This window comes from Patagioenas fasciata, chromosome 13, assembly GCF_037038585.1.
Source record: "Patagioenas fasciata isolate bPatFas1 chromosome 13, bPatFas1.hap1, whole genome shotgun sequence".
Classification (NCBI taxonomy): domain Eukaryota; kingdom Metazoa; phylum Chordata; class Aves; order Columbiformes; family Columbidae; genus Patagioenas; species Patagioenas fasciata.
In genome coordinates, this window is record NC_092532.1 from 32,264 (window position 1) to 608,979 (window position 576,716).

The 576,716-nt window shown below is 59.1% G+C and overlaps 1 protein-coding gene across 1 annotated transcript; it reads right to left on the reverse strand.

Moving 5' to 3' along the window:
• Positions 1 to 436,211: 436,211 nt before the first annotated feature.
• LOC136115630 (uncharacterized) lies at positions 436,212 to 442,113 on the reverse strand. The gene is made up of 6 exons (XM_065861840.2): positions 441,995 to 442,113; positions 440,058 to 440,133; positions 439,813 to 439,901; positions 439,490 to 439,621; positions 438,988 to 439,109; positions 436,212 to 438,834 (listed from the first exon to the last, which is right to left on the reverse strand). The coding sequence occupies exons 1-6, from the start codon at positions 441,995 to 441,997 to the stop codon at positions 436,734 to 436,736; spliced, it is 2,523 nt and encodes an 840-aa protein (XP_065717912.2). The 5' UTR covers positions 441,998 to 442,113; the 3' UTR covers positions 436,212 to 436,733.
• Positions 442,114 to 576,716: the final 134,603 nt, after the last annotated feature.

Genomic DNA, 576,716 nt, shown 5'->3' on the forward strand with positions numbered 1-576,716 from the left:
CATATGTGGTTGCTCACACTGGTGCACTTGTTAGTGTATCCATTCAGTCCTGGGCTGCGGGGCATTCAGAAGTGGCTCTGTGGAGACGTCTGCATAGAGGCAGCTGTCAGAACACGCACACTCGATTGTTCACCAAAACATATGCAGACGCGTCCTTAGCCTGTAGATTTGGATGCACAGAGTTCCCTGTGTTCGCAAGAGACAAGGGAATCGCGTCTGTGCGCACAGAAGCAATAGCGGACCGTTTCCCTCGGAGTGAACGCGAAAGAGCCGTCTATATACTCGCAGACACGCGAACGTGCCTCAATGCGGTCACAGAGGCAGCAGCTTTTGCACAGATGCTCCTGGTGATTCTGGCACTTTCCAGGCACACTCCTGAAAGTCGCGCACACTGCTGTTCACTCGCTAAACGACCTCTTGGGAAACACGTCTCCGGTCGACGGACCGCTCAGATTGCTTCTCGTGTAACTGTGAACTGTGTCAGCGCAGGGAATCCGTCTCTGTTGAGCAGATGTCAATCCTGCCTCGCTTTTGCTTTGTTGCCTCTACCAAGATGATTTCCCGTTTCTCTCTTCACTGGAGCAGGCAGACACAGCCAACGCACATCAAGTGTCAAGAGACACGCTCTGCTGAGCTCAACGCTTGTGCAGATGCACATGTGCGACGAAGTCAACACACGTGCTTGTGGAGAGAAAGAAAGGGACTCCCAGGCGTGTGGAGCGACGGGGAGAAAGAGCGGGCGCTGAGGAACACAGTTTCAAACAGACTGTCTCCACACAAACAGGCACCTGTCTGCAGGTATCCTAGATCTTGATTCTTGAACTTGAGGAAACACGCGTCTGAGCAAAACTCCCAAACGCTTCCAGGAAAGACACAGGCTCTCCCACAAGCACACAAGTGTTTGCCCTCAGCTATAGATCAGGGACAAGCCTGTGAAGAGCAACCAAAGAGCTCGTCCGTCTTTCCCTCAATAGATGGGAGTAGGCGCGCTTGCGGATGTGTGCGTGTGTGTGGCCACGCGTTTGCTTAGGCATCAGTGTGTGAAAAGGTAGGTGCTTTTCTCTAGCTGCGTGTGCGTGCACGTGGTGCTGGGTGCACATCCCTGGGTGCTCGTGGAAAGGTTTCTGCATGGTTTTCGCTGAGGAATCGTGTGTGTGCACATGGACAAAGAGAAGGCGCAGCAACCAGGTTCCAGCGCCGAAGAAGGCAAAAGGCGAGGTTTCCGGCGCTATCTCCTTCTCTCCCCAGAGCTAGTCGCGCAAAGCAAGCCGCTAAGCCGGCGACCGGCAAGAGAGCTACAACGAAGCATGCCGAACGGAGAAAATAGCAGCAGCTCATCTGTTCACACCTTGTTTCTGCCATGTGCTTGAACGCCAAGACGTTCGCGCTTCTGTGAGATGAAAGACGTCCTTCTGCATATGTGGTTGCTCACACCGGTGCACTTGTTAGTGTATCCATTCAGTCCTGGGCTGCGGGGCATTCAGAAGTGGCTCTGTGGAGACGTCTGCATAGAGGCAGCTGTCAGAACACGCACACTCGATTGTTCACCAAAACATATGCAGACGCGTCCTTAGCCTGTAGATTTGGATGCACAGAGTTCCCTGTGTTCGCAAGAGACAAGGGAATCGCGTCTGTGCGCACAGAAGCAATAGCGGACCGTTTCCCTCGGAGTGAACGCGAAAGAGCCGTCTATATACTCGCAGACACGCGAACGTGCCTCAATGCGGTCACAGAGGCAGCAGCTTTTGCACAGATGCTCCTGGTGATTCTGGCACTTTCCAGGCACACTCCTGAAAGTCGCGCACACTGCTGTTCACTCGCTAAACGACCTCTTGGGAAACACGTCTCCGGTCGACGGACCGCTCAGATTGCTTCTCGTGTAACTGTGAACTGTGTCAGCGCAGGGAATCCGTCTCTGTTGAGCAGATGTCAATCCTGCCTCGCTTTTGCTTTGTTGCCTCTACCAAGATGATTTCCCGTTTCTCTCTTCACTGGAGCAGGCAGACACAGCCAACGCACATCAAGTGTCAAGAGACACGCTCTGCTGAGCTCAACGCTTGTGCAGATGCACATGTGCGACGAAGTCAACACACGTGCTTGTGGAGAGAAAGAAAGGGACTCCCAGGCGTGTGGAGCGACGGGGAGAAAGAGCGGGCGCTGAGGAACACAGTTTCAAACAGACTGTCTCCACACAAACAGGCACCTGTCTGCAGGTATCCTAGATCTTGATTCTTGAACTTGAGGAAACACGCGTCTGAGCAAAACTCCCAAACGCTTCCAGGAAAGACACAGGCTCTCCCACAAGCACACAAGTGTTTGCCCTCAGCTATAGATCAGGGACAAGCCTGTGAAGAGCAACCAAAGAGCTCGTCCGTCTTTCCCTCAATAGATGGGAGTAGGCGCGCTTGCGGATGTGTGCGTGTGTGTGGCCACGCGTTTGCTTAGGCATCAGTGTGTGAAAAGGTAGGTGCTTTTCTCTAGCTGCGTGTGCGTGCACGTGGTGCTGGGTGCACATCCCTGGGTGCTCGTGGAAAGGTTTCTGCATGGTTTTCGCTGAGGAATCGTGTGTGTGCACATGGACAAAGAGAAGGCGCAGCAACCAGGTTCCAGCGCCGAAGAAGGCAAAAGGCGAGGTTTCCGGCGCTATCTCCTTCTCTCCCCAGAGCTAGTCGCGCAAAGCAAGCCGCTAAGCCGGCGACCGGCAAGAGAGCTACAACGAAGCATGCCGAACGGAGAAAATAGCAGCAGCTCATCTGTTCACACCTTGTTTCTGCCATGTGCTTGAACGCCAAGACGTTCGCGCTTCTGTGAGATGAAAGACGTCCTTCTGCATATGTGGTTGCTCACACCGGTGCACTTGTTAGTGTATCCATTCAGTCCTGGGCTGCGGGGCATTCAGAAGTGGCTCTGTGGAGACGTCTGCATAGAGGCAGCTGTCAGAACACGCACACTCGATTGTTCACCAAAACATATGCAGACGCGTCCTTAGCCTGTAGATTTGGATGCACAGAGTTCCCTGTGTTCGCAAGAGACAAGGGAATCGCGTCTGTGCGCACAGAAGCAATAGCGGACCGTTTCCCTCGGAGTGAACGCGAAAGAGCCGTCTATATACTCGCAGACACGCGAACGTGCCTCAATGCGGTCACAGAGGCAGCAGCTTTTGCACAGATGCTCCTGGTGATTCTGGCACTTTCCAGGCACACTCCTGAAAGTCGCGCACACTGCTGTTCACTCGCTAAACGACCTCTTGGGAAACACGTCTCCGGTCGACGGACCGCTCAGATTGCTTCTCGTGTAACTGTGAACTGTGTCAGCGCAGGGAATCCGTCTCTGTTGAGCAGATGTCAATCCTGCCTCGCTTTTGCTTTGTTGCCTCTACCAAGATGATTTCCCGTTTCTCTCTTCACTGGAGCAGGCAGACACAGCCAACGCACATCAAGTGTCAAGAGACACGCTCTGCTGAGCTCAACGCTTGTGCAGATGCACATGTGCGACGAAGTCAACACACGTGCTTGTGGAGAGAAAGAAAGGGACTCCCAGGCGTGTGGAGCGACGGGGAGAAAGAGCGGGCGCTGAGGAACACAGTTTCAAACAGACTGTCTCCACACAAACAGGCACCTGTCTGCAGGTATCCTAGATCTTGATTCTTGAACTTGAGGAAACACGCGTCTGAGCAAAACTCCCAAACGCTTCCAGGAAAGACACAGGCTCTCCCACAAGCACACAAGTGTTTGCCCTCAGCTATAGATCAGGGACAAGCCTGTGAAGAGCAACCAAAGAGCTCGTCCGTCTTTCCCTCAATAGATGGGAGTAGGCGCGCTTGCGGATGTGTGCGTGTGTGTGGCCACGCGTTTGCTTAGGCTTCAGTGTGTGAAAAGGTAGGTGCTTTTCTCTAGCTGCGTGTGCGTGCACGTGGTGCTGGGTGCACATCCCTGGGTGCTCGTGGAAAGGTTTCTGCATGGTTTTCGCTGAGGAATCGTGTGTGTGCACATGGACAAAGAGAAGGCGCAGCAACCAGGTTCCAGCGCCGAAGAAGGCAAAAGGCGAGGTTTCCGGCGCTATCTCCTTCTCTCCCCAGAGCTAGTCGCGCAAAGCAAGCCGCTAAGCCGGCGACCGGCAAGAGAGCTACAACGAAGCATGCCGAACGGAGAAAATAGCAGCAGCTCATCTGTTCACACCTTGTTTCTGCCATGTGTTTGAACGCCAAGACGTTCGCGCTTCTGTGAGATGAAAGACGTCCTTCTGCATATGTGGTTGCTCACACCGGTGCACTTGTTAGTGTATCCATTCAGTCCTGGGCTGCGGGGCATTCAGAAGTGGCTCTGTGGAGACGTCTGCATAGAGGCAGCTGTCAGAACACGCACACTCGATTGTTCACCAAAACATATGCAGACGCGTCCTTAGCCTGTAGATTTGGATGCACAGAGTTCCCTGTGTTCGCAAGAGACAAGGGAATCGCGTCTGTGCGCACAGAAGCAATAGCGGACCGTTTCCCTCGGAGTGAACGCGAAAGAGCCGTCTATATACTCGCAGACACGCGAACGTGCCTCAATGCGGTCACAGAGGCAGCAGCTTTTGCACAGATGCTCCTGGTGATTCTGGCACTTTCCAGGCACACTCCTGAAAGTCGCGCACACTGCTGTTCACTCGCTAAACGACCTCTTGGGAAACACGTCTCCGGTCGACGGACCGCTCAGATTGCTTCTCGTGTAACTGTGAACTGTGTCAGCGCAGGGAATCCGTCTCTGTTGAGCAGATGTCAATCCTGCCTCGCTTTTGCTTTGTTGCCTCTACCAAGATGATTTCCCGTTTCTCTCTTCACTGGAGCAGGCAGACACAGCCAACGCACATCAAGTGTCAAGAGACACGCTCTGCTGAGCTCAACGCTTGTGCAGATGCACATGTGCGACGAAGTCAACACACGTGCTTGTGGAGAGAAAGAAAGGGACTCCCAGGCGTGTGGAGCGACGGGGAGAAAGAGCGGGCGCTGAGGAACACAGTTTCAAACAGACTGTCTCCACACAAACAGGCACCTGTCTGCAGGTATCCTAGATCTTGATTCTTGAACTTGAGGAAACACGCGTCTGAGCAAAACTCCCAAACGCTTCCAGGAAAGACACAGGCTCTCCCACAAGCACACAAGTGTTTGCCCTCAGCTATAGATCAGGGACAAGCCTGTGAAGAGCAACCAAAGAGCTCGTCCGTCTTTCCCTCAATAGATGGGAGTAGGCGCGCTTGCGGATGTGTGCGTGTGTGTGGCCACGCGTTTGCTTAGGCATCAGTGTGTGAAAAGGTAGGTGCTTTTCTCTAGCTGCGTGTGCGTGCACGTGGTGCTGGGTGCACATCCCTGGGTGCTCGTGGAAAGGTTTCTGCATGGTTTTCGCTGAGGAATCGTGTGTGTGCACATGGACAAAGAGAAGGCGCAGCAACCAGGTTCCAGCGCCGAAGAAGGCAAAAGGCGAGGTTTCCGGCGCTATCTCCTTCTCTCCCCAGAGCTAGTCGCGCAAAGCAAGCCGCTAAGCCGGCGACCGGCAAGAGAGCTACAACGAAGCATGCCGAACGGAGAAAATAGCAGCAGCTCATCTGTTCACACCTTGTTTCTGCCATGTGCTTGAACGCCAAGACGTTCGCGCTTCTGTGAGATGAAAGACGTCCTTCTGCATATGTGGTTGCTCACACCGGTGCACTTGTTAGTGTATCCATTCAGTCCTGGGCTGCGGGGCATTCAGAAGTGGCTCTGTGGAGACGTCTGCATAGAGGCAGCTGTCAGAACACGCACACTCGATTGTTCACCAAAACATATGCAGACGCGTCCTTAGCCTGTAGATTTGGATGCACAGAGTTCCCTGTGTTCGCAAGAGACAAGGGAATCGCGTCTGTGCGCACAGAAGCAATAGCGGACCGTTTCCCTCGGAGTGAACGCGAAAGAGCCGTCTATATACTCGCAGACACGCGAACGTGCCTCAATGCGGTCACAGAGGCAGCAGCTTTTGCACAGATGCTCCTGGTGATTCTGGCACTTTCCAGGCACACTCCTGAAAGTCGCGCACACTGCTGTTCACTCGCTAAACGACCTCTTGGGAAACACGTCTCCGGTCGACGGACCGCTCAGATTGCTTCTCGTGTAACTGTGAACTGTGTCAGCGCAGGGAATCCGTCTCTGTTGAGCAGATGTCAATCCTGCCTCGCTTTTGCTTTGTTGCCTCTACCAAGATGATTTCCCGTTTCTCTCTTCACTGGAGCAGGCAGACACAGCCAACGCACATCAAGTGTCAAGAGACACGCTCTGCTGAGCTCAACGCTTGTGCAGATGCACATGTGCGACGAAGTCAACACACGTGCTTGTGGAGAGAAAGAAAGGGACTCCCAGGCGTGTGGAGCGACGGGGAGAAAGAGCGGGCGCTGAGGAACACAGTTTCAAACAGACTGTCTCCACACAAACAGGCACCTGTCTGCAGGTATCCTAGATCTTGATTCTTGAACTTGAGGAAACACGCGTCTGAGCAAAACTCCCAAACGCTTCCAGGAAAGACACAGGCTCTCCCACAAGCACACAAGTGTTTGCCCTCAGCTATAGATCAGGGACAAGCCTGTGAAGAGCAACCAAAGAGCTCGTCCGTCTTTCCCTCAATAGATGGGAGTAGGCGCGCTTGCGGATGTGTGCGTGTGTGTGGCCACGCGTTTGCTTAGGCATCAGAGTGTGAAAAGGTAGGTGCTTTTCTCTAGCTGCGTGTGCGTGCACGTGGTGCTGGGTGCACATCCCTGGGTGCTCGTGGAAAGGTTTCTGCATGGTTTTCGCTGAGGAATCGTGTGTGTGCACATGGACAAAGAGAAGGCGCAGCAACCAGGTTCCAGCGCCGAAGAAGGCAAAAGGCGAGGTTTCCGGCGCTATCTCCTTCTCTCCCCAGAGCTAGTCGCGCAAAGCAAGCCGCTAAGCCGGCGACCGGCAAGAGAGCTACAACGAAGCATGCCGAACGGAGAAAATAGCAGCAGCTCATCTGTTCACACCTTGTTTCTGCCATGTGCTTGAACGCCAAGACGTTCGCGCTTCTGTGAGATGAAAGACGTCCTTCTGCATATGTGGTTGCTCACACCGGTGCACTTGTTAGTGTATCCATTCAGTCCTGGGCTGCGGGGCATTCAGAAGTGGCTCTGTGGAGACGTCTGCATAGAGGCAGCTGTCAGAACACGCACACTCGATTGTTCACCAAAACATATGCAGACGCGTCCTTAGCCTGTAGATTTGGATGCACAGAGTTCCCTGTGTTCGCAAGAGACAAGGGAATCGCGTCTGTGCGCACAGAAGCAATAGCGGACCGTTTCCCTCGGAGTGAACGCGAAAGAGCCGTCTATATACTCGCAGACACGCGAACGTGCCTCAATGCGGTCACAGAGGCAGCAGCTTTTGCACAGATGCTCCTGGTGATTCTGGCACTTTCCAGGCACACTCCTGAAAGTCGCGCACACTGCTGTTCACTCGCTAAACGACCTCTTGGGAAACACGTCTCCGGTCGACGGACCGCTCAGATTGCTTCTCGTGTAACTGTGAACTGTGTCAGCGCAGGGAATCCGTCTCTGTTGAGCAGATGTCAATCCTGCCTCGCTTTTGCTTTGTTGCCTCTACCAAGATGATTTCCCGTTTCTCTCTTCACTGGAGCAGGCAGACACAGCCAACGCACATCAAGTGTCAAGAGACACGCTCTGCTGAGCTCAACGCTTGTGCAGATGCACATGTGCGACGAAGTCAACACACGTGCTTGTGGAGAGAAAGAAAGGGACTCCCAGGCGTGTGGAGCGACGGGGAGAAAGAGCGGGCGCTGAGGAACACAGTTTCAAACAGACTGTCTCCACACAAACAGGCACCTGTCTGCAGGTATCCTAGATCTTGATTCTTGAACTTGAGGAAACACGCGTCTGAGCAAAACTCCCAAACGCTTCCAGGAAAGACACAGGCTCTCCCACAAGCACACAAGTGTTTGCCCTCAGCTATAGATCAGGGACAAGCCTGTGAAGAGCAACCAAAGAGCTCGTCCGTCTTTCCCTCAATAGATGGGAGTAGGCGCGCTTGCGGATGTGTGCGTGTGTGTGGCCACGCGTTTGCTTAGGCATCAGTGTGTGAAAAGGTAGGTGCTTTTCTCTAGCTGCGTGTGCGTGCACGTGGTGCTGGGTGCACATCCCTGGGTGCTCGTGGAAAGGTTTCTGCATGGTTTTCGCTGAGGAATCGTGTGTGTGCACATGGACAAAGAGAAGGCGCAGCAACCAGGTTCCAGCGCCGAAGAAGGCAAAAGGCGAGGTTTCCGGCGCTATCTCCTTCTCTCCCCAGAGCTAGTCGCGCAAAGCAAGCCGCTAAGCCGGCGACCGGCAAGAGAGCTACAACGAAGCATGCCGAACGGAGAAAATAGCAGCAGCTCATCTGTTCACACCTTGTTTCTGCCATGTGCTTGAACGCCAAGACGTTCGCGCTTCTGTGAGATGAAAGACGTCCTTCTGCATATGTGGTTGCTCACACCGGTGCACTTGTTAGTGTATCCATTCAGTCCTGGGCTGCGGGGCATTCAGAAGTGGCTCTGTGGAGACGTCTGCATAGAGGCAGCTGTCAGAACACGCACACTCGATTGTTCACCAAAACATATGCAGACGCGTCCTTAGCCTGTAGATTTGGATGCACAGAGTTCCCTGTGTTCGCAAGAGACAAGGGAATCGCGTCTGTGCGCACAGAAGCAATAGCGGACCGTTTCCCTCGGAGTGAACGCGAAAGAGCCGTCTATATACTCGCAGACACGCGAACGTGCCTCAATGCGGTCACAGAGGCAGCAGCTTTTGCACAGATGCTCCTGGTGATTCTGGCACTTTCCAGGCACACTCCTGAAAGTCGCGCACACTGCTGTTCACTCGCTAAACGACCTCTTGGGAAACACGTCTCCGGTCGACGGACCGCTCAGATTGCTTCTCGTGTAACTGTGAACTGTGTCAGCGCAGGGAATCCGTCTCTGTTGAGCAGATGTCAATCCTGCCTCGCTTTTGCTTTGTTGCCTCTACCAAGATGATTTCCCGTTTCTCTCTTCACTGGAGCAGGCAGACACAGCCAACGCACATCAAGTGTCAAGAGACACGCTCTGCTGAGCTCAACGCTTGTGCAGATGCACATGTGCGACGAAGTCAACACACGTGCTTGTGGAGAGAAAGAAAGGGACTCCCAGGCGTGTGGAGCGACGGGGAGAAAGAGCGGGCGCTGAGGAACACAGTTTCAAACAGACTGTCTCCACACAAACAGGCACCTGTCTGCAGGTATCCTAGATCTTGATTCTTGAACTTGAGGAAACACGCGTCTGAGCAAAACTCCCAAACGCTTCCAGGAAAGACACAGGCTCTCCCACAAGCACACAAGTGTTTGCCCTCAGCTATAGATCAGGGACAAGCCTGTGAAGAGCAACCAAAGAGCTCGTCCGTCTTTCCCTCAATAGATGGGAGTAGGCGCGCTTGCGGATGTGTGCGTGTGTGTGGCCACGCGTTTGCTTAGGCATCAGTGTGTGAAAAGGTAGGTGCTTTTCTCTAGCTGCGTGTGCGTGCACGTGGTGCTGGGTGCACATCCCTGGGTGCTCGTGGAAAGGTTTCTGCATGGTTTTCGCTGAGGAATCGTGTGTGTGCACATGGACAAAGAGAAGGCGCAGCAACCAGGTTCCAGCGCCGAAGAAGGCAAAAGGCGAGGTTTCCGGCGCTATCTCCTTCTCTCCCCAGAGCTAGTCGCGCAAAGCAAGCCGCTAAGCCGGCGACCGGCAAGAGAGCTACAACGAAGCATGCCGAACGGAGAAAATAGCAGCAGCTCATCTGTTCACACCTTGTTTCTGCCATGTGCTTGAACGCCAAGACGTTCGCGCTTCTGTGAGATGAAAGACGTCCTTCTGCATATGTGGTTGCTCACACCGGTGCACTTGTTAGTGTATCCATTCAGTCCTGGGCTGCGGGGCATTCAGAAGTGGCTCTGTGGAGACGTCTGCATAGAGGCAGCTGTCAGAACACGCACACTCGATTGTTCACCAAAACATATGCAGACGCGTCCTTAGCCTGTAGATTTGGATGCACAGAGTTCCCTGTGTTCGCAAGAGACAAGGGAATCGCGTCTGTGCGCACAGAAGCAATAGCGGACCGTTTCCCTCGGAGTGAACGCGAAAGAGCCGTCTATATACTCGCAGACACGCGAACGTGCCTCAATGCGGTCACAGAGGCAGCAGCTTTTGCACAGATGCTCCTGGTGATTCTGGCACTTTCCAGGCACACTCCTGAAAGTCGCGCACACTGCTGTTCACTCGCTAAACGACCTCTTGGGAAACACGTCTCCGGTCGACGGACCGCTCAGATTGCTTCTCGTGTAACTGTGAACTGTGTCAGCGCAGGGAATCCGTCTCTGTTGAGCAGATGTCAATCCTGCCTCGCTTTTGCTTTGTTGCCTCTACCAAGATGATTTCCCGTTTCTCTCTTCACTGGAGCAGGCAGACACAGCCAACGCACATCAAGTGTCAAGAGACACGCTCTGCTGAGCTCAACGCTTGTGCAGATGCACATGTGCGACGAAGTCAACACACGTGCTTGTGGAGAGAAAGAAAGGGACTCCCAGGCGTGTGGAGCGACGGGGAGAAAGAGCGGGCGCTGAGGAACACAGTTTCAAACAGACTGTCTCCACACAAACAGGCACCTGTCTGCAGGTATCCTAGATCTTGATTCTTGAACTTGAGGAAACACGCGTCTGAGCAAAACTCCCAAACGCTTCCAGGAAAGACACAGGCTCTCCCACAAGCACACAAGTGTTTGCCCTCAGCTATAGATCAGGGACAAGCCTGTGAAGAGCAACCAAAGAGCTCGTCCGTCTTTCCCTCAATAGATGGGAGTAGGCGCGCTTGCGGATGTGTGCGTGTGTGTGGCCACGCGTTTGCTTAGGCATCAGAGTGTGAAAAGGTAGGTGCTTTTCTCTAGCTGCGTGTGCGTGCACGTGGTGCTGGGTGCACATCCCTGGGTGCTCGTGGAAAGGTTTCTGCATGGTTTTCGCTGAGGAATCGTGTGTGTGCACATGGACAAAGAGAAGGCGCAGCAACCAGGTTCCAGCGCCGAAGAAGGCAAAAGGCGAGGTTTCCGGCGCTATCTCCTTCTCTCCCCAGAGCTAGTCGCGCAAAGCAAGCCGCTAAGCCGGCGACCGGCAAGAGAGCTACAACGAAGCATGCCGAACGGAGAAAATAGCAGCAGCTCATCTGTTCACACCTTGTTTCTGCCATGTGCTTGAACGCCAAGACGTTCGCGCTTCTGTGAGATGAAAGACGTCCTTCTGCATATGTGGTTGCTCACACCGGTGCACTTGTTAGTGTATCCATTCAGTCCTGGGCTGCGGGGCATTCAGAAGTGGCTCTGTGGAGACGTCTGCATAGAGGCAGCTGTCAGAACACGCACACTCGATTGTTCACCAAAACATATGCAGACGCGTCCTTAGCCTGTAGATTTGGATGCACAGAGTTCCCTGTGTTCGCAAGAGACAAGGGAATCGCGTCTGTGCGCACAGAAGCAATAGCGGACCGTTTCCCTCGGAGTGAACGCGAAAGAGCCGTCTATATACTCGCAGACACGCGAACGTGCCTCAATGCGGTCACAGAGGCAGCAGCTTTTGCACAGATGCTCCTGGTGATTCTGGCACTTTCCAGGCACACTCCTGAAAGTCGCGCACACTGCTGTTCACTCGCTAAACGACCTCTTGGGAAACACGTCTCCGGTCGACGGACCGCTCAGATTGCTTCTCGTGTAACTGTGAACTGTGTCAGCGCAGGGAATCCGTCTCTGTTGAGCAGATGTCAATCCTGCCTCGCTTTTGCTTTGTTGCCTCTACCAAGATGATTTCCCGTTTCTCTCTTCACTGGAGCAGGCAGACACAGCCAACGCACATCAAGTGTCAAGAGACACGCTCTGCTGAGCTCAACGCTTGTGCAGATGCACATGTGCGACGAAGTCAACACACGTGCTTGTGGAGAGAAAGAAAGGGACTCCCAGGCGTGTGGAGCGACGGGGAGAAAGAGCGGGCGCTGAGGAACACAGTTTCAAACAGACTGTCTCCACACAAACAGGCACCTGTCTGCAGGTATCCTAGATCTTGATTCTTGAACTTGAGGAAACACGCGTCTGAGCAAAACTCCCAAACGCTTCCAGGAAAGACACAGGCTCTCCCACAAGCACACAAGTGTTTGCCCTCAGCTATAGATCAGGGACAAGCCTGTGAAGAGCAACCAAAGAGCTCGTCCGTCTTTCCCTCAATAGATGGGAGTAGGCGCGCTTGCGGATGTGTGCGTGTGTGTGGCCACGCGTTTGCTTAGGCATCAGTGTGTGAAAAGGTAGGTGCTTTTCTCTAGCTGCGTGTGCGTGCACGTGGTGCTGGGTGCACATCCCTGGGTGCTCGTGGAAAGGTTTCTGCATGGTTTTCGCTGAGGAATCGTGTGTGTGCACATGGACAAAGAGAAGGCGCAGCAACCAGGTTCCAGCGCCGAAGAAGGCAAAAGGCGAGGTTTCCGGCGCTATCTCCTTCTCTCCCCAGAGCTAGTCGCGCAAAGCAAGCCGCTAAGCCGGCGACCGGCAAGAGAGCTACAACGAAGCATGCCGAACGGAGAAAATAGCAGCAGCTCATCTGTTCACACCTTGTTTCTGCCATGTGCTTGAACGCCAAGACGTTCGCGCTTCTGTGAGATGAAAGACGTCCTTCTGCATATGTGGTTGCTCACACCGGTGCACTTGTTAGTGTATCCATTCAGTCCTGGGCTGCGGGGCATTCAGAAGTGGCTCTGTGGAGACGTCTGCATAGAGGCAGCTGTCAGAACACGCACACTCGATTGTTCACCAAAACATATGCAGACGCGTCCTTAGCCTGTAGATTTGGATGCACAGAGTTCCCTGTGTTCGCAAGAGACAAGGGAATCGCGTCTGTGCGCACAGAAGCAATAGCGGACCGTTTCCCTCGGAGTGAACGCGAAAGAGCCGTCTATATACTCGCAGACACGCGAACGTGCCTCAATGCGGTCACAGAGGCAGCAGCTTTTGCACAGATGCTCCTGGTGATTCTGGCACTTTCCAGGCACACTCCTGAAAGTCGCGCACACTGCTGTTCACTCGCTAAACGACCTCTTGGGAAACACGTCTCCGGTCGACGGACCGCTCAGATTGCTTCTCGTGTAACTGTGAACTGTGTCAGCGCAGGGAATCCGTCTCTGTTGAGCAGATGTCAATCCTGCCTCGCTTTTGCTTTGTTGCCTCTACCAAGATGATTTCCCGTTTCTCTCTTCACTGGAGCAGGCAGACACAGCCAACGCACATCAAGTGTCAAGAGACACGCTCTGCTGAGCTCAACGCTTGTGCAGATGCACATGTGCGACGAAGTCAACACACGTGCTTGTGGAGAGAAAGAAAGGGACTCCCAGGCGTGTGGAGCGACGGGGAGAAAGAGCGGGCGCTGAGGAACACAGTTTCAAACAGACTGTCTCCACACAAACAGGCACCTGTCTGCAGGTATCCTAGATCTTGATTCTTGAACTTGAGGAAACACGCGTCTGAGCAAAACTCCCAAACGCTTCCAGGAAAGACACAGGCTCTCCCACAAGCACACAAGTGTTTGCCCTCAGCTATAGATCAGGGACAAGCCTGTGAAGAGCAACCAAAGAGCTCGTCCGTCTTTCCCTCAATAGATGGGAGTAGGCGCGCTTGCGGATGTGTGCGTGTGTGTGGCCACGCGTTTGCTTAGGCATCAGTGTGTGAAAAGGTAGGTGCTTTTCTCTAGCTGCGTGTGCGTGCACGTGGTGCTGGGTGCACATCCCTGGGTGCTCGTGGAAAGGTTTCTGCATGGTTTTCGCTGAGGAATCGTGTGTGTGCACATGGACAAAGAGAAGGCGCAGCAACCAGGTTCCAGCGCCGAAGAAGGCAAAAGGCGAGGTTTCCGGCGCTATCTCCTTCTCTCCCCAGAGCTAGTCGCGCAAAGCAAGCCGCTAAGCCGGCGACCGGCAAGAGAGCTACAACGAAGCATGCCGAACGGAGAAAATAGCAGCAGCTCATCTGTTCACACCTTGTTTCTGCCATGTGCTTGAACGCCAAGACGTTCGCGCTTCTGTGAGATGAAAGACGTCCTTCTGCATATGTGGTTGCTCACACCGGTGCACTTGTTAGTGTATCCATTCAGTCCTGGGCTGCGGGGCATTCAGAAGTGGCTCTGTGGAGACGTCTGCATAGAGGCAGCTGTCAGAACACGCACACTCGATTGTTCACCAAAACATATGCAGACGCGTCCTTAGCCTGTAGATTTGGATGCACAGAGTTCCCTGTGTTCGCAAGAGACAAGGGAATCGCGTCTGTGCGCACAGAAGCAATAGCGGACCGTTTCCCTCGGAGTGAACGCGAAAGAGCCGTCTATATACTCGCAGACACGCGAACGTGCCTCAATGCGGTCACAGAGGCAGCAGCTTTTGCACAGATGCTCCTGGTGATTCTGGCACTTTCCAGGCACACTCCTGAAAGTCGCGCACACTGCTGTTCACTCGCTAAACGACCTCTTGGGAAACACGTCTCCGGTCGACGGACCGCTCAGATTGCTTCTCGTGTAACTGTGAACTGTGTCAGCGCAGGGAATCCGTCTCTGTTGAGCAGATGTCAATCCTGCCTCGCTTTTGCTTTGTTGCCTCTACCAAGATGATTTCCCGTTTCTCTCTTCACTGGAGCAGGCAGACACAGCCAACGCACATCAAGTGTCAAGAGACACGCTCTGCTGAGCTCAACGCTTGTGCAGATGCACATGTGCGACGAAGTCAACACACGTGCTTGTGGAGAGAAAGAAAGGGACTCCCAGGCGTGTGGAGCGACGGGGAGAAAGAGCGGGCGCTGAGGAACACAGTTTCAAACAGACTGTCTCCACACAAACAGGCACCTGTCTGCAGGTATCCTAGATCTTGATTCTTGAACTTGAGGAAACACGCGTCTGAGCAAAACTCCCAAACGCTTCCAGGAAAGACACAGGCTCTCCCACAAGCACACAAGTGTTTGCCCTCAGCTATAGATCAGGGACAAGCCTGTGAAGAGCAACCAAAGAGCTCGTCCGTCTTTCCCTCAATAGATGGGAGTAGGCGCGCTTGCGGATGTGTGCGTGTGTGTGGCCACGCGTTTGCTTAGGCATCAGTGTGTGAAAAGGTAGGTGCTTTTCTCTAGCTGCGTGTGCGTGCACGTGGTGCTGGGTGCACATCCCTGGGTGCTCGTGGAAAGGTTTCTGCATGGTTTTCGCTGAGGAATCGTGTGTGTGCACATGGACAAAGAGAAGGCGCAGCAACCAGGTTCCAGCGCCGAAGAAGGCAAAAGGCGAGGTTTCCGGCGCTATCTCCTTCTCTCCCCAGAGCTAGTCGCGCAAAGCAAGCCGCTAAGCCGGCGACCGGCAAGAGAGCTACAACGAAGCATGCCGAACGGAGAAAATAGCAGCAGCTCATCTGTTCACACCTTGTTTCTGCCATGTGCTTGAACGCCAAGACGTTCGCGCTTCTGTGAGATGAAAGACGTCCTTCTGCATATGTGGTTGCTCACACCGGTGCACTTGTTAGTGTATCCATTCAGTCCTGGGCTGCGGGGCATTCAGAAGTGGCTCTGTGGAGACGTCTGCATAGAGGCAGCTGTCAGAACACGCACACTCGATTGTTCACCAAAACATATGCAGACGCGTCCTTAGCCTGTAGATTTGGATGCACAGAGTTCCCTGTGTTCGCAAGAGACAAGGGAATCGCGTCTGTGCGCACAGAAGCAATAGCGGACCGTTTCCCTCGGAGTGAACGCGAAAGAGCCGTCTATATACTCGCAGACACGCGAACGTGCCTCAATGCGGTCACAGAGGCAGCAGCTTTTGCACAGATGCTCCTGGTGATTCTGGCACTTTCCAGGCACACTCCTGAAAGTCGCGCACACTGCTGTTCACTCGCTAAACGACCTCTTGGGAAACACGTCTCCGGTCGACGGACCGCTCAGATTGCTTCTCGTGTAACTGTGAACTGTGTCAGCGCAGGGAATCCGTCTCTGTTGAGCAGATGTCAATCCTGCCTCGCTTTTGCTTTGTTGCCTCTACCAAGATGATTTCCCGTTTCTCTCTTCACTGGAGCAGGCAGACACAGCCAACGCACATCAAGTGTCAAGAGACACGCTCTGCTGAGCTCAACGCTTGTGCAGATGCACATGTGCGACGAAGTCAACACACGTGCTTGTGGAGAGAAAGAAAGGGACTCCCAGGCGTGTGGAGCGACGGGGAGAAAGAGCGGGCGCTGAGGAACACAGTTTCAAACAGACTGTCTCCACACAAACAGGCACCTGTCTGCAGGTATCCTAGATCTTGATTCTTGAACTTGAGGAAACACGCGTCTGAGCAAAACTCCCAAACGCTTCCAGGAAAGACACAGGCTCTCCCACAAGCACACAAGTGTTTGCCCTCAGCTATAGATCAGGGACAAGCCTGTGAAGAGCAACCAAAGAGCTCGTCCGTCTTTCCCTCAATAGATGGGAGTAGGCGCGCTTGCGGATGTGTGCGTGTGTGTGGCCACGCGTTTGCTTAGGCATCAGTGTGTGAAAAGGTAGGTGCTTTTCTCTAGCTGCGTGTGCGTGCACGTGGTGCTGGGTGCACATCCCTGGGTGCTCGTGGAAAGGTTTCTGCATGGTTTTCGCTGAGGAATCGTGTGTGTGCACATGGACAAAGAGAAGGCGCAGCAACCAGGTTCCAGCGCCGAAGAAGGCAAAAGGCGAGGTTTCCGGCGCTATCTCCTTCTCTCCCCAGAGCTAGTCGCGCAAAGCAAGCCGCTAAGCCGGCGACCGGCAAGAGAGCTACAACGAAGCATGCCGAACGGAGAAAATAGCAGCAGCTCATCTGTTCACACCTTGTTTCTGCCATGTGCTTGAACGCCAAGACGTTCGCGCTTCTGTGAGATGAAAGACGTCCTTCTGCATATGTGGTTGCTCACACCGGTGCACTTGTTAGTGTATCCATTCAGTCCTGGGCTGCGGGGCATTCAGAAGTGGCTCTGTGGAGACGTCTGCATAGAGGCAGCTGTCAGAACACGCACACTCGATTGTTCACCAAAACATATGCAGACGCGTCCTTAGCCTGTAGATTTGGATGCACAGAGTTCCCTGTGTTCGCAAGAGACAAGGGAATCGCGTCTGTGCGCACAGAAGCAATAGCGGACCGTTTCCCTCGGAGTGAACGCGAAAGAGCCGTCTATATACTCGCAGACACGCGAACGTGCCTCAATGCGGTCACAGAGGCAGCAGCTTTTGCACAGATGCTCCTGGTGATTCTGGCACTTTCCAGGCACACTCCTGAAAGTCGCGCACACTGCTGTTCACTCGCTAAACGACCTCTTGGGAAACACGTCTCCGGTCGACGGACCGCTCAGATTGCTTCTCGTGTAACTGTGAACTGTGTCAGCGCAGGGAATCCGTCTCTGTTGAGCAGATGTCAATCCTGCCTCGCTTTTGCTTTGTTGCCTCTACCAAGATGATTTCCCGTTTCTCTCTTCACTGGAGCAGGCAGACACAGCCAACGCACATCAAGTGTCAAGAGACACGCTCTGCTGAGCTCAACGCTTGTGCAGATGCACATGTGCGACGAAGTCAACACACGTGCTTGTGGAGAGAAAGAAAGGGACTCCCAGGCGTGTGGAGCGACGGGGAGAAAGAGCGGGCGCTGAGGAACACAGTTTCAAACAGACTGTCTCCACACAAACAGGCACCTGTCTGCAGGTATCCTAGATCTTGATTCTTGAACTTGAGGAAACACGCGTCTGAGCAAAACTCCCAAACGCTTCCAGGAAAGACACAGGCTCTCCCACAAGCACACAAGTGTTTGCCCTCAGCTATAGATCAGGGACAAGCCTGTGAAGAGCAACCAAAGAGCTCGTCCGTCTTTCCCTCAATAGATGGGAGTAGGCGCGCTTGCGGATGTGTGCGTGTGTGTGGCCACGCGTTTGCTTAGGCATCAGTGTGTGAAAAGGTAGGTGCTTTTCTCTAGCTGCGTGTGCGTTCACGTGGTGCTGGGTGCACATCCCTGGGTGCTCGTGGAAAGGTTTCTGCATGGTTTTCGCTGAGGAATCGTGTGTGTGCACATGGACAAAGAGAAGGCGCAGCAACCAGGTTCCAGCACCGAAGAAGGCAAAAGGCGAGGTTTCCGGCGCTATCTCCTTCTCTCCCCAGAGCTAGTCGCGCAAAGCAAGCCGCTAAGCCGGCGACCGGCAAGAGAGCTACAACGAAGCATGCCGAACGGAGAAAATAGCAGCAGCTCATCTGTTCACACCTTGTTTCTGCCATGTGCTTGAACGCCAAGACGTTCGCGCTTCTGTGAGATGAAAGACGTCCTTCTGCATATGTGGTTGCTCACACCGGTGCACTTGTTAGTGTATCCATTCAGTCCTGGGCTGCGGGGCATTCAGAAGTGGCTCTGTGGAGACGTCTGCATAGAGGCAGCTGTCAGAACACGCACACTCGATTGTTCACCAAAACATATGCAGACGCGTCCTTAGCCTGTAGATTTGGATGCACAGAGTTCCCTGTGTTCGCAAGAGACAAGGGAATCGCGTCTGTGCGCACAGAAGCAATAGCGGACCGTTTCCCTCGGAGTGAACGCGAAAGAGCCGTCTATATACTCGCAGACACGCGAACGTGCCTCAATGCGGTCACAGAGGCAGCAGCTTTTGCACAGATGCTCCTGGTGATTCTGGCACTTTCCAGGCACACTCCTGAAAGTCGCGCACACTGCTGTTCACTCGCTAAACGACCTCTTGGGAAACACGTCTCCGGTCGACGGACCGCTCAGATTGCTTCTCGTGTAACTGTGAACTGTGTCAGCGCAGGGAATCCGTCTCTGTTGAGCAGATGTCAATCCTGCCTCGCTTTTGCTTTGTTGCCTCTACCAAGATGATTTCCCGTTTCTCTCTTCACTGGAGCAGGCAGACACAGCCAACGCACATCAAGTGTCAAGAGACACGCTCTGCTGAGCTCAACGCTTGTGCAGATGCACATGTGCGACGAAGTCAACACACGTGCTTGTGGAGAGAAAGAAAGGGACTCCCAGGCGTGTGGAGCGACGGGGAGAAAGAGCGGGCGCTGAGGAACACAGTTTCAAACAGACTGTCTCCACACAAACAGGCACCTGTCTGCAGGTATCCTAGATCTTGATTCTTGAACTTGAGGAAACACGCGTCTGAGCAAAACTCCCAAACGCTTCCAGGAAAGACACAGGCTCTCCCACAAGCACACAAGTGTTTGCCCTCAGCTATAGATCAGGGACAAGCCTGTGAAGAGCAACCAAAGAGCTCGTCCGTCTTTCCCTCAATAGATGGGAGTAGGCGCGCTTGCGGATGTGTGCGTGTGTGTGGCCACGCGTTTGCTTAGGCATCAGAGTGTGAAAAGGTAGGTGCTTTTCTCTAGCTGCGTGTGCGTGCACGTGGTGCTGGGTGCACATCCCTGGGTGCTCGTGGAAAGGTTTCTGCATGGTTTTCGCTGAGGAATCGTGTGTGTGCACATGGACAAAGAGAAGGCGCAGCAACCAGGTTCCAGCGCCGAAGAAGGCAAAAGGCGAGGTTTCCGGCGCTATCTCCTTCTCTCCCCAGAGCTAGTCGCGCAAAGCAAGCCGCTAAGCCGGCGACCGGCAAGAGAGCTACAACGAAGCATGCCGAACGGAGAAAATAGCAGCAGCTCATCTGTTCACACCTTGTTTCTGCCATGTGCTTGAACGCCAAGACGTTCGCGCTTCTGTGAGATGAAAGACGTCCTTCTGCATATGTGGTTGCTCACACCGGTGCACTTGTTAGTGTATCCATTCAGTCCTGGGCTGCGGGGCATTCAGAAGTGGCTCTGTGGAGACGTCTGCATAGAGGCAGCTGTCAGAACACGCACACTCGATTGTTCACCAAAACATATGCAGACGCGTCCTTAGCCTGTAGATTTGGATGCACAGAGTTCCCTGTGTTCGCAAGAGACAAGGGAATCGCGTCTGTGCGCACAGAAGCAATAGCGGACCGTTTCCCTCGGAGTGAACGCGAAAGAGCCGTCTATATACTCGCAGACACGCGAACGTGCCTCAATGCGGTCACAGAGGCAGCAGCTTTTGCACAGATGCTCCTGGTGATTCTGGCACTTTCCAGGCACACTCCTGAAAGTCGCGCACACTGCTGTTCACTCGCTAAACGACCTCTTGGGAAACACGTCTCCGGTCGACGGACCGCTCAGATTGCTTCTCGTGTAACTGTGAACTGTGTCAGCGCAGGGAATCCGTCTCTGTTGAGCAGATGTCAATCCTGCCTCGCTTTTGCTTTGTTGCCTCTACCAAGATGATTTCCCGTTTCTCTCTTCACTGGAGTAGGCAGACACAGCCAACGCACATCAAGTGTCAAGAGACACGCTCTGCTGAGCTCAACGCTTGTGCAGATGCACATGTGCGACGAAGTCAACACACGTGCTTGTGGAGAGAAAGAAAGGGACTCCCAGGCGTGTGGAGCGACGGGGAGAAAGAGCGGGCGCTGAGGAACACAGTTTCAAACAGACTGTCTCCACACAAACAGGCACCTGTCTGCAGGTATCCTAGATCTTGATTCTTGAACTTGAGGAAACACGCGTCTGAGCAAAACTCCCAAACGCTTCCAGGAAAGACACAGGCTCTCCCACAAGCACACAAGTGTTTGCCCTCAGCTATAGATCAGGGACAAGCCTGTGAAGAGATGCCCTGCTATTCTTTCGCCTTATGGCATCATGTGTTTCGTTCCTCTTGGAGATCGATTGTTAAACGTCTTTCCTAGGGCGACTGTGAAGCATTTGCCAGCGGAGGAGAAGTAGCACGGAGCAGCATTCAGTACTGCCTACGAGTGTCTTTGCTACCCTACTAGCGGAGCTCCAAGAACAGGCACACATCTTCAGGTACCTTCCAAATGTGGATTCCCCTGCAGCCCCGTAGGCGGGCGTGCAGTACGCCAACCGTCAACGGACGTTTTTCCCCTCAAGCCTGTCAGGACGTTGCTCGTCCGTCTTTCCCTCAATAGATGGGAGTAGGCGCGCTTGCGGATGTGTGCGTGTGTGTGGCCACGCGTTTGCTTAGGCATCAGTGTGTGAAAAGGTAGGTGCTTTTCTCTAGCTGCGTGTGCGTGCACGTGGTGCTGGGTGCACATCCCTGGGTGCTCGTGGAAAGGTTTCTGCATGGTTTTCGCTGAGGAATCGTGTGTGTGCACATGGACAAAGAGAAGGCGCAGCAACCAGGTTCCAGCGCCGAAGAAGGCAAAAGGCGAGGTTTCCGGCGCTATCTCCTTCTCTCCCCAGAGCTAGTCGCGCAAAGCAAGCCGCTAAGCCGGCGACCGGCAAGAGAGCTACAACGAAGCATGCCGAACGGAGAAAATAGCAGCAGCTCATCTGTTCACACCTTGTTTCTGCCATGTGCTTGAACGCCAAGACGTTCGCGCTTCTGTGAGATGAAAGACGTCCTTCTGCATATGTGGTTGCTCACACCGGTGCACTTGTTAGTGTATCCATTCAGTCCTGGGCTGCGGGGCATTCAGAAGTGGCTCTGTGGAGACGTCTGCATAGAGGCAGCTGTCAGAACACGCACACTCGATTGTTCACCAAAACATATGCAGACGCGTCCTTAGCCTGTAGATTTGGATGCACAGAGTTCCCTGTGTTCGCAAGAGACAAGGGAATCGCGTCTGTGCGCACAGAAGCAATAGCGGACTGTTTCCCTCGGAGTGAACGCGAAAGAGCCGTCTATATACTCGCAGACACGGGAACGTGCCTCAATGCGGTCACAGAGGCAGCAGCTTTTGCACAGATGCTCCTGGTGATTCTGGCACTTTCCAGGCACACTCCTGAAAGTCGCGCACACTGCTGTTCACTCGCTAAACGACCTCTTGGGAAACACGTCTCCGGTCGACGGACCGCTCAGATTGCTTCTCGTGTAACTGTGAACTGTGTCAGCGCAGGGAATCCGTCTCTGTTGAGCAGATGTCAATCCTGCCTCGCTTTTGCTTTGTTGCCTCTACCAAGATGATTTCCCGTTTCTCTCTTCACTGGAGCACGCAGACACAGCCAACGCACATCAAGTGTCAAGAGACACGCTCTGCTGAGCTCAACGCTTGTGCAGATGCACATGTGCGACGAAGTCAACACACGTGCTTGTGGAGAGAAAGAAAGGGACTCCCAGGCGTGTGGAGCGACGGGGAGAAAGAGCGGGCGCTGAGGAACACAGTTTCAAACAGACTGTCTCCACACAAACAGGCACCTGTCTGCAGGTATCCTAGATCTTGATTCTTGAACTTGAGGAAACACGCGTCTGAGCAAAACTCCCAAACGCTTCCAGGAAAGACACAGGCTCTCCCACAAGCACACAAGTGTTTGCCCTCAGCTATAGATCAGGGACAAGCCTGTGAAGAGATGCCCTGCTATTCTTTCGCCTTATGGCATCATGTGTTTCGTTCCTCTTGGAGATCGATTGTTAAACGTCTTTCCTAGGGCGACTGTGAAGCATTTGCCAGCGGAGGAGAAGTAGCACGGAGCAGCATTCAGTACTGCCTACGAGTGTCTTTGCTACCCTACTAGCGGAGCTCCAAGAACAGGCACACATCTTCAGGTACCTTCCAAATGTGGATTCCCCTGCAGCCCCGTAGGCGGGCGTGCAGTACGCCAACCGTCAACGGACGTTTTTCCCCTCAAGCCTGTCAGGACGTTGCTCGTCCGTCTTTCCCTCAATAGATGGGAGTAGGCGCGCTTGCGGATGTGTGCGTGTGTGTGGCCACGCGTTTGCTTAGGCATCAGTGTGTGAAAAGGTAGGTGCTTTTCTCTAGCTGCGTGTGCGTGCACGTGGTGCTGGGTGCACATCCCTGGGTGCTCGTGGAAAGGTTTCTGCATGGTTTTCGCTGAGGAATCGTGTGTGTGCACATGGACAAAGAGAAGGCGCAGCAACCAGGTTCCAGCGCCGAAGAAGGCAAAAGGCGAGGTTTCCGGCGCTATCTCCTTCTCTCCCCAGAGCTAGTCGCGCAAAGCAAGCCGCTAAGCCGGCGACCGGCAAGAGAGCTACAACGAAGCATGCCGAACGGAGAAAATAGCAGCAGCTCATCTGTTCACACCTTGTTTCTGCCATGTGCTTGAACGCCAAGACGTTCGCGCTTCTGTGAGATGAAAGACGTCCTTCTGCATATGTGGTTGCTCACACCGGTGCACTTGTTAGTGTATCCATTCAGTCCTGGGCTGCGGGGCATTCAGAAGTGGCTCTGTGGAGACGTCTGCATAGAGGCAGCTGTCAGAACACGCACACTCGATTGTTCACCAAAACATATGCAGACGCGTCCTTAGCCTGTAGATTTGGATGCACAGAGTTCCCTGTGTTCGCAAGAGACAAGGGAATCGCGTCTGTGCGCACAGAAGCAATAGCGGACCGTTTCCCTCGGAGTGAACGCGAAAGAGCCGTCTATATACTCGCAGACACGGGAACGTGCCTCAATGCGGTCACAGAGGCAGCAGCTTTTGCACAGATGCTCCTGGTGATTCTGGCACTTTCCAGGCACACTCCTGAAAGTCGCGCACACTGCTGTTCACTCGCTAAACGACCTCTTGGGAAACACGTCTCCGGTCGACGGACCGCTCAGATTGCTTCTCGTGTAACTGTGAACTGTGTCAGCGCAGGGAATCCGTCTCTGTTGAGCAGATGTCAATCCTGCCTCGCTTTTGCTTTGTTGCCTCTACCAAGATGATTTCCCGTTTCTCTCTTCACTGGAGCAGGCAGACACAGCCAACGCACATCAAGTGTCAAGAGACACGCTCTGCTGAGCTCAACGCTTGTGCAGATGCACATGTGCGACGAAGTCAACACACGTGCTTGTGGAGAGAAAGAAAGGGACTCCCAGGCGTGTGGAGCGACGGGGAGAAAGAGCGGGCGCTGAGGAACACAGTTTCAAACAGACTGTCTCCACACAAACAGGCACCTGTCTGCAGGTATCCTAGATCTTGATTCTTGAACTTGAGGAAACACGCGTCTGAGCAAAACTCCCAAACGCTTCCAGGAAAGACACAGGCTCTCCCACAAGCACACAAGTGTTTGCCCTCAGCTATAGATCAGGGACAAGCCTGTGAAGAGATGCCCTGCTATTCTTTCGCCTTATGGCATCATGTCTTTCGTTCCTCTTGGAGATCGATTGTTAAACGTCTTTCCTAGGGCGACTGTGAAGCATTTGCCAGCGGAGGAGAAGTAGCACGGAGCAGCATTCAGTACTGCCTACGAGTGTCTTTGCTACCCTACTAGCGGAGCTCCAAGAACAGGCACACATCTTCAGGTACCTTCCAAATGTGGATTCCCCTGCAGCCCCGTAGGCGGGCGTGCAGTACGCCAACCGTCAACGGACGTTTTTCCCCTCAAGCCTGTCAGGACGTTGCTCGTCCGTCTTTCCCTCAATAGATGGGAGTAGGCGCGCTTGCGGATGTGTGCGTGTGTGTGGCCACGCGTTTGCTTACGCATCAGTGTGTGAAAAGGTAGGTGCTTTTCTCTAGCTGCGTGTGCGTGCACGTGGTGCTGGGTGCACATCCCTGGGTGCTCGTGGAAAGGTTTCTGCATGGTTTTCGCTGAGGAATCGTGTGTGTGCACATGGACAAAGAGAAGGCGCAGCAACCAGGTTCCAGCGCCGAAGAAGGCAAAAGGCGAGGTTTCCGGCGCTATCTCCTTCTCTCCCCAGAGCTAGTCGCGCAAAGCAAGCCGCTAAGCCGGCGACCGGCAAGAGAGCTACAACGAAGCATGCCGAACGGAGAAAATAGCAGCAGCTCATCTGTTCACACCTTGTTTCTGCCATGTGCTTGAACGCCAAGACGTTCGCGCTTCTGTGAGATGAAAGACGTCCTTCTGCATATGTGGTTGCTCACACCGGTGCACTTGTTAGTGTATCCATTCAGTCCTGGGCTGCGGGGCATTCAGAAGTGGCTCTGTGGAGACGTCTGCATAGAGGCAGCTGTCAGAACACGCACACTCGATTGTTCACCAAAACATATGCAGACGCGTCCTTAGCCTGTAGATTTGGATGCACAGAGTTCCCTGTGTTCGCAAGAGACAAGGGAATCGCGTCTGTGCGCACAGAAGCAATAGCGGACCGTTTCCCTCGGAGTGAACGCGAAAGAGCCGTCTATATACTCGCAGACACGCGAACGTGCCTCAATGCGGTCACAGAGGCAGCAGCTTTTGCACAGATGCTCCTGGTGATTCTGGCACTTTCCAGGCACACTCCTGAAAGTCGCGCACACTGCTGTTCACTCGCTAAACGACCTCTTGGGAAACACGTCTCCGGTCGACGGACCGCTCAGATTGCTTCTCGTGTAACTGTGAACTGTGTCAGCGCAGGGAATCCGTCTCTGTTGAGCAGATGTCAATCCTGCCTCGCTTTTGCTTTGTTGCCTCTACCAAGATGATTTCCCGTTTCTCTCTTCACTGGAGCACGCAGACACAGCCAACGCACATCAAGTGTCAAGAGACACGCTCTGCTGAGCTCAACGCTTGTGCAGATGCACATGTGCGACGAAGTCAACACACGTGCTTGTGGAGAGAAAGAAAGGGACTCCCAGGCGTGTGGAGCGACGGGGAGAAAGAGCGGGCGCTGAGGAACACAGTTTCAAACAGACTGTCTCCACACAAACAGGCACCTGTCTGCAGGTATCCTAGATCTTGATTCTTGAACTTGAGGAAACACGCGTCTGAGCAAAACTCCCAAACGCTTCCAGGAAAGACACAGGCTCTCCCACAAGCACACAAGTGTTTGCCCTCAGCTATAGATCAGGGACAAGCCTGTGAAGAGATGCCCTGCTATTCTTTCGCCTTATGGCATCATGTGTTTCGTTCCTCTTGGAGATCGATTGTTAAACGTCTTTCCTAGGGCGACTGTGAAGCATTTGCCAGCGGAGGAGAAGTAGCACGGAGCAGCATTCAGTACTGCCTACGAGTGTCTTTGCTACCCTACTAGCGGAGCTCCAAGAACAGGCACACATCTTCAGGTACCTTCCAAATGTGGATTCCCCTGCAGCCCCGTAGGCGGGCGTGCAGTACGCCAACCGTCAACGGACGTTTTTCCCCTCAAGCCTGTCAGGACGTTGCTCGTCCGTCTTTCCCTCAATAGATGGGAGTAGGCGCGCTTGCGGATGTGTGCGTGTGTGTGGCCACGCGTTTGCTTAGGCATCAGTGTGTGAAAAGGTAGGTGCTTTTCTCTAGCTGCGTGTGCGTGCACGTGGTGCTGGGTGCACATCCCTGGGTGCTCGTGGAAAGGTTTCTGCATGGTTTTCGCTGAGGAATCGTGTGTGTGCACATGGACAAAGAGAAGGCGCAGCAACCAGGTTCCAGCGCCGAAGAAGGCAAAAGGCGAGGTTTCCGGCGCTATCTCCTTCTCTCCCCAGAGCTAGTCGCGCAAAGCAAGCCGCTAAGCCGGCGACCGGCAAGAGAGCTACAACGAAGCATGCCGAACGGAGAAAATAGCAGCAGCTCATCTGTTCACACCTTGTTTCTGCCATGTGCTTGAACGCCAAGACGTTCGCGCTTCTGTGAGATGAAAGACGTCCTTCTGCATATGTGGTTGCTCACACCGGTGCACTTGTTAGTGTATCCATTCAGTCCTGGGCTGCGGGGCATTCAGAAGTGGCTCTGTGGAGACGTCTGCATAGAGGCAGCTGTCAGAACACGCACACTCGATTGTTCACCAAAACATATGCAGACGCGTCCTTAGCCTGTAGATTTGGATGCACAGAGTTCCCTGTGTTCGCAAGAGACAAGGGAATCGCGTCTGTACGCACAGAAGCAATAGCGGACCGTTTCCCTCGGAGTGAACGCGAAAGAGCCGTCTATATACTCGCAGACACGCGAACGTGCCTCAATGCGGTCACAGAGGCAGCAGCTTTTGCACAGATGCTCCTGGTGATTCTGGCACTTTCCAGGCACACTCCTGAAAGTCGCGCACACTGCTGTTCACTCGCTAAACGACCTCTTGGGAAACACGTCTCCGGTCGACGGACCGCTCAGATTGCTTCTCGTGTAACTGTGAACTGTGTCAGCGCAGGGAATCCGTCTCTGTTGAGCAGATGTCAATCCTGCCTCGCTTTTGCTTTGTTGCCTCTACCAAGATGATTTCCCGTTTCTCTCTTCACTGGAGCACGCAGACACAGCCAACGCACATCAAGTGTCAAGAGACACGCTCTGCTGAGCTCAACGCTTGTGCAGATGCACATGTGCGACGAAGTCAACACACGTGCTTGTGGAGAGAAAGAAAGGGACTCCCAGGCGTGTGGAGCGACGGGGAGAAAGAGCGGGCGCTGAGGAACACAGTTTCAAACAGACTGTCTCCACACAAACAGGCACCTGTCTGCAGGTATCCTAGATCTTGATTCTTGAACTTGAGGAAACACGCGTCTGAGCAAAACTCCCAAACGCTTCCAGGAAAGACACAGGCTCTCCCACAAGCACACAAGTGTTTGCCCTCAGCTATAGATCAGGGACAAGCCTGTGAAGAGATGCCCTGCTATTCTTTCGCCTTATGGCATCATGTGTTTCGTTCCTCTTGGAGATCGATTGTTAAACGTCTTTCCTAGGGCGACTGTGAAGCATTTGCCAGCGGAGGAGAAGTAGCACGGAGCAGCATTCAGTACTGCCTACGAGTGTCTTTGCTACCCTACTAGCGGAGCTCCAAGAACAGGCACACATCTTCAGGTACCTTCCAAATGTGGATTCCCCTGCAGCCCCGTAGGCGGGCGTGCAGTACGCCAACCGTCAACGGACGTTTTTCCCCTCAAGCCTGTCAGGACGTTGCTCGTCCGTCTTTCCCTCAATAGATGGGAGTAGGCGCGCTTGCGGATGTGTGCGTGTGTGTGGCCACGCGTTTGCTTAGGCTTCAGTGTGTGAAAAGGTATGTGCTTTTCTCTAGCTGCGTGTGCGTGCACGTGGTGCTGGGTGCACATCCCTGGGTGCTCGTGGAAAGGTTTCTGCATGGTTTTCGCTGAGGAATCGTGTGTGTGCACATGGACAAAGAGAAGGCGCAGCAACCAGGTTCCAGCGCCGAAGAAGGCAAAAGGCGAGGTTTCCGGCGCTATCTCCTTCTCTCCCCAGAGCTAGTCGCGCAAAGCAAGCCGCTAAGCCGGCGACCGGCAAGAGAGCTACAACGAAGCATGCCGAACGGAGAAAATAGCAGCAGCTCATCTGTTCACACCTTGTTTCTGCCATGTGCTTGAACGCCAAGACGTTCGCGCTTCTGTGAGATGAAAGACGTCCTTCTGCATATGTGGTTGCTCACACCGGTGCACTTGTTAGTGTATCCATTCAGTCCTGGGCTGCGGGGCATTCAGAAGTGGCTCTGTGGAGACGTCTGCATAGAGGCAGCTGTCAGAACACGCACACTCGATTGTTCACCAAAACATATGCAGACGCGTCCTTAGCCTGTAGATTTGGATGCACAGAGTTCCCTGTGTTCGCAAGAGACAAGGGAATCGCGTCTGTACGCACAGAAGCAATAGCGGACCGTTTCCCTCGGAGTGAACGCGAAAGAGCCGTCTATATACTCGCAGACACGCGAACGTGCCTCAATGCGGTCACAGAGGCAGCAGCTTTTGCACAGATGCTCCTGGTGATTCTGGCACTTTCCAGGCACACTCCTGAAAGTCGCGCACACTGCTGTTCACTCGCTAAACGACCTCTTGGGAAACACGTCTCCGGTCGACGGACCGCTCAGATTGCTTCTCGTGTAACTGTGAACTGTGTCAGCGCAGGGAATCCGTCTCTGTTGAGCAGATGTCAATCCTGCCTCGCTTTTGCTTTGTTGCCTCTACCAAGATGATTTCCCGTTTCTCTCTTCACTGGAGCAGGCAGACACAGCCAACGCACATCAAGTGTCAAGAGACACGCTCTGCTGAGCTCAACGCTTGTGCAGATGCACATGTGCGACGAAGTCAACACACGTGCTTGTGGAGAGAAAGAAAGGGACTCCCAGGCGTGTGGAGCGACGGGGAGAAAGAGCGGGCGCTGAGGAACACAGTTTCAAACAGACTGTCTCCACACAAACAGGCACCTGTCTGCAGGTATCCTAGATCTTGATTCTTGAACTTGAGGAAACACGCGTCTGAGCAAAACTCCCAAACGCTTCCAGGAAAGACACAGGCTCTCCCACAAGCACACAAGTGTTTGCCCTCAGCTATAGATCAGGGACAAGCCTGTGAAGAGATGCCCTGCTATTCTTTCGCCTTATGGCATCATGTGTTTCGTTCCTCTTGGAGATCGATTGTTAAACGTCTTTCCTAGGGCGACTGTGAAGCATTTGCCAGCGGAGGAGAAGTAGCACGGAGCAGCATTCAGTACTGCCTACGAGTGTCTTTGCTACCCTACTAGCGGAGCTCCAAGAACAGGCACACATCTTCAGGTACCTTCCAAATGTGGATTCCCCTGCAGCCCCGTAGGCGGGCGTGCAGTACGCCAACCGTCAACGGACGTTTTTCCCCTCAAGCCTGTCAGGACGTTGCTCGTCCGTCTTTCCCTCAATAGATGGGAGTAGGCGCGCTTGCGGATGTGTGCGTGTGTGTGGCCACGCGTTTGCTTAGGCTTCAGTGTGTGAAAAGGTATGTGCTTTTCTCTAGCTGCGTGTGCGTGCACGTGGTGCTGGGTGCACATCCCTGGGTGCTCGTGGAAAGGTTTCTGCATGGTTTTCGCTGAGGAATCGTGTGTGTGCACATGGACAAAGAGAAGGCGCAGCAACCAGGTTCCAGCGCCGAAGAAGGCAAAAGGCGAGGTTTCCGGCGCTATCTCCTTCTCTCCCCAGAGCTAGTCGCGCAAAGCAAGCCGCTAAGCCGGCGACCGGCAAGAGAGCTACAACGAAGCATGCCGAACGGAGAAAATAGCAGCAGCTCATCTGTTCACACCTTGTTTCTGCCATGTGCTTGAACGCCAAGACGTTCGCGCTTCTGTGAGATGAAAGACGTCCTTCTGCATATGTGGTTGCTCACACCGGTGCACTTGTTAGTGTATCCATTCAGTCCTGGGCTGCGGGGCATTCAGAAGTGGCTCTGTGGAGACGTCTGCATAGAGGCAGCTGTCAGAACACGCACACTCGATTGTTCACCAAAACATATGCAGACGCGTCCTTAGCCTGTAGATTTGGATGCACAGAGTTCCCTGTGTTCGCAAGAGACAAGGGAATCGCGTCTGTACGCACAGAAGCAATAGCGGACCGTTTCCCTCGGAGTGAACGCGAAAGAGCCGTCTATATACTCGCAGACACGCGAACGTGCCTCAATGCGGTCACAGAGGCAGCAGCTTTTGCACAGATGCTCCTGGTGATTCTGGCACTTTCCAGGCACACTCCTGAAAGTCGCGCACACTGCTGTTCACTCGCTAAACGACCTCTTGGGAAACACGTCTCCGGTCGACGGACCGCTCAGATTGCTTCTCGTGTAACTGTGAACTGTGTCAGCGCAGGGAATCCGTCTCTGTTGAGCAGATGTCAATCCTGCCTCGCTTTTGCTTTGTTGCCTCTACCAAGATGATTTCCCGTTTCTCTCTTCACTGGAGCAGGCAGACACAGCCAACGCACATCAAGTGTCAAGAGACACGCTCTGCTGAGCTCAACGCTTGTGCAGATGCACATGTGCGACGAAGTCAACACACGTGCTTGTGGAGAGAAAGAAAGGGACTCCCAGGCGTGTGGAGCGACGGGGAGAAAGAGCGGGCGCTGAGGAACACAGTTTCAAACAGACTGTCTCCACACAAACAGGCACCTGTCTGCAGGTATCCTAGATCTTGATTCTTGAACTTGAGGAAACACGCGTCTGAGCAAAACTCCCAAACGCTTCCAGGAAAGACACAGGCTCTCCCACAAGCACACAAGTGTTTGCCCTCAGCTATAGATCAGGGACAAGCCTGTGAAGAGATGCCCTGCTATTCTTTCGCCTTATGGCATCATGTCTTTCGTTCCTCTTGGAGATCGATTGTTAAACGTCTTTCCTAGGGCGACTGTGAAGCATTTGCCAGCGGAGGAGAAGTAGCACGGAGCAGCATTCAGTACTGCCTACGAGTGTCTTTGCTACCCTACTAGCGGAGCTCCAAGAACAGGCACACATCTTCAGGTACCTTCCAAATGTGGATTCCCCTGCAGCCCCGTAGGCGGGCGTGCAGTACGCCAACCGTCAACGGACGTTTTTCCCCTCAAGCCTGTCAGGACGTTGCTCGTCCGTCTTTCCCTCAATAGATGGGAGTAGGCGCGCTTGCGGATGTGTGCGTGTGTGTGGCCACGCGTTTGCTTAGGCTTCAGTGTGTGAAAAGGTATGTGCTTTTCTCTAGCTGCGTGTGCGTGCACGTGGTGCTGGGTGCACATCCCTGGGTGCTCGTGGAAAGGTTTCTGCATGGTTTTCGCTGAGGAATCGTGTGTGTGCACATGGACAAATAGAAGGCGCAGCAACCAGGTTCCAGCGCCGAAGAAGGCAAAAGGCGAGGTTTCCGGCGCTATCTCCTTCTCTCCCCAGAGCTAGTCGCGCAAAGCAAGCCGCTAAGCCGGCGACCGGCAAGAGAGCTACAACGAAGCATGCCGAACGGAGAAAATAGCAGCAGCTCATCTGTTCACACCTTGTTTCTGCCATGTGCTTGAACGCCAAGACGTTCGCGCTTCTGTGAGATGAAAGACGTCCTTCTGCATATGTGGTTGCTCACACCGGTGCACTTGTTAGTGTATCCATTCAGTCCTGGGCTGCGGGGCATTCAGAAGTGGCTCTGTGGAGACGTCTGCATAGAGGCAGCTGTCAGAACACGCACACTCGATTGTTCACCAAAACATATGCAGACGCGTCCTTAGCCTGTAGATTTGGATGCACAGAGTTCCCTGTGTTCGCAAGAGACAAGGGAATCGCGTCTGTACGCACAGAAGCAATAGCGGACCGTTTCCCTCGGAGTGAACGCGAAAGAGCCGTCTATATACTCGCAGACACGCGAACGTGCCTCAATGCGGTCACAGAGGCAGCAGCTTTTGCACAGATGCTCCTGGTGATTCTGGCACTTTCCAGGCACACTCCTGAAAGTCGCGCACACTGCTGTTCACTCGCTAAACGACCTCTTGGGAAACACGTCTCCGGTCGACGGACCGCTCAGATTGCTTCTCGTGTAACTGTGAACTGTGTCAGCGCAGGGAATCCGTCTCTGTTGAGCAGATGTCAATCCTGCCTCGCTTTTGCTTTGTTGCCTCTACCAAGATGATTTCCCGTTTCTCTCTTCACTGGAGCAGGCAGACACAGCCAACGCACATCAAGTGTCAAGAGACACGCTCTGCTGAGCTCAACGCTTGTGCAGATGCACATGTGCGACGAAGTCAACACACGTGCTTGTGGAGAGAAAGAAAGGGACTCCCAGGCGTGTGGAGCGACGGGGAGAAAGAGCGGGCGCTGAGGAACACAGTTTCAAACAGACTGTCTCCACACAAACAGGCACCTGTCTGCAGGTATCCTAGATCTTGATTCTTGAACTTGAGGAAACACGCGTCTGAGCAAAACTCCCAAACGCTTCCAGGAAAGACACAGGCTCTCCCACAAGCACACAAGTGTTTGCCCTCAGCTATAGATCAGGGACAAGCCTGTGAAGAGATGCCCTGCTATTCTTTCGCCTTATGGCATCATGTCTTTCGTTCCTCTTGGAGATCGATTGTTAAACGTCTTTCCTAGGGCGACTGTGAAGCATTTGCCAGCGGAGGAGAAGTAGCACGGAGCAGCATTCAGTACTGCCTACGAGTGTCTTTGCTACCCTACTAGCGGAGCTCCAAGAACAGGCACACATCTTCAGGTACCTTCCAAATGTGGATTCCCCTGCAGCCCCGTAGGCGGGCGTGCAGTACGCCAACCGTCAACGGACGTTTTTCCCCTCAAGCCTGTCAGGACGTTGCTCGTCCGTCTTTCCCTCAATAGATGGGAGTAGGCGCGCTTGCGGATGTGTGCGTGTGTGTGGCCACGCGTTTGCTTAGGCATCAGTGTGTGAAAAGGTAGGTGCTTTTCTCTAGCTGCGTGTGCGTGCACGTGGTGCTGGGTGCACATCCCTGGGTGCTCGTGGAAAGGTTTCTGCATGGTTTTCGCTGAGGAATCGTGTGTGTGCACATGGACAAAGAGAAGGCGCAGCAACCAGGTTCCAGCGCCGAAGAAGGCAAAAGGCGAGGTTTCCGGCGCTATCTCCTTCTCTCCCCAGAGCTAGTCGCGCAAAGCAAGCCGCTAAGCCGGCGACCGGCAAGAGAGCTACAACGAAGCATGCCGAACGGAGAAAATAGCAGCAGCTCATCTGTTCACACCTTGTTTCTGCCATGTGCTTGAACGCCAAGACGTTCGCGCTTCTGTGAGATGAAAGACGTCCTTCTGCATATGTGGTTGCTCACACCGGTGCACTTGTTAGTGTATCCATTCAGTCCTGGGCTGCGGGGCATTCAGAAGTGGCTCTGTGGAGACGTCTGCATAGAGGCAGCTGTCAGAACACGCACACTCGATTGTTCACCAAAACATATGCAGACGCGTCCTTAGCCTGTAGATTTGGATGCACAGAGTTCCCTGTGTTCGCAAGAGACAAGGGAATCGCGTCTGTACGCACAGAAGCAATAGCGGACCGTTTCCCTCGGAGTGAACGCGAAAGAGCCGTCTATATACTCGCAGACACGCGAACGTGCCTCAATGCGGTCACAGAGGCAGCAGCTTTTGCACAGATGCTCCTGGTGATTCTGGCACTTTCCAGGCACACTCCTGAAAGTCGCGCACACTGCTGTTCACTCGCTAAACGACCTCTTGGGAAACACGTCTCCGGTCGACGGACCGCTCAGATTGCTTCTCGTGTAACTGTGAACTGTGTCAGCGCAGGGAATCCGTCTCTGTTGAGCAGATGTCAATCCTGCCTCGCTTTTGCTTTGTTGCCTCTACCAAGATGATTTCCCGTTTCTCTCTTCACTGGAGCAGGCAGACACAGCCAACGCACATCAAGTGTCAAGAGACACGCTCTGCTGAGCTCAACGCTTGTGCAGATGCACATGTGCGACGAAGTCAACACACGTGCTTGTGGAGAGAAAGAAAGGGACTCCCAGGCGTGTGGAGCGACGGGGAGAAAGAGCGGGCGCTGAGGAACACAGTTTCAAACAGACTGTCTCCACACAAACAGGCACCTGTCTGCAGGTATCCTAGATCTTGATTCTTGAACTTGAGGAAACACGCGTCTGAGCAAAACTCCCAAACGCTTCCAGGAAAGACACAGGCTCTCCCACAAGCACACAAGTGTTTGCCCTCAGCTATAGATCAGGGACAAGCCTGTGAAGAGATGCCCTGCTATTCTTTCGCCTTATGGCATCATGTGTTTCGTTCCTCTTGGAGATCGATTGTTAAACGTCTTTCCTAGGGCGACTGTGAAGCATTTGCCAGCGGAGGAGAAGTAGCACGGAGCAGCATTCAGTACTGCCTACGAGTGTCTTTGCTACCCTACTAGCGGAGCTCCAAGAACAGGCACACATCTTCAGGTACCTTCCAAATGTGGATTCCCCTGCAGCCCCGTAGGCGGGCGTGCAGTACGCCAACCGTCAACGGACGTTTTTCCCCTCAAGCCTGTCAGGACGTTGCTCGTCCGTCTTTCCCTCAATAGATGGGAGTAGGCGCGCTTGCGGATGTGTGCGTGTGTGTGGCCACGCGTTTGCTTAGGCATCAGTGTGTGAAAAGGTATGTGCTTTTCTCTAGCTGCGTGTGCGTGCACGTGGTGCTGGGTGCACATCCCTGGGTGCTCGTGGAAAGGTTTCTGCATGGTTTTCGCTGAGGAATCGTGTGTGTGCACATGGACAAAGAGAAGGCGCAGCAACCAGGTTCCAGCGCCGAAGAAGGCAAAAGGCGAGGTTTCCGGCGCTATCTCCTTCTCTCCCCAGAGCTAGTCGCGCAAAGCAAGCCGCTAAGCCGGCGACCGGCAAGAGAGCTACAACGAAGCATGCCGAACGGAGAAAATAGCAGCAGCTCATCTGTTCACACCTTGTTTCTGCCATGTGCTTGAACGCCAAGACGTTCGCGCTTCTGTGAGATGAAAGACGTCCTTCTGCATATGTGGTTGCTCACACCGGTGCACTTGTTAGTGTATCCATTCAGTCCTGGGCTGCGGGGCATTCAGAAGTGGCTCTGTGGAGACGTCTGCATAGAGGCAGCTGTCAGAACACGCACACTCGATTGTTCACCAAAACATATGCAGACGCGTCCTTAGCCTGTAGATTTGGATGCACAGAGTTCCCTGTGTTCGCAAGAGACAAGGGAATCGCGTCTGTACGCACAGAAGCAATAGCGGACCGTTTCCCTCGGAGTGAACGCGAAAGAGCCGTCTATATACTCGCAGACACGCGAACGTGCCTCAATGCGGTCACAGAGGCAGCAGCTTTTGCACAGATGCTCCTGGTGATTCTGGCACTTTCCAGGCACACTCCTGAAAGTCGCGCACACTGCTGTTCACTCGCTAAACGACCTCTTGGGAAACACGTCTCCGGTCGACGGACCGCTCAGATTGCTTCTCGTGTAACTGTGAACTGTGTCAGCGCAGGGAATCCGTCTCTGTTGAGCAGATGTCAATCCTGCCTCGCTTTTGCTTTGTTGCCTCTACCAAGATGATTTCCCGTTTCTCTCTTCACTGGAGCAGGCAGACACAGCCAACGCACATCAAGTGTCAAGAGACACGCTCTGCTGAGCTCAACGCTTGTGCAGATGCACATGTGCGACGAAGTCAACACACGTGCTTGTGGAGAGAAAGAAAGGGACTCCCAGGCGTGTGGAGCGACGGGGAGAAAGAGCGGGCGCTGAGGAACACAGTTTCAAACAGACTGTCTCCACACAAACAGGCACCTGTCTGCAGGTATCCTAGATCTTGATTCTTGAACTTGAGGAAACACGCGTCTGAGCAAAACTCCCAAACGCTTCCAGGAAAGACACAGGCTCTCCCACAAGCACACAAGTGTTTGCCCTCAGCTATAGATCAGGGACAAGCCTGTGAAGAGATGCCCTGCTATTCTTTCGCCTTATGGCATCATGTGTTTCGTTCCTCTTGGAGATCGATTGTTAAACGTCTTTCCTAGGGCGACTGTGAAGCATTTGCCAGCGGAGGAGAAGTAGCACGGAGCAGCATTCAGTACTGCCTACGAGTGTCTTTGCTACCCTACTAGCGGAGCTCCAAGAACAGGCACACATCTTCAGGTACCTTCCAAATGTGGATTCCCCTGCAGCCCCGTAGGCGGGCGTGCAGTACGCCAACCGTCAACGGACGTTTTTCCCCTCAAGCCTGTCAGGACGTTGCTCGTCCGTCTTTCCCTCAATAGATGGGAGTAGGCGCGCTTGCGGATGTGTGCGTGTGTGTGGCCACGCGTTTGCTTAGGCTTCAGTGTGTGAAAAGGTATGTGCTTTTCTCTAGCTGCGTGTGCGTGCACGTGGTGCTGGGTGCACATCCCTGGGTGCTCGTGGAAAGGTTTCTGCATGGTTTTCGCTGAGGAATCGTGTGTGTGCACATGGACAAAGAGAAGGCGCAGCAACCAGGTTCCAGCGCCGAAGAAGGCAAAAGGCGAGGTTTCCGGCGCTATCTCCTTCTCTCCCCAGAGCTAGTCGCGCAAAGCAAGCCGCTAAGCCGGCGACCGGCAAGAGAGCTACAACGAAGCATGCCGAACGGAGAAAATAGCAGCAGCTCATCTGTTCACACCTTGTTTCTGCCATGTGCTTGAACGCCAAGACGTTCGCGCTTCTGTGAGATGAAAGACGTCCTTCTGCATATGTGGTTGCTCACACCGGTGCACTTGTTAGTGTATCCATTCAGTCCTGGGCTGCGGGGCATTCAGAAGTGGCTCTGTGGAGACGTCTGCATAGAGGCAGCTGTCAGAACACGCACACTCGATTGTTCACCAAAACATATGCAGACGCGTCCTTAGCCTGTAGATTTGGATGCACAGAGTTCCCTGTGTTCGCAAGAGACAAGGGAATCGCGTCTGTACGCACAGAAGCAATAGCGGACCGTTTCCCTCGGAGTGAACGCGAAAGAGCCGTCTATATACTCGCAGACACGCGAACGTGCCTCAATGCGGTCACAGAGGCAGCAGCTTTTGCACAGATGCTCCTGGTGATTCTGGCACTTTCCAGGCACACTCCTGAAAGTCGCGCACACTGCTGTTCACTCGCTAAACGACCTCTTGGGAAACACGTCTCCGGTCGACGGACCGCTCAGATTGCTTCTCGTGTAACTGTGAACTGTGTCAGCGCAGGGAATCCGTCTCTGTTGAGCAGATGTCAATCCTGCCTCGCTTTTGCTTTGTTGCCTCTACCAAGATGATTTCCCGTTTCTCTCTTCACTGGAGCACGCAGACACAGCCAACGCACATCAAGTGTCAAGAGACACGCTCTGCTGAGCTCAACGCTTGTGCAGATGCACATGTGCGACGAAGTCAACACACGTGCTTGTGGAGAGAAAGAAAGGGACTCCCAGGCGTGTGGAGCGACGGGGAGAAAGAGCGGGCGCTGAGGAACACAGTTTCAAACAGACTGTCTCCACACAAACAGGCACCTGTCTGCAGGTATCCTAGATCTTGATTCTTGAACTTGAGGAAACACGCGTCTGAGCAAAACTCCCAAACGCTTCCAGGAAAGACACAGGCTCTCCCACAAGCACACAAGTGTTTGCCCTCAGCTATAGATCAGGGACAAGCCTGTGAAGAGATGCCCTGCTATTCTTTCGCCTTATGGCATCATGTCTTTCGTTCCTCTTGGAGATCGATTGTTAAACGTCTTTCCTAGGGCGACTGTGAAGCATTTGCCAGCGGAGGAGAAGTAGCACGGAGCAGCATTCAGTACTGCCTACGAGTGTCTTTGCTACCCTACTAGCGGAGCTCCAAGAACAGGCACACATCTTCAGGTACCTTCCAAATGTGGATTCCCCTGCAGCCCCGTAGGCGGGCGTGCAGTACGCCAACCGTCAACGGACGTTTTTCCCCTCAAGCCTGTCAGGACGTTGCTCGTCCGTCTTTCCCTCAATAGATGGGAGTAGGCGCGCTTGCGGATGTGTGCGTGTGTGTGGCCACGCGTTTGCTTAGGCTTCAGTGTGTGAAAAGGTATGTGCTTTTCTCTAGCTGCGTGTGCGTGCACGTGGTGCTGGGTGCACATCCCTGGGTGCTCGTGGAAAGGTTTCTGCATGGTTTTCGCTGAGGAATCGTGTGTGTGCACATGGACAAAGAGAAGGCGCAGCAACCAGGTTCCAGCGCCGAAGAAGGCAAAAGGCGAGGTTTCCGGCGCTATCTCCTTCTCTCCCCAGAGCTAGTCGCGCAAAGCAAGCCGCTAAGCCGGCGACCGGCAAGAGAGCTACAACGAAGCATGCCGAACGGAGAAAATAGCAGCAGCTCATCTGTTCACACCTTGTTTCTGCCATGTGCTTGAACGCCAAGACGTTCGCGCTTCTGTGAGATGAAAGACGTCCTTCTGCATATGTGGTTGCTCACACCGGTGCACTTGTTAGTGTATCCATTCAGTCCTGGGCTGCGGGGCATTCAGAAGTGGCTCTGTGGAGACGTCTGCATAGAGGCAGCTGTCAGAACACGCACACTCGATTGTTCACCAAAACATATGCAGACGCGTCCTTAGCCTGTAGATTTGGATGCACAGAGTTCCCTGTGTTCGCAAGAGACAAGGGAATCGCGTCTGTACGCACAGAAGCAATAGCGGACCGTTTCCCTCGGAGTGAACGCGAAAGAGCCGTCTATATACTCGCAGACACGCGAACGTGCCTCAATGCGGTCACAGAGGCAGCAGCTTTTGCACAGATGCTCCTGGTGATTCTGGCACTTTCCAGGCACACTCCTGAAAGTCGCGCACACTGCTGTTCACTCGCTAAACGACCTCTTGGGAAACACGTCTCCGGTCGACGGACCGCTCAGATTGCTTCTCGTGTAACTGTGAACTGTGTCAGCGCAGGGAATCCGTCTCTGTTGAGCAGATGTCAATCCTGCCTCGCTTTTGCTTTGTTGCCTCTACCAAGATGATTTCCCGTTTCTCTCTTCACTGGAGCACGCAGACACAGCCAACGCACATCAAGTGTCAAGAGACACGCTCTGCTGAGCTCAACGCTTGTGCAGATGCACATGTGCGACGAAGTCAACACACGTGCTTGTGGAGAGAAAGAAAGGGACTCCCAGGCGTGTGGAGCGACGGGGAGAAAGAGCGGGCGCTGAGGAACACAGTTTCAAACAGACTGTCTCCACACAAACAGGCACCTGTCTGCAGGTATCCTAGATCTTGATTCTTGAACTTGAGGAAACACGCGTCTGAGCAAAACTCCCAAACGCTTCCAGGAAAGACACAGGCTCTCCCACAAGCACACAAGTGTTTGCCCTCAGCTATAGATCAGGGACAAGCCTGTGAAGAGATGCCCTGCTATTCTTTTGCCTTATGGCATCATGTGTTTCGTTCCTCTTGGAGATCGATTGTTAAACGTCTTTCCTAGGGCGACTGTGAAGCATTTGCCAGCGGAGGAGAAGTAGCACGGAGCAGCATTCAGTACTGCCTACGAGTGTCTTTGCTACCCTACTAGCGGAGCTCCAAGAACAGGCACACATCTTCAGGTACCTTCCAAATGTGGATTCCCCTGCAGCCCCGTAGGCGGGCGTGCAGTACGCCAACCGTCAACGGACGTTTTTCCCCTCAAGCCTGTCAGGACGTTGCTCGTCCGTCTTTCCCTCAATAGATGGGAGTAGGCGCGCTTGCGGATGTGTGCGTGTGTGTGGCCACGCGTTTGCTTAGGCATCAGTGTGTGAAAAGGTAGGTGCTTTTCTCTAGCTGCGTGTGCGTTCACGTGGTGCTGGGTGCACATCCCTGGGTGCTCGTGGAAAGGTTTCTGCATGGTTTTCGCTGAGGAATCGTGTGTGTGCACATGGACAAAGAGAAGGCGCAGCAACCAGGTTCCAGCACCGAAGAAGGCAAAAGGCGAGGTTTCCGGCGCTATCTCCTTCTCTCCCCAGAGCTAGTCACGCAAAGCAAGCCGCTAAGCCGGCGACCGGCAAGAGAGCTACAACGAAGCATGCCGAACGGAGAAAATAGCAGCAGCTCATCTGTTCACACCTTGTTTCTGCCATGTGCTTGAACGCCAAGACGTTCGCGCTTCTGTGAGATGAAAGACGTCCTTCTGCATATGTGGTTGCTCACACCGGTGCACTTGTTAGTGTATCCATTCAGTCCTGGGCTGCGGGGCATTCAGAAGTGGCTCTGTGGAGACGTCTGCATAGAGGCAGCTGTCAGAACACGCACACTCGATTGTTCACCAAAACATATGCAGACGCGTCCTTAGCCTGTAGATTTGGATGCACAGAGTTCCCTGTGTTCGCAAGAGACAAGGGAATCGCGTCTGTACGCACAGAAGCAATAGCGGACCGTTTCCCTCGGAGTGAACGCGAAAGAGCCGTCTATATACTCGCAGACACGCGAACGTGCCTCAATGCGGTCACAGAGGCAGCAGCTTTTGCACAGATGCTCCTGGTGATTCTGGCACTTTCCAGGCACACTCCTGAAAGTCGCGCACACTGCTGTTCACTCGCTAAACGACCTCTTGGGAAACACGTCTCCGGTCGACGGACCGCTCAGATTGCTTCTCGTGTAACTGTGAACTGTGTTAGCGCAGGGAATCCGTCTCTGTTGAGCAGATGTCAATCCTGCCTCGCTTTTGCTTTGTTGCCTCTACCAAGATGATTTCCCGTTTCTCTCTTCACTGGAGCAGGCAGACACAGCCAACGCACATCAAGTGTCAAGAGACACGCTCTGCTGAGCTCAACGCTTGTGCAGATGCACATGTGCGACGAAGTCAACACACGTGCTTGTGGAGAGAAAGAAAGGGACTCCCAGGCGTGTGGAGCGACGGGGAGAAAGAGCGGGCGCTGAGGAACACAGTTTCAAACAGACTGTCTCCACACAAACAGGCACCTGTCTGCAGGTATCCTAGATCTTGATTCTTGAACTTGAGGAAACACGCGTCTGAGCAAAACTCCCAAACGCTTCCAGGAAAGACACAGGCTCTCCCACAAGCACACAAGTGTTTGCCCTCAGCTATAGATCAGGGACAAGCCTGTGAAGAGATGCCCTGCTATTCTTTCGCCTTATGGCATCATGTGTTTCGTTCCTCTTGGAGATCGATTGTTAAACGTCTTTCCTAGGGCGACTGTGAAGCATTTGCCAGCGGAGGAGAAGTAGCACGGAGCAGCATTCAGTACTGCCTACGAGTGTCTTTGCTACCCTACTAGCGGAGCTCCAAGAACAGGCACACATCTTCAGGTACCTTCCAAATGTGGATTCCCCTGCAGCCCCGTAGGCGGGCGTGCAGTACGCCAACCGTCAACGGACGTTTTTCCCCTCAAGCCTGTCAGGACGTTGCTCGTCCGTCTTTCCCTCAATAGATGGGAGTAGGCGCGCTTGCGGATGTGTGCGTGTGTGTGGCCACGCGTTTGCTTAGGCATCAGTGTGTGAAAAGGTAGGTGCTTTTCTCTAGCTGCGTGTGCGTTCACGTGGTGCTGGGTGCACATCCCTGGGTGCTCGTGGAAAGGTTTCTGCATGGTTTTCGCTGAGGAATCGTGTGTGTGCACATGGACAAAGAGAAGGCGCAGCAACCAGGTTCCAGCGCCGAAGAAGGCAAAAGGCGAGGTTTCCGGCGCTATCTCCTTCTCTCCCCAGAGCTAGTCGCGCAAAGCAAGCCGCTAAGCCGGCGACCGGCAAGAGAGCTACAACGAAGCATGCCGAACGGAGAAAATAGCAGCAGCTCATCTGTTCACACCTTGTTTCTGCCATGTGCTTGAACGCCAAGACGTTCGCGCTTCTGTGAGATGAAAGACGTCCTTCTGCATATGTGGTTGCTCACACCGGTGCACTTGTTAGTGTATCCATTCAGTCCTGGGCTGCGGGGCATTCAGAAGTGGCTCTGTGGAGACGTCTGCATAGAGGCAGCTGTCAGAACACGCACACTCGATTGTTCACCAAAACATATGCAGACGCGTCCTTAGCCTGTAGATTTGGATGCACAGAGTTCCCTGTGTTCGCAAGAGACAAGGGAATCGCGTCTGTACGCACAGAAGCAATAGCGGACCGTTTCCCTCGGAGTGAACGCGAAAGAGCCGTCTATATACTCGCAGACACGCGAACGTGCCTCAATGCGGTCACAGAGGCAGCAGCTTTTGCACAGATGCTCCTGGTGATTCTGGCACTTTCCAGGCACACTCCTGAAAGTCGCGCACACTGCTGTTCACTCGCTAAACGACCTCTTGGGAAACACGTCTCCGGTCGACGGACCGCTCAGATTGCTTCTCGTGTAACTGTGAACTGTGTTAGCGCAGGGAATCCGTCTCTGTTGAGCAGATGTCAATCCTGCCTCGCTTTTGCTTTGTTGCCTCTACCAAGATGATTTCCCGTTTCTCTCTTCACTGGAGCAGGCAGACACAGCCAACGCACATCAAGTGTCAAGAGACACGCTCTGCTGAGCTCAACGCTTGTGCAGATGCACATGTGCGACGAAGTCAACACACGTGCTTGTGGAGAGAAAGAAAGGGACTCCCAGGCGTGTGGAGCGACGGGGAGAAAGAGCGGGCGCTGAGGAACACAGTTTCAAACAGACTGTCTCCACACAAACAGGCACCTGTCTGCAGGTATCCTAGATCTTGATTCTTGAACTTGAGGAAACACGCGTCTGAGCAAAACTCCCAAACGCTTCCAGGAAAGACACAGGCTCTCCCACAAGCACACAAGTGTTTGCCCTCAGCTATAGATCAGGGACAAGCCTGTGAAGAGATGCCCTGCTATTCTTTTGCCTTATGGCATCATGTGTTTCGTTCCTCTTGGAGATCGATTGTTAAACGTCTTTCCTAGGGCGACTGTGAAGCATTTGCCAGCGGAGGAGAAGTAGCACGGAGCAGCATTCAGTACTGCCTACGAGTGTCTTTGCTACCCTACTAGCGGAGCTCCAAGAACAGGCACACATCTTCAGGTACCTTCCAAATGTGGATTCCCCTGCAGCCCCGTAGGCGGGCGTGCAGTAGGCCAACCGTCAACGGACGTATTTCCCCTCAAGCCTGTCAGGACGTTGCTCGTCCGTCTTTCCCTCAATAGATGGGAGTAGGCGCGCTTGCGGATGTGTGCGTGTGTGTGGCCACGCGTTTGCTTACGCATCAGTGTGTGAAAAGGTAGGTGCTTTTCTCTAGCTGCGTGTGCGTGCACATGGTGCTGGGTGCACATCCCTGGGTGCTCGTGGAAAGGTTTCTGCATGGTTTTCGCTGAGGAATCGTGTGTGTGCACATGGACAAAGAGAAGGCGCAGCAACCAGGTTCCAGCGCCGAAGAAGGCAAAAGGCGAGGTTTCCGGCGCTATCTCCTTCTCTCCCCAGAGCTAGTCGCGCAAAGCAAGCCGCTAAGCCGGCGACCGGCAAGAGAGCTACAACGAAGCATGCCGAACGGAGAAAATAGCAGCAGCTCATCTGTTCACACCTTGTTTCTGCCATGTGCTTGAACGCCAAGACGTTCGCGCTTCTGTGAGATGAAAGACGTCCTTCTGCATATGTGGTTGCTCACACCGGTGCACTTGTTAGTGTATCCATTCAGTCCTGGGCTGCGGGGCATTCAGAAGTGGCTCTGTGGAGACGTCTGCATAGAGGCAGCTGTCAGAACACGCACACTCGATTGTTCACCAAAACATATGCAGACGCGTCCTTAGCCTGTAGATTTGGATGCACAGAGTTCCCTGTGTTCGCAAGAGACAAGGGAATCGCGTCTGTACGCACAGAAGCAATAGCGGACCGTTTCCCTCGGAGTGAACGCGAAAGAGCCGTCTATATACTCGCAGACACGCGAACGTGCCTCAATGCGGTCACAGAGGCAGCAGCTTTTGCACAGATGCTCCTGGTGATTCTGGCACTTTCCAGGCACACTCCTGAAAGTCGCGCACACTGCTGTTCACTCGCTAAACGACCTCTTGGGAAACACGTCTCCAGTCGACGGACCGCTCAGATTGCTTCTCGTGTAACTGTGAACTGTGTCAGCGCAGGGAATCCGTCTCTGTTGAGCAGATGTCAATCCTGCCTCGCTTTTGCTTTGTTGCCTCTACCAAGATGATTTCCCGTTTCTCTCTTCACTGGAGCACGCAGACACAGCCAACGCACATCAAGTGTCAAGAGACACGCTCTGCTGAGCTCAACGCTTGTGCAGATGCACATGTGCGACGAAGTCAACACACGTGCTTGTGGAGAGAAAGAAAGGGACTCCCAGGCGTGTGGAGCGACGGGGAGAAAGAGCGGGCGCTGAGGAACACAGTTTCAAACAGACTGTCTCCACACAAACAGGCACCTGTCTGCAGGTATCCTAGATCTTGATTCTTGAACTTGAGGAAACACGCGTCTGAGCAAAACTCCCAAACGCTTCCAGGAAAGACACAGGCTCTCCCACAAGCACACAAGTGTTTGCCCTCAGCTATAGATCAGGGACAAGCCTGTGAAGAGATGCCCTGCTATTCTTTCGCCTTATGGCATCATGTGTTTCGTTCCTCTTGGAGATCGATTGTTAAACGTCTTTCCTAGGGCGACTGTGAAGCATTTGCCAGCGGAGGAGAAGTAGCACGGAGCAGCATTCAGTACTGCCTACGAGTGTCTTTGCTACCCTACTAGCGGAGCTCCAAGAACAGGCACACATCTTCAGGTACCTTCCAAATGTGGATTCCCCTGCAGCCCCGTAGGCGGGCGTGCAGTACGCCAACCGTCAACGGACGTTTTTCCCCTCAAGCCTGTCAGGACGTTGCTCGTCCGTCTTTCCCTCAATAGATGGGAGTAGGCGCGCTTGCGGATGTGTGCGTGTGTGTGGCCACGCGTTTGCTTAGGCTTCAGTGTGTGAAAAGGTAGGTGCTTTTCTCTAGCTGCGTGTGCGTGCACGTGGTGCTGGGTGCACATCCCTGGGTGCTCGTGGAAAGGTTTCTGCATGGTTTTCGCTGAGGAATCGTGTGTGTGCACATGGACAAAGAGAAGGCGCAGCAACCAGGTTCCAGCGCCGAAGAAGGCAAAAGGCGAGGTTTCCGGCGCTATCTCCTTCTCTCCCCAGAGCTAGTCGCGCAAAGCAAGCCGCTAAGCCGGCGACCGGCAAGAGAGCTACAACGAAGCATGCCGAACGGAGAAAATAGCAGCAGCTCATCTGTTCACACCTTGTTTCTGCCATGTGCTTGAACGCCAAGACGTTCGCGCTTCTGTGAGATGAAAGACGTCCTTCTGCATATGTGGTTGCTCACACCGGTGCACTTGTTAGTGTATCCATTCAGTCCTGGGCTGCGGGGCATTCAGAAGTGGCTCTGTGGAGACGTCTGCATAGAGGCAGCTGTCAGAACACGCACACTCGATTGTTCACCAAAACATATGCAGACGCGTCCTTAGCCTGTAGATTTGGATGCACAGAGTTCCCTGTGTTCGCAAGAGACAAGGGAATCGCGTCTGTGCGCACAGAAGCAATAGCGGACCGTTTCCCTCGGAGTGAACGCGAAAGAGCCGTCTATATACTCGCAGACACGGGAACGTGCCTCAATGCGGTCACAGAGGCAGCAGCTTTTGCACAGATGCTCCTGGTGATCCTGGCACTTTCCAGGCACACTCCTGAAAGTCGCGCACACTGCTGTTCACTCGCTAAACGACCTCTTGGGAAACACGTCTCCGGTCGACGGACCGCTCAGATTGCTTCTCGTGTAACTGTGAACTGTGTCAGCGCAGGGAATCCGTCTCTGTTGAGCAGATGTCAATCCTGCCTCGCTTTTGCTTTGTTGCCTCTACCAAGATGATTTCCCGTTTCTCTCTTCACTGGAGCACGCAGACACAGCCAACGCACATCAAGTGTCAAGAGACACGCTCTGCTGAGCTCAACGCTTGTGCAGATGCACATGTGCGACGAAGTCAACACACGTGCTTGTGGAGAGAAAGAAAGGGACTCCCAGGCGTGTGGAGCGACGGGGAGAAAGAGCGGGCGCTGAGGAACACAGTTTCAAACAGACTGTCTCCACACAAACAGGCACCTGTCTGCAGGTATCCTAGATCTTGATTCTTGAACTTGAGGAAACACGCGTCTGAGCAAAACTCCCAAACGCTTCCAGGAAAGACACAGGCTCTCCCACAAGCACACAAGTGTTTGCCCTCAGCTATAGATCAGGGACAAGCCTGTGAAGAGATGCCCTGCTATTCTTTTGCCTTATGGCATCATGTGTTTCGTTCCTCTTGGAGATCGATTGTTAAACGTCTTTCCTAGGGCGACTGTGAAGCATTTGCCAGCGGAGGAGAAGTAGCACGGAGCAGCATTCAGTACTGCCTACGAGTGTCTTTGCTACCCTACTAGCGGAGCTCCAAGAACAGGCACACATCTTCAGGTACCTTCCAAATGTGGATTCCCCTGCAGCCCCGTAGGCGGGCGTGCAGTACGCCAACCGTCAACGGACGTTTTTCCCCTCAAGCCTGTCAGGACGTTGCTCGTCCGTCTTTCCCTCAATAGATGGGAGTAGGCGCGCTTGCGGATGTGTGCGTGTGTGTGGCCACGCGTTTGCTTAGGCATCAGTGTGTGAAAAGGTAGGTGCTTTTCTCTAGCTGCGTGTGCGTTCACGTGGTGCTGGGTGCACATCCCTGGGTGCTCGTGGAAAGGTTTCTGCATGGTTTTCGCTGAGGAATCGTGTGTGTGCACATGGACAAAGAGAAGGCGCAGCAACCAGGTTCCAGCGCCGAAGAAGGCAAAAGGCGAGGTTTCCGGCGCTATCTCCTTCTCTCCCCAGAGCTAGTCGCGCAAAGCAAGCCGCTAAGCCGGCGACCGGCAAGAGAGCTACAACGAAGCATGCCGAACGGAGAAAATAGCAGCAGCTCATCTGTTCACACCTTGTTTCTGCCATGTGCTTGAACGCCAAGACGTTCGCGCTTCTGTGAGATGAAAGACGTCCTTCTGCATATGTGGTTGCTCACACCGGTGCACTTGTTAGTGTATCCATTCAGTCCTGGGCTGCGGGGCATTCAGAAGTGGCTCTGTGGAGACGTCTGCATAGAGGCAGCTGTCAGAACACGCACACTCGATTGTTCACCAAAACATATGCAGACGCGTCCTTAGCCTGTAGATTTGGATGCACAGAGTTCCCTGTGTTCGCAAGAGACAAGGGAATCGCGTCTGTACGCACAGAAGCAATAGCGGACCGTTTCCCTCGGAGTGAACGCGAAAGAGCCGTCTATATACTCGCAGACACGCGAACGTGCCTCAATGCGGTCACAGAGGCAGCAGCTTTTGCACAGATGCTCCTGGTGATTCTGGCACTTTCCAGGCACACTCCTGAAAGTCGCGCACACTGCTGTTCACTCGCTAAACGACCTCTTGGGAAACACGTCTCCGGTCGACGGACCGCTCAGATTGCTTCTCGTGTAACTGTGAACTGTGTTAGCGCAGGGAATCCGTCTCTGTTGAGCAGATGTCAATCCTGCCTCGCTTTTGCTTTGTTGCCTCTACCAAGATGATTTCCCGTTTCTCTCTTCACTGGAGCAGGCAGACACAGCCAACGCACATCAAGTGTCAAGAGACACGCTCTGCTGAGCTCAACGCTTGTGCAGATGCACATGTGCGACGAAGTCAACACACGTGCTTGTGGAGAGAAAGAAAGGGACTCCCAGGCGTGTGGAGCGACGGGGAGAAAGAGCGGGCGCTGAGGAACACAGTTTCAAACAGACTGTCTCCACACAAACAGGCACCTGTCTGCAGGTATCCTAGATCTTGATTCTTGAACTTGAGGAAACACGCGTCTGAGCAAAACTCCCAAACGCTTCCAGGAAAGACACAGGCTCTCCCACAAGCACACAAGTGTTTGCCCTCAGCTATAGATCAGGGACAAGCCTGTGAAGAGATGCCCTGCTATTCTTTCGCCTTATGGCATCATGTGTTTCGTTCCTCTTGGAGATCGATTGTTAAACGTCTTTCCTAGGGCGACTGTGAAGCATTTGCCAGCGGAGGAGAAGTAGCACGGAGCAGCATTCAGTACTGCCTACGAGTGTCTTTGCTACCCTACTAGCGGAGCTCCAAGAACAGGCACACATCTTCAGGTACCTTCCAAATGTGGATTCCCCTGCAGCCCCGTAGGCGGGCGTGCAGTACGCCAACCGTCAACGGACGTTTTTCCCCTCAAGCCTGTCAGGACGTTGCTCGTCCGTCTTTCCCTCAATAGATGGGAGTAGGCGCGCTTGCGGATGTGTGCGTGTGTGTGGCCACGCGTTTGCTTAGGCATCAGTGTGTGAAAAGGTAGGTGCTTTTCTCTAGCTGCGTGTGCGTTCACGTGGTGCTGGGTGCACATCCCTGGGTGCTCGTGGAAAGGTTTCTGCATGGTTTTCGCTGAGGAATCGTGTGTGTGCACATGGACAAAGAGAAGGCGCAGCAACCAGGTTCCAGCGCCGAAGAAGGCAAAAGGCGAGGTTTCCGGCGCTATCTCCTTCTCTCCCCAGAGCTAGTCGCGCAAAGCAAGCCGCTAAGCCGGCGACCGGCAAGAGAGCTACAACGAAGCATGCCGAACGGAGAAAATAGCAGCAGCTCATCTGTTCACACCTTGTTTCTGCCATGTGCTTGAACGCCAAGACGTTCGCGCTTCTGTGAGATGAAAGACGTCCTTCTGCATATGTGGTTGCTCACACCGGTGCACTTGTTAGTGTATCCATTCAGTCCTGGGCTGCGGGGCATTCAGAAGTGGCTCTGTGGAGACGTCTGCATAGAGGCAGCTGTCAGAACACGCACACTCGATTGTTCACCAAAACATATGCAGACGCGTCCTTAGCCTGTAGATTTGGATGCACAGAGTTCCCTGTGTTCGCAAGAGACAAGGGAATCGCGTCTGTACGCACAGAAGCAATAGCGGACCGTTTCCCTCGGAGTGAACGCGAAAGAGCCGTCTATATACTCGCAGACACGCGAACGTGCCTCAATGCGGTCACAGAGGCAGCAGCTTTTGCACAGATGCTCCTGGTGATTCTGGCACTTTCCAGGCACACTCCTGAAAGTCGCGCACACTGCTGTTCACTCGCTAAACGACCTCTTGGGAAACACGTCTCCGGTCGACGGACCGCTCAGATTGCTTCTCGTGTAACTGTGAACTGTGTTAGCGCAGGGAATCCGTCTCTGTTGAGCAGATGTCAATCCTGCCTCGCTTTTGCTTTGTTGCCTCTACCAAGATGATTTCCCGTTTCTCTCTTCACTGGAGCAGGCAGACACAGCCAACGCACATCAAGTGTCAAGAGACACGCTCTGCTGAGCTCAACGCTTGTGCAGATGCACATGTGCGACGAAGTCAACACACGTGCTTGTGGAGAGAAAGAAAGGGACTCCCAGGCGTGTGGAGCGACGGGGAGAAAGAGCGGGCGCTGAGGAACACAGTTTCAAACAGACTGTCTCCACACAAACAGGCACCTGTCTGCAGGTATCCTAGATCTTGATTCTTGAACTTGAGGAAACACGCGTCTGAGCAAAACTCCCAAACGCTTCCAGGAAAGACACAGGCTCTCCCACAAGCACACAAGTGTTTGCCCTCAGCTATAGATCAGGGACAAGCCTGTGAAGAGATGCCCTGCTATTCTTTTGCCTTATGGCATCATGTGTTTCGTTCCTCTTGGAGATCGATTGTTAAACGTCTTTCCTAGGGCGACTGTGAAGCATTTGCCAGCGGAGGAGAAGTAGCACGGAGCAGCATTCAGTACTGCCTACGAGTGTCTTTGCTACCCTACTAGCGGAGCTCCAAGAACAGGCACACATCTTCAGGTACCTTCCAAATGTGGATTCCCCTGCAGCCCCGTAGGCGGGCGTGCAGTAGGCCAACCGTCAACGGACGTATTTCCCCTCAAGCCTGTCAGGACGTTGCTCGTCCGTCTTTCCCTCAATAGATGGGAGTAGGCGCGCTTGCGGATGTGTGCGTGTGTGTGGCCACGCGTTTGCTTACGCATCAGTGTGTGAAAAGGTAGGTGCTTTTCTCTAGCTGCGTGTGCGTGCACATGGTGCTGGGTGCACATCCCTGGGTGCTCGTGGAAAGGTTTCTGCATGGTTTTCGCTGAGGAATCGTGTGTGTGCACATGGACAAAGAGAAGGCGCAGCAACCAGGTTCCAGCGCCGAAGAAGGCAAAAGGCGAGGTTTCCGGCGCTATCTCCTTCTCTCCCCAGAGCTAGTCGCGCAAAGCAAGCCGCTAAGCCGGCGACCGGCAAGAGAGCTACAACGAAGCATGCCGAACGGAGAAAATAGCAGCAGCTCATCTGTTCACACCTTGTTTCTGCCATGTGCTTGAACGCCAAGACGTTCGCGCTTCTGTGAGATGAAAGACGTCCTTCTGCATATGTGGTTGCTCACACCGGTGCACTTGTTAGTGTATCCATTCAGTCCTGGGCTGCGGGGCATTCAGAAGTGGCTCTGTGGAGACGTCTGCATAGAGGCAGCTGTCAGAACACGCACACTCGATTGTTCACCAAAACATATGCAGACGCGTCCTTAGCCTGTAGATTTGGATGCACAGAGTTCCCTGTGTTCGCAAGAGACAAGGGAATCGCGTCTGTACGCACAGAAGCAATAGCGGACCGTTTCCCTCGGAGTGAACGCGAAAGAGCCGTCTATATACTCGCAGACACGCGAACGTGCCTCAATGCGGTCACAGAGGCAGCAGCTTTTGCACAGATGCTCCTGGTGATTCTGGCACTTTCCAGGCACACTCCTGAAAGTCGCGCACACTGCTGTTCACTCGCTAAACGACCTCTTGGGAAACACGTCTCCGGTCGACGGACCGCTCAGATTGCTTCTCGTGTAACTGTGAACTGTGTCAGCGCAGGGAATCCGTCTCTGTTGAGCAGATGTCAATCCTGCCTCGCTTTTGCTTTGTTGCCTCTACCAAGATGATTTCCCGTTTCTCTCTTCACTGGAGCACGCAGACACAGCCAACGCACATCAAGTGTCAAGAGACACGCTCTGCTGAGCTCAACGCTTGTGCAGATGCACATGTGCGACGAAGTCAACACACGTGCTTGTGGAGAGAAAGAAAGGGACTCCCAGGCGTGTGGAGCGACGGGGAGAAAGAGCGGGCGCTGAGGAACACAGTTTCAAACAGACTGTCTCCACACAAACAGGCACCTGTCTGCAGGTATCCTAGATCTTGATTCTTGAACTTGAGGAAACACGCGTCTGAGCAAAACTCCCAAACGCTTCCAGGAAAGACACAGGCTCTCCCACAAGCACACAAGTGTTTGCCCTCAGCTATAGATCAGGGACAAGCCTGTGAAGAGATGCCCTGCTATTCTTTCGCCTTATGGCATCATGTGTTTCGTTCCTCTTGGAGATCGATTGTTAAACGTCTTTCCTAGGGCGACTGTGAAGCATTTGCCAGCGGAGGAGAAGTAGCACGGAGCAGCATTCAGTACTGCCTACGAGTGTCTTTGCTACCCTACTAGCGGAGCTCCAAGAACAGGCACACATCTTCAGGTACCTTCCAAATGTGGATTCCCCTGCAGCCCCGTAGGCGGGCGTGCAGTACGCCAACCGTCAACGGACGTTTTTCCCCTCAAGCCTGTCAGGACGTTGCTCGTCCGTCTTTCCCTCAATAGATGGGAGTAGGCGCGCTTGCGGATGTGTGCGTGTGTGTGGCCACGCGTTTGCTTAGGCTTCAGTGTGTGAAAAGGTAGGTGCTTTTCTCTAGCTGCGTGTGCGTGCACGTGGTGCTGGGTGCACATCCCTGGGTGCTCGTGGAAAGGTTTCTGCATGGTTTTCGCTGAGGAATCGTGTGTGTGCACATGGACAAAGAGAAGGCGCAGCAACCAGGTTCCAGCGCCGAAGAAGGCAAAAGGCGAGGTTTCCGGCGCTATCTCCTTCTCTCCCCAGAGCTAGTCGCGCAAAGCAAGCCGCTAAGCCGGCGACCGGCAAGAGAGCTACAACGAAGCATGCCGAACGGAGAAAATAGCAGCAGCTCATCTGTTCACACCTTGTTTCTGCCATGTGCTTGAACGCCAAGACGTTCGCGCTTCTGTGAGATGAAAGACGTCCTTCTGCATATGTGGTTGCTCACACCGGTGCACTTGTTAGTGTATCCATTCAGTCCTGGGCTGCGGGGCATTCAGAAGTGGCTCTGTGGAGACGTCTGCATAGAGGCAGCTGTCAGAACACGCACACTCGATTGTTCACCAAAACATATGCAGACGCGTCCTTAGCCTGTAGATTTGGATGCACAGAGTTCCCTGTGTTCGCAAGAGACAAGGGAATCGCGTCTGTGCGCACAGAAGCAATAGCGGACCGTTTCCCTCGGAGTGAACGCGAAAGAGCCGTCTATATACTCGCAGACACGGGAACGTGCCTCAATGCGGTCACAGAGGCAGCAGCTTTTGCACAGATGCTCCTGGTGATCCTGGCACTTTCCAGGCACACTCCTGAAAGTCGCGCACACTGCTGTTCACTCGCTAAACGACCTCTTGGGAAACACGTCTCCGGTCGACGGACCGCTCAGATTGCTTCTCGTGTAACTGTGAACTGTGTCAGCGCAGGGAATCCGTCTCTGTTGAGCAGATGTCAATCCTGCCTCGCTTTTGCTTTGTTGCCTCTACCAAGATGATTTCCCGTTTCTCTCTTCACTGGAGCAGGCAGACACAGCCAACGCACATCAAGTGTCAAGAGACACGCTCTGCTGAGCTCAACGCTTGTGCAGATGCACATGTGCGACGAAGTCAACACACGTGCTTGTGGAGAGAAAGAAAGGGACTCCCAGGCGTGTGGAGCGACGGGGAGAAAGAGCGGGCGCTGAGGAACACAGTTTCAAACAGACTGTCTCCACACAAACAGGCACCTGTCTGCAGGTATCCTAGATCTTGATTCTTGAACTTGAGGAAACACGCGTCTGAGCAAAACTCCCAAACGCTTCCAGGAAAGACACAGGCTCTCCCACAAGCACACAAGTGTTTGCCCTCAGCTATAGATCAGGGACAAGCCTGTGAAGAGATGCCCTGCTATTCTTTCGCCTTATGGCATCATGTGTTTCGTTCCTCTTGGAGATCGATTGTTAAACGTCTTTCCTAGGGCGACTGTGAAGCATTTGCCAGCGGAGGAGAAGTAGCACGGAGCAGCATTCAGTACTGCCTACGAGTGTCTTTGCTACCCTACTAGCGGAGCTCCAAGAACAGGCACACATCTTCAGGTACCTTCCAAATGTGGATTCCCCTGCAGCCCCGTAGGCGGGCGTGCAGTACGCCAACCGTCAACGGACGTTTTTCCCCTCAAGCCTGTCAGGACGTTGCTCGTCCGTCTTTCCCTCAATAGATGGGAGTAGGCGCGCTTGCGGATGTGTGCGTGTGTGTGGCCACGCGTTTGCTTGGGCATCAGTGTGTGAAAAGGTAGGTGCTTTTCTCTAGCTGCGTGTGCGTGCACGTGGTGCTGGGTGCACATCCCTGGGTGCTCGTGGAAAGGTTTCTGCATGGTTTTCGCTGAGGAATCGTGTGTGTGCACATGGACAAAGAGAAGGCACAGCAACCAGGTTCCAGCGCCGAAGAAGGCAAAAGGCGAGGTTTCCGGCGCTATCTCCTTCTCTCCCCAGAGCTAGTCGCGCAAAGCAAGCCGCTAAGCCGGCGACCGGCAAGAGAGCTACAACGAAGCATGCCGAACGGAGAAAATAGCAGCAGCTCATCTGTTCACACCTTGTTTCTGCCATGTGCTTGAACGCCAAGACGTTCGCGCTTCTGTGAGATGAAAGACGTCCTTCTGCATATGTGGTTGCTCACACCGGTGCACTTGTTAGTGTATCCATTCAGTCCTGGGCTGCGGGGCATTCAGAAGTGGCTCTGTGGAGACGTCTGCATAGAGGCAGCTGTCAGAACACGCACACTCGATTGTTCACCAAAACATATGCAGACGCGTCCTTAGCCTGTAGATTTGGATGCACAGAGTTCCCTGTGTTCGCAAGAGACAAGGGAATCGCGTCTGTGCGCACAGAAGCAATAGCGGACCGTTTCCCTCGGAGTGAACGCGAAAGAGCCGTCTATATACTCGCAGACACGCGAACGTGCCTCAATGCGGTCACAGAGGCAGCAGCTTTTGCACAGATGCTCCTGGTGATCCTGGCACTTTCCAGGCACACTCCTGAAAGTCGCGCACACTGCTGTTCACTCGCTAAACGACCTCTTGGGAAACACGTCTCCGGTCGACGGACCGCTCAGATTGCTTCTCGTGTAACTGTGAACTGTGTCAGCGCAGGGAATCCGTCTCTGTTGAGCAGATGTCAATCCTGCCTCGCTTTTGCTTTGTTGCCTCTACCAAGATGATTTCCCGTTTCTCTCTTCACTGGAGCAGGCAGACACAGCCAACGCACATCAAGTGTCAAGAGACACGCTCTGCTGAGCTCAACGCTTGTGCAGATGCACATGTGCGACGAAGTCAACACACGTGCTTGTGGAGAGAAAGAAAGGGACTCCCAGGCGTGTGGAGCGACGGGGAGAAAGAGCGGGCGCTGAGGAACACAGTTTCAAACAGACTGTCTCCACACAAACAGGCACCTGTCTGCAGGTATCCTAGATCTTGATTCTTGAACTTGAGGAAACACGCGTCTGAGCAAAACTCCCAAACGCTTCCAGGAAAGACACAGGCTCTCCCACAAGCACACAAGTGTTTGCCCTCAGCTATAGATCAGGGACAAGCCTGTGAAGAGATGCCCTGCTATTCTTTCGCCTTATGGCATCATGTCTTTCGTTCCTCTTGGAGATCGATTGTTAAACGTCTTTCCTAGGGCGACTGTGAAGCATTTGCCAGCGGAGGAGAAGTAGCACGGAGCAGCATTCAGTACTGCCTACGAGTGTCTTTGCTACCCTACTAGCGGAGCTCCAAGAACAGGCACACATCTTCAGGTACCTTCCAAATGTGGATTCCCCTGCAGCCCCGTAGGCGGGCGTGCAGTAGGCCAACCGTCAACGGACGTTTTTCCCCTCAAGCCTGTCAGGACGTTGCTCGTCCGTCTTTCCCTCAATAGATGGGAGTAGGCGCGCTTGCGGATGTGTGCGTGTGTGTGGCCACGCGTTTGCTTAGGCATCAGTGTGTGAAAAGGTAGGTGCTTTTCTCTAGCTGCGTGTGCGTGCACGTGGTGCTGGGTGCACATCCCTGGGTGCTCGTGGAAAGGTTTCTGCATGGTTTTCGCTGAGGAATCGTGTGTGTGCACATGGACAAAGAGAAGGCGCAGCAACCAGGTTCCAGCGCCGAAGAAGGCAAAAGGCGAGGTTTCCGGCGCTATCTCCTTCTCTCCCCAGAGCTAGTCGCGCAAAGCAAGCCGCTAAGCCGGCGACCGGCAAGAGAGCTACAACGAAGCATGCCGAACGGAGAAAATAGCAGCAGCTCATCTGTTCACACCTTGTTTCTGCCATGTGCTTGAACGCCAAGACGTTCGCGCTTCTGTGAGATGAAAGACGTCCTTCTGCATATGTGGTTGCTCACACCGGTGCACTTGTTAGTGTATCCATTCAGTCCTGGGCTGCGGGGCATTCAGAAGTGGCTCTGTGGAGACGTCTGCATAGAGGCAGCTGTCAGAACACGCACACTCGATTGTTCACCAAAACATATGCAGACGCGTCCTTAGCCTGTAGATTTGGATGCACAGAGTTCCCTGTGTTCGCAAGAGACAAGGGAATCGCGTCTGTGCGCACAGAAGCAATAGCGGACCGTTTCCCTCGGAGTGAACGCGAAAGAGCCGTCTATATACTCGCAGACACGGGAACGTGCCTCAATGCGGTCACAGAGGCAGCAGCTTTTGCACAGATGCTCCTGGTGATCCTGGCACTTTCCAGGCACACTCCTGAAAGTCGCGCACACTGCTGTTCACTCGCTAAACGACCTCTTGGGAAACACGTCTCCGGTCGACGGACCGCTCAGATTGCTTCTCGTGTAACTGTGAACTGTGTCAGCGCAGGGAATCCGTCTCTGTTGAGCAGATGTCAATCCTGCCTCGCTTTTGCTTTGTTGCCTCTACCAAGATGATTTCCCGTTTCTCTCTTCACTGGAGCAGGCAGACACAGCCAACGCACATCAAGTGTCAAGAGACACGCTCTGCTGAGCTCAACGCTTGTGCAGATGCACATGTGCGACGAAGTCAACACACGTGCTTGTGGAGAGAAAGAAAGGGACTCCCAGGCGTGTGGAGCGACGGGGAGAAAGAGCGGGCGCTGAGGAACACAGTTTCAAACAGACTGTCTCCACACAAACAGGCACCTGTCTGCAGGTATCCTAGATCTTGATTCTTGAACTTGAGGAAACACGCGTCTGAGCAAAACTCCCAAACGCTTCCAGGAAAGACACAGGCTCTCCCACAAGCACACAAGTGTTTGCCCTCAGCTATAGATCAGGGACAAGCCTGTGAAGAGATGCCCTGCTATTCTTTCGCCTTATGGCATCATGTCTTTCGTTCCTCTTGGAGATCGATTGTTAAACGTCTTTCCTAGGGCGACTGTGAAGCATTTGCCAGCGGAGGAGAAGTAGCACGGAGCAGCATTCAGTACTGCCTACGAGTGTCTTTGCTACCCTACTAGCGGAGCTCCAAGAACAGGCACACATCTTCAGGTACCTTCCAAATGTGGATTCCCCTGCAGCCCCGTAGGCGGGCGTGCAGTACGCCAACCGTCAACGGACGTTTTTCCCCTCAAGCCTGTCAGGACGTTGCTCGTCCGTCTTTCCCTCAATAGATGGGAGTAGGCGCGCTTGCGGATGTGTGCGTGTGTGTGGCCACGCGTTTGCTTAGGCATCAGTGTGTGAAAAGGTAGGTGCTTTTCTCTAGCTGCGTGTGCGTGCACGTGGTGCTGGGTGCACATCCCTGGGTGCTCGTGGAAAGGTTTCTGCATGGTTTTCGCTGAGGAATCGTGTGTGTGCACATGGACAAAGAGAAGGCGCAGCAACCAGGTTCCAGCGCCGAAGAAGGCAAAAGGCGAGGTTTCCGGCGCTATCTCCTTCTCTCCCCAGAGCTAGTCGCGCAAAGCAAGCCGCTAAGCCGGCGACCGGCAAGAGAGCTACAACGAAGCATGCCGAACGGAGAAAATAGCAGCAGCGCATCTGTTCACACCTTGTTTCTGCCATGTGCTTGAACGCCAAGACGTTCGCGCTTCTGTGAGATGAAAGACGTCCTTCTGCATATGTGGTTGCTCACACCGGTGCACTTGTTAGTGTATCCATTCAGTCCTGGGCTGCGGGGCATTCAGAAGTGGCTCTGTGGAGACGTCTGCATAGAGGCAGCTGTCAGAACACGCACACTCGATTGTTCACCAAAACATATGCAGACGCGTCCTTAGCCTGTAGATTTGGATGCACAGAGTTCCCTGTGTTCGCAAGAGACAAGGGAATCGCGTCTGTACGCACAGAAACAATAGCGGACCGTTTCCCTCGGAGTGAACGCGAAAGAGCCGTCTATATACTCGCAGACACGGGAACGTGCCTCAATGCGGTCACAGAGGCAGCAGCTTTTGCACAGATGCTCCTGGTGATTCTGGCACTTTCCAGGCACACTCCTGAAAGTCGCGCACACTGCTGTTCACTCGCTAAACGACCTCTTGGGAAACACGTCTCCGGTCGACGGACCGCTCAGATTGCTTCTCGTGTAACTGTGAACTGTGTCAGCGCAGGGAATCCGTCTCTGTTGAGCAGATGTCAATCCTGCCTCGCTTTTGCTTTGTTGCCTCTACCAAGATGATTTCCCGTTTCTCTCTTCACTGGAGCAGGCAGACACAGCCAACGCACATCAAGTGTCAAGAGACACGCTCTGCTGAGCTCAACGCTTGTGCAGATGCACATGTGCGACGAAGTCAACACACGTGCTTGTGGAGAGAAAGAAAGGGACTCCCAGGCGTGTGGAGCGACGGGGAGAAAGAGCGGGCGCTGAGGAACACAGTTTCAAACAGACTGTCTCCACACAAACAGGCACCTGTCTGCAGGTATCCTAGATCTTGATTCTTGAACTTGAGGAAACACGCGTCTGAGCAAAACTCCCAAACGCTTCCAGGAAAGACACAGGCTCTCCCACAAGCACACAAGTGTTTGCCCTCAGCTATAGATCAGGGACAAGCCTGTGAAGAGATGCCCTGCTATTCTTTCGCCTTATGGCATCATGTGTTTCGTTCCTCTTGGAGATCGATTGTTAAACGTCTTTCCTAGGGCGACTGTGAAGCATTTGCCAGCGGAGGAGAAGTAGCACGGAGCAGCATTCAGTACTGCCTACGAGTGTCTTTGCTACCCTACTAGCGGAGCTCCAAGAACAGGCACACATCTTCAGGTACCTTCCAAATGTGGATTCCCCTGCAGCCCCGTAGGCGGGCGTGCAGTACGCCAACCGTCAACGGACGTTTTTCCCCTCAAGCCTGTCAGGACGTTGCTCGTCCGTCTTTCCCTCAATAGATGGGAGTAGGCGCGCTTGCGGATGTGTGCGTGTGTGTGGCCACGCGTTTGCTTGGGCATCAGTGTGTGAAAAGGTAGGTGCTTTTCTCTAGCTGCGTGTGCGTGCACGTGGTGCTGGGTGCACATCCCTGGGTGCTCGTGGAAAGGTTTCTGCATGGTTTTCGCTGAGGAATCGTGTGTGTGCACATGGACAAAGAGAAGGCGCAGCAACCAGGTTCCAGCGCCGAAGAAGGCAAAAGGCGAGGTTTCCGGCGCTATCTCCTTCTCTCCCCAGAGCTAGTCGCGCAAAGCAAGCCGCTAAGCCGGCGACCGGCAAGAGAGCTACAACGAAGCATGCCGAACGGAGAAAATAGCAGCAGCTCATCTGTTCACACCTTGTTTCTGCCATGTGCTTGAACGCCAAGACGTTCGCGCTTCTGTGAGATGAAAGACGTCCTTCTGCATATGTGGTTGCTCACACCGGTGCACTTGTTAGTGTATCCATTCAGTCCTGGGCTGCGGGGCATTCAGAAGTGGCTCTGTGGAGACGTCTGCATAGAGGCAGCTGTCAGAACACGCACACTCGATTGTTCACCAAAACATATGCAGACGCGTCCTTAGCCTGTAGATTTGGATGCACAGAGTTCCCTGTGTTCGCAAGAGACAAGGGAATCGCGTCTGTGCGCACAGAAGCAATAGCGGACCGTTTCCCTCGGAGTGAACGCGAAAGAGCCGTCTATATACTCGCAGACACGCGAACGTGCCTCAATGCGGTCACAGAGGCAGCAGCTTTTGCACAGATGCTCCTGGTGATCCTGGCACTTTCCAGGCACACTCCTGAAAGTCGCGCACACTGCTGTTCACTCGCTAAACGACCTCTTGGGAAACACGTCTCCGGTCGACGGACCGCTCAGATTGCTTCTCGTGTAACTGTGAACTGTGTCAGCGCAGGGAATCCGTCTCTGTTGAGCAGATGTCAATCCTGCCTCGCTTTTGCTTTGTTGCCTCTACCAAGATGATTTCCCGTTTCTCTCTTCACTGGAGCAGGCAGACACAGCCAACGCACATCAAGTGTCAAGAGACACGCTCTGCTGAGCTCAACGCTTGTGCAGATGCACATGTGCGACGAAGTCAACACACGTGCTTGTGGAGAGAAAGAAAGGGACTCCCAGGCGTGTGGAGCGACGGGGAGAAAGAGCGGGCGCTGAGGAACACAGTTTCAAACAGACTGTCTCCACACAAACAGGCACCTGTCTGCAGGTATCCTAGATCTTGATTCTTGAACTTGAGGAAACACGCGTCTGAGCAAAACTCCCAAACGCTTCCAGGAAAGACACAGGCTCTCCCACAAGCACACAAGTGTTTGCCCTCAGCTATAGATCAGGGACAAGCCTGTGAAGAGATGCCCTGCTATTCTTTCGCCTTATGGCATCATGTGTTTCGTTCCTCTTGGAGATCGATTGTTAAACGTCTTTCCTAGGGCGACTGTGAAGCATTTGCCAGCGGAGGAGAAGTAGCACGGAGCAGCATTCAGTACTGCCTACGAGTGTCTTTGCTACCCTACTAGCGGAGCTCCAAGAACAGGCACACATCTTCAGGTACCTTCCAAATGTGGATTCCCCTGCAGCCCCGTAGGCGGGCGTGCAGTACGCCAACCGTCAACGGACGTTTTTCCCCTCAAGCCTGTCAGGACGTTGCTCGTCCGTCTTTCCCTCAATAGATGGGAGTAGGCGCGCTTGCGGATGTGTGCGTGTGTGTGGCCACGCGTTTGCTTAGGCATCAGTGTGTGAAAAGGTAGGTGCTTTTCTCTAGCTGCGTGTGCGTGCACGTGGTGCTGGGTGCACATCCCTGGGTGCTCGTGGAAAGGTTTCTGCATGGTTTTCGCTGAGGAATCGTGTGTGTGCACATGGACAAAGAGAAGGCGCAGCAACCAGGTTCCAGCGCCGAAGAAGGCAAAAGGCGAGGTTTCCGGCGCTATCTCCTTCTCTCCCCAGAGCTAGTCGCGCAAAGCAAGCCGCTAAGCCGGCGACCGGCAAGAGAGCTACAACGAAGCATGCCGAACGGAGAAAATAGCAGCAGCTCATCTGTTCACACCTTGTTTCTGCCATGTGCTTGAACGCCAAGACGTTCGCGCTTCTGTGAGATGAAAGACGTCCTTCTGCATATGTGGTTGCTCACACCGGTGCACTTGTTAGTGTATCCATTCAGTCCTGGGCTGCGGGGCATTCAGAAGTGGCTCTGTGGAGACGTCTGCATAGAGGCAGCTGTCAGAACACGCACACTCGATTGTTCACCAAAACATATGCAGACGCGTCCTTAGCCTGTAGATTTGGATGCACAGAGTTCCCTGTGTTCGCAAGAGACAAGGGAATCGCGTCTGTGCGCACAGAAGCAATAGCGGACCGTTTCCCTCGGAGTGAACGCGAAAGAGCCGTCTATATACTCGCAGACACGGGAACGTGCCTCAATGCGGTCACAGAGGCAGCAGCTTTTGCACAGATGCTCCTGGTGATCCTGGCACTTTCCAGGCACACTCCTGAAAGTCGCGCACACTGCTGTTCACTCGCTAAACGACCTCTTGGGAAACACGTCTCCGGTCGACGGACCGCTCAGATTGCTTCTCGTGTAACTGTGAACTGTGTCAGCGCAGGGAATCCGTCTCTGTTGAGCAGATGTCAATCCTGCCTCGCTTTTGCTTTGTTGCCTCTACCAAGATGATTTCCCGTTTCTCTCTTCACTGGAGCAGGCAGACACAGCCAACGCACATCAAGTGTCAAGAGACACGCTCTGCTGAGCTCAACGCTTGTGCAGATGCACATGTGCGACGAAGTCAACACACGTGCTTGTGGAGAGAAAGAAAGGGACTCCCAGGCGTGTGGAGCGACGGGGAGAAAGAGCGGGCGCTGAGGAACACAGTTTCAAACAGACTGTCTCCACACAAACAGGCACCTGTCTGCAGGTATCCTAGATCTTGATTCTTGAACTTGAGGAAACACGCGTCTGAGCAAAACTCCCAAACGCTTCCAGGAAAGACACAGGCTCTCCCACAAGCACACAAGTGTTTGCCCTCAGCTATAGATCAGGGACAAGCCTGTGAAGAGATGCCCTGCTATTCTTTCGCCTTATGGCATCATGTGTTTCGTTCCTCTTGGAGATCGATTGTTAAACGTCTTTCCTAGGGCGACTGTGAAGCATTTGCCAGCGGAGGAGAAGTAGCACGGAGCAGCATTCAGTACTGCCTACGAGTGTCTTTGCTACCCTACTAGCGGAGCTCCAAGAACAGGCACACATCTTCAGGTACCTTCCAAATGTGGATTCCCCTGCAGCCCCGTAGGCGGGCGTGCAGTACGCCAACCGTCAACGGACGTTTTTCCCCTCAAGCCTGTCAGGACGTTGCTCGTCCGTCTTTCCCTCAATAGATGGGAGTAGGCGCGCTTGCGGATGTGTGCGTGTGTGTGGCCACGCGTTTGCTTAGGCATCAGTGTGTGAAAAGGTAGGTGCTTTTCTCTAGCTGCGTGTGCGTGCACGTGGTGCTGGGTGCACATCCCTGGGTGCTCGTGGAAAGGTTTCTGCATGGTTTTCGCTGAGGAATCGTGTGTGTGCACATGGACAAAGAGAAGGCGCAGCAACCAGGTTCCAGCGCCGAAGAAGGCAAAAGGCGAGGTTTCCGGCGCTATCTCCTTCTCTCCCCAGAGCTAGTCGCGCAAAGCAAGCCGCTAAGCCGGCGACCGGCAAGAGAGCTACAACGAAGCATGCCGAACGGAGAAAATAGCAGCAGCTCATCTGTTCACACCTTGTTTCTGCCATGTGCTTGAACGCCAAGACGTTCGCGCTTCTGTGAGATGAAAGACGTCCTTCTGCATATGTGGTTGCTCACACCGGTGCACTTGTTAGTGTATCCATTCAGTCCTGGGCTGCGGGGCATTCAGAAGTGGCTCTGTGGAGACGTCTGCATAGAGGCAGCTGTCAGAACACGCACACTCGATTGTTCACCAAAACATATGCAGACGCGTCCTTAGCCTGTAGATTTGGATGCACAGAGTTCCCTGTGTTCGCAAGAGACAAGGGAATCGCGTCTGTGCGCACAGAAGCAATAGCGGACCGTTTCCCTCGGAGTGAACGCGAAAGAGCCGTCTATATACTCGCAGACACGGGAACGTGCCTCAATGCGGTCACAGAGGCAGCAGCTTTTGCACAGATGCTCCTGGTGATCCTGGCACTTTCCAGGCACACTCCTGAAAGTCGCGCACACTGCTGTTCACTCGCTAAACGACCTCTTGGGAAACACGTCTCCGGTCGACGGACCGCTCAGATTGCTTCTCGTGTAACTGTGAACTGTGTCAGCGCAGGGAATCCGTCTCTGTTGAGCAGATGTCAATCCTGCCTCGCTTTTGCTTTGTTGCCTCTACCAAGATGATTTCCCGTTTCTCTCTTCACTGGAGCAGGCAGACACAGCCAACGCACATCAAGTGTCAAGAGACACGCTCTGCTGAGCTCAACGCTTGTGCAGATGCACATGTGCGACGAAGTCAACACACGTGCTTGTGGAGAGAAAGAAAGGGACTCCCAGGCGTGTGGAGCGACGGGGAGAAAGAGCGGGCGCTGAGGAACACAGTTTCAAACAGACTGTCTCCACACAAACAGGCACCTGTCTGCAGGTATCCTAGATCTTGATTCTTGAACTTGAGGAAACACGCGTCTGAGCAAAACTCCCAAACGCTTCCAGGAAAGACACAGGCTCTCCCACAAGCACACAAGTGTTTGCCCTCAGCTATAGATCAGGGACAAGCCTGTGAAGAGATGCCCTGCTATTCTTTCGCCTTATGGCATCATGTGTTTCGTTCCTCTTGGAGATCGATTGTTAAACGTCTTTCCTAGGGCGACTGTGAAGCATTTGCCAGCGGAGGAGAAGTAGCACGGAGCAGCATTCAGTACTGCCTACGAGTGTCTTTGCTACCCTACTAGCGGAGCTCCAAGAACAGGCACACATCTTCAGGTACCTTCCAAATGTGGATTCCCCTGCAGCCCCGTAGGCGGGCGTGCAGTACGCCAACCGTCAACGGACGTTTTTCCCCTCAAGCCTGTCAGGACGTTGCTCGTCCGTCTTTCCCTCAATAGATGGGAGTAGGCGCGCTTGCGGATGTGTGCGTGTGTGTGGCCACGCGTTTGCTTAGGCATCAGTGTGTGAAAAGGTAGGTGCTTTTCTCTAGCTGCGTGTGCGTGCACGTGGTGCTGGGTGCACATCCCTGGGTGCTCGTGGAAAGGTTTCTGCATGGTTTTCGCTGAGGAATCGTGTGTGTGCACATGGACAAAGAGAAGGCGCAGCAACCAGGTTCCAGCGCCGAAGAAGGCAAAAGGCGAGGTTTCCGGCGCTATCTCCTTCTCTCCCCAGAGCTAGTCGCGCAAAGCAAGCCGCTAAGCCGGCGACCGGCAAGAGAGCTACAACGAAGCATGCCGAACGGAGAAAATAGCAGCAGCTCATCTGTTCACACCTTGTTTCTGCCATGTGCTTGAACGCCAAGACGTTCGCGCTTCTGTGAGATGAAAGACGTCCTTCTGCATATGTGGTTGCTCACACCGGTGCACTTGTTAGTGTATCCATTCAGTCCTGGGCTGCGGGGCATTCAGAAGTGGCTCTGTGGAGACGTCTGCATAGAGGCAGCTGTCAGAACACGCACACTCGATTGTTCACCAAAACATATGCAGACGCGTCCTTAGCCTGTAGATTTGGATGCACAGAGTTCCCTGTGTTCGCAAGAGACAAGGGAATCGCGTCTGTGCGCACAGAAGCAATAGCGGACCGTTTCCCTCGGAGTGAACGCGAAAGAGCCGTCTATATACTCGCAGACACGCGAACGTGCCTCAATGCGGTCACAGAGGCAGCAGCTTTTGCACAGATGCTCCTGGTGATTCTGGCACTTTCCAGGCACACTCCTGAAAGTCGCGCACACTGCTGTTCACTCGCTAAACGACCTCTTGGGAAACACGTCTCCGGTCGACGGACCGCTCAGATTGCTTCTCGTGTAACTGTGAACTGTGTCAGCGCAGGGAATCCGTCTCTGTTGAGCAGATGTCAATCCTGCCTCGCTTTTGCTTTGTTGCCTCTACCAAGATGATTTCCCGTTTCTCTCTTCACTGGAGCAGGCAGACACAGCCAACGCACATCAAGTGTCAAGAGACACGCTCTGCTGAGCTCAACGCTTGTGCAGATGCACATGTGCGACGAAGTCAACACACGTGCTTGTGGAGAGAAAGAAAGGGACTCCCAGGCGTGTGGAGCGACGGGGAGAAAGAGCGGGCGCTGAGGAACACAGTTTCAAACAGACTGTCTCCACACAAACAGGCACCTGTCTGCAGGTATCCTAGATCTTGATTCTTGAACTTGAGGAAACACGCGTCTGAGCAAAACTCCCAAACGCTTCCAGGAAAGACACAGGCTCTCCCACAAGCACACAAGTGTTTGCCCTCAGCTATAGATCAGGGACAAGCCTGTGAAGAGATGCCCTGCTATTCTTTCGCCTTATGGCATCATGTGTTTCGTTCCTCTTGGAGATCGATTGTTAAACGTCTTTCCTAGGGCGACTGTGAAGCATTTGCCAGCGGAGGAGAAGTAGCACGGAGCAGCATTCAGTACTGCCTACGAGTGTCTTTGCTACCCTACTAGCGGAGCTCCAAGAACAGGCACACATCTTCAGGTACCTTCCAAATGTGGATTCCCCTGCAGCCCCGTAGGCGGGCGTGCAGTACGCCAACCGTCAACGGACGTTTTTCCCCTCAAGCCTGTCAGGACGTTGCTCGTCCGTCTTTCCCTCAATAGATGGGAGTAGGCGCGCTTGCGGATGTGTGCGTGTGTGTGGCCACGCGTTTGCTTGGGCATCAGTGTGTGAAAAGGTAGGTGCTTTTCTCTAGCTGCGTGTGCGTGCACGTGGTGCTGGGTGCACATCCCTGGGTGCTCGTGGAAAGGTTTCTGCATGGTTTTCGCTGAGGAATCGTGTGTGTGCACATGGACAAAGAGAAGGCGCAGCAACCAGGTTCCAGCGCCGAAGAAGGCAAAAGGCGAGGTTTCCGGCGCTATCTCCTTCTCTCCCCAGAGCTAGTCGCGCAAAGCAAGCCGCTAAGCCGGCGACCGGCAAGAGAGCTACAACGAAGCATGCCGAACGGAGAAAATAGCAGCAGCTCATCTGTTCACACCTTGTTTCTGCCATGTGCTTGAACGCCAAGACGTTCGCGCTTCTGTGAGATGAAAGACGTCCTTCTGCATATGTGGTTGCTCACACCGGTGCACTTGTTAGTGTATCCATTCAGTCCTGGGCTGCGGGGCATTCAGAAGTGGCTCTGTGGAGACGTCTGCATAGAGGCAGCTGTCAGAACACGCACACTCGATTGTTCACCAAAACATATGCAGACGCGTCCTTAGCCTGTAGATTTGGATGCACAGAGTTCCCTGTGTTCGCAAGAGACAAGGGAATCGCGTCTGTGCGCACAGAAGCAATAGCGGACCGTTTCCCTCGGAGTGAACGCGAAAGAGCCGTCTATATACTCGCAGACACGGGAACGTGCCTCAATGCGGTCACAGAGGCAGCAGCTTTTGCACAGATGCTCCTGGTGATCCTGGCACTTTCCAGGCACACTCCTGAAAGTCGCGCACACTGCTGTTCACTCGCTAAACGACCTCTTGGGAAACACGTCTCCGGTCGACGGACCGCTCAGATTGCTTCTCGTGTAACTGTGAACTGTGTCAGCGCAGGGAATCCGTCTCTGTTGAGCAGATGTCAATCCTGCCTCGCTTTTGCTTTGTTGCCTCTACCAAGATGATTTCCCGTTTCTCTCTTCACTGGAGCAGGCAGACACAGCCAACGCACATCAAGTGTCAAGAGACACGCTCTGCTGAGCTCAACGCTTGTGCAGATGCACATGTGCGACGAAGTCAACACACGTGCTTGTGGAGAGAAAGAAAGGGACTCCCAGGCGTGTGGAGCGACGGGGAGAAAGAGCGGGCGCTGAGGAACACAGTTTCAAACAGACTGTCTCCACACAAACAGGCACCTGTCTGCAGGTATCCTAGATCTTGATTCTTGAACTTGAGGAAACACGCGTCTGAGCAAAACTCCCAAACGCTTCCAGGAAAGACACAGGCTCTCCCACAAGCACACAAGTGTTTGCCCTCAGCTATAGATCAGGGACAAGCCTGTGAAGAGATGCCCTGCTATTCTTTCGCCTTATGGCATCATGTGTTTCGTTCCTCTTGGAGATCGATTGTTAAACGTCTTTCCTAGGGCGACTGTGAAGCATTTGCCAGCGGAGGAGAAGTAGCACGGAGCAGCATTCAGTACTGCCTACGAGTGTCTTTGCTACCCTACTAGCGGAGCTCCAAGAACAGGCACACATCTTCAGGTACCTTCCAAATGTGGATTCCCCTGCAGCCCCGTAGGCGGGCGTGCAGTACGCCAACCGTCAACGGACGTTTTTCCCCTCAAGCCTGTCAGGACGTTGCTCGTCCGTCTTTCCCTCAATAGATGGGAGTAGGCGCGCTTGCGGATGTGTGCGTGTGTGTGGCCACGCGTTTGCTTGGGCATCAGTGTGTGAAAAGGTAGGTGCTTTTCTCTAGCTGCGTGTGCGTGCACGTGGTGCTGGGTGCACATCCCTGGGTGCTCGTGGAAAGGTTTCTGCATGGTTTTCGCTGAGGAATCGTGTGTGTGCACATGGACAAAGAGAAGGCGCAGCAACCAGGTTCCAGCGCCGAAGAAGGCAAAAGGCGAGGTTTCCGGCGCTATCTCCTTCTCTCCCCAGAGCTAGTCGCGCAAAGCAAGCCGCTAAGCCGGCGACCGGCAAGAGAGCTACAACGAAGCATGCCGAACGGAGAAAATAGCAGCAGCTCATCTGTTCACACCTTGTTTCTGCCATGTGCTTGAACGCCAAGACGTTCGCGCTTCTGTGAGATGAAAGACGTCCTTCTGCATATGTGGTTGCTCACACCGGTGCACTTGTTAGTGTATCCATTCAGTCCTGGGCTGCGGGGCATTCAGAAGTGGCTCTGTGGAGACGTCTGCATAGAGGCAGCTGTCAGAACACGCACACTCGATTGTTCACCAAAACATATGCAGACGCGTCCTTAGCCTGTAGATTTGGATGCACAGAGTTCCCTGTGTTCGCAAGAGACAAGGGAATCGCGTCTGTGCGCACAGAAGCAATAGCGGACCGTTTCCCTCGGAGTGAACGCGAAAGAGCCGTCTATATACTCGCAGACACGCGAACGTGCCTCAATGCGGTCACAGAGGCAGCAGCTTTTGCACAGATGCTCCTGGTGATTCTGGCACTTTCCAGGCACACTCCTGAAAGTCGCGCACACTGCTGTTCACTCGCTAAACGACCTCTTGGGAAACACGTCTCCGGTCGACGGACCGCTCAGATTGCTTCTCGTGTAACTGTGAACTGTGTCAGCGCAGGGAATCCGTCTCTGTTGAGCAGATGTCAATCCTGCCTCGCTTTTGCTTTGTTGCCTCTACCAAGATGATTTCCCGTTTCTCTCTTCACTGGAGCAGGCAGACACAGCCAACGCACATCAAGTGTCAAGAGACACGCTCTGCTGAGCTCAACGCTTGTGCAGATGCACATGTGCGACGAAGTCAACACACGTGCTTGTGGAGAGAAAGAAAGGGACTCCCAGGCGTGTGGAGCGACGGGGAGAAAGAGCGGGCGCTGAGGAACACAGTTTCAAACAGACTGTCTCCACACAAACAGGCACCTGTCTGCAGGTATCCTAGATCTTGATTCTTGAACTTGAGGAAACACGCGTCTGAGCAAAACTCCCAAACGCTTCCAGGAAAGACACAGGCTCTCCCACAAGCACACAAGTGTTTGCCCTCAGCTATAGATCAGGGACAAGCCTGTGAAGAGATGCCCTGCTATTCTTTCGCCTTATGGCATCATGTGTTTCGTTCCTCTTGGAGATCGATTGTTAAACGTCTTTCCTAGGGCGACTGTGAAGCATTTGCCAGCGGAGGAGAAGTAGCACGGAGCAGCATTCAGTACTGCCTACGAGTGTCTTTGCTACCCTACTAGCGGAGCTCCAAGAACAGGCACACATCTTCAGGCACCTTCCAAATGTGGATTCCCCTGCAGCCCCGTAGGCGGGCGTGCAGTACGCCAACCGTCAACGGACGTTTTTCCCCTCAAGCCTGTCAGGACGTTGCTCGTCCGTCTTTCCCTCAATAGATGGGAGTAGGCGCGCTTGCGGATGTGTGCGTGTGTGTGGCCACGCGTTTGCTTAGGCATCAGTGTGTGAAAAGGTAGGTGCTTTTCTCTAGCTGCGTGTGCGTGCACGTGGTGCTGGGTGCACATCCCTGGGTGCTCGTGGAAAGGTTTCTGCATGGTTTTCGCTGAGGAATCGTGTGTGTGCACATGGACAAAGAGAAGGCGCAGCAACCAGGTTCCAGCGCCGAAGAAGGCAAAAGGCGAGGTTTCCGGCGCTATCTCCTTCTCTCCCCAGACCTAGTCGCGCAAAGCAAGCCGCTAAGCCGGCGACCGGCAAGAGAGCTACAACGAAGCATGCCGAACGGAGAAAATAGCAGCAGCGCATCTGTTCACACCTTGTTTCTGCCATGTGCTTGAACGCCAAGACGTTCGCGCTTCTGTGAGATGAAAGACGTCCTTCTGCATATGTGGTTGCTCACACCGGTGCACTTGTTAGTGTATCCATTCAGTCCTGGGCTGCGGGGCATTCAGAAGTGGCTCTGTGGAGACGTCTGCATAGAGGCAGCTGTCAGAACACGCACACTCGATTGTTCACCAAAACATATGCAGACGCGTCCTTAGCCTGTAGATTTGGATGCACAGAGTTCCCTGTGTTCGCAAGAGACAAGGGAATCGCGTCTGTACGCACAGAAGCAATAGCGGACCGTTTCCCTCGGAGTGAACGCGAAAGAGCCGTCTATATACTCGCAGACACGCGAACGTGCCTCAATGCGGTCACAGAGGCAGCAGCTTTTGCACAGATGCTCCTGGTGATTCTGGCACTTTCCAGGCACACTCCTGAAAGTCGCGCACACTGCTGTTCACTCGCTAAACGACCTCTTGGGAAACACGTCTCCGGTCGACGGACCGCTCAGATTGCTTCTCGTGTAACTGTGAACTGTGTCAGCGCAGGGAATCCGTCTCTGTTGAGCAGATGTCAATCCTGCCTCGCTTTTGCTTTGTTGCCTCTACCAAGATGATTTCCCGTTTCTCTCTTCACTGGAGCAGGCAGACACAGCCAACGCACATCAAGTGTCAAGAGACACGCTCTGCTGAGCTCAACGCTTGTGCAGATGCACATGTGCGACGAAGTCAACACACGTGCTTGTGGAGAGAAAGAAAGGGACTCCCAGGCGTGTGGAGCGACGGGGAGAAAGAGCGGGCGCTGAGGAACACAGTTTCAAACAGACTGTCTCCACACAAACAGGCACCTGTCTGCAGGTATCCTAGATCTTGATTCTTGAACTTGAGGAAACACGCGTCTGAGCAAAACTCCCAAACGCTTCCAGGAAAGACACAGGCTCTCCCACAAGCACACAAGTGTTTGCCCTCAGCTATAGATCAGGGACAAGCCTGTGAAGAGATGCCCTGCTATTCTTTCGCCTTATGGCATCATGTGTTTCGTTCCTCTTGGAGATCGATTGTTAAACGTCTTTCCTAGGGCGACTGTGAAGCATTTGCCAGCGGAGGAGAAGTAGCACGGAGCAGCATTCAGTACTGCCTACGAGTGTCTTTGCTACCCTACTAGCGGAGCTCCAAGAACAGGCACACATCTTCAGGTACCTTCCAAATGTGGATTCCCCTGCAGCCCCGTAGGCGGGCGTGCAGTACGCCAACCGTCAACGGACGTTTTTCCCCTCAAGCCTGTCAGGACGTTGCTCGTCCGTCTTTCCCTCAATAGATGGGAGTAGGCGCGCTTGCGGATGTGTGCGTGTGTGTGGCCACGCGTTTGCTTAGGCATCAGTGTGTGAAAAGGTAGGTGCTTTTCTCTAGCTGCGTGTGCGTGCACGTGGTGCTGGGTGCACATCCCTGGGTGCTCGTGGAAAGGTTTCTGCATGGTTTTCGCTGAGGAATCGTGTGTGTGCACATGGACAAAGAGAAGGCGCAGCAACCAGGTTCCAGCGCCGAAGAAGGCAAAAGGCGAGGTTTCCGGCGCTATCTCCTTCTCTCCCCAGAGCTAGTCGCGCAAAGCAAGCCGCTAAGCCGGCGACCGGCAAGAGAGCTACAACGAAGCATGCCGAACGGAGAAAATAGCAGCAGCTCATCTGTTCACACCTTGTTTCTGCCATGTGCTTGAACGCCAAGACGTTCGCGCTTCTGTGAGATGAAAGACGTCCTTCTGCATATGTGGTTGCTCACACCGGTGCACTTGTTAGTGTATCCATTCAGTCCTGGGCTGCGGGGCATTCAGAAGTGGCTCTGTGGAGACGTCTGCATAGAGGCAGCTGTCAGAACACGCACACTCGATTGTTCACCAAAACATATGCAGACGCGTCCTTAGCCTGTAGATTTGGATGCACAGAGTTCCCTGTGTTCGCAAGAGACAAGGGAATCGCGTCTGTGCGCACAGAAGCAATAGCGGACCGTTTCCCTCGGAGTGAACGCGAAAGAGCCGTCTATATACTCGCAGACACGCGAACGTGCCTCAATGCGGTCACAGAGGCAGCAGCTTTTGCACAGATGCTCCTGGTGATTCTGGCACTTTCCAGGCACACTCCTGAAAGTCGCGCACACTGCTGTTCACTCGCTAAACGACCTCTTGGGAAACACGTCTCCGGTCGACGGACCGCTCAGATTGCTTCTCGTGTAACTGTGAACTGTGTCAGCGCAGGGAATCCGTCTCTGTTGAGCAGATGTCAATCCTGCCTCGCTTTTGCTTTGTTGCCTCTACCAAGATGATTTCCCGTTTCTCTCTTCACTGGAGCACGCAGACACAGCCAACGCACATCAAGTGTCAAGAGACACGCTCTGCTGAGCTCAACGCTTGTGCAGATGCACATGTGCGACGAAGTCAACACACGTGCTTGTGGAGAGAAAGAAAGGGACTCCCAGGCGTGTGGAGCGACGGGGAGAAAGAGCGGGCGCTGAGGAACACAGTTTCAAACAGACTGTCTCCACACAAACAGGCACCTGTCTGCAGGTATCCTAGATCTTGATTCTTGAACTTGAGGAAACACGCGTCTGAGCAAAACTCCCAAACGCTTCCAGGAAAGACACAGGCTCTCCCACAAGCACACAAGTGTTTGCCCTCAGCTATAGATCAGGGACAAGCCTGTGAAGAGATGCCCTGCTATTCTTTCGCCTTATGGCATCATGTCTTTCGTTCCTCTTGGAGATCGATTGTTAAACGTCTTTCCTAGGGCGACTGTGAAGCATTTGCCAGCGGAGGAGAAGTAGCACGGAGCAGCATTCAGTACTGCCTACGAGTGTCTTTGCTACCCTACTAGCGGAGCTCCAAGAACAGGCACACATCTTCAGGTACCTTCCAAATGTGGATTCCCCTGCAGCCCCGTAGGCGGGCGTGCAGTACGCCAACCGTCAACGGACGTTTTTCCCCTCAAGCCTGTCAGGACGTTGCTCGTCCGTCTTTCCCTCAATAGATGGGAGTAGGCGCGCTTGCAGATGTGTGCGTGTGTGTGGCCACGCGTTTGCTTAGGCATCGGTGTGTGAAAAGGTAGGTGCTTTTCTCTAGCTGCGTGTGCGTGCACGTGGTGCTGGGTGCACATCCCTGGGTGCTCGTGGAAAGGTTTCTGCATGGTTTTCGCTGAGGAATCGTGTGTGTGCACATGGACAAAGAGAAGGCGCAGCAACCAGGTTCCAGCGCCGAAGAAGGCAAAAGGCGAGGTTTCCGGCGCTATCTCCTTCTCTCCCCAGAGCTAGTCGCGCAAAGCAAGCCGCTAAGCCGGCGACCGGCAAGAGAGCTACAACGAAGCATGCCGAACGGAGAAAATAGCAGCAGCGCATCTGTTCACACCTTGTTTCTGCCATGTGCTTGAACGCCAAGACGTTCGCGCTTCTGTGAGATGAAAGACGTCCTTCTGCATATGTGGTTGCTCACACCGGTGCACTTGTTAGTGTATCCATTCAGTCCTGGGCTGCGGGGCATTCAGAAGTGGCTCTGTGGAGGCGTCTGCATAGAGGCAGCTGTCAGAACACGCACACTCGATTGTTCACCAAAACATATGCAGACGCGTCCTTAGCCTGTAGATTTGGATGCACAGAGTTCCCTGTGTTCGCAAGAGACAAGGGAATCGCGTCTGTGCGCACAGAAGCAATAGCGGACCGTTTCCCTCGGAGTGAACGCGAAAGAGCCGTCTATATACTCGCAGACACGGGAACGTGCCTCAATGCGGTCACAGAGGCAGCAGCTTTTGCACAGATGCTCCTGGTGATCCTGGCACTTTCCAGGCACACTCCTGAAAGTCGCGCACACTGCTGTTCACTCGCTAAACGACCTCTTGGGAAACACGTCTCCGGTCGACGGACCGCTCAGATTGCTTCTCGTGTAACTGTGAACTGTGTCAGCGCAGGGAATCCGTCTCTGTTGAGCAGATGTCAATCCTGCCTCGCTTTTGCTTTGTTGCCTCTACCAAGATGATTTCCCGTTTCTCTCTTCACTGGAGCAGGCAGACACAGCCAACGCACATCAAGTGTCAAGAGACACGCTCTGCTGAGCTCAACGCTTGTGCAGATGCACATGTGCGACGAAGTCAACACACGTGCTTGTGGAGAGAAAGAAAGGGACTCCCAGGCGTGTGGAGCGACGGGGAGAAAGAGCGGGCGCTGAGGAACACAGTTTCAAACAGACTGTCTCCACACAAACAGGCACCTGTCTGCAGGTATCCTAGATCTTGATTCTTGAACTTGAGGAAACACGCGTCTGAGCAAAACTCCCAAACGCTTCCAGGAAAGACACAGGCTCTCCCACAAGCACACAAGTGTTTGCCCTCAGCTATAGATCAGGGACAAGCCTGTGAAGAGATGCCCTGCTATTCTTTCGCCTTATGGCATCATGTGTTTCGTTCCTCTTGGAGATCGATTGTTAAACGTCTTTCCTAGGGCGACTGTGAAGCATTTGCCAGCGGAGGAGAAGTAGCACGGAGCAGCATTCAGTACTGCCTACGAGTGTCTTTGCTACCCTACTAGCGGAGCTCCAAGAACAGGCACACATCTTCAGGTACCTTCCAAATGTGGATTCCCCTGCAGCCCCGTAGGCGGGCGTGCAGTACGCCAACCGTCAACGGACGTTTTTCCCCTCAAGCCTGTCAGGACGTTGCTCGTCCGTCTTTCCCTCAATAGATGGGAGTAGGCGCGCTTGCGGATGTGTGCGTGTGTGTGGCCACGCGTTTGCTTAGGCATCAGTGTGTGAAAAGGTAGGTGCTTTTCTCTAGCTGCGTGTGCGTGCACGTGGTGCTGGGTGCACATCCCTGGGTGCTCGTGGAAAGGTTTCTGCATGGTTTTCGCTGAGGAATCGTGTGTGTGCACATGGACAAAGAGAAGGCGCAGCAACCAGGTTCCAGCGCCGAAGAAGGCAAAAGGCGAGGTTTCCGGCGCTATCTCCTTCTCTCCCCAGAGCTAGTCGCGCAAAGCAAGCCGCTAAGCCGGCGACCGGCAAGAGAGCTACAACGAAGCATGCCGAACGGAGAAAATAGCAGCAGCTCATCTGTTCACACCTTGTTTCTGCCATGTGCTTGAACGCCAAGACGTTCGCGCTTCTGTGAGATGAAAGACGTCCTTCTGCATATGTGCTTGCTCACACCGGTGCACTTGTTAGTGTATCCATTCAGTCCTGGGCTGCGGGGCATTCAGAAGTGGCTCTGTGGAGACGTCTGCATAGAGGCAGCTGTCAGAACACGCACACTCGATTGTTCACCAAAACATATGCAGACGCGTCCTTAGCCTGTAGATTTGGATGCACAGAGTTCCCTGTGTTCGCAAGAGACAAGGGAATCGCGTCTGTGCGCACAGAAGCAATAGCGGACCGTTTCCCTCGGAGTGAACGCGAAAGAGCCGTCTATATACTCGCAGACACGCGAACGTGCCTCAATGCGGTCACAGAGGCAGCAGCTTTTGCACAGATGCTCCTGGTGATTCTGGCACTTTCCAGGCACACTCCTGAAAGTCGCGCACACTGCTGTTCACTCGCTAAACGACCTCTTGGGAAACACGTCTCCGGTCGACGGACCGCTCAGATTGCTTCTCGTGTAACTGTGAACTGTGTCAGCGCAGGGAATCCGTCTCTGTTGAGCAGATGTCAATCCTGCCTCGCTTTTGCTTTGTTGCCTCTACCAAGATGATTTCCCGTTTCTCTCTTCACTGGAGCACGCAGACACAGCCAACGCACATCAAGTGTCAAGAGACACGCTCTGCTGAGCTCAACGCTTGTGCAGATGCACATGTGCGACGAAGTCAACACACGTGCTTGTGGAGAGAAAGAAAGGGACTCCCAGGCGTGTGGAGCGACGGGGAGAAAGAGCGGGCGCTGAGGAACACAGTTTCAAACAGACTGTCTCCACACAAACAGGCACCTGTCTGCAGGTATCCTAGATCTTGATTCTTGAACTTGAGGAAACACGCGTCTGAGCAAAACTCCCAAACGCTTCCAGGAAAGACACAGGCTCTCCCACAAGCACACAAGTGTTTGCCCTCAGCTATAGATCAGGGACAAGCCTGTGAAGAGATGCCCTGCTATTCTTTCGCCTTATGGCATCATGTGTTTCGTTCCTCTTGGAGATCGATTGTTAAACGTCTTTCCTAGGGCGACTGTGAAGCATTTGCCAGCGGAGGAGAAGTAGCACGGAGCAGCATTCAGTACTGCCTACGAGTGTCTTTGCTACCCTACTAGCGGAGCTCCAAGAACAGGCACACATCTTCAGGCACCTTCCAAATGTGGATTCCCCTGCAGCCCCGTAGGCGGGCGTGCAGTACGCCAACCGTCAACGGACGTTTTTCCCCTCAAGCCTGTCAGGACGTTGCTCGTCCGTCTTTCCCTCAATAGATGGGAGTAGGCGCGCTTGCGGATGTGTGCGTGTGTGTGGCCACGCGTTTGCTTAGGCATCAGTGTGTGAAAAGGTAGGTGCTTTTCTCTAGCTGCGTGTGCGTGCACGTGGTGCTGGGTGCACATCCCTGGGTGCTCGTGGAAAGGTTTCTGCATGGTTTTCGCTGAGGAATCGTGTGTGTGCACATGGACAAAGAGAAGGCGCAGCAACCAGGTTCCAGCGCCGAAGAAGGCAAAAGGCGAGGTTTCCGGCGCTATCTCCTTCTCTCCCCAGAGCTAGTCGCGCAAAGCAAGCCGCTAAGCCGGCGACCGGCAAGAGAGCTACAACGAAGCATGCCGAACGGAGAAAATAGCAGCAGCTCATCTGTTCACACCTTGTTTCTGCCATGTGCTTGAACGCCAAGACGTTCGCGCTTCTGTGAGATGAAAGACGTCCTTCTGCATATGTGGTTGCTCACACCGGTGCACTTGTTAGTGTATCCATTCAGTCCTGGGCTGCGGGGCATTCAGAAGTGGCTCTGTGGAGACGTCTGCATAGAGGCAGCTGTCAGAACACGCACACTCGATTGTTCACCAAAACATATGCAGACGCGTCCTTAGCCTGTAGATTTGGATGCACAGAGTTCCCTGTGTTCGCAAGAGACAAGGGAATCGCGTCTGTGCGCACAGAAGCAATAGCGGACCGTTTCCCTCGGAGTGAACGCGAAAGAGCCGTCTATATACTCGCAGACACGCGAACGTGCCTCAATGCGGTCACAGAGGCAGCAGCTTTTGCACAGATGCTCCTGGTGATTCTGGCACTTTCCAGGCACACTCCTGAAAGTCGCGCACACTGCTGTTCACTCGCTAAACGACCTCTTGGGAAACACGTCTCCGGTCGACGGACCGCTCAGATTGCTTCTCGTGTAACTGTGAACTGTGTCAGCGCAGGGAATCCGTCTCTGTTGAGCAGATGTCAATCCTGCCTCGCTTTTGCTTTGTTGCCTCTACCAAGATGATTTCCCGTTTCTCTCTTCACTGGAGCACGCAGACACAGCCAACGCACATCAAGTGTCAAGAGACACGCTCTGCTGAGCTCAACGCTTGTGCAGATGCACATGTGCGACGAAGTCAACACACGTGCTTGTGGAGAGAAAGAAAGGGACTCCCAGGCGTGTGGAGCGACGGGGAGAAAGAGCGGGCGCTGAGGAACACAGTTTCAAACAGACTGTCTCCACACAAACAGGCACCTGTCTGCAGGTATCCTAGATCTTGATTCTTGAACTTGAGGAAACACGCGTCTGAGCAAAACTCCCAAACGCTTCCAGGAAAGACACAGGCTCTCCCACAAGCACACAAGTGTTTGCCCTCAGCTATAGATCAGGGACAAGCCTGTGAAGAGATGCCCTGCTATTCTTTCGCCTTATGGCATCATGTGTTTCGTTCCTCTTGGAGATCGATTGTTAAACGTCTTTCCTAGGGCGACTGTGAAGCATTTGCCAGCGGAGGAGAAGTAGCACGGAGCAGCATTCAGTACTGCCTACGAGTGTCTTTGCTACCCTACTAGCGGAGCTCCAAGAACAGGCACACATCTTCAGGTACCTTCCAAATGTGGATTCCCCTGCAGCCCCGTAGGCGGGCGTGCAGTACGCCAACCGTCAACGGACGTTTTTCCCCTCAAGCCTGTCAGGACGTTGCTCGTCCGTCTTTCCCTCAATAGATGGGAGTAGGCGCGCTTGCGGATGTGTGCGTGTGTGTGGCCACGCGTTTGCTTAGGCATCAGTGTGTGAAAAGGTAGGTGCTTTTCTCTAGCTGCGTGTGCGTGCACGTGGTGCTGGGTGCACATCCCTGGGTGCTCGTGGAAAGGTTTCTGCATGGTTTTCGCTGAGGAATCGTGTGTGTGCACATGGACAAAGAGAAGGCGCAGCAACCAGGTTCCAGCGCCGAAGAAGGCAAAAGGCGAGGTTTCCGGCGCTATCTCCTTCTCTCCCCAGAGCTAGTCGCGCAAAGCAAGCCGCTAAGCCGGCGACCGGCAAGAGAGCTACAACGAAGCATGCCGAACGGAGAAAATAGCAGCAGCTCATCTGTTCACACCTTGTTTCTGCCATGTGCTTGAACGCCAAGACGTTCGCGCTTCTGTGAGATGAAAGACGTCCTTCTGCATATGTGCTTGCTCACACCGGTGCACTTGTTAGTGTATCCATTCAGTCCTGGGCTGCGGGGCATTCAGAAGTGGCTCTGTGGAGACGTCTGCATAGAGGCAGCTGTCAGAACACGCACACTCGATTGTTCACCAAAACATATGCAGACGCGTCCTTAGCCTGTAGATTTGGATGCACAGAGTTCCCTGTGTTCGCAAGAGACAAGGGAATCGCGTCTGTGCGCACAGAAGCAATAGCGGACCGTTTCCCTCGGAGTGAACGCGAAAGAGCCGTCTATATACTCGCAGACACGCGAACGTGCCTCAATGCGGTCACAGAGGCAGCAGCTTTTGCACAGATGCTCCTGGTGATTCTGGCACTTTCCAGGCACACTCCTGAAAGTCGCGCACACTGCTGTTCACTCGCTAAACGACCTCTTGGGAAACACGTCTCCGGTCGACGGACCGCTCAGATTGCTTCTCGTGTAACTGTGAACTGTGTCAGCGCAGGGAATCCGTCTCTGTTGAGCAGATGTCAATCCTGCCTCGCTTTTGCTTTGTTGCCTCTACCAAGATGATTTCCCGTTTCTCTCTTCACTGGAGCAGGCAGACACAGCCAACGCACATCAAGTGTCAAGAGACACGCTCTGCTGAGCTCAACGCTTGTGCAGATGCACATGTGCGACGAAGTCAACACACGTGCTTGTGGAGAGAAAGAAAGGGACTCCCAGGCGTGTGGAGCGACGGGGAGAAAGAGCGGGCGCTGAGGAACACAGTTTCAAACAGACTGTCTCCACACAAACAGGCACCTGTCTGCAGGTATCCTAGATCTTGATTCTTGAACTTGAGGAAACACGCGTCTGAGCAAAACTCCCAAACGCTTCCAGGAAAGACACAGGCTCTCCCACAAGCACACAAGTGTTTGCCCTCAGCTATAGATCAGGGACAAGCCTGTGAAGAGATGCCCTGCTATTCTTTCGCCTTATGGCATCATGTGTTTCGTTCCTCTTGGAGATCGATTGTTAAACGTCTTTCCTAGGGCGACTGTGAAGCATTTGCCAGCGGAGGAGAAGTAGCACGGAGCAGCATTCAGTACTGCCTACGAGTGTCTTTGCTACCCTACTAGCGGAGCTCCAAGAACAGGCACACATCTTCAGGTACCTTCCAAATGTGGATTCCCCTGCAGCCCCGTAGGCGGGCGTGCAGTACGCCAACCGTCAACGGACGTTTTTCCCCTCAAGCCTGTCAGGACGTTGCTCGTCCGTCTTTCCCTCAATAGATGGGAGTAGGCGCGCTTGCGGATGTGTGCGTGTGTGTGGCCACGCGTTTGCTTAGGCATCAGTGTGTGAAAAGGTAGGTGCTTTTCTCTAGCTGCGTGTGCGTGCACGTGGTGCTGGGTGCACATCCCTGGGTGCTCGTGGAAAGGTTTCTGCATGGTTTTCGCTGAGGAATCGTGTGTGTGCACATGGACAAAGAGAAGGCGCAGCAACCAGGTTCCAGCGCCGAAGAAGGCAAAAGGCGAGGTTTCCGGCGCTATCTCCTTCTCTCCCCAGAGCTAGTCGCGCAAAGCAAGCCGCTAAGCCGGCGACCGGCAAGAGAGCTACAACGAAGCATGCCGAACGGAGAAAATAGCAGCAGCTCATCTGTTCACACCTTGTTTCTGCCATGTGCTTGAACGCCAAGACGTTCGCGCTTCTGTGAGATGAAAGACGTCCTTCTGCATATGTGGTTGCTCACACCGGTGCACTTGTTAGTGTATCCATTCAGTCCTGGGCTGCGGGGCATTCAGAAGTGGCTCTGTGGAGACGTCTGCATAGAGGCAGCTGTCAGAACACGCACACTCGATTGTTCACCAAAACATATGCAGACGCGTCCTTAGCCTGTAGATTTGGATGCACAGAGTTCCCTGTGTTCGCAAGAGACAAGGGAATCGCGTCTGTGCGCACAGAAGCAATAGCGGACCGTTTCCCTCGGAGTGAACGCGAAAGAGCCGTCTATATACTCGCAGACACGCGAACGTGCCTCAATGCGGTCACAGAGGCAGCAGCTTTTGCACAGATGCTCCTGGTGATTCTGGCACTTTCCAGGCACACTCCTGAAAGTCGCGCACACTGCTGTTCACTCGCTAAACGACCTCTTGGGAAACACGTCTCCGGTCGACGGACCGCTCAGATTGCTTCTCGTGTAACTGTGAACTGTGTCAGCGCAGGGAATCCGTCTCTGTTGAGCAGATGTCAATCCTGCCTCGCTTTTGCTTTGTTGCCTCTACCAAGATGATTTCCCGTTTCTCTCTTCACTGGAGCACGCAGACACAGCCAACGCACATCAAGTGTCAAGAGACACGCTCTGCTGAGCTCAACGCTTGTGCAGATGCACATGTGCGACGAAGTCAACACACGTGCTTGTGGAGAGAAAGAAAGGGACTCCCAGGCGTGTGGAGCGACGGGGAGAAAGAGCGGGCGCTGAGGAACACAGTTTCAAACAGACTGTCTCCACACAAACAGGCACCTGTCTGCAGGTATCCTAGATCTTGATTCTTGAACTTGAGGAAACACGCGTCTGAGCAAAACTCCCAAACGCTTCCAGGAAAGACACAGGCTCTCCCACAAGCACACAAGTGTTTGCCCTCAGCTATAGATCAGGGACAAGCCTGTGAAGAGATGCCCTGCTATTCTTTCGCCTTATGGCATCATGTGTTTCGTTCCTCTTGGAGATCGATTGTTAAACGTCTTTCCTAGGGCGACTGTGAAGCATTTGCCAGCGGAGGAGAAGTAGCACGGAGCAGCATTCAGTACTGCCTACGAGTGTCTTTGCTACCCTACTAGCGGAGCTCCAAGAACAGGCACACATCTTCAGGTACCTTCCAAATGTGGATTCCCCTGCAGCCCCGTAGGCGGGCGTGCAGTACGCCAACCGTCAGCGGACGTTTTTCCCCTCAAGCCTGTCAGGACGTTGCTCGTCCGTCTTTCCCTCAATAGATGGGAGTAGGCGCGCTTGCGGATGTGTGCGTGTGTGTGGCCACGCGTTTGCTTAGGCATCAGTGTGTGAAAAGGTAGGTGCTTTTCTCTAGCTGCGTGTGCGTGCACGTGGTGCTGGGTGCACATCCCTGGGTGCTCGTGGAAAGGTTTCTGCATGGTTTTCGCTGAGGAATCGTGTGTGTGCACATGGACAAAGAGAAGGCGCAGCAACCAGGTTCCAGCGCCGAAGAAGGCAAAAGGCGAGGTTTCCGGCGCTATCTCCTTCTCTCCCCAGAGCTAGTCGCGCAAAGCAAGCCGCTAAGCCGGCGACCGGCAAGAGAGCTACAACGAAGCATGCCGAACGGAGAAAATAGCAGCAGCTCATCTGTTCACACCTTGTTTCTGCCATGTGCTTGAACGCCAAGACGTTCGCGCTTCTGTGAGATGAAAGACGTCCTTCTGCATATGTGGTTGCTCACACCGGTGCACTTGTTAGTGTATCCATTCAGTCCTGGGCTGCGGGGCATTCAGAAGTGGCTCTGTGGAGACGTCTGCATAGAGGCAGCTGTCAGAACACGCACACTCGATTGTTCACCAAAACATATGCAGACGCGTCCTTAGCCTGTAGATTTGGATGCACAGAGTTCCCTGTGTTCGCAAGAGACAAGGGAATCGCGTCTGTGCGCACAGAAGCAATAGCGGACCGTTTCCCTCGGAGTGAACGCGAAAGAGCCGTCTATATACTCGCAGACACGCGAACGTGCCTCAATGCGGTCACAGAGGCAGCAGCTTTTGCACAGATGCTCCTGGTGATTCTGGCACTTTCCAGGCACACTCCTGAAAGTCGCGCACACTGCTGTTCACTCGCTAAACGACCTCTTGGGAAACACGTCTCCGGTCGACGGACCGCTCAGATTGCTTCTCGTGTAACTGTGAACTGTGTCAGCGCAGGGAATCCGTCTCTGTTGAGCAGATGTCAATCCTGCCTCGCTTTTGCTTTGTTGCCTCTACCAAGATGATTTCCCGTTTCTCTCTTCACTGGAGCACGCAGACACAGCCAACGCACATCAAGTGTCAAGAGACACGCTCTGCTGAGCTCAACGCTTGTGCAGATGCACATGTGCGACGAAGTCAACACACGTGCTTGTGGAGAGAAAGAAAGGGACTCCCAGGCGTGTGGAGCGACGGGGAGAAAGAGCGGGCGCTGAGGAACACAGTTTCAAACAGACTGTCTCCACACAAACAGGCACCTGTCTGCAGGTATCCTAGATCTTGATTCTTGAACTTGAGGAAACACGCGTCTGAGCAAAACTCCCAAACGCTTCCAGGAAAGACACAGGCTCTCCCACAAGCACACAAGTGTTTGCCCTCAGCTATAGATCAGGGACAAGCCTGTGAAGAGATGCCCTGCTATTCTTTCGCCTTATGGCATCATGTGTTTCGTTCCTCTTGGAGATCGATTGTTAAAGGTGTTTCCTCGGGCGACTGTGAAGCATTTGCCAGCGGAGGAGAAGTAGCACGGAGCAGCATTCAGTACTGCCTACGAGTGTCTTTGCTACCCTACTAGCGGAGCTCCAAGAACAGGCACACATCTTCAGGTACCTTCCAAATGTGGATTCCCCTGCAGCCCCGTAGGCGGGCGTGCAGTACGCCAACCGTCAACGGACGTTTTTCCCCTCAAGCCTGTCAGGACGTTGCTCGTCCGTCTTTCCCTCAATAGATGGGAGTAGGCGCGCTTGCGGATGTGTGCGTGTGTGTGGCCACGTGTTTGCTTAGGCATCAGTGTGTGAAAAGGTAGGTGCTTTTCTCTAGCTGCGTGTGCGTGCACGTGGTGCTGGGTGCACATCCCTGGGTGCTCGTGGAAAGGTTTCTGCATGGTTTTCGCTGAGGAATCGTGTGTGTGCACATGGACAAAGAGAAGGCGCAGCAACCAGGTTCCAGCGCCGAAGAAGGCAAAAGGCGAGGTTTCCGGCGCTATCTCCTTCTCTCCCCAGAGCTAGTCGCGCAAAGCAAGCCGCTAAGCCGGCGACCGGCAAGAGAGCTACAACGAAGCATGCCGAACGGAGAAAATAGCAGCAGCTCATCTGTTCACACCTTGTTTCTGCCATGTGCTTGAACGCCAAGACGTTCGCGCTTCTGTGAGATGAAAGACGTCCTTCTGCATATGTGGTTGCTCACACCGGTGCACTTGTTAGTGTATCCATTCAGTCCTGGGCTGCGGGGCATTCAGAAGTGGCTCTGTGGAGACGTCTGCATAGAGGCAGCTGTCAGAACACGCACACTCGATTGTTCACCAAAACATATGCAGACGCGTCCTTAGCCTGTAGATTTGGATGCACAGAGTTCCCTGTGTTCGCAAGAGACAAGGGAATCGCGTCTGTACGCACAGAAGCAATAGCGGACCGTTTCCCTCGGAGTGAACGCGAAAGAGCCGTCTATATACTCGCAGACACGGGAACGTGCCTCAATGCGGTCACAGAGGCAGCAGCTTTTGCACAGATGCTCCTGGTGATTCTGGCACTTTCCAGGCACACTCCTGAAAGTCGCGCACACTGCTGTTCACTCGCTAAACGACCTCTTGGGAAACACGTCTCCGGTCGACGGACCGCTCAGATTGCTTCTCGTGTAACTGTGAACTGTGTCAGCGCAGGGAATCCGTCTCTGTTGAGCAGATGTCAATCCTGCCTCGCTTTTGCTTTGTTGCCTCTACCAAGATGATTTCCCGTTTCTCTCTTCACTGGAGCAGGCAGACACAGCCAACGCACATCAAGTGTCAAGAGACACGCTCTGCTGAGCTCAACGCTTGTGCAGATGCACATGTGCGACGAAGTCAACACACGTGCTTGTGGAGAGAAAGAAAGGGACTCCCAGGCGTGTGGAGCGACGGGGAGAAAGAGCGGGCGCTGAGGAACACAGTTTCAAACAGACTGTCTCCACACAAACAGGCACCTGTCTGCAGGTATCCTAGATCTTGATTCTTGAACTTGAGGAAACACGCGTCTGAGCAAAACTCCCAAACGCTTCCAGGAAAGACACAGGCTCTCCCACAAGCACACAAGTGTTTGCCCTCAGCTATAGATCAGGGACAAGCCTGTGAAGAGATGCCCTGCTATTCTTTCGCCTTATGGCATCATGTGTTTCGTTCCTCTTGGAGATCGATTGTTAAACGTCTTTCCTAGGGCGACTGTGAAGCATTTGCCAGCGGAGGAGAAGTAGCACGGAGCAGCATTCAGTACTGCCTACGAGTGTCTTTGCTACCCTACTAGCGGAGCTCCAAGAACAGGCACACATCTTCAGGTACCTTCCAAATGTGGATTCCCCTGCAGCCCCGTAGGCGGGCGTGCAGTACGCCAACCGTCAACGGACGTTTTTCCCCTCAAGCCTGTCAGGACGTTGCTCGTCCGTCTTTCCCTCAATAGATGGGAGTAGGCGCGCTTGCGGATGTGTGCGTGTGTGTGGCCACGCGTTTGCTTAGGCATCAGTGTGTGAAAAGGTAGGTGCTTTTCTCTAGCTGCGTGTGCGTGCACGTGGTGCTGGGTGCACATCCCTGGGTGCTCGTGGAAAGGTTTCTGCATGGTTTTCGCTGAGGAATCGTGTGTGTGCACATGGACAAAGAGAAGGCGCAGCAACCAGGTTCCAGCGCCGAAGAAGGCAAAAGGCGAGGTTTCCGGCGCTATCTCCTTCTCTCCCCAGACCTAGTCGCGCAAAGCAAGCCGCTAAGCCGGCGACCGGCAAGAGAGCTACAACGAAGCATGCCGAACGGAGAAAATAGCAGCAGCTCATCTGTTCACACCTTGTTTCTGCCATGTGCTTGAACGCCAAGACGTTCGCGCTTCTGTGAGATGAAAGACGTCCTTCTGCATATGTGGTTGCTCACACCGGTGCACTTGTTAGTGTATCCATTCAGTCCTGGGCTGCGGGGCATTCAGAAGTGGCTCTGTGGAGACGTCTGCATAGAGGCAGCTGTCAGAACACGCACACTCGATTGTTCACCAAAACATATGCAGACGCGTCCTTAGCCTGTAGATTTGGATGCACAGAGTTCCCTGTGTTCGCAAGAGACAAGGGAATCGCGTCTGTGCGCACAGAAGCAATAGCGGACCGTTTCCCTCGGAGTGAACGCGAAAGAGCCGTCTATATACTCGCAGACACGCGAACGTGCCTCAATGCGGTCACAGAGGCAGCAGCTTTTGCACAGATGCTCCTGGTGATTCTGGCACTTTCCAGGCACACTCCTGAAAGTCGCGCACACTGCTGTTCACTCGCTAAACGACCTCTTGGGAAACACGTCTCCGGTCGACGGACCGCTCAGATTGCTTCTCGTGTAACTGTGAACTGTGTCAGCGCAGGGAATCCGTCTCTGTTGAGCAGATGTCAATCCTGCCTCGCTTTTGCTTTGTTGCCTCTACCAAGATGATTTCCCGTTTCTCTCTTCACTGGAGCAGGCAGACACAGCCAACGCACATCAAGTGTCAAGAGACACGCTCTGCTGAGCTCAACGCTTGTGCAGATGCACATGTGCGACGAAGTCAACACACGTGCTTGTGGAGAGAAAGAAAGGGACTCCCAGGCGTGTGGAGCGACGGGGAGAAAGAGCGGGCGCTGAGGAACACAGTTTCAAACAGACTGTCTCCACACAAACAGGCACCTGTCTGCAGGTATCCTAGATCTTGATTCTTGAACTTGAGGAAACACGCGTCTGAGCAAAACTCCCAAACGCTTCCAGGAAAGACACAGGCTCTCCCACAAGCACACAAGTGTTTGCCCTCAGCTATAGATCAGGGACAAGCCTGTGAAGAGATGCCCTGCTATTCTTTCGCCTTATGGCATCATGTGTTTCGTTCCTCTTGGAGATCGATTGTTAAACGTCTTTCCTAGGGCGACTGTGAAGCATTTGCCAGCGGAGGAGAAGTAGCACGGAGCAGCATTCAGTACTGCCTACGAGTGTCTTTGCTACCCTACTAGCGGAGCTCCAAGAACAGGCACACATCTTCAGGTACCTTCCAAATGTGGATTCCCCTGCAGCCCCGTAGGCGGGCGTGCAGTACGCCAACCGTCAACGGACGTTTTTCCCCTCAAGCCTGTCAGGACGTTGCTCGTCCGTCTTTCCCTCAATAGATGGGAGTAGGCGCGCTTGCGGATGTGTGCGTGTGTGTGGCCACGCGTTTGCTTAGGCATCAGTGTGTGAAAAGGTAGGTGCTTTTCTCTAGCTGCGTGTGCGTGCACGTGGTGCTGGGTGCACATCCCTGGGTGCTCGTGGAAAGGTTTCTGCATGGTTTTCGCTGAGGAATCGTGTGTGTGCACATGGACAAAGAGAAGGCGCAGCAACCAGGTTCCAGCGCCGAAGAAGGCAAAAGGCGAGGTTTCCGGCGCTATCTCCTTCTCTCCCCAGAGCTAGTCGCGCAAAGCAAGCCGCTAAGCCGGCGACCGGCAAGAGAGCTACAACGAAGCATGCCGAACGGAGAAAATAGCAGCAGCTCATCTGTTCACACCTTGTTTCTGCCATGTGCTTGAACGCCAAGACGTTCGCGCTTCTGTGAGATGAAAGACGTCCTTCTGCATATGTGGTTGCTCACACCGGTGCACTTGTTAGTGTATCCATTCAGTCCTGGGCTGCGGGGCATTCAGAAGTGGCTCTGTGGAGACGTCTGCATAGAGGCAGCTGTCAGAACACGCACACTCGATTGTTCACCAAAACATATGCAGACGCGTCCTTAGCCTGTAGATTTGGATGCACAGAGTTCCCTGTGTTCGCAAGAGACAAGGGAATCGCGTCTGTGCGCACAGAAGCAATAGCGGACCGTTTCCCTCGGAGTGAACGCGAAAGAGCCGTCTATATACTCGCAGACACGCGAACGTGCCTCAATGCGGTCACAGAGGCAGCAGCTTTTGCACAGATGCTCCTGGTGATTCTGGCACTTTCCAGGCACACTCCTGAAAGTCGCGCACACTGCTGTTCACTCGCTAAACGACCTCTTGGGAAACACGTCTCCGGTCGACGGACCGCTCAGATTGCTTCTCGTGTAACTGTGAACTGTGTCAGCGCAGGGAATCCGTCTCTGTTGAGCAGATGTCAATCCTGCCTCGCTTTTGCTTTGTTGCCTCTACCAAGATGATTTCCCGTTTCTCTCTTCACTGGAGCACGCAGACACAGCCAACGCACATCAAGTGTCAAGAGACACGCTCTGCTGAGCTCAACGCTTGTGCAGATGCACATGTGCGACGAAGTCAACACACGTGCTTGTGGAGAGAAAGAAAGGGACTCCCAGGCGTGTGGAGCGACGGGGAGAAAGAGCGGGCGCTGAGGAACACAGTTTCAAACAGACTGTCTCCACACAAACAGGCACCTGTCTGCAGGTATCCTAGATCTTGATTCTTGAACTTGAGGAAACACGCGTCTGAGCAAAACTCCCAAACGCTTCCAGGAAAGACACAGGCTCTCCCACAAGCACACAAGTGTTTGCCCTCAGCTATAGATCAGGGACAAGCCTGTGAAGAGATGCCCTGCTATTCTTTCGCCTTATGGCATCATGTGTTTCGTTCCTCTTGGAGATCGATTGTTAAACGTCTTTCCTAGGGCGACTGTGAAGCATTTGCCAGCGGAGGAGAAGTAGCACGGAGCAGCATTCAGTACTGCCTACGAGTGTCTTTGCTACCCTACTAGCGGAGCTCCAAGAACAGGCACACATCTTCAGGTACCTTCCAAATGTGGATTCCCCTGCAGCCCCGTAGGCGGGCGTGCAGTACGCCAACCGTCAGCGGACGTTTTTCCCCTCAAGCCTGTCAGGACGTTGCTCGTCCGTCTTTCCCTCAATAGATGGGAGTAGGCGCGCTTGCGGATGTGTGCGTGTGTGTGGCCACGCGTTTGCTTAGGCATCAGTGTGTGAAAAGGTAGGTGCTTTTCTCTAGCTGCGTGTGCGTGCACGTGGTGCTGGGTGCACATCCCTGGGTGCTCGTGGAAAGGTTTCTGCATGGTTTTCGCTGAGGAATCGTGTGTGTGCACATGGACAAAGAGAAGGCGCAGCAACCAGGTTCCAGCGCCGAAGAAGGCAAAAGGCGAGGTTTCCGGCGCTATCTCCTTCTCTCCCCAGAGCTAGTCGCGCAAAGCAAGCCGCTAAGCCGGCGACCGGCAAGAGAGCTACAACGAAGCATGCCGAACGGAGAAAATAGCAGCAGCTCATCTGTTCACACCTTGTTTCTGCCATGTGCTTGAACGCCAAGACGTTCGCGCTTCTGTGAGATGAAAGACGTCCTTCTGCATATGTGGTTGCTCACACCGGTGCACTTGTTAGTGTATCCATTCAGTCCTGGGCTGCGGGGCATTCAGAAGTGGCTCTGTGGAGACGTCTGCATAGAGGCAGCTGTCAGAACACGCACACTCGATTGTTCACCAAAACATATGCAGACGCGTCCTTAGCCTGTAGATTTGGATGCACAGAGTTCCCTGTGTTCGCAAGAGACAAGGGAATCGCGTCTGTGCGCACAGAAGCAATAGCGGACCGTTTCCCTCGGAGTGAACGCGAAAGAGCCGTCTATATACTCGCAGACACGCGAACGCGCCTCAATGCGGTCACAGAGGCAGCAGCTTTTGCACAGATGCTCCTGGTGATTCTGGCACTTTCCAGGCACACTCCTGAAAGTCGCGCACACTGCTGTTCACTCGCTAAACGACCTCTTGGGAAACACGTCTCCGGTCGACGGACCGCTCAGATTGCTTCTCGTGTAACTGTGAACTGTGTCAGCGCAGGGAATCCGTCTCTGTTGAGCAGATGTCAATCCTGCCTCGCTTTTGCTTTGTTGCCTCTACCAAGATGATTTCCCGTTTCTCTCTTCACTGGAGCACGCAGACACAGCCAACGCACATCAAGTGTCAAGAGACACGCTCTGCTGAGCTCAACGCTTGTGCAGATGCACATGTGCGACGAAGTCAACACACGTGCTTGTGGAGAGAAAGAAAGGGACTCCCAGGCGTGTGGAGCGACGGGGAGAAAGAGCGGGCGCTGAGGAACACAGTTTCAAACAGACTGTCTCCACACAAACAGGCACCTGTCTGCAGGTATCCTAGATCTTGATTCTTGAACTTGAGGAAACACGCGTCTGAGCAAAACTCCCAAACGCTTCCAGGAAAGACACAGGCTCTCCCACAAGCACACAAGTGTTTGCCCTCAGCTATAGATCAGGGACAAGCCTGTGAAGAGATGCCCTGCTATTCTTTCGCCTTATGGCATCATGTGTTTCGTTCCTCTTGGAGATCGATTGTTAAAGGTGTTTCCTCGGGCGACTGTGAAGCATTTGCCAGCGGAGGAGAAGTAGCACGGAGCAGCATTCAGTACTGCCTACGAGTGTCTTTGCTACCCTACTAGCGGAGCTCCAAGAACAGGCACACATCTTCAGGTACCTTCCAAATGTGGATTCCCCTGCAGCCCCGTAGGCGGGCGTGCAGTACGCCAACCGTCAACGGACGTTTTTCCCCTCAAGCCTGTCAGGACGTTGCTCGTCCGTCTTTCCCTCAATAGATGGGAGTAGGCGCGCTTGCGGATGTGTGCGTGTGTGTGGCCACGTGTTTGCTTAGGCATCAGTGTGTGAAAAGGTAGGTGCTTTTCTCTAGCTGCGTGTGCGTGCACGTGGTGCTGGGTGCACATCCCTGGGTGCTCGTGGAAAGGTTTCTGCATGGTTTTCGCTGAGGAATCGTGTGTGTGCACATGGACAAAGAGAAGGCGCAGCAACCAGGTTCCAGCGCCGAAGAAGGCAAAAGGCGAGGTTTCCGGCGCTATCTCCTTCTCTCCCCAGAGCTAGTCGCGCAAAGCAAGCCGCTAAGCCGGCGACCGGCAAGAGAGCTACAACGAAGCATGCCGAACGGAGAAAATAGCAGCAGCTCATCTGTTCACACCTTGTTTCTGCCATGTGCTTGAACGCCAAGACGTTCGCGCTTCTGTGAGATGAAAGACGTCCTTCTGCATATGTGGTTGCTCACACCGGTGCACTTGTTAGTGTATCCATTCAGTCCTGGGCTGCGGGGCATTCAGAAGTGGCTCTGTGGAGACGTCTGCATAGAGGCAGCTGTCAGAACACGCACACTCGATTGTTCACCAAAACATATGCAGACGCGTCCTTAGCCTGTAGATTTGGATGCACAGAGTTCCCTGTGTTCGCAAGAGACAAGGGAATCGCGTCTGTACGCACAGAAGCAATAGCGGACCGTTTCCCTCGGAGTGAACGCGAAAGAGCCGTCTATATACTCGCAGACACGGGAACGTGCCTCAATGCGGTCACAGAGGCAGCAGCTTTTGCACAGATGCTCCTGGTGATTCTGGCACTTTCCAGGCACACTCCTGAAAGTCGCGCACACTGCTGTTCACTCGCTAAACGACCTCTTGGGAAACACGTCTCCGGTCGACGGACCGCTCAGATTGCTTCTCGTGTAACTGTGAACTGTGTCAGCGCAGGGAATCCGTCTCTGTTGAGCAGATGTCAATCCTGCCTCGCTTTTGCTTTGTTGCCTCTACCAAGATGATTTCCCGTTTCTCTCTTCACTGGAGCAGGCAGACACAGCCAACGCACATCAAGTGTCAAGAGACACGCTCTGCTGAGCTCAACGCTTGTGCAGATGCACATGTGCGACGAAGTCAACACACGTGCTTGTGGAGAGAAAGAAAGGGACTCCCAGGCGTGTGGAGCGACGGGGAGAAAGAGCGGGCGCTGAGGAACACAGTTTCAAACAGACTGTCTCCACACAAACAGGCACCTGTCTGCAGGTATCCTAGATCTTGATTCTTGAACTTGAGGAAACACGCGTCTGAGCAAAACTCCCAAACGCTTCCAGGAAAGACACAGGCTCTCCCACAAGCACACAAGTGTTTGCCCTCAGCTATAGATCAGGGACAAGCCTGTGAAGAGATGCCCTGCTATTCTTTCGCCTTATGGCATCATGTGTTTCGTTCCTCTTGGAGATCGATTGTTAAACGTCTTTCCTAGGGCGACTGTGAAGCATTTGCCAGCGGAGGAGAAGTAGCACGGAGCAGCATTCAGTACTGCCTACGAGTGTCTTTGCTACCCTACTAGCGGAGCTCCAAGAACAGGCACACATCTTCAGGTACCTTCCAAATGTGGATTCCCCTGCAGCCCCGTAGGCGGGCGTGCAGTACGCCAACCGTCAACGGACGTTTTTCCCCTCAAGCCTGTCAGGACGTTGCTCGTCCGTCTTTCCCTCAATAGATGGGAGTAGGCGCGCTTGCGGATGTGTGCGTGTGTGTGGCCACGCGTTTGCTTAGGCATCAGTGTGTGAAAAGGTAGGTGCTTTTCTCTAGCTGCGTGTGCGTGCACGTGGTGCTGGGTGCACATCCCTGGGTGCTCGTGGAAAGGTTTCTGCATGGTTTTCGCTGAGGAATCGTGTGTGTGCACATGGACAAAGAGAAGGCGCAGCAACCAGGTTCCAGCGCCGAAGAAGGCAAAAGGCGAGGTTTCCGGCGCTATCTCCTTCTCTCCCCAGACCTAGTCGCGCAAAGCAAGCCGCTAAGCCGGCGACCGGCAAGAGAGCTACAACGAAGCATGCCGAACGGAGAAAATAGCAGCAGCTCATCTGTTCACACCTTGTTTCTGCCATGTGCTTGAACGCCAAGACGTTCGCGCTTCTGTGAGATGAAAGACGTCCTTCTGCATATGTGGTTGCTCACACCGGTGCACTTGTTAGTGTATCCATTCAGTCCTGGGCTGCGGGGCATTCAGAAGTGGCTCTGTGGAGACGTCTGCATAGAGGCAGCTGTCAGAACACGCACACTCGATTGTTCACCAAAACATATGCAGACGCGTCCTTAGCCTGTAGATTTGGATGCACAGAGTTCCCTGTGTTCGCAAGAGACAAGGGAATCGCGTCTGTGCGCACAGAAGCAATAGCGGACCGTTTCCCTCGGAGTGAACGCGAAAGAGCCGTCTATATACTCGCAGACACGCGAACGTGCCTCAATGCGGTCACAGAGGCAGCAGCTTTTGCACAGATGCTCCTGGTGATTCTGGCACTTTCCAGGCACACTCCTGAAAGTCGCGCACACTGCTGTTCACTCGCTAAACGACCTCTTGGGAAACACGTCTCCGGTCGACGGACCGCTCAGATTGCTTCTCGTGTAACTGTGAACTGTGTCAGCGCAGGGAATCCGTCTCTGTTGAGCAGATGTCAATCCTGCCTCGCTTTTGCTTTGTTGCCTCTACCAAGATGATTTCCCGTTTCTCTCTTCACTGGAGCAGGCAGACACAGCCAACGCACATCAAGTGTCAAGAGACACGCTCTGCTGAGCTCAACGCTTGTGCAGATGCACATGTGCGACGAAGTCAACACACGTGCTTGTGGAGAGAAAGAAAGGGACTCCCAGGCGTGTGGAGCGACGGGGAGAAAGAGCGGGCGCTGAGGAACACAGTTTCAAACAGACTGTCTCCACACAAACAGGCACCTGTCTGCAGGTATCCTAGATCTTGATTCTTGAACTTGAGGAAACACGCGTCTGAGCAAAACTCCCAAACGCTTCCAGGAAAGACACAGGCTCTCCCACAAGCACACAAGTAGTTTGCCCTCAGCTATAGATCAGGGACAAGCCTGTGAAGAGATGCCCTGCTATTCTTTCGCCTTATGGCATCATGTGTTTCGTTCCTCTTGGAGATCGATTGTTAAACGTCTTTCCTCGGGCGACTGTGAAGCATTTGCCAGCGGAGGAGAAGTAGCACGGAGCAGCATTCAGTACTGCCTACGAGTGTCTTTGCTACCCTACTAGCGGAGCTCCAAGAACAGGCACACATCTTCAGGTACCTTCCAAATGTGGATTCCCCTGCAGCCCCGTAGGCGGGCGTGCAGTACGCCAACCGTCAGCGGACGTTTTTCCCCTCAAGCCTGTCAGGACGTTGCTCGTCCGTCTTTCCCTCAATAGATGGGAGTAGGCGCGCTTGCGGATGTGTGCGTGTGTGTGGCCACGCGTTTGCTTAGGCATCAGTGTGTGAAAAGGTAGGTGCTTTTCTCTAGCTGCATGTGCGTGCACGTGGTGCTGGGTGCACATCCCTGGGTGCTCGTGGAAAGGTTTCTGCATGGTTTTCGCTGAGGAATCGTGTGTGTGCACATGGACAAAGAGAAGGCGCAGCAACCAGGTTCCAGCGCCGAAGAAGGCAAAAGGCGAGGTTTCCGGCGCTATCTCCTTCTCTCCCCAGAGCTAGTCGCGCAAAGCAAGCCGCTAAGCCGGCGACCGGCAAGAGAGCTACAACGAAGCATGCCGAACGGAGAAAATAGCAGCAGCTCATCTGTTCACACCTTGTTTCTGCCATGTGCTTGAACGCCAAGACGTTCGCGCTTCTGTGAGATGAAAGACGTCCTTCTGCATATGTGGTTGCTCACACCGGTGCACTTGTTAGTGTATCCATTCAGTCCTGGGCTGCGGGGCATTCAGAAGTGGCTCTGTGGAGACGTCTGCATAGAGGCAGCTGTCAGAACACGCACACTCGATTGTTCACCAAAACATATGCAGACGCGTCCTTAGCCTGTAGATTTGGATGCACAGAGTTCCCTGTGTTCGCAAGAGACAAGGGAATCGCGTCTGTGCGCACAGAAGCAATAGCGGACCGTTTCCCTCGGAGTGAACGCGAAAGAGCCGTCTATATACTCGCAGACACGCGAACGTGCCTCAATGCGGTCACAGAGGCAGCAGCTTTTGCACAGATGCTCCTGGTGATTCTGGCACTTTCCAGGCACACTCCTGAAAGTCGCGCACACTGCTGTTCACTCGCTAAATGACCTCTTGGGAAACACGTCTCCGGTCGACGGACCGCTCAGATTGCTTCTCGTGTAACTGTGAACTGTGTCAGCGCAGGGAATCCGTCTCTGTTGAGCAGATGTCAATCCTGCCTCGCTTTTGCTTTGTTGCCTCTACCAAGATGATTTCCCGTTTCTCTCTTCACTGGAGCAGGCAGACACAGCCAACGCACATCAAGTGTCAAGAGACACGCTCTGCTGAGCTCAACGCTTGTGCAGATGCACATGTGCGACGAAGTCAACACACGTGCTTGTGGAGAGAAAGAAAGGGACTCCCAGGCGTGTGGAGCGACGGGGAGAAAGAGCGGGCGCTGAGGAACACAGTTTCAAACAGACTGTCTCCACACAAACAGGCACCTGTCTGCAGGTATCCTAGATCTTGATTCTTGAACTTGAGGAAACACGCGTCTGAGCAAAACTCCCAAACGCTTCCAGGAAAGACACAGGCTCTCCCACAAGCACACAAGTGTTTGCCCTCAGCTATAGATCAGGGACAAGCCTGTGAAGAGATGCCCTGCTATTCTTTCGCCTTATGGCATCATGTGTTTCGTTCCTCTTGGAGATCGATTGTTAAACGTCTTTCCTCGGGCGACTGTGAAGCATTTGCCAGCGGAGGAGAAGTAGCACGGAGCAGCATTCAGTACTGCCTACGAGTGTCTTTGCTACCCTACTAACGGAGCTCCAAGAACAGGCACACATCTTCAGGTACCTTCCAAATGTGGATTCCCCTGCAGCCCCGTAGGCGGGCGTGCAGTACGCCAACCGTCAACGGACGTTTTTCCCCTCAAGCCTGTCAGGACGTTGCTCGTCCGTCTTTCCCTCAATAGATGGGAGTAGGCGCGCTTGCGGATGTGTGCGTGTGTGTGGCCACGCGTTTGCTTAGGCATCAGTGTGTGAAAAGGTAGGTGCTTTTCTCTAGCTGCGTGTGCGTGCACGTGGTGCTGGGTGCACATCCCTGGGTGCTCGTGGAAAGGTTTCTGCATGGTTTTCGCTGAGGAATCGTGTGTGTGCACATGGACAAAGAGAAGGCGCAGCAACCAGGTTCCAGCGCCGAAGAAGGCAAAAGGCGAGGTTTCCGGCGCTATCTCCTTCTCTCCCCAGAGCTAGTCGCGCAAAGCAAGCCGCTAAGCCGGCGACCGGCAAGAGAGCTACAACGAAGCATGCCGAACGGAGAAAATAGCAGCAGCTCATCTGTTCACACCTTGTTTCTGCCATGTGCTTGAACGCCAAGACGTTCGCGCTTCTGTGAGATGAAAGACGTCCTTCTGCATATGTGGTTGCTCACACCGGTGCACTTGTTAGTGTATCCATTCAGTCCTGGGCTGCGGGGCATTCAGAAGTGGCTCTGTGGAGACGTCTGCATAGAGGCAGCTGTCAGAACACGCACACTCGATTGTTCACCAAAACATATGCAGACGCGTCCTTAGCCTGTAGATTTGGATGCACAGAGTTCCCTGTGTTCGCAAGAGACAAGGGAATCGCGTCTGTGCGCACAGAAGCAAAAGCGGACCGTTTCCCTCGGAGTGAACGCGAAAGAGCCGTCTATATACTCGCAGACACGGGAACGTGCCTCAATGCGGTCACAGAGGCAGCAGCTTTTGCACAGATGCTCCTGGTGATTCTGGCACTTTCCAGGCACACTCCTGAAAGTCGCGCACACTGCTGTTCACTCGCTAAACGACCTCTTGGGAAACACGTCTCCGGTCGACGGACCGCTCAGATTGCTTCTCGTGTAACTGTGAACTGTGTCAGCGCAGGGAATCCGTCTCTGTTGAGCAGATGTCAATCCTGCCTCGCTTTTGCTTTGTTGCCTCTACCAAGATGATTTCCCGTTTCTCTCTTCACTGGAGCACGCAGACACAGCCAACGCACATCAAGTGTCAAGAGACACGCTCTGCTGAGCTCAACGCTTGTGCAGATGCACATGTGCGACGAAGTCAACACACGTGCTTGTGGAGAGAAAGAAAGGGACTCCCAGGCGTGTGGAGCGACGGGGAGAAAGAGCGGGCGCTGAGGAACACAGTTTCAAACAGACTGTCTCCACACAAACAGGCACCTGTCTGCAGGTATCCTAGATCTTGATTCTTGAACTTGAGGAAACACGCGTCTGAGCAAAACTCCCAAACGCTTCCAGGAAAGACACAGGCTCTCCCACAAGCACACAAGTGTTTGCCCTCAGCTATAGATCAGGGACAAGCCTGTGAAGAGATGCCCTGCTATTCTTTTGCCTTATGGCATCATGTGTTTCGTTCCTCTTGGAGATCGATTGTTAAACGTCTTTCCTAGGGCGACTGTGAAGCATTTGCCAGCGGAGGAGAAGTAGCACGGAGCAGCATTCAGTACTGCCTACGAGTGTCTTTGCTACCCTACTAGCGGAGCTCCAAGAACAGGCACACATCTTCAGGTACCTTCCAAATGTGGATTCCCCTGCAGCCCCGTAGGCGGGCGTGCAGTACGCCAACCGTCAACGGACGTTTTTCCCCTCAAGCCTGTCAGGACGTTGCTCGTCCGTCTTTCCCTCAATAGATGGGAGTAGGCGCGCTTGCGGATGTGTGCGTGTGTGTGGCCACGCGTTTGCTTAGGCATCAGTGTGTGAAAAGGTAGGTGCTTTTCTCTAGCTGCGTGTGCGTGCACGTGGTGCTGGGTGCACATCCCTGGGTGCTCGTGGAAAGGTTTCTGCATGGTTTTCGCTGAGGAATCGTGTGTGTGCACATGGACAAAGAGAAGGCGCAGCAACCAGGTTCCAGCGCCGAAGAAGGCAAAAGGCGAGGTTTCCGGCGCTATCTCCTTCTCTCCCCAGACCTAGTCGCGCAAAGCAAGCCGCTAAGCCGGCGACCGGCAAGAGAGCTACAACGAAGCATGCCGAACGGAGAAAATAGCAGCAGCTCATCTGTTCACACCTTGTTTCTGCCATGTGCTTGAACGCCAAGACGTTCGCGCTTCTGTGAGATGAAAGACGTCCTTCTGCATATGTGGTTGCTCACACCGGTGCACTTGTTAGTGTATCCATTCAGTCCTGGGCTGCGGGGCATTCAGAAGTGGCTCTGTGGAGACGTCTGCATAGAGGCAGCTGTCAGAACACGCACACTCGATTGTTCACCAAAACATATGCAGACGCGTCCTTAGCCGGTAGATTTGGATGCACAGAGTTCCCTGTGTTCGCAAGAGACAAGGGAATCGCGTCTGTACGCACAGAAGCAATAGCGGACCGTTTCCCTCGGAGTGAACGCGAAAGAGCCGTCTATATACTCGCAGACACGGGAACGCGCCTCAGTGCGGTCACAGAGGCAGCAGCTTTTGCACAGGTGCTCTGGTGATTCTGGCACTTTCCAGGCACACTCCTGAAAGTCGCGCACACTGCTGTTCACTCGCTAAACGACCTCTTGGGAAACACGTCTCCGGTCGATGGAGCGCTCAGATTGCTTCTCGTGTAACTGTGAACTGTGTCAGCGCAGGGAATCCGTCTCTGTTGAGCAGATGTCAATCCTGCCTCGCTTTTGCTTTGTTGCCTCTACCAAGATGATTTCCCGTTTCTCTCTTCACTGGAGCACGCAGACACAGCCAACGCACATCAAGTGTCAAGAGACACACTCTGCTGAGCTCAACGCTTGTGCAGATGCACATGTGCGACGAAGTCAACACACGTGCTTGTGGAGAGAAAGAAAGGGACTCCCAGGCGTGTGGAGTGACGGGGAGAAAGAGCGGGCGCTGAGGAACACAGTTTCAAGCAGACTATCTCCACACAAACAGGCACCTGTCTGCAGAAGCACGAACGTCTTGGCGTTCAAGCACATGGCAGAAACAAGGTGTGAACATATGTGCTGCTGCTATTTTCTCCGTTCGGCATGCTTCGTTGTAGCTCTCTTGCCGGTCGCCGGCTTAGCGGCTTGCTTTGCGCGACTAGGTCTGCGGAGAGAAGGAGATAGCGCCGGAAACCTTGCCTTTTGCCTTCTTTGGCGCTGGAACCTGGTTGCTGCGCCTTCTCTTTGTCCATGTGCACACACACGATTCCTCAGCGAAAACCATGCAGAAACCTTACCTCGAGCACCCAGGGATGTGCACCCAGCACCATGTGCACGCACACGCAGCTAGAGAAAAGCACCTACCTTTTCACACACTGATGCCTAAGCAAACGCGTGGCCACACACACGCACACATCCGCAAGCGCGCCTACTCCCATCTATTGAGGGAAAGACGGACGAGCAACGTCCTGACAGGCTTGAGGGGAAAAACGTCCGTTGATGGTTGGCGTACTGCACGCCCGCCTACGGGGCTGCAGGGGAATCCACATTTGGAAGGTACCTGAAGATGTGTGCCTGTTCTTGGAGCTCCGCTAGTAGGGTAGCAAAGACACTCGTAGGCAGTACTGAATGCTGCTCCGTGCTACTTCTCCTCCGCTGGCAAATGCTTCACAGTCGCCCGAGGAAAGACGTTTAACAATCGATCTCCAAGAGAAACGAAACACATGATGCCATAAGGCGAAAGAATAGCAGGGCATCTCTTCACAAGCTTGTCCCTGATCTATAGCTGAGGGCAAACACTTGTGTGCTTGTGGGAGAGCCTGTGTCTTTCCTGGAAGCGTTTGGGAGTTTTGCTCAGATGCGTGTTTCCTCAAGTTCAAGAATCAAGATCTAGGATACCTGCAGACAGGTGCCTGTTTGTGTGGAGACAGTCTGTTCGAAACTGTGTTCCAGGGTGTCACCATCGACCTTGGGGAGAAAGTGGGGTCCCCTGAATGTCACAATGGGCCTTGGGGACAATGGGGGGTCCTGGGATGTCACCATGGGCCCTGGGGGCAATGGGTGGTGCTGGGATGTCACAACTTTCCCTGGGGACAAAGGGGGTCCCCATGGTGCCACAAGGGGCCCTGGGACAAAGGGGGGTCCCCAGGATGTCACAATGGTCCCTGAGGACAAGGGGAGGTCCCCATGGTGTCACAATGGGTCCCCAGTGACAAGGGGGTCCCCCATGGTTCACAATGGGCCCTGGGGAGAAGGGGTTAGGGGGTTGGAGGATTAGGTGGTGCAGGATTTGGGGGTGCAAGGCCGGGGGAGCAGGATTTTGCAGGGCCTGATTTGGGGCTACAGGGTCTGGGGTTGCAGGTTCCAGGGGTGCAGGTTTTGGGGGTTCAGGGTGTAGGGCAGTAGGGTCTTTGGGTGCAGGAGTTTGGGGTGCCGGGTTTGGGGGCCAGGATTTGGGGTTGCAGGATTTAGGGGTGCAGTGGTTTGGAGTGCAGTGTTTTGGGGTGCAGGGTTTGGGGAAGGAGGATATGGGGGTGCAGGGTTTAGGGGAGCAGGATCTTGGGGTGCAGGGGTTTGGGGTGGGGGGCTTGGTAGGGCAGGATTTGGGGGTGGAAAGTTTTGGGGGTAGGGCTGGGGGTGCAGGATTTGGGGGTGAAGGGGTTGTGGGGTGCAGGGTTGTGGGGTGCAGGGTTTGGGAGATCGGTACGTGGGGCTGGAGGATTTGGGGGTGCAGGGTTTGGAGCAGCAGGATCTGGGGGTGCAGAGTTGGGGGGTGCAAGATTGGGGGTAGCAGGGTTTTGGGGAGCAGGGTTTCGGGGTCAGGCTTTAGGGGGACAGGGTTTGGGGGGCAGGGCTGGGAGGGATGATTTTGGGGTGCAGGGTTTAGGGCAGCAGGATCTTGGGGTGAAGGGGTTTGGGGTGAAGGGTTTGGTAGGACAGGATTTGGGGTGCAGGTTTTTAGGGTGCAACTTGTGGGGGTCAGGATTTGGGGTACAGGGTTTGGGGTGCAGGGTTTAGTGGTGCAGGGTTTGGGGGTGCAGGTCTTGTGGAGGCAGAATTGGGGGTGCAGGTTTTTGGAGTTAAGGGATTTGGGGGTGCAGATTTTGGGTGTTCAGGACCTGGGGGTGCAGGATTTGGGGATGTAGGTTTGGTGGGGGCAGGGCTTAGGGTTTCAGTATCTTGGGTTGAAGAGGTTTGGGGTGAAGGGTTGTGTACGGCAGGATTTGGGGGTGCAGGGCTTTGGGCTGCAGGTTTGGGGGTGCAGGGTTCGCATGTTCAGGAACTGGGGGTGCAGGATTTGGGTTTGCAGGTTTGGGGAATTTTGGGGTAAAGGATTTGGGGTGTAGGGTTGGGGGACGCAGGATCTGAGGGTGCAGCGTTTGGGGTGCAGAGTTAGCGGCTGCAGGAACTGGGGGTGCAGGGTTTGGGGGGCACTGTGTTGGGGGGAAGGATTTGGGGGATGCAGGGTTTAAGGGTTTAAGATTTGGAGGTGTCGAATTTTGGGGTGCAGGAGGTGCAGGATTTGCAGTTTGCAGGATTTGGGAGAGAACAGTTTGGGGTGCTGGGGTTTTGGGGATGCAAGATTTGAGGCTGCAGGGTTTCGGGGTTTGGGACATGGGGCTGGAGGATTCGGGGGTGCAGGATTTGGGGTGCAGTGTGTGGGGGTGCAAAATCTTGGGGTGTACGAGCTTTGGGTGTGGGATTTGAAGGACAATGATTTGGGGGTGCAGAGATTGGGGGTGCAGGGTTTGGGGTTGCTGCGTTTGGAGATTCGGGATGTGGAGGTCAAGGATTTAGGGGTACAGGGTTTGGTTGCAGGATTTGGGGTGCAGGGTTTGAAGTGCAGGGCTAAAGGGGGCAGGATTTGGAGGTGCAATATTTGGTGGTCTGGGGTATTGGGGTGCAGGGTTTTGGGGTGAGGGATTTGGGGGTCAGGATGTGGGGTGGAGGATTTGAGCGTGCGTGCTGTTGGGGCACAGAGTTTCGGGGGACAGATCTGGGGGTGCAGGGTTTGTGGGGCAGCATTTAGGGCTGTAGGCTTTGGGGGTGGAGTGTTTTGGGGAGGATTTGGGGTGCAGGGTTGAAGGGTTTAGATCTGGAGGTGCAGAGTTCTGGGGTGCAGGGTGTTGGGTGCAGGATCTGGGGCTCCAGGATTTATGGGTGCAGGCTCTTGGGGTTCAGGGTAGGAGGATCGTGGGGTGCGGGGCTGAAGGGTTTGGTAGGGCCGGATTTGGGGCTGCAGGGCTTTAGGGTGAGGCTTTGGGGGTGCAGGTTTCATGTCTTTAGGAACTGGGGGGGCAGGATTTTGTGGTGCGGACTTTTGAGTGCAAGTTTGAGGGGCCTTGATTTTGGGGTGCACGGTTTGGGGGGGCAGGATTCCGGGTGTAAGGTTTTGGGGTGCAGAACTTGGGGGTGTGGGTTTCACACATTAAGGAACTGGGGGCTGCAGAAGTTGGGGGTGCAGCGTTTTGGGGTGCAGGGTTGAAGGGTGCAGGATTCAGGGGTACAGGTTTTGGGAGATAAGGATCTGGGGGTGCAGGTTGTAGGGATCAGAATATGGGGGTGCATTGTTTGGGATTGCAGGATATTGGGTGCAGGATCTGAGGGTACAAGGTTTGGGGTAGCAGGGTTTTGGGGAGCAGGGTTTCGGGGTCAGGCTTTAGGGGGACAGGGTTTGGGGGGCAGGGCTGGGAGGGATGATTTGGGGGTGCAGGGTTTAGTTCAGCAGGATCTTGGGGTGAAGGGGTTTGGGGTGAAGGGTTGGGTAGGACAGGATTTGGGGTGCAGGATTTTAGGGTGCAACTTGTGGGGTTCAGGATTTGGGGTACAGGGGATTGGGGGTCCAGGGTTTGTGGGTGCAGGATTTAGTGGAGCAGGGATTGAGTTGCAGATCCTGGGGAGGCAGAATTGGGGGTGCAGGTTTTGGGAGTTAAGGGTTTGGGGGTGCAGATTTTGGGTGTTCAGGACCTGGGGGTGCATTATTTGGGGATGTAGGTTTTGGGGGGTAGATTTTGGGGTGCTGGGTTCGGGACATGGGTCTGGAGGATTTGAGGGTGCAGGGTTAAGGGGTTTAGGATTTTGGGGTGCACGGTTTAGGGTGCACACGTTTTGGGTGTGTATGATTTGAGAGTGCAGGGCTTTGGGGTACAGGATTTGGGGTGCAGGGTTTTGGGGTCAGGATCTGGGGGTGCAGGGTGTTGGGGAGAAGGATTCGGGGTGCAGCATTTTGAAGGGCAGGGTTTGGAGGAGGGAGGTTTTGGAGGTGCAAGGTTTGGTGCTTCAGGTTTTGAGGGTGCAAGATATGGTGGTGCAGGTTTTGGGGGTGCAGTGTTAAGGGGGTGGAGGATTAGAGGTGCAGGATTTGGGGGTGCAGGGTTGGGAGTGCAGGGTTTTTGGGGCCTGATTTGGGGGTACAGGGTCTGGGGGTGCAAGATCCTGGAGTTCAGGATTTGGGGGTTCAGGATGTGGGGGTGCAGGGTATGGGAGGGAAGGATCTGGGGCTTCAGGATTTGGGGGTGCACCGTTTGGGGGTGCAGGGTTTAGAAGTCAGGTCTAAGAGTGCAGGGTTTGGGGTGCAGGGGTTTGGGGGTGCAGGTTTCATGAGTTCAGGAACTGGGGGTGCAGGAATCAAGGGTGCAGGGTTTGGGAAAGAATTTGGGGGATCAGGGTTTTGGGGTGCAGAGTTTCAGAGTTCAGGGTTTGGGGGGAAGTTTAAGGTTGCAGAGTGTTAAGGGTGCAGAGCATTGGGGCAGAGGATTTGGGGGTGCGGGGTTTCAGGGTTCAGGATGTGGAGGGGTGGAGTTTTGGGGGGCAGGGTTTGGGGGTGAAGGATTTGGGGGTGCAGGGTGGTGGGGTACAGGCCTTCCTGTGTCACCTCAGCTGGGTGTTCCTGCTCCACGGGGGGATTGCACCGGATGAGCTTTCCAGGTCCCTTCCAACCCCTGACATTCTGGGACTCTGTGCGGAAGGATTTGGGGGTGAGAGATTTGGGGTGCAGCATTTGGGGGTGCAGAGTTTTGGGAGGCAAGGACCTGGGGCTGCAGGATTTGGGGGTTCATTGTTTAGGGCAGCACAATCTTGGGGTGCAGGAGTTTGCAGTGAAAGGTTTGGTAGGGCAGGATTTGGGGTGCAGGATTCTGGGGTGCTGGGTTTTGGGGCACAGGATTTGGTGTTGCAGGGATGGGGTTGAAGGGCTTGGGTTTCCAGGCCTTGGAGGTGCAGGATTTGGAGGTGCAAGGTTTGGGAGGGAATTCTTTCGGGGTGCTGTGTTTGGGGGTGCAGGGTTTGGGGGTGCAGGGTTTGGGTGTTCAGGACCTGGGGGTGCTGCATTGGGGGTGCAGTGGTTTGGGGAGCAGGGTTTAGGGAGGCAAATTATGGGGGTCCTGGGTTTTAGGAGGACAGGATTTAAAGGCGCGGGATTTGGGGGTGCAGGGTTTGGGGACTCAGGACCTGGGGATGCAGCTTTCAGGGTGCGAGGCTTAGGGGTGCATTATTAGAGGGTGGAATATTAGGGGTGCAGGACTGGGTGGGGAGGATCTGGGGTGCACATTTTGGGCGTTAAGGACGTGGGGGTGCAGGACTTGGGCATTCAGGGATTGGGAGTGCACGGTTTGGGGGTGCAGAGTGCAAGCTGGGGGGCAGGATTTGGGGTGCAGGGTTTGGGGGTGCATTGTTGGGGGACCGGATTTGGGGGTCCAGGGTTTGGGGATGTAGGATTTAGGGTGCAGGACTTGGGGTTGTACGGCTGGGGGGTGAAGGGTTTGAGGGAAAGAATAATGGGGTGCATGGTTTAGGGGTACAGGGGCTTGGGGGGGACAATTTGGGGCTGCAGGGTTTTGAAGTGCAGGGTTTGAGGGGGCAGGATTTGGGGGTGCAAGATTTGGTGGTTCGGGATTCTGGGGTGCCGGGTTTTGAGGTGAAGGATTTGGGGGTGCAGGGTTTGGGGATGGATGATCACGGGGTGCAGACTTTGGAATTCAGGATCTTGGGGTGCAGGGGTCTGCAGTGAAGGGTTTGGTAGAGCAGGGTCTGGGGGTGCAGGACTTTCGGGTGAGGTTTGGGGTGCAGGGTTCGTGTGTTCAGGGTTAGGGGTGCAGGATTTGAGGGTGCAGGGCTCTGGGTGCAGAGTTTGGGAGTTCAGGGTTTGGGGTGCAGGGTTTTTGGCAGGAGCATCTGAGGGTGCAGGATCTGGGGATGCTGGATCTGGGGCTGCAGCGTTTTCAGTGCAGGTTTTGGGGGGACTTGATTTTGAGGTGCTCGCTGTGGGGCTGCAGGATCTGGGGGCAGGATTTGGGGTTTCAGGGTTGAGGGTAACAGGAATTTGGGGTGCAGGGGCTTGGGGTGAAGAGCATGGTAGGGCAGGATTTGGGGGGGCAGGATTGGGGAAAAAAAGGAAGGAAGGAAGGAAGGAAGGAAGGAAGGAAGGAAGGAAGGAAGGAAGGAAGGAAGGAAGGAAGGAAGGAAGGAAGGAAGGAAGGAAGGAAGGAAGGAAGGAAGGAAGGAAGGAAGGAAGGAAGGAAGGAAGACCTGGGGTTGCAGGGTTTACGGTAGCAGGATCTTGGGGTGCAGGATCTGGGGGTGCAGGGATCAGAATTTGGGGGTACAGGGTTTGGGGTGCAGGATATCAGCGAACAGGGCTTGGGGTGCAGAACCTTGTTGTTCAGGGTTTAGAGGCAGGATTTGGGGGTGCAGGGCTTTGGGGTGAGGGGTTGGGGTGCAGGGTTCAGGGCTCCAGGACCTGGGGGTCGGAGGATTTAGGGGGTTGCAGGATTTGGGGGTGCAGGGCAGGGCAAGGAAGGCTTTGAATGTGCAGTGTTTGAAGTTTCAGCACTTGGGGGTGCAGGATTTGGGGGTACAGGATTAATGGGGGCAGGGTGTCTGGGGGTAGAACTTGGGGTGCACATTTTGTGAGGATGCAAGATTTGAGAGTGCAGGGATTTGGGGTGAGGGATTTCAGGGTGCCGGGTTGGGGGGGGAAGGATCTGCGGGTGCAGGGTTTGTCAGTGCATTGATTGGGGGTCAGAATTTGGGGGTGCAGGGTTCGTGGGGCACGATTTTGGGTGCAGGTTTTGGGGAGCAGGATCTGGGGGTGATGGATTTGGGTGACAAGGTTTGGAGGAGCAGAGTTCAGGGGTTTGGGGGATGGGTTTGGACCTACAAGATTCGGGGGAAATGGTTTGGGGGAAGGATCTGGGGGCGAGATATTTGGGGGGCAGGGTTTGGGATGCCAGGTTTGGGGGTGAAGGGCTTGGGGGCAAGGATCTGGGGTGCAGGATTAGGGGGATTCAGGATTGGGGGGGTTAAGGTTGTATGGGGGACAATTTTGGGGTGCAGGTTTGGGGGGCAGGATTTACAGTGCAGGCTTTTGGGATGCACGGCTTCAGGGTACAGGGCTTGATGAGGCAGGATTTGGGGGTGCAGGATTTGGGGGCTCAGTGTTAGGAGGTGAATGTTTTGGGGGTGAAGGGTTTGGGAGTGTAAAATCTGGGCGTGCAGGATTTTGGAGTGCAGTATTTTGGGGTGCATGGTTTGGGACTGTAGATTTTGGGGTGCAGGGTTTGGGGGGCAGGGTTTGGGGGTACAAAGTTTAGGGGGCAGGGGTTTGGGGTGCAGGATCTTGGGGTGTACGAGTTTTGGGTGTGGGATTTGAAGGAAAATGATTTGTGGTGCAAGGTTTTGGGGTGCAGGGTTTGGGGGGCAGGTTTTGCGTGTTCAGGAACTGGGGGTGCGGGATTTTGCGTTGAAGGGCTCTGGGGTGCCGGGGTTGGCCTGCAGGGGTTGGGGTGCAGTATTTTGGGGTGCAGGGGTTTGGGTTTCAGGACCTGGGGGTGCAGGGTCTCAGGGAACAGGATTTCAGGGGTGCAGCATTTGAGGGGTGACGGCCTTGGGGATGAAGGATTGGGGAGTGCAGGGTTTGGGGGTGCAGATTTGGGGTGCAGGGTTTAGGGGGTGTAGGGTTTTGGAGGGGCAGGATATTGGGGTGCAGGATTTAGAGGAGCCGACTTTTGGGCAGCAGGATTGGGGGGCAAGGATTTGGGGGTGCAGGGTTTAGGGTAGCAGGGACTTTGGGTGCAGGGTTTGGTAGGGCAGGATCTTGGGGTGCAGGGTTTGGGGTTCAGGGTTCGGGATGTACATTTTTGGGAGGCAGGATTTGAGGGCGCAGGGTTTTGGGGCGAAGGGTTTAGAGAGCAGGATTTAGAGTGCAGGGTTTGGGGGTTCAGGGTCTAGGGTGGCAGGAATTTTGGGGTGCAGGCCTTTGGGGCAAAGGGTTCTGTGGTGCTGGGTTTTGGGGTGCAGGATTTGGGTGTGCAGGGTTGGGGGTTGGGGAGAAGGATTTTAGTGTGCAGGATTTTAGGGTGAAGGTTTGGTAGGGCTGAGTTTGGAGGTTCAGGGTTCTGGGGGGCAGGGTGTTGGGTGCAAGATCTGGGGGTACAGGATTTATGGGTGCAGGGTGTTGTGGGGTGCAGGGATTTTGAGTGAGGGATTGGAGGTTCAGAGTTAGGGGGTGCAGGCTTTGGGGGTGCAGGGTGTTCGGGTGAGGGATTTGGGGTTCAGGGTTAGGGGGTGCAAGATTTGAGGGGTGCATGGGTTTTGGGTGAGGGATTTGGGGTTCAGGGTTAGGGGGTGCAGGGTTTGGTGGGCAGGAATTGGGGGTGCAGGGTGTTGGGGGAAGGATTTGCTGGTGCAGGCTTTAGGGTAAAGGGGTTTGCGGTGCAGGGTTGCGGGGTGGAGGATTTGGGGGTGAAGGTTTGGGGGTGCAGGATTTGGGGGAAGGATCTGTTGGTTCAAGATCTGGGGGTTCAGGATTTTCTGGTGCAGAATTGGGGGTGCGGGATTTAGGGTGTAGGGTTGGAGGGTGAAGGGTTTGGGGAATAGAATTTCGACGTGAAGGGTTTGGGGTGAAGGGTTGGTAGGGCAGGATTTTGGGGTGCAGTGCTATGGGGGTGGAGGATCAGGTAGTGCAGGATTTGGGGGTGCAAGGCGTGTGGGGCTGCAGGGTTTTGGGGGGCCTGATTTGGTGCTACAGGGTCTGGGGGTGCAGCTTTTGAGAGTTAAGGGATTTGGGGATGAGAGTTCAGTGGTGCAGGATCTGGGGTGCAGGGTTCAGGGCGGCAGGGTTTGGGGGGGCAGGGTTTGGGGTTGCAGCTTTTGGAGATTCGGGTTGTGGGTGTCAAGGATTTGGGGGTACAGGGTTTGGGTGCAGGATTTGGGGGTACAGGGGTTTGAAGGGGACAGGATTTGCAGGTGCAAGATTTGGTGCGCTGGAGTACTGGGGTGCAGGGTTTGCAGGGTGCAGGGTTTTTGGGTGCACGGTTGTGGAAGGTGGGATTTGGGGGTGCAGCGTTTGGGGTTGCAGGATTTGGGGTGCAGGTTTGTGGAGAGCAGGAACAGAGGAGCAGGGTTGGGGGTGCAGGGTCTGGTGGGGCAGGAATTGGGGGTGCAGGGAGTTGGGGGAAGGATCTGCTGGTGCAGCTTTTAGGGTAAAGGGTTTTGGGGTACAGGGTTTTGGGGTGGAGGATTTGGGGGTGTAGGGTTGGGGGTTGAAGGGTTTGGGGGACAGAGCTGCAGGTGAAGGGTTTGGGGTGAAAGGTTTGCAGTGAAGGTTTTGGGGTGAAGGTTTTGGGGTGCAGAATCTGAGGGTGCAGGGCTTGGTAGGGCAGGATTTTGGGGTGAAGGATTTGGGGGTGTAGAGTTTTCGGGTGCAGGGTTTGGGACTGCAGGTTTTGGGGTGTAGGGTTTGGGGGCAGGGTGTGGGGTACAAAGTTTAGGGGGCAGGGTTTTGGGGTGCAGCATCTTGGGGTGTATGAGTTTTGGGTGTGGGATTTGAAGGAAAGTGATTTGGGCTGCAGGGTTTGGGGTTTCCATTGACAGGAACTGGGGGTGCAGGGCGTCGGGGTGCCGGGGTTGGTCTGCAGGGTTTGGGGTGCAGAATTTAGGGGTGCAGTATTTTGGGGTTCAGGGTTTTGGGGTGCAGGATTGGGGATTCAGGGTTTTGGGGGCATTATCTGGGGGGTCAGGATTTGGGGGTGCAGGGTTTGGGGCTGCAGGTTTTGGGTGGGGAATTTGGGGGTACAGGGTGTTGAGGAAGGATCTGGGGGTGCAATATTTGGGCTTTAAGGGTTACGGGGGGCAGGATCTGGCAGTGCAGAGTTTGGGGACAGGACCTGGGGGTGCAGCGTCTGGGGTTACAGGTTTTGGGGGTGCAGGGTGGAGGGAATTATTTGAGGTGCAGGGTTATGAGAGTACAGGATTTCCAGGTGCAGAGTTTGGGGTGCTGGGTATGGGGCAGCAGCATCTGGGGGTTCAGGTTCTGGGGGTGCATTCACTTGGGGGGATGGATCTAGGGGTGCAGGTTTTGGGGGTCCAAGGTTAGACGGGATTTGGGGCTGCAGGGATTTAGGGTGCAGGGTTTAGGGCTGCAGTGTTCTGGAGGAAGGATTTGGGGTGCAGTGTTTGAGGGGTAGGATTTGGGGTTTCAGTGTTTCAGGGTGTATGATTTTGGAGTGCAGGATTTGGGGTGCAGGGTTTGGGGGTGCAGGGTTGGAGGTGCAGGGTTTGGGGCTGCAGGGTTTGGGGTACAAAGTTTTGGTAGGGCATGCTTTGGGGTGCAGGACTTTAGGGTGCAGAATTCGGGGGTGTGCAGTTTAAGGGGGCAGGATGTGGCGTTGCAGCGTTCTGGGGTGTCAGGTTTGGGGTGCAGTGGTTTGGGGTGCAGGGTTTGGGGTGCAGGGTTTAGGGAAGGATGATAAGGGGGTGCAGGGTTTAGGGCAGCAGGATCTTGGGGTGCAGGGGTTTGGGGTGGAGGGCTCGGTAGGGCAGAGTTTGGGGGTGGACAGTTTAGGGGGGTAGGGTTTGGGGAGCAGGTTTTGGGGGTTCAGAACCTGGGGGGGCAGGGTATTGGGGTGCAGGATCTAGAAGGGCAGGGTTTGGGGGTGCAGTGTTTGGGGCACAGGGTTTGGGGGTGCAGGATCTTGGGGTGTACAAGTTTTGCAGGTAGGATTTGAAGGAAAATGATTTGGGGTGCAGGGATGGGGGTACAGGGTTTTGGGGTTGCTGGTTCTGGGGATTTGGGCTGTGGGGTTGGAGGATAACGGGAAGCAGGGTTTGGGGGGCAGTGTTTGGGGAGCCAGGGTTAGGGTTCGGTGGGGGCAGAATTTTGGGTGCACAGTTTTGACAGCTAAGTTTGGGGTGCAGGGCCTGGGAATTCAGGGTTTGGGGGTGCAGAGTTTTGGGGAGCAGGGTTTGGGGGTTCATGACGTGGGGATGGAGGAATTGGGGGTGCAGGGTTTGGTGGGGAAGGGTTTGGGGGTGCCTGGCTTAGGGTTGCAGGATTTGGGGGTCAAGGGTTTGGAGGTGCAGGGGTTTGGGGGCAGGATATAGGGGTGCAGGATTTGAGGGTGCAGGGTTGTGGAGTGCAGAGATTTAGGGGTGCAAGATCTGGGCTTGTACGGTTTTGGGGTGCAGGTTTTGGGGAGGGAGGATTTGGGGTGCAGAGTTTGGGCGTGCCAGGTCTGTGGTTGCAGGTTTTAGTACAGGGTTTGGGGGTTCAGGTTGTGGGGGCGGAGTTTTTGGGGGTGCAGGGTTGGGGAGAAGGATTTTGGGGGTGCAGGGTTTTAGGGTGCAGGATCTTAGGGTACAGAATTTGGGCAGGAATGCTTTCGGGATGCAGGTTTGGGGAGTGCAATATTTGAGGGTGCAAGGTTACCAAACCTTGCAGGATTTTGGGGTGCAGGGTTTTGGTATTTGGGGTTCAGGGTTAGGGGGTGCAGGGTGTTGGGGAACGATTTGGGGGTGCAGGGTTTGGAGGTGGAGTGTTTCAGGGATCAGGGTCTGGGAGGCAGAATTATGGGTGCAGGGTTTGGGATGGCAGGGTTTGGGGTGCAGAGTTTGCGTGTTCAGGACCTGGGGGTGCTGCCTTTGGGGGTGCAGGGTTTTGGGGTGCAGGGTTTGGGTGTTCAGGACCTGGGGGTGCTGGGTTTGGGGGTGCAGGGTTTTGGGGAGCAGGGTTTGGGGAGGCAAATTATGGGGGTCCTGGGTTTTAGGAGGACAGGATTTAAAGGCGCGGGATTTGGGGGTGCAGGGTTTGGGGACTCAGGACCTGGGGATGCAGCTTTCAGGGTGCGAGGCTTAGGGGTGCATTATTAGAGGGTGGAATATTAGGGGTGCAGGACTGGGTGGGGAGGATCTGGGGTGCACATTTTGGGCGCTAAGGACGTGGGGGTGCAGGACTTGGGCGTTCAGGGATTGGGAGTGCACGGTTTGGGGGTGCAGAGTGCAAGCTGGGGGGGCAGGATTTGGGGTGCAGGGTTTGGGAAGACAGGATCGGGGGTGGAGGATTTGGGGGTGCAGGATTGAGGGGCAGGGTTTTGGTACAGGGCTTGGGGTCAGGATCTGGGGCTGCAGGATTTGGGGGTTCAGTGTTTACGGCAGCACAATCTTGGGGTGCAGGGGTTTGCAGTGAAAGGTTTGGTAGGCAGGATTTGGGGTGCAGGATTCTGGGGTGCTGGGTTTGGGGTACAGGATTTGCTGTTGCAGGGATGGGGTTGAAGGGCTTGGGTTTCCAGGCCTTTGAGGTGCAGGATTTGGAGGTGCAAGGTTTGGGAGGGAATTCTTTGGGGTGCAGGGTTTGGGGGCAGGTTTAGGGGTGTAGGGTATAGGACGGAAGGATTTGGGAATGCAGGGTTTGGGGTGCACGTTTCGGGGTTCAGGAAGGTAGGGAGGGCAGGATTAGGGGGTGCAAGGTTTCAGTTGTAGGGTTTAGGGGTGCAGAGTTTGGTAGGGCCGAATTTGGTGGTGCAGGATTTGGGAAGACAGGATCGGGGGTGGAGGATTTGGGGTGAAGGATTGAGGGGCAGGGTTTTGGTGCAGGGCTTGGGGTCAGGATCTGGGGTGCGGGTTTGAGAAGAGTATTTTGGGGTGCAGGATTTTGGGTGCCGTGTCTGCGGGGCACGTTTGGGGTGATATCCCCCATATCCTGCTCCCCAGATCCTGCACCCCAGAATCCTGCACCCCCATACTGTGATCCCTGCACCCTGCACCCCCAGACCCTTCCCTCCCAAAACCTGTAGCCCCATAACCCTGCACCCCAAAACGCTGCACCTCCAGATCGTGAACCTTTAAACCCTGCACCCCAAATCCTTCCTCCCCAAAACCTGCACCCCAAAACCCTACAATCCCAGATCTTGCACCTGCAAATCTCTGCACTCCACAACCCTGCACCCTCAAATCCTGCACCCCTATATCCTGCCCCCCAAAACCCCGGCACCTCCAAACCCTGCACCCCAGATCCTGCAACCCTAAACCAGGCACCCCAAACCCTTCCCCACCAAACCCTGCACCCCTCAGACCCTGAAGCCCAAATCCCTCTCCCAAAGCCCCTGCACCCCTTAAATCCTGCACCCCTGAAATCCGGTTCCCTAAGACCCTGCACCCCCAGGTCCTGAACCCCAAACCCCTGCACCCCAAAATACTGCACCCCAATCCCTGCAGGCCAACCCCGGCACCCCAGAGCCCTTCAACGCAAAATCCTGCATCCCCAGTTCCTGAACACGCAAAACCTGCCCCCAAACCCTGCACCCCAAAACCTGCCCCCCAACACTGCAGCCCAAAGCCCAGCACCCCAAGACCCTTCATCCCCAAACCCTGAGCCCCCAAATCATGCACCCCCAGATCCTGACCCCCAAAACACTGCACCCCCATATCCTGCACCCCAAGATCCTGCTACCCTAAACCCTGAACCCCCAAATCCTGCACCCCCGATTCCTCTCTCACAAGCCCTGCACCCCAAAACTCTGCACCCCCAAGTCCTCTCCCCCCAAACAATGCACCTGGAACCTTGAACCCGCAAAGCCTGCACGCCCCGGTCCTGAACACCTGAACCCTGCCCCCGCAAATCCTTTAACCCCCAAACCCAGCACCCCAAACCCTGTACCCCCAGATCGTTCCCAAAACACCCTGCACCCCCAAACCCTGCACCCCAAATTCCTGCCCTACCAAGCCCTTCACCCAAACCCCCGCACCCTTAAATCCTGCACCCCTAAACCCTGCACACCAAATCCTGCACCTCCAGATCCTTCTTTCCTTCCTTCCTTCCTAAAGCCTGCACCCCAAATCGTGCCCTACCAAACCCTTCACCCCAAACCCCTGCACCCCACAGTCTTGCTCCCCCTAATCCTGCCATCCCAAACCCTGCACCCCAAATTCTGCCCCCCAAACCCCGGTCCCTGAAACACTGCACCTCCAAACCCTGTACCCCCAAATCCTTCCCCAACACCCTGCACCCCCAAACCCTGCACCCCTAAGCCTGAACCCTAAATCCCTCACCCAAAAGCCCTGCACCCCCAAACCCTGCACCCCAAGATCCTGCTCCCCTAAATCTTGAACACCCTAACCTTAAGCCCCCAAACCCTGCACCCCGAAATCCTGCAGCACCAAACCCTGCCCCCCAAATCCTGCACCCCTATAATTCAGCCCTACCAAGCTTTGCACCCCTAAACCCTGAAATCTCACACCCCCTAATCCTGCCCTCCCAAATCCTGAGCCCTGCACCCCCAAAGCCTGCATTCCCAAACGCAGCACCCCCAGGTCCTGAACACCCAAACACTGCACCCCCAAATTAGGCAGTCCCAAACCCAGCACCCCAAAATCCTCCATTCACAAACTCTGCACCCCCCAAACCTGGACCCCCACATGTGCACCCCCAAAACCATGCCCCCCTGAAACGCTGCACTTCAAAACCCTGCACCCCTAAATCCTTCCCCCAAAACCCTGCCCCCCAAACCCTACACCCCAAGGTCCTTCCCCCACCTCCTGGAACCCCAAACCCTGCACCCCAAAGAATTCCCTCCCAAACCTTGCACCTCCAAATCCTGCACCTCAAAGGCCTGGAAACCCAAGCCCTTCAACCCCATCCCTGCAACACCAAATCCTGTGCCCCAAACCCAGCACCCCAGAATCCTGCACCCCAAATCCTGCCTACCAAACCTTTCACTGCAAACCCCTGCACCCCGAGGTTGTGCTGCCGTAAACACTGAACCCCCAAATCCTGCAGCCCCAGATCCCTGCCTCCCAAAACTCTGCACCCCCACATCCTGCACCCCAAATCTCTCACCCCCAAATCCTCCCCCCACCACCCTGCAGCCTCAAATCCTTCACCCCCATCCCCTGCACCCCAAAACTCCACACCTCCAAATCCTGAACCCTGAAACCTCGCACCCCCAAATCCTGTGCCCCAGTCCTGTGCACCCCACACTCTGCAACCTTAAATTTCCCCCCAAGCCCCTGCACCCCAAACGCTGCATTCTTAGACCTGACTTCTAAACCCTGCACCCCCAAACAGTGCACCCCCAAATCCTGAAGCCCCAGATCCTTCCCTCCCATACCCTGCACCCCCAAATCCTGAACCCCCAGATCCTGAATTCCAGGATCTTGCACCCCCAGACCCTGCACCCCCAAATCAGACACACGAAAACTCTGCACCCCCAAATCTTGCACCTCTAAGCCTCCACCCCTTAACACTGCACCCCCAAATCTTTCACCCCAAAACCTCCACCCAGAACCCTGTACCCCAAAACCCTACACCTCCAAATCCTGAACCCTTAAACCCTGCACCCCCAGATCCTCCCCCCAAATGAATGCACCCCCAAAACCTGCACCCCCAGATCCTGCTGCCCCATACCCAGCACCCCAAACTCTGCACCCAGAAATCCTGCACTCTCATAACCCTGCACCTCAAACAATTCCCTTAACCCTGCACCCCCAAAACCTGTAACCCCAATCGCTGCACCCCCAGATCCTGTCCCCAAACTCTGCACTGCCAGATCCTGCCCCCCTAAGCCCTTAAAGCCCAAATATTGCACCCCCAGATCCTTCCTCATCACCCTGCACCCCCAAATTCCCCACCGCAAACCTGCACCCCCAGATCCTGCACCACCAAGTTCTGTGCCCTGAAGCCCTGCACTGAAAATCCTGCCCCCTAACTCTGCACCCCCAAATCCTGCACCCCCAAATCCTGCATTCCTAAACCCTGCACCCCCAAATCCTTCAACCCCCAAAGCCAATGCACTGCCAAACCCTGGACCCCCAGATACTGCACCCCAGAACCCTGCACGTTGAAATCCTGCACCCCCAAACCCTGCAGCCCAGAACCCTATACCCGATATCCTGCCGCCCCACAACTTGCACCCCCAAACCTGCAACCCCAAATACTGCACCCCAAATCCTGCATCTTGAAACCCTGCACCCCTAAATCCTTCCTCCCAAGCCATGATTCCCCAAAACCTGTAATACCAAATCCTGCACCCCCAAATCCTGCACCCCCAAATCGTTCCCCCAAACCATTCGCCCCCGAATCTTTTATGTCCAAACCTGTCCCCCAAAACCTTGCACCCCTGAACTCTGCTCCCCCAAAGCCGGCACCACGAAACCTTTCAACCAATTCCATCACCCCCAGATCCTGCTCCCCAAACCCTGCACCCAAAATCCTACCCCACAAACCCTGCACCCCCAAATTCTGACCCCCAATCAATGCACTGACAAACCCTGCACCCGCAGATCCTTCCCCCCCAAACCTGGCACCCTGAAATCGCTCACCCCAAATCCCTGCACTCTCAAATCTTGCACACCCCAAAAATGTGCACCCCCAAATCGTTCACCCCATATCCTGCCCCTTTAAACCCTGCACTTCAAAACCCTGCACCCCCAAATCCTTTCCCCAAACACCCTACACCCATTAATCCTGTACCCCCAAATCCTGCACCCCAAGTCCTGAAACTTCAAACCCTGCGCCCTCAGATCCTTCCTTACCCAACCCTGCACCCCCAAATCCTGCAACCCCCAAGTCCTGAACCCTGCACCCGCAACTCCTCACCCCAAAGCCCTGCACCCCCAAATCCTGCCTCTAAACCCTGAACAACAAGGTTCTGCACCCCAAACCCTGCTCCCCGGATCCTACACCCCCAAACCCTACAATCCCAGATCTTGCACCTGCAAATCTCTGCACTTCACAACCCTGCACCCCCAAACCCTGCACCCCAAATTCCTGCCCTACCAAGCCCTTCACCCAAACCCCCACACCCTTAAATCCTGCACCCCTAAACCCTGCACACCAAATCCTGCACCTCCAGATCCTTCTTTCCTTCCTTCCTTCCTAAAGCCTGCACCCCAAATCGTGCCCTACCAAACCCTTCACCCCAAACCCCTGCACCCCACAGTCTTGCTCCCCCTAATCCTGCCATCCCAAACCCTGCACCCCAAATTCTGCCCCCCAAACCCTGATCCCTGAACGACTGCACCTCCAAACCCTGTACCCCCAAATCCTTCCCCAACACCCTGCACCCCCAAACCCTGCACCCCTAAGCCTGAACCCTAAATCCCTCACCCAAAAGCCCTGCACCCCCAAACCCTGCATCCCAAGATCCTGCTCCCCTAAATCTTGAACACCCAAACCTTGCACCCTCAAATCTTGCACCCCCAAACCCTGCACCCCCAAATCTCACAGCACCAAACCCTACACCCCAAATCCTGCACCCCTAAATTCAGCCCTACCAAACTTTGCACCCCTAAACCCTGAAATCTCACACCCCCTAATCCTGCCCTCCCAAATCCTGAGCCCTGCACCCCCAAAGCCTGCATTCCCAAACGCAGCACCCCCAGGTCCTGAACACCCAAACACTGCACCCCCAAATTAGGCAGTCCCAAACCCTGCACCCCAAAACCCTGAAATCTCACACCCCCTAATCCTGCCCTCCCAAATCCTGAGCCCTGCACCCCCAAAGCCTGCATTCCCAAACGCAGCACCCCCAGGTCCTGAACACCCAAACACTGCACCCCCAAATTAGGCAGTCCCAAACCCTGCACCCCAAAATCCTCCATTCACAAACTCTGCACCCCCCAAACCTGGACCCCACATGTGCACCCCCAAAACCATGCTCCCCTGAAACGCTGCACTTCAAAACCCTGCACCCCTAAATCCTTCCCCCAAAACCCTGCCCCCCAAACCCTACACCCCAAGGTCCTTCCCCCACCTCCTGGAACCCCAAACCCTGCACCCCAAAGAATTCCCTCCCAAACCTTGCACCTCCAAATCCTGCACCTCAAAGGCCTGGAAACCCAAGCCCTTCAACCCCATCCCTGCAACACCAAATCCTGTACCCCAAACCCAGCACCCCAGAATCCTGCAACCCAAATCCTGCCTACCAAACCTTTCACTGCAAACCCCTGCACCCCGAGCTTGTGCTGCCCTAAACACTGAACCCCCAAATCCTGCAGCCCCAGATCCTTGCCTCCCAAAACTCTGCACCCCCAAATCCTGCACCCCAAATTTCTCACCCCCAAATCCTTCCCCCACCACCCTGCAGACTCAAATCCTTCACCCCCAACCCCTGCACCCCAAAACTCCACACCTCCAAATCCTGTGCTCCAGTCCTATGCACCCCACACTCTGCACCCCAAACCCTGCACTCTGAGACCTGACTTCTAAACCCTGCACCCCCAAACGGTACACCCCCAAATCCTGAAGCCCCAGATCCTTCCCTCCGATACCCTGCACCCCCAAATCCTGAACCCCCAAACCCTGCACCCCTAAACTTCCACCCCCTTAACACTGCACCCCCAAAACCTGAACCACCAAATCTTTCACCCCCAAAACCTCCCTCCTCCAAACCCTGCACTTCAAAATGCTGCACCCCCAAATCCTTCTCCCCAACACCCTGCACCCCCAGATCCTGACCCCAAAACCCTGCACCCCAAATCCTGTACCCCAAAGCCCTGCACTCTCAAATCATACAGGCCCAGAACGTGCACCCTAAACTGTGCACCCCAAAATCCTAAACCCCTTAACCCTGCACCCCCAAATCCTCCAGACCCATGTCCTGAACCCAGCACCCCAAAATCTACCCCCCAAAACCTACATCCCCAAATCCTGCACCCCCAGGTCCTGAACACCCAAAATCTGCACCCCCAATTCTGCCTCCACAAGACCTTCACCCCCAGTCCCTGCTCCACTAAATCCTACACCCCAAACCCTGCACCCCCAACCTCCTGTACCCCAAATCCTGCCCCCACAAGTTGCATCCTAAAATCCTGCACCCCCAAATCCTGTCCTACCCACCCTTCAGCCCAAACCCCTTCACCCCAAAATCCTGCTGCCCTAAACCCTGCACCCCCAAATCATCCCTCCCAACCCTGCCCCCCAAACCCTGTCCCCCTAAAGCCTGACCCCGAAACCCTGCTCCCCAAAACCCTGCTACCCCCAATCTTGTACCCCCAGATCCTTCCCCCAACACCCTGCAATCCCAAACCCTGCACCCCCAATTCTGGCGCTAAACCCTGCACCCCCAGAACCCTGCACCACTGAACCTTGCACCCCAAAACCCTGCTCCCCCAATCCTCCCCCCCAAAACTCTGCACCCCAAAACCCTATACCCAAAACCTTGCACCCCACAAGTTGCACCCATATCCCTGCACCCCCAAATTCCTGCACCCCCAAATCCTCCAACCCTCAGGTCCTGCACCCCCAGGTGCTGAACACCTGAACCCCTCACCCCAAACCCTGCACCCCCAAATCCTGCCTCTAAACACTGAACTACAAGGTTCTGTACCCCAACAGCCTGCTCACCCAGATCCTGCACCCCAGAACCCTGCACCCCCAAATTCTGATCCCTACAGTCTGCACCCCCAGCTCCTGCATCCCCAAAACCTGTACCCCTAAATCCTGCACCCTTCAACCCTGCAGCCCACAACGCTGCACCCCCAACCTCTGCAGCCCCAGTTCCTTAACGTGTGAAACCTGCACCCCCAAGTCCTGCACCTCAAAACCTTACACCCGGAATCCTGCCCCCCAAACCATGCACCCCAAAATCAAGGCCCCTCAAACTTGCACTCAAAAGTCCGCACCAAGAAACCCTCCCCGCCCAGTTCCTAAAGACGTGAAACCTGCACCCCGAAATCCCGCACCCCAAAACCCTGCACCCCAGTACCCCAGACCACCAAATCTTGCACCTCCAAATCCTGCCCCCTTTAGCCCTGCACTTCAAACCCTGCACCCCAAATCCTTGACACCCAAGTCACAAATCTCCAAACACAGCAACCCCAAAACCCTACACCCCCAGTCCCTGCACCCCCAAATAATTTTCCTTCAAATCCCACACCCAAAGCTCGTACACCCCAAGATCTTGCACCCCCACACACTGCACCCCAAATCCTGCAACCCCAGACCCTGCACCTCCTGCACCCCAAAATTTTACATCTCCAAATCCTAAAGCCTTAAACCCTGTATCCGACAAATCCTTCCCCCCAAAACAGTGCCCCCCAAACCCTGCACCCCAGATCCTGCAGCCCCTAACTCTGCGTGCCCCAACCACGAACCTCCAAATTCTTCCACCTCCAAACCCTACACCCCAAATCCTGTACCTCAAATATTCCCCCAACCCTGCACCCCAAAACCCTGCAACCCTGGTTCCTGAACATGTGAACCCTGCAACCCCAAACCCTCAGCCCATAGTCCTGCACCCCCAAATCCTGCCCTACCCAACCCTTCACCCCAAACCCCCTCACCCCAAGACCCTGTACTGACAAACCCTTCACCTCAAAATTCTGTCCCCCAAACCCTTCACCCCCAACCCTACACCCCTAAATCCCACACCCCCAGATCCTGCCCCCCAAACCCTACACCTCAACACCCTGCACCCCCAAACCCTGCACCCCCAAATCCTGCATCCCCAGATCCTTCTCACCCAAACTGCACCTCCAAAAACTGCACCCCCAGATCCAGATACTGTAAGCACTGAACCCTCAAATCCTGCACCCCAAATGCAGCCCCCCCAATCCTGCCTCCCCACACGCCATACTCAAATCCTGCACCCCCAAATCCTGCACCCCCAAATCCTGCTCCTCCAAACCCTTTGCCCTCCCATTTTGTCCCCTAAGACCTTCACCCCCAAGCCCTTCACCCTAAAACCCTACACCCCCATATCCTGCTCACCCAATTCTTGCACCCCCAGATCCTTCCTGCAAGACTCTGCACCCCAAAATAGGGCACCCCAGATCCCGCACTTCAAACCAATGCATCCCTGAACCCTGAAACCCCAAATCCTCCCCCCCAGATCCTGCACCCTCAGATCCTCCTGCCAAAAATCCTGCACCCCAAACCCTGAACTCCCAAACTCGGCACCCAAAGCCCTCAAACCCTGCACCCCCAGTTCCTGAACACATGAACCCTGCACCCCCAAACCCCACCCTAAAGTCCTGCACCCCCATATCCTACTCTACCAAACCCTTCAGTGCAGACCCCTGCACCCCAAGATCCTGAATTCCAAAGTCTGCACCCCCTAATCATCCACCCCCAAACCCTGCACCCCAAACCTTGAACCCCCACATCCTGCAGCCTCAAGTCCTGAACCTTCAAACCCTGCACCTGCAAATTGTGCCCCCAAACCTGGCAGCCACACTCCCTGAACACGGGAACCCTGCACCCCGAAACCCTGCACCCTCAAACCCTGCACCCCGAACCCTCACCCCAAGGTGCTGCTCCCCAAGGTCCTGCTCCCCAGATCCTGCATCCTCAGATCCTGCACCTCTAAATCCTGCACCCCCAGATCCTTCACCTCAAATCCCAGCACCCCAGAATCCCGAACCACCGAACCTTGCACTTCAAACCCTGACCCTTAAACCCTGCACTTCAAACCCTGCAGCCCCAAATCGTTCCCCCCAAGCCCCTGTGCCCCTAAACCATGCACCCCAATATTCTTCCCCCCAAAGCCTGCAGCCCCAGCCCTACACCCCCATACCCTGCACCCCAAAACTCCACACCTCCAAATCCTGAACCCTGAACCCCCGCACCCCCAAATCCTGTGCCCCAGTCCTGTGCACCCCACACTCTGCAACCTTAAATTTCCCCCCAAGCCCCTGCACCCCAAACCCTGCACTCTGAGACCTGACTTCTAAACCCTGCACCCCAAACAGTGCAACCCCAAATCCTGAAGCCCCAGATCCTTCCCTCCCATACCCTGCAGCCCCAAATCCTGAACCCCCAAACCCTGCACCCCTAATCCTCCACCCCCTTAACACTGCACCCCCAAAACCTGAACCACCAAATCTTGCACCCCCAAAACCTCCCTCCTCCAAACCCTGCACTTCAAAATGCTGCACCCCCAAATCCTTCTCCCCAACACCCTGCACCCCCAGATCCTGCACCCCAAAGCCCTGCACTCTCAAATCACGCACTCCCAAAACTTGTGCACCCTAAACCATGCTCCCCCAAACAGTGCACCCCAAATCCTGACTCTCCAGATCTTGCACCCCCAAAACCTGCAACTTCAAAAGCTGCGCCCCAGATCCTGCCTCCTGCAACCCCAAGTCCTGCACCCCAATACCCTGCACCCCCAGAACACTGCACCCCAGAACCCTGCACCCCTTAACCCTGCACCCCAAGGTCTTGAACACCCAAAATCTACACCCCAATTCTGCCTTCCCAAGACCTGCACTCCCAAACCCCTGTACCCCAAATCCTGCCCCCACAAGTTGCACCCTAAAAACCTGCACCCCAAATCCTGTCCTACCCAACCCTTCGCCCCAAACCCCTTCACCCCAAGATCCTGCTGCCCTAAACCCTGCACCCCCAAATCATCCCTCCCGGCCCTGCCCCCCAAACCCTGTCCCCCTAAAGCCTGACCCCGAAACCCTGCTCCCCAAAACCCTGCTACCCCAAACCTTGTACCCCCAGATCCTTCCCCCAACACCCTGCAATCCCAAACCCTGCACCCCCAATTCTGTCTCCCCAAACCCTTCACCCCCAAACCCCTGCACCACTGAACCTTGCACCCTGAAACCCCGTACTCCACAAGTTGCACCCTAAAAGCCCGAAGCCCCAAAACCTGTACCCCCAGATCCTTCCCTCCCAAACCCGGCACCCTGAAATCCCTCACCCCAAAGCCCTGCACCCCCAAATCCTGCCCTACCGAACCTTGCACTACAAACCCCTACACCCCAAAATCCTGCACACTTAAACCCTGCAGCCCCACATCCCACCTAACCCTGCCCCCCAAATCCTTCCCCCTGACCCTGCACCCTGAAACCCTTCACCCCCAGATCATACACCCCCAAACCCTGCCCCTCGAAAGCATTCACCCCCTAACACTGCACCCCCAAATCCTGGAACCCCAAACCTTGATTTCCCAAACCCTGCGCCCCAAAACCCTGCACTTCCAAACCTTGCACCCCCTGATCCTGCACCCCAAAACCCAGCACCCCAGACCCCTGCACACCTAAATTCTTCACCCCCAAGTCCTAAACATGTGAACCCTGCACCCACAAACCCTGCACCCCGAATTCCTCCATCCCCACGTCATGAACCCCCAAACTCTGCTCCCCAAAATCCTGCACCCCCAAACCCTGCCCTTCTAGATCCTGCTCCCCAATACCCTGCACCCTCAGGTTCTGAACCCGCAAATCCTGCTCCCCCAACCCCTGCCCTACCAAACCCTTCAGCCCAAACCCTGCCCCCCCAGATCCTTCTCTCCCAAATCCTGCACCCCACATTGTGCTGTCCAAACTGTGCCCCCCGAGGTCCTGACCCTTCCAAACCTGCACCCCCAAATTCTGCCTCCCCAAGCCTGCACCCCCAAACCCTGTACTCCAAAATCCTGCACTCCCAAGCCCGGATGCCCCGAAATCCTGCCCACCCAGACCCTGCACCCCGAAATTCTGCCCCACACAAACTTATCCCCCCAGCCCTGATTGCCCTAATCCTGCACCCCAGATCCTTGCCCCCAAACCCTTCACCCCAAACCTGGCATCCCAAACCCTGCACCCCAAATATCTCACCCCCAGATCCTTCCCCACTGCCTTTCACCCCCAGATCCTGACCCCCAAACCCCGCACCCCCAAATCCTTCACCCCAAAACCAATGCAACCCACACTGCGCAACGTTAAATTTCCCCCCAAACCCCTGCACCCCAAACCCCTGATCTCCCAAACTCTGCACCCCAGAACCCCGCAGCCCCACATTCTGCCAACAAACCCCTGCCCCCCAGGCTCTGCAGCCCTAAATCGTGCACCTCCTCATCCAGCCCCCCAAACAATGCACCCCCAGATCCTTCCTCAACACCCTGCACCCCAAATTCCCCACCCAAACCCCTGCACCCCCAAGTCCTGTACCCCAAAGCCCTGCACCAAAAATTCTGCCCCCCAACTCTGCACTCCCAAATCCTGCACCCCCACATCCTGCACCCTGAAACCCTGTGTCCCCCAGTCCTCCACCCCCAAAACCAATGCACCACCAAACCCTGCACCCCAAATCCCTGCAACCCCAAATCCCAACTAACCCTGCACCCCAAAATCCTCCACTCCAAAGCCCTGCACCTCCAGATCCTTTCCTCAAACCCTGAACACCTGAACCCTGCACCTCAAAACCCTGCACCCCAAATCCTGACCCCCAGATAATGTCCCCAAAACCCCTACATCTCCGATTCTTCCCCCTAAGCTCTGCACCCTTAAAACGTGCACCCCTAAATTCTGCACCCCCAAATCCTTCCTCCCAAGCCATGAACCCCTCAAACCTGTGATACCAAACCCTGCAACCCTGAACCCTGCGCCCCCAAACCCTGCACATCCCATAATCCTGTACCCCCAGATACTGCTCCCCAAAACCCTGCACCCCCAAACTGTATACCCGAAATGCTGCCATCCCCAAACTCGCACCCCAAACCCTGCACCCTAAAATCAAGTCCTCCCCCAACTTGCACTCAAAACGCTGCCCCCTAAGCTTTGCACCCCCAAATGCTGACCCCCAAACCCCGTGCCCCCAAATCCCACCACCCTAAATCCTTCCCCCTAATCAATGCACTTCCAAACCTTGCACCCCCAAATCCTCAACCCCATGTCCTGAACTCCAAAACCCTGCACCCCCAATTCTGCCTCCCCAAACCCGGTACCCACGGGTTCTGCACCCCAAACTCTGCACCCACAGGTTCTGAACCCCAAACTCCTGCTCCCCCAAGCCCTGCCGCCCAAACTCTGCACCCTCAATTCCCGCACTACCAAACCCTGCACCCCCAGATCCCTCACCCAGACCTGCACCCCAAATCTGGCCTCACCCAGCCCTGTGCCCCAAAACCCAAGATCCTGCTCGCCTACATCTTGAACACCCAAACCTTGCACCATCAGATTTTGCATCCTCAAATCCTGCACCCCGAAAGTATTCATGCCCAAATCCTGCACCCCCAGATCCTGCACCCCAAAACCTTCACTACAAACCCTGCACCCTCCACCACCTTAGCACTGCACGCCCAAACCCTGCACCCCCAAATCCTGCACCCCAAATCCTGCTCCTTCAAACCCTTTGCCCCCAAATTTTACCCCCCTAGACCTGCACCCCCAAGCCTTTCTCCCTAAAACCCTACACCCCCAAATTCTGCACCCTAAACCCTGCACCCCCAGATCCTTCCTGCAAGACTCTGCACCCCAAAATCGAGCACCCCAGATCCCGCACTTCACTGCATCCCTGAACCCCGAACCCTAAATCCTGCACCCAGATCCTGCAGCCCAAAGCGAGCACCCTAAAATCAAGTCCCCCCAAAACCTGCACTGAAAATGCTGAACCCCAAATCCTGCCCCCCAGATCCTGCACCCTCAGATCCTCCTGCCAAAAACCCTGCACCCCAAACCCTGAACTCCCAAACTCTGCACCCAGAGCCCTGCACCCTCAAATCCTGCACCCCCAGTTCCTGAACACATGAACCCTGCACCCCCAAACCTCACCCGAAAGTCCTGCACCCCCAAATCCTGCTCTACCAAACCCTTCAGTGCAGACCCCTGCACCCCAAGATTGTGCTGCCCTAAACACTGAACCCCCAAATCCTGCAGCCCCAGATCCTTGCCTCCCAAAACTCTGCACCCCCAAATCCTGCACCCCAAATCTCTCACCCCCAAATCCTTCCCCCACCACCCTGCAGCCTCAAATCCTTCACCCCATCCCCTGCACCCCAAAACTCCACACCTCCAAATCCTGAACCCTGAAACCCCGCACCCCCAAATCCTGTGCCCCAGTCCTGTGCACCCCACACTCTGCAACCTTAAATTTCCCCCCAAATCCCTGCACCCCAAACTCTGCACTCTTAGACCTGACTTCTAAACCCTGCACCCCCAACAGTGCACCCCCAAATCCTGAAGCCCCAGATCCTTCCCTCCCATACCCTGCAGCCCCAAATCCTGAACCCCACAAATCCTGCACCACTAATCCTCCACGCCCTTAACACTGCACCCCCAAAACCAGCACCACCAAATCCTTCACCCCCAAAACCTCCCTCCTCCAAACCCTGCACTTCAAAATGCTGCACCCCCAAATCCTTCTCCCCAACACCCTGCACCCCCAGATCCTGACCCCAAAACCCTGCACCCCAAATCCTGTACCCCAAAGCCCTGCACTCTCAAATCATACATGCCCAGAACGTGCACCCTAAACTGTGCACCCCAAAATCCTAAACCCCTTAACCCTGCACCCCCAAAACCTGTACCCCAGATCCTTCCCCCCCATAACTGGCACCCTGAAATCCCTCACCCCAAATCCCTGCACCCTCAAATCCTCCAGCCCACAAGTCCTGCACCCCCAGGTCTTGAACACCTGAACCCTGCAGACCCAAATGCTGCACCCAGAACTCTTGGTGCCCAAATCCCTGCACCCAAAAGTCTGTCTCCCGAACCTTCACACCAAAGCCCTGCACCCCAATATCCAAAAGCATCCCCTTGGGACTGGCCCAGATGCTCCGTGCATCCTTGGCATAGAGCACCATCATCATCCAACCACCATCATCATCCAACCACCACCATCATCATCCAACCACCACCATCATCATCCAACCACCATCATCATCATCCAACCAACCAATCCTGAACCCAACCAGTGACCCCATCACCCAATCAGTGACTCCACAACCCAACCAATGACCCCATCATTCAACCAATGACCCCATCACCCAATCAGTGACCCCATGACCCAACCAATGACCCCATCATTCAACCAATGACCCCATTATTCAACTAATGACCCCATCACCCAACCAGTGACTCCATGACCCAACCAATGACCCCAGGGACCACAGTGCTACCATCTGCCATGGGCTGATCCAGACCACGCTGGAGCAAGGTGAAGCTCCAGAACACTTGCAGTATATTGATGACATCATCGTATGGGGCGACACAGCGAAAGAAGTCTTCAAAAAAGGTGAGAGAATAATTCAGATTATTTGGGATGCTGGTTTTGCCATAAAACGAAGCAAGGTCAAGGGACATGCACGGGAGATCCAGTTTTTAGGAATAAAATGGCAAGATGGCCGTCGTCAGATCCCAATGGAGGTGATCAACAAAACTGCAGCAATGTCTCCACCTACTAATAAAAAGGAGACACAGACTTTCTTGGGCGTTGTAGGTTTTTGGAGAATGCACATTCCTGACTACAGCCACATTGTGAGCCTCTCTATCGAGTGACTCGTAAAAAAGAACCAATTTGAGTGGGGCCCTGAACAACGCCAAGCCTTTGAACAAATGAAGCGTGAGATAACTCATGCGGTGGCCCTTGGACCAGTTCGAACTGGACTAGATGTTAAAAATGTGCTCTACACCGCAGCCGGAGATAATGGACTTACCTGGAGCCTCTGGCAGAAAGCACCAGGAGAAACCCGAGGTCGACCCTTAGGTTTTTGGAGTCGAGGATACAAAGGATCTGAGGCCAACTGTACTGCAACTGAAAAGGAGATACTGGCAGCATATGAAGGAGTTCGAGCTGCTTCAGAAGTGATGGGCACTGAAGCACAGCTCCTCCTGGTACCTCGACTGCCGGTGCTGAGCTGGGTGTTCAAAGGGACGGTTCCCTCTCCACATCATGCAGCCGAAGTTACATGGAGTAAATGGATTGCACTGATCACGCAATGAGCTCGGATTGGAAGTCCCAACCGTCCAGGGATATTAGAAGTGATTACAGACTGGCCAGAAAGCAAAGACTTTGGGATGTCTCCAGATGAGGAGGAAGTAAAACGTGCTGAAGAAGCACCACCATATAATCCGCTTTCAGAGACTGATAAGCAGTGTGCACTGTTCACAGGTGGATCCTGTCGTCTGTAGGAAAACATCGACGGTGAAAGCTGCTGTGTGGAGTCCCACACGACAAGTTACAGAAGCCACTGAAGGACAAGGTGAATCCAGTCAGTTTGCAGCAGTGAAAGCCATCCAGCTGGCTTTGGACATTGCTGAACGAGAGAAGTGGCCAATGCTTTGTCTCTATACTGACTCATGGATGGGAGCAAATGCCTTGTGGGGGTGGCTACGGCAATGGAAGAAAAGTAACTGGCAGCGCAGAGGTGAAACCATTGGGAACCACGCTGTGGCAAGACATTGCTGCTCGGCTGGAGAGCCTGCCTGGGGAAGTTGGTCATGTAGATGCTCATGTGCCTAAAAGTCAAGCCACCGAGGAACATCGAAACAACCAACAAGCGGATCAAGCTGCTAAGATTAAAGTAGCTGAGGTGGACTTGGGCTGGCAACATAAAGGTGAACTTTTCCTAGCTCGGTGGGCCCATGGTGCTTCAGGGCATCAAGGTAGAGATGCAACATGAAAATGGGCTCGTGATCGAGGGGTGGATTTAACTATGGACACTGTTTCACACGTTATTCATGAATGTGAAACTTGCACCGAAATCAAACAAGCGAAACGGTTAAAGCCTGTATGGTATGGGGGGCGATGGTTAAAGTATAAGTATGGAGAAGCTTGGCAGATTGATTATATTACACTTCCACAAACACGTCAAGGTAAGCGTTATGTACTTACAATGGTGGAAGCAACCACTGGATGGTTGGAAACATCTGCCGTACCTCATGCTACAGCCCGAAATACCATCTTGGGCCTTGAGAAGCAAGTCCTTTGGTGGCCGGGTACGCCAGAAAGAATTGAATCAGACAATGGTACTCATTTCAAAAACAGTATTATAGACAATTGGGCCAAAGAACATGGTATTGAGTGGGTGTATCATATTCCATATCATGCACCAGCCTCTGGGAAAACTGAAAGGTACAATGGTTTGTTAAAAACTACACTAAAGGCACTGGGTGGTGGAGCCTTTAAAAACTGGGATTCACATTTAGCAAAAGCCACTTGGTTGGTCAACACCAGGGGATCAACCAATCGAGCCGGGCCTGCCCAATCAGAAATTCTATGGACTGTAGAAGGAGATAAAGTCCCTGTAGTACACATGAAAAATATCTTAGGAAAGGCAGTCTGGGTTCCTCCTGCCTCAGGCACAGGCAAACCTATTCGTGGGATTGTTTTTGCCCAGGGACCTGGCAGCACCTGGTGGGTGATGCTTAAGGATGGAGAAGTTCGGTGTGCACCTCAAGGGGATTTGATTTTAGGTGAAAATGTGCAATGCTGAACTGTACGATGTGAATTGCCGCACTAACAATGTTTAATAAGTGTCTTTCAGATCAAGACAATGGTGATGAAACCAGCGCTGGCTTCTTCGAGTGGCGCCCGACACCTTCTTGGAAGTTGGTGTCCTTAACCCACCAACAGGGGTCATGAGATGCACTTGGACCATTTTCCCTGCCCTGGGAGACTGTGGTGACAAAATGAACTTAATGAACTTTTCAAAGGATGGTCCACTGATTAATTACTCCTGTGTATATATGTACATATGTATATATATATATATATATATAGTAGTAGTGATTAATTAGATTGTATTGATAGATTGTATTGATAAGGTTTAAGTATTCAGTGAATGTCATATTATAAGGGGTGGAATGTCCTGGTTTTGTTAAAAACAAGTTTCTCTTTTAGTGAATTTGCCTGTCAGCTCAAGCTTCATATTAGCTGCATTTTCCTGGAGAACCCAACACATGTTTTGGCAAACCCAGCAATGGAATGAAAACTTATTGATAAGCACGGATGGACATCTCGCGAGAGGGGCAACGAGAAACCGGTGACCAACTGTGTATAACATTCCATTCACGTGAATACTTCATATAAAAGCGGGAGATCACGAGGATCTCGGCCCTTTTTTCCTCATGGCTGACATTAGGAGAGGACCTTGCTGGTCGTCCCTGCGAACGGAGGCCAGTGAGAGACTGAATCCAGCTCCGGTTGGCTACAGAGTCCAATCCAGGACTTTGGGTGCTGGCTCCGCAGTTGCTCAGACTTACAAGATTGGTTTTGTATATTTGTATTATTTTCTCTGTTCTTATCAGTAGCATCAGTAAAACATCTTGAACTTTTCCAGCTCTCTCCCCTCTGTGCTTCTTCCCCTCCCAATCGCCTGTGCTGAGTGGGAAGGGGGGAGAGGGAGGGGAAAAAGGGGGAATTGGGGGGGGAGAGGACGTTGACAACACATCTGCCAGGGTTTGATTGTCACCCCGCAATCTTAACCCTCGACAGGGACAAAGGGGGTCCTGGGATGTCACAATGGGCCCTGGGGACAAAGAGTGTCCCCAGGATATCAGAATGGGCCCTGGGGACAAGTTGGGGTCCCCCGAATTTCACAATGGGTCCTGGGGACAATGGGGGGTCCTGAAACGTCACAATGGGCCCTGGGGACAAGGAGGGATCCACAGGATGTCACAATGGGCCCTGGGGACAATGGGGGGTCCTGGGACGTCACAATGGGCCCTGGGATCAATGGGGGGTCCCCAGGATGTCACAATGGGCCCTGGGGACAAAGAGGGGTCCCCTGAATGTCACAATGGGCCCTGGGGACAAGGGGGTGCAGTGGATGTCACAATGGGCCCTGGGGACAATGGGGGGTGTCCAGGATGTGAGAATGAGTCCTGAGGACAAGGGGGGGTCCCCATGGTGTCACAATGGGTCCCCAGTGACAAGGAGGGGTCCCCATGGTGTCACAATAGGCCCTGGGGACAAAGTGGGGTCCAAGAATGTCACAATGGGCCCTGGGGACAAAAGGGGTTGCCATGGTGCCACAATGGGCCCTGGGGTCAAAGGGGGTCCCCATGGTGCCACAATGGGCCCTGGGGACAAAGCGGGTGTCCCCATGGTGCCACAACGGGCCCTGGGAGCAAGGGGGTGGCCAGGATGTCACAATGGGTCCTGGAGAAAATGGGGGCATCCCCAGGATGTCACAATGGACCCTGAGGACAAGCGGGGGTCTCCATGGTGTCACAATGGGCCCCAGTGACAAAGGGGGTCCCCTGAATGTCACAATAGGTCCTGGGGACAATGGGGGGTCCTGGGACGTCACAATGGGCCCTGGGGACAAGGAGGGATCCCCAGGATGTCACAATGGGCCCTGGGGACAATGGTGGGTCCCCTGAATGTCAAAATGGGCCCTGGGGGCAAAGGGGGGTCCGCAGGATGTCCAAATGGGCACTGGGGACAAAGGGGGGGTCCCCAGGATGTCACAATGGGCCCTGGGGACAATGTGGGGTCCTGGGATGTCACAATGGGCCCCAGTGACAAACGGGGGCCCCTGAATGTCACAATGGGCCCTGGGGACAATGGGGGGTCCTGGGACGTCACAATGGGCCCTGGGGACAAGGAGGGATCCCCAGGATGTCACAATGGGCCCTGGGGACAATGGCGGGTCCTGGAACGTCACAATGGGCCCTGGGGACAAGGGGGGTCCCCAGGATGTCACAATGGGCCCTGGGGACAAAGAGGGGTCCCCTGAATGTCACAATGGGCCCTGGGGACAAGGGGGTGCCGAGGATGTTACAATGGGCCCTGCGGACAATGGGGGGTCCTGGGACGTCACAATGGGCCCTGAGGACAATTGTGGGTCCCCTGAATGTCACAATGCGCCCTGGGGACAAAGGGGGGTCCGCAGGATGTCACAATGGGCCCTGGGGACAAAGGGGGGGTCCCCATGGTGTCACAATGGGCCCAAGTGACAAGGAGGGTCCCCACGGTGCCACGATGGGTCCTGGGGACAAGGGCGTCCCCCAGATGTCAAAATGGGCCCTGGGGACAATGGGAGTCCCCAAGGTGTCAGAACGAGCCCCGGGGAAAAAGTGGAATCCTGGAATGTCACAATGGCCCCCAGTGACAAAGGGGTTCCCCATGGTGCCACAATGGGCCCTGGGGACAAAAGGGGTCCCCAGGATTTCACAATAGCACTGGGGACAAAGAGGGGTCATGGGATGTCACAATGGGCCCTGGGGACAAGGGAGATCCCCATGGTGTCACAATAAGCCCTGGGGACAAAGTGGGGTCCTGGGATGTCACAATGGGCCCCAGTGACAAACGGGGTCCCCATGGTGCCACAATGGGCCGTGGGGACAAATGGGGTCCCCAGGATGTCACAATGAACCCTGGGGACAAAGGGTGGTCCTGGGACATTTCAATGGGCCCTGGAGACAAAGGGGGGACCCCAGGATGTCACAATGGGCCCTGGGGACAAAGGGGGGTCCCCAGGATGTCACGATGGGCCCTGGGGAAAAGGGGGGTCCCCATGGTGTCACAATGGGCCCTGGGGACAAGGGGGTCCCCCAGATATCGCAATGGGCCCTGGGGACAAAGTAAGGTCCTGGGCTGTCACAATGGACCATGAGGACAAGCGGGGTCCCCGGGATGTCACAATGGGCCCTGGGGACCAGGGGGGGTCCTGGGATGTCACAATGGGCCCCAGTGACAAAGGGGGTCCTCATGGTGCCACAATGGGCCCTGGGGAGAAAGGGGGTCCCCTGGATGTCACAATGGGCTCTGGGGACAAAGGGGGGTGTCGACGGTGTCAGAATGGGCCCTGGGGACAAAGGGCGTCCCCAGGATGTCACCATGGCCCCTGGAGACAATAGGGGGTCCTGGGATGTCACAATGGGCCCTGCGGACAAGGGTGGTACTCACGGTGTCACAATGGTCACTGGGCACAAGGGGGGGTCCCTATAGTGTCACAATGGGTCCTGGGGACAAGTGGGGTCCCCTGAAAGTCACAATGGGCCCTGGGGACGATGTGGGGTCCTGGGATGTCACAATGGGCCCCAGTGACAAACGGGGGCCCCTGAATGTCACAATGGGCCCCGGGGACAATGGGGGGTCCTGGGACGTCACAATGGGCCCTGGGGACAAGGAGGGCACCCCAGGATGTCACACAGGGCCCTGGGGACAATGGCGGGTCCTGGGACGTCACAATGGGCCCTGGGGACAAGGGGGGGTCCCCAGGATGTCACAATGGGCCCTGGGGACAAAGAGGGGTCCCCTGAATGTCACAATGGGCCCTGGGCACAAGGCGGTGCCGAGGATGTCACAATGGGCCCTGCGGACAATGGGGGGTCCTGGGACCTCACAATGGGCCCTGAGGACAATGGTGGGTCCCCTGAATGTCACAATGGGCCCTGGGGGCAAAGGGGGGTCCGCAGGATGTCACAATGGGCACTGGGGATAAAGGGGGGCGTCCCCATGGTGTCACAATGGGCCCAAGTGACAAGGAGGGTCCCCACGGTGCCACGATGGGTCCTGGGGACAAGGGCGTCCCCCAGATGTCACAATGGGCCCTGGGGACAATGGGGTTGCCCAGGATGTCACAATGGGCCCTGGGGACAATGGGAGTCCCCAAGGTTTCAGAAAGAGCCCTGGGGACAAAGTGGAATCCTGGAATGTCACAATGGCCCCCAGTGAAAAAGGGGTTCCCCATGGTGTCATAATGGGCCCTGGGGACAAAAGGGGTCCCCAGGATTTCACAATAGCACTGGGGACAAAGGGGGGTCATGGGATGTCACAATGGGCTCCAGTGACAAAGAGGGTCCTCATGGTGCCACAATGGGCCCTGGGGACAAAGGGGGTCCCCTGGATGTCACAATGGGCTCTGCGGACAAGGAGGGTCCCCAGGATGTCACAATGGGCCCTGGGGACAAAGAGCGTCCCCAGCATGTCACAATGGGCCCTGGGGACAAAGGTGGTCCCCACGGTATCAGAATGGGCCCTGGGGACAAAGGGGGGTCCCCTGAATGTCACAATGGGCCCTGGGGACAATGGGGGTCCTGGGACGTCACAATGGGCCCTGGGGACAAGGGGGTGCAGAGGATGTCACAATGGGCCCTGGGGACAATGTCGGGTCCTGGGACGTCACAATGGGCCCTGGGGACAAGGGGGGGTCCCCAGGATGTCACAATGGGCCCTGGGGACAAAGAGGGGTCCCCTGAATGTCACAATGGGCCCTGGGGACAAGGGGCTGCCGAGGATGTCACAATGGGCCCTGGGGACAATGGGGAGTCCTGGGACGTCACAATGGGCCCTGGGGACAAGGGGGGGTCCCCAGGATGTCACAATGGGCCCTGGGGACAAGGAGGGATCCCCTGGATGTCAGAATGGGCCCTGGGGACAAGGAGGGATCCCCAGGATGTCACAATGGCCCCTGGGGACAATGGGGGGTCCTGGGATGTCACAATGGGCCCTGGGAACAAGGGTGGGTCCCCAGGATGTCACGATGGGCCTTGGGAACAAGGGGGTCCCCCAGATATCACAATGGGCCCTGGGGACAATGTAAGGTCCTGGGCTGTCACAATGGACCCTGAGGACAAGGGGGGTCCCCAGGATGTCACAATGAAGTCTTGGGACAAAGGGGGTCCCCAGGATGTCACAATGGGGCCTGGGGACCAGGGTGGGTCCTGGGATGTCACAATGGGCCCCAGTGACAAAGGGGGTCCCTATGGTGCCACAATGGGCCCTGGGGACAAAGGGGGTCCCCTGGATGTCACAATGGGCTCTGGGGACAAGGAGGCTCCCCAGGATGTCACAATGGGCCCTGGGGACAAAGAGCGTCCCCAGGATGTCACAATGGGCCCTGGGGACTAGGGGGGGTCCTGGGATGTCACAATGGGCCCTAGTGACAAAGGGGGTCCCTATGGTGCCACAATGGGCCCTGGGGACAAAGGGGGTCCCCTGGATGTCACAATGGGCTCTGGGGACAAGGAGCGTCCCCAGCATGTGACAATGGGCCCTGGGGACAAAGGGGGTCCCCACGGTATCAGAATGGGCCCTGGGGACAAAGGGGGGTCCCCTGAATGTCACAATGGGCCCTGGGGACAATGGGGGGTCCTGGGATGTCACAATGAGCCCTGCAGACAAGGGTGGTACCCACGGTGTCACAATGGGCCCTGGGCACAGGGGGGGGTCCCCATAGTGTCACAATGGATCCTGGGGACAAGTGGGGTCCCCAGGATGTCACAATGGGCCCTGGGGACAATGTGGGGTCCCCTGAATGTCACAATGGGCCCTGGGGACAAAGGGGGGTCCTGGGATGTCACAATGAGCCCTGCAGACAAGGGTGGTACCCACGGTGTCACAATGGGCCCTGGGCACAGGGGGGGGTCCCCATAGTGTCACAATGGATCCTGGGGACAAGTGGGGTCCCCAGGATGTCACAATGGGCCCTGGGGACAATGTGGGGTCCCCTGAATGTCACAATGGGCCCTGGGGACAAAGGGGGGTCCCGTGAATGTCACAATGGGCCCTAGGGACAAGGGGGTGCCGAGGAGGTCACAATGGGCCCTGGGGACAATGGGGGGTCCTGGGACGTCACAATGGGCCCTGGGGACAAGAGGGGATCCCTAGGATGTCACAATGGGCCCTGGGGACTAATGAGGTCCCCACGGTGTCACAATATGTCCTGGAGACAAAGGGGGGTCCCCAGGATGTCACAATGGGCCCTTGGGAAAATGGGGTTCGTTGGATGTCACAATGGGTCCCCAGTGACAAAGGGGGTCCCCAGGATGTCTCAATGGGCCCTGAGGACAATGGGAGGTCCCCATGGTGTCACAATGGGTCCCCAGTGACAAGGGAGGTCTCCACGGTGCCAGGATGGGTCCTGGGGACAAGGAGGTCCCCAGGATGTCACAATGGGCCCTGGGGACAAAGAGGCTCCCCAGGATGTCACAATGGGACCTGGGGACAAGGGGGTCTCCAGGAACTCACAATGGGCTCTGGGGACAATGGAGGTTCCCCAGGATGTTCAAAATAGGCCCTGAGGACAAGGGGTGGTCCCCATGCTGTCACAATGGGTCTCCAGTGACAAGGGGGTCCCCAAGGTGTCACAATGGGCCCTGGGGACAATGGGGGGTCCTGGGACGAAACAATAGGCCCTGGGGACAAGGGGGTTCCCCACAGTGTCACAATGGGTCCTGGGGATAAAGGGGGTCCCCACGGTGTTACAATGGTCCCGGGGGACAAAGGGGGATGCCCAGGATGTCACAATGGGCCCTGAGGACAAGGGGGGGTCCCCATGGTGTCAGAATGGGTCCCCAGTGCCAAGGAGGGTCCCCATGGTGTCATAATGGGTCCTGGGGACAAGGGGGTCCCCAGGATGTAACAATGGACCCTGGGGACAATGGGGGGTCCCCAGGATGTCACAATGGGCCCTGGGGACAACGGGGCGTCCTAAGACGTCACAATGGGCCCTGGGGTCAAGCAGGGATCCCCAGGATGTCACAATGGGCCCTGGACACAATGGGGGGTCCTGGGACGTCACAATGGGTCCCGGTGACAAGGGGGCATCCCCAGGATGTCAAAATGCACCCTGGGGCCAATGGGGGTCCTGCGATGTCACAATTGGCCCTGGGGACAAGGGGGGGTACCCATAGTGTCACAATGGGTCCTGGGGAAAATGGGGTCCCCAGGATGTCACAATGGGCTCTGGGGACAAGGAGGGTCCCCAGGATGTCACAATGGGCCCTGGGGACAAAGGGGGTCCCCATGGTATCAGAATGGGCCCTGGGGACAAAGCGGGGTCCCCAGGATGTCACAATGGGCCCTGGGGACAATGGGGGTTCCTGGGATGTCTCAATGAGCCCTGCGGACAAGGGTGGTACCCACGGTGTCACAATGGGCCCTGGGCACAACGGGGGGTCCCCATAGTGTCACAATGGGCCCTGGGGACAATGGGGGATCCTGGGACGTCACAATGGGCCCTGGGGACAAGGGGGGGTCCCCAGGACGTCACAATGGGCCCTGGGGACAAAGGGGGGTCCCCATAGTGTCACAATGGGCCCTGGGGACAATGGGGGATCCTGGGACGTCACAATGGGACCTGGGGACAAGGGGGTGCAGTGGATGTCACAATGGGCCCTGGGGACAATGGGGGGTGTCCAGGATGTCAGAATGAGTCCTGAGGACAAGGAGGGGTCCCCATGGTGTCACAATAGGCCCTGGGGACAAAGTGGGGTCCAAGAATGTCACAATGGGCCCTGGGGACAAAAGGGGTTGCCATGGTGCCACAATGGGCCCTGGGGTCAAAGGGGGTCCCCATGGTGCTACAATGGGCCCTGGGGACAAAGGGGGGTCCTAGGATGTCACAATGGGCCCTGGGGACAAAGGGGGTGTCCCCATGGTGCCACAACGGGCCCTGCGAGCAAGGGGGTGGCCAGGATGTCACAATGGGTCCTGGGGAAAATGGGGGGTGCCCAGGATGTCACAATGGACCCTGAGGACAAGCGGGGGTCTCCATGGTGTCACAATGGGCCCCAGTGACAAAGGGGGTCCACTGAATGTCACAATAGGTCCTGGGGACAATGGGGGGTCCTGGGACGTCACAATGGGCCCTGGGGACAATGGGGGTTCCTGGCACGTCACAATGGGCCCTGGGGACAAGGGGGGGTCCCCAGGATGTCACAATGGGCCCTGGGGACAAGGGGGTGCAGAGGATGTCACAATGGGCCCTGGGGACTAGGGGGGGTCCTGGGATGTCACAATGGGCCCCAGTGACAAAGGGCGTCCCTATGGTGCCACAATGGGCCCTGGGGACAAAGGGGTTCCCCTGGATGTCACAATGGGTTCTGGGGACAAGGAGGGTCCCCAGGATGTCACAATGGGCCCTGGGGACAAAGAGCATCCCCAGCATGTCACAATGGGCCCTGGGGACAAAGGGGGTCCCCATGGTATCAGAATGGGCCCTGGGGACAAAGGGGGGTCCCCTGAATGTCACAATGGGCCCTGGGGACAATGGGGGGTCCTGGGATGTCACAATGAGCCCTGCAGACAAGGGTGGTACCCACAGTGTCACAATGGGCCCTGGGCACAAGGGGGGGTCCCCATAGTGTCACAATGGGCCCTGGGGACAAGGGGGTGCCGAGGATGTCACAATGGGCCCTGGGGACAATGGGGGGTCCTGGGACCTCACAATGGGCCCTGAGGACAATGGTCGGTCCCCTGAATGTCAAAATGGGCCCTGGGGACAAAGGGGGGTCCGCAGGATGTCACAATGGGCACTGGGGACAAAGGGGGGGTCCCCAGGATGTCACAATGGGCCCTGGGGACAATGTGGGGTCCTGGGATTTCACAATGGGCCCCAGTGACAAAGGGGGTCCCCTGAATGTCACAATGGGTCCTGGGGACAATGGGGGGTCCTGGGACGTCACAATGGGCCCTGGGGACAAGGAGGGATTCCCAAAATGTCACAATGGGCCCTGGGGACAAGGGGATGTCCCCAGGATGGCACAATGGGCCCTGCGGACAAGGGTGGTACCCACGGTGTCACAATGGGCACTGGGCACAAGGGGGGGTCCCTATAGTGTCACAATGGGTCCTGGGGACAAGTGGAGTCCCCTGAAAGTCACAGTGGGCCCTTGGGACAATGTGGGGTCCTGGGATATCACAATGGGCCCCAATGACAAACGGGGGCCCCTGAATGTCACAATGGGCCCTGGGGACAATGGGGGGTCCTGGGACGTCACAATGGGCCCTGGGGACAAAGGGCGGTCCTCAGGATATCACAATGGGCCCTGGGGACAAAGGGTGGTCGCCAGGATATCACAATGGGCTCTGGTGACAATGGGGTCCCCAGGATGTCACAATGGGCCCTGAAGACAACAGGCGGTCCTGGGATGTCACAATGGGCCCTGGGGACAAAGAGTGTCCCCAGGATATCAGAATGGGCCCTGAGGACAAGTTGGGGTCCCCTGAATTTCACAATGGGCCCTGGGGACAAAGAGGGCTCCCCAGCATATCACAATGGGCCCTGGGGACAATGGGGGGTCCTGGGACGTCACAATGGGCCCTGGGGACAAGGAGGGATCCACAGGATGTCACAATGGGCCCTGGGGACAATGGGGGGTCCTGGGACATCACAATGGGCCCTGGGGACAATGGGGGGTCCCCAGGATGTCACAATGGGCCCTGGGGACAAGGAGGGGTCCCCTGAATGTCACAATGGGCCCTGGGGACAAGGGGGTGCAGTGGATGTCACAATGGGCCCTGGGGACAATGGGGGGCGTCCAGGATGTCAGAATGAGTCCTGAGGACAAGCGGAGGTCTCCATGGTGTCACAATGGGCCCCAGTGACAAAGGGGGTCCCCTGAATGTCACAATAGGTCCTGGGGACAATGGGGGGTCCTGGGACGTCACAATGGGCCCTGGGGACAAGGAGGGATCCCCAGGATGTCACAATGGGCCCTGGGGACAATGGGGGTTCCTGGGACATCACAACGGGCCCTGGGGACAAGGGGGGGTCCCCAGGATGTCACAATGGGCCCTGGGGACAAAGAGGGGTCCCCTGAATGTCACAATGGGCCCTGGGGACAAGGGGGTGCCGAGGATGTCACAATGGGCCCTGGGGACAATGGGGGGTCCTGGGATGTCACAATGGACCCTGGAAACAAGGAGGCATCCCCAGGATGTCACAATGGGCCCTGGGGACAATGGGGGGTCCTGGGACGTCACAATGGGCCCTGGGGACAAGGGGGGGTCCCCAGGATGTCACAATGGGCCCTGGGGACAAAGTAAGGTCCTGGGATGTCACAATGGGCCCTGGGGACAAGGGGGGGTCCCCAGGATGTCACAATGGGCCTTGGGAACAAGGGGGTCCCCCAGATATCACAATGGGCCCTGGGGACAATGTAAGGTCCTGGGCTGTCACAATGGACCCTGAGAACAAGGGGGGTCCCCAGGATGTCACAATGAAGTCTTGGGACAAAGGGGGTCCCCAGGATGTCACAATGGGCCCTGGGGACCAGGGGGGGTCGTGGGATGTCACAATGGGCCCCAGTGACAAGGGGGGTCCCTATGGTGCCACAATGGGCCCTGGGGACAAAGGGGGTCCCCTGGATGTCACAATGGGCTCTGGGGACAAGGAGGGTCCCCAGGATGTCACAATGGGCCCTGGGGACAATGGGAGTCCCCAAGGTGTCAGAACGAACCCTGGGGACAAAGTGGAATCCTGGAATGTCACAATGGCCCCCAGTGACAAAGGGGTTCCCCATGGTGCCACAATGGGCCCTGGGGACAAAAGGGGTCCCCAGGATTTCACAATAGCACTGGGGACAAAGGGGGGTCGTGGGATGTCACAATGGGCCCTGGGGACAAGGGAGATCCCCATGGTGTCACAATGGGCCCTGGGGACAAGGGGGTCCCCCGGATGTCACAATGGGCCCTGGGGACCAGGGGGGTCCTGGGATGTCACAATGGGCCCCAGTGACAAAGAGGGTCCTCATGGTGCCACAATGGGCCCTGGGGACAAAGGGGGTCCCCTGGATGTCACAATAGGCTCTGGGGACAAAGGCGGGTGTCGACGGTGTCAAAATGGGCCCTGGGCACAAGGGGGGGTCCCCATAGTGTCACAATGGGTCCTGGGGACAAGTGGGGTCCCCAGGATGTCACAATAGGTCCTGGGGACAATGTGGGGTCCTGGGATGTCACAAAGGGCCCCAGTGACAAAGGGGGTCCCCTGAATGTCACAATGGGCCCCGGGGACACTGGGGGGTCCTGGGACGTCACAATGGGCCCTGGGGACAAGGAGGGATTCCCAGGATGTCACAATGGGCCCTGGGGACAAGGGTGGTACTCACGGTGTCACAATGGTCACTGGGCACAAGGGGGGGTCCCTATAGTGTCACAATGGTTCCTGGGGACAACTGGGGTCCCCTGAAAGTCACAATGGGCCCTGGGGACAATGTGGGGTCCTGGGATGTCACAATGGGCCCCAGTGACAAACGGGGGCCCCTGAATGTCACAATGGGCCCCGGGGACAATGGGGGGTCCTGGGACGTCACAATGGGCCCTGGGGACAAGGAGGGCACCCCAGGATGTCACACAGGGCCCTGGGGACAATGGCGGGTCGTGGGACGTCACAGTGGGCCCTGGGAACAAGGGGGGGTCCCCAGGATGTCACAATGGGCCCTGGGGACAAAGAGGGGTCCCCTGAATGTCACAATGGGCCTTGGGGACAAGGGGGTGCCGAGGATGTCACAATGGGCCCTGGGGAAAACGGGGGACCTGGGACGTCACGATGGGCCCTGGGGACAAGGAGGGATTCCCAGGATGTCACAATGGGCCCTGGGGACAAGGGTGGTACCCACGGTGCCACAATGGTCACTGGGCACAAGGGGGGGTCCCTATAGTGTCACAATGGGTCCTGGGGACAAGTGGGGTCCTGGGATGTCACAATGGGCCGCAGTGACAAACGGGGGCCCCTGAATGTCACAACGGGTCCTGGGGAAAATGGGGGGTCCTGGGACGTCAGAATGGGCCCTGGGGACAAGGGGGGATCCCCAGGATGTCACAATGGGCCCTGGGGACAAGGGGGTGCAGAGGATGTCACAATGGGACCTGGGGAAAATGGGGGGTCCTGGGATGTCACAATGGGCCCTGGGGACAAGGAGGGATCCCCAGGATGTCACAATGGGCCCTGGGGACAATGGGGGGTCCTGGGACGTCACAATGGGCCCTGGGGACAAGGGGGGGTCCCCAGGATGTCACAATGGGCCCTGGGGACAAAGTAAGGTCCTGGGATGTCACAATGGGCCCTGGGGACAAGGGGGGGTCCCCAGGATGTCACAATGGGCCTTGGGAACAAGGGGGTCCCCCAGATATCACAATGGGCCCTGGGTACAATGTAAGGTCCTGGGCTGTCACAATGGACCCTGAGGACAAGGGGGGTCCCCAGGATGTCACAATGAAGTCTTGGGACAAAGGGGGTCCCCAGGATGTCACAATGGGCCCTGGGGACCAGGGGGGGTCCTGGGATGTCAGAATGGGCCCCAGTGACAAAGGGGGTCCCTATGGTGCCACAATGGGCCCTGGGGACAAAGGGGGTCCCCTGGATGTCACAATGGGCTCTGGGGACAAGGAGGGTCCCCAGGATGTCACAATGGGCCCTGGGGACAAAGAGCGTCCCCAGCATGTCACAGTGGGCTCTGGGGACAAAGGGGGTCCCCACGGTATCAGAGTGGGCCCTGGGGACAAGGGGGGTCTCCTGAATGTCACAATGGGCCCTGGGGACAATGGAGGGTCCTGGGATGTCACAATGAGCCCTGCAGACAAGGGTGGTACCCACGGTGTCACAATGGGCCCTGGGCACAAGGGGGGGTCCCCATAGTGTCACAATGGACCCTGGGGACAAGGGGGTGCCGAGGATGTTACAATGGGCCCTGGGGACAATGGGGGGTCCTGGGACCTCACAATGGGCCCTGAGGACAATGATGGGTCCCCTGAATGTCAAAATGGGCCCTGGGGACAAAGGGGGGTCCGCAGGATGTCACAATGGGCACTGGGGACAAAGGGGGGGTCCCCAGGATGTCACAATGGGCCCTGGGGACAATGTGGGGTCCTGGGATTTCACAATGGGCCCTGGGGACAAGGAGGGATCCCCAGGATGTCACAATGGGCCCTGGGGACAATGGGGGGTCCTGGGATTTCACAATGGGCCCTGGGGACAAGGAGGGATCCCCAGGATGTCACAATGGGCCCTGGGGACAAAGGGGGGGTCCCCTGAATGTCACAATGGGTCCTGGGGACAATGGGGGGTCCTGGGACGTCACAATGGGCCCTGGGGACAAGGAGGGATCCCCAGGATGTCACAATGGGCCCTGGGGACAAGGGGGTGTCCCCAGGATGTCACAATGGGCCCTGCGGACAAGGGTGGTACCCACGGTGTCACAATGGGCACTGGGTACAATGGGGGGTCCCTATAGTGTCACAATGGGTCCTGGGGACAAGTGGAGTCTCCTGAAAGTCACAATGGGCCCTTGGGACAATGTGGGGTCCTGGGATGTCACAATGGGCCCCAGTGACAAACGGGGGCCCCTGAATGTCATAATGGGCCCTGGGGACAATGGGGGGTCCTGGGACGTCACAATGGGCCCTGGGGACAAAGGGCGGTCCTCAGGATATCACAATGGGCCCTGGGGACAAAGGGTGGTCACCAGGATATCACAATGGGCTCTGGTGGCAATGGGGTCCCCAGGATGTCACAATGGGCCCTGGGGACAACAGGCGGTCCTGGGATGTCACAATGGGCCCTGGGGACAAAGAGTGTCCCCAGGATATCAGAATGGGCCCTGAGGACAAGTTGGGGTCCCCTGAATTTCAAAATGGGCCCTGGGGACAAAGAGGGCTCCCCAGCATATCACAATGGGCCCTGGGGACAATGGGGGGTCCTGGGACGTCACAATGGGCCCTGGGGACAAGGAGGGATCCACAGGATGTCACAATGGGCCCTGGGGACAATGGGGGGTCCTGGGACGTCACAATGGGCCCTGGGGACAAGGGGGAGTCCCCAGGATGTCACAATGGGCCCTGGGGACAAAGAGGGGTCCCCTGAATGTCAAAATGGGCCCTGGGGACAAGGGGGTGCAGTGGATGTCACAATGGGCCCTGGGGACAATGCGGGGTGTCCAGGATGTGAGAATGAGTCCTGAGGACAAGGGGGGTCCCCATGGTGTCATAATGGGTCCCCAGTGACAAGGAGGGATCCCCATGGTGTCACAATAGGCCCTGGGGACAAAGTGGGGTCCAAGAATGTCACAATGGGCCCTGGGGACAAAAGGGGTTGCCATAGTGCCACAATGGGCCCTGGGGTCAAAGGGGGTCCCCATGGTGCTACAATGGGCCCTGGGGACAAAGGGGGGTCCTGGGATGTCACAATGGGCCCTGGGGACAAAGGGGGTGTCCCCATGGTGCCACAATGGGCCCTGGGAGGAAGGGGATGGCCAGGATGTCACAATGGGTCCTGGGGAAAATGGGGGGTGCCCAGGATGTCACAATGGACCCTGAGGACAATCGGGGGTCTCCATGGTGTCACAATGGGCCCCAGTGACAAAGGGGGTCCCCTGAATGTCACAATAGGTCCTGGGGACAATGGGGGGTCCTGGGACGTCATAATGGGCCCTGGGGAAAAGGAGGGATCCCCAGGATGTCACAATGGGCCCTGGGGACAATGGGGGGTCCTGGGACGTCACAATGGGCCCTGGGGACAAGGGGGGGTCCCCTGGATGTCACAATGGACTCTGGGGACAAGGAGGGTCCCCAGGATGTCACAATGGGCCCTGGGGACAAAGGGGGTCCCCACGGTATCAGAATGGGCCCTGGGGACAAGGGGGTGTCCCCAGGATGTCACAATGGGCCCTGCGGACAAGGGTGGTACCCACGGTGTAACAATGGGCCCTGGGCACAAGGGGGGGTCCCCATAGTGTCACAATGGGTCCTGGGGACAAGTGGGGTCCCCAGGATGTCACAATGGGCCCTGGGGACAATGTGGGGTCCCCTGAATGTCACAATGGGCCCGGGGGACAAGGGGGTGCCGAGGATGTCACAGTGGGCCCTGGGGACAATGGGGGGTCCTGGGACCTCACAGTGGGCCCTGAGGACAATGGTGGGTCCCCTGAATGTCAAAATGGGCCCTGGGGACAAAGGGGGGTCCGCAGGATGTCACAATGGGCACTGGGGACAAAGGGGGTGTCCCCAGGATGTCACAGTGGGCCCTGGGGACAATGGCGGGTCCTGGGACGTCACAATGGGCCCTGGGGACAAGGGGGGGTCCCCTGGATGTCACAATGGGCCCTGGGGATAAGGAGGGATTCCCAGGATGTCACAATGGGCCCTGGGGACAAGGGGGGATTCCCAGGATGTCACAATGGGCCCTGGGGACAAGGGTGGTACCCACGGTGTCACAATGGGCACTGGGCACAAGGGGGGGTCCCTATAGTATCACAATGGGTCCTGGGGACAAGTGGGGTCCCCTGAAAGTCACAATGGGCCCTGGGGACAATGTGGGGTCCTGGGATGTCACAATGGGCCCCAGTGACAAACGGGGGCCCCTGAATGTCACAATGGGCCCTGGGGACAAGGGGGTGCAGAGGATGTCACAATGGGCCCTGGGGACAATGGGGGGTCCTGGGACATCACAATAGGCCCTGGGGACAAGGAGGGATCCCCAGGATGTCACAATGGGCCCTGGAGACAATGGGGGGTCATGGGACGTCACAATGGGCCCTGGGGACAAGGGTGGGTCCCCAGGATGTCACAATGGGCCTTGGGGACAAGGTGGTCCCGAGGATGTCACAATGGGCCCTGGGGACAATGGGGGGTCCTGGGATGTCACAATGGGCCCTGGGGACAATGTGGGGTCCCCAGGATGTCACAATGGGTACTGGAGACAAAGAGGGGGTCCCCATGGTGTCACAATGGGCCCAAGTGACAAGGAGGGTCCTCACAGTGCCACGATGGGTCCTGGGGACAAGGGCGTTCCCCAGATGTCACAGTGGGCCCTGGGGACAAAAGGGGTCCCCAGGATTTCACAATAGCACTGGGGATAAAGGGGGGTCATGGGATGTAACAATGGGCCCTGGGGACAAGGGAGATCCCCATGGTGTCACAATAAGCCCTGGGGACAAAGTGGGGTCCTGGGATGTCACAATGGGCCCCAGTGACAAACGGGGTCCCCATGGTGCCACAATGGGCCGTGGGGACAAATGGGGTCGCCAGGATGTCACAATGAACCCTGGGGACAAACGGTGGTCCTGGGACATTTCAATGGGCCCTGGGGACAAAGGGGGGACCCCAGGATGTCACAATGGGCCCTGGGGACAATGGGGTCCTGGGACGTCACAATGGGCCCTGGGGACACAGAGGGGCCCTAGGACGTCACAATCAGCCCTGGGGACAAGGTGGGGTCCCCTGAGAGTCACAATGAGCCCTGGGAAGAGAGGGGGCTCCCACGGACATCACAATGGCTCTGGGAACAATGGGGGGTCCTGGGACGTCACAAGTGGCCCTGGAGACAAGGGCGGGTCTCCAGGATGTCACAATGGGCCCTGGGAACAAGGGGGGGTACCCATAGTGTCACAATGGGTCCTGGGGAAAATGGGGTCCCCAGGATGTCACAATGGGCCCTGGGGACAATGTGGGGTCCTGGGATGTCACAATGGGCCCCAGTGACAAAGGTGGTCCCCTGAATGTTACAATGGGTCCTGAGGACAGTGGGGGGTCCTGGGATGTCACAATGGGCCCTGGGGACAAGGAGGGATCCCCAGGATGTCACAATGCGCCCTGGGGACAAGGGGGGGTCCCCAGGATGTCACAATGGGCCCTGGGGACAACGGGGGGTCCTAAGACATCACAATGGGCCCTGGGGCCAAGCAGGGATCCCCAGGATGTCACAATGGGCCCTGGGGACAAGGGGGGGTCCCCAGGATGTCACAATGGGCCCTGGGGACAACGGGGGGTCCTAAGACGTCACAATGGGCCCTGGGGCCAAGCAGGGATCCCCAGGATGTCACAATGGGCCCTGGACACAATGGGGGGTCCTGGGACGTCACAATGGGCCCCGTTGACAAGGGGGCATCCCCAGGATGTCAAAATGCGCCCTGGGGCCCAGGGGGGTCCTGCGATGTCACAATAGGCCCTGGGGACAAAGGGGGTCCCCTGGATGTCACAATGGACTCTGGGGACAAAGGGGATCCCCACGGTATCAGAATGGGCCCTGGGGAAAAAGGGGGGTCCTGGGATGTCACAATGAGCCCTGCAGACAAGGGTGGTACCCACGGTGTCACAATGGGCCCTGGGGACAAGTGGGGTCCCCAGGATGTGACAATGTGGCCTGGGGACAATGTGGGGTCCTGGGATGTCACAATGGGCCCCAGTGACAAAGGGGCCCCCTGAATGTCACAATGGGTCCTGGGAACAATCGGGGGTCCTGGGACGTCACAATGGGCCCTGGGGACAAGGAGGGATCCCCAGGATGTCACAATGGGCCCTGGGGACAATGGGGGGTCCTGGGACGTCACAATGGGCCCCAGTGACAAGGGGGGGTCCCCAGGATGTCACAGTGTGCCCTGGGTACAAAGAGGCGTCCCCGGAATGTCAAAATCGGCCCTGGGGACAAAGGGCGGTCCTCATGATATCACAATGGGCCCTGGGGACAAAGGGTGGTTGCCAGGATATCACAATGGGCTCTGGTGACAATGGGGTCCCCAGGATGTCACAATGGGCCCTGGGGCAAGTTGGGGTCCCCTGAATTTCACAATGGGCCCTGGGGACAAAGAGGGCTCCCCAGCATATCACAATGGGCCCTGGGGACAATGGGGGGTCCTGGGACGTCACAATGGGCCCTGGGGACAAGGGGGGGTCCCCAGGACGTCATAATGGGCTCTGGGGACAAGGAGGGTCCCCAGCATGTCACAATGGGCCCTGGGGACAAAGGGGGGGTCCCCAGGATGTCACAATGTGCGCTGGGGACAAAGAGAGTCCCCAGCATGTCACAATGGGCCCTGGGGACAAAGGGGGTCCCCACGGTATCAGAATGGGTCCTGGGGACAAGTGGAGTCCCCTGAAAGTCACAATGGACCCTGGGGACAAAGGGGGGTCCTGGGATCTCACAATGGGCCCTGGGGACAAAGGCGGTGTCCCCATGGTGCCACAATGGGCCCTGGGAGCAAGGGGGTGGCCAGGATGTCACAATGGACCCTGAGGACAAGCGGGGGTCTCCATGGTGTCACAATGGGCCCCAGTGACAAAGGGGGTCCCCTGAATGTCACAATAGGTCCTGGGGACAATGGGGGGTCCTGGGACGCAACAATGGGCCCTGGGGAAAAGGAGGGATCCCCAGGATGTCACAATGGGCCCTGGGGACAATGGGGGGTCCTGGGACGTCACAATGGGCCCTGGGGACAAGGGGGGGTCCCCAGGATCTCACAATGGGCCCTGGGGACAAAGAGGGGTCCCCTGAATGTCACAATGGGCCCTGGGGACAAGGGGGTGCAGAGGATGTCACAATGGGCCCTGGGGACAATGGGGGGTCCTGGGACATCACAATGGGCCCTGGGGACAAGGAGGGATCCCCAGGATGTCACAATGGGCCCTGGGGACAATGGGGGGTCCTGGGACGTCACAATGGGCCCTGGGGACAAGGGGGGGTCCCCAGGATGTCACAATGGGCCCTGGGGACAAGGGCGTGCCGAGGATGTCACAATGGGCCCTGGGGACAAGGGGGGGTCCCCAGGAAGTCACAATGGGCCTTGGGAACAAGGGGGTCCCCCAGATATCACAATGGGCCCTGGGGACAATGTAAGGTCCTGGCCTGTCACAATGGACCCTGAGGACAAGGGGGGACCCCAGGATGTCACAATGAAGTCTTGGGACAAAGGGGGTCCCCAGGATGTCACAATGGGCCCTGGGGACAAAGGGGGTCCCCACGGTGTCAGAATGGGCCCTGGGGACAAGGGGGGTCCCCTGAATATCACAATGGGCCATGGGGACAATGGGGGGTCCTGGGATGTCACAATGAGCCCTGGGGACAAGGGTGGTACCCACGGTGTCACAATGGGCCCTGGGCAAAAGGGGGGGTCCCCATAGTGTCACAATGGACCCTGGGGACAAGGGGGTGCCGAGTATGTCACAATGGGCCCTGGGGACAATGGGGGGTCCTGGGACCTCACAATGGGCCCTGACGACAATGGTGGGTCCCCTGAATGTCAAAATGGGCCCTGGGGACAAAGGGGGGTCCGCAGGATGTCACAATGGGCACTGGGGATAAAGGGGGGGTCCCCAAGGTGTCACAATGGGCCCAAGTGACAAGGAGGGTCCCCACGGTGCCACGATGGGTCCTGGGGACAAGGGCGTCCCCCAGATGTCACAATGGGCCCTGGGGACAATGGGGTTGCCCAGGATGTCACAATGGGCCCTGGGGACAATGGGAGTCCCCAAGGTGTCAGAACGAGCCCTGGGGTCAAAGTGGAATCCTGGAATGTCACAATGGCCCCCAGTGACAAAGGGGTTCCCCATGGTGCCACAATGGGCCCTGGGGACAAAAGGGGTCCCCAGGATTTCACAATAGCACTGGGGATAAAGGGGGGTCATGGGATGTCACAATGGGCCCTGGGGACAAGGGAGATCCCCATGGTGTCACAATAAGCCCTGGGGACAAAGTGGGGTCCTGGGATGTCACAATGGGCCCCAGTGACAAACGGGGTCTCCATGGTGCCACAATGGGCCGTGGGGACAAATGGGGTCCCCAGGATGTCACAATGAACCCTGGGGACAAAGGGTGGTCCTGGGACATTTCAACGGGCCCTGGGGACAAGGGGGGGACCCCAGGATGTCACAATGGGCCCTGGGGACAAAGGGGGGTCCCCATGGTTTCACAATGGGCCCTGGGGACAAGGGGGTCTCCCAGATATCGCAATGGGCCCTGGGGACAAAGTAAGTTCCTGGGCTGTCACAGTGGACCATGAGGACAAGGTGGGTCCCCCGGATGTCACAATGGGCCCTTGGGACCAGGGTGGGTCCTGGGATGTCACAATGGGCCCCAGTGACAAAGAGGGTCCTCATGGTGCCACAATGGGCCCTGGGGACAAAGGGGGTCCCCTGGATGTCACAATGGGCTCTGGGGACAAAGGGGGGTGTCGACGGTGTCACAATGGGCACTGGGGACAAAGGGCGTCCCCAGGATGTCACCATGGGCCCTGGGGACAACAGGGGGTCCTGGGATGTCACAATGAGCCCTGCGGACAAGGGGGGTACCCACGGTGTCACAATGGGCCCTGGACACAAGGGGGGGTCCGCATAGTGTCACAATGGGTCCTGGGGACAAGTGGGGTCCCCAGGATGTCACAATAGGTCCTGGGGACAATGTGGGGTCCCCTGAATGTCACAATGGGCCCTGGGGACAATGTGGGGTCCTGGGATGTCACAATGGGCCCCCGTGACAAACGGGGGCCCCTGAATGTCACAATGGGCCCTGGGGACAATGGGGGGTCCTGGGACGTCACAATGGGTCCTGGGGACAAGGAGGGATCCCCAGGATGTCACAATGGGCCCTGGGGACAAAGGGGTTCCCCAGCATGTCACAATGGGCCCTGGGGACAAGGTAGTGCAGTGGATGTCACAATGGGCCCTGGGGACAAAGGGTGGTCCTGGGACATTTCAACGGGCCCTGGGGACAAAGGGTGTCCCCTGGATGTCACAATGGGCTCTGGGGACAAGGAGGGTCCCCAGGATGTCACAATGGGCCCTGGGGACAAAGAGCGTCCCCAGCATGTCACAATGGGCCCTGGGGACAAGGTAGTGCAGTGGATGTCACAATGGGCCCTGGGGACAATGGGGGGTGTCCCGGATGTGAGAATGAGTCCTGAGGACAAGGGGGGGTCCCCATGGTGTCACAATGGGTCCCCAAGTGACAAGGAGGGGTCCCCATGGTGTCACAATAGGCCCTGGGGACAAAGTGGGGTCCAAGAATGTCACAATGGGCCCTGGGGACAAAAGGGGTTGCCATGGTGCCACAATGGGCCCTGGGGTCAAAGGGGGTCCCCATGGTGCTACAATGGGCCCTGGGGACAAAGGGGGGTCCTGGGATGTCACAATGGGCCCTGGGGACAAAGGGGGTGTCCCCATGGTGCCACAACAGGCCCTGGGAGCAAGGGGATGGCCAGGATGTCACAATGGGTCCTGGGGAAAATGGGGGGTGCCCAGGATGTCACAATGGACCCTGAGGACAAGCGGGGGTCTCCATGGTGTCACAATGGGCCCCAGTGACAAAGGGGATCCCCTGAATGTCACAATCGGTCCTGGGGACATTGGGGGGTCCTGGGACCTCACAATGGGCCCTGAGGACAATGGTGGGTCCCCTGAAGGTCACAATGGGCCCTGGGGACAAAGGGGGGTCCGCAGAATGTCACAATGGGCACTGGGGACAAAGGGGGGGTCCCCATAGTGTCACAATGGGCCCAAGTGACAAGGAGGGTCCCCACGGTGCCACGATGGGTCCTGGGGACAAGGGCGACCCCCAGATGTCACAATGGGCCCTGGGGACAATGGGGTTGCCCAGGATGTCACAATGGGCCCTGGGGACAATGGGAGTCCCCAAGGTGTCAGAACGAGCCCTGGGGTCAAAGTGGAATCCTGGAATGTCACAATGGCCCCCAGTGACAAAGAGGTTGCCAATGGTGCCACAATGGGCCCTGGGGACAAAAGGGGTCCCCAGGATTTCACAATAGCACTGGGGACAAAGGGGGGTCATGGGATGTCACAATGGGCCCTGGGGACAAGGGAGATCCCCATGGTGTCACAATAAGCCCTGGGGACAAAGTGGGGTCCTGGGATGTCACAATGGGCTCTGGGGACAAGGAGGGTCCCCAGGATGTCACAATGGGCCCTGGGGACAAAGGGGGGTCCTGGGATGTCACAATGGGCTCCAGTGACAAAGAGGGTCCTCATGGTGCCACAATGGGCCCTGGGGACAAAGGGGGTCCCCTGGATGTCACAATGGGCTCTGGGGACAAGGAGGGTCCCCAGGATGTCACAATGGGCCCTGGGGACAAAGAGCGTCCCCAGCATGTCACAATGGGCCCTGGGGACAAAGGGGGTCCCCACGGTATCAGAATGAGCCCTGGGGACAAAGGGGGGTCCCCTGAATGTCACAATGGGCCCTGGGGACAATGGGGGGTCCTGGGACGTCACAATGGGCCCTGGGGACAAGGGGGGGTCCCCAGGATGTCACAATGGGCCCTGGGGAAAAAGAGGGGTCCCCTGAATGTCACAATGGGCCCTGGGGACAAGGGGGTGCAGAGGATGTCACAATGGGCCCTGGGGACAATGGGGGGCCCTGGGACATCACAATGGGGCCTGAGGACAAGGAGGGATCCCCAGGATGTCACAATGGGCCCTGGGGACAATGGGGGGTCCTGGGACGTCACAATGGGCCCTGGGGACAAGGGGGGGTCCCCAGGATGTCACAATGGGCCCTGGGGACAAGGGGGTGCCGAGGATATCACAATGGGCCCTGGGGACAATGGGGGGTCCTGGGACGTCACAATGGGCCCTGGGGACAAGGGGGGTCCCCAGGATCTCACAATGGGCCCTGGGGACAAAGAGGGGTCCCCTGAATGTCACAATGGGCCCTGGGGACAAGGGGGTGTAGAGGATGTCACAATGGGCCCTGGGGACAATGGGTTGTCCTGGGACATCACAATAGGCCCTGGGGACAAGGAGGGATCCCCAGGATGTCACAATGGGCCCTGGAGACAATGGGGGGTCCTGGGACGTCACAATGGGCCCTGGGGACAAGGGTGGGTCCCCAGGATGTCACAATGGGCCTTGGGGACAAGGGGGTCCCGAGGATGTCACAATGGGCCCTGGGGACAATGGGGGGTCCTGGGATGTCACAATGGGCCCTAGGGACAATGTGGGGTCGCCAGGATGTCACAATGAAGTCTTGGGACAAAGGGGGTCCCCAGGATGTCACAATGGGGCCTGGAAACCAGGGGGGGTCCTGGGATGTCACAAGGGGTCCCAGTGACAAAAGGGGTCCCTATGGTGCCACAATGGGCCCTGGGGACAAAGAGGGTCCCCTGGATGTCACAATGGACTCTGGGGACAAGGAGGGTCCCCAGGATGTCACAATGGGCCCTGGGGACAAAGGGGGTCCCCACGGTATCAGAATGGGCCCTGGGGACAAGGGGGTGTCCCCAGGATGTCACAATGGGCCCTGCGGACAAGGGTGGTACCCACGGTGTCACAATGGGCCCTGGGCACAAGGGGGGGTCCCCATAGTGTCACAATGGGTCCTGGGGACAAGTGGGGTCCCCAGGATGTCACAATGGGCCCTGGGGACAATGTGGGGTCCCCTGAATGTCACAATGGGCCCTGGGGACAAGGGGGTGCCGAGGATGTCACAATGGGCCCTGGGGACAATGGGGGGTCCTTGGACCTCACAGTGGGCCCTGAGGACAATGGTGGGTCCCCTGAATATCAAAATGGGCCCTGGGGACAAAGGGGGGTCCGCAGGATGTCACAATGGGCACTGGGGACAAAGGGGGTGTCCCCAGGATGTCACAGTGGGCCCTGGGGACAATGGCGGGTCCTGGGACGTCACAATGGGCCCTGGGGACAAGGGGGGGTCCCCTGGATGTCACAATGGGCCCTGGGGATAAGGAGGGATTCCCAGGATGTCACAATGGGCCCTGGGGACAAGGGGGGATTCCCAGGATGTCACAATGGGCCCTGGGGACAAGGGGGTGTCCCCAGGATGTCACAATGGGCCCTGCGGACAAGGGTGGTACCCACGGTGTCACAATGGGCACTGGGCACAAGGGGGGGTCCCTATAGTATCACAATGGGTCCTGGGGACAAGTGGGGTCCCCTGAAAGTCACAATGGGCCCTGGGGACAATGTGGGGTCCTGGGATGTCACAATGGGCCCCAGTGACAAACGGGGGCCCCTGAATGTCACAATGGGCCCTGGGGACAAGGGGGTGCAGAGGATGTCACAATGGGCCCTCCGGACAATGGGGGGTCCTGGGACATCACAATAGGCCCTGGGGACAAGGAGGGATCCCCAGGATGTCACAATGGGCCCTGGAGACAATGGTGGGTCATGGGACGTCACAATGGGCCCTGGGGACAAGGGTGGGTCCCCAGGATGTCACAATGGGCCTTGGGGACAAGGTGGTCCCGAGGATGTCACAATGGGCCCTGGGGACAATGGGTGGTCCGGGGATGTCACAACGGGCCCTAGGGACAATGTGGGGTCCCCAGGATGTCACAATGAAGTCTTGGGACAAAGGGGGTCCCCAGGATGTCACAATGGGGCCTGGAAACCAGGGGGGGTCCTGGGATGTCACAATGGGCCCCAGTGACAAAAGGGGTCCCTATGGTGCCACAATGGGCCCTGGGGACAAAGGGGGTCCCCTGGATGTCACAATGGACTCTGGGGACAAGGAGGGTCCCCAGGATGTCACAATGGGCCCTGGGGACAAAGGGGGTCCCCACGGTATCAGAATGGGCCCTGGGGACAAGGGGGTGTCCCCAGGATGTCACAATGGGCCCTGCGGACAAGGGTGGTACCCACGGTGTCACAATGGGCCCTGGGCACAAGGGGGGGTCCCCATAGTGTCACAATGGGTCCTGGGGACAAGTGGGGTCCCCAGGATGTCACAATGGGCCCTGGGGACAATGGGGGGTCCTGGGATGTCACAATTGGTCCTGGGGACAATGTGGGGTCCCCAGGATGTCACAATGGGTACTGGAGACAAAGAGGGGGTCCCCATGGTGTCACAATGGGCCCAAGTGACAAGGAGGGTCCCCACAGTGCCACAATGGGTCCTGGGGACAAGGGCGTTCCCCAGATGTCACAGTGGGCCCTGGGGACAAAAGGGGTCCCCAGGATTTCACAATAGCACTGGGGATAAAGGGGGCTCATGGGATGTCACAATGGGCCCTGGGGACAAGGGAGATCCCCATGGTGTCACAATAAGCCCTGGGGACAAAGTGGGGTCCTGGGATGTCACAATGGGCCCCAGTGACAAAGGTGGTCCCCTGAATGTTACAATGGGTCCTGAGGACAGTGGGGGGTCCTGGGACGTCACAATGGGCCCTGGGGACAAGGAGGGATCCCCAGGATGTCACAATGGGCCCTGGGGACAAGGGGGGGTCCCCAGGATGTCACAATGGGCCCTGGGGACAACGGGGGGTCCTAAGACGTCACAATGGGCCCTGGGGCCAAGCAGGGATCCCCAGGATGTCGCAATGGGCCCTGGGGACAAGGGGGGGTCCCCAGGATGTCACAATGGGCCCTGGGGACAACGGGGAGTCCTAAGACGTCACAATGGGCCCTGGGGCCAAGCAGGGATCCCCAGGATGTCACAATGGGCCCTGGACACAATGGGGGGTCCTGGGACGTCACAATGGGCCCCGTTGACAAGGGGGCATCCCCAGGATGTCAAAATGCGCCTTGGGGCCCAGGGGGGTCCTGCGATGTCACAATGGGCCCTGGGGACAAAGGGGGTCCCCTGGATGTCACAATGGACTCTGGGGACAAAGGGGATCCCCACGGTATCAGAATGGGTCCTGGGGAAAAAGGGGGGTCCTGGGATGTCACAATGAGCCCTGCGGACAAGGGTGGTACCCACGGTGTCACAATGGGCCCTGGGCACAAGGGGGGGTCCCCATAATGTCACAATGGGTCCTGGGGACAAGTGGGGTCCCCAGGATGTGACAATGTGTCCTGGGGACAATGTGGGGTCCTGGGATGTCACAATGGGCCCCAGTGACAAAGGGGCCCCCTGAATGTCACAATGGGTCCTGGGAACAATCGGGGGTCCTGGGACGTCACAATGGGCCCTGGGGACAAGGAGGGATCCCCAGGATGTCACAATGGGCCCTGGGGACAATGGGGGGTCCTGGGACGTCACAATGGGCCCCAGTGACAAGGGGGGGTCCCCAGGATGTCACAGTGTGCCCTGGGTACAAAGAGGCGTCCCCGGAATGTCAAAATCGGCCCTGGGGACAAAGGGCGGTCCTCAGGATATCACAATGGGCCCTGGGGACAAAGGGTGGTCGCCAGGATATCACAATGGGCTCTGGTGACAATGGGGTCCCCAGGATGTCACAATGGGCCCTGGGGACAAGTTGGGGTCCCCTGAATTTCACAATGGGCCCTGGGGACAAAGAGGGCTCCCCAGCATATCACAATGGGCCCTGGGGACAATGGGGGGTCCTGGGACGTCACAATGGGCCCTGGGGACAAGGGGGGGTCCCCAGGATGTCACAATGGGCTCTGGGGACAAGGAGGGTCCCCAGCATGTCACAATGGGCCCTGGGGACAAAGGGGGGGTCCCCAGGATGTCACAATGTGCGCTGGGGACAAAGAGAGTCCCCAGCATGTCACAATGGGCCCTGGGGACAAAGGGGGTCCCCACGGTATCAGAATGGGTCCTGGGGACAGGTGGAGTCCCCTGAAAGTGACAATGGGCCCTGGGGACAAAGAGGGGTCCTGGGATCTCACAATGGGCCCTGGGGACAAAGGCGGTGTCCCCATGGTGCCACAATGGGCCCTGGGAGCAAGGGGGTGGCCAGGATGTCACAATGGACGATGAGGACAAGCGGGGGTCTCCATGGTGTCACAATGGGCCCCAGTGACAAAGGGGGTCCCCTGAATGTCACAATAGGTCCTGGGGACAATGGGGGGTCCTGGGACGCAACAATGGGCCCTGGGGAAAAGGAGGGATCCCCAGGATGTCACAATGGGCCCTGGGGACAATGGGGGGTCCTGGGACGTCACAATGGGCCCTGGGGACAAGGGGGGGTCCCCAGGATGTCACAATGGGCCCTGGGGACAAGGGGGGGTCCCCAGGATGTCACAATGGGCCCTGGGGACAAAGAGGGGTCCCCTGAATGTCACAATGGGCCCTGGGGACAAGGGGGTGCAGAGGATGTCACAATGGGCCCTGGGGACAATGGGGGGTCCTGGGACGTCACAATGAGCCCTGCGGACAAGGGTGGTACCCAGGACATCACAATGGGCCCTGGGGACAAGGGGGGGTCCTGGGATGTCACAATGGGCCCTGGGGACAAGGGGGGGTCCCCAGGAAGTCACAATGGGCCTTGGGAACAAGGGGGTCCCCCAGATATCACAATGGGCCCTGGGGACAATGTAAGGTCCTGGCCTGTCACAATGGACCCTGAGGACAAGGGGGGACCCCAGGATGTCACAATGAAGTCTTGGGACAAAGGGGGTCCCCAGGATGTCACAATGGGCCCTGGGGACAAAGGGGGTCCCCACGGTGTCAGAATGGGCCCTGGGGACAAGGGGGGTCCCCTGAATATCACAATGGGCCATGGGGACAATGGGGGGTCCTGGGATGTCACAATGAGCCCTGGGGACAAGGGTGGTACCCACGGTGTCACAATGGGCCCTGGGCAAAAGGGGGGGTCCCCATAGTGTCACAATGGACCCTGGGGACAAGGGGGTGCCGAGTATGTCACAATGGGCCCTGGGGACAATGGGGGGTCCTGGGACCTCACAATGGGCCCTGACGACAATGGTGGGTCCCCTGAATGTCAAAATGGGCCCTGGGGACAAAGGGGGGTCCGCAGGATGTCACAATGGGCACTGGGGATAAAGGGGGGGTCCCCAAGGTGTCACAATGGGTCCAAGTGACAAGGAGGGTCCCCACGGTGCCACGATGGGTCCTGGGGACAAGGGCGTCCCCCAGATGTCACAATGGGCCCTGGGGACAATGGGGTTGCCCAGGATGTCACAATGGGCCCTGGGGACAATGGGAGTCCCCAAGGTGTCAGAACGAGCCCTGGGGACAAAGTGGAATCCTGGGATGTCACAATGACCCCCAGTGACAAAGGGGTTCCCCATGGTGCCACAATGGGCCCTGGGGACAAAAGGGGTCCCCAGGATTTCACAATAGCACTGGGGATAAAGGGGGGTCATGGGATGTCACAATGGGCCCTGGGGACAAGGGAGATCCCCATGGTGTCACAATAAGCCCTGGGGACAAAGTGGGGTCCTGGGATGTCACAATGGGCCCCAGTGACAAACGGGGTCTCCATGGTGCCACAATGGGCCGTGGGGACAAATGGGGTCCCCAGGATGTCACAATGAACCCTGGGGACAAAGGGTGGTCCTGGGACATTTCAACGGGCCCTCGGGACCAGGGTGGGTCCTGGGATGTCACAATGGGCCCCGGTGACAAAGAGGGTCCTCGTGGTGCCACAATGGGCCCTGGGGACAAAGGGGGTCCCCTGGATGTCACAATGGGCTCTGGGGACAAAGGGGGGTGTCGACGGTGTCAAAATGGGCCCTGGGGACAAAGGGCGTCCCCAGGATGTCACCATGGGCCCTGGGGACAATAGGGGGTCCTGGGATGTCACAATGAGCCCTGCGGACAAGGGGGGTACCCACGGTGTCACAATGGGCCCTGGACACAAGGGGGGGTCCGCATAGTGTCACAATGGGTCCTGGGGACAAGTGGGGTCCCCAGGATGTCACAATAGGTCCTGGGGACAATGTGGGGTCCCCTGAAAGTCACAATGGGCCCTGGGGACAATGTGGGGTCCTGGGATGTCACAATGGGCCCCCGTGACAAACGGGGGCCCCTGAATGTCACAATGGGCCCTGGGGACAATGGGGGGTCCTGGGACGTCACAATGGGTCCTGGGGACAAGGAGGGATCCCCAGGATGTCACAATGGGCCCTGGGGACAATGGCGGGTCCTGGGACGTCACAATGGGCCCTGGGGACAAGGGGGGGTCCCCAGGATGTCACAATGGGCCCTGGGGACAAAGAGGGGTCCCCTGAATGTCACAATGGGCCCTGGGCACAAGGGGGTGCCGAGGATGTCACAATGGGCCCTGGGGACAATGGAGGGTCCTGGGACCTCACAATGGGCCCTGAGGACAATGGTGGGTCCCCTGAATGTCACAATGGGCCCTGGGGACAAAGAGGGGTCCGCAGGATGTCACAATGGGCACTGGGGACAAAGGGGGGCGTCCCCATGGTGTCACAATGGGCTCAAGTGACAAGGAGGGTCCCCACGGTGCCACGATGGGTCCTGGGGACAAGGGCGTCCCCCAGATGTCACAATGGGCCCTGGGGACAATGGGGTTGCCCAGGATGTCACAATAGGCCCTGGGGACAATGGGAGTCCCCAAGGTGTCAGAACGAGCCCTGGGGACAAAGTGGAATCCTGGGATGTCACAATGGCCCCCAGTGACAAAGGGGTTCCCCATGGTGTCATAATGGGCACTGGGGACAAAAGGGGTCCCCAGGATTTCACAATAGCACTGGGGACAAAGGGGGGTCCTGGGATGTCACAATGGGCTCCAGTGACAAAGAGGGTCCTCATGGTGCCACAATGGGCCCTGGGGACAAAGGGGGTTCCCTGGATGTCACAATGGGCTCTGGGGACAAGGAGGGTCCCCAGGATGTCACAATGGGCCCTGGGGACAAAGGGGGTCCCCACGGTATCAGAATGGGCCCTGGGGACAAAGGGGGGTCCCCTGAATGTCACAATGGGCCCTGGGGACAATGGGGGGTCCTGGGACGTCACAATGGGCCCTGGGGACAAGGGGGGGTCCCTAGGATGTCACAATGGGCCCTGGGGACAAAGAGGGGTCCCCTGAATGTCACAATGGGCCCTGGGGACAAGGTAGTGCAGTGGATGTCACAATGGGCCCTGGGGTCAATGGGGGGTGTCCAGGATGTGAGAATGAGTCCTGAGGACAAGGGGGGGTCCCCATGGTGTCACAATAGGCCCTGGGGACAAAGTGGGGTCCAAGAATGTCACAATGGGCCCTGGGGACAAAAGGGGTTGCCATGGTGCCACAATGGGCCCTGGGGTCAAAGGGGGTCCCCATGGTGCTACAATGGGCCCTGGGGACAAAGGGGGGTCCTGGGATGTCACAATGGGCCCTGGGGACAAAGGGGGTGTCCCCATGGTGCCACAACAGGCCCTGGGAGCAAGGGGATGGCCAGGATGTCACAATGGGTCCTGGGGAAAATGGGGGGTGCCCAGGATGTCACAATGGACCCTGAGGACAAGCGGGGGTCTCCATGGTGTCACAATGGGCCCCAGTGACAAAGGCGATCCCCTGAATGTCACAATCGGTCCTGGGGACAATGGGGGGTCCTGGGACCTCACAATGGGCCCTGAGGACAATGGTGGGTCCCCTGAAGGTCACAATGGGCCCTGGGGACAAAGGGGGGTCCGCAGAATGTCACAATGGGCACTGGGGACAAAGAGGGGGTCCCCATAGTGTCACAATGGGCCCAAGTGACAAGGAGGGTCCCCACGGTGCCACGATGGGTCCTGGGGACAAGGGCGTCCCCCAGATGTCACAATGGGCCCTGGGGACAATGGGGTTGCCCAGGATGTCACAATGGGCCCTGGGGACAATGGGAGTCCCCAAGGTGTCAGAACGAGCCCTGGGGTCAAAGTGGAATCCTGGAATGTCACAATGGCCCCCAGTGACAAAGAGGTTGCCAATGGTGCCACAATGGGCCCTGGGGACAAAAGGGGTCCCCAGGATTTCACAATAGCACTGGGGACAAAGGGGGGTCATGGGATGTCACAATGGGCCCTGGGGACAAGGGAGATCCCCATGGTGTCACAATAAGCCCTGGGGACAAAGTGGGGTCCTGGGATGTCACAATGGGCTCTGGGGACAAGGAGGGTCCCCGGGATGTCACAATGGGCCCTGGGGACCAAGGGGGGTCCTGGGATCTCACAATGGGCTCCAGTGACAAAGAGGGTCCTCATGGTGCCACAATGGGCCCTGGGGACAAAGGGGGTCCCCTGGATGTCACAATGGGCTCTGGAGACAAGGAGGGTCCCCAGGATGTCACAATGGGCCCTGGGGACAAAGAGCGTCCCCAGCATGTCACAATGGGCCCTGGGGACAAAGGGGGTCCCCACGGTATCAGAATGGGCCCTGGGGACAAAGGGGGGTCCCCTGAATGTCACAATGGGCCCTGGGGACAATGGGGGGTCCTGGGACGTCACAATGGGCCCTGGGGACAAGGGGGGGTCCCCAGGATGTCACAATGGGCCATGGGGAAAAAGAGGGGTCCCCTGAATGTCACAATGGGCCCTGGGGACAAGGGGGTGCAGAGGATGTCACAATGGGCCCTGGGGACAATGGGGGGTCCTGGGACATCACAATGGGCCCTGAGGACAAGGAGGGATCCCCAGGATGTCACAATGGGCCCTGGGGACAAGGGGGTGCAGAGGATGTCACAATGGGCCCTGGGGACAATGGGGGGTCCTGGGACATCACAATGGGCCCTGAGGACAAGGAGGGATCCCCAGGATGTCACAATGGGCCCTGGGGACAATGGGGGGTCCTGGGACGTCACAATGGGCCCTGGGGACAAGGGGGGGTCCCCAGGATGTCACAATGGGTCCTGGGGACAAGGGGGTGCCGAGGATGTCACAATGGGCCCTGGGGACAATGGGGGGTCCTGGGACGTCACAATGGGCCCTGGGGACAAGGGGGGGTCCCCAGGATCTCACAATGGGCCCTGGGGACAAAGAGGTGTCCCCTGAATGTCACAATGGGCCCTGGGGACAAGGGGGTGCAGAGGATGTCACAATGGGCCCTGGGGACAATGGGGGGTCCTGGGACATCACAATAGGCCCTGGGGACAAGGAGGGATCCCCAGGATGTCACAATGGGCCCTGGAGACAATGGGGGGTCCTGGGACGTCACAATGGGCCCTGGGGACAAGGGTGGGTCCCCAGGATGTCACAATGGGCCTTGGGGACAAGGGGGTCCCGAGGATGTCACAATGGGCCCTGGGGACAATGGGGGGTCCTGGGATGTCACAATGGGCCCTGGGCACAATGTGGGGTCCCCAGGATGTCACAATGAAGTCTTGGGACAAAGGGGGTCCCCAGGATGTCACAATGGGGCCTGGAAACCAGGGGGGGTCCTGGGATGTCACAATGGGCCCCAGTGACAAAAGGGGTCCCTATGGTGCCACAATGGGCCCTGGGGACAAAGTGGGTCCCCAGGATATCACAATGGGCCCTGGGGACAAAGGGGGTCCCCACGGTATCAGAATGGGCCCTGGGGAAAAAGGGGGTGTCCCCAGGATGTCACAATGGGCCCTGCGGACAAGGGTGGTACCCACGGTGTCACAATGGGCCCTGGGCACAAGGGGGGGTCCCCATAGTGTCACAATGGGTCCTGGGGACAAGTGGGGTCCCCAGGATGTCACAATGGGTCCCGGGGACAATTGGGGTCCCCTGAAAGTCACAATGGGCCCTGGGGACAATGTGGGGTCCTGGGATGTCACAATGGGCCCCAGTGACAAACGGAGGCCCCTGAATGTCACAATGGGCCCTGGGGACAAGGGGGTGCAGAGGATGTCACAATGGGACCTGGGGACAATGGGGGGTCCTGGGACATTCACAATAGGCCCTGGGGACAAGGAGGGATCCCCAGGATGTCACAATGGGCCCTGGAGACAATGGGGGGTCCTGGGACGTCACTATTGGCCCTGGGGACAAGGGTGGGTCCCCAGGATGTCACAATGGGCCTTGGGGACAAGGGGGTCCCGAGGATGTCACAATGGGCCCTGGGGACAATGGGGGGTCCTGGGATGTCACAATGGGCCCTGGGGACAATGTGGGGTCCCCAGGATGTCACAATGAAGTCTTGGGACAAATGGTGTCCCCAGGATGTCACAATGGGGCCTGGAACCAGGGGGGGTCCTGGGATGTCACAATGGGCCCCAGTGACAAAAGGGGTCCCTATGGTGCCACAATGGGCCCTGGGGACAAAGGGGGTCCCCTGGATGTCACAATGGACTCTGGGGACAAGGAGGGTCCCCAGGATGTCACAATGGGCCCTGGGGACAATGGGGGTCCCCACGGTATCAGAATGGGCCCTGGGGACAAGGGGGTCCCCAGGATGTCACAATGGGCCCTGGGGACAAGGGGGTGTCCCCAGGATGTCACAATGGGCCCTGCGGACAAGGGTGGTACCCACGGTGTCACAATGGGCCCTGGGCACAAGGGGGGGTCCCCATAGTGTCACAATGGGTCCTGGGGACAAGTGGGGTCCCCAGGATGTCACAATGGGCCCTGGGGACAATGTGGGGTCCCCTGAATGTCACAATGGGCCCTGGGGACAAGGGGGTGCCGAGGATGTCACAATGGGCCCTGGGGACAATGGGGGGTCCTGGGACCTCACAGTGGGCCCTGAGGACAATGGTGGGTCCCCTGAATGTCAAAATGGGCCCTGGGGACAAAGGGGGGTCTGCAGGATGTCACAATGGGCACTGGGGACAAAGGGGGTGTCCCCAGGATGTCACAGTGGGCCCTGGGGACAATGGCGGGTCCTGGGACGTCACAATGGGCCCTGGGGACAAGGGGGGGTCCCCTGGATGTCACAATGGGCCCTGGGGATAAGGAGGGATTCCCAGGATGTCACAATGGGCCCTGGGCACAAGGGGGTGCCGAGGATGTCACAATGGGCCCTGGGGACAAGGGGGTGTCCCCAGGATGTCACAATGGGCCCTGCGGACAAGGGTGGTACCCACGGTGTCACAATGGGCACTGGGCACAAGGGGGGGTCCCTATAGTATCACAATGGGTCCTGGGGACAAGTGGGGTCCCCTGAAAGTCACAATGGGCCCTGGGGACAATGGGGGGTCCTGGGACCTCACAGTGGGCCCTGAGGACAATGGTGGGTCCCCTGAATGTCAAAATGGGCCCTGGGGACAAAGGGGGGTCCGCAGGATGTCACAATGGGCACTGGGGACAAAGGGGGTGTCCCCAGGATGTCACAGTGGGCCCTGGGGACAATGGCGGGTCCTGGGACGTCACAATGGGCCCTGGGGACAAGGGGGGGTCCCCTGGATGTCACAATGGGCCCTGGGGATAAGGAGGGATTCCCAGGATGTCACAATGGGCCCTGGGGACAAGGGCGGATTCCCAGGATGTCACAATGGGCCCTGGGGACAAGGGGGTGTCCCCAGGATGTCACAATGGGCCCTGCGGACAAGGGTGGTACCCACGGTGTCACAATGGGCACTGGGCACAAGGGGGGGTCCCTATAGTATCACAATGGGTCCTGGGGACAAGTGGGGTCCCCTGAAAGTCACAATGGGCCCTGGGGACAAGGGGGCGTCCCCAGGATGTCACAATGGGCCCTGGGGACAAGGGGGTGCAGAGGATGTCACAATGGGCCCTGGGGACAATGGGGGGTCCTGGGACATCACAATGGGCCCTGGGGACAAGGAGGGATCCCCAGGATGTCACAATGGGCCCTGGGGACAATGGGGGGTCCTGGGACGTCACAATGGGCCCTGGGGACAAGGGGGGGTCCCCAGGATGTCACAATGGGCCCTGGGGACAAGGGCGTGCTGAGGGTGTCACAATGGGCCCTGGAGACAATGGGGGGTCCTGGGATGTCACAATGGGCCCTGGGGACAAGGGGGGGTCCCCAGGAAGTCACAATGGGCCTTGGGAACAAGGGGGTCCCCCAGATATCACAATGGGCCCTGGGGACAATGTAAGGTCCTGGCCTGTCACAATGGACCCTGAGGACAAGGGGGGACCCCAGGATGTCACAATGAAGTCTTGGGACAAAGGGGGTCCCCAGGATGTCACAATGGGCCCTGGGGACAAAGGGGGTCCCCACGGTGTCAGAATGGGCCCTGGGGACAAGGGGGGTCCCCTGAATATCACAATGGGCCATGGGGACAATGGGGGGTCCTGGGATGTCACAATGAGCCCTGGGGACAAGGGTGGTACCCACGGTGTCACAATGGGCCCTGGGCAAAAGGGGGGGTCCCCATAGTGTCACAATGGACCCTGGGGACAAGGGGGTGCCGAGTATGTCACAATGGGCCCTGGGGACAATGGGGGGTCCTGGGACCTCACAATGGGCCCTGACGACAATGGTGGGTCCCCTGAATGTCAAAATGGGCCCTGGGGACAAAGGGGGGTCCGCAGGATGTCACAATGGGCACTGGGGATAAAGGGGGGGTCCCCAAGGTGTCACAATGGGTCCAAGTGACAAGGAGGGTCCCCACGGTGCCACGATGGGTCCTGGGGACAAGGGCGTCCCCCAGATGTCACAATGGGCCCTGGGGACAATGGGGTTGCCCAGGATGTCACAATGGGCCCTGGGGACAATGGGAGTCCCCAAGGTGTCAGAACGAGCCCTGGGGACAAAGTGGAATCCTGGGATGTCACAATGACCCCCAGTGACAAAGGGGTTCCCCATGGTGCCACAATGGGCCCTGGGGACAAAAGGGGTCCCCAGGATTTCACAATAGCACTGGGGATAAAGGGGGGTCATGGGATGTCACAATGGGCCCTGGGGACAAGGGAGATCCCCATGGTGTCACAATAAGCCCTGGGGACAAAGTGGGGTCCTGGGATGTCACAATGGGCCCCAGTGACAAACGGGGTCTCCATGGTGCCACAATGGGCCGTGGGGACAAATGGGGTCCCCAGGATGTCACAATGAACCCTGGGGACAAAGGGTGGTCCTGGGACATTTCAACGGGCCCTCGGGACCAGGGTGGGTCCTGGGATGTCACAATGGGCCCCGGTGACAAAGAGGGTCCTCGTGGTGCCACAATGGGCCCTGGGGACAAAGGGGGTCCCCTGGATGTCACAATGGGCTCTGGGGACAAAGGGGGGTGTCGACGGTGTCAAAATGGGCCCTGGGGACAAAGGGCGTCCCCAGGATGTCACCATGGGCCCTGGGGACAATAGGGGGTCCTGGGATGTCACAATGAGCCCTGCGGACAAGGGGGGTACCCACGGTGTCACAATGGGCCCTGGACACAAGGGGGGGTCCGCATAGTGTCACAATGGGTCCTGGGGACAAGTGGGGTCCCCAGGATGTCACAATAGGTCCTGGGGACAATGTGGGGTCCCCTGAAAGTCACAATGGGCCCTGGGGACAATGTGGGGTCCTGGGATGTCACAATGGGCCCCCGTGACAAACGGGGGCCCCTGAATGTCACAATGGGCCCTGGGGACAATGGGGGGTCCTGGGACGTCACAATGGGTCCTGGGGACAAGGAGGGATCCCCAGGATGTCACAATGGGCCCTGGGGACAATGGCGGGTCCTGGGACGTCACAATGGGCCCTGGGGACAAGGGGGGGTCCCCAGGATGTCACAATGGGCCCTGGGGACAAAGAGGGGTCCCCTGAATGTCACAATGGGCCCTGGGCACAAGGGGGTGCCGAGGATGTCACAATGGGCCCTGGGGACAATGGAGGGTCCTGGGACCTCACAATGGGCCCTGAGGACAATGGTGGGTCCCCTGAATGTCACAATGGGCCCTGGGGACAAAGAGGGGTCCGCAGGATGTCACAATGGGCACTGGGGACAAAGGGGGGCGTCCCCATGGTGTCACAATGGGCTCAAGTGACAAGGAGGGTCCCCACGGTGCCACGATGGGTCCTGGGGACAAGGGCGTCCCCCAGATGTCACAATGGGCCCTGGGGACAATGGGGTTGCCCAGGATGTCACAATAGGCCCTGGGGACAATGGGAGTCCCCAAGGTGTCAGAACGAGCCCTGGGGACAAAGTGGAATCCTGGGATGTCACAATGGCCCCCAGTGACAAAGGGGTTCCCCATGGTGTCATAATGGGCACTGGGGACAAAAGGGGTCCCCAGGATTTCACAATAGCACTGGGGACAAAGGGGGGTCCTGGGATGTCACAATGGGCTCCAGTGACAAAGAGGGTCCTCATGGTGCCACAATGGGCCCTGGGGACAAAGGGGGTTCCCTGGATGTCACAATGGGCTCTGGGGACAAGGAGGGTCCCCAGGATGTCACAATGGGCCCTGGGGACAAAGGGGGTCCCCACGGTATCAGAATGGGCCCTGGGGACAAAGGGGGGTCCCCTGAATGTCACAATGGGCCCTGGGGACAATGGGGGGTCCTGGGACGTCACAATGGGCCCTGGGGACAAGGGGGGGTCCCTAGGATGTCACAATGGGCCCTGGGGACAAAGAGGGGTCCCCTGAATGTCACAATGGGCCCTGGGGACAAGGTAGTGCAGTGGATGTCACAATGGGCCCTGGGGTCAATGGGGGGTGTCCAGGATGTGAGAATGAGTCCTGAGGACAAGGGGGGGTCCCCATGGTGTCACAATAGGCCCTGGGGACAAAGTGGGGTCCAAGAATGTCACAATGGGCCCTGGGGACAAAAGGGGTTGCCATGGTGCCACAATGGGCCCTGGGGTCAAAGGGGGTCCCCATGGTGCTACAATGGGCCCTGGGGACAAAGGGGGGTCCTGGGATGTCACAATGGGCCCTGGGGACAAAGGGGGTGTCCCCATGGTGCCACAACAGGCCCTGGGAGCAAGGGGATGGCCAGGATGTCACAATGGGTCCTGGGGAAAATGGGGGGTGCCCAGGATGTCACAATGGACCCTGAGGACAAGCGGGGGTCTCCATGGTGTCACAATGGGCCCCAGTGACAAAGGCGATCCCCTGAATGTCACAATCGGTCCTGGGGACAATGGGGGGTCCTGGGACCTCACAATGGGCCCTGAGGACAATGGTGGGTCCCCTGAAGGTCACAATGGGCCCTGGGGACAAAGGGGGGTCCGCAGAATGTCACAATGGGCACTGGGGACAAAGAGGGGGTCCCCATAGTGTCACAATGGGCCCAAGTGACAAGGAGGGTCCCCACGGTGCCACGATGGGTCCTGGGGACAAGGGCGTCCCCCAGATGTCACAATGGGCCCTGGGGACAATGGGGTTGCCCAGGATGTCACAATGGGCCCTGGGGACAATGGGAGTCCCCAAGGTGTCAGAACGAGCCCTGGGGTCAAAGTGGAATCCTGGAATGTCACAATGGCCCCCAGTGACAAAGAGGTTGCCAATGGTGCCACAATGGGCCCTGGGGACAAAAGGGGTCCCCAGGATTTCACAATAGCACTGGGGACAAAGGGGGGTCATGGGATGTCACAATGGGCCCTGGGGACAAGGGAGATCCCCATGGTGTCACAATAAGCCCTGGGGACAAAGTGGGGTCCTGGGATGTCACAATGGGCTCTGGGGACAAGGAGGGTCCCCAGGATGTCACAATGGGCCCTGGGGACCAAGGGGGGTCCTGGGATCTCACAATGGGCTCCAGTGACAAAGAGGGTCCTCATGGTGCCACAATGGGCCCTGGGGACAAAGGGGGTCCCCTGGATGTCACAATGGGCTCTGGAGACAAGGAGGGTCCCCAGGATGTCACAATGGGCCCTGGGGACAAAGAGCGTCCCCAGCATGTCACAATGGGCCCTGGGGACAAAGGGGGTCCCCACGGTATCAGAATGGGCCCTGGGGACAAAGGGGGGTCCCCTGAATGTCACAATGGGCCCTGGGGACAATGGGGGGTCCTGGGACGTCACAATGGGCCCTGGGGACAAGGGGGGGTCCCCAGGATGTCACAATGGGCCATGGGGAAAAAGAGGGGTCCCCTGAATGTCACAATGGGCCCTGGGGACAAGGGGGTGCAGAGGATGTCACAATGGGCCCTGGGGACAATGGGGGGTCCTGGGACATCACAATGGGCCCTGAGGACAAGGAGGGATCCCCAGGATGTCACAATGGGCCCTGGGGACAAGGGGGTGCAGAGGATGTCACAATGGGCCCTGGGGACAATGGGGGGTCCTGGGACATCACAATGGGCCCTGAGGACAAGGAGGGATCCCCAGGATGTCACAATGGGCCCTGGGGACAATGGGGGGTCCTGGGACGTCACAATGGGCCCTGGGGACAAGGGGGGGTCCCCAGGATGTCACAATGGGTCCTGGGGACAAGGGGGTGCCGAGGATGTCACAATGGGCCCTGGGGACAATGGGGGGTCCTGGGACGTCACAATGGGCCCTGGGGACAAGGGGGGGTCCCCAGGATCTCACAATGGGCCCTGGGGACAAAGAGGTGTCCCCTGAATGTCACAATGGGCCCTGGGGACAAGGGGGTGCCGAGGATGTCACAATGGGCCCTGGGGACAATGGGGGGTCCTGGGACGTCACAATGGGCCCTGGGGACAAGGGGGGGTCCCCAGGATCTCACAATGGGCCCTGGGGACAAAGAGGTGTCCCCTGAATGTCACAATGGGCCCTGGGGACAAGGGGGTGCAGAGGATGTCACAATGGGCCCTGGGGACAATGGGGGGTCCTGGGACATCACAATAGGCCCTGGGGACAAGGAGGGATCCCCAGGATGTCACAATGGGCCCTGGAGACAATGGGGGGTCCTGGGACGTCACAATGGGCCCTGGGGACAAGGGTGGGTCCCCAGGATGTCACAATGGGCCTTGGGGACAAGGGGGTCCCGAGGATGTCACAATGGGCCCTGGGGACAATGGGGGGTCCTGGGATGTCACAATGGGCCCTGGGCACAATGTGGGGTCCCCAGGATGTCACAATGAAGTCTTGGGACAAAGGGGGTCCCCAGGATGTCACAATGGGGCCTGGAAACCAGGGGGGGTCCTGGGATGTCACAATGGGCCCCAGTGACAAAAGGGGTCCCTATGGTGCCACAATGGGCCCTGGGGACAAAGTGGGTCCCCAGGATATCACAATGGGCCCTGGGGACAAAGGGGGTCCCCACGGTATCAGAATGGGCCCTGGGGAAAAAGGGGGTGTCCCCAGGATGTCACAATGGGCCCTGCGGACAAGGGTGGTACCCACGGTGTCACAATGGGCCCTGGGCACAAGGGGGGGTCCCCATAGTGTCACAATGGGTCCTGGGGACAAGTGGGGTCCCCAGGATGTCACAATGGGTCCCGGGGACAAGTGGGGTCCCCTGAAAGTCACAATGGGCCCTGGGGACAATGTGGGGTCCTGGGATGTCACAATGGGCCCCAGTGACAAACGGAGGCCCCTGAATGTCACAATGGGCCCTGGGGACAAGGGGGTGCAGAGGATGTCACAATGGGCCCTGGGGACAATGGGGGGTCCTGGGACATTCACAATAGGCCCTGGGGACAAGGAGGGATCCCCAGGATGTCACAATGGGCCCTGGAGACAATGGGGGGTCCTGGGACGTCACTATGGGCCCTGGGGACAAGGGTGGGTCCCCAGGATGTCACAATGGGCCTTGGGGACAAGGGGGTCCCGAGGATGTCACAATGGGCCCTGGGGACAATGGGGGGTCCTGGGATGTCACAATGGGCCCTGGGGACAATGTGGGGTCCCCAGGATGTCACAATGAAGTCTTGGGACAAATGGTGTCCCCAGGATGTCACAATGGGGCCTGGAACCAGGGGGGGTCCTGGGATGTCACAATGGGCCCCAGTGACAAAAGGGGTCCCTATGGTGCCACAATGGGCCCTGGGGACAAAGGGGGTCCCCTGGATGTCACAATGGACTCTGGGGACAAGGAGGGTCCCCAGGATGTCACAATGGGCCCTGGGGACAATGGGGGTCCCCACGGTATCAGAATGGGCCCTGGGGACAAGGGGGGTCCCCAGGATGTCACAATGGGCCCTGGGGACAAGGGGGTGTCCCCAGGATGTCACAATGGGCCCTGCGGACAAGGGTGGTACCCACGGTGTCACAATGGGCCCTGGGCACAAGGGGGGGTCCCCATAGTGTCACAATGGGTCCTGGGGACAAGTGGGGTCCCCAGGATGTCACAATGGGCCCTGGGGACAATGTGGGGTCCCCTGAATGTCACAATGGGCCCTGGGGACAAGGGGGTGCCGAGGATGTCACAATGGGCCCTGGGGACAATGGGGGGTCCTGGGACCTCACAGTGGGCCCTGAGGACAATGGTGGGTCCCCTGAATGTCAAAATGGGCCCTGGGGACAAAGGGGGGTCTGCAGGATGTCACAATGGGCACTGGGGACAAAGGGGGTGTCCCCAGGATGTCACAGTGGGCCCTGGGGACAATGGCGGGTCCTGGGACGTCACAATGGGCCCTGGGGACAAGGGGGGGTCCCCTGGATGTCACAATGGGCCCTGGGGATAAGGAGGGATTCCCAGGATGTCACAATGGGCCCTGGGGACAAGGGGGGATTCCCAGGATGTCACAATGGGCCCTGGGGACAAGGGGGTGTCCCCAGGATGTCACAATGGGCCCTGCGGACAAGGGTGGTACCCACGGTGTCACAATGGGCCCTGGGGACAATGTGGGGTCCCTATAGTATCACAATGGGTCCTGGGGACAAGTGGGGTCCCCTGAAAGTCACAATGGGCCCTGGGGACAATGGGGGGTCCTGGGACCTCACAGTGGGCCCTGAGGACAATGGTGGGTCCCCTGAATGTCAAAATGGGCCCTGGGGACAAAGGGGGGTCCGCAGGATGTCACAATGGGCACTGGGGACAAAGGGGGTGTCCCCAGGATGTCACAGTGGGCCCTGGGGACAATGGCGGGTCCTGGGACGTCACAATGGGCCCTGGGGACAAGGGGGGGTCCCCTGGATGTCACAATGGGCCCTGGGGATAAGGAGGGATTCCCAGGATGTCACAATGGGCCCTGGGGACAAGGGGGGATTCCCAGGATGTCACAATGGGCCCTGGGGACAAGGGGGTGTCCCCAGGATGTCACAATGGGCCCTGCGGACAAGGGTGGTACCCACGGTGTCACAATGGGCACTGGGCACAAGGGGGGGTCCCTATAGTATCACAATGGGTCCTGGGGACAAGTGGGGTCCCCTGAAAGTCACAATGGGCCCTGGGGACAAGGGGGGGTCCTGGGATGTCACAATGGGCCCCCGTGAAAAACGGGGGCCCCTGAATGTCACAATGGGCCCTGGGGACAATGGGGGGTCCTGGGACGTCACAATGGGTAATGGGAACAAGGAGGGATCCCCAGGATGTCACAATGGGCCCTGGGGACAATGGCGGGTCCTGGGACGTCACAATGGGCCCTGGGGACAAGGGGGGGTCCCCAGGATGTCACAATGGGCCCTGGGGACAAAGAGGGGTCCCCTGAATGTCACAATGGGCCCTGGGCACAAGGGGGTGCCGAGGATGTCACAATGGGCCCTGGGGACAATGGAGGGTCCTGGGACCTCACAATGGGCCCTGAGGACAATGGTGGGTCCCCTGAATGTCACAATGGGCCCTGGGGACAAAGGGGGGTCCGCAGGATGTCACAATGGGCACTGGGGACAAAGGGGGGCGTCCCCATGGTGTCACAATGGGCTCAAGTGACAAGGAGGGTCCCCACGGTGCCACGATGGGTCCTGGGGACAAGGGCGTCCCCCAGATGTCACAATGGGCCCTGGGGACAATGGGGTTGCCCAGGATGTCACAATGGGCCCTGGGGACAATGGGAGTCCCCAAGGTGTCAGAACGAGCCCTGGGGACAAAGTGGAATCCTGGAATGTCACAATGGCCCCCAGTGACAAAGGGGTTCCCCATGGTGTCATAATAGGCCCTGGGGACAAAAGGGGTCCCCAGGATTTCACAATAGCACTGGGGATAAAGGGGGGTCATGGGATGTCACAATGGGCTCCAGTGACAAAGAGGGTCCTCATGGTGCCACAATGGGCCCTGGGGACAAAGGGGGTCCCCTGGATGTCACAATGGGCTCTGGGGACAAGGAGGGTCCCCAGGATGTCACAATGGGCCCTGGGGACAAACAGCGTCCCCAGCATGTCACAATGGGCCCTGGGGACAAAGGGGGTCCCCACGGTATCAGAATGGGCCCTGGGGACAAAGGGGGGTCCCCTGAATGTCACAATGGACCGTGGGGACAATGGGGGGTCCTGGGACGTCACAATGGGCCCTTGGGACAAGGGGGGGTCCCTAGGATGTCACAATGGGCCCTGGGGACAAGGTAGTGCAGTGGATGTCACAATGGGCCCTGGGGACAATGGGGGGTGTCCAGGATGTGAGAATGAGTCCTGAGGACAATGGGGGGTCCCCATGGTGTCACAATGGGTCCCCAGTGACAAGGAGGGGTCCCCATGGTGTCACAATAGGCCCTGGGGACAAAGTGGGGTCCAAGAATGTCACAATGGGCCCTGGGGACAAAAGGGGTTGCCATGGTGCCACAATGGGCCCTGGGGTCAAAGGGGGTCCCCATGGTGCTACAATGGGCCCTGGGGACAAAGGGGGGTCCTGGGATGTCACAATGGGCCCTGGGGACAAAGGGGGTGTCCCCATGGTGCCACAACAGGCCCTGGGAGCAAGGGGATGGCCAGGATGTCACAATGTGTCCTGGGGAAAATGGGGGGTGCCCAGGATGTCACAATGGACCCTGAGGACAAGCGGGGGTCTCCATGGTGTCACAATGGGCCCCAGTGACAAAGGGGATCCCCTGAATGTCACAATCGGTCCTGGGGACAATGGGGGGTCCTGGGACCTCACAATGGGCCCTGAGGACAATGGTGGGTCCCCTGAAGATCACAATGGGCCCTGGGGACAAAGGGGGGTCCGCAGAATGTCACAATGGGCACTGGGGACAAAGGGGGGGTCCCCATAGTGTCACAATGGGCCCAAGTGACAAGGAGGGTCCCCACGGTGCCACGATGGGTCCTGGGGACAAGGGCGTCCCCCAGATGTCACAATGGGCCCTGGGGACAATGGGGTTGCCCAGGATGTCACAATGGGCCCTGGGGACAATGGGAGTCCCCAAGGTGTCAGAACGAGCCCTGGGGTCAAAGTGGAATCCTGGAATGTCACAATGGCCCCCAGTGACAAAGAGGTTGCCAATGGTGCCACAATGGGCCCTGGGGACAAAAGGGGTCCCCAGGATTTCACAATAGCACTGGGGACAAAGGGGGGTCATGGGATGTCACAATGGGCCCTGGGGACAAGGGAGATCCCCATGGTGTCACAATAAGCCCTGGGGACAAAGTGGGGTCCTGGGATGTCACAATGGGCTCTAGGGACAAGGAGGGTCCCCAGGATGTCACAATGGGCCCTGGGGACAAAGGGGGGTCCTGGGATGTCACAATGGGCTCCAGTGACAAAGAGGGTCCTCATGGTGCCAAAATGGGCCCTGGGGACAAAGGGGGTCCCCTGGATGTCACAATGGGCTCTGGGGACAAGGAGGGTCCCCAGGATGTCACAATGGGCCCTGGGGACAAAGAGCGTCCCCAGCATGTCACAATGGGCCCTGGGGACAAAGGGGGTCCCCACGGTATCAGAATGGGCCCTGGGGACAAAGGGGGGTCCCCTGAATGTCACAATGGGCCCTGGGGACAATGGGGGGTCCTGGGACGTCACAATGGGCCCTGGGGACAAGGGGGGGTCCCCAGGATGTCACAATGGGCCCTGGGGAAAAAGAGGGGTCCCCTGAATGTCACAATGGGCCCTGGGGACAAGGGGGTGCAGAGGATGTCACAATGGGCCCTGGGGACAATGGGGGGTCCTGGGACATCACAATGGGGCCTGAGGACAAGGAGGGATCCCCAGGATGTCACAATGGGCCCTGGGGACAATGGGGGGTCCTGGGACGTCACAATTGGCCCTGGGGACAAGGGGGGGTCCCCAGGATGTCACAATGGGCCCTGGGGACAAGGGGGTGCCGAGGATATCACAATGGGCCCTGGGGACAATGGGGGGTCCTGGGACGTCACAATGGGCCCTGGGGACAAGGGGGGGTCCCCAGGATCTCACAATGGGCCCTGTGGACAAAGAGGGGTCCCCTGAATGTCACAATGGGCCCTGGGGACAAGGGGGTGCAGAGGATGTCACAATGGGCCCTGGGGACAATGGGGGGTCCTGGGACATCACAATAGGCCCTGGGGACAAGGAGGGATCCCCAGGATGTCACAATGGGCCCTGGAGACAATGGGGGGTCCTGGGACGTCACAATGGGCCCTGGGGACAAGGGTGGTTCCCCAGGATGTCACAATGGGCCTTGGGGACAAGGGGGTCCCGAGGATGTCACAATGGGCCCTGGGGACAATGGGGGGTCCTGGGATGTCACAATGGGCCCTAGCGACAATGTGGGGTCCCCAGGATGTCACAATGAAGTCTTGGGACAAAGGGGGTCCCCAGGATGTCACAATGGGGCCTGGAAACCAGGGGGGGTCCTGGGATGTCACAATGGGCCCCAGTGACAAAAGGGGTCCCTATGGTGCCACAATGGGCCCTGGGGACAAAGGGGGTCCCCTGGATGTCACAATGGACTCTGGGGACAAGGAGGGTCCCCAGGATGTCACAATGGGCCCTGGGGACAAAGGGGGTCCCCACGGTATCAGAATGGGCCCTGGGGACAAGGGGGTGTCCCCAGGATGTCACAATGGGCCCTGGGCACAAGGGTGGTACCCACGGTGTCACAATAGGCCCTGGGGACAAAGGGGGGGTCCCCATAGTGTCACAATGGGTCCTGGGGACAATGTGGGGTCCCCAGGATGTCACAATGGGCCCTGGGGACAATGTGGGGTCCCCTGAATGTCACAATGGGCCCTGGGGACAAGGGGGTGCCGAGGATGTCACAATGGGCCCTGGGGACAATGGGGGGTCCTGGGACATCACAGTGGGCCCTGAGGACAATGGTGGGTCCCCTGAATGTCAAAATGGGCCCTGGGGACAAAGGGGGGTCCGCAGGATGTCACAATGGGCACTGGGGACAAAGGGGGTGTCCCCAGGATGTTACAGTGGGCCCTGGGGACAATGGCGGGTCCTGGGACGTCACAATGGGCCCTGGGGACAAGGGGGGGTCCCCTGGATGTCACAATGGGCCCTGGGGATAAGGAGGGATTCCCAGGATGTCACAATGGGCCCTGGGGACAAGGGGGGATTCCCAGGATGTCACAATGGGCCCTGGGGACAAGGGGGTGTCCCCAGGATGTCACAATGGGCCCTGCGAACAAGGGTGGTACGCACGGTGTCACAATGGGCACTGGGCACAAGGGGGGGTCCCTATAGTATCACAATGGGCCCCAGTGACAAACGGGGGCCCCTGAATGTCACAATGGGCCCTGGGGACAATGGGGGGTCCTGGGATGTCACAATGGGCCCTGGGGACAAGGGGGTGCAGAGGATGTCACAATGGGCCCTGGGGACAATGGGGGGTCCTGGGACATCACAATAGGCCCTGGGGACAAGGAGGGATCCCCAGGATGTCACAATGGGCCCTGGAGACAATGGGGGGTCCTGGGACGTCACAATGGGCCCTGGGGACAAGGGTGGGTCCCCAGGATGTCAATATGGGCCTTGGGGACAAGGGGGTCCCGAGGATGTCACAATGGGCCCTGGGGACAATGGGGGGTCCTGGGATGTCACAATAGGCCCTGGGGATAAGGAGGGATCCCCAGGATGTCACAATGGGCCCTGGAGACAATGGGGGGTCCTGGGACGTCACAATGGGCCCTGGGGACAAGGGTGGGTCCCCAGGATGTCACAATGGGCCTTGGGGACAAGGGGGTCCCGAGGATGTCACAATGGGCCCTGGGGACAATGGGGGGTCCTGGGATGTCACAATGGGTCCTGGGGACAAGGTGGGGTCCCCAGGATGTCACAATGGGTACTGGAGACAAAGAGGGGGTCCCCATGGTGTCACAATGGGCCCAAGTGACAAGGAGGGTCCCCACAGTGCCACGATGGGTCCTGGGGACAAGGGCGTTCCCCAGATGTCACAGTGGGCCCTGGGGACAAAAGGGGTCCCCAGGATTTCACAATAGCACTGGGGATAAAGGGGGGTCATGGGATGTCACAATGGGCCCTGGGGACAAGGGAGATCCCCATGGTGTCACAATAAGCCCTGGGGACAAAGTGGGGTCCTGGGATGTCACAATGGGCCCCAGTGACAAAGGTGGTCCCCTGAATGTTACAATGGGTCCTGAGGACAGTGGGGGGTCCTGGGACGTCACAATGGGCCCTGGGGACAAGGAGGGATCCCCAGGATGTCACAATGGGCCCTGGGGAGAAGGGGGGGTCCCCAGGATGTCACAATGGGCCCTGGGGACAACGGGGCGTCCTAAGACGTCACAATGGGCACTGGGGCCAAGCAGGGATCCCCAGGATGTCACAATGGGCCCTGGACACAATGGGGGGTCCTGGGATGTCACAATGGGCCCCGTTGACAAGGGGGCATCCCCAGGATGTCAAAATGCGCCCTGGGGCCCAGGGGGGTCCTGCGATGTCACAATGGGCCCTGGGGACAAAGGGGGTCCCCTGGATGTCACAATGGACTCTGGGGACAAAGGGGATCCCCACGGTATCAGAATGGGCCCTGGGGAAAAAGGGGGGTCCTGGGATGTCACAATGAGCCCTGCGGACAAGGGTGGTACCCACGGTGTCACAATGGGCCCTGGGCACAAGGGGGGGTCCCCATAGTGTCACAATGGGTCCTGGGGACAAGTGGGGTCCCCAGGATGTGACAATGTGTCCTGGGGACAAAGTGGGGTCCTGGGATGTCACAATGGGCCCCAGTGACAAAGGGGCCCCCTGAATGTCACAATGGGTCCTGGGAACAATCGGGGGTCCTGGGACGTCACAATGGGCCCTGGGGACAAGGAGGGATCCCCAGGATGTCACAATGGGCCCTGGGGACAATGGGGGGTCCTGGGACGTCACAATGGGCCCCAGTGACAAGGGGGGGTCCCCAGGATGTCACAGTGTGCCCTGGGTACAAAGAGGCGTCCCCGGAATGTCAAAATCGGCCCTGGGGACAAAGGGCGGTCCTCAGGATATCACAATGGGCCCTGGGGACAAAGGGTGGTCGCCAGGATATCACAATGGGCTCTGGTGACAATGGGGTCCCCAGGATGTCACAATGGGCCATGGGGACAAGTTGGGGTCCCCTGAATTTCACAATGGGCCCTGGGGACAAAGAGGGCTCCCCAGCATATCACAATGGGCCCTGGGGACAATGGGGGGCCCTGGGACGTCACAATGGGCCCTGGGGACAAGGGGGGGTCCCCAGGATGTCACAATGGGCTCTGGGGACAAGGAGGGTCCCCAGCATGTCACAATGGGCCCTGGGGACAAAGGGGGGGTCCCCAGGATGTCACAATGTGCGCTGGGGACAAAGAGAGTCCCCAGCATGTCACAATGGGTCCTGGGGACAAAGGGGGTCCCCACGGTATCAGAATGGGTCCTGGGGACAAGGGGGGTCCCCTGAATATCACAATAGGTCCTGGGGACAATGGGGGGTCCTGGGACGCAACAATGGGCCCTGGGGAAAAGGAGGGATCCCCAGGATGTCACAATGGGCCCTGGGGACAATGGGGGGTCCTGGGACGTCACAATGGGCCCTGGGGACAAGGGGGGGTTCCCAGGATGTCACAATGGGCCCTGGGGACAAAGAGGGGTCCCCTGAATGTCACAATGGGCCCTGGGGACAAGGGGGTGCAGAGGATGTCACAATGGGCCCTGGGGACAATGGGGGGTCCTGGGACATCACAATGGGCCCTGGGGACAAGGAGGGAACCCCAGGATGTCACAATGGGCCCTGGGGACAATGGGGGGTCCTGGGACGTCACAATGGGCCCTGGGGACAAGGGAGGGTCCCCAGGATGTCACAATGGGCCCTGGGGACAAGGGCGTGCCGAGGATGTCACAATGGGCCCTGGAGACAATGGGGGGTCCTGGGATGTCACAATGGGCCCTGGGGACAAGGGGGGGTCCCCAGGAAGTCACAATGGGCCTTGGGAACAAGGGGGTCCCCCAGATATCACAATGGGCCCTGGGGACAATGTAAGGTCCTGGCCTGTCACAATGGACCCTGAGGACAAGGGGGGACCCCAGGATGTCACAATGAAGTCTTGGGACAAAGGGGGTCCCCAGGATGTCACAATGGGCCCTGGGGACAAAGGGGGTCCCCACGGTGTCAGAATGGGCCCTGGGGACAAGGGGGGTCCCCTGAATATCACAATGGGCCATGGGGACAATGGGGGGTCCTGGGATGTCACAATGAGCCCTGGGGACAAGGGTGGTACCCACGGTGTCACAATGGGCCCTGGGCAAAAGGGGGGGTCCCCATAGTGTCACAATGGACCCTGGGGAAAAGGGGGTGCCGAGTATGTCACAATGGGCCCTGGGGACAATGGGGGGTCCTGGGACCTCACAATGGGCCCTGAGGACAATGGTGGGTCCCCTGAATGTCAAAATGGGCCCTGGGGACAAAGGGGGGTCCGCAGGATGTCACAATGGGCACTGGGGATAAAGGGGGGGTCCCCAAGGTGTCACAATGGGCCCAAGTGACAAGGAGGGTCCCCACGGTGCCACGATGGGTCCTGGGGACAAGGGCGTCCCCCAGATGTCACAATGGGCCCTGGGGACAATGGGGTTGCCCAGGATGTCACAATGGGCCCTGGGGACAATGGGAGTCCCCAAGGTGTCAGAACGAGCCCTGGGGACAAAGTGGAATCCTGGGATGTCACAATGACCCCCAGTGACAAAGGGGTTCCCCATGGTGCCACAATGGGCCCTGGGGACAAAAGGGGTCCCCAGGATTTCACAATAGCACTGGGGATAAAGGGGGGTCATGGGATGTCACAATGGGCCCTGGGGACAAGGGAGATCCCCATGGTGTCACAATAAGCCCTGGGGACAAAGTGGGGTCCTGGGATGTCACAATGGGCTCTGGGGACAAGGAGGGTCCCCAGGATGTCACAATGGGCCCTGGGGACAAAGGGGGGTCCTGGGATGTCACAATGGGCTCCAGTGACAAAGAGGGTCCTCATGGTGCCACAATGGGCCCTGGGGACAAAGGGGGTCCCCTGGATGTCACAATGGGCTCTGTGGACAAGGAGGGTCCCCAGGATGTCACAATGGGCCCTGGGGACAAAGAGCGTCCCCAGCATGTCACAATGGGCCCTGGGGACAAAGGGGGTCCCCACGGTATCAGAATGGGCCCTGGGGACAAAGGGGGGTCCCCTGAATGTCACAATGGGCCCTGGGGACAATGGGGGGCCCTGGGACGTCACAATGGGCCCTGGGGACAAGGAGGGATCCCCAGGATGTCACAATGGGCCGTGGGGACAAAGAGGCGTCCCCTGAATGTCACAATGGGCCCTGGGGACAAGGGGGTGCCGAGGATGTCACAATGGGCCCTGGGGACAAGGGAGATCCCCATGGTGTCACAATAAGCCCTGGGGACAAAGTGGGGTCCTGGGATGTCACAATGGGCCCTGGGGACACAGGTGGTCCCCAGGATGTCACAATGGGCCCTGGGGACAAAGTGGGGTCCTAAGATGTCACAATGGGCACTGGGGACAAAGGGGGTCCCCATGGTGTCACAATGGGCCTTGAGGACAATGGGGTCTCCCCAGGATGTCACAATGGGCCTTGGGGACAAAGGGGTGTCCCCTGAATGTGCATAATGGGCCCTGGGGACAAAGGGTGGTCGCCAGGATGTCTCAGTGGGCCCTGGGGACAATGGGGTGTCCTGGGATGTCACAATGGGCCCCAGTGACAAATGGGGTCTCCACGGTGTCACAATGGGCCCTGGGGATAAAGGGGGTTCTCCAGGATGTCACAATGGGCCCAAGTGATGAGTCCCCACAGTGCCACTATGGGCCCTGGAGACAAGGGGGTTCCACGGATGTCACAATGGGCCCTGGGGACAAGGGGGGTCCCCAGGATGTCACGATGGGGCCTGGGGACAACGAGGGGTCCTGGGACGTCACAATGAGCCCTGGGGAAAAAGGGTGGTCCCCATGATGTCACAATGGGCACTGGAGACAGTGGGGGGTCCTGGGATGTCACAATGGGCCCTGGGGACAAAGTAAGGTCCTCGGCTGTCACAATGAGCCCTGAGGACAAGGGGGGTTCCCAGAATTTCACAATGAGCACTGGGGACAAAGTGGGGTCCTGGGATGTCAAAATGGGCCCTGGGGACAAAGGGGGTCCCTTAATTGTCACAATGGGCCCTGGGGACAAGGGGGGTCCCTTAATTGTCACAATGGGCCCTGGGGACAAAGTGGGGTCCTGGAATGTCACAATGGGCCCAGAGGACAAAGGGGGTCCCCATGGTGCCACAGTGGGCCCTGGGGACAAAGGGGGTCCTGAGACGTCACAATGGGCCCTGGGGAAAAGGCGGGGTCCCCACGGTGTCACAATGGGCCCTGGGGACAATGGGGGGTCCTGGGATGTCACAATGGGCCCCAGTGACAAAGGGGGTCCCCATGGTGCGACAACGAGCTCTGGGGATAAAGGGGGTCTCCAGGATGTCACAATGGGCCCTGGGGACAAAGGAAGTCCCCAGAATGCCACAATGGGTCCTGGAAAGAAGTGGGGTCCCCACCGTGTCACAATGGGCCTTGGGGACAAAGGGGGGTCCCCAGGATGTCACAATGGGCCCCGGGGACAAAGGGGTCCCCAGGATGTCACAATGGGTACTGGGGACAAAGGCGGGGTCCCCATGGTGTCACAATGGACCCAAGTGACAGGACGAGTCCCCACGGTACCACTATGGGCCCTGGAGACCAGGGGGTTCCCCGGATTTCACAATGGGCCCTGGGGACTAGGGGGTGGGGGTTCCCTCGGTGCCACGATGGGCCCTGGGGACAAGGGGGTCCCCAGGATGTCACAATGGGCCCTGAGGACAAATTGGGGTTCTGGGATGTCACAATGGGCCCTGGGGACAAAGGGGGTGTCCATGGTGCCACAATGGGCCCAGGGGACAAAGAGGGGTCCCCAGAATGTCACAATGGGCCCTGGGGACATTTGGGGTCCTCAGAATGTCACAATGGGCCGTGGGAACAATAGGGGGTCCTGGGACGTCACAATGGGCCCTGGAGTAAAGGGGGGTCCCCAGGATGTCACAATAGGCCCTGGGGACAAAGAGGAGTCCCCTGAATGTCATAATGGGCCCTGAGGACAAGGAGGGTCTCCACGGTGTCATAATGGGCCCTGGGGACAATGGGGGGTCCTGGGATGTCACAATAGGCCCTGGGGACAAAGAGGAGTCCCCTGAATGTCATAATGGGCCCTGAGGACAAGGAGGGTCTCCACGGTGTCACAATGGGCCCTGGGGACAATGGGGGGTCCTGGGATGTCACAATAGGCCCTGGGGACAAAGGGGGTCCCCATGATTTCACAATGGGCCCAGGGGACAATGGGGCATCCTGGGACGTCACAATGGGCCCTGGGGACAAAGGGGGTCTCCATGGTGTCACAACGGCCCTGGGGATAAAGGGGGACCCCAGGATGTGTATAATGGGGCCTGGGGACAATGGGGGGTCCTGGGATGTCACAATGGGCTCTGGGGACAATAGGGGGTCCTGGGACGTCACAATGGGCCCTGGAGAAAAGGGGGGGTCCTGGCATGTCACAATAGGCCCTGGGGACAAAGGGGGTCTTCAGGATGTCACAATGGGCCCGGGGGACAAAGGGGGTCCCCAGGATGTCACAATAGGCCCTGGGGAAAAAGAGGGCTCCCCAGGATATCACAATGGGCCCTGGGGACAAAGAGGGGTCCACAGGATGTGCACAATGGGCCCTGGGGACAAAGGGGGCTCCCCAGCATATCACAATGGGCTCTGGTGACATAGGGGTCCCCAAGATGTCACAACGGGTCCTGGGGACAAGGGGGGTCCCAAGGATGTCACAATGGGCACTGGAGACAAAGGGGGGGTCCCCACGGTGCCACGATGGGCCCTGGGGACAAGGGGGTCCCCAGGATGTAACAATGTGCCCTTGGGACAATGGGGGCTCCTGCGATGTCACAATGGGCCCTGGGGACAAAGGGAGGCCCCAGGATGTCACAATGGACCCTGGGGACAAAAGGGGTCCCCGGGATGTCACAATGGGCCCAGGGGACAACGAAGCATCCTGGGACGCCACAATGGGCCCGGGGAAAAAGGGGGGTCCCCAGGTTGTTCACAATGGGCCCTGGGGACAATGGGGGTCCTGGGATGTCACAATGAACCCTAGGGACAAAGGGGGTCCCCAGGATGTCACAATGGGCCCTGGGGATAAAGGGGACTCCCCAGGATGTCACAATAGGCCCTGGGGACAAAGGGGGTCCCCAGGATGTCACAACGGGCCCTGGGTACAAGGGGGGTCTCACCCTGTCACAATGAGCACTGGGGACAAAGGGGGTCCCCAGGATGTCACAATGGGCACTGGAGACAAAGGGGGGGTCTCCACGGTGCCACAATGGGCCCTGGGGACAAGAGGGTCCCCACGGTTTCACAATGGGCCCTGGGGACAAGGGGGATCCCCGCCCTGTCACAATGGGCCCTGGGGCCAAAGGGATCCCCAGGATGTCACAATGGGCCCTGGGGACTGCGGGGGGTACTAGGATGTCACAATGGGTCTTGGGGACAAAGGGGGTACCCAGGATGTCACAATGGGCCCTGGGGACAATGGGGGGTCCCTTGAAGGTCACAATGGGCCCATGGGACAAAGAGGGTGCCCACGGTGTCACAGTGGGCCCTGGCGACAAAGGGGGATCCCCAGGATGTCACAATGGGCCCCGGCGACAAAGTAAAATCCTGGAATGTCACAATGGTCCCCAGTGACAAAGGCGCTCCCCATGGTGCCACAATGGGCCCTGGGGACAAAGTGGGTCCCCAGGATTTCACAATGAGCACTGGGGACAAAGGGGGGTCCCAGGATGTCACAATGGCCCCTGGGGACAAGGGGGGGTTCCCATGGAGTCACATTGGGTCCTGGGGACAACGAGGCGTCCTGGGACGTCACAATGGGACTTGGGGACAAAGGGGGTCTTCCACAGTCTCACAATGGGCCCTAGAGACAAGGGGAGATCCCCAGGATGACACAATAGGCCCTGGAGACAAAGAGGAGTCCCCCTAAATGTCACAATGGGCCCTGGGGACAAGGGGGGTCCCCATGGTATCACAATAAGCCCTGGGGACAAAGTGGGGTCCTGGGATGTCACAACTGGCCCCAGTGACAAAGGGTGTCCCCATGGTGCCACAATGGGCCCTGGGGACAAAGAGGGTCCCCAGGATGTCACAATGGGCTTTGGGGACAAGGCGGGGTCCCCAGGATGTCACAATGGGGTCTTGGGACAAAGGGGGTCCCCAGGATGTCACAATGGTCCCTGGGGACAATGGGGGGTCCTGGGACATCACAGTGGGCCCTGGGGACAAAGGCGGTCCCAGGGTGTCACAATAAGCCATGGGGACAAGGGGGGTCCCCAGGATGTCAGAATGGGCCCTGGGGACAACGTGGGGTCCTGGGATGTCACAATGGGCCACGGGGACAAAGGCGATCCCCATGGTGTCACAATGGGCCCTGGGGACAAGGGGGTCCCCAGGATGTCACAATGGGCTCATGGGATAAAGGGGGTACCCACGGTGTCACTATAGGCCCTGGGGACAACGGGGGGTCCCCACGGTGCCACGATGGGCCCTGGGGACAAGGGGGTCCCCAGGATGTTCACAATGGGCCCTGGAGACAATGGGGTGTCCCCAGGATGTCACAATGGGCCCTGGGGACAAAGAGGGTCCCCAGGATGTCACAATCGGCCCTGGGCACAAAGGGGGGTGCACATGGTGTCAAAATGGGCCCTGGGGACAAAGGGCGTCCCCAGGATGTCACAGTGGGCCCTGGGGACAAAGTGGTCCCCATGGTATCAGAATGGGCCCTGGGGACAAAGAGGGGTGCCCTGAATGTCACAATGGGCCCTGAGGACAAAGGGGGGTCCCCAGGATGTCGCAATGGGCCTTGGGGACAATGGGGGGTCCTAGGATGTCACAATGCGCCCGAGTGACAAATGGGGTCTCCATGGTGTCACAATGGGACCTGAAGACAAAGGGGGTCCCCTGAATGTCACAATGGGCCCTGAGGACAATGGGGGTTCCTGGAACGTCACAATGGGCCCTGGGGAGAAAGGGAGGTCCCCAGGATGTCACAATGGGCCCTGGAGACAATTGGGGGTTTTGGGATGTCTCGATGGGCTCTGACGACAAGGGGAGGTGCCCATGGTGTCACAATGGGTCCTCAGTGACAAGGGGGGTCCCTATAGTGTCACAATGGGCTCTGCAGACAATGGGGGGTCCTGGGATGTCACAATGGGCACCAGTGACAAAGGGGGTCCTCATGGTGCCACAATGGGCCCTGGGGAGTAAGTGGGGTCCTGGGATGTCACAATGGGTCCTGGGGACAAAGGGTGATCCTTTGATGTCACAAGGGGCCCTGGAGGCAAGGGGGTCCCCAGGATGTTACAATGGGCCCTGGGCACAAAGGGGGGTCCCCATAGTGTCACAATGGGTCCCCAGTGACAAGGGGGTCCCCACGGTGCCACGATGGGCCCTGGGGACAAGAGGGGGTCCCCATGGTGTCACAATGGACCCTGGGGTCAAAGGGGGTTCCCAGGACATCACAATGGGCTCTGGGGACAATGGGGATCCTGGGACATCACAATGAGCCCTGGGGACAAGGGGGGGTCCTGGGACGTCACAATGGGTCCTGGGGACAAAGCGGTTCCCCAGGATGTCACAATGGGCCCCGGGGACAAAGCAGGGTCCTGGGACGTCACAATGGGCCCTGGAGACAAAGGGATTCCCCAGGATGTCACAATGGGCCCTGGGGACAAAGGGGGTCCCCACAGTGTCACAATGGTCCCTGGGGACAAAGGAGATCCCCACAGTGTCACAATGGGCCCAGGGGACAAAAGGGGGACCCCAGGATGTCACAATGGGCCCAGGGGACAATGGGGGGTCCTGGGACGTTATAATGGGCCCTCGGGAAAAAGGGGGTCCACATGGTGCCACAATGGGCCCTGGGGACAACGGGGGTCCCAGGATGCCACAATGGACACTGGGGACAAGGGGGTCCCCAGGATGTCACAATGGGCCCTGGGGACAACGGTGGCTCCTGGGATGTCACAATGGGCCCTGGGGACACAGGTGGTCCCCAGGATGTCACAATGGGCCCTGGGGACAAAGTGGGGTCCTAAGATGTCACAATGGGCACTGGGGACAAAGGGGGTCCCCATGGTGCCACAATGGGCCTTGGGGACAATGGGGTCTCCCCAGGATGTCACAATGGGCCTTGGGGACAAAGGGGTGTCCCCTGAATGTGCATAATGGGCCCTGAAGACAAAGGGTGGTCGCCGGGATGTCTCAGTGGGCCCTGGGGACAATGGGGTGTCCTGGGATGTCACAATGGGCCCCAGTGACAAATGGGGTCTCCACGGTGTCACAATGGGCCCTGGAGTAAAGGGGCGTCCCCAGGATGTCACAATAGTCCCTGGGGACAAAGAGGAGTCCCCTGAATGTCATAATGGGCCCTGAGGACAAGGAGGGTCTCCACGGTGTCACAATGGGCCCTGGGGACAATGGGGGGTCCTGGGATGTCACAATAGGCCCTGGGGACAAAGGGGGTCCCCATGATTTCACAATGGGCCCAGGGGACAATGGGGCATCCTGGGACGTCACAATGGGCCCTGGGGACAAAGGGGGTCTCCATGGTGTCACAATGGCCCTGGGGATAAAGGGGGACCCCAGGATGTGTATAATGGGGCCTGGGGACAATGGGGGGTCCTGGGATGTCACAATGGGCTCTGGGGACAATAGGGGGTCCTGGGACGTCACAATGGGCCCTGGAGAAAAGGGGGGGTCCTGGCATGTCACAATAGGCCCTGGGGACAAAGGGGGTCTTCAGGATGTCACAATGGGCCCGGGGGACAAAGGGGGTCCCCAGGATGTCACAATAGGCCCTGGGGAAAAAGAGGGCTCCCCAGGATATCACAATGGGCCCTGGGGACAAAGAGGGGTCCACAGGATGTGCACAATGGGCCCTGGGGACAAAGGGGGCTCCCCAGGATATCACAATGGGCTCTGGTGACATAGGGGTCCCCAAGATGTCACAACGGGTCCTGGGGACAAGGGGGGTCCCAAGAGTGTCACAATGGGAACTGGAGACAAAGGGGGAGTCCCCACGGTGCCACGATGGGCCCTGGGGACAAGGGGGTCCCCAGGATGTAACAATGTGCCCTTGAGACAATGGGGGCTCCTGCGATGTCACAATGGGCCCCGGGGACAAAGGGAGGCCCCAGGATGTCACAATGGACCCTAGGGACAAAAGGGGTCCCCGGGATGTCACAATGGGCCCAGGGGACAACGAAGCATCCTGGGACGCCACAATGGGCCCGGGGAAAAAGGGGGGTCCCCAGGTTGTTCACAATGGGCCCTGGGGACAATGGGGGTCCTGGGATGTCACAATGAACCCTAGGGACAAAGGGGGTCCCCAGGATGTCACAATGGGCCCTGGGGATAAAGGGGACTCCCCAGGATGTCACAATAGGCCCTGGGGACAAAGGGGGTCCCCAGGATGTCACAACGGGCCCTGGGTACAAGGGGGGTCCCACCCTGTCACAATGAGCACTGGGGACAAAGGGGGTCCCCAGGATGTCACAATGAGCACTGGAGACAAAGGGGGGGTCTCCACGGCGCCACAATGGGCCCTGGGGACAAGAGGGTCCCCACGGTTTCACAATGGGCCCTGGGGACAAGGGGGATCCCCGCCCTGTCACAATGGGCCCTGGGGCCAAAGGGATCCCCAGGATGTCACAATGGGCCCTGGGGACTGCGGGGGGTACTAGGATGTCACAATGGGTCTTGGGGACAAAGGGGGTACCCAGGATGTCACAATGGGCCCTGGGGACAATGGGGGGTCCCTTGAAGGTCACAATGGGCCCATGGGACAAAGAGGGTGCCCACGGTGTCACAGTGGGCCCTGGCGACAAAGGGGGATCCCCAGGATGTCACAATGGGCCCTGGGGACAAGGGGGGGTTCCCATGGAGTCACAATGGGTCCTGGGGACAACGAGGCGTCCTGGGACGTCACAATGGGACTTGGGGACAAAGGGGGTCTTCCACAGTCTCACAATGGGCCCTAGAGACAAGGGGAGATCCCCAGGATGACACAATAGGCCCTGGGGACAAAGAGGAGTCCCCCTGAATGTCACAATGGGCCCTGGGGACAAGGGGGGTCCCCATGGTATCACAATAAGCCCTGGGGACAAAGTGGGGTCCTGGGATGTCACAACTGGCCCCAGTGACAAAGGGTGTCCCCATGGTGCCACAATGGGCCCTGGGGACAAAGAGGGTCCCCAGGATGTCACAATGGGCTTTGGGGACAAGGCGGGGTCCCCAGGATGTCACAATGGGGTCTTGGGACAAAGGGGGTCCCCAGGATGTCACAATGGTCCCTGGGGACAATGGGGGTTCCTGGGACATCACAGTGGGCCCTGGGGACAAAGGCGGTCCCAGGGTGTCACAATAAGCCATGGGGACAAGGGGGGTCCCCAGGATGTCAGAATGGGCCCTGGGGACAACGCGGGGTCCTGGGATGTCACAATGGGCCACGGGGACAAAGGCGATCCCCATGGTGTCACAATGGGCCCTGGGGACAAGGGGGTCCCCAGGATGTCACAATGGGCTCATGGGATAAAGGGGGTACCCACGGTGTCACTATAGGCCCTGGGGACAATGGGGGGTCCCCACGGTGCCACGATGGGTCGTGTGGACAAGGGGGTCCCCAGGATGTTCACAACGGGCCCTGAGGACAAAGGGGGTCCCCACGGTGTCACAATGGGCCCTGGGGACAACTTGGGGTCCTGGGATGTCACAATGGGCCCTGGGGACAAAGGCGGTCCCCAGGATGTCACAATAAGCCCTGGGGACAAGGGGGGTCCCCAGGATGTCACAATGGGCACTGGGGACAAAGGGGGTACCCACGGTGTCACTATAGGCCCTGGGGACAACGGGGGGTCCCCACGGTGCCACGATGGGCCCTGGGGACAAGGGGGTCCCCAGGATGTTCACAATGGGCCCTGGAGACAATGGGGTGTCCCCAGGATGTCACAATGGGCCCTGGGGACAAAGAGGGTCCCCAGGATGTCACAATCGGCCCTGGGCACAAAGGGGGGTGCACATGGTGTCAAAATGGGCCCTGGGGACAAAGGGCGTCCCCAGGATGTCACAGTGGGCCCTGGGGACAAAGTGGTCCCCATGGTATCAGAATGGGCCCTGGGGACAAAGAGGGGTGCCCTGAATGTCACAATGGGCCCTGAGGACAAAGGGGGGTCCCCAGGATGTCGCAATGGGCCTTGGGGACAATGGGGGGTCCTAGGATGTCACAATGCGCCCGAGTGACAAATGGGGTCTCCATGGTGTCACAATGGGACCTGAAGACAAAGGGGGTCCCCTGAATGTCACAATGGGCCCTGAGGACAATGGGGGTTCCTGGAACGTCACAATGGGCCCTGGGGAGAAAGGGAGGTCCCCAGGATGTCACAATGGGCCCTGGAGACAATTGGGGGTTTTGGGATGTCTCGATGGGCTCTGACGACAAGGGGAGGTGCCCATGGTGTCACAATGGGTCCTCAGTGACAAGGGGGGTCCCTATAGTGTCACAATGGGCTCTGCAGACAATGGGGGTCCTGGGATGTCACAATGGGCACCAGTGACAAAGGGGGTCCTCATGGTGCCACAATGGGCCCTGGGGAGTAAGTGGGGTCCTGGGATGTCACAATGGGTCCTGGGGACAAAGGGTGATCCTTTGATGTCACAAGGGGCCCTGGAGGCAAGGGGGTCCCCAGGATGTTACAATGGGCCCTGGGCACAAAGGGGGGTCCCCATAGTGTCACAATGGGTCCCCAGTGACAAGGGGGTCCCCACGGTGCCACGATGGGCCCTGGGGACAAGAGGGGGTCCCCATGGTGTCACAATGGACCCTGGGGTCAAAGGGGGTTCCCAGGACATCACAATGGGCTCTGGGGACAATGGGGATCCTGGGACATCACAATGAGCCCTGGGGACAAGGGGGGGTCCTGGGACGTCACAATGGGTCCTGGGGACAAAGCGGTTCCCCAGGATGTCACAATGGGCCCCGGGGACAAAGCAGGGTCCTGGGACGTCACAATGGGCCCTGGAGACAAAGGGATTCCCCAGGATGTCACAATGGGCCCTGGGGACAAAGGGGGTCCCCACAGTGTCACAATGGTCCCTGGGGACAAAGGAGATCCCCACAGTGTCACAATGGGCCCAGGGGACAAAAGGGGGACCCCAGGATGTCACAATGGGCCCAGGGGACAATGGGGGGTCCTGGGACGTTATAATGGGCCCTCGGGAAAAAGGGGGTCCACATGGTGCCACAATGGGCCCTGGGGACAACGGGGGTCCCAGGATGCCACAATGGACACTGGGGACAAGGGGGTCCCCAGGATGTCACAATGGGCCCTGGGGACAACGGTGGCTCCTGGGATGTCACAATGGGCCCTGGGGACACAGGTGGTCCCCAGGATGTCACAATGGGCCCTGGGGACAAAGTGGGGTCCTAAGATGTCACAATGGGCACTGGGGACAAAGGGGGTCCCCATGGTGCCACAATGGGCCTTGGGGACAATGGGGTCTCCCCAGGATGTCACAATGGGCCTTGGGGACAAAGGGGTGTCCCCTGAATGTGCATAATGGGCCCTGAAGACAAAGGGTGGTCGCCGGGATGTCTCAGTGGGCCCTGGGGACAATGGGGTGTCCTGGGATGTCACAATGGGCCCCAGTGACAAATGGGGTCTCCACGGTGTCACAATGGGCCCTGGAGTAAAGGGGCGTCCCCAGGATGTCACAATAGTCCCTGGGGACAAAGAGGAGTCCCCTGAATGTCATAATGGGCCCTGAGGACAAGGAGGGTCTCCACGGTGTCACAATGGGCCCTGGGGACAATGGGGGGTCCTGGGATGTCACAATAGGCCCTGGGGACAAAGGGGGTCCCCATGATTTCACAATGGGCCCAGGGGACAATGGGGCATCCTGGGACGTCACAATGGGCCCTGGGGACAAAGGGGGTCTCCATGGTGTCACAATGGCCCTGGGGATAAAGGGGGACCCCAGGATGTGTATAATGGGGCCTGGGGACAATGGGGGGTCCTGGGATGTCACAATGGGCTCTGGGGACAATAGGGGGTCCTGGGACGTCACAATGGGCCCTGGAGAAAAGGGGGGGTCCTGGCATGTCACAATAGGCCCTGGGGACAAAGGGGGTCTTCAGGATGTCACAATGGGCCCGGGGGACAAAGGGGGTCCCCAGGATGTCACAATAGGCCCTGGGGAAAAAGAGGGCTCCCCAGGATATCACAATGGGCCCTGGGGACAAAGAGGGGTCCACAGGATGTGCACAATGGGCCCTGGGGACAAAGGGGGCTCCCCAGGATATCACAATGGGCTCTGGTGACATAGGGGTCCCCAAGATGTCACAACGGGTCCTGGGGACAAGGGGGGTCCCAAGAGTGTCACAATGGGAACTGGAGACAAAGGGGGAGTCCCCACGGTGCCACGATGGGCCCTGGGGACAAGGGGGTCCCCAGGATGTAACAATGTGCCCTTGGGACAATGGGGGCTCCTGCGATGTCACAATGGGCCCCGGGGACAAAGGGAGGCCCCAGGATGTCACAATGGACCCTAGGGACAAAAGGGGTCCCCGGGATGTCACAATGGGCCCAGGGGACAACGAAGCATCCTGGGACGCCACAATGGGCCCGGGGAAAAAGGGGGGTCCCCAGGTTGTTCACAATGGGCCCTGGGGACAATGGGGGTCCTGGGATGTCACAATGAACCCTAGGGACAAAGGGGGTCCCCAGGATGTCACAATGGGCCCTGGGGATAAAGGGGACTCCCCAGGATGTCACAATAGGCCCTGGGGACAAAGGGGGTCCCCAGGATGTCACAACGGGCCCTGGGTACAAGGGGGGTCCCACCCTGTCACAATGAGCACTGGGGACAAAGGGGGTCCCCAGGATGTCACAATGGGCACTGGAGACAAAGGGGGGGTCTCCACGGCGCCACAATGGGCCCTGGGGACAAGAGGGTCCCCACGGTTTCACAATGGGCCCTGGGGACAAGGGGGATCCCCGCCCTGTCACAATGGGCCCTGGGGCCAAAGGGATCCCCAGGATGTCCCAATGGGCCCTGGGGACTGCGGGGGGTACTAGGATGTCACAATGGGTCTTGGGGACAAAGGAGGTACCCAGGATGTCACAATGGGCCCTGGGGACAATGGGGGGTCCCTTGAAGGTCACAATGGGCCCATGGGACAAAGAGGGTGCCCACGGTGTCACAGTGGGCCCTGGCGACAAAGGGGGATCCCCAGGATGTCACAATGGGCCCCGGGGACAAAGTAAAATCCTGGAATGTCACAATGGTCCCCAGTGACAAAGGCGCTCCCCATGGTGCCACAATGGGCCCTGGGGACAAAGTGGGTCCTCAGGATTTCACAATGAGCACTGGGGACAAAGGGGGGTCCCAGGATGTCACAATGGGCCCTGGGGACAAGGGGGGGTTCCCATGGAGTCACAATGGGTCCTGGGGACAACGAGGCGTCCTGGGACGTCACAATGGGACTTGGGGACAAAGGGGGTCTTCCACAGTCTCACAATGGGCCCTAGAGACAAGGGGAGATCCCCAGGATGACACAATAGGCCCTGGGGACAAAGAGGAGTCCCCCTGAATGTCACAATGGGCCCTGGGGACAAGGGGGGTCCCCATGGTATCACAATAAGCCCTGGGGACAAAGTGGGGTCCTGGGATGTCACAACTGGCCCCAGTGACAAAGGGTGTCCCCATGGTGCCACAATGGGCCCTGGGGACAAAGAGGGTCCCCAGGATGTCACAATGGGCTTTGGGGACAAGGCGGGGTCCCCAGGATGTCACAATGGGGTCTTGGGACAAAGGGGGTCCCCAGGATGTCACAATGGTCCCTGGGGACAATGGGGGGTCCTGGGACGTCACAATGGGCCCTGGGGACAAAGGCGGTCCCAGGGTGTCACAATAAGCCATGGGGACAAGGGGGGTCCGCAGGATGTCACAATGGGCCCTGGGGACAAAGGGGGGTCCCCATGGTGCCATGATGGGCCCTGGCGACAAGGGGGTCCCCAGGATGTCACAATGGGCCCATGGGACAAAGGGGGTACCCATGGTGTCACAATGGGCCCTGGGGACGACTTGGGGTCCTGGGATGTCACAATGGGCCCCGGTGACAAAGGGGGTCCCCGTGGTGCCACAATGTACCCCTGGGACAAAGGGGGTCCCCAGAATGTCATAATGGGCACTGGGGACAAGGGGGGTCCCCAGGATGTCACAAGTGGCCCTGGGGAGAAGGGGGGTCCCCAGGATGTCAGAATGGGCCCTGGGGACAACGCGGGGTCCTGGGATGTCACAATGGGCCACGGGGACAAAGGCGATCCCCATGGTGTCACAATGGGCCCTGGGGACTGCGGGGGGTACTAGGATGTCACAATGGGTCTTGGGGACAAAGCGGGTACTCAGGATGTCACAATGGGCCCTGGGGACAATGGGGGGTCCCTTGAAGGTCACAATGGGCCCATGGGACAAAGAGGGTGCCCACGGTGTCACAGTGGGCCCTGGCGACAAAGGGGGATCCCCAGGATGTCACAATGGGCCCCGGGGACAAAGTAAAATCCTGGAATGTCACAATGGTCCCCAGTGACAAAGGCGCTCCCCATGGTGCCACAATGGGCCCTGGGGACAAAGTGGGTCCCCAGGATGTCACAATGGGGTCTTGGGACAAAGAGGGTCCCCAGGATGTCACAATGGGCTCTGGGGACAATAGGGGGTCCTGGGACGTCACAATGGGCCCTGGAGAAAAGGGGGGGTCCTGGCATGTCCCAATAGGCCCTGGGGACAAAGGGGGTCTTCAGGATGTCACAATGGGCCCGGGGGACAAAGGGGGTCCCCAGGATGTCACAATAGGCCCTGGGGAAAAAGAGGGCTCCCCAGGATATCACAATGGGCCCTGGGGACAAAGAGGGGTCCACAGGATGTGCACAATGGGCCCTGGGGACAAAGGGGGCTCCCCAGGATATCACAATGGGCTCTGGTGACATAGGGGTCCCCAAGATGTCACAACGGGTCCTGGGGACAAGGGGGGTCCCAAGGATGTCACAATGGGCACTGGAGACAAAGGGGGGGTCCCCACGGTATCAGAATGGGCCCTGGGGACAAAGGGGGGTCCCCTGAATGTCACAATGGGCCCTGGGGACAATGGGGGGTCCTGGGACGTCACAATGGGCCCTGGGGACAAGGGGGGGTCCCCTGGATGTCACAATGGGCCCTGGGGATAAGGAGGGATTCCCAGGATGTCACAATGGGCCCTGGGGACAAGGGGGGATTCCCAGGATGTCACAATGGGCCCTGGGGACAAGGGGGTGTCCCCAGGATGTCACAATGGGCCCTGCGGACAAGGGTGGTACCCACGGTGTCACAATGGGCACTGGGCACAAGGGGGGGTCCCTATAGTATCACAATGGGTCCTGGGGACAAGTGGGGTCCCCTGAAAGTCACAATGGGCCCTGGGGACAATGTGGGGTCCTGGGATGTCACAATGGGCCCCAGTGACAAACGGGGGCCCCTGAATGTCACAATGGGCCCTGGGGACAATGGGGGGTCCTGGGACGTCACAATGGGCCCTGGGGACAAGGAGGGATCCCCAGGATGTCACAATGGGCCCTGGGGACAAAGAGGCGTCCCCTAAATGTCACAATGGGCCCTGGGGACAAGGGGGTGCCGAGGATGTCACAATGGGCCCTGGGGACAAGGGAGATCCCCATGGTGTCACAATAAGCCCTGGGGACAAAGTGGGGTCCTGGGATGTCACAATGGGCCCTGGGGACACAGGTGGTCCCCAGGATGTCACAATGGGCCCTGGGGACAAAGTGGGGTCCTAAGATGTCACAATGGGCACTGGGGACAAAGGGGGTCCCCATGGTGTCACAATGGGCCTTGAGGACAATGGGGTCTCCCCAGGATGTCACAATGGGCCTTGGGGACAAAGGGGTGTCCCCTGAATGTGCATAATGGGCCCTGGGGACAAAGGGGGTCCCTTAATTGTCACAATGGGCCCTGGGGACAAGGGGGGTCCCTTAATTGTCACAATGGGCCCTGGGGACAAAGTGGGGTCCTGGAATGTCACAATGGGCCCAGAGGACAAAGGGGGTCCCCATGGTGCCACCGTGGGCCCTGGGGACAAAGGGGGTCCTGAGACGTCACAATGGGCCCTGGGGAAAAGGCGGGGTCCCCACGGTGTCACAATGGGCCCTGGGGACAATGGGGGGTCCTGGGATGTCACAATGGGCCCCAGTGACAAAGGGGGTCCCCATGGTGCGACAATGAGCTCTGGGGATAAAGGGGGTCTCCAGGATGTCACAATGGGCCCTGGGGACAAAGGAAGTCCCCAGAATGCCACAATGGGTCCTGGAAAGAAGTGGGGTCCCCACCGTGTCACAATGGGCCTTGGGGACAAAGGGGGGTCCCCAGGATGTCACAATGGGCCCCGGGGACAAAGGGGTCCCCAGGATGTCACAATGGGTACTGGGGACAAAGGCGGGGTCCCCATGGTGTCACAATGGACCCAAGTGACAGGACGAGTCCCCACGGTACCACTATGGGCCCTGGAGACCAGGGGGTTCCCCGGATTTCACAATGGGCCCTGGGGACTAGGGGGGGGGGGTTCCCTCGGTGCCACGATGGGCCCTGGGGACAAGGGGGTCCCCAGGATGTCACAATGGGCCCTGAGGACAAATTGGGGTTCTGGGATGTCACAATGGGCCCTGGGGACAAAGGGGGTGTCCATGGTGCCACAATGGGCCCTGGGGACAAAGAGGGGTCCCCAGAATGTCACAATGGGCCCTGGGGACATTTGGGATCCTCAGAATGTCACAATGGGCCGTGGGAACAATAGGGGGTCCTGGGACGTCACAATGGGCCCTGGAGTAAAGGGGCGTCCCCAGGATGTCACAATAGGCCCTGGGGACAAAGAGGAGTCCCCTGAATGTCATAATGGGCCCTGAGGACAAGGAGGGTCTCCACGGTGTCACAATGGGCCCTGGGGACAATGGGGGGTCCTGGGATGTCACAATAGGCCCTGGGGACAAAGGGGGTCCCCATGATTTCACAATGGGCCCAGGGGACAATGGGGCATCCTGGGACGTCACAATGGGCCCTGGGGACAAAGGGGGTCCCCATGGTGTCACAACGGCCCTGGGGATAAAGGGGGACCCCAGGATGTGTATAATGGGGCCTGGGGACAATGGGGGGTCCTGGGATGTCACAATGGGCTCTGGGGACAATAGGGGGTCCTGGGACGTCACAATGGGCCCTGGAGAAAAGGGGGGGTCCTGGCATGTCACAATAGGCCCTGGGGACAAAGGGGGTCTTCAGGATGTCACAATGGGCCCGGGGGACAAAGGGGGTCCCCAGGATGTCACAATAGGCCCTGGGGCAAAAGAGGGCTCCCCAGGATATCACAATGGGCCCTGGGGACAAAGAGGGGTCCACAGGATGTGCACAATGGGCCCTGGGGACAAAGGGGGCTCCCCAGGATATCACAATGGGCTCTGGTGACATAGGGGTCCCCAAGATGTCACAACGGGTCCTGGGGACAAGGGGGGTCCCAAGGATGTCACAATGGGCACTGGAGACAAAGGGGGGGTCCCCACGGTGCCACAATGGGCCCTGGGGACAAGGGGGTCCCCAGGATGTAACAATGTGCCCTTGGGACAATGGGGGCTCCTGCGATGTCACAATGGGCCCTGGGGACAAAGGGAGGCCCCAGGATGTCACAATGGACCCTGGGGACAAAAGGGGTCCCCGGGATGTCACAATGGGCCCAGGGTACAACGAAGCATCCTGGGATGCCACAATGGGCCCGGGGAAAAAGGGGGGTCCCCAGGTTGTTCACAATGGGCCCTGGGGACAATGGGGGTCCTGAGATGTCACAATGAACCCTAGGGACAAAGGGGGTCCCCAGGATGTCACAACGGGCCCTGGGTACAAGGGGGGTCCCACCCTGTCACAATGAGCACTGGGGACAAAGGGGGTCCCCAGGATGTCACAATGGGCACTGGAGACAAAGCGGGGGTCTCCACGGTGCCACAATGGGCCCTGGGGACAAGAGGGTCCCCACGGTTTCACAATGGGCCCTGGGGACAAGGGGGATCCCCGCCCTGTCACAATGGGCCCTGGGGCCAAAGGGATCCCCAGGATGTCCCAATGGGCCCTGGGGACTGCGGGGGGTACTAGGATGTCACAATGGGTCTTGGGGACAAAGGGGGTACCCAGGATGTCACAATGGGCCCTGGGGACAATGGGGGGTCCCTTGAAGGTCACAATGGGCCCATGGGACAAAGAGGGTGCCCACGGTGTCACAGTGGGCCCTGGCGACAAAGGGGGATCCCCAGGATGTCACAATGGGCCCCGGGGACAAAGTAAAATCCTGGAATGTCACAATGGTCCCCAGTGACAAAGGCGCTCCCCATGGTGCCACAATGGGCCCTGGGGACAAAGTGGGTCCCCAGGATTTCACAATGAGCACTGGGGACAAAGGGGGGTCCCAGGATGTCACAATGGGCCCTGGGGACAAGGGGGGGTTCCCATGGAGTCACAATGGGTCCTGGGGACAACGAGGCGTCCTGGGACGTCACAATGGGACTTGGGGACAAAGGGGGTCTTCCACAGTCTCACAATGGGCCCTAGAGACAAGGGGAGATCCCCAGGATGACACAATAGGCCCTGGGGACAAAGAGGAGTCCCCCTGAATGTCACAATGGGCCCTGGGGACAAGGGGGGTCCCCATGGTATCACAATAAGCCCTGGGGACAAAGTGGGGTCCTGGGATGTCACAACTGGCCCCAGTGACAAAGGGTGTCCCCATGGTGCCACAATGGGCCCTCGGGACAAAGAGGGTCCCCAGGATGTCACAATGGGCTTTGGGGACAAGGCGGGGTCCCCAGGATGTCACAATGGGGTCTTGGGACAAAGGGGGTCCCCAGGATGTCACAATGGTCCCTGGGGACAATGGGGGGTCCTGGGACATCACAATGGGCCCTGAGGACAAAGGCGGTCCCAGGGTGTCACAATAAGCCATGGGGACAAGGGGGGTCCCCAGGATGTCAGAATGGGCCCTGGGGACAACGCGGGGTCCTGGGATGTCACAATGGGCCACGGGGAGAAAGGCGATCCCCATGGTGTCACAATGGGCCCTGGGGACAATGGGGGGTCCTGGGACATCACAATGGGCCCTGGGGACAAAGGCGGTCCCAGGGTGTCACAATAAGCCATGGGGACAAGGGGGGTCCCCAGGATGTCACAATGGGCCCTGGGGACAAGGGGGTGTCCCCAGGATGTCACAATGGTCCCTGGGGACAATGGGGGGTCCTGGGACATCACAATGGGCCCTGGGGACAAAGGCGGTCCCAGGGTGTCACAATAAGCCATGGGGACAAGGGGGGTCCCCAGGATGTCACAATGGGCCCTGGGGACAAGGGGGTGTCCCCAGGATGTCACAATGGGCCCTGCGGACAAGGGTGGTACCCACGGTGTCACAATGGGCACTGGGCACAAGGGGGGGTCCCTATAGTATCACAATGGGTCCTGGGGACAAGTGGGGTCCCCTGAAAGTCACAATGGGCCCTGGGGACAATGTGGGGTCCTGGGATGTCACAATGGGCCCCAGTGACAAACGGGGGCCCCTGAATGTCACAATGGGCCCTGGGGACAATGGGGGGTCCTGGGACGTCACAATGGGCCCTGGGGACAAGGAGGGATCCCCAGGATGTCACAATGGGCCCTGGGGACAAAGAGGCGTCCCTTGAATGTCACAATGGGCCCTGGGGACAAGGGGGTGCCGAGGATGTCACAATGGGCCCTGGGGACAAGGGAGATCCCCATGGTGTCACAATAAGCCCTGGGGACAAAGTGGGGTCCTGGGATGTCACAATGGGCCCTGGGGACACAGGTGGTCCCCAGGATGTCACAATGGGCCCTGGGGACAAAGTGGGGTCCTAAGATGTCACAATGGGCACTGGGGACAAAGGGGGTCCCCATGGTGTCACAATGGGCCTTGAGGACAATGGGGTCTCCCCAGGATGTCACAATGGGCCTTGGGGACAAAGGGGTGTCCCCTGAATGTGCATAATGGGCCCTGGGGACAAAGGGTGGTCGCCAGGATGTCTCAGTGGGCCCTGGGGACAATGGGGTGTCCTGGGATGTCACAATGGGCCCCAGTGACAAATGGGGTCTCCACGGTGTCACAATGGGCCCTGGGGATAAAGGGGGTTCTCCAGGATGTCACAATGGGCCCAAGTGATGAGTCCACACAGTGCCACTATGGGCCCTGGAGACAAGGGGGTCCCACGGATGTCACAATGGGCCCTGGGGACAAGGGGGGTCCCCAGGATGTCACGATGGGGCCTGGGGACAACGAGGGGTCCTGGGACGTCACAATGAGCCCTGGGGAAAAAGGGTGGTCCCCATGATGTCACAATGGGCACTGGAGACAGTGGGGGGTCCTGGGATGTCACAATGGGCCCTGGGGACAAAGTAAGGTCCTCGGCTGTCACAATGAGCACTGAGGACAAGGGGGGTTCCCAGAATTTCGCAATGAGCACTGGGGACAAAGTGGGGTCCTGGGATGTCAAAATGGGCCCTGGGGACAAAGGGGGTCCCTTAATTGTCACAATGGGCCCTGGGGACAAGGGGGGTCCCTTAATTGTCACAATGGGCCCTGGGGACAAAGTGGGGTCCTGGAATGTCACAATGGGCCCAGAGGACAAAGGGGGTCCCCATGGTGCCACAGTGGGCCCTGGGGACAAGAGGGTCCCCAGGATGTCACAATGGGCCTTGGGGACAAGGGGGTCCCGAGGATGTCACAATGGGCCCTGGGGACAATGGGGGGTCCTGGGACGTCACAATGGGCCCTGGGGACAATGTGGGGTCCCCAGGATGTCACAATGAAGTCTTGGGACAAATGGGGTCCCCAGGATGTCACAATGGGGCCTGGAAACCAGGGGGGGTCCTGGGATGTCACAATGGGCCCCAGTGACAAAAGGGGTCCCTATGGTGCCACAATGGGCCCTGGGGACAAAGGGGGTCCCCTGGATGTCACAATGGACTCTGGGGACAAGGAGGGTCCCCAGGATGTCACAATGGGCCCTGGGGACAAAGGGGGTCCTCACGGTATCAGAATGGGCCCTGGGGACAAGGGGGGTCCCCAGGATGTCACAATGGGCCCTGGGGACAAGGGGGTGTCCCCAGGATGTCACAATGGGCCCTGCGGACAAGGGTGGTACCCACGGTGTCACAATGGGCCCTGGGCACAAGGGGGGGTCCCCATAGTGTCACAATGGGTCCTGGGGACAAGTGGGGTCCCCAGGATGTCACAATGGGCCCTGGAGACAATGTGGGGTCCCCTGAATGTCACAATGGGCCCTGGGGACAAGGGGGTGCCGAGGATGTCACAATGGGCCCTGGGGACAATGGGGGGTCCTGGGACCTCACAGTGGGCCCTGAGGACAATGGTGGGTCCCCTGAATGTCAAAATGGGCCCTGGGGACAAAGGGGGGTCCGCAGGATGTCACAATGGGCACTGGGGACAAAGGGGGTGTCCCCAGGATGTCACAGTGGGCCCTGGGGACAATGGCGGGTCCTGGGACGTCACAATGGGCCCTGGGGACAAGGGGGGGTCCCCTGGATGTCACAATGGGCCCTGGGGATAAGGAGGGATTCCCAGGATGTCACAATGGGCCCTGGGGACAAGGGGGGATTCCCAGGATGTCACAATGGGCCCTGGGGACAAGGGGGTGTCCCCAGGATGTCACAATGGGCCCTGCAAACAAGGGTGGTACCCACGGTGTCACAATGGGCACTGGGCACAAGGGGGGGTCCCTATAGTATCACAATGGGTCCTGGGGACAAGTGGGGTCCCCTGAAAGTCACAATGGGCCCTGGGGACAATGTGGGGTCCTGGGATGTCACAATGGGCCCCAGTGACAAACGGGGGCCCCTGAATGTCACAATGGGCCCTGGGGACAATGGGGGGTCCTGGGACGTCACAATGGGCCCTGGGGACAAGGAGGGATCCCCAGGATGTCACAATGGGCCCTGGGGACAAAGTGGGGTCCTAAGATGTCACAATGGGCACTGGGGACAAAGGGGGTCCCCATGGTGTCACAATGGGCCTTGAGGACAATGGGGTCTCCCCAGGATGTCACAATGGGCCTTGGGGACAAAGGGGTGTCCCCTGAATGTGCATAATGGGCCCTGGGGACAAAGGGTGGTCGCCAGGATGTCTCAGTGGGCCCTGGGGACAATGGGGTGTCCTGGGATGTCACAATGGGCCCCAGTGACAAATGGGGTCTCCACGGTGTCACAATGGGCCCTGGGGATAAAGGGGGTTCTCCAGGATGTCACAATGGGCCCAAGTGATGAGTCCCCACAGTGCCACTATGGGCCCTGGAGACAAGGGGGGTCCCCAGGATGTCACGATGGGGCCTGGGGACAAGGGGGGTCCCCAGGATGTCACGATGGGGCCTGGGGACAACGAGGGGTCCTGGGACGTCACAATGAGCCCTGGGGAAAAAGGGTGGTCCCCATGATGTCACAATGGGCACTGGAGACAGTGGGGGGTCCTGGGATGTCACAATGGGCCCTGGGGACAAAGTAAGGTCCTCGGCTGTCACAATGAGCCCTGAGGACAAGGGGGGTTCCCAGAATTTCACAATGAGCACTGGGGACAAAGTGGGGTCCTGGGATGTCAAAATGGGCCCTGGGGACAAAGGGGGTCCCTTAATTGTCACAATGGGCCCTGGGGACAAGGGGGGTCCCTTAATTGTCACAATGGGCCCTGGGGACAAAGTGGGGTCCTGGAATGTCACAATGGGCCCAGAGGACAAAGGGGGTCCCCATGGTGCCACAGTGGGCCCTGGGGACAAAGGGGGTCCTGAGACGTCACAATGGGCCCCAGTGACAAAGGGGGTCCCCATGGTGCGACAACGAGCTCTGGGGATAAAGGGGGTCTCCAGGATGTCACAATGGGCCCTGGGGACAAAGGAAGTCCCCAGAATGCCACAATGGGTCCTGGAAAGAAGTGGGGTCCCCACCGTGTCACAATGGGCCTTGGGGACAAAGGGGGGTCCCCAGGATGTCACAATGGGCCCCGGGGACAAAGGGGTCCCCAGGATGTCACAATGGGTACTGGGGACAAAGGCGGGGTCCCCATGGTGTCACAATGGACCCAAGTGACAGGACGAGTCCCCACGGTACCACTATGGGCCCTGGAGACCAGGGGGTTCCCCGGATTTCACAATGGGCCCTGGGGACTAGGGGGGGGGGTTCCCTCGGTGCCACGATGGGCCCTGGGGACAATGTGGGGTCCTGGGATGTCACAATGGGCCCCAGTGACAAACGGGGGCCCCTGAATGTCACAATGGGCCCTGGGGACAATGGGGGGTCCTGGGACGTCACAATGGGCCCTGGGGACAAGGAGGGATCCCCAGGATGTCACAATGGGCCCTGGGGACAAAGAGGAGTCCCCTGAATGTCATAATGGGCCCTGAGGACAAGGAGGGTCTCCACGGTGTCACAATGGGCCCTGGGGACAATGGGGGGTCCTGGGATGTCACAATAGGCCCTGGGGACAAAGGGGGTCCCCATGATTTCACAATGGGCCCAGGGGACAATGGGGCATCCTGGGACGTCACAATGGGCCCTGGGGACAAAGGGGGTCCCCATGGTGTCACAACGGCCCTGGGGATAAAGGGGGACCCCAGGATGTGTATAATGGGGCCTGGGGACAATGGGGGGTCCTGGGATGTCACAATGGGCTCTGGGGACAATAGGGGGTCCTGGGACGTCACAATGGGCCCTGGAGAAAAGGGGGGGTCCTGGCATGTCACAATAGGCCCTGGGGACAAAGGGGGTCTTCAGGATGTCACAATGGGCCCGGGGGACAAAGGGGGTCCCCAGGATGTCACAATAGGCCCTGGGGCAAAAGAGGGCTCCCCAGGATATCACAATGGGCCCTGGGGACAAAGAGGGGTCCACAGGATGTGCACAATGGGCCCTGGGGACAAAGGGGGCTCCCCAGGATATCACAATGGGCTCTGGTGACATAGGGGTCCCCAAGATGTCACAACGGGTCCTGGGGACAAGGGGGGTCCCAAGGATGTCACAATGGGCACTGGAGACAAAGGGGGGGTCCCCACGGTGCCACAATGGGCCCTGGGGACAAGGGGGTCCCCAGGATGTAACAATGTGCCCTTGGGACAATGGGGGCTCCTGCGATGTCACAATGGGCCCTGGGGACAAAGGGAGGCCCCAGGATGTCACAATGGACCCTGGGGACAAAAGGGGTCCCCGGGATGTCACAATGGGCCCAGGGTACAACGAAGCATCCTGGGATGCCACAATGGGCCCGGGGAAAAAGGGGGGTCCCCAGGTTGTTCACAATGGGCCCTGGGGACAATGGGGGTCCTGAGATGTCACAATGAACCCTAGGGACAAAGGGGGTCCCCAGGATGTCACAACGGGCCCTGGGTACAAGGGGGGTCCCACCCTGTCACAATGAGCACTGGGGACAAAGGGGGTCCCCAGGATGTCACAATGGGCACTGGAGACAAAGCGGGGGTCTCCACGGTGCCACAATGGGCCCTGGGGACAAGAGGGTCCCCACGGTTTCACAATGGGCCCTGGGGACAAGGGGGATCCCCGCCCTGTCACAATGGGCCCTGGGGCCAAAGGGATCCCCAGGATGTCCCAATGGGCCCTGGGGACTGCGGGGGGTACTAGGATGTCACAATGGGTCTTGGGGACAAAGGGGGTACCCAGGATGTCACAATGGGCCCTGGGGACAATGGGGGGTCCCTTGAAGGTCACAATGGGCCCATGGGACAAAGAGGGTGCCCACGGTGTCACAGTGGGCCCTGGCGACAAAGGGGGATCCCCAGGATGTCACAATGGGCCCCGGGGACAAAGTAAAATCCTGGAATGTCACAATGGTCCCCAGTGACAAAGGCGCTCCCCATGGTGCCACAATGGGCCCTGGGGACAAAGTGGGTCCCCAGGATTTCACAATGAGCACTGGGGACAAAGGGGGGTCCCAGGATGTCACAATGGGCCCTGGGGACAAGGGGGGGTTCCCATGGAGTCACAATGGGTCCTGGGGACAACGAGGCGTCCTGGGACGTCACAATGGGACTTGGGGACAAAGGGGGTCTTCCACAGTCTCACAATGGGCCCTAGAGACAAGGGGAGATCCCCAGGATGACACAATAGGCCCTGGGGACAAAGAGGAGTCCCCCTGAATGTCACAATGGGCCCTGGGGACAAGGGGGGTCCCCATGGTATCACAATAAGCCCTGGGGACAAAGTGGGGTCCTGGGATGTCACAACTGGCCCCAGTGACAAAGGGTGTCCCCATGGTGCCACAATGGGCCCTCGGGACAAAGAGGGTCCCCAGGATGTCACAATGGGCTTTGGGGACAAGGCGGGGTCCCCAGGATGTCACAATGGGGTCTTGGGACAAAGGGGGTCCCCAGGATGTCACAATGGTCCCTGGGGACAATGGGGGGTCCTGGGACATCACAATGGGCCCTGAGGACAAAGGCGGTCCCAGGGTGTCACAATAAGCCATGGGGACAAGGGGGGTCCCCAGGATGTCAGAATGGGCCCTGGGGACAACGCGGGGTCCTGGGATGTCACAATGGGCCACGGGGAGAAAGGCGATCCCCATGGTGTCACAATGGGCCCTGGGGACAATGGGGGGTCCTGGGACATCACAATGGGCCCTGGGGACAAAGGCGGTCCCAGGGTGTCACAATAAGCCATGGGGACAAGGGGGGTCCCCAGGATGTCACAATGGGCCCTGGGGACAAGGGGGTGTCCCCAGGATGTCACAATGGTCCCTGGGGACAATGGGGGGTCCTGGGACATCACAATGGGCCCTGGGGACAAAGGCGGTCCCAGGGTGTCACAATAAGCCATGGGGACAAGGGGGGTCCCCAGGATGTCACAATGGGCCCTGGGGACAAGGGGGTGTCCCCAGGATGTCACAATGGGCCCTGCGGACAAGGGTGGTACCCACGGTGTCACAATGGGCACTGGGCACAAGGGGGGGTCCCTATAGTATCACAATGGGTCCTGGGGACAAGTGGGGTCCCCTGAAAGTCACAATGGGCCCTGGGGACAATGTGGGGTCCTGGGATGTCACAATGGGCCCCAGTGACAAACGGGGGCCCCTGAATGTCACAATGGGCCCTGGGGACAATGGGGGGTCCTGGGACGTCACAATGGGCCCTGGGGACAAGGAGGGATCCCCAGGATGTCACAATGGGCCCTGGGGACAAAGAGGCGTCCCTTGAATGTCACAATGGGCCCTGGGGACAAGGGGGTGCCGAGGATGTCACAATGGGCCCTGGGGACAAGGGAGATCCCCATGGTGTCACAATAAGCCCTGGGGACAAAGTGGGGTCCTGGGATGTCACAATGGGCCCTGGGGACACAGGTGGTCCCCAGGATGTCACAATGGGCCCTGGGGACAAAGTGGGGTCCTAAGATGTCACAATGGGCACTGGGGACAAAGGGGGTCCCCATGGTGTCACAATGGGCCTTGAGGACAATGGGGTCTCCCCAGGATGTCACAATGGGCCTTGGGGACAAAGGGGTGTCCCCTGAATGTGCATAATGGGCCCTGGGGACAAAGGGTGGTCGCCAGGATGTCTCAGTGGGCCCTGGGGACAATGGGGTGTCCTGGGATGTCACAATGGGCCCCAGTGACAAATGGGGTCTCCACGGTGTCACAATGGGCCCTGGGGATAAAGGGGGTTCTCCAGGATGTCACAATGGGCCCAAGTGATGAGTCCACACAGTGCCACTATGGGCCCTGGAGACAAGGGGGTCCCACGGATGTCACAATGGGCCCTGGGGACAAGGGGGGTCCCCAGGATGTCACGATGGGGCCTGGGGACAACGAGGGGTCCTGGGACGTCACAATGAGCCCTGGGGAAAAAGGGTGGTCCCCATGATGTCACAATGGGCACTGGAGACAGTGGGGGGTCCTGGGATGTCACAATGGGCCCTGGGGACAAAGTAAGGTCCTCGGCTGTCACAATGAGCACTGAGGACAAGGGGGGTTCCCAGAATTTCGCAATGAGCACTGGGGACAAAGTGGGGTCCTGGGATGTCAAAATGGGCCCTGGGGACAAAGGGGGTCCCTTAATTGTCACAATGGGCCCTGGGGACAAGGGGGGTCCCTTAATTGTCACAATGGGCCCTGGGGACAAAGTGGGGTCCTGGAATGTCACAATGGGCCCAGAGGACAAAGGGGGTCCCCATGGTGCCACAGTGGGCCCTGGGGACAAGAGGGTCCCCAGGATGTCACAATGGGCCTTGGGGACAAGGGGGTCCCGAGGATGTCACAATGGGCCCTGGGGACAATGGGGGGTCCTGGGACGTCACAATGGGCCCTGGGGACAATGTGGGGTCCCCAGGATGTCACAATGGGGCCTGGAAACCAGGGGGGGTCCTGGGATGTCACAATGGGCCCCAGTGACAAAAGGGGTCCCTATGGTGCCACAATGGGCCCTGGGGACAAAGGGGGTCCCCTGGATGTCACAATGGACTCTGGGGACAAGGAGGGTCCCCAGGATGTCACAATGGGCCCTGGGGACAAAGGGGGTCCTCACGGTATCAGAATGGGCCCTGGGGACAAGGGGGGTCCCCAGGATGTCACAATGGGCCCTGGGGACAAGGGGGTGTCCCCAGGATGTCACAATGGGCCCTGCGGACAAGGGTGGTACCCACGGTGTCACAATGGGCCCTGGGAACAAGGGGGGGTCCCCATAGTGTCACAATGGGTCCTGGGGACAAGTGGGGTCCCCAGGATGTCACAATGGGCCCTGGAGACAATGTGGGGTCCCCTGAATGTCACAATGGGCCCTGGGGACAAGGGGGTGCCGAGGATGTCACAATGGGCCCTGGGGACAATGGGGGGTCCTGGGACCTCACAGTGGGCCCTGAGGACAATGGTGGGTCCCCTGAATGTCAAAATGGGCCCTGGGGACAAAGGGGGGTCCGCAGGATGTCACAATGGGCACTGGGGACAAAGGGGGTGTCCCCAGGATGTCACAGTGGGCCCTGGGGACAATGGCGGGTCCTGGGACGTCACAATGGGCCCTGGGGACAAGGGGGGGTCCCCTGGATGTCACAATGGGCCCTGGGGATAAGGAGGGATTCCCAGGATGTCACAATGGGCCCTGGGGACAAGGGGGGATTCCCAGGATGTCACAATGGGCCCTGGGGACAAGGGGGTGTCCCCAGGATGTCACAATGGGCCCTGCAAACAAGGGTGGTACCCACGGTGTCACAATGGGCACTGGGCACAAGGGGGGGTCCCTATAGTATCACAATGGGTCCTGGGGACAAGTGGGGTCCCCTGAAAGTCACAATGGGCCCTGGGGACAATGTGGGGTCCTGGGATGTCACAATGGGCCCCAGTGACAAACGGGGGCCCCTGAATGTCACAATGGGCCCTGGGGACAATGGGGGGTCCTGGGACGTCACAATGGGCCCTGGGGACAAGGAGGGATCCCCAGGATGTCACAATGGGCCCTGGGGACAAAGTGGGGTCCTAAGATGTCACAATGGGCACTGGGGACAAAGGGGGTCCCCATGGTGTCACAATGGGCCTTGAGGACAATGGGGTCTCCCCAGGATGTCACAATGGGCCTTGGGGACAAAGGGGTGTCCCCTGAATGTGCATAATGGGCCCTGGGGACAAAGGGTGGTCGCCAGGATGTCTCAGTGGGCCCTGGGGACAATGGGGTGTCCTGGGATGTCACAATGGGCCCCAGTGACAAATGGGGTCTCCACGGTGTCACAATGGGCCCTGGGGATAAAGGGGGTTCTCCAGGATGTCACAATGGGCCCAAGTGATGAGTCCCCACAGTGCCACTATGGGCCCTGGAGACAAGGGGGGTCCCCAGGATGTCACGATGGGGCCTGGGGACAAGGGGGGTCCCCAGGATGTCACGATGGGGCCTGGGGACAACGAGGGGTCCTGGGACGTCACAATGAGCCCTGGGGAAAAAGGGTGGTCCCCATGATGTCACAATGGGCAATGGAGACAGTGGGGGGTCCTGGGATGTCACAATGGGCCCTGGGGACAAAGTAAGGTCCTCGGCTGTCACAATGAGCCCTGAGGACAAGGGGGGTTCCCAGAATTTCACAATGAGCACTGGGGACAAAGTGGGGTCCTGGGATGTCAAAATGGGCCCTGGGGACAAAGGGGGTCCCTTAATTGTCACAATGGGCCCTGGGGACAAGGGGGGTCCCTTAATTGTCACAATGGGCCCTGGGGACAAAGTGGGGTCCTGGAATGTCACAATGGGCCCAGAGGACAAAGGGGGTCCCCATGGTGCCACAGTGGGCCCTGGGGACAAAGGGGGTCCTGAGACGTCACAATGGGCCCCAGTGACAAAGGGGGTCCCCATGGTGCGACAACGAGCTCTGGGGATAAAGGGGGTCTCCAGGATGTCACAATGGGCCCTGGGGACAAAGGAAGTCCCCAGAATGCCACAATGGGTCCTGGAAAGAAGTGGGGTCCCCACCGTGTCACAATGGGCCTTGGGGACAAAGGGGGGTCCCCAGGATGTCACAATGGGCCCCGGGGACAAAGGGGTCCCCAGGATGTCACAATGGGTACTGGGGACAAAGGCGGGGTCCCCATGGTGTCACAATGGACCCAAGTGACAGGACGAGTCCCCACGGTACCACTATGGGCCCTGGAGACCAGGGGGTTCCCCGGATTTCACAATGGGCCCTGGGGACTAGGGGGGGGGGTTCCCTCGGTGCCACGATGGGCCCTGGGGACAATGTGGGGTCCTGGGATGTCACAATGGGCCCCAGTGACAAACGGGGGCCCCTGAATGTCACAATGGGCCCTGGGGACAATGGGGGGTCCTGGGACGTCACAATGGGCCCTGGGGACAAGGAGGGATCCCCAGGATGTCACAATGGGCCCTGGGGACAAAGAGGCGTCCCTTGAATGTCACAATGGGCCCTGGGGACAAGGGGGTGCCGAGGATGTCACAATGGGCCCTGGGGACAAGGGAGATCCCCATGGTGTCACAATAAGCCCTGGGGACAAAGTGGGGTCCTGGGATGTCACAATGGGCCCTGGGGACACAGGTGGTCCCCAGGATGTCACAATGGGCCCTGGGGACAAAGTGGGGTCCTAAGATGTCACAATGGGCACTGGGGACAAAGGGGGTCCCCATGGTGTCACAATGGGCCTTGAGGACAATGGGGTCTCCCCAGGATGTCACAATGGGCCTTGGGGACAAAGGGGTGTCCCCTGAATGTGCATAATGGGCCCTGGGGACAAAGGGTGGTCGCCAGGATGTCTCAGTGGGCCCTGGGGACAATGGGGTGTCCTGGGATGTCACAATGGGCCCCAGTGACAAATGGGGTCTCCACGGTGTCACAATGGGCCCTGGGGATAAAGGGGGTTCTCCAGGATGTCACAATGGGCCCAAGTGATGAGTCCCCACAGTGCCACTATGGGCCCTGGAGACAAGGGGGTCCCACGGATGTCACAATGGGCCCTGGGGACAAGGGGGGTCCCCAGGATGTCACGATGGGGCCTGGGGACAACGAGGGGTCCTGGGACGTCACAATGAGCCCTGGGGAAAAAGGGTGGTCCCCATGATGTCACAATGGGCACTGGAGACAGTGGGGGTTCCTGGGATGTCACAATGGGCCCTGGGGACAAAGTAAGGTCCTCGGCTGTCACAATGAGCCCTGAGGACAAGGGGGGTTCCCAGAATTTCACAATGAGCACTGGGGACAAAGTGGGGTCCTGGGATGTCAAAATGGGCCCTGGGGACAAAGGGGGTCCCTTAATTGTCACAATGGGCCCTGGGGACAAGGGGGGTCCCTTAATTGTCACAATGGGCCCTGGGGACAAAGTGGGGTCCTGGAATGTCACAATGGGCCCAGAGGACAAAGGGGGTCCCCATGGTGCCACAGTGGGCCCTGGGGACAAAGGGGGTCCTGAGACGTCACAATGGGCCCCAGTGACAAAGGGGGTCCCCATGGTGCGACAACGAGCTCTGGGGATAAAGGGGGTCTCCAGGATGTCACAATGGGCCCTGGGGACAAAGGAAGTCCCCAGAATGCCACAATGGGTCCTGGAAAGAAGTGGGGTCCCCACCGTGTCACAATGGGCCTTGGGGACAAAGGGGGGTCCCCAGGATGTCACAATGGGCCCCGGGGACAAAGGGGTCCCCAGGATGTCACAATGGGTACTGGGGACAAAGGCGGGGTCCCCATGGTGTCACAATGGACCCAAGTGACAGGACGAGTCCCCACGGTACCACTATGGGCCCTGGAGACCAGGGGGTTCCCCGGATTTCACAATGGGCCCTGGGGACTAGGGGGGGGGGTTCCCTCGGTGCCACGATGGGCCCTGGGGACAATGTGGGGTCCTGGGATGTCACAATGGGCCCCAGTGACAAACGGGGGCCCCTGAATGTCACAATGGGCCCTGGGGACAATGGGGGGTCCTGGGACGTCACAATGGGCCCTGGGGACAAGGAGGGATCCCCAGGATGTCACAATGGGCCCTGGGGACAAAGAGGCGTCCCTTGAATGTCACAATGGGCCCTGGGGACAAGGGGGTGCCGAGGATGTCACAATGGGCCCTGGGGACAAGGGAGATCCCCATGGTGTCACAATAAGCCCTGGGGACAAAGTGGGGTCCTGGGATGTCACAATGGGCCCTGGGGACACAGGTGGTCCCCAGGATGTCACAATGGGCCCTGGGGACAAAGTGGGGTCCTAAGATGTCACAATGGGCACTGGGGACAAAGGGGGTCCCCATGGTGTCACAATGGGCCTTGAGGACAATGGGGTCTCCCCAGGATGTCACAATGGGCCTTGGGGACAAAGGGGTGTCCCCTGAATGTGCATAATGGGCCCTGGGGACAAAGGGTGGTCGCCAGGATGTCTCAGTGGGCCCTGGGGACAATGGGGTGTCCTGGGATGTCACAATGGGCCCCAGTGACAAATGGGGTCTCCACGGTGTCACAATGGGCCCTGGGGATAAAGGGGGTTCTCCAGGATGTCACAATGGGCCCAAGTGATGAGTCCCCACAGTGCCACTATGGGCCCTGGAGACAAGGGGGTCCCACGGATGTCACAATGGGCCCTGGGGACAAGGGGGGTCCCCAGGATGTCACGATGGGGCCTGGGGACAACGAGGGGTCCTGGGACGTCACAATGAGCCCTGGGGAAAAAGGGTGGTCCCCATGATGTCACAATGGGCACTGGAGACAGTGGGGGGTCCTGGGATGTCACAATGGGCCCTGGGGACAAAGTAAGGTCCTCGGCTGTCACAATGAGCCCTGAGGACAAGGGGGGTTCCCAGAATTTCACAATGAGCACTGGGGACAAAGTGGGGTCCTGGGATGTCAAAATGGGCCCTGGGGACAAAGGGGGTCCCTTAATTGTCACAATGGGCCCTGGGGACAAGGGGGGTCCCTTAATTGTCACAATGGGCCCTGGGGACAAAGTGGGGTCCTGGAATGTCACAATGGGCCCAGAGGACAAAGGGGGTCCCCATGGTGCCACAGTGGGCCCTGGGGACAAAGGGGGGCCCCAGTGACAAAGGGGGTCCCCATGGTGCGACAACGAGCTCTGGGGATAAAGGGGGTCTCCAGGATGTCACAATGGGCCCTGGGGACAAAGGAAGTCCCCAGAATGCCACAATGGGTCCTGGAAAGAAGTGGGGTCCCCACCGTGTCACAATGGGCCTTGGGGACAAAGGGGGGTCCCCAGGATGTCACAATGGGCCCCGGGGACAAAGGGGTCCCCAGGATGTCACAATGGGTACTGGGGACAAAGGCGGGGTCCCCATGGTGTCACAATGGACCCAAGTGACAGGACGACTCCCCACGGTACCACTATGGGCCCTGGAGACCAGGGGGTTCCCCGGATTTCACAATGGGCCCTGGGGACTAGGGGGGGGGGTTCCCTCGGTGCCACGATGGGCCCTGGGGACAAGGGGGTCCCCAGGATGTCACAATGGGCCCTGAGGACAAATTGGGGTTCTGGGATGTCACAATGGGCCCTGGGGACAAAGGGGGTGTCCATGGTGCCAAAATGGGCCCTGGGGACAAAGAGGGGTCCCCAGAATGTCACAATGGGCCCTGGGGACATTTGGGGTCCTCAGAATGTCACAATGGGCCGTGGGAACAATAGGGGGTCCTGGGACGTCACAATGGGCCCTGGAGTAAAGGGGGGTCCCCAGGATGTCACAATAGGCCCTGGGGACAAAGAGGAGTCCCCTGAATGTCATAATGGGCCCTGAGGACAAGGAGGGTCTCCACGGTGTCACAATGGGCCCTGGGGACAATGGGGGGTCCTGGGATGTCACAATAGGCCCTGGGGACAAAGGGGGTCCCCATGATTTCACAATGGGCCCAGGGGACAATGGGGCATCCTGGGACGTCACAATGGGCCCTGGGGACAAAGGGGGTCCCCATGGTGTCACAACGGCCCTGGGGATAAAGGGGGACCCCAGGATGTGTATAATGGGGCCTAGGGACAATGGGGGGTCCTGGGATGTCACAATGGGCTCTGGGGACAAAGGGGGTCCCCACGGTATCAGAATGGGCCCTGGGGACAAGGGGGTCCCCAGGATGTCACAATGGGCCTTGGGGACAAGGGGGTCCCGAGGATGTCACAATGGGCCCTGGGGACAATGGGGGGTCCTGGGATGTCACAATGGGCCCTGGGGACAATGTGGGGTCCCCAGGATGTCACAATGAAGTCTTGGGACAAATGGGGTCCCCAGGATGTCACAATGGGGCTTGGAAACCAGGGGGGGTCCTGGGATGTCACAATGGGCCCCAGTGACAAAAGGGGTCCCTATGGTGCCACAATGGGCCCTGGGGACAAAGGGGGTCCCCTGGATGTCACAATGGACTCTGGGGACAAGGAGGGTCCCCAGGATGTCACAATGGGCCCTGGGGACAAAGGGGGTCCCCACGGTATCAGAATGGGCCCTGGGGACAAGGGGGGTCCCCAGGATGTCACAATGGGCCCTGGGGACAAGGGGGTGTCCCCAGGATGTCACAATGGGCCCTGCGGACAAGGGTGGTACCCACGGTGTCACAATGGGCCCTGGGCACAAGGGGGGGTCCCCATAGTGTCACAATGGGTCCTGGGGACAAGTGGGGTCCCCAGGATGTCACAATGGGCCCTGGGGACAATGTGGGGTCCCCTGAATGTCACAATGGGCCCTGGGGACAAGGGGGTGCCGAGGATGTCACAATGGGCCCTGGGGACAATGGGGGGTCCTGGGACCTCACAGTGGGCCCTGAGGACAATGGTGGGTCCCCTGAATGTCAAAATGGGCCCCGGGGACAAAGGGGGGTCCGCAGGATGTCACAATGGGCACTGGGGACAAAGGGGGTGTCCCCAGGATGTCACAGTGGGCCCTGGGGACAATGGCGGGTCCTGGGACGTCACAATGGGCCCTGGGGACAAGGGGGGGTCCCCTGGATGTCACAATGGGCCCTGGGGATAAGGAGGGATTCCCAGGATGTCACAATGGGCCCTGGGGACAAGGGGGGATTCCCAGGATGTCACAATGGGCCCTGGGGACAAGGGGGTGTCCCCAGGATGTCACAATGGGCCCTGCGGACAAGGGTGGTACCCACGGTGTCACAATGGGCACTGGGCACAAGGGGGGGTCCCTATAGTATCACAATGGGTCCTGGGGACAAGTGGGGTCCCCTGAAAGTCACAATGGGCCCTGGGGACAATTTGGGGTCCTGGGATGTCACAATGGGCCCCAGTGACAAACGGGGGCCCCTGAATGTCACAATGGGCCCTGGGGACAATGGGGGGTCCTGGGACGTCACAATGGGCCCTGGGGACAAGGAGGGATCCCCAGGATGTCATAATGGGCCCTGGGGACAAAGAGGCGTCCCTTGAATGTCACAATGGGCCCTGGGGACAAGGGGGTGCCGAGGATGTCACAATGGGCCCTGGGGACAAGGGAGATCCCCATGGTGTCACAATAAGCCCTGGGGACAAAGTGGGGTCCTGGGATGTCACAATGGGCCCTGGGGACACAGGTGGTCCCCAGGATGTCACAATGGGCCCTGGGGACAAAGTGGGGTCCTAAGATGTCACAATGGGCACTGAGGACAAAGGGGGTCCCCATGGTGTCACAATGGGCCTTGAGGACAATGGGGTCTCCCCAGGATGTCACAATGGGCCTTGGGGACAAAGGGGTGTCCCCTGAATGTGCATAATGGGCCCTGGGGACAAAGGGTGGTCGCCAAGATGTCTCAGTGGGCCCTGGGGACAATGGGGTGTCCTGGGATGTCACAATGGGCCCCAGTGACAAATGGGGTCTCCACGGTGTCACAATGGGCCCTGGGGATAAAGGGGGTTCTCCAGGATGTCACAATGGGCCCAAGTGATGAGTCCACACAGTGCCACTATGGGCCCTGGAGACAAGGGGGTCCCACGGATGTCACAATGGGCCCTGGGGACAAGGGGGGTCCCCAGGATGTCACGATGGGGCCTGGGGACAACGAGGGGTCCTGGGACGTCACAATGAGCCCTGGGGAAAAAGGGTGGTCCCCATGATGTCACAATGGGCACTGGAGACAGTGGGGGGTCCTGGGATGTCACAATGGGCCCTGGGGACAAAGTAAGGTCCTCAGCTGTCACAATGAGCCCTGAGGACAAGGGGGGTTCCCAGAATTTCACAATGAGCACTGGGGACAAAGTGGGGTCCTGGGATGTCAAAATGGGCCCTGGGGACAAAGGGGGTCCCTTAATTGTCACAATGGGCCCTGGGGACAAGGGGGGTCCCTTAATTGTCACAATGGGCCCTGGGGACAAAGTGGGGTCCTGGAATGTCACAATGGGCCCAGAGGACAAAGGGGGTCCCCATGGTGCCACAGTGGGCCCTGGGGACAAAGGGGGTCCTGAGACGTCACAATGGGCCCCAGTGACAAAGGGGGTCCCCATGGTGCGACAACGAGCTCTGGGGATAAAGGGGGTCTCCAGGATGTCACAATGGGCCCTGGGGACTAGGGGGGGGGGTTCCCTCGGTGCCACGATGGGCCCTGGGGACAAGGGGGTCCCCAGGATGTCACAATGGGCCCTGAGGACAAATTGGGGTTCTGGGATGTCACAATGGGCCCTGGGGACAAAGGGGGTGTCCATGGTGCCACAATGGGCCCTGGGGACAAAGAGGGGTCCCCAGAATGTCACAATGGGCCCTGGGGACATTTGGGGTCCTCAGAATGTCACAATGGGCCGTGGGAACAATAGGGGGTCCTGGGACGTCACAATGGGCCCTGGAGTAAAGGGGGGTCCCCAGGATGTCACAATAGGCCCTGGGGACAAAGAGGAGTCCCCTGAATGTCATAATGGGCCCTGAGGACAAGGAGGGTCTCCACGGTGTCACAATGGGCCCTGGGGACAATGGGGGGTCCTGGGATGTCACAATAGGCCCTGGGGACAAAGGGGGTCCCCATGATTTCACAATGGGCCCAGGGGACAATGGGGCATCCTGGGACGTCACAATGGGCCCTGGGGACAAAGGGGGTCCCCATGGTGTCACAACGGCCCTGGGGATAAAGGGGGACCCCAGGATGTGTATAATGGGGCCTGGGGACAATGGGGGGTCCTGGGATGTCACAATGGGCTCTGGGGACAATAGGGGGTCCTGGGACGTCACAATGGGCCCTGGAGAAAAGGGGGGGTCCTGGCATGTCACAATAGGCCCTGGGGACAAAGGGGGTCTTCAGGATGTCACAATGGGCCCGGGGGACAAAGGGGGTCCCCAGGATGTCACAATAGGCCCTGGGGAAAAAGAGGGCTCCCCAGGATATCCCAATGGGCCCTGGGGACAAAGAGGGGTCCACAGGATGTGCACAATGGGCCCTGGGGACAAAGGGGGCTCCCCAGCATATCACAATGGGCTCTGGTGACATAGGGGTCCCCAAGATGTCACAACGGGTCCTGGGGACAAGGGGGGTCCCAAGGATGTCACAATGGGCACTGGAGACAAAGGGGGGGTCCCCACGGTGCCACGATGGGCCCTGGGGACAAGGGGGTCCCCAGGATGTAACAATGTGCCCTTGGGACAATGGGGGCTCCTGCGATGTCACAATGGGCCCTGGGGACAAAGGGAGGCCCCAGGATGTCACAATGGACCCTGGGGACAAAAGGGGTCCCCGGGATGTCACAATGGGCCCAGGGGACAACGAAGCATCCTGGGACGCCACAATGGGCCCGGGGAAAAAGGGGGGTCCCCAGGTTGTTCACAATGGGCCCTGGGGACAATGGGGGTCCTGGGATGTCACAATGAACCCTAGGGACAAAGGGGGTCCCCAGGATGTCACAATGGGCCCTGGGGATAAAGGGTACTCCCCAGGATGTCACAATAGGCCCTGGGGACAAAGGGGGTCCCCAGGATGTCACAACGGGCCCTGGGTACAAGGGGGGTCCCACCCTGTCACAATGAGCACTGGGGACAAAGGGGGTCCCCAGGATGTCACAATGGGCACTGGAGACAAAGGGGGGGTCTCCACGGTGCCACAATGGGCCCTGGGGACAAGAGGGTCCCCACGGTTTCACAATGGGCCCTGGGGACAAGGGGGATCCCCGCCCTGTCACAATGGGCCCTGGGGCCAAAGGGATCCCCAGGATGTCACAATGGGCCCTGGGGACTGCGGGGGGTACTAGGATGTCACAATGGGTCTTGGGGACAAAGGGGGTACCCAGGATGTCACAATGGGCCCTGGGGACAATGGGGGGTCCCTTGAAGGTCACAATGGGCCCATGGGACAAAGAGGGTGCCCACGGTGTCACAGTGGGCCCTGGCGACAAAGGGGGATCCCCAGGATGTCACAATGGGCCCCGGGGACAAAGTAAAATCCTGGAATGTCACAATGGTCCCCAGTGACAAAGGCGCTCCCCATGGTGCCACAATGGGCCCTGGGGACAAAGTGGGTCCTCAGGATTTCACAATGAGCACTGGGGACAAAGGGGGGTCCCAGGATGTCACAATGGGCCCTGGGGACAAGGGGGGGTTCCCATGGAGTCACAATGGGTCCTGGGGACAACGAGGCGTCCTGGGACGTCACAATGGGACTTGGGGACAAAGGGGGTCTTCCACAGTCTCACAATGGGCCCTAGAGACAAGGGGAGATCCCCAGGATGACACAATAGGCCCTGGGGACAAAGAGGAGTCCCCCTGAATGTCACAATGGGCCCTGGGGACAAGGGGGGTCCCCATGGTATCACAATAAGCCCTGGGGACAAAGTGGGGTCCTGGGATGTCACAACTGGCCCCAGTGACAAAGGGTGTCCCCATGGTGCCACAATGGGCCCTGGGGACAAAGAGGGTCCCCAGGATGTCACAATGGGCTTTGGGGACAAGGCGGGGTCCCCAGGATGTCACAATGGGGTCTTGGGACAAAGGGGGTCCCCAGGATGTCACAATGGTCCCTGGGGACAATGGGGGGTCCTGGGACGTCACAATGGGCCCTGGGGACAAAGGCGGTCCCAGGGTGTCACAATAAGCCATGGGGACAAGGGGGGTCCGCAGGATGTCACAATGGGCCCTGGGGACAAAGGGGGGTCCCCATGGTGCCATGATGGGCCCTGGCGACAAGGGGGTCCCCAGGATGTCACAATGGGCCCTGGGGACAAAGAGGCGTCCCTTGAATGTCACAATGGGCCCTGGGGACAAGGGGGTGCCGAGGATGTCACAATGGGCCCTGGGGACAAGGGAGATCCCCATGGTGTCACAATAAGCCCTGGGGACAAAGTGGGGTCCTGGGATGTCACAATGGGCCCTGGGGACACAGGTGGTCCCCAGGATATCACAATGGGCCCTGGGGACAAAGTGGGGTCCTAAGATGTCACAATGGGCACTGGGGACAAAGGGGGTCCCCATGGTGTCACAATGGGCCTTGAGGACAATGGGGTCTCCCCAGGATGTCACAATGGGCCTTGGGGACAAAGGGGTGTCCCCTGAATGTGCATAATGGGCCCTGGGGACAAAGGGTGGTCGCCAGGATGTCTCAGTGGGCCCTGGGGACAATGGGGTGTCCTGGGATGTCACAATGGGCCCCAGTGACAAATGGGGTCTCCACGGTGTCACAATGGGCCCTGGGGATAAAGGGGGTTCTCCAGGATGTCACAATGGGCCCAAGTGATGAGTCCACACAGTGCCACTATGGGCCCTGGAGACAAGGGGGTCCCACGGATGTCACAATGGGCCCTGGGGACAAGGGGGGTCCCCAGGATGTCACGATGGGGCCTGGGGACAACGAGGGGTCCTGGGACGTCACAATGAGCCCTGGGGAAAAAGGGTGGTCCCCATGATGTCACAATGGGCACTGGAGACAGTGGGGGGTCCTGGGATGTCACAATGGGCCCTGGGGACAAAGTAAGGTCCTCGGCTGTCACAATGAGCCCTGAGGACAAGGGGGGTTCCCAGAATTTCGCAATGAGCACTGGGGACAAAGTGGGGTCCTGGGATGTCAAAATGGGCCCTGGGGACAAAGGGGGTCCCTTAATTGTCACAATGGGCCCTGGGGACAAGGGGGGTCCCTTAATTGTCACAATGGGCCCTGGGGACAAAGTGGGGTCCTGGAATGTCACAATGGGCCCAGAGGACAAAGGGGGTCCCCATGGTGCCACAGTGGGCCCTGGGGACAAGGAGGTCCCCAGGATGTCACAATGGGCCTTGGGGACAAGGGGGTCCCGAGGATGTCACAATGGGCCCTGGGGACAATGGGGGGTCCTGGGATGTCACAATGGGCCCTGGGGACAATGTGGGGTCCCCAGGATGTCACAATGAAGTCTTGGGACAAATGGGGTCCCCAGGATGTCACAATGGGGCCTGGAAACCAGGGGGGGTCCTGGGATGTCACAATGGGCCCCAGTGACAAAAGGGGTCCCTATGGTGCCACAATGGGCCCTGGGGACAAAGGGGGTCCCCTGGATGTCACAATGGACTCTGGGGACAAGGAGGGTCCCCAGGATGTCACAATGGGCCCTGGGGACAAGGGGGTGTCCCCAGGATGTCACAATGGGCCCTGCGGACAAGGGTGGTACCCACGGTGTCACAATGGGCCCTGGGAACAAGGGGGGGTCCCCATAGTGTCACAATGGGTCCTGGGGACAAGTGGGGTCCCCAGGATGTCACAATGGGCCCTGGAGACAATGTGGGGTCCCCTGAATGTCACAATGGGCCCTGGGGACAAGGGGGTGCCGAGGATGTCACAATGGGCCCTGGGGACAATGGGGGGTCCTGGGACCTCACAGTGGGCCCTGAGGACAATGGTGGGTCCCCTGAATGTCAAAATGGGCCCTGGGGACAAAGGGGGGTCCGCAGGATGTCACAATGGGCACTGGGGACAAAGGGGGTGTCCCCAGGATGTCACAGTGGGCCCTGGGGACAATGGCGGGTCCTGGGACGTCACAATGGGCCCTGGGGACAAGGGGGGGTCCCCTGGATGTCACAATGGGCCCTGGGGATAAGGAGGGATTCCCAGGATGTCACAATGGGCCCTGGGGACAAGGGGGGATTCCCAGGATGTCACAATGGGCCCTGGGGACAAGGGGGTGTCCCCAGGATGTCACAATGGGCCCTGCAAACAAGGGTGGTACCCACGGTGTCACAATGGGCACTGGGCACAAGGGGGGGTCCCTATAGTATCACAATGGGTCCTGGGGACAAGTGGGGTCCCCTGAAAGTCACAATGGGCCCTGGGGACAATGTGGGGTCCTGGGATGTCACAATGGGCCCCAGTGACAAACGGGGGCCCCTGAATGTCACAATGGGCCCTGGGGACAATGGGGGGTCCTGGGACGTCACAATGGGCCCTGGGGACAAGGAGGGATCCCCAGGATGTCACAATGGGCCCTGGGGACAAAGAGGCGTCCCTTGAATGTCACAATGGGCCCTGGGGACAAGGGGGTGCCGAGGATGTCACAATGGGCCCTGGGGACAAGGGAGATCCCCATGGTGTCACAATAAGCCCTGGGGACAAAGTGGGGTCCTGGGATGTCACAATGGGCCCTGGGGACACAGGTGGTCCCCAGGATGTCACAATGGGCCCTGGGGACAAAGTGGGGTCCTAAGATGTCACAATGGGCACTGGGGACAAAGGGGGTCCCCATGGTGTCACAATGGGCCTTGAGGACAATGGGGTCTCCCCAGGATGTCACAATGGGCCTTGGGGACAAAGGGGTGTCCCCTGAATGTGCATAATGGGCCCTGGGGACAAAGGGTGGTCGCCAGGATGTCTCAGTGGGCCCTGGGGACAATGGGGTGTCCTGGGATGTCACAATGGGCCCCAGTGACAAATGGGGTCTCCACGGTGTCACAATGGGCCCTGGGGATAAAGGGGGTTCTCCAGGATGTCACAATGGGCCCAAGTGATGAGTCCCCACAGTGCCACTATGGGCCCTGGAGACAAGGGGGTCCCACGGATGTCACAATGGGCCCTGGGGACAAGGGGGGTCCCCAGGATGTCACGATGGGGCCTGGGGACAACGAGGGGTCCTGGGACGTCACAATGAGCCCTGGGGAAAAAGGGTGGTCCCCATGATGTCACAATGGGCACTGGAGACAGTGGGGGGTCCTGGGATGTCACAATGGGCCCTGGGGACAAAGTAAGGTCCTCGGCTGTCACAATGAGCCCTGAGGACAAGGGGGGTTCCCAGAATTTCACAATGAGCCCTGGGGACAAAGTGGGGTCCTGGGATGTCAAAATGGGCCCTGGGGACAAAGCGGGTCCCTTAATTGTCACAATGGGCCCTGGGGACAAGGGGGGTCCCTTAATTGTCACAATGGGCCCTGGGGACAAAGTGGGGTCCTGGAATGTCACAATGGGCCCAGAGGACAAAGGGGGTCCCCATGGTGCCACAGTGGGCCCTGGGGACAAAGGGGGTCCTGAGACGTCACAATGGGCCCCAGTGACAAAGGGGGTCCCCATGGTGCGACAACGAGCTCTGGGGATAAAGGGGGTCTCCAGGATGTCACAATGGGCCCTGGGGACAAAGGAAGTCCCCAGAATGCCACAATGGGTCCTGGAAAGAAGTGGGGTCCCCACCGTGTCACAATGGGCCTTGGGGACAAAGGGGGGTCCCCAGGATGTCACAATGGGCCCCGGGGACAAAGGGGTCCCCAGGATGTCACAATGGGTACTGGGGACAAAGGCGGGGTCCCCATGGTGTCACAATGGACCCAAGTGACAGGACGAGTCCCCACGGTACCACTATGGGCCCTGGAGACCAGGGGGTTCCCCGGATTTCACAATGGGCCCTGGGGACTGGGGGGGGGGTTCCCTCGGTGCCACGATGGGCCCTGGGGACAAGGGGGTCCCCAGGATGTCACAATGGGCCCTGAGGACAAATTGGGGTTCTGGGATGTCACAATGGGCCCTGGGGACAAAGGGGGTGTCCATGGTGCCACAATGGGCCCTGGGGACAAAGAGGGGTCCCCAGAATGTCACAATGGGCCCTGGGGACATTTGGGGTCCTCAGAATGTCACAATGGGCCGTGGGAACAATAGGGGGTCCTGGGACGTCACAATGGGCCCTGGAGTAAAGGGGGGTCCCCAGGATGTCACAATAGGCCCTGGGGACAAAGAGGAGTCCCCTGAATGTCATAATGGGCCCTGAGGACAAGGAGGGTCTCCACGGTGTCACAATGGGCCCTGGGGACAATGGGGGGTCCTGGGATGTCACAATAGGCCCTGGGGACAAAGGGGGTCCCCATGATTTCACAATGGGCCCAGGGGACAATGGGGCATCCTGGGACGTCACAATGGGCCCTGGGGACAAAGGGGGTCCCCATGGTGTCACAACGGCCCTGGGGCTAAAGGGGGACCCCAGGATGTGTATAATGGGGCCTAGGGACAATGGGGGGTCCTGGGATGTCACAATGGGCTCTGGGGACAAAGGGGGTCCCCACGGTATCAGAATGGGCCCTGGGGACAAGGGGGTCCCCAGGATGTCACAATGGGCCTTGGGGACAAGGGGGTCCCGAGGATGTCACAATGGGCCCTGGGGACAATGGGGGGTCCTGGGACGTCACAATGGGCCCTGGGGACAATGTGGGGTCCCCAGGATGTCACAATGAAGTCTTGGGACAAATGGGGTCCCCAGGATGTCACAATGGGGCCTGGAAACCAGGGGGGGTCCTGGGATGTCACAATGGGCCCCAGTGACAAAAGGGGTCCCTATGGTGCCACAATGGGCCCTGGGGACAAAGGGGGTCCCCTGGATGTCACAATGGACTCTGGGGACAAGGAGGGTCCCCAGGATGTCACAATGGGCCCTGGGGACAAAGGGGGTCCCCACGGTATCAGAATGGGCCCTGGGGACAAGGGGGGTCCCCAGGATGTCACAATGGGCCCTGGGGACAAGGGGGTGTCCCCAGGATGTCACAATGGGCCCTGCGGACAAGGGTGGTACCCACGGTGTCACAATGGGCCCTGGGCACAAGGGGGGGTCCCCATAGTGTCACAATGGGTCCTGGGGACAAGTGGGGTCCCCAGGATGTCACAATGGGCCCTGGGGACAATGTGGGGTCCCCTGAATGTCACAATGGGCCCTGGGGACAAGGGGGTGCCGAGGATGTCACAATGGGCCCTGGGGACAATGGGGGGTCCTGGGACCTCACAGTGGGCCCTGAGGACAATGGTGGGTCCCCTGAATGTCAAAATGGGCCCCGGGGACAAAGGGGGGTCCGCAGGATGTCACAATGGGCACTGGGGACAAAGGGGGTGTCCCCAGGATGTCACAGTGGGCCCTGGGGACAATGGCGGGTCCTGGGACGTCACAATGGGCCCTGGGGACAAGGGGTGTCCCCTGGATGTCACAATGGGCCCTGGGGATAAGGAGGGATTCCCAGGATGTCACAATGGGCCCTGGGGACAAGGGGGGATTCCCAGGATGTCACAATGGGCCCTGGGGACAAGGGGGTGTCCCCAGGATGTCACAATGGGCCCTGCGGACAAGGGTGGTACCCACGGTGTCACAATGGGCACTGGGCACAAGGGGGGGTCCCTATAGTATCACAATGGGTCCTGGGGACAAGTGGGGTCCCCTGAAAGTCACAATGGGCCCTGGGGACAATTTGGGGTCCTGGGATGTCACAATGGGCCCCAGTGACAAACGGGGGCCCCTGAATGTCACAATGGGCCCTGGGGACAATGGGGGGTCCTGGGACGTCACAATGGGCCCTGGGGACAAGGAGGGATCCCCAGGATGTCATAATGGGCCCTGGGGACAAAGAGGCGTCCCTTGAATGTCACAATGGGCCCTGGGGACAAGGGGGTGCCGAGGATGTCACAATGGGCCCTGGGGACAAGGGAGATCCCCATGGTGTCACAATAAGCCCTGGGGACAAAGTGGGGTCCTGGGATGTCACAATGGGCCCTGGGGACACAGGTGGTCCCCAGGATGTCACAATGGGCCCTGGGGACAAAGTGGGGTCCTAAGATGTCACAATGGGCACTGAGGACAAAGGGGGTCCCCATGGTGTCACAATGGGCCTTGAGGACAATGGGGTCTCCCCAGGATGTCACAATGGGCCTTGGGGACAAAGGGGTGTCCCCTGAATGTGCATAATGGGCCCTGGGGACAAAGGGTGGTCGCCAGGATGTCTCAGTGGGCCCTGGGGACAATGGGGTGTCCTGGGATGTCACAATGGGCCCCAGTGACAAATGGGGTCTCCACGGTGTCACAATGGGCCCTGGGGATAAAGGGGGGTCTCCAGGATGTCACAATGGGCCCAAGTGATGAGTCCCCACAGTGCCACTATGGGCCCTGGAGACAAGGGGGTCCCACGGATGTCACAATGGGCCCTGGGGACAAGGGGGGTCCCCAGGATGTCACGATGGGGCCTGGGGACAACGAGGGGTCCTGGGACGTCACAATGAGCCCTGGGGAAAAAGGGTGGTCCCCATGATGTCACAATGGGCACTGGAGACAGTGGGGGGTCCTGGGATGTCACAATGGGCCCTGGGGACAAAGTAAGGTCCTCGGCTGTCACAATGAGCCCTGAGGACAAGGGGGGTTCCCAGAATTTCACAATGAGCACTGGGGACAAAGTGGGGTCCTGGGATGTCAAAATGGGCCCTGGGGACAAAGGGGGTCCCTTAATTGTCACAATGGGCCCTGGGGACAAGGGGGGTCCCTTAATTGTCACAATGGGCCCTGGGGACAAAGTGGGGTCCTGGAATGTCACAATGGGCCCAGAGGACAAAGGGGGTCCCCATGGTGCCACAGTGGGCCCTGGGGACAAAGGGGGTCCTGAGACGTCACAATGGGCCCCAGTGACAAAGGGGGTCCCCATGGTGCGACAACGAGCTCTGGGGATAAAGGGGGTCTCCAGGATGTCACAATGGGCCCTGGGGACAAAGGAAGTCCCCAGAATGCCACAATGGGTCCTGGAAAGAAGTGGGGTCCCCACCGTGTCACAATGGGCCTTGGGGACAAAGGGGGGTCCCCAGGATGTCACAATGGGCCCCGGGGACAAAGGGGTCCCCAGGATGTCACAATGGGTACTGGGGACAAAGGCGGGGTCCCCATGGTGTCACAATGGACCCAAGTGACAGGACGAGTCCCCACGGTACCACTATGGGCCCTGGAGACCAGGGGGTTCCCCGGATTTCACAATGGGCCCTGGGGACTAGGGGGGGGGGTTCCCTCGGTGCCACGATGGGCCCTGGGGACAAGGGGGTCCCCAGGATGTCACAATGGGCCCTGAGGACAAATTGGGGTTCTGGGATGTCACAATGGGCCCTGGGGACAAAGGGGGTGTCCATGGTGCCACAATGGGCCCTGGGGACAAAGAGGGGTCCCCAGAATGTCACAATGGGCCCTGGGGACATTTGGGGTCCTCAGAATGTCACAATGGGCCGTGGGAACAATAGGGGGTCCTGGGACGTCACAATGGGCCCTGGAGTAAAGGGGGGTCCCCAGGATGTCACAATAGGCCCTGGGGACAAAGAGGAGTCCCCTGAATGTCATAATGGGCCCTGAGGACAAGGAGGGTCTCCACGGTGTCACAATGGGCCCTGGGGACAATGGGGGGTCCTGGGATGTCACAATAGGCCCTGGGGACAAAGGGGGTCCCCATGATTTCACAATGGGCCCAGGGGACAATGGGGCATCCTGGGACGTCACAATGGGCCCTGGGGACAAAGGGGGTCTCCATGGTGTCACAATGGCCCTGGGGATAAAGGGGGACCCCAGGATGTGTATAATGGGGCCTGGGGACAATGGGGGGTCCTGGGATGTCACAATGGGCTCTGGGGACAATAGGGGGTCCTGGGACGTCACAATGGGCCCTGGAGAAAAGGGGGGGTCCTGGCATGTCACAATAGGCCCTGGGGACAAAGGGGGTCTTCAGGATGTCACAATGGGCCCGGGGGACAAAGGGGGTCCCCAGGATGTCACAATAGGCCCTGGGGAAAAAGAGGGCTCCCCAGGATATCACAATGGGCCCTGGGGACAAAGAGGGGTCCACAGGATGTGCACAATGGGCCCTGGGGACAAAGGGGGCTCCCCAGGATATCACAATGGGCTCTGGTGACATAGGGGTCCCCAAGATGTCACAACGGGTCCTGGGGACAAGGGGGGTCCCAAGAGTGTCACAATGGGAACTGGAGACAAAGGGGGAGTCCCCACGGTGCCACGATGGGCCCTGGGGACAAGGGGGTCCCCAGGATGTAACAATGTGCCCTTGGGACAATGGGGGCTCCTGCGATGTCACAATGGGCCCTGGGGACAAAGGGAGGCCCCAGGATGTCACAATGGACCCTGGGGACAAAAGGGGTCCCCGGGATGTCACAATGGGCCCAGGGGACAACGAAGCATCCTGGGACGCCACAATGGGCCCGGGGAAAAAGGGGGGTCCCCAGGTTGTTCACAATGGGCCCTGGGGACAATGGGGGTCCTGGGATGTCACAATGAACCCTAGGGACAAAGGGGGTCCCCAGGATGTCACAATGGGCCCTGGGGATAAAGGGGACTCCCCAGGATGTCACAATAGGCCCTGGGGACAAAGGGGGTCCCCAGGATGTCACAACAGGCCCTGGGTACAAGGGGGGTCCCACCCTGTCACAATGAGCACTGGGGACAAAGGGGGTCCCCAGGATGTCACAATGGGCACTGGAGACAAAGGGGGGGTCTCCACGGCGCCACAATGGGCCCTGGGGACAAGAGGGTCCCCACGGTTTCACAATGGGCCCTGGGGACAAGGGGGATCCCCGCCCTGTCACAATGGGCCCTGGGGCCAAAGGGATCCCCAGGATGTCACAATGGGCCCTGGGGACTGCGGGGGGTACTAGGATGTCACAATGGGTCTTGGGGACAAAGGGGGTACCCAGGATGTCACAATGGGCCCTGGGGACAATGGGGGGTCCCTTGAAGGTCACAATGGGCCCATGGGACAAAGAGGGTGCCCACGGTGTCACAGTGGGCCGTGGCGACAAAGGGGGATCCCCAGGATGTCACAATGGGCCCCGGGGACAAAGTAAAATCCTGGAATGTCACAATGGTCCCCAGTGACAAAGGCGCTCCCCATGGTGCCACAATGGGCCCTGGGGACAAAGTGGGTCCCCAGGATTTCACAATGAGCACTGGGGACAAAGGGGGGTCCCAGGATGTCACAATGGGCCCTGGGGACAAGGGGGGGTTCCCATGGAGTCACAATGGGTCCTGGGGACAACGAGGCGTCCTGGGACGTCACAATGGGACTTGGGGACAAAGGGGGTCTTCCACAGTCTCACAATGGGCCCTAGAGACAAGGGGAGATCCCCAGGATGACACAATAGGCCCTGGGGACAAAGAGGAGTCCCCCTGAATGTCACAATGGGCCCTGGGGACAAGGGGGGTCCCCATGGTATCACAATAAGCCCTGGGGACAAAGTGGGGTCCTGGGATGTCACAACTGGCCCCAGTGACAAAGGGTGTCCCCATGGTGCCACAATGGGCCCTGGGGACAAAGAGGGTCCCCAGGATGTCACAATGGGCTTTGGGGACAAGGCGGGGTCCCCAGGATGTCACAATGGGGTCTTGGGACAAAGGGGGTCCCCAGGATGTCACAATGGTCCCTGGGGACAATGGGGGGTCCGGGGACGTCACAATGGGCCCTGGGGACAAAGGCGGTCCCAGGGTGTCACAATAAGCCATGGGGACAAGGGGGGTCCCCAGGATGTCACAATGGGCACTGGGGACAAAGGGGGGTCCCCACGGTGCCATGATGGGCCCTGGCGACAAGGGGGTCCCCAAGATGTCACAATGGGCCCATGGGACAAAGGGGGTACCCATGGTGTCACAATGGGCACTGGGGACAAGGGGGGTCCCCAGGATGTCACAAGTGGCCCTGGGGATAAAGGGGGTCCCCATGGTGCCACAATGTGCCCCTGGGACAAAGGGGTCCCCAGGATGTCACAATAAGCCCTGGGGAGAAAGGGGGTCCCCAGGATGTCACAATGGGCACTGGGGACAAAGGGGGTACCCACAGTGTCACTATAGGCCCTGGGGACAACGGGGGGTCCCCACGGTGCCACGATGGGCCCTGGGGACTAGGGGATCCCCAGGATGTTCACAATGGGCCCTGGAGACAATGGGGTGTCCCCAGGATGTCACAATGGGCCCTGGGGACAAAGAGGGTCCCCAGGATGTCACAATCGGCCCTGGGCACAAAGGGGGGTGCACATGGTGTCAAAATGGGCCCTGGGGACAAAGGGCGTCCCCAGGATGTCACAGTGGGCCCTGGGGACAAAGTGGTCCCCATGGTATCAGAATGGGCCCTGGGGACAAAGAGGGGTGCCCTGAATGTCACAATGGGCCCTGAGGACAAAGGGGGGTCCCCAGGATGTCGCAATGGGCCTTGGGGACAATGGGGGGTCCTAGGATGTCACAATGCGCCCGAGTGACAAATGGGGTCTCCATGGTGTCACAATGGGACCTGAAGACAAAGGGGGTCCCCTGAATGTCACAATGGGCCCTGAGGACAATGGGGGTTCCTGGAACGTCACAATGGGCCCTGGGGAGAAAGGGAGGTCCCCAGGATGTCACAATGGGCCCTGGAGACAATTGGGGGTTTTGGGATGTCACGATGGGCTCTGACGACAAGGGGAGGTGCCCATGGTGTCACAATGGGTCCTCAGTGACAAGGGGGGTCCCTATAGTGTCACAATGGGCTCTGCAGACAATGGGGGGTCCTGGGATGTCACAATGGGCACCAGTGACAAAGGGGGTCCTCATGGTGCCACAATGGGCCCTGGGGAGTAAGTGGGGTCCTGGGATGTCACAATGGGTCCTGGGGACAAAGGGTGATCCTTTGATGTCACAAGGGGCCCTGGAGGCAAGGGGGTCCCCAGGATGTTACAATGGGCCCTGGGCACAAAGGGGGGTCCCCATAGTGTCACAATGGGTCCCCAGTGACAAGGGGGTCCCCACGGTGCCACGATGGGCCCTGGGGACAAGAGGGGGTCTCCATGGTGTCACAATGGACCCTGGGGTCAAAGGGGGTTCCCAGGACATCACAATGGGCTCTGGGGACAATGGGGATCCTGGGACATCACAATGAGCCCTGGGGACAAGGGGGGGTCCTGGGACGTCACAATGGGTCCTGGGGACAAAGCGGTTCCCCAGGATGTCACAATGGGCCCCGGGGACAAAGCAGGGTCCTGGGACGTCACAATGGGCCCTGGAGACAAAGGGATTCCCCAGGATGTCACAATGGGCCCTGGGGACAAAGGGGGTCCCCACAGTGTCACAATGGTCCCTGGGGACAAAGGAGATCCCCACAGTGTCACAATGGGCCCAGGGGACAAAAGGGGGACCCCAGGATGTCACAATGGGCCCAGGGGACAATGGGGGGTCCTGGGACGTTATAATGGGCCCTCGGGAAAAAGGGGGTCCACATGGTGCCACAATGGGCCCTGGGGACAACGGGGGTCCCAGGATGCCACAATGGACACTGGGGACAAGGGGGTCCCCAGGATGTCACAATGGGCCCTGGGGACAACGGTGGCTCCTGGGATGTCACAATGGGCCCTGGGGACACAGGTGGTCCCCAGGATGTCACAATGGGCCCTGGGGACAAAGTGGGGTCCTAAGATGTCACAATGGGCACTGGGGACAAAGGGGGTCCCCATGGTGCCACAATGGGCCTTGGGGACAATGGGGTCTCCCCAGGATGTCACAATGGGCCTTGGGGACAAAGGGGTGTCCCCTGAATGTGCATAATGGGCCCTGAAGACAAAGGGTGGTCGCCGGGATGTCTCAGTGGGCCCTGGGGACAATGGGGTGTCCTGGGATGTCACAATGGGCCCCAGTGACAAATGGGGTCTCCACGGTGTCACAATGGGCCCTGGAGTAAAGGGGCGTCCCCAGGATGTCACAATAGTCCCTGGGGACAAAGAGGAGTCCCCTGAATGTCATAATGGGCCCTGAGGACAAGGAGGGTCTCCACGGTGTCACAATGGGCCCTGGGGACAATGGGGGGTCCTGGGATGTCACAATAGGCCCTGGGGACAAAGGGGGTCCCCATGATTTCACAATGGGCCCAGGGGACAATGGGGCATCCTGGGACGTCACAATGGGCCCTGGGGACAAAGGGGGTCTCCATGGTGTCACAATGGCCCTGGGGATAAAGGGGGACCCCAGGATGTGTATAATGGGGCCTGGGGACAATGGGGGGTCCTGGGATGTCACAATGGGCTCTGGGGACAATAGGGGGTCCTGGGACGTCACAATGGGCCCTGGAGAAAAGGGGGGGTCCTGGCATGTCACAATAGGCCCTGGGGACAAAGGGGGTCTTCAGGATGTCACAATGGGCCCGGGGGACAAAGGGGGTCCCCAGGATGTCACAATAGGCCCTGGGGAAAAAGAGGGCTCCCCAGGATATCACAATGGGCCCTGGGGACAAAGAGGGGTCCACAGGATGTGCACAATGGGCCCTGGGGACAAAGGGGGCTCCCCAGGATATCACAATGGGCTCTGGTGACATAGGGGTCCCCAAGATGTCACAACGGGTCCTGGGGACAAGGGGGGTCCCAAGAGTGTCACAATGGGAACTGGAGACAAAGGGGGAGTCCCCACGGTGCCACGATGGGCCCTGGGGACAAGGGGGTCCCCAGGATGTAACAATGTGCCCTTGGGACAATGGGGGCTCCTGCGATGTCACAATGGGCCCTGGGGACAAAGGGAGGCCCCAGGATGTCACAATGGACCCTGGGGACAAAAGGGGTCCCCGGGATGTCACAATGGGCCCAGGGGACAACGAAGCATCCTGGGACGCCACAATGGGCCCGGGGAAAAAGGGGGGTCCCCAGGTTGTTCACAATGGGCCCTGGGGACAATGGGGGTCCTGGGATGTCACAATGAACCCTAGGGACAAAGGGGGTCCCCAGGATGTCACAACGGGCCCTGGGTACAACGGGGGTCCCACCCTGTCACAATGAGCACTGGGGACAAAGGGGGTCCCCAGGATGTCACAATGGGCACTGGAGACAAAGGGGGGGTCTCCACGGCGCCACAATGGGCCCTGGGGACAAGAGGGTCCCCACGGTTTCACAATGGGCCCTGGGGACAAGGGGGATCCCCGCCCTGTCACAATGGGCCCTGGGGCCAAAGGGATCCCCAGGATGTCACAATGGGCCCTGGGGACTGCGGGGGGTACTAGGATGTCACAATGGGTCTTGGGGACAAAGGGGGTCCCCAGGATGTCACAATGGGCACTGGAGACAAAGGGGGGGTCTCCACGGTGCCACAATGGGCCCTGGGGACAAGAGGGTCCCCACGGTTTCACAATGGGCCCTGGGGACAAGGGGGATCCCCGCCCTGTCACAATGGGCCCTGGGGCCAAAGGGATCCCCAGGATGTCACAATGGGCCCTGGGGACTGCGGGGGGTACTAGGATGTCACAATGGGTCTTGGGGACAAAGGGGGTACCCAGGATGTCACAATGGGCCCTGGGGACAATGGGGGGTCCCTTGAAGGTCACAATGGGCCCATGGGACAAAGAGGGTGCCCACGGTGTCACAGTGGGCCGTGGCGACAAAGGGGGATCCCCAGGATGTCACAATGGGCCCCGGGGACAAAGTAAAATCCTGGAATGTCACAATGGTCCCCAGTGACAAAGGCGCTCCCCATGGTGCCACAATGGGCCCTGGGGACAAAGTGGGTCCCCAGGATTTCACAATGAGCACTGGGGACAAAGGGGGGTCCCAGGATGTCACAATGGGCCCTGGGGACAAGGGGGGGTTCCCATGGAGTCACAATGGGTCCTGGGGACAACGAGGCGTCCTGGGACGTCACAATGGGACTTGGGGACAAAGGGGGTCTTCCACAGTCTCACAATGGGCCCTAGAGACAAGGGGAGATCCCCAGGATGACACAATAGGCCCTGGGGACAAAGAGGAGTCCCCCTGAATGTCACAATGGGCCCTGGGGACAAGGGGGGTCCCCATGGTATCACAATAAGCCCTGGGGACAAAGTGGGGTCCTGGGATGTCACAACTGGCCCCAGTGACAAAGGGTGTCCCCATGGTGCCACAATGGGCCCTGGGGACAAAGAGGGTCCCCAGGATGTCACAATGGGCTTTGGGGACAAGGCGGGGTCCCCAGGATGTCACAATGGGGTCTTGGGACAAAGGGGGTCCCCAGGATGTCACAATGGTCCCTGGGGACAATGGGGGGTCCTGGGACGTCACAATGGGCCCTGGGGACAAAGGCGGTCCCAGGGTGTCACAATAAGCCATGGGGACAAGGGGGGTCCCCAGGATGTCACAATGGGCACTGGGGACAAAGGGGGGTCCCCACGGTGCCATGATGGGCCCTGGCGACAAGGGGGTCCCCAAGATGTCACAATGGGCCCATGGGACAAAGGGGGTACCCATGGTGTCACAATGGGCACTGGGGACAAGGGGGGTCCCCAGGATGTCACAAGTGGCCCTGGGGATAAAGGGGGTCCCCATGGTGCCACAATGTGCCCCTGGGACAAAGGGGTCCCCAGGATGTCACAATAAGCCCTGGGGAGAAGGGGGGTCCCCAGGATGTCAGAATGGGCCCTGGGGACAACGCGGGGTCCTGGGATGTCACAATGGGCCACGGGGACAAAGGCGATCCCCATGGTGTCATAATGGGCCCTGGGGACTGCGGGGGGTACTAGGATGTCACAATGGGTCTTGGGGACAAAGCGGGTACTCAGGATGTCACAATGGGCCCTGGGGACAATGGGGGGTCCCTTGAAGGTCACAATGGGCCCTTGGGACAAAGAGGGTGCCCACGGTGTCACAGTGGGCCCTGGCGACAAAGGGGACCCCCAGGATGTCACAATGGGCCCCGGGGACAAAGTAAAATCCTGGAATGTCACAATGGTCCCCAGTGACAAAGGCGCTCCCCATGGTGCCACAATGGGCCCTGGGGACAAAGTGGGTCCCCAGGATTTCACAATGGGCACTGGGGACAAAGGGGGGTCCCAGTATGTCACAATGGGCCCTGGGGACAAGGGGGGGTTCCCATGGAGTCACAATGGGTCCTGGGGACAACGAGGCGTCCTGGGACGTCACAATGGGACTTGGGGACAAAGGGGGTCTTCCACAGTCTCACAATGGGCCCTAGAGACAAGGGGAGATCCCCAGGATGACACAATAGGCCCTGGGGACAAAGAGGAGTCCCCCTGAATGTCACAATGGGCCCTGGGGACAAAGAGGGTCCCCAGGATGTCACAATCGGCCCTGGGCACAAAGGGGGGTGCACATGGTGTCAAAATGGGCCCTGGGGACAAAGGGCGTCCCCAGGATGTCACAGTGAGCCCTGGGGACAACGCGGGGTCCTGGGATGTCACAATGGGCCACGGGGACAAAGGCGATCCCCATGGTGTCACAATGGGCCCTGGGGACAAGGGGGTCCCCAGGATGTCACAATGGGCTCATGGGATAAAGGGGGTACCCACGGTGTCACTATAGGCCCTGGGGACAACGGGGGGTCCCCACGGTGCCACGATGGGTCGTGTGGACAAGGGGGTCCCCAGGATGTTCACAACGGGCCCTGAGGACAAAGGGGGTCCCCACGGTGTCACAATGGTCCCTGGGGACAACTTGGGGTCCTGGGATGTCACAATGGGCCCTGGGGACAAAGGCGGTCCCCAGGATGTCACAATAAGCCCTGGGGACAAGGGGGGTCCCCAGGATGTCACAATGGGCACTGGGGACAAAGGGGGTACCCACAGTGTCACTATAGGCCCTGGGGACAACGGGGGGCCCCCACGGTGCCACGATGGGCCCTGGGGACAAGGGGGTCCCCAGGATGTTCACAATGGGCCCTGGAGACAATGGGGTGTCCCCAGGATGTCACAATGGGCCCTGGGGACAAAGAGGGTCCCCAGGATGTCACAATTGGCCCTGGGCACAAAGGGGGGTGCACATGGTGTCAAAATGGGCCCTGGGGACAAAGGGCGTCCCCAGGATGTCACAGTGGGCCCTGGGGACAAAGTGGTCCCCATGGTATCAGAATGGGCCCTGGGGACAAAGAGGGGTGCCCTGAATGTCACAATGGGCCCTGAGGACAAAGGGGGGTCCCCAGGATGTCGCAATGGGCCTTGGGGACAATGGGGGGTCCTAGGATGTCACAATGGGCCTGAGTGACAAATGGGGTCTCCATGGTGTCACAATGGGACCTGAAGACAAAGGGGGTCCCCTGAATGTCACAATGGGCCCTGAGGACAATGGGGGTTCCTGGAACGTCACAATGGGCCCTGGGGAGAAAGGGAGGTCCCCAGGATGTCACAATGGGCCCTGGAGACAATTGGGGGTTTTGGGATGTCACGATGGGCTCTGACGACAAGGGGAGGTGCCCATGGTGTCACAATGGGTCCTCAGTGACAAGGGGGGTCCCTATAGTGTCACAATGGGCTCTGCAGACAATGGGGGGTCCTGGGATGTCACAATGGGCACCAGTGACAAAGGGGGTCCTCATGGTGCCACAATGGGCCCTGGGGAGTAAGTGGGGTCCTGGGATGTCACAATGGGTCCTGGGGACAAAGGGTGATCCTTTGATGTCACAAGGGGCCCTGGAGGCAAGGGGGTCCCCAGGATGTTACAATGGGCTCATGGGATAAAGGGGGTACCCACGGTGTCACTATAGGCCCTGGGGACAACGGGGGGTCCCCACGGTGCCACGATGGGTCGTGTGGACAAGGGGGTCCCCAGGATGTTCACAACGGGCCCTGAGGACAAAGGGGGTCCCCACGGTGTCACAATGGTCCCTGGGGACAACTTGGGGTCCTGGGATGTCACAATGGGCCCTGGGGACAAAGGCGGTCCCCAGGATGTCACAATAAGCCCTGGGGACAAGGGGGGTCCCCAGGATGTCACAATGGGCACTGGGGACAAAGGGGGTACCCACAGTGTCACTATAGGCCCTGGGGACAACGGGGGGCCCCCACGGTGCCACGATGGGCCCTGGGGACAAGGGGGTCCCCAGGATGTTCACAATGGGCCCTGGAGACAATGGGGTGTCCCCAGGATGTCACAATGGGCCCTGGGGACAAAGAGGGTCCCCAGGATGTCACAATTGGCCCTGGGCACAAAGGGGGGTGCACATGGTGTCAAAATGGGCCCTGGGGACAAAGGGCGTCCCCAGGATGTCACAGTGGGCCCTGGGGACAAAGTGGTCCCCATGGTATCAGAATGGGCCCTGGGGACAAAGAGGGGTGCCCTGAATGTCACAATGGGCCCTGAGGACAAAGGGGGGTCCCCAGGATGTCGCAATGGGCCTTGGGGACAATGGGGGGTCCTAGGATGTCACAATGGGCCTGAGTGACAAATGGGGTCTCCATGGTGTCACAATGGGACCTGAAGACAAAGGGGGTCCCCTGAATGTCACAATGGGCCCTGAGGACAATGGGGGTTCCTGGAACGTCACAATGGGCCCTGGGGAGAAAGGGAGGTCCCCAGGATGTCACAATGGGCCCTGGAGACAATTGGGGGTTTTGGGATGTCACGATGGGCTCTGACGACAAGGGGAGGTGCCCATGGTGTCACAATGGGTCCTCAGTGACAAGGGGGGTCCCTATAGTGTCACAATGGGCTCTGCAGACAATGGGGGGTCCTGGGATGTCACAATGGGCACCAGTGACAAAGGGGGTCCTCATGGTGCCACAATGGGCCCTGGGGAGTAAGTGGGGTCCTGGGATGTCACAATGGGTCCTGGGGACAAAGGGTGATCCTTTGATGTCACAAGGGGCCCTGGAGGCAAGGGGGTCCCCAGGATGTTACAATGGGCCCTGGGCACAAAGGGGGGTCCCCATAGTGTCACAATGGGTCCCCAGTGACAAGGGGGTCCCCACGGTGCCACGATGGGCCCTGGGGACAAGAGGGGGTCCCCATGGTGTCACAATGGACCCTGGGGTCAAAGGGGGTTCCCAGGACATCACAATGGGCTCTGGGGACAATGGGGATCCTGGGACATCACAATGAGCCCTGGGGACAAGGGGGGGTCCTGGGACGTCACAATGGGTCCTGGGGACAAAGCGGTTCCCCAGGATGTCACAATGGGCCCCGGGGACAAAGCAGGGTCCTGGGACGTCACAATGGGCCCTGGAGACAAAGGGATTCCCCAGGATGTCACAATGGGCCCTGGGGACAAAGGGGGTCCCCACAGTGTCACAATGGTCCCTGGGGACAAAGGAGATCCCCACAGTGTCACAATGGGCCCAGGGGACAAAAGGGGGACCCCAGGATGTCACAATGGGCCCAGGGGACAATGGGGGGTCCTGGGACGTTATAATGGGCCCTCGGGAAAAAAGGGTCCACATGGTGCCACAATGGGCCCTGGGGACAACGGGGGTCCCAGGATGCCACAATGGACACTGGGGACAAGGGGGTCCCCAGGATGTCACAATGGGCCCTGGGGACAACGGTGGCTCCTGGGATGTCACAATGGGCCCTGGGGACACAGGTGGTCCCCAGGATGTCACAATGGGCCCTGGGGACAAAGTGGGGTCCTAAGATGTCACAATGGGCACTGGGGACAAAGGGGGTCCCCATGGTGCCACAATGGGCCTTGGGGACAATGCGGTCTCCCCAGGATGTCACAATGGGCCTTGGGGACAAAGGGGTGTCCCCTGAATGTGCATAATGGGCCCTGAAGACAAAGGGTGGTCGCCGGGATGTCTCAGTGGGCCCTGGGGACAATGGGGTGTCCTGGGATGTCACAATGAGCCCCAGTGACAAATGGGGTCTCCACGGTGTCACAATGGGCCCTGGAGTAAAGGGGCGTCCCCAGGATGTCACAATAGTCCCTGGGGACAAAGAGGAGTCCCCTGAATGTCATAATGGGCCCTGAGGACAAGGAGGGTCTCCACGGTGTCACAATGGGCCCTGGGGACAATGGGGGGTCCTGGGATGTCACAATAGGCCCTGGGGACAAAGGGGGTCCCCATGATTTCACAATGGGCCCAGGGGACAATGGGGCATCCTGGGACGTCACAATGGGCCCTGGGGACAAAGGGGGTCTCCATGGTGTCACAATGGCCCTGGGGATAAAGGGGGACCCCAGGATGTGTATAATGGGGCCTGGGGACAATGGGGGGTCCTGGGATGTCACAATGGGCTCTGGGGACAATAGGGGGTCCTGGGACGTCACAATGGGCCCTGGAGAAAAGGGGGGGTCCTGGCATGTCACAATAGGCCCTGGGGACAAAGGGGGTCTTCAGGATGTCACAATGGGCCCGGGGGACAAAGGGGGTCCCCAGGATGTCACAATAGGCCCTGGGGAAAAAGAGGGCTCCCCAGGATATCACAATGGGCCCTGGGGACAAAGAGGGGTCCACAGGATGTGCACAATGGGCCCTGGGGACAAAGGGGGCTCCCCAGGATATCACAATGGGCTCTGGTGACATAGGGGTCCCCAAGATGTCACAACGGGTCCTGGGGACAAGGGGGGTCCCAAGAGTGTCACAATGGGAACTGGAGACAAAGGGGGAGTCCCCACGGTGCCACGATGGGCCCTGGGGACAAGGGGGTCCCCAGGATGTAACAATGTGCCCTTGGGACAATGGGGGCTCCTGCGATGTCACAATGGGCCCTGGGGACAAAGGGAGGCCCCAGGATGTCACAATGGACCCTGGGGACAAAAGGGGTCCCCGGGATGTCACAATGGGCCCAGGGGACAACGAAGCATCCTGGGACGCCACAATGGGCCCGGGGAAAAAGGGGGGTCCCCAGGTTGTTCACAATGGGCCCTGGGGACAATGGGGGTCCTGGGATGTCACAATGAACCCTAGGGACAAAGGGGGTCCCCAGGATGTCACAATGGGCCTTGGGGACAAAGGGGTGTCCCCTGAATGTGCATAATGGGCCCTGGGGACAAAGGGTGGTCGCCGGGATGTCTCAGTGGGCCCTGGGGACAATGGGGTGTCCTGGGATGTCACAATGGGCCCCAGTGACAAATGGGGTCTCCACGGTGTCACAATGGGCCCTGGGGATAAAGGGGGGTCTCCAGGATGTCACAATGGGCCCAAGTGATGAGTCCCCACAGTGCCACTATGGGCCCTGGAGACAAGGGGGGTCCCCAGGATGTCACGATGGGGCCTGGGGACAACGAGGGGTCCTGGGACGTCACAATGAGCCCTGGGGAAAAAGGGTGGTCCCCATGATGTCACAATGGGCACTGGAGACAGTGGGGGGTCATGGGATGTCACAATGGGCCCTGGGGACAAAGTAAGGTCCTCGGCTGTCACAATGAGCCGGGAGGACAAGGGGGGGTCCCCAGAATTTCACAATGAGCACTGGGGACAAAGTGGGGTCCTGGGATGTCAAAATGGGCCCTGGGGACAAAGGGGGTCCCTTAATTGTCACAATGGGCCCTGGGGACAAGGGGGGTCCCCACGATGTCACAATGGGCCCTGGGGACAAAGTGGGGTCCTGGAATGTCACAATGGGCCCAGAGGACAAAGGGGGTCCCCATGGTGCCACAGTGGGCCCTGGGGACAAAGGGGGTCCTGAGACGTCACAATGGGCCCTGGGGAAAAGGCGGGGTCCCCACGGTGTCACAATGGGCCCTGGGGACAATGGGGGGTCCTGGGATGTCACAATGGGCCCCAGTGACAAAGGGGGTCCCCATGGTGCGACAACGAGCTCTGGGGATAAAGGGGGTCTCCAGGATGTCACAATGGGCCCTGGGGACAAAGGAAGTCCCCAGAATGCCACAATGGGTCCTGGAAAGAAGTGGGGTCCCCACCGTGTCACAATGGGCCTTGGGGACAAAGGGGGGTCCCCAGGATGTCACAATGGGCCCCGGGGACAAAGGGGTCCCCAGGATGTCACAATGGGTAATGGGGACAAAGGCGGGGTCCCCATGGTGTCACAATGGACCCAAGTGACAGGACGAGTCCCCACGGTACCACTATGGGCCCTGGAGACAAGGGGGTTCCCCGGATTTCACAATGGCCCTGGGGACAAGGGGGGTCCCCAGGATGTCACAATGGGCACTGGGGACGAGGGGTCCTGGGACGTCACAATGAGCCCTGGGGAGAAAGGGGGGTCCCCACCCTGTCAGAAGGGACCCTGGGGACAAGGTGGGGTCCTGGGATGTCACAATGGGCCCTGGGGACAAAGGGGGTGTCCATGGTGCCACGATGGGCCCTGGGGACAAGGGGGTCCCCAGGATATCACAATGGGCCCTGGGGACAAGGGGGTCCCCAGGATGTCACAATGGGCCCTGAGGACAAATTGGGGTTCTGGGATGTCACAATGGGCCCTGGGGACAAAGGGGTTCCCCATGGTGCCACAATGGGCCCTGGGGACAAAGAGGGGTCCCCAGAATGTCACAATGGGCCCTGGGGACATTTGGGGTCCCCAGAATGTCACAATGGGCCCTGGGAACAATAGGGGGTCCTGGGACGTCACAATGGGCCCTGGAGTAAAGGGGGGTCCCCAGGATGTCACAATAGGCCCTGGGGACAAAGAGGAGTCCCCTGAATGTCATAATGGGCCTGAGGACAAGGAGGGTCTCCACGGTGTCACAATGGGCCCTGGGGACAATGGGGGGTCCTGGGATGTCACAATAGGCCCTGGGGACAAAGGGGGTCTTCAGGATGTCACAATGGGCCCGGGGGACAAAGGGGGTCCCCAGGATGTCACAATAGGCCCTGGGGAAAAAGAGGGCTCCCCAGGATATCACAATGGGCCCTGGGGACAAAGAGGGGTCCACAGGATGTGCACAATGGGCCCTGGGGACAAAGGGGGCTCCCCAGGATATCACAATGGGCTCTGGTGACATAGGGGTCCCCAAGATGTCACAACGGGTCCTGGGGACAAGAGGGGTCCCAAGGATGTCACAATGGGCACTGGAGACAAAGGGGGGGTCCCCACGGTGCCACGATGGGCCCTGGGGACAAGGGGGTCCCCAGGATGTAACAATGTGCCCTTGGGACAATGGGGGCTCCTGCGATGTCACAATGGGCCCTGGGGACAAAGGGAGGCCCCAGGATGTCACAATGGACCCTGGGGACAAAAGGGGTCCCCGGGATGTCACAATGGGCCCAGGGGACAACGAAGCATCTTGGGACGCCACAATGGGCCCGGGGAAAAAGGGGGGTCCCCAGGTTGTTCACAATGGGCCCTGGGGACAATGGGGGTCCTGGGATGTCACAATGAACCCTAGGGACAAAGGGGGTCCCCAGGATGTCACAATGGGCCCTGGGGATAAAGGGGACTCCCCAGGATGTCACAATAGGCCCTGAAGACAAAGGGGATCCCCAGGATGTCACAACGGGCCCTGGGTACAAGGGGGGTCCCACCCTGTCACAATGAGCACTGGGGACAAAGGGGGTCCCCAGGATGTCACAATGGGCACTGGAGACAAAGGGGGGGTCTCCACAGTGGCACAATGGGCCCTGGGGACAAGAGGGTCCCCACGGTTTCACAATGGGCCCTGGGGACAAGGAGGATCCCCGCCCTGTCACAATGGGCCCTGGGGCCAAAGGGATCCCCAGGATGTCACAATGGGCCCTGGGGACTGCGGGGGGTCCCTTGAAGGTCACAATGGGCCCATGGGACAAAGAGGGTGCCCACGGTGTCACAGTGGGCCCTGGCGACTAAGGGGGTTCCCCAGGATGTCACAATGGGCCCCGGGGACAAAGTAAAATCCTGGAATGTCACAATGGTCCCCAGTGACAAAGGCGCTCCCCATGGTGCCACAATGGGCCCTGGGGACAAAGTGGGTCCCCAGGATTTCACAATGAGCACTGGGGACAAAGGGGGGTCCCAGTATGTCACAATGGGCCCTGGGGACAAGGGGGGGTTCCCATGGAGTCACAATGGGTCCTGGGGACAACGAGGCGTCCTGGGACGTCACAATGGGACTTGGGGACAAAGGGGGTCTTCCACAGTCTCACAATGGGCCCTAGAGACAAGGGGAGATCCCCAGGATGACACAATAGGCCCTGGGGACAAAGAGGAGTCCCCCTGAATGTCACAATGGGCCCTGGGGACAAGGGGGGTCCCCATGGTATCACAATAAGCCCTGGGGACAAAGCGGGGTCCTGGGATGTCACAACTGGCCCCAGTGACAAAGGGTGTCCCCATGGTGCCACAATGGGCCCTGGGGACAAAGAGGGTCCCCAGGATGTCACAATGGGCTTTGGGGACAAGGCGGAGTCCCCAGGATGTCACAATGGGGTCTTGGGACAAAGGGGGTCCCCAGGATGTCACAATGGTCCCTGGGGACAATGGGGGTTCCTGGGACATCACAGTGGGCCCTGGGGACAAAGGCGGTCCCAGGGTGTCACAATAAGCCATGGGGACAAGGGGGGTCCCCAGGATGTCAGAATGGGCCCTGGGGACAACACGGGGTCCTGGGATGTCACAATGGGCCACGGGGACAAAGGCGATCCCCATGGTGTCACAATGGGCCCTGGGGACAAGGGGGTCCCCAGGATGTCACAATGGGCTCATGGGATTAAGGGGGTACCCACGGTGTCACTATGGGCCCTGGGGACAACGGGGGGTCCCCACGGTGCCACGATGGGCCCTGGGGACAAGGGGGTCCCCAGGATGTCACAATGGGCCCTGAGGACAAATTGGGATTCTGGGATGTCACAATGGGCCCTGGGGACAAAGGGGGTCCCCATGGTGCCACAATGGGCCCTGGGGACAAAGAGGGGTCCCCAGAATGTCACAATGGGCCCTGGGGACATTTGGGGTCCCCAGAATGTCACAATGGGCCCTGGGAACAATAGGGGGTCCTGGGACGTCACAATGGGCCCTGGAGTAAAGGGGGGTCCCCAGGATGTCACAATAGGCCCTGGGGACAAAGAGGAGTCCCCTGAATGTCATAATGGGCCCTGAGGACAAGGAGGGTCTCCACGGTGTCACAATGGGCCCTGGGGACAATGGGGGGTCCTGGGATGTCACAATAGGCCCTGGGGACAAAGGGGGTCTTCAGGATGTCACAATGGGCCCGGGGGACAAAGGGGGTCCCCAGGATGTCACAATAGGCCCTGGGGAAAAAGAGGGCTCCCCATGATATCACAATGGGCCCTGGGGACAAAGAGGGGTCCACAGGATGTGCACAATGGGCCCTGGGGACAAAGGGGGCTCCCCAGGATATCACAATGGGCTCTGGTGACATAGGGGTCCCCAAGATGTCACAACGGGTCCTGGGGACAAGGGGGGTCCCAAGGATGTCACAATGGGCACTGGAGACAAAGGGGGATCCCCACGGTGCCACGATGGGCCCTGGGGACAAGGGGGTCCCCAGGATGTAACAATGTGCCCTTGGGACAATGGGGGCTCCTGCGATGTCACAATGGGCCCTGGGGACAAAGGGAGGCCCCAGGATGTCACAATGGACCCTGGGGACAAAAGGGGTCCCCGGGATGTCACAATGGGCCCAGGGGACAACGAAGCATCCTGGGACGCCACAATGGGCCCGGGGAAAAAGGCGGGTCCCCAGGTTGTTCACAATGGGCCCTGTGGACAATGGGGGTCCTGGGATGTCACAATGAACCCTAGGGACAAAGGGGGTCCCCAGGATGTTACAATGGGCCCTGGGGATAAAGGGGACTCCCCAGGATGTCACAATAGGCCCTGGGGACAAAGGGGGTCCCCAGGATGTCACAACGGGCCCTGGGTACAAGGGGGGTCCCACCCTGTCACAATGAGCACTGGGGACAAAGGGGGTCCCCAGGATGTCACAATGGGCACTGGAGACAAAGGGGGGGTCTCCACGGTGCCACAATGGGCCCTGGGGACAAGAGGGTCCCCACGGTTTCACAATGGGCCCTGGGGACAAGGGGGATCCCCGCCCTGTCACAATGGGCCCTGGGGCCAAAGGGATCCCCAGGATGTCCCAATGGGCCCTGGGGACTGCGGGGGGTACTAGGATGTCACAATGGGTCTTGGGGACAAAGGGGGTACCCAGGATGTCACAATGGGCCCTGGGGACAATGGGGGGTCCCTTGAAGGTCACAATGGGCCCATGGGACAAAGAGGGTGCCCACGGTGTCACAGTGGGCCCTGGCGACAAAGGGGGATCCCCAGGATGTCACAATGGGCCCCGGGGACAAAGTAAAATCCTGGAATGTCACAATGGTCCCCAGTGACAAAGGCGCTCCCCATGGTGCCACAATGGGCCCTGGGGACAAAGTGGGTCCCCAGGATTTCACAATGAGCACTGGGGACAAAGGGGGGTCCCAGGATGTCACAATGGGCCCTGGGGACAAGGGGGGGTTCCCATGGAGTCACAATGGGTCCTGGGGACAACGAGGCGTCCTGGGACGTCACAATGGGACTTGGGGACAAAGGGGGTCTTCCACAGTCTCACAATGGGCCCTAGAGACAAGGGGAGATCCCCAGGATGACACAATAGGCCCTGGGGACAAAGAGGAGTCCCCCTGAATGTCACAATGGGCCCTGGGGACAAGGGGGGGTCCCCATGGTATCACAATAAGCCCTGGGGACAAAGTGGGGTCCTGGGATGTCACAACTGGCCCCAGTGACAAAGGGTGTCCCCATGGTGCCACAATGGGCCCTGGGGACAAAGAGGGTCCCCAGGATGTCACAATGGGCTTTGGGGACAAGGCGGGGTCCCCAGGATGTCACAATGGGGTCTTGGGACAAAGGGGGTCCCCAGGATGTCACAATGGTCCCTGGGGACAATGGGGGGTCCTGGGACATCACAATGGGCCCTGGGGACAAAGGCGGTCCCAGGGTGTCACAATAAGCCATGGGGACAAGGGGGGTCCCCAGGATGTCAGAATGGGCACTGGGGACAACGCAGGGTCCTGGGATGTCACAATGGGCCACGGGGACAAAGGCGATCTCCATGGTGTCACAATGGGCCCTGGGGACAACTTGGGGTCCTGGGATGTCACAATGGGCCCCGGTGACAAAGGGGGTCCCCGTGGTGCCACAATGTGCCCCTGGGACAAAGGGGGTCCCCAGAATGTCATAATGGGCACTGGGGACAAGGGGTGTCCCCAGGATGTCACAAGTGGCCCTGGGGATAAAGGGGGTCCCCATGGTGCCACAATGTGCCCCTAGGACAAAGGGGTCCCCAGGATGTCACAATAAGCCCTGGGGACAAGGGGGGTCCCCAGGATGTCAGAATGGGCCCTGGGGACAACGCGGGGTCCTGGGATGTCACAATGGGCCACGGGGACAAAGGCGATCCCCATGGTGTCACAATGGGCCCTGGGGACAAGGGGGTCCCCAGGATGTCACAATGGGCTCATGGGATAAAGGGGGTACTCACGGTGCCACTATAGGCCCTGGGGACAACGGGGGGTCCCCACGGTGCCACGATGGGTCGTGTGGACAAGGGGGTCCCCAGGATGTTCACAACGGGCCCTGAGGACAAAGGGGGTCCCCACGGTGTCACAATGGTCCCTGGGGACAACTTGGGGTCCTGGGATGTCACAATGGGCCCTGGGGACAAAGGCGGTCCCCAGGATGTCACAATAAGCCCTGGGGACAAGGGGGGTCCCCAGGATGTCACAATGGGCACTGGGGACAAAGGGGGTACCCACGGTGTCACTATAGGCCCTGGGGACAACGGGGGGTCCCCACGGTGCCACGATGGGCCCTGGGGACAAGGGGGTCCCCAGGATGTTCACAATGGGCCCTGGAGACAATGGGGTGTCCCCAGGATGTCACAATGGGCCCTGGGGACAAAGAGGGTCCCCAGGATGTCACAATCGGCCCTGGGCACAAAGGGGGGTGCACATGGTGTCAAAATGGGCCCTGGGGACAAAGGGCGTCCCCAGGATGTCACAGTGGGCCCTGGGGACAAAGTGGTCCCCATGGTATCAGAATGGGCTCTGGGGACAAAGAGGGGTGCCCTGAATGTCACAATGGGCCCTGAGGACAAAGGGGGGTCCCCAGGATGTCGCAATGGGCCTTGGGGACAATGGGGGGTCCTAGGATGTCACAATGGGCCCGAGTGACAAATGGGGTCTCCATGGTGTCACAATGGGCCCTGAAGACAAAGGGGGTCCCCTGAATGTCACAATGGGCCCTGAGGACAATCGGGGTTCCTGGAACGTCACAATGGGCCCTGGGGAGAAAGGGAGGTCCCCAGGATGTCACAATGGGCCCTGGAGACAATTGGGGGTTTTGGGATGTCACGATGGGCTCTGACGACAAGGGGAGGTGCCCATGGTGTCACAATGGCTCCTCAGTGACAAGGGGGGTCCCTATAGTGTCACAATGGGCTCTGCAGACAATGGGGGGTCCTGGGATGTCACAATGGGCACCAGTGACAAAGGGGGTCCTCATGGTGCCACAATGGGCCCTGGGGAGTAAGTGGGGTCCTGGGATGTCACAATGGGTCCTGGGGACAAAGGGTGATCCTTTGATGTCACAAGGGGCCCTGGAGGCAAGGGGGTCCCCAGGATGTTACAATGGGCCCTGGGCACAAAGGGGGGCTCCCCATAGTGTCACAATGGGTCCCCAGTGACAAGGGGGTCCCCACGGTGCCACGATGGGCCCTGGGGACAAGAGGGGGTCCCCATGGTGTCACAATGGACCCTGGGGTCAAAGGGGGTTCCCAGGACATCACAATGGGCTCTGGGGACAATGGGGATCCTGGGACATCACAATGAGCCCTGGGGACAAGGGGGGGTCCTGGGACGTCACAATGGGTCCTGGCGACAAAGCGGTTCCCCAGGATGTCACAATGGGCCCCGGGGACAAAGCAGGGTCCTGGGACGTCACAATGGGCCCTGGAGACAAAGGGATTCCCTAGGATGTCACAATGGGCCCTGGGGACAAAGGGGGTCCCCACAGTGTCACAATGGTCCCTGGGGACAAAGGAGATCCCCACAGTGTCACAATGGGCCCAGGGGACAAAAGGGGGACCCCAGGATGTCACAATGGGCCCAGGGGACAATGGGGGGTCCTGGGACGTTATAATGGGCCCTCGGGAAAAAGGGGGTCCACATGGTGCCACAATGGGCCCTGGGGACAACGGGGGTCCCAGGATGCCACAATGGACACTGGGGACACTGGGGGTCCCCAGGATGTCACAATGGGCCCTGGGGACACAGGTGGTCCCCAGGATGTCACAATGGGCCCTGGGGACAAAGTGGGGTCCTAAGATGTCACAATGGGCACTGGGGACAAAGGGGGTCCCCATGGTGCCACAATGGGCCTTGGGGACAATGGGGTCTCCCCAGGATGTCACAATGGGCCTTGGGGACAAAGGGGTGTCCCCTGAATGTGCATAATGGGCCCTGGGGACAAAGGGTGGTCGCCGGGATGTCTCAGTGGGCCCTGGGGACAATGGGGGGTCCTGGGATGTCACAATGGGCCCCAGTGACAAAGGGGGTCCCCATGGTGCGACAACGAGCTCTGGGGATAAAGAGGGTCTCCAGGATGTCACAATGGGCCCAAGTGATGAGTCCCCACAGTGCCACTATGGGCCCTGGAGACAAGGGGGGTCCCCAGGATGTCACGATGGGGCCTGGGGACAACGAGGGGTCCTGGGACGTCACAATGAGCCCTGGGGAAAAAGGGTGGTCCCCATGATGTCACAATGGGCACTGGAGACAGTGGGGTGTCCTGGGATGTCAAAATGGGCCCTGGGGACAAAGGGGGTCCCTTAATTGTCACAATGGGCCCTGGGGACAAGGGGGGTCCCCACGGTGTCACAATGGGCCCTGGGGACAAAGTGGGGTCCTGGAATGTCACAATGGGCCCAGAGGACAAAGGGGGTCCCCATGGTGCCACAGTGGGCCCTGGGGACAAAGGGGGTCCTGAGACGTCACAATGGGCCCTGGGTAAAAGGCGGGGTCCCCACGGTGTCACAATGGGCCCTGGGGACAATGGGGGGTCCTGGGATGTCACAATGGGCCCCAGTGACAAAGGGGGTCCCCATGGTGCGACAACGAGCTCTGGGGATGAAGGGGGTCTCCAGGATGTCACAATGGGCCCTGGGGACAAAGGAAGTCCCCAGAATGCCACAATGGGTCCTGGAAAGAAGTGGGGTCCCCAGGATGTCACAATGGGCACTGGGGACAACGAGGGGTCCTGGGACGTCACAATGAGCCCTGGGGGGAAAGGGGGGTCACCACCCTGTCAGAAGGGACCCTGGGGAGAAGGTGGGGTCCTGGGATGTCACAATGGGCCCTGGGCACAAAGGGGGTGTCCATGGTGCCACAATGGGCCCTGGGGACTAGGGGGGGGGGTCCCCTCGGTGCCACGATGGGCCCTGGGGACAAGGGGGTCCCGAGGATGTCACAATGGGCCCTGGGGACAAAGGGGGTCCCCATGGTGCCACAATGGGCCCTGGGGACAAAGAGGGGTCCCCAGAATGTCACAATGGGCCCTGGGGACATTTGGGGTCCCCAGAATGTCACAATGGGCCCTGGGAACAATAGGGGGTCCTGGGACGTCACAATGGGCCCTGGAGTAAAGGGGGGTCCCCAGGATGTCACAATAGGCCCTGGGGACAAAGAGGAGTCCCCTGAATGTCATAATGGGCCCTGAGGACAAGGAGGGTCTCCACGGTGTCACAATGGGCCCTGGGGACAATGGGGGGTCCTGGGATGTCACAATAGGCCGTGGGGACAAAGGGGGTCCCCATGATTTCACAATGGGCCCAGGGGACAATGGGGCATCCTGGGACATCACAATGGGTCCTGGGGACAAAGTGGGTCCCCATGGTGTCACAATGGCCCTGGGGATAAAGGGGGACCCCAGGATGTGTATAATGGGGCCTGGGGACAATGGGGGGTCCTGGGATGTCACAATGGGCTCTGGGGACAATAGGGGGTCCTGGGACGTCACAATGGGCCCTGGAGAAAAGGGGGGGTCCTGGGATGTCACAATAGGCCCTGGGGACAAAGGGGGTCTTCAGGATGTCACAATGGGCCCGGGGGACAAAGGGGGTCCCCAGGATGTCACAATAGGCCCTGGGGAAAAAGAGGGCTCCCCAGGATATCACAATGGGCCCTGGGGACAAAGAGGGGTCCACAGGATGTGCACAATGGGCCCTGGGGACAAAGGGGGCTCCCCAGGATATCACAATGGGCTCTGGTGACATAGGGGTCCCCAAGATGTCACAACGGGTCCTGGGGACAAGGGGGGTCCCAAGGATGTCACAATGGGCACTGGAGACAAAGGGGGGGTCCCCACGGTGCCACGATGGGCCCTGGGGACAAGGGGGTCCCCAGGATGTAACAATGTGCCCTTGGGACAATGGGGGCTCCTGCGATGTCACAATGGGCCCTGGGGACAAAGGGAGGCCCCAGGATGTCACAATGGACCCTGGGGACAAAAGGGGTCCCCGGGATGTCACAATGGGCCCAGGGGACAACGAAGCATCCTGGGACGCCACAATGGGCCCGGGGAAAAAGGGGGGTCCCCAGGTTGTTCACAATGGGCCCTGGGGACAATGGGGGTCCTGGGATGTCACAATGAACCCTAGGGACAAAGGGGGTCCCCAGGATGTCACAATGGGCCCTGGGAACAATAGGGGGTCCTGGGACGTCACAATGGGCCCTGGAGTGAAGGGGCGTCCCCAGGATGTCACAATAGGCCCTGGGGACAAAGAGGAGTCCCCTGAATGTCATAATGGGCCCTGAGGACAAGGAGGGTCTCCACGGTGTCACAATGGGCCCTGGGGACAATGGGGGGTCCTGGGATGTCACAATAGGCCCTGGGGACAAAGGGGGTCCCCATGATTTCACAATGGGCCCAGGGGACAATGGGGCATCCTGGGACGTCACAATGGGTCCTGGGGACAAAGTGGGTGTCCATGGTGTCACAATGGCCCTGGGGATAAAGGGGGACCCCAGGATGTGTATAATGGGGCCTGGGGACAATGGGGGGTCCTGGGATGTCACAATGGGCTCTGGGGACAATAGGGGGTCCTGGGACGTCACAATGGGCCCTGGAGAAAAGGGGGGGTCCTGGCATGTCACAATAGGCCCTGGGGACAAAGGGGGTCTTCAGGATGTCACAATGGGCCCGGGGGACAAAGGGGGTCCCCAGGATGTCACAATAGGCCCTGGGGAAAAAGAGGGCTCCCCAGGATATCACAATGGGCCCTGGGGACAAAGAGGGGTCCACAGGATGTGCACAATGGGCCCTGGGGACAAAGGGGGCTCCCCAGGATATCACAATGGGCTCTGGTGACATAGGGGTCCCCAAGATGTCACAACGGGTCCTGGGGACAAGAGGGGTCCCAAGGATGTCACAATGGGCACTGGAGACAAAGGGGGGGTCCCCACGGTGCCACGATGGGCCCTGGGGACAAGGGGGTCCCCAGGATGTAACAATGTGCCCTTGGGACAACGGGGGCTCCTGCGATGTCACAATGGGCCCTGGGGACAAAGGGAGGCCCCAGGATGTCACAATGGACCCTGGGGACAAAAGGGGTCCCCGGGATGTCACAATGGGCCCAGGGGACAACGAAGCATCCTGGGACGCCACAATGGGCCCGGGGAAAAAGGGGGGTCCCCAGGTTGTTCACAATGGCCCTGGGGACAATGGGGGTCCTGGGATGTCACAATGAACCCTAGGGACAAAGGGGGTCCCCAGGATGTCACAATGGGCCCTGGGGATAAATGGTACTCCCCAGGATGTCACAATAGGCCCTGGGGACAAAGGGGGTCCCCAGGATGTCACAACGGGCCCTGGGTACAAGGGGGGTCCCACCCTGTCACAATGAGCACTGGGGACAAAGGGGGTCCCCAGGATGTCACAATGGGCACTGGAGACAAAGGGGGGGTCTCCACGGTGCCACAATGGGCCCTGGGGACAATGGGGGGTCCCCACGGTTTCACAATGGGCCCTGGGGACAAGGGGGATCCCCGCCCTGTCACAATGGGCCCTGGGGCCAAAGGGATCCCCAGGATGTCCCAATGGGCCCTGGGGACTGCGGGGGGTACTAGGATGTCACAATGGGTCTTGGGGACAAAGGGGGTACCCAGGATGTCACAATGGGCCCTGGGGACAATGGGGGGTCCCTTGAAGGTCACAATGGGCCCATGGGACAAAGAGGGTGCCCACGGTGTCACAGTGGGCCCTGGCGACAAAGGGGGATCCCCAGGATGTCACAATGGGCCCTGGGGACAAGGGGGGGTTCCCATGGAGTCACAATGGGTCCTGGGGACAACGAGGCGTCCTGGGACGTCACAATGGGACTTGGGGACAAAGGGGGTCTTCCACAGTCTCACAATGGGCCCTAGAGACAAGGGGAGATCACCAGGATGACACAATAGGCCCTGGGGACAAAGAGGAGTCCCCCTGAATGTCACAATGGGCCCTGGGGACAAGGGGGGTCCCCATGGTATCACAATAAGCCCTGGGGACAAAGTGGGGTCCTGGGATGTCACAACTGGCCCCAGTGACAAAGGGTGTCCCCATGGTGCCACAATGGGCCCTGGGGACAAAGAGGGTCCCCAGGATGTCACAATGGGCTTTGGGGACAAGGCGGGGTCCCCAGGATGTCACAATGGGGTCTTGGGACAAAGGGGGTCCCCAGGATGTCACAATGGTCCCTGGGGACAATGGGGGGTCCTGGGACATCACAATGGGCCCTGGGGACAAAGGCGGTCCCAGGGTGTCACAATAAGCCATGGGGACAAGGGGGGTCCGCAGGATGTCACAATGGGCACTGGGGACAAAGGGGGGTCCCCATGGTGCCATGATGGGCCCTGGCGACAAGGGGGTCCCCAGGATGTCACAATGGGCCCATGGGACAAAGGGGGTACCCATGGTGTCACAATGGGCCCTGGGGACAACTTGGGGTCCTGGGATGTCACAATGGGCCCCGGTGACAAAGGGGGTCCCCGTGGTGCCACAATGTGCCCCTGGGACAAAGGGGGTCCCCAGAATGTCATAATGGGCACTGGGGACAAGGGGGGTCCCCAGGATGTCACAAGTGGCCCTGGGGATAAAGGGGGTCCCCATGGTGCCACAATGTGCCCCTGGGACAAAGGGGTCCCCAGGATGTCACAATAAGCCCTGGGGACAAGGGGGGTCCCCAGGATGTCAGAATGGGCCCTGGAGACAACGCGGGGTCCTGGGATGTCACAATGGGCCACGGGGACAAAGGCGATCCCCATGGTGTCACAATGGGCCCTGGGGACAAGGGGGTCCCCAGGATGTCACAATGGGCTCATGGGATAAAGGGGGTACCCACGGTGTCACTATAGGCCCTGGGGACAACGGGGGGTCCCCACGGTGCCACGATGGGTCGTGTGGACAAGGGGGTCCCCAGGATGTTCACAACGGGCCCTGAGGACAAAGGGGGTCCCCACGGTGTCACAATGGTCCCTGGGGACAACTTGGGGTCCTGGGATGTCACAATGGGCCCTGGGGACAAAGGCGGTCCCCAGGATGTCACAATAAGCCCTGGGGACAAGGGGGGTCCCCAGGATGTCACAATGGGCACTGGGGACAAAGGGGGTACCCACGGTGTCACTATAGGCCCTGGGGACAACGGGGGGTCCCCACGGTGCCACGATGGGCCCTGGGGACAAGGGGGTCCCCAGGATGTTCACAATGGGCCCTGGAGACAATGGGGTGTCCCCAGGATGTCACAATGGGCCCTGGGGTCAAAGAGGGTCCCCAGGATGTCACAATCGGCCCTGGGCACAAAGCGGGGTGCACATGGTGTCAAAATGGGCCCTGGGGACAAAGGGCGTCCCCAGGATGTCACAGTGGGCCCTGGGGACAAAGTGGTCCCCATGGTATCAGAATGGGCCCTGGGGACAAAGAGGAGTGCCCTGAATGTCACAATGGGCCCTGAGGACAAAGGGGGGTCCCCAGGATGTCGCAATGGGCCTTGGGGACAATGGGGGGTCCTAGGATGTCACAATGCGCCCGAGTGACAAATGGGGTCTCCATGGTGTCACAATGGGACCTGAAGACAAAGGGGGTCCCCTGAATGTCACAATGGGCCCTGAGGACAATGGGGGTTCCTGGAACGTCACAATGGGCCCTGGGGAGAAAGGGAGGTCCCCAGGATGTCACAATGGGCACCAGTGACAAAGGGGGTCCTCATGGTGCCACAATGGGCCCTGGGGAGTAAGTGGGGTCCTGGGATGTCACAATGGGTCCTGGGGACAAAGGGTGATCCTTTGATGTCACAAGGGGCCCTGGAGGCAAGGGGGTCCCCAGGATGTTACAATGGGCCCTGGGCACAAAGGGGGGTCCCCATAGTGTCACAATGGGTCCCCAGTGACAAGGGGGTCCCCACGGTGCCACGATGGGCCCTGGGGACAAGAGGGGGTCCCCATGGTGTCACAATGGACCCTGGGGTCAAAGGGGGTTCCCAGGACATCACAATGGGCTCTGGGGACAATGGGGATCCTGGGACATCACAATGAGCCCTGGGGACAAGGGGGGGGTCCTGGGACGTCACAATGGGTCCTGGGGACAAAGCGGTTCCCCAGGATGTCACAATGGGCCCCGGGGACAAAGCAGGGTCCTGGGACGTCACAATGGGCCCTGGAGACAAAGAGATTCCCCAGGATGTCACAATGGGCCCTGGGGACAAAGGGGGTCCCCACAGTGTCACAATGGTCCCTGGGGACAAAGGAGATCCCCACAGTGTCACAATGGGCCCAGGGGACAAAAGGGGGACCCCAGGATGTCACAATGGGCCCAGGGGACAATGGGGGGTCCTGGGACGTTATAATGGGCCCTCGGGAAAAAGGGGGTCCACATGGTGCCACAATGGGCCCTGGGGACAACGGGGGTCCCAGGATGCCACAATGGACACTGGGGACAAGGGGGTCCCCAGGATGTCACAATGGGCCCTGGGGACAACGGTGGCTCCTGGGATGTCACAATGGGCCCTGGGGACACAGGTGGTCCCCAGGATGTCACAATGGGCCCTGGGGACAAAGTGGGGTCCTAAGATGTCACAATGGGCACTGGGGACAAAGGGGGTCCCCATGGTGCCACAATGGGCCTTGGGGACAATGGGGTCTCCCCAGGATGTCACAATGGGCCTTGGGGACAAAGGGGTGTCCCCTGAATGTGCATAATGGGCCCTGGGGACAAAGGGTGGTCGCCGGGATGTCTCAGTGGGCCCTGGGGACAATGGGGTGTCCTGGGATGTCACAATGGGCCCCAGTGACAAATGGGGTCTCCACGGTGTCACAATGGGCCCTGGGGATAAAGGGGGGTCTCCAGGATGTCACAATGGGCCCAAGTGATGAGTCCCCACAGTGCCACTATGGGCCCTGGAGACAAGGGGGGTCCCCAGGATGTCACGATGGGGCCTGGGGACAACGAGGGGTCCTGGGACGTCACAATGAGCCCTGGGGAAAAAGGGTGGTCCCCATGATGTCACAATGGGCACTGGAGACAGTGGGGGGTCCTGGGATGTCACAATGGGCCCTGGGGACAAAGTAAGGTCCTCGGCTGTCACAATGAGCCCTGAGGACAAGGGGGGTCCCCAGAATTTCACAATGAGCACTGGGGACAAAGTGGGGTCCTGGGATGTCAAAATGGGCCCTGGGGACAAAGGGGGTCCCTTAATTGTCACAATGGGCCCTGGGGACAAGGGGGGTCCCCACGGTGTCACAATGGGCCCTGGGGACAAAGTGGGGTCCTGGAATGTCACAATGGGCCCAGAGGACAAAGGGGGTCCCCATGGTGCCACAGTGGGCCCTGGGGACAAAGGGGGTCCTGAGACGTCACAATGGGCCCTGGGGAAAAGGCGGGGTCCCCACGGTGTCACAATGGGCCCTGGGGACAATGGGGGGTCCTGGGATGTCACAATGGGCCCCAGTGACAAAGGGGGTCCCCATGGTGCGACAACGAGCTCTGGGGATAAAGGGGGTCTCCAGGATGTCACAATGGGCCCTGGGGACAAAGGAAGTCCCCAGAATGCCACAATGGGTCCTGGAAAGAAGTGGGGTCCCCACGGTGTCACAATGGGCCTTGGGGACAAAGGGGGGTCCCCAGGATGTCACAATGGGCCCCGGGGACAAAGGGGTCCCCAGGATGTCACAATGGGTACTGGGGACAAAGGCGGGGTCCCCATGGTGTCACAATGGACCCAAGTGACAGGACGAGTCCCCACGGTACCACTATGGGCCCTGGAGACCAGGGGGTTCCCCGGATTTCACAATGGGCCCTGGGGACAAGGGGGGTCCCCAGGATGTCACAATGGGCACTGGGGACAACGAGGGGTCCTGGGACGTCACAATGAGCCCTGGGGAGAAAGGGGGGTCCCCACCCTGTCAGAAGGGACCCTGGGGACAAGGTGGGGTCCTGGGATGTCACAATGGGCCCTGGGGACAAAGGGGGTGTCCATGGTGCCACAATGGGCCCTGGGGACTGGGGGGGGGGTCCCCTCGGTGCCACGATGGGCCCTGGGGACAAAGGGGGTCCCCAGAATGTCACAATGGGCCCTGGGGACATTTGGGGTCCCCAGAATGTCACAATGGGTCCTGGGGACAATGGGGGATCCTGAGACGTCACAATGGGCCCTGGGGACAAAGTGGGTCCCCATGGTGTCACAACACCCTGGGGACAATGCAGGGTCCCCAGGATGTCACAATGGCCCCTGGGGACATTAGGGGTCCCCACGGTTTCACGATCTTAACCCTTGACACCCCCCAACTACTGGGTCCTTAGGGTTACTCCCGGGTCCCTCCTGAACTGAATCCCCGCCCGAACTCCTGGGTCTGATAGAGGGCACGAACATTTTAAGGGTTAACAAAACATAATTGGGTGCCCACTAACGAGCCAACACTTTAGGGCTAAGCCACACGAGCCCTTAGTTCAGAGCTTTAGGTGAACTCATGGTAAGGAAACCAGAACCCAGCAGTGCCAGGATCAGGAGTTTTACGGCACCAGCTGTGAACGCGAGGGGACGAGAGAACCGAGATTTACAGCAAAAAGGGGGCGCCAGGCTGGGTTCAACCGACCTGGAGCTTGGGTCCCAGTCCATTCAACACAAGGAGCCAAACCTGAGGAAGCTGAAGGAGCCTTCATCCAAAGACCCCTCCTCCAGAGCACCAGGTGGCGCCGCGCAGGCGAACAGGGGGCGTCCAGGCGGAGACTACGGCAGTGATGAGCGGGAAAGGTTCTGGATGTGTGCGGGCGCTCTGGGGTCGTTGGGACACGAGCACCTCGCTGTATTTAAACGCAGCTCCTGCCGCTCGGAGCGGCGCACGAGGGGTGGAACCATCGCTCCCCTTGCGCCCGACGGCGAAACGAACGCAGCTGCTCTGGAACCCTGCGGGGTGTGAAGGTTCATGGCTCCGGAGGCTGTAAAGTTGTTTCTGCGCCTCCGTTCCCCTCATGCCCCCCCATTCCCTTCACACCGACCCTCAATCCACCCCCCACCCGACCCCCAGCTCTCCCCAAACCCCGACCCCCAGCTCCCCCCCACCGACCCCCAAATGCCCCCCCGACCCCCAATTCCTCCCCAGACTGACCCCCAATGCCCCCTCACACCGACCCCCAAGGCCGCCCCCGCACACCAACCCCCCAGTTCCCCCCTCAAACACCGACCCCCAATCCCCCCCCGGACCCTAATTCCCCCTCGCACTGACCCCCAACGCCCCCCACACCAACCCCTAATGCCCCTCACATCGACCCCCAAATCCTCCCCAGACTGACCCCTCAAATCCTCCCCAGACCAACCCCCAACTTCCCCCCCACACCGACCCCCAATTCCCCCTCACACCGACCCCCAATGTCCCCCCCCCCACACCAGACCCCAATTCCCCCCCACACCGACCCCCAATTCCCCCCCACACTGATCCCCAATGCCCCCCCACACACCGACCCCCAATTCCTCCCCAGACTGACCCCCAATGCCCCCTCACACCGACCCCCAAGGCCCCCCCTGCACTGACCCCCCCACACCGACCCCCCAATTCCCCCCTCAAACACCGACCCCCAGTGCCCCCCCACTGGACCCTAATTCCCCCTCGCACCGACCCCCAATGCCCCCCCACACACTGACCCCCAGTTCCTGCCCCCCACACCAACCCCTAATGCCCCTCACATCGACCCCCAAATCCTCCCCACACTGACCCCTCAAATCCTCCCCAGACCAACCCCCAACTTCCCCCACACCGACCCCCAATTCCCCCTCACACCGACCCCCCAAGCCCCCCCCACCGATCCTCAATTCCTCCCCACACCGACCCCCAATGTCCCGCTCACACCGACCCTCAGTTCCTCCCCCACACCGCCCCCCAATTCCCCCCTCACACCGACCCCAAATCCCCACCACCACACTGCCCCCCAAATCCCCCCCTCACACCGACCCCCAATGCCCCTCACGCCGACCCCAATTCCTCCCCCCACACCGACCCCCAATGCCCCTCACGCCGACCCCCAGTTCCCCTCACAACCTCCACCAAAACGGCAGCGCCTCCCTCTCCTCCCTCCCGCCTTTTCCCGCCACACACTCCCGGACGTGACGCCGGCGAGGGGGCGTGGCCGGCGGCGAGGGGGCGTGGCCGCGGCGCCGGCGGGCGGGAAGCGCCGGGGCGGGAAACACCGGGTGGGGAGATCGCGTCCCCTCGGGTCCCTCGTGTCCCTCGTGTCCCTTCATGTCCCCTCGTGTCCCCTCGTGTCCCTCGGGTCCCCTCATCGTCCCCTCGTGTCCCTCGGGGCCCCTCGTGTCCCCTCATCTCCTCAGCACCCCCACTGGAGCCCGCCCGTCCCTCCCCTCCAGGAGAGACCCCGGGGCTGGGGCGGATCCGCCATCAATCCCCCCACAGACTTTTTCTCTCTTTCATCCCCCTTTTCCCTCTTTTCCCTCTTTCCCCCTTTATCCCTCTTTCCCCCCTTTTTCCCTTCCCCCCCTTTTTCCCTCTTTTCCCTCTTTCCACCGTTTTTCCCTCTTTTCCCTCTTTCCCCCCTTTTCCCTCTTCCCCCTTTTCCCCCCCTTTTTCCCTCTTTTCCCTCTTTCCCCCTTTATCCCTGTTTCCCCCCTTTTTCTCCCTTTCCCCCCTTTTTCCCTCTTCCCCCTCTTTTCCCCCTTTTTCTCCCTTTTTCCTTCTTCCCCCCCTTTTCCGCCTTTTCCCTCTTTCCCCCTTTATCCCTCTTTTCCCTCTTTCCGCCCTTTTCCCTCTTCCCCCCTTTTTCCCTCTTTTCCCTCTTTCCCCTTTATCCCTCTTTGCCCCCTTTTTCCCTCTTTTTCCTCTTCACCCCCTCTTCCCCCTCTTCCCCCTTTTTCCCTTTTCCCCCCTTTTCCCCCTTTTTCCTCTTTCCCCCCTTTTCTCCCCTTTTCCCTCTTCCCTCTTTTCCCTTCTTTCCCCCCTTTCCCTCTTCCCCCCTCTTTCCATCTTATCCCTCTTTTCCCCCTTTATCCCTGTTTCTTCCCTTTTCCCCCCCTTTCCCTCTTTCCTCGCTTTTTCCCTATTTTTCCCTCTTTCCCCCCTTTTTCCCTCTTTTCCCTCTTTCCTCGCTTTTTCCCTCTTTTTCCCTCTTTCCCCCCTTTTTCCCTCTTTCCCCCCTTTTTCCCCCTTTTCCCTCTTTCCTTGCTTTTTCCCCCTTTTCCCTCTTTCCCCCCTTTTCCCCCCTTTTCCCTTTTTCCCCCTTTTCCCCCTTTTTCCCTCTTTCCCCCCTTTTTCCCCCTTTCCCCCCTTTTCCCTCTTCCCCGTTTCCCTCTCCCGTTTTCCCGTCCCTCCTCCCATTCCCGTGCAGCCCAACCCCTTCCCCCCTTTTCCCCAGAGCAGTTTTCATACAGATCCCCCCTTTCCCCCCAGCCCCGAACCCCCGGGGGTTTCTCAGCATCAGCAGCCACTTCACTCCCCCCAATTTAACTCTTTGTGTCCCTTTTCCAGGCTCTTTGGGAGCCCGGGTGTCCTGGGGCCGCTCTGGTTTTTGCTCCGGGGTGTTTGGAGCCCGGTGACCATGGACCTGTTTCCCTTGGGCGACGAGCTGCGTGGCTTTGCCCAGAGCCCCGGGCTGCTCTGCGGGGAAGCGCTGGACCTGAGCCTGGAGCCCAGTCTGAGCCTGGAGCCCGACCTGGAGCCCAACCTGAGCCTGGAGCCTGACCTGAGCCTGGAGCCCAACCTGGAGCCCAACCTGAACCTGGAGCCCAACCTGAGCCTTGAGCCTGACCTGGAGCCCAACCTGAGCCTGGAACCCAACCTAGAGCCCAACCTGAGCCTGGAGCCCAATCTGAGCCTTGAGCCCAACCTGGAGCCCAACCTGAGCCTGGTTACTAATGATCAGTATTTACCAATGATGGTCATAATTTATTAATAGTGATCAGTATTTATTAATAACAACCAGTATTTATTAATGATGGTTAGTATTTATTAATGACAATTAGTATTTATTAATAACCACCAGTATTTATTAATAACGGCCAGTATTTATTAATGGCGGTCAGTATTTCTTAATGACAATCAGTATTGATTAATGATGGTATTTATTAAGGATGATTATTATTTATTAATGATGATCAGTATTTGTTAATGGTGATCGGCATTTATTAATAATGGTTAGTATTTATTAATGACGATCAGTATTTATTAATGACCGTCACTATTAATGATGATCAGTATTGATTAATGATGGCGAGTATTTATTAATGATGATCAGTATTTATTAATAACAGTCAGTATTTATTAATGACAATCAGTATTGATTAATGATTGTGAGTATTTATTAATGATGATCAGTATTTATTAATGATGGTCAGTATTTATTAATAACGATCAGTATTTATTAGTGACGGTCACTATTTATTAATGACAATCAGTAATTATTAATGAGGGTCAGTATTTATTAATCCTTGCTATTTAACCCTTTTGGGTTGAAACCTTTGAGACCGAACGCCGATTGATTCCACCGGGCAAGCTCCACCTGCCTGGAGCTTCAGTGCCGACTACGCCATCTGTTCTAAAAGCGCCGCGGCTTTATCATGTTGATTTTTTTACCTATTTATCCTGATTTTTGTCACTTCAGCCACTTGGCGGCTGCTCCGGTTGAGGATGGCGGCGTCTCCATGTGCCGGAACCACGGGTGGTCGGTGGACGCCGAGAGGGGGCAGGTAACGGGCACCCATGGGTGCTGCTCATTGAGCGGGGATCTGAGCGAAGGCGGCGGGGGGGACGGCGGTGCCGTCGAAGCCCTTTGCGGGGGTCGTTACCAAATTGTGCGTAACTGGATGATTTGTGAACGTCGCTGCCGATTGAGTGGAGACGACGGGGTGAGAAAACGAGAAATAGGGAATCGCTGCGGTGTAAAGATTCACGTTGCGCGCTCCCGCCCGGTTTGGGTCGTGTTTAGCGTAGCGGGTTTTATTATCCTCGTTATATAACGGAGAAATAATTGGGAAGAGCAGTTTGCAAAGCGCTTTGATATCCTCCAGCGCCACCGACGCTCCCGGTTCCGTTTGTGCTCAGGTGCGCGACGCGGGCGATGCAAACACCGCGAAACCATCGTTGGGAGATGGAAACGGCGCCTCCGAACCCCCGACGCTGTCCGAAAACCCCCCTGGTGATCCCGGTGTTGGTTCCGGTGACAAGAAACAAGGTGGGTGAGGAGTACTTGGATGGTTGTGCGATGATTCGGCAACCGGCGGTGCCGGAGTCGCTTCCCGGAGCACCCGTGTGTGTGTCCCTGGCTGAACCAAGGGTGCTACGTGCCCCCAAACCCCCCATATTACACCCAAATAACGCTATGGGGACGCGCTCGGCGGCCGCTACCCCAGGGACGGGCTCTGGGAGGCTCCAGGCTCCCGCTGGGTTATTGATCCGAAATATGGAACCCGGCGATCGCCTCGAGTTGGGTGGAAGGGAGGAAGCATCAGCAGGACTGGAGGGTCCCCAGACCCCTCATTTTGGGGTTCGCCGCTTGCTTTTGAGCCAAAAAAGGAGGAAAAGCAGATAAACGCCCGTGTGATTTTGTGCGTTTTCCACCTTTAACCCTTTTCTCGTTCGATGTTGCCCAGATCACCGAAAATGCGTCTCCGGATGGGAAGATCTCGCAGCAAAAAGGCGACGGAGGCCGAAACCCCTCGTGATCCCGACACTGGGATTGAAGCGCTTTCGGCCGCCCCGCGGGGTTAATTCAGTGCGATGCGGATGTCCCCACGTAGCGCTTTGGGGGGAACACCCCGCTTTATGGTTGTGGTTTACGGGGGGTTTATCTCAACCCGGGCCGAGCGATCCCGGTGTAAAACCGCCCGGTGAACCCGGTTTGGGTTCGGCGTCCCCTCGCTGGTTTGTGGTGACAAACGCAGAGCTTGTGCTCCCCAAAAACCCCCAAAATGGGTGATTTTGTGGAATATGGGATGGAAACAACCCCCCCAGGGTTTCGCTGTGATATCGGGTGTAAAAACCACCCGAGTGCTGCGATCGACTGCAAAACCCCATTGGGATGATCCATCAGCGACCGATTTCACCAAAACGATGGGAATTGGGACAATTTGTGGTTGTGACGCCGAGGAACGGTCTCGGCACGATGATTTTGATCCCGAGCGTTGCTTTTCCCCTCTATTTCTCAATATCCCGCAGGCAGAATGGACGGCGACTTGGGATTGTGCCTGGTGAAGGACGCCCCCAAAATCAGCGTCCGGCCGTGAGTCCCCAAACCACCAAAAACGGGCGCAAAACGGGTGCGTCGCGCTTTTCCTGCCCCTCGTTTGGCCCACCAGGACCCATTGACGTCCATTCCGAACGGAACACGAGGCGCTGATGTCACCGGCGGCGCTGATGTCGCGGCGGAACCCCGGCAACGCTTTGTTGTTCCGAGCCCTCGCAGGGCGTCTCTCCCACTCTGCCGCGTCTCGGAGCGAATCCCTGTGGTTTTCGGCCGAACCGCGCGGTTTCGGTGCCGATCGGAGGGGACATGGACACCGACCCGCAGGCGCCCGACCCAGGTATCGCACGCATTGGGTGCCTGGCCCACCCCACCTGGGCCCCGGGGGGGTCGTCGCTGCTCTTGGGGCTCCCAACGCTGCCTTTTGGGTAGAAATAGTGACGTTTCTCCGTGTCTTTCTTGCTCTCCGCTCCACCTGGTTGGCTCGTTTTCCGCTGTCCCGTATCGCGCCTTTTGTCCCCAAAACCCAACTTTTCCTTCTCGTATCGTACCCATTATCATGTCGCACCTTTTCTTGACCAACCCCAACGTTTCCATTGTCCTATCGCACCTTTTCTTGACAAAACCCAACTTTTCCTTGTTGTAGCGCGTCTTTTCTTGACATAAACCCAACTTTTCCTTCTCGTATCGTACCCATTGTTGTATCGCACCTTTTCTTGACGAAACCTGACGTTTCCATTGTCCTATCGCATCTTTTCTCAACAAAACCCAACTTTTCCTTGTCTTATCACGTCTTTTCTTGACAGAACCCAACGTTTCTGTTGTCCTATCGCGTCTTTTCTTGACATACACCCAACTTTTCCTTGTCCTATTGGTTCTTATTTTGACCAACTCCAACTCTTCCTTGACCTATCGTGTCTTTTCTTGACAAAAGCCAACTTTTCCTTGTCCTATTGCACCTTTTCTTGACAAAAGCCAACTTTTCCTTGTCCTATTGTCTTTTCTTGACATAAACCCAACTTTTGCTTGTCCTATCGTGTCTTTTCTTGACAAAACCCAACGTTTCCATTGTCCTATCGCGTCTTTTCTCAACAAAACCCAACTTTTCCTTGTCCTATTGCACCTTTTCTTGACAAACCCCAACATTTCCTTTATCATATCGCATCTTTTCTTGACCAACTCCAACTTTTCCTTGAATCGTACCCATTGTCGTATCACGCTTTTCCTTGAAAAACCCCAGCTTTTCCTTGTTGGATCCCATATTTCCACCCCCAAACCCCAACACCCCCATGTCACATCCCCCTTTCCCCAAACCCCAACACCCCCATGTCACATCCCCCTTTCCCCAAACCCCAACACCCCCATGTCACATCCCCCTTTCCCCCAACACCCCCATGTCACATCCCCCTTTCCCCAAACCCCAACACCCCCATGTCACATCCCCCTTTCCCCAAACCCCAACACCCCCATGTCACATCCCCCTTTCCCCCAACACCCCCATGTCACATCCCCCTTTCCCCAAACCCCAACACCCCCATGTCACATCCCCCTTTCCCCCCAACACCCCCATGTCACATCCCCCTTTCCCCCCCAAACCCCAACATCCCCACCTCATATCACCCCATTTCCCCCCCGAACCCCAACATCCCCATGTCCCATCACCCCGTTTCCCCCACCCCGTGTCGGTTGCAGTGTTGACCCTGCTGTCCATGGCAAGCTCCAGCACCATCCCCGGGAGCTCCAGCACCGTCCCCGGGAGCTCCAGCACCGTCCCCGGGAGCTCCAGCGCCATCCCCAGGAGCTCCAACGCCATCCTCAGGAGCTCCAGTGCCGTCCCTGGGAGCTCCAGTGCCATCCTCGGGAGCTCCAGTGCCATCCCTGGAAACTCCAGCGCCATCCCCAGGAGCTCCAGTGCCATCCCCGGGAGCTCCAGTGCCATCCCTGGGAGCTCCAGTGCCATCCCTGGAAACACGAGCGCCATCCCTGGGAGCTCCAGTGCCATCCTCGGGAGCTCCAGTGCTGTTCCCGGGAGCTCCAGTGCCGTCCCCGGGAGCTCCAGTGCCATCCCTGGGAGCTCCAGTGCCATCCCCAGGAGCTCCAGTGCCATCCCCAGGAGCTCCACTGCCATCCCTGGGAGCTCCAGTGCCATCCTCGGGAGCTCCAGTGCCATCCCTGGAAACTCCAGCGCCATCCCCAGGAGCTCCAGTGCCATCCCCGGGAGCTCCAGTGCCATCCCTGGGAGCTCCAGTGCCATCCCTGGAAACTCGAGCGCCATCCCCGGGAGCTCCAGTGCCATCCCTGGGAGCTCCAGTGCTGTCCCCGGGAGCTCCAGTGCCGTCCCCGGGAGCTCCAGTGCCGTCCCCGGGAGCTCCAGTGCCATCCTCGGGAGCTCCAGTGCCGTCCCCGGGAGCTCCAGTGCCGTCCCCGGGAGCTCCAGTGCCGTCCCCGGAAGCTCCAGTGCCATGCTCGGGAGTGTGTGTGAAGATTGAGGAGAAAGCAGCTGAAATGGAGATGCCGGAGCCAGAGCCGCAGGCCGGGACTGAGCCACCACCAAAGTGCCTGAATATTGAGGAGAAACCAGCTAAAATGGAGATTGTGGTGCCAGCACCAGAGCCACCGGCCGGGACCGAGCCGCCCCCAAAATGCGTTAAAATTGAGGAGAAAGCAGCTGAAATGGTGATTGCAGCGCTGGTGCTGGAGCCGCAGGCCGGGACCAAGCAGCCCCCAAAACGCTGGAGAATTGAGGACAAACCATCCGAAATGGCGATGCCGGAGCCACAAGCCGGGACCGAGCCGCCCCCGAAGCGCCTTAAAATGGAGGAACCAGCCAAAATGGGGATCGCGGCGCCGGAGCAGCGCCCGGGGTAGGTTTGCGCCCTCAGGAAACCCCCGCGCCGAAACCACCGTCGGCTTTCCCACCGGACGGCGCATCCAGAGGGGGTTTTTGGGGAGAAAAGGGGTGAATCTGCGCGTGTGTTTGAAGAAGCGACCGCGGGGGGTTTGGTTTCTCGGCATCGGGTTTGATGGGAAGAGCTGGCGCCCGATCGTCATCTCCGGCACCAGGGGGCGCACGGAACGGGGCCGGAATTGGGCTGAAATCCTGCGAGATTGGGAAAAAACGCCGCTGTGAGATCAACGGGCAGCGGCTGCTCGCGGTGGGAAGAACCGGAAAGGGAAATGGTGGCAAAATGGTGCCGTAAAGCGCCCCGATCTGAGCCGAGAAACAGGGGTTTTGGTGTTTTTCTTTCTATTTAACGCGCTTTCTGCTTTGCTTAATAAACTGGGTTCTGGAATGAGTTGAAGTTCGTTAATGCAGCGATTTGTGACAACGGGGGGGTTGAGTTGTTTGATTAATGAAATGTTAATTAAGGGTCTTGTCACACCAGGAGGGATGGAAGGGGGATTTATTTTGGGAGGTCTTGAGATTTATTGCTGTCACGATACCGGGGCCGTCGGTGCCACCCATTGCGATACCGGGGCTGTCGGTGCCACCCATCGCGATACCGGGGCTGTCGGTGCCACCCATTGCGATACCAGGGCCGTCGGTGCCACCCATTGCGATACCGGGGCTGTCGGTGCCACCCATTGCGATACCAGGGCCGTCGGTGCCACCCATTGCGATACCAGGGCCGTCGGTGCCACCCATTGCGATACCGGGGCTGTCGGTGCCACCCATCGCGATACCAGGGCCGTCGGTGCCACCCATTGCGATACCAGGGCCGTCGGTGCCACCCATCGCGCTACCAGGACCATCGTCGCTGCCCATCACGATACTGGGGCCGTCGTCACTGCTGTTGTGACGATACCAGCGCTGTTGTTGCCACCTGTCGCGATACCAGGACCATCAGTGCTCCCTATTGCGATACTGGGGCCGTCGGTGCCACCCTTCGCGATACCGGGGCTGTCGGTGCCACCCATCACGATACCGGGGCTGTCGGTGCCACCCATCGCGATACCGGGGCCGTCGGTGCCACCCATCGCGATACCGGGGCTGTCGGTGCCACCCATCGCGATACCGGGGCCGTCGGTGCCACCCATCGCGATACCGGGGCTGTCGGTGCCACCCATCGCGATACCGGGGCCGTTGGTGCCACCCATCGCGATACCGGGGCCGTTGGTGCCACCCATCGCGATACCGGGGCCGTCGGTGCCACCCATCGCGATACCGGGGCCGTTGGTGCCACCCATCGCGATAGCGGGGCTGTTGGTGCCACCCATCGCGATAGCGGGGCGATACCGGCCCCTCCTGGGGCAGCAGGGGTCCAGTACCAGCACGGTTTGGGGGTGGACCCGCTGGAAAGCAGCTCTGCGAGAAGGACTTGGGAGTTCTGGGTGACATCAGGTTGGCCACAAGTCACCAATGTGTCCTTGTGGTCACGAGGCCGAGGGTACCTGGGGGATATTTATTAAGAAGAGTGTGAGCAGCAGGTGAGAGAGGTGAATCCTCCCCCTCTGCTCCACCCTGGGGAAGCTGCATCTGCAGTTCTGGGTCCAGTTCTGGGCTCCCCAGTTGAAGAAGGACAAGGAGTTACTGGAGGGAGTCCAGTGGAGGGACACAGAGATGCTGAGGGGTCTGGAGCATCATTCTGATCAGGAGAGACTGAGAGAGATGGGGCTGTTGAGCTGGAGAAGAGAAGCTGAGAGGGATGTGATCAATGGGATCAATATCTCAGGTGGGTGTCAGGATGGAGCAGACTCTGTTCAGTGGTGCCCAGCGCCGGGGTGAGGGGCATCGGGCACAGACTGAAACCCAGGAGGCTCCATCTGAACGTAAGGAGAAACTTGCTTGCTGGGAGGTGCCAGAGCGCGGCCCAGGCTGCCCAGAGCGGGTGTGGAGTCTCCTTCTGTGAGACATTCAGACCCCTGGGATCCTGTGTGATCTGCTCTGGGACCCCGCGGGAGCAGGGGGGTTGGACTGGATGATCTCCAGAGGTCCCTTCATCCCAAACCAGAATGGGGTTCTGAGGGAAGGGGAGGGAAGGAAGGGGAGGGAAGGAAGGGGAGGGAAGGAAGGGGAGGGAAGGAAGGGGAGGGAAGGAAGGGGAGGGAAGGAAGGGGAGAGAAGAGAAGCCTCCGGGGAGACCCCATTGTGTCCCATGTTGGGCACATCTCCAGGACCGCCACGGCAACGCATTTTCAGCCCACTTGGTCCTGTCCTGAGAATTCAGATTTGCGGTTGACAGGACAGAACTAACTCCATCAGCTCAGCCAAGAAATAGATTCATTTTATGAATATACAGAATTCTATATGAATATATAGAATATGTGAATATGGATATATATTAATTACATATGGAGGAGAGGAGGAGATGGAAAGGGAGAGGGAGATGGAGAGAGGATGATGAAGACAGGAGGGAAGATGGGATCAAAAAACAGAAAGGAGAGAGGAAGAAAGAAGAGATGACAGCAGGGAAAGAGACTTGAGAGGGGTATAAGGCAGAAAAAGGGGAAATGATGAAGGAAAGGAAGAGGGGAGGAAATGAGAAAAAAGATACCTGTATGGGAGGAGCAGCAGGGGAGGATGAGACGCTCGCCCAGCAGCATCACGAGGCTGTGACCAGCACGGCACCAGGACCCAGGGGCTCCTCAGGGCTCCGTGCCGGCCTGTCCAGGAGAGCAGCGAGCGCCTGCTGGCCGCGTCCTGCCCGCTGGCTCCGTCCTGCCCAGTGTTCCTGAACCACGTTCTCCAGCCGCCTGACACGAGCTGGGCGATCAGCGGGGCGGGAGGTGCTGGTGATGAAGGAGAAGGTGCGGAGCACAGCCGGGAGGGAGCTCGGGGGAAGCCGGATGTGGCATCTCGGGGCTGTCATCGTGTTTTCGGGATCTTTTCCTTCCCACGTGCCCTCGATCACCTCTTTGCCCCAGGAACCGTCGTCCACCTCGCGCTGGGGGACATCAGTGGCCGTTCTCTCCCTTCCCTCGGGCGCCTTCCTCCCAGCGAGTGACGAAGAGGATCAGCAGCAGCACGGTCCTTGACTCTTGGCCCCATTTCCCACGGGATCCAGCCCTCCCTTTCCGTTTTCCCTCGGCTCCCATCACGGCCGTGACCAACCCAGAGGTGTCGATCGTCTGGTGCCCTGCAGCAAAACGGCCGGGAAGGGACGAGGGACATCAGGCGCATGAAGGTGGTTTCCACAGCTTCCCCTTGCGCCAGAGCTGGGACGGTATCAGTGTCTGGAGTTACTTTTGCTTTCTCGGAGAGAACGCGGATAATGAGACGTCGACATCAACACCTCGTGAATGCATTACCACTATGGGGCCTGGAGACCAGGGGGTTCCCCGGATTTCACAATGGGCCCTGGGGACTAGGGGGGGGGGGTCCCCTCGGTGCCACGATGGGCCCTGGGGACAAGGGGGTCCCCAGGATGTCACAATGGGCCCTGAGGACAAATTGGGGTTCTGGGATGTCACAATGGGCCCTGGGGACAAAGGGGGTGTCCATGGTGCCACAATGGGCCCTGGGGACAAAGAGGGGTCCCCAGAATGTCACAATGGGCCCTGGGGACATTTGGGGTCCCCAGAATGTCACAATGGGCCCTGGGAACAATAGGGGGTCCTGGGACGTCACAATGGGCCCTGGAGTAAAGGGGGGTCCCCAGGATGTCACAATAGGCCCTGGGGACAAAGAGGAGTCCCCTGAATGTCATAATGGGCCCTGAGGACAAGGAGGGTCTCCACGGTGTCACAATGGGCCCTGGGGACAATGGGGGGTCCTGGGATGTCACAATAGGCCCTGGGGACAAAGGGGGTCCCCATGATTTCACAATGGGCCCAGGGGACAATGGGGCATCCTGGGACGTCACAATGGGCCCTGGGGACAAAGGGGGTCCCCATGGTGTCACAATGGCCCTGGGGATAAAGGGGGACCCCAGGATGTGTATAATGGGGCCTGGGGACAATGGGGGGTCCTGGGATGTCACAATGGGCTCTGGGGACAATAGGGGGTCCTGGGACGTCACAATGGGCCCTGGAGAAAAGGGGGGGTCCTGGCATGTCACAATAGGCCCTGGGGACAAAGGGGGTCTTCAGGATGTCACAATGGGCCCGGGGGACAAAGGGGGTCCCCAGGATGTCACAATAGGCCCTGGGGAAAAAGAGGGCTCCCCAGGATATCACAATGGGCCCAGGGGACAACGAAGCATCCTGGGACGCCACAATGGGCCCAGGGAAAAAGGGAGGTCCCCAGGTTGTTCACAATGGGCCCTGGGGACAATGGGGGTCCTGGGATGTCACTATGAACCCTAGGGACAAAGGGGGTCCCCAGGATGTCACAATGGGCCCTGGGGATAAAGGGGACTCCCCAGGATGTCACAATAGGCCCTGGGGACAAAGGGGGTCCCCAGGATGTCACAACGGGCCCTGGGTACAAGGGGGGTCCCACCCTGTCACAATGAGCACTGGGGACAAAGGGGGTCCCCAGGATGTCACAATGGGCACTGGAGACAAAGGGGGGGTCTCCACGGTGCCACAATGGGCCCTGGGGACAAGAGGGTCCCCACGGTTTCACAATGGGCCCTGGGGACAAGGGGGATCCCCGCCCTGTCACAATGGGCCCTGGGGCCAAAGGGATCCCCAGGATGTCACAATGGGCCCTGGGGACTGCGGGGGGTACTAGGATGTCACAATGGGTCTTGGGGACAAAGGGGGTACCCAGGATGTCACAATGGGCCCTGGGGACAATGGGGGGTCCCTTGAAGGTCACAATGGGCCCATGGGACAAAGAGGGTGCCCACGGTGTCACAGTGGGCCCTGGCGACAAAGGGGGATCCCCAGGATGTCACAATGGGCCCCGGGGACAAAGTAAAATCCTGGAATGTCACAATGGTCCCCAGTGACAAAGGCGCTCCCCATGGTGCCACAATGGGCCCTGGGGACAAAGTGGGTCCCCAGGATTTCACAATGAGCACTGGGGACAAAGGGGGGTCCCAGGATGTCACAATGGGCCCTGGGGACAAGGGGGGGTTCCCATGGAGTCACAATGGGTCCTGGGGACAACGAGGCGTCCTGGGACGTCACAATGGGACTTGGGGACAAAGGGGGTCTTCCACAGTCTCACAATGGGCCCTAGAGACAAGGGGAGATCCCCAGGATGACACAATAGGCCCTGGGGACAAAGAGGAGTCCCCCTGAATGTCACAATGGGCCCTGGGGACAAGAAGGGTCCCCATGGTATCACAATAAGCCCTGGGGACAAAGTGGGGTCCTGGGATGTCACAATTGGCCCTGGGCACAAAGGGGGGTGCACATGGTGTCAAAATGGGCCCTGGGGACAAAGGGCGTCCCCAGGATGTCACAGTGGGCCCTGGGGACAAAGTGGTCCCCATGGTATCAGAATGGGCCCTGAGGACAAAGGGGGGTCCCCAGGATGTCACAATGGGGTCTTGGGACAAAGGGGGTCCCCAGGATGTCACAATGGTCCCTGGGGACAATGGGGGTTCCTGGGACATCACAGTGGGCCCTGGGGACAAAGGCGGTCCCAGGGTGTCACAATAAGCCATGGGGACAAGGGGGGTCCCCAGGATGTCAGAATGGGCCCTGGGGACAACGCGGGGTCCTGGGATGTCACAATGGGCCACGGGGACAAAGGCGATCCCCATGGTGTCACAATGGGCCCTGGGGACAAGGGGGTCCCCAGGATGTCACAATGGGCTCATGGGATAAAGGGGGTACCCACGGTGTCACTATAGGCCCTGGGGACAACGGGGGGTCCCCACGGTGCCACGATGGGTCGTGTGGACAAGGGGGTCCCCAGGATGTTCACAACGGGCCCTGAGGACAAAGGGGGTCCCCACGGTGTCACAATGGTCCCTGGGGACAACTTGGGGTCCTGGGATGTCACAATGGGCCCTGGGGACAAAGGCGGTCCCCAGGATGTCACAATAAGCCCTGGGGACAAGGGGGGTCCCCAGGATGTCACAATGGGCACTGGGGACAAAGGGGGTACCCACGGTGTCACTATAGGCCCTGGGGACAACGGGGGGTCCCCACGGTGCCACGATGGGCCCTGGGGACAAGGGGGTCCCCAGGATGTTCACAATGGGCCCTGGAGACAATGGGGTGTCCCCAGGATGTCACAATGGGCCCTGGGGACAAAGAGGGTCCCCAGGATGTCACAATCGGCCCTGGGCACAAAGGGGGGTGCACATGGTGTCAAAATGGGCCCTGGGGACAAAGGGCGTCCCCAGGATGTCACAGTGGGCCCTGGGGACAAAGTGGTCCCCATGGTATCAGAATGGGCCCTGGGGACAAAGAGGGGTGCCCTGAATGTCACAATGGGCCCTGAGGACAAAGGGGGGTCCCCAGGATGTCGCAATGGGCCTTGGGGACAATGGGGGGTCCTAGGATGTCACAATGGGCCCGAGTGACAAATGGGGTCTCCATGGTGTCACAATGGGCCCTGAAGACAAAGGGGGTCCCCTGAATGTCACAATGGGCCCTGAGGACAATGGGGGTTCCTGGAACGTCACAATGGGCCCTGGGGAGAAAGGGAGGTCCCCAGGATGTCACAACGGGCCCTGGAGACAATTGGGGGTTTTGGGATGTCACGATGGGCTCTGACGACAAGGGGAGGTGCCCATGGTGTCACAATGGCTCCTCAGTGACAAGGGGGGTCCCTATAGTGTCACAATGGGCTCTGCAGACAATGGGGGGTCCTGGGATGTCACAATGGGCACCAGTGACAAAGGGGGTCCTCATGGTGCCACAATGGGCCCTGGGGAGTAAGTGGGGTCCTGGGATGTCACAATGGGTCCTGGGGACAAAGGGTGATCCTTTGATGTCACAAGGGGCCCTGGAGGCAAGGGGGTCCCCAGGATGTTACAATGGGCCCTGGGCACAAAGGGGGGTCCCCATAGTGTCACAATGGGTCCCCAGTGACAAGGGGGTCCCCACGGTGCCACGATGGGCCCTGGGGACAAGAGGGGGTCCCCATGGTGTCACAATGGACCCTGGGGTCAAAGGGGGTTCCCAGGACATCACAATGGGCTCTGGGGACAATGGGGATCCTGGGACATCACAATGAGCCCTGGGGACAAGGGGGGGTCCTGGGACGTCACAATGGGTCCTGGGGACAAAGCGGTTCCCCAGGATGTCACAATGGGCCCCGGGGACAAAGCAGGGTCCTGGGACGTCACAATGGGCCCTGGAGACAAAGGGATTCCCCAGGATGTCACAATTGGCCCTGGGGACAAAGGGGGTCCCCACAGTGTCACAATGGGCCCAGGGGACAAAAGGGGGACCCCAGGATGTCACAATGGGGTCAGGGGACAATGGGGGGTCCTGGGACGTTATAATGGGCCCTCGGGAAAAAAGGGGTCCACATGGTGCCACAATGGGCCCTGGGGACAACGGGGGTCCACATGGATGCCACAATGGACACTGGGGACAAGGGGGTCCCCAGGATGTCACAATGGGCCCTGGGGACAACGGTGGCTCCTGATGTCACAATGGGCCCTGGGGACACAGGTGGTCCCCAGGATGTCACAATGGGCCCTGGGGACAAAGTGGGGTCCTAAGATGTCACAATGGGCACTGGGGACAAAGGGGGTCCCCATGGTGCCACAATGGGCCTTGGGGACAATGGGGTCTCCCCAGGATGTCACAATGGGCCTTGGGGACAAAGGGGTGTCCCCTGAATGTGCATAATGGGCCCTGGGGACAAAGGGTGGTCGCCGGGATGTCTCAGTGGGCCCTGGGGACAATGGGGTGTCCTGGGATGTCACAATGGGCCCCAGTGACAAATGGGGTCTCCACGGTGTCACAATGGGCCTTGGGGACAAAGGGGGGTCCCCAGGATGTCACAATGGGCCCCGGGGTCAAAGGGGTCCCCAGGATGTCACAATGGGTACTGGGGACAAAGGCGGGGTCCCCATGGTGTCACAATGGACCCAAGTGACAGGACGAGTCCCCACGGTACCACTATGGGCCCTGGACACCAGGGGGTTCCCCAGATTTCACAATGGGCCCTGGGGACAAGGGGGGTCCCCAGGATGTCACAATGGGCACTAAGGACAACGAGGGGTCCTGGGATGTCACAATGAACCCTAGGGACAAAGGGGGTCCCCAGGATGTCACAATGGGCCCTGGGGATAAAGGGTACTCCCCAGGATGTCACAATAGGCCCTGGGGACAAAGGGGGTCCCCAGGATGTCACAACGGGCCCTGGGGACATTTGGGGTCCCCAGAATGTCACAATGGGCCCTGGGAACACTAGGGGGTCCTGGGACGTCACAATGGGCCCTGGAGTAAAGGGGGGTCCCCAGGATGTCACAATAGGCCCTGGGGACAAAGAGGAGTCCCCTGAATGTCATAATGGGCCCTGAGGACAAGGAGGGTCTCCACGGTGTCACAATGGGCCCTGGGGACAATGGGGGGTCCTGGGATGTCACAATAGGCCCTGGGGACAAAGGGGGTCCCCATGATTTCACAATGGGCCCAGGGGACAATGGGGCATCCTGGGACGTCACAATGGGCCCTGGGGACAAAGGGGGTCCCCATGGTGTCACAATGGCCCTGGGGATAAAGGGGGACCCCAGGATGTGTATAATGGGGCCTGGGGACAATGGGGGGTCCTGGGATGTCACAATGGGCTCTGGGGACAATAGGGGGTCCTGGGACGTCACAATGGGCCCTGGAGAAAAGGGGGGGTCCTGGCATGTCACAATAGGCCCTGGGGACAAAGGGGGTCTTCAGGATGTCACAATGTGCCCGGGGGACAAAGGGGGTCCCCAGGATGTCACAATAGGCCCTGGGGAAAAAGAGGGCTCCCCAGGATATCACAATGGGCTCTGGTGACATAGGGGTCCCCAAGATGTCACAACGGGTCCTGGGGACAAGGGGGGTCCCAAGGATGTCACAATGGGCACTGGAGACAAAGGGGGGGTCCCCACGGTGCCACGATGGGCCCTGGGGACAAGGGGGTCCCCAGGATGTAACAATGTGCCCTTGGGACAATGGGGGCTCCTGCGATGTCACAATGGGCCCTGGGGACAAAGGGAGGCCCCAGGATGTCACAATGGACCCTGGGGACAAAAGGGGTCCCCGGGATGTCACAATGGGCCCAGGGGACAACGAAGCATCCTGGGACGCCACAATGGGCCCGGGGAAAAAGGGGGGTCCCCAGGTTGTTCACAATGGGCCCTGGGGACAATGGGGGTCCTGGGATGTCACAATGAACCCTAGGGACAAAGGGGGTCCCCAGGATGTCACAATGGGCCCTGGGGATAAAGGGGACTCCCCAGGATGTCACAATAGGCCCTGGGGACAAAGGGGGTCCCCAGGATGTCACAACGGGCCCTGGGTACAAGGGGGGTCCCACCCTGTCACAATGAGCACTGGGGACAAAGGGGGTCCCCAGGATGTCACAATGGGCACTGGAGACAAAGGGGGGGTCTCCACGGTGCCACAATGGGCCCTGGGGACAAGAGGGTCCCCACGGTTTCACAATGGGCCCTGGGGACAAGGGGGATCCCCGCCCTGTCACAATGGGCCCTGGGGCCAAAGGGATCCCCAGGATGTCACAATGGGCCCTGGGGACTGCGGGGGGTACTAGGATGTCACAATGGGTCTTGGGGACAAAGGGGGTACCCAGGATGTCACAATGGGCCCTGGGGACAATGGGGGGTCCCTTGAAGGTCACAATGGGCCCATGGGACAAAGAGGGTGCCCACGGTGTCACAGTGGGCCCTGGCGACAAAGGGGGATCCCCAGGATGTCACAATGGGCCCCGGGGACAAAGTAAAATCCTGGAATGTCACAATGGTCCCCAGTGACAAAGGCGCTCCCCATGGTGCCACAATGGGCCCTGGGGACAAAGTGGGTCCCCAGGATTTCACAATGAGCACTGGGGACAAAGGGGGGTCCCAGGATGTCACAATGGGCCCTGGGGACAAGGGGGGGTTCCCATGGAGTCACAATGGGTCCTGGGGACAACGAGGCGTCCTGGGACGTCACAATGGGACTTGGGGACAAAGGGGGTCTTCCACAGTCTCACAATGGGCCCTAGAGACAAGGGGAGATCCCCAGGATGACACAATAGGCCCTGGGGACAAAGAGGAGTCCCCCTGAATGTCACAATGGGCCCTGGGGACAAGGGGGGTCCCCATGGTATCACAATAAGCCCTGGGGACAAAGTGGGGTCCTGGGATGTCACAATTGGCCCTGGGCACAAAGGGGGGTGCACATGGTGTCAAAATGGGCCCTGGGGACAAAGGGCGTCCCCAGGATGTCACAGTGGGCCCTGGGGACAAAGTGGTCCCCATGGTATCAGAATGGGCCCTGGGGACAAAGAGGGGTGCCCTGAATGTCACAATGGGCCCTGAGGACAAAGGGGGGTCCCCAGGATGTCACAATGGGGTCTTGGGACAAAGGGGGTCCCCAGGATGTCACAATGGTCCCTGGGGACAATGGGGGTTCCTGGGACATCACAGTGGGCCCTGGGGACAAAGGCGGTCCCAGGGTGTCACAATAAGCCATGGGGACAAGGGGGGTCCCCAGGATGTCAGAATGGGCCCTGGGGACAACGCGGGGTCCTGGGATGTCACAATGGGCCACGGGGACAAAGGCGATCCCCATGGTGTCACAATGGGCCCTGGGGACAAGGGGGTCCCCAGGATGTCACAATGGGCTCATGGGATAAAGGGGGTACCCACGGTGTCACTATAGGCCCTGGGGACAACGGGGGGTCCCCACGGTGCCACGATGGGTCGTGTGGACAAGGGGGTCCCCAGGATGTTCACAACGGGCCCTGAGGACAAAGGGGGTCCCCACGGTGTCACAATGGTCCCTGGGGACAACTTGGGGTCCTGGGATGTCACAATGGGCCCTGGGGACAAAGGCGGTCCCCAGGATGTCACAATAAGCCCTGGGGACAAGGGGGGTCCCCAGGATGTCACAATGGGCACTGGGGACAAAGGGGGTACCCACGGTGTCACTATAGGCCCTGGGGACAACGGGGGGTCCCCACGGTGCCACGATGGGCCCTGGGGACAAGGGGGTCCCCAGGATGTTCACAATGGGCCCTGGAGACAATGGGGTGTCCCCAGGATGTCACAATGGGCCCTGGGGACAAAGAGCGTCCCCAGGATGTCACAATCGGCCCTGGGCACAAAGGGGGGTGCACATGGTGTCAAAATGGGCCCTGGGGACAAAGGGCGTCCCCAGGATGTCACAGTGGGCCCTGGGGACAAAGTGGTCCCCATGGTATCAGAATGGGCCCTGGGGACAAAGAGGGGTGCCCTGAATGTCACAATGGGCCCTGAGGACAAAGGGGGGTCCCCAGGATGTCGCAATGGGCCTTGGGGACAATGGGGGGTCCTAGGATGTCACAATGGGCCCGAGTGACAAATGGGGTCTCCATGGTGTCACAATGGGCCCTGAAGACAAAGGGGGTCCCCTGAATGTCACAATGGGCCCTGAGGACAATGGGGGTTCCTGGAACGTCACAATGGGCCCTGGGGAGAAAGGGAGGTCCCCAGGATGTCACAATGGGCCCTGGAGACAATTGGGGGTTTTGGGATGTCACGATGGGCTCTGACGACAAGGGGAGGTGCCCATGGTGTCACAATGGCTCCTCAGTGACAAGGGGGGTCCCTATAGTGTCACAATGGGCTCTGCAGACAATGGGGGGTCCTGGGATGTCACAATGGGCACCAGTGACAAAGGGGGTCCTCATGGTGCCACAATGGGCCCTGGGGAGTAAGTGGGGTCCTGGGATGTCACAATGGGTCCTGGGGACAAAGGGTGATCCTTTGATGTCACAAGGGGCCCTGGAGGCAAGGGGGTCCCCAGGATGTTACAATGGGCCCTGGGCACAAAGGGGGGTCCCCATAGTGTCACAATGGGTCCCCAGTGACAAGGGGGTCCCCACGGTGCCACGATGGGCCCTGGGGACAAGAGGGGGTCCCCATGGTGTCACAATGGACCCTGGGGTCAAAGGGGGTTCCCAGGACATCACAATGGGCTCTGGGGACAATGGGGATCCTGGGACATCACAATGAGCCCTGGGGACAAGGGGGGGTCCTGGGACGTCACAATGGGTCCTGGGGACAAAGCGGTTCCCCAGGATGTCACAATGGGCCCCGGGGACAAAGCAGGGTCCTGGGACGTCACAATGGGCCCTGGAGACAAAGGGATTCCCCAGGATGTCACAATGGGCCCTGGGGACAAAGGGGGTCCCCACAGTGTCACAATGGTCCCTGGGGACAAAGGAGATCCCCACAGTGTCACAATGGGCCCAGGGGACAAAAGGGGGACCCCAGGATGTCACAATGGGGTCAGGGGACAATGGGGGGTCCTGGGACGTTATAATGGGCCCTCGGGAAAAAAGGGGTCCACATGGTGCCACAATGGGCCCTGGGGACAACGGGGGTCCACATGGATGCCACAATGGACACTGGGGACAAGGGGGTCCCCAGGATGTCACAATGGGCCCTGGGGACAACGGTGGCTCCTGATGTCACAATGGGCCCTGGGGACACAGGTGGTCCCCAGGATGTCACAATGGGCCCTGGGGACAAAGTGGGGTCCTAAGATGTCACAATGGGCACTGGGGACAAAGGGGGTCCCCATGGTGCCACAATGGGCCTTGGGGACAATGGGGTCTCCCCAGGATGTCACAATGGGCCTTGGGGACAAAGGGGTGTCCCCTGAATGTGCATAATGGGCCCTGGGGACAAAGGGTGGTCGCCGGGATGTCTCAGTGGGCCCTGGGGACAATGCGGTGTCCTGGGATGTCACAATGGGCCCCAGTGACAAATGGGGTCTCCACGGTGTCACAATGGGCCTTGGGGACAAAGGGGGGTCCCCAGGATGTCACAATGGGCCCCGGGGTCAAAGGGGTCCCCAGGATGTCACAATGGGTACTGGGGACAAAGGCGGGGTCCCCATGGTGTCACAATGGACCCAAGTGACAGGACGAGTCCCCACGGTACCACTATGGGCCCTGGAGACCAGGGGGTTCCCCGGATTTCACAATGGGCCCTGGGGACAAGGGGGGTCCCCAGGATGTCACAATGGGCACTAAGGACAACGAGGGGTCCTGGGATGTCACAATGAACCCTAGGGACAAAGGGGGTCCCCAGGATGTCACAATGGGCCCTGGGGATAAAGGGTACTCCCCAGGATGTCACAATAGGCCCTGGGGACAAAGGGGGTCCCCAGGATGTCACAACGGGCCCTGAGGACATTTGGGGTCCCCAGAATGTCACAATGGGCCCTGGGAACAATAGGGGGTCCTGGGACGTCACAATGGGCCCTGGAGTAAAGGGGGGTCCCCAGGATGTCACAATAGGCCCTGGGGACAAAGAGGAGTCCCCTGAATGTCATAATGGGCCCTGAGGACAAGGAGGGTCTCCACGGTGTCACAATGGGCCCTGGGGACAATGGGGGGTCCTGGGATGTCACAATAGGCCCTGGGGACAAAGGGGGTCCCCATGATTTCACAATGGGCCCAGGGGACAATGGGGCATCCTGGGACGTCACAATGGGCCCTGGGGACAAAGGGGGTCCCCATGGTGTCACAATGGCCCTGGGGATAAAGGGGGACCCCAGGATGTGTATAATGGGGCCTGGGGACAATGGGGGGTCCTGGGATGTCACAATGGGCTCTGGGGACAATAGGGGGTCCTGGGACGTCACAATGGGCCCTGGAGAAAAGGGAGGGTCCTGGCATGTCACAATAGGCCCTGGGGACAAAGGGGGTCTTCAGGATGTCACAATGGGCCCATGGGACAAAGGGGGTCCCCAGGATGTCACAATAGGCCCTGGGGAAAAAGAGGGCTCCCCAGGATATCACAATGGGCCCTGGGGACAAAGGGGGCTCCCCAGGATATTACAATGGGCTCTGGTGACATAGGGGTCCCCAAGATGTCACAACGGGTCCTGGGGACAAGGGGGGTCCCAAGGATGTCACAATGGGCACTGGAGACAAAGGGGGGGTCCCCACGGTGCCACGATGGGCCCTGGGGACAAGGGGGTCCCCAGGATGTAACAATGTGCCCTTGGGACAATGGGGGCTCCTGCGATGTCACAATGGGCCCTGGGGACAAAGGGAGGCCCCAGGATGTCACAATGGACCCTGGGGACAAAAGGGGTCCCCGGGATGTCACAATGGGCCCAGGGGACAACGAAGCATCCTGGGACGCCACAATGGGCCCGGAGAAAAAGGGGGGTCCCCAGGTTGTTCACAATGGGCCCTGGGGACAATGGGGGTCCTGGGATGTCACAATGAACCCTAGGGACAAAGGGGGTCCCCAGGATGTCACAATGGGCCCTGGGGATAAAGGGGACTCCCCAGGATGTCACAATAGGCCCTGGGGACAAAGGGGGTCCCCAGGATGTCACAACGGGCCCTGGGTACAAGGGGGGTCCCACCCTGTCACAATGAGCACTGGGGACAAAGGGGGTCCCCAGGATGTCACAATGGGCACTGGAGACAAAGGGGGGGTCTCCACGGTGCCACAATGGGCCCTGGGGACAAGAGGGTCCCCACGGTTTCACAATGGGCCCTGGGGACAAGGGGGATCCCCGCCCTGTCACAATGGGCCCTGGGGACAAGGGGGATCCCCGCCCTGTCACAATGGGCCCTGGGGCCAAAGGGATCCCCAGGATGTCACAATGGGCCCTGGGGACTGCGGGGGGTACTAGGATGTCACAATGGGTCTTGGGGACAAAGGGGGTACCCAGGATGTCACAATGGGCCCTGGGGACAATGGGGGGTCCCCAGGATGTCACAATGGGCCCCGGGGACAAAGTAAAATCCTGGAATGTCACAATGGTCCCCAGTGACAAAGGCGCTCCCCATGGTGCCACAATGGGCCCTGGGGACAAAGTGGGTCCCCAGGATTTCACAATGAGCACTGGGGACAAAGGGGGGTCCCAGGATGTCACAATGGGCCCTGGGGACAAGGGGGGGTTCCCATGGAGTCACAATGGGTCCTGGGGACAACGAGGCATCCTGGGACGTCACAATGGGACTTAGGGACAAAGGGGGTCTTCCACAGTCTCACAATGGGCCCTAGAGACAAGGGGAGATCCCCAGGATGACACAATAGGCCCTGGGGACAAAGAGGAGTCCCCCTGAATGTCACAATGGGCCCTGGGGACAAGGGGGGTCCCCATGGTATCACAATAAGCCCTGGGGGCAAAGTGGGGTCCTGGGATGTCACAACTGGCCCCAGTGACAAAGGGTGTCCCCATGGTGCCACAATGGGCCCTGGGGACAAAGACGGTCCCCAGGATGTCACAATGGGCTTTGGGGACAAGGCGGGGTCCCCAGGATGTCACAATGGGGTCTTGGGACAAAGGGGGTCCCCAGGATGTCACAATGGTCCCTGGGGACAATGGGGGGTCCTGGGACATCACAATGGGCCCTGGGGACAAAGGCGGTCCCAGGGTGTCACAATAAGCCATGGGGACAAGGGGGGTCCCCAGGATGTCACAATGGGCACTGGGGACAAAGGGGGGTCCCCACGGTGCCATGATGGGCCCTGGGGACAAGGGGGTCCCCAGGATGTCACAATGGGCCCATGGGACAAAGGGGGTACCCATGGTGTCACAATGGGCCCTGGGGACAACTTGGGGTCCTGGGATGTCACAATGGGTCCCGGTGACAAAGGGGGTCCCCGTGGTGCCACAATGTGCCCCTGGGACAAAGGGGGTCCCCAGAATGTCATAATGGGCACTGGGGACAAGGGGGGTCCCCAGGATGTCACAAGTGGCCCTGGGGATAAAGGGGGTCCCCATGGTGCCACAATGTGCCCCTGGGACAAAGGGGACCCCAGGATGTCACAATAAGCCCTGGGGACAAGGGGGGTCCCCAGGATGTCAGAATGGGCCCTGGGGACAACGCGGGGTCCTGGGATGTCACAATGGGCCACGGGGACAAAGGCGATCCCCATGGTGTCACAATGGGCCCTGGGGACTGCGGGGGGTACTAGGATGTCACAATGGGTCTTGGGGACAAAGGGGGTACCCAGGATGTCAGAATGGGCCCTGGGGACAATGGGGGGTCCCTTGAAGGTCACAATGGGCCCATGGGACAAAGAGGGTGCCCACGGTGTCACAGTGGGCCCTGGCGACAAAGGGGGATCCCCAGGATGTCACAATGGGCCCCGGGGACAAAGTAAAATCCTGGAATGTCACAATGGTCCCCAGTGACAAAGGCGCTCCCCATGGTGCCACAATGGGCCCTGGGGACAAAGTGGGTCCCCAGGATTTCACAATGAGCACTGGGGACAAAGGGGGGTCCCAGGTTGTCACAATGGGCCCTGGGGACAAGGGGGGGTTCCCATGGAGTCACAATGGGTCCTGGGGACAACGAGGCGTCCTGGGACGTCACAATGGGACTTGGGGACAAAGGGGGTCTTCCACAGTCTCACAATGGGCCCTAGAGACAGGGGAGATCCCCAGGATGACACAATAGGCCCTGGGGACAAAGAGGAGTCCCCCTGAATGTCACAATGGGCCCTGGGGACAAGGGGGGTCCCCATGGTATCACAATAAGCCCTGGGGACAAAGTGGGGTCCTGGGATGTCACAATTGGCCCCAGTGACAAAGGGTGTCCCCATGGTGCCACAATGGGCCCTGGGGACAAAGAGGGTCCCCAGGATGTCACAATGGGCTTTGGGGACAAGGCGGGGTCCCCAGGATGTCACAATGGGGTCTTGGGACAAAGGGGGTCCCCAGGATGTCACAATGGTCCCTGGGGACAATGGGGGTTCCTGGGACATCACAGTGGGTCCTGGGGACAAAGGCGGTCCCAGGGTGTCACAATAAGCCATGGGGACAAGGGGGGTCCCCAGGATGTCAGAATGGGCCCTGGGGACAACGCGGGGTCCTGGGATGTCACAATGGGCCACGGGGACAAAGGCGATCCCCATGGTGTCACAATGGGCCCTGGGGACAAGGGGGTCCCCAGGATGTCACAATGGGCTCATGGGATAAAGGGGGTACCCACGGTGTCACTATAGGCCCTGGGGACAACGGGGGGTCCCCACGGTGCCACGATGGGTCGTGTGGACAAGGGGGTCCCCAGGATGTTCACAACGGGCCCTGAGGACAAAGGGGGCCCCCACGGTGTCACAATGGTCCCTGGGGACAACTTGGGGTCCTGGGATGTCACAATGGGCCCTGGGGACAAAGGCGGTCCCCAGGATGTCACAATAAGCCCTGGGGACAAGGGGGGTCCCCAGGATGTCACAATGGGCACTGGGGACAAAGGGGGTACCCACGGTGTCACTATAGGCCCTGGGGACAACGGGGGGTCCCCACGGTGCCACGATGGGCCCTGGGGACAAGGGGGTCCCCAGGATGTTCACAATGGGCCCTGGAGACAATGGGGTGTCCCCAGGATGTCACAATGGGCCCTGGGGACAAAGAGCGTCCCCAGGATGTCACAATCGGCCCTGGGCACAAAGGGGGGTGCACATGGTGTCAAAATGGGCCCTGGGGACAAAGGGCGTCCCCAGGATGTCACAGTGGGCCCTGGGGACAAAGTGGTCCCCATGGTATCAGAATGGGCCCTGGGGACAAAGAGGGGTGCCCTGAATGTCACAATGGGCCCTGAGGACAAAGGGGGGTCCCCAGGATGTCGCAATGGGCCTTGGGGACAATGGGGGGTCCTAGGATGTCACAATGGGCCCGAGTGACAAATGGGGTCTCCATGGTGTCACAATGGGCCCTGAAGACAAAGGGGGTCCCCTGAATGTCACAATGGGCCCTGAGGACAATGGGGGTTCCTGGAACGTCACAATGGGCCCTGGGGAGAAAGGGAGGTCCCCAGGATGTCACAATGGGCCCTGGAGACAATTGGGGGTTTTGGGATGTCACGATGGGCTCTGACGACAAGGGGAGGTGCCCATGGTGTCACAATGGGTCCTCAGTGACAAGGGGGGTCCCTATAGTGTCACAATGGGCTCTGCAGACAATGGGGGGTCCTGGGATGTCACAATGGGCACCAGTGACAAAGGGGGTCCTCATGGTGCCACAATGGGCCCTGGGGAGTAAGTGGGGTCCTGGGATGTCACAATGGGTCCTGGGGACAAAGGGTGATCCTTTGATGTCACAAGGGGCCCTGGAGGCAAGGGGGTCCCCAGGATGTTACAATGGGCCCTGGGCACAAAGGGGGGTCCCCATAGTGTCACAATGGGTCCCCAGTGACAAGGGGGTCCCCACGGTGCCACGATGGGCCCTGGGGACAAGAGGGGGTCCCCATGGTGTCACAATGGACCCTGGGGTCAAAGGGGGTTCCCAGGACATCACAATGGGCTCTGGGGACAATGGGGATCCTGGGACATCACAATGAGCCCTGGGGACAAGGGGGGGTCCTGGGACGTCACAATGGGTCCTGGGGACAAAGCGGTTCCCCAGGATGTCACAATGGGCCCCGGGGACAAAGCAGGGTCCTGGGACGTCACAATGGGCCCTGGAGACAAAGGGATTCCCCAGGATGTCACAATGGGCCCTGGGGACAAAGGGGGTCGCCACAGTGTCACAATGGTCCCTGGGGACAAAGGAGATCCCCACAGTGTCACAATGGGCCCAGGGGACAAAAGGGGGACCCCAGGATGTCACAATGGGCCCAGGGGACAATGGGGGGTCCTGGGACGTTATAATGGGCCCTCGGGAAAAAGGGGGTCCACATGGTGCCACAATGGGCCCTGGGGACAACGGGGGTCCCAGGATGCCACAATGGACACTGGGGACAAGGGGGTCCCCAGGATGTCACAATGGGCCCTGGGGACAAGGGGGTCCCCAGGATGTCACAATGGGCCCTGGGGACACAGGTGGTCCCCAGGATGTCACAATGGGCCCTGGGGACGAAGTGGGGTCCTAAGATGTCACAATGGGCACTAGGGACAAAGGGGGTCCCCATGGTGCCACAATGGGCCTTGGGGACAATGGGGTCTCCCCAGGATGTCACAATGGGCCTTGGGGACAAAGGGGTGTCCCCTGAATGTGCATAATGGGCCCTGGGGACAAAGGGTGGTCGCCAGGATGTCTCAGTGGGCCCTGGGGACAATGGGGTGTCCTGGGATGTCACAATGGGCCCCAGTGACAAATGGGGTCTCCACGGTGTCACAATGGGCCCTGGGGATAAAGGGGGGTCTCCAGGATGTCACAATGGGCCCAAGTGATGAGTCCCCACAGTGCCACTATGGGCCCTGGAGACAAGGGGGGTCCCCAGGATGTCACGATGGGGCCTGGGGACAACGAGGGGTCCTGGGACGTCACAATGAGCCCTGGGGAAAAAGGGTGGTCCCCATGATGTCACAATGGGCAATGGAGACAGTGGGGGGTCCTGGGATGTCACAATGGGCCCTGGGGACAAAGTAAGGTCCTCGGCTGTCACAATGAGCCCTGAGGACAAGGGGGTCCCCAGAATTTCACAATGAGCACTGGGGACAAAGTGGGGTCCTGGGATGTCAAAATGGGCCCTGGGGACAAAGGGGGTCCCTTAATTGTCACAATGGGCCCTGGGGACAAGGGGGGTCCCTTAATTGTCACAATGGGCCCTGGGGACAAAGTGGGGTCCTGGAATGTCACAATGGGCCCAGAGGACAAAGGGGGTCCCCATGGTGCCACAGTGGGCCCTGGGGACAAAGGGGGTCCTGAGACGTCACAATGGGCCCTGGGGAAAAGGCGGGGTCCCCACGGTGTCACAATGGGCCCTGGGGACAATGGGGGGTCCTGGGATGTCACAATGGGCCCCAGTGACAAAGGGGGTCCCCATGGTGCGACAACGAGCTCTGGGGATAAAGGGGGTCTCCAGGATGTCACAATGGGCCCTGGGGACAAAGGAAGTCCCCAGAATGCCACAATGGGTCCTGGAAAGAAGTGGGGTCCCCACGGTGTCACAATGGGCCTTGGGGACAAAGGGGGGTCCCCAGGATGTCACAACGGGCCCTGGGGACATTTGGGGTCCCCAGAATGTCACAATGGGCCCTGGGAACAATAGGGGGTCCTGGGACGTCACAATGGGCCCTGGAGTAAAGGGGGGTCCCCAGGATGTCACAATAGTCCCTGGGGACAAAGAGGAGTCCCCTGAATGTCATAATGGGCCCTGAGGACAAGGAGGGTCTCCACGGTGTCACAATGGGCCCTGGGGACAATGGGGGGTCCTGGGATGTCACAATAGGCCCTGGGGACAAAGGAGGTCCCCATGATTTCACAATGGGCCCAGGGGACAATGGGGCATCCTGGGACGTCACAATGGGCCCTGGGGACAAAGGGGGTCCCCATGGTGTCACAATGGCCCTGGGGATAAAGGGGGACCCCAGGATGTGTATAATGGGGCCTGGGGACAATGGGGGGTCCTGGGATGTCACAATGGGCTCTGGGGACAATAGGGGGTCCTGGGACGTCACAATGGGCCCTGGAGAAAAGGGGGGGTCCTGGCATGTCACAATAGGCCCTGGGGACAAAGGGGGTCTTCAGGATGTCACAATGGGCCCGGGGGACAAAGGGGGTCCCCAGGATGTCACAATAGGCCCTGGGGAAAAAGAGGGCTCCCCAGGATATCACAATGGGCCCTGGGGACAAAGAGGGGTCCACAGGATGTGCACAATGGGCCCTGGGGACAAAGGGGGCTCCCCAGGATATCACAATGGGCTCTGGTGACATAGGGGTCCCCAAGATGTCACAACGGGTCCTGGGGACAAGGGGGGTCCCAAGGATGTCACAATGGGCACTGGAGACAAAGGGGGGGTCCCCACGGTGCCACGATGGGCCCTGGGGACAAGGGGGTCCCCAGGATGTAACAATGTGCCCTTGGGACAATGGGGGCTCCTGCGATGTCACAATGGGCCCTGGGGACAAAGGGAGGCCCCAGGATGTCACAATGGACCCTGGGGACAAAAGGGGTCCCCGGGATGTCACAATGGGCCCAGGGGACAACGAAGCATCCTGGGACGCCACAATGGGCCCGGGGAAAAAGGGGGGTCCCCAGGTTGTTCACAATGGGCCCTGGGGACAATGGGGGTCCTGGGATGTCACAATGAACCCTAGGGACAAAGGGGGTCCCCAGGATGTAACAATGGGCCCTGGGCACAAACGGGATCCCCATGATGTCACAATGGGCCTTGGAGACAAGGGGTGTCCCGCCCTGTCACAATGGTGCCTGGGGACAAAGGGCTCCCCAGGATGTCACAATGGGTCCTGGGGACAAAGGGGTCCCCACGATGTCACAATGGGCCCTGGGGACAAAGTGGAGTCCTGGTATGCCACAATGGGCCCCAGTGACAAAGGGGGTCCCACGGTGTCACAATGGGCCCTTGAGACAACAGGGTTCCCAGGATGTCACAATGGGCCTGGGGACAAAGGGGGCTGCCCAGGATGTCACAATGGACTCTGGGGACAAGGGTGGGTCCTGGTATGTCACAATGGCCCCTGGGGACAAAGGGGGTCCCCAGGATGTCACAATGCGCCCTGGGGAAAATGGGGGGTCCTGGGATGTCACAATGGGCCCTGGGGACAAAGGGGGCTCCCCAGGATGTCACAATGGGCTCTGAGGACAAGAGGGGTCCCAAGGATGTCACAATTGGCACTGGAGAAAAAGGGGAGGGTCCCCACGGTGCCACGATGGGCCCTGGGGACAATGGGGGGTCCTGGGATGTCACAATGGGCCCTGGGGAGAAAGTGAGTCCCCAGGATGTCACAATGGGCCCTGGGGACAAAGGGGGTTCACCTGAACGTCACAATGGGCCCTGGAGACAAAGGGGGGTCCCCAGGATGTCACAATGGGCACTGGAGAAAAAGGGGGGGTCCCCACGGTGTCACAATGAGCCCTGGGGACAATGGGGGATTCTGGGATGTCACAATAGGCCCTGGGGACAAAGGGGGTCCCCAGGATGTCACAATGGGTCCTGGGGACAACGGGGGTCCCCACAGTGTCAGAATGGGGCCGGGGGATAAAGAGGGACCGCAGGATGTGCATAATGGGGCCTGGGGACAATGGGGGGTCGTGGGATGTCACAATGGGCCTTGGGGAAAAAGAGGGTATCTCCAGGATTTCACAATGGGCCGGGGGAACAACAGGGGGTCCTGGGATGTCACAATGGGCCCTGGAGAAAAGGGGGGTCCCCAGGATGTCACAATAGGCCCTGGGGACAAAGAGGAGTCCCCTGAATGTCATAATGGGCCCTGAGGACAAGGAGGGTCTCCACGGTGTCACAATGGGCCCTGGGGACAAAGGGAGTCCCCAGGATATCACAATGGGCCCTGGGGACAAAGAAGGTCCCCATGGTGTCAGAATGGGCCCTGGGGACAAAGGGGGGTCCCCAGGATGTCACAATGGGCCCTGGGGACAATGGGGGGTCCTGGGATGTCACAATAGGCCCTGGGGACAAAGGGGGTCCCCATGATTTCACAATGGGCCCAGGGGACAATGGGGCATCCTGGGACGTCACAATGGGCCCTGGGGACAAAGGGGGTCCCCATGGTGTCACAATGGCCCTGGGGATAAAGGGGGACCCCAGGATGTGTATAATGGGGCCTGGGGACAATGGGGGGTCCTGGGATGTCACAATGGGCTCTGGGGACAATAGGGGGTCCTGGGACGTCACAATGGGCCCTGGAGAAAAGGGGGGGTCCTGGCATGTCACAATAGGCCCTGGGGACAAAGGGGGTCTTCAGGATGTCACAATGGGCCCGGGGGACAAAGGGGGTCCCCAGGATGTCACAATAGGCCCTGGGGAAAAAGAGGGCTCCCCAGGATATCACAATGGGCCCTGGGGACAAAGAGGGGTCCACAGGATGTGCACAATGGGCCCTGGGGACAAAGGGGGCTCCCCAGGATATCACAATGGGCTCTGGTGACATAGGGGTCCCCAAGATGTCACAACGGGTCCTGGGGACAAGGGGGGTCCCAAGGATGTCACAATGGGCACTGGAGACAAAGGGGGGGTCCCCACGGTGCCACGATGGGCCCTGGGGACAAGGGGGTCCCCAGGATGTAACAATGTGCCCTTGGGACAATGGGGGCTCCTGCGATGTCACAATGGGCCCTGGGGACAAAGGGAGGCCCCAGGATGTCACAATGGACCCTGGGGACAAAAGGGGTCCCCGGGATGTCACAATGGGCCCAGGGGACAACGAAGCATCCTGGGACGCCACAATGGGCCCGGGGAAAAAGGGGGGTCCCCAGGTTGTTCACAATGGGCCCTGGGGACAATGGGGGTCCTGGGATGTCACAATGAACCCTAGGGACAAAGGGGGTCCCCAGGATGTCACAATGGGCCCTGGGGATAAAGGGGACTCCCCAGGATGTCACAATAGGCCCTGGGGACAAAGGGGGTCCCCAGGATGTCACAACGGGCCCTGGGTACAAGGGGGGTCCCACCCTGTCACAATGAGCACTGGGGACAAAGGGGGTCCCCAGGATGTCACAATGGGCACTGGAGACAAAGGGGGGGTCTCCACGGTGCCACAATGGGCCCTGGGGACAAGAGGGTCCCCACGGTTTCACAATGGGCCCTGGGGACAAGGGGGATCCCTGCCCTGTCACAATGGGCCCTGGGGCCAAAGGGATCCCCAGGATGTCACAATGGGCCCTGGGGACTGCGGGGGGTACTAGGATGTCACAATGGGTCTTGGGGACAAAGGGGGTCCCCAGGATGTCACAAGTGGCCCTGGGGATAAAGGGGGTCCCCATGGTGCCACAACGTGCCCCTGGGACAAAGGGGTCCCCAGGATGTCACAATAAGCCCTGGGGACAAGGAGGGTCCCCAGGATGTCAGAATGGGCCCTGGGGACAACGCGGGGTCCTGGGATGTCACAATGGGCCACGGGGACAAAGGCGATCCCCATGGTGTCACAATGGGCCCTGGGGACAAGGGGGTCCCCAGGATGTCACAATGGGCTCATGGGATAAAGGGGGTACCCACGGTGTCACTATAGGCCCTGGGGACAACGGGGGGTCCCCACGGTGCCACGATGGGTCGTGTGGACAAGGGGGTCCCCAGGATGTTCACAACGGGCCCTGAGGACAAAGGGGGTCCCCACGGTGTCACAATGGTCCCTGGGGACAACACGGGGTCCTGGGATGTCACAATGGGCCCTGGGGACAAAGGCGGTCCCCAGGATGTCACAATAAGCCCTGGGGACAAGGGGGGTCCCCAGGATGTCACAATGGGCACTGGGGACAAAGGGGGTACCCACGGTGTCACTATAGGCCCTGGGGACAACGGGGGGTCCCCACGGTGCCACGATGGGCCCTGGGGACAAGGGGGTCCCCAGGATGTTCACAATGGGCCCTGGAGACAATGGGGTGTCCCCAGGATGTCACAATGGGCCCTGGGGACAAACAGGTCCCCAGGATGTCACAATCGGCCCTGGGCACAAAGGGGGGTGCACATGGTGTCAAAATGGGCCCTGGGGACAAAGGGCGTCCCCAGGATGTCACAGTGGGCCCTGGGGACAAAGTGGTCCCCATGGTATCAGAATGGGCACTGGGGACAAAGAGGGGTGCCCTGAATGTCACAATGGGCCCTGAGGACAAAGGGGGGTCCCCAGGATGTCGCAATGGGCCTTGGGGACAATGGGGGGTCCTAGGATGTCACAATGGGCTCGAGTGACAAATGGGGTCTCCATGGTGTCACAATGGGCCCTGAAGACAAAGGGGGTCCCCTGAATGTCACAATGGGCCCTGAGGACAATGGGGGTTCCTGGAACGTCACAATGGGCCCTGGGGAGAAAGGGAGGTCCCCAGGATGTCACAATGGGCCCTGGAGACAATTGGGGGTTTTGGGATGTCACGATGGGCTCTGACGACAAGGGGAGGTGCCCATGGTGTCACAATGGCTCCTCAGTGACAAGGGGGGTCCCTATAGTGTCACAATGGGCTCTGCAGACAATGGGGGGTCCTGGGATGTCACAATGGGCACCAGTGACAAAGGGGGTCCTCATGGTGCCACAATGGGCCCTGGGGAGTAAGTGGGGTCCTGGGATGTCACAATGGGTCCTGGGGACAAAGGGTGATCCTTTGATGTCACAAGGGGCCCTGGAGGCAAGGGGGTCCCCAGGATGTTACAATGGGCCCTGGGCACAAAGAGGGGTCCCCATAGTGTCACAATGGGTCCCCAGTGACAAGGGGGTCCCCACGGTGCCACGATGGGCCCTGGGGACAAGAGGGGGTCCCCATGGTGTCACAATGGACCCTGGGGTCAAAGGGGGTTCCCAGGACATCACAATGGGCTCTGGGGACAATGGGGATCCTGGGACATCACAATGAGCCCTGGGGACAAGGGGGGGTCCTGGGACGTCACAATGGGTCCTGGGGACAAAGCGGTTCCCCAGGATGTCACAATGGGCCCCGGGGACAAAGCAGGGTCCTGGGACGTCACAATGGGCCCTGGAGACAAAGGGATTCCCCAGGATGTCACAATGGGCCCTGGGGACAAAGGGGGTCCCCACAGTGTCACAATGGTCCCTGGGGACAAAGGAGATCCCCACAGTGTCACAATGGGCCCAGGGGACAAAAGGGGGACCCCAGGATGTCACAATGGGGTCAGGGGACAATGGGGGGTCCTGGGACGTTATAATGGGCCCTCGGGAAAAAGGGGGTCCACATGGTGCCACAATGGGCCCTGGGGACAACGGGGGTCCCAGGATGCCACAATGGACACTGGGGACAAGGGGGTCCCCAGGATGTCACAATGGGCCCTGGGGACAACGGTGGCTCCTGGGATGTCACAATGGGCCCTGGGGACACAGGTGGTCCCCAGGATGTCACAATGGGCCCTGGGGACAAAGTGGGGTCCTAAGATGTCACAATGGGCACTGGGGACAAAGGGGGTCCCCATGGTGCCACAATGGGTCCTGGAAAGAAGTGGGGTCCCCACGGTGTCACAATGGGCCTTCGGGACAAAGGGGGGTCCCCAGGATGTCACAACGGGCCCTGGGGACATTTGGGGTCCCCAGAATGTCACAATGGGCCCTGGGAACAATAGGGGGTCCTGGGACGTCACAATGGGCCCTGGAGTAAAGGGGGGTCCCCAGGATGTCACAATAGTCCCTGGGGACAAAGAGGAGTCCCCTGAATGTCATAATGGGCCCTGAGGACAAGGAGGGTCTCCACGGTGTCACAATGGGCCCTGGGGACAATGGGGGGTCCTGGGATGTCACAATAGGCCCTGGGGACAAAGGAGGTCCCCATGATTTCACAATGGGCCCAGGGGACAATGGGGCATCCTGGGACGTCACAATGGGCCCTGGGGACAAAGGGGGTCCCCATGGTGTCACAATGGCCCTGGGGATAAAGGGGGACCCCAGGATGTGTATAATGGGGCCTGGGGACAATGGGGGGTCCTGGGATGTCACAATGGGCTCTGGGGACAATAGGGGGTCCTGGGACGTCACAATGGGCCCTGGAGAAAAGGGGGGGTCCTGGCATGTCACAATAGGCCCTGGGGACAAAGGGGGTCTTCAGGATGTCACAATGGGCCCGGGGGACAAAGGGGGTCCCCAGGATGTCACAATAGGCCCTGGGGAAAAAGAGGGCTCCCCAGGATATCACAATGGGCCCTGGGGACAAAGAGGGGTCCACAGGATGTGCACAATGGGCCCTGGGGACAAAGGGGGCTCCCCAGGATATCACAATGGGCTCTGGTGACATAGGGGTCCCCAAGATGTCACAACGGGTCCTGGGGACAAGGGGGGTCCCAAGGATGTCACAATGGGCACTGGAGACAAAGGGGGGGTCCCCACGGTGCCACGATGGGCCCTGGGGACAAGGGGGTCCCCAGGATGTAACAATGTGCCCTTGGGACAATGGGGGCTCCTGCGATGTCACAATGGGCCCTGGGGACAAAGGGAGGCCCCAGGATGTCACAATGGACCCTGGGGACAAAAGGGGTCCCCGGGATGTCACAATGGGCCCAGGGGACAACGAAGCATCCTGGGACGCCACAATGGGCCCGGGGAAAAAGGGGGGTCCCCAGGTTGTTCACAATGGGCCCTGGGGACAATGGGGGTCCTGGGATGTCACAATGAACCCTAGGGACAAAGGGGGTCCCCAGGATGTCACAATGGGCCCTGGGGATAAAGGGGACTCCCCAGGATGTCACAATAGGCCCTGGGGACAAAGGGGGTCCCCAGGATGTCACAACGGGCCCTGGGTACAAGGGGGGTCCCACCCTGTCACAATGAGCACTGGGGACAAAGGGGGTCCCCAGGATGTCACAATGGGCACTGGAGACAAAGGGGGGGTCTCCACGGTGCCACAATGGGCCCTGGGGACAAGAGGGTCCCCACGGTTTCACAATGGGCCCTGGGGACAAGGGGGATCCCTGCCCTGTCACAATGGGCCCTGGGGCCAAAGGGATCCCCAGGATGTCACAATGGGCCCTGGGGACTGCGGGGGGTACTAGGATGTCACAATGGGTCTTGGGGACAAAGGGGGTCCCCAGGATGTCACAAGTGGCCCTGGGGATAAAGGGGGTCCCCATGGTGCCACAACGTGCCCCTGGGACAAAGGGGTCCCCAGGATGTCACAATAAGCCCTGGGGACAAGGAGGGTCCCCAGGATGTCAGAATGGGCCCTGGGGACAACGCGGGGTCCTGGGATGTCACAATGGGCCACGGGGACAAAGGCGATCCCCATGGTGTCACAATGGGCCCTGGGGACAAGGGGGTCCCCAGGATGTCACAATGGGCTCATGGGATAAAGGGGGTACCCACGGTGTCACTATAGGCCCTGGGGACAACGGGGGGTCCCCACGGTGCCACGATGGGTCGTGTGGACAAGGGGGTCCCCAGGATGTTCACAACGGGCCCTGAGGACAAAGGGGGTCCCCACGGTGTCACAATGGTCCCTGGGGACAACACGGGGTCCTGGGATGTCACAATGGGCCCTGGGGACAAAGGCGGTCCCCAGGATGTCACAATAAGCCCTGGGGACAAGGGGGGTCCCCAGGATGTCACAATGGGCACTGGGGACAAAGGGGGTACCCACGGTGTCACTATAGGCCCTGGGGACAACGGGGGGTCCCCACGGTGCCACGATGGGCCCTGGGGACAAGGGGGTCCCCAGGATGTTCACAATGGGCCCTGGAGACAATGGGGTGTCCCCAGGATGTCACAATGGGCCCTGGGGACAAAGAGGGTCCCCAGGATGTCACAATCGGCCCTGGGCACAAAGGGGGGTGCACATGGTGTCAAAATGGGCCCTGGGGACAAAGGGCGTCCCCAGGATGTCACAGTGGGCCCTGGGGACAAAGTGGTCCCCATGGTATCAGAATGGGCCCTGGGGACAAAGAGGGGTGCCCTGAATGTCACAATGGGCCCTGAGGACAAAGGGGGGTCCCCAGGATGTCGCAATGGGCCTTGGGGACAATGGGGGGTCCTAGGATGTCACAATGGGCTCGAGTGACAAATGGGGTCTCCATGGTGTCACAATGGGCCCTGAAGACAAAGGGGGTCCCCTGAATGTCACAATGGGCCCTGAGGACAATGGGGGTTCCTGGAACGTCACAATGGGCCCTGGGGAGAAAGGGAGGTCCCCAGGATGTCACAATGGGCCCTGGAGACAATTGGGGGTTTTGGGATGTCACGATGGGCTCTGACGACAAGGGGAGGTGCCCATGGTGTCACAATGGGTCCTCAGTGACAAGGGGGGTCCCTATAGTGTCACAATGGGCTCTGCAGACAATGGGGGGTCCTGGGATGTCACAATGGGCACCAGTGACAAAGGGGGTCCTCATGGTGCCACAATGGGCCCTGGGGAGTAAGTGGGGTCCTGGGATGTCACAATGGGTCCTGGGGACAAAGGGTGATCCTTTGATGTCACAAGGGGCCCTGGAGGCAAGGGGGTCCCCAGGATGTTACAATGGGCCCTGGGCACAAAGGGGGGTCCCCATAGTGTCACAATGGGTCCCCAGTGACAAGGGGGTCCCCACGGTGCCACGATGGGCCCTGGGGACAAGAGGGGGTCCCCATGGTGTCACAATGGACCCTGGGGTCAAAGGGGGTTCCCAGGACATCACAATGGGCTCTGGGGACAATGGGGATCCTGGGACATCACAATGAGCCCTGGGGACAAGGGGGGGTCCTGGGACGTCACAATGGGTCCTGGGGACAAAGCGGTTCCCCAGGATGTCACAATGGGCCCCGGGGACAAAGCAGGGTCCTGGGACGTCACAATGGGCCCTGGAGACAAAGGGATTCCCCAGGATGTCACAATGGGCCCTGGGGACAAAGGGGGTCCCCACAGTGTCACAATGGTCCCTGGGGACAAAGGAGATCCCCACAGTGTCACAATGGGCCCAGGGGACAAAAGGGGGACCCCAGGATGTCACAATGGGGTCAGGGGACAATGGGGGGTCCTGGGACGTTATAATGGGCCCTCGGGAAAAAGGGGGTCCACATGGTGCCACAATGGGCCCTGGGGACAACGGGGGTCCCAGGATGCCACAATGGACACTGGGGACAAGGGGGTCCCCAGGATGTCACAATGGGCCCTGGGGACAACGGTGGCTCCTGGGATGTCACAATGGGCCCTGGGGACACAGGTGGTCCCCAGGATGTCACAATGGGCCCTGGGGACAAAGTGGGGTCCTAAGATGTCACAATGGGCACTGGGGACAAAGGGGGTCCCCATGGTGCCACAATGGTCCTTGGGGACAATGGGGTCTCCCCAGGATGTCACAATGGGCCTTGGGGAGAAAGGGGTGTCCCCTGAATGTGCATAATGGGCCCTGGGGACAAAGGGTGGTCGCCGGGATGTCTCAGTGGGCCCTGGGGACAATGGGGTGTCCTGGGATGTCACAATGGGCCCCAGTGACAAATGGGGTCTCCACGGTGTCACAATGGGCCCTGGGGATAAAGGGGGGTCTCCAGGATGTCACAATGGGCCCAAGTGATGAGTCCCCACAGTGCCACTATGGGCCCTGGAGACAAGGGGGGTCCCCAGGATGTCACGATGGGGCCTGGGGACAACGAGGGGTCCTGGGACGTCACAATGAGCCCTGGGGAAAAAGGGTGGTCCCCATGATGTCACAATGGGCACTGGAGACAGTGGGGGGTCCTGGGATGTCACAATGGGCCCTGGGGACAAAGTAAGGTCCTCGGCTGTCACAATGAGCCCTGAGGACAAGGGGGGTCCCCAGAATTTCACAATGAGCACTGGGGACAAAGTGGGGTCCTGGGATGTCAAAATGGGCCCTGGGGACAAAGGGGGTCCCTTAATTGTCACAATGGGCCCTGGGGACAAGGGGGGTCCCTTAATTGTCACAATGGGCCCTGGGGACAAAGTGGGGTCCTGGAATGTCACAATGGGCCCAGAGGACAAAGGGGGTCCCCATGGTGCCACAGTGGGCCCTGGGGACAAAGGGGGTCCTGAGACGTCACAATGGGCCCTGGGGAAAAGGCAGGGTCCCCACGGTGTCACAATGGGCCCTGGGGACAATGGGGGGTCCTGGGATGTCACAATGGGCCCCAGTGACAAAGGGGGTCCCCATGGTGCGACAACGAGCTCTGGGGATAAAGGGGGTCTCCAGGATGTCACAATGGGCCCTGGGGACAAAGGAAGTCCCCAGAATGCCACAATGGGTCCTGGAAAGAAGTGGGGTCCCCACCGTGTCACAATGGGCCTTGGGGACAAAGGGGGGTCCCCAGGATGTCACAATGGGCCCCGGGGACAAAGGGGTCCCCAGGATGTCACAATGAGTACTGGGGACAAAGGCGGGGTCCCCATGGTGTCACAATGGACCCAAGTGACAGGACGAGTCCCCACGGTACCACTATGGGCCCTGGAGACCAGGGGGTTCCCCGGATTTCACAATGGGCCCTGGGGACAAGGGGGGTCCCAGGATGTCACAATGGGCACTGGGGACAACGAGGGGTCCTGGGACGTCACAATGAGCCCTGGGGAGAAAGGGGGGTCCCCACCCTGTCAGAAGGGACCCTGGGGACAAGGTGGGGTCCTGGGATGTCACAATGGGCCCTGGGGACAAAGGGGGTGTCCATGGTGCCACAATGGGCCCTGGGGAGTAGGGGGGGGGGGGTCCCCTCGGTGCCACGATGGGCCCTGGGGACAAGGGGGTCCCCAGGATGTCACAATGGGCCTTGAGGACAAATTGGGGTTCTGGGATGTCACAATGGGCCCTGGGGACAAAGGGGGTCCCCAGAATGTCACAATGGGCCCTGGGGACATTTGGGGTCCCCAGAATGTCACAATGGGTCCTGGGGACAATGGGGGATCCTGAGACGTCACAATGGGCCCTGGGGACAAAGTGGGTCCCCATGGTGTCACAATGGCCCTGGGGACAATGCAGGGTCCCCAGGATGTCACAATGGCCCCTGGGGACATTAGGGGTCCCCACAGTTTCACGATCTTAACCCTTGACACCCCCCAACTACTGGGTCCTTAGGGTTACTCCCGGGTCCCTCCTGAACTGAATCCCCGCCCGAACTCCTGGGTCTGATAGAGGGCACGAACATTTTAAGGGTTAACAAAACATAATTGGGTGCCCACTAACGAGCCAACACTTTAGGGCTGAGCCACACGAGCCCTTAGTTCAGAGCTTTAGGTGAACTCATGGTAAGGAAACCAGAACCCAGCAGTGCCAGGATCAGGAGTTTTACGGCACCAGCTGTGAACTCGAGGGGACGAGAGAACCGTGATTTACAGCAAAAAGGGGGTGCCAGGCTGGGTTCAACCGACCTGGAGCTTGGGTCCCAGTCCATTCAACACAAGGAGCCAAACCTGAGGAAGCTGAAGGAGCCTTCATCCAAAGACCCCTCCTCCAGAGCACCAGGTGGCGCCGCGCAGGCGAACAGGGGGCGTCCAGGCGGAGACTACGGCAGTGATGAGCGGGAAAGGTTATGGATGTGCGCGGGCGCTCTGGGGTCGTTGGGACACGAGCACCTCGCTGTATTTAAACGCAGCTCCTGCCGCTCGGAGCGGCGCACGAGGGGTGGAACCATCGCTCCCCTTGCGCCCGACGGCGAAACGAACGCAGCTGCTCTGGAGCCCTGCGGGGTGTGGAGGTTCATGGCTCCGGAGGCTGTAAAGTTGTTTTTGCGCCTCCGTTCCCCTCATGCCCCCCCCATTCCCTTCACACCGACCCCCAATCCACCCCCCACCCGACCCCCAGCTCCCCCCCCCACCCCGACCCCCAATCCACCCCCCACCCCGACCCCCAGCTCCCCCCCCCCACCCCGACCCCCAATCCACCCCCCACCCGACCCCCAGCTCCCCCCACCCCGACCCCCCAATGCCCCCCAGTTCCTCCCCAGACTGACCCCCAATGCCCCCTCACACCGACCCCCAAGGCCGCCCCCGCACACCAACCCCCCAGTTCCCCCCTCAAACACCGACCCCCAATCCCCCCCCGGACCCTAATTCCCCCTCGCACTGACCCCCAACGCCCCCCACACCAACCCCTAATGCCCCTCACATCGACCCCCAAATCCTCCCCAGACTGACCCCTCAAATCCTCCCCAGACCAACCCCCAACTTCCCCCCCACACCGACCCCCAATTCCCCCTCACACCGACCCCCAATGTCCCCCCCCCCACACCAGACCCCAATTCCCCCACACACCGACCCCCAATTCCCCCCCACACTGATCCCCAATGCCCCCCCACACACCGACCCCCAATTCCTCCCCAGACTGACCCCCAATGCCCCCTCACACCGACCCCCAAGGCCCCCCCTGCACTGACCCCCCCACACCGACGCCCCAATTCCCCCCTCAAACACCGACCCCCAGTGCCCCCCCACTGGACCCTAATTCCCCCTCGCACCGACCCCCAATGCCCCCCCACACACTGACCCCCAGTTCCTGCCCCCCACACCAACCCCTAATGCCCCTCACATCGACCCCCAAATCCTCCCCACACTGACCCCTCAAATCCTCCCCAGACCAACCCCCAACTTCCCCTACACCGACCCCCAATTCCCCCTCACACCGACCCCCCAAGCCCCCCCCACCGATCCCCAATTCCTCCCCACACCGACCCCCAATGTCCCGCTCACACCGACCCCCAGTTCCTCCCCCACACCGCCCCCCAATTCCCCCCTCACACCGACCCCAAATCCCCACCCCCACACTGCCCCCCAAATCCCCCCCTCACGCCGACCCCAATTCCTCCCCCCACACCGACCCCCAATGCCCCTCACGCCGACCCCCAGTTCCCCTCACAACCTCCACCAAAACGGCGGCGCCTCCCCCTACTCCCTCCCGCCTTTTCCCGCCACACACTCCCGGCACGTGACGCCGGCGAGGGGGCGTGGCCGGCGGCGAGGGGGCGTGGCCGCGGCGCCGGCGGGCGGGAAGCGCCGGGGCGGGAAGCACCGGGTGAGGAGATCGCGTCCCCTCGGGTCCCTCGTGTCTCTTCATGTCCCATCGCGTCCCCTCGGGTCCCTCGGGTCCCCTCGTGTCCCCTCATCTCCTCAGCACCCCCGCTGGAGCCCGCCCGTCCCTCCCCTCCAGGAGAGACCCCGGGGCTGGGGCGGATCCGCCATCAATCCCCCCACAGACTTTTTCTCTCTTTCATCCCCCTTTTCCCTCTTTTCCCTCTTTCCCCCTTTATCCCTCTTTCCCCCCTTTTTCCCTTCCCCCCCTTTTTCCCTCTTTTCCCTCTTTCCGCCGTTTTTCCCTCTTTTCCCTCTTTCCCCCCTTTTCCCTCTTCCCACTTTTCCCCCCCTTTTTCCCTCTTTTCCCTCTTTCCCCCTTTATCCCTGTTTCCCCCCTTTTTCTCCCTTTCCCCCCTTTTTCCCTCTTCCCCCTCTTTTCCCCCTTTTTCTCCCTTTTTCCTTCTTCCCCCCCTTTTCCGCCTTTTCCCTCTTTCCCCCTTTATCCCTCTTTTCCCTCTTTCCGCCCTTTTCCCTCTTCCCCCCTTTTTCCCTCTTTTCCCTCTTTCCCCTTTATCCCTCTTTGCCCCCTTTTTCCCTCTTTTTCCTCTTCCCCCCCTCTTCCCCCTCTTTTCCCTCTTCCCCCTTTTTCCCTTTTCCCCCCTTTTCCCCCTTTTTCCTCTTTCCCCCCTTTTCTCCCCTTTTCCCTCTTCCCTCTTTTCCCTTCTTTCCCCCCTTTCCCTCTTTCCCCCTCTTTCCATCTTATCCCTCTTTTCCCCCTTTATCCCTGTTTCTTCCCTTTTCCCCCCCTTTCCCTCTTTCCTCGCTTTTTCCCTATTTTTCCCTCTTTCCCCCCTTTTTCCCTCTTTTCCCTCTTTCCTCGCTTTTTCCCTCTTTTTCCCTCTTTCCCCCCTTTTTCCCTCTTTCCCCCCTTTTTCCCCCTTTTCCCTCTTTCCTTGCTTTTTCCCCCTTTTCCTTCTTTCCCCCCTTTTCCCCTCTTTTCCCTTTTTCCCCCTTTTCCCTCTTTCCCCCCTTTTTCCCCCTTTCCCCCCTTTTCCCTCTTCCCCGTTTCCCTCTCCCGTTTTCCCGTCCCTCCTCCCATTCCCGTGCAGCCCAACCCCTTCCCCCCTTTTCCCCAGAGCAGTTTTCATACAGATCCCCCCTTTCCCCCCAGCCCCGAACCCCCGGGGGTTTCTCAGCATCAGCAGCCACTTCACTCCCCCCAATTTAACTCTTTGTGTCCCTTTTCCAGGCTCTTTGGGAGCCCGGGTGTCCTGGGGCCGCTCTGGTTTTTGCTCCGGGGTGTTTGGAGCCCGGTGACCATGGACCTGTTTCCCTTGGGCGACGAGCTGCGTGGCTTTGCCCAGAGCCCCGGGCTGCTCTGCGGGGAAGCGCTGGAGCCCGACCTGGAGCCCAGTCTGAGCCTGGAGCCCGACCTGAGCCTGGAGCCCGACCTGGAGCCCAACCTGAGCCTGGAGCCCAACCTGAGCCTGGAGCCCGACCTGAGCCTGGAGCCCAACCTGAGCCTTGAGCTCAGTATTTACTACTGATCAGTATTTAGTAATGATGGTCAGTATTTATTAATGATGATCAGTATTTATTAATGGTGATCAGTAATTATTAATAACGGCTAGTATTTATTAATGACGCTCAGTATTTATTAATGATGGTCAGTATTTATTAATGACGATCAGTATTAGTGGTGATCAGTAATTATTAATAACGGTATTTATTAATGACGATCAGTATTTATTAATGATGGTCAGTATTTATTAGGGACAATCAGCATTTATTAATGATGGTCAGTATTTATTAATGACGATCAGCATTATTAATAAGGATCAATATTTATTAATGGTGATCAGTATTTATTAATAACGACCAGTGTTTATTAGTGATGGTCAGTATTTATTAATGGTGATCAGTATTTATTAATGATGGTCAGTATTTATTAAGGACGATCAGTATTTATTAATGGTGATCAGTAATTATTAATAACAGTCAGTATTTATTAATGACGATCACTATTTATTAATGATGGTCAGTATTTATTAATGACGATCAGTATTATTAATGATGATCATTATTTATTAATGATGATCAGTATTTATTAATAACAATCAGTATTTATTAGTGACAGTCAGCATTTATTAAGGACAGTCAGTATTTATGAATGGTGGTCAGTATTTATTAAGGACATCAGTATTTATTAATGATAGTCAGTATTTATTAAGGACAATCAGTATTTATTAATGATGGTCAGTTTTTATTAATGGTGATCAGTATTTATTAATAAGGATCAGTATTAATGATGATCAGTATTTATTAATGATGGTCAGTATTTATTAATGACAATCGGCATTATTAATAAGGATCAATATTTATTAATGGTGATCATTTATTAATAACGATCAGTATTTATTAGTGATGGTCAGTATTTATTAATGGCGATCAGTATTTATTAATGATGGTCAGTATTTATTAATAGCGATCAGTATTTATTAATGACAATCAGTATTTATTAATGACGGTCAGTATTTATTAATAACGATTGGTATTTATTAATGATGATCAGTATTTATTAATGATGGTCAGTATTTATTAATGATGATCAGCAATATGAATAAGGATCAATATTTATTAATGGTGATCAGCATTTATTAATAATGATCAGTATGTATTAATAACGATCAGTATTAATGATAACCAGTATTTATTAATGATGGTCAGTATTTATTAATGGCGATCAGTATTTATTAATAACGATCAGTATTAATGATGATCAGTATTCATTAATGATGATCAGTATTTATTAATGACAATCAGCATTATTAATAAAGACCAATATTTATTAATGGTGATCAGCATTTATTAATAATGATCAGTATTTATTAATGATGGTCGGTATTTATTAACGGCGATCAGTATTTATTAAGGATGATCAGTATTTACTAATGACGGTCAGTATTTATTAACGGTGGCTGGTATTTATCAACAATCGGTATTGATTAACGGTCGCTATCTATTAATGATGAGCATTTATTAACGGCAGAGCAACCCCTGCCCGCCACCGTTGCTTCTCTCGTGCAGGGTGGGAACATCTACCGCCTGCCGACCGCGGCTGGGAGGAAAACGCCTGCACCGGGCGGTGAGTGAACCCGTGGGAGCTTGAGGGCACGTTTGCCTTAAATCCTTGTTATTTAACCCTTTTGGCTTGAAACCTTTGAGACCGAACGCCGATTGATTCCACCGGGCAAGCTCCACCTGCCTGGAGCTTCAGTGCCGACTACGCCATCTGTTCTAAAAGCGCCGTGACTTTATCATGTTGATTTTTTTACCTATTTATCCTGATTTTTGTCACTTTAGCCGCTTGGCGGCTACTCCGGTTGAGGATGGCGGCGTCTCCATGTGCCGGAACCACGGGTGGTCGGTGGACGCCGAGAGGGGGCAGGTAACGGGCACCCATGGGTGCTGCTCATTGAGCGGGGATCTGAGCGAAGGCGGCGAGGGGGACGGCGGTGCCGTCGAAGCCCTTTGCGGGGGTCGTTACCAAATTGTGCGTAACTGGATGATTTGTGAAAGTCGCTGCCGATTGAGTGGAGACGACGGGGTGAGAAAACGAGAAATAGGGAATCGCTGCGGTGTAAAGATTCGCGTTGCGCGCTCCCGCCCGGTTTGGGTCGTGTTTAGCGTAGCGGGTTTTATTATCCTCGTTATATAATGGAGAAATAATTGGGAAGAGCAGTTTGCAAAGCGCTTTGATATCCTCCAGCGCCACCGACGCTCCCGGTTCCGTTTGTGCTCAGGTGCGCGACGCGGGCGATGCAAACACCGCGAAACCATCGTTGGGAGATGGAAACGGTGCCTCCGAACCCCCGACGCTGTCCGAAAACCCCCCTGGTGATCCCGGTGTTGGTTCCAGTGACAAGGAACGAGGTGGGTGAGGAGTACTTGGATGGTTGTGCGATGATTCGGCAACCGGCGGCGCCGGAGTCGCTTCCCAGAGCACCCGTGTGTGTGTCCCTGGCTGAACCAAGGGTGCTACGTGCCCCAGAACCCCCCAAATTACACCCAAATAACACCCAAATACACCCGGGAGTAACCCTAAGGACCCAGTAGTTGGGGGGTGTCAAGGGTTAAGATCGTGAAACTGTGGGGACCCCTAATGTCCCCAGGGGCCATTGTGACATCCTGGGGACCCTGCATTGTCCCCAGGGCCATTGTGACACCATGGGGACCCACTTTGTCCCCAGGGCCCATTGTGACGTCTCAGGATCCCCCATTGTCCCCAGGGCCCATTATGACATTCTGGGGACCCCAAATGTCCCCAGGGCCCATTGTGACATTCTGGGGACCCCCTTTGTCCCCAGGGCCCATTGTGACATCCCAGAACCCCAATTTGTCCTCAGGGCCCATTGTGACATCCTGGAGACCCCCTTTATCCCCAGAGCTCGTTGTAGCACCATGGGGACCCCCTTTGTCACTGGGGCCCATTGTGACATCCCAGGACCCCCCATTGTCCCCAGGGCCCATTGTGACACCGTGGGGACACCGCCTTTTCCCCAGGGCCCATTGTGACGTCTCAGGACCCCCTTTGTCCCCAGGGCCCACTGTGGCACCATGGGGACCCCCTTTGTCCTCTGGGCCCATTGTGACATTCCAGGACCCCACTTTGTCCCCAGGGCCCATTGTGACACCGTGGGGACCCCCCTTGTCCCCAGGGCCCATTGTGACAATTAAGGGACCCCCTTTGTCCCCAGGGCCCATTTTGACATCCCAGGACCCCACTTTGTCCCCAGTGCTCATTGTGAAATTCTGGGGACCCCCCTTGTCCTCAGGGCTCATTGTGACAGCCGAGGACCTTACTTTGTCCCCAGGGCCCATTGTGACATCCCAGGACCCCCCACTGTCTCCAGTGCCCATTGTGACATCATGGGGACCACCCTTTTTCCCCAGGGCTCATTGTGACGTCCCAGGACCCCTCGTTGTCCCCAGGCCCCATCGTGACATCCTGGGGACCCCCCTTGTCTCCAGGGCCCATAGTGGCACTGTGGGGACTCATCACTTGGGCCCATTGTGACATCCTGGAGACCCCCCTTTATCCCCAGGGCCCATTGTGACACCGTGGAGACCCCATTTGTCACTGGGGCCCATTGTGACATCCCAGGACACCCCATTGTCCCCAGGGCCCACTGAGACATCCCGGCGACCACCCTTTGTCCCCAGGCCCATTATGCACATTCAGGGGACACCCCTTTGTCCCCAAGGCCCATTGTGACATCCTGGGGAGACCCCATTGTCCCCAAGGCCCATTGTGGCACCATGGGGACCCCCTTTGTCCCCAGTGCCCATTGTGACATCTTAGGACCCCACTTTGTCCCCAGGGCCCATTGTGACATCCCAGGAGCCACCGTTGTCCCCAGTGTCCATTGTGGCATCCTGGGACCCCCGTTGTCCCCAGGGCCCATTGTGGCACCATGTGGACCCCCTTTTTCCCGAGGGCCCATTATAACGTCCCAGGACCCCCCATTGTCCCCAGGGACCATTGTGACACTGTGGGGACCCCCTTTGTCCCCAGGGCCCATTGTGACATCCTGGGGAATCCCTTTGTCTCCAGGGCCCATTGTGACGTCCCAGGACCCTGCTTTGTCCCTGGGGCCCATTGTGACATCCTGGGGAACCGCTTTGTCCCCAGGACCCATTGTGACGTCCCAGGACCCCCCCTTGTCCCCAGGGCTCATTGTGATGTCCCAGGATCCCCATTGTCCCCAGAGCCCATTGTGATGTCCTGGGAACCCCCTTTGACCCCAGGGTCCATTGTGACACCATGGGGACCCCCTCTTGTCCCCAGGGCCCATCGTGGCACCGTGGGGACCCCCTTGTCACTGGGGACCCATTGTGACACTATGGGGACCCCCCCTTGTCCCCAGGGCCCATTGTGACATCCTGGGACCCCCCTTTGTCCCCAGTGCTCATTGTGAAATCCTGGGGACCCACTTTGTCCCCAGGGCCCATTGTGGCACCATGGGGAGCGCCTTTGTCACTGGGGACCATTGTGACATTCCAGGATTTTACTTTGTCCCCGGGGCCCATTGTGACATCCTGGGGATCCCCCTTTGTCGCCAGGGCCCACTGTGACACCGTGGGCACCCTCTTTGTCCCATGGGCCCATTGTGACCTTCAAGGGACCCCCCATTGTCCCCAGGGCCCATTGTGACATCCTGGGTACCCCCTTTGTCCCCAAGAAGCATTGTGACATCCTAGTACCCCCCGCAGTCCCCAGGGCCCATTGTGACATCCTGGGGATCCCTTTGGCCCCAGGGCCCATTGTGACAGGGCGGGGATCCCCCTTGTCCCCAGGGCCCATTGTGAAACCGTGGGGACCCTCTTGTCCCCAGGGCCCATTGTGGCACCGTGGAGACCCCCCCTTTGTCTCCAGTGCCCATTGTGACATCCTGGGGACCCCCTTTGTCCCCAGTGCTCATTGTGACAGGGTGGGACCCCCCTTGTACCCAGGGCCCGTTGTGACATCCTGGGGACCCCCTTTGTCCCCAGGGCCTATTGTGACATCCTGGGGAGTCCCCTTTATCCCCAGGGCCCATTCTGGCACCATGTGGACCCCCTTTGTCCCTAGGGTTCATTGTGACATCCCAGGACCCCCATTGTCCCCAGGGCCCATTGTGAACAACCTGGGGACCCCCCTTTTTCCCCGGGCCCATTGTGGCGTCCCAGGATGCTTCGTTGTCCCCTGGGCCCATTGTGACATCCCGGGGACCCCTTTTGTCCCCAGGGTCCATTGTGACATCTTGGGGCCTCCCTTTGTCCCCAGGGCCCATTGTGACATCGCAGGAGCCCCCATTGTCCCAAGGGCACATTGTTACATCCTGGGGACCCCCTTGTCCCCAGGGCCCATCGTGGCACCGTGGGGACCCCCCCTTTGTCTCCAGTGCCCATTGTGACATCCTTGGGACCCCCCTTGTCCCCAGGACCCGTTGTGACATCTTGGGGACCCCTATGTCACCAGAGCCCATTGTGATATCCTGGGGAGCCCCCTTTGTCCCCAGGGCCCATTGTGCACATCCTGTGGACCCCTCTTTGTCCCCAGGGCCCATTGTGATATCCTGGGGAGCCCTCTTTTTCCCCAGGGCCTATTGTGACATCCCAGGACCCCCCATTGTCCCCAGGGCCCATTGTGACACCGTGGAGACCCTCCTTGTCCTCAGGGCCCATTATGACATTCAGGGGACTCCTCTTTGTCCCCAGGGCCTATTGTGACATCCTGGGGACCCCCCTTTTCTCCAGGGCCCATTGTGACGTCCCAGGACCCCCTGTTGTTCCCCCGGCCCATTGTGAAATCCTGGAGACACCCTCTTTTTCCCCAAGGCCCATTGTGACATCCCACGACCCCCCATTGTCCCCAGGCCCCATTATGCACATCCTGCGGTCCCCCTTTATCCCCCGTCCCCATTCTGACACTGTGGGGACCCCCGTTGTCCCCAGGACCCATTGTGACATCCTGGGGAGCCCCTTTGTCCCCAGGGCCTATTGTGACATCCCAAAATCCCCCATTGTCCCCAGGGCTCATTGTGACACCGTGGGGACCCCCCCTTTTTCTCCAGTGCCCATTGTGACATCCTGGGGACCCCCCTTTGTCTCCAGGGCCCATTGTGACGTTCAGGGGAACCCCCTTTGTCCCCAGGGCCCATTGTGACATCCTGGGGACTCACTTTGTCCCCAGGGCCCATTGTGACATCCCAGGACCCCCCATTGTACCCAGGGCCCATTGTGACATCCTGGGAACCCCCTTGTCCCCAGGGCCCATCGTGGCACCGTGGGGACCCTCCCCTTTTGCTCCAGTGCCAATTGTGACATCCTTGGGACCCCTCTTGTCCTCAGAGCCCATTGTGACATCCTGGGGAGACCCCTTTGTCCCCAGGGCCCATTGTGACATCCCAGGACCCCCCATTTTCCCCAGGGCGCATTGTGACATCCTGGGGACCCCCTTTGTCCCCAGGGGCCATTGTGACATACCAGGACCCACCCTTGTCCCCAGAGTCCATTGTGACATCCTGGGCAGCCCCCTTTGTCCCCAGGCCCATTGTGACATCCTGGGGACCCTGTTGTCTCAAGGGCCCATTGTGACACCGTGGGGACCCCCTTTGTCACTGGGGCCCATTGTGGCATACCAGGACTCCACTTTGTCCCCAGGGCCCATTGTGACATCCTGGGGACCCCTTTGTCCCCAGGCACCATTGTGACAGGGCGGGACACCCCTTGTCTCCAAGGCCCATTGTGACATCATGGGGATCCCATTTGTGCCCAGGGCCCATTGTTACATCCTGGGGACCCCCTTTGTCCCTAGGGTTCATTGTGACATCCCAGGACCCCCATTGTCCCCAGGGCCCATTGTGAACAACCTGGGGACCCCCCTTTTTCCCCGGGCCCATTGTGGCGTCCCTGATGCTTCGTTGTCCCCTGGGCCCATTGTGACATCCCGGGGACCCCTTTTGTCCCCAGGGTCCATTGTGACATCCTGGGGCCTCCCTTTGTCCCCAGGGCCCATTGTGACATCGCAGGAGCCCCCATTGTCCCAAGGGCACATTGTTACATCCTGGGGACCCCCTTGTCCCCAGGGCCCATCGTGGCACCGTGGGGACCCCCCCTTTGTCTCCAGTGCCCATTGTGACATCCTTGGGACCCCCCTTGTCCCCAGGACCCATTGTGCACATCCTGTGGACCCCTCTTTGTCCCCAGGGCCCATTGTGATATCCTGGGGAGCCCTCTTTTTCCCCAGGGCCTATTGTGACATCCTGGGGACCCCCTTTGTCCCCCGGGCCCATTGTGACATCCTGAAGACCCCCTTTGTCCCCAGGGCCTATTGTGACATCCCAGGACCCCCCTTTTCTCCAGGGCCCATTGTGACGTCCCAGGACCCCCTATTGTCCCCAGAGCCCATTGTGACATCCCAGGACCCCCATTGTCCCCAGGCCCCATTATACACATCCTGGGGTCCCCCTTTATCCCCAGGGCCATTGTGACACCATGGGGACCCCCTTTGTCACCAGGGCCCATTGTGACGTCCCAGGATGCCCCATTGTCCCCTGGGCCCATTGTGAAATCATGGGGACCCCCTTTGTCCCCAGGGCCTATTGTGACATCCCAGGACCCCCCATTGTCCCCAGGGCCCATTGTGACACCGTGGAGACCCTCCTTGTCCTCAGGGCCCATTATGACATTCAGGGGACTCCTCTTTGTCCCCAGGGACTATTGTGACATCCTGGGGACCCCCCTTTACTCCAGGGCCCATTGTGACACCGTGGAGACCCCATTTGTCACTGGGGCCCATTGTGACATCCCAGGACACCCCATTGTCCCCAGGGCCCACTGAGACATCCCGGCGACCACCCTTTGTCCCCAGGGCCCATTATGCACATTCAGGGGACACCCCTTTGTCCCCAAGGCCCATTGTGACATCCTGGGGAGACCCCATTGTCCCCAAGGCCCATTGTGGCACCATGGGGACCCCCTTTGTCCCCAGTGCCCATTGTGACATCTTAGGACCCCACTTTGTCCCCAGGGCCCATTGTGACATCCTGGGGACCACCTGTGTCCCCAGGGCCCATTGTGACATCCCAGGAGCCACTGTTGTCCCCAGGGCCCATTGTGACATCCTGGGGACCCCCTTGTCCCCAGTGTCCATTGTGGCATCCTGGGACCCCCGTTGTCCCCAGGGCCCATTCTGGCACCATGTGGACCCCCTTTTACCCGAGGGCCCATTATAACGTCCCAGGACCCCCCATTGTCCCCTGGGCCCATTGTGACATCCTGGGGTCCCCCTTTTGTCCCCTGGGCCCATTGTGACACCATGGGTACCCCCTTTGTCCCATGGGCCCATTGTGACATCCTGAAGACCCCCTTTGTCCCCAGGGCCTATTGTGACATCCCAGGACCCCCCCTTTTCTCCAGGGCCCATTGTGACGTCCCAGGACCCCCTATTGTCCCCAGAGCCCATTGTGACATCCCAGGACCCCCCATTGTCCCCAGGCCCCATTATACACATCCTGGGGTCCCCCTTTATCCCCAGGGCCATTGTGACACCATGGGGACCCCCTTTGTCCCCAGGGCCCATTGTGACGTCCCAGGATGCCCCATTGTCCCCTGGGCCCATTGTGAAATCATGGGGACCCCCTTTGTCCCCAGGGCCTATTGTGACATCCCAGGACCCCCCATTGTCCCCAGGGCCCATTGTGACACCGTGGAGACCCTCCTTGTCCTCAGGGCCCATTATGACATTCAGGGGACTCCTCTTTGTCCCCAGGGACTATTGTGACATCCTGGGGACCCCCCTTTACTCCAGGGCCCATTGTGACGTCCCAGGACCCCCTATTGTTCCCAGGGCCCATTGTGACATTCTGGGGACCCCAAATGTCCCCAGGGCCCGTTGTGACATCCTGGGGACCCCCTTTGTCCCCAGGGCCTATTGTGACATCCTGGGGAGTACCCTTTATCCCCAGGGACCATTATGACACTGTGGGGATCTCCTTTGTCCCCAGGGACCATTGTGACACTGTGGGGACCCCCTTTGTCCCCAGGGCCCATTGTGACATCCTGGGGACCCCCCTTGTCCCCAGGGCCCATTGTGAAATCCGGGGAACCCCCTGGTCTCCAGGGCCCATAGTGGTACCGTGGGGACTCGTCCTGTCACTTGGGTCCATTGTGACACCATGGGGACCCCGCCTTTGTCCCCAGTACCCATTGTGACATCCTGGGGACCCCTTTGTCCCCGGGGCCCATTGTGACATCCTGGGGACCCCCCTTTGTCCCCAGGGCCCATTGTGACATCCCAGAACCCCAATTTGTCCTCAGGGCCCATTGTGACATCCTGGGGACCCCCTTGTCCCCAAGGCCCATCGTGGCACCGAGGGGACCCCCCCCCCCGCCTAGTCCCCAGGGCCCATTGTGGCACCATGGACACCCCCTTTGTCCCCAGGGCCCATTGTGACATCCCAGGACCCCACCTTCTCCCCAGGGTCCCTTCTGACAGGGTGGGGACCCCCCTTTCTCCCCAGGGCTCATTGTGACGTCCCAGGACCCCTCGTTGTCCCCAGTGCCCATTGTGACATCCTGGGGACCCCCCTTGTCCCCAGGGCCCATTGTGAAATCCGGGGAACCCCCTGGTCTCCAGGGCCCATGGTGGTACCGTGGGGACTCGTCCTGTCACTTGGGTCCATTGTGACACCATGGGGACCCCGCCTTTGTCCCCAGTACCCATTGTGACATCCTGGGGACCCCTTTGTCCCCGGGGCCCATTGTGACATCCTGGGGACCCCCCTTTGTCCCCAAGGCCCATTGTGACACCGTGGGGACCCCACTTCTTTCCAGGACCCATTGTGGCATTCTGGGGACTTCCTTTGTCCCCAGGGCCCATTGTGACATCCTGGAGACCCCCTTTATCCCCAGAGCTCGTTGTCGCACCATGGGGACCCCCTTTGTCACTGGGGCCCATTGTGACATCCCAGGACCCCCCATTGTCCCCAGGGCCCATTGTGACACCGTGGGGACCCCGCCTTTTCCCCAGGGCCCATTGTGACGTCTCAGGACCCCCTTTGTCCCCAGGGCCCACTGTGGCACCATGGGGACCCCCTTTGTCCTCTGGGCCCATTGTGACATTCCAGGACCCCACTTTGTCCCCAGGGCCCATTGTGACAATTAAGGGACCCCCTTTGTCCCCAGGGCCCATTTTGACATCCCAGGACCCCACTTTGTCCCCAGTGCTCATTGTGAAATTTTGGGGACCCCCCTTGTCCTCAGGGCTCATTGTGACAGCCGAGGACCTTACTTTGTCCCCAGGGCCCATTGTGACATCCCAGGACCCCCCACTGTCTCCAGTGCCCATTGTGACATCATGGGGACCACCCTTTTTCCCCAGGGCTCATTGTGACGTCCCAGGACCCCTCGTTGTCCCCAGGCCCCATCGTGACATCCTGGGGACCCCCCTTGTCTCCAGGGCCCATAGTGGCACTGTGGGGACTCATCACTTGGGCCCATTGTGACATCCTGGAGACCCCCCTTTATCCCCAGGGCCCATTGTGACACCGTGGAGACCCCATTTGTCACTGGGGCCCATTGTGACATCCCAGGACACCCCATTGTCCCCAGGGCCCACTGAGACATCCCGGCGACCACCCTTTGTCCCCAGGGCCCATTATGCACATTCAGGGGACACCCCTTTGTCCCCAAGGCCCATTGTGACATCCTGGGGAGACCCCATTGTCCCCAAGGCCCATTGTGGCACCATGGGGACCCCCTTTGTCCCCAGTACCCATTGTGACATCTTAGGACCCCACTTTGTCCCCAGGGCCCATTGTGACATCCTGGGGACCACCTGTGTCCCCAGGGCCCATTGTGACATCAGGAGCCACCGTTGTCCCCAGGGCCCATTGTGACATCCCAGGACCCCCCATTTTCCCCAGGGCGCATTGTGACATCCTGGGGACCCCCTTTGTCCCCAGGGGCCATTGTGACATACCAGGACCCACCCTTGTCCCCAGAGTCCATTGTGACATCCTGGGCAGCCCCCTTTGTCCCCAGGCCCATTGTGACATCCTGGGGACCCTGTTGTCTCAAGGGCCCATTGTGACACCGTGGGGACCCCCTTTGTCACTGGGGCCCATTGTGGCATACCAGGACTCCACTTTGTCCCCAGGGCCCATTGTGACATCCTGGGGACCCCTTTGTCCCCAGGCACCATTGTGACAGGGCGGGACACTCCTTGTCTCCAAGGCCCATTGTGACATCATGGAGATCCCATTTGTGCCCAGGGCCCATTGTTACATCCTGGGGACCCCCTTTGTCCCTAGGGTTCATTGTGACATCCCAGGACCCCCATTGTCCCCAGGGCCCATTGTGAACAACCTGGGGACCCCCCTTTTTCCCCGGGCCCATTGTGGCGTCCCAGGATGCTTCGTTGTCCCCTGGGCCCATTGTGACATCCCGGGGACCCCTTTTGTCCCCAGGGTCCATTGTGACATCCTGGGGCCTCCCTTTGTCCCCAGGGCCCATTGTGACATCGCAGGAGCCCCCATTGTCCCAAGGGCACATTGTTACATCCTGGGGACCCCCTTGTCCCCAGGGCCCATCGTGGCACCGTGGGGACCCCCCCTTTGTCTCCAGTGCCCATTGTGACATCCTTGGGACCCCCCTTGTCCCCAGGACCCATTGTGCACATCCTGTGGACCCCTCTTTGTCCCCAGGGCCCATTGTGATATCCTGGGGAGCCCTCTTTTTCCCCAGGGCCTATTGTGACATCCCAGGACCCCCCCTTTTCTCCAGGGCCCATTGTGACGTCCCAGGACCCCCTATTGTCCCCAGAGCCCATTGTGACATCCCAGGACCCCCATTGTCCCCAGGCCCCATTATACACATCCTGGGGTCCCCCTTTATCCCCAGGGTCATTGTGACACCATGGGGACCCCCTTTGTCCCCAGGGCCCATTGTGACGTCCCAGGATGCCCCATTGTCCCCTGGGCCCATTGTGAAATCATGGGGACCCCCTTTGTCCCCAGGGCCTATTGTGACATCCCAGGACCCCCCATTGTCCCCAGGGCCCATTGTGACACCGTGGAGACCCTCCTTGTCCTCAGGGCCCATTATGACATTCAGGGGACTCCTCTTTGTCCCCAGGGACTATTGTGACATCCTGGGGACCCCCCTTTACTCCAGGGCCCATTGTGACACCGTGGAGACCCCATTTGTCACTGGGGCCCATTGTGACATCCCAGGACACCCCATTGTCCCCAGGGCCCACTGAGACATCCCGGCGACCACCCTTTGTCCCCAGGGCCCATTATGCACATTCAGGGGACACCCCTTTGTCCCCAAGGCCCATTGTGACATCCTGGGGAGACCCCATTGTCCCCAAGGCCCATTGTGGCACCATGGGGACCCCCTTTGTCCCCAGTGCCCATTGTGACATCTTAGGACCCCACTTTGTCCCCAGGGCCCATTGTGACATCCTGGGGACCACCTGTGTCCCCAGGGCCCATTGTGACATCCCAGGAGCCACCGTTGTCCCCAGGGCCCATTGTGACATCCTGGGGACCCCCTTGTCCCCAGTGTCCATTGTGGCATCCTGGGACCCCCGTTGTCCCCAGGGCCCATTCTGGCACCATGTGGACCCCCTTTTACCCGAGGGCCCATTATAACGTCCCAGGACCCCCCATTGTCCCCTGGGCCCATTGTGACATCCTGGGGTACCCCTTTTGTCCCCTGGGCGCATTGTGACACCATGGGTACCCCCTTTGTCCCATGGGCCCATTGTGACATCCTGAAGACCCCCTTTGTCCCCAGGGCCTATTGTGACATCCCAGGACCCCCCCTTTTCTCCAGGGCCCATTGTGACGTCCCAGGACCCCCTATTGTCCCCAGAGCCCATTGTGACATCCCAGGAGCCCCCATTGTCCCCAGGCCCCATTATACACATCCTGGGGTCCCCCTTTATCCCCAGGGCCATTGTGACACCATGGGGACCCCCTTTGTCTCCAGGGCCCATTGTGACGTCCCAGGATGCCCCATTGTCCCCTGGGCCCATTGTGAAATCATGGGGACCCCCTTTGTCCCCAGGGCCTATTGTGACATCCCAGGACCCCCCATTGTCCCCAGGGCCCATTGTGACACCGTGGAGACCCTCCTTGTCCTCAGGGCCCATTATGACATTCAGGGGACTCCTCTTTGTCCCCAGGGACTATTGTGACATCCTGGGGACCCCCCTTTACTCCAGGGCCCATTGTGACGTCCCAGGACCCCCTATTGTTCCCAGGGCCCATTGTGACATTCTGGGGACCCCAAATGTCCCCAGGGCCCGTTGTGACATCCTGGGGACCCCCTTTGTCCCCAGGGCCTATTGTGACATCCTGGGGAGTACCCTTTATCCCCAGGGACCATTATGACACTGTGGGGATCTCCTTTATCCCCAGGGACCATTGTGACACTGTGGGGATCTCCTTTGTCCCCAGGGCCCATTGTGACATCCTGGGGACCCCCCTTGTCCCCAGGGCCCATTGTGAAATCCGGGGAACCCCCTGGTCTCCAGGGCCCATAGTGGTACCGTGGGGACTCGTCCTGTCACTTGGGTCCATTGTGACACCATGGGGACCCCGCCTTTGTCCCCAGTACCCATTGTGACATCCTGGGGACCCCTTTGTCCCCGGGGCCCATTGTGACATCCTGGGGACCCCCCTTTGTCCCCAGGGCCCATTGTGACATCCCAGAACCCCAATTTGTCCTCAGGGCCCATTGTGACATCCTGGGGACCCCCTTGTCCCCAGGGCCCATCGTGGCACCGAGGGGACCCCCCCCCCCGCCTAGTCCCCAGGGCCCATTGTGGCACCATGGACACCCCCTTTGTCCCCAGGGCCCATTGTGACATCCCAGGACCCCACCTTCTCCCCAGGGTCCCTTCTGACAGGGTGGGGACCCCCCTTTCTCCCCAGGGCTCATTGTGACGTCCCAGGACCCCTCGTTGTCCCCAGTGCCCATTGTGACATCCTGGGGACCCACCTTGTCCCCAGGGCCCATTGTGAAATCCGGGGAACCCCCTGGTCTCCAGGGCCCATGGTGGTACCGTGGGGACTCGTCCTGTCACTTGGGTCCATTGTGACACCATGGGGACCCCGCCTTTGTCCCCAGTACCCATTGTGACATCCTGGGGACCCCTTTGTCCCCGGGGCCCATTGTGACATCCTGGGGACCCCCCTTTGTCCCCAAGGCCCATTGTGACACCGTGGGGACCCCACTTCTTTCCAGGACCCATTGTGGCATTCTGGGGACTTCCTTTGTCCCCAGGGCCCATTGTGACATCCTGGAGACCCCCTTTATCCCCAGAGCTCGTTGTCGCACCATGGGGACCCCCTTTGTCACTGGGGCCCATTGTGACATCCCAGGACCCCCCATTGTCCCCAGGGCCCATTGTGACACCGTGGGGACCCCGCCTTTTCCCCAGGGCCCATTGTGACGTCTCAGGACCCCCTTTGTCCCCAGGGCCCACTGTGGCACCATGGGGACCCCCTTTGTCCTCTGGGCCCATTGTGACATTCCAGGACCCCACTTTGTCCCCAGGGCCCATTGTGACAATTAAGGGACCCCCTTTGTCCCCAGGGCCCATTTTGACATCCCAGGACCCCACTTTGTCCCCAGTGCTCATTGTGAAATTTTGGGGACCCCCCTTGTCCTCAGGGCTCATTGTGACAGCCGAGGACCTTACTTTGTCCCCAGGGCCCATTGTGACATCCCAGGACCCCCCACTGTCTCCAGTGCCCATTGTGACATCATGGGGACCACCCTTTTTCCCCAGGGCTCATTGTGACGTCCCAGGACCCCTCGTTGTCCCCAGGCCCCATCGTGACATCCTGGGGACCCCCCTTGTCTCCAGGGCCCATAGTGGCACTGTGGGGACTCATCACTTGGGCCCATTGTGACATCCTGGAGACCCCCCTTTATCCCCAGGGCCCATTGTGACACCGTGGAGACCCCATTTGTCACTGGGGCCCATTGTGACATCCCAGGACACCCCATTGTCCCCAGGGCCCACTGAGACATCCCGGCGACCACCCTTTGTCCCCAGGGCCCATTATGCACATTCAGGGGACACCCCTTTGTCCCCAAGGCCCATTGTGACATCCTGGGGAGACCCCATTGTCCCCAAGGCCCATTGTGGCACCATGGGGACCCCCTTTGTCCCCAGTACCCATTGTGACATCTTAGGACCCCACTTTGTCCCCAGGGCCCATTGTGACATCCTGGGGACCACCTGTGTCCCCAGGGCCCATTGTGACATCAGGAGCCACCGTTGTCCCCAGGGCCCATTGTGACATCCCAGGACCCCCCATTTTCCCCAGGGCGCATTGTGACATCCTGGGGACCCCCTTTGTCCCCAGGGGCCATTGTGACATACCAGGACCCACCCTTGTCCCCAGAGTCCATTGTGACATCCTGGGCAGCCCCCTTTGTCCCCAGGCCCATTGTGACATCCTGGGGACCCTGTTGTCTCAAGGGCCCATTGTGACACCGTGGGGACCCCCTTTGTCACTGGGGCCCATTGTGGCATACCAGGACTCCACTTTGTCCCCAGGGCCCATTGTGACATCCTGGGGACCCCTTTGTCCCCAGGCACCATTGTGACAGGGCGGGACACTCCTTGTCTCCAAGGCCCATTGTGACATCATGGGGATCCCATTTGTGCCCAGGGCCCATTGTTACATCCTGGGGACCCCCTTTGTCCCTAGGGTTCATTGTGACATCCCAGGACCCCCATTGTCCCCAGGGCCCATTGTGAACAACCTGGGGACCCCCCTTTTTCCCCGGGCCCATTGTGGCGTCCCAGGATGCTTCGTTGTCCCCTGGGCCCATTGTGACATCCCGGGGACCCCTTTTGTCCCCAGGGTCCATTGTGACATCCTGGGGCCTCCCTTTGTCCCCAGGGCCCATTGTGACATCGCAGGAGCCCCCATTGTCCCAAGGGCACATTGTTACATCCTGGGGACCCCCTTGTCCCCAGGGCCCATCGTGGCACCGTGGGGACCCCCCCTTTGTCTCCAGTGCCCATTGTGACATCCTTGGGACCCCCCTTGTCCCCAGGACCCATTGTGCACATCCTGTGGACCCCTCTTTGTCCCCAGGGCCCATTGTGATATCCTGGGGAGCCCTCTTTTTCCCCAGGGCCTATTGTGACATCCCAGGACCCCCCCTTTTCTCCAGGGCCCATTGTGACGTCCCAGGACCCCCTATTGTCCCCAGAGCCCATTGTGACATCCCAGGACCCCCATTGTCCCCAGGCCCCATTATACACATCCTGGGGTCCCCCTTTATCCCCAGGGTCATTGTGACACCATGGGGACCCCCTTTGTCCCCAGGGCCCATTGTGACGTCCCAGGATGCCCCATTGTCCCCTGGGCCCATTGTGAAATCATGGGGACCCCCTTTGTCCCCAGGGCCTATTGTGACATCCCAGGACCCCCCATTGTCCCCAGGGCCCATTGTGACACCGTGGAGACCCTCCTTGTCCTCAGGGCCCATTATGACATTCAGGGGACTCCTCTTTGTCCCCAGGGACTATTGTGACATCCTGGGGACGCCCCCTTTACTCCAGGGCCCATTGTGACACCGTGGAGACCCCATTTGTCACTGGGGCCCATTGTGACATCCCAGGACACCCCATTGTCCCCAGGGCCCACTGAGACATCCCGGCGACCACCCTTTGTCCCCAGGGCCCATTATGCACATTCAGGGGACACCCCTTTGTCCCCAAGGCCCATTGTGACATCCTGGGGAGACCCCATTGTCCCCAAGGCCCATTGTGGCACCATGGGGACCCCCTTTGTCCCCAGTGCCCATTGTGACATCTTAGGACCCCACTTTGTCCCCAGGGCCCATTGTGACATCCTGGGGACCACCTGTGTCCCCAGGGCCCATTGTGACATCCCAGGAGCCACCGTTGTCCCCAGGGCCCATTGTGACATCCTGGGGACCCCCTTGTCCCCAGTGTCCATTGTGGCATCCTGGGACCCCCGTTGTCCCCAGGGCCCATTCTGGCACCATGTGGACCCCCTTTTACCCGAGGGCCCATTATAACGTCCCAGGACCCCCCATTGTCCCCTGGGCCCATTGTGACATCCTGGGGTACCCCTTTTGTCCCCTGGGCGCATTGTGACACCATGGGTACCCCCTTTGTCCCATGGGCCCATTGTGACATCCTGAAGACCCCCTTTGTCCCCAGGGCCTATTGTGACATCCCAGGACCCCCCCTTTTCTCCAGGGCCCATTGTGACGTCCCAGGACCCCCTATTGTCCCCAGAGCCCATTGTGACATCCCAGGAGCCCCCATTGTCCCCAGGCCCCATTATACACATCCTGGGGTCCCCCTTTATCCCCAGGGCCATTGTGACACCATGGGGACCCCCTTTGTCTCCAGGGCCCATTGTGACGTCCCAGGATGCCCCATTGTCCCCTGGGCCCATTGTGAAATCATGGGGACCCCCTTTGTCCCCAGGGCCTATTGTGACATCCCAGGACCCCCCATTGTCCCCAGGGCCCATTGTGACACCGTGGAGACCCTCCTTGTCCTCAGGGCCCATTATGACATTCAGGGGACTCCTCTTTGTCCCCAGGGACTATTGTGACATCCTGGGGACCCCCCTTTACTCCAGGGCCCATTGTGACGTCCCAGGACCCCCTATTGTTCCCAGGGCCCATTGTGACATTCTGGGGACCCCAAATGTCCCCAGGGCCCGTTGTGACATCCTGGGGACCCCCTTTGTCCCCAGGGCCTATTGTGACATCCTGGGGAGTACCCTTTATCCCCAGGGACCATTATGACACTGTGGGGATCTCCTTTATCCCCAGGGACCATTGTGACACTGTGGGGATCTCCTTTGTCCCCAGGGCCCATTGTGACATCCTGGGGACCCCCCTTGTCCCCAGGGCCCATTGTGAAATCCGGGGAACCCCCTGGTCTCCAGGGCCCATAGTGGTACCGTGGGGACTCGTCCTGTCACTTGGGTCCATTGTGACACCATGGGGACCCCGCCTTTGTCCCCAGTACCCATTGTGACATCCTGGGGACCCCTTTGTCCCCGGGGCCCATTGTGACATCCTGGGGACCCCCCTTTGTCCCCAGGGCCCATTGTGACATCCCAGAACCCCAATTTGTCCTCAGGGCCCATTGTGACATCCTGGGGACCCCCTTGTCCCCAGGGCCCATCGTGGCACCGAGGGACCCCCCCCCCCCGCCTAGTCCCCAGGGCCCATTGTGGCACCATGGACACCCCCTTTGTCCCCAGGGCCCATTGTGACATCCCAGGACCCCACCTTCTCCCCAGGGTCCCTTCTGACAGGGTGGGGACCCCCCTTTCTCCCCAGGGCTCATTGTGACGTCCCAGGACCCCTCGTTGTCCCCAGTGCCCATTGTGACATCCTGGGGACCCACCTTGTCCCCAGGGCCCATTGTGAAATCCGGGGAACCCCCTGGTCTCCAGGGCCCATGGTGGTACCGTGGGGACTCGTCCTGTCACTTGGGTCCATTGTGACACCATGGGGACCCCGCCTTTGTCCCCAGTACCCATTGTGACATCCTGGGGACCCCTTTGTCCCCGGGGCCCATTGTGACATCCTGGGGACCCCCCTTTGTCCCCAAGGCCCATTGTGACACCGTGGGGACCCCACTTCTTTCCAGGACCCATTGTGGCATTCTGGGGACTTCCTTTGTCCCCAGGGCCCATTGTGACATCCTGGAGACCCCCTTTATCCCCAGAGCTCGTTGTCGCACCATGGGGACCCCCTTTGTCACTGGGGCCCATTGTGACATCCCAGGACCCCCCATTGTCCCCAGGGCCCATTGTGACACCGTGGGGACCCCGCCTTTTCCCCAGGGCCCATTGTGACGTCTCAGGACCCCCTTTGTCCCCAGGGCCCACTGTGGCACCATGGGGACCCCCTTTGTCCTCTGGGCCCATTGTGACATTCCAGGACCCCACTTTGTCCCCAGGGCCCATTGTGACAATTAAGGTACCCCCTTTGTCCCCAGGGCCCATTTTGACATCCCAGGACCCCACTTTGTCCCCAGTGCTCATTGTGAAATTCTGGGGACCCCCCTTGTCCTCAGGGCTCATTGTGACAGCCGAGGACCTTACTTTGTCCCCAGGGCCCATTGTGACATCCCAGGACCCCCCACTGTCTCCAGTGCCCATTGTGACATCATGGGGACCACCCTTTTTCCCCAGGGCTCATTGTGACGTCCCAGGACCCCTCGTTGTCCCCAGGCCCCATCGTGACATCCTGGGGACCCCCCTTGTCTCCAGGGCCCATAGTGGCACTGTGGGGACTCATCACTTGGGCCCATTGTGACATCCTGGAGACCCCCCTTTATCCCCAGGGCCCATTGTGACACCGTGGAGACCCCATTTGTCACTGGGGCCCATTGTGACATCCCAGGACACCCCATTGTCCCCAGGGCCCACTGAGACATCCCGGCGACCACCCTTTGTCCCCAGGGCCCATTATGCACATTCAGGGGACACCCCTTTGTCCCCAAGGCCCATTGTGACATCCTGGGGAGACCCCATTGTCCCCAAGGCCCATTGTGGCACCATGGGGACCCCCTTTGTCCCCAGTGCCCATTGTGACATCTTAGGACCCCACTTTGTCCCCAGGGCCCATTGTGACATCCTGGGGACCACCTGTGTCCCCAGGGCCCATTGTGACATCCTGGGGACCCCCTTGTCCCCAGGGCCCATTGTGGCACCATGTGGACCCCATTTTTCCCGAGGGCCCATTATAACGTCCCAGGACCCCCCATTGTCCCCTGGGCCCATTGTGACATCCTGGGGTCCCCCTTTTGTCCCCTGGGCCCATTGTGACACTGTGGGGATCTCCTTTGTCCCCAGGGACCATTGTGACACTGTGGGGACCCCCTTTGTCCCCAGGGCCCATTGTGACATCCTGGGGAATCCCTTTGTCTCCAGGGCCCATTGTGACGTCCCAGGACCCTGCTTTGTCCCCGGGGCCCATTGTGACATCCTGGGGAACCGCTTTGTCCCCAGGACCCATTGAACATCCCAGGACCCCCCCTTGTCCCCAGGGCTCATTGTGATGTCCCAGGATCCCCATTGTCCCCAGAGCCCATTGTGATGTCCTGGGAACCCCCTTTGACCCCAGGGTCCATTGTGACACCATGGGGACCCCCTCTTGTCCCCAGGGACCATCGTGGCACCGTGGGGACCCCCTTGTCACTGGGGTCCCATTGTGACACTATGGGGACCCCCCTTTGTTCCCAGGGCCCATTGTAACATCCTGGGGACCCCCTTGCCTCCAGGGCCCCTTGTGACATCAAAGGATCACCCTTTGTCCCCAGGACCCATTGTGACATCCCAGGACCCCACTTACTCCCCAGGGCCCATTGTGGCACCATGAGGACCCCCTTTGTCACTGGTGCCCATTGTGACATCCCAGGACCCCCCATTGTCTGCAGAGCCCATTGTGACACTATAGGGACCCCCCTTGTCACTGAGGACCCATTGTGACACCATGGGCACCTCCCCTTGTCGTCAGAGCCCATCGTGACATCCCAAAACCCCCAATTGTCTCCAGGGCCCATTGTGACATCCTGGGGACCTCCCTTTCTCCCCAGGGCCCATTGTGACGTTCCAGGAACCCCCATTGTCCTCAGGGCCCATTGTGACATTCAGGGGACCCCCTTTGTCTTCAGGGCCCATTGTGACACCATGGAGACCCCATTTGTCACTCGGGCCCATTGTGACATCCTAGGACCCCCCATTGTCCCCAAGGCCCATTGCGACATCCTGGGGACCCCCCTTTGTCCTCAGGGCCCATTGTGACATTCAGGGCACCCCTCTTTGTCCCCAGGGCCCATTCTGATACCATGGGGACCACTTTGTCCCCAGGGCCCACTGTGACATCCTGGGGACGCCCTTTGTCCCCAGGGCCCATTTTGACACCATGTGCACCCCCCTTTGTGCCCAGGGCCGATTGTGTCATCCTGGGGACCCTCTTTGTCCCCAGGGCCCATTGTGACATCCTGGGGACACCCCATTGTCTCCAGGGCCCATTGTGAACATCCTGGGGACCCCCTTGTCCCCAGGGCCCATCGTGGCACCGTGGGGACCCCCCGTTGTCCCCAGGGCCTATAGTGACACCGTGGGTACCCCCTTTATCCCATGAGCCCATTGTGACATCCTGGGGACCCCCCTTGTCCCCAGGGCTTATTGTGACATCCTGGGGACCGCCTTTGTCCCCAGGGCCCATTGTGACATCCCAGGACCCCAAGTTGTCCCCAGGGCCCATTGTGACATCCCAGGACCCCAAGTTGTCCCCAGGGACCATTGTGACACCGTGGGGACCCCCTTTGTCCTCAGGGCCCGTTGTGAACATCCTGGGGACCCCCTTGTCCACACGACCCATCGTGGCACCGTGGGGACCCCCCGTTGTCCCCAGGGCCTATAGTGACACCGTGGGTACCCCCTTTATCCCATGAGCCCATTGTGACATCCTGGGGACCCCCTTGTCCCCAGGGCCCATTGTGACACCATGGGGATCGCCTTTGTCCCTGTGGCCCATTGTGACATCCCAGGACCCCGCGTTGTCCCCAGGGCCCATTCTGACATCCTGGGGACCCCCCTTGTCTCCAGGGCTTATTGTGACATCCTGGGGACCCCTTTGTCCCAGGGGCACATTGTGGCACCATGGGGACCCCCTTTATCCCCAGGGCCACTTGTGACATCCTGGGGACCCCCCTTGTCCCCAGTGCCCATTATGACATTCTGGGGACCCCCTTTGTCCCAGGGGCACATTGTGGCACCACGGGGACCCCCTTTGTCACCGGGGCCCATTGTGACATCCCAGGACCCCAAGTTGTCCCCAGGGCCCATTGTGACACCATGGGTACCCCCTTTGTCCCATAAGCCCATTGTGACATCCTGGGGACCCCCTTGTCGCCAGGGCCCATCATGGCACCGTGGGGACCCCCCTTTGTCCCCAGTGCCCATTGTGACATCCTGGGGACCCCCCTTGTCCCCATGGCTTATTGTGACACCCTGGGACCGCCTTTGTCCCCAGGGCCCATTGTGATGTCCCAGGACCCCCCATTGTCCCCAGGGACCATTGTGACATCCTGGGGACCCCCTTTGTCCCAAGACCCCATTGTGACATCCTGGGGACCCCGCCTTGTCCCCAAAGCCCATTGTGACATCCTGGGGACCCTCTTTGTCCCCAGGGCCCATTGTGGCACCATGGGGACACCCTTTGTCACTGGGGCCAGTTGTGACATCCCAGGACCCCACTTTGTCCCCAGGGCTTATTGTGATACCATGGGGAACCCCCTTGTCCCCAGGGCCCATTGTGACATTCAGGGGGACTCCTCTTTGTCCCCAGGGCCTATTGTGTCATCCTTGGGATCTCCCCTTGTCTCTAGGGCCCATTGTGAGACTGTGGAAGACCCCCTTTGTCCCCAAGTCCCATTGTGACGTCCCAGGACGCCTCGTTGTCCCCAGGACCCATTGTGACTCCATGGGAACCCCCCCTTGTCCCCAGGGCCCATTGTGATATCCTGGGACCCCCCTTTGTCCCCAGTGCTCATTGTGAAATCCTGGGGACCCACTTTGTCCCCAGGGCCCATTGTGGCACCATGGGGAGCGCCTTTGTCACTGGGGACCATTGTGACATTCCAGGATTTTACTTTGTCCCCGGGGCCCATTGTGACATCCTGGGGATCCCCCTTTGTCGCCAGGGCCCACTGTGACACCGTGGGCACCCTCTTTGTCCCATGGGCCCATTGTGACCTTCAAGGGACCCCCCATTCTCCCCAGGGCCCTTGTGACATCCTGGGTACCCCCTTTGTCCCCAAGACCCATTGTGACATCCTAGTACCCCCCGCAGTCCCCAGGGCCCATTGTGACATCCTGGGGATCCCTTTGGCCCCAGGGCCCATTGTGACAGGGCGGGGATCCCCCTTGTCCCCAGGGCCCATTGTGAAACCGTGGGGACCCTCTTGTCCCCAGGGCCCATTGTGGCACCGTGGAGACCCCCCCTTTGTCTCCAGTGCCCATTGTGACATCCTGGGGACCCCCTTTGTCCCCAGTGCTCATTGTGACAGGGTGGGACCCCCCTTGTACCCAGGGCCCGTTGTGACATCCTGGGGACCCCCTTTATCCCCAGGGCCCATTGTGACATCCTGGGGACCCCCTTTGTCCCTAGGGTTCATTGTGACATCCCAGGACCCCCATTGTCCCCAGGGCCCATTGTGAACAACCTGGGGACCCCCCTTTTTCCCCGGGCCCATTGTGGCGTCCCAGGATGCTTCGTTGTCCCCTGGGCCCATTGTGACATCCCGGGGACCCCTTTTGTCCCCAGGGTCCATTGTGACATCCTGGGGCCTCCCTTTGTCCCCAGGGCCCATTGTGACATCGCAGGAGCCCCCATTGTCCCAAGGGCACATTGTTACATCCTGGGGACCCCCTTGTCCCCAGGGCCCATCGTGGCACCGTGGGGACCCCCCCTTTGTCTCCAGTGCCCATTGTGACATCCTTGGGACCCCCCTTGTCCCCAGGACCCGTTGTGACATCTTGGGGACCCCTATGTCACCAGAGCCCATTGTGATATCCTGGGGAGCCCCCTTTGTCCCCAGGGCCCATTGTGACATCCTGTGGACCCCTCTTTGTCCCCAGGGCCCATTGTGATATCCTGGGGAGCCCTCTTTTTCCCCAGGGCCTACTGTGACATCCTGGGGACCCCCTTTGTCCCCCGGGCCCATTGTGACATCCTGAAGACCCCCTTTGTCCCCAGGGCCTATTGTGACATGCCAGGACCCCCCCTTTTCTCCAGGGCCCATTGTGACGTCCCAGGACCCCCTATTGTCCCCAGAGCCCATTGTGACATCCCAGGAGCCCCCATTGTCCCCAGGCCCCATTATACACATCCTGGGGTCCCCCTTTATCCCCAGGGCCATTGTGACACCATGGGGACCCCCTTTGTCCCCAGGGCCCATTGTGACACCATGGGGACCCCCTTTATCCCCAGGGCCATTGTGACACCATGGGGACCCCCTTTGTCCCCAGGGCCCATTGTGACACCATGGGGTCCCCCTTTATCCCCAGGGCCATTGTGACACCATGGGGACCCCCTTTATCCCCAGGGCCATTGTGATACCATGGGGACCCCCTTTGTCCCCAGGACCCATTGTGACGTCCCAGGATGCCCCATTGTCCCCTGGGCCCATTGTGAAATCATGGGGACCCCCTTTGTCCCCAGGGCCTATTGTGACATCCCAGGACCCCCCATTGTCCCCAGGGCCCATTGTGACACCGTGGAGACCCTCCTTGTCCTCAGGGCCCATTATGACATTCAGGGGACTCCTCTTTGTCCCCAGGGCCTATTGTGACATCCTGGGGACCCCCCTTTACTCCAGGGCCCATTGTGACGTCCCAGGACCCCCTATTGTTCCCAGGGCCCATTGTGACATTCTGGGGACCCCAAATGTCCCCAGGGCCCATTGTGACATTCTGGGGACCCCTCTTTGTCCCCAGGGCCCATTGTGGCACCATGGGGACCCCCTTTGTCCCCAGGGCCCATTGTGACATCCCAGAACCCCAATTTGTCCTCAGGGCCCATTGTGACATCCTGGGGACCCCCTTGTCCCCAGGGCCCATCGTGGCACCGAGGGGACCCCCCCCACCTAGTCCCCAGGGCCCATTGTGGCACCATGGACACCCCCTTTGTCCCCAGGGCCCATTGTGACATCCCAGGACCCCACCTTCTCCCCAGGGTCCCTTCTGACAGGGTGGGGACCCCCCTTTCTCCCCAGGGCTCATTGTGACGTCCCAGGACCCCTCGTTGTCCCCAGTGCCCATTGTGACATCCTGGGGACCCCACTTCTTTCCAGGACCCATTGTGGCATTCTGGGGACTTCCTTTGTCCCCTGGGCCCATTGTGACATCCTGGAGACCCCCTTTATCCCCAGAGCTCGTTGTCGCACCATGGGGACCCCCTTTGTCACTGGGGCCCATTGTGACATCCCAGGACCCCCCATTGTCCCCAGGGCCCACTGAGACATCCCGGCGACCACCCTTTGTCCCCAGGGCCCATTATGCACATTCAGGGGACACCCCTTTGTCCCCAAGGCCCATTGTGACATCCTGGGGAGACCCCATTGTCCCCAAGGCCCATTGTGGCACCATGGGGACCCCCTTTGTCCCCAGTGCCCATTGTGACATCTTAGGACCCCACTTTGTCCCCAGGGCCCATTGTGACATCCTGGGGACCACCTGTGTCCCCAGGGCCCATTGTGACATCCTGGGGACCCCCTTGTCCCCAGTGTCCATTGTGGCATCCTGGGACCCCTGTTGTCCCCAGGGCCCATTGTGGCACCATGTGGACCCCCTTTTTCCCGAGGGCCCATTATAACGTCCCAGGACCCCCCATTGTCCCCTGGGCCCATAGTGACATCCTGGGGTCCCCCTTTTGTCCCCTGGGCCCATTGTGACACTGTGGGGATCTCCTTTGTCCCCAGGGACCATTGTGACACTGTGGGGACCCCCTTTGTCCCCAGGGCCCATTGTGACATCCTGGGGAATCCCTTTGTCTCCAGGGCCCATTGTGACGTCCCAGGACCCTGCTTTGTCCCCGGGGCCCATTGTGACATCCTGGGGAACCGCTTTGTCCCCAGGGTCCATTGTGACACCATGGGGACCCCCTCTTGTCCCCAGGGCCCATCGTGGCACCGTGGGGACCCCCTTGTCACTGGGGACCCATTGTGACACTATGGGGACCCCCCTTTGTGCCCAGGGCCCATTGTAACATCCTGGGGACCCCCTTGCCTCCAGGGCCCCTTGTGACATCAAAGGATCACCCTTTGTCCCCAGGACCCATTGTGACATCCCAGGACCCCACTTACTCCCCAGGGCCCATTGTGGCACCATGAGGACCCCCTTTGTCACTGGTGCCCATTGTGACATCCCAGGACCCCCCATTGTCTGCAGAGCCCATTGTGACACTATAGGGACCCCCCTTGTCACTGAGGAGCCATTGTGACACCATGGGCACCTCCCCTTGTCGTCAGAGCCCATCGTGACATCCCAAAACCCCCAATTGTCTCCAGGGCCCATTGTGACATCCTGGGGACCTCCCTTTCTCCCCAGGGCCCATTGTGACGTTCCAGGAACCCCCATTGTCCTCAGGGCCCATTGTGACATTCAGGGGACCCCCTTTGTCTTCAGGGCCCATTGTGACACCATAGAGACCCCATTTGTCACTCGGGCCCATTGTGACATCCTAGGACCCCCCATTGTCCCCAAGGCCCATTGCGACATCCTGGGGACCCCCCTTTGTCCTCAGGGCCCATTGTGACATTCAGGGCACCCCTCTTTGTCCCCAGGGCCCATTCTGATACCATGGGGACCACTTTGTCCCCAGGGCCCACTGTGACATCCTGGGGACGCCCTTTGTCCCCAGGGCCCATTTTGACACCATGTGCACCCCCCTTTGTGCCCAGGGCCGATTGTGACATCCTGGGGACCCTCTTTGTCCCCAGGGCCCATTGTGACATCCTGGGGACACCCCATTGTCTCCAGGGCCCATTGTGAACATCCTGGGGACCCCCTTGTCCCCAGGGCCCATCGTGGCACCGTGGGGACCCCCCATTGTCCCCAGGGCCTATAGTGACACCGTGGGTACCCCCTTTGTCCCCAGTGCCCATTGTGACATCCTGGGGACCCCCCTTGTCCCCAGGGCTTATTGTGACATCCTGGGGACCGCCTTTGTCCCCAGGGCCCATTGTGACATCCCAGGACCCCAAGTTGTCCCCAGGGACCATTGTGACACCGTGGGGACCCCCTTTGTCCTCAGGGCCCGTTGTGAACATCCTGGGGACCCCCTTGTCCACACGACCCATCGTGGCACTGTGGGGACCCCCCGTTGTCCCCAGGGCCTATAGTGACACCGTGGGTCCCCCCTTTATCCCATGAGCCCATTGTGACATCCTGGGGACCCCCTTGTCCCCAGGGCCCATTGTGACACCATGGGGATCGCCTTTGTCCCCGTGGCCCATTGTGACATCCCAGGACCCCGCGTTGTCCCCAGTGCCCATTCTGACATCCTGGGGACCCCCCTTGTCCCCAGGGCTTATTGTGACATCCTGGGGACCCCTTTGTCCCAGGGGCACATTGTGGCACCATGGGGACCCCCTTTATCCCCAGGGCCACTTGTGACATCCGGGGGACCCCCCTTGTCCCCAGGGCCGATTGTGAAATCCGGGGAACCCCCTGGTCTCCAGGGCCCATAGTGGTACCGTGGGGACTCGTCCTGTCACTTGGGTCCATTGTGACACCATGGGGACCCCGCCTTTGTCCCCAGTACCCATTGTGACATCCTGGGGACCCCTTTGTCCCCGGGGCCCATTGTGACATCCTGGGGACCCCCCTTTGTCCCCAAGGCCCATTGTGACACCGTGGGGACCCCACTTCTTTCCAGGCCCCATTGTGGCATTCTGGGGACTTCCTTTGTCCCCAGGGCCCATTGTGACATCCTGGAGACCCCCTTTATCCCCAGAGCTCGTTGTTGCACCATGGGGACCCCCTTTGTCACTGGGGCCCATTGTGACATCCCAGGACCCCCCATTGTCCCCAGGGCCCATTGTGACACCGTGGGGACCCCGCCTTTTCCCCAGGGCCCATTGTGACGTCTCAGGACCCCCTTTATCCCCAGGGCCCACTGTGGCACCATGGGGACCCCCTTTGTCCTCTGGGCCCATTGTGACATTCCAGGACCCCACTTTGTCCCCAGGGCCCATTGTGACAATTAAGGGACCCCCTTTGTCCCCAGGGCCCATTTTGACATCCCAGGACCCCACTTTGTCCCCAGTGCTCATTGTGAAATTCTGGGGACCCCCCTTGTCCTCAGGGCTCATTGTGACAGCCGAGGACCTTACTTTGTCCCCAGGGCCCATTGTGACATCCCAGGACCCCCCACTGTCTCCAGTGCCCAGTGTTCAGTGTTCATTGGTTACTGGCCTTTTGCATTTGTTAGTATTTGGTTTATTATTTGTGAACGTTTTCTTGCAATAGTTGAGCCTTGCAGTAGCCAGCAGGCTCTGATTTAGGAGAAACATGGATGATCATTTTTTGCCCTGGTGCTCCATGCTCCCACGTTAGTGTGGGTTTCCTTTTGTGTGTGTGAGAGGTCTCCTGGTCAGAAGGCCCTGAGAGGCCCCGTGTTGGTCCATCTGGTCCTTGAGGGGTGTTGCATGTGGCCTGGACACAGTAGTTTGGAAGCTGCCAGGTCCCAGACAAGGGGTCTGCAGCCCCTCTGCAGCTTTGGCAATTTCAGCATGCGTCTGGGTCCCGTGTTGTTGCCTGACCCCCGTCCAGGCGCTGCAGGTCATTTCACAACGTGAAATGGAAACGCTTTTCCTTTCTGCTCGATTCCAGCCGTCCCTGTAGGCAGCGGCTCCTTGACTGCTTCACCTGAGTGTGTCCGTGAGCCTCGGGGCGATCCCACAGGTACGACCTGGGAACAAATGAGCGTTTCCATGTTAATTTTCCGTTCCTGTGAAATTTAGCTTGCTGCTTTCTTGGCTGACGCTCGGTCACGCAGAGGGGAAGTGGGTCCAGCTCAGTGCTGTGCCCCAGAGGGCTCTGCCTTGCAAAGCTCTTTGCCAACTGCTCCGTCTCTGCGCCGCTCGCAGTGCCGGCTGCCGAGGCAGCAGCAGGTTGGGGCTGAGTTTAGAGCTGGGTGAGCTCCAGGGAGTCCTTTCTCCTGACAGCTCCAGGCCTGCTTAGTGGCCACTGAGTTTGGGTTTGGGTTAGGGTTAGGCTTAGGTTTTGGAGTTTGGGTTAGGGTTAGGCTTAGGAGTTTGGGTTAGGCTTAGTCTTAAGCTTAGGAGTTTGGTTTAGGCTTAGACTTAGGGTTAGGAGTTTGAGTTAGGATTTAGGGTTAGTCTTAAGGCTAGGAGTTTGGGTTAGGGTTAGGAGTTTCCGTTAGGGTTAGGCTTAGTGTTAGGAGTTTGGCTTAGGCGTCTGGGTTGGGCTTAGGCGTCTGGGTTGGGCTTAGGCTTAGAGTTAGGAGTTTGGGTTAGGGTTAAGGGATTGGGATAAGGGTTAAGAGATTGGGTTAGGGTTAAGGGATTGGGTTAGGATTGGGTTTAGGGTTAGGAATTAGGCTTAGGTTTAGGATTAGGATTAGCGTTATGGTCTGGTTTAGGAGTTGGGGTTAGGAGTTGGGGTTAGGAATCTTAACCCTCGACAGGGACAAAGGGGGTCCCCAGGATGTCACAATGGGCCCTGGGGACAACATGGGGCCCTGGGAATTCACAATGGGCCCTGGGGACAAAGAGGGGTCCTCTGAATGTCACAATGGGCCCTGGGGACAAATGGGGGTCCCGATGGTGTCACAATGGGCCCTGGGGACAAAGTAAGGTCCTGGAATGTCACAATGGGACCCAGTAACAAAGGGGGTCCCCATGGTGCGAAAATGGGCCCTGGGGACAAAGGGGGTCCCTAGGATGTCACAATGGGCTCTGGGGACAATGGGGGGTCCTGGGATGTCACAATGGGCCCTGGGGACAAGGGGGTCCCCCGAATATCACAATGGGCCCTGGGGACAAAGGGGGTCCCCACGGTGTCCCAATGATCCCTGGGGACAATGGGGGGTCCTAGGAAGTCACAATGCGCCCAGGGGAGAAAGCGGGGTCCTGGGATGTCACAATGGGCCCTGGGGACAAGGGGGAGTCATGGGACGTCCAATGGGCCCTGGGGACAAAGGGGGTCCCCAGGATGTCACAATGGGCTCTGGGGACAAGGCGGGGTCCCCATGGTGTCACAAAACACCGTCCTCAGGGATACGGGTCAGTGCCAGGGGTGGGTTATGCTTGGCCTCCATGACCTCGAGGGTCTTTTCCAACCAAAATGAGTTTTTAGGGTTTATCCCAAATGATGGGAACCCCCGCTTCCAGCTCTGCTCTTCACCAAACACCTTTTAGAGGATGAAGAGGAAGGAGACGCAACACCTCAGCATACGGAGGGTCTTCCCCAAAGGGGTGGTCTGGGGTATCCAAAACACAAGGGGTGGTGTGGGCATCCGAAGCACAAGGGGTGGTCTGGGGTATCCAAAACACAAGGGGTGGTGTGGGCATCCGAAGCACAAGGGGTGGTCTGGGGTATCCAAAGCTCTCCTGGAGCGACTGCTGCTTCTTCTTGCTTTCCATCAGCTTCTTGATGTCTTCCTGCGTGGGGACACGCTCGTCATCTTCGTCATCTTCGTCATCTTCGTCATCTTCGTCATCTTCGTCATCTTCGTCATCTTCGTCATCTTCGCCATCAGATTCCGAGGATTCTGGAGGAGCGAACAGAGAGAAATGGGCTGGGGAGGGTCCAGCACCGGCCCTGGCTCTTCCTGCCCAGCATCCCAGGCCCATCCCCAGCTGCTCCAGCTTCATCCAAAAGAGGTGGCGAGCTCCAAAAACTCAGTGGCTCCTCCAAGAGCGTCCAATGGGAAGAGGCCCCAGGCAGAGAAGTCGTGGGCTCAAAGGAAAGCACCACGTTGCGAGGATCTCCAGAGGATCCCTGGCCTGCTCCAGAAGATCCCCATCATCAACAAGGTGAGGTCGTCCATGTTGTTTTCAAAGGCGAGGAGGAGCTCAAGGGCCCTCAGCATCGGGGCTCGCGTGCGGTTATGAGAGGGCAAGGAGGGAAGGAAGGAGGGAAGGAAGGAAGGAGGGAAGGAAGGAAGGAGGGAAGGAAGGAAGGAAGGAAGGAAGGAAGGAAGGAAGGAAGGAAGGAAGGAAGGAAGGAAGGAAGGAAGGAAGGAAGGAAGGAAGGAAGGAAGGAACCGGGGGTTCCCATCATTTGGGATAAACCCTAAAAACTCATTAATCACTTTGGTTGGAAAAAAGCACCCACCTCCATAGGACCCCATAGGGACCCATAGAGACCATAGAGGCCCATAGGGAGCCACAGAGCCCCATGGAACCCCATAGAGACCCATAGGGACCGTAAAGCCTGTAGAGACCCATAGGGACCCATAGAGACCCATAGAGCTCCATAGGACCCCATAGGGACCCATAGAGACCATAGAGGCCCATAGGGAGCCGCAGAGCCCCATGGAACCCCATAGGGACCCATAGAGACCCAAAGGGACCCATAGGGACCCATAGAGACCATAGAGACCCATAGGGACCCATAGGGACCGTAGAGCCTGTAGAGACCCATAGGGACCCATAGAGCTCCATAGGACCCCATAGGGACCCATAGAGACCATAGAGGCCCATAGGGAGCCACAGAGCCCCATGGAACCCCATAGGGACCCATAGAGACCCAAAGGGACCCATAGGGACCCATAGAGACCATAGAGACCCATAGGGACCCATAGGGACCGTAGAGCCTGTAGAGACCCATAGGGACCCATAGAGCTCCATAGGACCCCAGAGGGACACATAGAGACCATAGAGGCCCATAGGGAGCCACAGAGCCCCATGGAACCCCATAGAGACCCATAGGGACCGTAGAGCCTGTAGAGACCCATAGGGACCCATAGAGCTCCGTAGGACCCCATAGGGACCCATAGAGACCATAGAGGCCCATAGGGAGCCACAGAGCCCCATGGAACCCCATAGAGACCCATAGGGACCGTAGAGCCTGTAGAGACCCATAGGGACCCATAGAGCTCCGTAGGACCCCATAGGGACCCATAGAGACCATAGAGGCCCATAGGGAGCCACAGAGCCCCATGGAACCCCATAGAGACCCATAGGGACCCATAGAGACCCAAAGGGACCCATAGAGAGGGAGGGTTTTAGGACCCTGGGGGTTCCATAGAGACCCATAGAGCATCAAGGAGCCCCATAGGGACCCATAGAGCCTGTAGAGACCCATAGAGACCCATAGGGACCCGTAGAGACCCATAGAGACCCATAGGGACCCATAGAGAGCCAAGGAGCCCCATAGAGACCCATTAAGACCCATAAGGACCCATAGGGACCCATAGGGACCCATAGAGCCCCATGGAGGCCCATAGGAAACCACAGAGCCCCATGGAACCCCATAGGGACCTAGAGAGCTCCATAGGGACCCATAGAGCTCCATAGGGACCCATAGAGCCCCATAGGGACCCATAGAGAGGGAGGGTTTTAGGACCCCGGGGGTTCCTGCTGGGCTCAACTATGGCAAGAAAACCTTAACGAATAATTAACCGAATATTAATGAATGCAAAAGGCCAGGAACCAATGAGGAGTGAGCACTGAGCCCTGGGACAGCGGGGACAGGGACAGCGGGAATGCGACCCTGGGACCCATTGACCCCATTGACTCCCATTGACCCCATTGACTGACTCCATTGACCCCCATTGATCCCCATTGACCGATTGACCCCCATTGACCCATTGATCCCCATTGACCCCATTGACCCATTGATCCCCATTGCCCCCCATTGATCCCCATTGACCCATTGACCCATTGATCCCCATTGACCCCATTGACCCATTGACCCCATTGATCCCCATTGACCCATTGACCCCCATTGACCCCATTGACCCCATTGACCCCCATTGACCCCATTGACACCCATTGACCCCACTGACCCCATTGACCCATTGATCCCCATTGACCCCCATTGAGTCATTGAGTCATTGACTTCATTGACCCCCCATTGCCCCCCATTGCCCCCCATTGATCACCATTGATCCCCATTGCCCCCCATTGCCCCCCATTGCCCCCCATTGATCCCCATTGCCCCCATTGCCCCCATTGACCCATTGACCCCCATTGACCCCCATTGACCCCGTTGACCCATTGATCCCCATTGCCCCCCATTGACTCCCATTGCCCCCATTGACCCCATTGACCCATTGACCCATTGACCGCATTGACTCCCATTGCCCCCATTGACCCCATTGCCCCCCATTGTCCCATTGCCCCCCATTGCCCCCCACTGCCCCCATTGCCCCCCATTGCCCCCATTGTACCCACTGCCCCCATTGTCCCCCATTGTCCCCCATTGCCCCCCACTGACCCCATTGCCCCCCACTGACCCCATTGCCCCCCACTGACCCCATTGCCCCCCATTGACCCCATTGCCCCCCATTGCCCCCATTGTCCCATTTCAGGTAAAAGAGGACATAAACAAGAGAGAAAAAACAAAACACAACACATTTGGGTACTCCTGGGTCCTTTGGGGCACTCCTGGGTCCCTCCTGAACTCCTGGGTCCTTTGGGGCACTCCTGGGTCCCTCCTGAACTCCTGGGTCCCTTGGGGCACTCCTGGGTCCCTTGGGGTACTCCTGGGTCCCTCCTGAACTCCCCATAGACCCCCATAATTTCCCCCTTAGGGACCCAGGAGTGCCCCATAGTGACCCATAAGTGACTCATGGAGCCCCCTAAGTGTGTTCGGGTCCCTTCGGGTCCCTTCGGGTGAGTGCGGGCCCCACTCGGGTCCCTTCGGGTCCCTTCGGGTGTGTTCGGGTCCCACTCGGGTCCCTTCGGGTGCGTTCGGGTCCCTTCGGGTGCGTTCGGGTCCCTTCGGGTGCCTTCGGGTCCCCTCGGGTGCGTTCGGGCCCCACTCGGGTCCCTTCGGGTGCGTTCGGGTCCCTTCGGGTGCGTTCGGGTCCCTTCGGGTCCCCTCGGGTCCCTTCGGCTCCCTTCGTGTATCTTCGGCTCCTCTCGGAGCCGCCTCCGCGCACGCCACGCACAGTGGGCGTGGCCACGCACCCCCCCCGCTTCCCATTGGCCGCCGCCTGAGGAAGGGGGCGTGGCCTCGCTCGCAGCCACCGCCGCGGCGGGAAACGATCGTGAGGCGGGAAAAGGGGAAGAAAGGGGGCGGGGGGAGGAAGAGGAGGGGCCGGGGGGGGAGCGGAACACGGGTTTTGGGGTAAAAAGGGGGGGATTTGGGAGTTTGGCGCCTTTTGGGGCACTTTCGGGTGGGTTCGGGTCCCTTCGGGGAGACTTCGGGTCCCTTCGGGGAGACTTCGGGCCCCTTCGGGTGGGTTCGGGCCCCTTCGGGGAGACTTCGGGTCCCTTCGGGTGCGTTCGGGTCCCTTCGGGTGCGTTCGGCTCCACTCGGACCCCTTCGGGTGCGTTCGGGTCCCTTCGGGTGGGTTCGGGTCCCTTCGGGTGGGTTCGGGTCCCTTCGGGTTTGTTCGGCTCCACTCGGGCCCCTTCGGGTGGGTTCGGGTCCCTTCGGGTGCGTTCGGCTCCACTCGGACCCCTTCGGGAAGACTTCGGGTCCCTTCGGGTGCGTTCGGCCCCTTCGGGTGCGTTCGGGTGCGTTCGGCTCCACTCGGACCCCTTCGGGAAGACTTCGGGTCCCTTCGGGTGCGTTCGGCCCCGGCCGGGACTCGGGCGCCGCTCGGGCGCCGCTCGGCTCCGCTCGGGCGCCGTTCGGCTCCGCTCGGGCGCCATTCGGCTCCGCTCGGGCGCCGTTCGGCTCCGCTCGGGCCCATTCGGCTCAGCTCGGTTCTTTCCGTCTCCGCTCGTTTTCCCGCGCTTTCCCTCAGAGCGCGAAGCGAAGCGCGGGGACCCCCGGGGCCGCTTTTTTCGCGCTTTTCCCGAGGTGACAACAGCGGGGGCTTTGGGGACACAGCTCGGGGAGCCTCAGCGGGAGGGTTTTGGGTTGAAAAAGCGCTATTTTGGGTCAATTTTGAGGTGGTTTGTGGCCCTCCCGGCGGGGCAAGATGGCGGCTCCGGACATCGAGGGGCTGCTGGGTGAGTAATGAGGGGGAATTAGGGGTGATTAGCGCGAATTAGGGGGTAATTAGGGGGCAGCGGGGATACGGGGGGGTGGGGGGGGTGTTAATTAGCGCTGCTGAGGGTGTTAATTGTTAATGAATGCAGAGGAGGAGCCGTTGCAGGAGCTGCACCCCGGGCTGGCCCCGCTGAGGGGGATTGGGGGGGTGGGAGCGGAGCTGGAGAGGGAGGTGAGACAGGTAAGGGGGCATTGGGGACAATGGGGACAGAGAGAGAGAGTGTGTGCGGATCAGCAGTGATCACCCCAAACCTGCCCCGCAGACACGGCACCCAAAATCCTGCACCCCAAAATACTCTTCCCAAACCTGCACCCCAGATCCTGACCCCAAGCCCTGCACCAAAACCCTGCCCCTCAATCCTGCACCCCCAAATCCTCCACCCCCGATCCTGTCTTCCCAAACCCTGCAAGCCAGATCCTGCACCCCCAAATTCGGCCCTACCAAACTCTGCACCCCTAAACCCTACAACTGAAACCTTGCACCCCCTAATCCTGCCCTCCCTACCTTCCTGAACCCCGAAACCTGCACCCCAAACCCTGCATTCCCAAATCTTTCCGTCCTATACCCTACACCCCTAAACCTGCCCCCAAACCCTGCACCCCAAAGAATTCCCTCCCAAACCCTGCACCTCCAAATCCTGCACCTCAAAGGCCTGGCAACCCAAGCCCTTCAACCCCATACCTGCAACACCAAATCCTGTACCCCAAACCCAGCACCCCAGAATCCTGCACCCCAAATCCTGCCTACCAAACCTTTCACTGCAAACCCCTGCACCCCAAGATTGTGCTGCCCTAAACACTGAACCCCCAAATCCTGAAGACCCGGATCCTTGCCTCCCAAGACTCTGCACCCCCAAATCCTGCACCCAAATCTCTCACCCCCACCACCCTGCACTCCCAACCCCTGCACCCCAAAACTCCACACCTCCAAATCCTGAACCCTGAAACCCCGCACCCCCAAATCCTGTGCCCCAGTCCTGTGCACCCCACACTCTGCAACCTTAAATTTCCCCCCAAGCCCCTGCACCCCAAACGCTGCACTCTTAGACCTGACTTCTAAACCCCAAGGGCCCATTGTGACATCCCAGAACCTCCTATTGTCCCCAGGGCCCATTGTGACATCCTGGGGACCCCCATTGTCCCCAGGGCCCATTGTGACATTCAGGGGACTCCTCTTTGTCCCCAGGGCCCATTGTGACATCCTGGGGACCGCCCCTTGTCACTGGGGCCCATTGTGACGTCCCAGGACCCCCCGTTGTCCCCAGGGTTCATTGTGACGTCTTAGGACCCCCCATTGTCCCCAGGGCCCATTGTGACATCCACTGCACCCCCCTGTCCCCAGGGCCCATTGTGACATTCAGGGGACCCCTTTTTGTCCCCAGGGCCCATTGTGACATCCTGGGGACCCCCCCTTGTCCCCAGGGCCCATTGTGACGTCCCAGGACCCCCCATTGTCCCCAGGACCCATTGTGACATTCAGGGGACCCCCTTTGTCACTGGGTCCCGTTGTGAAATCCCAGGACCCCACATTGTCCCCAGGGCCCATTGTGACATCCTGGGGACCCCCCCTTTGTCCCCAGTGCCCATTGTGACATCCTGCGGACCCCCCTTTGTCCCCAGGGCCCATTTTGACATTCAGGGGACCCACCATTGTCCTCAGGGCCCATTGTGAGGTCCCAGGACCCCCCATTGTCCCCAGGGCCCATTGTGACATACTCGGCACCCCCTTGTCCCCAGGGTCCATTGTGACACTATGGGGACCCCCCCTTGTGCCCAGGGCCCATTGTGACACTGTGGGTACCACCCTTGTCTGCAGGGCTCATTGTGACATCCCAGGACCCCCCATTGTCCCCAGGGCCCATTGTGACATTCAGGGGACCCCCCTTGTCCCCAGGGCCCATTCTGATACCGTGGGGACCCCCTTTGTCCCCAGGGCCCATTGTGACATCCTGGGGACCCCCCTTGTCCTCAGGGTCCATTGTGACAGCCCAGGACCCCCCATTGTCCCCAGAGCCCATTGTGACATCCTCGGCACGCCCTTGTCCCCAGGGCCCATTGTGACATCCTGGGGACCCCCGCTTCTTCCCAGGGCCCATTGTGACGTTCCAGGACCCCCCATTGTCCCCAGGGCCCATTCTGACATCCTGGGGATCCCTCCTTGTCCCCAGGGCCCATTGTGACGTCCCAGGACCCCCCATTGTCCCCAGGACCTATTGTGACATTCAGGGGACCCCCTTTGTCACTGGGGCCCATTGTGACACCATGGAGACCCCCGCTTGTCCTCAGGGTCCATTGTGACATCCTGGGCACCCCCCATTTTCCCCAGGACCCATTGTGACATCCTGGCCACCCCCTTGCTCCCAGGGCCCGTTGTGGCACCATGGGGACACCCCCTTTGTCCCCAGGGCCCATTGTGACATCCCAGGACCCCCCTTTGACCCCAGGGCCCATTGTGGCACCATGGCAACCCCTTTTGTCCCCAGGGCCCATTGTGACATTCTTGGACCCCACTTTGTCCCCAGGGCCTATTGTGACACCATGGGGACCCCTCCTTGTCACTGGGGACCCATTGTGACACCATGGGGACCCCCCCTTGTCCTCAGGACTCATTCTCACATCCTGGACACCCCCCATTGTCCCCAGGGCCCATTGTAACATCCACTGCACCCCCTTGTCCCCAGGGCCCATTGTGACATTCAGGGGACCCCTCTTTGTCCCCAGGGCCCATTGTGACATCCTGGGGACCCCCCCTTGTCACTGGGGCCCATTGTGACGTCCCAGGATCCCTCCTTGTCCCCAGGGCCCATTGTGACGTCTTAGGACCCCCCATTGTCCCCAGGGCCCATTGCGACATTCAGGGCACCCCCTTGTCCCCAGGGCCCATTGTGACATCCTGGGGACCCCCCCTTGTCACTGGGGCCCATTGTGACGTCCCAGGATCCCCCATTGTCCCCAGGGCCCATTGTGACATCCCGTGACCCCCCTTTGTCCCCAGTGCTATTGTGAAATCCTGGGGACCCCCTTTGTGCCCAGGGCCCATTGTGGCACCATGGGGAACCCCTTTGTCACTGGGGGCCATTGTGACATCCCAGGATTCCACTTTGTCCCCAGGGCTCGTTCTGACACCTTGGGGACTCCCATTGTCCCCAGGGCCCATTGTGACACCATGGGGACGCCCCCTTTGTCCCCAGTACCCATTGTGACATCCTGCTACCCCCCTTTGTCCCCAGGGCCCATTTTGACATTCAGGGGACCCACCATTGTCCCCAGGGCCCATTGTGACATCCTGCTACCCCCCTTTATCCCCAGGGCCCATTTTGACATTCAGGGGACCCACCATTGTCCCCAGGGCCCATTGTGACATCCTGGGCAACCCCAATGTCCCCAGGGCCCATTGTGATATCTGGGGGACCCCCTTGTCCCCAGGACCCATCGTGGCACCGTGGGTGCCCTCCTTGTCACTTGGGCCCATTGTGACACCATGGGGACTCCCTCTTTGTCCCCAGTGCCCATTGTGACATCCTGCGGACCCCCCCTTTGTCCCCAGGGCCCATTTTGACATTCAGGACACCCACCATTGTCCCCAGGGCCCATTGTGACCTTCAAGGGACCCCCATTGTTCCTAGGGCCCATTGTGACGTCCTGGGGACCCCCTCTGTTCCCAGGGCTCATTGTGACTTTCAGGGGACCCCCCCCTTGTCCCCAGGGCTGATTGTGACGTCCTAGGGCCCCTCTGTGTCCCCAGGGCCCATTGTGACACTTTAGAGACCCCTCTTTGTACCCAGGGCCCATTGTGACATCCTGGGGACCCCCCCTTGTCCCCAGGGCCCATTGTGACATCCTCGGCACCCCCTTGTCCCCAGGGCCCATTGTGACATTCAGGGGACCCCTCTTTGTCCCCAGGGCCCATTGTGACATCCTGGGGACCCCCTCTTGTCCCCAGGGCCCATTGTGACGTCCCAGGACCCCCCATTGTCCCCAGGGCCCATTGTGACATCCTGGGGATCCCTCCTTGTCCCCAGGGCCCATTGTGACGTCCCAGGACCCCAGATTGTCCCCAGGGCCCATTGTGACATCCTGGGGACCCCCTTTGTCACTGGGGCCCATTGTGACGTCCCAGGACCCCACATTGTCCCCAGGGCCCATTGTGACATCCTGGGGACCCCCTTTGTCTCCAGGGCCCATTGTGACGTCCCAGGACCCCCCATTGTCCCCAGGGTCCATTGTTACATCCTGGGGACCCCCTTGTCCCCAGGACCCATCGTGACACCATGGGGACCCTCCTTGTCACTGGGGACCCATTCCGACACTCTGGGGAACCCCCTTGTCCTCAGGGCCCATTGTGATATCCTGGGCATCCCCCTTTTTCTCCCTGGACCATTGTAACACCGTGGGGACCCCCTTTGTCCCCAGGGCCCATTGTGACACTGTGGGACCCCCCCTTTGTCCCCAGGGCCTATTATTCCGTCCCGGGACCCCCATTGTCCCCAGGGCCCATTGTGACACTTGGGGACCCCCCTTGTCCCTGGGGACCCATTGTGACACCATGGGGACCACCTCTTGTCCTCAGGGCCTATTGTGAACATCCTGGGGAACCTCCATTGTCCCCAGAGCCCATTGTGAGTTCCTGGAGACCCCCTTGTCCCCAGGTCCCATTGTGACATCCTGGGGAGCCTCTTTGTCCCCACGGCCCATTGTGACATCCTGGGGACCTCCTTGTCCCCAGGACCCATCCTGGCACCGTGGAGACCTCCCTTGTCACTGGGGACCCATTGTGACACCATGGGGACCTCCCATTGTCCTCAGGGCCCATTGAGACATCCTGGGGACCCCCTTTGTCACTGGGGACCCATTGTGACATCCCAGGAACCCCATTGTCCCAAGGGCCCATTGTGACATCCTGGGGACCCCTCTTTGTCTCCAGGACATATTGTGACACCGTGGGGACCACATTAGTCCCCAGGGCCCATTGTGACATCCTAGGAATCCCCTCTTGTCCCCAGGGCCCATTGTGACATCCCAGGACCCCCCTTTGTCCCCAGGGCTCATTGTGACATTCTAGGACCCCACTTTGTCCCCAGGGCTATTGTGACACCATGGGGAACCCTCCTTGTCACTGGGGACCCATTGTGACACCATGGGGACCCCCCCTTTGTCCCCAGTGCCCATTGTGACATCCTGCCCACCCCCCTTTGTCCCCAGGGTCCATTGTGACATCCTGGGCAACCCCATTGTCCCCAGGGCCCATTGTGACATCTAGGGGGACGCCCTTGTCCCCAGGACCCATCGTGGCACCGTGGGGACCCCCATTGTCCCCAGGGCCCATTGTGACATCCCAGGAACCCCATTGTGCCAAGAGCAGATTGTAACATCCTGGGGACCCCCCTTTTTCTCCAGGACGCATTGTGACACCGTGGGGACCTCATTAGTCCCCAGGGCCCATTGTGACATTGTAGGGACCTCCCTTTGTCCCCAGGGCTCATTGTGGCACCATGGGGACCCCCCCGTGTCACTGGGGACCCATTGTGACACCATGGGGACCCCCCCATGTCCTCAGGGTCCATTGTGACATCCTGGGCACCCCCCATTGTCCCCAGGACCCATTGTGACATCCTGGCCACCACCTTGCTCCCAGGGCCCATTTTAGCACCATGGGGACCGCCTTTGACCCCAGGGCCCCTTGTGGCACCATGGCAACCACTTTTGTTCCCAGGGCCCATTGTGACATTCAGGGGACCCCATTGTCCCCAGGGCCTATTGTGACACCATGGGGACCCCTCCTTGTCACTGGGGACCCATTGTGACACCATGGGGACCCCCCCATGTCCTCAGGACTCATTTTCACATCCTGGGCACCCCCCCTTGTCCCCAGGGCCCATTGTGACATCCCAGAACCTCCTATTGTCCCCAAGGCCCATTGTGACATCCTGGGGACCCCCATAGTCCCCAGTGCCCATTGTGACATTCCAGGACCCCCCATTGTCCCCAGGGCCCATTGTGACATCCTCGGCACGCCCTTGTCCCCAGGGCCCATTGTGACATTCAGGGGACCCCTCTTTGTCCTCAGGACCCATTGTGACATCCTGGGGACCCCCCCTTGTCACTGGGGCCCATTGTGACGTCCCAGGACCCCCCATTGTCCCCAGGGCCCATTGTGACATCCTGGGGATCCCTCCTTGTCCCCAGGGCCCATTGTGACGTCCCAGGACCCCACATTGTACCCAGGATCCATTGTGACATTCAGGGGACCCCCTTTGTCACTGGGGCCCATTGTGACATCCCAGGACCCCACATTGTCCCCAGGACCTATTGTGACATCCTGGGGACCCCACTTGTCCCCAGGACCCATTGTGACACTATGGGGACCACCCCTTGTGCCCAGGGCCCATTGTGACACTGTGGGTACCACCCTTGTCCGCAGGGCTCATTGTGACATCCCAGGACCCCCATTGTCCCCAGGGCCCATTGTGACATTCAGGGGACCCCCCTTTGTCCCCAGGGCCCATTCTGATACCGTGGGGACCCCCTTTCTCCCCAGGGCCCATTGTGACATTGCAGTACCCTCCCTGGTCCCCACGGCCCATTGTGGCACCATGGGGACCCCCTTTTGTCACTGGGGCCCATTGTGACATCCCAACACCCCACTTTGTCCCCAGGGCTTATTGTGACACCATGGGGACCTCCCTTGTCCCCAGGGCCCACTGTGACATCCCATGATCCCCATTTGTCCCCAGTGCTATTGTCAAATCCTGGGGACCCCCTTTGTCCCCAGGGACCATTGTGGCACCATGGGGAACCCCTTTGTCACTGGGGCCCATTGTGACATCCCAGGACCCCACATTGTCCCCAGGACCCATTGTGACATCCTGGGGACCCCACTTGTCCCCAGGACCCATTGTGACACTATGGGGACCCCACCTTGTTCCCAGGGCCCATTGTGAAACCATCGACACCCCCCTTGTCCGCAGGGGTCATTGTGACATCCTGGGGACCCTCCTTGTCCCCAGAGCCCATTGTGACATCCAGGGGACCCACTTTCTCCCCAGGGCCCATTGTGACATCGCAGGACCCCCCTGGTCCCCAGGGCCCATTGTGACATCCTGGGGATCCCCCTTTGTCCCCAGGGTCCATTGTGACATCCTGGGCAACCCCATTGTCCCCAGGGCCCATTGTGACATCTGGGGGACCCCCTTGTCCCCAGGACCCATCGTGGCACCGTGGGGACCCTCCTTGTCACTTGGGCCCATTGTGACACCATGGGGACCTCCCCTTTGTCCCCAGTGCCCATTGTGACATCCTGCGGACCCCCCTTTGTCCCCAGGGCCCATTGTGACCTTCAAGGGACCCCCATTGTTCCCAGGGCCCATTGTGACGTCCTGGGGAGCCCCCTCTGCTCCCAAGGCTCATTGTGACTTTCAGGGGATCCCCCCATGTACCCAGGGCTGATTGTGACGTTGTAGGGCCCCTCTTTGTCCCCAGGGCCCATTGTGACATCCTGGGGAACCCCCTTGTTCCCCGGGCCCATTGTGATGTCCCGGGACCCCCCATTGTCCCCATGGCCCATTGTGACATCCTGGGGATCCCTCCTTGTCCCCAGGGCCCATTGTGACGTCCCAGGACCCCCCATTGTCCCCAGGGCCTATTGTGACATCCTCTGCACCCCCTTGTCCCCAGGGCCCATTGTGACATTCAGGGGACACCTGTTTGTCCCCAGGGCCCATTGTGACATCCTGGGGACCCCCTCTTGTCCCCAGGGCCCATTGTGACGTCCCAGGACCCCCCATTGTCCCCAGGGCCCATTGTGACATCCTGGCGATCCCTCCTTGTCCCCAGGGCCCATTGTGACGTCCCAAGACCCCCCCATTGTCCCCAGGGCCCATTGTGACATTCAGGGCACCCCCTTTGTCACTGGGGCCCATTGTGACATCCCAGGACCCCACATTGTCCCCAGGGCCCATTGTGACATCCTGGGGACCCCTCTTTGTCCTAAGGACCCATTGTGACGTCCCAGGACCCTGCATTGTCCCCAGAGCCCATTGTGACATCCTGGAGACACCCTTTGTCCCCAGGACCCATTGTGACGTCCCAGGACCCCCCATTGTCCCCAGGGTTCATTCTTACATCCTGGGGACCCCCTTGTCCCCAGGACCCATCGTGACACCATGGAGACCCCTCCTTGCCTCAGGGCCCATTGTGACATCCTGGGCATCCCCCTTTGTCACCCGGGACCATTGTAACACCGTGGGGACCCCCTTTGTCCCTAGGGCCTATTGTTACGTCCCAGGACCCCCCGTTGTTCCCAGGGCCCATTGTGACACCTTGGGGACCCCCTTGTCACTGGGGACCCATTGTGACACCATGGGGACCACCCCTTGTCCTCAGGACCTATTGTGAACATCCTGGGGAACCTCCATTGTCCCCAGAGCCCATTGTGAGTTCCTGGGGACCCCCTTGTCCCCAGGTCCCATTGTGACATCCTGGGGAGTCTCTTTGTCCCCAGGGCCCATTGTGACATCCTGGGGACCCCCTTTGTCCCCAGGGCCCATGGTGACATCCTGGGGACCTCCTTGTCCGCAGGACCCATCCTGGCACCGTGGGGACCTCCCTTGTCACTGGGGACCCTTTGTGACACCATGGGGACCTCCCATTGTCCTCAGGGCCCATTGAGACATCCTGGGGACCCCCTTTGTCACTGGGGACCCGTTGTGACATCCCAGGAACCCCATTGTCCCAAGGGCCCATTGTGACATCCTAGGGACCTCCCTTTGTCCCCAGGGTTCATTGTGGCACCATGGGGACCCCCTTTGCACTGTGTCACATTGTGATATCCAAGAACCCCACTTTGTCCCCAAGGCCCATTTTGACATCCTGGGGACCCCCTTTCTCCCCAGGGCCCATTGTGACATTCAGGGGACACCCCCCTTGTCCCCAGGGCCCATTGTGACTTCCCAGGACCCCCCATTGTCCCTAGAGCCCATTGTGACATTCAGGGGACCCCCTTTGTCACTGGGGCCCATTGTGACATCCCAGGACCCCACATTGTCCCCAGGGCCCATTGTGACATTCAGGGGACACCCCCCTTGTCCCCAGGGCCCATTGTGACGTCCCAGGATCCCCCATTGTCCCCAGGGCCCATTGTGACATTCAGGGGACCCCCTTTGGCACTGGGGCCCATTGTGACATCCCAGGACCCCACATTGTCCCCAGGGCCCATTGTGACATTCAGGGGTCCCCCCCTTGTCCCCAGGACCCATTGTGATGTCCCAGGACCCCTCATTGTCCCCACGGCCCATTGTGACATCCTGGGGACCCCCCTTTGTCACTGGGGCTCATTGAGACATCGTGGGGACCAACTTTGTCCCCAGGGCCCATTGTGACGTCCCAGGACCTCCCGTTGTCCCCAGTGTCCATTGTGACATCCGAGGAGCCCACTTTGTCCCCAGGACCCATTTTGATATTGAGGGGAACCACGTTTGTCCCCAGGGCCCATTGTGACACCATGGGGACCCCCCCTTGTCACTGGGGACCCATTGTGACACCATGGAGACCCCTGCTTGTCCTCAGGGTCCATTGTGACATCTTGGGCACCTCCCATTGTCCCCAGGACCCATTGTGACATCCTGGGGACCCCCTTGCTCCCAGGGCCCATTGTGGCGCCATGTGGACATCCCCTTTGTCCCCAGGGCCCATTGTGACATTCCAGGACCCCCCATTGTCCCCAGGGCCCATTGTGACATCCACTGCACCCCCTTGTCCCCAGGGCCCATTCTGACGTCCCAGGACCCCCCATTGTCCCCAGGGCCCATTGTGACATCCTGGGGATCCCTCCTTGTCCTCAGGGCCCATTGTGACGTCTTAGGAACCCCCGTTGTCCCCAGGGCCCATTGTGACATTCAGGGGACGCCTCTTTGAAACCCAGGGCACATTGTGACATCCTGGGGACCCCCCCTTGTCCCCACAGCCCATTGTGACGTCCCAGGACCCCCCCTTGTTCCCAGGGCCCATTGTGACATCCTGGGTACCACCCTTGTCCGCAGGGCTCATTGTGACGTCCCAGGACCCCCCATTGTCCCCAGGGCCCATTGTGACATCCTGGGGATCCCTCCTTGTCCGCAGGGCCCATTGTGACGTCCCAGGACCCCCCATTGTCCCCAGGGCCCATTGTGACATCCTCTGCACCCCCTTGTCCCCAGGGCCCATTGTGACATTCCGGGGACCCCTGTTTGTTCCCAGGGCCCATTGTGACATCCTGGGGACCCCCTCTTGTCACTGGGGCCCATTGTGACGTCCCAGGACCCGCTATTGTCCCCAGGGCCGATTGTGACATTCAGGGGACCCCTATTTGTCCCCAGGGCCCATTGTGAATTCTAAGGACCCCCCATTGTCCCCAGGGCCCATTGTGACATCCTGGGGACCCTCCTTGTCCCCAGAGCCCATTGTGACATCCAAGGGACCCCCTTTGTCTCCAGGGCCCATTGTGGCACCATGGGGACCCCCTTTGACACTGGGGCCCATTGTGACACCGTCGACACCCCCCTTTGTCCCCAGGGCCCATTGTGACGTCCTGGGGACCCCCCTTGTCCCCAGAGCCCATTGTGACATCCAGGGGACCCCCTCTTGTCCCCAGGGCCCATTGTGACGTCCCAGGACCGCCCATTGTCCCCAGGGCCCATTGTGACATCCTGGGGATCCCTCCTTGTCCCCAGGGCCCATTGTGACGTCCCAGGACCCCCCATTGTCCCCAGGACGCATTGTGACATTCAGGGGACCCCCTTTGTCACTGGGGCCTATTGTGACATCGCAGGACCCCACATTGTCCCCAGGGCCCATTGTGACATCCTCTGCACCCCCTTGTCCCCAGGGCCCATTGTGACATTCAGGGGACCCCTCTTTGTCCCCAGGGCCCATTGTGACATCCTGGGGATCCCTCGTTGTCCCCAGGGCCCATTGTGACGTCCCAGCACCCCCCATTGTCCCCAGGACCTACTGTGACATTCAGGGGAGCCCCTTTGTCACTGGGGTCCATTGTGACACCATGGAGACCCCCGCTTGTCCTCAGGGTCCATTGTGACATCCTGGGCACCCCCCATTTTCCCCAGGACCCATTGTGACATCCTGGCCACCCCCTTGCTCCCAGGGCCCGTTGTGGCACCATGGGGACACCCCCTTTGTCCCCAGGGCCCATTGTGACATCCCAGGACCCCCCTTTGTCCCCAGGGCCATTGTGAAATCCTGGGGACCCCTTTTGTCCCCAGGGCCCATTGTGGCACCATGGGGAACCCCTTTGTCACTGGGGACCATTGTGACATTCCAGGATTCCACTTTGTCCCCAGGGCTCGTTCTGACACCTTGGGGACTCCCATTGTCCCCAGGGCCCATTGTGACATCCCAGGACCCCACTTTGTCCCCAGGGCTTATTGTGACATCTGGGGGACGCCCTTGTCCCCAGGACCCATCCTGGCACCGTGGGGACCCTCCTTGTCACTTGGGCCCATTGTGACACCATGGGGACCCACCCTTTGTCCCCAGTGCCCATTGTGACATCCTGCGGACCCCCCGTTGTCCCCAGGGCCCATTGTGACATTCAGGGGACCCACCATTGTCCTCAGGGCCCATTGTGACATCCTCAGCACCCCCTTGTCCCCAGGGCCCATTGTGACATTCAGGGGACCCCTCTTTTTCCCCAGGGCCCATTGTGACATCCTGGGGACCCCCCTTGTCCCCAGGGCCCAATGTGACGTCCCAGAACCCGCCATTGTCCCCAGGGCCCATTGTGACATCCTGGGGATCCCTGCTTGTCCCCAGGGCCCATTGGGACGTCCCAGGACCCGCTATTGTCCCCAGGGCCCATTTTGACATCCTGGGGATCCCTCCTTGTCCCCAGGGCCCATTGGGACGTCCCAGGACCCCCCATTGTCCCCAGGGCCCATTGTGACATTCAGGGGCCCCCGTTTGTCACGGGGGCCCATTGTGACATCCCAGGACCCCACATTGTCCCCAGGGCCCTTGTGACATCCTGGGGAGCCCACTTGTCCCCAGGACCCATTGTGACACTATAGGGACCCCCCCTTGTGCCCAGTGACCATTGTGACACCGTGGGTACCACCCTTGTCCGCAGGGCCCATTGTGACATCCTAGGGACACCCCCTTGTCTCCAGGGCCCATTGTGACATCCTGGGCACCCCCCATTTTCCCCAGGACCCATTGTGACATCCTGGGGATCCCTCCTTGTCCCCAGGGCCCATTGTGACGTCCCAGCACCCCCCATTGTCCCCAGGACCTACTGTGACATTCAGGGGAGCCCCTTTGTCACTGGGGCCCATTGTGACACCATGGAGACCCCCGCTTGTCCTCAGGGTCCATTGTGACATCCTGGGCACCCCCCATTTTCCCCAGGACCCATTGTGACATCCTGGCCACCCCCTTGCTCCCAGGGCCCGTTGTGGCACCATGGGGATACCCCCTTTGTCCCCAGGGCCCATTGTGACATCCCAGGACCCCCCTTTGTCCCCAGGGCCATTGTAGCACCATGGGGACCCCCTTTGACCCCAGGGCCCATTGTGGCACCATGGCAACCCCTTTTGTCCCCAGGGCCCATTGTGACATTCTTGGACCCCACTTTGTCCCCAGGGCCTATTGTGACACCATGGGGACCCCTCCTTGTCACTGGGGACCCATTGTGACACCATGGGGACCCCCCCTTGTCCTCAGGACTCATTCTCACATCCTGGACACCCCCCATTGTCCCCAGGGCCCATTGTGACATCCACTGCACCCCCTTGTCCCCAGGTCCCATTGTGACATTCAGGGGACCCCTCTTTGTCCCCAGGGCCCATTGTGACATCCTGGGGACCCCCCCTTGTCCCCAGGGCTCATTGAGACGTCCCAGGACCCCCCACTGTCCCCAGGGCCCATTGTGACATTCAGGGGACCCCCTTTGTCCCCAGGGCCCATTCTGATACCGTGGGGACCCCCCATTGTCCCCAGGGCCCATTGTGACATGCTGGGGACGCTCTTTGTCCACAGGGCCCATTGTGACATCCTGGGGACCCTCCTTGTCCCCAGAGCCCATTGTGACATCCAGGGGACCCCCTTTGTCCCCAGGGCCCATTGTGGCACCATGAGGACCCTCTTTGTCACTGGGGCCCATTGTGACATCCCAGGACCCCACTTTGTCCCCAGGGCTTATTGTGACGCCATGGGAATCTCCCTTGTCCCCAGGGCCCATTGTGACATCCCATGACCCCCCTTTGTCCCCAGTGCTATTGTGAAATCCTGGGGACCCCTTTTGTCCCCAGGGCCCATTGTGACACCGTGGGGAACCCCTTTGTCACTGGGGCCATTGTGACATTCCAGGATTTCACTTTGTCCCCAGGGCTCGTTCTGACACCTTGGGTTCTCCCATTGTCCCCAGGGCCCATTGTGACATCCTGGGCAACCCCATTGTCCCCAGGGCCCATTGTGACATCCTGGGGACCCCCATTGTCCCCAAGGCCCATTGTGACATTCCAGGACCCCCCATTGTCCCCAGGGCCCATTGTGACATCCACTGCACCCCCTTGTCCCCAGGGCCCATTGTGACATTCAGGGGACCCCTCTTTGTCCCCAGAGCCCATTGTGACATCCTGGGGACCCCCCTTCTCACTGGGGCCCATTGTGACGTCCCAGGACCCCCCATTGTCCCCAGGGACCATTGTGACATCCTGGCGATCCCTCCTAGTCCCCAGGGCCCCCCATTGTCCCCAGGACCCATTGTGACATTCAGGGGGCCCCTTTGTCACTGGGGCCCATTGTGACATCCCAGGACCCCACATTGTCCCCAGGGCCCATTGTGACATCCTGGGGACCCTCCTTGTCCCCAGAGCCCACTCTGACATCCAGGGGACCCCCTTTGTCCCCATGGCCCATTGTGGCACCATAGGGACCCCCTTTGTCACTGGGGCCCATTGTGACATCCCAGGATACCCCCTGGTCCCCAGGCCCCATTGTGACATCCTGGGGACCCCCTTGTCCCCAGGGCCCATTGTGACATCCCAGGACCCCCCATTGTCCCCAGGGCCCATTGTGACATCCCAGGACCCCCCATTGTCCCCAGGGCCCATTGTGACATCCTCGGCACCCCTTTGTCCCCCGGGCCCATTGTGACATCCTGGGGACCCCCCCTTGTCCCCAGGGCCCATTGTGACGTCCCAGGGCCCCCATTGTCCCCAGGGGCCATTGTGACATCCTAGGGATCCCTCCTTGTCCCCAGGGCCCATTGTGACATTCAGTGGACCCCTCTTTGTCCCTAGGGCCCATTGTGACATCCTGGGGATCCCTCCTTGTCCCCAGTACTCATTGTGACGTCCCAGGATCCCCATTGTCCCCAGGACCTATTGTGACATTCAGGGGACCCCCTTTGTCACTGGGGCCCATTGTGACACCATGGAGACCCCCGCTTGTCCCCAGGGCCCATTGTGACATCCCAGGACCCCCCTTTGACCCCAGGGCCCATTGTGGCACCATGGCAACCCCTTTTGTCCCCAGGGCCCATTGTGACATTCTTGGACCCCACTTTGTCCCCAGGACCTATTGTGACACCATGGGGACCCCCCCTTGTCCTCAGGACTCATTCTCACATCCTGGACACCCCCCATTGTCCCCAGGGCCCATTGTGACATCCACTGCACCCCATTGTCCCCAGGGCCCATTGTGACATTCAGGGGACCCCTCTTTGTCCCCAGGGCCCATTGTGACATGCTGGGGACGCTCTTTGTCCCCAGGGCCCATTGTGACATCCTGGGGACCCTCCTTGTCCCCAGAGCCCATTGTGACATCCAGGGGACCCCCTTTGTCCCCAGGGCCCATTGTGGCACCATGAGGACCCTCTTTGTCACTGGGCCCCATTGTGACATCCCAGGACCCCCCTTTGTCCCCAGGGCCCATTGTGACATCCCAGGACCCCACTTTGTCCCCAGGGCTTATTGTGACACCATGGGGATCTCCCTTGTCCCCAGGGCCCATTGTGACATCCCATGACCCCCCTTTGTCCCCAGTGCTATTGTGAAATCCTGGGGACCCCTTATGTCCCCAGGGCCCATTATGACACCATGGGGAACCCCTTTGTCACTGGGGGCCATTGTGACATTCCAGGACCCCCCATTGTCCCCAGGGCCCATTGTGACATTCAGGGCACCCCCTTGTCCCCAGGGCCCATTGTGACATTCAGGGCACCCCTCTTTGTCCCCAGGGCCCATTGTGACATCCTGGGGACCCCCACTTGTCACTGGGACCCATTGTGACATCCCAGGACCCCCCATTGTCCCCAGGGCCCATTGTGACATCCACTGCACCCCCTTGTCCCCAGGGCCCATTGTGACATTCAGGGCACCCCTCTTTGTACCCAGGGCACACTGTGACATCCTGAGGACCCCCCCTTGTCACTGGGGCCCATTGTGACGTCCCAGGACCCCCCATTGTCGCCAGGGCCCATTGTGACATCCTGGGGATCCCTTCTTGTCCCCAGGGCCCATTGTGACGTCCCAGGACCCCCCATTGTCCCCAGGACCCATTGTGACATTCAGGTGGCCCCTTTGTCACTGGGGCCCATTGTGACATCCCAGGACCCCACATTGTCCCCAGGACACATTGTCACATCCTGGGGACCCCACTTGTCCCCAGGACCCACTGTGACACTATGGGGACCCCCCCTTGTCCCCAGGGCCCATTGTGAGGTCCCAGGACCCGACATTGTCCCCAGGGCCCATTGTGACATCCTCTGCACCCCCTTGTCCCCAGGGCCCACTGTGACGTCCCAGGACCCACCCTTGTCCGCAGGGCTCATTGTGACATCGCAGGACCCCCCTTTGTCCCCAGGGCCCATTCTGATACCGTGGGGATCCCCTTTGTCCCCAGAATCCATTGTGACATCCAGGGGACCTCCTTTGTCCCCAGGGCCCATTGTGACATCGCAGGACCCCCCTGGGCCCCAGGGCGCATTTTGACATCCTGGGGATGCCCCCTTGTCAACGGGGCCCATTGTGACGTCCCAGGACCCCCCATTGTGTCCAGGGCCCATTGTGACATCCTGGGGATCCCTGCTTGTCCCCAGGGCCCATTGTGACGTCTTAGGACCCCCCGTTGTCCCCAGGGCCCATTGTGACATCCTGGGGATCCCTCCTTGTCCCCAGGGCCCATTGTGACGTCCCAGGACTCCCCACTGTCCTCAGGACCTATTGTAACATTCAGGGGACCCCCTTTGTCACTGGGGCCCATTGTGACATCCCAGGACCCCACATTGTCCCCAGGGCCCATTGTGACATCCTGGGGACCCCATTTTCCCCAGGACCCATTGTGACACTATGGGTACACCCCCTTGTCCCCAGGGCCAATTGTGACGTCCCAGGACCCCCCATTGTTCCCAGGGCCCATTGTGATGTCCTTGGGAGCCCCCTCTCTTCCCAGGGCTCATTGTGACTCTCAGGGGACCCCACCTTGTCCCCAGGACTGATTGTGACGTCCTAGGGCCCCTCTGTGTCCCCAGGGCCCATTGTGACGTCCCAGGACCCCCATTGTCCCCAGGGCCCATTGTGACATCCTCGGCACCCCCTTGTCCCCAGGGCCCATTGTGACATTCAGGGGACCCCTCTTTGTCCCCAGGGCCCATTGTGACATCCTGGGGACCCCCTCTTGTCCCCAGGGCCCATTGTGACGTCCCAGGACCCCCCATTGTCCCCAGGGCTCATTGTGACATCCTGGGGATCCCTCCTTGTCACTGGGGCCCATTGTGACACCATGGGGACCCCTCCTTGTCACTGGGGACCCATTGTGACACCATGGGGACCCCCCTTGTCCTCAGGACTCATTCTCACATCCTGGACACCCCGCATTGTCCCCAGGGCCCATTGTGACATCCACTGCAACCCCTTGTCCCCAGGGCCCATTGTGACATTCAGGGGACCCCTCTTTGTCCCCAGGGCCCATTGTGACATCCTGGGGACCCCCCCTTGTCCCCAGGGCTCATTGAGACGTCCCAGGACCCCCCATTGTCCCCAGGACCCATTGTGACACTATGGGGACCCCCCGTTTTGCCCAGGGCCCATTGTGACCCCGTGGGTACCACCCTTGTCCCCAGGGCCCATTGTGACATTCAGGGGACCCCTCTTTGTCCCCAGGGCCCATTGTGACATCCTGGGGACCCTCTTTGTCACTGGGGCCTATTGTGACATCCCAGGACCCCCCTTTGTCCCCAGGGCCCATTGTAGCACCATGGGGACCCCCTTTGACCCCAGGGCCCATTGTGGCACCATGGCAACCGCTTTTGTCCCCAGGGCCCATTGTGACATTCTTGGACCCCACTTTGTCCCCAGGGCCTATTGTGACACCATGGGGACCCCTCCTTGTCACTGGGGACCCATTGTGATACCATGGGGATCCCGCCTTGTCCTCAGGACTCATTCTCACATCCTGGACGCCCCCCATTGTCCCCAGGGCCCATTGTGACATCCACTGCACCCCCATGACCCCAGGGCCCATTGTGACATTCAGGGGACCCCTCTTTGTCCCCAGGGCCCATTTTGACATTCAGGGGACCCACCATTGTCCTCAGGGCCCATTGTGAGGTCCCAGGACCCCCCATTGTCCCCAGGGCCCATTGTGACATCCTCGGCACCCCCTTGTCCCCGGGGTCCATTGTGACATCCCAGGACCCCCATTGTCCCCAGGGCCCATTGTGACACCATGGAGACCCCCGCTTGTCCTCAGGCTCCATTGTGACATCCTGGGCACCCCCCATTTTCCCCAGGACCCGTTGTGACATCCTGGCCACCCCCTTGCTTCCAGGGCCCGTTGTGGCACCATGGGGACACCCCCTTTGTCCCCAGGGCCCATTGTGACATCCCAGGACCCCCCTTTGTCCCCAGGGCCCATTGTAGCACCATGGGGACCCCCTTTGACCCCAGGGCCCATTGTGGTACTATGGCAACCCCTTTTGTCCCCAGGGCCCATTGTGACATTCTTGGACCCCACTTTGTCCCCAGGGCCTATTGTGACACCATGGGGACCCCTCCTTGCCACTGGGGACCCATTGTGACACCATGGGGACCCCCCCTTGTCCTCAGGAGTCATTCTGACATCCTGGACACCCCCCATTGTCCCCAGGGCCCATTGTGACATCCACTGCACCCCCCTGTCCCCAGGGCCCATTGTGACATTCAGGGGACTCCTCTTTGTCCCCATGGCCCATTGTGACATCCTGGGGATCCCTCCTTGTCTTCAGGGCCCATTGTGATGTCCGAGGACCCCCCATTGTCCCCAGGGCCCATTGTGACATCCTCTGCACCCCCTTGTCCCCAGGGCCCATTGTGACATTCAGGGGACCCCTCTTTGTCCCCAGGGCCCATTGTGACATCCTGGGGATCCCTCCTTGTCGCCAGGGCCCATTGTGACGTCCCAGGACCCCCCATTGTCCCCAGGACCTATTGTGACATTCAGGGGACCCCCTTTGTCACTGGGGCCCATTGTGACACCATGGGGACCCCTCCTTGTCACTGGGGACCCATTATGACACCATGGGGACCCCCCTTGTCCTCAGGACTCATTCTCACATCCTGGACACCCCGCATTGTCCCCAGGGCCCATTGTGACATCCACTGCAACCCCTTGTCCCCAGGGCCCATTGTGACATTCAGGGGACCCCTCTTTGTCCCCAGGGCCCATTGTGACATCCTGGGGACCCCCCCTTGTCCCCAGAGCCCATTGTGACGTCCCAGGACCCCCCATTGTCCCCAGGACCCATTGTGACACTATGGGGACCCCCCCTTTTGCCCAGGGCCCATTGTGACCCCGTGGGTACCACCCTTGTCCCCAGGGCCCATTGTGACATCCTCTGCACCCCCTTGTCCCCAGGGCCCATTGTGACATTCAGGGGACCCCTCTTTGTCCCCAGGGCCCATTGTGACATCCTGGGGACCCTCTTTGTCACTGGGGCCTATTGTGACATCCCAGGACCCCCCTTTGACCCCAGGGCCCATTGTGGCACCATGGCAACCGCTTTTGTCCCCAGGGCCCATTGTGACATTCTTGGACCCCACTTTGTCCCCAGCGCCTATTGTGACACCATGGGGACCCCTCCTTGTCACTGGGGACCCATTGTGATACCATGGGGACCCTGCCTTGTCCTCAGGACTCATTCTCACATCCTGGACGCCCCCCATTGTTCCCAGGGCCCATTGTGACATCCACTGCACCCCCTTGTCCCCAGGGCCCATTGTGACATTCAGGGGACCCCTCTTTGTCCCCAGGGCCCATTGTGACATCCTGGGGACCCCCCCTTGTCCCCAGGGCCCATTGTGACGTCCCAGGACCCCCCATTGTCCCCAGGGCCCATTGTGACATCCTGTGGATCCCTCCTTGTCCCCAGGGCCCATTGTGACGTCCCAGGACCCCCCATTGTCCCCAGGGCCCATTGTGATATGTTGGGGAGCCCTCTTTGTCCCCAGGGCCCATTGTGACATGCTGGGGACGCTCTTTGTCCCCAGGGCCCATTGTGACATCCTGGGGACCCTCCTTGTCCCCAGAGCCCATTGTGACATCCAGGGGACCCCCTTTGTCCCCAGGGCCCATTGTGGCACCATGAGGACCCTCTTTGTCACTGGGCCCCATTGTGACATCCCAGGACCCCCCTTTGTCCCCAGGGCCCATTGTGACATCCCAGGACCCCACTTTGTCCCCAGGGCTTATTGTGACACCATGGGGATCTCCCTTGTCCCCAGGGCCCATTGTGACATCCCATGACCCCCCTTTGTCCCCAGTGCTATTGTGAAATCCTGGGGACCCCTTATGTCCCCAGGGCCCATTATGACACCATGGGGAACCCCTTTGTCACTGGGGGCCATTGTGACATTCCAGGACCCCCCATTGTCCCCAGGGCCCATTGTGACATTCAGGGCACCCCCTTGTCCCCAGGGCCCATTGTGACATTCAGGGCACCCCTCTTTGTCCCCAGGGCCCATTGTGACATCCTGGGGACCCCCCCTTGTCACTGGGGCCCATTGTGACGTCCCAGGACCCCCCATTGTCGCCAGGGCCCATTGTGACATCCTGGGGATCCCTTCTTGTCCCCAGGGCCCATTGTGACGTCCCAGGACCCCCCATTGTCCCCAGGACCCATTGTGACATTCAGGTGGCCCCTTTGTCACTGGGGCCCATTGTGACATCCCAGGACCCCACATTGTCCCCAGGACACATTGTCACATCCTGGGGACCCCACTTGTCCCCAGGACCCACTGTGACACTATGGGGACCCCCCCTTGTCCCCAGGGCCCATTGTGAGGTCCCAGGACCCGACATTGTCCCCAGGGCCCATTGTGACATCCTCTGCACCCCCTTGTCCCCAGGGCCCACTGTGACGTCCCAGGACCCACCCTTGTCCGCAGGGCTCATTGTGACATCGCAGGACCCCCCTTTGTCCCCAGGGCCCATTCTGATACCGTGGGGATCCCCTTTGTCCCCAGAATCCATTGTGACATCCAGGGGACCTCCTTTGTCCCCAGGGCCCATTGTGACATCGCAGGACCCCCCTGGGCCCCAGGGCGCATTTTGACATCCTGGGGATGCCCCCTTGTCAACGGGGCCCATTGTGACGTCCCAGGACCCCCCATTGTGTCCAGGGCCCATTGTGACATCCTGGGGATCCCTGCTTGTCCCCAGGGCCCATTGTGACGTCTTAGGACCCCCCGTTGTCCCCAGGGCCCATTGTGACATCCTGGGGATCCCTCCTTGTCCCCAGGGCCCATTGTGACGTCCCAGGACTCCCCACTGTCCTCAGGACCTATTGTAACATTCAGGGGACCCCCTTTGTCACTGGGGCCCATTGTGACATCCCAGGACCCCACATTGTCCCCAGGGCCCATTGTGACATCCTGGGGACCCCATTTTCCCCAGGACCCATTGTGACACTATGGGTACCCCCCCTTGTCCCCAGGGCCAATTGTGACGTCCCAGGACCCCCCATTGTTCCCAGGGCCCATTGTGATGTCCTTGGGAGCCCCCTCTCTTCCCAGGGCTCATTGTGACTCTCAGGGGACCCCACCTTGTCCCCAGGACTGATTGTGACGTCCTAGGGCCCCTCTGTGTCCCCAGGGCCCATTGTGACGTCCCAGGACCCCCATTGTCCCCAGGGCCCATTGTGACATCCTCGGCACCCCCTTGTCCCCAGGGCCCATTGTGACATTCAGGGGACCCCTCTTTGTCCCCAGGGCCCATTGTGACATCCTGGGGACCCCCTCTTGTCCCCAGGGCCCATTGTGACGTCCCAGGACCCCCCATTGTCCCCAGGGCCCATTGTGACATCCTGGGGATCCCTCCTTGTCACTGGGGCCCATTGTGACACCATGGGGACCCCTCCTTGTCACTGGGGACCCATTGTGACACCATGGGGACCCCCCTTGTCCTCAGGACTCATTCTCACATCCTGGACACCCCGCATTGTCCCCAGGGCCCATTGTGACATCCACTGCAACCCCTTGTCCCCAGGGCCCATTGTGACATTCAGGGGACCCCTCTTTGTCCCCAGGGCCCATTGTGACATCCTGGGGACCCCCCCTTGTCCCCAGGGCTCATTGAGACGTCCCAGGACCCCCCATTGTCCCCAGGACCCATTGTGACACTATGGGGACCCCCCGTTTTGCCCAGGGCCCATTGTGACCCCGTGGGTACCACCCTTGTCCCCAGGGCCCATTGTGACATTCAGGGGACCCCTCTTTGTCCCCAGGGCCCATTGTGACATCTTGGGGACCCTCTTTGTCACTGGGGCCTATTGTGACATCCCAGGACCCCCCTTTGTCCCCAGGGCCCATTGTAGCACCATGGGGACCCCCTTTGACCCCAGGGCCCATTGTGGCACCATGGCAACCGCTTTTGTCCCCAGGGCCCATTGTGACATTCTTGGACCCCACTTTGTCCCCAGGGCCTATTGTGACACCATGGGGACCCCTCCTTGTCACTGGGGACCCATTGTGATACCATGGGGACCCCGCCTTGTCCTCAGGACTCATTCTCACATCCTGGACGCCCCCCATTGTCCCCAGGGCCCATTGTGACATCCACTGCACCCCCATGACCCCAGGGCCCATTGTGACATTCAGGGGACCCCTCTTTGTCCCCAGGGCCCATTTTGACATTCAGGGGACCCACCATTGTCCTCAGGGCCCATTGTGAGGTCCCAGGACCCCCCATTGTCCCCAGGGCCCATTGTGACATCCTCGGCACCCCCTTGTCCCCAGGGTCCATTGTGACATCCCAGGACCCCCCATTGTCCCCAGGGCCCATTGTGACACCATGGAGACCCCCGCTTGTCCTCAGGCTCCATTGTGACATCCTGGGCACCCCCCATTTTCCCCAGGACCCGTTGTGACATCCTGGCCACCCCCTTGCTTCCAGGGCCCGTTGTGGCACCATGGGGACACCCCCTTTGTCCCCAGGGCCCATTGTGACATCCCAGGACCCCCCTTTGTCCCCAGGGCCCATTGTAGCACCATGGGGACCCCCTTTGACCCCAGGGCCCATTGTGGTACTATGGCAACCCCTTTTGTCCCCAGGGCCCATTGTGACATTCTTGGACCCCACTTTGTCCCCAGGGCCTATTGTGACACCATGGGGACCCCTCCTTGCCACTGGGGACCCATTGTGACACCATGGGGACCCCCCCTTGTCCTCAGGAGTCATTCTGACATCCTGGACACCCCCCATTGTCCCCAGGGCCCATTGTGACATCCACTGCACCCCCCTGTCCCCAGGGCCCATTGTGACATACAGGGGACTCCTCTTTGTCCCCAGGGCCCATTGTGACATCCTGGGGATCCCTCCTTGTCTTCAGGGCCCATTGTGATGTCCGAGGACCCCCCATTGTCCCCAGGGCCCATTGTGACATCCTCTGCACCCCCTTGTCCCCAGGGCCCATTGTGACATTCAGGGGACCCCTCTTTGTCCCCAGGGCCCATTGTGACATCCTGGGGATCCCTCCTTGTCGCCAGGGCCCATTGTGACGTCCCAGGACCCCCCATTGTCCCCAGGACCTATTGTGACATTCAGGGGACCCCCTTTGTCACTGGGGCCCATTGTGACACCATGGGGACCCCTCCTTGTCACTGGGGACCCATTATGACACCATGGGGACCCCCCTTGTCCTCAGGACTCATTCTCACATCCTGGACACCCCGCATTGTCCCCAGGGCCCATTGTGACATCCACTGCAACCCCTTGTCCCCAGGGCCCATTGTGACATTCAGGGGACCCCTCTTTGTCCCCAGGGCCCATTGTGACATCCTGGGGACCCCCCCTTGTCCCCAGAGCCCATTGTGACGTCCCAGGACCCCCCATTGTCCCCAGGACCCATTGTGACACTATGGGGACCCCCCCTTTTGCCCAGGGCCCATTGTGACCCCGTGGGTACCACCCTTGTCCCCAGGGCCCATTGTGACATCCTCTGCACCCCCTTGTCCCCAGGGCCCATTGTGACATTCAGGGGACCCCTCTTTGTCCCCAGGGCCCATTGTGACATCCTGGGGACCCTCTTTGTCACTGGGGCCTATTGTGACATCCCAGGACCCCCCTTTGACCCCAGGGCCCATTGTGGCACCATGGCAACCGCTTTTGTCCCCAGGGCCCATTGTGACATTCTTGGACCCCACTTTGTCCCCAGCGCCTATTGTGACACCATGGGGACCCCTCCTTGTCACTGGGGACCCATTGTGATACCATGGGGACCCTGCCTTGTCCTCAGGACTCATTCTCACATCCTGGACGCCCCCCATTGTTCCCAGGGCCCATTGTGACATCCACTGCACCCCCTTGTCCCCAGGGCCCATTGTGACATTCAGGGGACCCCTCTTTGTCCCCAGGGCCCATTGTGACATCCTGGGGACCCCCCCTTGTCCCCAGGGCCCATTGTGACGTCCCAGGACCCCCCATTGTCCCCAGGGCCCATTGTGACATCCTGTGGATCCCTCCTTGTCCCCAGGGCCCATTGTGACGTCCCAGGACCCCCCATTGTCCCCAGGGCCCATTGTGATATGTTGGGGAGCCCTCTTTGTCCCCAGGGCCCATTGTGACATCCTGGGGACCCCCCCTTGTCCCCAGGGCCCATTGTGACGTCCCAGGGCCCCCATTGTCCCCAGGGGCCATTGTGACATCCTAGGGATCCCTCCTTGTCCCCAGGGCCCATTGTGACATTCAGTGGACCCCTCTTTGTCCCTAGGGCCCATTGTGACATCCTGGGGATCCCTCCTTGTCCCCAGTACCCATTGTGACGTCCCAGGATCCCCATTGTCCCCAGGACCTATTGTGACATTCAGGGGACCCCCTTTGTCACTGGGGCCCATTGTGACACCATGGAGACCCCCGCTTGTCCCCAGGGCCCATTGTGACATCCCAGGACCCCCCTTTGACCCCAGGGCCCATTGTGGCACCATGGCAACCCCTTTTGTCCCCAGGGCCCATTGTGACATTCTTGGACCCCACTTTGTCCCCAGGACCTATTGTGACACCATGGGGACCCCCCCTTGTCCTCAGGACTCATTCTCACATCCTGGACACCCCCCATTGTCCCCAGGGCCCATTGTGACATCCACTGCACCCCATTGTCCCCAGGGCCCATTGTGACATTCAGGGGACCCCTCTTTGTCCCCAGGGCCCATTGTGACATGCTGGGGACGCTCTTTGTCCCCAGGGCCCATTGTGACATCCTGGGGACCCTCCTTGTCCCCAGAGCCCATTGTGACATCCAGGGGACCCCCTTTGTCCCCAGGGCCCATTGTGGCACCATGAGGACCCTCTTTGTCACTGGGCCCCATTGTGACATCCCAGGACCCCCCTTTGTCCCCAGGGCCCATTGTGACATCCCAGGACCCCACTTTGTCCCCAGGGCTTATTGTGACACCATGGGGATCTCCCTTGTCCCCAGGGCCCATTGTGACATCCCATGACCCCCCTTTGTCCCCAGTGCTATTGTGAAATCCTGGGGACCCCTTATGTCCCCAGGGCCCATTATGACACCATGGGGAACCCCTTTGTCACTGGGGGCCATTGTGACATTCCAGGACCCCCCATTGTCCCCAGGGCCCATTGTGACATTCAGGGCACCCCCTTGTCCCCAGGGCCCATTGTGACATTCAGGGCACCCCTCTTTGTCCCCAGGGCCCATTGTGACATCCTGGGGACCCCCACTTGTCACTGGGACCCATTGTGACATCCCAGGACCCCCCATTGTCCCCAGGGCCCATTGTGACATCCACTGCACCCCCTTGTCCCCAGGGCCCATTGTGACATTCAGGGCACCCCTCTTTGTACCCAGGGCACACTGTGACATCCTGAGGACCCCCCCTTGTCACTGGGGCCCATTGTGACGTCCCAGGACCCCCCATTGTCGCCATGGCCCATTGTGACATCCTGGGGATCCCTTCTTGTCCCCAGGGCCCATTGTGACGTCCCAGGACCCCCCATTGTCCCCAGGACCCATTGTGACATTCAGGTGGCCCCTTTGTCACTGGGGCCCATTGTGACATCCCAGGACCCCACATTGTCCCCAGGACACATTGTCACATCCTGGGGACCCCACTTGTCCCCAGGACCCACTGTGACACTATGGGGACCCCCCCTTGTCCCCAGGGCCCATTGTGAGGTCCCAGGACCCGACATTGTCCCCAGGGCCCATTGTGACATCCTCTGCACCCCCTTGTCCCCAGGGCCCACTGTGACGTCCCAGGACCCACCCTTGTCCGCAGGGCTCATTGTGACATCGCAGGACCCCCCTTTGTCCCCAGGGCCCATTCTGATACCGTGGGGATCCCCTTTGTCCCCAGAATCCATTGTGACATCCAGGGGACCTCCTTTGTCCCCAGGGCCCATTGTGACATCGCAGGACCCCCCTGGGCCCCAGGGCGCATTTTGACATCCTGGGGATGCCCCCTTGTCAACGGGGCCCATTGTGACGTCCCAGGACCCCCCATTGTGTCCAGGGCCCATTGTGACATCCTGGGGATCCCTGCTTGTCCCCAGGGCCCATTGTGACGTCTTAGGACCCCCCGTTGTCCCCAGGGCCCATTGTGACATCCTGGGGATCCCTCCTTGTCCCCAGGGCCCATTGTGACGTCCCAGGACTCCCCACTGTCCTCAGGACCTATTGTAACATTCAGGGGACCCCCTTTGTCACTGGGGCCCATTGTGACATCCCAGGACCCCACATTGTCCCCAGGGCCCATTGTGACATCCTGGGGACCCCATTTTCCCCAGGACCCATTGTGACACTATGGGTACCCCCCCTTGTCCCCAGGGCCAATTGTGACGTCCCAGGACCCCCCATTGTTCCCAGGGCCCATTGTGATGTCCTTGGGAGCCCCCTCTCTTCCCAGGGCTCATTGTGACTCTCAGGGGACCCCACCTTGTCCCCAGGACTGATTGTGACGTCCTAGGGCCCCTCTGTGTCCCCAGGGCCCATTGTGACGTCCCAGGACCCCCATTGTCCCCAGGGCCCATTGTGACATCCTCGGCACCCCCTTGTCCCCAGGGCCCATTGTGACATTCAGGGGACCCCTCTTTGTCCCCAGGGCCCATTGTGACATCCTGGGGACCCCCTCTTGTCCCCAGGGCCCATTGTGACGTCCCAGGACCCCCCATTGTCCCCAGGGCCCATTGTGACATCCTGGGGATCCCTCCTTGTCACTGGGGCCCATTGTGACACCATGGGGACCCCTCCTTGTCACTGGGGACCCATTGTGACACCATGGGGACCCCCCTTGTCCTCAGGACTCATTCTCACATCCTGGACACCCCGCATTGTCCCCAGGGCCCATTGTGACATCCACTGCAACCCCTTGTCCCCAGGGCCCATTGTGACATTCAGGGGACCCCTCTTTGTCCCCAGGGCCCATTGTGACATCCTGGGGACCCCCCCTTGTCCCCAGGGCTCATTGAGACGTCCCAGGACCCCCCATTGTCCCCAGGACCCATTGTGACACTATGGGGACCCCCCGTTTTGCCCAGGGCCCATTGTGACCCCGTGGGTACCACCCTTGTCCCCAGGGCCCATTGTGACATTCAGGGGACCCCTCTTTGTCCCCAGGGCCCATTGTGACATCCTGGGGACCCTCTTTGTCACTGGGGCCTATTGTGACATCCCAGGACCCCCCTTTGTCCCCAGGGCCCATTGTAGCACCATGGGGACCCCCTTTGACCCCAGGGCCCATTGTGGCACCATGGCAACCGCTTTTGTCCCCAGGGCCCATTGTGACATTCTTGGACCCCACTTTGTCCCCAGGGCCTATTGTGACACCATGGGGACCCCTCCTTGTCACTGGGGACCCATTGTGATACCATGGGGACCCCGCCTTGTCCTCAGGACTCATTCTCACATCCTGGACGCCCCCCATTGTCCCCAGGGCCCATTGTGACATCCACTGCACCCCCATGACCCCAGGGCCCATTGTGACATTCAGGGGACCCCTCTTTGTCCCCAGGGCCCATTTTGACATTCAGGGGACCCACCATTGTCCTCAGGGCCCATTGTGAGGTCCCAGGACCCCCCATTGTCCCCAGGGCCCATTGTGACATCCTCGGCACCCCCTTGTCCCCAGGGTCCATTGTGACATCCCAGGACCCCCATTGTCCCCAGGGCCCATTGTGACACCATGGAGACCCCCGCTTGTCCTCAGGCTCCATTGTGACATCCTGGGCACCCCCCATTTTCCCCAGGACCCGTTGTGACATCCTGGCCACCCCCTTGCTTCCAGGGCCCGTTGTGGCACCATGGGGACACCCCCTTTGTCCCCAGGGCCCATTGTGACATCCCAGGACCCCCCTTTGTCCCCAGGGCCCATTGTAGCACCATGGGGACCCCCTTTGACCCCAGGGCCCATTGTGGTACTATGGCAACCCCTTTTGTCCCCAGGGCCCATTGTGACATTCTTGGACCCCACTTTGTCCCCAGGGCCTATTGTGACACCATGGGGACCCCTCCTTGCCACTGGGGACCCATTGTGACACCATGGGGACCCCCCCTTGTCCTCAGGAGTCATTCTGACATCCTGGACACCCCCCATTGTCCCCAGGGCCCATTGTGACATCCACTGCACCCCCCTGTCCCCAGGGCCCATTGTGACATTCAGGGGACTCCTCTTTGTCCCCATGGCCCATTGTGACATCCTGGGGATCCCTCCTTGTCTTCAGGGCCCATTGTGATGTCCGAGGACCCCCCATTGTCCCCAGGGCCCATTGTGACATCCTCTGCACCCCCTTGTCCCCAGGGCCCATTGTGACATTCAGGGGACCCCTCTTTGTCCCCAGGGCCCATTGTGACATCCTGGGGATCCCTCCTTGTCGCCAGGGCCCATTGTGACGTCCCAGGACCCCCCATTGTCCCCAGGACCTATTGTGACATTCAGGGGACCCCCTTTGTCACTGGGGCCCATTGTGACACCATGGGGACCCCTCCTTGTCACTGGGGACCCATTATGACACCATGGGGACCCCCCTTGTCCTCAGGACTCATTCTCACATCCTGGACACCCCGCATTGTCCCCAGGGCCCATTGTGACATCCACTGCAACCCCTTGTCCCCAGGGCCCATTGTGACATTCAGGGGACCCCTCTTTGTCCCCAGGGCCCATTGTGACATCCTGGGGACCCCCCCTTGTCCCCAGAGCCCATTGTGACGTCCCAGGACCCCCCATTGTCCCCAGGACCCATTGTGACACTATGGGGACCCCCCCTTTTGCCCAGGGCCCATTGTGACCCCGTGGGTACCACCCTTGTCCCCAGGGCCCATTGTGACATCCTCTGCACCCCCTTGTCCCCAGGGCCCATTGTGACATTCAGGGGACCCCTCTTTGTCCCCAGGGCCCATTGTGACATCCTGGGGACCCTCTTTGTCACTGGGGCCTATTGTGACATCCCAGGACCCCCCTTTGACCCCAGGGCCCATTGTGGCACCATGGCAACCGCTTTTGTCCCCAGGGCCCATTGTGACATTCTTGGACCCCACTTTGTCCCCAGCGCCTATTGTGACACCATGGGGACCCCTCCTTGTCACTGGGGACCCATTGTGATACCATGGGGACCCTGCCTTGTCCTCAGGACTCATTCTCACATCCTGGACGCCCCCCATTGTTCCCAGGGCCCATTGTGACATCCACTGCACCCCCTTGTCCCCAGGGCCCATTGTGACATTCAGGGGACCCCTCTTTGTCCCCAGGGCCCATTGTGACATCCTGGGGACCCCCCCTTGTCCCCAGGGCCCATTGTGACGTCCCAGGACCCCCCATTGTCCCCAGGGCCCATTGTGACATCCTGTGGATCCCTCCTTGTCCCCAGGGCCCATTGTGACGTCCCAGGACCCCCCATTGTCCCCAGGGCCCATTGTGATATGTTGGGGAGCCCTCTTTGTCCCCAGGGCCCATTGTGACATGCTGGGGATGCTCTTTGTCCCCAGGGCCCATTGTGACATCCTGGGGACCCTCCTTGTCCCCAGAGCCCATTGTGACATCCAGGGGACCCCCTTTGTCCCCAGGGCCCATTGTGGCACCATGAGGACCCTCTTTGTCACTGGGCCCCATTGTGACATCCCAGGACCCCCCTTTGTCCCCAGGGCCCATTGTGACATCCCAGGACCCCACTTTGTCCCCAGGGCTTATTGTGACACCATGGGGATCTCCCTTGTCCCCAGGGCCCATTGTGACATCCCATGACCCCCCTTTGTCCCCAGTGCTATTGTGAAATCCTGGGGACCCCTTATGTCCCCAGGGCCCATTATGACACCATGGGGAACCCCTTTGTCACTGGGGGCCATTGTGACATTCCAGGACCCCCCATTGTCCCCAGGGCCCATTGTGACATTCAGGGCACCCCCTTGTCCCCAGGGCCCATTGTGACATTCAGGGCACCCCTCTTTGTCCCCAGGGCCCATTGTGACATCCTGGGGACCCCCACTTGTCACTGGGACCCATTGTGACATCCCAGGACCCCCCATTGTCCCCAGGGCCCATTGTGACATCCACTGCACCCCCTTGTCCCCAGGGCCCATTGTGACATTCAGGGCACCCCTCTTTGTACCCAGGGCACACTGTGACATCCTGGGGACCCCCCCTTGTCACTGGGGCCCATTGTGACGTCCCAGGACCCCCCATTGTCGCCAGGGCCCATTGTGACATCCTGGGGATCCCTTCTTGTCCCCAGGGCCCATTGTGACGTCCCAGGACCCCCCATTGTCCCCAGGACCCATTGTGACATTCAGGTGGCCCCTTTGTCACTGGGGCCCATTGTGACATCCCAGGACCCCACATTGTCCCCAGGACACATTGTCACATCCTGGGGACCCCACTTGTCCCCAGGACCCACTGTGACACTATGGGGACCCCCCCTTGTCCCCAGGGCCCATTGTGAGGTCCCAGGACCCGACATTGTCCCCAGGGCCCATTGTGACATCCTCTGCACCCCCTTGTCCCCAGGGCCCACTGTGACGTCCCAGGACCCACCCTTGTCCGCAGGGCTCATTGTGACATCGCAGGACCCCCCTTTGTCCCCAGGGCCCATTCTGATACCGTGGGGATCCCCTTTGTCCCCAGAATCCATTGTGACATCCAGGGGACCTCCTTTGTCCCCAGGGCCCATTGTGACATCGCAGGACCCCCCTGGGCCCCAGGGCGCATTTTGACATCCTGGGGATGCCCCCTTGTCAACGGGGCCCATTGTGACGTCCCAGGACCCCCCATTGTGTCCAGGGCCCATTGTGACATCCTGGGGATCCCTGCTTGTCCCCAGGGCCCATTGTGACGTCTTAGGACCCCCCGTTGTCCCCAGGGCCCATTGTGACATCCTGGGGATCCCTCCTTGTCCCCAGGGCCCATTGTGACGTCCCAGGACTCCCCACTGTCCTCAGGACCTATTGTAACATTCAGGGGACCCCCTTTGTCACTGGGGCCCATTGTGACATCCCAGGACCCCACATTGTCCCCAGGGCCCATTGTGACATCCTGGGGACCCCATTTTCCCCAGGACCCATTGTGACACTATGGGTACCCCCCCTTGTCCCCAGGGCCAATTGTGACGTCCCAGGACCCCCCATTGTTCCCAGGGCCCATTGTGATGTCCTTGGGAGCCCCCTCTCTTCCCAGGGCTCATTGTGACTCTCAGGGGACCCCACCTTGTCCCCAGGACTGATTGTGACGTCCTAGGGCCCCTCTGTGTCCCCAGGGCCCATTGTGACGTCCCAGGACCCCCATTGTCCCCAGGGCCCATTGTGACATCCTCGGCACCCCCTTGTCCCCAGGGCCCATTGTGACATTCAGGGGACCCCTCTTTGTCCCCAGGGCCCATTGTGACATCCTGGGGACCCCCTCTTGTCCCCAGGGCCCATTGTGACGTCCCAGGACCCCCCATTGTCCCCAGGGCCCATTGTGACATCCTGGGGATCCCTCCTTGTCACTGGGGCCCATTGTGACACCATGGGGACCCCTCCTTGTCACTGGGGACCCATTGTGACACCATGGGGACCCCCCTTGTCCTCAGGACTCATTCTCACATCCTGGACACCCCGCATTGTCCCCAGGGCCCATTGTGACATCCACTGCAACCCCTTGTCCCCAGGGCCCATTGTGACATTCAGGGGACCCCTCTTTGTCCCCAGGGCCCATTGTGACATCCTGGGGACCCCCCCTTGTCCCCAGGGCTCATTGAGACGTCCCAGGACCCCCCATTGTCCCCAGGACCCATTGTGACACTATGGGGACCCCCCGTTTTGCCCAGGGCCCATTGTGACCCCGTGGGTACCACCCTTGTCCCCAGGGCCCATTGTGACATTCAGGGGACCCCTCTTTGTCCCCAGGGCCCATTGTGACATCTTGGGGACCCTCTTTGTCACTGGGGCCTATTGTGACATCCCAGGACCCCCCTTTGTCCCCAGGGCCCATTGTAGCACCATGGGGACCCCCTTTGACCCCAGGGCCCATTGTGGCACCATGGCAACCGCTTTTGTCCCCAGGGCCCATTGTGACATTCTTGGACCCCACTTTGTCCCCAGGGCCTATTGTGACACCATGGGGACCCCTCCTTGTCACTGGGGACCCATTGTGATACCATGGGGACCCCGCCTTGTCCTCAGGACTCATTCTCACATCCTGGACGCCCCCCATTGTCCCCAGGGCCCATTGTGACATCCACTGCACCCCCATGACCCCAGGGCCCATTGTGACATTCAGGGGACCCCTCTTTGTCCCCAGGGCCCATTTTGACATTCAGGGGACCCACCATTGTCCTCAGGGCCCATTGTGAGGTCCCAGGACCCCCCATTGTCCCCAGGGCCCATTGTGACATCCTCGGCACCCCCTTGTCCCCAGGGTCCATTGTGACATCCCAGGACCCCCCATTGTCCCCAGGGCCCATTGTGACACCATGGAGACCCCCGCTTGTCCTCAGGCTCCATTGTGACATCCTGGGCACCCCCCATTTTCCCCAGGACCCGTTGTGACATCCTGGCCACCCCCTTGCTTCCAGGGCCCGTTGTGGCACCATGGGGACACCCCCTTTGTCCCCAGGGCCCATTGTGACATCCCAGGACCCCCCTTTGTCCCCAGGGCCCATTGTAGCACCATGGGGACCCCCTTTGACCCCAGGGCCCATTGTGGTACTATGGCAACCCCTTTTGTCCCCAGGGCCCATTGTGACATTCTTGGACCCCACTTTGTCCCCAGGGCCTATTGTGACACCATGGGGACCCCTCCTTGCCACTGGGGACCCATTGTGACACCATGGGGACCCCCCCTTGTCCTCAGGAGTCATTCTGACATCCTGGACACCCCCCATTGTCCCCAGGGCCCATTGTGACATCCACTGCACCCCCCTGTCCCCAGGGCCCATTGTGACATTCAGGGGACTCCTCTTTGTCCCCAGGGCCCATTGTGACATCCTGGGGATCCCTCCTTGTCTTCAGGGCCCATTGTGATGTCCGAGGACCCCCCATTGTCCCCAGGGCCCATTGTGACATCCTCTGCACCCCCTTGTCCCCAGGGCCCATTGTGACGTCCCAGGACCCCCCATTGTCCCCAGGACCTATTGTGACATTCAGGGGACCCCCTTTGTCACTGGGGCCCATTGTGACACCATGGGGACCCCTCCTTGTCACTGGGGACCCATTATGACACCATGGGGACCCCCCTTGTCCTCAGGACTCATTCTCACATCCTGGACACCCCGCATTGTCCCCAGGGCCCATTGTGACATCCACTGCAACCCCTTGTCCCCAGGGCCCATTGTGACATTCAGGGGACCCCTCTTTGTCCCCAGGGCCCATTGTGACATCCTGGGGACCCCCCCTTGTCCCCAGAGCCCATTGTGACGTCCCAGGACCCCCCATTGTCCCCAGGACCCATTGTGACACTATGGGGACCCCCCCTTTTGCCCAGGGCCCATTGTGACCCCGTGGGTACCACCCTTGTCCCCAGGGCCCATTGTGACATCCTCTGCACCCCCTTGTCCCCAGGGCCCATTGTGACATTCAGGGGACCCCTCTTTGTCCCCAGGGCCCATTGTGACATCCTGGGGACCCTCTTTGTCACTGGGGCCTATTGTGACATCCCAGGACCCCCCTTTGACCCCAGGGCCCATTGTGGCACCATGGCAACCGCTTTTGTCCCCAGGGCCCATTGTGACATTCTTGGACCCCACTTTGTCCCCAGCGCCTATTGTGACACCATGGGGACCCCTCCTTGTCACTGGGGACCCATTGTGATACCATGGGGACCCTGCCTTGTCCTCAGGACTCATTCTCACATCCTGGACGCCCCCCATTGTTCCCAGGGCCCATTGTGACATCCACTGCACCCCCTTGTCCCCAGGGCCCATTGTGACATTCAGGGGACCCCTCTTTGTCCCCAGGGCCCATTGTGACATCCTGGGGACCCCCCCTTGTCCCCAGGGCCCATTGTGACGTCCCAGGACCCCCCATTGTCCCCAGGGCCCATTGTGACATCCTGTGGATCCCTCCTTGTCCCCAGGGCCCATTGTGACGTCCCAGGACCCCCCATTGTCCCCAGGGCCCATTGTGATATGTTGGGGAGCCCTCTTTGTCCCCAGGGCCCATTGTGACATCCTGGGGACCCCCCCTTGTCCCCAGGGCCCATTGTGACGTCCCAGGGCCCCCATTGTCCCCAGGGGCCATTGTGACATCCTAGGGATCCCTCCTTGTCCCCAGGGCCCATTGTGACATTCAGTGGACCCCTCTTTGTCCCTAGGGCCCATTGTGACATCCTGGGGATCCCTCCTTGTCCCCAGTACCCATTGTGACGTCCCAGGATCCCCATTGTCCCCAGGACCTATTGTGACATTCAGGGGACCCCCTTTGTCACTGGGGCCCATTGTGACACCATGGAGACCCCCGCTTGTCCCCAGGGCCCATTGTGACATCCCAGGACCCCCCTTTGACCCCAGGGCCCATTGTGGCACCATGGCAACCCCTTTTGTCCCCAGGGCCCATTGTGACATTCTTGGACCCCACTTTGTCCCCAGGACCTATTGTGACACCATGGGGACCCCCCCTTGTCCTCAGGACTCATTCTCACATCCTGGACACCCCCCATTGTCCCCAGGGCCCATTGTGACATCCACTGCACCCCATTGTCCCCAGGGCCCATTGTGACATTCAGGGGACCCCTCTTTGTCCCCAGGGCCCATTGTGACATGCTGGGGACGCTCTTTGTCCCCAGGGCCCATTGTGACATCCTGGGGACCCTCCTTGTCCCCAGAGCCCATTGTGACATCCAGGGGACCCCCTTTGTCCCCAGGGCCCATTGTGGCACCATGAGGACCCTCTTTGTCACTGGGCCCCATTGTGACATCCCAGGACCCCCCTTTGTCCCCAGGGCCCATTGTGACATCCCAGGACCCCACTTTGTCCCCAGGGCTTATTGTGACACCATGGGGATCTCCCTTGTCCCCAGGGCCCATTGTGACATCCCATGACCCCCCTTTGTCCCCAGTGCTATTGTGAAATCCTGGGGACCCCTTATGTCCCCAGGGCCCATTATGACACCATGGGGAACCCCTTTGTCACTGGGGGCCATTGTGACATTCCAGGACCCCCCATTGTCCCCAGGGCCCATTGTGACATTCAGGGCACCCCCTTGTCCCCAGGGCCCATTGTGACATTCAGGGCACCCCTCTTTGTCCCCAGGGCCCATTGTGACATCCTGGGGACCCCCACTTGTCACTGGGACCCATTGTGACATCCCAGGACCCCCCATTGTCCCCAGGGCCCATTGTGACATCCACTGCACCCCCTTGTCCCCAGGGCCCATTGTGACATTCAGGGCACCCCTCTTTGTACCCAGGGCACACTGTGACATCCTGAGGACCCCCCCTTGTCACTGGGGCCCATTGTGACGTCCCAGGACCCCCCATTGTCGCCATGGCCCATTGTGACATCCTGGGGATCCCTTCTTGTCCCCAGGGCCCATTGTGACGTCCCAGGACCCCCCATTGTCCCCAGGACCCATTGTGACATTCAGGTGGCCCCTTTGTCACTGGGGCCCATTGTGACATCCCAGGACCCCACATTGTCCCCAGGACACATTGTCACATCCTGGGGATCCCTCCTTGTCCCCAGGACCCACTGTGACACTATGGGGACCCCCCCTTGTCCCCAGGGCCCATTGTGAGGTCCCAGGACCCGACATTGTCCCCAGGGCCCATTGTGACATCCTCTGCACCCCCTTGTCCCCAGGGCCCACTGTGACGTCCCAGGACCCACCCTTGTCCGCAGGGCTCATTGTGACATCGCAGGACCCCCCTTTGTCCCCAGGGCCCATTCTGATACCGTGGGGATCCCCTTTGTCCCCAGAATCCATTGTGACATCCAGGGGACCTCCTTTGTCCCCAGGGCCCATTGTGACATCGCAGGACCCCCCTGGGCCCCAGGGCGCATTTTGACATCCTGGGGATGCCCCCTTGTCAACGGGGCCCATTGTGACGTCCCAGGACCCCCCATTGTGTCCAGGGCCCATTGTGACATCCTGGGGATCCCTGCTTGTCCCCAGGGCCCATTGTGACGTCTTAGGACCCCCCGTTGTCCCCAGGGCCCATTGTGACATCCTGGGGATCCCTCCTTGTCCCCAGGGCCCATTGTGACGTCCCAGGACTCCCCACTGTCCTCAGGACCTATTGTAACATTCAGGGGACCCCCTTTGTCACTGGGGCCCATTGTGACATCCCAGGACCCCACATTGTCCCCAGGGCCCATTGTGACATCCTGGGGACCCCATTTTCCCCAGGACCCATTGTGACACTATGGGTACCCCCCCTTGTCCCCAGGGCCAATTGTGACGTCCCAGGACCCCCCATTGTTCCCAGGGCCCATTGTGATGTCCTTGGGAGCCCCCTCTCTTCCCAGGGCTCATTGTGACTCTCAGGGGACCCCACCTTGTCCCCAGGACTGATTGTGACGTCCTAGGGCCCCTCTGTGTCCCCAGGGCCCATTGTGACGTCCCAGGACCCCCATTGTCCCCAGGGCCCATTGTGACATCCTCGGCACCCCCTTGTCCCCAGGGCCCATTGTGACATTCAGGGGACCCCTCTTTGTCCCCAGGGCCCATTGTGACATCCTGGGGACCCCCTCTTGTCCCCAGGGCCCATTGTGACGTCCCAGGACCCCCCATTGTCCCCAGGGCCCATTGTGACATCCTGGGGATCCCTCCTTGTCACTGGGGCCCATTGTGACACCATGGGGACCCCTCCTTGTCACTGGGGACCCTTTGTGACACCATGGGGACCCCCCTTGTCCTCAGGACTCATTCTCACATCCTGGACACCCCGCATTGTCCCCAGGGCCCATTGTGACATCCACTGCAACCCCTTGTCCCCAGGGCCCATTGTGACATTCAGGGGACCCCTCTTTGTCCCCAGGGCCCATTGTGACATCCTGGGGACCCCCCCTTGTCCCCAGGGCTCATTGAGACGTCCCAGGACCCCCCATTGTCCCCAGGACCCATTGTGACACTATGGGGACCCCCCGTTTTGCCCAGGGCCCATTGTGACCCCGTGGGTACCACCCTTGTCCCCAGGGCCCATTGTGACATTCAGGGGACCCCTCTTTGTCCCCAGGGCCCATTGTGACATCCTGGGGACCCTCTTTGTCACTGGGGCCTATTGTGACATCCCAGGACCCCCCTTTGTCCCCAGGGCCCATTGTAGCACCATGGGGACCCCCTTTGACCCCAGGGCCCATTGTGGCACCATGGCAACCGCTTTTGTCCCCAGGGCCCATTGTGACATTCTTGGACCCCACTTTGTCCCCAGGGCCTATTGTGACACCATGGGGACCCCTCCTTGTCACTGGGGACCCATTGTGATACCATGGGGACCCCGCCTTGTCCTCAGGACTCATTCTCACATCCTGGACGCCCCCCATTGTCCCCAGGGCCCATTGTGACATCCACTGCACCCCCATGACCCCAGGGCCCATTGTGACATTCAGGGGACCCCTCTTTGTCCCCAGGGCCCATTTTGACATTCAGGGGACCCACCATTGTCCTCAGGGCCCATTGTGAGGTCCCAGGACCCCCCATTGTCCCCAGGGCCCATTGTGACATCCTCGGCACCCCCTTGTCCCCAGGGTCCATTGTGACATCCCAGGACCCCCATTGTCCCCAGGGCCCATTGTGACACCATGGAGACCCCCGCTTGTCCTCAGGCTCCATTGTGACATCCTGGGCACCCCCCATTTTCCCCAGGACCCGTTGTGACATCCTGGCCACCCCCTTGCTTCCAGGGCCCGTTGTGGCACCATGGGGACACCCCCTTTGTCCCCAGGGCCCATTGTGACATCCCAGGACCCCCCGTTGTCCCCAGGGCCCATTGTAGCACCATGGGGACCCCCTTTGACCCCAGGGCCCATTGTGGTACTATGGCAACCCCTTTTGTCCCCAGGGCCCATTGTGACATTCTTGGACCCCACTTTGTCCCCAGGGCCTATTGTGACACCATGGGGACCCCTCCTTGCCACTGGGGACCCATTGTGACACCATGGGGACCCCCCCTTGTCCTCAGGAGTCATTCTGACATCCTGGACACCCCCCATTGTCCCCAGGGCCCATTGTGACATCCACTGCACCCCCCTGTCCCCAGGGCCCATTGTGACATTCAGGGGACTCCTCTTTGTCCCCATGGCCCATTGTGACATCCTGGGGATCCCTCCTTGTCTTCAGGGCCCATTGTGATGTCCGAGGACCCCCCATTGTCCCCAGGGCCCATTGTGACATCCTCTGCACCCCCTTGTCCCCAGGGCCCATTGTGACATTCAGGGGACCCCTCTTTGTCCCCAGGGCCCATTGTGACATCCTGGGGATCCCTCCTTGTCGCCAGGGCCCATTGTGACGTCCCAGGACCCCCCATTGTCCCCAGGACCTATTGTGACATTCAGGGGACCCCCTTTGTCACTGGGGCCCATTGTGACACCATGGGGACCCCTCCTTGTCACTGGGGACCCATTATGACACCATGGGGACCCCCCTTGTCCTCAGGACTCATTCTCACATCCTGGACACCCCGCATTGTCCCCAGGGCCCATTGTGACATCCACTGCAACCCCTTGTCCCCAGGGCCCATTGTGACATTCAGGGGACCCCTCTTTGTCCCCAGGGAACATTGTGACATCCTGGGGACCCCCCCTTGTCCCCAGAGCCCATTGTGACGTCCCAGGACCCCCCATTGTCCCCAGGACCCATTGTGACACTATGGGGACCCCCCCTTTTGCCCAGGGCCCATTGTGACCCCGTGGGTACCACCCTTGTCCCCAGGGCCCATTGTGACATCCTCTGCACCCCCTTGTCCCCAGGGCCCATTGTGACATTCAGGGGACCCCTCTTTGTCCCCAGGGCCCATTGTGACATCCTGGGGACCCTCTTTGTCACTGGGGCCTATTGTGACATCCCAGGACCCCCCTTTGACCCCAGGGCCCATTGTGGCACCATGGCAACCGCTTTTGTCCCCAGGGCCCATTGTGACATTCTTGGACCCCACTTTGTCCCCAGCGCCTATTGTGACACCATGGGGACCCCTCCTTGTCACTGGGGACCCATTGTGATACCATGGGGACCCTGCCTTGTCCTCAGGACTCATTCTCACATCCTGGACGCCCCCCATTGTTCCCAGGGCCCATTGTGACATCCACTGCACCCCCTTGTCCCCAGGGCCCATTGTGACATTCAGGGGACCCCTCTTTGTCCCCAGGGCCCATTGTGACATCCTGGGGACCCCCCCTTGTCCCCAGGGCCCATTGTGACATCCCAGGACCCCCCATTGTCCCCAGGGCCCATTGTGACATCCTGTGGATCCCTCCTTGTCCCCAGGGCCCATTGTGACGTCCCAGGACCCCCCATTGTCCCCAGGGCCCATTGTGATATGTTGGGGAGCCCTCTTTGTCCCCAGGGCCCATTGTGACATGCTGGGGACGCTCTTTGTCCCCAGGGCCCATTGTGACATCCTGGGGACCCTCCTTGTCCCCAGAGCCCATTGTGACATCCAGGGGACCCCCTTTGTCCCCAGGGCCCATTGTGGCACCATGAGGACCCTCTTTGTCACTGGGCCCCATTGTGACATCCCAGGACCCCCCTTTGTCCCCAGGGCCCATTGTGACATCCCAGGACCCCACTTTGTCCCCAGGGCTTATTGTGACACCATGGGGATCTCCCTTGTCCCCAGGGCCCATTGTGACATCCCATGACCCCCCTTTGTCCCCAGTGCTATTGTGAAATCCTGGGGACCCCTTATGTCCCCAGGGCCCATTATGACACCATGGGGAACCCCTTTGTCACTGGGGGCCATTGTGACATTCCAGGACCCCCCATTGTCCCCAGGGCCCATTGTGACATTCAGGGCACCCCCTTGTCCCCAGGGCCCATTGTGACATTCAGGGCACCCCTCTTTGTCCCCAGGGCCCATTGTGACATCCTGGGGACCCCCACTTGTCACTGGGACCCATTGTGACATCCCAGGACCCCCCATTGTCCCCAGGGCCCATTGTGACATCCACTGCACCCCCTTGTCCCCAGGGCCCATTGTGACATTCAGGGCACCCCTCTTTGTACCCAGGGCACACTGTGACATCCTGAGGACCCCCCCTTGTCACTGGGGCCCATTGTGACGTCCCAGGACCCCCCATTGTCGCCATGGCCCATTGTGACATCCTGGGGATCCCTTCTTGTCCCCAGGGCCCATTGTGACGTCCCAGGACCCCCCATTGTCCCCAGGACCCATTGTGACATTCAGGTGGCCCCTTTGTCACTGGGGCCCATTGTGACATCCCAGGACCCCACATTGTCCCCAGGACACATTGTCACATCCTGGGGATCCCTCCTTGTCCCCAGGACCCACTGTGACACTATGGGGACCCCCCCTTGTCCCCAGGGCCCATTGTGAGGTCCCAGGACCCGACATTGTCCCCAGGGCCCATTGTGACATCCTCTGCACCCCCTTGTCCCCAGGGCCCACTGTGACGTCCCAGGACCCACCCTTGTCCGCAGGGCTCATTGTGACATCGCAGGACCCCCCTTTGTCCCCAGGGCCCATTCTGATACCGTGGGGATCCCCTTTGTCCCCAGAATCCATTGTGACATCCAGGGGACCTCCTTTGTCCCCAGGGCCCATTGTGACATCGCAGGACCCCCCTGGGCCCCAGGGCGCATTTTGACATCCTGGGGATGCCCCCTTGTCAACGGGGCCCATTGTGACGTCCCAGGACCCCCCATTGTGTCCAGGGCCCATTGTGACATCCTGGGGATCCCTGCTTGTCCCCAGGGCCCATTGTGACGTCTTAGGACCCCCCGTTGTCCCCAGGGCCCATTGTGACATCCTGGGGATCCCTCCTTGTCCCCAGGGCCCATTGTGACGTCCCAGGACTCCCCACTGTCCTCAGGACCTATTGTAACATTCAGGGGACCCCCTTTGTCACTGGGGCCCATTGTGACATCCCAGGACCCCACATTGTCCCCAGGGCCCATTGTGACATCCTGGGGACCCCATTTTCCCCAGGACCCATTGTGACACTATGGGTACCCCCCCTTGTCCCCAGGGCCAATTGTGACGTCCCAGGACCCCCCATTGTTCCCAGGGCCCATTGTGATGTCCTTGGGAGCCCCCTCTCTTCCCAGGGCTCATTGTGACTCTCAGGGGACCCCACCTTGTCCCCAGGACTGATTGTGACGTCCTAGGGCCCCTCTGTGTCCCCAGGGCCCATTGTGACGTCCCAGGACCCCCATTGTCCCCAGGGCCCATTGTGACATCCTCGGCACCCCCTTGTCCCCAGGGCCCATTGTGACATTCAGGGGACCCCTCTTTGTCCCCAGGGCCCATTGTGACATCCTGGGGACCCCCTCTTGTCCCCAGGGCCCATTGTGACGTCCCAGGACCCCCCATTGTCCCCAGGGCCCATTGTGACATCCTGGGGATCCCTCCTTGTCACTGGGGCCCATTGTGACACCATGGGGACCCCTCCTTGTCACTGGGGACCCTTTGTGACACCATGGGGACCCCCCTTGTCCTCAGGACTCATTCTCACATCCTGGACACCCCGCATTGTCCCCAGGGCCCATTGTGACATCCACTGCAACCCCTTGTCCCCAGGGCCCATTGTGACATTCAGGGGACCCCTCTTTGTCCCCAGGGCCCATTGTGACATCCTGGGGACCCCCCCTTGTCCCCAGGGCTCATTGAGACGTCCCAGGACCCCCCATTGTCCCCAGGACCCATTGTGACACTATGGGGACCCCCCGTTTTGCCCAGGGCCCATTGTGACCCCGTGGGTACCACCCTTGTCCCCAGGGCCCATTGTGACATTCAGGGGACCCCTCTTTGTCCCCAGGGCCCATTGTGACATCTTGGGGACCCTCTTTGTCACTGGGGCCTATTGTGACATCCCAGGACCCCCCTTTGTCCCCAGGGCCCATTGTAGCACCATGGGGACCCCCTTTGACCCCAGGGCCCATTGTGGCACCATGGCAACCGCTTTTGTCCCCAGGGCCCATTGTGACATTCTTGGACCCCACTTTGTCCCCAGGGCCTATTGTGACACCATGGGGACCCCTCCTTGTCACTGGGGACCCATTGTGATACCATGGGGACCCCGCCTTGTCCTCAGGACTCATTCTCACATCCTGGACGCCCCCCATTGTCCCCAGGGCCCATTGTGACATCCACTGCACCCCCATGACCCCAGGGCCCATTGTGACATTCAGGGGACCCCTCTTTGTCCCCAGGGCCCATTTTGACATTCAGGGGACCCACCATTGTCCTCAGGGCCCATTGTGAGGTCCCAGGACCCCCCATTGTCCCCAGGGCCCATTGTGACATCCTCGGCACCCCCTTGTCCCCAGGGTCCATTGTGACATCCCAGGACCCCCATTGTCCCCAGGGCCCATTGTGACACCATGGAGACCCCCGCTTGTCCTCAGGCTCCATTGTGACATCCTGGGCACCCCCCATTTTCCCCAGGACCCGTTGTGACATCCTGGCCACCCCCTTGCTTCCAGGGCCCGTTGTGGCACCATGGGGACACCCCCTTTGTCCCCAGGGCCCATTGTGACATCCCAGGACCCCCCTTTGTCCCCAGGGCCCATTGTAGCACCATGGGGACCCCCTTTGACCCCAGGGCCCATTGTGGTACTATGGCAACCCCTTTTGTCCCCAGGGCCCATTGTGACATTCTTGGACCCCACTTTGTCCCCAGGGCCTATTGTGACACCATGGGGACCCCTCCTTGCCACTGGGGACCCATTGTGACACCATGGGGACCCCCCCTTGTCCTCAGGAGTCATTCTGACATCCTGGACACCCCCCATTGTCCCCAGGGCCCATTGTGACATCCACTGCACCCCCCTGTCCCCAGGGCCCATTGTGACATTCAGGGGACTCCTCTTTGTCCCCATGGCCCATTGTGACATCCTGGGGATCCCTCCTTGTCTTCAGGGCCCATTGTGATGTCCGAGGACCCCCCATTGTCCCCAGGGCCCATTGTGACATCCTCTGCACCCCCTTGTCCCCAGGGCCCATTGTGACATTCAGGGGACCCCTCTTTGTCCCCAGGGCCCATTGTGACATCCTGGGGATCCCTCCTTGTCGCCAGGGCCCATTGTGACGTCCCAGGACCCCCCATTGTCCCCAGGACCTATTGTGACATTCAGGGGACCCCCTTTGTCACTGGGGCCCATTGTGACACCATGGGGACCCCTCCTTGTCACTGGGGACCCATTATGACACCATGGGGACCCCCCTTGTCCTCAGGACTCATTCTCACATCCTGGACACCCCGCATTGTCCCCAGGGCCCATTGTGACATCCACTGCAACCCCTTGTCCCCAGGGCCCATTGTGACATTCAGGGGACCCCTCTTTGTCCCCAGGGAACATTGTGACATCCTGGGGACCCCCCCTTGTCCCCAGAGCCCATTGTGACGTCCCAGGACCCCCCATTGTCCCCAGGACCCATTGTGACACTATGGGGACCCCCCCTTTTGCCCAGGGCCCATTGTGACCCCGTGGGTACCACCCTTGTCCCCAGGGCCCATTGTGACATCCTCTGCACCCCCTTGTCCCCAGGGCCCATTGTGACATTCAGGGGACCCCTCTTTGTCCCCAGGGCCCATTGTGACATCCTGGGGACCCTCTTTGTCACTGGGGCCTATTGTGACATCCCAGGACCCCCCTTTGACCCCAGGGCCCATTGTGGCACCATGGCAACCGCTTTTGTCCCCAGGGCCCATTGTGACATTCTTGGACCCCACTTTGTCCCCAGCGCCTATTGTGACACCATGGGGACCCCTCCTTGTCACTGGGGACCCATTGTGATACCATGGGGACCCTGCCTTGTCCTCAGGACTCATTCTCACATCCTGGACGCCCCCCATTGTTCCCAGGGCCCATTGTGACATCCACTGCACCCCCTTGTCCCCAGGGCCCATTGTGACATTCAGGGGACCCCTCTTTGTCCCCAGGGCCCATTGTGACATCCTGGGGACCCCCCCTTGTCCCCAGGGCCCATTGTGACATCCCAGGACCCCCCATTGTCCCCAGGGCCCATTGTGACATCCTGTGGATCCCTCCTTGTCCCCAGGGCCCATTGTGACGTCCCAGGACCCCCCATTGTCCCCAGGGCCCATTGTGATATGTTGGGGAGCCCTCTTTGTCCCCAGGGCCCATTGTGACATGCTGGGGACGCTCTTTGTCCCCAGGGCCCATTGTGACATCCTGGGGACCCTCCTTGTCCCCAGAGCCCATTGTGACATCCAGGGGACCCCCTTTGTCCCCAGGGCCCATTGTGGCACCATGAGGACCCTCTTTGTCACTGGGCCCCATTGTGACATCCCAGGACCCCCCTTTGTCCCCAGGGCCCATTGTGACATCCCAGGACCCCACTTTGTCCCCAGGGCTTATTGTGACACCATGGGGATCTCCCTTGTCCCCAGGGCCCATTGTGACATCCCATGACCCCCCTTTGTCCCCAGTGCTATTGTGAAATCCTGGGGACCCCTTATGTCCCCAGGGCCCATTATGACACCATGGGGAACCCCTTTGTCACTGGGGGCCATTGTGACATTCCAGGACCCCCCATTGTCCCCAGGGCCCATTGTGACATTCAGGGCACCCCCTTGTCCCCAGGGCCCATTGTGACATTCAGGGCACCCCTCTTTGTCCCCAGGGCCCATTGTGACATCCTGGGGACCCCCACTTGTCACTGGGACCCATTGTGACATCCCAGGACCCCCCATTGTCCCCAGGGCCCATTGTGACATCCACTGCACCCCCTTGTCCCCAGGGCCCATTGTGACATTCAGGGCACCCCTCTTTGTACCCAGGGCACACTGTGACATCCTGGGGACCCCCCCTTGTCACTGGGGCCCATTGTGACGTCCCAGGACCCCCCATTGTCGCCAGGGCCCATTGTGACATCCTGGGGATCCCTTCTTGTCCCCAGGGCCCATTGTGACGTCCCAGGACCCCCCATTGTCCCCAGGACCCATTGTGACATTCAGGTGGCCCCTTTGTCACTGGGGCCCATTGTGACATCCCAGGACCCCACATTGTCCCCAGGACACATTGTCACATCCTGGGGACCCCACTTGTCCCCAGGACCCACTGTGACACTATGGGGACCCCCCCTTGTCCCCAGGGCCCATTGTGAGGTCCCAGGACCCGACATTGTCCCCAGGGCCCATTGTGACATCCTCTGCACCCCCTTGTCCCCAGGGCCCACTGTGACGTCCCAGGACCCACCCTTGTCCGCAGGGCTCATTGTGACATCGCAGGACCCCCCTTTGTCCCCAGGGCCCATTCTGATACCGTGGGGATCCCCTTTGTCCCCAGAATCCATTGTGACATCCAGGGGACCTCCTTTGTCCCCAGGGCCCATTGTGACATCGCAGGACCCCCCTGGGCCCCAGGGCGCATTTTGACATCCTGGGGATGCCCCCTTGTCAACGGGGCCCATTGTGACGTCCCAGGACCCCCCATTGTGTCCAGGGCCCATTGTGACATCCTGGGGATCCCTGCTTGTCCCCAGGGCCCATTGTGACGTCTTAGGACCCCCCGTTGTCCCCAGGGCCCATTGTGACATCCTGGGGATCCCTCCTTGTCCCCAGGGCCCATTGTGACGTCCCAGGACTCCCCACTGTCCTCAGGACCTATTGTAACATTCAGGGGACCCCCTTTGTCACTGGGGCCCATTGTGACATCCCAGGACCCCACATTGTCCCCAGGGCCCATTGTGACATCCTGGGGACCCCATTTTCCCCAGGACCCATTGTGACACTATGGGTACCCCCCCTTGTCCCCAGGGCCAATTGTGACGTCCCAGGACCCCCCATTGTTCCCAGGGCCCATTGTGATGTCCTTGGGAGCCCCCTCTCTTCCCAGGGCTCATTGTGACTCTCAGGGGACCCCACCTTGTCCCCAGGACTGATTGTGACGTCCTAGGGCCCCTCTGTGTCCCCAGGGCCCATTGTGACGTCCCAGGACCCCCATTGTCCCCAGGGCCCATTGTGACATCCTCGGCACCCCCTTGTCCCCAGGGCCCATTGTGACATTCAGGGGACCCCTCTTTGTCCCCAGGGCCCATTGTGACATCCTGGGGACCCCCTCTTGTCCCCAGGGCCCATTGTGACGTCCCAGGACCCCCCATTGTCCCCAGGGCCCATTGTGACATCCTGGGGATCCCTCCTTGTCACTGGGGCCCATTGTGACACCATGGGGACCCCTCCTTGTCACTGGGGACCCATTGTGACACCATGGGGACCCCCCTTGTCCTCAGGACTCATTCTCACATCCTGGACACCCCGCATTGTCCCCAGGGCCCATTGTGACATCCACTGCAACCCCTTGTCCCCAGGGCCCATTGTGACATTCAGGGGACCCCTCTTTGTCCCCAGGGCCCATTGTGACATCCTGGGGACCCCCCCTTGTCCCCAGGGCTCATTGAGACGTCCCAGGACCCCCCATTGTCCCCAGGACCCATTGTGACACTATGGGGACCCCCCGTTTTGCCCAGGGCCCATTGTGACCCCGTGGGTACCACCCTTGTCCCCAGGGCCCATTGTGACATTCAGGGGACCCCTCTTTGTCCCCAGGGCCCATTGTGACATCTTGGGGACCCTCTTTGTCACTGGGGCCTATTGTGACATCCCAGGACCCCCCTTTGTCCCCAGGGCCCATTGTAGCACCATGGGGACCCCCTTTGACCCCAGGGCCCATTGTGGCACCATGGCAACCGCTTTTGTCCCCAGGGCCCATTGTGACATTCTTGGACCCCACTTTGTCCCCAGGGCCTATTGTGACACCATGGGGACCCCTCCTTGTCACTGGGGACCCATTGTGACACCATGGGGACCCCGCCTTGTCCTCAGGACTCATTCTCACATCCTGGACGCCCCCCATTGTCCCCAGGGCCCATTGTGACATCCACTGCACCCCCATGACCCCAGGGCCCATTGTGACATTCAGGGGACCCCTCTTTGTCCCCAGGGCCCATTTTGACATTCAGGGGACCCACCATTGTCCTCAGGGCCCATTGTGAGGTCCCAGGACCCCCCATTGTCCCCAGGGCCCATTGTGACATCCTCGGCACCCCCTTGTCCCCAGGGTCCATTGTGACATCCCAGGACCCCCCATTGTCCCCAGGGCCCATTGTGACACCATGGAGACCCCCGCTTGTCCTCAGGCTCCATTGTGACATCCTGGGCACCCCCCATTTTCCCCAGGACCCGTTGTGACATCCTGGCCACCCCCTTGCTTCCAGGGCCCGTTGTGGCACCATGGGGACACCCCCTTTGTCCCCAGGGCCCATTGTGACATCCCAGGACCCCCCTTTGTCCCCAGGGCCCATTGTAGCACCATGGGGACCCCCTTTGACCCCAGGGCCCATTGTGGTACTATGGCAACCCCTTTTGTCCCCAGGGCCCATTGTGACATTCTTGGACCCCACTTTGTCCCCAGGGCCTATTGTGACACCATGGGGACCCCTCCTTGCCACTGGGGACCCATTGTGACACCATGGGGACCCCCCCTTGTCCTCAGGAGTCATTCTGACATCCTGGACACCCCCCATTGTCCCCAGGGCCCATTGTGACATCCACTGCACCCCCCTGTCCCCAGGGCCCATTGTGACATTCAGGGGACTCCTCTTTGTCCCCAGGGCCCATTGTGACATCCTGGGGATCCCTCCTTGTCTTCAGGGCCCATTGTGATGTCCGAGGACCCCCCATTGTCCCCAGGGCCCATTGTGACATCCTCTGCACCCCCTTGTCCCCAGGGCCCATTGTGACATTCAGGGGACCCCTCTTTGTCCCCAGGGCCCATTGTGACATCCTGGGGATCCCTCCTTGTCGCCAGGGCCCATTGTGACGTCCCAGGACCCCCCATTGTCCCCAGGACCTATTGTGACATTCAGGGGACCCCCTTTGTCACTGGGGCCCATTGTGACACCATGGGGACCCCTCCTTGTCACTGGGGACCCATTATGACACCATGGGGACCCCCCTTGTCCTCAGGACTCATTCTCACATCCTGGACACCCCGCATTGTCCCCAGGGCCCATTGTGACATCCACTGCAACCCCTTGTCCCCAGGGCCCATTGTGACATTCAGGGGACCCCTCTTTGTCCCCAGGGCCCATTGTGACATCCTGGGGACCCCCCCTTGTCCCCAGAGCCCATTGTGACGTCCCAGGACCCCCCATTGTCCCCAGGACCCATTGTGACACTATGGGGACCCCCCCTTTTGCCCAGGGCCCATTGTGACCCCGTGGGTACCACCCTTGTCCCCAGGGCCCATTGTGACATCCTCTGCACCCCCTTGTCCCAAGGGCCCATTGTGACATTCAGGGGACCCCTCTTTGTCCCCAGGGCCCATTGTGACATCCTGGGGACCCTCTTTGTCACTGGGGCCTATTGTGACATCCCAGGACCCCCCTTTGACCCCAGGGCCCATTGTGGCACCATGGCAACCGCTTTTGTCCCCAGGGCCCATTGTGACATTCTTGGACCCCACTTTGTCCCCAGCGCCTATTGTGACACCATGGGGACCCCTCCTTGTCCCCAGGGCCCATTGTGACGTCCCAGGACCCCCCATTGTCCCCAGGGCCCATTGTGACATTCAGGGGCCCCCGTTTGTCACTGGGGCCCATTTTGACATTCAGGGGACCCACCATTGTCCTCACGGCCCATTGTGACTTTCAGGGGACCCCACTTGTCCCCAGGACCCATTGCGACACTATAGGGACCCCCCCTTGTGCCCAGTGCCCATTGTGACACCGTGGGTACCACCCTTGTCCGCAGGGCCCATTGTGACATCCTGGGGACACCCCCTTGTCCCCAGGGCCCATTGTGACATCCTGGGGATCCCTCCTTGTCCCCAGGGCCCAGTGTGACGTCCCAGGACCCCCCATTGTCCCCAGGACCCATTGTGACATTTAGGGGACCCCCTTTGTCACTGGGGCCCATTGTGAAATCCCAGGACCCCACATTGTCCCCAGGGCCCATTGTGACATCCTGGGGACCCCCCCTTTGTCCCCAGGGCCCATTTTGACATTCAGGGGACCCACCATTGTCCTCAGGGCCCATTGTGAGGTCCCAGGACCCCTCATTGTCCCCAGGGCCCATTGTGACATCCTCGGCACCCCCTTGTCCCCAGGGCCCATTGTGACATTCAGGGGACCCCACATTGTCCCCAGGGCCCATTGTGACATCCTCTGCACCCCCTTGTCCCCAGGGCCCATTGTGACATTCAGGGGACCCCTCTTTGTCCCCAGGGCCCATTGTGACATCCTGGGGACCCCCTTTGTCCCCAGGGCCCATTGTAGCACCATGGGGACCCCCTTTGACCCCAGGGCCCATTGTGGCACCATGGCAACCGCTTTTGTCCCCAGGGCCCATTGTGACATTCTTGGACCCCACTTTGTCCCCAGGGCCTATTGTGACACCATGGGGACCCCTCCTTGTCACTGGGGACCCATTGTGATACCATGGGGACCCCGCCTTGTCCTCAGGACTCATTCTCACATCCTGGACGCCCCCCATTGTCCCCAGGGCCCATTGTGACATCCACTGCACCCCCATGACCCCAGGGCCCATTGTGACATTCAGGGGACCCCTCTTTGTCCCCAGGGCCCATTTTGACATTCAGGGGACCCACCATTGTCCTCAGGGCCCATTGTGAGGTCCCAGGACCCCCCATTGTCCCCAGGGCCCATTGTGACATCCTCGGCACCCCCTTGTCCCCAGGGTCCATTGTGACATCCCAGGACCCCCCATTGTCCCCAGGGCCCATTGTGACACCATGGAGACCCCCGCTTGTCCTCAGGCTCCATTGTGACATCCTGGGCACCCCCCATTTTCCCCAGGACCCGTTGTGACATCCTGGCCACCCCCTTGCTTCCAGGGCCCGTTGTGGCACCATGGGGACACCCCCTTTGTCCCCAGGGCCCATTGTGACATCCCAGGACCCCCCTTTGTCCCCAGGGCCCATTGTAGCACCATGGGGACCCCCTTTGACCCCAGGGCCCATTGTGGTACTATGGCAACCCCTTTTGTCCCCAGGGCCCATTGTGACATTCTTGGACCCCACTTTGTCCCCAGGGCCTATTGTGACACCATGGGGACCCCTCCTTGCCACTGGGGACCCATTGTGACACCATGGGGACCCCCCCTTGTCCTCAGGAGTCATTCTGACATCCTGGACACCCCCCATTGTCCCCAGGGCCCATTGTGACATCCACTGCACCCCCCTGTCCCCAGGGCCCATTGTGACATTCAGGGGACTCCTCTTTGTCCCCAGGGCCCATTGTGACATCCTGGGGATCCCTCCTTGTCTTCAGGGCCCATTGTGATGTCCGAGGACCCCCCATTGTCCCCAGGGCCCATTGTGACATCCTCTGCACCCCCTTGTCCCCAGGGCCCATTGTGACGTCCCAGGACCCCCCATTGTCCCCAGGACCTATTGTGACATTCAGGGGACCCCCTTTGTCACTGGGGCCCATTGTGACACCATGGGGACCCCTCCTTGTCACTGGGGACCCATTATGACACCATGGGGACCCCCCTTGTCCTCAGGACTCATTCTCACATCCTGGACACCCCGCATTGTCCCCAGGGCCCATTGTGACATCCACTGCAACCCCTTGTCCCCAGGGCCCATTGTGACATTCAGGGGACCCCTCTTTGTCCCCAGGGCCCATTGTGACATCCTGGGGACCCCCCCTTGTCCCCAGAGCCCATTGTGACGTCCCAGGACCCCCCATTGTCCCCAGGACCCATTGTGACACTATGGGGACCCCCCCTTTTGCCCAGGGCCCATTGTGACCCCGTGGGTACCACCCTTGTCCCCAGGGCCCATTGTGACATCCTCTGCACCCCCTTGTCCCCAGGGCCCATTGTGACATTCAGGGGACCCCTCTTTGTCCCCAGGGCCCATTGTGACATCCTGGGGACCCTCTTTGTCACTGGGGCCTATTGTGACATCCCAGGACCCCCCTTTGACCCCAGGGCCCATTGTGGCACCATGGCAACCGCTTTTGTCCCCAGGGCCCATTGTGACATTCTTGGACCCCACTTTGTCCCCAGCGCCTATTGTGACACCATGGGGACCCCTCCTTGTCACTGGGGACCCATTGTGATACCATGGGGACCCTGCCTTGTCCTCAGGACTCATTCTCACATCCTGGACGCCCCCCATTGTTCCCAGGGCCCATTGTGACATCCACTGCACCCCCTTGTCCCCAGGGCCCATTGTGACATTCAGGGGACCCCTCTTTGTCCCCAGGGCCCATTGTGACATCCTGGGGACCCCCCCTTGTCCCCAGGGCCCATTGTGACGTCCCAGGACCCCCCATTGTCCCCAGGGCCCATTGTGACATCCTGTGGATCCCTCCTTGTCCCCAGGGCCCATTGTGACGTCCCAGGACCCCCCATTGTCCCCAGGGCCCATTGTGATATGTTGGGGAGCCCTCTTTGTCCCCAGGGCCCATTGTGACATCCTGGGGACCCCCCCTTGTCCCCAGGGCCCATTGTGACGTCCCAGGGCCCCCATTGTCCCCAGGGGCCATTGTGACATCCTAGGGATCCCTCCTTGTCCCCAGGGCCCATTGTGACATTCAGTGGACCCCTCTTTGTCCCTAGGGCCCATTGTGACATCCTGGGGATCCCTCCTTGTCCCCAGTACCCATTGTGACGTCCCAGGATCCCCATTGTCCCCAGGACCTATTGTGACATTCAGGGGACCCCCTTTGTCACTGGGGCCCATTGTGACACCATGGAGACCCCCGCTTGTCCCCAGGGCCCATTGTGACATCCCAGGACCCCCCTTTGACCCCAGGGCCCATTGTGGCACCATGGCAACCCCTTTTGTCCCCAGGGCCCATTGTGACATTCTTGGACCCCACTTTGTCCCCAGGACCTATTGTGACACCATGGGGACCCCCCCTTGTCCTCAGGACTCATTCTCACATCCTGGACACCCCCCATTGTCCCCAGGGCCCATTGTGACATCCACTGCACCCCATTGTCCCCAGGGCCCATTGTGACATTCAGGGGACCCCTCTTTGTCCCCAGGGCCCATTGTGACATGCTGGGGACGCTCTTTGTCCCCAGGGCCCATTGTGACATCCTGGGGACCCTCCTTGTCCCCAGAGCCCATTGTGACATCCAGGGGACCCCCTTTGTCCCCAGGGCCCATTGTGGCACCATGAGGACCCTCTTTGTCACTGGGCCCCATTGTGACATCCCAGGACCCCCCTTTGTCCCCAGGGCCCATTGTGACATTCCAGGACCCCACTTTGTCCCCAGGGCTTATTGTGACACCATGGGGATCTCCCTTGTCCCCAGGGCCCATTGTGACATCCCATGACCCCCCTTTGTCCCCAGTGCTATTGTGAAATCCTGGGGACCCCTTATGTCCCCAGGGCCCATTATGACACCATGGGGAACCCCTTTGTCACTGGGGGCCATTGTGACATTCCAGGACCCCCCATTGTCCCCAGGGCCCATTGTGACATTCAGGGCACCCCCTTGTCCCCAGGGCCCATTGTGACATTCAGGGCACCCCTCTTTGTCCCCAGGGCCCATTGTGACATCCTGGGGACCCCCACTTGTCACTGGGACCCATTGTGACATCCCAGGACCCCCCATTGTCCCCAGGGCCCATTGTGACATCCACTGCACCCCCTTGTCCCCAGGGCCCATTGTGACATTCAGGGCACCCCTCTTTGTACCCAGGGCACACTGTGACATCCTGAGGACCCCCCCTTGTCACTGGGGCCCATTGTGACGTCCCAGGACCCCCCATTGTCGCCATGGCCCATTGTGACATCCTGGGGATCCCTTCTTGTCCCCAGGGCCCATTGTGACGTCCCAGGACCCCCCATTGTCCCCAGGACCCATTGTGACATTCAGGTGGCCCCTTTGTCACTGGGGCCCATTGTGACATCCCAGGACCCCACATTGTCCCCAGGACACATTGTCACATCCTGGGGACCCCACTTGTCCCCAGGACCCACTGTGACACTATGGGGACCCCCCCTTGTCCCCAGGGCCCATTGTGAGGTCCCAGGACCCGACATTGTCCCCAGGGCCCATTGTGACATCCTCTGCACCCCCTTGTCCCCAGGGCCCACTGTGACGTCCCAGGACCCACCCTTGTCCGCAGGGCTCATTGTGACATCGCAGGACCCCCCTTTGTCCCCAGGGCCCATTCTGATACCGTGGGGATCCCCTTTGTCCCCAGAATCCATTGTGACATCCAGGGGACCTCCTTTGTCCCCAGGGCCCATTGTGACATCGCAGGACCCCCCTGGGCCCCAGGGCGCATTTTGACATCCTGGGGATGCCCCCTTGTCAACGGGGCCCATTGTGACGTCCCAGGACCCCCCATTGTGTCCAGGGCCCATTGTGACATCCTGGGGATCCCTGCTTGTCCCCAGGGCCCATTGTGACGTCTTAGGACCCCCCGTTGTCCCCAGGGCCCATTGTGACATCCTGGGGATCCCTCCTTGTCCCCAGGGCCCATTGTGACGTCCCAGGACTCCCCACTGTCCTCAGGACCTATTGTAACATTCAGGGGACCCCCTTTGTCACTGGGGCCCATTGTGACATCCCAGGACCCCACATTGTCCCCAGGGCCCATTGTGACATCCTGGGGACCCCATTTTCCCCAGGACCCATTGTGACACTATGGGTACCCCCCCTTGTCCCCAGGGCCAATTGTGACGTCCCAGGACCCCCCATTGTTCCCAGGGCCCATTGTGATGTCCTTGGGAGCCCCCTCTCTTCCCAGGGCTCATTGTGACTCTCAGGGGACCCCCCCTTGTCCCCAGAGCCCATTGTGACGTCCCAGGACCCCCATTGTCCCCAGGGCCCATTGTGACATCCTCGGCACCCCCTTGTCCCCAGGGCCCATTGTGACATTCAGGGGACCCCTCTTTGTCCCCAGGGCCCATTGTGACATCCTGGGGACCCCCTCTTGTCCCCAGGGCCCATTGTGACGTCCCAGGACCCCCCATTGTCCCCAGGGCCCATTGTGACATCCTGGGGATCCCTCCTTGTCACTGGGGCCCATTGTGACACCATGGGGACCCCTCCTTGTCACTGGGGACCCATTGTGACACCATGGGGACCCCCCTTGTCCTCAGGACTCATTCTCACATCCTGGACACCCCGCATTGTCCCCAGGGCCCATTGTGACATCCACTGCAACCCCTTGTCCCCAGGGCCCATTGTGACATTCAGGGGACCCCTCTTTGTCCCCAGGGCCCATTGTGACATCCTGGGGACCCCCCCTTGTCCCCAGGGCTCATTGAGACGTCCCAGGACCCCCCATTGTCCCCAGGACCCATTGTGACACTATGGGGACCCCCCGTTTTGCCCAGGGCCCATTGTGACCCCGTGGGTACCACCCTTGTCCCCAGGGCCCATTGTGACATTCAGGGGACCCCTCTTTGTCCCCAGGGCCCATTGTGACATCTTGGGGACCCTCTTTGTCACTGGGGCCTATTGTGACATCCCAGGACCCCCCTTTGTCCCCAGGGCCCATTGTAGCACCATGGGGACCCCCTTTGACCCCAGGGCCCATTGTGGCACCATGGCAACCGCTTTTGTCCCCAGGGCCCATTGTGACATTCTTGGACCCCACTTTGTCCCCAGGGCCTATTGTGACACCATGGGGACCCCTCCTTGTCACTGGGGACCCATTGTGATACCATGGGGACCCCGCCTTGTCCTCAGGACTCATTCTCACATCCTGGACGCCCCCCATTGTCCCCAGGGCCCATTGTGACATCCACTGCACCCCCATGACCCCAGGGCCCATTGTGACATTCAGGGGACCCCTCTTTGTCCCCAGGGCCCATTTTGACATTCAGGGGACCCACCATTGTCCTCAGGGCCCATTGTGAGGTCCCAGGACCCCCCATTGTCCCCAGGGCCCATTGTGACATCCTCGGCACCCCCTTGTCCCCAGGGTCCATTGTGACATCCCAGGACCCCCCATTGTCCCCAGGGCCCATTGTGACACCATGGAGACCCCCGCTTGTCCTCAGGCTCCATTGTGACATCCTGGGCACCCCCCATTTTCCCCAGGACCCGTTGTGACATCCTGGCCACCCCCTTGCTTCCAGGGCCCGTTGTGGCACCATGGGGACACCCCCTTTGTCCCCAGGGCCCATTGTGACATCCCAGGACCCCCCTTTGTCCCCAGGGCCCATTGTAGCACCATGGGGACCCCCTTTGACCCCAGGGCCCATTGTGGTACTATGGCAACCCCTTTTGTCCCCAGGGCCCATTGTGACATTCTTGGACCCCACTTTGTCCCCAGGGCCTATTGTGACACCATGGGGACCCCTCCTTGCCACTGGGGACCCATTGTGACACCATGGGGACCCCCCCTTGTCCTCAGGAGTCATTCTGACATCCTGGACACCCCCCATTGTCCCCAGGGCCCATTGTGACATCCACTGCACCCCCCTGTCCCCAGGGCCCATTGTGACATTCAGGGGACTCCTCTTTGTCCCCAGGGCCCATTGTGACATCCTGGGGATCCCTCCTTGTCTTCAGGGCCCATTGTGATGTCCGAGGACCCCCCATTGTCCCCAGGGCCCATTGTGACATCCTCTGCACCCCCTTGTCCCCAGGGCCCATTGTGACATTCAGGGGACCCCTCTTTGTCCCCAGGGCCCATTGTGACATCCTGGGGATCCCTCCTTGTCGCCAGGGCCCATTGTGACGTCCCAGGACCCCCCATTGTCCCCAGGACCTATTGTGACATTCAGGGGACCCCCTTTGTCACTGGGGCCCATTGTGACACCATGGGGACCCCTCCTTGTCACTGGGGACCCATTGTGACACCATGGGGACCCCCCTTGTCCTCAGGACTCATTCTCACATCCTGGACACCCCGCATTGTCCCCAGGGCCCATTGTGACATCCACTGCAACCCCTTGTCCCCAGGGCCCATTGTGACATTCAGGGGACCCCTCTTTGTCCCCAGGGCCCATTGTGACATCCTGGGGACCCCCCCTTGTCCCCAGAGCCCATTGTGACGTCCCAGGACCCCCCATTGTCCCCAGGACCCATTGTGACACTATGGGGACCCCCCCTTTTGCCCAGGGCCCATTGTGACCCCGTGGGTACCACCCTTGTCCCCAGGGCCCATTGTGACATCCTCTGCACCCCCTTGTCCCAAGGGCCCATTGTGACATTCAGGGGACCCCTCTTTGTCCCCAGGGCCCATTGTGACATCCTGGGGACCCTCTTTGTCACTGGGGCCTATTGTGACATCCCAGGACCCCCCTTTGACCCCAGGGCCCATTGTGGCACCATGGCAACCGCTTTTGTCCCCAGGGCCCATTGTGACATTCTTGGACCCCACTTTGTCCCCAGCGCCTATTGTGACACCATGGGGACCCCTCCTTGTCCCCAGGGCCCATTGTGACGTCCCAGGACCCCCCATTGTCCCCAGGGCCCATTGTGACATTCAGGGGCCCCCGTTTGTCACTGGGGCCCATTTTGACATTCAGGGGACCCACCATTGTCCTCACGGCCCATTGTGACTTTCAGGGGACCCCACTTGTCCCCAGGACCCATTGCGACACTATAGGGACCCCCCCTTGTGCCCAGTGCCCATTGTGACACCGTGGGTACCACCCTTGTCCGCAGGGCCCATTGTGACATCCTGGGGACACCCCCTTGTCCCCAGGGCCCATTGTGACATCCTGGGGACCCCCCCTTGTCCCCAGGGCCCATTGTGACATCCTGGGGATCCCTCCTTGTCCCCAGGGCCCAGTGTGACGTCCCAGGACCCCCCATTGTCCCCAGGACCCATTGTGACATTTAGGGGACCCCCTTTGTCACTGGGGCCCATTGTGAAATCCCAGGACCCCACATTGTCCCCAGGGCCCATTGTGACATCCTGGGGACCCCCCCTTTGTCCCCAGGGCCCATTTTGACATTCAGGGGACCCACCATTGTCCTCAGGGCCCATTGTGAGGTCCCAGGACCCCTCATTGTCCCCAGGGCCCATTGTGACATCCTCGGCACCCCCTTGTCCCCAGGGCCCATTGTGACATTCAGGGGACCCCACATTGTCCCCAGGGCCCATTGTGACATCCTCTGCACCCCCTTGTCCCCAGGGCCCATTGTGACATTCAGGGGACCCCTCTTTGTCCCCAGGGCCCATTGTGACATCCTGGGGACCCCCTTTGTCCCCAGGGCCCATTGTAGCACCATGGGGACCCCCTTTGACCCCAGGGCCCATTGTGGCACCATGGCAACCGCTTTTGTCCCCAGGGCCCATTGTGACATTCTTGGACCCCACTTTGTCCCCAGGGCCTATTGTGACACCATGGGGACCCCTCCTTGTCACTGGGGACCCATTGTGATACCATGGGGACCCCGCCTTGTCCTCAGGACTCATTCTCACATCCTGGACGCCCCCCATTGTCCCCAGGGCCCATTGTGACATCCACTGCACCCCCTTGTCCCCAGGGCCCATTGTGACATTCAGGGGACCCCTCTTTGTCCCCAGGGCCCATTGTGACATCCTGGGGACCCCCCCTTGTCCCCAGGGCCCATTGTGACGTCCCAGGACCCCCCATTGTCCCCAGGGCCCATTGTGACATCCTGTGGATCCCTCCTTGTCCCCAGGGCCCATTGTGACGTCCCAGGACCCCCCATTGTCCCCAGGGCCCATTGTGATATGTTGGGGAGCCCTCTTTGTCCCCAGGGCCCATTGTGAAATTCAGGGGAGCCCAACTTGTCCTCAGGGCCCATTCTGATATCCTGGGGACACTCTTTGTCCCCAGGGCCCATTGTGATATCCTGAGGACCGCCCTTTGTCCCCAGGGCCCATTGTGACGTCCCAGGACCCCCCATTGTCCCCAGGGCCCATTGTGACATTCAGGGGCCCCCGTTTGTCATTGGGGCCCATTGTGAGATCCCAGGACCCCACATTGTCCCAAGGGCCCATTGTGACTTTCAGGGGACTCCACTTGTCCCCAGGACCCATTGTGACACTATAGGGACCCCCCCTTGTGCCCAGTGCCCATTGTGACACCGTGGGTACCTGGGTACCACCCTTGTCCGCAGGGCCCATTGTGACATCCTGGGGACACCCCCTTGTCCCCAGGGCCCATTGTGACATTTTGGGAATCCCTCCTTGTCCCCAGGGCCCATTGTGACGTCCCAGGAGCCCCCATTGTCCCCAGGACCCATTGTGACATTCAGGGGACCCCCTTTGTCACTGGGGCCCATTGTGAAATCCCAGGACCCCACACTGTCCCCAGGGCCCATTGTGACATCCTGGGGACCCCCCCTTTGTCCCCAGTGCCCATTGTGACATCCTGCGGACCCCCCTTTGTCCCCAGGGCCCATTTTGACATTCAGGGGACCCACCATTGTCCTCAGGGCCCATTGTGAGGTCCCAGGACCCCCCATTGTCCCCAGGGCCCATTGTGACATCCTCGGCACCCCCTTGTCCCCAGGGTCCATTGTGACATCCCAGGACCCCCCATTGTCCCCAGGGCCCATTGTGACATCGTGGGGACCCCCTTTTTCCCAAGACTTCATTGTGACATCCTGGGGTCCCCCCTTGTCCTCAGGGTCCATTGTGACAGCCCAGGACCTTACATTGTCCCCAGGGCCCATTGTGATATCTTCGGGACCCCCTTGTTCCCAAGGCCCATTGTGACATCCTGGGGACCCCCCCTTGTCCCCAGGGCCCATTGTGACATCCCAGGACCCCCCATTGTCCCCAGGGCCCATTGTGACATCCTCGGCACGCCCTTGTCCCCAGGGCCCATTGTGACATCCTGGGGACCCCCCCTTGTCCCCAGGGCCCATTGTGACGTCCCAGGACCCCCCATTGTCCCCAGGGCCCATTGTGACATCCTGGGGATCCCTCCATGTCCCCAGGGCCCATTGTGATGTCCCAGGACCCCCCATTGTCCCCAGGGCCCATTGTGACATCCTCTGCACCCCCTTGTCCCCAGGGCCCATTGTGACATTCAGGGGACCCCTCTTTGTCCCCAGGGCCCATTGTGACATCCTGGGGACCCCCCCTTGTCCCCAGGGCCCATTGTGACATCCTGGGTACCCCCCCTTGTCCCCAGGGCCCATTGTGACGTCCCAGGTCCCCCCATTGTCCCCAGGGCCCATTGTGACATCCTGGGGATCCCTCCTTGTCCCCAGGGCCCATTGTGACATCCCAGGACCCCCCATTGTCCCCAGGTCCTATTGTGACATTCAGAGGACCCCCTTTGTCACTGGGGCCCATTGTGACACCATGGAGACCCCCGCTTGTCCTCAGGGTCCATTGTGACATCCTGGGCACCCCCCATTTTCCCCAGGACCCATTGTGACATCCTGGCCACCCCCTTGCTCCCAGGGCCCGTTGTGGCACCATGGGGACACCCCCTTTGTCCCCAGGGCCCATTGTGACATCCCAGGACCCCCCTTTGTCCCCAGGGCCCATTGTAGCACCATGGGGACCCCCTTTGACCCCAGGGCCCATTGTGGTACTATGGCAACCCCTTTTGTCCCCAGGGCCCATTGTGACATTCTTGGACCCCACTTTGTCCCCAGGGCCTATTGTGACACCATGGGGACCCCTCCTTGCCACTGGGGACCCATTGTGACACCATGGGGACCCCCCCTTGTCCTCAGGAGTCATTCTGACATCCTGGACACCCCCCATTGTCCCCAGGGCCCATTGTGACATCCACTGCACCCCCCTGTCCCCAGGGCCCATTGTGACATTCAGGGGACTCCTCTTTGTCCCCAGGGCCCATTGTGACATCCTGGGGATCCCTCCTTGTCTTCAGGGCCCATTGTGATGTCCGAGGACCCCCCATTGTCCCCAGGGCCCATTGTGACATCCTCTGCACCCCCTTGTCCCCAGGGCCCATTGTGACATTCAGGGGACCCCTCTTTGTCCCCAGGGCCCATTGTGACATCCTGGGGATCCCTCCTTGTCGCCAGGGCCCATTGTGACGTCCCAGGACCCCCCATTGTCCCCAGGACCTATTGTGACATTCAGGGGACCCCCTTTGTCACTGGGGCCCATTGTGACACCATGGGGACCCCTCCTTGTCACTGGGGACCCATTATGACACCATGGGGACCCCCCTTGTCCTCAGGACTCATTCTCACATCCTGGACACCCCGCATTGTCCCCAGGGCCCATTGTGACATCCACTGCAACCCCTTGTCCCCAGGGCCCATTGTGACATTCAGGGGACCCCTCTTTGTCCCCAGGGCCCATTGTGAGATCCTGGGGACCCCCCCTTGTCCCCAGAGCCCATTGTGACGTCCCAGGACCCCCCATTGTCCCCAGGACCCATTGTGACATCCTGGGGACCCACCCTTTTGCCCAGGGCCCATTGTGACATCCTCTGCACCCCCTTGTCCCCAGGGCCCATTGTGACATTCAGGGGACTCCTCTTTGTCCCCAGGGCCCATTGTGACATCCTGGGGATCCCTCCTTGTCTTCAGGGCCCATTGTGATGTCCGAGGACCCCCCATTGTCCCCAGGGCCCATTGTGACATCCTCTGCACCCCCTTGTCCCCAGGGCCCATTGTGACGTCCCAGGACCCCCCATTGTCCCCAGGACCTATTGTGACATTCAGGGGACCCCCTTTGTCACTGGGGCCCATTGTGACACCATGGGGACCCCTCCTTGTCACTGGGGACCCATTATGACACCATGGGGACCCCCCTTGTCCTCAGGACTCATTCTCACATCCTGGACACCCCGCATTGTCCCCAGGGCCCATTGTGACATCCACTGCAACCCCTTGTCCCCAGGGCCCATTGTGACATTCAGGGGACCCCTCTTTGTCCCCAGGGCCCATTGTGACATCCTGGGGACCCCCCCTTGTCCCCAGAGCCCATTGTGACGTCCCAGGACCCCCCATTGTCCCCAGGACCCATTGTGACACTATGGGGACCCCCCCTTTTGCCCAGGGCCCATTGTGACCCCGTGGGTACCACCCTTGTCCCCAGGGCCCATTGTGACATCCTCTGCACCCCCTTGTCCCCAGGGCCCATTGTGACATTCAGGGGACCCCTCTTTGTCCCCAGGGCCCATTGTGACATCCTGGGGACCCTCTTTGTCACTGGGGCCTATTGTGACATCCCAGGACCCCCCTTTGACCCCAGGGCCCATTGTGGCACCATGGCAACCGCTTTTGTCCCCAGGGCCCATTGTGACATTCTTGGACCCCACTTTGTCCCCAGCGCCTATTGTGACACCATGGGGACCCCTCCTTGTCACTGGGGACCCATTGTGATACCATGGGGACCCTGCCTTGTCCTCAGGACTCATTCTCACATCCTGGACGCCCCCCATTGTTCCCAGGGCCCATTGTGACATCCACTGCACCCCCTTGTCCCCAGGGCCCATTGTGACATTCAGGGGACCCCTCTTTGTCCCCAGGGCCCATTGTGACATCCTGGGGACCCCCCCTTGTCCCCAGGGCCCATTGTGACGTCCCAGGACCCCCCATTGTCCCCAGGGCCCATTGTGACATCCTGTGGATCCCTCCTTGTCCCCAGGGCCCATTGTGACGTCCCAGGACCCCCCATTGTCCCCAGGGCCCATTGTGATATGTTGGGGAGCCCTCTTTGTCCCCAGGGCCCATTGTGACATCCTGGGGACCCCCCCTTGTCCCCAGGGCCCATTGTGACGTCCCAGGGCCCCCATTGTCCCCAGGGGCCATTGTGACATCCTAGGGATCCCTCCTTGTCCCCAGGGCCCATTGTGACATTCAGTGGACCCCTCTTTGTCCCTAGGGCCCATTGTGACATCCTGGGGATCCCTCCTTGTCCCCAGTACCCATTGTGACGTCCCAGGATCCCCATTGTCCCCAGGACCTATTGTGACATTCAGGGGACCCCCTTTGTCACTGGGGCCCATTGTGACACCATGGAGACCCCCGCTTGTCCCCAGGGCCCATTGTGACATCCCAGGACCCCCCTTTGACCCCAGGGCCCATTGTGGCACCATGGCAACCCCTTTTGTCCCCAGGGCCCATTGTGACATTCTTGGACCCCACTTTGTCCCCAGGACCTATTGTGACACCATGGGGACCCCCCCTTGTCCTCAGGACTCATTCTCACATCCTGGACACCCCCCATTGTCCCCAGGGCCCATTGTGACATCCACTGCACCCCATTGTCCCCAGGGCCCATTGTGACATTCAGGGGACCCCTCTTTGTCCCCAGGGCCCATTGTGACATGCTGGGGACGCTCTTTGTCCCCAGGGCCCATTGTGACATCCTGGGGACCCTCCTTGTCCCCAGAGCCCATTGTGACATCCAGGGGACCCCCTTTGTCCCCAGGGCCCATTGTGGCACCATGAGGACCCTCTTTGTCACTGGGCCCCATTGTGACATCCCAGGACCCCCCTTTGTCCCCAGGGCCCATTGTGACATTCCAGGACCCCACTTTGTCCCCAGGGCTTATTGTGACACCATGGGGATCTCCCTTGTCCCCAGGGCCCATTGTGACATCCCATGACCCCCCTTTGTCCCCAGTGCTATTGTGAAATCCTGGGGACCCCTTATGTCCCCAGGGCCCATTATGACACCATGGGGAACCCCTTTGTCACTGGGGGCCATTGTGACATTCCAGGACCCCCCATTGTCCCCAGGGCCCATTGTGACATTCAGGGCACCCCCTTGTCCCCAGGGCCCATTGTGACATTCAGGGCACCCCTCTTTGTCCCCAGGGCCCATTGTGACATCCTGGGGACCCCCACTTGTCACTGGGACCCATTGTGACATCCCAGGACCCCCCATTGTCCCCAGGGCCCATTGTGACATCCACTGCACCCCCTTGTCCCCAGGGCCCATTGTGACATTCAGGGCACCCCTCTTTGTACCCAGGGCACACTGTGACATCCTGAGGACCCCCCCTTGTCACTGGGGCCCATTGTGACGTCCCAGGACCCCCCATTGTCGCCATGGCCCATTGTGACATCCTGGGGATCCCTTCTTGTCCCCAGGGCCCATTGTGACGTCCCAGGACCCCCCATTGTCCCCAGGACCCATTGTGACATTCAGGTGGCCCCTTTGTCACTGGGGCCCATTGTGACATCCCAGGACCCCACATTGTCCCCAGGACACATTGTCACATCCTGGGGACCCCACTTGTCCCCAGGACCCACTGTGACACTATGGGGACCCCCCCTTGTCCCCAGGGCCCATTGTGAGGTCCCAGGACCCGACATTGTCCCCAGGGCCCATTGTGACATCCTCTGCACCCCCTTGTCCCCAGGGCCCACTGTGACGTCCCAGGACCCACCCTTGTCCGCAGGGCTCATTGTGACATCGCAGGACCCCCCTTTGTCCCCAGGGCCCATTCTGATACCGTGGGGATCCCCTTTGTCCCCAGAATCCATTGTGACATCCAGGGGACCTCCTTTGTCCCCAGGGCCCATTGTGACATCGCAGGACCCCCCTGGGCCCCAGGGCGCATTTTGACATCCTGGGGATGCCCCCTTGTCAACGGGGCCCATTGTGACGTCCCAGGACCCCCCATTGTGTCCAGGGCCCATTGTGACATCCTGGGGATCCCTGCTTGTCCCCAGGGCCCATTGTGACGTCTTAGGACCCCCCGTTGTCCCCAGGGCCCATTGTGACATCCTGGGGATCCCTCCTTGTCCCCAGGGCCCATTGTGACGTCCCAGGACTCCCCACTGTCCTCAGGACCTATTGTAACATTCAGGGGACCCCCTTTGTCACTGGGGCCCATTGTGACATCCCAGGACCCCACATTGTCCCCAGGGCCCATTGTGACATCCTGGGGACCCCATTTTCCCCAGGACCCATTGTGACACTATGGGTACCCCCCCTTGTCCCCAGGGCCAATTGTGACGTCCCAGGACCCCCCATTGTTCCCAGGGCCCATTGTGATGTCCTTGGGAGCCCCCTCTCTTCCCAGGGCTCATTGTGACTCTCAGGGGACCCCCCCTTGTCCCCAGAGCCCATTGTGACGTCCCAGGACCCCCATTGTCCCCAGGGCCCATTGTGACATCCTCGGCACCCCCTTGTCCCCAGGGCCCATTGTGACATTCAGGGGACCCCTCTTTGTCCCCAGGGCCCATTGTGACATCCTGGGGACCCCCTCTTGTCCCCAGGGCCCATTGTGACGTCCCAGGACCCCCCATTGTCCCCAGGGCCCATTGTGACATCCTGGGGATCCCTCCTTGTCACTGGGGCCCATTGTGACACCATGGGGACCCCTCCTTGTCACTGGGGACCCATTGTGACACCATGGGGACCCCCCTTGTCCTCAGGACTCATTCTCACATCCTGGACACCCCGCATTGTCCCCAGGGCCCATTGTGACATCCACTGCAACCCCTTGTCCCCAGGGTCCATTGTGACATTCAGGGGACCCCTCTTTGTCCCCAGGGCCCATTGTGACATCCTGGGGACCCCCCCTTGTCCCCAGGGCTCATTGAGACGTCCCAGGACCCCCCATTGTCCCCAGGACCCATTGTGACACTATGGGGACCCCCCGTTTTGCCCAGGGCCCATTGTGACCCCGTGGGTACCACCCTTGTCCCCAGGGCCCATTGTGACATTCAGGGGACCCCTCTTTGTCCCCAGGGCCCATTGTGACATCTTGGGGACCCTCTTTGTCACTGGGGCCTATTGTGACATCCCAGGACCCCCCTTTGTCCCCAGGGCCCATTGTAGCACCATGGGGACCCCCTTTGACCCCAGGGCCCATTGTGGCACCATGGCAACCGCTTTTGTCCCCAGGGCCCATTGTGACATTCTTGGACCCCACTTTGTCCCCAGGGCCTATTGTGACACCATGGGGACCCCTCCTTGTCACTGGGGACCCATTGTGATACCATGGGGACCCCGCCTTGTCCTCAGGACTCATTCTCACATCCTGGACGCCCCCCATTGTCCCCAGGGCCCATTGTGACATCCACTGCACCCCCATGACCCCAGGGCCCATTGTGACATTCAGGGGACCCCTCTTTGTCCCCAGGGCCCATTTTGACATTCAGGGGACCCACCATTGTCCTCAGGGCCCATTGTGAGGTCCCAGGACCCCCCATTGTCCCCAGGGCCCATTGTGACATCCTCGGCACCCCCTTGTCCCCAGGGTCCATTGTGACATCCCAGGACCCCCCATTGTCCCCAGGGCCCATTGTGACACCATGGAGACCCCCGCTTGTCCTCAGGCTCCATTGTGACATCCTGGGCACCCCCCATTTTCCCCAGGACCCGTTGTGACATCCTGGCCACCCCCTTGCTTCCAGGGCCCGTTGTGGCACCATGGGGACACCCCCTTTGTCCCCAGGGCCCATTGTGACATCCCAGGACCCCCCTTTGTCCCCAGGGCCCATTGTAGCACCATGGGGACCCCCTTTGACCCCAGGGCCCATTGTGGTACTATGGCAACCCCTTTTGTCCCCGGGGCCCATTGTGACATTCTTGGACCCCACTTTGTCCCCAGGGCCTATTGTGACACCATGGGGACCCCTCCTTGCCACTGGGGACCCATTGTGACACCATGGGGACCCCCCCTTGTCCTCAGGAGTCATTCTGACATCCTGGACACCCCCCATTGTCCCCAGGGCCCATTGTGACATCCACTGCACCCCCCTGTCCCCAGGGCCCATTGTGACATTCAGGGGACTCCTCTTTGTCCCCAGGGCCCATTGTGACATCCTGGGGATCCCTCCTTGTCTTCAGGGCCCATTGTGATGTCCGAGGACCCCCCATTGTCCCCAGGGCCCATTGTGACATCCTCTGCACCCCCTTGTCCCCAGGGCCCATTGTGACATTCAGGGGACCCCTCTTTGTCCCCAGGGCCCATTGTGACATCCTGGGGATCCCTCCTTGTCGCCAGGGCCCATTGTGACGTCCCAGGACCCCCCATTGTCCCCAGGACCTATTGTGACATTCAGGGGACCCCCTTTGTCACTGGGGCCCATTGTGACACCATGGGGACCCCTCCTTGTCACTGGGGACCCATTGTGACACCATGGGGACCCCCCTTGTCCTCAGGACTCATTCTCACATCCTGGACACCCCGCATTGTCCCCAGGGCCCATTGTGACATCCACTGCAACCCCTTGTCCCCAGGGCCCATTGTGACATTCAGGGGACCCCTCTTTGTCCCCAGGGCCCATTGTGACATCCTGGGGACCCCCCCTTGTCCCCAGAGCCCATTGTGACGTCCCAGGACCCCCCATTGTCCCCAGGACCCATTGTGACACTATGGGGACCCCCCCTTTTGCCCAGGGCCCATTGTGACCCCGTGGGTACCACCCTTGTCCCCAGGGCCCATTGTGACATCCTCTGCACCCCCTTGTCCCAAGGGCCCATTGTGACATTCAGGGGACCCCTCTTTGTCCCCAGGGCCCATTGTGACATCCTGGGGACCCTCTTTGTCACTGGGGCCTATTGTGACATCCCAGGACCCCCCTTTGACCCCAGGGCCCATTGTGGCACCATGGCAACCGCTTTTGTCCCCAGGGCCCATTGTGACATTCTTGGACCCCACTTTGTCCCCAGCGCCTATTGTGACACCATGGGGACCCCTCCTTGTCCCCAGGGCCCATTGTGACGTCCCAGGACCCCCCATTGTCCCCAGGGCCCATTGTGACATTCAGGGGCCCCCGTTTGTCACTGGGGCCCATTTTGACATTCAGGGGACCCACCATTGTCCTCACGGCCCATTGTGACTTTCAGGGGACCCCACTTGTCCCCAGGACCCATTGCGACACTATAGGGACCCCCCCTTGTGCCCAGTGCCCATTGTGACACCGTGGGTACCACCCTTGTCCGCAGGGCCCATTGTGACATCCTGGGGACACCCCCTTGTCCCCAGGGCCCATTGTGACATCCTGGGGACCCCCCCTTGTCCCCAGGGCCCATTGTGACATCCTGGGGATCCCTCCTTGTCCCCAGGGCCCAGTGTGACGTCCCAGGACCCCCCATTGTCCCCAGGACCCATTGTGACATTTAGGGGACCCCCTTTGTCACTGGGGCCCATTGTGAAATCCCAGGACCCCACATTGTCCCCAGGGCCCATTGTGACATCCTGGGGACCCCCCCTTTGTCCCCAGGGCCCATTTTGACATTCAGGGGACCCACCATTGTCCTCAGGGCCCATTGTGAGGTCCCAGGACCCCTCATTGTCCCCAGGGCCCATTGTGACATCCTCGGCACCCCCTTGTCCCCAGGGCCCATTGTGACATTCAGGGGACCCCACATTGTCCCCAGGGCCCATTGTGACATCCTCTGCACCCCCTTGTCCCCAGGGCCCATTGTGACATTCAGGGGACCCCTCTTTGTCCCCAGGGCCCATTGTGACATCCTGGGGACCCCCTTTGTCCCCAGGGCCCATTGTAGCACCATGGGGACCCCCTTTGACCCCAGGGCCCATTGTGGCACCATGGCAACCGCTTTTGTCCCCAGGGCCCATTGTGACATTCTTGGACCCCACTTTGTCCCCAGGGCCTATTGTGACACCATGGGGACCCCTCCTTGTCACTGGGGACCCATTGTGATACCATGGGGACCCCGCCTTGTCCTCAGGACTCATTCTCACATCCTGGACGCCCCCCATTGTCCCCAGGGCCCATTGTGACATCCACTGCACCCCCTTGTCCCCAGGGCCCATTGTGACATTCAGGGGACCCCTCTTTGTCCCCAGGGCCCATTGTGACATCCTGGGGACCCCCCCTTGTCCCCAGGGCCCATTGTGACGTCCCAGGACCCCCCATTGTCCCCAGGGCCCATTGTGACATCCTGTGGATCCCTCCTTGTCCCCAGGGCCCATTGTGACGTCCCAGGACCCCCCATTGTCCCCAGGGCCCATTGTGATATGTTGGGGAGCCCTCTTTGTCCCCAGGGCCCATTGTGAAATTCAGGGGAGCCCAACTTGTCCTCAGGGCCCATTCTGATATCCTGGGGACACTCTTTGTCCCCAGGGCCCATTGTGATATCCTGAGGACCGCCCTTTGTCCCCAGGGCCCATTGTGACGTCCCAGGACCCCCCATTGTCCCCAGGGCCCATTGTGACATTCAGGGGCCCCCGTTTGTCATTGGGGCCCATTGTGAGATCCCAGGACCCCACATTGTCCCAAGGGCCCATTGTGACTTTCAGGGGACTCCACTTGTCCCCAGGACCCATTGTGACACTATAGGGACCCCCCCTTGTGCCCAGTGCCCATTGTGACACCGTGGGTACCTGGGTACCACCCTTGTCCGCAGGGCCCATTGTGACATCCTGGGGACACCCCCTTGTCCCCAGGGCCCATTGTGACATTTTGGGAATCCCTCCTTGTCCCCAGGGCCCATTGTGACGTCCCAGGAGCCCCCATTGTCCCCAGGACCCATTGTGACATTCAGGGGACCCCCTTTGTCACTGGGGCCCATTGTGAAATCCCAGGACCCCACACTGTCCCCAGGGCCCATTGTGACATCCTGGGGACCCCCCCTTTGTCCCCAGTGCCCATTGTGACATCCTGCGGACCCCCCTTTGTCCCCAGGGCCCATTTTGACATTCAGGGGACCCACCATTGTCCTCAGGGCCCATTGTGAGGTCCCAGGACCCCCCATTGTCCCCAGGGCCCATTGTGACATCCTCGGCACCCCCTTGTCCCCAGGGTCCATTGTGACATCCCAGGACCCCCCATTGTCCCCAGGGCCCATTGTGACATCGTGGGGACCCCCTTTTTCCCAAGACTTCATTGTGACATCCTGGGGTCCCCCCTTGTCCTCAGGGTCCATTGTGACAGCCCAGGACCTTACATTGTCCCCAGGGCCCATTGTGATATCTTCGGGACCCCCTTGTTCCCAAGGCCCATTGTGACATCCTGGGGACCCCCCCTTGTCCCCAGGGCCCATTGTGACATCCCAGGACCCCCCATTGTCCCCAGGGCCCATTGTGACATCCTCGGCACGCCCTTGTCCCCAGGGCCCATTGTGACATCCTGGGGACCCCCCCTTGTCCCCAGGGCCCATTGTGACGTCCCAGGACCCCCCATTGTCCCCAGGGCCCATTGTGACATCCTGGGGATCCCTCCATGTCCCCAGGGCCCATTGTGATGTCCCAGGACCCCCCATTGTCCCCAGGGCCCATTGTGACATCCTCTGCACCCCCTTGTCCCCAGGGCCCATTGTGACATTCAGGGGACCCCTCTTTGTCCCCAGGGCCCATTGTGACATCCTGGGGACCCCCCCTTGTCCCCAGGGCCCATTGTGACATCCTGGGTACCCCCCCTTGTCCCCAGGGCCCATTGTGACGTCCCAGGTCCCCCCATTGTCCCCAGGGCCCATTGTGACATCCTGGGGATCCCTCCTTGTCCCCAGGGCCCATTGTGACATCCCAGGACCCCCCATTGTCCCCAGGTCCTATTGTGACATTCAGAGGACCCCCTTTGTCACTGGGGCCCATTGTGACACCATGGAGACCCCCGCTTGTCCTCAGGGTCCATTGTGACATCCTGGGCACCCCCCATTTTCCCCAGGACCCATTGTGACATCCTGGCCACCCCCTTGCTCCCAGGGCCCGTTGTGGCACCATGGGGACACCCCCTTTGTCCCCAGGGCCCATTGTGACATCCCAGGACCCCCCTTTGTCCCCAGGGCCCATTGTAGCACCATGGGGACCCCCTTTGACCCCAGGGCCCATTGTGGTACTATGGCAACCCCTTTTGTCCCCAGGGCCCATTGTGACATTCTTGGACCCCACTTTGTCCCCAGGGCCTATTGTGACACCATGGGGACCCCTCCTTGCCACTGGGGACCCATTGTGACACCATGGGGACCCCCCCTTGTCCTCAGGAGTCATTCTGACATCCTGGACACCCCCCATTGTCCCCAGGGCCCATTGTGACATCCACTGCACCCCCCTGTCCCCAGGGCCCATTGTGACATTCAGGGGACTCCTCTTTGTCCCCAGGGCCCATTGTGACATCCTGGGGATCCCTCCTTGTCTTCAGGGCCCATTGTGATGTCCGAGGACCCCCCATTGTCCCCAGGGCCCATTGTGACATCCTCTGCACCCCCTTGTCCCCAGGGCCCATTGTGACATTCAGGGGACCCCTCTTTGTCCCCAGGGCCCATTGTGACATCCTGGGGATCCCTCCTTGTCGCCAGGGCCCATTGTGACGTCCCAGGACCCCCCATTGTCCCCAGGACCTATTGTGACATTCAGGGGACCCCCTTTGTCACTGGGGCCCATTGTGACACCATGGGGACCCCTCCTTGTCACTGGGGACCCATTATGACACCATGGGGACCCCCCTTGTCCTCAGGACTCATTCTCACATCCTGGACACCCCGCATTGTCCCCAGGGCCCATTGTGACATCCACTGCAACCCCTTGTCCCCAGGGCCCATTGTGACATTCAGGGGACCCCTCTTTGTCCCCAGGGCCCATTGTGAGATCCTGGGGACCCCCCCTTGTCCCCAGAGCCCATTGTGACGTCCCAGGACCCCCCATTGTCCCCAGGACCCATTGTGACATCCTGGGGACCCACCCTTTTGCCCAGGGCCCATTGTGACATCCTCTGCACCCCCTTGTCCCCAGGGCCCATTGTGACATTCAGGGGACCCCTCTTTGTCCCCAGGGCCCATTGTGACATGCTGGGGACCCTCTTTGTCACTGGGGCCTATTGTGACATCCCAGGACCCCCCTTTGTCCCCAGGGCCCATTGTAGCACCATGGGGACCCCCTTTGACCCCAGGGCCCATTGTGGCACCATGGCAACCGCTTTTGTCCCCAGGGCCCATTCTGACATTCTTGGACCCCACTTTGTCCCCAGGGCCTATTGTGACACCATGGGGACTCCTCCTTGTCACTGGGGACCCATTGTGATACCATGGGGACCCCGCCTTGTCCTCAGGACTCATTCTCACATCCTGGACGCCCCCCATTGTCCCCAGGGCCCATTGTGACATCCACTGCACCCCCTTGTCCCCAGGGCCCATTGTGACATTCAGGGGACCCCTCTTTGTCCCCAGGGCCCATTGTGACATCCTGGGGACCCCCCCTTGTCCCCAGGGCCCATTGTGACATCCTGGGTACCCCCCCTTGTCCCCAGGGCCCATTGTGACGTCCCAGGTCCCCCCATTGTCCCCAGGGCCCATTGTGACATCCTGGGGATCCCTCCTTGTCCCCAGGGCCCATTGTGACATCCCAGGACCCCCCATTGTCCCCAGGTCCTATTGTGACATTCAGAGGACCCCCTTTGTCACTGGGGCCCATTGTGACACCATGGAGACCCCCGCTTGTCCTCAGGGTCCATTGTGACATCCTGGGCACCCCCCATTTTCCCCAGGACCCATTGTGACATCCTGGCCACCCCCTTGCTCCCAGGGCCCGTTGTGGCACCATGGGGACACCCCCTTTGTCCCCAGGGCCCATTGTGACATCCCAGGACCCCCCTTTGTCCCCAGGGCCCATTGTAGCACCATGGGGACCCCCTTTGACCCCAGGGCCCATTGTGGTACTATGGCAACCCCTTTTGTCCCCAGGGCCCATTGTGACATTCTTGGACCCCACTTTGTCCCCAGGGCCTATTGTGACACCATGGGGACCCCTCCTTGCCACTGGGGACCCATTGTGACACCATGGGGACCCCCCCTTGTCCTCAGGAGTCATTCTGACATCCTGGACACCCCCCATTGTCCCCAGGGCCCATTGTGACATCCACTGCACCCCCCTGTCCCCAGGGCCCATTGTGACATTCAGGGGACTCCTCTTTGTCCCCAGGGCCCATTGTGACATCCTGGGGATCCCTCCTTGTCTTCAGGGCCCATTGTGATGTCCGAGGACCCCCCATTGTCCCCAGGGCCCATTGTGACATCCTCTGCACCCCCTTGTCCCCAGGGCCCATTGTGACATTCAGGGGACCCCTCTTTGTCCCCAGGGCCCATTGTGACATCCTGGGGATCCCTCCTTGTCGCCAGGGCCCATTGTGACGTCCCAGGACCCCCCATTGTCCCCAGGACCTATTGTGACATTCAGGGGACCCCCTTTGTCACTGGGGCCCATTGTGACACCATGGGGACCCCTCCTTGTCACTGGGGACCCATTATGACACCATGGGGACCCCCCTTGTCCTCAGGACTCATTCTCACATCCTGGACACCCCGCATTGTCCCCAGGGCCCATTGTGACATCCACTGCAACCCCTTGTCCCCAGGGCCCATTGTGACATTCAGGGGACCCCTCTTTGTCCCCAGGGCCCATTGTGAGATCCTGGGGACCCCCCCTTGTCCCCAGAGCCCATTGTGACGTCCCAGGACCCCCCATTGTCCCCAGGACCCATTGTGACATCCTGGGGACCCACCCTTTTGCCCAGGGCCCATTGTGACATCCTCTGCACCCCCTTGTCCCCAGGGCCCATTGTGACATTCAGGGGACCCCTCTTTGTCCCCAGGGCCCATTGTGACATGCTGGGGACCCTCTTTGTCACTGGGGCCTATTGTGACATCCCAGGACCCCCCTTTGTCCCCAGGGCCCATTGTAGCACCATGGGGACCCCCTTTGACCCCAGGGCCCATTGTGGCACCATGGCAACCGCTTTTGTCCCCAGGGCCCATTCTGACATTCTTGGACCCCACTTTGTCCCCAGGGCCTATTGTGACACCATGGGGACTCCTCCTTGTCACTGGGGACCCATTGTGATACCATGGGGACCCCGCCTTGTCCTCAGGACTCATTCTCACATCCTGGACGCCCCCCATTGTCCCCAGGGCCCATTGTGACATCCACTGCACCCCCTTGTCCCCAGGGCCCATTGTGACATTCAGGGGACCCCTCTTTGTCCCCAGGGCCCATTGTGACATCCTGGGGACCCCCCCTTGTCCCCAGGGCCCATTGTGACGTCCCAGGACCCCCCATTGTCCCCAGGGCCCATTGTGACATCCTGTGGATCCCTCCTTGTTTCCAGGGCCCATTGTGACGTCCCAGGACCCCCCATTGTCCCCAGGGCCCATTGTGATATGTTGGGGAGCCCTCTTTGTCCCCAGGGCCCATTGTGAAATTCAGGGGACCCCAACTTGTCCTCAGGGCCCATTCTGATATCCTGGGGACACTCTTTGTCCCCAGGGCCCATTGTGACATCCTGGGGACCCCATTGTCACCAAAGCCCATTGTGATATCCTGGCGACCACCTTTTGTCCCCAGGGCCCATTGTGATATCCTGAGGACCGCCCTTTGTCCCCAGGGCCCATTGTGACGTCCCAGGACCCCCCATTGTCCCCAGGGCCCATTGTGACATTCAGGGGCCCCCGTTTGTCATTGGGGCCCATTGTGAGATCCCAGGACCCCACATTGTCCCAAGGGCCCATTGTGACTTTCAGGAGACTCCACTTGTCCCCAGGACCCATTGTGACACTATAGGGAACCCCCTTGTGCCCAGTGCCCATTGTGACACCGTGGGTACCACCCTTGTCCGCAGGGCCCATTGTGACATCCTGGGGACACCCCCTTGTCCCCAGGGCCCATTGTGACATTTTGGGAATCCCTCCTTGTCCCCAGGGCCCATTGTGACGTCCCAGGAGCCCCCATTGTCCCCAGGACCCATTGTGACATTCAGGGGACCCCCTTTGTCACTGGGGCCCATTGTGAAATCCCAGGACCCCACACTGTCCCCAGGGCCCATTGTGACATCCTGGGGACCCCCCCTTTGTCCCCAGTGCCCATTGTGACATCCTGCGGACCCCCCTTTGTCCCCAGGGCCCATTTTGACATTCAGGGGACCCACCATTGTCCTCAGGGCCCATTGTGAGGTCCCAGGACCCCCCATTGTCCCCAGGGCCCATTGTGACATCCTCGGCACCCCCTTGTCCCCAGGGTCCATTGTGACACTATGGGGACCCCCCCTTGTGCCCAGGGCCCATTGTGACACTGTGGGTACCACCCTTGTCTGCAGGGCTCATTGTGACATCCCAGGACCCCCCATTGTCTCCAGGGCCCATTGTGACATTCAGGGGACCCCCCTTGTCCCCAGGGCCCATTCTGATACCGTGGGGACCCCCTTTGTCCCCAGGGCCCATTGTGACATCCTGGGGACCCTCCTTGTCCCCAGAGCCCATTGTGACATCCAGGGGACCCCCTTTGTCCCCAGGGCCCATTGTGGCACCATAGGGACCCCCTTTGTCACTGGGGCCCATTGTGACATCCCAGGACCCCCCCTGGTCCCCAGGGCCCATTGTGAACATCCTGGGGACCCCCTTTGTCCCAAGACTTCATTGTGACATCCTGGGGACCCCCCTTGTCCTCAGGGTCCATTGTGACAGCCCAGGACCTTACATTGTCCCCAGGGCCCATTGTGATATCTGGGGTACCCCCTTGTTCCCAAGGCCCATTGTGACATCCTGGGGACCCCCCCTTGTCCCCAGGGCCCATTGTGACATCCCAGGACCTTACTTTGTCCCCAGGGCCCATTGTGACATCCCACGACCCCCCATTGTCCCCAGGGCCCATTGTGACATCCTCTGCACCCCCTTGTCCCCAGGGCCCATTGTGACATTCAGGGGACCCCTCTTTGTCCCCAGGGCCCATTGTGACATCCTGGGGACCCCCCCTTGTCCCCAGGGCCCATTGTGACATCCTGGGGATCCCTCCTAGTCCCCAGGGCCCATTGTGACGTCCCAGGACCCCCCATTGTCCCCAGGGCCCATTGTGACATTCAGGGGACCCCCTTTGTCACTGGGGCCCATTGTGACGTCCCAGGACCCCCCATTGTTCCCAGGGCCCATTGTGATGTCCTTGGGAGCCCCCTCTCTTCCCAGGGCTCATTGTGACTCTCAGGGGACCCCATCTTGTCGCCAGGGCTGATTGTGACGTCCTAGGGCCCCTCTGTGTCCCCAGGGCCCATTGTGACGTCCCAGGACCCCCATTGTCCCCAGGGCCCATTGTGACATCCTCGGCACCCCCTTGTCCCCAGGGCCCATTGTGACATTCAGGGGACCCCTCTTTGTCCCCAGGGCCCATTGTGACACCGTGGGTACCACACTTGTCTGCAGGGCCCATTGTGACATCCCAGGACCCCCCATTGTCCCCAGGGCCCATTCTGATACCGTGGGGACCCCCTTTGTCCCCAGGGCCCATTGTGACATGCTGGGGACGCTCTTTGTCCCCAGGGCCCATTGGGACATCCTGGGGACCCTCCTTATCCCCAGAGCCCATTGTGACATCCAGGGGACCCCCTTTGTCCCCAGGGCCCATTGTGGCACGATAGGGACCCCCTTTGTCACTAGGGCCCATTGTGACATCCCAGGACCCTCCCTAGTCCCCAGGGCCCATTGTGACATCCTGGGGACCCTCCTTGTCCCCTGAGCCCATTGTGACATCCAGGGGACCCCCTTTGTCCCCAGGGCCCATTGTGGCACCATAGGGACCCCCTTTGTCACTGGGGCCCATTGTGACATCCTGGGGACCCCCCCTGGTCCCCAGGCCCCATTGTGACATCCTGGGGACCCCCTTTGTCCCAAGACTTCATTGTGACATCCTAGGGACCCCCCTTGTCCTCAGGGTCCATTGTGACAGCCCAGGACCTTACATTGTCCCCAGGGCCCATTGTGATATCTGGGGGACCCCCTTGTTCCCAAGGCCCATTGTGACATCCTGGGGACCCACCCTTGTCCCCAGGGCCCATTGTGACATCCTGGGGATCCCTCCTTGTCCCCAGGGCCCATTGTGACATCCTGGGGATCCCTCCTTGTCTCCAGGGCCCATTGTGATGTCCCAGGACCCCCCATTGTCCCCAGGGCCCATTGTGACATCCTCTGCACCCCCTTGTCCCCTGGGCCCTTTGTGACATTCAGGGGACCCCTCTTTGTCCCCAGGGCCCATTCTAACATCCTGGGGATCCCTCCTTGTCCCCAGGGCCCATTGTGACGTCCCAGGACCCCCCATTGTCCCCAGGACCTATTGTGACATTCAGGGGACCCCCTTTGTCACTGGGGCCCATTGTGACACCATGGAGACCCCCGCTTGTCCTCAGGGTCCATTGTGACATCCTGGGCACCCCCCATTTTCCCCAGTACCCATTGTGACATCCTGGCCACCCCCATGCTCCCAGGGCCCGTTGTGACACCATGGGGACACCCCCTTTGTCCCCAGGGCCCATTGTGACATCCCAGGACCCCCCTTTGTCCCCAGGGCCCATTGTGACATCCCAGGACCCCCCTTTGTCCCCAGGGCCCATTGTAGCACCATGGGGACCCCCTTTGACCCCAGGGCCCATTGTGGCACCATGGCAACCCCTTTTGTCCCCAGGGCCCATTGTGACATTCTTGGACCCCACTTTGTCCCCAGGGCCTATTGTGACACCATGGGGACCCCTCCTTGTCACTGGGGACCCATTGTGACACCATGGGGACCCCCCCTTGTCCTCAGGACTCATTCTCACATCCTGGACACCCCCCATTGTCCCCAGGGCCCATTGTGACATCCACTGCAACCCCTTGTCCCCAGGGCCCATTGTGACATTCAGGGGACCCCTCTTTGTCCCCAGGGCCCATTGTGACATCCTGGGGACCCCCCCTTGTCCCCAGGGCCCATTGTGACGTCCCAGGACCCGACATTGTCCCCAGGGCCCATTGTGACATCCTCTGCACCCCCTTGTCCCCAGGGCCCATTGTGACGTCCCAGGACCCCCCCTTGTCCCCAGGGCCCATTGTGACGTCCCAGGACCCCCCTTTGTCCCCAGGGCCCATACTGATACCGTGGGGACCCCCTTTGTCCCTAGGGCCCATTGTGACATGCTGGGGACCCTCCTTGTCCCCAGGGCCCATTGTGACATCCAGGGGACCCCCTTTGTCCCCAGGGCCCATTGTGGCACCATGAGGACCCTCTTTGTCACTGGAGCCCATTGTGACATCCCATGACCCCCCTTTGTCCCCAGTGCTATTGTGAAATCCTGGGGACCCCTTTTGTCCCCACGGCCCATTGTGACACCATGGGGAACCCCTTTGTCACTGGGGGCCATTGTGACATTCCAGGATTACACTTTGTCCCCAGGGCTCGTTCTGACACCTTGGGGACTCCCATTGTCCCCAGGGCCCATTGTGACATCCTGGGCAACCCCATTGTCCTCAGGGCCCATTGTGACATCTGGGGGACGCCCTTGTCCCCAGGACCCATCGTGGCACCGTGGGGACCCTCCTTGTCACTTGGGCCCATTGTGACACCATGGGGACCCCCCCTTTATCCCTAGTGCCCATTGTGACATCCTGCGGACCCCCCTTTGTCCCCAGGGCCCATTTTGACATTCAGGGGACCCACCATTGTCCTCAGGGCCCATTGTGACATCCCAGGACCCCCCATTGTCCCCAGGGCCCATTGTGACATCCTCGGCACCCCCTTGTGCCCAGGGCCCATTGTGACATTCAGGGGACCCCTCATTGTCCCAAGGGCCCATTGTGACGTCGTGGGGACCCCCCCTTGTCCCCAGGGCCCATTGTGACGTCCCAGGACCCGCCATTGTCCCCAGGGCCCATTGTGACATCCTGGGTATCCCTCCTTGTCCCCAGGGCCCATTGTGACGTCCCAGGACCCCCCATTGTCCCCAGGGCCCATTGTGACATTCAGGGGACCCACCATTGTCCTCAGGGCCCATTGTGACATCCCAGGACCCCACATTGTCCCCAGGGCCCATTGTGACTTTCAGGGGACCCCACTTGTCCCCAGGACCCATTGTGACACTATAGGGACCCCCCCTTGTCCCAGTGACCATTGTGACACCGTGGGTACCACCCTTGTCCGCAGGGCCCATTGTGACATCCTGGGGACACCCCCTTGTCCCCAGGGCCCATTGTGACATCCTGGGAATCCCTCCTTGTCCCCAGGGCCCATCGTGACGTGCCAGGACCCCCATTTTCCCCAGGGCCCATTGTGACATCCTCGGCACCCCCTTGTCCCCAGGGCCCATTGTGACATTCAGGGGACCCCTCTTTGTCCCCAGGGCCCATTGTGACATCCTGGGGACCCCCCCTTGTTCCCAGGGCCCACTGTGACGTCCCAGGACCCGCCATTGTCCCCAGGGCCCTGTGTGACATCCTGGGGTGCCCTCCTTGTCCCCAGGGCCCATTGTGACGTCCCAGGACCCCCCATTGTCCCCAGAGCCCATTGTGACATCCAGGGGACCCCCTTTGTCACTGGGGCCCATTGTGACATCCCAGGACCCCCCCTGGTCCCCAGGGCCCATTGTGACATCTGGGGGACCCCCCTTGTCCTCAGGGTCCATTGTGACAGCCCAGGACCTTACTTTGTCCCCAGGGCCCATTGCGATATCTGGGGGACCCCTTTGTCCCCAGGGCCCATTGTGACACCATGGGGACCCCCCTTTGTCCCCAGGGCCCATTGTGACATCCTGGGGTCCCCCCTTTGTCCCCAGGGCCCATTGAAATGTCCCAGGACCACCCTTTGTCCCCAGGGCTTATTGTGACACCATGGGGATCTCCCTTGTCCCCAGGGCCCATTGTGACATCCCACGACCCCCCTTTGTCCCCAGTGCTATTGTGAAATCCTGGGGACCCCTTTTGTCCCCAGGGCCCATTGTGGCACCATGGGGAACCCCTTTGTCACTGGGGGCCATTGTGACATTCCAGGATTCCACTTTGTCCCCAGGGCTCGTTCTGAACACCTTGGGGCCTCCCATTGTCCCTAGGGCCCATTGTGACATCTGGGGGACGCCCTTGTCCCCAGGACCCATCGTGGCACCGTGGGGACCCTCCTTGTCACTTGGGCCCATTGTGACACCATGGGGACCCCCCCTTTATCCCTAGTGCCCATTGTGACATCCTGCGGACCCCCCTTTGTCCCCAGGGCCCATTTTGACATTCAGGGGACCCACCATTGTCCTCAGGGCCCATTGTGAGGTCCCAGGACCCCCCATTGTCCCCAGGGCCCATTGTGACATCCTCGGCACCCCCTTGTCCCCAGGGTCCATTGTGACACTATGGGGACCCCCCCTTGTGCCCAGGGCCCATTGTGACACCGTGGGTACCACCCTTGTCCCCAGGGCTCATTGTGACATCCCAGGACCCCCCATTGTCCCCAGGGCCCATTGTGACACCGTGGGGACCCCCCTTGTCCCCAGGGCCCATTCTGACACCGTGGGGACCCCCTTTGTCCCCAGGGCCCGTTGTGACATCCTGGGGACCCCACCTTGTCCCCAGGGCCCATTGTGACATCCCAGGACCCCCCATTGTCCCCAGGGCCCATTGTGACATCCTCGGCACGCCCTTGTCCCCAGGGCCCATTGTGACATCCTGGGGACCCCACCTTGTCCCCAGGGCCCATTGTGACATCCCAGGACCCCCCATTGTCCCCAGGGCCCATTGTGACATCCTCGGCACGCCCTTGTCCCCAGGGCCCATTGTGACATCCTGGGGACCCCCCCTTGTCCCCAGGGCCCATTGTGACGTCCCAGGACCCCCCATTGTCCCCAGGGCCCATTGTGACATCCTGGGGATACCTCCTTGTCCCCAGGGCCCATTGTGATGTCCCAGGACCCCCCATTGTCTCCAGGGCCCATCGTGACATCCTCTGCACCCCCTTGTCCCCAGGGCCCATTGTGACATTCAGGGGACCCCTCTTTGTCCCCAGGGCCCATTGTGACATCCTGGGGACCCCCCCTTGTCCCCAGGGCCCATTGTGACGTCCCAGGACCCCCCATTGTCCCCAGGGCCCATTGTGACATCCTGGGGATCCCTCCTTGTCCCCAGGGCCCATTGTGATGTCCCAGGACCCCCTATTGTCCCCACGACCTATTGTGACATGCAGGGGACCCCCTTTGTCACTGGGGCCCATTGTGACACCATGGAGACCCCCGCTTGTCCTCAGGGTCCATTGTGACATCCTGGGCACCCCCCTTTGTCCCCAGGGCTCATTGTGACATCCCAGGACCCCCCTTTGTCCCCAGGGCCCATTGTAGCACCATGGGGACCCCCTTTGACCCCAGGGCCCATTGTGGCACTATGGCAACCCCTTTTGTCCCCAGGGCCCATTGTGACATTCTTGGACCCCACTTTGTCCCCAGGGCCTATTGTGACACCATGGGGACCCCTCCTTGTCACTGGGGACCCATTGTGACACCATGGGGACCCCCCCTTGTCCTCATGACTCATTCTGACATCCTGGATGCCCCCCATTGTCCCCAGGGCCCATTGTGACATCCACTGCACCCCCCTGTCCCCAGGGCCCATTGTGACATTCAGGGGACCCCTCTTTGTCCCCAGGGCCCATTGTGACATCCTGGGGACCCCCCCTTGTCCCCAGGGCCCATTGTGACGTCCCAGGACCCCCCGTTGTCCCCAGAACCCATTGTGACATTCAAGGGACCCCCTTTGTCACTGGGGCCCATTGTGAAATCCCAGGACCCCACATTGTCCCCGGGGCCCATTGTGACATCCTGGGGACCCCCCCTTTGTCCCCAGTGCCCATTGTGACATCCTGCGGACCCCCCTTTGTCCCCAGGGCCCATTTTGACATTCAGGGGACCCACCATTGTCCTCAGGGCCCATTGTGCGGTCCCAGGACCCCCCATTGTCCCCAGGGCCCATTGTGACATCCTCGGCACCCCCTTGTCCCCAGGGTCCATTGTGACACTATGGGGACCCCCCCTTGTGCCCAGGGCCCATTGTGACACTGTGGGTACCACCCTTGTCTGCAGGGCTCATTGTGACATCCCAGGACCCCCCATTGTCCCCAGGGCCCATTGTGACATTCAGGGGACCCCCCTTGTCCCCAGGGCCCATTCTGATACCGTGGGGACCCCCTTTGTCCCCAGGGCCCATTGTGACATCCTGGGGACCCTCCTTGTCCCCAGAGCCCATTGTGACATCCTGGGGACCCCCTTTGTCCCCAGGGCCCATTGTGGCACCATAGGGACCCCCTTTGTCACTGGGGCCCATTGTGAGATTCCAGGACCCCCGCTTTGTCCCCAGGGCCCATTGTGACATCCTTGGGACCCCCTTTGTCCCAAGACTTCATTGTGACATCCTGGGGACCCCCCTTGTCCTCAGGGTCCATTGTGACAGCCCAGGACCTTACATTGTCCCCAGGGCCCATTGTGATATCTGGGGGACCCCCTTGTTCCCAAGGCCCATTGTGACACCCTGGGGACTCCTATTGTCCCCAGGGCCCATTGTGACATCCCAGGACCCCCCATTGTCCCCAGGGCCCATTGTGACATCCTCTGCACCCCCTTGTCCCCAGGGCCCATTGTGACATTCAGGGGACCCCTCTTTTTCCCCAGGGCCCATTGTGACATCCTGGGGACCCCCCCTTGTCCCCAGGGCCCATTGTGACGTCCCAGGACCCCCCATTGTCCCCAGGACCCATTGTGACACTATGGGGACCCCCCGTTGTGCCCAGGGCCCATTGTGACACCGTGGGTACCACACTTGTCCGCAGGGCTCATTGAGACATCCCAGGACCCCCCATTGTCCCCAGGGCCCATTGTGACATTCAGGGGACCCCCCTTTGTCCCCAGGGCCCATTCTGATACCGTGGGGACCCCCTTTGTCCCCAGGGCCCATTGTGACATGCTGGGGACGCTCTTTGTCCCCAGGGCCCATTGTGACATCCTGGGGACCCCCCCTTGTCCCCAGGGCCCATTGTGACGTCCCAGGACCCCCCATTGTCCCCAGGGCCCATTGTGATATGCTGGGGAGCCCTCTTTGTCCCCAGGGCCCATTGTGAAATTCAGGGGACCCCAACTTGTCCCCAGGGCCCATTGTGACATCCTGGGGACCCCATTGTCACCAGAGCCCATTGTGATATCCTGGCGACCGCCCTTTGTCCCCAGGGCCCATTGTGACATCCTGGGTCCCCCTTTGTCCCTGTCGAGGGTTAGGATTGCGGGGTGACAATCAAACCCTGGCAGATGTGTTGTCAACCTCCTCTGCCCTTCACTTCCCCCTTTTGCCCCTCCCTCTCCCCCCTTCCCACTCAGCACAGGCGATCGGGAGGGGAAGAAGCACAGAGGGGAGAGAGCTGGAAAAGTTCAAGATGTTTTACTGATGCTACTGATGAGAACAGAGAAAATAATACAAATATACAAAACCCATCTTGTAAGTCTGAGCAACTGCAGAGCCAGCACCCAAAGTCCTGGATCAGACTCTGCAGCCAACCGGAGCTGGATTCAGTCTCTCACTGGCCTCCGTTCGCAGGGACGACCAGCAAGGTCCTCTCCTGATGTCGGCCATGAGGAAAAAAGGGAGAAAGGGAAAAGGGGCGAGATCCTCGTGATCTCCCACTTTTATATGAAGTATTCACGTGAATGGAATGTTATTCACCGTTGGTCAGTCTCTCGATCACCAGTTTCTCGTTGCCCCTCTCGCGAGATGTCCATCTGTGCTTATCAATAAGTTTGCATTCCATTGCTGGGTTTAACCAAAACATGTGTCTGGTTCTCCAGGAAAATGCAGCTGACATGAAGGCTTTGGCTGACAGGCAAATTCACTAAAAGAGAAACTTGTTTTTAACAAAACCAGGACATTCCACCCCTTATCATATGACATTCACTGAATACTTAAACCTTATCAATACAATCTATCAATACAATCTAATTAATCACTACTACTATATATATATACATATGTACATATATACACAGGAGTAATTAATCAGTGGACCATCCTTTGAAAAGTTCATTAAGTTCATTTTGTCACCACAGTCTCCCAGGGCAGGGAAAATGGTCCAAGTGCATCTCATGACCCCTGTTGGTGGGTTAAGGACACCAACTTCCAAGAAGGTGTCGGGCGCCACTCGAAGAAACCAGCGCTGGTTTCATCACCATTGTCTTGATCTGAAAGACACTTATTAAACATTGTTAGTGCGGCAATTCACATCGTACAGTTCAGCATTGCATATTTTCACCTAAAATCAAATCCCCTTGAGGTGCACACCGAACTTCTCCATCCTTAAGCATCACCCACCAGGTGCTGCCAGGTCCCTGGGCAAAAACAATCCCACGAATAGGTTTGCCTGTGCCTGAGGCAGGAGGAACCCAGACTGCCTTTCCTAACATATTTTTCATGTGTACTACAGGGACTTTATCTCCTTCCACAGTCCATAGAATTTCTGATTGGGCAGGCCTCGCTCGATTGGTTGATCCCCTGGTGTTGCCCAACCAAGTGGCTTTTGCTAAATGTGAATCCCAGTTTTTAAAGGCTCCACCACCCAGTGCCTTTAGTGTAGTTTTTAACAAACCATTGTACCTTTCAATTTTCCCAGAGGCTGGTGCATGATATGGAATATGATACACCCACTCAATACCATGTTCTTTGGCCCAATTGTCTATAATACTGGTTTTGAAATGAGTACCATTGTCTGATTCAGTTCTTTCTGGCGTACCCGGCCGCCAAAGGACTTGCTTCTCAAGGCCCAAGATGGTATTTCGGGCTGTAGCATGAGGTACGGCAGATGTTTCCAACCATCCAGTGGTTGCTTCCACCATTGTAAGTACATAACGCTTACCTTGACGTGTTTGTGGAAGTGTAATATAATCAATCTGCCAACCTTCCCCCAACACCCTGCAATCCCAAACCCTGCACCCCCAATTCTGGCGCTAAACCCTGCACCCCCAAAACCCTGCACCACTGAACCTTGCACCCCAAAACCCTGCTCCCCCAATCCTCCCCCCAAATACTCTGCACCCCAAAACCCTATACCCAAAACCCTGCACCCCACAAGTTGCACCCTGAAATCCCTGCACCCCCAAATCCTCCAAGCCCCAAGTCCTGCACCCCCAGGTGCTGAACACCTGAACCCCTCACCCCAGACCCCTCACCCCAAAACCCTGCACCCCAGTACCCCAGACCACCAAATCTTGCACCTCCAAATCCTGCCCCCTTTAGCCCTGCACTTCAAACCCTGCACCCCAAATCCTGCAACCAAACCCTGTACCCCAAATCCTGCAACCAGCCCTTGTACCCCTAAATCCTTGACCTCCACATCCCGAATCCCCAAAAGCAGCAACCCCAAAACCCTGCACCCCCAATCTCTGCACCTCCAAATAATTTTCTTTCAAATCCCACACCCAAAGCTCGTACACCCCAAGATTTTGCACCCCCACACACTGCACCCCAGATCCTGCACCCCCGAATCCTCCAGCCCCATGTCCCAAACCCCGAAACCCTGCAGCCTCAAATCTTGCATCCCCAAAACCCCAGCACCCCAAACTGTTCTCCCCCAAATCCTGCAAACCACAAATCCTGCACCTCCTGCACCCCAAAATTCAACACCTCCAAATCTTAAACCCTTAAACCCTGCATCCCCCAAATCCTTCCCCCCAACACAGAGCACCCCAAACCCTGCACCCCCAGTTCCTGCAGCCCCTAACTCTGCACCCCAAACGCTGCACCCTCAGATCCTGTGTCCCCCTAAATCTTCCACCTCCAAACCCTGCACCCCAACATCCGGCTGCCTTAAACCCTGAACCCCCATGTCCTGCACAGCCAAGCCCTACACCCCAAGATCCTTTCCTCCCGAACTCTGTACCCCTAGGTCCTGAACCTCAAAATCCTTCCACCCCCCCACCCCGCACCCTCAAACCCTGCACCAACATCCCTGCACCTGCAAATCCTTCCCCCCAACACCCTGCACCCCAAAATTCTACACCTCCAAATCCTAAACCCTTAAACCTGACCCTCCAAATCCTTCCCCCCAACACAGTGCCCCCCAAACCCTGCACCCCAGATCCTGCAGCCCCTAACTCTGCACCCCAAACGCTGCACCCTCAGATCCTGCGTCCCCCAACCCTGCACCCTAAGTCCTTTACCCCAAAATTCCCAAACCTGCAAACACAAATCCTGCACCCCCGGGTCCTGAACATGCGAACCCTGCACCCCAAAGCCTCAGCCTGAAGCCCTGCGCCCCCAAATCCTGCAGTACACAACCCTTCACCCCAAACCTCTTCAACCCAAGATACTGAAACCCTAAGCCCTGCCCCCCCAAACCTACATCCCCAAATCCTGCACCCCCAGGTCCTGAACACCCAAAATCTGCACCCCCAAATCCCTGAACTCCAAAAACCTGCACCCCCAATTCTGCCTCCCCAAGACCTCAACCCCCAAACCCTGCACCACTAAACCCTGCACCCCCAAACCCTGTACCCCAAATCCTGCCCCCCACAAGTTGCACCCTAAAAACCTGCACCCCAAATCCTGTCCTACCCAACCCTTCACCCCAAACCCCTTCACCCCAAGATCCTGCTGACCTAAACCCTGCACCCCAAAATCATCCCTCCCAACCCTGCCCCCCAAACCCTGTCCCCCTAAAGCCTGACCCCGAAACCCTGCTCCCCAAAACCCTGCTACCCCCAATCTTGCACCCCCAGATCCTGCTGCTCCAAACCCTGCACCCCCAAATCCTCCAGCCCCACGTACCGAACTCCCAAACCCTGCATCCCACAACCCTGCACCCCACAACCCCTTCACCCCCAAATCCTGCACCCCCAACCCTACCCCCTAAACTTTCCACCCCCAAATCCTGCCCTACCAAGCCCTCCACCCCAAACCCCTGCACCCCAAGATCCTGCACCCTGAAATCCCTGCACCCCCAAATCCTCCAACCCTCAGGTCCTGCACCCCCAGGTGCTGAACACCTGAACCCCTCACCCCAGACCCCTCACCCCAAATCCCTGCACCCCAAATCCTGCCTCTAAACGCTGAACTACAAGGTTCTGTACCCCAACAGCCTGCTCACCCAGATCCTGCACCCCAGAACCCTGCACCCCCATATTCTGATCCCTACAGCCTGCACCCCCAGCTCCTGCACCCCCAAAACCTGTACCCCTAAATCCTGCACCCTTCAACCCTGCAGCCCACAACGCTGCACCCCCAACCTCTGCAGCCCCAGTTCCTTAACGTGTGAAACCTGCGCCCCCAAGTCCTGCACCTCAAAACCTTACACCCGGAATCCTGCCCCCCAAACCATGCACCCCAAAATCAAGGCCCCTCAAACTTGCACTCAAAAGTCCGCACCAAGAAACCCTCCCCGCCCAGTTCCTAAAGACATGGAACCTGCACCCCCAAATCCCGCACCCCAAAACCCTGCAGCCCAGTACCCCAGACCACCAAATCTTGCACCTCCAAATCCTGCCCCCTTTAGCCCTGCACTTCAAACCCTGCACCCCAAATCCTGCAACCAACCCTGTACCCCAAATCCTGCAACCAGCCCTTGTACCCCTAAATCCTTGACCTCCACATCCCGAATCTCCAAACGCAGCAACCCCAAAACCCTACACCCCCAATCCCTGCACCCCCAAATCATTGTCCTTCAAATCCCACACCCAACGCTCGTACACCCCAAGATCTTGCACCCCCACACACTGCACCCCAAATCCTGCACCCCCAAATCCTCCAGCCCCATGTCCCAAACCCCCAAACCCTGCACCCTCAAGTCTTGCACCCTAATTCTGCCTCCCCAAGACCTGCACCCCCAAACCCTGCACCACTAAACCCTGCACCCCCAAACCCTGTACCCCAAATCCTGACCCCCACAAGTTGCACCCTAAAAACCTGCACCCCAAATCCTGTCCTACCCAACCCTTCACACCAAACCCCTTCACCCCAAGATCCTGCTGACCTAAACCCTGCACCCCAAAATCATCCCTACCAACCCTGCCCCCCAAACCCTGTCCCCCTAAAGCCTGACCCCAAAACCCTGCTCCCCAAAACCCTGCTACCCCCAATCTTGCACCCCCAGATCCTGCTGCTCCAAACCCTGCACCCCCAAATCCTCCAGCCCCACGTACCGAACTCCCAAACCCTGCATCCCACAACCCTGCACCCCACAACCCCTTCACCCCCAAATCCTGCACCCCCAACCCTACCCCCTAAACTTTCCACCCCGAAATCCTGCCCTACCAAGCCCTCCACCCCAAACCCCTGCACCCCAAGATCCTGCACCCTAAACTCTGCACCCCCATATCCTCCTTCCCCAAACCCTGCACCCCAAAACACTGCACTCCAAACCACTGCACCCCTAAACCCTGAACCCCCAAATCCTGCACCCCTGGAACCTGCAACCCCAGACCCTGTAGCCCCAAATCAGGCCCCCCAAAATCCTGCTGCCCCAGCCTTGCACCCCCAAATCCTGCACCACCTAATCCTCCAACCCCCTAACACAACCCCCTAACCCCTTTGTCCCCAGGGCCCATTGTGACATCCCAGGACCCCCCATTGTCCCCAGGGCCCATTGTGACACCATGGGGAACCCCCTTGTCACTGGGGACCCATTGTGACACCATGGGGAGCTCCCCTTCTCCTCAGGGCCCATTGTGCCATCCTGGGGACCCCCATTATCCCCAGAGCTCACTGTGGCACCATGGGGACACCCTTTGTCACTGTGGCCCATTGTGACATCCAAGGACCTCCCATTGTCCCCAGGGCCCATTGCTACATCCTGGGGACCCCCTTGTCCCCAGGACCCATTGTGACACCATGGGGAGCCGCCCTTGTCCTCAGGGCCCATTGTGAACATCCTGGGGACCCTCCATTGTCCCCAGGGCCCATTCTGACATCCTGGGGAGCCCCTTTGTCCCCAGGGCCCATTGTGACGTCCCAGAACCCCCCATTGTCCCCAGGGCTCATTGTGACATCCTGGGGACCCCCTTGTCCCCAGGACCCATCGTGGCACCGTGGGGACCCCCCTTGTCACTGGGGACCCATTGTGACACCATGGGGACCTCCCGTTGTCCTCAGGGCCCATTGAGAAATCCTGGGGACCCCCTTTATCACTGGGGACCCATTGTGACAGCCCAGGACCCCCCATTGTCCCAAGGGCCCACTGTGACATCCTGGGGATCCCCCTTTATCCTCAGGGCCCATTGTGACACCCTGGGGACCCCATTAGCCCCCAGGGCCCATTGTGACATCCGGAGGACCTCCCTTTGTCCCCAGGGCTCATTGTGGCACTATGGGGACGCCCTTTGTCACTGGGGCACATTGTGATATCCTGGGACCCCACTTTGTCCCCAGGGCCCATTGTGACATCCTGGGCACCCCCTTGTCCCCAGGACCCATTTTGACATCCCAGGATCCCTTAATGTCCCCAGGACCCATTGTGAAACCATGGGGACCCTCTTGTCACTGGGGCCCATTGTGACACCATAGGGAACCCCCCCCTTGTCCTCAGGGCCCATCGTGACATCCTGGGGACATCTCTTGTCCCCAGGGCCCATTGTGACATCCTGGGGACCCCTCCTTCTCCCCAGGGCCCATTGTGACGTCCCAGGACCCCCCATTGTCCCCAGGGCCCATTGTGACACCATGGGGACCCCCGCCTTGTACTCAGGAGCCATTGTGACATCCTGGGCACCCCACATTGTCCCCAGGGCCCATTGTGACATACTGGGGACCCTCCTTTGTCCCCAGGGCCCATTGTGACTCCGTGGGGACTCCGCTTGTCCCCAGGGCCCATTGTCACATTCAGGGGACCCCTTTTTATCCCCTGGGCCCATTGTGACGTCCCAGGACACCCCGTTGTCCCCAGGGCCCATTGTGACATCCCAGGACCCCACTTTGTCCCCAGGGCCCGTTGTGGCACTGTGGGGATCCCCCTTGTCCCCAGGGCCCATTGTGACATCCCGGGGACCCCCTTAGTCCCCAGAGCCCATTATGACAGGGTGGGGACTCCACTTGTCCCCAGGGCCCATTGTGACAGCATGGGGTCCCCCCCTTGTCCCCAGGGCCCATAGCAGCTCCATAGGGACCCTACTTGTCACTGGGGACCCATTGTGACACCGTGGGGGTCCCCCCTTTGTCCCCAGTGTCCATTGTGACATCCCAGGACCCCCCTTTGTCTCTAGGGCCCATTGTGGCACCATGGGGACCCCCCATTGTCCCCAGGGTCCATTGTGACATCCTGGGGACCCCCTTTGAACCCAGGGCCCATCGCGACACCATGGGGCCCCCCTTGTCACTGGGGATCCATTTTGACACCATGGGGACCCCCCCTTTTCCTCAAGGTCCATTGTGACATCCTGGGCACCCCTCATTGTCCCCAGGGCCCACTTTGATATCCTGGGGACCCCCTTGTCCCCATGGGCTATCATGGCACCGTGGGGAACCCACCCTGTCCCCAGGGCCCATTGTGACACCGTGGGGACCCCCTTTGTCTCTAGGGCCCATTGGACGTCCCAGGACTCCCCGTTGTCCCCAGGGCCCACTGTGACATCTTGGGACCCCCCTTTGTCACTGGGGCCCATTCTGACACCATGGGGACCCCCTTTGTACCCAGGGCCCATTGTGACATCCTGGGGACCCCCCCTTGTCCCCAGGGTCCATTGTGACATCCCAAGACCCCCCTTGTCCCCAGTGCCCATTATGACATCCCAGGACCCCACTTTTTCCCCAGGGCCCATTGTGCCACCATGGGGACCCCCTTTGTCACTGGTGCCCATTGTGACATCCCAGGAACGCCCTTGTCCTCAGAGCCCATCGTGACATCCCAAAACCCCCCATTGTCTCCAGGGCCCATTGTGACACCATGGGGACGCCACTTGTTCCCAGGACCCATTGTGGCATTCTAGGGACTCCGTTTGTCCCCATGGCCCATGGTGAAACTGTCAGGATACCCCAGGTCCCCAGGGCCCACTGTGACCTCCTGGGGAGACCCCATTGTTCCCAAGGCCCATTGTGGCACCATGGGGACCTCCTTTGTCCCCAGGGCCCATTGTGACATCCCAGGACCCCACTTAGTCCCCAGGGCCCATTGTGCCACCATGGGGACCCCCTTTGTCACTGGTGCCCATTTTGACATCCCAGGACCCCCCTTGTACTCAGAGCCCATCGTGACATCCCAAAACCCCCCATTGTCTCCAGGGCCCATTGTGACATTCAGGGGACACGCCTTTGTCCGCAGGGCCCATTGTGACACCGTCGAAATACCCCATGTCCCCAGGGCCCATTGTGACATCCTGGGGACCCCCCTTGTCCCCAGAGCCCATTGTGACATCCTGGGGAGCCCCCTTTGTCCCCAGGGGCCATTGTGACATCCCAGGACCCCCCATTGTCCCCAGGGCCCATTGTGACATCCTGGGGACCCACTTTGTCCCCAGGGCCCATTGTGGCACCATGTGGACCCCCTTTGTCTCCAGGGCCCCTTGTGACATCACAGGATGCCTCTCTGTCCCCAGGGCCCATTGTGACACTGTGGGGACCTCCCTTGTCCCCAGGGCCCATTGTGACATTCAGGGGACACCCCTTGTCCCCAGGGCCCATCGTGGTACCATGGGGACCCCCTTTGTCACTGGGGCCCACTGTGGCATCCCAGGACCCCACTTTGTCCCCAGGGCCCATTGTGACACCATGTGGACGCCCTTGTCCCCAGGGCCCATCATGGCACTGTGGGGACCCTCCTTGTCCCCAGGGCCCATTGGGACATCCTGGGGACCCCCGTTGTCCCCAGGGCCCATTGTGGCACCATGGGGACCCTCTTTGTCACTGGGGCCCATTGTGACATCCCAGGACCCCCCGTGGTCCCCAGGGCCCATTGTGACATCCTGGGGACCCCTTTGTCCCAAGACCCCATTGTGACATCCTGTGGACCCCCCCATTGTCCCAAGGGCCCATTGTGACACCATAGGGATCCCCTTTGTCCCCAGGGCCCATTGCGATGTCCCAGGACCCCCCGTTGTCCCCAGGGCCCATTGTGACATTTTGGGGACCCCCCCTTGTCGCCAGGGCCCACTGTGACATCCTGGAGACCCCGTTTTTTCCCAGGACCCACTGTGGCACCATGGGGACCTCCTTTGTCCCCAGGGCTCATTGTGACACCGTGGGGACTCCCTTTGTCCACAGGACCCATTGTGACATCCTGGGGACCCCCTTGTCCCCAGGGCCCATCGTTGCACCGAGGGGATCCCCTCTTTGTCCCCAGGGACAATTGTGACACTGTGGGGACCCCCTTTGTCCCCAGGGCCCATTGTGACATCCTGGGGATCCTATTGTCCCCAGGTCCCGTCCTGGCACTGTGGGGACCCCCTTTGTCCCCAGGGCCCACTGTGACATTCAAGGGAACCCCCTTGTCCCCAGGGCCCATTGTGACCTTCAAGGGAGCCCCCATCGTCCCCAGGGCCCGTTATGACGTCCCAGGACGCCACTTTGTCCCCAGGGCCCATTGTAGACACCATGGGGACCACATTTGTCCCCAGAACCCATTGTGACATCCCAGGACCCCCTTTGTCCCCAGGGCTCATTGTGACATCCTGGGCACCCCGTTTGTCTCCAGGGCCCGTTGTGACACCATGGGGACCCCACTTGTTCCCAGGACCCATTGTGGCATTCTGGGGACTCCCTTTGTCCCCATGACCCATGGTGACACCATGGGGACCCGATTTGTCACTGGGGCCCATTGTGACATCCCAGGACCGCCCAATTGTCCCCAGGGCCCACTGAGACATCCTGGGGACCCCCGCTTTCTCCCCAGATCGCATTGTCACATGCTTGGGACCCTCATTATCCGCAGAACTCATTGTGGCTCCATGGGGACACCCTTTGTCACTGGGGCCCACTGTGACATCCCAGGACCCCCCATTGTCCCCAGGGCCCATTGTGACATCCTGGGGTCCCCCTTTTGTCCCCTGGGCCCATTGTGACACTGTGGGGACCTCCTTTGTTCCCAGGGCCAATTATCACATCCTGGCGACCCCCTTTGTCCCCAGGACCCATTGTGACATCCTGGGAACCCCCTCGTCTCCAGTGCCCACTGTGACATCCCAGGACTCCACTTTGTCCCCAGGTCCAACTGTGACACCGTAGGGACCCTCTTTGTCCCCAGGACCCATTGTGACAGAGTGGGGAACCCCGTTGTCCCCAGGGTCCATTGTGACTTCCCAAGATCCCCCTTGTCCCCAGTGCCCATTATGACATCCCAGGACCCCACTTTGTCCCCAGGGCCCATTGTGACACCATGGGGACCCCGCCTTGTCCCCAGGGCCCATAGTGGCACCATGGGGACCCCCCTTGTTACTGGGGAACCATTGTGACACCATGGGCCCCCCGCTTTGTCCCCAGTGCCTATTGTGACATCCCAGGACCCATCTTTGTCCCCAGGGCCCATTGTGGCACCATGGGGACCACCTTTGTCCCCAGGGCCCATTGTGACATCCCAGGACCTCCCATTGTCCCCAGGGCCAATTGTGACATCCTGGGGACCCCCCTTTGTCCCCAGATCCCATTGTGACATGCTGGGGACCCCCATTATCTCCAGAGCTCATTGTGGCACCATGGGGACACCCTGTGTCACTGGGGCCCACTGTGACATCCCAGTGTCCCCCTTGTCCCCAGGGCCCATTGTGACACTGTGGGGACCCCCCTTGTCCCCAGGGCCCATTGTGACATCCTGGGGACCCCCCCTTGTCCACAGGGCCCATTGTGACATTTTGGGACTCCACTTTGTCCCCAGTGCTCATTGTGAAATTCTGGGGACCCCCCTTGTCCTCAGGGCCCATTGTGACAGCCGAGGACCTTACTTTGTCCCCAGGGTCCTTTGTGTCATCCGGAGGACCCCCTCGTCTCCAGTGCCCATTGTGACATCCCAGGACTCCACTTTGTCCCCAGGTCCAACTGTGACACCGTAGGGACTCTCTTTGTCCCCAGGGCACATTGTGACAGAGTGTGGAACCCCCTTGTCCACAGGGCCTATTGTGACATCCTGGGGACCCTCTTTGACCCCAGTGCCCATTGTGACATCCTGGGGACCCCCTTGTCCCCAGGGCCCATCGTGGCACCATGGGGATCCTCCTTGTCCCCAGTGCCCATTGTGACACCGTGGGGACCCCCCCTTTGTCCCCAGGGCCCATTGTGACAGGGTTGGACACCCCTTCTCCCCAGAGCCCATTGTGATATCCTGGGGAGCCCCCTTTGTCCCCAGGGCCCATTGTGTCATCCCAGGACACCCCATTGTCCCCAGAGCCCATTGTGACATCCTGGGGACCCCCTGTTTGTCTCCAGTGCCCATTGTGACGTCCTTGGGACCCCCCTTGTCCCCAGGGCCTATTGTGACATCCTGGGGACCCCCCCTTATCTCCAGGGCCCATTGTGACATCCCAGGACCCCCTATTTTTCCCAGGGCCCATTGTGAAATCCTGGGGACCCCTTCTTTGTCCCCAGGGCCCATTGTGACACCCTGCGGACCCCCTTGTCCCCAGGGTCCATCGTGGCACCGTTGGGACCCCCCCTTTGTCTCCATTCCCCGTTGTGACATCTTTGGGACCCCTCTTGTCACCAGAGCCCATTGTGACATCCTGGGGACCCCCTCTGTCTCCAGGGTTCATTGTGACACCGTAGGGACCCCACTTGTCGTCAGAGCCCATTGTGATATTCAGGAGACCCGTCTTTGTTCCCAGGGCCTATTGTGACATCCTGGGGACCCCTCTTTGTCCCCAGGGACCATTGTAACATCCCAGAACCCCCCCTTGTCCCCAGGGCCAATTGTGACATCCCAGGACCTCCCATTGTCCCCAGGGCCATTGTGACATTTCAGGACGCCACTTTGTCCCCAGTGCTCATTGTGAAATTTTGGGTACCCCCCTTGTACTCAGGGCCCATTGTGACAGCCGAGGACCTTATCTTGTCCCCAGGGCCCATAGTGGCACCGTGGAGATCCCTCTTGTCACTTGAGCCCATTGTGACACCATGGGGACCCCTGCTTTGTCCCCAGAGCACATTGTGACATCCCAGGACCCCCCATTTTCCCCAGAGCCCATTGTGACATCCTGGGGACCCCTCTTTGTCCCCAGGGCCCATTGAGATGTCCTAGGACCCCCCTTTGTCCCCAGGGCCCATTGTAAGACCATGGAGACCCCATTTGTCACTGGGGCCCATTTTGACATGCCAGGACCCCGCTTTGTTCCCAGAGCCCGTTGTGATATCCTGGGGACCCCTTTTGTCCCAAGGGCCCATTGTGGCACCATGGGGACCCCTTTGTCCCCAGGGCCCATTGTGACGTCTCAGGATCCCCCGTTATCCCCTGGGCCCATTGTGACATTCTGAGGACCCCAAATGTCCCCAGGGCCCATTGTGACATTCTGGGGACCCCCTTTGTCCCCAGGGCCCTTTGTGGCACCATGGGGATCCCCTTTGTCACTGGGCCCCATTGTGACATCCCAGGACCCCAATTTGTCTCCAGGGCCCATTGTGACATCCTGGGGACTCCGTTGTCCCCAGGGCCCATCATGGCACCGAGGGGACTTCCCCCTTTGTCCACTGGGACCATTTTGACACCGTGGGGACCCCCTTTGTCCCCAGGGCCCATTGTGACATCCTGGGGACCACCCTTTGTTCCCAGGGCCGACTGTGACATTCAAGGGACCCCCCCTTGTCTCCAGGGCCCATTGTGACGTCCCAGGACCCCCCATTGTCCCCAGGGCCCATTGTGACATCCTGGGGACCTCTTTTGTCCCCTGGGCCCATTGTGACACTGTGGGGACCTCCTTTGTCCCCAGAGCCCATTGTGACATCCTCGGGACAACCTTTGTCCCCAAGGCCCATCGTGACAGGGTGGGGACCCCCTTTGTCCCAAGGGCTCATTGTGATGTCCCAGGATCCCCATTGTCCCCAGAGCCCATTGTGGTGTCCTGGGGACCCCCTTTGTCACTGGGGCTCATTGTGACATCCCAGGACCCCGCCTGGTCCCAAGGGCCCATGGTGTCATCCTGGGCACCCCCTTTGTCCCAAGACCCAATTGTGACATCCTGGGGACCACCCATTGTCCCAAGGGCCCATTGTGACACCATGGGGATCCCCTTGTCCCCAGGGCCCATTGTGATATCCCAGGACACCCCTTTGTCCCCAGGGCCCATTGTGACATCCTGGGGACCACCCTTTGTCTCCAGGGCCCACTGTGACATTCAAGGGCCCCCCCCTTGTCCCCAGGGCCCATTGTGATGTCCCAGGACCCCTCATTGTCCCCAGGGCCCATTGTGACATCCTGGGCACCCCCTTTGTCCCCAGGACTCACTGTGACACCATGGGGACCCCCTTTGTCACTAGGGCCCATTGTGGTACCATGGGGACCCCCTTTGTCACTGGGGCCCATTGTGACATCCCAGGACCCCCTGTTGTCCCCAGGGCCCATTGTGACATCCTGGAAACCCCCCTTGTCCCCATGGCCCATCGTGGCACCAAGGGGACACCCGCTTTGTCCCCAGGGACCATTGTGACACCGTGGGGACCCCCTCTGTCCCCAGGGCCCATTGTGACATCCTGGGGACCCTCTTGTCCCTAAGGCCCGTCGTGGCACCGTGGGGACCCCCTTTGTCCCCAGGGCCCATTGTGACATCCCAGGACCCCACTTTGTCCCCAGGGCCCACTGTGACATTCAAGGGAATCCCCCTTGTCCCCAGGGCCCATTGTGACGTCCCAGGAACCCTCATTGTCTGCAGGGCCCATTGTGACATTCTGGGCACCCCCTTTGTACCCAGGACTCACTCTGGCACCATAGGGACCCCCTTTGTCACTGGGGCCCATTGTGACATCCCAGGACCCCGCCTGGTCCCAAGGGCCCATGGCGTCATCCTGGGCACCCCCTTTGTCCCAAGACCCAATTGTGACATCCTGGGGACCACCCATTGTCCCAAGGGCCCATTGTGACACCATGGGGATCCCCTTGTCCCCAGGGCCCATTGTGATATCCCAGGACGCCCCTTTGACCCCAGGGCCCATTGTGACATCCTGGGGACCCCCTTTGTCCCCAGAGCCCATTGTGACATTCTGGGCACCCCAAATGTCCCCAGGGCCCATTGTGACATTCTGGGGAGCCCCTTTGTCCCCAGGGCCCAATGTGGCACCATGAGGACCCCCTTTGTCACTGGGGCTCATTGTGACATCCCAGGACCCCAATTTGTCCCCAGGGCCCATTCTGACATCCCGGGGACCCCCCTTGTCCCCATGGCCCATCGTGGCACCGAGGGGACCCCGCCTTTGTCCCCAGGGACCATTGTGACATCTTAGGGACCCTATTGTTCCTGGGGCCCATTGTGACGTCCCAGGAACCCTCGTTGTCTGCAGGGCCCATTGTGACATTCTGGGCACCCCCTTTGTCCCCAGGACTCACTGTGGCACCATAGGGACCCCCTTTGTCACTGGGGCCCATTGTGACATCCCAGGACTCCACTTTGTCCCGAGGGCCCATTGTAGACACCATGGGGACCACATTTGTCCCTGGGGCCCATTGTGACATCCCAGGACCCCCCATTGTTCCCAGGGTCCATTGTGACATTTTGGGGACCCCGTTTGTCTCCAGGGCCTGTTGTGACACCATGGGGACCCCCCCTATGTTCCCAGTGCCCATTGTGACATTCTGGGGACCCCCTTTGTCCCCAGGGCCCATTGTGACACCATGGGGACCCCACTTGTTCCCAGGACCCATTGTGGCATTCTGGGGACTCCCTTTGTCCCCATGGCCCATGGTGACACCATGGGGACCCCATTTGTCACTGGGGCCCATTGTGACATCCCAGGACCCCCCATTGTCCCCAGGGCCCATTGTGACATTCAGGGGACACCCCTTTGTCCCGAGGGCCCATTGTGACACCGTCAGGTTACTCATGTCCCCAGGGCCCGTTGTGACCTCCTGGGGAGACCCCATTGTCCCCAAGGCCCATTGTGGCACCATGGGGACCCCCTTTGTCACTGGTGCCCATTGTGGCATCCCAGGAACCCCCTTGTCCTCAGAGCCCATCGTGACATCCCAAAACCCCCCATTGTCTCCAGGGCCCATTGTGACATCCTGGGGACCCCCCTTTGTCCCCAGGGCCCATTGCGACACCATGCGGACGCCACTTGTTCCCAGGACCCATTGTGGCATTCTAGGGACTCCGTTTGTCCCCATGGCCCATGGTGAAACCGTCAGGATACCCCAGGTCCCCAGGGCCCATTGTGACCTCCTGGGGAGACCCCATTGTTCCCAAGGCCCATTGTGGCACCATGGGGACCTCCTTTGTCCCCAGGGCCCATTGTGACATCCCAGGACCCCACTTAGTCCCCAGGGCCCATTGTGGCACCATGTGGACCCCCTTTGTCTCCAGGGCCCCTTGTGACATCACAGGACGCCTCTTTGTCCCCAGGGCCCATTGTGACACTGTGGGGACCTCCCTTGTCCCCAGGGCCCATTGTGACATTCAGGGGACACCCCTTGTCCGCAGGGCCCATCGTGGCACCATGGGGACCCCCTTTGTCACTGGGGCCCACTGTGGCATCCCAGGACCCCACTTTGTCCCCAGGACCCATTGTGACACCATGTGGACACCCTTGTCCGCAGGGCCCATCGTGGCACTGTGGGGACCCTCCTTGTCCCCAGGGACCATTGTGACATCCTGGGGACCCCCTTTGTCCCCAGGGTCCATTGCGGCACCATGGGGACCCTCTTTGTCACTGGGGCCCATTGTGACATTCCAGGACCCCCCGTGGTCCCCAGGGCCCATTGTGACATCCTGGGGACCCCCCATTGTCCCAAGGGCCCATTGTGACACCATAGGGATCCCCTTTGTCCCCAGGGCCCATTGCGACATCCCAGGACCCCCCGTTGTCCCCAGGGCCCATTGTGACATTTTGGGGACCCCCCCTTGTCGCCAGGGCCCATTGCGACATCTTGGGGACCCCGTTTTTTCCCAGGACCCACTGTGGCACCATGGGGACCTCCTTTGTCCCCAGGGCCCATTGTGATATCCGAGGGACCCCCTTGTCCCCAGGGCCCATAGTGTCACCTTGGGGACCACTCTTGTCACTTGGGCCCATTGTGACACCATGGGGACCCACTATGTGCCCAGGGCCCATTGTGACATTCTAGGACTCCCCATTTTCCCCAGAGCCCATTGTGACATCCTGGGGATCCCCCTTTGTCCCCTGGGTCCATTGTAATGTCCCAGGACCCCCTTGTCCCCAGTGTTCATTGTGAAATCCTGGGGATTCCCTTTGTCCCGAGGGCCCATTGTGGCACCATGGGACCGCCTTTGTCACTGGGGACCATTGTGACATTCCAGGATTCCACTTTGTCCCCAGGGCCCGTTCTGACACCGTGGGGACCCCCATTGTCCCCAGGGCCCATTGTGACATCCTGGGGATCACCCTTTGTCCCAAGGGCCCATTGTGACGGGGTGGGGACCTTTTTTGTCTCCAGGGCCCATTGTGACATCTTGGGTACCCCCTTGTCCCCAGTGTCCATTGTGACATCCTGGGGACCCCCAATTGTCCCAGGGCCCATTGTGACATTCCAGGACCCCCCTTGTCTCCAGGGCTCATTGTGACATCACAGGACGCCCCTTTGTCCCCAGGGCCCGTTGTGACACAGTGGGGACCCCCCTGTCCCCAGGGCCCATTGTGCCATCCTGGGGACTCTCTTTGTCCCCAGGGCCCATTGTGATATCCTGGCGACCCCCGCTTTGTCCCCAGGGCCCATTGTGAACATCCTGGGGACCCCCTTTGTCCCCAGGGCCCATTGTGACATCCCTGGACCCCCCATTGTCCCCAGGGCGCATTGTGACATTCAGGGGACCCCCCTTTGGCCCCCGGGGCCCATTGTGATATCGTGGGGACCGTCTTTGTCCCCAGGGCCCATTGTGACACCATCAAGACCCCTCTTTGTCCCCAGGGCCTATTGTGACATACTGGGGACCCCCCCTTGTCTCCAGGGCCCATTGTGACGTCCGAGGACCCCCCCTTGTCCCCAGGGTCCATTGTGACACCGTGGGGACCCCGCTTGTCCTCAGGGCCCATTGTGACATTCAGGGGACCTCTCTTTGTCCCCAGGGCCTATTGTGACATCCTGGGGAACCCCCTTGTCTCCAGTCCCATTGTGATGTCCCAGGACCCCCCATTTTCCTTAGGGCCCATTGTGAAATCCGGGGGAACCCCCCCTTTCTCCTCAGGGCCCATTGTGACGTCCTGGGGACCCCCCTTTGTCCCCAGGGCCCATTGTGACGTTCAGGGGAACCACCTCTGTCCCCAGGGCCTATTGTGACATCCTGGGACACCCCCTTTGTCCTCAGGGCTCATTGTGACGTCCCAGGACCCCCCATTGTTCCCAGGGCCCATTATGAAATCCTGGGGACCCCCCCTTTGTCCCCAGGGCCCATCGTGGCACCATGGGGATCCCACCTTTGTCCCCAGGGCCCATTGTGACAGGGTGGGACCCCCCTTGTTCCCAGGGCCCATTGTGACATCCTGAGGATCCCCCATTGTCCCCAGGGCCCATTGTGACATTCTTAGGATGCCCTTTGTCCCCAGGGCCCATTGTGATATCCCAGGACCCCCCCTTGTCCCCAGGGCCCATTGTGACATCCTGGGGACCCCCTTTGTCTGCAGAGCCCATTGTGACATCCTGGGGAGCCCCCTTTGTCCCCAGGGCCCATTGTTATGTCCAAGGACCCCCCGTTGTCCCCAGGGCCCATTGTGACATCCTGAGGATGCCCTTTGTCCCCAGAGCCTATTGTGACATCCTGGGGACCCCTCTTTGTCCCCAGGGCCCATTGTGACAGGGTGGGACCCCCCTTGTCCCCAGAGCCCATTGTGACATCCTGGGGACCCCTTTGTCACCAGAGCCCATTGTGATATCCTAGGGACCCCCGCTTTGTCCCCAGGGCCCATTGTGACATTCAGGGGACCCCCCTTTATCCCCAGGGCCCATTGTGACATCCTTGGGACCTCATTTGTCCGCAAGGCCCATTGTTGTACCATGGGGACCCCCTTTGTCCCCACGGCCCATTGTGACAGCGATGACAGCGGTGTCAGTGATCAGGACACGGAACCACGGGCGCAGCTCCATGCGGTGCTTTATTCCAGCGCTGGGAAACCCGGGGTTCGCACCCAGAGCTTCCAACAGCTGATTCAGACTCCACCTTATTTATACAAGTTGGTCACATACATATTCCTTATGACCCCTGACAACCATGAGCACATCCCACACCTATTCTAACACAAACTGTCTGTCTAAGAGATGTTAAGCAACAGTCGCATGTTTATCAGTTATTTCTAAGGTACCAACTTGAAAAGAATATATCATAAATGTATGTCAGCCTTAAGAATAAGGCTTGGTTGCAGCTACCTGCTTTAGAAGAATATATCATAAATGTATGTCAACCTTAAGAATAAGGCTTGGTTACAGCTACCTTTAAAAGAATATATCGTAAATCTACGTCAACTTTAAGAATAAGGTTTGGTTACTGTCTTAAAGTTAATCCAACCGTAACAGATCAGTGATACCCAGGGATCCAACCGTAACAGATCAGTGACACCCAGGGATCCAACCGTAACAAATCAGTGATACCCAGGGATCCAACCGTAACAGATCAGTGATACCCAGGGATCCAACTGTAACAGGTCAGTGATACCCAGGGATCCAACCGTAACAGATCAGTGATACCCAGGGATCCAACCGTAACAGGTCAGTGATACCCAGGGATCCAACCGTAACAGGTCAGTGATACCCAGGGATCCAACCGTAACAGATCAGTGATACCCAGGGATCCAACCGTAACAGATCAGTGATACCCAGGGATCCAGCTGTAACAGATCAGTGATACCCAGGGATCCAACCGTAACAGATCAGTGATACCCAGGGATCCAACCGTAACAGGTCAGTGATACCCAGGGATCCAACCGTAACAGATCAGTGATACCCAGGGATCCAACCGTAACAGGTCAGTGATACCCAGGGATCCAACCGTAACAGATCAGTGATACCCAGGGATCCAACCGTAACAGATCAGTGATACCCAGGGATCCAACCGTAACAGGTCAGTGATACCCAGGGATCCAGCTGTAACAGGTCAGTGATACCCAGGGATCCAACCGTAACAGGTCAGTGATACCCAGGGATCCAGCTGTAACAGGTCAGTGATACCCAGGGATCCAACTGTAACAGATCAGTGGTACCCAGGGCAGAGCCAGCCAAGGCCCATCCCATACCTGTTCCAGAAGGGAACACCTTGTAAAACCGATCCCGTCACTAACACCTGCGGCTGAACTTCATCAAATGCCGAGATCAGAAGTTTCACGGCACCAGCTGCAACCTTGAGGAGACGAGATCGCCAAGATTTCCAGCAAAAAGGGGGCGCCAGGCCGGGTTCAACCGCCTTGGCCGCTTGGGTCCCACCAGTTCCTCACAATGAGCCAAAGGGGCAAAGCCCACTGTGAGGAGGCTGAGGAGCCTTCACCCAAAGACCCCAAGGACCCCTCCTCAAATGCACCCAGTGCCACTGCGCAGGAGAACAGGGGGCTCAGGGCTGTGGAAACGGTTCTGAGATCACCTCATGGACATGCACAGTTCTGGGGTCATTATGAACACTTACTGTAATTAACACACTTCCTGTTGTTAAAGGTGTGCGTGTTGGGCCGAGCGAATCTCCCGCGCACCCAGCGCTGTTTCGCTTGTGCTCTCATGAACCCGCGTTTAAACAACACAATTAAAGAATTGGATTAAACAGCAGCGAGAGCCCGCAACGGACGACGGCGCCACCGCGGGGCTGCGCGGGGGCTGCACTGCGCAGGCGCGGAGCCGTGTCGGGAAGGGGAGGGACTTCCCGCTGGAAGCGGCACAGCCAATGGGCATCAGGAGGCCGCCTCCAGGCCAATGGCGGCTCGGGACGGGTGCTGAGGGACGGTGACGGGCCGGCTGTGTGGCCAATGGGGGTGCCGGGGGCGTGGCCAGGCAGCCCGCCCCGGGAGCAGCGGCCCGGCCGTGGCGGTTCGTCCCCTCCTGCCGCCGGAGCGCCGCTGCCACGGGCGGGTCCTGCGGCTGCAGCGGCTGCGGGGGCGGGCGGGGGGCCCGGGGCTGCGGCCCCGCTGGCCGGGGCCGGGCGGTCGCCGTGTTGCCCCCGGGCGGTCGCCGTGTTGCCCCCGGGCGGCAGTGGGGGGGGCCCGCTGGTCGCCCCCGCAGTTCCGCGGTTGAAAATCCTCCTCACACCGCGCTGGGACCGCGATCGCCGCCAGTTCCGTCCTGGGTGAGCGGCGGGGACGGATTTGGTTGGTGCGGGGGTTGTGGGGGGCGCGGGGCGGGTCTGGGGGTGCAGGGGAGCTGTGGGGGTTGGGGTGCAGCCGGCAGGAGGGACCAGGTTTGGGGGGCCCTGGGTCCCTTTGCGGGGGAGGGGAGGCCCTGCTGACCCTGCCTCCCCCAGCAAATCCCCCTGCGGGGCTCCCCCCGCCCCCCCGATCGGTCCCCGCCCCTCGCGACTCCCTCAAGTCCCCCTGAACCTCAATGCCCCTTTTTGACCCCAAAACAGCCCCAAATGTGCCCCCCAATGTCCCTTTAACACACCCTCCCCCCAGCCCCCCCGCACCAAGGCCTCCAGTGTATAAATTAAATGTGTAACATTAAACGCGACATTTGAACGTTAACTAAAAACCAACAAATGTTGAAGTTTCGTTGAGGTTTTTGTTGAATTTTGGTTTCACGGAAGGGAGCGTTGTTGGAAATTTACTGGGATTAATGTTTTGCTTTAAAAACTTTTTGTATCTCAAAAGTGACCTGAACAGTTTGATAAAGAACATTTCAAATTAAATTAATTTCCCATTAAATTTCTTGGGATTAAACGTCCGTCAGAGGCAGTGGTGCTTAAACCCCACTTCGTTGGTCCCTCTCCGCATTAAAAATCCATCATTAAACAGTTAAATATTTCCCGTAATTAAACCCCTGTGATCTACATTCTGTAGTTTAAAAATGCGGTGACTGAGCGGTTGAACAGCCGATATCGCTCTGAGCGCGTGGCTCAATCTCTTGATTTCGGGCTCAGCTCAGTTCATCCCCACCAACCCCGTCGCCGTTCATGGGAACGTACCCGGGTGGATGGAGGGGGCGGGCGGTGGGTGTGGGCTCCCTGGGCTTCAGCAAAGCCTCTGACACCGTCTGCACAGCATCCGCACAGCTGAGCTGGGGAGGGGTGCTCTGGGCAGTGGGGAGTGGGGGGTGCAAACTGGCTGAGAGGGAGAAGCCAGAGAGTGGTGGTCAATGGGCAGAGTCCGGTTGAGGCCTGGATCCAGTGCAGGGCCTCAGGGGCCAATATTATTCAATATATTCGTTAACGATTCGGATGAGGGAATTGAGTGACTGTCAGCGAGTTTGCTGGGGACACCAAGCTGGGAGGAGCGGGTGACCCTGGAAGCTGTGCTGCCATCAGAGACCTGGACAGGCTGAGAGCTGGGGGGGGATAACCTGGTGAGATTTAACAAGGGGAAGTGCAGAGTGCTGCACCTGGGCAGGAACAACCCCAGGGTCAGTATAGGCTGGGAATGAGCTGTTAGAGAGCAGGGTAGGGAAAGGGAGCTGGGGTCCTGGGGACAGCAGGGTGAGCATGAGCCAGCACTGGGCCCTTGGGGCCAGGAAGCCAATGGGACCTGGGGTGGGTTAGAAGGGGGTGGTCAGTAGGTCAGAGAGGTTCTCCTGCCCCTCTGCTCTGCCCTGGGGAGACCACACCTGGAATATTGTGTCCAGTTGTGGCCCCTCAGTTCCAGAAGGACAGGGAACTGCTGGAGAGGGTCCAGCGCAGCCACCAAGATGCTGAAGGGAGTGGAGCATCTCCCGTGTGGGGAAAGGCTGAGGGAGCTGGGCTCTTTAGTTTGGAGAAGAGGAGACTGAGGGGTGACCTCATTAATATTTATAAATATATAAAGGGTGAGTGCCAGGAGGATGGAGCCGGGCTCTTCTCGGTGGCAAACAATGATAGGACGAGGGGCAATGGGATCAAGCTGGAACACAAGAGGTTCCACTTAAATTTGAGAAAGAACTTCTTCCCAGTGAGGGTGGCAGAGCCCGGCCCAGGCTGCCCAGGGGGCTGTGGGGTCTCCTTCCCTGCAGACATTCAAACCCCCTGGACATGTTCCTGTGCGACCTCTCCTGGGCGTTCCTGCTCCATGGGGGGATTGCACTGGATGAGCTTTCGAGGTCCCTTCCAGTCCCAAACACACCGTGATACTGTGATACTGTGATTTCTGTGCTAAATCCTTTCCTTTCCCCCCGTGCCAGTGGGGGGGACCCAGAGGACCCACCCAGGCCCCCCCAGGTTTGTGGGAGCAGCACTGGGGAGGGGGTGCTTTTTCCCCCAGCTACGAATATAGAGACAATTTGTACAAAAGCTCTAAAGTGGGGGGACGGCAACTCAGGGACCCCCAAACCACCACAGGGGGATCCACATCACCCCATGCGCCCCATCACTTTTGGGGTGTCAGAGCCCCCCCCCATGCAGCTGCCCCTCGGGGGTCCTGGGTGGGTTGTGAGGTCCCTGGGGGCTGGAGGGGAGAAAGGGGGAAACCTGGGTTTGGGGGGGGGTCCCAGGGGTTCTTGCGAGTGGGTCTGGGGGGGTCTCAGTGGTTTCTGGGATCCCTGGGGGGTCCCTGAGATCAAAAAGAATTTGGAGGCTGGCAGGGAACTTTGTGAGGGGAAGATTGAAACATCCCTTTTCCCTCTGTTTCACAGCCCCAGCTTCTCTTCTCTGCCCTTCCTCCTCTGCCCTTCCTCCTCTGCCCTTCCTCCTCTCCCCTTCCTCCTCTCCCCTTCCTCCTCTCCCCTTCCTCCTCTCCCCTTCCCTCAGAACCCCATTCTGGTTTGGGATGAAGGGATCTCTGGAGATCATCCAGTCCAACCCCCCTGCTCCCGCGGGGTCCCAGAGCAGATCACACAGGATCCCAGGGGTCTGAATGTCTCACAGAAGGAGACTCCACACCCGCTCTGGGCAGCCTGGGCCGCGCTCTGGCACCTCCCAGCAAGCAAGTTTCTCCTTCCGTTCAGATGGAGCCTCCTGGGTTTCAGTCTGTGCCCGATGCCCCTCACCCCGGCGCTGGGCACCACTGAACAGAGTCTGCTCCATCCTGACACCCACCTGAGATATTGATCCCATTGATCACATCCCTCTCAGCTTCTCTTCTCCAGCTCAACAGCCCCAGCTCTCTCAGTCTCTCCTGATCAGAATGATGCTCCAGACCCCTCAGCATCTCTGTGTCCCTCCACTGGACTCCCTCCAGTAACTCCTTGTCCTTCTTCAACTGGGGAGCCCAGAACTGGACCCAGAACTGCAGATGCAGCTTCCCCAGGGTGGGGCAGAGGGGGAGGATTCACCTCTCTCACCTGCTGCTCACACTCTTCTTAATAAATATCCCCCAGGTACCCTCGGCCTCGTGACCACAAGGACACATTGGTGACTTGTGGCCAACCTGATGTCACCCAGAACTCCCAAGTCCTTCTCGCAGAGCTGCTTTCCAGCGGGTCCACCCCCAAACCGTGCTGGTACTGGACCCCTGCTGCCCCAGGAGGGGCCGGTATCGCCCCGGTATCGCGATGGGTGGCACCAACAGCCCTGGTATTGCGATGGGTGGCACCAACGGCCCCGGTATCGCGATGGGTGGCACCGACAGCCCCGGTATCGCGATGGGTGGCACCGACAGCCCCGGAATCGCGATGGGTGGCACCGACAGCCCGGTATCGCGATGGGTGGCACCAACGGCCCCGGTATCGCGATGGGTGGCACCGACGGCCCCGGTATCGCAATAGCGAGCACTGATGGTCCTGGTATTGCGACAGGTGGCAACAACAGCGCTGGTATCGTCACAACAGCAGTGACGACGGCCCCGGTATCGCGATGGGTGGCACCGACGGCCCCGGTATCGCGATGGGTGGCACCGACGGCCCCGGTATCGCGATAGGTGGCACCGACGGCCCCGGTATCGCGATGGGTGGCACCGACGGCCCCGGTATCGCGATGGGTGGCACCGACGGCCCCGGTATCGCGATGGGTGGCACCGACGGCCCCGGTATCGCGATGGGTGGCACCGACAGCCCCGGTATCGCGATGGGTGGCACCGACGGCCCCGGTATCGTGATGGGTGGCACCGACAGCCCCGGTATCGCGATGGGTGCCACCAACAGCCCCGGTATCGCGATGGGTGGCACCAACAGCGCCCTAACGTGGTGCTCATCAGTAAGAAGGGAGGGAAGGGGGTTGCAGGGCAGCCATCGCTCGGGGTCTGCGGGATCTCCCTGTGCTTGTGGGAGCCCACGAGTCTTTGCATCACGCCTTGCGTTTTATTCTCTCTTCCTCTTTCAATTACTTATCTCACTTGTGTTTTTTTATCTTAGCCCATGAGTTTTCTTACTTTTGCTCCTCATATTCTTCATTCCCATCCTACTGAGGGGTGCGTGGGGCTGCTCTGCCAGCCCCGGCTGCCCCACCGCAGCTCCCCAGGCCCTCACGTCTCCCATCCCAGCAACAGCAGTGGCCGCGGCACTGATTTCTTTCCTCTCCCTTTTGCAGCCTCCTTGCGCTCGTCCTCTCCACGCCGATCTCTCCTGGCTTCCTCCAGCTGCTGTGTCCTCTGGGTAAGTGCAGCTCGACCCCTCCCAAGATGCTCTCGAGTTGGCTGGGGTTTCTAAAACAGAGGGAAAAGGGATGTCTCACTTTTCCTCAGGCAGAGTTTCCTCCCAGACCCCTTTTACCCCCTGCGCTCTCCACAGACCCCAGTTACCGTTTCTGTTCGATGGGGAACATCTCACTGTGCTGTGCATGGCCAAGACGATGAGGACTCTGGACAGGAAATCCCTTCCAAGCGCAGCTTTCCTCTCACCGTTGGGCAGCGACAACAGCCCCGGTATCGCGACAGCAGCACCGACGGCCCCGGTATCGCGACAGCAGCACCGACGGCCCCGGTATCGCGACAGCAGCACCGACGGCCCCAGTATCGCGACAGCAGCACCGACGGCCCCGGTATCGCGACAGCGGCACCGACAGCCCCGGTATCGCGACGGGCAGCAGTGATGGAGCTGGTATTGCGACGGCAGCACCGACGGCCCTGATATTGTGATGGGCAGTGACAGGGGCCCTGGTATCGTGATGGGCAGAACCAACAGCTCCAGTATCGTGATGGGCAGCACTGACGGTCCCGGTATTGCGACGGCAGCACCGACAGCACCGGTATCGCGATGGGTGGCACCAACAGCCCCGGTATCGCGAAGGGCGGCACCGACGGCCCCGGTATCGCAATAGCGAGCACTGATGGTCCTGGTATCGCGACAGGTGGCAACAACAGCGCTGGTATCGTCACAACAGCAGTGACGACGGCCCCAGTATCGTGATGGGCAGCAATGATGGTCCTGGTAGCGCGATGGGTGGCACCGATGGCCCTGGTATCGCGATGGGTGGCACTGACGGCCCTGGTATCGCAATGGGTGGCACTGATGGCCCCGGTATCGTGATGGGCAGCGACAATGGCCCCGGTATCACGATGGGTGGCACCGACGGCCCCGGTATCGCGATGGGTGGCACCGACAGCCCCGGTATCGCGATGGGTGGCACCAACAGCCCCGGTATCGTGACAGCAATAAATCTCAAGACCTCCCAAAATAAATCCCCCTTCCATCCCTCCTGGTGTGACAAGACCCTTAATTAACTTTTCATTAATCAAACAACTCAACCCCCCCGTTGTCACAAATCGCTGCATTAACGAACTTCAACTCATTCCAGAACCCAGTTTATTAAGCAAAGCAGAAAGCGCGTTAAATAGAAAGAAAAACACCAAAACCCCTGTTTCTCGGCTCAGATCGGTGCGCTTTACGGCACCATTTTGCCACCATTTCCCTTTCCGGTTCTTCCCACCGCGAGCAGCCGCTGCCCGTTGATCTCACAGCGGCGTTTTTTCCCAATCTCGCAGGATTTCAGCCCAATTCCGGCCCCGTTCCGTGCGCCCCCTGGTGCCGGAGATGACGATCGGGCGCCAGCTCTTCCCATCAAACCCGATGCCGAGAAACCAAACCCCCCGCGGTCGCTTCTTCAAACACGCGCAGATTCACCCCTTTTCTCCCCAAAAACCCCCTCTGGATGCGCCGTCCGGTGGGAAAGCCGACGGTGGTTTCGGCGCGGGGGTTTCCTGAGGGCGCAAACCTACCCCGGGCGCTGCTCCGGCGCCGCGATCCCCATTTCGGCTGGTTCCTCCATTTTAAGGCGCTTCGGGGGCGGCTCGGTCCCGGCTTGCGGCTCCGGCATCGCCATTTCGGTTGGTTTCTCCTCTATTTTCATGCATTTTGGTGGTGGCTCGGTCTCAGCCGGCGGTTCCGGCGTCACAATCGCCATTTCGGTTGGTTTCTCAATTTCCAAGTGCTTCAGGGGCGGCTCGGTCCCGGCCCGTGGCTCTGGTGCCGCAATCACCGTTTCGGCTGGTTCCTCCTCAATTTTCAGGTATTTTGGTGGTGGCTCGGTCCCGTCCTGCAGCTCCGGTGCCGCAATCCCCATTTCGGCTGGTTCCTCCTCAATTTTCAGGCGCTTTGGGGGCGGCTCCATCCCAGCTTGCAGCTCCGACTCCGGCATCGCCATTTCACCTGGTTTCTTGATTTCAAAGCATTTTGGGGGCGGCTCGGTCCCCACCTGCAGCTCCAGTGCCACAATCACCATTTCAGCTGCTTTCTCCTCAATTTTAACGCATTTTGGGGGCGGCTCGGTCCCGGCCGGTGGCTCTGGTGCTGGCACCACAATCTCCATTTTAGCTGGTTTCTCCTCAATATTCAGGCACTTTGGTGGTGGCTCAGTCCCGGCCTGAGGCTCTGGCTCCGGCATCTCCATTTCAGCTGCTTTCTCCTCAATCTTCACACACGTTGGGGGCGGCTCGGTCCCGGCCTCCGGCTCTGGCTCCGCAATCGCCTTTTCAGCTGCTTTTTCCTCCATTTCCAGGCAATTTGGAGGCGGCTCGGTCCCGGCCTGCAGCTCCCGCACCGGCATCGCCATTTCGCCTGTTTTTTCCTCAATTTGAAAGCATTTTGGGGGCGGCTCGGTCCCCACCTGCGGCTCCGGTGCCACAATCACCATTTCCGCTGGTTTTCCCTCAATTTTCAGGCACTTTTCGGGCGGCTCGGTCCCGGCCTGTGGCTCTGGCACCGCAATCTCCATTTCGGCTGCTTTCTCCTCAATTTTCAAACACTTTGGCGGTGGCTCAGTCCCGGCCTGCAGCTCCAGTGCTGCAATCTCCATTTCAGCTGCTTTCTCCTCAATTCTTAAGCGCTTCAGGGGTGGCTCAGTCCCGGCCTCCGGCTCCGGCATTGCCATTTCCGCTGGTTTCTCTTCAATTTTAAAGCGCTTCAGGGTGGGCTCGGTCTCAGCCTGCGGCTCCGGCGCTGGCGCCGCAATCACCGTTTCAGCTGGTTTGTCCTCAATTTGCAGGTATTTTGGCGGTGGCTCAGTGTCAGCCTGCAGCTCCGGTCCCGCAATCACCATTTTGTCTCGTTTCTCCTCAATTTCCAAGCATCTTGGAGGCGGCGCAGTCCCGGCCTCCGGCTCCAGAACCGGCGCAGCAATCGCCATTTCAGCTGGTTTCTCCTCAATTTCCAGGCCCTTTGGGGGTGGCTCAGTGCCATCCTGCAGCTCTGGTCCCACAATCACCATTTTGGCTGGTTTGCCCTCAATTTTGAAGCACTTTAGGGGCAGCTTGGTCTCAGCCTGCGGCTCCAGCGCCACAGTCGCCATTTCAGCTGGTTTCTCTTCAATTTTCACACATTTCAGGGGTGGCTCAGTCCCGGTCTGCGGCTCCAGCGCTGCAATCACCATTTCAGCTGGTTTCTCCTCGATATTCAGGCCCTTTGGGGGTGGCTCGGTGCCATCCTGCAGCTCCGGTCCCGCATTCACCATTTCGGCTGGTTTGTCCTCAATCTTCAAGCATTTTTGGGGCGGCTCGGTCCCCACCTGCGGTTCTGGCACCGCAATCTCCATTACAGCTGGTTTGTCCTCAATTTCCAAGGATCTTGGGGGCGGCTCGGTGCCATCCTGCAGCTCCGGTCCCGCAATCGCCATTTCAGCTGGTTTCTCCTCAATCTTCAAGCACTTTATGGGCAGCTCGGTCCCGGCCTGCGGCTCCAGAACCAGCGCAGCCATCACCATTTTGGCTGGTTTGTCCTCAATTTCCAAGCCCTTTGGAGCCAGCTCGGTCCCCGCCTGCAGCTCCCGCGCCCGGTGCCACCTCATGTGTGCGTTCTTGCCCCGCATCGTGGCAAACGCCCTGCAAATGGGGCGGAAAACCCAGGTTTTAGTGCTTTTTGGCTTCACCCTCTCTGGGTGCGTTTTGGCGCGGGTCCGGCGCCGTTTCTCGGCTCCGCGCCGGGTGGCTTTAACACCTTTTAACCTCTTTATCCCCAAATAAGCAACAACTCACCTGCCGCACTCCGTGCATGGAAAGGACTCCCCGGCGCCCTCATTTTGGGCCATTTGCTGCTTCATTTTGGCCCTTTCCTCGGGCGAGGGACGGGGCTTCTTCTTCGGGGGCTGGAAAGTGGCCTGGAAAGCAGAGATTCCCCTCATTCCCCCCTTTCACCAAAGGTCGAGAGCGCTGAGAATAAACCAGCTTGGAAACAAGACCCTATGGAACAGCCCATAGAGACAACTCAGCCAGGTGAGGCTAAAAGAGCCAAAACCGGCTCTTTTTGTGACACAAACCACCGCTTTTTGGCAGGGAACGCACAGCAATTCCCTTCGGCGGCGAAGCCAAAACCACAGAATATCCCCCAAACCATTCAAACCCCACCAGGATCGTTAATACCTGGAATCACTGCAATCAACCTGCAGCCAATCGAGCCCATTTCGGGCCCAAAAAGCCGCTTTTTTGGCCCCAAGGCGGTTTTCCCGTGGCGCAAATTCCGCGTAAACGCGTTTTCTACCTTCTCCTCGGCCTTTTCCTTGTTTCTCTTGGCTTTTTTGCCCGTCCCTTTTGCTCGGTAGGACTTGAGTTTGGTCGTTTTCTTCCAGATGTAGTAATATTCAACACACTGGGCCACAGTCTTAGTCTGGACCTAAGCGAGGGGATAGGGGCGGTTTAGGATGGAAACGCCGCGGTAAATCACATTTACGCCTCGTTTTGTCTCATTCCGGTGCCTTTTTTGCAGCGTTAAGCAGGAAAATGACATTTGGAGAACGGGAGTTCGATGCGTGACTCAAAAACGCGGCTTTTTGGGTTAAAACCCGATGATTTTGGGGGATTTACCTTCTTGTGGATGCGATAAAAGTCCTTCTTGTGGGTGGCAAAAGCACGGTGGAAAAGCTGCTGCTCCAATGGCGTCCACGTGTCCGAGCCTGCGGGGCAATGAGCGGGTTCGTTATGGGGAACGCAATTAGCAAATGGGGCGGGGGGGTCGTTATCGGCACCCCAAGATGTTTAAATCGGCGTGGAAAGGGTATCGTGGTGTCTGTTTGTGTCCTGGGGGGGAATGGGCCCCGTTCCTCGTTTACCTGCGTAATGATAATTGGCCAGAGGGTCCGATTCGGACTTGGGGGGCCCCCCCGAAAGCAGCATCTCCAGCGCCTTCTGCAAGAGGAAGAGGCTCGGGGTTCCCCTTCCATTCGGAGCAGGATGCCCCAAGTTGTGATTTTGGGGGTTTTGGGTGATATCGGGGGGGTTTTGGGGAGATATCGGGGGGTTTGGGGGAGGTATCGGGGGGTTTTGGGGTGATATCAGGGGGCTTTGGGGTGATATCGGGGGGTTTTGGAGAGATATCGGGGGGTTTTGGAGAGATATCATGGGGATTTGGGGTGATATCGGGGAGGTTTTGGGGTGATATCGGGGGGTTTGGGGGAGATATCAGGGGGTTGTGGAGTGATATCGGGGGCATGGGGGTGATATTGGGGCTTTTGGGGGTGATATCAGGGGGTTTGGGGTGATACCAGGGGGTTCTAGGGTGATATCAAGGGGTTTTGGGCAGATACCGGGGGGTTTTGGGGTGACATCGAAGGTTTGTAGGGTGACATCGGGGGGTTTTGGGGTGATATCCGGGGGTTTGGGGTGATATCGGGGGCTTTTGGGGTGATATCAAGGGGTTTTGGGGAGATCTCAGGGGATTTTGGGGTGATATCAGGGGGTTTTGGGGTGATATTGGGGGGTACTGGGGTGATATCAGGAGGTTTTCGGGAGATATCAGGGGGTTTGGCGGTGATATCGGGGGCTTTTGGGGAGATATCAGGGGGTTTTGGAGTGATATCGGGGGCATAGGGGTGATATTGGGGCTTTTGGGGTGATATCGGGGGGCTTGGGGGTGATATCGGGGGCTTTTGGGGTGATATTGGGGGCTTTGGGGAGATATCGGGAAGTTTGGGGAGATATTGGGGGGTTTGGGGAGATACCGGGGGGTTTTGGGGAGATATCAAGTGGGTTTGGGGTGATAACGGGGGGGTTTGGGGTGATATCAGGAGATTTTGAGGTGATATCGGGGGGTTTGGGGAGATATCGGGGGGTTTGGGGTGATATCGGGGGCATGGGGGTGATATTGGGACTTTTGGGGGTGATATCGGAGGGTTCTGGGGTGATATCAAGGGGTTTTGGGGAGATATCAGGGGGTTTCGGGTGATATCGAGGGGTTCTGGGGTGATATCAAGGGGATTTGGGGAGATATCAGGGGGTTTTGGGGTGATATCGGGGTGTTTTGGGGAGATATCGGGGTTTTGGGGTGATATCAGGGGGTTTGGGGTGATATTGGGGCTTTTGGGGTGATGTCGGGGGTTTGGGGAGATATCGGGGGGTTTTGGGGAGATATCAAGGGGTTTTGGGGAGATATCAAAGGGGTTTGGGGTGATATCGGGGGCTTTTGGGGTGATATCGGGGTGTTTGGGGAGATATCGGGGGGTTTTGGGGAGATATCAGGGGGTTTTGGAGTGATATCGGGGGGTTTGGGGAGATATCGGGGGCATGGGCGTGATATTGGGGCTTTTGGGGTGATATCGAGGGGTTCTGGGGTGATATCAAGGGGTGTTGGGGAGATATCAGGGGGTTTTGGGGAGATATCATGGGGATTGGGGTGATATCTGGGAGGTTTTGGGGTGATATCGGGGGTTTGGGGTGATATCGGGGGTTTTGGGGAGATATCGGGGGTTTGGGGAGATACCAGGGTGTTTTGGGGAAATATCAGCGGTTTTGGGGTGATATCGGGGGCATGGGGGTGATATTGGGGCTTTTGGGGTGATATCGGGGGGCTCTGGGGTCACATCAAGGGGTTTTGGGGAGATATCAGGAGGTTTTGGGGTGATATTGGGGGGTTTGAGGGAGATATCGGGGGTTTTGGGGAGATATCGGGCGTATGGGGGCGATATTGGGGGGCTTTGGGGGTGATATCGGGGGGTTTGGGGGTGATATCAGGGGGTTTGGGGTGATATCGGGTGGTTTTGGGGTCACTCACCATCAGGTCGCCGCGCGCTGCGTGCAGGCAGTGCAGGGCCAGCTCCAGGTTGGGGACGGCGCCGGGGACGGCGCTGGAGCTCCCAGGGATGGCGCTGGAGCTCCCAGGGATGGCGCTGGAGCTCCCAGGGATGGCGCTGGAGCTCCCGGGGATGGCGCTGGAGCTCCCGGGGACGGCACTGGAGCTCCCGAGGATGGCACTGGAGCTCCCGAGGATGGCACTGGAGCTCCCAGGGATGGCAATGGAGCTCCCGAGGATGGCACTGGAGCTCCCAGGGACGGCACTGGAGCTCCCGAGGATGGCACTGGAGCTCCCGAGGATGGCACTGGAGCTCCCAGGGATGGCACTGGAGCTCCCGAGGATGGCACTGGAGCTCCCAGGGACGGCACTGGAGCTCCTGAGGATGGCGCTGGAGCTCCCAGGGATGGCGCTGGAGCTCCCAGGGATGGCACTGGAGCTCCCAGGGATGGCACTGGAGCTCCCGGGGACAGCACTGGAGCTCCCGAGGATGGCACTGGAGCTCCCAGGGATGGCACTGGAGCTCCCGAGGATGGCACTGGAGCTCCCAGGGACGGCACTGGAGCTCCCAGGGACGGCACTGGAGCTCCCAGGGATGGCACTGGAGCTCCCGAGGATGGCACTGGAGCTCCCAGGGATGGCGCTGGAGTTCCCGACGATGGCACTGGAGCTCCCAGGGGTGGCGCTGGAGCTCCCAGGGACGGCACTGGAGCTCCCGAGGATGGCACTGGAGCTCCCAGGGACGGCGCTGGAGCTCCCAGGGACAGCACTGGAGCTCCCAGGGATGGCACTGGAGCTCCCGAGGATGGCACTGGAGCTCCCAGGGATGGCGCTGGAGTTCCCGACGATGGCACTGGAGCTCCCAGGGGTGGCGCTGGAGCTCCCAGGGACGGCACTGGAGCTCCCGAGGATGGCACTGGAGCTCCCGGGGATGGCACTGGAGCTCCCAGGGACGGCGCTGGAGCTCCCAGGGATGGCACTGGAGCTCCCGGGGATGGCGCTCGAGTTTCCAGGGATGGCACTCGAGCTCCTGGGGATGGTGCTGGAGTTCCCCAGGATGGCACTGGAGCTCCTGGGGATGGTGCTGGAGTTCCCCAGGATGGCACTGGAGCTCCCAGGGACGGCACTGGAGCTCCCGAGGATGGCACTGGAGCTCCCGGGGATGGCACTGGAGCTCCCAGGGACGGCGCTGGAGCTCCCAGGGACGGCACTGGAGCTCCCAGGGAGGGCACTGGAGCTCCCGAGGATGGCGTTGGAGCTCCTGGGGATGGCGCTGGAGCTCCCGGGGACGGTGCTGGAGCTCCCGGGGATGGTGCTGGAGCTCGCCATGGACAGCAGGGTCAACACTGCAACCGACACGGGGTGGGGGAAACGGGCTGATGGGACATGGGGATGTTGGGGTTCGGGGGGGAAATGGGGTGATATGAGGTGGGGATGTTGGGGTTTGGGGGGGAAAGGGGGATGTGACATGGGGGTGTTGGGGGGAAAGGGGGATGTGACATGGGGGTGTTGGGGGAAAGGGGGATGTGACATGGGGGTGTTGGGGGAAAGGGGGATGTGACATGGGGGTGTTGGGGGGAAAGGGGGATGTGACATGGGGGTGTTGGGGTTTGGGGAAAGGGGGATGTGACATGGGGGTGTTGGGGGGAAAGGGGGATGTGACATGGGGGTGTTGGGGTTTGGGGAAAGGGGGATGTGACATGGGGGTGTTGGGGTTTGGGGAAAGGGGGATGTGACATGGGGGTGTTGGGGGAAAGGGGGATGTGACATGGGGGTGTTGGGGTTTGGGGAAAGGGGGATGTGACATGGGGGTGTTGGGGTTTGGGGAAAGGGGGATGTGACATGGGGGTGTTGGGGTTTGGGGAAAGGGGGATGTGACATGGGGGTGTTGGGGTTTGGGGGTGGAAATATGGGATCCAACAAGGAAAAGCTGGGGTTTTTCAAGGAAAAGCGTGATACGACAATGGGTACAATTCAAGGAAAAGTTGGAGTTGGTCAAGAAAAGATGCGATATGATAAAGGAAATGTTGGGGTTTGTCAAGAAAAGGTGCGATAGGACAAGGAAAAGTTGGGTTTTGTTGAGAAAAGACGTGATAGGACAATGGAAACGTTGGGTTTTGTCAAGAAAAGACACGATAGGACATGCAAAAGTTGGGTTTATGTCAAGAAAAGACACGATAGGACAAGGAAAAGTTGGGTTTGGTTGAGAAAAGATGCGATAGGACAAGGAAAAGTTGGAGTTGGTCAAGATAAGACGCAATAGGACAAGGAAAAGTTGGGTTTATGTCAAGAAAAGACAATAGGACAAGGAAAAGTTGGCTTTTGTCAAGAAAAGACACGATAGGTCAAGGAAAAGTTGGAGTTGGTCAAGATAAGAACCAATAGGACAAGGAAAAGTTGGGTGTATGTCAAGAAAAGATGCAATAGGACAACAGAAACGTTGGGTTCTGTCAAGAAAAGACGTGATAAGACAAGGAAAAGTTGGGTTTTGTTGAGAAAAAATGCGATAGGACAATGGAAACGTCAGGTTTCGTCAAGAAAAGGTGCGATACAACAATGGGTACGATACGAGAAGGAAAAGTTGGGTTTATGTCAAGAAAAGACGCGCTACAACAAGGAAAAGTTGGGTTTTGTCAAGAAAAGGTGCGATAGGACAATGGAAACGTTGGGGTTGGTCAAGAAAAGGTGCGACATGATAATGGGTACGATACGAGAAGGAAAAGTTGGGTTTTGGGGACAAAAGGCGCGATACGGGACAGCGGAAAACGAGCCAACCAGGTGGAGCGAAGAGCAAGAAAGACACGGAGAAACGTCACTATTTCTACCCAAAAGGCAGCGTTGGGAGCCCCAAGAGCAGCGACGACCCCCCCGGGGCCCAGGTGGGGTGGGCCAGGCACCCAATGCGTGCGATACCTGGGTCGGGCGCCTGCGGGTCGGTGTCCATGTCCCCCCAGGGCTTCCAGACCAGCTCCGCGCGCTCCTCGTCCTGCTGCGCCTGCGCTGGGTCGCGCAGGGCCGGCAGCTCCGCCTGGAAGCCGCTCCCCACGTTGATCTGCCTGGAGAGGGGACGGGAGGCGGTGACGGGGACCGCGGCGGCGCGGCGGGGGGGACGGGGGCGTTCTGAGCGCTCACGGCATCATCGTGCTCCGATCGGCACCGAAACCGCGCGGTTCGGCCGAAAACCACAGGGATTCGCTCCGAGACGCGGCAGAGCGGGAGAGACGCCCTGCGAGGGCTCGGAACAACAAAGCGTTGCCGGGGTTCCGCCGCGACATCAGCGCCGCCGGTGACATCAGCGGCTCGTGTTCCGTTCGGAATGGACGTCAATGGGTCCTGGCGGGCCAAACGAGGGGCAGGAAAAGCGCGACGCACCCGTTTTGCGCCCGTTTTTGGTGGTTTGGGGACTCACGGCCGGACGCTGATTTTGGGGGCGTCCTTCACCAGGCACAATCCCAAGTCGCCGTCCATTCTGCCTGCGGGATATTGAGAAATAGAGGGGAAAAGCAACGCTCGGGATCAAAATCATCGTGCCGAGACCGTTCCTCGGCGTCACAACCACAAATTGTCCCAATTCCCATCGTTTTGGTGAAATCGGTCGCTGATGGATCATCCCAATGGGGTTTTGCAGTCGATCGCAGCACTCGGGTGGTTTTTACACCCGATATCACAGCGAAACCCCGGGGGGGTTGTTTCCATCCCATATTCCACAAAATCACCCATTTTGGGGGTTTTTGGGGAGCACAAGCTCTGCGTTTGCCACCACAAACCAGCGAGGGGACGCCGAACCCAAACCGGGTTCACCGGGTGGTTTTACACCGGGATCGCTCGGCCCGGGTTGAGATAAACCCCCCGTAAACCACAACCATAAAGCGGGGTGTTCCCCCCAAAGCGCTACGTGGGGACATCCGCATCGCACCGAATTAACCCCGCGGGGCGGCCGAAAGCGCTTCAATCCCGGTGTCGGGATCACGAGGGGTTTCGGCCTCCGTCGCCTTTTTGCTGCGAGATCTTCCCATCCGGAGACGCATTTTCGGTGATCTGGGCAACATCGAACGAGAAAAGGGTTAAAGGTGGAAAACGCACAAAATCACACGGGCGTTTATCTGCTTTTCCTCCTTTTTTGGCTCAAAAGCAAGCGGCGAACCCCAAAATGAGGGGTCTGGGGACCCTCCGGTCCTGCTGATGCTTCCTCCCTTCCACCCAACTCGAGGCGATCGCCGGGTTCCGTATTTCGGATCAATAACCCAGCGGGAGCCTGGAGCCTCCCAGAGCCCGTCCCTGGGGTAGCGGCCGCCGAGCGCGTCCCCATAGCGTTATTTGGGTGTAATTTGGGGGGTTCTGGGGCACGTAGCACCCTTGGTTCAGCCAGGGACACACACACGGGTGCTCCGGGAAGCGACTCCGGCGCCGCCGGTTGCCGAATCATCGCACAACCATCCAAGTACTCCTCACCCACCTCGTTCCTTGTCACCGGAACCAACACCGGGATCACCAGGGGGGTTTTCGGACAGCGTCGGGGGTTCGGAGGCGCCGTTTCCATCTCCCAACGATGGTTTCGCGGTGTTTGCATCGCCCGCGTCGCGCACCTGAGCACAAACGGAACCGGGAGCGTCGGTGGCGCTGGAGGATATCAAAGCGCTTTGCAAACTGCTCTTCCCAATTATTTCTCCGTTATATAACGAGGATAATAAAACCCGCTACGCTAAACACGACCCAAACTGGGCGGGAGCGCGCAACGCGAATCTTTACACCGCAGCGATTCCCTGTTTCTCGTTTTCTCACCCCGTCATCTCCACTCAATCGGCAGCGACTTTCACAAATCATCCAGTTACGCACAATTTGGTAACGACCCCCGCAAAGGGCTTCGACGGCACCGCCGTCCCCCTCGCCGCCTTCGCTCAGATCCCCGCTCAATGAGCAGCACCCATGGGTGCCCGTTACCTGCCCCCTCTCGGCGTCCACCGACCACCCGTGGTTCCGGCACATGGAGACGCCGCCATCCTCAACCGGAGCAGCCGCCAAGTGGCTAAAGTGACAAAAATCAGGATAAATAGGTAAAAAAATCAACATGATAAAGCCGCGGCGCTTTTAGAACAGATGGCGTAGTCGGCACTGAAGCTCCAGGCAGGTGGAGCTTGCCCGGTGGAATCAATCGGCGTTCGGTCTCAAAGGTTTCAACCCAAAAGGGTTAAATAGCAAGGATTGATAAATACTGACCCTCATTAATAATTACTGATTGTCATTAATAAATAGTGACCGTCACTAATAAATACTGATCGTTATTAATAAATACTGACCATCATTAATAAATACTGATCATCATTAATAAATACTCACAATCATTAATCGATACTGATTGTCATTAATAAATACTGACTGTTATTAATAAATACTGATCATCATTAATAAATACTCGCCATCATTAATCAATACTGATCATCATTAATAGTGACGGTCATTAATAAATACTGATCGTCATTAATAAATACTAACCATTATTAATAAATGCCGATCACCATTAACAAATACTGATCATCATTAATAAATAATAATCATCCTTAATAAATACCATCATTAATCAATACTGATTGTCATTAAGAAATACTGACCGCCATTAATAAATACTGGCCGTTATTAATAAATACTGGTGGTTATTAATAAATACTAATTGTCATTAATAAATACTAACCATCATTAATAAATACTGGTTGTTATTAATAAATACTGATCACTATTAATAAATTATGACCATCATTGGTAAATACTGATCATTAGTAACCAGGCTCAGGTTGGGCTCCAGGTTGGGCTCAAGGCTCAGATTGGGCTCCAGGCTCAGGTTGGGCTCCAGGTCAGGCTCAAGGCTCAGGATGGGCTCCAGGTTCAGGTTGGGCTCCAGGTTGGGCTCCAGGCTCAGGTCAGGCTCCAGGCTCAGGTTGGGCTCCAGGTCGGGCTCCAGGCTCAGACTGGGCTCCAGGTCGGGCTCCAGCGCTTCCCCGCAGAGCAGCCCGGGGCTCTGGGCAAAGCCACGCAGCTCGTCGCCCAAGGGAAACAGGTCCATGGTCACCGGGCTCCAAACACCCCGGAGCAAAAACCAGAGCGGCCCCAGGACACCCGGGCTCCCAAAGAGCCTGGAAAAGGGACACAAAGAGTTAAATTGGGGGGAGTGAAGTGGCTGCTGATGCTGAGAAACCCCCGGGGGTTCGGGGCTGGGGGGAAAGGGGGGATCTGTATGAAAACTGCTCTGGGGAAAAGGGGGGAAGGGGTTGGGCTGCACGGGAATGGGAGGAGGGACGGGAAAACGGGAGAGGGAAACGGGGAAGAGGGAAAAGGGGGGAAAGGGGGAAAAAGGGGGGAAAGAGGGAAAAGGGGGAAAAAGGGAAAAGAGGGGAAAAGGGGGGAAAGAGGGAAAAGGGGGAAAAAGCAAGGAAAGAGGGAAAAGGGGGAAAAAGGGGGGAAAGAGGGAAAAAGGGGGGAAAGAGGGAAAAAGAGGGAAAAAGCGAGGAAAGAGGGAAAAGAGGGAAAAAGGGGGGAAAGAGGGAAAAATAGGGAAAAAGCGAGGAAAGAGGGAAAGGGGGGGAAGGGAAGAAACAGGGATAAAGGGGGAAAAGAGGGATAAGATGGAAAGATGGGGGAAGAGGGAAAGGGGGGAAAGAAGGGAAAAGAGGGAAGAGGGAAAAGGGGAGAAAAGGGGGGAAAGAGGAAAAAGGGGGAAAAGGGGGGAAAAGGGAAAAAGGGGGAAGAGGGGGAAGAGGGGGAAGAGGGGGGGAAGAGGAAAAAGAGGGAAAAAGGGGGCAAAGAGGGATAAAGGGGAAAGAGGGAAAAGGGGGGGAAAGGGGGGAAGAGGGAAAAGGGCGGAAAGAGGGAAAAGAGGGATAAAGGGGGAAAGAGGGAAAAGGGAGAAAAGAGGGGGAAGAGGGAAAAAGGGGGGAAAGGGGGAAAAAGGGGGGAAACAGGGATAAAGGGGGAAAGAGCGAAAAGAGGAAAAAACGGTGGAAAGAGGGAAAAGAGGGAAAAAGGGGGGAAGGGAAAAAGGGGGGAAAGAGGCATAAAGGGGGAAAGAGGGAAAAGAGGGAAAAGGGGGAGGAAAGAGAGAAAAAGTCTGTGGGGGGATTGATGGCGGATCCGCCCCAGCCCCGGGGTCTCTCCTGGAGGGGAGGGACGGGCGGGCTCCAGCGGGGGTGCTGAGGAGATGAGGGGACACGAGGGGACCCGAGGGACACGAGGGGACGATGAGGGGACCCGAGGGACACGAGGGGACACGAGGGGACACGATGGGACATGAAGGGACACAAGGGACCCGAGGGGACGCGATCTCCTCACCCGGTGTTTCCCGCCCCGGCGCTTCCCGCCCGCCGGCGCCGCGGCCACGCCCCCTCGCCGCCGGCCACGCCCCCTCGCCGGCGTCACGTGCCGGGGGTGTCTGGCGGGAAAAGGCGGGAGGGAGGAGAGGGAGGCGCCGCCGTTTTGGTGGAGGTTGTGAGGGGAAGTGGGGGTCGGCGTGAGGGGCATTGGGGGTCGGTGTGTGGGGAGGAATTGGGGTCGGCGTGAGGGGCATTGGGGGTCGGTGTGAGGGGGGGATTTGGGGGGCAGTGTGGTGGTGGGGATTTGGGGTCGGTGTGAGGGGGGAATTGGGGGGCGGTGTGGGGGAGGAACTGAGGGTCGGTGTGAGCGGGACATTGGGGGTCGGTGTGGGGAGGAATTGAGGATCGGTGGGGGGGGCTTGGGGGGTCGGTGTGAGGGGGAATTGGGGGTCGGTGTGGGGGAAGTTGGGGGTTGGTCTGGGGAGGATTTGAGGGGTCAGTGTGGGGAGGATTTGGGGGTCGATGTGAGGGGCATTAGGGGTTGGTGTGGGGGGCAGGAACTGGGGGTCAGTGTGTGGGGGGGCATTGGGGGTCGGTGCGAGGGGGAATTAGGGTCCAGTGGGGGGGCACTGGGGGTCGGTGTTTGAGGGGGGAATTGGGGGGTCGGTGTGGGGGGGTCAGTGCAGGGGGGGCCTTGGGGGTCGGTGTGAGGGGGCATTGGGGGTCAGTCTGGGGAGGAATTGGGGGTCGGTGTGGGGGGGGGCATTGGGGGTCGGTGTGGGGGGGGGCATTGGGGATCAGTGTGGGGGGGCATTGGGGATCAGTGTGGGGGGAATTGGGGGTCGGTGTGGGGGGGAATTGGGGTCTGGTGTGGGGGGGGGGAAATTGGGGGTCGGTGTGAGGGGGAATTGGGGGTCGGTGTGGGGGGGAAGTTGGGGGTTGGTCTGGGGAGGATTTGAGGGGTCAGTGTGGGGAGGATTTGGGGGTCGATGTGAGGGGCATTAGGGGTTGGTGTGGGGGGCGTTGGGGGTCGGTGCGAGGGGGAATTAGGGTCCAGGGGGGGATTGGGGGTCGGTGTTTGAGGGGGGAACTGGGGGGTTGGTGTGCGGGGGCGGCCTTGGGGGTCGGTGTGAGGGGGCATTGGGGGTCAGTCTGGGGAGGAATTGGGGGTCGGGGGGGCATTTGGGGGTCGGTGGGGGGGAGCTGGGGGTCGGGGTTTGGGGGGAGCTGGGGGTCGGGTGGGGGGTGGATTGAGGGTCGGTGTGAAGGGAATGGGGGGGCCATGAGGGGAACGGAGGCGCAGAAACAACTTTACAGCCTCCGGAGCCATGAACCTCCACACCCCGCAGGGCTCCAGAGCAGCTGCGTTCGTTTCGCCGTCGGGCGCAAGGGGAGCGATGGTTCCACCCCTCGTGCGCCGCTCCGAGCGGCAGGAGCTGCGTTTAAATACAGCGAGGTGCTCGTGTCCCAACGACCCCGGAGCGCCCGCACACATCCAGAACCTTTCCCGCTCATCACTGCCGTAGTCTCCGCCTGGACGCCCCCTGTTCGCCTGCGCGGCGCCACCTGGTGCTCTGGAGGAGGGCTCTTTGGATGAAGGCTCCTTCAGCTTCCTCAGGTTTGGCTCCTTGTGTTGAATGGACTGGGACCCAAGCTCCAGGTCGGTTGAACCCAGCCTGGCACCCCCTTTTTGCTGTAAATCTCGGTTCTCTCGTCCCCTCGAGTTCACAGCTGGTGCCGTAAAACTCCTGATCCTGGCACTGCTGGGTTCTGGTTTCCTTACCATGAGTTCACCTAAAGCTCTGAACTAAGGGCTCGTGTGGCTCAGCCCTAAAGTGTTGGCTCGTTAGTGGGCACCCAATTATGTTTTGTTAACCCTTAAAATGTTCGTGCCCTCTATCAGACCCAGGAGTTCGGGCGGGGATTCAGTTCAGGAGGGACCCGGGAGTAACCCTAAGGACCCAGTAGTTGGGGGGTGTCAAGGGTTAAGATCGTGAAACTGTGGGGACCCCTAATGTCCCCAGGGGCCATTGTGACATCCTGGGGACCCTGCATTGTCCCCAGGGTGTTGTGACACCATGGGGACCCACTTTGTCCCCAGGGCCCATTGTGACGTCTCAGGATCCCCCATTGTCCCCAGGGCCCATTGTGACATTCTGGGGACCCCAAATGTCCCCAGGGCCCATTGTGACATTCTGGGGACCCCCTTTGTCCCCAGGGCCCATCGTGGCACGGAGGGGACCCCCCCCCCAGTCCCCAGGGCCCATTGTGGCACCATGGACACCCCCTTTGTCCCCAGGGCCCATTGTGACATCCCAGGACCCCACCTTGTCCCCAGGGTCCCTTCTGACAGGGTGGGGACCCCCCTTTCTCCCCAGGGCTCATTGTGACGTCCCAGGACCCCTCGTTGTCCCCAGTGCCCATTGTGACATCCTGGGGACCCCCCTTGTCCCCAGGGCCCATTGTGAAATCCGGGGAACCCCCTGGTCTCCAGGGCCCATAGTGGTACCGTGGGGACTCGTCCTGTCACTTGGGTCCATTGTGATACCATGGGGACCCCGCCTTTGTCCCCAGTACCCATTGTGACATCCTGGGGACCCCTTTGTCCTAGGGGCCCATTGTGACATCCTGGGGACCCCCCTTTGTCCCCAAGGCCCATTGTGACACGGTGGGGACCCCACTTCTTTCCAGGACCCATTGTGGCACTCTGGGGACTTCCTTTGTCCCCAGGGCCCATTGTGACATCCTGGAGACCCCCTTTATCCCCAGAGCTCATTGCCGCACCATGGGGACCCCCTTTGTCACTGGGGCCCATTGTGACATCCCAGGACCCCCCATTGTCCCCAGGGCCCATTGTGACACCGTGGGGACCCCGCCTTTTCCCCAGGGCCCATTGTGACGTCTCAGGACCCCCTTTGTCCCCAGGGCCCACTGTGGCACCATGGGGACCCCCTTTGTCCTCTGGGCCCATTGTGACATTCCAGGACCCCACTTTGTCCCCAAGGCCCATTGTGACACCGTGGGGACCCCCCTTGTCCCCAGGGCCCATTGTGACAATTAAGGGACCCCCTTTGTCCCCAGGGCCCATTTTGACATCCCAGGACCCCACTTTGTCCCCAGTGCTCATTGTGAAATTCTGGGGACCCCCCCTTGTCCTCAGGGCTCATTGTGACAGCCGAGGACCTTACTTTGTCCCCAGGGCCCATTGTGACATCCCAGGACCCCCACTGTCTCCAGTGCCCATTGTGACATCATGGGGACCACCCTTTTTCCCCAGGGCTCATTGTGACGTCCCAGGACGCCTCGTTGTCCCCAGGCCCCATCGTGACATCCTGGGGACCCCCCTTGTCTCCAGGGCCCATAGTGGCACTGTGGGGACTCATCACTTAGGCCCATTGTGACATCATGGAGACCCCCCTTTATCCCCAGGGCCCATTGTGACACCGTGGAGACCCCATTTGTCACTGGGGCCCATTGTGACATCCCAGGACACCCCATTGTCCCCAGGGCCCACTGAGACATCCCGGCGACCACCCTTTGTCCCCAGGGCCCATTATGCACATTCAGGGGACACCCCTTTGTCCCCAAGGCCCATTGTGACATCCTGGGGAGACCCCATTGTCCCCAAGGCCCATTGTGGCACCATGGGGACCCCCTTTGTCCCCAGTGCCCATTGTGACATCTTAGGACCCCACTTTGTCCCCAGGGCCCATTGTGACATCCTGGGGACCACCTGTGTCCCCAGGGCCCATTGTGACATCCCAGGAGCCACCGTTGTCCCCAGGGCCCATTGTGACATCCTGGGGACCCCCTTGTCCCCAGTGTCCATTGTGGCATCCTGGGACCCCCGTTGTCCCCAGGGCCCATTGTGGCACCATGTGGACCCCCTTTTTCCCGAGGGCCCATTATAACGTCCCAGGACCCCCCATTGTCCCCTGGGCCCATTGTGACATCCTGGGGTCCCCCTTTTGTCCCCTGGGCCCATTGTGACACTGTGGGGATCTCCTTTGTCCCCAGGGACCATTGTGACACTGTGGGGACCCCCTTTGTCCCCAGGGCCCATTGTGACATCCTGGGGAATCCCTTTGTCTCCAGGGCCCATTGTGACGTCCCAGGACCCTGCTTTGTCCCCGGGGCCCATTGTGACATCCTGGGGAACCGCTTTGTCCCCAGGACCCATTGTGACGTCCCAGGACCCCCCCTTGTCCCCAGGGCTCATTGTGATGTCCCAGGATCCCCATTGTCCCCAGAGCCCATTGTGATGTCCTGGGAACCCCCTTTGACCCCAGGGTCCATTGTGACACCATGGGGACCCCCTCTTGTCCCCAGGGCCCATCGTGGCACCGTGGGGACCCCCTTGTCACTGGGGACCCATTGTGACACTATGGTGACCCCCCTTTGTGCCCAGGGCCCATTGTAACATCCTGGGGACCCCCTTGCCTCCAGGGCCCATTGTGGCACCATGAGGACCCCCTTTGTCACTGGTGCCCATTGTGACATCCCAGGACCCCCCATTGTCTGCAGAGCCCATTGTGACACTATAGGGACCCCCCTTGTCACTGAGGACCCATTGTGACACCATGGGCACCTCCCCTTGTCGTCAGAGCCCATCGTGACATCCCAAAACCCCCAATTGTCTCCAGGGCCCATTGTGACATCCTGGGGACCTCCCTTTCTCCCCAGGGCCCATTGTGACGTTCCAGGAACCCCCATTGTCCTCAGGGCCCATTGTGACATTCAGGGGACCCCCTTTGTCTTCAGGGCCCATTGTGACACCATGGAGACCCCATTTGTCACTCGGGCCCATTGCGACATCCTGGGGACCCCCCTTTGTCCTCAGGGCCCATTGTGACATTCAGGGCACCCCCTTTGTCCTCAGGGCCCATTCTGATACCATGGGGACCACTTTGTCCCCAGGGCCCACTGTGACATCCTGGGGACGCCCTTTGTCCCCAGGGCCCATTTTGACACCATGTGCACCCCCCTTTGTGCCCAGGGCCGATTGTGACATCCTGGGGACCCTCTTTGTCCCCAGGGCCCATTGTGACATCCTGGGGACCCCCCTTGTCCCCAGGGCTTATTGTGACATCCTGGGGACCGCCTTTGTCCCCAGGGCCCATTGTGACATCCCAGGACCCCAAGTTGTCCCCAGGGACCATTGTGACACCGTGGGGACCCCCTTTGTCCTCAGGGCCCGTTGTGAACATCCTGGGGACCCCCTTGTCCACACGACCCATCGTGGCACCGTGGGGACCCCCCGTTGTCCCCAGGGCCTATAGTGACACCGTGGGTACCCCCTTTATCCCATGAGCCCATTGTGACATCCTGGGGACCCCCTTGTCCCCAGGGCCCATTGTGACACCATGGGGATCGCCTTTGTCCCCGTGGCCCATTGTGACATCCCAGGATCCCGCGTTGTCCCCAGTGCCCATTCTGACATCCTGGGGACCCCCCTTGTCCCCAGGGCTTATTGTGACATCCTGGGGACCCCTTTGTCCCAGGGGCACATTGTGGCACCACGGGGACCCCCTTTGTCACCGGGGCCCATTGTGACATCCCAGGACCCCAAGTTGTCCCCAGGGCCCATTGTGACACCATGGGTACCCCCTTTGTCCCATGGGCCCATTGTGACATCCTGGGGACCCCCTTGTCGCCAGGGCCCATCATGGCACCGTGGGGACCCCCCTTTGTCCCCAGTGCCCATTGTGACATCCTGGGGACCCCCCTTGTCCCCATGGCTTATTGTGACACCCTGGGACTGCCTTTGTCCCCAGGGCCCATTGTGACATCCCAGGACCCCCCATTGTCCCCAGGGACCATTGTGACATCCTGGGGACCCCCTTTGTCCCAAGACCCCATTGTGACATCCTGGGGACCCCGCCTTGTCCCCAAAGCCCATTGTGACATCCTGGGGACCCTCTTTGTCCCCAGGGCCCATTGTGGCACCATGGGGACACCCTTTGTCACTGGGGCCAGTTGTGACATCCCAGGACCCCACTTTGTCCCCAGGGCTTATTGTGATACCATGGGGAACCCCTTGTCCCCAGGGCCCATTGTGACATTCAGGGGGACTCCTCTTTGTCCCCAGGGCCTATTGTGTCATCCTGGGGATCTCCCCTTGTCTCTAGGGCCCATTGTGAGACTGTGGAAGACCCCCTTTGTCCCCAAGTCCCATTGTGACGTCCCAGGACGCCTCGTTGTCCCCAGGACCCATTGTGACTCCATGGGAACCCCCCCTTGTCCCCAGGGCCCATTGTGACATCCTGGGACCCCCCTTTGTCCCCAGTGCTCATTGTGAAATCCTGGGGACCCACTTTGTCCCCAGGGCCCATTGTGGCACCATGGGGAGCGCCTTTGTCACTGGGGACCATTGTGACATTCCAGGATTTTACTTTGTCCCCGGGGCCCATTGTGACATCCTGGGGATCCCCCTTTGTCGCCAGGGCCCACTGTGACACCGTGGGCACCCTCTTTGTCCCATGGGCCCATTGTGACCTTCAAGGGACCCCCCATTGTCCCCAGGGCCCATTGTGACATCCTGGGTACCCCCTTTGTCCCCAAGACCCATTGTGACATCCTAGTACCCCCCGCAGTCCCCAGGGCCCATTGTGACATCCTGGGGATCCCTTTGGCCCCAGGGCCCATTGTGACAGGGCGGGGATCCCCCTTGTCCCCAGGGCCCATTGTGAAACCGTGGGGACCCTCTTGTCCCCAGGGCCCATTGTGGCACCGTGGAGACCCCCCCTTTGTCTCCAGTGCCCATTGTGACATCCTGGGGACCCCCTTTGTCCCCAGTGCTCATTGTGACAGGGTGGGACCCCCCTTGTACCCAGGGCCCGTTGTGACATCCTGGGGACCCCCTTTGTCCCCAGGGCCTATTGTGACATCCTGGGGAGTACCCTTTATCCCCAGGGCCCATTGTGACATCCTGGGGACCCCCTTTGTCCCTAGGGTTCATTGTGACATCCCAGGACCCCCATTGTCCCCAGGGCCCATTGTGAACAACCTGGGGACCCCCCTTTTTCCCCGGGCCCATTGTGGCGTCCCAGGATGCTTCGTTGTCCCCTGGGCCCATTGTGACATCCCGGGGACCCCTTTTGTCCCCAGGGTCCATTGTGACATCCTGGGGCCTCCCTTTGTCCCCAGGGCCCATTGTGACATCGCAGGAGCCCCCATTGTCCCAAGGGCCCATTGTTACATCCTGGGGACCCCCTTGTCCCCAGGGCCCATCGTGGCACCGTGGGGACCCCCCCTTTGTCTCCAGTGCCCATTGTTACATCCTTGGGACCCCCCTTGTCCCCAGGACCCGTTGTGACATCTTGGGGACCCCTATGTCACCAGAGCCCATTGTGATATCCTGGGGAGCCCCCTTTGTCCCCAGGGCCCATTGTGCACATCCTGTGGACCCCTCTTTGTCCCCAGGGCCCATTGTGATATCCTGGGGAGCCCTCTTTTTCCCCAGGGCCTATTGTGACATCCTGGGGACCCCCTTTGTCCCCCGGGCCCATTGTGACATCCTGAAGACCCCCTTTGTCCCCAGGGCCTATTGTGACATGCCAGGACCCCCCCTTTTCTCCAGGGCCCATTGTGACGTCCCAGGACCCCCTATTGTCCCCAGAGCCCATTGTGACATCCCAGGACCCCCCATTGTCCCCAGGCCCCATTATACACATCCTGGGGTCCCCCTTTATCCCCAGGGCCATTGTGACACCATGGGGACCCCCTTTGTCCCCAGGGCCCATTGTGACGTCCCAGGATGCCCCATTGTCCCCTGGGCCCATTGTGAAATCATGGGGACCCCCTTTGTCCCCAGGGCCTATTGTGACATCCCAGGACCCCCCATTGTCCCTAGGGCCCATTGTGACACCGTGGAGACCCTCCTTGTCCTCAGGGCCCATTATGACATTCAGGGGACTCCTCTTTGTCCCCAGGGCCTATTGTGACATCCTGGGGACCCCCCTTTACTCCAGGGCCCATTGTGACGTCCCAGGACCCCCTATTGTTCCCAGGGCCCATTGTGACATTCTGGGGACCCCAAATGTCCCCAGGGCCCATTGTGACATTCTGGGGACCCCTCTTTGTCCCCAGGGCCCATTGTGGCACCATGGGGACCCCCTTGTCCCCAGGGCCCATCGTGGCACCGAGGGGACCCCCCCCCCCCTAGTCCCCAGGGCCCATTGTGGCACCATGGACACCCCTTTTGTCCCCAGGGCCCATTGTGACATCCCAGGACCCCACCTTCTCCCCAGGGTCCCTTCTGACAGGGTGGGGACCCCCCTTTCTCCCCAGGGCTCATTGTGACGTCCCAGGACCCCTCGTTGTCCCCAGTGCCCATTGTGACATCCTGGGGACCCCACTTCTTTCCAGGACCCATTGTGGCATTCTGGGGACTTCCTTTGTCCCCAGGGCCCATTGTGACATCCTGGAGACCCCCTTTATCCCCAGAGCTCGTTGTCGCACCATGGGGACCCCATTTGTCACTGGGGCCCATTGTGACATCCCAGGACCCCCCATTGTCCCCAGGGCCCACTGAGACATCCCGGCGACCACCCTTTGTCCCCAGGGCCCATTATGCACATTCAGGGGACACCCCTTTGTCCCCAAGGCCCATTGTGACATCCTGGGGAGACCCCATTGTCCCCAAGGCCCATTGTGGCACCATGGGGACCCCCTTTGTCCCCAGTGCCCATTGTGACATCTTAGGACCCCACTTTGTCCCCAGGGCCCATTGTGACATCCTGGGGACCACCTGTGTCCCCAGGGCCCATTGTGACATCCTGGGGACCCCGTTGTCCCCAGGGCCCATTGTGGCACCATGTGGACCCCCTTTTTCCCGAGGGCCCATTATAACGTCCCAGGACCCCCCATTGTCCCCTGGGCCCATTGTGACATCCTGGGGTTCCCCTTTTGTCCCCTGGGCCCATTGTGACACTGTGGGGATCTCCTTTGTCCCCAGGGCCCATTGTGACATCCTGGGGAATCCCTTTGTCTCCAGGGCCCATTGTGACGTCCCAGGACCCTGCTTTGTCCCCGGGGCCCATTGTGACATCCTGGGGAACCGCTTTGTCCCCAGGACCCATTGAACATCCCAGGACCCCCCCTTGTCCCCAGGGCTCATTGTGATGTCCCAGGATCCCCATTGTCCCCAGAGCCCATTGTGATGTCCTGGGAACCCCCTTTGACCCCAGGGTCCATTGTGACACCATGGGGACCCCCTCTTGTCCCCAGGGCCCATCGTGGCACCGTGGGGACCCCCTTGTCACTGGGGACCCATTGTGACACTATGGGGACCCCCCTTTGTGCCCAGGGCCCATTGTAACATCCTGGGGACCCCCTTGCCTCCAGGGCCCCTTGTGACATCAAAGGATCACCCTTTGTCCCCAGGACCCATTGTGACATCCCAGGACCCCACTTACTCCCCAGGGCCCATTGTGGCACCATGAGGACCCCCTTTGTCACTGGTGCCCATTGTGACATCCCAGGACCCCCCATTGTCTGCAGAGCCCATTGTGACACTATAGGGACCCCCCTTGTCACTGAGGACCCATTGTGACACCATGGGCACCTCCCCTTGTCGTCAGAGCCCATCGTGACATCCCAAAACCCCCAATTGTCTCCAGGGCCCATTGTGACATCCTGGGGACCTCCCTTTCTCCCCAGGGCCCATTGTGACGTTCCAGGAACCCCCATTGTCCTCAGGGCCCATTGTGACATTCAGGGGACCCCCCTTGTCTTCAGGGCCCATTGTGACACCATGGAGACCCCATTTGTCACTCGGGCCCATTGTGACATCCTAGGACCCCCCATTGTCCCCAAGGCCCATTGTGACATCCTGGGGACCCCCCTTTGTCCTCAGGGCCCATTGTGACATTCAGGGCACCCCTCTTTGTCCCCAGGGCCCATTCTGATACCATGGGGACCACTTTGTCCCCAGGGCCCACTGTGACATCCTGGGGACGCCCTTTGTCCCCAGGGCCCATTTTGACACCATGTGCACCCCCCTTTGTGCCCAGGGCCGATTGTGACATCCTGGGGACCCTCTTTGTCCCCAGGGCCCATTGTGACATCCTGGGGACACCCCATTGTCTCCAGGGCCCATTGTGAACATCCTGGGGACCCCCTTGTCCCCAGGGCCCATCGTGGCACCGTGGGGACCCCCCGTTGTCCCCAGGGCCTATAGTGACACCGTGGGTACCCCCTTTGTCCCCAGTGCCCATTGTGACATCCTGGGGACCCCCCTTGTCCCCAGGGCTTACTGTGACATCCTGGGGACCGCCTTTGTCCCCAGGGCCCATTGTGACATCCCAGGACCCCCCATTGTTGTCCCCAGGGCTTATTGTGATACCATGGGGACCCCCCTTGTCCCCAGGGCCCATTGTGACATTCAGGGGGACTCCTCTTTGTCCCCAGGGCCTATTGTGTCATCCTGGGGATCTCCCCTTGTCTCTAGGGCCCATTGTGAGACTGTGGAAGACCCCCTTTGTCCCCAAGTCCCATTGTGACGTCCCAGGACGCCTCGTTGTCCCCAGGACCCATTGTGACTCCATGGGAACCCCCCCTTGTCCCCAGGGCCCATTGTGACATCCTGGGACCCCCCTTTGTCCCCAGTGCTCATTGTGAAATCCTGGGGACCCACTTTGTCCCCAGGGCCCATTGTGGCACCATGGGGAGCGCCTTTGTCACTGGGGACCATTGTGACATTCCAGGATTTTACTTTGTCCCCGGGGCCCATTGTGACATCCTGGGGATCCCCCTTTGTCGCCAGGGCCCACTGTGACACCGTGGGCACCGTCTTTGTCCCATGGGCCCATTGTGGCCTTCAAGGGACCCCCCATTGTCCCCAGGGCCCATTGTGACATCCTGGGTACCCCCTTTGTCCCCAAGACCCATTGTGACATCCTAGTACCCCCCGCAGTCCCCAGGGTCCATTGTGACATCCTGGGGATCCCCGTTGTCCCCAGGGCCCATTGTGAAACCGTGGGGACCCTCTTGTCCCCAGGGCCCATTGTGGCACCGTGGAGACCCCCCCTTTGTCTCAAGTGCCCATTGTGACATCCTGGGGACCCCCTTTGTCCCCAGTGCTCATTGTGACAGGGTGGGACCCCCCTTGTACCCAGGGCCCATTGTGACATCCTGGGGACCCCCTTTGTCCCCAGGGCCTATTGTGACATCCTGGGGAGTCCCCTTTATCCCCAGGGCCCATTGTGACATCCTGGGGACCCCCTTTGTCCCTAGGGTTCATTGTGACATCCCAGGACCCCCATTGTCCCCAGGGCCCATTGTGAACAACCTGGGGACCCCCCTTTTTCCCCGGGCCCATTGTGACGTCCCAGGATACTTCGTTGTCCCCTGGGCCCATTGTGACATCCCGGGGACCCCTTTTGTCCCCAGGGTCCATTGTGACTTCCTGGGGCCTCCCTTTGTCCCCAGGGCCCATTGTGACATCGCAGGAGCCCCCATTGTCCCAAGGGCACATTGTTACATCCTGGGGACCCCCTTATCCCCAGGACCCGTTGTGACATCTTGGGGACCCCTATGTCACCAGAGCCCATTGTGATATCCTGGGGAGCCCCCTTTGTCCCCAGGGCCCACTGTGGCACCATGGGGACCCCCTTTGTCCTCTGGGCCCATTGTGACATTCCAGGACCCCACTTTGTCCCCAAGGCCCATTGTGACACCGTGGGGACCCCCCTTGTCCCCAGGGCCCATTGTGACAATTAAGGGACCCCCTTTGTCCCCAGGGCCCATTTTGACATCCCAGGACCCCACTTTGTCCCCAGTGCTCATTGTGAAATTCTGGGGACCCCCCCTTGTCCTCAGGGCTCATTGTGACAGCCGAGGACCTTACTTTGTCCCCAGGGCCCATTGTGACATCCCAGGACCCCCACTGTCTCCAGTGCCCATTGTGACATCATGGGGACCACCCTTTTTCCCCAGGGCTCATTGTGACGTCCCAGGACGCCTCGTTGTCCCCAGGCCCCATCGTGACATCCTGGGGACCCCCCTTGTCTCCAGGGCCCATAGTGGCACTGTGGGGACTCATCACTTAGGCCCATTGTGACATCCTGGAGACCCCCCTTTATCCCCAGGGCCCATTGTGACACCGTGGAGACCCCATTTGTCACTGGGGCCCATTGTGACATCCCAGGACACCCCATTGTCCCCAGGGCCCACTGAGACATCCCGGCGACCACCCTTTGTCCCCAGGGCCCATTATGCACATTCAGGGGACACCCCTTTGTCCCCAAGGCCCATTGTGACATCCTGGGGAGACCCCATTGTCCCCAAGGCCCATTGTGGCACCATGGGGACCCCCTTTGTCCCCAGTGCCCATTGTGACATCTTAGGACCCCACTTTGTCCCCAGGGCCCATTGTGACATCCTGGGGACCACCTGTGTCCCCAGGGCCCATTGTGACATCCCAGGAGCCACCGTTGTCCCCAGGGCCCATTGTGACATCCTGGGGACCCCCTTGTCCCCAGTGTCCATTGTGGCATCCTGGGACCCCCGTTGTCCCCAGGGCCCATTGTGGCACCATGTGGACCCCCTTTTTCCCGAGGGCCCATTATAACGTCCCAGGACCCCCCATTGTCCCCTGGGCCCATTGTGACATCCTGGGGTCCCCCTTTTGTCCCCTGGGCCCATTGTGACACTGTGGGGATCTCCTTTGTCCCCAGGGACCATTGTGACACTGTGGGGACCCCCTTTGTCCCCAGGGCCCATTGTGACATCCTGGGGAATCCCTTTGTCTCCAGGGCCCATTGTGACGTCCCAGGACCCTGCTTTGTCCCCGGGGCCCATTGTGACATCCTGGGGAACCGCTTTGTCCCCAGGACCCATTGTGACGTCCCAGGACCCCCCCTTGTCCCCAGGGCTCATTGTGATGTCCCAGGATCCCCATTGTCCCCAGAGCCCATTGTGATGTCCTGGGAACCCCCTTTGACCCCAGGGTCCATTGTGACACCATGGGGACCCCCTCTTGTCCCCAGGGCCCATCGTGGCACCGTGGGGACCCCCTTGTCACTGGGGACCCATTGTGACACTATGGTGACCCCCCTTTGTGCCCAGGGCCCATTGTAACATCCTGGGGACCCCCTTGCCTCCAGGGCCCATTGTGGCACCATGAGGACCCCCTTTGTCACTGGTGCCCATTGTGACATCCCAGGACCCCCCATTGTCTGCAGAGCCCATTGTGACACTATAGGGACCCCCCTTGTCACTGAGGACCCATTGTGACACCATGGGCACCTCCCCTTGTCGTCAGAGCCCATCGTGACATCCCAAAACCCCCAATTGTCTCCAGGGCCCATTGTGACATCCTGGGGACCTCCCTTTCTCCCCAGGGCCCATTGTGACGTTCCAGGAACCCCCATTGTCCTCAGGGCCCATTGTGACATTCAGGGGACCCCCTTTGTCTTCAGGGCCCATTGTGACACCATGGAGACCCCATTTGTCACTCGGGCCCATTGCGACATCCTGGGGACCCCCCTTTGTCCTCAGGGCCCATTGTGACATTCAGGGCACCCCCTTTGTCCTCAGGGCCCATTCTGATACCATGGGGACCACTTTGTCCCCAGGGCCCACTGTGACATCCTGGGGACGCCCTTTGTCCCCAGGGCCCATTTTGACACCATGTGCACCCCCCTTTGTGCCCAGGGCCGATTGTGACATCCTGGGGACCCTCTTTGTCCCCAGGGCCCATTGTGACATCCTGGGGACCCCCCTTGTCCCCAGGGCTTATTGTGACATCCTGGGGACCGCCTTTGTCCCCAGGGCCCATTGTGACATCCCAGGACCCCAAGTTGTCCCCAGGGACCATTGTGACACCGTGGGGACCCCCTTTGTCCTCAGGGCCCGTTGTGAACATCCTGGGGACCCCCTTGTCCACACGACCCATCGTGGCACCGTGGGGATCCCCCGTTGTCCCCAGGGCCTATAGTGACACCGTGGGTACCCCATTTATCCCATGAGCCCATTGTGACATCCTGGGGACCCCCTTGTCCCCAGGGCCCATTGTGACACCATGGGGATCGCCTTTGTCCCCGTGGCCCATTGTGACATCCCAGGACCCCGCGTTGTCCCCAGTGCCCATTCTGACATCCTGGGGACCCCCCTTGTCCCCAGGGCTTATTGTGACATCCTGGGGACCCCTTTGTCCCAGGGGCACATTGTGGCACCATGGGGACCCCCTTTATCCCCAGGGCCACTTGTGACATCCTGGGGACCCCCCTTGTCCCCAGTGCCCATTATGACATTCTGGGGACTCCCTTTGTCCCAGGGGCACATTGTGGCACCACGGGGACCCCCTTTGTCACTGGGGCCCATTGTGACATCCCAGGACCCCAAGTTGTCCCCAGGGCCCATTGTGACACCATGGGTACCCCCTTTGTCCCATGGGCCCATTGTGACATCCTGGGGACCCCCTTGTCGCCAGGGCCCATCATGGCACCGTGGGGACCCCCCTTTGTCCCCAGTGCCCATTGTGACATCCTGGGGACCCCCCTTGTCCCCATGGCTTATTGTGACACCCTGGGACTGCCTTTGTCCCCAGGGCCCATTGTGACATCCCAGGACCCCCCATTGTCCCCAGGGACCATTGTGACATCCTGGGGACCCCCTTTGTCCCAAGACCCCATTGTGACATCCTGGGGACCCCGCCTTGTCCCCAAAGCCCATTGTGACATCCTGGGGACCCTCTTTGTCCCCAGGGCCCATTGTGGCACCATGGGGACACCCTTTGTCACTGGGGCCAGTTGTGACATCCCAGGACCCCACTTTGTCCCCAGGGCTTATTGTGATACCATGGGGAACCCCTTGTCCCCAGGGCCCATTGTGACATTCAGGGGGACTCCTCTTTGTCCCCAGGGCCTATTGTGTCATCCTGGGGATCTCCCCTTGTCTCTAGGGCCCATTGTGAGACTGTGGAAGACCCCCTTTGTCCCCAAGTCCCATTGTGACGTCCCAGGACGCCTCGTTGTCCCCAGGACCCATTGTGACTCCATGGGAACCCCCCCTTGTCCCCAGGGCCCATTGTGACATCCTGGGACCCCCCTTTGTCCCCAGTGCTCATTGTGAAATCCTGGGGACCCACTTTGTCCCCAGGGCCCATTGTGGCACCATGGGGAGCGCCTTTGTCACTGGGGACCATTGTGACATTCCAGGATTTTACTTTGTCCCCAGGGCCCATTGTGACATCCTGGGGATCCCCCTTTGTCGCCAGGGCCCACTGTGACACCGTGGGCACCCTCTTTGTCCCATGGGCCCATTGTGACCTTCAAGGGACCCCCCATTGTCCCCAGGGCCCATTGTGACATCCTGGGTACCCCCTTTGTCCCCAAGACCCATTGTGACATCCTAGTACCCCCCGCACTCCCCAGGGCCCATTGTGACATCCTGGGGATCCCTTTGGCCCCAGGGCCCATTGTGACAGGGCGGGGATCCCCCTTGTCCCCAGGGCCCATTGTGAAACCGTGGGGACCCTCTTGTCCCCAGGGCCCATTGTGGCACCGTGGAGACCCCCCCTTTGTCTCCAGTGCCCATTGTGACATCCTGGGGACCCCCTTTGTCCGCAGTGCTCATTGTGACAGGGTGGGACCCCCCTTGTACCCAGGGCCCGTTGTGACATCCTGGGGACCCCCTTTGTCCCCAGGGCCTATTGTAACATCCTGGGGAGTACCCTTTATCCCCAGGGCCCATTGTGACATCCTGGGGACCCCCTTTGTCCGCAGGGTTCATTGTGACATCCCAGGACCCCCATTGTCCCCAGGGCCCATTGTGAACAACCTGGGGACCCCCCTTTTTCCCCGGGCCCATTGTGCCGTCCCAGGATGCTTCGTTGTCCCCTGGGCCCATTGTGACATCCCGGGGACCCCTTTTGTCCCCAGGGTCCATTGTGACATCCTGGGGCCTCCCTTTGTCCCCAGGGCCCATTGTGACATCGCAGGAGCCCCCATTGTCCCAAGGGCACATTGTTACATCCTGGGGACCCCCTTGTCCCCAGGGCCCATCGTGGCACCGTGGGGACCCCCCCTTTGTCTCCAGTGCCCATTGTTACATCCTTGGGACCCCCCTTGTCCCCAGGACCCGTTGTGACATCTTGGGGACCCCTATGTCACCAGAGCCCATTGTGATATCCTGGGGAGCCCCCTTTGTCCCCAGGGCCCATTGTGCACATCCTGTGGACCCCTCTTTGTCCCCAGGGCCCATTGTGATATCCTGGGGAGCCCTCTTTTTCCCCAGGGCCTATTGTGACATCCTGGGGACCCCCTTTGTCCCCCGGGCCCATTGTGACATCCTGAAGACCCCCTTTGTCCCCAGGGCCTATTGTGACATGCCAGGACCCCCCCTTTTCTCCAGGGCCCATTGTGACGTCCCAGGACCCCCTATTGTCCCCAGAGCCCATTGTGACATCCCAGGACCCCCCATTGTCCCCAGGCCCCATTATACACATCCTGGGGTCCCCCTTTATCCCCAGGGCCATTGTGACACCATGGGGACCCCCTTTGTCCCCAGGGCCCATTGTGACGTCCCAGGATGCCCCATTGTCCCCTGGGCCCATTGTGAAATCCTGGGGACCCCCTTTGTCCCCAGGGCCTATTGTGACATCCCAGGACCCCCCATTGTCCCCAGGGCCCATTGTGACACCGTGGAGACCCTCCTTGTCCTCAGGGCCCATTATGACATTCAGGGGACTCCTCTTTGTCCCCAGGGACTATTGTGACATCCTGGGGACCCCCCTTTACTCCAGGGCCCATTGTGACACCGTGGAGACCCCATTTGTCACTGGGGCCCATTGTGACATCCCAGGACACCCCATTGTCCCCAGGGCCCACTGAGACATCCCGGCGACCACCCTTTGTCCCCAGGGCTCATTATGCACATTCAGGGGACACCCCTTTGTCCCCAAGGCCCATTGTGACATCCCGGGGAGACCCCATTGTCCCCAAGGCCCATTGTGGCACCATGGGGACCCCCTTTGTCCCCAGTGCCCATTGTGACATCTTAGGACCCCACTTTGTCCCCAGGGCCCATTGTGACATCCTGGGGACCACCTGTGTCCCCAGGGCCCATTGTGACATCCCAGGAGCCACCGTTGTCCCCAGGGCCCATTGTGGCACCATGTGGACCCCCTGTTGTTCCCGAGGGCCCATTATAACGTCCCAGGACCCCCCATTGTCCCCTGGGCCCATTGTGACATCCTGGGGTCCCCCTTTTGTCCCCTGGGCCCATTGTGACACTGTGGGGATCTCCTTTGTCCACAGGGACCATTGTGACACTGTGGGGACCCCCTTTGTCCCCAGGGCCCATTGTGACATCCCAGGACCCCCCATTGTCCCCAGGGACCATTGTGACATCCTGGGGACCCCCTTTGTCCCCAGGGCCTATTGTGACATCCTGGGGAGTCCCCTTTATCCCCAGGGCCCATTGTGACATCCTGGGGACCCCCTTTGTCCCTAGGGTTCATTGTGACATCCCAGGACCCCCATTGTCCCCAGGGCCCATTGTGAACAACCTGGGGACCCCCCTTTTTCCCCGGGCCCATTGTGGCGTCCCAGGATGCTTCGTTGTCCCCTGGGCCCATTGTGACATCCCGGGGACCCCTTTTGTCCCCAGGGTCCATTGTGACATCCTGGGGCCTCCCTTTGTCCCCAGGGCCCATTGTGACATCGCAGGAGCCCCCATTGTCCCAAGGGCACATTGTTACATCCTGGGGACCCCCTTGTCCCCAGGGCCCATCGTGGCACCGTGGGGACCCCCCCTTTGTCTCCAGTGCCCATTGTGACATCCTTGGGACCCCCCTTGTCCCCAGGACCCGTTGTGACATCTTGGGGACCCCTATGTCACCAGAGCCCATTGTGATATCCTGGGGAGCCCCCTTTGTCCCCAGGGCCCATTGTGCACATCCTGTGGACCCCTCTTTGTCCCCAGGGCCCATTGTGACATCCTGGGGAGCCCTCTTTTTCCCCAGGGCCTATTGTGACATCCTGGGGACCCCCTTTGTCCCCCGGGCCCATTGTGACATCCTGAAGACCCCCTTTGTCCCCAGGGCCTATTGTGACATGCCAGGACCCCCCCTTTTCTCCAGGGCCCATTGTGACGTCCCAGGACCCCCTATTGTCCCCAGAGCCCATTGTGACATCCCAGGACCCCCCATTGTCCCCAGGCCCCATTATACACATCCTGGGGTCCCCCTTTATCCCCAGGGCCATTGTGACACCATGGGGACCCCCTTTGTCCCCAGGGCCCATTGTGACGTCCCAGGATGCCCCATTGTCCCCTGGGCCCATTGTGAAATCATGGGGACCCCCTTTGTCCCCAGGGCCTATTGTGACATCCCAGGACCCCCCATTGTCCCTAGGGCCCATTGTGACACCGTGGAGACCCTCCTTGTCCTCAGGGCCCATTATGACATTCAGGGGACTCCTCTTTGTCCCCAGGGCCTATTGTGACATCCTGGGGACCCCCCTTTACTCCAGGGCCCATTGTGACGTCCCAGGACCCCCTATTGTTCCCAGGGCCCATTGTGACATTCTGGGGACCCCAAATGTCCCCAGGGCCCATTGTGACATTCTGGGGACCCCTCTTTGTCCCCAGGGCCCATTGTGGCACCATGGGGACCCCCTTGTCCCCAGGGCCCATCGTGGCACCGAGGGGACCCCCCCCCCCTAGTCCCCAGGGCCCATTGTGGCACCATGGACACCCCTTTTGTCCCCAGGGCCCATTGTGACATCCCAGGACCCCACCTTCTCCCCAGGGTCCCTTCTGACAGGGTGGGGACCCCCCTTTCTCCCCAGGGCTCATTGTGACGTCCCAGGACCCCTCGTTGTCCCCAGTGCCCATTGTGACATCCTGGGGACCCCACTTCTTTCCAGGACCCATTGTGGCATTCTGGGGACTTCCTTTGTCCCCAGGGCCCATTGTGACATCCTGGAGACCCCCTTTATCCCCAGAGCTCGTTGTCGCACCATGGGGACCCCATTTGTCACTGGGGCCCATTGTGACATCCCAGGACCCCCCATTGTCCCCAGGGCCCACTGAGACATCCCGGCGACCACCCTTTGTCCCCAGGGCCCATTATGCACATTCAGGGGACACCCCTTTGTCCCCAAGGCCCATTGTGACATCCTGGGGAGACCCCATTGTCCCCAAGGCCCATTGTGGCACCATGGGGACCCCCTTTGTCCCCAGTGCCCATTGTGACATCTTAGGACCCCACTTTGTCCCCAGGGCCCATTGTGACATCCTGGGGACCACCTGTGTCCCCAGGGCCCATTGTGACATCCTGGGGACCCCGTTGTCCCCAGGGCCCATTGTGGCACCATGTGGACCCCCTTTTTCCCGAGGGCCCATTATAACGTCCCAGGACCCCCCATTGTCCCCTGGGCCCATTGTGACATCCTGGGGTTCCCCTTTTGTCCCCTGGGCCCATTGTGACACTGTGGGGATCTCCTTTGTCCCCAGGGCCCATTGTGACATCCTGGGGAATCCCTTTGTCTCCAGGGCCCATTGTGACGTCCCAGGACCCTGCTTTGTCCCCGGGGCCCATTGTGACATCCTGGGGAACCGCTTTGTCCCCAGGACCCATTGAACATCCCAGGACCCCCCCTTGTCCCCAGGGCTCATTGTGATGTCCCAGGATCCCCATTGTCCCCAGAGCCCATTGTGATGTCCTGGGAACCCCCTTTGACCCCAGGGTCCATTGTGACACCATGGGGACCCCCTCTTGTCCCCAGGGCCCATCGTGGCACCGTGGGGACCCCCTTGTCACTGGGGACCCATTGTGACACTATGGGGACCCCCCTTTGTGCCCAGGGCCCATTGTAACATCCTGGGGACCCCCTTGCCTCCAGGGCCCCTTGTGACATCAAAGGATCACCCTTTGTCCCCAGGACCCATTGTGACATCCCAGGACCCCACTTACTCCCCAGGGCCCATTGTGGCACCATGAGGACCCCCTTTGTCACTGGTGCCCATTGTGACATCCCAGGACCCCCCATTGTCTGCAGAGCCCATTGTGACACTATAGGGACCCCCCTTGTCACTGAGGACCCATTGTGACACCATGGGCACCTCCCCTTGTCGTCAGAGCCCATCGTGACATCCCAAAACCCCCAATTGTCTCCAGGGCCCATTGTGACATCCTGGGGACCTCCCTTTCTCCCCAGGGCCCATTGTGACGTTCCAGGAACCCCCATTGTCCTCAGGGCCCATTGTGACATTCAGGGGACCCCCCTTGTCTTCAGGGCCCATTGTGACACCATGGAGACCCCATTTGTCACTCGGGCCCATTGTGACATCCTAGGACCCCCCATTGTCCCCAAGGCCCATTGTGACATCCTGGGGACCCCCCTTTGTCCTCAGGGCCCATTGTGACATTCAGGGCACCCCTCTTTGTCCCCAGGGCCCATTCTGATACCATGGGGACCACTTTGTCCCCAGGGCCCACTGTGACATCCTGGGGACGCCCTTTGTCCCCAGGGCCCATTTTGACACCATGTGCACCCCCCTTTGTGCCCAGGGCCGATTGTGACATCCTGGGGACCCTCTTTGTCCCCAGGGCCCATTGTGACATCCTGGGGACACCCCATTGTCTCCAGGGCCCATTGTGAACATCCTGGGGACCCCCTTGTCCCCAGGGCCCATCGTGGCACCGTGGGGACCCCAAGTTGTCCCCAGGGCCTATAGTGACACCGTGGGTACCCCCTTTGTCCCCAGTGCCCATTGTGACATCCTGGGGACCCCCCTTGTCCCCAGGGCTTACTGTGACATCCTGGGGACCGCCTTTGTCCCCAGGGCCCATTGTGACATCCCAGGACCCCCCATTGTTGTCCCCAGGGCTTATTGTGATACCATGGGGACCCCCCTTGTCCCCAGGGCCCATTGTGACATTCAGGGGGACTCCTCTTTGTCCCCAGGGCCTATTGTGTCATCCTGGGGATCTCCCCTTGTCTCTAGGGCCCATTGTGAGACTGTGGAAGACCCCCTTTGTCCCCAAGTCCCATTGTGACGTCCCAGGACGCCTCGTTGTCCCCAGGACCCATTGTGACTCCATGGGAACCCCCCCTTGTCCCCAGGGCCCATTGTGACATCCTGGGACCCCCCTTTGTCCCCAGTGCTCATTGTGAAATCCTGGGGACCCACTTTGTCCCCAGGGCCCATTGTGGCACCATGGGGAGCGCCTTTGTCACTGGGGACCATTGTGACATTCCAGGATTTTACTTTGTCCCCGGGGCCCATTGTGACATCCTGGGGATCCCCCTTTGTCGCCAGGGCCCACTGTGACACCGTGGGCACCGTCTTTGTCCCATGGGCCCATTGTGGCCTTCAAGGGACCCCCCATTGTCCCCAGGGCCCATTGTGACATCCTGGGTACCCCCTTTGTCCCCAAGACCCATTGTGACATCCTAGTACCCCCCGCAGTCCCCAGGGTCCATTGTGACATCCTGGGGATCCCCGTTGTCCCCAGGGCCCATTGTGAAACCGTGGGGACCCTCTTGTCCCCAGGGCCCATTGTGGCACCGTGGAGACCCCCCCTTTGTCTCAAGTGCCCATTGTGACATCCTGGGGACCCCCTTTGTCCCCAGTGCTCATTGTGACAGGGTGGGACCCCCCTTGTACCCAGGGCCCATTGTGACATCCTGGGGACCCCCTTTGTCCCCAGGGCCTATTGTGACATCCTGGGGAGTCCCCTTTATCCCCAGGGCCCATTGTGACATCCTGGGGACCCCCTTTGTCCCTAGGGTTCATTGTGACATCCCAGGACCCCCATTGTCCCCAGGGCCCATTGTGAACAACCTGGGGACCCCCCTTTTTCCCCGGGCCCATTGTGACGTCCCAGGATGCTTCGTTGTCCCCTGGGCCCATTGTGACATCCCGGGGACCCCTTTTGTCCCCAGGGTCCATTGTGACTTCCTGGGGCCTCCCTTTGTCCCCAGGGCCCATTGTGACATCGCAGGAGCCCCCATTGTCCCAAGGGCACATTGTTACATCCTGGCGACCCCCTTGTCCCCAGGACCCGTTGTGACATCTTGGGGACCCCTATGTCACCAGAGCCCATTGTGATATCCTGGGGAGCCCCCTTTGTCCCCAGGGCCCATTGTGCACATCCTGTGGACCCCTCTTTTTCCCCAGGGCCTATTGTGACATCCTGGGGACCGCCTTTGTCCCCCGGGCTCATTGTGACATCCTGAAGATCCCCTTTGTCCCCAGGGCCTATTGTGACATCCCAGGACCCCCCCTTTTCTCCAGGGCCCATTGTGATGTCCCAGGACCCCCTATTGTCCCCAGAGCCCATTGTGACATCCCAGGACCCCCCATTGTCCCCAGGCCCCATTATACACATCCTGGGGTCCCCCTTTATCCCCAGGGCCATTGTGACACCATGGGGACCCCCTTTGTCCCCAGGGCCCATTGTGACGTCCCAGGATGCCCCATTGTCCCCTGGGCCCATTGTCAAATCATGGGGACCCCCTTTATCCCCAGGGCCTGTTGTGACATCCCAGGACCCCCCATTGTCCCCAGGGCCCATTGTGACATCCCAGGACCCCCCATTGTCCCCAGGGCCCATTCTGACACCATGGGGACCCCCTTTGTCCCCAGGGCCCATTGTGATATCCTGGGGACTCCCTTTGTCCCCAGGGCCCATTGTGACACCGTGGAGACCCTCCTTGTCCTCAGGGCCCATTATGACATTCAGGGGACTCCTCTTTGTCCCCAGGGCCTATTGTGACATCCTGGGGACCCCCCTTTTCTCCAGGGCCCATTGTGACGTCCCAGGACCCCCTATTGTTCCCCGGGCCCATTGTGAAATCCTGGGGACCCCCTCTTTTTCCCCAAGGCCCATTGTGACATCCCACGACCCCCCATTGTCCCCAGGCCCCATTATGCACATCCTGCGGTCCCCCTTTATCCCCCGGCCCCATTCTGATACTGTGGGGACCCCCGTTGTCCCCAGGACCCATTGTGACATCCTGGGGACCCCCTTTGTCCCCAGGGCCTATTGTGACATCCCAGAATCCCCCATTGTCCCCAGGGCTCATTGTGACACCGTGGGGAACCCCCTTTGTCCCCAGGGCCCATTGTGAAATCCCAGGACCCCCCATTGTCCCCAGGGCCCATTGTGACATCCTGGGAACCCCCTTGTCCCCAGGGCCCGTCGTGGCACCGTGGGGACCCTCCCCTTTTTCTCCAGTGCCAATTGTGACATCCTTGGGACCCCTCTTGTCCTCAGAGCCCATTGTGACATCCTGGGGAGCCCCCTTTGTCCCCAGGGCCGATTGTGACATCCTGGAGACCCCGTTTGTCCCTAGGGCCCATTGTGGCACCATGGGGACCCCCTTTGTCCCCAGGGCCCATTGTGACGTCCCAGGACCCCCCATTTTCCCCAGGGCGCATTGTGACATCCTGGGGACCCCCTTTGTCCCCAGGGCCCATTGTGACGTACCAGGACCCACCCTTGTCCCCAGGGCCCTTTGTGACATCCTGGGGACCCCCATTGTCCCCAGAGTCCATTGTGACATCCTGGGCAGCCCCCTTTGTCCCCAGGGCCCATTGTGACATCCAAGGACCCCCCTTGTCTCCAGACCCCATTGTGACATCCTGGGGACCCTGTTGTCACAAGGGCCCATTGTGACACCGTGGGGACCCCCTTTGTCACTGGGGCCCATTGTGGCATACCAGGACTCCACTTTGTCCCCAGGGCCCATTGTGACACCGTGGGGACCCCTTTGTCCCCAGGGACCATTGTGACAGGGTGGGACACCCCTTGTCTCCAAGGCCCATTGTGACATCATGGGGACCCCCCTTTGTCCCCAGGGCCCATTGTTACATCCTGGGGACCCTCTCTTTGTCTCCAGGGCCGATTGTGACATCCTTGGGACCTCGTTTGTCCCCAGGGCCCATTGTGGCACCATGGTGAACCCCTTTGTCACTGGGGCTCATTGTGACATCCCAGGACCCCCCGTTGTCCCCAGGGCCCATTGTGACATCCCAGGACCCCCCGTTGTCCCCAGGGCCCATTGTGACATCCTGGGTCCCCCTTTGTCCCTGTCGAGGGTTAAGATTGCGGGGTGACAATCAAACCCTGGCAGATGTGTTGTCAACCTCCTCTCCCCCCCCCAATTCCCCCTTCTGCCCCTCCCTCTCCCCCCTTCCCACTCAGCACAGGCGATCGGGAGGGGAAGAAGCACAGAGGGGAGAGAGCTGGAAAAGTTCAAGATGTTTTACTGATGCTACTGATGAGAACAGAGAAAATAATACAAATATACAAAACCCATCTTGTAAGTCTGAGCAACTGCAGAGCCAGCACCCAAAGTCCTGGATCAGACTCTGCAGCCAACCGGAGCTGGATTCAGTCTCTCACTGGCCTCCGTTCGCAGGGACGACCAGCAAGGTCCTCTCCTGATGTCGGCCATGAGGAGAAAAGGGCCGAGATCCTCGTGATCTCCCACTTTTATATGAAGTATTCACGTGAACGGAATGTTATACACAGTTGGTCACCGGTTTCTTATTGCCCCTCTCGCGAGATGTCCATCTGTGCTTGTCAATAAGTTTCCATTCCCTTGCTGGGTTTGCCAAAACATGTGTCGGGTTCTCCAGGAAAATGCAGCTGACATGAAGGCTTTGGCTGACAGGCAAAATTCACTAAAAGAGAAACTTGTTTTTAACAAAACCAGGACACACCCCCACACACTGCACCCCAAATCCTGCACCCCCAAATCCTCCAGCCCCATGTCCCAAACCCCCAAACCCTGCACCCTCAAGTCTTGCACCCTAATTCTGCCTCCCCAAGACCTGCACCCCCAAACCCTGCACCACTAAACCCTGCACCCCCAAACCCTGTACCCCAAATCCTGACCCCCACAAGTTGCACCCTAAAAAGCTGCACCCCAAATCCTGTCCTACCAAACCCTTCACCCCAAACCCCTTCACCCCAAGATCCTGCTGCCCTAAACCCTGCACCCCAAAATCATCCCTCCCAACCCTGCCCCCCAAACCCTGTCCCCCTAAAGCCTGACCCCGAAACCCTGCTCCCCAAAACCCTGCTACCCCCAATCTTGCACCCCCCAACTCTGCACCCCCAGATTCTGCTGCTCCAAACCCTGCACCCCCAAATCCTCCAGCCCCACGTACCGATCTCCCAAACCCTGCCCCCCACAACCCTGCACCCCACAACCCCTTCACCCCCAAATCCTGCACCCCCAGCCCTACCCAATAAAATTTCCACCCCCAAATCCTGCCCTACCAAGCCCCCCACCCCAAACCCCTGCACCCCAAGATCCTGCTCTCCTATACCCTGCACCCCCATATCCTCCTTCCCCAAACCCTGCACCCCAAAACACTGCACTCCAAACCACTGCACCCCTAAATCCTGCAACCCCAAATCCTGGCCCCCAAACCCGGCACCCCAAACTCCTGCACCCAAAGATCCTACTGCCCTAAACCCTGAACCCCCAAATCCTGCACCCCTGGAACCTGCAACCCCAGACTCTGCAGCCACAAATCAGGCCCCGCAAAATCCTTGCACCCCCAAATCCTGCACCACCTAATCCTCCAACCCCCTAACACAACCCCCTAAACCCTTCTCCCCAGGGTCCATTGTGACACCCTGGGGATCCCCCTTGTCCCCAGGGCCCATTGTGACACCATGGGGGACCCCCTTCTCACTGAGGACCCATTGTGACACCATGGGGACCTCCCCTTGTCCTCAGGGCCCATTGTGACATCCTGGGGACTCCCCTTTGTCCTCAGGGCCCATTGTGGCACCATGGGGACCCCCTTTGTCCCCAGGGCCAATTGTGACATCCCAGGACCCGCCTTTGTCCCCAGGGCCCATTGTGACAGGGTGGAGATCCCCCTTGTCCCCAGGCCTGTTGTGATGTCCCAGGACTCCCCATTGTCCCCAGGGCCCATTGTGACACCTTGGGGACCCCCTTGTCCCCAGGGCCCATAGTGAAGTCCCAGGACCCCCTTTGTCCCCAGGGCCCATAGTGACATCCTGGGGACCACCCTTGTCACTGGGGACCCATTGTAACACTATGGGGACCCCCCCTTGTCCCCAGAGCCCATTGTGACATCCTGGGGACCCCCTTTTTCCCCAGGACCCATTGTGGCACCATTAGGACCCCCTTTGTCACTGGGGCCCATTGTGACGTCCTGGGGACCCCCTTTGTCCCCAGGGCCCATTGTGACGTCCCCGGATCCCCCATTGTCCCCAGAGCCCATTGTGACATCCTGGGGACCCCCATTGTCCACAGGGCCCATTGTGACATTCAGGGGACAGCCTTTGTCCCTAGGGCCCATTGTGACACCGTCGGGACCCCCGTTGTCCCCAGGGCCCATTGTGACATCCCAGGACCCCTCATTGTCTCCAGGGCCCATTGTGACATACTGGGGACTCCCCTTTGTCCCCAGAGCCCATTGTGACACCGTGGGGACCCCCTTTGTCCACAGGGCCCATTGTGGTATCTAAGGACCCCCCAATTGTGCCCAGGGTTCATTGTAACATATCAGGACGTCCCATTGTCCCCAGGGCCCATTGTGACGTCCCAGGACCCCCCGTCATCCCCAGGGCCCATTGTGTCATCCTGGGGACCTCCTTTGTCCCCAGAGCCCATTGTGACATCCTGGGGAACCCTTTGTCCCCAGGGCCCATTGTGACGTCCCAGGACCCCCCTTTGTCCCCAGGGTCCATTGTGAAATCCTGGGGACCCCTCTTTGTCCCCACGGCCCAATGTGACATCCTGAGGACCCCCTTGTCCCCAGGGCCCATTGTGACAACCTGGGGACCCCCTTTGTCCTCAGGGCCCATTGTGACACCGTGGGGACCCCCTTTGTCCCCAGGGCCCATTGTGACAACCTGGGGACCCCCTTTGTCCCCAGGGCCCATTGTGACATCCCAGGACCCCCTTTGTCCCCAGCCCCATTGTGACATCCAAGGGACCCCCCTTTGTCCCTAGGGACCATTGTGACATCCCAGGACCCCCTTTGTCCCCAGCCCCATTGTGACATCCAAGGGACCCCCCTTTGTCCCTAGGGCCCATTGTGACGTCCCAGGACCCCCCTTTGTCCCCAGGGCCCATTGTGACATCCCAGGACCCCACTTTATACTGAAGGCCCATTGTGACATCCTGGGGACCCCCTTTGTCCCCAGGGCCCATTGTGACGTCCCCGGACCCCCCATTGTCCCCAGGGTCCATTGTGACATCCTGGGGACCCCCATTTTCCCCAGGGCCCATTGTGACATTCAGGGGACAGCCTTTGTCCCAAGGGCCCATTGTGACACCGTCGGGACCCCTGTTGTCCCCAGAGCCCATTGTGACATCCTGGAAACCCCCTTTGTGCCCAGGGCACATTGTGACCTCCCAGGACCCCACTTTGTCCCCAGGGCCCATTGTGACATCCTCGGGACGCCCCTGGTCCCCAGAGCCCGTTGTGACATCCTGGGGACTCCCCTCTGTCCCCTGGGCCCATTGTGACACCGTGGGGACCCCCTTTGTCCCCAGGGCCCATTGTGACATTTAGGGACCTCCCAGTTGTGCCCAGGGCTCATTGTGACATCCCAAGACCCCCCATTGTCCCCAGGGCCCATTGTGACGTCCCAGGACCCCCCGGTCATCCCCAGGGCCCATTGTGACATCCTGGGGACCCCCTTGTCCCCAGTGCCCATTGTGACATTCCAGGACACCCCTTGTCCCCATGGCCCATTGTGAAATCCTGGGGACCTCCTTTGTCCCCAGGGCCCATTGTGACGTCCCAGGACCCCCCTTTGTCCCCAGGGCCCATTGTGACAGGGTGGGGACCCTCTTTGTCCCCAGGGCCCATTGTGACAGGGTGGGGACTCCCTTTGTCCCCAGGGGCCATTGTGATGTCCCAGGATCCCCCTTTGTCCCCAGGGCCCATTGCGACATCTCAGGACACCCCAATTGTTTCCAGGGCCCATTGTGGCATCCTGGGTACCCCTTTTATCCCCGGGGCCCATTATGACATCCTGGGGACTCCCCTTGTCACTGGGGACCCATTGTGACACCATGGGGACCACCCCTTTCTCCCCAGTGCCCATTGTGACATCCTGGGGACCCCTTTGTCCCCAGAGCCCATTGTGACGTCCCAGGACTCCTCTTTGTCCCCAGGGCCCATTGTGACATCCCCGGACCCCCCATTGTCCCCAGAGCCCATTGTGACATCCTTGGGACCCCCATTGTCCCCAGGGCCCATTGTGACATTCAGGGGACAGCCTTTTTCCCAAGGGCCCATTGTGACACCATCGGGACCCCCGTTGTCCCCAGGGCCAATTGTGACACCATGGGGACCCTCCTCGTCACTGCGGACCCATTGTGACACCATGGGGACCTGCCCTTGTCCCCAGGGCCCATTGTGACATCCTGGGGACCCTCTTGTCCCCAGGGCCCATAGTTGCACCCTGGGGACCCCCTCTTTATTCCCAGTGCCCATTGTGACATCCCAGGACCCCCCTATGTCCCCAGGGCCCATTGTGACACCATGGGGACACCCCTTTGACTCCAGGGCCCATTGTCACATCCCAGGACCTCCCAATTGTCCCCAGGGCCCATTGTGACATCCTGGGGACCCCCCTTGTCACTGGGGACCCATTGTATACACCATGGGGACCCCCATTGTCCCCAGGGCCCATTGTGACATCCTGGGGACCCCCCCTTGTCACTGGTGACCCATTGTGACACCATGGGGACCCCCGTTTGTCCCCAGGGCTCATTGTGACATCCCAGGACCCCCCATTGTCCCAAGGACCCATTGTGACATCTCAGGACCCCACTTGTCACTGGGGACTCATTGTGACACCATAGGGACCCCCGTTTGTCCCCAGTGCTCATTGTGACATCCCAGGACCTCCCATTGTCCCCAGGGCCCATTGTGACATCATGGGGACCGCCTTGTCCCTCTGGCCCGTTGTGGCACCGTGGGGACCTCCTTTGTCCCCAGGGCCCATTGTGACACCATGGGGACCCCTCTTGTCACTGTGGTCCAATGTGACATCCCAGGACCCCACTTTGTACCCAAGGCCCATTGTGACACCGTGGGGACCCCCCTTGTCTCCAGGGCCCACCGTGGCACCATGGGGACCACCGTTGTCACTGGGACCCATTGTAACACTATGGGGATCCCCTCTTGTCCCCAGAGCCCATTGTGACATCCTGGGGACCCCCTTGTTCCCCAGGGCCCACTGTGATGTCCCAGGACCCCCCCTTGTCCCCAGGGCCCATTGTGACATCCTGGGGACGCCCTTTTTCCCCAGGACCCATTGTGGCACCATTGGGACCCCCTTTGTCACTGGGGCCCATTGTGACTTCCCAGGACCTCACTTTGTCCCCAGGGCCCATTGTGACGTCCCAGGACCCCCCATTGTCCCCAGGGTGCATTGGGACACCGTGGGGACCCCCTGTGTCCCCAGAGCCCATTGTGACATCCTGGGGAGCCCCCTTTGTCCCCAGGGCCCATTGTGACATTTCTGGACCCCCCACTGTCTCCAGGGCCCATTGTGAACATCCTGGGGACCCCTCTTTGTCCCCAGGGCCCATTGTGACATCCTGGGCTGCCCCGTATGTCACCAGGGCCCATTTTGACACCGTGGGCACCCCCTGTTGTCCTCAGGGCCCATTGTGACATCCCAGGACCCCCAATTGTCCCCAGGGCCTATTGTGACACCATGGGGAACCCTCTTGTCACTGGGGACGCATTGTGACACAATGGGGACCCCACCTTTGTCTCAAGTGCCCATTGTGACATCCTGGGGACCCCCTTTATCCCCAGGACCCATTGTGACGTCCCAGGACCCCATTTGTCCCCAGGGCCCATTGTGACATCCCAGGGCCCCACTTTGTCCCCAGGGCCCATTGTTACAGGGTGGGACCCCCCTTGTCCCCAGGGCCCATTGTGACATCCTGGTGACTCCCTTTGTCCCCAGGGCCCATTGTGGCACCATGGGGACCCTCTTTGTCACTGGGGCCCATTGTGACATCCCAGGACCCCACTTTGCCTTAGAAGGTCACTGATCGGACTACTGGTACATCCTGACTCTGCTTTCTCAATAAACATTGAAGAACACCTGGGGTTTGTTTGCTCCAAGGGAAAACTTCCCTGCCACGGTTCCTGGTTCCCGGTCCTGTTTCCCGGTCCGGTTTGGCTTCGCTATCAGAACAGCTGCTGCCTCCACAGCCACGCTCAAAGTCCCCGTTGTGACACCGGGATGGCGGGAGAAGGGGGATGGCGGGGGCGGCAGCGGCGGCGATTGGGGGGGGGCAGTCGGGGCTGGGCGGACAAGCGGCGGCTGCTGCGGCTCCTCAGGCAGCGACAGCAGCAGCGATCGGGGGGACGTGGGGGGCGGACAAGCGGCGGCTGCTGCGGCTCCTCAGGCAGCGACAGCAGCAGCGATCGGGGGGACGTGGGGGGCGGACAAGCGGCGGCTGCTGCGGCTCCTCAGGCAGTGACAGCAGCAGCGATCGGGGGGACGTGGGGGGCGGACAAGCGGCGGCTGCTGCGGCTCCTCAGGCAGCGACAGCAGCAGCGATCGGGGGGACGTGGGGGGCGGACAAGCGGCGGCTCCTCCGGCCGCGGCCAGGACGTGGCTTCGCCGGCACCGGGGCCCGAGACCGCGCGCTGTGGGGCTGCGGGGCGGCTGTGGGGCCGGGGGTCTCCGGGGGTCCCGCAGCGGCCGCTGTGGGGCGGGATGGGGCGGCTGTGGAATTACCTGTGGGGCACTCATGGGGCTGCTGTAGGGGTCTTAAGAGGCATGTCTGGAGCACTTATGGGGCGACTATGGGGCAGGTGCTGGGCTGCTACAGCGGGACCTGTGGGGCAGCCAGGTATGTGCACCCAGCACCGCGTGCACGCACACGCAGCTACACACTGATGTGTAAGCAAACACGTGGCCACACACACGCACACTTCCACAAGCGTGCCCAGTCCCATCTATTGACAGAAAGGCGTTCGTGAAATGTACTGAGATGCTTGAGGGTAAACACGTGCGTGGATGTTTGGCACACTGCACACACGCACACGTCTGAACGATGATGCTCCAGCTTTAGCATAAATGGAGCTGACATCAAGGCACTCACATGTGGACAGACCAACGTTTATAGGCACTAAGGCTTTCGCGCACAGGTTCGTCCAAGAACAGGCACATACCTGCAGGCACCTCCGAATGTGTGTTCTGTGCATTCTCTTAAGGGACGCTAGATGGCAGCAAAGACCATGAAATTATTAACCTCAGTCTAACCCTAGGTTTATGACATTTTTTCTTACTATAGATGCGTTTGATGCTAAAAATTCCCCCAAATTGTAATGAATATGCGATAATTGTGTGAATACAAGCATCGCAAGAGCATCCAGTTTTTGGAGCACTTATGGAACATGATAAAGCCAGGCAGAGCCTGACAAAGCGCGACAGAGCCCAACAGGGCTTGACAGAGCCTGATAGAACTCAACAGGGGCCGACAAATCCCGACAGCGCCTGACAGCGAACAGTGGAGTCTGGCAGGGCCTGACAGAGGCTGTCACAGCACGACAGAGCCAGAGGAGCCTGACAGAGCCCAGCACACCCAACAGGAATAGACAAGGCCTGGGTGCACAGACCTGGGTGCGTGTGGAAAGGTTTCTGCCTGTTCGGTGTGCACCTCAAGGGGATTTGATTTTAGGTGAAAATGTGCAATGCTGAACTGTACGATGTGAATTGCCGCACTAACAATGTTTAATAAGTGTCTTTCAGATCAAGACAATGGTGATGAAACCAGCGCTGGCTTCTTCGAGTGGCGCCCGACACCTTCTTGGAAGTTGGTGTCCTTAACCCACCAACAGGGGTCATGAGATGCACTTGGACCATTTTCCCTGCCCTGGGAGACTGTGGTGACAAAATGAACTTAATGAACTTTTCAAAGGATGGTCCACTGATTAATTACTCCTGTGTATATATGTACATATGTATATATATATAGTAGTAGTGATTAATTAGATTGTATTGATAGATTGTATTGATAAGGTTTAAGTATTCAGTGAATGTCATATGATAAGGGGTGGAATGTCCTGGTTTTGTTAAAAACAAGTTTCTCTTTTAGTGAATTTTGCCTGTCAGCCAAAGCCTTCATGTCAGCTGCATTTTCCTGGAGAACCCAACACATGTTTTGGTTAAACCCAGCAAGGGAATGCAAACTTATTGACAAGCACAGATGGACATCTCGCGAGAGGGGCAACGAGAAACTGGTGATCGAGAGACTGACCAACGGTGAATAACATTCCATTCACGTGAATACTTCATATAAAAGTGGGAGATCACGAGGATCTCGCCCCTTTTCCCTTTCTCCCTTTTCTCCTCATGGCCGACATCAGGAGAGGACCTTGCTGGTCGTCCCTGCGAACGGAGGCCAGTGAGAGACTGAATCCAGCTCCGGTTGGCTGCAGAGTCTGATCCAGGACTTTGGGTGCTGGCTCTGCAGTTGCTCACACTTACAAGATGGGTTTTGTATATTTGTATCATTTTCTCTGTTCTCATCAGTAGCATCAGTAAAACATCTTGAACTTTTCCAGCTCTCTCCCCTCTGTGCTTCTTCCCCTCCCGATCGCCTGTGCTGAGTGGGAAGGGGGGAGAGGGAGGGGCAGAAGGGGGAAGTGGGGGGCAGAGGAGGTTGACAACACATCTGCCAGGGTTTGATTGTCACCCCGCAATCTTAACCCTCGACAGGGACAAAGGGGGTCCCGGGATGTCACAATGGGCCCTGGGGACAAAGGGCGGTCGCCAGGATATCACAATGGGCTCTGGTGACAATGGGGTCCCCAGGATGTCACAATGGGCCCTGGGGACAAGTTGGGGTCCCCTGAATTTCACAATGGGCCCTGGGGACAAAGAGGGCTCCCCAGCATATCACAATGGGCCCTGGGGACAATGGGGGGTCCTGGGACGTCACAATGGGCCCTGGGAACAAGGGGGGGTCCCCAGGATGTCACAATGGGCCCTGGGGACAAAGAGCGTCCCCAGCATGTCACAATGGGCCCTGGGGACAAAGGGGGTCCCCACGGTATCAGAATGGGCCCTGGGGACAAAGGGGGGTCCCCTGAATGTCACAATGGGCCCTGGGGACAATGGGGGGTCCTGGGACGTCACAATGGGCCCTGGGGACAAGGGGGGGTCCCCAGGATGTCACAATGGGCCCTGGGGAAAAAGAGGGGTCCCCTGAATGTCACAATGGGCCCTGGGGACAAGCGGGTGCAGAGGATGTCACAATGGGCCCTGGGGACAATGGGGGGTCCTGGGATGTCACAATGGGCCCTGGGGACAATGGGAGTCCCCAGGGTGTCACAATGGGCCTTGGGAACAAGGGGGTCCCCCAGATATCACAATGGGCCCTGGGGACAATGTAAGGTCCTGGGCTGACACAATGGACCCTGAGGACAAGGGGGGTCCCCAGGATGTCACAATGAAGTCTTGGGACAAAGGGGGTCCCCAGGATGTCACAATGGGCCCTGGGGACAAAGCGGGGTCCCCTGAATGTCACAATGGGCCCTGGGGACAGGGGGGTGCAGTGGATGTCACAATGGGCCCTGGGGACAATGGGGGGCATCCAGGATGTCAGAATGAGTCATGAGGACAAGGGGGGGTCCCCATGGTGTCACAATGGGTCCCCAGTGACAAGGAGGGGTCCCCATGGTGTCACAATAGGCCCTGGGGACAAAGTGGGGTCCAAGAATGTCACAATAGGCCCTGGGGACAAAAGGGGTTGCCATAGTGCCACAATGGGCCCTGGGGTCAAAGTGGGTCCCCATGGTGCTACAATGGGCCCTGGGGACAAAGGGGGGTCCTGGGATGTCACAATGAGCCCTGGGGACAAAGGGGGTGTCCCCATGGTGCCACAACGGGCCCTGGGAGGAAGGGGATGGCCAGGATGTCACAATGGGTCCTGGGGAAAATGGGGGGTGCCCAGGATGTCACAATGGACCCTGAGGACAAGCGGGGGTCTCCATGGTGTCACAATGGGCCCCAGTGACAAAGGGGGTCCCATGAATGTCACAATAGGTCGTGGGGACAATAGGGGGTCCTGGGACGTCACAATGGGCCCTGGGGACAAGGAGGGATCCCCAGGATGTCACAATGGGCCCTGGGGACAATGACGGGTCCTGGGACGTCACAATGGGCCCTGGGGACAAGGGGGGGTCCCCAGGATGTCACAATGCGCCTTGGGGACAAAGAGGGGTCCCCTGAATGTCACAATGGGCCCTGGGAACAAGGGGGTGCAGAGGATGTCACGATGGGCCCTGGAGACAATGGGGGGTCCTGGGACATCACAATGGGCCCTGGGGACAAGGAGGGATCCCCAGGATGTCACAATGGGCCCTGGGGACAATGGGGGGTCCTGGGACGTCACAATGGGCCCTGGGGACAAGGGGGGGTCCCCAGGATGTCACAATGGGCCCTGGGGACAAGGGCGTGCCGAGGATGTCACAATGGGCCCTGGGGACAATGGGGGGTCCTGGGATGTCACAATGGGCCCTGGGGACAAGGTGGGGTCCCCAGGATGTCACAATGGGCCTTGGGAACAAGGGGGTCCCCCAGATATCACAATGGGCCCTGGGGACAATGTAAGGTCCTGGGCTGTCACAATGGACCCTGAGGACAAGGGGGGACCCCAGGATGTCACAATGAAATCTTGGGACAAAGGGGGTCCCCAGGATGTCACAATGGGCCCTGGGGACAAAGGGGGTCCCCACGGTGTCAGAATGGGCCCTGGGGACAAGGGGGGTCCCCTGAATGTCACAATGGGCCCTGGGGACAATGGGGGGTCCTGGGATGTCACAATGAGCCCTGGGGACAAGGGTGGTACCCACGGTGTCACAATGGGCCCTGGGCACAAGGGGGGGTCCCCATAGTGTCACAATGGACCCTGGGGACAAGGGGGTGCCGAGGATGTCACAATGGGCCCTGGGGACAATGGGGGGTCCTGGGACCTCACAATGGGCCCTGAGGACAATGGTGGGTCCCCTGAATGTCAAAATGGGCCCTGGGGACAAAGGGGGGTCCGCAGGATGTCACAATGGGCACTGGGGATAAAGGGGGGGTCCCCATGGTGTCACAATGGGCCCAAGTGACAAGGAGGGTCCCCACGGTGCCACGATGGGTCCTGGGGACAAGGGCGTCCCCCAGATGTCACAATGGGCCCTGGGGACAATGGGGTTGCCCAGGATGTCACAATGGGCCCTGGGGACAATGGGAGGCCCCAAGGTGTTCAGAACGAGCCCTGGGGACAAAGTAAAATCCTGGAATGTCACAATGGCCCCCAGTGACAAAGGGGTTCCCCATGGTGCCACAATGGGCCCTGGGGACAAAAGGGGTCGCCAGGATTTCACAATAGCACTGGGGACAAAGGGGGGTCGTGGGATGTCACAATGGGCCTGGGTACAAGGGGGTATCCCCATGGTGCCACAATGGGCCCTGGGAGCAAGGGGGTGCCCAGGATGTCACAATGGACCCTGAGGACAAGCAGGGGTCTCCATGGTGTCACAATGGGCCCCCAGTGACAAGGGGGAGTCCCCATGGTGCCACAATACACCGTGGGGAGAAACGGGTCCCCAGGATGTCACAATGGGCCCTAGGGACAAAGGGGGGTCCGCCGGATGTCACAATGGGCCCTGGGGACAAGGAGGGATCCCCAGGATGTCACAATGGGCCCTGGGGACAAGGGAGATCCCCATGGTGTCACAATAAGCCCTGGGGACAAAGGGTGGTCCTGGGACATTTCAATGGGCCCTGGGGACAAAGGGGGTCCCCCAGATATCGCAATGGGCCCTGGGGACAAAGTAAGGTCCTGGGCTGTCACAATGGACCCTGAGGAGAAGGGGGGTCCCCCAGATGTCACAATGGGCCCTGGGGACCAGGGGGGGTCCTGGGATGTCACAATGGGCCCCAGTGACAAAGAGGGTCCTCATGGTGCCACAATGGGCCCCAGTGACAAAGGGGGTCCCCTGGATGTCACAATGGGCTCTGGGGACAATGGGGGGTCCTGGGACGTCACAATGGGCCCTGGGGACAAGGAGGGCACCCCAGGATGTCACACAGGGCCCTGGGGACAATGGTGGGTCCTGGGACGTCACAGTGGGCCCTGGGAACAAGGGGGGGTCCCCAGGATGTCACAATGGGCCCTGGGGACAAAGAGGGGTCCCCTGAATGTCACAATGGGCTCTGGGGACAATGGGGGGTCCTGGGACGTCACAATGGGCCCTGGGGACAAGGAGGGCACCCCAGGATGTCACACAGGGCCCTGGGGACAATGGTGGGTCCTGGGACGTCACAGTGGGCCCTGGGAACAAGGGGGGGTCCCCAGGATGTCACAATGGGCCCTGGGGACAAAGAGGGGTCCCCTGAATGTCACAATGGGCCCTGGGGACAAGGGGGTGCCGAGGATGTCACAATGGGCCCTGGGGAAAATGGGGGTCCTGGCACATCACGATGGGCCCTGGGGACAAGGAGGGATTCCCAGGATGTCACAATGGGCCCTGTGGACAAGGGTGGTACCCACGGTGTCACAATGGTCACTGGGACAAGAGGGGGTCCCTATAGTGTCACAATGGGTCCTGGGGACAAGTGGGGTCCCCTGAAAGTCACAATGGGCCCTGGGGACAATGTGGGGTCCTGGGATGTCACAATGGGCCCCCGTGACAAACGGGGGCCCCTGAATGTCACAATGGGCCCTGGGGACAATGGGGGGTCCTGGGACGTCACAATGGGCCCTGGGGACAAGGAGGGATCCCCAGGATGTCACAATGGGCCCTGGGGACAATGGCGGGTCCTGGGACGTCACAATGGGCCCTGGGGACAAGGGGGGGTCCCCAGGACATCACAATGGGCCCTGGGGACAAAGAGGGGTCCCCTGAATGTCACAATGGGCCCTGGGCACAAGGGGGTGCCGAGGATGTCACAATGGGCCCTGGGGACAATGGGGGGTCCTGGGATGTCACAATGGGCCCTGAGGACAATGGTGGTCCCCTGAATGTCACAATGGGCCCTGGGGACAAAGGGGGGTCCGCAGGATGTCACAATGGGCCCTGGGGACAAGGGGGTGTCCCCAGGATGTCACAATGGGCCCTGCGGACAAGGGTGGTACCCACGGTGTCACAATGGGCACTGGGCACAAGGGGGGGTCCCTATAGTGTCACAATGGGTCCTGGGGACAAGTGGGGTCCCCTGAAAGTCACAATGGGCCCTTGGGACAATGTGGGGTCCTGGGATCTCACAATGGGCCCCAATGACAAACGGGGGCCCCTGAATGTCACAATGGGCCCTGGGGACAATGGGGGGTCCTGGGACGTCACAATGGGCCCTGGGGACAAAGGGCGGTCCTCAGGATATCACAATGGGCCCTGGGGACAAAAGGTGGTCGCCAGGATATCACAATGGGCTTTGGTGACAATGGGGTCCCCAGGATATCAGAATGGGCCCTGAGGACAAGTTGGGGTCCCCTGAATTTCACAATGGGCCCTGGGGACAAAGAGGGCTCCCCAACATATCACAATGGGCCCTGGGGACAATGGGGGGTCCTGGGACGTCACAATGGGCCCTGGGGACAAGGAGGGATCCACAGGATGTCACAATGGGCCCTGGGGACAATGGGGGGTCCTGGACGTCACAATGGGCCCTGCGGACAAGGGGGGGTCCCCAGGATGTCACAATGGGCCCTGGGGACAAAGAGGGGTCCCCTGAATGTCACAATGGGCCCTGGGGACAAGGGGGTGCAGTGGATGTCACAATGGGCCCTGGGGACAATGGGGGGCGTCCAGGATGTGAGAATGAGTCCTGAGGACAAGGCGGGGTCCCCATGGTGTCACAATGGGTCCCCAGTGACAAGGAGGGGTCCCCATGGTGTCACAATAGGCCCTGGGGACAAAGTGGGGTCCAAGAATGTCACAATGGGCCCTGGGGACAAAAGGGGTTGCCATGGTGCCACAATGGGCCCTGGGGTCAAAGGGGGTCCCCATGGTGCTACAATGGCCCTGGGGAAAAAGGGGGGTCCTGGGATGTCACAATAGGCCCCAGTGACAAAGAGGGTCCCCAGGATGTCACAATGGGCCCTGGGGACAAAGAGGGGTCCCCTGAATGTCACAATGGGCCCTGGGGACAAGGGGGTGCAGAGGATGTCACAATGGGCCCTGGGGACAAGGGTGGTACCCACGGGGTCACAATGGGCCCTGGGCAAAAGGGGGGGTCCCCATAGTGTCACAATGGGTCCTGGGGACAATGGGGGGTCCTGGGACGTCACAATGGGCTCTGGGGACAAGGGGGGGTCCCCAGGATATCACAATGGGCCCTGGGGACAAAGAGGGGTCCCCTGAATGTCACAATGGGCCCTGGGGACAAGGGGTTGCAGTGGATGTCACAATGGGCCCTGGGGACAATGCGGGGTGTCCAGGATGTGAGAATGAGTCCTGAGGACAAGGGGGGTCCCCACGGTGTCATAATGGGTCCCCAGTGACAAGGAGGCGTCCCTATGGTGTCACAATGGGCCCCAGTGACAAAGGGGGTCCCCTGAATGTCAGAATAGGTCCTGGGGACAATGGGGTGTCCTGGGACGTCACAATAAGCCCTGGCGACAAGGAGGGATCCCCAGGATGTCACAATGGGCCCTGGGGACAATGGGGGGTCCTGGGATGTCACAATGGGCCCTGGGGATAAGGTGGGGTCCCCAGGATGTCACAATGGGCCTTGGGAACAAGGGGGTCCCCAAGATATCACAATGGGCCCTGGGGACAATGTAAGGTCCTGGGCTGTCACAATGGACCCTGAGGACAAGGGGGGACCCCACGATGTCAAAATGGGCCCTGGGGACAAAGGGGTTCCCCTGAATGTCACAATGGGCCCTGGGGACAATGGGGGGTCCTGGGATGTCACAATGGACCCTGGGGACAAGGGGGTGCCGAGGATGTCACAATGGGCCCTGGGGACAATGGGGGGTCCTGGGACCTCACAATGGGCCCTGAGGACAATGGTGGGTCCCCTGAATTTCAAAATGGGCCCTGGGGACAAAGCGGGGTCCGCAGGATGTCACAATGGGCACTGGGGATAAAGGGGGGGTCCCCATGGTGTCACAATGGGCCCAAGTGACAAGGAGGGTCCCCACGGTGCCACGATGGGTCCTGGGGACAAGGGCGTCCCCCAGATGTCACAATGGGCCCTGGGGACAATGGGGTTGCCCAGGATGTCACAATGGGCCCTGGGGACAATGGGAGGCCCCAAGGTGTTCAGAACGAGCCCTGGGGACAAAGTGGAATCCTGGAATGTCACAATGGCCCCCAGTGACAAAGGGGTTCCCCATGGTGCCACAATGGGCCCTGGGGACAAAAGGGGTCCCCAGGATTTCACAATAGCACTGGGGACAAAGGGGGGTCATGGGATGTCACAATGGGCTCCAGTGACAAAGAGGGTCCTCATGGTGCCACAATGGGCCCTGGCGACAAAGGGGGTCCCCAGGATGTCACAATGGGCCCTGGGGACAAAGTGGGGTCCCCTGAATGTCACAATGGGCCGTGGGGACAATGGGGGGTCCTGGGACGTCACAATGGGCCCTGGGGACAAGGGGGTGCAGAGCATGTCACAATGGGCCCTGGGGACAATGGGGGGTCCTGGGACATCACAATGGGCCCTGGGGACAAAGAGGGGTCCCCTGAATGTCACAATGGGCCCTGGGGACACGGGGGTGCCGAGGATGTCACAATGGGCCCTGGGGACAATGGGGGGTCCTGGGATGTCACAATGGGCCCTGGGGACAAGGGTGGGTCCCCAGGATGTCAAAATGGGCCTTGGGAACAAGGGGGTCCCCCAGATATCACAATGGGCCCTGGGGACAATGTAAGGTCCTGGGTTGTCACAATGGACCCTGAGGACAAGGGGGGTCCCCAGGATGTCACAATGAAGTCTTGGGACAAAGAAGGTCCCCAGGATGTCACAATGGGGCCTGGGGACCAGGGGGGGTCCTGGGATGTCACAATGGGCCCTGGGGACCAGGGGGGTCCCTATGGTGCCACAATGGGCCCTGGGGACAAAGTGGGGTCCAAGAATGTTACAATGGGCCCTGGGGACAATGGGGGGTCCTGGGACGTCACAATGGGCCCTGGGGACAAGGGGGGGTCCCCAGGATGTCACAATGGGCCCTGGTACCAAGGGGGTGCCGAGGATGTCACAATGGGCCCTGGGGACAATGGGGGGTCCTGGAATGTCACAATGGGCCCCAGTGACAAAGGGGGTCCCTATGGTGCCACAATGGGCCCTGGGGACAAAGGGGGTCCCCTGGATGTCACAATGTGCTCTGGGGACAAGGAGGGTCCCCAGGATGTCACAATGGGCCCTGGGGACAAGGGGGGGTCCCCAGGATGTCACAATGGGCCTTGGGAACAAGGGGGTCCCCCAGATATCACAATGGGCCCTGGGGACAATGGGGGGTCCTTGGATGTCACAATGGGCCCCAGTGACAAAGGGGGTCCCTATGGTGCCACAATGGGCCCTGGGGACAAAGGGGGTCCCCTGGATGTCACAATGTGCTCTGGGGACAAGGAGGGTCCCCAGGATGTCACAATGGGCCCTGGGGACAAAGGGGGTCCCCTGGATGTCACAATGGGCTCTGGGGACAAGGAGGGTCCCCAGGATGTCACAATGGGCCCTGGGGACAAAGAGCGTCCCCAGCATGTCACAATGGGCCCTGGGGACAAAGGGGATCCCCACGGTATCAGAATGGGCCCTGGGGACAAAGGGGGGTCCTGGGATGTCACAATGAGCCCTGCAGACAAGGGTGGTACCCACGGTTTCACAATGGGCCCTGGGCACAAGGGGGGGTCCCCATAGTGTCACAATGGGTCCTGGGGACAAGTGCGGTCCCCAGGATGTCACAATGGGCCCTGGGGACAATGTGGGGTCCACAGGATGTCACAATGGGCCCCAGTGACAAAGGGGGTCCCCTGAATGTCACAATGGGTCCTGGGGACAATGGGGGGTCCTGGGACGTCACAATGGGCCCTGGGGACAAGGAGGGATCCCCAGGATGTCACAATGGGTACTGGAGACAAAGGGGGGGTCCCCATGGTGTCACAATGGGCCCAAGTGACAAGGAGGGTCCCCACAGTGCCACGATGGCTCCTGGGGACAAGGGCGTTCCCCAGATGTCACAATGGGCCCTGGGGACAATGGGGTTGCCCAGGATGTCACAATGGGCCCTGGGGACAATGGGAGTCCCCAAGGTGTCAGAACGAGCCCTGGGGACAAAGTGGAATCCTGGGATGTCACAATGGCCCCCAGTGACAAAGGGGTTCCCTATGGTGCCACAATGGGCCCTGGGGACAAAAGGGGTCCCCAGGATTTCACAATAGCACGGGGGATAAAGGGGGGTCATGGGATGTCACAATGGGCCCTGGGGACAAGGGAGATCCCCATGGTGTCACAATAAGCCCTGGGGACAAAGTGGGGTCCTGGGATGTCACAATGGGCCCCAGTGACAAAGGGGTTCCCCATGGTGCCACAATGGGCCGTGGGGACAAATGGGGTCCCCAGGATGTCACAATGAACCCTGGGGACAAACGGTGATCCTGGGACATTTCAATGGGCCCTGGGGACAAAGGGGGGACCCCAGGATGTCACAATGGGCCCTGGGCACAAAGGGGGTCTCCAGGAAATCACAATGGGCTCTGGGGACAATGGAGGTTCCCCAGGATGTTCACAATAGGCCCTGAGGACAAGGGGTGGTCCCCATGCTGTCACAATGGGTCTCCAGGGACAAGGGGGTCCCCAAGGTGTCACAATGGGCCCTGGGGACAATGGGGGGTCCTGGGACGTAACAATAGGTCCTGGGGACAAGGGGGTTCCCCACAGTGTCACAATGGGCCCTGGGGACAAAGGGGGTCCGCACGGTGGTGTTACAATGGTCCCGGGGGACAGGGGGGATGCCCAGGATGTCACAATGGGCCCTGAGGACAAGGGGGGGTCCCCATGGTGTCACAATGGGTCCCAGTGACAAGGGGGTCCCCAGGATGTAACAATGGACCCTGGGGACAATGGGGGGTCCTGGGACGTCACAATGGGCCCTGGAGACAAAGGGGGTCTCCAGGATGTCACAATGGGCTCTGGGGACAATGCGGGGTCCTGGGACGTCACAATGGGCCCCAGTGACATGGGGATCCCCAGGATGTCACAATGGGCCCTGGGGACAAAGGGGGGTCCTGGGATGTCACAATGGGCCCCAGTGACAAAGGGGGTCCCCTGAATGTCACAATGGGCCCTGGGGACAATGGGGGGTCCTGGGACGTCACAATGGGCCCTGGGGACAAGGAGGGATCCCCAGGATATCACAGTGGGCCCCGGGGACAAAGGGGGGACCCCATGATGTCACAATGGGCCCTGGGGACAAAGGGGGTCCCCTGGATGTCACAATGGCCTCTGGGGACAAGGAGGGTCCCCAGGATGTCACAATGGGCCCTGGGGACAAAGGGGGGTGTCGACGGTGTCAAAATGGGCCCTGGGGACAAAGGGCGTCCCCAGGATGTCACAATGGGCCCTGGGGACAATGGGGGGTCCTGGGACGTCACAATGGGCCCTGGGGACAAGAGGGGATCCCTAGGATGTCACAATGGGCCCTGGGGACTAATGTGGTCCCCACGGTGTCACAATATGTCCTGGAGACAAAGGGGGGTCCCCAGGATGTCACAATGGGCCCTTGGGACAATGGGGTTCCTGGGATGTCACAATGGGTCCCCAGTGACAAAGGGGGTCCCCAGGATGTCTCAATGGGCCCTGAGGACAATGGGAGGTCCCCATGGTGTCACAATGGGTCCCCAGTGACAAGGGAGGTCTCCACGGTGCCAGGATGTGTCCTGGGGACAAGGAGGTCCCCAGGATGTCACAATGGGCCGTGGGGACAAAGAGGCTCCCCAGGATGTCACAATGGGACCTGGGGACAAGGGGGTCTCCAGGAACTCACAGTGGGCTCTGGGGACAATGGAGGTTCCCCAGGATGTTCACAATAGGCCCTGAGGACAAGGGGTGGTCCCCATGCTGTCACAATGGGTCTCCAGTGACAAGGGGGTCCCCAAGGTGTCACAATGGGTCCTGGGGACAATGGGGGTTCCTGGGACGTAACAATAGGACCTGGGGACAAGGGGGTTCACCACAGTGTCACAATGGGCCCTGGGGACAAAGGGGGTCCGCACGGTGTTACAATGGTCCCGGGGGACAGGGGGGATGCCCAGGATGTCACAATGGGCCCTGAGGACAAGGGGGGGTCCCCATGGTGTCACAATGGGTCCCCAGTGACAAGGAGGGTCCCCATGGTGTCATGATGGGTCCCAGTGACAAGGGGGTCCCCAGGATGTAACAATGGACCCTGGGGACAATGGGGGGTCCTGGGACGTCACAATGGGCCCTGGAGACAACGGGGGTCTCCAGGATGTCACAATGGGCTCTGGGTACAATGCGGGGTCCTGGGACGTCACAATGGGCCCCTGTGACATGGGGATCCCCAGGATGTCACAATGGGCCCTGGGGACAAAGGGGGGTCCTGGGATGTCACAATGGACCCCAGTGACAAAGGGGGTCCCCTGAATGTCACAATGGGCCCTGGGGACAATGGGGGGTCCTGGGACGTCACAATGGGCCCTGGGGACAAGAGGGGGTCCCCAGGATGTCACAATGGGCCCTGGGGACAAAGAGGGGTCCCCTGAATGTCACAATGGGCCCTGGGGACAAGGGGGTGCCGAGGATGTCACAATGGGCCCTGGGGACAATGGGGGTCCTGGGACGTCACAATGGGCCCTGGGGACACAGAGGGGCCCTAGGACGTCACAATCAGTCCTGGGGACAAGGTGGGGTCCCCTGAGAGTCACAATGAGCCCTGGGAAGAGAGGGGGCTCCCAAGGACATCACAATGGGCCCTGGGAACAATGGGGGGTCCTGGGACGTCACAATTGGCCCTGGGGACAAGGGGGGGTACCCATAGTGTCACAATGGGTCCTGGGGAAAATGGGGTCCCCAGGATGTCACAATGGGCCCTGGGGACAATGTGGGGTCCTGGGATGTCACAATGGGCCCCAGTGACAAAGGGGGTCCCCTGAATGTTACAATAGGTCCTGAGGACAGTGGGGAGTCCTGGGACGTCACAATGGGCCCTGGGGACAAGGAGGGATCCCCAGGATGTCACAATGGGCCCTGGGGACAACGGGGGGTCCTAAGACGTCACAATGGGCCCTGGGGCCAAGCAGGGATCCCCAGGATGTCACAATGGGCCCTGGACACAATGGGGGGTCCTGGGACGTCACAATGGGCCCCGTTGACAAGGGGGCATCCCCAGGATGTCAAAATGCGCCCTGGGGCCCAGGGGGGTCCTGCGATGTCACAATGGGCCCTGGGGACAAAGGGAGTCCCCTGGATGTCACAATGGACTCTGGGGACAAAGGGGATCCCCACGGTATCAGAATGGGCCCTGGGGACAAAGGGGGGTCCTGGGATGTCACAATGAGCCCTGCGGACAAGGGTCGTACCCACGGTGTCACAATGGGCCCTGGGCACAAGGGGGGGTCCCCATAGTGTCACAATGGGTCCTGGGGACAAGTGGGGTCCCCAGGATGTGACAATGTGTCCTGGGGACAATGTGGGGTCCTGGGATGTCACAATGGGCCCCAGTGACAAAGGGGCCCCCTGAATGTCACAATGGGTCCTAGGGACAATGGGGGGTCCTGGGACGTCACAACGGGCCCTGGGGACAAGGAGGGATCCCCAGGATATCACAATGGGCCCTGGGGACAAAGAGGGGTCCCCTGAATGTCACAATGGGCCCTGGGGACAAGGGGGTGCAGTGGATGTCACAATGGGCCCTGGGGACAATGGGGGGTCCTGGAATGTCACAATGGGCCCTGGGGACAATGGGGGTCCCCAGATGTCACAATGGGCCCTGGGGACAATGGGGTTGCCCAGGATGTCACAATGGGCCCTGGGGACAATGGGAGTCCCCAAGGTGTCAGAACGAGCCCTGGGGACAAAGTGGAATCCTGGAATATCACAATGGCCCCCAGTGACAAAGGGGTTCCCCATGGTGTCACAATGGGCCCTGGTGACAAAAGGGGTCCCCAGGATTTCACAATAGCACTGGGGACAAAGGGGGGTCATGGGATGTCACAATGGGCCCCAGTGACAAAGAGGGTCCTCATGGTGCCACAATGGGCCCTGGGGACAAAGGGGGTCCCCAGGATGTCACAATGGGCTCTGGGGACAAGGAGGGTCCCCTGGATGTCACAATGGGCCCTGTGGACAAAGGGCGTCCCCAGCATGTCACAATGGGCTCTGGGGACAAAGGGGGTCCCCACGGTATCAGAATGGGCCCTGGGGACAAAGGGGGGTCCCCTGAATGTCACAATAGGCCCTGGGGACAGTGGGGGGTCCTGGGACGTCACAATGGGCCCTGGGGACAAGGGGGGGTCCCCAGGATGTCACAATGGGCCCTGGGGAAAAAGAGGGGTCCCCTGAATGTCACAATGGGCCCTGGGGACAAGGGGGTGCAGTGGATGTCACAATGGGCCCTGGGGACAATGGGGGGTGTCCAGGATGTGAGAATGAGTCCTGAGGACAAGGGGGGGTCCCCATGGTGTCACAATGGGTCCCCAGTGACAAGGAGGGGTCCCCATGGTGTCACAATAGGCCCTGGGGACAAAGTGGGGTCCAAGAATGTCACAATGGGCCCTGGGGACAAAAGGGGTTACCATGGTGCCACAATGGGCCATGGGGTCAAAGGGGACCCCATGGTGCTACAATGGCCCTGGGTACAAAGGGGGGTCCTGGGATGTCACAATGGGCCCTGGGGACAAACGGGGTGTCCCCACGGTGCCACAACGGGCCCTGGGAGCAAGGGGATGGCCCCAGGATGTCACAATGGGTCCTGGGGAAAATGTAAGGTCCTGGCCTGTCACAATGGACCCTGAGGACAAGGGGGGTCCCCAGGATGTCACAATGAAGTCTTGGGACAAAGGGGTCCCCAGGATGTCACAATGGGGCCTGGGGACCAGGGGGGGTCCTGGGATGTCACAATGGGCCCCAGTGACAAAGGGGGTCCCTATGGTGCCACAATGGGCCCTGGGGACAAAGGGGGTCCCCAGGATGTCACAATGGGCCCTGGGGACAAAGAGCGTCCCCAGCATGTCACAATGGGCCCTGGGGACAAAGGGGGTCCCCACGGTATCAGAATGGGCCCTGGGGACAAAGGGGGGTCCCCTGAATGTCACAATGGGCCCTGGGGACAATGGGGGGTCCTGGGATGAAACAATGAGCCCTGCAGACAAGGGTGGTACCCACGGTGTCACAATGGGCACTGGGCACAAGGGGGGGTCCCCATAGTGTCACAATGGGTCCTGGGGACAAGTGGGGTCCCCAGGATGTCACAATGGGCCCTGGGGACTAAGAGGGGTCCCCTGAATGTCACAATGGGCCCTGGGGACAAGGGGGTGCAGAGGATGTCACAATGGGCCCTGGGGACAATGGGGGGTCCCCTGAATGTCAAAATGGGCCCCAGTGACAAGGAGGGATTCCCAGGATGTCACAATGGGCCCTGGAGATAAGGGGGTGTCCCCAGGATGTCACAAGGGCCCTGGGGACAATGTGGGGTCCTGGGATGTCACAATGGGCCCCAGTGACAAACGGGGGCCCCTGAATGTCACAATGGGCCCTGGGGACAATGGGGGTCCTGGGACGTCCCAATTGGCCCTGGGGACAAGGAGGGATCCCCAGAATGTCACAATGGGCCCTGGGGACAATGGCGGGTCCTGGGACGTCCCAATGGGCCCTGGGGACAAGCAGGGATCCCCAGGATGTCACAATGGGCCCTGGGGACAATGGCGGGTCCTGGGACGTCACAATGGGCCCTGGGGACAAAGTGGGGTCCTGGGATGTCACAATGGGCCCCAGTGACAAAGGGGGTCCCCATAGTGCCACAATGGGCCGTGGGGACAAAAGGGGTGCCCAGGATGTCACAATGGGCCCTGGGGACCAGGGTGGTCCTGCGATGTCACAATGGGCCCTGGGGACAAAGGGTGTCCCCTGGTTTTCACAATGGGCTCTGGGGACAAAGGGGGGTCCTGCGATGTCACAATGAGCCCTGCGGTCAAGGGTGGTACCCACGATGTCACAATGGGCCCTGGGAACAAGGGGGGTTCCCCATAGTGTCACAATGGGTCCTGGGGAAAATGGGGTCCCCAGGATGTCACAATGGGCCCTGGGGACAATGTGGGGTCCTGGGATGTCACAATGGGCCCCAGTGACAAAGGGGTTCCCTGAATGTTACAATGGGTCCTAAGGACAATGGGGGTCCTGGGACGTCACAATGGGCCCTGGGAACAAGGAGGGATCCCCAGGATGTCACAATGGGCACTGTGTACAAAGAGGCGTCCCCTGAATGTCGCAATGGGCCCTGGGGACAAGGGGGGGTCATAAGACGTCACAATGGGCTCTGGGGCCAAGCAGGGATCCCCAGGATGTCACAATGGGCCCTGGGGACAATGGGGGGTCCTGGGACGTCACAATGGGTCCTGGTGACAAGGGGGCATCCCCAGGATGTCAAAATGCGCCCTGGGGCCCAGGGGGGCCCTGGGGACAAAGGGGGTCCCCTGGATGTCACAATGGGCTCTGGGGACAAAGGGGATCCCCACGGTATCAGAATGGGCCCTGGGGACAACGGGGGGTCCTGGGATGTCACAATGGGCCCTGAGGACAAGGGTGGTACCCACGGTGTCACAATGGGCCCTGGGAACAAGGGGGGGTCCCCATAGTGTCACAATGGGTCCTGGGGACAAGTGGGGTCCCCAGGATGTGACAATGTGTCCTGGGGACAATGTGGGGTCCTGGGATGTCACAATGGGTCCCAGTGACAAAGGGGCCCCCTGAATGTCACAATGGGTCCTGGGGACAATGGGGGGTCCTGGGACGTCACAATGGGCCCCAGTGACAACGGGGGTCCCCAGGATGTGACAATGGGCCCTGGGGACAAAGAGGGGTCCACTGAATGTCACAATGGGCCCTGGGGACAAGGGGGTGCAGTGGATGTCACAATGGGTCCTGGGGACAATGGGGGGTCCTGGAATGTCACAATGGGCCTTGGGGACAATGGGGGTCCCCAGGATGTCACAATGGGCCCTGGGGACAATGGGGTTGCCCAGGATGTCACAATGGGCCCTGGGGACAATGGGAGTCCCCAAGGTGTCAGAACGAGCCCTGGGGACAAAGTGGAATCCTGGAATGTCACAATGGCCCCCAGTGACAAAGGGGTTCCCCATGGTGCCACAATGGGCCCTGGGGACAAAAGGGGTCCCCAGGATTTCACAATAGCACTGGGGACAAAGGGGGGTCATGGGATGTCACAATGGGCCCTGGGGACAAGGGGGTGCCGAGGATGTCACAATGGGCCCTGGGGACAATGGGGGTCCTGGGACGTCACAATGGGCCCTGGCGACACAGAGGGGCCCTAGGACGTCACAATCAGTCCTGGGGACAAGGTGGGGTCCCCTGAGAGTCACAATGAGCCCTGGGAAGAGAGGGGGCTCCCAAGGACATCACAATGGGCCCTGGGAACAATGGGGGGTCCTGGGACGTCACAATTGGCCCTGGGGACAAGGGGGGGTACCCATAGTGTCACAATGGGTCCTGGGGAAAATGGGGTCCCCAGGATGTCACAATGGGCCCTGGGGACAATGTGGGGTCCTGGGATGTCACAATGGGCCCCAGTGACAAAGGGGGTCCCCTGAATGTTACAATAGGTCCTGAGGACAGTGGGGGGTCCTGGGACGTCACAATGGGCCCTGGGGACAAGGAGGGATCCCCAGGATGTCACAATGGGCCCTGGGGACAACGGGGGGTCCTAAGACGTCACAATGGGCCCTGGGGCCAAGCAGGGATCCCCAGGATGTCACAATGGGCCCTGGACACAATGGGGGGTCCTGGGACGTCACAATGGGCCCCGTTGACAAGGGGGCATCCCCAGGATGTCAAAATGCGCCCTGGGGCCCAGGGGGGTCCTGCGATGTCACAATGGGCCCTGGGGACAAAGGGAGTCCCCTGGATGTCACAATGGACTCTGGGGACAAAGGGGATCCCCACGGTATCAGAATGGGCCCTGGGGACAAAGGGGGGTCCTGGGATGTCACAATGAGCCCTGGGGACAAGGGTCGTACCCACGGTGTCACAATGGGCCCTGGGCACAAGGGGGGGTCCCCATAGTGTCACAATGTGTCCTGGGGACAATGTGGGGTCCTGGGATGTCACAATGGGCCCCAGTGACAAAGGGGCCCCCTGAATGTCACAATGGGTCCTAGGGACAATGGGGGGTCCTGGGACGTCACAACGGGCCCTGGGGACAAGGAGGGATCCCCAGGATGTGACAATGGGCCCTGGGGACAAAGAGGAGTCCCCTGAATGTCACAATGGGCCCTGGGGACAAGGGGGTGCAGTGGATGTCACAATGGGCCCTGGGGACAATGGGGGGTCCTGGAATGTCACAATGGGCCCTGGGGACAATGGGGGTCCCCAGATGTCACAATGGGCCCTGGGGACAATGGGGTTGCCCAGGATGTCACAATGGGCCCTGGGGACAATGGGAGTCCCCAAGGTGTCAGAACGAGCCCTGGGGACAAAGTGGAATCCTGGAATGTCACAATGGCCCCCAGTGACAAAGGGGTTCCCCATGGTGTCACAATGGGCCCTGGGGACAAAAGGGGTCCCCAGGATTTCACAATAGCACTGGGGACAAAGGGGGGTCATGGGATGTCACAATGGGCCCCAGTGACAAAGAGGGTCCTCATGGTGCCACAATGGGCCCTGGGGACAAAGGGGGTCCCCAGGATGTCACAATGGGCTCTGGGGACAAGGAGGGTCCCCAGGATGTCACAATGGGCCCTGTGGACAAAGGGTGTCCCCAGCATGTTACAATGGGCTCTGGGGACAAAGGGGGTCCCCACGGTATCAGAATGGGCCCTGGGGACAAAGGGGGGTCCCCTGAATGTCACAATAGGCCCTGGGGACAGTGGGGGGTCCTGGGACGTCACAATGGGCCCTGGGGACAAGGGGGGGTCCCCAGGATGTCACAATGGGCCCTGGCGACAAAGAGGGGTCCCCTGAATGTCACAATGGGCCCTGGGGACAAGGGGGTGCAGTGGATGTCACAATGGGCCCTGGGGACAATGGGGGGTGTCCAGGATGTGAGAATGAGTCCTGAGGACAAGGGGGGGTCCCCATGGTGTCACAATGGGTCCCCAGTGACAAGGAGGGGTCCCCATGGTGTCACAATAGGCCCTGGGGACAAAGTGGGGTCCAAGAATGTCACAATGGGCCCTGGGGACAAAAGGGGTTACCATGGTGCCACAATGGGCCATGGGGTCAAAGGGGACCCCATGGTGCTACAACGGCCCTGGGTACAAAGGGGGGTCCTGGGATGTCACAATGGGCCCTGGGGACAAACGGGGTGTCCCCATGGTGCCACAACGGGCCCTGGGAGCAAGGGGATGGCCCCAGGATGTCACAATGGGTCCTGGGGAAAATGTAAGGTCCTGGCCTGTCACAATGGACCCTGAGGACAAGGGGGGTCCCCAGGATGTCACAATGAAGTCTTGGGACAAAGGGGTCCCCAGGATGTCACAATGGGGCCTGGGGACCAGGGGGGGTCCTGGGATGTCACAATGGGCCCCAGTGACAAAGGGGGTCCCTATGGTGCCACAATGGGCCCTGGGGACAAAGGGGGTCCCCTGGATGTCACAATGGGCTCTGGGGACAAAGAGCGTCCCCAGCATGTCACAATGGGCCCTGGGGACAAAGGGGGTCCCCACGGTATCAGAATGGGCCCTGGGGACAAAGGGGGGTCCCCTGAATGTCACAATGGGCCCTGGGGACAATGGGGGGTCCTGGGATGAAACAATGAGCCCTGCAGACAAGGGTGGTACCCACGGTGTCACAATGGGCACTGGGCACAAGGGGGGGTCCCCATAGTGTCACAATGGGTCCTGGGGACAAGTGGGGTCCCCAGGATGTCACAATGGGCCCTGGGGACTAAGAGGGGTCCCCTGAATGTCACAATGGGCCCTGGGGACAAGGGGGTGCAGAGGATGTCACAATGGGCCCTGGGGACAATGGGGGGTCCCCTGAATGTCAAAATGGGCCCCAGTGACAAGGAGGGATTCCCAGGATGTCACAATGGGCCCTGGAGATAAGGGGGTGTCCCCAGGATGTCACAAGGGCCCTGGGGACAATGTGGGGTCCTGGGATGTCACAATGGGCCCCAGTGACAAACGGGGGCCCCTGAATGTCACAATGGGCCCTGGGGACAATGGGGGTCCTGGGACGTCCCAATTGGCCCTGGGGACAAGGAGGGATCCCCAGAATGTCACAATGGGCCCTGGGGACAATGGCGGGTCCTGGGACGTCCCAATGGGCCCTGGGGACAAGCAGGGATCCCCAGGATGTCACAATGGGCCCTGGGGACAATGGCGGGTCCTGGGACGTCACAATGGGCCCTGGGGACAAAGTGGGGTCCTGGGATGTCACAATGGGCCCCAGTGACAAAGGGGGTCCCCATAGTGCCACAATGGGCCGTGGGGACAAAAGGGGTGCCCAGGATGTCACAATGGGCCCTGGGGACCAGGGTGGTCCTGCGATGTCACAATGGGCCCTGGGGACAAAGGGTGTCCCCTGGTTTTCACAATGGGCTCTGGGGACAAAGGGGGGTCCTGCGATGTCACAATGAGCCCTGCGGTCAAGGGTGGTACCCACGATGTCACAATGGGCCCTGGGAACAAGGGGGGTTCCCCATAGTGTCACAATGGGTCCTGGGGAAAATGGGGTCCCCAGGATGTCACAATGGGCCCTGGGGACAATGTGGGGTCCTGGGATGTCACAATGGGCCCCAGTGACAAAGGTGTTCCCTGAATGTTACAATGGGTCCTAAGGACAATGGGGGTCCTGGGACGTCACAATGGGCCCTGGGGACAAGGAGGGATCCCCAGGATGTCACAATGGGCACTGTGTACAAAGAGGCGTCCCCTGAATGTCGCAATGGGCCCTGGGGACAAGGGGGGGTCATAAGACGTCACAATGGGTCCTGGGGACAAGTGGGGTCCCCAGGATGTCACAATGGGCCCTGGGGACAATGGGGGGTCCTGGGATGTCACAATGGGTCCCAGTGACAAAGGGGCCCCCTGAATGTCACAATGGGTCCTGGGGACAATGGGGGGTCCTGGGACGTCACAATGGGCCCCAGTGACAACGGGGGTCCCCAGGATGTGACAATGGGCCCTGGGGACAAAGAGGGGTCCACTGAATGTCACAATGGGCCCTGGGGACAAGGGGGTGCAGTGGATGTCACAATGGGTCCTGGGGACAATGGGGGGTCCTGGAATGTCACAATGGGCCTTGGGGACAATGGGGGTCCCCAGGATGTCACAATGGGCCCTGGGGACAATGGGGTTGCCCAGGATGTCACAATGGGCCCTGGGGACAATGGGAGTCCCCAAGGTGTCAGAACGAGCCCTGGGGACAAAGTGGAATCCTGGAATGTCACAATGGTCCCCAGTGACAAAGGGGTTCCCCATGGTGCCACAATGGGCCCTGGGGACAAAAGGGGTCCCCAGGATTTCACAATAGCACTGGGGACAAAGGGGGGTCATGGGATGTCACAATGGGCCCTGGGGACAAGGGAGATTCCCATGGTGTCACAATAAGCCCTGGGGACAAAGTGGGGTCCTGGGATGTCACAATGGGCTCTGGGGACAAGGGGGGTCCTGGGATGTCACAATGGGCCCCAGTGATAAAGAGGGTCCTCACGGTGCCACAATGGGCCCTGGGGACAAAGGGGGTCCCCTGGATGTCACAATGGGCTCTGGGGACAAGGAGGGTCCCCAGGATGTCACAATGGGCCCTGGGGACAAAGGGGGTCCCCACGGTATCAGAATGGGCCCTGGGGACAAAGGGGGGTCCCCTGAATGTCACAATGGGCCCTGGGGACAGTGGGGGGTCCTGGGACGTCACAATGGGCCCTGGGGACAAGGGGGGGTCCCCTGGATGTCACAATGGGCCCTGGGGACAATGTGGGGTCCCCTGAATGTCACAATGGGCCCTGGGGACAAGGAGGTGCCGAGGATGTCACAATGGGCCCTGGGGACAATGGGGGGGCCCCTGAATGTCAAAATGGGCCCTGGGGACAAGGAGGGATTCCCAGGATGTCACAATGGGCCCTGCGGACAAGGGTGGTATCCACGGTGTCACAATGGTCACTGGGCACAAGGGGGGGTCCCTATAGTGTCACAATGGGTCCTGGGGACAAGTGGGGTCCCCAGGATGTCACAAGGGCCCTGGGGACAATGTGGGGTCCTGGGATGTCACAATGGGCCCCAGTGACAAAGGGGGTCCCCATGGTGCCACAATGGGCTGTGGGGACAAAAGGGGTGCCCAGGATGTCACAATGGGCCCTGGGGACCAGGGTGGGTCCTGCGATGTCACAATGGGCCCTGGGGACAAAGGGGGTCCCCTGGATGTCAGAATGGGCTCTGGGGACAAAGGGGGGTCCTGGGATGTCACAATGAGCCCTGCGGACAAGGGTGGTACCCACGGTGTCACAATGGGCCCTGGGAACAAGGGGGGGTCCCCAGGATATCACAATGTGCCCTGGGTACAAAGAGGCGTCCCCTGAATGTCGCAATGGGCCCTGGGGACAATGGGGGGTCCTAAGACGTCACAATGGGCCCTGGGGCCAAGCAGGGATCCCCAAGATGTCACAATGGGCCCTGGAGACAATGGGGGGTCCTGGGACGACACAATGGGTCCCGGTGACAAGGGGGCATCCCCAGGATGTCAAAATGCGCCCTGGGGCCCAGGGGCGTCCTGCGATGTCACAATGGGCCCTGGGGACAAAGGGGATCCCCACGGTATCAGAATGGGCCCTGGGGACAAAGGGGGGTCCTGGGATGTCACAATGAGCCCTGCGGACAAGGGTGGTACCCACGGTGTCACAATGGGCCCTGGGAACAAGGGGGGGTCCCCATAGTGTCACAATGTGTCCTGGGGACAATGTGGGGTCCTGGGATGTCACAATTGGCCCAGTGACAAAGGGGCCCCCTGAATGTCACAATGGGTCCTGGGGACAATGGGGGGTCCTGGGACGTCACAATGGGCCCTGGGGACAGGGAGGGATCCCCAGGATGTCACAATGGGCCCTGGGGACAGTGGGGGGTCCTGGGACGTCAGAATGGGCCCCAGTGACAAGGGGGGGTCCCCAGGATGTCACAATGGGCCCTGGGGACAAAGAGGGGTCCCCTGAATGTCACAATGGGCCCTGGGGACAAGGGGGTGCAGAGGATGTCACAATGGGCCCTGGGTACAATGGGGGGTCTTGGAATGTCACAATGGGCCTTGGGGACAATGGGGGTCCCCAGGATGTCACAATGGGCCCTTGGGACAATGGGGTTGCCCAGGATGTCACAATGGGCCCTGGGGACAATGGGGTTGCCCAGGATGTCACAATGGGCCCTGGGGACAATGGGAGTCCCCAAGGTGTCAGAACGAGCCCTGGGGACAAAGTGGAATCCTGGAATGTCACAATGGCCCCCAGTGACAAAGGGGTTCCCCATGGTGTCACAATGGGCCCTGAAGACAAAAGGGGTCCCCAGGATTTCACAATAGCACTGGGGACAAAGGGGGGTCATGGGATGTCACAATGGGCCCTGGGGACAAGGGAGATCCCCATGGTGTCACAATAAGCCCTGGGGACAAAGTGGGGTCCTGGGATGTCACAATGGGCTCTGGGGACAAGGAGGGTCCCCAGGATGTCACAATGGGCCCTGGGGACAATGGGGGGTGTCCAGGATGTGAGAATGAGTCCTGAGGACAAGGGGGGGTCCCCATGGTGTCACAATGGGTCCCCAGTGACAAGGAGGGGTCCCCATGGTGTCACAATAGGCCCTGGGGACAAAGTGGGGTCCAAGAATGTCACAATGGGCCCTGGGGACAAAAGGGGTTGCCATGGTGCCACAATGGGCCCTGAGGTCAAAGGGGGTCCCCATGGTGCTACAATGGCCCTGGGGACAAAGTGGGTCCTGGGATGTCACAATGGGCCCTGGGGACAAAGGGGGTGTCCCCATGGTGCCACAACGGGCCCTGGGAGCAAGGGGGTGGCCAGGATGTCACAATGGGTCCTGGGGAAAATGGGGGGTGCCCAGGATGTCACAATGGACCCTGAGGACAAGCGGGCGTCTCCATGGTGTCACAATGGGCCCCAGTGACAAAGGGGCTCCCCTGAATGTCACAATAGGTCCTGGGGACAATGGGGGGTCCCCTGAATGTCACAATGGGCCCTGGGGACAAGGAGGGATCCTCAGGATGTCACAATGGGCCCTGGGGACAAAGAGGGGTCCCCTGAATGTCACAATGGGCCCTGGGGACAATGGGGGGTCCTGGGATGTCACAATGGGCCCTGGGGACAAGGGTGGGTCCCCAGGATGTCACAATGGGCCTTGGGAACAAGGGGTTCCCCGAGATATCACAATGGGCCCTGGGGACAATGTAAGGTCCTGGGCTGTCACAATGGACCCTGAGGACAAGGGGGGTCCCCAGGATGTCACAATGGGGCCTGGGGACCAGGGGGGGTCCTGGGATGTCACAATGGGCCCCAGTGACAAAGGGGGTCCCTATGGTGCCACAATGGGCCCTGGGGACAAAGGGGGTCCCCTGGATGTCACAATGGGCTCTGGGGACAAGGAGGGTCCCCATAGTGTCACAATGGGCCCTGGGGACAAAGAGCGTCCCCAGGATGTCACAATGGGCCCTGGGGACTAGGGGGGGTCCTAAGATGTCACAATGGGCCCTAGTAAACAAAGGGGGTCCCTATGGTGCCACAATGGGCCCTGGGGACAAAGGGGGTCCCCTGGATGTCACAATGAGCTCTGGGGACAAGGAGGGTCCCCAGGATGTCACAATGGGCCCTGGGGACAAAGGGGGTCCCCTGAATGTCACAATGGGCCCTGGGGACAATGGGGGGTCCTGGGATGTCACAATGAGCCCTGCAGACAAGGGTGGTACCCACAGTGTCACAATGGGCCCTGGGCACAAGGGGGGGTCCCCATAGTGTCACAATGGGTCCTGGGGACAAGTGGGGTCCACAGGATGTCACAATGGGCCCTGGGGACAATGTGGGGTCCCCTGAATGTCACAATGGGCCCTGTGGACAAGGGGGTGCCGAGGATGTCACAATGGGCCCTGGGGACAATGGGGGGTCCCCTGAATGTCAAAATGGGCCCTGGGGACAAGGAGGGATTCCCAGGATGTCACAATGGGCCCTGGAGACAAGGGGGTGTCCCCAGGATGTCACAATGGGCCCTGCGGACAAGGGTGGTACCCACGGTGTCACAATGGGCACTGGGCACAAGGGGGGGTCCCTATAGTGTCACAATGGGTCCTGGGGACAAGTGGGGTTCCCAAGTGGGGTCCCCAGGATGTCACAAGGGCCCTGGGGACAATGTGGGGTCCTGGGATTTCACAATGGGCCCCAGTGACAAAGGGGGTCCCCTGAATGTCACAATGGGTCCTGGGGACAATGGGGGGTCCTGGGACGTCACAATGGGCCCTGGGGACAAGGAGGGATCCCCAGGATGTCACAATGGGCACTGGGGATAAAGGGGGGGTCCCAATGGTGTCACAATGGGCCCAAGTGACAAGGAGGGTCCCCACGGTGCCACGATGGGTCCTGGGAACAAGGGGGTCCCCCAGATGTCACAATGGGCCCTGGGGACAATGGGGTTGCCCAGGATGTCACAATGGGCCCTGGGGACAATGGGAGTCCCCAAGGTGTCAGAACGAGCCCTGGGGACAAAGTGGAATCCTGGGATGTCACAATGGCCCCCAGTGACAAAGGGGTTCCCTATGGTGTCACAATGGGCCCTGGGGACAAAAGGGGTCCCCAGGATTTCACAATACCACTGGGGATAAAGGGGGGTCATGGGATGTCACAATGGGCCCTGGGGACAAGGGAGATCCCCATGGTGTCACAATAAGCCCTGGGGACAAAGTGGGGTCCTGGGATGTCACAATGGGCCCCAGTGACAAAGGGGGTCCCCATGGTGCCACAATGGGCCGTGGGGACAAATGGGGTCCCCAGGATGTCACAATGAACCCTGGGGACAAACGGTGGTCCTGGGACATTTCAATGGGCCCTGGGGACAAAGGGGGGACCCCAGGATGTCACAATGGGCCCTGGGGACAAAGGGGGTCCCCTGGATGTCACAATGGGCTCTGGGGAAAAGGAGGGTCCCCAGGATGTCACAATGGGTCCTGGGGACAAAGGGGGGTCCCGTGAATGTCACAATGGGCCCTAGGGACAAGGGGGTGCCGAGGAGGTCACAATGGGCCCTGGGGACAATGGGGGGTCCTGGGACGTCACAATGGGCCCTGGGGACAAGAGGGGATCCCTAGGATGTCACAATGGGCCCTGGGGACTAATGTGGTCCCCACGGTGTCACAATATGTCCTGGAGACAAAGGGGGGTCCCCAGGATGTCACAATGGGCCCTTGGGACAATGGGGTTCCTGGGATGTCACATTGGGTCCCCAGTGACAAAGGGGGTCCCCAGGATGTCTCAATGGGCCCTGAGGACAATGTGAGGTCCCCATGGTGTCACAATGGGTCCCCAGTAACAAGGGAGGTCTCCACGGTGCCAGGATGGGTCCTGGGGACAAGGAGGTCCCCAGGATGTCACAATGGGCCGTGGGGACAAAGAGGCTGCCCAGGATGTCACAATGGGACCTGGGGACAAGGGGGTCTCCAGGAACTCACAATGGGCTCTGGGGACAATGGAGGTTCCCCAGGATGTTCACAATAGGCCCTGAGGACAAGGGGTGGTCCCCATGCTGTCACAACGGGTCTCCAGTGACAAGGGGGTCCCCAAGGTGTCACAATGGGCCCTGGGGACAATGGGGGGTCCTGGGACGTAACAATAGGCCCTGAGGACAAGGGGTGGTCCCCATGATGTCACAACGGGTCTCCAGTGACAAGGGGGTCCCCAAGGTGTCACAATGGGCCCTGGGGACAATGCGGGGTCCTGGGACGTCACAATGGGCCCCAGTGACATGAGGGTCCCCAGGATGTCACAATGGGCCCTGGGGACAATGTGGGGTCTAAGGATGTCACAATGGGCCCCAGTGACAAAGTGGGTCCCCTGAATGTCACAATGGGTCCTGGGGACAATGGGGGTTCCTGGGACGTCACAATGGGCCCTGGGGACAAGGAGGGATCCCCAGGATGTCACAATGGGCCCTGGGGACAATGGGGGGTCCTGGGACGTCACAATGGGCCCTGGGGACAAGAGGGGGTCCCCAGGATGTCACAATGGGCCCTGGGGACAAAGAGGGGTCCCCTGAATGTCACAATGGGCCCTGGGGACAAGGGGGTGCCGAGGATGTCACAATGGGCCCTGGGGACAATGGGGGTCCTGGGACGTCACAATGCGCCCTGGGGACACAGAGGGGCCCTAGGACGTCACAATCAGTCCTGGGGACAAGGTGGGGTCCCCTGAGAGTCACAATGAGCCCTGGGAAGAGAGGGGGCTCCCAAGGACATCACAATGGGCCCTGGGAACAATGGGGGGTCCTGGGACGTCACAATTGGCCCTGGGGACAAGGGGGGGTACCCATAGTGTCACAATGGGTCCTGGGGAAAATGGGGTCCCCAGGATGTCACAATGGGCCCTGGGGACAATGTGGGGTCCTGGGATGTCACAATGGGCCCCAGTGACAAAGGGGGTCCCCTGAATGTTACAATAGGTCCTGAGGACAGTGGGGAGTCCTGGGACGTCACAATGGGCCCTGGGGACAAGGAGGGATCCCCAGGATGTCACAATGGGCCCTGGGACAACGGGGGGTCCTAAGACGTCACAATGGGCCCTGGGGCCAAGCAGGGATCCCCAGGATGTCAAAATGCGCCCTGGGGCCCAGGGGGGTCCTGCGATGTCACAATGGGCCCTGGGGACAAAGTGGGTCCCCTGGATGTCACAATGTACTCTGGGGACAAAGGGGATCCCCACGGTATCAGAATGGGCCCTGGGGACAAAGGGGGGTCCTGCGATGTCACAATGAGCCCTGCGGAAAAGGGTGGTACCCACGGTGTCACAATGGGCCCTGGGAACAAGGCGGGGTCCCCATAGTGTCACAATGGGTCCTGGGGACAAGTGGGGTCCCCAGGATGTCACAATGGGTCCTGGGGACTAAGAGGGGTCCCCTGAATGTCACAATGGGCCCTGGGGACAAGGGGGTGCAGAGGATGTCACAATGGGCCCTGGGGACAATGGGGGGTCCTGGGATGTCACAATGGGCTCTGGGGACAAAGGGGCCACCTGAATGTCACAATGGGTCCTGGGGACAATGGAGGGTCCTGGGACGTCACAATGGCCCCTGGGGACAAGAAGGGATCCCCAGGATGTCACAATGGGCCCTGGCGACAATGGGGGGTCCTGGGACGTCACAATGGGCCTCAGTGACAAGGGGGGGTCCCCAGGATGTCACAATGGGCCCTGGGTACAAAGAGGCGTCCCCGGAATGTCACAATGGGCCCTGGGGACAAGGGGGTGCCCTGAATGTCACAATGGGCCCTGGGGACAATGGGGGGTCCTGGGATGTCACAATGGGCCCCAGTGACAAGTAGGGGTCCCCAGGATGTCACAATGGGCCCTGGGGACAAAGAGGGGTGCCCTGAATGTCACAATGGGCCCTGGGGACAAGGGGGTGCAGTGGATGTCACAATGGGCCTTGGGGACAATGGGGGGTCCTGGAATGTCACAATGGGCCCTGGGAACAAGGTGGGGTCCCCATAGTGTCACAATGGGTTTTGGGGACAAGTGGGGTCCCCAGGATGTCACAATGGGTCCTGGGGACAATGTGGGGTCCTGGGATGTCACAATGGGCCCCAGTGACAAAGGGGTTCCCCATGGTGCCACAATGGTCCCTGGGGACAAAGGGGGTCCCCAGGATTTGACAATAGCACTGGGGACAAATGGGGGTCATGGGATATCACAGTGGGCCCTGGGGACAAGGGAGGTCCCCATGGTGTCACAATAAGCCCTGGGGACAAAGTGGGGTGTTGGGATGTCACAATGGGCCCCAGTGACAAAAGGGGGTCCCCATGGTGCCACAATGGGCCGTGGGGACCAGGGGGGGTACTGCAATGTCACAATGGGCCCTGGGGAGAAAGGGGGTCCCCTGGATGTCACAATGGGCTCTGGGGACAAGGAGTGTCCCCAGGATGTCACAATGGGCCCTGGGGACAAACGGGGGTGTCGACGGTGTCAAAATGGGTCCTGGGGACAAAGGGCGTCCCCAGGATGTCACAATATGCCCTGGGGACAAAGGGGGTCCCCACGGTATCAGAATGGGCCCTGGGGACAAAGGGGGGTCCCCTGAATGTCACAATGGGCCTGGGGACAATGGGGGTCCTGGGATGTCACAATGAGCCCTGCAGACAAGGGTGGTACCCACAGTGTCACAATGGGCCCTGGGCACAAGGGGTGGTCCCCATAGTGTCACAATGGGTCCTGGGGACAAGTGGGGTCCCCAGGATGTCACAATAGGTCCTGGGGACAATTTGGGGTCCTGGGATGTCACAATGGGCCCCAGTGACAAAGGGGGTCCCCTGAATGTCACAATGGGTCCTGGGTACAATGTGGGGTCCTGGGACGTCACAATGGGCCCTGGGGACAAGGAGGGATCCCCAGGATGTCACAATGGGCCCTGGGGACAATGGGGGGTCCTGGGACGTCACAATGGGCCCCAGTGACAAGGGGGGGTCCCCAGGATGTCACAATGGGCCCTGAGGACAAAGAGGGGTCCCCTGAATGTCACAATGGGCCCTGGGGACAAGGGCGTGCCGAGGATGTCACAATGGGCCCTGGGGACAATGGGGGGTCCTGGAATGTCACAATGGGCACTGGGGACTATGGGGGTCCCCAGGATGTCACAATGGGCCTTGGGGACAATAGGAGGTTCTGGGATGTCACAATGGGCCCTGGGGACAATGGGGGGTGCCCAGGATGTGAAAATGAGTCCTGAGGACATGGGGGGGTCCCCATGGTGTCACAATGGGTCCCCAGTGACAAGGAGGGGTCCCCATGGTGTCACAATAGGCCCTGGGGACAATGGGGTCCCCTGAATGTCACAATGGGCCCTGGGAACAAAAGTGGTTGCCATGGTGCCAAAAGGGGCCCTGGGGTCAAAGGCGGTCCCCATGGTGCTAAAATGGGCCCTGGGAGCAAGGGGGTGGCCAGGATGTCACAATGGGTCCTGGGGACAATGCGGGGTGCCCAGGATGTCACAATGGACCCTGAGGACATGGGGGGGTCCCCATGGTGTCACAATGGGTCCCCAGTGACACGGGGGGGTCCCCATGGTGCCACAATGAGCCCTGGGGACAAAGGGAGGTCCCTACAATGTCACAATGGGCCCTGGGGACTAATGAGGTCCCCACGGTGTCACAATGCGTCCTGGAGAAAAAGGGGGGTCCCCAGGATGTTACAATCTGCTCTTGGCACAATGGGGTTCCTGGGATGTCACAATGGGCCCTGGGGACAATGGGGGTCCCCACGGTGCCACGATGGGTCCTGGGGACAAGGGCGTCCCCCTAGATGTCACAATGGGCCCTGGGGACAATGGGGTTGCCCAGGATGTCACAATGGACCCTGGGGACAAAGGGGGGTGGGCAGGACGTCACAATGGGCACTGGGGACAAAGGGGGGGTCCCCATGGTGTCACAATGGGTCCCCAGTGACAAGGAGGGTTCCCCATGGTGTCACAATAGGCCCTGGGGACAAAGTGGGGTCCTAGAATGTCACAATGAGCCCTGGGGACAAAGGGGGGTCCTGGGATGTCACAATGGGCCCTGGGGACAAGAGGGGATTCCTAGGATGTCACAATGGGCCCTGGGGACTAATGTGGTCCCCACGGTGTTACAATATGTCCTGGAGACAAAGAGGGGTCCCCAGGATGTCACAATGGGCCCTTGGGACAATGGGGTTCCTGGGATGTCACAATGGGTCCCCAGTGACAAAGGGGGTCCCCAGGATGTCTCAATGGGCCCTGAGGACAATGGGAGGTCCCCATGGTGTCACAAAGGGTCCCCAGTGACAAGGGAGGTCCCCACGGTGCCACGATGGGTCCTGGGGACAAGGAGGTCCCCAGAATGCCACAATGGGCCCTGGGGACAATGGGGGGTCCTGGGACGTCACAATGGGCCCTGGGGACAAAGAGGCTCCCCAGGATGTCACAATGGGCCCTGGGGACAAGGGGGTCCCCAGGACTCACAGTGGGCTCTGGGGACAATGGAGGTTCCCCAGGATGTTCACAATAGGCCCTGAGGACAAGGGGTGGTCCCCATGGTGTCACAATGGGTCCCCAGTGACAAGGGGGTCCCCAAGTGTCACAATGGGCCCTGGGGACAATGGGGGTCCCGGGACGGAATAATAGGCCCTGGGGACAAAGCGGGGGTCCCACAGTGTCACAATGGGCCCTGGGGACAAAGGGGGTCCCCACGGTGTTACAATGGTCCAGGGGGAAAAAGGGGGATGCCCAGGATGTCACAATGGGCCCTGAGGACAAGGGGGGCTCCCCAGGGTGTCGGAATGGGTCCCCAGTGACAAGGAGGGTCCCCATGGTGTCACGATGGGTCCTGGGGACAAGGGGGTCCCCAGGATGTAACAATGGACCCTGGGGACAATGAGGGGTCCTGGGACGTCACAAGGGGCCCTGGAGACAAAGGGGGTCCCCAGGATGTCACAATGGGCCCTGGGAACAATGTGGGATCCTGGGACGTCACAATGGGCCCAAGTGACAAAGGGGGTCCTCAGGATGTCACAATGGGCCCTGGGGACAATCTGAGGTCCTGGGACGTCACAATGGGCCCTGGGGACAAGGAGGGATCCCCAGGATGTCACAATGGGCCCTGGGGACAATGGGGGGTCCTGGGACGTCACAATGGGCCCTGGGGACAAGAGGGGGTCCCCAGGATGTCACAATGGGCCCTGGGGACAAAGAGGGTTCCCCTGAATGCCACAATGGGCCCTGGGGACAAGGGGGTGCCGAAGATGTCACAATGGGCCCTGGGGACAAGGGGGGGTCCCCAGGATGTCACAATGGGCCCTGGGGACAAAGAGGGGTCTCTAAAGTGTCACAATGGGCCCTGGGGACACAGAGGGGCCCTAGGACGTCACAATCAGCCCTGGGGACAAGGGGGGGGTCCCCTGAAAGTCACAATGAGCCCTGGGAACAGAGGGGGTCCCCAGGACGTCACAATGGGCCCTAGGAACAATGGGGGTCCCTTGAAGGTCACAATGGGCCCTGGGGACAATGGTGGGTGTCCTGAATGTCAAAATGGGCCCTGGGGACAAAGGGGGGGTCCGCAGGATGTCACAATGGGCACTGGGGACAAAGGGGGAGTCCCCATGGTGTCACAATGGGCCCAAGTGACAAGGAGGGCACCCACGGTGCCACGATGGGTCCTGGGGACAAGGGGGTCCCCCAGATGTCACAATGGGCCCTGGGGACATTGGGGTTGCCCAGGATGTCACAATGGGCCCTGGGGACAATGGTGGGTCCCCTGAATGTCAAAATGGGCCCTGGGGACAAAGGGGGGTAGCAGGATGTCACAATGGGTACTGGGGACAAAGGGGGCGTCCCCATGGTGTCACAATGGGCCCAAGTGACAAGGAGGGCCCCACGGTGCCACGATGGGTCCTGGGGACAAGGGGGTCCCCCAGATGTCACAATGGGCCCTGGGGACAATGGGGTTGCCCAGGATGTCACAATGGACCCTGGGGACAAAGGGGGAGCCCCAGGATGTCACAATGGGCCCTGGGGACAACGGGAGTCCCCAAGGTGTCAGAACGAGCCCTGGGGACAAAGTGGAATCCTGGGATGTCACAATGGCCCCCAGTGACAAAGGGGTTCCCCATGGTGCCACAATGGGCCCTGGGCACAAAGGGGGTCCCCAGGATTTCACAATAGCACTGGGGACAAAGGGGGGTCACGGGATGTCACAATGGGCCCTGGGGACAAGGGAGGTCCCCATGGTGTCACAATAAGCCCTGGGGACAAAGTGGGGTCCTGGGATGTCACAATGGGCCCCAGTGACAAAGGGGGTCCCCATGGTGCCACAATGGGCCGTGGGGACAAAAGGGGTCCGCAGGATGTCACAATGGGCCCTGGGGACCAGGGGGGGTCCTGCGATGTCACAATGGGCCCTGGGGACAAAGGGGGTCCCCTGGATGTCACAATGGGCTCTGGGGACAAGGGTGGTACCCACGGTGTCACAATGGGCCCTGGGAACAAGGCGGGGTGCCCATAGTGTCACAATGGGTCCTGGGGACAAGTGGGGTCCTGGGATGTCACAATGTGTCCTGGGGACAATGTGGGGTCCTGGGATGTCACAATGGGCCCCAGTGACAAAGGGGGTCCCCATGGTGCGACAACGAGCTCTGGGGATAAAGGGGGTCTCCAGGATGTCACAATGGGCCCTGGGGACAAAGGAAGTCCCCAGAATGCCACAATGGGTCCTGGAAAGAAGTGGGGTCCCCAGGATGTCACAATGGGCCCTGAGGACAATGTGGGGTCCTGGGATGTCACAATGGGCCCCAGTGACAAAGGGGGTGCCCTGAATGTCACAATGGGTCCTGAAGACAATGGGGGGTCCTGGGACGTCACAATGGGCCCTGGGGACAAGGAGGGATCCCCAGGATGTCACAATGGGCCCTGGGGACAAGGGGGGGTCCTGGGATGTCACAATGGGCCCTGGGGCCAAACAGGGATCCCCAGGATGTCACAATGGGCCCTGGGGACAATGGGGGGTCCTGGGACGTCACAATGGGCCCCAGTGATAAGGGGGCATCCCCAGGATGTCATAATGGGCCCTGGGGACCAGGGGGGTCCTTCGATGTCACAATGGGCCCTGGGGACAAAGGGGGTCCCCTGGATGTCACAATGGGCCCTGGGGACAAAGGGGGGTCCTGGGATGTCTCAATGAGCCCTGCGGACAAGGGTGGTACCCACGGTGTCACAATGGGCCCTGGGAACAAGGTGGGGACCCCATAGTGTCACAATGGGTCCTGGGGACAAGTGGGGTCCCCACGATGTCACAATGTGTCCTGGGGACAATGTGGGGTCCTGGGATGTCACAATGGGCCCCAGTGACAAAGGGGCCCCCTGAATGTCACAATGGGTCCTGGGGAAAATGGGGGTCCTGGGACGTCACAATGGGCCCTGGGGACAAGGAGGGATCCCCAGGATGTCACAATGTGCCCTGGGGACAAAGAGGCGTCCCCGGAATGTCACAATGGGCCCTGGGGACAAGGGGGTGCCCTGAATGTCACAATGGGCCCTGGGGACAATGGGGGGTCCTAAGACGTCACAATGGGCCCTGGGGACAAGGAGGGATCCTGGGACTTCACAATGGGCCCCAGTGACAAGGGGGGGTCCCCAGGATGTCACAATGGGCCCTGGGGACAAAGAGGGGTCCCCAGGATGTCAAAATGGGCCCTGGGGACAATGGGGGGTCCTAAGACGTCACAATGAACCCTGGGGACAACGGGGGGTCCTGGGACGTCACAATGGGCCCCAGTGACAAGGGGCGGTCCCCAGGATGTCACAATGGGCCCTGGGGACAAAGAGGAGTCCCCTGAATGTCACAATGGGCCCTGGGGACAATGGGGGTCCCCAGCATGTCACAATGGGCCCTGGGGACAATAGGAGGTTCTGGGATGTCACAATGGGCCCTTGGGGTTTAGAAGTCAGGTCTAAGAGTGCAGCGTTTGGGGTGCAGGGGCTTGGGGGGAAATTTAAGGTTGCAGAGTGTGGGGTTCACAGGACTGGGGCACAGGATTTGGGGGTGCGGGGTTTCAGGGTTCAGGATTTGGAGGTGTGGAGTTTTGGGGTGCAGGGGTTGGGAGTGCAGGGTGGTGGGGGTGAGAGATTTGGGTGCAGGATTTGGGGGTGCAGAGTTTTGGGAGGCAAGGATCCGGGTCTTCAGGATTTGGGGGTTCAGTGTTTAGGGCAGCACAATCTTGGGGTGCAGGGGTTTGCAGTGAAAGGTTTGGTAGGCAGGATTTGGGGTGCAGGATTCTGGGGTGCTGGGTTTGGGGTACAGGATTTGGTGTTGCAGGGATGGGGTTGAAGGGTTTGGGTTGCCAGGCCTTTGAGGTGCAGGATTTGGAGGTGCAGGGTTTGGGAGGGAATTCTTTGGGGTACAGAGTTTGGGGGCAGGTTTAGGGGTGGAGGGTATAGGACGGAAAGATTTGGGAATGCAGGGTTTGGGGTGCAGGTTTCGGGGTTCAGGAAGGTAGGGAGGGCAGGATTAGGGGGTGCAAGGTTTCAGTTGTAGGGTTTAGGGGTGCAGAGTTTGGTAGGGCCGAATTTGGGGGTGCAGGATCTGGGGTGCAGGGTTTGGGAAGACAGGATCGGGGGTGGAGGATTTGGGGATGCAGGATTGAGGGGCAGGGTTTTGGTGCAGGGCTTGGGGTCAGGATCTGGGGTGCAGGTTTGGGAAGAGTATTTTGGGGTGCAGGATTTTGGGTGCCGTGTCTGCGGGGCAGGTTTGGGGTGATCACTGCTGATCCGCACACACTCGCTCTCTCTGTCCCCATTGTCCCCAATGCCCCCTTACCTGTCTCACCTCCCTCTCCAGCTCCGCTCCCACCCCCCCAATCCCCCTCAGCGGGGCCAGCCCGGGGTGCAGCTCCTGCAACGGCTCCTCCTCTGCATTCATTAACAATTAACACCCTCAGCAGCGCTAATTAACACCCCCCCCACCCCCCCGTATCCCCGCTGCCCCCTAATTACCCCCTAATTCGCGCTAATCACCCCTAATTCCCCCTCATTACTCACCCAGCAGCCCCTCGATGTCCGGAGCCGCCATCTTGCCCCGCCGGGAGGGCCACAAACCACCTCAAAATTGACCCAAAATAGCGCTTTTTCAACCCAAAACCCTCCCGCTGAGGCTCCCCGAGCTGTGTCCCCAAAGCCCCCGCTGTTGTCACCTCGGGAAAAGCGCGAAAAAAGCGGCCACGGGGGTCCCCGCGCTTCGCTTCGCGCTCTGAGGGAAAGCGCGGGAAAACGAGCGGAGACGGAAAGAGCCGAGCGGAGCCGAATGGGCCCGAGCGGAGCCGAACGGCGCCCGAGCGGAGCCGAGCGGCGCCCGAGTCCCGGCCGGGGCCGAACGCACCCGAAGGGACCCGAAGTCTTCCCGAAGGGGTCCGAGTGGAGCCGAACGCACCCGAACGCATCCGAAGGGGCCGAACGCACCCGAAGGGACCCGAAGTCTTCCCGAAGGGGTCCGAGTGGAGCCGAACGCACCCGAAGGGACCCGAACCCACCCGAAGGGGCCCGAGTGGAGCCGAACAAACCCGAAGGGACCCGAACCCACCCGAAGGGACCCGAACGCACCCGAAGGGACCCGAACGCACCCGAAGGGACCCGAACGCACCCGAAGGGGTCCGAGTGGAGCCGAACGCACCCGAAGGGACCCGAACGCACCCGAAGGGACCCGAAGTCTCCCCGAAGGGGCCCGAACCCACCCGAAGGGGCCCGAAGTCTCCCCGAAGGGACCCGAAGTCTCCCCGAAGGGACCCGAACCCACCCGAAAGTGCCCCAAAAGGCGCCAAACTCCCAAATCCCCCCCTTTTTACCCCAAAACCCGTGTTCCGCTCCCCCCCCGGCCCCTCCTCTTCCTCCCCCCGCCCCCTTTCTTCCCCTTTTCCCGCCTCACGATCGTTTCCCGCCGCGGCGGTGGCTGCGAGCGAGGCCACGCCCCCTTCCTCAGGCGGCGGCCAATGGGAAGCGGGGGGGGTGCGTGGCCACGCCCACTGTGCGTGGCGTGCGCGGAGGCGGCTCCGAGAGGAGCCGAAGATACACGAAGGGAGCCGAAGGGACCCGAGGGGACCCGAAGGGACCCGAACGCACCCGAAGGGACCCGAACGCACCCGAAGGGACCCGAGTGGGGCCCGAACGCACCCGAGGGGACCCGAAGGCACCCGAAGGGACCCGAACGCACCCGAAGGGACCCGAGTGGGACCCGAACACACCCGAAGGGACCCGAAGGGACCCGAGTGGGGCCCGCACTCACCCGAAGGGACCCGAAGGGACCCGAACACACTTAGGGGGCTCCATGAGTCACTTATGGGTCACTATGGGGCACTCCTGGGTCCCTAAGGGGGAAATTATGGGGGTCTATGGGGAGTTCAGGAGGGACCCAGGAGTACCCCAAGGGACCCAGGAGTGCCCCAAAGGACCCAGGAGTTCAGGAGGGACCCAGGAGTGCCCCAAAGGACCCAGGAGTTCAGGAGGGACCCAGGAGTGCCCCAAAGGACCCAGGAGTACCCAAATGTGTTGTGTTTTGTTTTTTCTCTCTTGTTTATGTCCTCTTTTACCTGAAATGGGACAATGGGGGCAATGGGGGGCAATGGGGTCAGTGGGGGGCAATGGGGTCAGTGGGGGGCAATGGGGTCAGTGGGGGGCAATGGGGGACAATGGGGGACAATGGGGGCAGTGGGTACAATGGGGGCAATGGGGGGCAATGGGGGCAATGGGGGCAATGGGGGGCAATGGGGGGCAATGGGGGGCAATGGGGGGCAATGGGGTCAATGGGGGCAATGGGAGTCAATGCGGTCAATGGGTCAATGGGTCAATGGGGTCAATGGGGGGCAATGGGGATCAATGGGTCAACGGGGTCAATGGGGGTCAATGGGGGTCAATGGGTCAATGGGGGCAATGGGGGCAATGGGGATCAATGGGGGGCAATGGGGGGCAATGGGGATCAATGGTGATCAATGGGGGTCAATGGGGATCAATGGGTCAATGGGGTCAGTGGGGTCAATGGGTCAATGGGAGTCAATGGGGGTCAATGGGGTCAATGGGGATCAATGGGTCAATGGGAGTCAATGGGGTCAATGGGTCAATGGGGTCAATGGGGATCAATGGGTCAATGGGGTCAATGGGTCAATGGGGATCAATGGGGGGCAACGGGGACCAATGAGTCAATGGGGTCAATGGGGTCAATGGGTCAATGGGGGTCAATCGGTCAATGGGGATCAATGGGGGTCAATCGGGTCAGTCAATGGGGTCAATGGGGTCAATGGGAGTCAATGGGGTCAATGGGTCCCAGGGTCGCATTCCCGCTGTCCCTGTCCCCGCTGTCCCAGGGCTCAGTGCTCACTCCTCATTGGTTCCTGGCCTTTTGCATTCATTAATATTCGGTTAATTATTCGTTAAGGTTTTCTTGCCATAGTTGAGCCCAGCAGGAACCCCCGGGGTCCTAAAACCCTCCCTCTCTATGGGTCCCTATGGGGCTCTATGGGTCCCTATGGAGCTCTATGGGTCCCTATGGGTCCCTATGGAGCTCTCTAGGTCCCTATGGGGTTCCATGGGGCTCTGTGGTTTCCTATGGGCCTCTATGGGGCTCTATGGGTCCCTATGGGTCCCTATGGGTCCTTATGGGTCTTAATGGGTCTCTATGGGGCTCCTTGGGTCTCTATGGGTCCCTATGGGTCTCTATGGGTCTCTACGGGTCCCTATGGGTCTCTATGGGTCTCTACAGGCTCTATGGGTCCCTATGGGGCTCCTTGATGCTCTATGGGTCTCTATGGAACCCCCAGGGTCCTAAAACCCTCCCTCTCTATGGGTCCCTTTGGGTCTCTGTGGGTCCCTATGGGTCTCTATGGGGTTCCATGGGGCTCTGTGGCTCCCTATGGGCCTCTATGGTCTCTATGGGTCCCTATGGGGTCCTACGGAGCTCTATGGGTCCCTATGGGTCTCTACAGGCTCTACGGTCCCTATGGGTCTCTATGGGGTTCCATGGGGCTCTGTGGCTCCCTATGGGCCTCTATGGTCTCTATGGGTCCCTCTGGGGTCCTATGGAGCTCTATGGGTCCCTATGGGTCTCTACAGGCTCTACGGTCCCTATGGGTCCCTATGGGTCTCTATGGTCTCTATGGGTCCCTATGGGTCCCTTTGGGTCTCTATGGGACACTATGGGGTTCCATGGGGCTCTGTAGCTCCCTATGGGCCTCTATGGTCTCTATGGGTCCCTATGGGGTCCTATGGAGCTCTATGGGTCCCTATGGGTCTCTACAGGCTCTACGGTCCCTATGGGTCCCTATGGGTCTCTATGGTCTCTATGGGTCCCTATGGGTCCCTTTGGGTCTCTATGGGACACTATGGGGTTCCATGGGGCTCTGTAGCTCCCTATGGGCCTCTATGGTCTCTATGGGTCCCTATGGGGTCCTATGGAGCTCTATGGGTCCCTATGGGTCTCTACAGGCTCTACGGTCCCTATGGGTCCCTATGGGTCTCTATGGTCTCTATGGGTCCCTATGGGTCCCTTTGGGTCTCTATGGGTCCCTATGGGGTTCCATGGGGCTCTGCGGCTCCCTATGGGCCTCTATGGTCTCTATGGGTCCCTATGGGGTCCTATGGAGCTCTATGGGTCTCTATGGGTCCCTATGGGTCTCTACAGGCTTTACGGTCCCTATGGGTCTCTATGGGGTTCCATGGGGCTCTGTGGCTCCCTATGGGCCTCTATGGTCTCTATGGGTCCCTATGGGGTCCTATGGAGGTGGGTGCTTTTTTCCAACCAAAGTGATTAATGAGTTTTTAGGGTTTATCCCAAATGATGGGAACCCCCGGTTCCTTCCTTCCTTCCTTCCTTCCTTCCTTACTTCCTTCCTTCCTTCCTTACTTCCTTCCCTCCTTCCTTCCCTCCTTGCCCTCTCATAACCGCACGCGAGCCCCGATGCTGAGGGCCCTTGAGCTCCTCCTCGCCTTTGAAAACAACATGGACGACCTCACCTTGTTGATGATGGGGATCTTCTGGAGCAGGCCAGGGATCCTCTGGAGATCCTCACAACGTGGTGCTTTCCTTTGAGCCCACGACTTCTCTGCCTGGGGCCTCTTCCCATTGGACGCTCTTGGAGGAGCCACTGAGTTTTTGGAGCTCGCCACCTCTTTTGGATGAAGCTGGAGCAGCTGGGGATGGGCCTGGGATGCTGGGCAGGAAGAGCCAGGGCCGGTGCTGGACCCTCCCCAGCCCATTTCTCTCTGTTCGCTCCTCCAGAATCCTCGGAATCTGATGGCGAAGATGACGAAGATGACGAAGATGATGAAGATGATGAAGATAATGAAGATGACGAGCGTGTCCCCACACGGGAAGACATCAAGAAGCTGATGGAAAGCAAGAAGAAGCAGCAGTCGCTCCAGGAGAGCTTTGGATGGCCCAGACCACCCCTTGTGCTTCGGATGCCCACACCACCCCTTGTGTTTTGGATACCCCAGACCACCCCTTGTGCTTTGGATGCCCACACCACCCCTTGTGTTTTGGATACCCCAGACCACCCCTTGTGTTTTGGATACCCCAGACCACCCCTTTGGGGAAGACCCTCCGTATGCTGAGGTGTTGCGTCTCCTTCCTCTTCATCCTCTAAAAGGTGTTTGGTGAAGAGCAGAGATGGAAGCGGGGGTTCCCATCATTTGGGATAAACCCTAAAAACTCATTTTGGTTGGAAAAGACCCTCGAGGTCATGGAGGCCAAGCATAACCTACCCCTGGCACTGACCCATATCCCTGAGGACGTTGTTTTGTGACACCATGGGGACCCCGCCTTGTCCTCAGGGCCCATTGTGACATCCTGGACACCCCCCATTGTCCCCAGAGCCCATTGTGACATCCTGGGGACCCCCTTTGTCCCCAGGGCCCATTGGACGTCCCATGACTCCCCCTTGTCCCCAGGGCCCATTATGACATCCCAGTACCCCCCATTGTCCCCAGAGCCCATTGTGACATCCTAGGGACCCCCTTTGTCCCCAGGGCCCATTTTCGCACCATGGGGACCCCCTTTGTTACTGGGTCCCATTGTGACATTCCAGGACCTTACTTTGTCCCCAGGGCCCATTTTGGCACCATGGGGGATCCCTTTGTCACTGGGGCCCATTCTGACATTCAGGGCACCCCTCTCTGTCCCCAGGGCCCATTGTGACATGCTGGGGACTCCCATTGTCCCCAGGTCCCATTGTGACACCGTGGGGACCCCCTTTGTCCCTGTCGAGGGTTAAGATTCCTAACCCCAGACCATAACGCTAATCCTAATCCTAAACCTAAGCCTAATTCCTAACCCTAAACCCAATCCTAACCCAATCCCTTAACCCTAACCCAATCTCTTAACCCTTATCCCAATCCCTTAACCCTAACCCAAACTCCTAACTCTAAGCCTAAGCCCAAGCCAGACGCCTAAGCCCAAGCCAGACGCCTAAGCCCAACCCAGACGCCTAAGCCCAACCCAGACGCCTAAGCCCAACCCTAACCCAAACTCCTAGCCTTAAGACTAACCCTAAATCCTAACTCAAACTCCTAACCCTAAGTCTAAGCCTAAACCAAACTCCTAAGCTTAAGACTAAGCCTAACCCAAACTCCTAAGCCTAACCCTAACCCAAACTCCAAAACCTAAGCCTAACCCTAACCCAAACTCCTAACCCTATGCCAACCTTAACCATATTCCTACCCTTTCCCCCTAAACCTGAAGTCTTACTGCTTACACAAACACTATTCCCTAACCCCTAACCTTAATCCTTACTCCTAACATTAACCCTAATACTAACCCTTATCACTTAACCACATCCCTACCCATAAACCCTAAACCTAATCCTAATCAAACCCTAATAATAACCCTAACCCTACCCCTAACACCTATCCCTTCATCTAAACTTCTAATATTAGTCCAATCACTTACTGTAATCCTAAAGCAAGGCAGGAGACCTCTCACACACACAAAAGGAAACCCACACTAACGTGGGAGCATGGAGCACCAGGGCAAAAAATGATCATCCATGTTTCTCCTAAATCAGAGCCTGCTGGCTACTGCAAGGTCAACTATTGCAAGAAAACGTTCACAAATAATAAACCAAATACTAACAAACGCAAAAGGCCAGTAACCAATGAACACTGAACACTTACCCCTGCGATTCCCCTCAGGCTCAGGAACAGGATTACACCAAGAGGCTTGATCAGCATGGACTGCAGGAACCAAACAGGGAGTCAAACACGGGTGGGAGCTTCCATGGCACGTTGTGATCTCCTGCTTCCTCAGTCACCTGCTGTGATGGGAGAGGGTGAGGTAATGACACGAGACACATACAGAGGTGTGTGTTCCCACAGCTAGAAACAGAGCACGGGTGACCTTTTTGCTGAGACCTAGCAGGTTTTCAGGCAAATTGAACATTCATGACTTGTCTGTGTAATACCACCAAGGCACAAAACGCTTTTGGAAAGCCTCTGAGAGGATCTTGGGTACAATCACACACGAATAACCTATTAAAACACGAGTGTTTATTCGCTCAAGCAGACAGACAGTGACAACTCACCTCTGGGACAGCCCAAGGCTCCTAACCAGGACCCAGCTGAGAAGCTCGATCAACTCTGCCAAGGCCATGTCCTGGAGTCAAGCACAGATCAGAGAGGTTTCCAGGCTCACCGAGCAACACTCCTGCATTCCAGGTAAAAGAGGACATAGACAAGAGAGAAAAAACAAAACACAACACAACATATTTAGGACAACAGTGCCCATATCTTGCAGAAAAATAGCCGTATTTGGGGAAAAAACTGGCAAAACGACAAAATATTCCAAATATTTGGGGGCTAAATTGGTCAACACAGGCAAAACAATCTGAGTATTTGGGCAAAAAGTGGCCCAAAGAGGCAAAAACATCCACACTTGGGTGCAAAGCTGTCGGCAAACATGAAAACATCCCATATTTGGGATCACAGTGCCCATATCAGGGGAAAAAATGGGCAAAAGCACCTGAGTATATCGGGTCAAGAGAGGCAGAAAAAACCAAAGCACCACTAGATTTGAGCAAAACTGGCCAAAAAGGGGTATAACATCCCCAGATTCAGGGTGAAACTGGACCAAAGAGTCAAAGTATGCCCAGATTTGGGTAAAAAAATGGCCAAAAATGGCCCAAACACCCCCAGATTTGGGTATAAACAAAACTGGAAAACCAAAGAACTCCCAGATATAGGCAGAAACGATCCCAAAGGGCACAAATGTGCCCAGGTTTAGCTCTAAAGTGGCCCAAAGTGCCAAAGCAATCCCAGCTTTGATTTGAAACGGGCCCAAAGGCTCAAAGCGCGCCCTGGGATGGGGCCGTGTGGCACGAGGCTGGGGGGCAGGGAGGGCCCCACAGGGACTCAGTGCTGGTTTCTGCCCTGTGCCAGCACTCCCAGCCCCTGCTTGCCCAGAACCTGCCCCTGAAGCAGCCGCAGCCCCTCTCCCCTCCCTGCGGGTGTCTGCCCCCTGCCCACACCCTGGTGCTGCCTGGCTCGCCCTGCCCGGCCCAGCCCGGCTGCTCTCCCGGCCCCAGCCCCAGCCCTGGCCCCACTGCTGCCCTGCTGAGCTGCTCGGGGCTGGGTGCTGCCCCTGCTCGCCCACCTGCTCCCTGCGCTCGGCTGGAGCAGCCTGGGCGTCCCGGGCTGGCAGGGACACCAGGAGGAGGAACAGGGTGAGGACCATGGCCCCCACGCTCGCCCCATGATGCTGCTGCTGCCAAGACACAGCACAGCACGTCACCGAGGGGCTCTGACCTCACAGTCACATTGGAATCACCACATCTGCACACTGCTGCATGGCCTTGTGCTACACCAGCATGGAAGGAACACAAGTGGAGAAGGGTGCACCTATTTTGGGAGGCAGCTCTGCCTGTGGGAGTGCACAGGCTCTCACTTCTTGCTTCCCAGAAATCAATCAATCAATCAATCAATCAATCCCAAAAGCTACATATTAATAGTAAATTTAAATAAAAAAAAGCCAACTTCAAGGGTCTTTACTTGTAGCTATATTTGTCAGGCAGCTCTCTGGGAAGAAACCAGCTTTTCCTGCTAGTTTGACCACAGCTTCAACGCCTTTAAAGCCACCACTTCTGAGCTCTGCTGCTCCAACACAGCCTCACAGCCCAGCAAAATCATAGTGCAGGCAGAAAGCTTCACCATACAGAGATGGAGACAGTCAGGAATACGTTCCTCTCAAAAGCAGACACTGCAAGCCACTCTTCCTCTTGCTTACCAAATTCAGACAGCGTTAGAAAACAACAACAACAAGGAAGCGAGATTCTTCTTTTATGCACCCCATTGTATGGACCATTCAACATCAAGTCCAACCGAAGTCTGAACCTCCGAATGAGAAATGCCATCTTCAAATTTCTAGGAAAATGAAGGGCTTTGAAGTGGCAAGACCATAAAATGTTCATTAAAGCACTGCCATGCAAGTCCGCACCCCTGATCACAGACCACCTGCCCTGGTACCAAAGGCAGTGATGTTCTCAGCTGACATCTGGAACGCAGCACAAAGTCTCATGTTCTCCAGTGCCAAGCATGTAGTTTGGAACTGAAACAGGGCAGTAAACCATCTCCAGTCAGTCTGTTTTCATTCGAGTACATCAGGACAAGTTCAGTTCACGTTCACCAGGAATCACAGCAGGTCCCACCCGTCCCTGCAGACCCCAACACCGCTCCTGTGCAGGGTCCCCAGGAGCAGTAAGCACAGAACAAGAAACCTCCCTTCCAAAGAAGGCCCACAGCTGCTCTTCCAACGAGCTGCATAAGCAGCAGCTGAGAACAACCTCTGCTGTAGCTGCACCAGGCTCTGCTGTCTGCAGAAGGAGAGCAGCTCCTAAATGATCCCCAGCCCTACAGACACAGCCCAGGGCAGTGATGAGGAACCACCAGAGTGCAGGGACACCTGGCCATTCAGGTGAAGCTGCTGGGGAGAAGGACAGAGGACTAGCAAGAGACAAATCAGACAAGAGAGAAGACAGAGGAGCTGAGAGAGAAACAAACACACAGGGAAAAGGACGGAGAGATGAAGGCAAAAAGGCACAATGAGCTGGGATGAGACAGGGAGGAAGAACCAGCAGGGCTGATGAGCAGGACAGAGGGATGGGGAGGGGGGAGGAGGAGAAGCAGGAAGGGGCTGGAGAAAGACAGGGAGGGGGATGCACAGATGGAGAGACAAAAAGAAAGACAGGGAACAGAACAAAGGGAGTGAGAAATAAAGCAAAGTGGGGATCCAAATGAAGAGACTGGAAAGGGGAGACATGCAGCAATGAGCTGGAGAAAGAGGAAAAGAGGGCTGAGCAGCAGGAAAGAGGAAGAGAAGACAATGAAAAGGCAGAGCCAGCTGGACAGGGGTGATATAGTGAGAAGGGATGGCACTGGGAACAGCGATGGGAGACAGAAAGAAAACCAGGACAGAAAGACATCAAAAGGAAGAGGGGCAGTAATCTGGACAGAGCTGGAGAAAGAAGCAGCCGGGAAAGGGAAGACAGGCAGAAAGACAGAAGGGGAGCAGGAGAGAGAAAGAACAACAAGGGTTGGGGGCAGGACAGAGATTGGGGAAAAAATCCTGGGGCGGGCAGCAAGATGGAGAGGGAGTAAAAAAGAAGAGGGGCAGGAATAGGTGCAGGGAGCAGGACAGAGGGATACAGTGAGAAATGATGGGGCAGGGAGCAGGACACAGCAACAGAGCAGAATGGTGACAAAGAGAAACCAGGGATGATGAGAAGCACAGAGCAGCGGAGACAGAGAGGGAGATACGAGAAACCCTGCACAGAGGTGGAGACGGGTGGAGGAAACGGTGAGGAAGAAGCAGAGAGGGGCAGAGAGAGAAGAGATGAAGAGGGAGAAGGACACGGTAGGAAAGAGGAGGGAGCAGGGAGGGAGGGAGGGGAGCACAAAACAGGATGAAACGAGCCCAAGGGCCCAGCACTCACCACAGTTCCTGCTCTCTGCACTGCCAGGCAAGCTGTGCAGTTCAGGCACTTCTGTCTGCCTGTCTTTCCCTCCCCTCCTATTCTGTAGCTCCAGCCGTTTGTCCATCCCGCACCTAAGAGAACACATGGGTGTCTGACAGCTCTCACAGCACGAGGCTCCCCAGACGCACCCCACACACACACACACTATACGGCCGGACAGTGATTTTCCCCACTTACACAGACCCTGCGGTGCACGTTTGTGATCTGCTCTGCTGAGGCTGCTCACAGGGACTCTTCCTCACCCAGAGGGGCAGCTGTCTCTGGTGCAGCTGCAGCAGCAGCTGTGGGGATCCCCTGCACTTCACCCTCCAGCTGCTTCCCCTTCTCCTGCTCTCTCCAGCTCCAGCCCCAGCAGCTCCTCTCCAGCAAGTGCCCCCTGCCCCCTCCCCCGCCCAGGAGAACAAGGCCAGAGCAGCCCACACACACCTGGGCCAGAGGCAGCAAGACATCTCCAGGGCCCCAGAGGGAGGAAAAAGGGCCCCAGGGCTGGGCCGGGCGCTGCTCGGCCTCGGGCAGCTCCACGGGCGCCATGGCAAAGCTCACGCTGGCCGCCTGCAGAGCAACCGCCTGCTCAGCCTGGGCTGCGCCACCATTGGTCGGGAGGGCTGTCAGTCTCCTCCCCTAAGCTGATTGGCTGCCTGGGCAGTGATTCTGTCCTGCTTTGGGGCTCGCCCTGCCCTGAGGTGATACTCTCTCTGATTGGCGGCCTGAGGGGTTACTCCCCCCACAGTGTCCGCCTTCCCTGACCCGCTCTTTTCTCTGATTGGCTGTCTGGGATTTCCCACTGGCTCCCCCCACCAAATGATTGGTCAGGTTATTTGTCAATCATCCCTCTGCTGCACTCCCACCAGGTGTGATTGGTGCAGCCAGCACAGCCCGCCCCTGAGCGCTGCCCAGTTTGTCCAACTGTCGCCAACTCTCCTGCAGGTCTCAAAGCTCGATTGGCTGCTTACGTTTCAATCACATGACTTGCCCCGCCTCCTCAAATGTGATTGGCTGCATTTCGTCCCCTGGCTGTCCACAGACTTCCGGGCGGTTGTTGCCAGGCAGCGAGCTCCACCTGAAAATGAAGCTGCGGGCCCTGACCAAAGGCCGTGGGTGATGAAAGACGCATTGGGACCCTAAACATGAGGATTTGGCCCCAAGAGGGAGGCTCTGGGCGCTCAGAAGGACGGGCAGATGCCACAGATGGCGCTTTGGGCCCTGCACACGAGGGGACCCTCTTGGCTCCCACCCGAGCTGGGTTTGGTGCCCGTGACCCCACGTTCCAGCTCTGCTGTGCTTTCTGACCTCATGGGCCCTCTTGTCCTGCCAAACTTCTGCTGCCAAAGCCTGCTGTGGGAAACAATCCCCTTGCCAAGAGAACAGCCCCGGGCAGGATCTCTCAGCAAAGCGTATTTTATAAACGATTTGGCAAGACCAGGTGTTCTACCCAAAGACAGCACAGGGAATGGGACAAAAAGCCCCCGCTTACACATCCACCAACCCCAGCTGCACATTCCCTGCCCTGCTCCCCAGCGCTTGGCACTGCAGGGGTTACAGACTCCCCAGGGCTGGCCTCAGTTTACCTGTCTCATTCATCTAATTAACAACCCTCTCACCTTATTGATTTATTTGAAATATGGATTCCTGGCTCTTTGGTTGCCCTTCCCCCTCGATTATCTTTTTAAACACAGTGATCAGTTTGGACTGTGAGCACCTTGGTGCCACCCTCGCCACCCTTGGCCACCGCCACCACCACCCCAGTGACCCCCACGGCTCCACCAACGAACTGGAATGATGGCACGGGGCGTGCGTGAGTCTCTGGGGTCCCTGTGGCCAGCTGTGTGTCCCACGGGTGTGTGTCTGTGCTGGGGCACGTATCCCATGGCTGGCATGGCCAGGACAAGCACGTCTGCAGGATGGAGCTGCCCCAGCCTCCCTGCTCCTGTGCTGGCTCTGACTCGTGCCCATGACCCAGCCCGTCTGCACATCCCAGCAGTCTCTGTGACCCTGGCCATCCATGTCCCAGCCTATCTCTATGTCCCAGCCCACCCCCGTGTCCCAGTCCATCTCCATGTCTCAGCAGCCTCTGCGTCCCCAGCTGTCCTGGTTTTGGTAAAAACAAGTTTCTCTTTTAGTGAATTTTGCCTGTCAGCCAAAGCCTTCATGTCAGCTGCATTTTCCTGGAGAACCAGACACATGTTTTGGCAAACCCAGCAATGGAATGGAAACTTATTGATAAGCACGGGTGGACATCTCGCGAGAGGGGCAACGAGAAACCGGTGAGCAACTGTGTATAACATTCCGTTCACGTGAATACTTCATATAAAAGCGGGAGATCACGAGGATCTCGTCCCTTTTTCCCTTCCCTTTTGCCTTTTTCCTTCCCTTCTGCTCATGGCCGACATCAGGAGAGGACCTTGCTGGTCGTCCTGCGAACGGAGGCCAGTGAGAGACTGAATCCAGCTCCGGTTGGCTGCAGAGTCTGATCCAGGACTTTGGGTGCTGGCTCTGCAGTTGCTCAGACTTACAAGATGGGTTTTGTATATTTGTATTATTTTCTCTGTTCTCATCAGTAGCATCAGTAAAACATCTTGAACTTTTCCAGCTCTCTCCCCTCTGTGCTTCTTCCCCTCCCGATCGCCTGTGCTGAGTGGGAAGGGGGGAGAGGGAGGGGCAAAAGGGGGAAGTGGGGGGCAGAGGAGGTTGACAACACATCTGCCAGGGTTTGATTGTCACCCCGCAATCCTAACCCTCGACAGGGACAAAGGGGGACCCAGGATGTCACAATGGGCCCTGGGGACACCGGGGGGGTCCTGGGATGTCACAATGGCCCCTGGGGACAACGGGGGGTCCTGGGATGTCACAATGAGCCCCAGTGACAAAGGGGTTCACCATGGTGCCACAATGGGCCCTGGGGACAAAGGGGGTCCCCATGGTACAACAATGGGCCCTGGGGACAAACGAGGTCCCAAGGATGTCACAATAGGCCCTGGAGACAAAGAGAGGGTCCCCTGAATGTCACAATGGGCTCTGGGGACAAGGGGGGTCCCCAGGATGTCACAATGGCCCCTGGGGACAAAGGGGGTCCCCAGGATGTAACAATGGGCCCTGGGCACAAACGGGATCCCCAGGATGTCACAATGGGCCCTGGGGACAAAGGGGGGTCCCCATGATGTCACAATCGGCCCTGGAGACAAAGAGAGGGTCCCCTGAATGTCACAATGGGCTCTGGGGACAAGGGGTGTCCCACCCTGTCACAATGGTCCCTGGGGACAAAGGGGTCCCCAGGATGTCACAATGGGGTCTGGAGACAAGGGGGGTCCTGGGATGTCACAATGGGCCCTGGGGACAAAGGGGGCTGGCCAGGATGTCACAATGGCCCCTGGGGACAAAGGGGGTCCCCAGGATGTCACAATGCGCCCTGGGGAAAATGGGGGGTCCTGGGACGTCACAATGGGCCCTGGGGACAAAGGGGGTCACCATGGTACCACAATGGGCCCTAGGGACAAACAGGGTCTCCAGGATGTCACAATGGGCCCTGGGGACAAAGGGGGCTCCCCAGGATGTCACAATGGGCTCTGAGGACAAGAGGGGTCCCAAGGATGTCACAATTGGCACTGGAGAAAAAGGGGAGGGTCCCCACGGTGCCACGACGAGCCCTGGGGACAAGGGGGTTCCCAGGATGTCACAATGGGCCCTGGGGACAATGGGGGGTCCTGGGATGTCACAATGGGCCTGGGGACAAAGGGAGTCCCCAGGATGTCACAATGGGCCCTGGGGACAAAGGGGGTTCCCCTGAACGTCACAATGGGCCCTGGAGACAAAGGGGGGTCCCCAGGATGTCACAATGGGCGCTGGAGAAAAAGGGGGGGTCCCCACGGTGTCACAATGAGCCCTGGGGACAATGGGGGATTCTGGGATGTCACAATAGGCCCTGGGGACAAAGGGGGTCCCCAGGATGTCACAATGGGTCCTGGGGACAACGGGGGTCCCCACAGTGTCAGAATGGGGCCGGGGGATAAAGGGGGACCGCAGGATGTGCATAATGGGGCCTGGGGACAATGGGGGGTCGTGGGATGTCACAATGGGCCTTGGGGAAAAAGAGGGGGTCCCCAGGATTTCACAATGTGCCCGGGGAACAACAGGGGGTCCTGGGACGTCACAATGGGCCCTGGAGAAAAGGGGGGTCCCCAGGATGTCACAATAGGCCCTGGGGACAAAGAGGAGTCCCCTGAATGTCATAATGGGCCCTGAGGACAAGGAGGGTCTCCACGGTGTCACAATGGGCCCTGGGGACAAAGGGAGTCCCCAGGATATCACAATGGGCCCTGGGGACAAAGGGGGTCCCCATGGTGTCAGAATGGGCCCTGGGGACAATGGGGGGTCCTGGGATGTCACAACAGGCCCTGGGGATAAAGGAGGTCCCCATGATTTCACAATGGGCCCAGGGGACAATGGGGCATCCTGGGACGTCACAATGGGCCCTGGGGACAAAGGGGGTCCCCATGGTGTCACAATGGCCCTGGGGATAAAGGGGGACCCCAGGATGTGTATAATGGGGCCTGGGAACAATGGGGGGTCCTGGGAAGTCACAATGGGCTCTGGGGACAATAGGGGGTCCTGGGACATCACAATGGGCCCTGGAGAAAAGGGGGGGTCCTGGGATGTCACAATAGGCCCTGGGGACAAAGGGGGTCTTCAGGATGTCACAATGGGCCCGGGGGACAAAGGGGGTCCCCAGGATGTCACAAGAGGCCCTGGGGACAAAGAGGGGTCCACAGGATGTGCACAATGGGCCCTGCGGACAAAGGGGGCTCCCCAGGATATCACAATGGGCTCTGGTGACATAGGGGTCCCCAAGATGTCACAACGGGTCCTGGGGACAAGGGGGTCCCCAGGATGTAACAATGTGCCCTTGGGACAATGGGGGCTCCTGCGATGTCACAATGGGCCCTGGGGACAAAGGGAGGCCCCAGGAAGTCACAATGGACCCTGGGGACAACGAAGCATCCTGGGACGCCACAATGGGCCCGGGGAAAAAGGGGGGTCCCCAGGTTGTTCACAATGGGCCCTGGGGACAATGGGGGTCCTGGGATGTCACAATGAACCCTAGGGACAAAGGGGGTCCCCAGGATGTCACAGTGGGCCCTGGGGATAAAGGGGACTCCCCAGGATGTCACAATAGGCCCTATGGACAAAGGGGGTCCCCAGGATGTCACAATTGGCCCTGGGGACAAAGGGGGTCCCCAGGATGTCACAATGGGCCCTGGGTACAAGGGGGGTCCCACCCTGTCACAATGAGCACTGGGGACAAAGGGGGTCCCCAGGATGTCACAATGGGCACTGGAGACAAAGGGGGGGTCTCCACGGTGCCACAATGGGCCCTGGGGACAAGAGGGTCCCCACGGTTTCACAATGGGCCCTGGGGACAAGGGGGATCCCCGCCCTGTCACAATGGGCCCTGGGGACAACGGGGATCCCCAGGATGTCACAATGGACCCTGGGGACTGCGGGGGGTACTAGGATGTCACAATGGGTCTTGGGGACAAAGGGGGTACCCAGGATGTCACAATGGGCCCTGGGGACAATGGGGGGTCCCTTGAAGGTCACAATGGGCCCATGGGACAAAGAGGGTGCCCACGGTGTCACAGTGGGCCCTGGCGACAAAGGGGGATCCCCAGGATGTCACAATGGGCCCTGGGGACAAAGTAAAATCCTGGAATGTCACAATGGTCCCCAGTGACAAAGGCGCTCCCCATGGTGCCACAATGGGCCCTGGGGACAAAGTGGGTCCCCAGGATTTCACAATGAGCACTGGGGACAAAGGGGGGTCCCATGATGTCACAATGGGCCCTGGGGACAAGGGGGGGTTCCCATGGAGTCACAATGGGTCCTGGGGACAACGAGGCGTCCTGGGACGTCACAATGGGACTTGGGGACAAAGGGGGTCTTCCACAGTCTCACAATGGGCCCTAGAGACAAGGGGAGATCCCCAGGATGACACAATAGGCCCTGGGGACAAAGAGGAGTCCCCCTGAATGTCACAATGGGCCCTGGGGACAAGGGGGGTCCCTATGGTATCACAATAAGCCCTGGGGACAAAGTGGGGTCCTGGGATGTCACAACTGGCCCCAGTGACAAAGGGTGTCCCCATGGTGCCACAATGGGCTCTGGGGACAAAGAGGGTCCCCAGGATGTCACAATGGGCTTTGGGGACAAGGCGGGGTCCCCAGGATGTCACAATGGGGTCTTGGGACAAAGGGGGTCCCCAGGATGTCACAATGGTCCCTGGGGACAATGGGGGGTCCTGGGACGTCACAATGGGCCCTGGGGACAAAGGGGGTCCCAGGGTGTCACAATAAGCCATGAGGACAAGGGGGGTCCCCAGGATGTCACAATGGGTACTGGGGACAAAGGGGGTACCCATGGTGTCACAATGGGCCCTGGGGACAACGGGGGGTCCTGGGATGTCAGAATGGGCCCTGGGGACAACGCGGGGTCCTGGGATGTCACAATGGGCCACGGGGACAAAGGCGATCCCCATGGTGTCACAATGGGCCCTGAGGACAAGGGGGTCCCCAGGATGTCACAATGGGCTCATGGGATAAAGGGGGTACCCACGGTGTCACTATAGGCCCTGGGGACAACGGGGGGTCCCCACGGTGCCACGATGGGTCGTGTGGACAAGGGGGTCCCCAGGATGTTCACAACGGGCCCTGAGGACAAAGGGGGTCCCCACGGTGTCACAATGGTCCCTGGGGACAACTTGGGGTCCTGGGAGGTCACAATGGGCCCTGGGGACAAAGGCGGTCCCCAGGATGTCACAATAAGCCCTGGGGACAAGGGGGGTCCCCAGGATGTCACAATGGGCACTGGGGACAAAGGGGGTACCCACGGTGTCACTATAGGCCCTGGGGACAACGGGGGGTCCCCACGGTGCCACGATGGGCCCTGGGGACAAGGGGGTCCCCAGGATGTTCACAATGGGCCCTGGGGACAAAGAGGGTCCCCAGGATGTCACAATCGGCCCTGGGCACAAAGGGGGGTGCACATGGTGTCAAAATGGGCCCTGGGGACAAAGGGCGTCCCCAGGATGTCACAGTGGGCCCTGGGGACAAAGTGGTCCCCATGGTATCAGAATGGGCCCTGGGGACAAAGAGGGGTGCCCTGAATGTCACAATGGGCCCTGAGGACAAAGGGGGGTCCCCAGGATGTCGCAATGGGCCTTGGGGACAATGGGGGGTCCTAGGATGTCACAATGCGCCCGAGTGACAAATGGGGTCTCCATGGTGTCACAATGGGCCCTGAAGACAAAGGGGGTCCCCTGAATGTCACAATGGGCCCTGAGGACAATGGGGGTTCCTGGAACGTCACAATGGGCCCTGGGGAGAAAGGGAGGTCCCCAGGATGTCACAATGGGCCCTGGAGACAATTGGGGGTTTTGGGATGTCAAGATGGGCTCTGACGACAAGGGGAGGTGCCCATGGTGTCACAATGGGTCCTCAGTGACAAGGGGGGTCCCTATAGTGTCACAATGGGCTCTGCAGACAATGGGGGGTCCTGGGATGTCACAATGGGCACCAGTGACAAAGGGGGTCCTCATGGTGCCACAATGGGCCCTGGGGAGTAAGTGGGGTCCTGGGATGTCACAATGGGTCCTGGGGACAAAGGGTGATCCTTTGATGTCACAAGGGGCCCTGGAGGCAAGAGGGTCCCCAGGATGTTACAATGGGCCCTGGGCACAAAGGGGGGTCCCCATAGTGTCACAATGGGTCCCCAGTGACAAGGGGGTCCCCACGGTGCCACGATGGGCCCTGGGGACAAGAGGGGGTCCCCATGGTGTCACAATGGACCCTGGGGTCAAAGGGGGTTCCCAGGACATCACAATGGGCTCTGGGGACAATGGGGATCCTGGGACATCACAATGAGCCCTGGGGACAAGGGGGGGTCCTGGGACGTCACAATGGGTCCTGGGGACAAAGCGGTTCCCCAGGATGTCACAATGGGCCCCGGGGACAAAGCAGGGTCCTGGGACGTCACAATGGGCCCTGGAGACAAAGGGATTCCCCAGGATGTCACAATGGGCCCTGGGGACAAAGGGGGTCCCCACAGTGTCACAATGGTCCCTGGGGACAAAGGAGATCCCCACAGTGTCACAATGGGCCCAGGGGACAATGGGGGGTCCTGGGACGTTATAATGGGCCCTCGGGAAAAAGGGGGTCCACATGGTGCCACAATGGGCCCTGGGGACAACGGGGGTCCACATGGATGCCACAATGGACACTGGGGACAAGGGGGTCCCCAGGATGGCACAATGGGCCCTGGGGACAACGGTGGCTCCTGATGTCACAATGGGCCCTGGGGACACAGGTGGTCCCCAGGATGTCACAATGGGCCCTGGGGACAAAGTGGGGTCCTAAGATGTCACAATGGGCACTGGGGACAAAGGGGGTCCCCATGGTGCCACAATGGGCCTTGGGGACAATGGGGTCTCCCCAGGATGTCACAATGGGCCTTGGGGACAAAGGGGTGTCCCCTGAATGTGCATAATGGGCCCTGGGGACAAAGGGTGGTCGCCGGGATGTCTCAGTGGGCCCTGGGGACAATGGGCTGTCCTGGGATGTCACAATGGGCCCCAGTGACAAATGGGGTCTCCACGGTGTCACAATGGGCCCTGGGGACAAAGTAAGGTCCTCGGCTGTCACAATGAGCCCTGAGGACAAGGGGGGTCCCCAGAATTTCACAATGAGCACTGGGGACAAAGTGGGGTCCTGGGATGTCAAAATGGGCCCTGGGGACAAAGGGGGTCCCTTAATTGTCACAATGGGCCCTGGGGACAAGGGGGGTCCCCACGGTGTCACAATGGGCCCTGGGGACAAAGTGGGGTCCTGGAATGTCACAATGGGCCCAGAGGACAAAGGGGGTCCCCATGGTGCCACAGTGGGCCCTGGGGACAAAGGGGGTCCTGAGACGTCACAATGGGCCCTGGGGAAAAGGCGGGGTCCCCACGGTGTCACAATGGGCCCTGGGGACAATGGGGGGTCCTGGGATGTCACAATGGGCCCCAGTGACAAAGGGGGTCCCCATGGTGCGACAACGAGCTCTGGGGATAAAGGGGGTCTCCAGGATGTCACAATGGGCCCTGGGGACAAAGGAAGTCCCCAGAATGCCACAATGGGTCCTGGAAAGAAGTGGGGTCCCCACGGTGTCACAATGGGCCTTGGGGACAAAGGGGGGTCCCCAGGATGTCACAATGGGCCCCGGGGACAAAGGGGTCCCCAGGATGTCACAATGGGTACTGGGGACAAAGGCGGGGTCCCCATGGTGTCACAATGGACCCAAGTGACAGGACGAGTCCCCACGGTACCACTATGGGCCCTGGAGACCAGGGGGTTCCCCGGATTTCACAATGGGCCCTGGGGACAAGGGGGGTCCCCAGGATGTCACAATGGGCACTGGGGACAACGAGGGGTCCTGGGACGTCACAATGAGCCCTGGGGAGAAAGGGGGGTCCCCACCCTGTCAGAAGGGACCCTGGGGACAAGGTGGGGTCCTGGGATGTCACAATGGGCCCTGGGGACAAAGGGGGTGTCCATGGTGCCACAATGGGCCCTGGGGACAAAGGGGGTGTCCATGGTGCCACAATGGGCCCTGGGGACTAGGGGGGGGGGGGTCCCCTCGGTGCCACAATGGGCCCTGGGGACAAAGGGGGTCCCCAGAATGTCACAATGGGCCCTGGGGACATTTGGGGTCCCCAGAATGTCACAATGGGCCCTGGGGACAATGGGGGATCCTGAGACGTCACAATGGGCCCTGGGGACAAAGTGGGTCCCCATGGTGTCACAACACCCTGGGGACAATGCAGGGTCCCCAGGATGTCACAATGGCCCCTGGGGACATGAGGGGTCCCCACGGTTTCACGATCTTAACCCTTGACACCCCCAACTACTGGGTCCTTAGGGTTACTCCCGGGTCCCTCCTGAACTGAATCCCCGCCCGAACTCCTGGGTCTGATAGAGGGCACGAACATTTTAAGGGTTAACAAAACATAATTGGGTGCCCACTAACGAGCCAACACTTTAGGGCTGAGCCACACGAGCCCTTAGTTCAGAGCTTTAGGTGAACTCATGGTAAGGAAACCAGAACCCAGCAGTGCCAGGATCAGGAGTTTTACGGCACCAGCTGTGAACTCGAGGGGACGAGAGAACCGAGATTTACAGCAAAAAGGGGGTGCCAGGCTGGGTTCAACCGACCTGGAGCTTGGGTCCCAGTCCATTCAACACAAGGAGCCAAACCTGAGGAAGCTGAAGGAGCCTTCATCCAAAGAGCCCTCCTCCAGAGCACCAGGTGGCGCCGCGCAGGCGAACAGGGGGCGTCCAGGCGGAGACTACGGCAGTGATGAGCGGGAAAGGTTCTGGATGTGTGCGGGCGCTCCGGGGTCGTTGGGACACGAGCACCTCGCTGTATTTAAACGCAGCTCCTGCCGCTCGGAGCGGCGCACGAGGGGTGGAACCATCGCTCCCCTTGCGCCCGACGGCGAAACGAACGCAGCTGCTCTGGAGCCCTGCGGGGTGTGGAGGTTCATGGCTCCGGAGGCTGTAAAGTTGTTTCTGCGCCTCCGTTCCCCTCATGGCCCCCCCATTCCCTTCACACCGACCCTCAATCCACCCCCCACCCGACCCCCAGCTCCCCCCAAACCCCGACCCCCAGCTCCCCCCCACCGACCCCCAAATGCCCCCCCGACCCCCAATTCCTCCCCAGACTGACCCCCAATGCCCCCTCACACCGACCCCCAAGGCCGCCCCCGCACACCAACCCCCCAGTTCCCCCCTCAAACACCGACCCCCAATCCCCCCCTGGACCCTAATTCCCCCTCGCACCGACCCCCAACGCCCCCCACACCAACCCCTAATGCCCCTCACATCGACCCCCAAATCCTCCCCACACTGACCCCTCAAATCCTCCCCAGACCAACCCCCAACTTCCCCCCCACACCGACCCCCAATTCCCCCTCACACCGACCCCCAATGTCCCCCCCCCCACACCAGACCCCAATTCCCCCCCACACCGACCCCCAATTCCCCCCACACTGATCCCCAATGCCCCCCCCCACACCAACCCCCAATTCCTCCCCAGACTGACCCCCAATGCCCCCTCACACCGACCCCCAAGGCCCCCCCTGCACTGACCCCCCCACACCGACCCCCCAATTCCCCCCTCAAACACCGACCCCCAGTGCCCCCCCACTGGACCCTAATTCCCCCTCGCACCGACCCCCAATGCCCCCCCACACACTGACCCCCAGTTCCTGCCCCCCACACCAACCCCTAATGCCCCTCACATCGACCCCCAAATCCTCCCCACACTGACCCCTCAAATCCTCCCCAGACCAACCCCCAACTTCCCCCACACCGACCCCCCAAGCCCCCCCCACCGATCCTCAATTCCTCCCCACACCGACCCCCAATGTCCCGCTCACACCGACCCTCAGTTCCTCCCCCACACCGCCCCCCAATTCCCCCCTCACACCGACCCCAAATCCCCACCACCACACTGCCCCCCAAATCCCCCCCTCACACCGACCCCCAATGCCCCTGACGCCGACCCCAATTCCTCCCCCCACACCGACCCCCAATGCCCCTCACGCCGACCCCCAGTTCCCCTCACAACCTCCACCAAAACGGCGGCGCCTCCCTCTCCTCCCTCCCGCCTTTTCCCGCCACACACTCCCGGACGTGACGCCGGCGAGGGGGCGTGGCCGGCGGCGAGGGGGCGTGGCCGCGGCGCCGGCGGGCGGGAAGCGCCGGGGCGGGAAACACCGGGTGAGGAGATCGCGTCCCCTCGGGTCCCTCGTGTCTCTTCATGTCCCATCGCGTCTCTTCATGTCCCATCGCGTCCCCTCGGGTCCCTCGTGTCCCTTCATGTCCCATCGCGTCCCCTCGGGTCCCTCGTGTCCCTTCATGTCCCATCGTGTCCCCTCGCGTCCCTCGGGTCCCTTCATCGTCCCCTCGTGTCTCTCGGGTCCCCTCGTGTCCCCTCATCTCCTCAGCACCCCCGCTGGAGCCCGCCCGTCCCTCCCCTCCAGGAGAGACCCCGGGGCTGGGGCAGATCCGCCATCAATCCCCCCACAGACTTTTTCCCTCTTTCCTCCCCCTCTTCCCTCTTTTGCCCCCTTTTCCCCCTTTATCCCTCTTTCCTCCCTTTTTCCCTTTCCCCCCCTTTTTCCCTCTTTTTCCTCTTTCCCCCCCTTTCTCCTCTTTCCCCTCTTGCCCCCCTTTTCTCTCTTCCCCCTTTATCCCTCTTCCCCTCTTTTTCCCTCTTTCCCCTCTTTTCCCCCCTTTTTCCTCTTTCCCCTCTTTCCCTTTTTCCCTCTTTCCCCTCTTTTCCCCCCTTTATCCCTCTTTCCCCTCTTTTTCCCTTCCCCCCCTTTCACCCCCTTTTCCGTCTTTTCCCCCTTTTCCCTCTTTCCCCCCTTTTTCCATATTTTTCCTCTTTCCCCCTTTATCCCTGTTTCCCCCTTTTTCCCTCTTTCCCCCTTTTTTCCTTCTTCCCCTCTTTCCCCCCTTTTCCCTCTTTTTCCTCTTTCCCCCCTTTTCCCCCCTCTTCCCCTCTTCCCCCCTTTTCCCTCTTTCCTCCCTTTTTCCCTCTTCCCCTCTTTCCCCCCTTTTCCCTCTTTTTCCTCTTCCCCCCCTTTCCCTCTTTCCTCCCTTTTTCCCTCTTCCCCTCTTTCCCCCCTTTTCCCTCTTTTTCCTCTTCCCCCCCTTTCCCCCCCTTTTCCCTCTTTTTCCTCTTCCCCCCTTTCCCCCCCTTTTTCCCTCTTCCCCCTTTTCCCCCTTTTTTCCTTCTTTCCCTCCTTTTCCCTCTTCCCCTCTTTCCCCCCTTTCCCCCTCTTTTTCCTCTTTCCCCCTTTCCCCCCTCTTCCCCTTTTCCCCCCTTTTTCCCTCTTTCCCCCCTTTCCCCCTCTTCCCCTCTTTCCTCCCTTTTTCCCCCTTTTCCCTCTTTCCCCCTTTTCCCTTTTCCCCCTTTTCCCTCTTCCCCGTTTCCCTCTCCCGTTTTCCCGTCCCTCCTCCCATTCCCATGCAGCCCAACCCCTTCCCCCCTTTTCCCCAGAGCAGTTTTCATACAGATCCCCCCTTTCCCCCCAGCCCCGAACCCCCGGGGGTTTCTCAGCATCAGCAGCCACTTCACTCCCCCCAATTTAACTCTTTGTGTCCCTTTTCCAGGCTCTTTGGGAGCCCGGGTGTCCTGGGGCCGCTCTGGTTTTTGCTCCGGGGTGTTTGGAGCCCGGTGACCATGGACCTGTTTCCCTTGGGCGACGAGCTGCGTGGCTTTGCCCAGAGCCCCGGGCTGCTCTGCGGGGAAGCGCTGGAGCCCGACCTGGAGCCCAGTCTGAGCCTGGAGCCCGACCTGGAGCCCAACCTGAGCCTGGAGCCCGACCTGAGCCTGGAGCCCAACCTGGAGCCCAACCTGAACCTGGAGCCCATCCTGAGCCTTGAGCCTGACCTGGAGCCCAACCTGAGCCTGGAGCCCAACCTAGAGCCCAACCTGAGCCTGGAGCCCAATCTGAGCCTTGAGCCCAACCTGGAGCCCAACCTGAGCCTGGTTACTAATGATCAGTATTTACCAATGATGGTCATAATTTATTAATAGTGATCAGTATTTATTAATAACAACCAGTATTTATTAATGATGGTTAGTATTTATTAATGACAATTAGTATTTATTAATAACCACCAGTATTTATTAATAACGGCCAGTATTTATTAATGGCGGTCAGTATTTCTTAATGACAATCAGTATTGATTAATGATGGTATTTATTAAGGATGATTATTATTTATTAATGATGATCAGTATTTGTTAATGGTGATCGGCATTTATTAATAATGGTTAGTATTTATTAATGACGGTCAGTATTTATTAATGACCGTCACTATTAATGATGATCAGTATTGATTAATGATGGCGAGTATTTATTAATGATGATCAGTATTTATTAATAACAGTCAGTATTTATTAATGACAATCAGTATCGATTAATGATTGTGAGTATTTATTAATGATGATCAGTATTTATTAATGATGGTCAGTATTTATTAATAACGATCAGTATTTATTAGTGACGGTCACTATTTATTAATGACAATCAGTAATTATTAATGAGGGTCAGTATTTATTAATCCTTGCTATTTAACCCTTTTGGGTTGAAACCTTTGAGACCGAACGCCGATTGATTCCACCGGGCAAGCTCCACCTGCCTGGAGCTTCAGTGCCGACTACGCCATCTGTTCTAAAAGCGCCGCGGCTTTATCATGTTGATTTTTTTACCTATTTATCCTGATTTTTGTCACTTCAGCCACTTGGCGGCTGCTCCGGTTGAGGATGGCGGCGTCTCCATGTGCCGGAACCACGGGTGGTCGGTGGACGCCGAGAGGGGGCAGGTAACAGGCACCCGTGGGTGCTGCTCATTGAGCGGGGATCTGAGCGAAGGCGGCGAGGGGGTTGGCGGTGCCGTCGAAGCCCTTTGCGGGGGTCGTTACCAAATTGTGCGTAACTGGATGATTTGTGAAAGTCGCTGCCGATTGAGTGGAGATGACGGGGTGAGAAAACGAGAAACAGGGAATCGCTGCGGTGTAAAGATTCGCGTTGCGCGCTCCCGCCCAGTTCGGGTCGTGTTTAGCGTAGCGGGTTTTATTATCCTCGTTATATAATGGAGAAATAATTGGGAAGAGCAGTTTGCAAAGCGCTTTGATATCCTCCAGCGCCACCGACGCTCCCAGTTCCGTTTGTGCTCAGGTGCGCGACGCGGGCGATGCAAACACCGCGAAACCATCGTTGGGAGATGGAAACGGCGCCTCCGAACCCCCGACGCTGTCCGAAAACCCCCCTGGTGATCCCGGTGTTGGTTCCAGTGACAAGAAACAAGGTGGGTGAGGAGTACTTGGATGGTTGTGCGATGATTCGGCAACCGGCGGTGCCGGAGTCGCTTCCCAGAGCACCCGTGTGTGTGTCCCTGGCTGAACCAAGGGTGCTACGTGCCCCAGAACCCCCCAAATTACACCCAAATAACACCCAAATACACCCGGGAGTAACCCTAAGGACCCAGTAGTTGGGGGGTGTCAAGGGTTAAGATCGTAAAACTGTGGGGACCCCTAATGTCCCCAGGGGCCATTGTGACATCCTGGGGACCCTGCATTGTCCCCAGGGCCATTGTGACACCATGGGGACCCACTTTGTCCCCAGGGCCCATTGTGACGTCTCAGGATCCCCCATTGTCCCCAGGGCCCATTATGACATTCTGGGGACCCCAAATGTCCCCAGGGCCCATTGTGACATTCTGGGGACCCCCTTTGTCCCCAGGGCCCATTGTGACATCCCAGAACCCCAATTTGTCCTCAGGGCCCATTGTGACATCCTGGGGACCCCCTTGTCCCCAGGGCCCATCGTGGCACCGAGGGGACCCCCCCCCACCCCCCCCAGTCCCCAGGGCCCATTGTGGCACCATGGACACCCCCTTTGTCCCCAGGGCCCATTGTGACATCCCAGGACCCCACCTTCTCCCCAGGGTCCCTTCTGACAGGGTGGGGACCCCCCTTTCTCCCCAGGGCTCATTGTGACGTCCCAGGACCCCTCGTTGTCCCCAGTGCCCATTGTGACATCCTGGGGACCCCCCTTGTCCCCAGGGCCCATTGTGAAATCCGGGGAACCCCCTGGTCTCCAGGGCCCATGGTGGTACCGTGGGGACTCGTCCTGTCACTTGGGTCCATTGTGACACCATGGGGACCCCGCCTTTGTCCCCAGTACCCATTGTGACATCCTGGGGACCCCTTTGTCCCCGGGGCCCATTGTGACATCCTGGGGACCCCCCTTTGTCCCCAAGGCCCATTGTGACACCGTGGGGACCCCACTTCTTTCCAGGACCCATTGTGGCATTCTGGGGACTTCCTTTGTCCCCAGGGCCCATTGTGACATCCTGGAGACCCCCTTTATCCCCAGAGCTCGTTGTCGCACCATGGGGACCCCCTTTGTCACTGGGGCCCATTGTGACATCCCAGGACCCCCCATTGTCCCCAGGGCCCATTGTGACACCGTGGGGACCCCGCCTTTTCCCCAGGGCCCATTGTGACGTCTCAGGACCCCCTTTGTCCCCAGGGCCCACTGTGGCACCATGGGGACCCCCTTTGTCCTCTGGGCCCATTGTGACATTCCAGGACCCCACTTTGTCCCCAGGGCCCATTGTGACACCGTGGGGACCCCCCTTGTCCCCAGGGCCCATTGTGACAATTAAGGGACCCCCTTTGTCCCCAGGGCCCATTTTGACATCCCAGGACCCCACTTTGTCCCCAGTGCTCATTGTGAAATTCTGGGGACCCCCCTTGTCCTCAGGGCTCATTGTGACAGCCGAGGACCTTACTTTGTCCCCAGGGCCCATTGTGACATCCCAGGACCCCCCACTGTCTCCAGTGCCCATTGTGACATCATGGGGACCACCCTTTTTCCCCAGGGCTCATTGTGACGTCCCAGGACCCCTCGTTGTCCCCAGGCCCCATCGTGACATCCTGGGGACGCCCCTTGTCTCCAGGGCCCATAGTGGCACTGTGGGGACTCATCACTTGGGCCCATTGTGACATCCTGGAGACCCCCCTTTATCCCCAGGGCCCATTGTGACACCGTGGAGACCCCATTTGTCACTGGGGCCCATTGTGACATCCCAGGACACCCCATTGTCCCCAGGGCCCACTGAGACATCCCGGCGACCACCCTTTGTCCCCAGGGCCCATTATGCACATTCAGGGGACACCCCTTTGTCCCCAAGGCCCATTGTGACATCCTGGGGAGACCCCATTGTTCCCAAGGCCCATTGTGGCACCATGGGGACCCCCTTTGTCCCCAGTGCCCATTGTGACATCTTAGGACCCCACTTTGTCCCCAGGGCCCATTGTGACATCCCAGGAGCCACCGTTGTCCCCAGTGTCCATTGTGGCATCCTGGGACCCCCGTTGTCCCCAGGGCCCATTGTGGCACCATGTGGACCCCCTTTTTCCCGAGGGCCCATTATAACGTCCCAGGACCCCCCATTGTCCCCAGGGACCATTGTGACACTGTGGGGACCCCCTTTGTCCCCAGGGCCCATTGTGACATCCTGGGGAATCCCTTTGTCTCCAGGGCCCATTGTGACGTCCCAGGACCCTGCTTTGTCCCTGGGGCACATTGTGACATCCTGGGGAACCGCTTTGTCCCCAGGACCCATTGTGACGTCCCAGGACCCCCCCTTGTCCCCAGGGCTCATTGTGATGTCCCAGGATCCCCATTGTCCCCAGAGCCCATTGTGATGTCCTGGGAACCCCCTTTGACCCCAGGGTCCATTGTGACACCATGGGGACCCCCTCTTGTCCCCAGGGCCCATCGTGGCACCGTGGGGACCCCCTTGTCACTGGGGACCCATTGTGACACTATGGGGACCCCCCCTTGTCCCCAGGGCCCATTGTGACATCCTGGGACCCCCCTTTGTCCCCAGTGCTCATTGTGAAATCCTTGGGACCCACTTTGTCCCCAGGGCCCATTGTGGCACCATGGGGAGCGCCTTTGTCACTGGGGACCATTGTGACATTCCAGGATTTTACTTTGTCCCCGGGGCCCATTGTGACATCCTGGGGATCCCCCTTTGTCGCCAGGGCCCACTGTGACACCGTGGGCACCCTCTTTGTCCCATGGGCCCATTGTGACCTTCAAGGGACCCCCCATTGTCCCCAGGGCCCATTGTGACATCCTGGGTACCCCCTTTGTCCCCAAGACCCATTGTGACATCCTAGTACCCCCCGCAGTCCCCAGGGCCCATTGTGACATCCTGGGGATCCCTTTGGCCCCAGGGCCCATTGTGACAGGGCGGGGATCCCCCTTGTCCCCAGGGCCCATTGTGAAACCGTGGGGACCCTCTTGTCCCCAGGGCCCATTGTGGCACCGTGGAGACCCCCCCTTTGTCTCCAGTGCCCATTGTGACATCCTGGGGACCCCCTTTGTCCCCAGTGCTCATTGTGACAGGGTGGGACCCCCCTTGTACCCAGGGCCCGTTGTGACATCCTGGGGACCCCCTTTGTCCCCAGGGCCTATTGTGACATCCTGGGGAGTCCCCTTTATCCCCAGGGCCCATTGTGACATCCTGGGGACCCCCTTTGTCCCTAGGGTTCATTGTGACATCCCAGGACCCCCATTGTCCCCAGGGCCCATTGTGAACAACCTGGGGACCCCCCTTTTTCCCCGGGCCCATTGTGGCGTCCCAGGATGCTTCGTTGTCCCCTGGGCCCATTGTGACATCCCGGGGACCCCTTTTGTCCCCAGGGTCCATTGTGACATCCTGGGGCCTCCCTTTGTCCCCAGGGCCCATTGTGACATCGCAGGAGCCCCCATTGTCCCAAGGGCACATTGTTACATCCTGGGGACCCCCTTGTCCCCAGGGCCCATCGTGGCACCGTGGGGACCCCCCCTTTGTCTCCAGTGCCCATTGTGACATCCTTGGGACCCCCCTTGTCCCCAGGACCCGTTGTGACATCTTGGGGACCCCTATGTCACCAGAGCCCATTGTGATATCCTGGGGAGCCCCCTTTGTCCCCAGGGCCCATTGTGCACATCCTGTGGACCCCTCTTTGTCCCCAGGGCCCATTGTGATATCCTGGGGAGCCCTCTTTTTCCCCAGGGCCTATTGTGACATCCCAGGACCCCCCATTGTCCCCAGGGCCCATTGTGACACCGTGGAGACCCTCCTTGTCCTCAGGGCCCATTATGACATTCAGGGGACTCCTCTTTGTCCCCAGGGCCTATTGTGACATCCTGGGGACCCCCCTTTTCTCCAGGGCCCATTGTGACGTCCCAGGACCCCCTGTTGTTCCCCGGGCCCATTGTGAAATCCTGGGGACCCCCTTTTTTTCCCCAAGGCCCCTTGTGACATCCCACGACCCCCCATTGTCCCCAGGCCCCATTATGCACATCCTGCGGTCCCCCTTTATCCCCCGTCCCCATTCTGACACTGTGGGGACCCCCGTTGTCCCCAGGGCCTATTGTGACATCCCAGACTCCCCCATTGTCCCCAGGGCTCATTGTGACACCGTGGGGACCCCCCCTTTTTCTCCAGTGCCCATTGTGACATCCTGGGGACCCCCCTTTGTCTCCAGGGCCCATTGTGACGTTCAGGGGAACCCCCTTTGTCCCCAGGGCCCATTGTGACATCCTGGGGACTCACTTTGTCCCCAGGGCCCATTGTGACATCCCAGGACCCCCCATTGTACCCAGGGCCCATTGTGACATCCTGGGAACCCCCTTGTCCCCAGGGCCCATCGTGGCACCGTGGGGACCCTCCCCTTTTGCTCCAGTGCCAATTGTGACATCCTTGGGACCCCTCTTGTCCTCAGAGCCCATTGTGACATCCTGGGGAGCCCCCTTTGTCCCCAGGGCCCATTGTGACATCCCAGGACCCCCCATTTTCCCCAGGGCGCATTGTGACATCCTGGGGACCCCCTTTGTCCCCAGGGGCCATTGTGACATACCAGGACCCACCCTTGTCCCCAGAGTCCATTGTGACATCCTGGGCAGCCCCCTTTGTCCCCAGGCCCATTGTGACATCCTGGGGACCCTGTTGTCTCAAGGGCCCATTGTGACACCGTGGGGACCCCCTTTGTCACTGGGGCCCATTGTGGCATACCAGGACTCCACTTTGTCCCCAGGGCCCATTGTGACACCGTGGGGACCCCTTTGTCCCCAGGGCCCATTGTGACATCCTGGGGACCCCTTTGTCCCCAGGCACCATTGTGACAGGGCGGGACACCCCTTGTCTCCAAGGCCCATTGTGACATCATGGGGATCCCATTTGTGCCCAGGGCCCATTGTTACATCCTGGGGACCCCCTTTGTCCCTAGGGTTCATTGTGACATCCCAGGACCCCCATTGTCCCCAGGGCCCATTGTGAACAACCTGGGGACCCCCCTTTTTCCCCGGGCCCATTGTGGCGTCCCAGGATGCTTCGTTGTCCCCTGGGCCCATTGTGACATCCCGGGGACCCCTTTTGTCCCCAGGGTCCATTGTGACATCCTGGGGCCTCCCTTTGTCCCCAGGGCCCATTGTGACATCGCAGGAGCCCCCATTGTCCCAAGGGCACATTGTTACATCCTGGGGACCCCCTTGTCCCCAGGGCCCATCGTGGCACCGTGGGGACCCCCCCTTTGTCTCCAGTGCCCATTGTGACATCCTTGGGACCCCCCTTGTCCCCAGGACCCGTTGTGACATCTTGGGGACCCCTATGTCACCAGAGCCCATTGTGATATCCTGGGGAGCCCCCTTTGTCCCCAGGGCCCATTGTGCACATCCTGTGGACCCCTCTTTGTCCCCAGGGCCCATTGTGATATCCTGGGGAGCCCTCTTTTTCCCCAGGGCCTATTGTGACATCCCAGGACCCCCCATTGTCCCCAGGGCCCATTGTGACACCGTGGAGACCCTCCTTGTCCTCAGGGCCCATTATGACATTCAGGGGACTCCTCTTTGTCCCCAGGGCCTATTGTGACATCCTGGGGACCCCCCTTTTCTCCAGGGCCCATTGTGACGTCCCAGGACCCCCTGTTGTTCCCCGGGCCCATTGTGAAATCCTGGGGACCCCCTTTTTTTCCCCAAGGCCCCTTGTGACATCCCACGACCCCCCATTGTCCCCAGGCCCCATTATGCACATCCTGCGGTCCCCCTTTATCCCCCGTCCCCATTCTGACACTGTGGGGACCCCCGTTGTCCCCAGGGCCTATTGTGACATCCCAGACTCCCCCATTGTCCCCAGGGCTCATTGTGACACCGTGGGGACCCCCCCTTTTTCTCCAGTGCCCATTGTGACATCCTGGGGACCCCCCTTTGTCTCCAGGGCCCATTGTGACGTTCAGGGGAACCCCCTTTGTCCCCAGGGCCCATTGTGACATCCTGGGGACTCACTTTGTCCCCAGGGCCCATTGTGACATCCCAGGACCCCCCATTGTACCCAGGGCCCATTGTGACATCCTGGGAACCCCCTTGTCCCCAGGGCCCATCGTGGCACCGTGGGGACCCTCCCCTTTTGCTCCAGTGCCAATTGTGACATCCTTGGGACCCCTCTTGTCCTCAGAGCCCATTGTGACATCCTGGGGAGCCCCCTTTGTCCCCAGGGCCCATTGTGACATCCCAGGACCCCCCATTTTCCCCAGGGCGCATTGTGACATCCTGGGGACCCCCTTTGTCCCCAGGGGCCATTGTGACATACCAGGACCCACCCTTGTCCCCAGAGTCCATTGTGACATCCTGGGCAGCCCCCTTTGTCCCCAGGCCCATTGTGACATCCTGGGGACCCTGTTGTCTCAAGGGCCCATTGTGACACCGTGGGGACCCCCTTTGTCACTGGGGCCCATTGTGGCATACCAGGACTCCACTTTGTCCCCAGGGCCCATTGTGACACCGTGGGGACCCCTTTGTCCCCAGGGCCCATTGTGACATCCTGGGGACCCCTTTGTCCCCAGGCACCATTGTGACAGGGCGGGACACCCCTTGTCTCCAAGGCCCATTGTGACATCATGGGGATCCCATTTGTGCCCAGGGCCCATTGTTACATCCTGGGGACCCCCTTTGTCCCTAGGGTTCATTGTGACATCCCAGGACCCCCATTGTCCCCAGGGCCCATTGTGAACAACCTGGGGACCCCCCTTTTTCCCCGGGCCCATTGTGGCGTCCCAGGATGCTTCGTTGTCCCCTGGGCCCATTGTGACATCCCGGGGACCCCTTTTGTCCCCAGGGTCCATTGTTACATCCTGGGGCCTCCCTTTGTCCCCAGGGCCCATTGTGACATCGCAGGAGCCCCCATTGTCCCAAGGGCACATTGTTACATCCTGGGGACCCCCTTGTCCCCAGGGCCCATCGTGGCACCGTGGGGACCCCCCCTTTGTCTCCAGTGCCCATTGTGACATCCTTGGGACCCCCCTTGTCCCCAGGACCCATTGTGCACATCCTGTGGACCCCTCTTTGTCCCCAGGGCCCATTGTGATATCCTGGGGAGCCCTCTTTTTCCCCAGGGCCTATTGTGACATCCTGGGGACCCCCTTTGTCCCCCGGGCCCATTGTGACATCCTGAAGACCCCCTTTGTCCCCAGGGCCTATTGTGACATCCCAGGACCCCCCCTTTTCTCCAGGGCCCATTGTGACGTCCCAGGACCCCCTATTGTCCCCAGAGCCCATTGTGACATCCCAGGACCCCCCATTGTCCCCAGGCCCCATTATACACATCCTGGGGTCCCCCTTTATCCCCAGGGCCATTGTGACACCATGGGGACCCCCTTTGTCCCCAGGGCCCATTGTGACGTCCCAGGATGCCCCATTGTCCCCTGGGCCCATTGTGAAATCATGGGGACCCCCTTTGTCCCCAGGGCCTATTGTGACATCCCAGGACCCCCCATTGTCCCCAGGGCCCATTGTGACACCGTGGAGACCCTCCTTGTCCTCAGGGCCCATTATGACATTCAGGGGACTCCTCTTTGTCCCCAGGGCCTATTGTGACATCCTGGGGACCCCCCTTTACTCCAGGGCCCATTGTGACACCGTGGAGACCCCATTTGTCACTGGGGCCCATTGTGACATCCCAGGACACCCCATTGTCCCCAGGGCCCACTGAGACATCCCGGCGACCACCCTTTGTCCCCAGGGCCCATTATGCACATTCAGGGGACACCCCTTTGTCCCCAAGGCCCATTGTGACATCCTGGGGAGACCCCATTGTCCCCAAGGCCCATTGTGGCACCATGGGGACCCCCTTTGTCCCCAGTGCCCATTGTGACATCTTATGACCCCACTTTGTCCCCAGGGCCCATTGTGACATCCTGGGGACCACCTGTGTCCCCAGGGCCCATTGTGACATCTCAGGAGCCACCGTTGTCCCCAGGGCCCATTGTGACATCCTGGGGACCCCCTTGTCCCCAGTGTCCATTGTGGCATCCTGGGACCCCCGTTGTCCCCAGGGCCCATTCTGGCACCATGTGGACCCCCTTTTACCCGAGGGCCCATTATAACGTCCCAGGACCCCCCATTGTCCCCTGGGCCCATTGTGACATCCTGGGGTCCCCCTTTTGTCCCCTGGGCCCATTGTGACACCATGGGTACCCCCTTTGTCCCATGGGCCCATTGTGACATCCTGAAGACCCCCTTTGTCCCCAGGGCCTATTGTGACATCCCAGGACCCCCCCTTTTCTCCAGGGCCCATTGTGACGTCCCAGGACCCCCTATTGTCCCCAGAGCCCATTGTGACATCCCAGGACCCCCCATTGTCCCCAGGCCCCATTATACACATCCTGGGGTCCCCCTTTATCCCCAGGGCCATTGTGACACCATGGGGACCCCCTTTGTCCCCAGGGCCCATTGTGACGTCCCAGGATGCCCCATTGTCCCCTGGGCCCATTGTGAAATCATGGGGACCCCCTTTGTCCCCAGGGCCTATTGTGACATCCCAGGACCCCCCATTGTCCCCAGGGCCCATTGTGACACCGTGGAGACCCTCCTTGTCCTCAGCGCCCATTATGACATTCAGGGGACTCCTCTTTGTCCCCAGGGACTATTGTGACATCCTGGGGACCCCCCTTTACTCCAGGGCCCATTGTGACGTCCCAGGACCTCCTATTATTCCCAGGGCCCATTGTGACATTCTGGGGACCCCAAATGTCCCCAGGGCCCGTTGTGACATCCTGGGGACCCCCTTTGTCCCCAGGGCCTATTGTGACATCCTGGGGAGTACCCTTTATCCCCAGGGACCATTGTGACACTGTGGGGATCTCCTTTGTCCCCAGGGACCATTGTGACACTGTGGGGACCCCCTTTGTCCCCAGGGCCCATTGTGACATCCTGGGGACCCCCCTTGTTCCCAGGGCCCATTGTGAAATCCGGGGAACCCCCTGGTCTCCAGGGCCCATAGTGGTACCGTGGGGACTCGTCCTGTCACTTGGGTCCATTGTGACACCATGGGGACCCCGCCTTTGTCCCCAGTACCCATTGTGACATCCTGGGGACCCCTTTGTCCCCGGGGCCCATTGTGACATCCTGGGGACCCCCCTTTGTCCCCAAGGCCCATTGTGACACGGTGGGGACCCCACTTCTTTCCAGGACCCATTGTGGCATTCTGGGGACTTCCTTTGTCCCCAGGGCCCATTGTGACATCCTGGAGACCCCCTTTATCCCCAGAGCTCGTTGTCGCACCATGGGGACCCCCTTTGTCACTGGGGCCCATTGTGACATCCCAGGACCCCCCATTGTCCCCAGGGCCCATTGTGACACCGTGGGGACCCCGCCTTTTCCCCAGGGCCCATTGTGACGTCTCAGGACCCCCTTTGTCCCCAGGGCCCACTGTGGCACCATGGGGACCCCCTTTGTCCTCTGGGCCCATTGTGACATTCCAGGACCCCACTTTGTCTCCAGGGCCCATTGTGACAATTAAGGTACCCCCTTTGTCCCCAGGGCCCATTTTGACATCCCAGGACCCCACTTTGTCCCCAGTGCTCATTGTGAAATTCTGGGGACCCCCCTTGTCCTCAGGGCTCATTGTGACAGCCGAGGACCTTACTTTGTCCCCAGGGCCCATTGTGACACCGTGGAGACCCCATTTGTCACTGGGGCCCATTGTGACATCCCAGGACAGCCCATTGTCCCCAGGGCCCACTGAGACATCCCGGCGACCACCCTTTGTCCCCAGGGCCCATTATGCACATTCAGGGGACACCCCTTTGTCCCCAAGGCCCATTGTGACATCCTGGGGAGACCCCATTGTCCCCAAGGCCCATTGTGGCACCATGGGGACCCCCTTTGTCCCCAGTGCCCATTGTGACATCTTAGGACCCCACTTTGTCCCCAGGGCCCATTGTGACATCCTGGGGACCACCTGTGTCCCCAGGGCCCATTGTGACATCAGGAGCCACCGTTGTCCCCAGGGCCCATTGTGCCATCCTGGGGACCCCCTTGTCCCCAGTGTCCATTGTGGCATCCATGTGGACCCCCGTTGTCCCCAGGGCCCATTGTGGCACCATGTGGACCCCCTTTTTCCCGAGGGCCCATTATAACGTCCCAGGACCCCCCATTGTCCCCTGGGCCCATTGTGACACTGTGGGGATCTCCTTTGTCCCCAGGGCCCATTGTGACACTGTGGGGACCCCCTTTGTCCCCAGGGCCCATTGTGACATCCTGGGGAATCCCTTTGTCTCCAGGGCCCATTGTGACGTCCCAGGACCCTGCTTTGTCCCCGGGGCCCATTGTGACATCCTGGGGAACCGCTTTGTCCCCAGGACCCATTGTGACGTCCCAGGACCCCCCCTTGTCCCCAGGGCTCATTGTGATGTCCCAGGATCCCCATTGTCCCCAGAGCCCATTGTGATGTCCTGGGAACCCCCTTTGACCCCAGGGTCCATTGTGACACCATGGGGACCCCCTCTTGTCCCCAGGGCCCATCGTGGCACCGTGGGGACCCCCTTGTCACTGGGGACCCATTGTGACACTATGGGGACCCCCTTTGTGCCCAGGGCCCATTGTAACATCCTGGGGACCCCCTTGCCTCCAGGGCCCCTTGTGACATCAAAGGATCACCCTTTGTCCCCAGGACCCATTGTGACATCCCAGGACCCCACTTACTCCCCAGGGCCCATTGTGGCACCATGAGGACCCCCTTTGTCACTGGTGCCCATTGTGACATCCCAGGACCCCCCATTGTCTGCAGAGCCCATTGTGACACTATAGGGACCCCCCTTGTCACTGAGGACCCATTGTGACACCATGGGCACCTCCCCTTGTCGTCAGAGCCCATCGTGACATCCCAAAACCCCCAATTGTCTCCAGGGCCCATTGTGACATCCTGGGGACCTCCCTTTCTCCCCAGGGCCCATTGTGACGTTCCAGGAACCCCCATTGTCCTCAGGGCCCATTGTGACATTCAGGGGACCCCCTTTGTCTTCAGGGCCCATTGTGACACCATGGAGACCCCATTTGTCACTCGGGCCCATTGTGACATCCTAGGACCCCCCATTGTCCCCAAGGCCCATTGCGACATCCTGGGGACCCCCCTTTGTCCTCAGGGCCCATTGTGACATTCAGGGCACCCCTCTTTGTCCCCAGGGCCCATTCTGATACCATGGGGACCACTTTGTCCCCAGGGCCCACTGTGACATCCTGGGGACGCCCTTTGTCCCCAGGGCCCATTTTGACACCATGTGCACCCCCCTTTGTGCCCAGGGCCGATTGTGACATCCTGGGGACCCTCTTTGTCCCCAGGGCCCGTTGTGACATCCTGGGGACCCCCTTTGTCCCCAGGGCCTATTGTGACATCCTGGGGAGTCCCCTTTATCCCCAGGGCCCATTGTGACATCCTGGGGACCCCCTTTGTCCCTAGGGTTCATTGTGACATCCCAGGACCCCCATTGTCCCCAGGGCCCATTGTGAACAACCTGGGGACCCCCCTTTTTCCCCGGGCGCATTGTGGCGTCCCAGGATGCTTCGTTGTCCCCTGGGCCCATTGTGACATCCCGGGGACCCCTTTTGTCCCCAGGGTCCATTGTGACATCCTGGGGCCTCCCTTTGTCCCCAGGGCCCATTGTGACATCGCAGGAGCCCCCATTGTCCCAAGGGCACATTGTTACATCCTGGGAACCCCCTTGTCCCCAGGGCCCATCGTGGCACCGTGGGGACCCCCCCTTTGTCTCCAGTGCCCATTGTGACATCCTTGGGACCCCCCTTGTCCCCAGGACCCGTTGTGACATCTTGGGGACCCCTATGTCACCAGAGCCCATTGTGACATCCTGGGGACCCCCTTTGTCCCCCGGGCCCATTGTGACATCCTGAAGACCCCCTTTGTTCCCAGGGCCTATTGTGACATGCCAGGACCCCCCCTTTTCTCCAGGGCCCATTGTGACGTCCCAGGACCCCCTATTGTCCCCAGAGCCCATTGTGATATCCCAGGACCCCCCATTGTCCCCAGGCCCCATTATACACATCCTGGGGTCCCCCTTTATCCCCAGGGCCATTGTGACACCATGGGGACCCCCTTTGTCCCCAGGGCCCGTTGTGACGTCCCAGGATGCCCCATTGTCCCCTGGGCCCATTGTGAAATCATGGGGACCCCCTTTGTCCCCAGGGCCTATTGTGACATCCCAGGACCCCCCATTGTCCCCAGGGCCCATTGTGACACCGTGGAGACCCTCCTTGTCCTCAGGGCCCATTATGACATTCAGGGGACTCCTCTTTGTCCCCAGGGCCTATTGTGACATCCTGGGGACCCCCCTTTACTCCAGGGCCCATTGTGACGTCCCAGGACCCCCTATTGTTCCCAGGGCCCATTGTGACATTCTGGGGACCCCAAATGTCCCCAGGGCCCATTGTGACATTCTGGGGACCCCTCTTTGTCCCCAGGGCCCATTGTGGCACCATGGGGACGCCCTTTGTCCCCAGGGCCCATTGTGACATCCCAGAACCCCAATTTGTCCTCAGGGCCCATTGTGACATCCTGGGGACCCCCTTGTCCCCAGGGCCCATCGTGGCACCGAGGGGACCCCCCCCACCTAGTCCCCAGGGCCCATTGTGGCACCATGGACACCCCCTTTGTCCCCAGGGCCCATTGTGACATCCCAGGACCCCACCTTCTCCCCAGGGTCCCTTCTGACAGGGTGGGGACCCCCCTTTCTCCCCAGGGCTCATTGTGACGTCCCAGGACCCCTCGTTGTCCCCAGTGCCCATTGTGACATCCTGGGGACCCCACTTCTTTCCAGGACCCATTGTGGCATTCTGGGGACTTCCTTTGTCCCCAGGGCCCATTGTGACATCCTGGAGACCCCCTTTATCCCCAGAGCTCGTTGTCGCACCATGGGGACCCCCTTTGTCACTGGGGCCCATTGTGACATCCCAGGACCCCCCATTGTCCCCAGGGCCCACTGAGACATCCCGGCGACCACCCTTTGTCCCCAGGGCCCATTATGCACATTCAGGGGACACCCCTTTGTCCCCAAGGCCCATTGTGACATCCTGGGGAGACCCCATTGTCCCCAAGGCCCATTGTGGCACCATGGGGACCCCCTTTGTCCCTAGTGCCCATTGTGACATCTTAGGACCCCACTTCGTCCCCAGGGCCCATTGTGACATCCTGGGGACCACCTGTGTCCCCAGGGCCCATTGTGACATCCTGGGGACCCCCTTGTCCCCAGGGCCCATTGTGACATCCTGGGGACCCCCTTGTCCCCAGTGTCCATTGTGGCATCCTGGGACCCCCGTTGTCCCCAGGGCCCATTGTGGCACCATGTGGACCCCCTTTTTCCCGAGGGCCCATTATAACGTCCCAGGACCCCCCATTGTCCCCTGGGCCCATTGTGACATCCTGGGGTCCCCCTTTTGTCCCCTGGGCCCATTGTGACACTGTGGGGATCTCCTTTGTCCCCAGGGACCATTGTGACACTGTGGGGACCCCCTTTGTCCCCAGGGCCCATTGTGACATCCTGGGGAATCCCTTTGTCTCCAGGGCCCATTGTGACGTCCCAGGACCCTGCTTTGTCCCTGGGGCCCATTGTGACATCCTGGGGAACCGCTTTGTCCCCAGGACCCATTGTGACGTCCCAGGACCCCCCCTTGTCCCCAGGGCTCATTGTGATGTCCCAGGATCCCCATTGTCCCCAGAGCCCATTGTGATGTCCTGGGAACCCCCTTTGACCCCAGGGTCCATTGTGACACCATGGGGACCCCCTCTTGTCCCCAGGGCCCATCGTGGCACCGTGGGGACCCCCTTGTCACTGGGGACCAATTGTGACACTATGGGGACCCCCTTTGTGCCCAGGGCCCATTGTAACATCCTGGGGACCCCCTTGCCTCCAGGGCCCCTTGTGACATCAAAGGATCACCCTTTGTCCCCAGGACCCATTGTGACATCCCAGGACCCCACTTACTCCCCAGGGCCCATTGTGGCACCATGAGGACCCCCTTTGTCACTGGTGCCCATTGTGACATCCCAGGACCCCCCATTGTCTGCAGAGCCCATTGTGACACTATAGGGACCCCCCTTGTCACTGGGGACCCATTGTGACACCATGGGCACCTCCCCTTGTCGTCAGAGCCCATCGTGACATCCCAAAACCCCCAATTGTCTCCAGGGCCCATTGTGACATCCTGGGGACCTCCCTTTCTCCCCAGGGCCCATTGTGACGTTCCAGGAACCCCCATTGTCCTCAGGGCCCATTGTGACATTCAGGGGACCCCCTTTGTCTTCAGGGCCCATTGTGACACCATGGAGACCCCATTTGTCACTCGGGCCCATTGTGACATCCTAGGACCCCCCATTGTCCCCAAGGCCCATTGCGACATCCTGGGGACCCCCCTTTGTCCTCAGGGCCCATTGTGACATTCAGGGCACCCCTCTTTGTCCCCAGGGCCCATTCTGATACCATGGGGACCACTTTGTCCCCAGGGCCCACTGTGACATCCTGGGGACGCCCTTTGTCCCCAGGGCCCATTTTGACACCATGTGCACCCCCCTTTGTGCCCAGGGCCGATTGTGACATCCTGGGGACCCTCTTTGTCCCCAGGGCCCGTTGTGACATCCTGGGGACCCGCTTTGTCCCCAGGGCCTATTGTGACATCCTGGGGAGTCCCCTTTATCCCCAGGGCCCATTGTGACATCCTGGGGACCCCCTTTGTCCCTAGGGTTCATTGTGACATCCCAGGACCCCCATTGTCCCCAGGGCCCATTGTGAACAACCTGGGGACCCCCCTTTTTCCCCGGGCCCATTGTGGCGTCCCAGGATGCTTCGTTGTCCCCTGGGCCCATTGTGACATCCCGGGGACCCCTTTTGTCCCCAGGGTCCATTGTGACATCCTGGGGCCTCCCTTTGTCCCCAGGGCCCATTGTGACATCGCAGGAGCCCCCATTGTCCCAAGGGCACATTGTTACATCCTGGGAACCCCCTTGTCCCCAGGGCCCATCGTGGCACCGTGGGGACCCCCCCTTTGTCTCCAGTGCCCATTGTGACATCCTTGGGACCCCCCTTGTCCCCAGGACCCATTGTGCACATCCTGTGGACCCCTCTTTGTCCCCAGGGCCCATTGTGATATCCTGGGGAGCCCTCTTTTTCCCCAGGGCCTATTGTGACATCCTGGGGACCCCCTTTGTACCCCGGGCCCATTGTGACATCCTGAAGACCCCCTTTGTCCCCAGGGCCTATTGTGACATCCCAGGACCCCCCCTTTTCTCCAGGGCCCATTGTGACGTCCCAGGACCCCCTATTGTCCCCAGAGCCCATTGTGACATCCCAGGACCCCCCATTGTCCCCAGGCCCCATTATACACATCCTGGGGTCCCCCTTTATCCCCAGGGCCATTGTGACACCATGGGGACCCCCTTTGTCCCCAGGGCCCATTGTGACGTCCCAGGATGCCCCATTGTCCCCTGGGCCCATTGTGAAATCATGGGGACCCCCTTTGTCCCCAGGGCCTATTGTGACATCCCAGGACCCCCCATTGTCCCCAGGGCCCATTGTGACACCGTGGAGACCCTCCTTGTCCTCAGGGCCCATTATGACATTCAGGGGACTCCTCTTTGTCCCCAGGGACTATTGTGACATCCTGGGGACCCCCCTTTACTCCAGGGCCCATTGTGACACCGTGGAGACCCCATTTGTCACTGGGGCCCATTGTGACATCCCAGGACACCCCATTGTCCCCAGGGCCCACTGAGACATCCCGGCGACCACCCTTTGTCCCCAGGGCCCATTATGCACATTCAGGGGACACCCCTTTGTCCCCAAGGCCCATTGTGACATCCTGGGGAGACCCCATTGTCCCCAAGGCCCATTGTGGCACCATGGGGACCCCCTTTGTCCCCAGTGCCCATTGTGACATCTTATGACCCCACTTTGTCCCCAGGGCCCATTGTGACATCCTGAGGACCACCTGTGTCCCCAGGGCCCATTGTGACATCCCAGGAGCCACCGTTGTCCCCAGGGCCCATTGTGACATCCTGGGGACCCCCTTGTCCCCAGTGTCCATTGTGGCATCCTGGGACCCCCGTTGTCCCCAGGGCCCATTCTGGCACCATGTGGACCCCCTTTTACCCGAGGGCCCATTATAACGTCCCAGGACCCCCCATTGTCCCCTGGGCCCATTGTGACATCCTGGGGTCCCCCTTTTGTCCCCTGGGCCCATTGTGACACCATGGGTACCCCCTTTGTCCCATGGGCCCATTGTGACATCCTGAAGACCCCCTTTGTCCCCAGGGCCTATTGTGACATCCCAGGACCCCCCCTTTTCTCCAGGGCCCATTGTGACGTCCCAGGACCCCCTATTGTCCCCAGAGCCCATTGTGACATCCCAGGACCCCCCATTGTCCCCAGGCCCCATTATACACATCCTGGGGTCCCCCTTTATCCCCAGGGCCATTGTGACACCATGGGGACCCCCTTTGTCCCCAGGGCCCATTGTGACGTCCCAGGATGCCCCATTGTCCCCTGGGCCCATTGTGAAATCATGGGGACCCCCTTTGTCCCCAGGGCCTATTGTGACATCCCAGGACCCCCCATTGTCCCCAGGGCCCATTGTGACACCGTGGAGACCCTCCTTGTCCTCAGGGCCCATTATGACATTCAGGGGACTCCTCTTTGTCCCCAGGGACTATTGTGACATCCTGGGGACCCCCCTTTACTCCAGGGCCCATTGTGACGTCCCAGGATCCCCTATTATTCCCAGGGCCCATTGTGACATTCTGGGAACCCCAAATGTCCCCAGGGCCCGTTGTGACATCCTGGGGACCCCCTTTGTCCCCAGGGCCTATTGTGACATCCTGGGGAGTACCCTTTATCCCCAGGGACCATTGTGACACTGTGGGGATCTCCTTTGTCCCCAGGGACCATTGTGACACTGTGGGGACCCCCTTTGTCCCCAGGGCCCATTGTGACATCCTGGGGACCCCCCTTGTTCCCAGGGCCCATTGTGAAATCCGGGGAACCCCCTGGTCTCCAGGGCCCATAGTGGTACCGTGGGGACTCGTCCTGTCACTTGGGTCCATTGTGACACCATGGGGACCCCGCCTTTGTCCCCAGTACCCATTGTGACATCCTGGGGACCCCTTTGTCCCCGGGGCCCATTGTGACATCCTGGGGACCCCCCTTTGTCCCCAAGGCCCATTGTGACACCGTGGGGACCCCACTTCTTTCCAGGACCCATTGTGGCATTCTGGGGACTTCCTTTGTCCCCAGGGCCCATTGTGACATCCTGGAGACCCCCTTTATCCCCAGAGCTCGTTGTCGCACCATGGGGACCCCCTTTGTCACTGGGGCCCATTGTGACATCCCAGGACCCCCCATTGTCCCCAGGGCCCATTGTGACACCGTGGGGACCCCGCCTTTTCCCCAGGGCCCATTGTGACGTCTCAGGACCCCCTTTGTCCCCAGGGCCCACTGTGGCACCATGGGGACCCCCTTTGTCCTCTGGGCCCATTGTGACATTCCAGGACCCCACTTTGTCCCCAGGGCCCATTGTGACAATTAAGGTACCCCCTTTGTCCCCAGGGCCCATTTTGACATCCCAGGACCCCACTTTGTCCCCAGTGCTCATTGTGAAATTCTGGGGACCCCCCTTGTCCTCAGGGCTCATTGTGACAGCCGAGGACCTTACTTTGTCCCCAGGGCCCATTGTGACATCCCAGGACCCCCCACTGTCTCCAGTGCCCATTGTGACATTATGGGGACCACCCTTTTTCCCCAGGGCTCATTGTGACGTCCCAGGACCCCTCGTTGTCCCCAGGCCCCATCGTGACATCCTGGGGACGCCCCTTGTCTCCAGGGCCCATAGTGGCACTGTGGGGACTCAACACTTGGGCCCATTGTGACATCCTGGAGACCCCCCTTTATCCCCAGGGCCCATTGTGACACCGTGGAGACCCCATTTGTCACTGGGGCCCATTGTGACATCCCAGGACACCCCATTGTCCCCAGGGCCCACTGAGACATCCCGGCGACCACCCTTTGTCCCCAGGGCCCATTATGCACATTCAGGGGACACCCCTTTGTCCCCAAGGCCCATTGTGACATCCTGGGGAGACCCCATTGTCCCCAAGGCCCATTGTGGCACCATGGGGACCCCCTTTGTCCCCAGTGCCCATTGTGACATCTTAGGACCCCACTTTGTCCCCAGGGCCCATTGTGACATCCTGGGGACCACCTGTGTCCCCAGGGCCCATTGTGACATCCTGGGGACCCCCTTGTCCCCAGTGTCCATTGTGGCATCCTGGGACCCCCGTTGTCCCCAGGGCCCATTGTGGCACCATGTGGACCCCCTTTTTCCCGAGGGCCCATTATAACGTCCCAGGACCCCCCATTGTCCCCTGGGCCCATTGTGACATCCTGGGGTCCCCCTTTTGTCCCCTGGGCCCATTGTGACACTGTGGGGATCTCCTTTGTCCCCAGGGACCATTGTGACACTGTGGGGACCCCCTTTGTCCCCAGGGCCCATTGTGACATCCTGGGGAATCCCTTTGTCTCCAGGGCCCATTGTGACGTCCCAGGACCCTGCTTTGTCCCCGGGGCCCATTGTGACATCCTGGGGAACCGCTTTGTCCCCAGGACCCATTGTGACGTCCCAGGACCCCCCCTTGTCCCCAGGGCTCATTGTGATGTCCCAGGATCCCCATTGTCCCCAGAGCCCATTGTGATGTCCTGGGAACCCCCTTTGACCCCAGGGTCCATTGTGACACCATGGGGACCCCCTCTTGTCCCCAGGGCCCATCGTGGCACCGTGGGGACCCCCTTGTCACTGGGGACCCATTGTGACACTATGGGGACCCCCCTTTGTGCCCAGGGCCCATTGTAACATCCTGGGGACCCCCTTGCCTCCAGGGCCCCTTGTGACATCAAAGGATCACCCTTCGTCCCCAGGACCCATTGTGACATCCCAGGACCCCACTTACTCCCCAGGGCCCATTGTGGCACCATGAGGACCCCCTTTGTCACTGGTGCCCATTGTGACATCCCAGGACCCCCCATTGTCTGCAGAGCCCATTGTGACACTATAGGGACCCCCCTTGTCACTGAGGACCCATTGTGACACCATGGGCACCTCCCCTTGTCGTCAGAGCCCATCGTGACATCCCAAAACCCCCAATTGTCTCCAGGGCCCATTGTGACATCCTGGGGACCTCCCTTTCTCCCCAGGGCCCATTGTGACGTTCCAGGAACCCCCATTGTCCTCAGGGCCCATTGTGACATTCAGGGGACCCCCTTTGTCTTCAGGGCCCATTGTGACACCATGGAGACCCCATTTGTCACTCGGGCCCATTGTGACATCCTAGGACCCCCCATTGTCCCCAAGGCCCATTGCGACATCCTGGGGACCCCCCTTTGTCCTCAGGGCCCATTGTGACATTCAGGGCACCCCTCTTTGTCCCCAGGGCCCATTCTGATACCATGGGGACCACTTTGTCCCCAGGGCCCACTGTGACATCCTGGGGACGCCCTTTGTCCCCAGGGCCCATTTTGACACCATGTGCACCCCCCTTTGTGCCCAGGGCCGATTGTGACATCCTGGGGACCCTCTTTGTCCCCAGGGCCCGTTGTGACATCCTGGGGACCCCCTTTGTCCCCAGGGCCTATTGTGACATCCTGGGGAGTCCCCTTTATCCCCAGGGCCCATTGTGACATCCTGGGGACCCCCTTTGTCCCTAGGGTTCATTGTGACATCCCAGGACCCCCATTGTCCCCAGGGCCCATTGTGAACAACCTGGGGACCCCCCTTTTTCCCCGGGCGCATTGTGGCGTCCCAGGATGCTTCGTTGTCCCCTGGGCCCATTGTGACATCCCGGGGACCCCTTTTGTCCCCAGGGTCCATTGTGACATCCTGGGGCCTCCCTTTGTCCCCAGGGCCCATTGTGACATCGCAGGAGCCCCCATTGTCCCAAGGGCACATTGTTACATCCTGGGAACCCCCTTGTCCCCAGGGCCCATCGTGGCACCGTGGGGACCCCCCCTTTGTCTCCAGTGCCCATTGTGACATCCTTGGGACCCCCCTTGTCCCCAGGACCCGTTGTGACATCTTGGGGACCCCTATGTCACCAGAGCCCATTGTGATATCCTGGGGAGCCCCCTTTGTCCCCAGGGCCCATTGTGCACATCCTGTGGACCCCTCTTTTTCCCCAGGGCCTATTGTGACATCCTGGGGACCCCCTTTGTCCCCCGGGCCCATTGTGACATCCTGAAGACCCCCTTTGTTCCCAGGGCCTATTGTGACATGCCAGGACCCCCCCTTTTCTCCAGGGCCCATTGTGACGTCCCAGGACCCCCTATTGTCCCCAGAGCCCATTGTGACATCCCAGGACCCCCCATTGTCCCCAGGCCCCATTATACACATCCTGGGGTCCCCCTTTATCCCCAGGGCCATTGTGACACCATGGGGACCCCCTTTGTCCCCAGGGCCCGTTGTGACGTCCCAGGATGCCCCATTGTCCCCTGGGCCCATTGTGAAATCATGGGGACCCCCTTTGTCCCCAGGGCCTATTGTGACATCCCAGGACCCCCCATTGTCCCCAGGGCCCATTGTGACACCGTGGAGACCCTCCTTGTCCTCAGGGCCCATTATGACATTCAGGGGACTCCTCTTTGTCCCCAGGGCCTATTGTGACATCCTGGGGACCCCCCTTTACTCCAGGGCCCATTGTGACGTCCCAGGACCCCCTATTGTTCCCAGGGCCCATTGTGACATTCTGGGGACCCCAAATGTCCCCAGGGCCCATTGTGACATTCTGGGGACCCCTCTTTGTCCCCAGGGCCCATTGTGGCACCATGGGGACGCCCTTTGTCCCCAGGGCCCATTGTGACATCCCAGAACCCCAATTTGTCCTCAGGGCCCATTGTGACATCCTGGGGACCCCCTTGTCCCCAGGGCCCATCGTGGCACCGAGGGGACCCCCCCCACCTAGTCCCCAGGGCCCATTGTGGCACCATGGACACCCCCTTTGTCCCCAGGGCCCATTGTGACATCCCAGGACCCCACCTTCTCCCCAGGGTCCCTTCTGACAGGGTGGGGACCCCCCTTTCTCCCCAGGGCTCATTGTGACGTCCCAGGACCCCTCGTTGTCCCCAGTGCCCATTGTGACATCCTGGGGACCCCACTTCTTTCCAGGACCCATTGTGGCATTCTGGGGACTTCCTTTGTCCCCAGGGCCCATTGTGACATCCTGGAGACCCCCTTTATCCCCAGAGCTCGTTGTCGCACCATGGGGACCCCCTTTGTCACTGGGGCCCATTGTGACATCCCAGGACCCCCCATTGTCCCCAGGGCCCACTGAGACATCCCGGCGACCACCCTTTGTCCCCAGGGCCCATTATGCACATTCAGGGGACACCCCTTTGTCCCCAAGGCCCATTGTGACATCCTGGGGAGACCCCATTGTCCCCAAGGCCCATTGTGGCACCATGGGGACCCCCTTTGTCCCTAGTGCCCATTGTGACATCTTAGGACCCCACTTCGTCCCCAGGGCCCATTGTGACATCCTGGGGACCACCTGTGTCCCCAGGGCCCATTGTGACATCCTGGGGACCCCCTTGTCCCCAGGGCCCATTGTGACATCCTGGGGACCCCCTTGTCCCCAGTGTCCATTGTGGCATCCTGGGACCCCCGTTGTCCCCAGGGCCCATTGTGGCACCATGTGGACCCCCTTTTTCCCGAGGGCCCATTATAACGTCCCAGGACCCCCCATTGTCCCCTGGGCCCATTGTGACATCCTGGGGTCCCCCTTTTGTCCCCTGGGCCCATTGTGACACTGTGGGGATCTCCTTTGTCCCCAGGGACCATTGTGACACTGTGGGGACCCCCTTTGTCCCCAGGGCCCATTGTGACATCCTGGGGAATCCCTTTGTCTCCAGGGCCCATTGTGACGTCCCAGGACCCTGCTTTGTCCCCGGGGCCCATTGTGACATCCTGGGGAACCGCTTTGTCCCCAGGACCCATTGAACATCCCAGGACCCCCCCTTGTCCCCAGGGCTCATTGTGATTTCCCAGGATCCCCATTGTCCCCAGAGCCCATTGTGATGTCCTGGGAACCCCCTTTGACCCCAGGGTCCATTGTGACACCATGGGGACCCCCTCTTGTCCCCAGGGACCATCGTGGCACCGTGGGGACCCCCTTGTCACTGGGGTCCCATTGTGACACTATGGGGACCCCCCTTTGTTCCCAGGGCCCATTGTAACATCCTGGGGACCCCCTTGCCTCCAGGGCCCCTTGTGACATCAAAGGATCACCCTTTGTCCCCAGGACCCATTGTGACATCCCAGGACCCCACTTACTCCCCAGGGCCCATTGTGGCACCATGAGGACCCCCTTTGTCACTGGTGCCCATTGTGACATCCCAGGACCCCCCATTGTCTGCAGAGCCCATTGTGACACTATAGGGACCCCCCTTGTCACTGGGGACCCATTGTGACACCATGGGCACCTCCCCTTGTCGTCAGAGCCCATCGTGACATCCCAAAACCCCCAATTGTCTCCAGGGCCCATTGTGACATCCTGGGGACCTCCCTTTCTCCCCAGGGCCCATTGTGACGTTCCAGGAACCCCCATTGTCCTCAGGGCCCATTGTGACATTCAGGGGACCCCCTTTGTCTTCAGGGCCCATTGTGACACCATGGAGACCCCATTTGTCACTCGGGCCCATTGTGACATCCTAGGACCCCCCATTGTCCCCAAGGCCCATTGCGACATCCTGGGGACCCCCCTTTGTCCTCAGGGCCCATTGTGACATTCAGGGCACCCCTCTTTGTCCCCAGGGCCCATTCTGATACCATGGGGACCACTTTGTCCCCAGGGCCCACTGTGACATCCTGGGGACGCCCTTTGTCCCCAGGGCCCATTTTGACACCATGTGCACCCCCCTTTGTGCCCAGGGCCGATTGTGACATCCTGGGGACCCTCTTTGTCCCCAGGGCCCGTTGTGACATCCTGGGGACACCCCATTGTCTCCAGGGCCCATTGTGAACATCCTGGGGACCCCCTTGTCCCCAGGGCCCATCGTGGCACCGTGGGGACCCCCCGTTGTCCCCAGGGCCTATAGTGACACCGTGGGTACCCCCTTTATCCCATGAGCCCATTGTGACATCCTGGGGACCCCCCTTGTCCCCAGGGCTTATTGTGACATCCTGGGGACCGCCTTTGTCCCCAGGGCCCATTGTGACATCCCAGGACCCCAAGTTGTCCCCAGGGACCATTGTGACACCGTGGGGACCCCCTTTGTCCTCAGGGCCCGTTGTGAACATCCTGGGGACCCCCTTGTCCACACGACCCATCGTGGCACCGTGGGGACCCCCCGTTGTCCCCAGGGCCTATAGTGACACCGTGGGTACCCCCTTTATCCCATGAGCCCATTGTGACATCCTGGGGACCCCCTTGTCCCCAGGGCCCATTGTGACACCATGGGGATCGCCTTTGTCCCTGTGGCCCATTGTGACATCCCAGGACCCCGCGTTGTCCCCAGTGCCCATTCTGACATCCTGGGGACCCCCCTTGTCCCCAGGGCTTATTGTGACATCCTGGGGACCCCTTTGTCCCAGGGGCACATTGTGGCACCATGGGGACCCCCTTTATCCCCAGGGCCACTTGTGACATCCTGGGGACCCTCCTTGTCCCCAGTGCCCATTATGACATTCTGGGGACCCCCTTTGTCCCAGGGGCACATTGTGGCACCACGGGGACCCCCTTTGTCACCGGGGCCCATTGTGACATCCCAGGACCCCAAGTTGTCCCCAGGGCCCATTGTGACACCATGGGTACCCCCTTTGTCCCATGGGCCCATTGTGACATCCTGGGGACCCCCTTGTCGCCAGGGCCCATCATGGCACCGTGGGGACCCCCCTTTGTCCCCAGTGCCCATTGTGACATCCTGGGGACCCCCCTTGTCCCCATGGCTTATTGTGACACCCTGGGACCGCCTTTGTCCCCAGGGCCCATTTTGATGTCCCAGGACCCCCCATTGTCCCCAGGGACCATTGTGACATCCTGGGGACCCCCTTTGTCCCAAGACCCCATTGTGACATCCTGGGGACCCCGCCTTGTCCCCAAAGCCCATTGTGACATCCTGGGGACCCTCTTTGTCCCCAGGGCCCATTGTGGCACCATGGGGACACCCTTTGTCACTGGGGCCAGTTGTGACATCCCAGGACCCCACTTTGTCCCCAGGGCTTATTGTGATACCATGGGGACCCCCCTTGTCCCCAGGGCCCATTGTGACATTCAGGGGGACTCCTCTTTGTCCCCAGGGCCTATTGTGTCATCCTGGGGATCTCCCCTTGTCTCTAGGGCCCATTGTGAGACTGTGGAAGACCCCCTTTGTCCCCAAGTCCCATTGTGACGTCCCAGGACGCCTCGTTGTCCCCAGGACCCATTGTGACTCCATGGGAACCCCCCCTTGTCCCCAGGGCCCATTGTGATATCCTGGGACCCCCCTTTGTCCCCAGTGCTCATTGTGAAATCCTGGGGACCCACTTTGTCCCCAGGGCCCATTGTGGCACCATGGGGAGCGCCTTTGTCACTGGGGACCATTGTGACATTCCAGGATTTTACTTTGTCCCCGGGGCCCATTGTGACATCCTGGGGATCCCCCTTTGTCGCCAGGGCCCACTGTGACACCGTGGGCACCCTCTTTGTCCCATGGGCCCATTGTGACCTTCAAGGGACCCCCCATTGTCCCCAGGGCCCATTGTGACATCCTGGGTACCCCCTTTGTCCCCAAGACCCATTGTGACATCCTAGTACCCCCCGCAGTCCCCAGGGCCCATTGTGACATCCTGGGGATCCCTTTGGCCCCAGGGCCCATTGTGACACCATGGAGACCCCATTTGTCACTCGGGCCCATTGTGACATCCTAGGACCCCCCATTGTCCCCAAGGCCCATTGCGACATCCTGGGGACCCCCCTTTGTCCTCAGGGCCCATTGTGACATTCAGGGCACCCCTCTTTGTCCCCAGGGCCCATTCTGATACCATGGGGACCACTTTGTCCCCAGGGCCCACTGTGACATCCTGGGGACGCCCTTTGTCCCCAGGGCCCATTTTGACACCATGTGCACCCCCCTTTGTGCCCAGGGCCGATTGTGACATCCTGGGGACCCTCTTTGTCCCCAGGGCCCGTTGTGACATCCTGGGGACACCCCATTGTCTCCAGGGCCCATTGTGAACATCCTGGGGACCCCCTTGTCCCCAGGGCCCATCGTGGCACCGTGGGGACCCCCCGTTGTCCCCAGGGCCTATAGTGACACCGTGGGTACCCCCTTTATCCCATGAGCCCATTGTGACATCCTGGGGACCCCCCTTGTCCCCAGGGCTTATTGTGACATCCTGGGGACCGCCTTTGTCCCCAGGGCCCATTGTGACATCCCAGGACCCCAAGTTGTCCCCAGGGACCATTGTGACACCGTGGGGACCCCCTTTGTCCTCAGGGCCCGTTGTGAACATCCTGGGGACCCCCTTGTCCACACGACCCATCGTGGCACCGTGGGGACCCCCCGTTGTCCCCAGGGCCTATAGTGACACCGTGGGTACCCCCTTTATCCCATGAGCCCATTGTGACATCCTGGGGACCCCCTTGTCCCCAGGGCCCATTGTGACACCATGGGGATCGCCTTTGTCCCTGTGGCCCATTGTGACATCCCAGGACCCCGCGTTGTCCCCAGTGCCCATTCTGACATCCTGGGGACCCCCCTTGTCCCCAGGGCTTATTGTGACATCCTGGGGACCCCTTTGTCCCAGGGGCACATTGTGGCACCATGGGGACCCCCTTTATCCCCAGGGCCACTTGTGACATCCTGGGGACCCTCCTTGTCCCCAGTGCCCATTATGACATTCTGGGGACCCCCTTTGTCCCAGGGGCACATTGTGGCACCACGGGGACCCCCTTTGTCACCGGGGCCCATTGTGACATCCCAGGACCCCAAGTTGTCCCCAGGGCCCATTGTGACACCATGGGTACCCCCTTTGTCCCATGGGCCCATTGTGACATCCTGGGGACCCCCTTGTCGCCAGGGCCCATCATGGCACCGTGGGGACCCCCCTTTGTCCCCAGTGCCCATTGTGACATCCTGGGGACCCCCCTTGTCCCCATGGCTTATTGTGACACCCTGGGACCGCGTTTGTCCCCAGGGCCCATTTTGATGTCCCAGGACCCCCCATTGTCCCCAGGGACCATTGTGACATCCTGGGGACCCCCTTTGTCCCAAGACCCCATTGTGACATCCTGGGGACCCCGCCTTGTCCCCAAAGCCCATTGTGACATCCTGGGGACCCTCTTTGTCCCCAGGGCCCATTGTGGCACCATGGGGACACCCTTTGTCACTGGGGCCAGTTGTGACATCCCAGGACCCCACTTTGTCCCCAGGGCTTATTGTGATACCATGGGGACCCCCCTTGTCCCCAGGGCCCATTGTGACATTCAGGGGGACTCCTCTTTGTCCCCAGGGCCTATTGTGTCATCCTGGGGATCTCCCCTTGTCTCTAGGGCCCATTGTGAGACTGTGGAAGACCCCCTTTGTCCCCAAGTCCCATTGTGACGTCCCAGGACGCCTCGTTGTCCCCAGGACCCATTGTGACTCCATGGGAACCCCCCCTTGTCCCCAGGGCCCATTGTGATATCCTGGGACCCCCCTTTGTCCCCAGTGCTCATTGTGAAATCCTGGGGACCCACTTTGTCCCCAGGGCCCATTGTGGCACCATGGGGAGCGCCTTTGTCACTGGGGACCATTGTGACATTCCAGGATTTTACTTTGTCCCCGGGGCCCATTGTGACATCCTGGGGATCCCCCTTTGTCGCCAGGGCCCACTGTGACACCGTGGGCACCCTCTTTGTCCCATGGGCCCATTGTGACCTTCAAGGGACCCCCCATTGTCCCCAGGGCCCATTGTGACATCCTGGGTACCCCCTTTGTCCCCAAGACCCATTGTGACATCCTAGTACCCCCCGCAGTCCCCAGGGCCCATTGTGACATCCTGGGGATCCCTTTGGCCCCAGGGCCCATTGTGACAGGGCGGGGATCCCCCTTGTCCCCAGGGCCCATTGTGAAACCGTGGGGACCCTCTTGTCCCCAGGGCCCATTGTGGCACCGTGGAGACCCCCCCTTTGTCTCCAGTGCCCATTGTGACATCCTGGGGACCCCCTTTGTCCCCAGTGCTCATTGTGACAGGGTGGGACCCCCCTTGTACCCAGGGCCCGTTGTGACATCCTGGGGACCCCCTTTATCCCCAGGGCCCATTGTGACATCCTGGGGAGTCCCCTTTGTCCCCAGGGCCCATTGTGACATCCTGGGGACCCCCATTGTCCCAAGGGCACATTGTTACATCCTGGGGACCCCCTTGTCCCCAGGGCCCATCGTGGCACCGTGGGGACCCCCCCTTTGTCTCCAGTGCCCATTGTGACATCCTTGGGACCCCCCTTGTCCCCAGGACCCGTTGTGACATCTTGGGGACCCCTATGTCACCAGAGCCCATTGTGATATCCTGGGGAGCCCCCTTTGTCCCCAGGGCCCATTGTGCACATCCTGTGGACCCCTCTTTGTCCCCAGGGCCCATTGTGATATCCTGGGGAGCCCTCTTTTTCCCCAGGGCCTACTGTGACATCCTGGGGACCCCCTTTGTCCCCCGGGCCCATTGTGACATCCTGAAGACCCCCTTTGTCCCCAGGGCCTATTGTGACATCCCAGGACCCCCCCTTTTCTCCAGGGCCCATTGTGACGTCCCAGGACCCCCTATTGTCCCCAGAGCCCATTGTGACATCCCAGGACCCCCCATTGTCCCCAGGCCCCATTATACACATCCTGGGGTCCCCCTTTATCCCCAGGGCCATTGTGACACCATGGGGACCCCCTTTGTCCCCAGGGCCCATTGTGACACCATGGGGACCCCCTTTATCCCCAGGGCCATTGTGACACCATGGGGACCCCCTTTGTCCCCAGGGCCATTGTGACACCATGGGGACCCCCTTTATCCCCAGGGCCATTGTGATACCATGGGGACCCTCTTTGTCCCCAGGACCCATTGTGACGTCCCAGGACCCCCTATTGTTCCCAGGGCCCATTGTGACATTCTGGGGACCCCAAATGTCCCCAGGGCCCATTGTGACATTCTGGGGACCCCTCTTTGTCCCCAGAGCCCATTGTGGCACCATGGGGACCCCCTTTGTCCCCAGGGCCCATTGTGACATCCCAGAACCCCAATTTGTCCTCAGGGCCCATTGTGACATCCTCGGGACCACCTTGTCCCCAGGGCCCATCGTGGCACCGAGGGGACCCCCCCCCCCCTAGTCCCCAGGGCCCATTGTGGCACCATGGACACCCCCTTTGTCCCCAGGGCCCATTGTGACATCCCAGGACCCCACCTTCTCCCCAGGGTCCCTTCTGACAGGGTGGGGACCCCCCTTTCTCCCCAGGGCTCATTGTGACGTCCCAGGACCCCTCGTTGTCCCCAGTGCCCATTGTGACATCCTGGGGACCCCACTTCTTTCCAGGACCCATTGTGGCATTCTGGGGACTTCCTTTGTCCCCAGGGCCCATTGTGACATCCTGGAGACCCCCTTTATCCCCAGAGCTCGTTGTCGCACCATGGGGACCCCCTTTGTCACTGGGGCCCATTGTGACATCCCAGGACCCCCCATTGTCCCCAGGGCCCACTGAGACATCCCGGCGACCACCCTTTGTCCCCAGGGCCCATTATGCACATTCAGGGGACACCCCTTTGTCCCCAAGGCCCATTGTGACATCCTGGGGAGACCCCATTGTCCCCAAGGCCCATTGTGGCACCATGGGGACCCCCTTTGTCCCCAGTGCCCATTGTGACATCTTAGGACCCCACTTTGTCCCCAGGGCCCATTGTGACATCCTGGGGACCACCTGTGTCCCCAGGGCCCATTGTGACATCCTGGGGACCCCCTTGTCCCCAGTGTCCATTGTGGCATCCTGGGACCCCCGTTGTCCCCAGGGCCCATTGTGGCACCATGTGGACCCCCTTTTTCCCGAGGGCCCATTATAACGTCCCAGGACCCCCCATTGTCCCCTGGGCCCATTGTGACATCCTGGGGTCCCCCTTTTGTCCCCAGGGGCCATTGTGACACTGTGGGGATCTCCTTTGTCCCCAGGGACCATTGTGACACTGTGGGGACCCCCTTTGTCCCCAGGGCCCATTGTGACATCCTGGGGAATCCCTTTGTCTCCAGGGCCCATTGTGACGTCCCAGGACCCTGCTTTGTCCCCGGGGCCCATTGTGACATCCTGGGGAACCGCTTTGTCCCCAGGACCCATTGTGACGTCCCAGGACCCCCCCTTGTCCCCAGGGCTCATTGTGATGTCCCAGGATCCCCATTGTCCCCAGAGCCCATTGTGATGTCCTGGGAACCCCCTTTGACCCCAGGGTCCATTGTGACACCATGGGGACCCCCTCTTGTCCCCAGGGCCCATCGTGGCACCGTGGGGACCCCCTTGTCACTGGGGACCCATTGTGACACTATGGGGACCCCCCTTTGTGCCCAGGGCCCATTGTAACATCCTGGGGACCCCCTTGCCTCCAGGGCCCCTTGTGACATCAAAGGATCACCCTTTGTCCCCAGGACCCATTGTGACATCCCAGGACCCCACTTACTCCCCAGGGCCCATTGTGGCACCATGAGGACCCCCTTTGTCACTGGTGCCCATTGTGACATCCCAGGACCCCCCATTGTCTGCAGAGCCCATTGTGACACTATAGGGACCCCCCTTGTCACTGAGGACCCATTGTGACACCATGGGCACCTCCCCTTGTCGTCAGAGCCCATCGTGACATCCCAAAACCCCCAATTGTCTCCAGGGCCCATTGTGACATCCTGGGGACCTCCCTTTCTCCCCAGGGCCCATTGTGACGTTCCAGGAACCCCCATTGTCCTCAGGGCCCATTGTGACATTCAGGGGACCCCCTTTGTCTTCAGGGCCCATTGTGACACCATAGAGACCCCATTTGTCACTCGGGCCCATTGTGACATCCTAGGACCCCCCATTGTCCCCAAGGCCCATTGCGACATCCTGGGGACCCCCCTTTGTCCTCAGGGCCCATTGTGACATTCAGGGCACCCCTCTTTGTCCCCAGGGCCCATTCTGATACCATGGGGACCACTTTGTCCCCAGGGCCCACTGTGACATCCTGGGGACGCCCTTTGTCCCCAGGGCCCATTTTGATACCATGTGCACCCCCCTTTGTGCCCAGGGCCGATTGTGACATCCTGGGGACCCTCTTTGTCCCCAGGGCCCATTGTGACATCCTGGGGACACCCCATTGTCTCCAGGGCCCATTGTGAACATCCTGGGTACCCCCTTGTCCCCAGGGCCCATCGTGGCACCGTGGGGACCCCCCGTTGTCCCCAGGGCCTATAGTGACACCGTGGGTACCCCCTTTGTCCCCAGTGCCCATTGTGACATCCTGGGGACCCCCCTTGTCCCCAGGGCTTATTGTGACATCCTGGGGACCGCCTTTGTCCCCAGGGCCCATTGTGACATCCCAGGACTCCAAGTTGTCCCCAGGGACCATTGTGACACCGTGGGGACCCCCTTTGTCCTCAGGGCCCGTTGTGAACATCCTGGGGACCCCCTTGTCCACACGACCCATCGTGGCACTGTGGGGACCCCCCGTTCTCCCCAGGGCCTATAGTGACACCGTGGGTCCTCCCTTTATCCCATGAGCCCATTGTGACATCCTGGGGACCCCCTTGTCCCCAGGGCCCATTGTGACACCATGGGGATCGCCTTTGTCCCCGTGGCCCATTGTGACATCCCAGGACCCCGCGTTGTCCCCAGTGCCCATTCTGACATCCTGGGGACCCCCCTTGTCCCCAGGGCTTATTGTGACATCCTGGGGACCCCTTTGTCCCAGGGGCACATTGTGGCACCATGGGGACCCCCTTTATCCCCAGGGCCACTTGTGACATCCGGGGGACCCCCCTTGTCCCCAGGGCCGATTGTGAAATCCGGGGAACCCCCTGGTCTCCAGGGCCCATAGTGGTACCGTGGGGACTCGTCCTGTCACTTGGGTCCATTGTGACACCATGGGGACCCCGCCTTTGTCCCCAGTACCCATTGTGACATCCTGGGGACCCCTTTGTCCCCGGGGCCCATTGTGACATCCTGGGGACCCCCCTTTGTCCCCAAGGCCCATTGTGACACCGTGGGGACTCCACTTCTTTCCAGGACCCATTGTGGCATTCTGGGGACTTCCTTTGTCCCCAGGGCCCATTGTGACATCCTGGAGACCCCCTTTATCCCCAGAGCTCGTTGTTGCACCATGGGGACCCCCTTTGTCACTGGGGCCCATTGTGACATCCCAGGACCCCCCATTGTCCCCAGGGCCCATTGTGACACCGTGGGGACCCCGCCTTCTCCCCAGGGCCCATTGTGACGTCTCAGGACCCCCTTTGTCCCCAGGGCCCACTGTGGCACCATGGGGACCCCCTTTGTCCTCTGGGCCCATTGTGACATTCCAGGACCCCACTTTGTCCCCAGGGCCCATTGTGACAATTAAGGGACCCCCTTTGTCCCCAGGGCCCATTTTGACATCCCACGACCCCACTTTGTCCCCAGTGCTCATTGTGAAATTCTGGGGACCCCCCTTGTCCTCAGGGCTCATTGTGACAGCCGAGGACCTTACTTTGTCCCCAGGGCTCATTGTGACATCCCAGGACCCCCCACTGTCTCCAGTGCCCAGTGTTCAGTGTTCATTGGTTACTGGCCTTTTGCGTTTGTTAGTATTTGGTTTATTATTTGTGAACGTTTTCTTGCAATAGTTGAGCCTTGCAGTAGCCAGCAGGCTCTGATTTAGGAGAAACATGGATGATCATTTTTTGCCCTGGTGCTCCATGCTCCCACGTTAGTGTGGGTTTCCTTTTGTGTGTGTGAGAGGTCTCCTGGTCAGAAGGCCCTGAGAGGCCCCGTGTTGGTCCATCTGGTCCTTGAGGGGTGTTGCATGTGGCCTGGACACAGTAGTTTGGAAGCTGCCAGGTCCCAGACAAGGGGTCTGCAGCCCCTCTGCAGCTTTGGCAATTTCAGCATGCGTCTGGGTCCCGTGTTGTTGCCTGACCCCCGTCCAGGCGCTGCAGGTCATTTCACAACGTGAAATGGAAACGCTTTTCCTTTCTGCTCGATTCCAGCCGTCCCTGTAGGCAGCGGCTCCTTGACTGCTTCACCTGAGTGTGTCCGTGAGCCTCGGGGCGATCCCACAGGTACGACCTGGGAACAAATGAGCGTTTCCATGTTAATTTTCCGTTCCTGTGAAATTTAGCTTGCTGCTTTCTTGGCTGACGCTCGGTCACGCAGAGGGGAAGTGGGTCCAGCTCAGTGCTGTGCCCCAGAGGGCTCTGCCTTGCAAAGCTCTTTGCCAACTGCTCCGTCTCTGCGCCGCTCGCAGTGCCGGCTGCCGAGGCAGCAGCAGGTTGGGGCTGAGTTTAGAGCTGGGTGAGCTCCAGGGAGTCCTTTCTCCTGACAGCTCCAGGCCTGCTTAGTGGCCACTGAGTTTGGGTTTGGGTTAGGGTTAGGCTTAGGTTTTGGAGTTTGGGTTAGGGTTAGGCTTAGGAGTTTGGGTTAGGCTTAGTCTTAAGCTTAGGAGTTTGGTTTAGGCTTAGACTTAGGGTTAGGAGTTTGAGTTAGGATTTAGGGTTAGTCTTAAGGCTAGGAGTTTGGGTTAGGGTTAGGAGTTTCCGTTAGGGTTAGGCTTAGTGTTAGGAGTTTGGCTTAGGCGTCTGGGTTGGGCTTAGGCGTCTGGGTTGGGCTTAGGCGTCTGGGTTGGGCTTAGGCTTAGAGTTAGGAGTTTGGGTTAGGGTTAAGGGATTGGGATAAGGGTTAAGAGATTGGGTTAGGGTTAAGGGATTGGGTTAGGATTGGGTTTAGGGTTAGGAATTAGGCTTAGGTTTAGGATTAGGATTAGCGTTATGGTCTGGGTTAGGAGTTGGGGTTAGGAGTTGGGGTTAGGAATCTTAACCCTCGACAGGGACAAAGGGGGTCCCCAGGATGTCACAATGGGCCCTGGGGACAACATGGGGCCCTGGGAATTCACAATGGGCCCTGGAAACAAAGAGGGGTCCTCTGAATGTCACAATGGGCCCTGGGGACAAATGGGGGTCCCGATGGTGTCACAATGGGCCCTGGGGACAAAGTAAGGTCCTGGAATGTCACATTGGGACCCAGTAACAAAGGGGGTCCCCATGGTGCGAAAATGGGCCCTGGGGACAAAGGGGGTCCCTAGGATGTCACAATGGGCTCTGGGGACAATGGGGGGTCCTGGGATGTCACAATGGGCCCTGGGGACAAGGGGGTCCCCCGAATATCACAATGGGCCCTGGGGACAAAGGGGGTCCCCACGGTGTCCCAATGATCCCTGGGGACAATGGGGGGTCCTAGGAAGTCACAATGCGCCCAGGGGAGAAAGCGGGGTCCTCTGGATGTCACAATGGGCCCTGGGGACAAGGGGGAGTCATGGGACGTCCAATGGGCCCTGGGGACAAAGGGGGTCCCCAGGATGTCACAATGGGCTCTGGGGACAAGGCGGGGTCCCCATGGTGTCACAAAACACCGTCCTCAGGGATACGGGTCAGTGCCAGGGGTGGGTTATGCTTGGCCTCCATGACCTCGAGGGTCTTTTCCAACCAAAATGAGTTTTTAGGGTTTATCCCAAATGATGGGAACCCCCGCTTCCAGCTCTGCTCTTCACCAAACACCTTTTAGAGGATGAAGAGGAAGGAGACGCAACACCTCAGCATACGGAGGGTCTTCCCCAAAGGGGTGGTCTGGGCTATCCAAAACACAAGGGGTGCTGTGGGCATCCGAAGCACAAGGGGTGGTCTGGGGTATCCAAAGCTCTCCTGGAGCGACTGCTGCTTCTTCTTGCTTTCCATCAGCTTCTTGATGTCTTCCCGCGTGGGGACACGCTCGTCATCTTCATCATCTTCATCATCTTCGTCATCTTCGTCATCTTCGCCATCAGATTCCGAGGATTCTGGAGGAGCGAACAGAGAGAAATGGGCTGGGGAGGGTCCAGCACCGGCCCTGGCTCTTCCTGCCCAGCATCCCAGGCCCATCCCCAGCTGCTCCAGCTTCATCCAAAAGAGGTGGTGAGCTCCAAAAACTCAGTGGCTCCTCCAAGAGCGTCCAATGGGAAGAGGCCCCAGGCAGAGAAGTCGTGGGCTCAAAGGAAAGCACCACGTTGCGAGGATCTCCAGAGGATCCCTGGCCTGCTCCAGAAGATCCCCATCATCAACAAGGTGAGGTCGTCCATGTTGTTTTCAAAGGCGAGGAGGAGCTCAAGGGCCCTCAGCATCGGGGCTCGCGTGCGGTTATGAGAGGGCAAGGAGGGAAGGAAGGAAGGAAGGAAGGAAGGAAGGAGGGAAGGAAGGAAGGAGGGAAGGAAGGAAGGAAGGAAGGAGGGAAGGAAGGAGGGAAGGAAGGAAGGAGGGAAGGAAGGAGGGAAGGAAGGAGGGAAGGAAGGAAGGAAGGAAGGAGGGAAGGAAGGAGGGAAGGAAGGAAGGAGGGAAGGAAGGAGGGAAGGAAGGAGGGAAGGAAGGAAGGAAGGAAGGAGGGAAGGAGGGAAGGAGGGAAGGAAGGAGGGAAGGAAGGAGGGAAGGAAGGAGGGAAGGAAGGAAGGAAGGAAGGAAGGAAGGAAGGAAGGAAGGAAGGAAGGAAGGAGGGAAGGAAGGAAGGAGGGAAGGAAGGAAGGAGGGAAGGAAGGAAGGAGGGAAGGAAGGAAGGAAGGAAGGAAGGAAGGAAGGAAGGAAGGAGGGAAGGAAGGAAGGAGGGAAGGAAGGAAGGAGGGAAGGAAGGAAGGAAGGAAGGAAGGAAGGAAGGAAGGAAGGAAGGAAGGAAGGAAGGAAGGAAGGAAGGAAGGAAGGAAGGAAGGAAGGAAGGAAGGAACCGGGGGTTCCCATCATTTGGGATAAACCCTAAAAACTCATTAATCACTTTGGTTGGAAAAAAGCACCCACCTCCATAGGACCCCATAGGGACCCATAGAGACCATAGAGGCCCATAGGGAGCCACAGAGCCCCATGGAACCCCATAGAGACCCATAGGGACCGTAAAGCCTGTAGAGACCCATAGGGACCCATAGAGACCCATAGAGCTCCATAGGACCCCATAGGGACCCATAGAGACCATAGAGGCCCATAGGGAGCCGCAGAGCCCCATGGAACCCCATAGGGACCCATAGAGACCCAAAGGGACCCATAGGGACCCATAGAGACCATAGAGACCCATAGGGACCCATAGGGACCGTAGAGCCTGTAGAGACCCATAGGGACCCATAGAGCTCCATAGGACACCATAGGGACCCATAGAGACCATAGAGGCCCATAGGGAGCCACAGAGCCCCATGGAACCCCATAGGGACCCATAGAGACCCAAAGGGACCCATAGGGACCCATAGAGACCATAGAGACCCATAGGGACCCATAGGGACCGTAGAGCCTGTAGAGACCCATAGGGACCCATAGAGCTCCATAGGACCCCAGAGGGAC

What these genes read in the sequence shown, in the direction of transcription:
- LOC136115630 (XM_065861840.2), bottom strand. An exon ending in GGCCAATTATCATTACGCAG is followed by an intron (nt 439,902 to 440,057) that starts GTAAACGAGGAA and finishes ATTGCCCCGCAG; the next exon opens with GCTCGGACACGTGGACGCCA. An exon ending in AGGAAAAGGCCGAGGAGAAG is followed by an intron (nt 439,110 to 439,489) that starts GTAGAAAACGCG and finishes TCTGCTTTCCAG; the next exon opens with GCCACTTTCCAGCCCCCGAA.